The 576,716-nt window shown below is 46.8% G+C and overlaps 3 protein-coding genes, 1 long non-coding RNA gene and 2 other non-coding genes across 27 annotated transcripts in view; 3 read left to right on the top strand and 3 right to left on the bottom strand.

Moving 5' to 3' along the window:
• Positions 1-794, bottom strand: part of LOC141407796 (uncharacterized) — an 8,880-nt gene extending 8,086 nt beyond the window's left edge. The window contains exon 1 of the long non-coding RNA XR_012418427.1: positions 1-794. This exon is cut by the window's left edge and continues 719 nt beyond it. This is a non-coding gene — a long non-coding RNA (uncharacterized lncRNA).
• Positions 795-181,231: 180,437 nt separating this feature from the next.
• Positions 181,232-198,487, bottom strand: LOC141407780 (uncharacterized). The gene is made up of 6 exons (XM_074003192.1): positions 198,445-198,487; positions 197,021-197,140; positions 196,368-196,494; positions 183,478-183,662; positions 181,963-183,236; positions 181,232-181,713 (listed from the first exon to the last, which is right to left on the bottom strand). Exons 1-6 carry the CDS (start codon positions 198,485-198,487, stop codon positions 181,303-181,305), a joined length of 2,160 nt encoding a protein of 719 aa, XP_073859293.1. The 3' UTR covers positions 181,232-181,302.
• Positions 182,068-312,274, top strand: SULF2 (sulfatase 2). Of its 9 annotated transcripts, none has more exons than XM_074005507.1 (22): positions 182,639-182,786; positions 183,927-183,994; positions 209,905-210,182; positions 229,296-229,535; positions 265,435-265,586; positions 278,075-278,244; positions 283,785-283,935; positions 285,199-285,374; positions 290,141-290,269; positions 291,831-291,887; positions 292,340-292,469; positions 296,558-296,753; positions 303,273-303,501; positions 303,636-303,732; positions 304,291-304,385; positions 305,408-305,467; positions 305,948-306,117; positions 306,359-306,501; positions 307,680-307,803; positions 309,955-309,988; positions 310,233-310,286; positions 311,300-312,274. In XM_074005507.1, the coding sequence occupies exons 3-22, from the start codon at positions 210,008-210,010 to the stop codon at positions 311,328-311,330; spliced, it is 2,613 nt and encodes an 870-aa protein (XP_073861608.1). In that variant the 5' UTR covers positions 182,639-182,786; positions 183,927-183,994; positions 209,905-210,007; the 3' UTR covers positions 311,331-312,274. The 9 variants fall into 9 exon arrangements, with proteins under 9 accessions (XP_065379343.1, XP_015285433.1, XP_073861610.1 ...); XM_045363085.3 differs by having other exon boundaries at positions 303,633-303,732; XM_065523271.1 differs by lacking the exons at positions 182,639-182,786; positions 183,927-183,994 and adding an exon at positions 182,068-182,278.
• Positions 312,275-312,797: 523 nt separating this feature from the next.
• NCOA3 (nuclear receptor coactivator 3) lies at positions 312,798-471,762 on the bottom strand. 14 transcript variants are annotated; one of them, XM_065523265.2, is made up of 26 exons: positions 471,660-471,762; positions 394,394-394,493; positions 385,884-385,959; positions 384,533-384,611; positions 377,646-377,806; positions 345,302-345,403; positions 343,511-343,683; positions 341,815-341,915; positions 339,805-339,979; positions 339,232-339,420; positions 338,958-339,059; positions 332,607-332,747; positions 332,045-332,192; positions 330,539-330,930; positions 329,491-330,362; positions 328,464-328,599; positions 327,054-327,248; positions 326,424-326,675; positions 326,195-326,321; positions 324,407-324,578; positions 322,978-323,271; positions 321,256-321,348; positions 318,455-318,743; positions 317,117-317,291; positions 316,620-316,761; positions 312,798-316,306 (listed from the first exon to the last, which is right to left on the bottom strand). In XM_065523265.2, the coding sequence occupies exons 6-26, from the start codon at positions 345,382-345,384 to the stop codon at positions 316,295-316,297; spliced, it is 4,263 nt and encodes a 1,420-aa protein (XP_065379337.1). In that variant the 5' UTR covers positions 345,385-345,403; positions 377,646-377,806; positions 384,533-384,611; positions 385,884-385,959; positions 394,394-394,493; positions 471,660-471,762; the 3' UTR covers positions 312,798-316,294. The 14 variants fall into 14 exon arrangements, with proteins under 14 accessions (XP_065379337.1, XP_065379338.1, XP_045219012.2 ...); XM_065523266.2 differs by lacking the exon at positions 377,646-377,806 and adding an exon at positions 354,318-354,416; XM_045363077.3 differs by lacking the exon at positions 377,646-377,806.
• Positions 471,763-478,590: 6,828 nt separating this feature from the next.
• Positions 478,591-478,698, top strand: LOC123567412 (U6 spliceosomal RNA). Its single transcript, XR_006690321.2, has one exon. It is a non-coding gene; the product is annotated as a U6 spliceosomal RNA (small nuclear RNA).
• Positions 478,699-489,428: 10,730 nt separating this feature from the next.
• LOC123567415 (U6 spliceosomal RNA) lies at positions 489,429-489,535 on the top strand. Its single transcript, XR_006690323.1, has one exon. It is a non-coding gene; the product is annotated as a U6 spliceosomal RNA (small nuclear RNA).
• The last annotated feature ends 87,181 nt before the right edge of the window (positions 489,536-576,716 follow it).

Below are 576,716 nucleotides of genomic sequence, written 5' to 3'. Positions count from 1 at the left end.
TCTGCCAGGTTCCAGGTAGGTGATGGCAGAGCCACAGCTGTGAGCAGACAAGGGAGCTGGGTTTTGCAGGAGCCCAGAGCTCTGGGCATCTCTTCCATCCCACCTCTGGGGCTGAGCCTGGAGGAGCCTGGAGGTTCCATGTTGTTGCTGTGGAATTTCAGGAACCAAAGGGCTGCCCAGGGGCCAAAGCGTCTCCTATGACCTCCCCCTACCCAGCAGAGGGAGAACCTGGGACCCTCCTCTTTTGGAACACTCCTTCCAGAGGCAGCTGCAGGTGGATTCTCATCTGACAAGAGACAGCATCACTCAGAACTCCTAGAAAGGCCATTGATTAAATGCCACAGAGGACAGCAGTGATGAGGTCTGCGGAAGGCAGTGCAAAGCCAGAGGCAGGGCCAGGTGATGGATGGCCCCTGCTGTCAGAAACACCCCAGGCCCCACTGCTCCCTGCCCTTGGGCAGGTCACTCTGGAGTTTAAGAGTCATTAAGAGAAGCAGTTCCTTTTTATAACCAGTTCTCTTTTCTCTCTCAGGTGCTTCTGGAATAAAAACATCATGAAAGCGATGTCAGGTCACCAGGAAGAAGCCGCCGCAGGAGAATCTGGCTTCAGAGATGGGGACTCCTGAAGTGAAGCTGGAAGTGAAGGCTGCCTTTAGCTGGCTTGAAATGCAGGAGAGGAAAATACTGCACAGGCTGGTCTCCCTGAGCCTGGGGATGGAGAGGTCTCCTTCCCATCCAGGGCTACTCAGAGCCCTCATCAGGGTCCCTCAGTGACTCCATCAGGCCTGAGAACATCCTCTGGGATAGAGAGAGGAGAAAAAAACAGAGATTCATCCAAAGCTCTTTGGAATTTAATAATAAAGGAGATAATAAACAGGCAAGGGGGCCAGGCGCGGTGGCTCACGCCTGTAATCCCAGCACTTTGGGAGGCCGAGGCAGGAGGATCACTTGAGGCCAGGAGTTTGAGACCAGTCTGGGCAACATGGTGAAACCCCATCTCTACTAAAAACACACAAATCAGCCAGGTGTGGTGACGCAGGCCTGTAATCCCAGCTACTTGGAAGTCTGAACCATGAGAATCACTTGAACCCAGGAACTGGAGGTTGCAGTGAGCTGAGATCACACCACTGCACTCCAGCCTGGGCAACAGAGTGAGTGAAACTCTATCTCAAAAACAAACAAATAAATAAATAAAATAAAATAAACAGCCAAGGGTTCCCGTGCCCCAAGAGGGCCAGTAAGTGGTCGTCATGCCCCCAGAAGGGCAGGCAGCACCGTGCCAGCCATAACATGGAGCACTGCTCCATTGACCAGACATAGAAACAGTGTCCGGCCATGCCACTGTCCGGTGGAAATCCTTGGAGTCTGTTTTCACTTCTTCCTGCTGGAATGGAAGTCCAGGGACACAGCCCAGCTTCCCCCAGGCAGGCGTTCTATTCTTCCCTCATTCCTTTTTTTTTTTTTTTTTTTTTTTTTTTGTTAACATTATGATATGACTACTTGGGAAAGATGACTCACATTTACTTTGGTTTTAATTCATTTATTCAGACCCGTTTCACTTATGTATCCACAATTTTCTGAGCAAATTATTTATTTATTTATGGAGTGACTTCTCTGAGCACTGGAGCTGTGAGCAGACAGACCTGGCCTGGGCCCTCAGAGGGTGGGCATTCTGGTAAAGGAGGCACAATAAACAAGGAAATAAAAAAACAAGATTGGTGAAGAGGGTGAAACTGCTCTACAGGAAATGAAGTGGGAATTGAAAGAGCGAAGGGAAGAAAGGCCACATTGGATGGGGAGGTAAGGACGGCCTCTCTGAAGAGGTGAACTTTGAGCTCAGGCTGAGCACTGAGAAGATTCTAGCCCAGTAAAGGCCATCAGGAGAGCACGCCAGGTCAAGCGCACAGCAGGTGCCAAGGCCTGGCAGGCCTGGGCTGGACAAGTCCGGGGAACAGAGAGGACTCCAGGACTGGGGAGGTGGAGAAAGCACGTTGCAGGGATGCAGGAAGGGGTGCGGGGTATGGATCAGGCAGAGCCTTCTGGGACAGGGTGAGCCCCCCGGGGTTCACATGGGGAGCAGTGGGAAGTGATTGGAGGAGTTTATATGGTGGGGGCACAACACAGCTGGCGTGCATGTCTGGACAGCCACTGATTGGCTGCTGGGAAGGAATGGAGGGAATGGAGGATTAGGGCAAGAATGGAAACCGTGGGTCCAGGCTGAACCCAGACCTACAAGATGCGAGACCTCGTGCAAATGTATCTTTCCTGAGCCTCAGGTCCCCGTCTGTGAGTGAGGAAATCATGAGCCATCCTGAGGCTGTTCTGAGGATGTAATAAGAAGGCGCCCACAGCAGAGCCCAGCACACAACGATAACAAGCGAACCTTGACCTTCCTAGTCTCATGCCCGTGACCCAGGAGATAACTCAGACCAAAATAACGTGCCCTCGGGTTGCCTTATGGGTGTGCTTGTGTAGACCTGGCCCATTGATCCGTCCTTCATTCATTCTGTCTCGACTATTAGGGTTTCTTCAGGTGCTGAGAACGTGACCCTGGTATTGGGACTGCAAACTCTAATTGACGTCTCACCTGGGAAAGGCAGGGCAGCTCATTAAAGTGACTCAACCCAGAGCAGAGCTGTTAGGGAATTTGATGGTGAGGCCTGGGAGCAAACACCTGCCTTGCTAGTTCAACAAGAATCCAGGAAATCATCTTAAAACACAGGCCGGGCACAGTGGCTCACGCCTGAAATCCCAGCACTTTGAGAGGCCATAGGCGGGCAAATCACGAGGTCAGGAGTTTGAGACCAGCCTGGCCAACGTGGTGAATCCCCATCTCTGCTAAGAAAATACAAAAATTAGCTGAGCGTGGTGGTGCACGCCTGTAATCCCAGCTACTCAAAAGGCTGATGCAGGAGAATCGCTTGAACCCAGGAGGCCGAGGTTGCAGTGAGCTGAGATCATGCCACTGCACTCCAGCCTGGGCGACAGGAAGAAAAAAAAACCCATACCTTCCTTTGCTCAAGCAATGGCTTGACGATGGCTCCTTTGAGCTCCAACACCCCATTCTGGGTTTAATTGAAACTGACACACCTTGGCAAGGATGTCCAGTGGCATCCGCCTGTGGAAGGAATTGAAATGACACCATGAGGCAGCAGACGCACAAATCCTGGATGTGGGGCATCCCACAGAGCAACTGCTCCCAGGAATTCAACAAGCAGTGGCATTAAAAGTAAAATGAAGGAGAGGGGATCACTGTCAACCGAAGAGAAGTTAGAGATTAACAACCAAATGCCATGTGGTCCTTGTTGAATTTCTGGAAAAGCAACCAGAAAAAAAAATCTGTGCAACACCTGGGGGAATTTGAACATTAGACTTGATTAGGATATTGCAACTTTGTTAGAAAATGTCCAATTGAAGGCCAGGCACAGTGGCTCACGCCTGTAATCCCAGCACTTTGGGAAGCTGAGGCGGGTGGATCACCTGAGGTCAGGAGTTTGAGACCAGCCTGGCCAACATGGTAACTCCGTCTCCACTAAAAATACAAAAATTAGCTGGGCGTGGTGGTGCCTGTAATCCCAGCTACTCGGGAGGCTGAGGCAGGAGAATTGCTTGAACCTGGGAGGCAGAGGCTACAGTGAGCCGAGATCGCGCCACTGCACTCCAGCCTGGGCAACAGAGTAAGACTCCACCTTAAACAAACAAAAAAAGTCGGCTGGGCACGGTGGCTCACGCCTGCAACCCCAGCACTTTGGGAGGCCGAGGCAGGTGGATCACGAGGTCAGGAGATCAAGACCATCCTGGCTAACATGGTGAAACCCCGTCTCTACTAAAAATACAAAAAAAATTAGCTGGGCATGGTGGCAGGCACCTGTAGTCCCAGCTACGTGGGAGGCTGAGGCCGGAGAATGGCGTGAACCCAAGAGGCGGAGCTTGCAGTGAGCCGAGATCAAGTCAGTGCATTCCAGCATGGGCAACAGGCGACAGAACGAGACTCCATCTCAAAAAAAAAAAGAAAGAAAAAGGAAAAAAGAAAATGTCCACTTGAGGTCTGGGATTTGCTTTAAAATAACTTGGCAGAAAGAGGAGAAAGAGCTGGAAGGAAGGGGGCAAACCCTGAGAGCTGTTGAACCTGGGTGATGGGTAGATGATGATTCACTGTATGCCTCCAGTTGAAATATCTATAGTGATTGTTTAATTGTGCTCAGTCTATTTTTAAAGATTGGAGTTTTCTTGAGAAAGTGTTGCAGAATATTGCAGAACACCGCCCAGGAATTGTCATTGTATCATTTTTGCTCCTGCCCCTGTAGCCCGGCATGAACAGGGCATTTCACGTGGACATGAGGCTGGGACTGTAAAATATTACCAACTCTTCTGCAGATGTGGTTCTCTCTGCAACCCCCCGCCAAGTCCTGGATGCCAGGATGGGATTTTATTTGCACGCCATCTGAAGCTACCAGCTTGCTCACTACACAAGTCGACAGACTGACGTGACTCTATGCAGCGCTGAGCACAACAGCCGGGGCCTGTCAACCAGCTCGCCAGTGAAGAGCCAGGGGTATTTTCAAGCAGAAATAATGGGCCACCGTGACTTTTTAAAGAGATATGATTTATCTCTGGGACCGCATCCAGGCTAGAGCTGCTGGAGGACAATGACAGGCTCCTGGGCCAGCGAGGAGGCTTTCATACCTCGGCTCGTCTGCAGACGGAGGACAGCGGGGGCTTCTCAGGGCGAGGCACCCAGGAATTGCGGTGATCAGCAGGGGACACAGAAAAGCAGCCAACTCTGCACCCTGAGGAGGGTGGAGATTTGGAGAATTTCTAATGAATTTGAACCACATGACGGTTCCTTGGAGGAACTGGGAGTCCAGGTGGGATCTTTACAGGCAGGGTCATGTGGTTTGGTCGCCTTCATTACTCAAAAGCAGGAATCTGTGTTTGGGAAGATGTGAATTATGTACTTTTGATTGAAAACAGCTGCACACCCACAAATCCCTTTAGCCAGTTAATTGGACCATGACAGGCACTCCAGATGTCTACCCACATGCCCTTTTCTTACCAGCAGGACCCTGACGATCACACGCTCCCTGGATGGTGCCCAGCTCCCTGGCCGCTCAGCCTGTGTGACACAGCTCTAGCCCAGTGGAGGGGGAGAACAGGCAGCTGCTAGGGATTCTGGGAAAGTATGGTCTCTTATGTAAGCCCCTTCCTGCTCTCACCTCCTCCTTCCTCCTCTCCCATCTGGAGGCAGACAGGAGGCCGAGCGTGGCAGCACCAGCAACCACAGGAGGCCTTGAGGTAAAGGCACCAGCTGAAGATGGCGGCAGAAAGGCAGAAGGAGCCAGGCCCTGGGTGATATCCTGCGGCCCCACACCTGCCCTGGCCCCTCTGCCCCTGGACCTGTGAATCTGGAATAAGGCAACTTCCCCCCGGAGATGCCACCGTGCCTAGGCTTCTGTGGCTTTGAGCTGAGCACAGCCCTGGGTGATGGAGACAGACGGTAGTGGTCACCCTACCCAGCAACCACCTGCACAGGTATAAATTCCAGGTCAGCTGAAGCCCTCAAAGCTAAATCCAGAATTTATGAACCTTCTTCCACACCAACCACATCATCCTATGCCTTCAAGATTCTTTGCATGTGTGGCTGGGCTGTCCTGCGAGTGCCGTTAGAGGAGGGAACAGGTCTTGTTGCCTCCTCCTGCCCCCGCTTCCCCTTCCGCATGACAGAACCTGGTGAGCATGTGAGGACTCACCCTCCCCGCCCAATCCATGTGTCTGGGGTGAGCTGACCCTGAACCTCAGGTCCCAGGGTGGACACGGGAGCTGGACCTAGCCTAGCCAGCACCACTTGCCCTGGACAACGATGGGCTCAGCGAAGGAGGGACCTAAGCTGACCGTTCGGGGTGACTCTCATGGGCCTTTGTGGGATCCACTCTTGTCCCTGGATTTGAACCTGAGAGTGTGAGGCGAGAGCTTCGGTGGGCAGCTGGCACCAGGCAGGGGCACCTGGAGCTGCTGGGCCTCCTCCTGGCAGCGGGTGGACACGTGGAGGCCAGAGACTTGGGGGGACAGTGTCCAGGGGTCAGACCCAGCTTGCCTGAAGATCGAGCATGAGTGCTGAAGCCTATTAATGCACTCTCAGCTAAGCCACCGGAGCCATCAGGTCTTTTGTCACTTATCCCCGAGAGAATCCTGCAGCTATTAGGGCTGAAACTTCACCGGCCCCTTGGGAAACCTCCAGCCTGCCCAGAAACCAAGAGAACATTTCCGCCTGCTGAGTTTCCCACCACGACCGTCCTCTGTGGGCCTCGCCCACCTCCTCGTGGGGCCATTTCCTTTGGATGAATTCACTGGGCTGTCGGGGAACCGCAGCTGGGGTTGGCTTTGCTCACTTCCGGGTGGGAGAACACATTTTGGTCTGTTTTAACACCTAAGTGACACACGTATGCCCTGCGTAAGGCAGAAATGGAAAGTTCCTATGTGCGGAGATCATCGTAGGCATCTTTGTTTCCGAGGTTTTGCTCAAAGAAAACAAACGTGCAGCCAGAGCTCCTTGCTGGGAGGTCAGACTCTACTGCTGCAGCTGCTCCAAGGGCTGACGTCCCTCATCCTAGGCCCAGGTTCCCTCGGTGGCCTGACGGCTCAGTCTCTCCTAAGGGCCTCTCCCCTCCCCCTGCTGACTCCGCTCCCCACCACCAAAGGCTCTGGCCTCCTGCGAACTTTGTTTCTGGGGATCAAAAAGGCCTCGAGGATCTTGCAGCTCTGTCTGCAGAGGCTGAAGGAGCAGCGATGTCAGTGGCTGTTTGCTAAACTACAACCAGCCACTTCCTTGAAGGGGGTAAAATACTGTGAGCCCCGAGAGAAAGTCCACTCACGGAGGTTCCAAAAGCAGAGAGGCCAAATGCCTCTGAAACACGAACCCACCAAACAACCTTCACAAACCATGAGTGTCAGGTCACGACCACAGGCGGGGCTGGCCGGGGGTGGCTGTTCCTAACAGCCTCTTTGTGTTTCTGTCCATGAAAAGACTCCACGACGGCCCCGTGGCTACTTCTGCGCTTCCTTTCTTCTCTGCTTCCTGGAGGCCCCGTCCACTTCCTGTCCTTGTGGTCGGATACCCTTCCCAATTCCATGCTTCCGCCGGACCAGGGCTTCCCAGCCTTCCTGGGAGTGGGCTATAAAGCAGCACATTCCTCTCTTTTCTGTATGTCTGAGGTTTTCTGAGCCCTGTAGTTTTTAGCTGCCCAAAGATGACATGTCTCCCCAAACTTGAGGCCTGATCCTCCCACCAAAGACGCTCTATCCTATTACCTGCCCTCTTTTCATGTTGGCATTTACTATTTTCTGGAATTGTCTCGTTTAGTGACTTATTTACCTCCTTTAGTGTCTGACTCCCCAGACTAAACGTGAGCTCTGTGTGGTCTGAGGCTACATCTGTCTAATTCTCTTGTGTTTCCCTGGAGCCCGCAGCCATAGAGGGTGCCTGATAGGAGCTCAATCAATGTGAGGTGAAGAGGTGAATGAAGGAAGGATGGAAAGAATGAGTGAAGGCCTCTTGGTCACAGTTCCCCTTATTGTTGCTCTCTTTTTCTTGCTAGTGCCTGTCTCCAACTTGACGTCTTCTGGACTCAGAACTTTATAGGTCTGTCTCGTGTTGTTGAGTACAACTTTCTGCACATGGTGAAAATGTTCTGTGTCTGCAATGTCCAGTATGGCAGCCAATAGCCACATGTGACTATGGAGCGCTCAAAATGTGGCTAGTGTGATGGAGGAAGTGAATTTTTAAAGCTATTTAGTTTTAATTGATATAAACTGAAATAACCCCAGGTGCCCAGTGGCTACCATGGAGGACAGCGCAGGTCTTGATCTTCAATGTCATTTCGAGCTGTAACCTTTGAACCTCATCCTGCAGTCTGCCTACATCTGGCCCATCCAGACTCCTGGCTCTCACCCCACCATCAACCAGAGGGTCACAACCTCCTGCTAGTTCAGGGGCCCACAGGGATTGGACCGGGTCTCAATTTGATTAGAGCACCTGAGGCCATTTCAGTCTAGTCTTAGGTCAAAGGTTTCCCAACAATACAGGACAAATATGAATCTCCTCCTACAGCCTAGGCTCCCCCATAGCAGACCTCCAAAAGCCCTAAAAGTCACTGAGACAAAAGGGGGGAACTGTCATCTATCGGGCAGCACTCTTTTTTTTTTTTTTTTTTTTTTTTTTGAGATGGAGTCTCTGTCACCAGACTGGAGTACAGTGGCACAATCTCGGCTCACTGCAAGCTCTATCGGGCAGCGCTCTTAATCACAAAGGACAGAACACCCACTCAAACTCAAATGAGCCAAAACATGAATATCTTCACTCCAGAAACTTAATGGCCCAACAGTATCTGACTACAGGCACAGCTGGATCTTGGTGCAAAATGACGTCATCAGGAAGGGATCTTTTCCATTTCTCAGGCTGGTATCCTCCTGGGTGGTCTTCCTTCTGGGTCACACAGTTCTCATGAGGTGGCAAAGATGCCCCAGCAGATCCTGATCATCCCATCAGCCCAGCAAGGACAGTAGAAAAGAGAAGCCCTTCCCCAGTTCCCCAGCAGAAGTCCAGGGACTGACTCAGATCAGACAAGCTGGACTCACGAACCCACCTCCTGATGCCATCACTGAGTATGTTTGATTGGCTGGGTCTGGGTCATTTGCCAGTCTTGGAGCTGGGGAGCTGGGGGATTAAGAGTTGGGGAAGGAGGCCAGGCACAGTGGCTCATGCCTGTAATCCCAGCACTTTGGGAGGCCGAGGTGGGCAAATTGCTTGAGCCCAGGAGTTTGAGACCAGCCTGAGTAACATGGCGAAACCCAAATTAGCCAGGCATGGTGGTGCACACTTGAAATCCCAGTTACTAGAGAGGCGGGGGTGAGAGGATTGCTTGGCCCTGGGAGGTGGAGGTTACAGTGAGCCCTGATCAAGCTACTGCACTTCAGCCTGGGTGACACAGTGAGACCTTGTCTCAAAAAAAACAAACAAACAGAGTGGAGGAAGTTTGTTTCTCACAAAGGGAAGCCCGCTAAGAACTAGCAAAACAGAGAGAAACCGTCCAGGTAGGTGAAACCCAGAGATGCCCCTTCAGGGTGTTCAGAAGACCCCAGCCCCATGTGATGCATGCTGCTCTCTCCTGCCTGCAGTGTCACGAGAACTGGGTCTGGTCAAGTGGAGCCCCGAAGGAGTTGACATGTCCCCACCACAGGTGAACACAGCCCCATGCACCACGTCCATGTCCCAGGAGAACCTGCAAATGGATGGTCTGTGCCAGGGTTGAAAGTCTTGTTTGATTAAAAACTGCTGTCCACTCCTCTACGCATTCTAGATTGATCAATATCATATTCCCAGTACCCCCAGCCTTCCCACCAAAATAGATTTAACCTAGAAAGAGAAGTGAGTTGCAGAAAATTAATCATTTTTTTAACCTCAAAGGACGCCAGCGTGATGAATTTAAGCTTTGATTGGGGAACTTAGAGTCACAGAAATGGCCAAGTGAAGCCTGGAAACGTGAGTTCAGGTGGCCTGTTGTCCACAGTGGCATCAAGAGGGTCCAGGAGATTGTGTCATTTCTTCTCCCTTGCCTCAGTTCCCTTATCTGTAGAAGGGGGATGATGTGGTAACAGCAGTGCCTACCACACAGGGTTGTTGCAAGAATTAAGTGAGTGTATATGCTCGGCACATAGGAAGAATTAGCTACTATTTATGGAGCCTGAATGGCAATTAAACAATATTAATAACATGCATGTACAAACACATCTGCACACACACACCCACACACTGCAGACTTCCGCCAGGCGGGCCATCACCATGCTCTTCCTTAGGCCACTCCCTGACTTCTACCTAGGAGTGGGCCAGCAACTTAACATGGTCACTTCTCTTTGTACAATTCTCTGAGTTGGCCAAGCACCTTGACACATGTCACCTTGTCTTTGAGCCCCAGCAGTCGTGAGTGATGGATACTGGAGTATTGGTTCATGCCACAAAGGAAAAAACCTTGACCCAGAGAGGAGGCATCTCTCCCAAAGTCAGGTGCCTGGGAATAGCTGTATCAGGACTTGAGCCCAGGACTCGGATGCCAGGCTCACCCTCGGAGTCCTCAGCATCATGTACAGCCAGCACCTGTGGGCTGGGTACCCACTATAGGTGCTGGGGACACAGGTTCATAAGTCAGGTCGGTCCCTGATTTTCCTTGAGCTCACAACAGGCAAGGAGGGGGAGAGATGTTCCCCAAGTCAACACATGCTCAAGTTCATTTCAGATGGTGGTGAGTGATCCTGAGAAGAGGAAACGGGGTGACATGCTAGAAAGTGCCTTGGTGGAGGGGACTCCTGGGGACAGGGTGGTCAGGGAGGTGCTCACCCAGGAGGTGACACCTGGCAGAGCCCTGAAAGGTGAGAAGGGGCAGCCATGCACAGGGCTGGGGACAGCATCCAGCAGGAGCACAGTCGGTCACACAGGGTCCCTGGGTCGGGAATGAACCTGGTTGTTTGTGACACAGAAGGAAGGTCAGCGAGTCTAGGAGAAGAGGAGGAGGAGTGGGCAGGCCCCCGGCGCCTGCACGTCTGGAAGCATCGCCAAGTTTCCAAGCATCTTTCCAGGGCAGAGAAGCCTCCCCTCTGGGCAGGAGGGGCTTGCTTCACGAGCAGGAGGGGTGGGGGAGCAGGAGGGAGCCCCGATGTCCCGGCTGCAAGTCCAGGGCTGGAAAACCAGGTGGGCCTCTGCAGAGGCTGCTCCCTCCCCATCCGGTCTCTGCAATCTGGTTGGGGTATCTCAGACTGAGGAGCAGGAAGTGTGACTGTCACAGGCCAATGTCTGCTGACAAATCTCCCAGCCCAGGTGGTGGCCTGCAGTGGGCTTCCCAGTGCAAGGGGAGGCGGCTTTGGCAAGGGGGTTCCCTCCCCTTTCAATTGCCTGCTGGTTCTGCCCATGTGAAACTGAGCTGGTTGGCTGGGCTTCCTTGACTCTATTTGGTTTTCTTACTCTCTGAATAAAAGATGAAAAGTCAAAACATATGCATAATGCAGAATTATAACACTTGGATTTGTTTAACTTTATCCCTGCCGTTTCTCGAGTATTCTTGCACTTAAAGCACCCATTGTATAGGATAAGACATGCTTTGGAGAAAGTGATGTGACTCCCGCTTCCAGGAGTGGAAGGCATTTTTAACTCAGCTGTTCACAGTGTGAGTCTGCGTATGCGTGTATAGGTGAGTGTCATGTCTATGTATGAGTACTGACCGTGTCTTTTATTTTCAGTATTCTGATGCTCTGACATTTCCAGGCCTTGCCGACCCTGGACAGCATGCTCTTCCCATGCTTGCCAATTCCTAAGAGACAGGAAGCAACTCACCTGGAGCATGTCTTGCAAATGAAAAACCAGATCAAGAGCCCACACCCCAACCACTTCTTTCATTGGGCTCTCCCTCTCCAGGGCCAGGTACCAGACAACTAGGACAGCCCCTGTGTCCCAGAGCCTGGTGGAATGACTCAACTAACCACCCTAAGCCTGGTGACTCTGCCCGCCCATTCATTCCTCAATAAAGTCTCTTACTTATGTCTCACTTCCTCCCTCTTCCTCTTGAAAGAAAGTGTTCCCCGTGTGGCCCTGCAGAGCACGATTCCCCAGGTTCCCCGGTCCCCCGTGTGGCCCTGCAGAGCACGGTTCCCCAGGTTCCCCGGTCCCCCGTGTGGCCCTGCAGAGCACGATTCCCCGGGTTCCCAGGTTTCCCGTGTGGCCCTGAAGAGCACGATTCCCAGGGTTCCCCCGTCCTCCATGTGGCCCTGCAGAGCACGGTTCCCTGGGTTCCCCGGTTCCCCGTATGGCCCTGCAGAGCACGGTTCCCTGGGTTCCCAGGTCCCCCGCGTGGCCCTGCAGAGCACGGTTCCCTGGGTTCCCTAGTCCCCCGTGTGGCCCTGCAGAGCACGGTTCCCTGGGTTCCCCGGTCCCCCGTGTGGCCCTGCAGAGCACGGTTCCCTGGGTTCCCCGGTCCCCCGTGTGGCCCTGCAGAGCACGGTTCCCTGGGTTCCCCGGTCCCCCGTGTGGCCCTGCAGAGCACGGTTCCCTGGGTTCCCCGGTCCCCCGTGTGGCCCTGCAGAGCATGCCGTGTCTCCCGCTTCTTGGGACCTAGAGTGTAATGAATGTCTTCCCACATGACAGTCCTTTCTGTGTCTGGGGATCTTACCTACCTGATTAAAGCAAATCCCTGATGAATAGAGTGAGTCTCTGTGTCCCATTCTGCAGGCATGCACACAACAAATACACACGTATTCACAGAGTCCCTTATGTGTGCTCAGACATGTGAACTTTGCATCACAAAACCACCGAGTGATGTCAGAGGTGCCATGAATCATAATGACAGCTCCTGGCCTGGTATCCAAGAGACCTCAACACGCTGCTAAGTCACTGTCCCCCACTATGAGAACCGGTCACTCTCTTTGAGCCTCCAGTTGAAGGGGACTAAATTAATCTAGGATGACCCATATTGTGCCGCAGCTAATGACCCAGTTCACCTCTTGTTAATTTTCTGCTTCTGGGTGTCCTGGGAACGGGTGGTGTTTACTCCGGTTGGGACAAACCTTTATTAATGAGCCGGAGTGTTGGCTGCCCTGGGCTGAGTGTTTTAATAGAAATCAGCCCATGGGCCAGGGCCTGCTGAAGTTGCAGAATATGAATAAGGCCCTTTTCTTTACCCTCTCTCCTCTGTCTTGATTTGCATGACTAAGCTTTTATGCCTTTAAAAAAAAAAAATGTGTTTGTTTGTTTCTTGATTGTCGCTCCGTCTCCTATGGAGGAAACAAATTACTTACTCACCAGGCAGGGACCTCAATTTGGCAGAAGTCCAGGTCTGTTCCTCCAGCAAAGGGGAGTGAGACAGCCACACTCAGCTAGTAGGACTATTTCAGGAGAGCTGATGTGGCCCCGGATGTGGGCTAAATGATTACACAGGTCTCCTGCAGACACTTTAAGAGGGAGCGTTTTCCCTCTTAAGGAGTCCTAGCAAAGGACAGCGGTTGGGAGAGGACAGAAAGTCCTTCCTTGTAAAATGTGACTCAAACTAACAAAGAGCTCCAAGGTATCTCTCAGTGAGGCTGTGGGTTCCCTATGGAAAGAGAAGATGTAGCTAATTCTTTGCAGATGTGTGATTCTTAACTCTATCACAGTCAATGCCAGGCTTTTAACACAAATATTTTATCACTTCCCCTTTACTCAACTGAAATGAAATTCATAGAAAAGATAACCTAGCTACATGCATATTTCTTAATCAACATAATTTCCCCAGAGGGATATAAAGAGAAAAAGAAAGGAATTTATAATAAAATAAAACACCGTTCAACATGTAAGTGCCCTGGTGATACGGTCTGGCTGTGTCCCCACCTAAATCTCATGTGGAACTGTAGCTCCCATAATATCCACATGTCATGGAAGGGACCTGTGGGGAGGTCACTGAATCATGGGGGTGGTCACCTCCATACTTTTCTCGTGACAGTGAGTGAGTTCTCAGGATAATCTGATGGTTTTATAAGGTGCTTCCCCCTACTTCACTCTGCGCTTCTTGCTGCCACCATGTGAAGGAAGACAAGCCTGCTTCCCCTTCTGCCATAATTGTAAGTTTCCTGAGGCATCCCCAGCCCTGCAGAGCTGTGAGTCAGTTAAGCCTCTTTCCTTTATAAATTACCCAGTCTCGGGTGTTTCTTCATAGCAGCATGAGAACAGAGTAATACACCTGACATGACTAAGCTAGAAAACGTAATAATGTCATCAGAGGCTTGAACTTGGATTCAAAATCGCAGTGAACGAAGCCACAGATGAAGACTGACTACAGCTGTACTGTTCTGGGCAACTCAGACACCACAAGAGGCTCTGCCGTTGATAAGGTGATTTTCTTCAAACTGGTGAGCAACATTCAATAAATCCTGAAAAAAACTGAGGACAATCTTCCCGTGGTTTACACCATGGGAACAGTGTGGTAAAACTCAGTTTAAAACAGTAAAAATAAAAATGTATTTCTAAGTAAAATGGAATTCAGTTCTGGGCTCAAATCATTTCAAGTAGCTTTTTAACCTATGTGAACATCCAGCAAGGCATTCAAAATCACTGCCAATGCATGAAGCAGCAGCAGCAGCAGTGGTGGGCATCGGAGGATGATCCCAGAGCTAGTCCCTCTGGCAGATGTGGATGTCCCATTTGTAGGCGATGAAATGCATGCAGAGAGAGAAGACAATCACCCGAGACCTCACAGCCAGAAAGGGCCAGAGCTGAAATAAAATTCTGTGGGATTCTAACCCCAGTGTGGTTTCCTGCCTTTCTTCTAATGTCCCTTGGCAGATCCTACAGCAGCCCAGCAAATCCAACAGTCCCCATCACAAGACTGACCCATTCTGTCTTTGAACCTGAACCTGAACTTGAAGAGGAAGCCCACCTTGACTACTGTCTATTAATAGACTGTTGGAGTGGGAGTGGATGCTATCAGACCCTTGCTTGGATCCCCTTTACTGAGCATGTGCAACTATGTTTGTTTTTTTGTTTTGTTTTGACAGAGTCTGGCTCTTGTTGCCCGATATGGAGTGCAATGGTGCCATCTCAGCTCACTGCAACCTCCACTCCCTGGGTTCAAGTGATTCTCCTGCCTCAGCCTCCCAAGTAGCTGGGATTATAAGTGCCCGCCACCACGCACAGCTAACTTGTTGTATTTTTAGTAGAGACCATGTTGGCCAGGCTGGTCTTAATCTCCTGACTTCAGGTGATCCACCCACCTCGGCCTCCCAAAGTGTTGGGATTATAGAAATGAGCTACCACGCCCAGCCTGCCCCAGCCATTTTGAGTGGTGTCTGAAAATGGCTCACGGGCGTCCCCCTCCCCAGAGTACCGCCCTAGGCCATGAGAACTTCCTTGTCCAATAAGCTGCAACCCCCATGCTCACCCTAGGGCAGCCCATAGCCAGTGACTAGCATGGAGATGCAAATGCCAGCCCCCTGCCTCAGACTGGGACCAACTCTGGGGTACAATTCATGCTCCCAGGCTTTCTATGGGACCAGGCTGAAGTTACTCTCCTTCCTTGCTTAGCTCTTTTTTTTTCCTGACCTATTCTGCACCCTCACTCCCTTCTCCCAGGAGCAGCTTCTCAATAAGTCACATGGATAAGCCCTCTGTCAAAGGCCCTGCTTCTAGGAAACCTGACCTAATACAGGGTCAAGACAGAAACCAAGAGCCTAGTCAGGAGACTACTGCAATAGTCAGTTGAGAGATGATGATGGCTTGGACCAAAATGGCAACAGTGCAGATGGAGAGAAGGGATTGCCGACTTTAGAATATTAGTGACTGCATGAAGTGCTCTTCCTGTATACCAATGAGCTAAGTCAGGGGTCAGCAAACTACCTTCTACAAGGAGCTCTAAACCCTATTCATAGGAAGGGGCCCTTTTCCAAGTTTGTCCTTCCTTGGGTTCATTCTCTTAGCCCTAGGGAGCCATATATGCTTTTTAAAATATTCTACAGTTATTATTTTATCATAGTTTAATAATTATTTATGTAACGTTTTCTCTGTTTAAATCGCTGTGTGGTTTCTGTCCCCTGATGGGGTCCAGGCTGCTATCCCAAGTGGGTGGAGCCCAGCAAGAAACAAACTTGATAAAGAATAAATGTAAAGTCTCCGCTTCAGCATTATAGAATGCAATTTAAAAGGCTGAGTTTGGGGATGAGAAACAGTAACTTAAGAACCAGCACAAGATCCTTTCCAGCTTTAACATCCTATTGTTTATAATCTTTCCAATCCTCCCATAAAAATGGCATATTGAAAGATCACTTACTTGGAAATCAAAGAACACAGATTCCAAGCCGGTGTCTGCAATGAACTCTCTGTCTAATCTTGAAGAAAATACTTCCCCTCCCTGAGTCTCAGTTTCCTCACCTGTCAAAGTACACAGCTACACTAGACAGCTACACTGGATGTCCCCTAAGATCCTTTCTACTGTGAATTGCCTGTGGTTAAGTGAGAGAGATGTATGAAGCAGCATTTCTTGAACTCTAAAGTGCTTAATGATGGTAACGGATTCTCCCATGAAAATCTGTGTCTATTTGACTAAGACTGGCACTCACTTTCTCTCACACTCCACACCCAATCCATCAGCATTTTCTGACAGCGCTACCTCCCAAGTAGATTCTTCATCCACTCACTTTTCTCTTCCCTATCACCCCCACCTTTACCCAAGCCCTCATTATCTCTTGGTCGGAAAATTACAATAACCTCCTTGCTGCAAACAATGTGATTTAGGCTGGGCATCTACTTTCCTTCCATGTGTCTGGAATCCTGGTGCGTGCTAAGCAGCGGGTGCCGCCCCAGTAAAAACCCTGGATGCTAGGTCTCTAAACAGCTCCTGTTTTAGTCTGCTTTGTGTTGCTATAAAGGAATACCCGAGTCTGCGTAATTTATAAAGAAAAAATATTTGGCTCATGATTCTGATGGCTGGAAGGTTCAAGATTGGACGTCTGCATCTGATGAGGGCCTCAGGCTGCTTCCACTCACGGTGGAAGGTAAAGGGGAGCTGGCGTGTGCAGAGATCACATAGCGAGAGAGGAGCCAAGAGCAAGATGGGGAGGTTCCAGGCTCTTTTCAGCAACCAGCTCTCATGGGAACTAACAGAGTGAGTTAGTAAGTGCTCCCTCACCCATGAGGGAGCACTTAATCTATGCATGATGGATCTGCCACCATGACTCAAACACCCCCCATTAGGCCCCACTTCCAACATTGGGGATCAAATTGCAACACGAGGTTTGGAGGGGACAAACATCCACTCCACAGCAGCTCTCCACTCGTGTTAGGTGCCCCTGCTCCCTGCCACCCCCACAGACTCAAGCTCTGCTTTCACAAATACACATCCTGATGTCACTCCCTTGCTTAAATCTCCGCAATGACCTCCTACTGTAGTGAAATAAAATCCAAACTCCTTAATGTGCCCAAGGAGGCTCTGCACGATCTGGCCCTTAGCGTTCCTTTAACATGGAGACCTTTCTTGCTCCAGACTGTTGCACTCATTGCTTCTCCCACCAGGACATGTGCTCCCCAGCACGTAACATGGCTGGATCCTCCACATCCCCAAGGTTGGCTTCCTCAGAAGCCTTCCCTGACCACCCTGGCTAAAGCAGCCTTCCACAGTCATCACTTTTTATCAAACCATTCTTCACAGCACTTATCACAATCTGAAAATGTCTTATTTATTCATTTTCCATCTCTTGCTCTCTCTCCAACCAGAATGGAAGCTCAGTGAGACCAGGACCTTCGTCTTGCTCAGTACTTTACCCCCAGCACCTAGCACAGTGCCTGGGATAGTTTGTGCACAATAAATATTTTCTCAATGACTAAATAAAAGGAAACGTGTACGATCAATTGCAGATAGCCCACCTCCTGTGCCGGCTTCCCGGTTCCAGGGTCCTAGTTAAGTCCTAGTGCATGTGCCCCCTTTTATTCCCATCTTCCTCTCTGGTACTCCATAGGCAACTTCACAAAACTGTACCATGTATGAGTCAGGGCTTTAGTTGCAAACAACAGAACTCTGTCCAGTAAATTTAGGCAGAAACTTGCTAAAACATAGCAGGTAACTAGGAGATCTACCCAGAAGGGCTAGATAATTAGACTTAAAGTTACATAGCCAGGAACTTGGTCCAAATCTTACCACAGAGCTGTTCACATGAAAATACCTCTGGGTACCAACACTATAGCCTCTACTACCCAAAATACTAATATGGGACTCTCACGTCTGATACATACCCCCTGTCAGTATATCCTGTGGACCTGGATGTAGCTCCTCCCACTAATGGGCCATCCTGAGAAAAGATTGAATGAGGCTGCTGTTTCTTAAAGTTACAAGATTCCAGTTCAAAATGTATGTCTATGGGTACATAGGATTAGTACAACGAGAGCCACTGAGTAAGCTAGCATTGGATAACTGAGTAATTGAAGTCTGCAGAAGATGTAAAGTTTGCTGAACACAGGAAAGTTGTTCCAAGTTTCTATATGGCTGAAAAGAAGAATAAATACTCACTGAACTCTTTAAGCAAGCAGCCATGGATGATCTGTTTTTCCCCTTTAAGCAACTGGCTCTTATCACACCAGAAAAGGTTGCAATAAATCATCCTCTAGTTACCTCTCTCCTCAGTGGTGACAGACGGTGCCAAACCCACATGCCTGAAGGCCCCTGTCTTTTTAGATGATTGAATCGCAGTCGACGTGACTCCTGTCATTACTTATTCTTGCTCAACATACAGTCAACCTCAGCATTGATGTGGCTGTGCCTGGAAGAGTTTTGTGTGCTACAAATCTGGGACAGACATAGCCTTGGAGACCATGGGATTGCTCCCAATTTGCATGTATAAAAGGGGAAATCAGTGAAGAAAGGGTTGCCCTGGCTCGAGACTCACTTTTCCTCTCCTCCCTTCTCTCTTTTATAAATATTCACTGAGTATCAGCCATAGGCCAAGCAATGTGCTAGAAGCAGGACATACATAGATACATACAGAAGCTGAGAAAAACATAGATGTGGTTCCTACGGCCATGGACAGTTCATTTGGGGTAGAGGTGGGGGAGGAGAGATATTAACCTAGTAGTCATTGAAACAAATCTAATACGGAGACTAAGACAAGTACGCCTTTTTAAAGTCAATAAAATCATGTGGCTCCCCTGCTCAAAATCCTCCTGTGACTTCATCCCACACACACAGAGTGCAATCCAGCCTCCTACCAGCCCCCTGAGATGCAGCTCCTGCCTACCTCTCTGCCTGTCCTCTTGACACTCTGCCCTGATGACTGGGCCCAGACACGGGGCCTTTTCTCTGTTTCTTCTACCTTATTTTGGCCTCTATCATTCTAGGTCTCTGCTGCTCACAATCAAACCCAATTCTACCGACACAGCACATTCAGGAGCTTCCGTCTTTATTTTTGGGGCCAGGTGATGCCACAGAAGCGTTTAGACAGCAGGGTTTGATGCATTGGATGATCGCTCTGGCTGCATGGAGGAGATGGGGTGGGTGTTGGATGTGGGGTGGGTGTCGGATGTTGGGTGGGGTTGAAGGGAGATCCTCTGTCCTCACACGGCATAGAGGATGCTGAAGCTTCCCAGACACTGAGCCTGCAGGCAGAGAGATTATGTTGAATGAAGCTGAGTCTTAGAGGCCAGGTAGACCCTGACTGTTCCATGGGTGGGTCACATTTCCAAACCCCAATGTCCCTGTCTGAAAATTTGAAGATTTGAGACTCTGGGACTCAGATAAGGGCCCTTCTGCCTCTAAAGTCTTATGTGTCTGCCCAAGTTCCCACAACCCATGAGGGGCAAATCTTAAACCAGATGTTGCCATCTGAGTTTCTTGCTCAGTGTCTTGGCTTATTCACTATCCCAGGCAAGGTCACCATGCCTGGTAAGAAATGAGCAGAAGGAGGTTGGGCAGGATGGCCCACACCTGTAATCCCAACACTTCAGAAGGCTGAGGCAGATGAATTGCTTGAGTTCAGGAGTTCAAGATCAGCCTGGGTCACATGGCAAAACCCTGTCTCTACAAAAAATACAAAAAATTAGCTGGGTATGGTGGCATGTACCTGTAGTCCCAGGTAGTCAAGAGGCTGAGGTAGGAGAATTGCTTGAGCCCAGGAAGCGGAGATTGCAGTGAGCTGAGATTGTACCACCGTACTCCAGCCTGGGTGACAGAGCAAGACTCCATCTCAAACGAAAGAAGAAGAAGAAGAAGGAGGAGGAGGAGGAAGAATTATTCCAGAAGAATCATTCAATGCATTCAGCTTTCTGGGCTGAATGTGGCTGTGCCTGGAAGAGTTTTGTGTGCTACAAATCTGGGTCAGACACAGCCTTGGAGAACATGGGGTCGCTCCCAGTTTGCACGTATAAAAGGTGAAATCCGTGAAGAAAGGGTTGTCTCTGTTGCAACTACTCAACCAAAAAGAACCAGAAATGAACAGAAGGAGAGGTGGAATCATGACATCGGTCCTGCTTATAAGATCAGATATAAACAGGGGCAGGGGCAGCATGGAATCCTGTGATGGCAGAGAGACCGAAGGAGAGAAACACCCCTGCTGCCCTCCGCCAGTGTTCGTCGATGCCCACCCTCCATGAAGGCCCAGGTAGTGAGGCCCCAATCAGACAGGGAAACAGGCATAGACACGCAATTCACTTAACTAAATGCCTTTGGAAAGTAATCGTTGCTGTGATGGTGTGAGAGCTGCTGGTGCAGCCCACATGCCCTCCACACACGGCCAGTCCTTGCTGGGCAGGTATCTGACCACGAGCTCCAGGCTCCAGCTGAGGGTTCTCTTGGCCCCTGGGAAGTGCTGGGAGCTGAAGACCCAGATGCAGCCTTCTGCCAACGATCGATGGGAAGCAGGGGACTGGCATGATAGCACACACACACCCCCGTCTCACTGCCCCACTCCCCGTGGGGTTTTCTGGAATCACCTCCCAAATAAACTCCTTACTCTCAAATCCTCGTCCCAGAGTCTGTTTCTGGGAACCCAACTCAGGGTTGATGGAAATCAAATGGGATAGCAGAATAGAACAGGAGCCAACAAACTTTCTCTGAAGTCATGGGCAGCACAGACACGCAAAACTTTAGAGGCAGAAGGGCCCTTATCTGAATCCCAGAGTCTCAAATCTTCCGTTTCTCAGGCAACAATGTTAGGGGCCAGAAATGTGACCACCCTTGGAATGGTCAGGGCCCACCTGGCCCCTAAGACTCAGCTTTGCTTGACATAATCGCTCTGCCTGCAGGCCCAGTATCTGGGAACCCTCAGCATTCTCTATGCTGTGCAAGGACAGAAGGTCTCCCTACAACCTCATCCAACATCCAACACCCACCGCATCTCCTCCATGCAGCCAGAGGGATCAGATAGAAAATGCTTTGGGATTTCTGGTCTACACAGTCTCTGTCGCAAATACTCAACCAAGCCCTTGAAGGCAGCCATAGATGATACGTGGGCAGATCCATATGGTTGTGTCCCAATAAAACTTTATTGACAAAAACAGGCAGCAGACTGGATTTGTCCCCCAGCTGTAGTTTGCTGACTTTTGGCTGGAGAGTGGCCAGTGGTGGACGAAGAGCTCCATTGGATGGCTCCATCAGATGGCCTGGCTGGGAGGCCTCCCAAGGGAGCAATGTGTGACCAGAAGTCACTAAATGAAGATCCAGAGGAGGTGAGGGTCACGCAGAGGGAGCAGCAGGACCACCAGGCAGGAAAGCATCTAGATTACTAGAGGAACAGGGAAGTGGCCAAGGGCAGAGAACAAACAGAGACATGACAATGATAGGAATGGCAGTAATAGCTATGCAGCCCTTGCTGGGCTCATGGCGCCTGTTGAATCCTCTCAATGTCATCCTCGGGTAAGTGTGACTATTGTCCCCACTTTCCAGAGGAGAGTGAAGGCACAGAGAGGTGAAGAAGCTGGCCCAGGCCACCCAGCTAGTTAGCAGTGGGCTGGAACACTCCCCCCCACCCAGGCTGGCGCTGCCTGAAGGGAAGGGGTCTACATGGCGTTCACCCCAGGGTCCTGTGTGGAGCTGGTGTGCAGCAGACACCTGGGGATCATGGCTGGTAATGACGTGTGTCCAGCACCAGTCCTGTGCCAGGCCCCATCTAAGAGCTTCATACAGACTAGTTCATCTAATCTTCACATCAACCCTATAGGTGGGGGGGCTATGATCATCACCACGGCATGGAGGAGGACACAGAAGCACCACAGAGTTAAGTCATTTGCCTGAGGTTGTGCGCTAATGAGTAGCTGATGAGTAGGGTTAAATCTCAGGCCATATGAACCCAGAGCCCCTTCTATAACCCAGGTACACACGTGCACATGCACAAACACAATCACACACACGTACACACCCATACATACACACATACACACACGGACAGATACAAGCACACAAATACACGCACACACCAGCCGCTCCAGAGAAGCCACAAGTGAAGCACTTATTAGGAGAGTGTCAACCCCCCACGGAGAACGGCCAGCGTGATATCTGGGAGGCTGATCACGGTGCACTGTGACTGTTGGAGCTACAGCCCCAGGTATAGGCAGAGGCAGGGGCATCTGGGAATCCTGATTTTTGTGGCTCCCACAGAAGATCGTCTGCCTTATTTTTCCAATGGCGGATTTTCAGATGCAATACAGCTCATAGCTATGCAGCGCTTGCCAGGCTCCTGGCGCCCATCTGATCCTCTCAACAGCCTCATCGGGAAAGTGTAACTATTGTCCTCACTTTCCAGAGAAGAAACCCGAGACACAGGGAGGTGAAACACCTGGGCCGAGGTCACCCAGCTGCATCAGTCAACCAGGGGAGCCAACTAGCACAGGCTGTGAAACAGACTGCTGCTAATCCAGGTTCCATCTCTTACTCACTCTGTGAGGAACAGGAAACACTTCACCATTCCAGGCCTCAGTTTTCCTACCTGTGAAATGGGGCTAATAACATCACTTCTCCAAGGGCCGTCAGGCGGATTCAATGAGATCACACCTGTGAAGTGCTTAGAGCCATGCTGGGTACACACCAAGTGCTCACTAAATGCCTGCTGAAACAAATAATGTCCTATGCAGAAGCAGTTCCCTCCCTGACCCCTCAGCACCAGACAGCCTCTAGGAGCCCTCCATAAACAAAAGCCATGGGTGGTATCGTTGTTTCGAAGCATCACTGTTCCAAGAATGAAATCTCACACACCAACCAGAAAATTTCCCCAGCCTTTGTTCAGCTGTGCTGAGCTGATATGGATCCAAGGTCACGTGATTATTTTTTCCTTTTCTTTGGCTGTTTCTTTTCTGTATGAATCAATAAAAGAGATAACAACTGTACCTGGATTCCGTGTTTTAACAATTTTAATAATGCACAGGAAATTGGATGGCTTAGGGACTCCACGTCACAAGGCGAGTCGTCCCTGTCAAAGGACCAAGTGGAAGATGAGATTCAAGGGCAGGAAAGAGAAGGGCCCAGGGGGTGGGAATGGAATAATTTGATGGGCTTCAACAATCTAAATTAAATTAAACCTTGTCACTGCTTTCTACATATCACAGTCTTCCAGTTAGGGGAAGAACGGCCCTGCAAGCAGTGAGTTGAAAATGAGGAATTTAGTTCATTGCATCTCCAGTTAGAATAAAGCCATGTCCCTTGCTCCACAGTTTCTCTGGCCCTTCTGTTCCCCAAAATACAACCACGTGGCTGTCCCCACCTCCCAGCCTTGAACTCACTGTGCCCTCTGGCAGACTTTACACGCCCACCCTGTCCTCCACATCCAAGTCTCAGCCCTAACAGGTCAGAGGGGCTTCTCCCCAGATACTGCAGCGAAGGCGGGCCCATCCTGCTGCCTCCACACCCCACTAGTCCACTGCCCTGCTGTACTTTCTTCACAGCACTCTCTGAAAAGGTCTTATTTACTCAGCTGTTCACCTATATTTTGGTGAATTTTCAGGGTAAGCCCCATGAGAGCAAGGGTCTCATCGTTCCTGTTTACCTCCCTTTCCCAGACACCTAGAATGTGGCCAGGTATGTGGTGTAGGTGCTCAGTACATGCTTGTCAGGTGAGTGAGTGAATGAATGAATGGATGACTTGGCCACTATCTAATAAGATTTGCTACTTTTCCCTTACCAAGTGAATTGGGCACAAATCCCCAAGCCATGTGTGTTTGCCCATCGTCCTGTGATGCCTTAAACACAAATCAGATTCTTTTCTCTTATTTGCCTGTAAATACCAGCCTTCCTGGAAAGACCCAGAATGCCTTGAGGGCAAGGGGTGTGCTCTGTGCCTCTCTGCATCCTCCACAATGCTTTGCACTTGGCCAGCTCTCAAAAGATACCCCAGGATTGGATTGGAAGGATTGAAGCAGATTGGATTGAATCAGATTGGGTCAGTGTGGGTTGGATCAGGTCAGGTTGCATTGCACTGGGACATGAAAAGCTGAGTTATCATCTAGAAAGTTTGCTCACTTTTAGGGTATTTCAAATGACGCACTCTTCCATTAGTAGCAGCTCTTTGGCCTCCACATAGTGGACCTTTACATAGACCACTCCCTCTGCCCAGGTGCCTTTCCCTCTCAGTCCCACTTCTGGTGAACTCCTACTCATCCTTCTATTTCTGTCACTTCTTCTGTGAAGCCTTCTCTGATTTCTCCCTTGTTGTCCCACTCCCATCCTCAGCCCAAACATTGATCCCTCTTGTCTCTATTATAGTTCAGTTTCCCTAGTGCCTCACCCAGGTTTTTCAAATGGTAAGAGAAACACACACAAAGAAATTGCTTGTTGAACAAATGATCAAAGTAACTACAAAATGAGGTAGAAGGAAATCTAAGAACTAGATGGAGATACAAGCCACATGTTTAATACCCATTTTCCCCTGTGAGAATGTCAGCTCTGGGAGGCAGGAATTCTGTTGTCTTCCTAGATCTAGTCTCCGCTTAGTGTAAAACCTCCCATCCAGAGGCCTCAAAAAGCATGTGTTGGCCACAAACATACGATGAGGCCATTGAGGGAAGAGGAACTGAGTCTGATGGGCATCCTAAGAGGATCAAGAAGGAGGCGGGTCTAGGCTGGTGCTTCAAAGAAAAGCAGACTCATGTTCAGTCAGTAAATATGGGTTGAGGTCCTACTATGCACCATCTTCTGTCCCAAGCACTGGAGCAAAACAAGGTTGTGAACAAAACACAATCCCCACCCTCTTGGACTTGACCTTCTTTTTTTTTTTTTTTTTTTTTTTTTTTTTTTTTTTTTTGAGACGGAGTCTCGCTCTGTCACCCAGGATGGAGTGCAGTGGCACAATCTTGGCTCACTGCAAGCTCCACCTCCCGGATTTCTGCCATTCTCCTGCCTCAGCCTCCCGAGTAGCTGGGACTACAGGCGCCCGCCACCTCGCCCAGCTAGTTTTTCGTATTTTTTAGTAGAGACGGGCTTTCACCGTGTTAGCCAGGATGGTCTCGATCTCCTGACCTCGTGATCCACCCGTCTCGGCCTCCCAAAGTGTTGGGATTACAGGCTTGAGCCACCGCGCCTGGCCTGGACTTGACCTTCTAATGGGAGGAAAGACAATAACCAACTTCAAAAAACAGATATGCAATACGGACGATCCCCAACTTAGGATGGTTTGACTTAATGATTTTTCAACTTTACAATGGTGTGAAAGTGTTCTGAGCATGTTTAAGGTAGGCTAGGATAAGTAAGCTACGATGTTTGGTAGACTAGGTGTATTAAATGCATTTTCAAATTAACAATATTTTCTACTTATGATGGGGTTATCAGGACATAACCCCATCATAACTCAAGGAGCGGCTGGAGTTAACAACTGTTTGATTTAATATATTTTCAGCTTACAATGATTTTGTCAGGATGTGGCCTCATCGTATCTTGAGAAGCACCTGTAACGTCAAATGAAAAGTGCTATGAAAAAAAAGTAAGGTGGGATAATGGGATCAAGAGGGATGGAGGAGGGATTTATTTATTTATTTACTTACTTGTTTATTTTTTTTGAGATAGGTTCACACTATGTTGCCCAGGCTGGAGTGCAGTGGTGTGATCTCAGCTCTCTGTAACCTCCACCTCCCGGGCTCTGGTGATTCTCCTACCTCAGCCTCCCAAGTAGCTGGGATTACAGGTACCTGCCACCACGCTCGGCTAATTCTTGTATTTTTAGTAGAGACGGGGTTTCACTATGTTGGCTAGGCTGGTCTCAAACTCCTGACCTCAAGTGATCTACCCACCCCGGCCTCCAAAAGTTCTGGGATTACAGGCATGAGCCACTGCACCTGGCCAAGGAGTTACTTTAGATGGGTGGTCAGGAAGGCCTCCTGAGAGAGAGGACATTCGAGAAGAAACCTGAATTCATTACGGGGAGGGAAAAGCATGTCATTTGGCTCCCAGGGAAAGAGAATGCAGAAGGGTAAACAGAGAGCAGAAACAACCCAAGATGGGCATGAATTTGGCCACTTAGAGGAAGAATAAGGGGCCAGGGTAGTTGGCTGGAGGGAAGGAGGCCAGGAGGGGAAGCAGGTGGTTCAAGAGGCATAACAGGGAGCATGAGAGGTGCACACCCACAACACATGGGAGCTGACACGTGGGTCACACACCATCGTGCATTTGCACCACACTTTGGGGGAATTTTTAGTATTTTTGAGTATTTGCCAGCAATTATTAGTATTCTAATATCATAGAACCCTTCAGAAAAAAATGCTTTAGAAGCTGTTCTCAGTATTGGAAATATGTCCCACATTGATCAGGGTATAAGTATTTTAGGAAGGAGATCTCATCCTCCCTAGCCTGACCCCCTGATCTATTAGCAAAACCTTTCTTTGTCAGGATGCTAATTTCATCCAACAGGGCACCAAAAACATCCACACCTCTTTCCTGTTCTGCTGCCTACCTTGAGTGATGATTTCTGTTCCTTCCTTGTAAAAGGACCAGAGCTATGAAAATGAGCACTAAACCCAAAGATCAAAGAATGGTTACTTCCATTGCAAGTAGCCAACCAGAATACCTGGAAAATAGGAAACCTGCCGTGTCCCCCATTGTTCAGATGGCAGGAATTGAGCTTACGAAGGACCGCACAGGATCTCACCACTAACACTGTGGTCTGTTCGTTTATGAGCTGATTCTGTCAAGGTCTGTTGGCTTTGGTTTTGTGTGAGGTTTAACAGGATTTCAGGCTTGGGGGTGGTCTCTGGATGTTTTCCTTCTTCTTCCTTTTGATGCTTAAAAATATCCCACAACACTAAAGAAACAACCGTGGCTGAGAAGATTAGAATTATACAAAATGTAATTCCCTGTCATATAAGTGTTGAAGGGTGTCTGGTCATCTCTGGAATTGTGATTTTCCTCTCCTCGTACAAAAGTCAAAAAGCTGAGGATTTGGGTTAAAGAAAAATGGCTATGAATAAAGTATGATCTGCAGGTGACCTTCCTGAGCTTCCAGTTTCAAGCCCTAAAATTCCAAAGCAGAACATTTGTAAAACAGCAGTGATAGAGCATTCAGTCAACTACCAGGTCACAGGATACAGAGAAGAGAAAATAAATTCGGTATCTGTAGGTTTATCATTTCTCTGTGTGTGTGTGTGTCCGTGTGTGTGTGTGACGCACTGATTCACATGGGTGTAGTATTGTTTTCTAGGGAGTATTGAAATTATGAGGGGTGAATTTTTGGTTCCACAATGATTGAAATGATCAAAGGCTAATTTTTAAAGATAAAATCATGACTCAAACAAATATCAAAAGAATATGTGTCAACAGATTTATTTAACTCAGTAATGGATGAGGGAAGTAGAAAGGTTTTAAAACCAATTGAAAAGGAAATTCAAAGAGCAGACACATTTATAGGCTATTAGGAATGCTGAAATGCATTTGATTAATAGATGCAAAACTGGCTTCTTTCATAGTGGAGGAAGGGAGTGCATTGTACTCGACTAGACATAAAGTGTATCTCTATGGACAGGAATTGCATTGCTCTGAATTTGCTACAAATAGATGTATCTATAAAGAACTGGAAAACAGTCTAGTTAGAGATAATGAAAGACAAAGATCACCAGGGTTGATGAGCTAGTCAAGACACACATTAAACTTCAAAATTTTCCCTATGGTTTCCTTACGAGGGCTCCTGGCATTTAGTAGACAGGAGCGCAGGATGTTATAACTACCACCCCACGCAAAACAATTCCACACAACAAACAATTATCTTGTATCCTCCATGACTTTTAAATGTCTTTCTGGATATTCCCGCAGATAAAAACTCTATTTATAATAAATGAGCCTCAAATCTAACTCCATAGGAACACAAAGCATTCGACGTATCTTTTAATACACATTAAATGTGTTTTCTTCACTCCTCCTCTGCCTTTTAATTTTCTGTACTTCTTAGACAGGATGACTTTTGATTATCTTGCATTTTTAAGTCCAGATGTATTCATCAATGGTAGAAGCAAATATTTCACTCATATTTTACGCCTTGTAGCACATCTGTCCCCAAGCACATATTTATTATGCATTAATTTTGTGCAATTCTATTGTTTTGTTATTGTTATTATTAGCAATATTCTACAAGTTAGTTTCCTTTTTATTTCTCCTTGATATTTTAGCTAAGACAATAGTCTGATTTCTTCAATTTTGTATGTAGGTAGGTCATATTATTTATGAATTTCATTTCAGGAGTGTAAGCAGGCTTCATACAATATTTGTCATAAAGCTGGCTGTTGAGTTAGTCTGGTAGGGTTGAAACCACTGTTTCCTCAGGTGTTTCTGTTTCTCCAGTAACAGCATCCCAATTCTCTTTGGGGGAACAAAGCTTGCCCCTGTGGATACAGTCTGGAGGACCTGCCAATCAAGGTGACAAGTCCCGCACTGGCCAATCTGTGCTCTCCTCTTAGAAGCTGCATCTTAGGTAGGGTGACCAAGACATCAAATGCAGTTGAAACTGCTTTACTCTGGCAGCCTGAGTCTTACTGGAATGTGGAATTTCTACCTAAAATATTAATAACGATGATCTTGAAAACCTAAAGAACTAGTTCGAGGCAAAGAAACCTTGCATTCAGCCTTTGACAAAGACTCTCTCCTTAACCAAATGTTAACCAGGTCCTCTAAGCCTTCTTCTCAACTAGACCTTCACCTTGGCCCCATCCTTGCCAGACTTGCCTAGCCCTATTTCAGCAAGAATCCTGATAAGGCAGTTCAGAAAGCATCCCCTCAACGCTCACCCTAGACATCTGGTCACCCTGGCCTGCCATCAGCCGGAACCTCACTTGGGCAAGTCCAGCAAGAATCCCTCCACTCTTGATGTCTCCTTGGTAAATTTCCATCCGCAACCTTGCAATCTGCTTCTTGGTTATAAACCTTGACGTGTTCTCGTATTCAGAATTGAGCTCGATCTCTTTTCTCTGTTACAATCATTTTGACAGCTATTGCAGTCGTCTCGAATAAAGTCTTCCTTATCATTTTAACAAGCATGGGAATAATTTTTTCTTTAACACCGTTCACACAAGAAACATATCCTGGGCTCCTAATGTGGGGCAAGCCCTGTGCTGGGCAGTGGGAACAAAATGACGACAGGCCCAGAGAAGATCCCTGTCCCCATGGAGTGTATGGGGTGGCAGTGGGGGGACAGGACACAGGAAATGGCCAGGTTGACTACTGCACGCGGGCCTTATAAGAGGATGGAAGGAGGTGTCTAAATAGAATTTTTGTAAAACAAATCACATGCCAAGGTCTGCTACTTTGTAAAAGTGATAACTCTTATGTAATACGGGCAACCAACCCCTAATTTCTCTTGTCTCTGAAGTTCAGGATTTACTGTCTGAAGTGTTTCAGAAGTGGCGAGTCCTGGTTCCGCAAAGGTTGTTTTCATTTGCATTTTGAATACACCAGAGACTGCAGTGCCAATCAGCATGAGAAACTATTTTCTCATACAATCCTCAATTTATGTAAAACAGCACCTTTCTCTAGTAGTCTTTTTCGTTCATTTATAGGCCCCTGGCTGAGGCACTGTCAAAACTAATGGCTGCATTCTCAGAGGGCACAGGTGACCTGCGGATGTGGGCTTCATTCTCAAGGTCACTTTCATGTAAGATGTCCCCGACTCGTCCCTCCTCGGGAATGAGATCCTCTGCCCCACCACTCTTGGACCACAGCCACCCAGTCCTGGTCACCTAGGTAATTCATTTCCTTCACTTTGGGCCAAGTTATGTAATTCCATGCATTTGATATTCATCTCCTCCAAGTTGGACCCTAAGTGTCCAAACTGAACTTAAGCAAGTGGGGCTGCCAGTTATTTAACTAGACTTCTGCTGGGAGTCAATTGGCTAAAAAGCAGAAACAGACCCTGGAAGCATGATGAAATTAAATATCTTGCAGCTTTTCAAATTGCCAGAAGTGCAGAAAGGCTGGAAGTTTCTGTTTCAGAAACTCAGAAACAGAAACAACTGTTTCTGGCCTCTGCCCCCTCACCTTCCTTCACATCCAGGGCCAACCACTTTTGATAGTTTCTGAATCATGTCTATATTTCTGAAAGCAAGACATCTCAAAAGTAACAGCCCTTGTCCATGCTGTTGTATGGATCACTAGTGTGTTCCTTCTTGTTGCCGAGTAGTATTTCACAGCGTGAACAGACTACAGCTTAGTCACTCATTCCCCTGTTAGTAGACATTTGGGTAATTTCCAGTGTGGGGCTATGATGGATGAAGCTGCTTATGAATATTCTTACTGACATGTTTTTGTTTCTCTTTTAGATATACCTTGGAGTGGAATTGCTGGGTGATAGGAGAGATGCATGTTTAATTTTTTTTAATTGCCAAAACACTTTTCAAAGTGGCTATCCCATTTCACATTCCCACCATCAATGTATGGGACTTCCAGTTGCTCCACACTCTCATTTGGCCAGCTGTAGACATCGGATGCTGGCTTGCTGCTGTAACATATGAAGGATTTAGCAGAGGGCTCTTCCCAGCAGCATAATTTTTACCTCCTACTTTAGAAGTAGGAAAGATGGCTCTGTGAAGGTAAACAGCACAGATTTACTACTGTCACTTACTACTGTAGAAACTTGGAGGAGCTGTTGCATTTCTTTGTGTCTCTATCTCCACATCCATTAAATGGGACAATAATTATTCCTACTCCGTAATGTCGAAAGTACCAATTTGAAGATTGCATGATATGTAGTAAACAATAAATGTTAGTTACTACTATTCTGTTAGTCTAGTTACTATTATTCTATTTTGGGTTATCCTGGTCATTTTAAGGATTTGAACATCTTTATTTCTTTGTCCAACTGTGGACAGCGTCTCTTGCTCCCCGCTTTGTAAGATAATGCTCCTAAAATACGCATAGAGATGCCTTCTATGTGCCACTGTTTGGGAAACATCATTTATAAACTAATATAGTCTTCACATCAAATATCTGATTCAGGTATTATTAATTATGCTCAGGATGGAGATAGGGAAATGTAGGAGCAGAGAGGGGAGATGGCCCACCCAAAGTCCATAGCCCAGAGGTGGCAGTACCAGGACTGGGACCCAGGCAGGTGGAAGCCAGGGCCCACATGCTTCCCCACTGCTACTGGATCTCCTCTTTGTCCAGGCCCTCCTTACCCTTACCCACATCTCCACCTCCACCAGGCATATTTGTCTCTATAAATAAGGTGTACGTCGTAAAAGTTTAAGAAAAAGTGGAATTCTATTTCTCTCTCTCTTTTTTTTTTTTTTTTTTTTTTTTTTTTTTTTTGAGACAGAGTGTCACTCTGTCTTCCAGGCTAGAGTGTAGTAGCACAATCTCGGCTCACTGCACCTCCGCCTCCTGGGTTCAAGCAACTCTCCTGCCTCAGCCTCATGAATAGCTGGGATTACAGGCCCCCGCCACTATGCCCAGCTAATTTTCGTATTTTTAGTAGAGACGGGGTTTCACCATGTTGGCCAGGGTGGTCTCGAACTCCTGACCTCAGGTGATCTGCCAACCTCAGCCTCCCAAAGTGCTGGGATTATAGGTGTGAGCCACCACGCCAGCCTCTATTTTCATATCAGATTAGACATCCACCCAGAAGGAATAAGAGGTATTTGAAGACATTCTCCCTGGCCTGGACCACAGAGACACCAGGTCATCTGTGGGTTTGCTGCTAATTGAGAAGACTCTTCAGAAGCGCGTGAGTTTCTGACATCCTTAGGTATCCTGGCCTGACTGCCTTTCGGTCATCATTTGGGGGAGAGCCCAGACGTCCTGAACTCAAAGTGCAGCTTCCTCCACACCAGTCTGTGGACAAGGCAAGTCCTTGCACCCTTTGCTTCAGTTTTCGCATCTGTGTCTTCCCTAGTCCTCCTACTCCCCAGGCGATCACATCCTGACTGAAGCCTATACGTACTCATTCTATGCTGAGCGTTCTAAAATATTTCAGTCCTACCTCTACTTCTTCCTGAAATCTCTCTTTGTATATTCAACTGCCCACTGAATTCCTCAAACATGTTCTTAACAAAGCTGAACTATTGCTCAACCTCAGGCCCCAAACTTATTCTTCTCACAGTCTATCCCATTTCAGCAAATGGAAATGTCACTATTTCAGTTACTGTGGCTGCAACCCTGACAGTCTTCTTAGCTCCTTCCTTTCTCTTGCTTGCAGCACCAGCTGAAAATATGCAGCCAGAAGAACTGCCCAGCTGAGCCCAGTTACCCAACAGAACCATGAAAGATAATGAAATCTTTGTTGTTTTGAACCACTGGTTTGTGGTTGTTTATTGTGTGGCTCTAGATAACTGAGACATGGTGCTTTCATACACAAATATTTTAGCTACATCCTTGATATAAACTACCAGCTAGGTCTTCAAATATGCCTGCTTTTCTATGTCCCAAACTTCAGAGCCAGCCTACCACAAGAACAGTTTCCCTGCCACTCCTGGATAATACCTCTACAATTACTTAATATGTTTTTTTTTTCAAATGAACTATAAAAGTTGGATCATTTGTACAATGTAGCCTGCTACTAAGAACTAGTAATACTAATGATGGCTGTGCATATTGACTGAGCACTTACCATGGGCCACCCATAGCTCTAAGGGCTTTCCATATGGTCGCTTGTCTAATCTTTACCATAGCCCTATGAGGAAGATACTATTATTGTCACCATTTTACAGATGATGACAATGAGGCACAAAGAGGTTACCCAAGGCCTCACAGCTAGAAAGCCAGGGAGGTGAGACTTGACTCCCTATTGTCCAACTCCAGAGTCTAAATTCTCAACTACCCCTCTGAACAACAAAAATAGCCACTGGTATCTATCGACTTCTTGCTACATGTCAGACACTTTTCTAGCTCATTATTGATTTCTCCCCACAGATCTTGGAGGTAGGTCTATTATTGTATGCATGTTACAGGTGAGGAAACTGAGGCACAGCAGGGCTGAGTCACGCAGCTGAAAAGTCCACGGCAGAGTCAGGATTCAAGCCCAGGCATTCAAGCTGCAGAGCTCACACCCATCACCAGTCCCCTGTGTATCAGTGAAATAACATTCAAATACACCCATAACCATCAGACAGCAAGATTTTTCTTGCTGTCTAACTCATTTCATGAGCCACCATGGACAAGTAGATCACAATTTGGGAAGCATCTTCCCAGCCTCAGGTGCCTCTTACCTGGGGCACCAGTCTACTCACCTGGATGGCCTACCAGATGCTGGTGGAGCTTTATTTCCATCTGGGGCCCCTGCACACCCTCCATACCTAGCTGTCCCTGGATTCAGGGCCCTCACTGCTTGAGGCTATGCCTACCCAGGACCACATCCAGCTTCCGGGGCTCCTACCCCTTCTGGCCTGCCCCCTCCCTCCTACTCCCTCAGTCCAGGACTCTCATCCTGACAGCCTCCCTCTTAGCTGGAGATGAGAACACCACTGGCATCCACATTCCACCTGGATTTGCATAATCAGGCACATTTACTGCCCTCACTCTGTGCCATAATTACTGACTTGCTCTGCATTCGACACTTTTCAACTCCATGCACGTCCCTCCTCCCTCCTGCATTTTTAAGGTGGTTATTACAGATAGGGCAGACCTTGGCTTTCCCAGACATGACTCTGGCTTTAAAAATGCAAAAAGATCAATGCCCTACTTTATGTAATTATTTCTGCCCCTAGAATCAAGGGAAGAGCAGATGGGGCACACTTTGGAGTCAGCATACTTTATAACTAGGGGAAGAGTTGAGGCCTGTAGTATTTTCCACAGTGCCATCTGCTCCCTAAAATCACACAAATCCCTCCTTGTCCCCTAGAGAGGGGCAGAATTTCCTGGTCCCTGTGAGTCAGACAGGACTCCTGGGCCAGGGTTTTTCATGACATCTGAGTCAGACAGAAAAGTTTGCAAGGGGGAAGTGATCCAATTGGCTATAGGAAAAAAAAAAAAAAAAAAAAAAAGCAGTGTTCAAATTCTCTAGAGCAGGTTTTTTCCCCCAAATTTTTGAAGAAGGATGCATTATAAGACACACAGTTTTCATCAGAACATGAAATAAGTGTACACACATGCACACACACACACACACACACACACAAAGGATGTTAGGAAAGTTACAGTCTAACAACAGATGGAAGAAACAAAGCATAGGCCTTCACTGAATCTTTATTTTAAAAAGCAGCTGAAGAAAAGTTTATGAGATAATCAGGAAAATTTGAACGTTGACTAGATATTTGATAATATTAAAAGAATTATTGCTTATTACTTGTAGGCAAAATACTGGCATTGTATTTGTGTTTTAATAAGGAGACTTTCGCTTTTAGAGACACATACTAAAGTATCATGATAAAAATGATACAAGGTCTAGGCCTCAAAATAATCCAAAAGAAAATAAACTAGTGTAAGGTGATATAGAGATGAAATGAGATTTACCATGCATGTTAAAGTTGGGTAATGGGTAAATAAATGTAAGTTTCTTACACTTTCTCCTATACTTTTGTGTATCTGAAAATATGCAAAATATGTTTTATATTAATTAAATTAAAGACCTGTGGGGAAAAAACTACTGGATCAAAACTCCTAAATAAATCAAAAGAATTTCCAATCAGATAGTGTTTGCAATAATTATAGCAGGTAGTGTTTTAGAGTGTACTCTCTAAAACAAGACTATTTGGGTTTAAATCCTTTCTTTGACACTTACCAGCTGCATGGCTGTGGGCAAGTTACCTATCCTCTCCCTGCTCCCATTTCCTCCTCTGTAACTTGGAATAATAATAGTATCTACATGCTGGAGTTGTTAAGAGGATTCAACGTGTTAAGTGCTTAGAGGTGTATCTAGCACACAACAATCACTATCCCAGTAGTAGTCATAGTGGTGGCAACAACAGCAGCAACAGTAGTATGCAGTATTCAGAAATCTTTTTTAATATTGAAGCCATCCAAAAAACATGCTGCAGCTCTACGTGGCTTTGAAGGCATTAAAAAAGAAAACTTTAGACAAAGTTAATTTAACAGAGGTTATTTGGACAAAGAACAATTCAAAAATCAGGCAGCACTCAGAACCACAAGAGGTTTTGAGGGCTCAACTCAGCAAGGTGGAGAGCAAGTGTTTATAGACAGAAGATGTAAATAAAGTACAAAATTAACTTGATTGATTACAGCTAGGCATTTGCCTTATTTGGACATGGGCTGACCTGTTGGCTGCTTCTGATTGGCTGAAGCTCAGCAGTTTGTGATTGGCTGAAGCTCAGCCACTGGTGATTGGCTGAGATCTGGGTATCTGTTACAAAAAATCTATACTCCTAAATTAGGTTTCAGTTTGCTTATATACTAAGGTAGGTTGCAGAGCTTTATGGAAGAACTCAAAGTACAGAGACAGCCTCAGGCTAATGGTCTCCTACTTATTTAATTTAACAAAGTTAATAGGATGTAAGTGGAAGTGAGGTGTGACAGCTTCTTGGAATGTTCCTTGAAAAGAAACCTGATGCTTTGAGCCCTTTTGACTTCATAGCTTCTTCATTCTGGTTGCTTTGGGGGCAACACGTCTGGGGCTGGCTGGGGTTGGAACTGGAGCTGCCGTCTTGGACCATGTACTGTTCCTGGGAATAGAAGCCACACCTGGCAGGGAAACCCAAATGAAGAAATCAGGTCCCTGGGTGCTTGGTCAACTAGTGCCAACATGCCAACCTTGAGCTATCGCCCCAGACTACCACGTGGGAGAAAAGTACATGCACGTCTGTTCAGATGTCTGTGACTGGGAGCACCATTACTCACGGCAGTAATCTGGATCAGGTAATCCTACCTGGTACATTAAGTTGTAATTTGTTTATCATAAATCATAAGAATTGTCATCGCAGAGGAGAGAACACAAATTGATACAGCAAAATACTACACATCTGGAAATGCAAAGGGTTGTTCAGCCTCCTTTCAATATATGGAGCTGAGAGGAGAGGCAATGAAGTCATTCTGAGTCATCCTGCCTCAGAGATTTATTTATTCCTCTCTTTTCTATTTTTATCAAACGTCATGGTCTTAGGTGAAGCAAAAACATGAAAAGAAGATTCATGAGTGTGAGCTGTGAAGCCATGTTTAAAAGGAACCTGACAGGTTGAGGTAGAAAATATCATGCTTTTTCCTAGACTGCATGCTTTGTCCTCGATCCTTGGCTGACAGCTCCTGATCTGAGCTTCCAGGCCCTATTTGAATGATACCCCTTCTGAGATGTGCCTTCTCTCAGACCCTAAGAGAGCAGTGGTCAGACGTCCAGCATTGGACACACACTACTACATTCTAAACATCTGCAAACACATCCTGAGCACTTTGTAGTCTCTTGCCCAGTATCCATTCTCTTCTTTCAATATTATTAGCTTTTGTGGATGTTTTCCTTCCCAATTTCCAGTTCACATGACCTGGTGGGGCCCCTCCCTTAGCCTCAAGAATGGAAAACATCCTGAAGCCCATGCCAGTCAGTATATACCATTACTCTGATTACAGTGATTGGTCCAGTAGTAGTCATGTGACCTAAGCTGGTCCAATCAGAATGAATCTTGAGACTAGGACTTATGCTTCTTTTACGGCCAAGTAAGCCTCTAGCAGGCCAGTCCTCTCACATACAACAGCTATAAACTCTGGACAAATTTTTAAAAACAATGACCTGAAAGTGCAGCAGGATGAAGAAAGGCAGACAGATGTGGGAGGGCAGTTGATGCTTGGACAGAGTTTCACCTGAGAGGAGATTTTAGTCTGCAAAAGGGGGACAACTAAAACTCCAACTAAAAATCAGTCATCTCACCCACTTGAAGAACCAGAGGACCAGGCTCTGGGAAACCATAGCCACTGGAATGGAGGAGGGAGATTACAAATGCAGGGAGACATCAGAGACAGGGAGCCCCAAATTTTATGTATAAACTTTTCAAATGTCTAGCTGGTCCCTAAACCACATATGTGTAGGCAGACTACAAGTAGCCCAGCTACGGCTGCCACAGAATTGAACTGAAATTTGAGCTATTTCCCACTCCAGGAAACACAAACTTTTTCTTTTTTTTTTCTTTTACCTTTAGTAACGGAAGGCAAGACCTTTTCAATTTGAGTTCAGCCTCTTTAGCCACTTGCTTAAAAAATCAACAGTTTTCACAGGAAAACAACAGAATCCAGAATTACTGTATTGGTCACAATATTCTGGATATAATGCAAAATTGCAGGAAAATATGACAAAGCCTCAACATAAAAAAATAAGAATAGAGACTTATCTGAAGATGACTCATATGTTCAAATTGGCAAACAAAGATTTTATAGTAGCTGTTATACATATGCTAAAGGACATAAAGGAAAATTCATGCACAAGAAATGAATAGATAGGAAATCACATTTAGAGCAAAACTCAGAATTGCTATGTGAGCTATTGGAAAATACTTTGACAAAATGTGAAGCTAATTCTCAGGCAGTTCTTTTGAACCAAAGGAAGAGACTAAAACTTCCTGGGACCACAGAATAGGACTTGAGAAAGAAACAAATACAGCAGAAAGAAAACCTCAGAATTGGAGAGAAACCCAGTGTTTATAGGATTAAGTGCTTCAGTCTAGCCATACCTGAAGCCAATATGTCCCCTGGGCTTTCCTGTGAATCATAGCATGATTCAAGCAATCCTTTTATTCAAGCAACTTTGAATTGAGATTTTTGTCCCTTGAGTAGGAAGAGCCATACTGATTGTCTTATGCAGGGTTCTCTCAGAGGCAGGCATGAAGACAAATTTGAGTGAAAGTCATTTATTTGGGAGCCATAAAAGCTACAGTAGGGGAATAGGAAATTGAGATGTGAAAAAGAAAGGAAGCCATCCAAGGTGACTTAATTGGCAGGTTCTAGAATAGGCAATTCAGGCTGAAGGCTGTAAGGAACATGGTGAATTATCCCACTCAAAGGGCAAAGAAACTGGGATTTTGAGCCAACAGCTCACTTCCATCCCTGATTAGGGGCTGTCCCTGGGACATTAACTCTCTGGCACCCCCAGCCTGCCCGACACACAGGCTGAGCACACTCCAACAGCCAGAGAAAGTTCTTCGGCAGAGAGCCGCAGGTACTCACAGTAGATGTCACTGACATTTATTTATAGGAACAGTGAGTTCCCAGGAGAGGCAGGCAGGGTACCAACAGCATCTGCTACACATTACACATGACCTTGGCTTTTGTGTGATTCTGAGGGTCTTTGAAAAAAAAGAATTAGCTTTACTTTCACATTCCCATCCCCAGTGCATAGCAAGGTGTCTGACACGTACATAGTTGCGACCTAATAAATATTTGTTCTCTCTGAATGGCAGGAGGACTATTTCCTATGGGGGTAGGGAAGACAAGGTCTGCAGTGACTGATTATCTTCTTATTAAAGGCTAATGGAAAATCAAAATTAAAGCAGCAAGATGGCTGCCTTTAAATGATTTCCCACATGTTAAGAAAGTAGAAGATTTCCTGTACTCTTGAGAGCCAATGTTTTATTTAAGGAATGTTTTGGACTGTTACAAGTATCCCAGGATATTGCTTTGCTTTATCTTCCACAGAATTAAAACGGAACATTTCTTTCCTGCCTATGGCAACTGGAATGACAAAGCAAAGGGTTGATACAGCATATTATAGGGTAGATCTTGGTCTCTCAGGAGAGTTGCCAGAAAGTGAAAGAAATGGCTCCTGTACAGGTTTTGTGCCCTTCCAAAAACGCTCCCAGTGGGTCAATACCTGGGCATTCAGACAAATGGGGGAGGGGACAGGTACCATTTAACCAAAGAAATACTTTCAACTCAACACATTCATTGAGTAGCTCCTAGAATTTCAATCCACAGAATTCTAGAATTGTGGATTTTATTTGGTCTAATCCTTAACATCCTCATTTTGCATGTCTCCAGAATTCCATTCATTCATTGAACAAATATTTTCTGAGCATGTACTATATGCCAGGTGCTGTGCTGCATGCTGAAGATGCAGCAGTGAACAAGACAGAGAAAAGTTTACAGCCATGGAAGCTGGGCTATGGAGAAGAAAGTGATAATAGTGAATAATTCTATGGCACTTACCATGTGCCATGCAATAGGTTACGTGCCTTACAAGTGTTCTCTGGTGAAATCTTCCAGAATTATTCTCTAATCTGGTGTTCTTATTACCCCAGTTTACAGGTGGGAAAAAAGTAGCATAGAGACCTTAGGAAACTTGCCCGGGGTCACAAAGCCAGAAAGTGGTGAGGTCTGGATTCAACCCTGCCCTCTGACTTGATTCCACGTGCTCAACCTCCACCCTCTGACTGCCCTGCAGATTATTTATTCCAAAAACTTTCGTTAACGTCTACTGGTTAACGTCTACTGGGTGCCACACACTGTGCTAGGCACTGGGGCTGTAATGAGGAAAAATAAGTATGACTGCTGCTCTCATTAAGTTTACATTCTAGTCCTAGACAACGTGGGTCAATAAATTCATTCATTTATTCACTAAGTGAGTTATTACTAAATGACCAGTATGCAACTATCAGCTCTAGGGTTGGCAAAAGTAAAAAAGACATGCTCCCAGCTAGAGTAGAGCAATTTAGAGGTGTGTATAATACTTACGTCATATGCCCAGTTGAGGGGGTAGAATCAAGATCTGTGCATTAAGGTGACCCCTTACCCCCAACTACATGTAGGTGAGTAGTCCAGCCATAGGGCAATACTTCCATGTCCAGTAAGTGGTAGATTCTGGGGCTTAAATTCATGTGAAGAGGAAGCTTCCCTGTGCCATTCTCAGCCCAAATCATAGGCAAGACAGAGTGAAGAGAGGGCAGAGGCTTCCAGAAAGCAAGGGAAGCCAGTCTACAGAGAAGCTCCAAGAAGCAACCAAGAAGAACAGAGATTTGATTCTCTCCAGCCCAAATATACCCATAGGTTGAATGGTTTTAATCCCTGTGGATCAATTGAGGAACTTTAAGAGGATGCCATGTCCATACAGAACAATGCCAAATCCATTTGAAATTCTAACCAATTCAGCACAACGTGAACATGCATGTATACACACGTTGAACGCATTTAGAGTGCTAATCAAGGCGACCAAGATACCTTTGGAATCTGATGAGGTATGGTGAATACTGTTGACTGCCTACCCAACATTTCAATGCCATCCTCACACACACACACACAAAGTCCTTAACTTTTCAGGAATCCTGTTTTCCTTGCATCCCAGGGACTCAAGAAAGTTCATCCTGCTCCCATCCTAGCTACAACACTGTTCTAAGGGTGATTCCACTCATTTCATTGACAGGGATTTGGTCAAGAGTACACGTATCATGCGATTGAGGTCAGGAAGATTTGAAAATGGGTTTGTTTGTGGTTTCTAGGAAACTCCCTGCTCGCTCTTCTGAAAATGCTTGCAAAGGGTGCCTGATTACTCCTTCACCCAGAAGGAAGTCCATCCTTGGGATGAAGTCGACACAGAGCAGCAGGGCAGCAGAGATGGAAAGGGTCTGATCCATGAAGACATCTTGGGATTGCTGGATCACCTATAGATCGTACGAACCAACATATTTTGTAATTGTTTAAGCCGGCTGCCGTGTGAGTTTCTGTTATTTTTACCGAAAAACATCCCGATACACAGTTCATTTGCAGTATGCTTTGGAGAGCTATGAGCTGATTTTTATTTTCTCTCGCATTTTCAACAAGAGTGTTCAAAGTTCAAACCACATTTGGGAGGTGCCAAATACCTTACCAAAACCAAAGAAGCCATACAAGGAAGAATATTCATTTTGAAAAGGAGGTCGTTTTTTAATGGTTGGTATGGGGTTCTATCTTAAAAGCATAATGCACCCAAAAATTGATCAACAAGGCCAGGCGTGGTGGCTCACGCCTGTAATCCCAGCATTTTGGGAGGCCGAGGTGGGCAGATCACGAGGTCAGGGGTTCCAGACCATCTTGGCTAACACGGTGAAACCCCGTCTCTACTAAAACAATACAAAAAATTAGCCCGGCATGGTGGCAGGTGCCTGTAGTCCCAGCTACTCGGGAGGCTGAGGCAAGAGAATGGCGTGAACCCAGGAGGCGGAGCTTGCAGTGAGCCGAGATTGCACCACTGTACTCCAGCCTGGGCGACAGAGCAAGACTCCGTCTCAAAAAAAAACAAAAAAACAAAAACAAACAAACAAAAAAAATTGATCAACAAAACAACCAAAAGTGCTGTTTCTTCAAAGGGTCCCTTTACTTGGGGCCTTGCTCAGTTCTGCTTACCTAACGATGCCTAGATAAATGCATGAAAAGTAATATTTACACTTTTGCTTGGTTGCGGTGTGTGACTAAGTGGATGAGACCGAGACAGACAGAGAGAGAATGAGGCAATGCAACAACTTCTCCAAATTCACTGTTTCCTGAGTTTTCTCTCTTCTGTTAAACTTCCCCAAACCAACTCTCCGAAATCACTGGTGTGATGGGGAATGTGGACACTATTAGCATCAATTGTTTCAGACCTGAAACGCAGACCCAGAGAATTCTTTGTTGCCCTTGGAGCTATTTTAAGGTTTAAGATTTAAACCATATTCCTATTTTCTGTATATTTTCCAACATTTCCACTGAATGTAATCCATATGGATGGATTTTTTTCTTAAAAGAGAAAATATGGCCTTGGTGGGAATGCTGGTCTTGCAGCTGCTTCCTCCCCTGCAATCTACAGCCCTAGAATCACTCCGGCTGGGAAGGAGAGAGGCTGCGTTCAATAAAAATGCAAAATGCTCCAGACATTCATGATTATCTGTGCTGTGCATGAATAACGACAGCAGCTTGCAAGTGGGCAGGACTTGGCAGAGAGGCCCCGTCACAAATCCACTGCCGCACCAACACGCTCCGACGAAATGCCTGTGAAATCTGCCTTCAGTCACTAATTTCACACTCCAGGGACAGAGCTGCGAACAGCTCAGAGCACATAATTCTCATTTTAATAACAGTTTCCTTAACCTTCAGACATCCTTTTATGGCATTTCTTCCACCTTTTAAAAAATTAAAATGCTCAATTCCTTTAAAGTTAAGTCTCAGGTTTGCTTTCGTTTAATCATCTCTTTACTGTGTTGACTCTGCAAACAGAAGAGATTTTATTTTGTCTTCGGATCATTTGTGAAGCTGTTTCTGGCTCGGCTGCATTTTTAAAAAAACAAAATGAATCGTTCGCATATTCTGCATTCATTTTTTCCCTCTCCTGCAGCTTTCTAAATAATGTAGGTATTTTGGATGCTTCTGTCATGAGCACGGAATGCATTTGCAATGCCTTGCTAAAATATGCTTTTCATCTCCCTTCAGATCATAAAATGAATTTTCTTCTCTGGGTTTCTGCAGACCTGAGAAATACCATCCTCTTCTGGAACGTGTTGCAAGACACAGGGGAGGGTCCTTTGGGACAGAGGAAAGAGTGAGGATCCTGAGTTGACAGATGGGCAGGCATCGACCCAAAGAGGGCAATTTGCAAGATTTCTGGTGGCTGGATTTATGAACCCCAAAAGGGTTTGCCTTGGGAATTCAGGTTTGATCATTCCTGTTAACTCAGTAGGGCATTCCCCTCAATGACTCAGACATAGTATCTATTCAGATGATTGAATATTGTGAAAATCTGGTTCAGTTGCTTTAGAAAATACATCACAGGTTTGTTTCTGATATAAATTAGCTTGTTGGGGTTGTTTTTTGTGGTTGTTATTGTTGTTGTTGTTGAGACGGAGTCTCACCTGTCACCCAGGCTGGAGTGCAGTGACATGATCTCGGCTCACTGCAACTTCTGCCTCCCAGGTTCAAGCAATTCTCTGCCTTAGCCTCCCGAGTAGCTGGAATTACAGGCGCCCGCCACTATGCTCGGCTAATTTTTTTGTATTTTTAGTAGAGAAAGATTTAACATTTTGTTCTTTGTGGATTTTCTTGCTTTGGTTTTGACATTTAAACTATTCCATTACAATAACATTTATCTTGATTTTTCAGAGTTTTGGCATCCCCCCTCAAGAAAGCCCAGGGAAAGAACCTTAACTGATTAATCTTAGCCCGATTCCAGAATTTACTTCAAGCCCAAGGGTGAGGTGAGTTTAGGGGTCCCCTTCGGAGGACAGGAATTCAGGGGCCCCCAACCTTTCCCTCATCAAGATGGTGAGTTTGGATCTTGATATGGTTTGGCTCTGTGTCCCCATCCACATCTCATCTTGAATTGTAATCCTCATGCGTCAAGGGAGAGACCTGGTGGGAGGTGATGTGATCATGGGGGCAGTTTACCCCATGCTGTTTTCCTGATAGTGAATGAGTTCTCATGAGATCTGACGGTTTTTAAAGTTCTCTCTCTCTCTCTCTCTCTCTCTCACACACACACACACACACACACACACACACACAGAGAGACACACACCTGCCTCCATGTAAGACGTGCCTTACTTCCCCTTCCCCTTCCATGATGACTGTAAGTCTCCTGAGGCCTCCCCAGCCAGGAACAACCGTGAATCAATTAAATCTCTTTTCCTTATAAATTACCCAGTCTCAGGCGCAGTTCTTTATAGCAGTGTGAAAACGAACTAATACAGCTCTGTCTTGGAAAGAAGGAAGATTTAAGAGTTTGTAGCTGGGCCCAGGTCTCAGCTCTCCTGAAGCTTACTAACGTCAGGAATTAAATCCCAAGTGAGCCACTGATACATGCCATTGGCTTCCCACCACCTGTCTTACCCTCTCTTTTCCCCTCTCTCTGTGTGTTCTCATTGTGACTTGTGGCATGGCTGGCATCGCACTTTCAGGATTATTCCACATCAGAGCAGCAGAGTGCCAGAAAGTTCTTTGTGTGAGGGTCTCTCAGATGAAACCCCCAAATACCAGGATCCCAGTATCATCCTTGTGGACACAAGGCACACACCTGAGGAGAGGGTGGGGGTTTCCCAGGCAAGAATTTCAGATTCAGCTGTGATCCTGCTCAGCCCCACCTTCCGCTGCTCCGAGATTGATGTAAAAGTCAGCTTTGTCACTCTCAGCGCCCTTAAGCGTCTGCTACATCTACACAAAATACCAGCCACAAGTTTTGGACATTTGCCCTCCAAAATGCCAACCCTTCAGACATGTGGGAATGTCTAGAAATGTATACTTGAGTAAGGAATCCCACCGACCATTTTCCCAGATGATTGAAGCCCTGGAGTTGTTTTGGATTGGTTATTATAGTGGCAAAAATGTTCTTTTAACCTCCCAAAACATATTACCCTTCTTTTCACAATAATGCAGGGAAACAAATCTGCCATGGCACCCTGATGGTCTTGCACATATCAACATAGGCCACGCAGGCAAGGCTTGAACCGCAGCTCACTGGACTCTTGGCAGAATGTCTCAGGATCCTCCAGGAATATGAGGTACCCTGGGCATCTTCCACTCACCTCCCTCTCTCCCTGAGAGGCTCACGGGACAGTTTCTCACTACCAAGCAGGTTCCAGTAGGTTTTCCATCTTGCCCCTCAGAGCATCATTGCAGACCATAAAACTGCTCGCTGCACTCTAGGACTGGCTCCTCTGCATAGAGTGTCCCGTCAATCATGGCAGTCATTCAGGCCCTTGTATCTAGGTGTCACCTGCCTAAGGGCCCTAGGAGCTTGTATTAGGCTGCTATTGCATTGTTATAAACAAATACTTGAGACTGGGTAATTTATAAAGCAAAAAGATTTAATTGGTGCATGGTTCTACAGGCTGAAGCAATAGCACCAGCATCTGCTTCTTGGGAGGCCTCTGGAAGCTTACAGTCATGGCGGAAGGCCAGGCAGGAGCTTGTATGCCACATGGCAAAAGCAGGAACAAGAGGGAGAGAGAGCAGGGGGAGTAGGTGATGCATACTTTTAAATGCCAGATACCATGAGAACTCACTATCATGAAGATAGCACCAAACCATGAGGGGTCCAACCCTATGATCAAAACACCTCCCACCAGGCCCTACCTCCAGCATTGAGGATTACATTTCAACATGAGATTTGGGCAGGGACAAATATCCAAACCATATCAGAACTACCACCCTTGGCTACTCTAGGTAAGTCAAAAGCCAGCCGAATCTAAATAGGGCTCATTGTTCCTTCATCGACCAAATCATTCAGGACTCAGCCTTACCTCACCTTGTACTTGACATTCGGACTTTGTTTTGGAGAATTAACTTTCCCTGTTGTGAAGTCTGAGGCAGATGGTAAATTGAAGTGCCCTGCCCCTCCCCTCACCAAACAACAGTAAGCATGAGACCTCAGCTGGGAGGACCCAGCCCTCTCTGGACCTTGGATCTTAAGAGAAGCAGTGTGGGCTACAGAAACAACAAAGAGCACCAGTGATGCCCTTCGGGGCTTGCCCATGACTTCCTGCTCTCCATGCCCCAACATGGTTTTGGTTCCCATGCTTTTTCTAAACCTGGTTGCTTGCCTTTCTTTTGATTCTCTGAGCTGCCCAATAGCCTACTGATCAATTCTCCTCTCTGTGAGTACAGCCCAAGTTGAGTTCTGTTGCTTGCCATCAGACAATCCTTCCTGACACTTTCAGCCCCGTTGTTCCTTGGCAATTCCTTCTGGCTTAGTTTGGACCTTTCAGCAACCTGACTGTTACCAAAACACCAGGGGTTTGGTCTAGGTCCTTCTGCTCGCCACACAGAAAGCCAATGACTGAGACGATGAGTATTGCCAAGGAAGAAGGCTTTAATCAGGTGCTACAGTCAAGGAGATGGGAGCTCAGTCTCAAATTTGTCTCCCTGACCAACTAAAACTAGGGGTTTTTATATAGCAGAGAATAAATGTAACAATGTGTAAGTAAACGGGAGTTACTGAGGGGCGAAAAAGCAATCATCTTGAATGCATTTCATTGTCTGGATGTGATGATCTGGTGAGTTTCAGTTCGTTGATACTTTTGAGAGGCCTAGGAATTCTTTCTTGAGGAAGGAACTCAGAAAAAACATGTAAGTTTCAAGCTTTAAGACCAGAAACGCCAATTTCCATGTTTATTTAAAAAAAAAAAAAAAAAAAAAAAAAAACTGTCTGTGGGACTATTGGGTCAGTTTCATGATCAGTAACGATCCTGATCATTCTTCCTTTGTTTCCCATTGGCTCTTTTTTCATTCCCATCCTCCACCACAGTTTGGACCTCATGTCTTCTTGCTAACTATTAGAACCCCCCCTCCCACCGATCCCGGCTATAGTTCCCTTTGTCAACACACCCAAAGCACTCCATTTTCATGGAGTCTACTAAGACTGTGGCACTTTCCATCACCTCCCTCCCCTGTTCAGAAGACTTCCACAACTCTCCTTATCCCACTAATGAGTCCAAAGTATATGTGTCAGACCACAGGAAGACACTAGATAATTTCACACATAACATGGACAAATGAGTTTTTTAAAGTCATGTTTAAGTCATGTATTTATTTCCATTCATTTTGGGGAAAAATGTATACTCAGTCATCAACCCCATGTTTTCACAGATATGAACACCGAGGGTGAAGTCTTCATTTGGAGTAAAGTAAATAGAGTCAATTCAAACAAACAAAAAAATCAAGTAATAATATACAAATTGCATGCTAATTGGGCAAGCACAGTATATGAGTTATCTATTGCCACTGTAACAAATTTCCACAAAGTTCGTAGCTTGAAAAATCACACACAAATTTATTATCTGGGGGTCCACAGAGCTGCATCCCTCCAGAGGCTCTGGGGGAGAAGCTGTTGACTTGCCTGCTTTGGCTTCGGCAGGCTGCTCATGGTCCTTCCTCCCACTCCAAAGGAAGCAATGACATCACTCCCCCTTCCACTTTTGTCCTCATACCTCCTCCTCTTTTCCCCTGCTCACATCATCTCATTGCCTCTGACCCAGGTTCTCCTGCCTCCTTCTTATAAGGAGCCCTGTGATTACACTGGTCCCCGCCAGATAATCCAGGACCATCTCCCCATCCCAAGGCCCCTCACTTAGTCACCTCTGCAAAGTCCCCTTTATCACACCGTGTGACATAGTCACAGATTCTGGGCATGAGGACATGAACATCTTTAAGGGACCATTATTCTGTCTACCACACATGGTGATGGTGGTAAATATGTTTTGGATGTTTAAATTCTAACTTACTTAGCTTGGCATCAACTCTGGACCCATCTGTCAGTCCAGCACAAATGACTGCCTGACACACCCCTCTTTGGCTTTGGCCAGATGATCTCCTCAGCACCTCCTGCCAACCCACCCACCCCATTCCACCCTGTTTCATGCTCACAAGTTCCCCCCAACACATACACATACACAAACCTCTCCTCCCTCTTTACTACCCCTATGAACCCTGTAAGGTTCATGCACCACCTCCTCCAGGATGCCTTCCCTAAGCATGAGAACCCATGGGGATCAATTCTTCTCCTGATCCTTCAGTACCTCATAAACAAGTGCTCACTCAACACTCAACTTTCTCTCTGGTACATTTCTCCCTCATGGACCTGACCAAATGCAGAGTGTCCCTCTCACCGTCCACACTGGGCAATTCAGAGAAAGTTCCTTTGGAAAGTCCATCCTAAAGGTACAGCTCTCCTTTGGGCAGAAAGCCCCTTAAAGACAAGAATAGAAACTCAAGAAGAAATAAGCAAAATGGATCATTATTGACCTGCATAACTTATGGGCAGTCTAGGACGATGGTTCTTAGTGGAGGAAATTTCCCCCCAGGGACATTTACCAACACCTGAAGATATCTTTGGTTGTCATAATGGGAGTGGCAGGTGGGAGGGTGGCATGCTACAGGCATCTAGTGAGTAGAGGTCAGGGATGTTGTTAAACATCTGGCAATGCTCAGGACAGTCTCTACAACAGAGAAATGCCCAGCTCAAACTGTCAATAGTCTCAAGGTTGAGAAAACCTGCCCTAAGGGTGATGGCTTCAGGCATGGCTGCATCCAGTCGCTCAAATGATTGATGTCAACAAGGCTCTATTTTCCTCTGCAGTGGCTTCACAAACAAGAAGTTTCTGCTCTGTGGCCCTGCTTACACTCTCACAGAAGCCAGTTCTGTAAAAAGAGAGGCGTTCTTTCTAGTAAATCAAACCAAAGTTTCATTGGCCACCCAGGAATCACTCGGACCTAAGAGAATGCAGGTGGAGATGGAGAGAGAGAATACACTAATTGTCCAGGCCTGGGGCATGAGACCGAATCTAGGGCTGGGGGCTTAGTAGAGTCAACTCACACACATGAATTGAAGAGGAGAGGGGTCATTGCTGAGAATAAAATTAGGGCAGTGCCATTAGAAGGAGGAATGAATGTCAGATGGACAAGAGCAAAAGCGGCCCACCCCTACATGTTTATGAGTGAAAGAGAGAGGAGAAGAACTGGTTTGTGGCTAATGTTAAACACACGCTATGGAGAAAGAAAAGGATGAAATGAGAGAAAAGGAAAGAATGCAAATGTGAGTTCATTGTACTGACCAGAAAGTATGTGCAACTGAGGACCTGCAGGCGTTTTCTTTTTCTTTTTTCTTTTTTTTTACTTGGTTGGGAAAACAGCTATAAATATGTGCAACATGTAAATACCTTCCACATATTAAATGAGCACAAATGAACTGGTGCATGAGAAAATATTTTTGGAAAGTATAATACATTATACAAACAGAATGGAATGTGGAAATTATTGCCCCAAATGCTAGAGCTATTAAACACATATTTCCCTCGGGGTCCTGTTTCTGTAGAGTAATCATGTTTTATTTACCTGTATTTAAAGATTAAAGTTTCAATATGGCACCTTAATTCCTTAAGGAAGAGAAAGAATGCGTATCTTGGGGTAATGGGGACCGGCAGCTCCGTGAGTCAAAGCTTTCTGTGGCTCGATCTAGTTCAGGGTCTGAGTGTACGTTTAACGTGCCTGCAAAAGCCTCTGTGTTACAGGCAGCAGAGCCCAAGGACTTGCCGGAGCTGATGGGGATTTCAGGGAGCAGGTTCGAGCTCCTCATGAGGCGGAATGAGAGGAAGGCTCTCCCTGTCTCCTGAGTCAGGCTGGACTCATGGGGAGAGAAAATTGTTTAAGTGAAACAAAACACAGTCATCGCAATAAAATGTGACCATTCTCTTCCCTTTTCTTTTTTCTCCTTTTTTTTTTTTCTGTATATATGAGGTCTCGCCACATTGCCCAGGCTGATCTCAAACTCCTTGGCTCAAGCAACCTGCCCACCTATGACTCCCAAAGTGCTGGGATTACAGGCGTCAGCCACCATGCCTGGCTGCCTTCACTTTCTATCTCACCTGACAGTGTCTCTGCATCCCCATCTCTTAGCACTCTCCCGACTTCTTAGATACCCTGGCCTCATTTCTAATCCTCCTGATCTCTGACCTTTGCACTTGCTGTTCCCTCCACCTAGAATGCTGTTCCCTCAAATCAGCCATGGTAGCCCCATCTTATTCTTCAGAACTCAGCCCACATGTCCCCTCTTCAGAGAGGCCCTCCGAGACCACCCAAAATGAGACAGCAGCTCCACCCCCACGACTTTACCCCATCTCCCAATCTGTGTCCTGTATTCTATTTTTCCCAATCTGAATGATGTTTATGTGCTGACCTGTATGCTGTCCATCCTCAGAGACTGGAACTTCCTGAGAGCGTCATGAGATCAGATGGCTCTTACTCACCGCTGTGTCCCAGACACCAGCACAGTGGCCTGTGTTTAAAGGCGGTCTGTCAATATTTGTTAAGTGACCGGACAGATACGGAAGTGGACGGTTACACTGGCAGTTTTTACAGGGGGATGTGTTTAGCTTTGATTTCTTCCATTGATCTCGTGTATAACGTGAGCCTGACCAGGAAGAGCTGGTGCCTGGACATGACAAAAAACTTTCACATGATCTGTCGGACAATAAACCACATAAGTACCCCTTCTCTATCCGTTACTCTATACCTTCATGGATAAATCACTAGACCTCATGTGGGTGCAGGAATTTTGAAATATATTTTTAAAGAAATTGCTAATGTAGACAGGGATCCTAAAATATAGAGAGACATATAGATAGTTGCCTGGGCCCTGCACGCTCTACACATGACTTTGCAATCCATCCTTCGAGGAAGTCTGCAGTGAAGACAGCCCTTCAGAACTGCGATGAATTGAGTCAAGGGGCTGGACCTTTACACCCCTGTGTTTACTACCAGTCTTTGGAGATGGATGGACCCCAGGGTGACTGGGCAAAGCAGCCTGTTGGCCAGGGGCATTTTCTGGGGCGGGTCTCAGCTGTGAGCTCACAGCAGGCAACCCCCTGGCAGTGGGGCATGCATGCCTGCTCCTGAAAGGGGATGTGGGGGACACATCCCAGCATCTCATCCAAGCCACGAGTCTTTCTCACCGAGGCCATTGTGCAAAAGCTTCCCGACAGGCCTCCCGTCTTCCACTCTTGCCCCATTTCCCTATTTTCCACACAGCAGCCAGAGGAAGCCTGTGAAACCGAGGTCGGGTCCTGTGCTTCCTCTGTTCAGAACCCTCCATGGCTCCCACGTACTCAGAGTAAAACCCCGAGCTTCATGACAACCATGAGACCCGCAACTTCTGCCCCCAAAGCTTCTCTGGCCTCACCTCCCGCTGCTCCTCTCCTCGCTCGGCCACAGCTGTGGCTCCCTCCCCGGTTTTCCTGGAACACACCAGCGCACCTGTGGCCGGCTTTGGACTCACTATTCTTTTGCCTGGAAAGTCCCACCCTCGATGTCATCCTGGCCCACAGCCTCAGCTCCTCCGGTCTTGGCTCAAATGATGGCTTTTCAGTGGGGTCTTCCCTGACCATCCTACTGAAAATCACCAACCACCCTCCATAGGGGGCTGAACAAGGTCCCCCCGTATGTGTCCACATTCAAACCCCTGGGACCTGCGGGTATGTCCATTGCAAAAGGGCTTTGCTGATGTAGTTAAGTGAAGGATCTTGAGATAGAAAGATGACTCTAGATGACTTTTTGTAATCTCAGGGGTCCTTATAAGAGGGGGGCAGGAGGGTCTGAATCAGAGGAGCTGTAGTGACAGGGCAGAGACTGGAATCATGTGCTTGAGGATGGAGGAAGGGGCCACGAGCCCAGGAATATGAGGGGCTTAAAAGAAAATAGAGGCCGGTGCAGTGTCTCATGCCTCTAATCCCAGCACTTAGGGAGGCCGAGGCAGGCGGATCACCCTAAGTCAGGAGTTTGAGACCAGCCTGGCCAACATATACTGAAACCCCGTCTCTACTAAAAAATACAAAAATTAGCTGGGTGTACTAGTGAATGCCCATAGTCCCAGCTACTTGAGAAGCTGAGGCAGGAGAATCACTTGAACCCAGAAGGCAGAGGTTGCAGTGAGCCGAGATCACACCACTGCACTCCAACCTGGGTGACAGAGCAAGAGTCTGCCTTAAAAGAAAGAGAGAAAGAGAGAGAGAGAGAGAGAGAAAAGAAAATGAGAGACAGAGAGAGGAAAGAAAGAGAGGCAAGAAAGAAAGAAGGAAAGGAAAGGAAAGGAACAGAAAGGAAGGAAGGAAGGAAGAGAAAGTGAGAAATAAAGTGAGAAAGAGAGAGAAAGAAGGAAGGAAGGAAAAAAGAAGGAAGGAGAAAGAAAGAGAGAAAGAAAGAGAGAAAGAAAGACAGACAGAAAGAAAGAAAGAGAGAAAGAAAGGGAGAAAGAAAGACAGACAGAAAGAAAGAAAGAAAGAAAGAAAAGAAAGAAAGAAAGAAAGAAAGAAAGAAAGAAAGAAAGAAAGAAAGAAAGAAAGAAAGAAAGAAAGAAAGAAAGAAAGAGACATTTGAAAACACAAACAATCCTGCCCTAAGCACTTCCAGCAGGAGCCAGCCCTGCTGACCCCTTGACTTAGCCCAGTGAAATTGAGGGCAGACTCCTGACCTCCAGAGCTAGGAGAGAGTCCATCTGTGTTGTTCGAAGTTATCAAGTTGGAGGTGATTCGTCACAGCAACCACAGGAAGCTAACGCACCCTCCCACATACCTGGAGCTTCCTATCCCCAAGCCTGCTGAATGTCTCCCCATAGCGTGGATTAGCAGCTGACATGCGTACCTTTCACTGATTTGTTTATCCCTCTCCACTTACTGAATGTCTGCTCCATAAAAGCAGGAATTTTGTTTGTTGCGAGATCCCCTGCACCTAGCACAGTGCCTGGCAGATAGCAGATGCTCAGCAAACACCCTCTGCAATGCTGCACCTGAGTCCTGAGGAGGGAGGAGGAGCAGATCCTGGGGTGAGCCAGGGGACAGAGCTCCCAGCAGAGGCAGCAGCAAGGGCAGAGTCTGAGTCACAGTCAATCCCATCCTTCCAGATGGCCACTGTAGGACCCATGGATAAACTTCCATCTAGCCCGGCCTCCACAGAGAAGTCCCTTCAACTGAAGTCACGGAAGCTGGGAACTCACTTAAGAGCCCTACAGTGAGACATTAAGAGCATAGACCCTGAAGCCAGGCTGCCTAGGTTCAAATCTCAGCTCTGCCACTCACTAGCTGAGTGACTCTGGGCTAGTTAATTAACCTCTCTGTGCCAATTTCCTCATCTATAGAATAAGGATAATGAGAGTGCCCATCTCATAGGGCTATCGTGAGGATTGAAACAGCTAATGCATTTAGCACAGTGCCTGGCACACAGTACACATGGTCTCCTGTTCCTATTTGGGTGGAAAAGTCCAGCAAGTTGCAAAGATTGTTAAAAAGCAACGAGAGTATACCAGGGTGTCTTAACTGACAAGCAAAGGGTGTGATTAAAAGACAAGCCAGGTTGGCAACAGAATATTCGCTTTCCTGGGCCTGGGCCACAGACAAGGAATTGAAAGGTAGCCTAGCAACGCTTTGAGAAAAATTAATCACCCCTGCTACCTGCCTGCCCCTGCCCATCCCATTTAACCTGCACTCTCCTGCCCCCCACCCTACCCCAAAGGGATCCTGGAGCCTCCTGTTGCACAGGCCTGGCTGTGACATCCACAACACACCCCAGCTCGGCCCAGTGAGTTGTTCTCCAGCCCCATCTGCCCAGACACAGCCCCGTAAAGAGAGGGCCGAATGCAGAGCCAAGGCTGTGTTGACTGCAGAAGAGACGGAAGGAAATAGATGGGGTGGGGGTTGGTGCATCGTGTGGGTCTCACATGTGGCTTCCCTCCAGCAAGTCCCCTGCACTCCCCGCCAGATGTAAGGAGGGAGGCAGGGGTGAAAGTGGGGTTTCCCCCAGAGGCAGCAGAGCTGGGGAAGGGCCCGGGCTGCAGGGACCTGTGTACAGGGCATGAGATGTCACCGGGGGCTTCCTACACGAGACGCAGTGAGTCATCAGGGTGCAGGGTGGAGGCTCTGAAGGAAGAGCCCAGGGGAATACGGGAAAGAGGTGACATGAGAATCCATCAGCCACCACCCCAGTCCTCCCTCCTCTGTCCAGGAGCAGGGCCAGGGCCCAGAAGACAGGGGGAGCTTTCTGCAGGAGGGACACCCGCCCTGAGAGGAACCCGGGTTGTCATAGCCGCACAGACACTGCAAGCCAGGAGCAGTGGCCACACCCATGGGGCAGGGGCATCAGAAGGGGGCAGAAACAGAGGCTTGTCCCCCGAGGGCTGTGAGCATGTGTTTGAGGTGACCAAGGGGAGACAAAGCAAGTGACAGAGACGCCTTCCCGTCAGCAGTGGTTCCCTCCGCAGGTCTCCGGGGACAGTGGGTCCAGGGGACAGGAACACTGGGGGGCTGTCACGGGTGCCGCATCAGGATGTCCCCTTCTGCCCTGAGCAGCAGGCAGTCCCCTCGAGGACTCCACATCATCAGCCTCTGGCCCGAGGGCTTCCCAGCCCCTCCCTTTCTCTGTTTTGGGTGACTTGGGCAGGCACTGGCATCTACATCTGGCACTCCTGGCCCCTGGTGGGTGTGACCTGGGCCCTCTCATCAGACACGCTTCAATCCCGTCCCACACAGCCCAGGGCCAGGCCCTGGCACCTCATGCACAGCCTCGGACGACGCACCCGGGATCCAGGCACTGAGACTCTGCACGTGGCCCCATCCCAGTGTCTCAGAGGGACATGAGGCTTGAATTTCTCCTAGGACACTGGACACCCCGCATTTCACGGCGCTGCATAAGAGGATGCTTGGCGCTGCATCCTCCCTGCAGTAACCACCATTTAATAAGGCCAGAAGAAGTGGAGAAGGCGCAGCTGATGGGGCCGCCATGTGTTCAAAAGCAGCCCCTACTCATGCACAAGCAGCCCTCAGAGGTACCAAGGCAGCTCCAACCAGCAGGTAAAACGGCGGCTGGAATGTGCAGAGCCAGCCCAGATCACAGCCTGGATCTCAATTTGCAAGAAAGAACTTGCTGGGTTGAGCAGCTGCCATGAGTCCCGGTGGCTTGGCATTTTCTCCTAGAGGCTGTTCTCAGAGCCAGACCCGGGGCGGGGGCTCCCCTTGGCCTCTCTGGGCCCCCGCAGTCTGCACCGAGCTTGGAGTCACCAGGCTGATTTCACGGATGTTTACAGAGCCTGCAGGAGACCATAGCTTAGTGCGTCCCCTGCTAATTAAAGGACAGTGGCCAGTTGTTCCCTGTCAGAGATTACAAAGGATGATTGCTTTGAACCCAGGGAGCGGATAGGAGCGTATCAGACGCCAAAACCTGGTGCCTGCCACCTGGCATTCTTTGGAAGTGACCCTTTGAGGAGCAGTGGCCATTGTCGGGAGATGGGTATTGGGGAGCCTCCCTCTCAGCTCTGGGGGCTCAACTCTGCCCACGTAGGGCAGGAGGACGGTGTCCTGAAGCTATGCCTGTCCTTGTCCAAGGAGGGTTGGGGGCTTTGCATGGGGGTGTATGAATGCCTGCAGGCCTGGGGGTCAGGGGACCCGTGCAGGGTTGGAAGAGGGTGTCTCGGCCACAGGACCAGCCCTGCTTCAGCCAGTGAAGCCATGTGTCAAAATACGGCCCAGCATTGCTCAATCTTCCAGCAGCCAGGACAACCTGGGTTTGAGTCCCTGCTACAGATCAAAGAACCGAATTCGACCATTTGTCTCCAGCCATTCTCAGCCTCTGCCTCTCCCCCCAGCCCCTCCACCCCTGTGTTCAAGGAAGGCAGAGCCCAGAACCTGTCATGTGGGGCCTTGGGCTTTCCACGGCCTGATCGGTGCTAGTTTCTGGGGAGCACTTTGGGGGACACTTTCAGATTCTCTCGAATGCTTCATACCCGGACTGCAATCTCCCATTCCACCAGCAATTTCAGGACCATGTGGGAAATTTCATCAAATTTGCAAGTGTGTTGTTTCTCCTTTTACCCCCACTCTGTCCGTGAGATGCTCTAATTCACCAGATGTCATGTGTCTTTGGGATTCATATTCTATGTTAAGTCCTTTGAAAGCAATCAACAGCTGTAATCCAATTACTATTGGCTGCATCTTTCATGCTCTTTTGCCCCAAACCTCATCCTGTGTGCCAAGCTCACCACACACACACACACACACACACACACACCCCGCACGGCAGATGCCAGTTTTGTGCCTCGCTGCCTCACATAACATGGGCGCATTGAGTAGTGAACAGCTGATGTGCATGAACTAACGTGGGAGGTCGTGTGGGCCCTGAAGCTTTCACACTCACAAACCGGCGTCCGGCTGGGTTGTCATGGAGATCAGGTGGAGGGACACCAGGGCTCCCCCCAGGACTCTGGGTCTCCTCTGATGAGCAGGTCACATGGGAATCTGAGGGGAGTCACAGGCACGAACTGCATATTAAATACACCCAACTCACCGTGTCTGTGTGTGCGTGGGCGTGTGTGGGTGTGGGAGTGAGCATGTGTGTGAGTGCACATATAAGTGTGGCTATGTGTGTTAGTGTGTGCACATGAGTGTGTCTGTGTGAGTGTGTATGTATCAGTGTGCATATATGCGTGAGCATGAGTGTATATGCATGAGTGTATCTGTGTGTGAGCACATGGATGCGTGAGTGTGTGTGGGCATGTGCATCTGTGTGTGTGTGTGTGTGTAAGCGTGCTGGTTTGCATGCACAGGTGTCCAGGTACCACATGGGATGAAAATTCAATGGCTCTGAAGATCTACTGGACACATTTCAGATCCTAACAGAGCTCTTAGGCTTCAAGGGGTCACTGAATGGACAATGAATGTTTCTGAGTCCAGGCGGCGCTGACTCAGCAATGCAGGAAGGCAGCTCCTGGAGTTCCAGGAATGACCTGCACCCCTTTTCTCTCCCTCACAGTCACCCGCCCCTCCCCACGTCCCTTCCTCTCCCCCTCTCTGTTTGCTTTCCGAGCCTCTCCCTTTCCCGGTCTCATTTCTCACACGTTCATCACTTCGTCCTGCGGTTCAATTCCCCTCCACCCCTCATCGTGGACTGTGGGATGAGACAGCCACAGCCTTATCCCTTACGTAACCAAAACTCTTGGCAGCAGCCTAGACCTGTTTCTCAGTCTTATAAACCGGTCTCAAATCAGGGACATGTAAGGTTCTGAGGAAAATAATCACGACTAGGTGATTCCCCTTTGTGTTACCATAAGGCCGTAAGACATAGATTCTCTTAACGTTTTTAGTGCAACCCCCTCGTAAGAAACCCATTGCAAACTGCCACCCAGCACACACGCATATCCATTTATACAGAAACGCAACACGTTTCCCCAAACGACACTCACCCTCGCTGCACACAGCGCGCTTTGATGTCTCCTGACCTAGTCTCTTCTGGTCTATTGCAGATTTTCAATGCCGGCCCCGACCCTCTAAATTGATTTCAAGACCCACTAATGCATCACAGCCTGCGATTTGATAAACTCCACGCTAAGACACATCCCACTGTGAGGTGTTCGACCCAGAGGCCATTTATCCTGCAGCGACCTCAGAGCAGGATTCACCCTGAGGCGCGTCCCCTCCTTCTCAGTCGGGCAGGGAGGAGGGGGCTCTGTGCCATGGGACCCGCAGAGGTCGTGGTCTCAGGGTTTGTGCCCTGTAGCTGCTGTATGTCCAGCAGCTGGCAGGGCGGGAAGTTTGGGGGTGGGGGTGTCACTCCCACAGGCACACAGCACACAGCAGAACCCTGGCCTGAAGCCACTTAGCCCTGTGGCCTCTTGAGTCTACCTGGGAGCAGGCCCTGGGGGACAGCTGTGGGGACAGGGACTCCCAATGCACAGAACGGGCCATGAGCTGGGCAAGCTGCTCCTTCCCATAACCTCAGACCTTTCTTCTGAACCACTCAGGACCAGCTCCTGGGAGCTTGCAGACAATCCTGGGCCCAGAGAAGCAGGCAGATGAGGCTGCTGGTAGCACTAATATGGGTTGTTAATATCATCCTGTGGTTATTACTTTACTTACGTCACCCACCAGTACACTCGATCCTGCACATGTCCCCTCACTTCGTGCTCATGGGGTTTGCATGATGGGACGAGCCCTCGCAGCAGGTGATGAGGGTGATAAATGGCACTGGACATTCCTGGAGCACCTGTTGGTGCCCATGGCGGGGCTTAGTGCTCCATTTGAGTCTGGAGACTTTACTCTACAATAGCAGCTGTGTGACCCCAGGTAAGTGGTTTAACCTTTCTGTGCCTCTTCTTTCTCAACTCTAAAAGAGGATAATAAAGTCCCTGCCCTCAAGGAATCAAAGATGTGTAAGAAGGGCCTGGCACATGGCAGGCAGGCAGTATAGATGGCTGGGATTAGCCCCACTATACAGATGAGAAAACTGAGGCTCAGAGTCACTGGGCTGGCAGGAAGTGGGACCTGCACCCAGTCTTGTCTGACGCTGAGCTCTTTGGCCTCCCTCCCTTACGGCTGCCTTCAGAAGGGACAGAGCAGAGGACCACCCCCTCGCACACACACAGGGGCTGAGCATCCAAGGACCCCAATCACCTGGCTGAGAGCACCCCTGCTCCCATGGGGACACTGACGGCTCCGTGTGCCCGGCATTCAGGCCTCAAACCACCCACTCCACACAGCACGGGGCTTCCTCAGAACGCGTCCCTCCCCAAGGGCCATTTCTCTGCGGGATGGCGCTGCTGCTGTGGGGACGACCCCTCCTCCCTCCTTCACAATGACCTGCCCTCACCTGACTTGTCTCTTGGCAGACGCTGTCCCACACATCTCTGTCATTTGCACGCCACCGTGATGATGGTCTTCCTAGCCGCAAGTGTGACAGGGCCTTTTAGTTTCCGACACATTCATAGCCCGATTTCACCTGATTTCACTTACGAAGGCAGGTTTCCCTTCCCAGCCTCACATGGGGGTGGTCTCAGTGGAGTTCAAGAGGCTGTGGGCTGGGAAGGGGGGCAGAAGAGAACCCAGCCCACCTCAAGCAGGAGGCGGCAGGGTCCCTCCGGCCATCTGGAGACAGCCAAGGACCTCCACCACTGCAGTTCTCCACACTGAACCTTGCCACCCCCACTCCACACTGGGACAGATGCTAGAGGGGCAAACCCCAAATACCCTCCCTAACCAGAAACCGAAATCCACCAGATCCCAGCCCGGCCTGGCCAGATAGGCTGACTTTCCAACGCAGTCGAAAATACAGATTTTTATAACCAAAATGTAAATGTTGGCAACTAATTTATGTTCAATCTTTTTTTGTTGTTTTGTTTTGTTTTTTTCTGTTTTTGTTTTGTTTTGTTTTGTTTTGTTTGCATAGAGGGCTTTCTGGTGCAAACCTGACCCCACCTGGGAGCAGGCCCCGGGCTCCACTCCTGGTGAAGAGCCCTCAGACCCATAGGAGGGGCTTGTCAATATCACCTTCTCAGGTGAGCCTCATACATAAGCAGGTGCGGTGGGTTAACCAAGCCTACATCTTTAACCATGTGATAACCACAGTACCAGGGTTCTGCCATCAAATCTTTTCTATCCTCAGTCCTGCCTTGGGAATTCAGACTCACCCAGAATTCAGAGTTTCACAGACCCAGAAGAGAATGTGATGCCAGATTGTTCTGAATTGTTTGGTTTTAAAGCAAGATCAAATGATTACATTTGTGATCTGAAATCATTTGTTTGTGTCATGCCAAGCTAAATCTCCTCCACATTATTTTCTTTAAATTCTCCCCAGAACAGGGAGCAATATTAATTGTTTCCAATGAAAAGACTGCCCCTTTCATCAAAGCCGTGAGCTTTATCTGCTGCTTTTGAATCTAACGCTGGCTTGGGGAAAGGATTGTAAATAGCAGGTCTTCTTTGTGCACTTTATGCTTCCAAATGTGCTAGTTGGAATAAAGGAGTGAAAAGTTAAAAAATCCTCTCTTGTAAATGTTTAGAAATTGCACTAGAGTTATGTCTTGCTCTTCAAGGGGAGAGGTCACCCACCCAAGGCACAGTCACAGCTGTTCAGCTCCCCTGGGTTCCGAATGTCACTAGATCTTGGCTTCCCTCTGACCTTGGCAGGTCAGACTGTGAAGGACACTCACTGTCTGAGTGACCTCACACCAGGTACAGGGATGGGGGAAAGAGGCACATCTGGCTCGTAGGACGGTCCTGCATGGTCACTTTTCTTGCAGGGAGGTGACACCTGCAAAGGAATCTCTCATTTCTCCCAGCTCCAGTCAGTTTCAACAAGAGGCGGGATTTTCTTTCTTCTCAATTATTATAGTATTTTTTCTAATAGTCAAAGTCACAGCTCATTTTGAAAGTTTTTAAAAATAGAAGAAAACAAGCTTTTAAATCACAAGTGACTCCAACACCAAAGATAAGCAGCATTCGCATTTTGCTCTGTAGTGCTCCTGTTAGACAATACACGCATATTATCACACTTATGCACTTACACATATTTGCTTCATTAAAATACAATAAAGCTTTATGGGCCTGGCGCAGGGGCTCATGACTGTAATCCCAGCACTTTGGGAGTCCAAGACAGGAGGATCACTGAAGGTCGGGAGTTTGAGACCAGCTTGGACAACATGGTGAAACCCCAGCTCTAAAATACAAAAATTAGCTGGGTGTGGTGGCATGTGCCTGTAATCTCAGCTACTCGGAAGGCTGAGGCAGGAGAATTGTTTGAACCTAGGAGGTGGAGTTTGCAGTGAGTCGAGATCGCACCATTGCACTCCAGTCTGGGCAACAGAGTGAGACTCTCTTAAAAAAAAAAAAAAAAAAAAAAGAGCTTTGTTTACACTAAACAATATTTTGTGTCCATATTTACACATTGATAACAACAGATCACTAAAGTTTTTGGTGTGGGCATATGTAGATATAATTATTAAACAAATTTCCTACTTATTATCCAGTTACGGTTGTATCAACTATCAGTGATGTAACTTCAGCCAGGATAGAAGTTTATCTCATAAAAACCAAGACTGGGCTGGACACAGTGACTCATGCCAGTAATCCCCACACTTTGGGAGGCTGAGGCGAGTGTTTCACTTGAAGTCATGAGTTGGAGGCCAGCCTGGTCAATATGGTGAAACCCTGTCTCTACTGAAAAATCTGCGTGCTATAAAGGAATTCCTGAGGCTGGGTTCTTTATAGAAGAGAGGTTTAATTGGCTCAGAGTTCTGCAGGCTGTACAAGTATGACACCAGCATCTGCTCCTGGGGAGGCCTCAGGAAGCTTCCAATCATGGCAGAAGGTGAAAGGGAAACAGGTACATCACATGGTGAGAGAAAGAGCAAGAGAGGGAGGAGGACGTGCCAGGCCCTTTAAACAACCAGATCTCCCATAAACTCAGAGCAAGAACTCAGTCATTGCCATTGGGACGGCACCAAGCCATTGTGAGAGGGATCTGCCCACATCACCAAAACGCCTCCCACCAGGCCCCACCTCCAACATCAGGGATCACATTTCAACATGAGATTTGGAGAGGACCAACATCCAAACCATATCAAGACAGAGGTTATAGAAGGGGGTTTCCAAAAATGCCACCCAACAATTTAATTACCTCCCATTGGCCAGAACCTGGTCACATGACCACAACTCAACTGCAAGGAAGCCTGGGAAAATGTAGCCTGCCCACCCACTAGGAGAGGGGAGCACTGGTGCCAGGGTGCGGGACCACCAGCAGGCATTCATGCTTCCAACTTCTTTCTTTTTATGAAAATCCTTAGAGATCCATCTTTCCATATTTTTCTGACTATTTCCTAGGGACAACTGCCTATAAATGAAATTTGGGACCAAAAGTTATGCACTTTCATTGGCCAGTTGCCAAATTGCCCTCTAGAAAGGTTGTACCAATGAACTCACCAAGAGGTGGGGTTCTATTGCATGAAATGTTTCTCCACCCCACGTTTCCTTTTAATCCACATCCTTTGCACATCTCTTCAGAATCCCTGCTTCCTACATCATAATCTTGGGATTCAATACACATTTTTCGTTCAGGTTATTACTGATATCAGATTTACCTGGCTATGCGTGAACCCAGCCACAGCTTTAGGGAAAGGGATGTACCTTTCAGCGGTGAAGAGAATACAAATTAATAATCCTCAGAGACTTTGAAACTGAAGTGGGCAGGGAAGGGTGGAAAGAACCGATCTCATTCTATGAAGAGCACGGAGGGATTTTCACGGCGCATGTGGTGCTGAGTACAGCAGACCAGGCTCCCGGGGGCACCCAGAGAGCAGCGTTTCCTCAACAGAAGAGGAGTGAGCACTGCACAGAGTTGCAGAAAGGGAATCCCGGACAGGGGTAACAGTAGATGCAAAGGCCCCACGGCAGGCCCTGGCTTGGCCTGCTGGAGGAGCAGAAAGGAAGCCAGTGTCTGGAGTAGAGGGGACCGACTTGTCCAGGTTTGCCCAAAACTTTCCTGGTTTTAACACTAGAAATCCCATGTCCCAGGAAACTTCTGAGTCTCAGCCAAGCTGGGATGACTTGCCTGGAACTGCCCTTGTTATAAAACTGAAAGGTCTGTGCCCCACAACCCCCCTCAGTCCAGAGAAAGCTGAGGCAGTGGGTCACCCTAGACTGGAGCAACATGCATGACGGTGGGAAGAGTCAGTGATTCTCTTTCATGTCCTCTCTCCCCTCGACCTCAGGAGTCACCCAGGTGGGCACTGGCATCCAGGATGAAAACTTCCCAGCATCCCTTGCAGCAAGCAGTGGCCACGTGACCAGGCAGTGGCCAATGCACATGAGGCCAGTGCACAGCAACTGCCTTTACAGGAAGGGAGGTTTGTGTCCTCTTGTTCTCTTCTCCCCTCCCTGCTGGCTGGTGGTAGATAGGATGGACACTGTGGGGAAGCTACACCCAAAGGAAGCCAGAGCAGCAAGATGGAAGTAGCCAAGACCCTGAAAAATGCACAGAGAAGAATCACCCGACTGGCTTGGACTTTCATGTGAAAGGAATGAACCTCTGTCTCAGTAAAGCCACCATGATTCAGGGTCCTTGTCACATTCACTGAGGCTGTAACATAATTGTTAGAAAGAACAGGAGCGGGAGGGGAGATGGAGTCGGAGAGGCAGGCAGAGGTCAGATCACATCAGGCGTGTAGGCCAAGGCGGAGGAAGAAACAGGCGACACAGGACTCAAGGACCACACCTGCTCCCAGGCGAAGGGAGTTTGCTGTGGGTGCCCCTCCCTGTCCGTGTGTCCAGTGTGTGGATATTCTTTATACCTTACCCGTATTGTACAAATACTTTTTTCTATTCAATATTTAGAAGACATTGCATTAAATAGCAAGATGGCAGATGAACATCAGGAAGGAACATTAGGAACATCCACGGTGTTCCATCCAGGAACCTTCACCATGGAAACCCTTGTGCTCATGGGCCTGGTCTCAAGACACAGTCAGCTATTGGGGATCAGAGGCCGCACTCATCGTAGCAGAGAGGCAGGACCAGCTGGGAGAGGGTCCTTCTGTGACACCAATGGCATCACCGGGCTGTGGGAAGTGACTCAGCTGCCAGAACTCACACAATATCATTCTGCACCAAAACCTCATGGGAAAAATGGTAAGTTCTCAGTTTCTCCATTAATAGCACCTCTCAGATGAATCTCTGTCCTCCATCGCTTCTCCATGAAACAACATTTTATAGCTTTGCTTGGGTCTATTTTTCAATGTATTTTTTATTTTACTAACTGATTGAAAGATTAGATATAGATATGTGTGTGTGTGTGTATATATATATATATATATATATATATATATATATAGTGTGTGTGTGTGTGATTTTGCCTCTGCCAGTCAGGATAATCATGGTTTAATTCCTAGTATTATTATTACCAACATCTTTTAGTTTTTTTAAGCTTTTCAATTCCTAAGGGTATTAATCAGGATCTTTCTGCCTCGTGAGACAGAAAATAAATCCAAACTGTGTAAGAGGAAAAAGAACACTCATCACTAGCATTTAGAAGTTCCCAAGCTTAGCTTGCTTGGGGTACAGCTAAATCTAGTTTCCAGGGTCATCCTGTAATTCTCTCTCTCTACTTCCTCAACTTTGGCTCCATGTTTAGCTCCATGACCCTCAGACTTAAACAGCAGCACTGGCTCCTCCCCAGATCTCCAGCTCCCTGACCCTCAAACTCCAACTCCAGCACCAGCTCCGCCCGGGTCTCCAGCTCCACCATCCTCAAACTACAACAGCAGCACCAGCTCCCGCGTGGATCTCCAGCTCAATGACTCTCAGACTTGGGAGGCAGCACCGGCTCCCCACCAAGACTCCAGCTCTACAACACTCAAACTAGAACAGCAGCACCGGCTACTCCCTGGCTCTCCAGCTCCCTCAAACTTCAACGATAGCACTGGCTGTTCCCCGGGACCACCAGCTCCACAACCCTCAACTTACATGGTGGTAGCACCAGCTCCTCCCTAGGTCTCCAGCTCCACAACCATCAAACTTGAACCGCAACACCAGCTCCTCTTCGGCCTCCAGCTCCACAATCCGCAAACAACAACAGCAACACCTGCGCCTCCCTGAATCTCCAGCTCAACAACTCTCAGACGTGAGAGGCAGCACCTGCACCTCCCCAAGGCTCCAGTTCCAGGACCCTCAGATTTGAACAGCGGTAGCACCACCTCCCGTGCAGGTCTCCAGTTTCACGAACCTTAAACTAGAACAGCAGCACCATCGCCTCCCTGGGTTTCCAGCTCCACGACCCTAAGACTTGAATGACAGAACCAGGTCACCCCTAGGGCACCAGCTCCGAGACCCACAGATTTGAACGGCAGCGCCGGCTCTTCCCGGGATCTCCAGCTCCACAGCCCTCAGACTAGATCAGCACCACCGGCTCCCCTCTGGGTCTCCCTTCAGCTCCACAATCCGTAGACATGAACAATAGCACCGGCTCCTCCCTGGGTCTCCAGCTTCACTCCCCTCAGACACAAACAGCAGCAGCACCAGCTCCTCCCCCTGTCTCCAGTTCCACGAACCTCAAACTACAACAGCAGTACCAGCCTCTCCCCAGGTCTCCAGGTCCAAGACCCTCAAAATACAATGGCATGACCGGCTCCTCCCTGGGTCTCCAGCTCCCAAACCCTCAAACTTCAAGTGACACACCGGACCCTCCCCACAGTTAAACAGCAGCACAGGCTCTTCCCCAAATCTCCAGATCCACGACCCTCTGACTTAAGTCCTTAAAGCACCGGCTCCTCCCAAGGTCTCCAGTTCCACGACAATCAAACTATACAGCAGCACTAGCTCCTCCCCAGGCCTACAGCTCCACCACCCGCACACTAGACACCGAGACTACCTCCTCCCCGCGCTCCAGCTACATGACCCTCAGACTTGAAGAGCAGCAGCAGCTCCTCCCTGTACCTCAAGCCCCATGACCCTCAGACTTGAACAAGAGCAACACCATCTCCCCACCAGGGCTCCAGCTTCAGGACCCACAGATATAAACAGCAGCACCGGCTCTTCCTGAGACCTCCAGCTCCACTACCCTCAAACTGGAACACAGCACCAGCTCCTCCTTGGATCTCCAGCTCCACGACCCTCACACTAGAACAGTAACACCAGTTCCTCCCTGGATCTCCAGCTCAATGACTCTCAGACTTGAAAGGCAGCACCGGCTCCTCACAAAGGTTCTGGCTCCAAGATCCTCAAACTAGAAAAGCAGCAGCTGCTGTCCTTGGGTCTCCAGCTCTACAACCCTCAAAGTAGAAGAGCAGCCCTGACTCTTGCCCGAGTCTCCAGCTCCTCAAGTCTGAGGGTTGTAGAGCTGGAGACCCAGGGAGGAGTCAGTGCTGCTGTTCTAGTTTGAGGGTCGTGGATCTGGAGACCCAGGGAGGAGTCAGCGCTGCTGTTCTAATTTGAGGGTCGTGGATCTGGAGACTCAGGGTGGAGCCGGTGCTGCTGTTCTAGCATGAGGGTCGTGGAGCTGGAAGACCCCGAGAGGAGCTGCTGCTGCTGTCCTAGTTTGAAGATCATGGAGCTGGAGAACCGGGGAGGAGCCATTTGAACAGCAGCGCCGGCTCCTCCCCAGGTCTCAGGCTCCATGACCCTCAGACTTAAAAAGCCATAGTACGGGCTTCACCCTGGGTCTTCAGCTCTACAGCCCTCAGACATGAGGAGCAGCAACACCGCCTCCTCCCCCTGTCTCCAGTTCCATGAACCTCAAACTACAACAGCAGTACCGGCCTCTCCCCAGGTCTCCAGATACACGACCCTCAAAATAAAATGGCATCACCGGCTCCTCCCTGGTTCTCCAGCTCCCAAACCCTCAAACTTCAACTGACACACCGGATCCTCCCCACAGTTAAACAGCAACACGGGCTGTTCCCCAAAGCTCCAGATCTACGACCCCCTGACTTAAATGGCGGTAACACCAGCTCCTCCCTAAGTCTCCAGTTCCACGACCCTCAAACTACACAGCAGCACCGGCTCCTCCCCAGGTCTACAGCTCCACCACCCTCACACTAGACACCGAGACTACCCCCTCCCTACTCTTCTGCTACACGATCCTTAGACTTGAACAGCAGCAGCGGCTCCTCCCTGTACCTCAAGCCCCGTGACCCTCAGACCTGAACAACAGCAACAACAGCTCCCTCCGGTGTCTCCAGCTCCATAACCCTCAGCCATAAACAACAGCAGCACCAGCTTCCCCTCCCCCAGTATCTCCAGCTCCACCACCCTCATACTAGAACAGCACCAGTCCTCCCTGTGTCTCCGGCTCCATGATCCTCAACCTACAACAGCAACACCGGCTCCTCCCTGGATCTCCAGCTCAACAACTCTCAGACTTGAGAGGTGGCACCGGCAACTCCCCAAGGCTCCAGCTCCACCACCCTCAGATTTGAACAGCAGTAGCACCACCTCCTATCCACGTCTCCAGCTTCATGAACCTTAAACTAGAAAAGCAGCACCGCTGCCTCCCTGGGTTTTCAGCTCCAAGAACCTAAGACACGAATGGCAGAACTGGCTCCCCCGCAGAGCTCCAGCTCCAGGACCCACAGATTTCAATGCAAGCACCAGCTCCTCCCGGGATCTCTACCTCCACTACTCTCAAACTAGAACAGCAGCACCAGCTCCTCCCCCTGTCTCCACTTCCATGACCCTCAAACTACAACAGCAGTACCAGACTCCCCCCAGGTCTCCAGATACACGACCCTCAAAATACAATGGCATCACCGGCTGCTCCCTGGGTCTCCAGCTCCCAAGCCCTCAAACTTCAATTGACACACTGGATCCTCCCCACAGTTAAACAGCAGCACGGGCTGTTCCCCAAAACTCCAGATCCACGACCTTCTGACTTAAATGGCGGTAGCATTGGTTCCTCCCTAGGTCTCCAGTTCCATGACCCTCAAACTCCACAGCAGCACCGGCTCCTCCCCAGGTCTACAGCTCCACCACCCTCACACTAGACACCGAGACTACGTCCTCCCCTACACGACCCTCAGACTTGAACAGAGGCAGCAACGCCTCTCTGTACCTCAAGCCCCATGACCCTCAGATTTGAACAACAGCAACACCATCTGCCCCCCAGGGCTCCAGCTCCAGAACCCACAGATTTAAACACCAGCACCAGCTCATCTCTGGTTCTCCAGCTCCACAAGCCTCAGTCATGAACAACAGACCCGCTCCTCCCTGAGTCTCCATATTCACTGCCCTCACTAGAAGAGCAACACCGGGTCCTCCCTGGATCTCCAGCTCAATGACTCTCAGACTTGAAAGGAAGCACCGGCTCCTCTGTGGGTCTCCGGAACCACGACACTCAAAAAAACACGGATCCTCCCTGGGTCTGCAGCTCCACCAACCTCAAACTAGAACAAGACCCTTCCTCACTGGGTCGCCAGCTTCCAGACCCTCAAACTACAACATTGCTCCTCCCTGGGTCTGCAGCTCCATGACCCTCAAACCAGAACAAGACCTCTCCTCCCTGGGTCGCCAGGTTCCAGACCCTCGAGTTTCAACAACATTGCTGCTGCCTGGGTGTGCAGCTCCACAACCCTCAAACTACAACATAACCTCTCCTCCCTGGGTTGCCAGCTCCCAGACCCTCTTACTACAACAACATTGCTCCTCCCTGGGTCTGTAGCTCCCCGACCCTCAAACTAGAACATGACCTCACCTCCCTGAGTCGCCAGGTTCCAGACCCTCAAACTTCAACAACATTGCTCCTGCCTGGGTCTGCAACTCCACGACCCTCAAACTAGAAGAAGACCTCTCCTCCCTGGATCGAGACCTTCCAGACTCTCTTACTACAACAACATTGCTCCTCCCTGGGTATGCAGTTCCACGACCCTCAAACTAGAACAAGACCTCTGTGCCCTGAGTCGCCAGCTTCCAGACCCTCAAACTACAACATTGCTCCTCCCTGGGTCTGCAGCTCCATGACCCTCAAATGAGAAAGAGACCTTTCCTCCCTGGGTTGACAGCTTCCAGACTCTCTTACTACAACAACATTGCTCCTGCCTGGGTCTGCAGCTCCACGACCCTGAAACTAGAACAAGACTTCTCCTCCCTGGGTCTCCAGCTTCCCAACCCTCGAACTTCAACAACATTGCTTCTCCCTGGGTCTGAAACTCCACGACCCTCAAACGAGAACAAGACCTCTCCTCCCTGGGTCACCAGGTTCCAGACCCTCAAACTACAACAACATTGCTCCTGCTTCGGTCTGCAGCTCCACGACCTTCAAACTACAACATAACCTCTCCGCCCTGGGTCGCCAGGTTCCAGACCCTCAAACTTCAACAACATTGCTCCTCCCTGGGTCTGGAGCTCCACGACCCTCAAGCTAGAACATGACCTCTCCTCCCTGGGTCGCCAGGTTCCAGACCCTCGAACTTCAACAACATTGCTCCTGCCTGGGTCTGGAGTTCCACGACCCTCAAACTAAAACAAGATTTCTCCTCCCTGGGTCACCAGCTCCCACACCCTCTTACTACAACAACATTGCTCCTGCCTGGGTCTGTAGCTCCATGACCCTGAAACTAGAACATGACCTCTCCTCCCTGAGTTGCCAGGTTCCAGACCCTCAAACTTCAACAACATTGCTCCTGCCTGGGTCTGGAGCTCCATGACCCTCAAACTAGAACATGACCTCTCCTCCATGGGTTGCCAGCTTCCAGACCCTTGAAGTTCAACAACATTGCTCCTGCCTGGGTCTGCAGCTCCACGACCCTCAAACTACAACATGACCTCTTCTTCCTGGGTCACCAGGTTCCCAACCTCTTACTACAACAACATTGCTCCTCCCTGGGTCTGGAGCTCCACGACCCTCACACTACAATAAGACCTCACCTCCCTGGGTCGACAGCTTCCAGACCCTCTTACTACAACAACATTGCTCCTCCCTGGGTCTGCAACTCCACGACCCTCAAACAAGAACAAGACCTCTCCTCCCTGGGTCGCCAGGTTCCAGACCCTCAAACCTCAACAACATTGCTCCTGCGTGGGACTGGAGCACCACGACCCTCAAACTAGAAGAATACCTCTCCTCCCTGGGTCGCCAGCTCCCAGACCCTCTTACTACAACAACATTGCTCCTGCCTGGGTCTGTAGCTCCATGACCCTGAAACTAGAACATGACCTCTCCTCCCTGAGTCGCCAGGTTCCAGACCCTCAAACTTCAACAACATTGCTCCTGCGTGGGTCTTGAGATCCACGACCCTCAAACTAGAAGAAGACCTCTCCTCCCTGGGTCGCCAGGTTCCAGACCCTCTTACTACAACAACATTGCTCCTCCCTGGGTCTGCAGCTCCACGAACCTCAAACTAGAAGAACACCTCTCCTCCCTGGGTTGCCAGCTCCCAGACCCTCAAACTTCAAAACATTGCTCCTGCCTGGGTCTGCAGCTCCACGACCCTCAAACTAGAACATGACCTCTCCTCTCTGGGTCGCCAGGTTCCAGACCCTCAAACTTCAACAACATTGCTCCTGCCTGGGTCTGGAGCTCCATGACCCTGAAACTAGAACATGACCTCTCCTCCCTGAGTCGCCAGGTTCCAGACCCTCAAACTTCAACAACATTGCTCCTGCCTGGGTCTGGAGCTCCATGACCCTCAAACTAGAACATGACTTCTCCTCCATGGGTTGCCAGCTTCCAGAACCTTGAAGTTCAACAACATTGCTCCTGCCTGGGTCTGCAGCTCCAAGACCCTCAAACTACAACATGACCTCTTCTTCCTGGGTCACCAGGTTCCCAACCTCTTACTACAACTACATTGCTTCTCCCTGGGTCTGCAGCTCCACGACCCTCAAACTACAATAAGACCTCTCCTCCCTGGGTCGACAGCTTCCAGACCCTCTTACTACAACAACATTGCTCCTCCCTGGGTCTGTAGCTCCATGACCCTCAGACAAGAACAAGACCTCTCCTCCATCAGTCTCCAGCTTCCCAACCCTCGAACTTCAAAAATTTTGCCTCTCCCTTGGTCTGCAACTCCACGACCCTCAAACGAGAACAAGACCTCTCCTCCCTGGGTCGCCAGGTTCCAGACCCTCGAACTTCAACAACATTGCTCCTGCCTGGGTCTACAGCTCCACGACCCTCAAACTAGAAGAATACCTCTCCTCCCTGGGTCGCCAGCTCCCAGACCCTCAAACTTCAACAACATTGCTCCTCCCTGGGTCTGCAGCTCCACGACCCTCAAACTAGAACATGACCTCTCCTCTCTGGGTCGCCAGGTTCCAGACCCTCAAACTTCAACAACATTGCTCCTGCCTGGGTCTGGAGCTCCATGACCCTGAAACTAGAACATGACCTCTCCTCCCTAAATCGCCAGGTTCCAGACCCTCAAACTTCAACAACATTGCTCCTGCCTGGGTATGGAGCTCCATGACCCTGAAACTAGAACATGACCTCTCCTCCCTGGGTCGCCAGGTTCGACCCTCAAACTTCAACAACATTGCTCCTGCCTGGGTCTGGAGCTCCACGACCCTCAAACTAAAACAAGATTTCTCCTCCCTGGGTCACCAGGTCCCAGACCCTCAAACTTCAACAACATTGCTCCTGCCTGGGTCTGGAGCTCCATGACCCTGAAACTAGAACATGACCTCTCCTCCCTGAGTCGACAGGTTCCAGACCCTCAAACTTCAACAACATTGCTCCTGCCTGGGTCTGGAGCTCCATGACCCTCAAACTAGAACATGACCTCTCCTCCATGGGTTGCCAGCTTCCAGACCCTTGAAGTTCAACAACATTGCTCCTGCCTGGGTCTGGAGCTCCATGACCCTGAAACTAGAACATGACCTCTCCTCCCTGAGTCGACAGGTTCCAGACCCTCGAACTTCAACAATTTTGCCTCTCCCTCGGTCGGCAACTCCACGACCCTCAAACGAGAACAAGACCTCTCCTCCCTGGGTCGCCAGGTTCCAGACCCTCGAACTTCAACAACATTGCTCCTGCCTGGGTCTGCAGCTCCACGACCCTCAAACTACAATAAGACCTCTCCTCCCTGGGTCGACAGCTTCCAGACCCTCTTACTACAACAACATTGCTCCTCCCTGGGTCTGTAGCTCCATGACCCTCAGACAAGAACAAGACCTCTCCTCCCTCAGTCTCCAGCTTCCCAACCCTCGAACTTCAACAATTTTGCATCTCCCTTGGTCTGCAACTCCACGACCCTCAAACGAGAACAAGACCTCTCCTCCCTGGGTCGCCAGGTTCCAGACCCTCGAACTTCAACAACATTGCTCCTGCCTGGGTCTGCAGCTCCACGACCCTCAAACTAGAAGAATACCTCTCCTCCCTGGGTCGCCAGCTCCCAGACCCTCAAACTTCAACAACATTGCTCCTCCCTGGGTCTGCAGCTCCACGACCCTCAAACTAGAACATGACCTCTCCTCTCTGGGTCGCCAGGTTCCAGACCCTCAAACTTCAACAACATTGCTCCTGCGTGGGTCTGGAGCTCCACGACCCTCAAACTAGAAGAATACCTCTCCTCCCTGGGTCGCCAGCTCCCAGACCCTCTTACTACAACAACATTGCTCCTGCCTGGGTCTGCAGCTCCACGACCCTCAAACTAGAAGAACACCTCTCCTCCCTGGGTCGCCAGCTCCCAGACCCTCAAACTTCAACAACATTGCTCCTGCCTGGGTCTGCAGCTCCACGACCCTCAAACTAGAACATGACCTCTCCTCTCTGGGTCGCCAGGTTCCAGACCCTCAAACTTCAACAACATTGCTCCTGCCTGGGTCTGGAGCTCCATGACCCTGAAACTAGAACATGACCTCTCCTCCCTGAGTCGCCAGGTTCCAGACCCTCAAACTTCAACAACATTGCTCCTGCCTGGGTCTGGAGCTCCATGACCCTCAAACTAGAACATGACTTCTCCTCCATGGGTTGCCAGCTTCCAGACCCTTGAAGTTCAACAACATTGCTCCTGCCTGGGTCTGCAGCTCCACGACCCTCAAACTACAACATGACCTCTTCTTCCTGGGTCACCAGGTTCCCAACCTCTTACTACTACTACATTGCTCCTCCCTGGGTCTGCAGCTCCACGACCCTCAAACTACAATAAGACCTCTCCTCCCTGGGTCGACAGCTTCCAGACCTTCTTACTACAACAACATTGCTCCTCCCTGGGTCTGTAGCTCCATGACCCTCAGACAAGAACAAGACCTCTCCTCCCTCAGTCTCCAGCTTCCCAACCCTCGAACTTCAACAATTTTGCCTCTCCCTTGGTCTGCAACTCCACGACCCTCAAACGAGAACAAGACCTCTCCTCCCTGGGTCGCCAGGTTCCAGACCCTCGAACTTCAACAACATTGCTCCTCCCTGGGTCTGCAGCTCCACGACCCTCAAACTACAACATGACCTCTCCTCTCTGGGTCGCCAGGTTCCAGACCCTCAAACTTCAACAACATTGCTCCTGCCTGGGTCTGGAGCTCCATGACCCTGAAACTAGAACATGACCTCTCCTCCCTGAATCGCCAGGTTCCAGACCCTCAAACTTCAACAACATTGCTCCTGCCTGGGTCTGGAGCTCCATGACCCTGAAACTAGAACATGACCTCTCCTCCCTGGGTCGCCAGGTTCCAGACCCTCGAACTTCAACAACATTGCTCCTGCCTGGGTCTGGAGCTCCACGACCCTCAAACTAAAACAAGATTTCTCCTCCCTGGGTCACCAGGTCCCAGACCCTCAAACTTCAACAACATTGCTCCTGCCTGGGTCTGGAGCTCCATGACCCTGAAACTAGAACATGACCTCTCCTCCCTGAGTCGACAGGTTCCAGACCCTCAAACTTCAACAACATTGCTCCTGCCTGGGTCTGGAGCTCCATGACCCTCAAACTAGAACATGACCTCTCCTCCATGGGTTGCCAGCTTCCAGACCCTTGAAGTTCAACAACATTGCTCCTGCCTGGGTCTGGAGCTCCATGACCCTGAAACTAGAACATGACCTCTCCTCCCTGAGTCGACAGGTTCCAGACCCTCGAACTTCAACAATTTTGCCTCTCCCTCGGTCGGCAACTCCACGACCCTCAAACGAGAACAAGACCTCTCCTCCCTGGGTCGCCAGGTTCCAGACCCTCGAACTTCAACAACATTGCTCCTGCCTGGGTCTGCAGCTCCACGACCCTCAAACTACAATAAGACCTCTCCTCCCTGGGTCGACAGCTTCCAGACCCTCTTACTACAACAACATTGCTCCTCCCTGGGTCTGTAGCTCCATGACCCTCAGACAAGAACAAGACCTCTCCTCCCTCAGTCTCCAGCCTCCCAACCCTCGAACTTCAACAATTTTGCCTCTCTCTCGGTCTGCAACTCCACGACCCTCAAACGAGAATAAGACCTCTCCTCCCTGGGTCGCCAGGTTCCAGACCCTCGAACTTCAACAACATTGCTCCTGCCTGGATCTGCAGCTCCACGACCCTCAAACTAGAAGAATACCTCTCCTCCCTGGGTCGCCAGCTCCCAGACCCTCAAACTTCAACAACATTGCTCCTGCCTGGGTCTGCAGCTCCACGACCCTCAAACTAGAACATGACCTCTCCTCTCTGGGTCACCAGGTTCCAGACCCTCAAACTTCAACAACATTGCTCCTGCCTGGGTCTGGAGCTCCATGACCCTCAAACTAGAACATGACCTCTCGTCCCTGAGTCGCCAGGTTCCAGACCCTCAAACTTCAACAACATTGCTCCTGCCTGGGTCTGGAGCTCCATGACCCTGAAACTAGAACATGACCTCTCCTCCCTGGGTCGCCAGGTTCCAGACCCTCGAACTTCAACAACATTGCTCCTGCCTGGTTCTGGAGCTCCACGACCCTCAAACTAAAACAAGATTTCTCCTCCCTGGGTCACCAGGTCCCAGACCCTCAAACTTCAACAACATTGCTCCTGCCTGGGTCTGGAGCTCCATGACCCTGAAACTAGAACATGACCTCTCCTCCCTGAGTCGACAGGTTCCAGACCCTCAAACTTCAACAACATTGCTCCTGCCTGGGTCTGGAGCTCCATGACCCTCAAACTAGAAGAAGACCTCTCCTCCCTGGGTCGCCAGGTTCCAGACCCTTGAAATTGAACAACATTGCTCCTGCCTGGGTCTGCAGCTCCACGACCCTCAAACTACAACATGACCTCTTCTTCCTGGGTCACCAGGTTCCCAACCTCTTACTACAACAACATTGCTCCTCCCTGGGTCTGCAGCTCCACGACCCTCAAACTACAATAAGACCTCTCTTCCCTGGGTCGACAGCTTCCAGACCCTCTTACTACAACAACATTGCTCCTCCCTGGGTCTGTAGCTCCATGACCCTCAGACAAGAACAAGACCTCTCCTCCCTCAGTCTCCAGCTTCCCAACCCTCGAACTTCAACAATTTTGCTTCTCCCTGGGTCTGCAGTTCCACGACCCTCAAACTAGAACATGACCTCTTCTTCCTGGGTCACCAGGTTCCAGACCCTCAAACTTCAACAGCATTGCTCCTGCCTGGGTCTACAGCTCCATGACCCTTACCCTAGAACAGCAGCACCAGCTCCTTCCTGGACCTCCAGCTCAATGACTCTCAGACGTCTAAGGTAGCACCAGCTCCACCCCCGGCTGCAGCTCCAACACAATCAGATTTGAGCAGTGGCAGCACCAGCTCCTGTCTGGCTCTTCCGCATCATGATCCTTAAGTTAGAACAGCAGCACCATCTTCTCCCTGGGTCTCCAGCTCTACGATCCTCAAACTGGAACAGCAGCACCAGCTCCTCTGTGATCTTCAACTCCTTGACCTTAAGGCATCAGTGGCAGCACCAGCTCCTCCCGTGGGCTCCAGCTCCAGGACCCTCAGACCGGAACAAAAACACCAGCTCCTCCCCATGCCCCCAGCTCCTTGACCGTCATAAACCATCCCTTCTCCTGAAATGTAGCAGTCAGGAAAACTGCAGAGGAAGTAAATAAATAAATGTTTTCCTTTCAAATTGATGTTTCTTTTCTGTTCACGCAAGTCAGGAAATTTTCTACTTTCCATCAACCTTGCAGTCTACTTATATTCAGTTGTAAGATGGAAATCCACCCTTTGAAATGACCTTTAAAAACTTAGTTGTTCTTTTTTACTATGATCTTATCTCACAGCTCTAGAAACCATCTTTCACTTTGCCTGTGCAGAAGTCTTATGAACATTCGAACTATGAATTTACTTGGTTGAGATTCCTAGAATACACATTATCCCCAAATGTTCCTGCCCTCCTTAAAATCTTCTAACACGTTCCCCTCACCCAAGAATAAATGCCAGGTCCCATCCATAGCCCACAGTGCCCAGCACGGCCCTGCCCTCTGCCCTGGCCTTATGGTCTCCCCTCTACGGTTTCTTTCCTGCCAGACAGGCCTCTGTCACTTCCTCAAACCACACGGACTCAGGCCTGACTCTGGGCCTTTCCCCCCGCTGTGCCCTCTGCGTGGAGTGCCTTTCCCCGGCTCTCCATCCTCCTCTCAACCCGCTCCGCTCCAGCCTGCTGCTCGCCCCTCAGGTCGATGAGCACAGGATGTCCTCCCACCATAGGCCTTTGCACATCCTGTTCTCTGTGCCTGAAACACTTCCCCCTAACCATCTGGGTTCACTTTTCTAACTACCATTCATCCGTGGAGTCTCCACTGAAATTTCACCCCCCGCCTGCCCCCATCACTTGGACTTCACCTTGGTTAGGTTGAAAACCCCCATCTCCTGACTCCAGGAAGCTAGATGTTATCCCGGCACTTGGAAGTGTCCCATAGCAACGTTTTGCACACTCGTAATTTATTCTATTAGGTTGGTGCAGAAGTCATCGCAGTTTTTGCCATTAGTTTTAATGAACTGCGGTGCCGGCTCCTCCCTGCTTTTGATTGCCTTTACCTTTAATGGCAAAAACCGGGATTACTGCTGCACCAACCCAATAGAATAATTTATATTTATTCATCCATCATCTGTCTTCCCCTCTAGAAAGTAAGCTCCATGAGAATAGGGATCAAATCTACTCTGATCATTCCACCTTCCTAGCACATCGTCAGTAATTATTTACCGACCGACTGATAGAGAAATATCTTCATTGTTGCTGGGATGAACCACATAACATGATGCGCCCTTTGAAAGTCAATGTCATGGACACTTAGCATTTGCTTTTCACCCCTGCACCCGTGGCTTGGCGGGGCTTAGGCTGATGTAGTCTGGGCTTGACTCCAGGCTGAGGGTTGGAACTCTGCGTGCTCCACATGCCTCTCATCCTGCAGCCGGAGCCAAAGTTCCCTGGGGCACGCTCATCTCGTGGGAAAAATCAGGAGCATTAGAGGGCAGGCCTGGCAGTGCCGACACATTCTAGGCTTCTGCCTGTGCCGTGTCTATGAAAATCCTCTTGGCATAATAAGCAAGTCACCCAGCCACGAGCAATACATATGGGATGGATAAGCCTATCCACCCTCCCCCGGACCCCGGTAAGGATGTGGATGTGTCAGACTCTTACAGGGGGAGTGAAATATTGAGGCCCAACATTAAATCACCTACAGCAAGAAGTGTCGGCCTCTGTGTCCCCACGCTGGAATCATGCTTCGCCAGCGGGTTTACCTGAGCTGACTCCCCTTTGCTGTGGTGTCTGCAGGTTTAGGCCAATGCTGTTCCCTGTGGAGGACAGAGAAGCCTCAGTTGGCCTCCGACTGTTGGCAGGAACAAGATATTAGGTTGGCGCAAAACAACCACAAGCTCCAGGTGGCCCGTGCCCAGTGAGACAGGAGAGGGGCAGGAAGAACTGTGGGAGCTCAGGAAGGCTCCCATCCCCAGCCGCTCCTAGCTTGCCCCCATCTCTGCTTTCTTGTTTTTCTTTTTCTTTTTTTTTTTCTTGAGACAGTGTCTGACTCTGTCACACAGGCCGGAGTGCAATGGCGTGATCTTGGCTTACTGCAACCTCCGCATCCCAGGCTCAAGTAATCCTCCCACCTCAGCCTCCCCAGTGGTTGAGACCACAGGGGCATGCGACCACACCCAGCTAAATTTTTTGTTTTTGTTTTGTAGAGACAGGGTTTTGCTGTGTTGCCCGGGCTGGTCTCAAACTCCTGGGCTCAAGCTATCTGCCCACCTCGGTCTCCCAAATGCTAAGATTACAGACATGAGTCACTAAGTCCAGCCTGCTTTCTCTTTACAGTACTTGGAACGTTCTAATGTGCTAAGTACACATGTATTTTCTTTCTTTTTTCTCTTGCCTAGAATAGGAGCTTAACGTGGGCAGGTATTTTTGTTTATCTCATTTATCACCCTATCCCCAGTGGCTGGAACAGTGTCTGGCACATGAATGGTGTTTTCTAAATAAATATTTTTAACAAATAAATGAAATATCCTACAAGAGAAAGCTAGTATTTGGAACTCACCCATCAACAGAACAAACAACCCGAAGACCTTTAGCCTGTCCCTACCTCTGAATGCACCCAGCCCCAGTAGATTAAAAACAGGAACAAAGCCGGGGCAGGGAGCAGGTGGTGCCACCCCCAACTAAGGACCCCGGAGGCTTTGGCTGAACTTGAGCTGGAAAAGGGACTAATCTAGGAACTGGGTGTGAGGTTAAAGTTTAGACTTGTCTGGCCTGACAAGTCTAACACCAAACATGAGCTATTTTGTAACACCGAAACATGAGTTTGTTTTTGTTTTTTTTAAGACAGAGTCTTGCTCTGTCTCCCAGGCTGGAGTGCAGTGGCATGATCTCAGCTCACTGCAACCTCCGCCTCCCAGGTTCAAGCGATTCTCCTGCCTCAGTCTCCTCAATAGGTGGGATTATGGGCGCCCATCACCAGGCCCAGCTAATCTTTGTATTTTCAGTAGAGACAGGGTTTCACCACGTTGACCAGGCTGGTCTTTAACTCCTGACCTCAAGTGATCTGCCTCAGTTATAGGAACTCAGGCCTCCCCACAGACACAATCAAAGAGCTTAGTTATTTAAAATGCAACCACGTGTGGGGGTAGGATGGGGAATGATACTTATTTTTGACTTTATTCTCTTTCTCTGTTGCTTGGCGTCTCTGGCCATGAGCCCGTCATTTCTGTAATCAGAGCACAGAATGTGGAGAGGGGAAAGACAGGCTGCCTGACAATGTGGTCCTGTTTTTCCTGGACCAGCCTTTGTGTGAGGACCTGTGCCCAGTGGGCAGATTCAGGCCCCTGAGGAAAGAGGAGGAGCCAGGTAGTGGAACATTGGAGGTGATGGCCCTTCCCCAGCTGCCCAGGGCCCGCTTGGCACCGATGGTCATTCCCAGCATGTTGGGTTGGCCCTCGGGGATCTGGTCAGGACTCTCGGGGCCACAGGGTCTGGCAGACCCAGGTCTGGGTGTGAAGACACCTGGGGCATCTCAGACGCCCTCTCTGGCCACTCACACACCCAGCACTGAGAGGCCACAGCACATCTGCCCACGCCTCTGTCCTTGTTCACTTGGTGGCTAACCAGTCATCTTGGACACTGACCGTTGCTCGAGGGTAGGGTCCCCAAGTTCCTGCTGGGCCAGCATGAAAAGACTAAGGTTCCAAGATTCCCATCTTCTGGCCAGGAACCACTCTCGTCTCCTAGAGGCCTCCTGAGTCTGGCGTTCAGGCCCCTTCGTTTTTAAGCCAATGGCATTTTGAATCACTCTTGTGATTTGAATTCCTAACTTCTGTCTCTGATCTCTAGGCCCGGATTCAAACAGCTAGTGCGATTAGGTCAGATCCACTTGCTAATCTGCCTTCTGATTAGCTCAAAGTCAATTGACTAATAACCTTAATTAGATCTGCACAATCCCCGTTGTCATATGATGTCACAGGAGTAGGAGCCTATTCACAAGCTCCACCCACACTTAAGGGGAAGAGGCTTTACCAGGACGAGGGTCATTGGGAATCATTTTGGAATCTGCCCACCACACCTCTGAACTCTTCAGTGATGTGAGGCCTAACATTCTTTTGCTTGTTTGTTTAAGGTAATTTGAATTGTTCCTCACTTCAAACCAAAAGAGTAGGCTGGGTGTGGTGGTCCACGCCTGTAATCCCAGCACTTTGGGAGGCCAAGGTAGGCAGATCACTTGATGCCAGGAGTTTGAGACCAACCTGGGCAACATGGTGAAAACCCGTCTCTACTAAAAGTGCAAAAATTAGCAGGGTGTAGTGGCATATGCCTGTGATTCCAGCTACTCAGGAGGCATATGCCTGTGATTCCAGCTACTCAGGAGGCTGAGGCGTGAGAATCGCTTGAACCCAGGAGGTGGAGGTTGCAACAAGCTGAGATTATGCCACTGTACTCCAGCCTGGGTGACAGAGCAAGACTCTGTCTCAAAAACACATAATAAAACAAAACAAAACAAAACAAAAGAGTTATTCATGCAATGGAATATTATTCAGCCATAAAAAGGAATGAAATGCTGATTCATGCTACAATGTGAATGAACCTTGAGAACATTATAACAAGTGAAAAAAGCCAGACACAAAAGATCACATCGTATATGGTCCCATTTATGAAATGTCCAGAACAGCCAAGTCCATAGAGACAGAAAATAAATTAGTAATTCCCTAGGACGGTTGGGGAATAACTGCTAATAGGTACAAGGTTTCTTTTTGGCAATGACAATGTTCTGGGATTGGATATTGGTGAGGGTTGCACAACCTTGCAAATACTAAGAAACACTGAATTGTATACTGTTAAAGTGTGAATTGTGTGTGGATTTTGATTTATATCTCAAAAATCAAAATGAAATGAAGAAACAAAGTGTCTCAGTGTAAAAGGAGAGCAAAAAAATCACAGCTGTGGTCTGACTGGGAGAAGCCAGGCTGCATGGCCTCTCTCTCTGTGAAGACAGAGCCCTGCCTCTGAAGTCATCTCCATCACACTTGTCACAGCCATCCCATTCGCTGGGGAGGCAGAGGTAAGGAAGATAATCAAATTATTTTTTAAATTTCTCACATTATTGTGGCTTAGGCTGACACACTGCTTCTGACAGCTCTTGCTCAAAATCACCTAATATTTGATGGGCTTGTAAAAGAGAAATTCTTCTGGAATTCATTCCACAAAAGTAAAATGAATGGCTATGATGAATATTACAAATCCATCTTAGTGCAAAGGGAAACAGACTTTGGCTGCAAGAACCAAAGTCATCTTTCCCCCTAGAGCAGTTTCCGAAGAGACCATTCATTAAAAAGTAGTTTGGGCCGGGCGCGGTGGCTCACGCCTGTAATCCCAACACTTTGGGAGGCTGAGGCAGGCGGACCACGAGGTCAGGAGATTGAGACCATCCTGGCTAACATGGTGAAACCCCGTCTCTACTAAAAATATAAAAAATTAGCCAGGCACGGTGGCAGGCACCTGTAGTCCCAGTTAATTGGGAGGCTGAGGCAGGAGAATGGCATGAACCCAGGAGGCAGAGCTTGCAGTGAGCAGAGATCGTGCCACTGCACTCCAACCTGGGCAAAAGAGTGAGACTCCGTTTCAAAAAAGAAAAAAAAAGAGTAGTTTGTAGATTTACCCCATATGGGGCAGAGTTAATCCGTTCAGCCATTCGGTGGGGAAGGTCCGAATGTTGCTGGCCACCATCCTCCCCAGCAAGGGGCACAATCTCCAGGGCTCTTGAAGGACGGCCTTGGGAACACATGCCCAGCCCTGACATCCTTCTCAAACAGCAGCCTCCTCACCCTCCCAGGCGTGGCCTGCCACTGCCCTCTCTGACCTGACTCCTGTCCATAACAGACTAAAGCGGGCAGAGCCCCCTGACCCGGGGGTCAATCAGAATCTTTTTAAGGCACTAAACTAAGGAAATGCACATTTGGGGACCATGGGGGCTGCCATTTTCAGCCATGTCATCAGGGAGACAGAAAGAAGAAAAGAATGAATGGGCCGGAGAGCACGTGAGGCTCCGGGGAGAGGGGCAGAGTGACCGCCACGTATCCTGATGGCTTCTCAGGTCTGGTCCTGCCCTTCTAAGCCTGGACCCACCTCCCACCACTGACTTCCTCTAGATGGCCCGTGTCCTGGTCCCAGGTTCCCGTCCTCCCCTGCAGCTACGCTGAGTGGGTGCTTCCATGCACGACCCAAGGTCACCTCACTGAGACCCCTTGATTTCTCCCAGAGAGAAGATTCCAGAGATTCAGAAGAGGGCTCCTCTAAGAGTTGGCAGGGGAGGGGTCTCGCGTCTTCTGGCAGCAGGAGTGTGGGGAATCCAGGGATGTCCTCACCTGGAGGGCCCAACGGACTGCGGTGCAGTCGAGGGTCTCGCCCATGGGCAACAAGATGCACCTGAAAGGCATGAGCAGAAAAACCTCATCAGCAGGGGAAAAGGTGCACCTTAGAATCAATGAAACTCAGTGTTCCCTCCATTTTATAGACCAGAAACAGATTGCAAAGCGTTCTGATGTGTTCGCACACAGGTGGTTGGCAGTCAAGCCTCTGTGTGTCCTCAGCTCCCTGGGGACCCTCCAGTCCATGGTGGACATGGAGATGTGCTGCACTGATCCCCCTTCAAAGAAGGATTTGCTGCCCAGCGTGGGAAGTGTGCTCGGCAGAGAGGCTCCCTGTTGTTTAAGGCTACCCCAAAGCTCCCAGAAGAGCAACCAGGTGCACCGCATACTCGTTCCTACCCTAAAACATTGACCTTAAGTGGTGGAAGAAATGGAATGGGCTAAAATGTTTGACCCAAGGCTGCAGCCATGAAAGTCTGTTCCCAAGACAGAGGGAGGAGGCTGGGGTTAGTGCAGAGACAGGGAAAGGAGGAAGGAGAAAGATTTTCACCATCCACCTGTCCACTTTGGGGAGAAACAGAGAAGGGGGAGAAGCTGCAGTTCAATGAAGACTGAAGGTTCTGCCTCCACATTGCCTTCTTCAAGATCACAAAAAAGAAATGAATATTGACAACTTATCCTGCAAAACCTAGTGTAATGGTTAATTTTATAGGTCAACATGAAGAGACTACAGGATGCCCAGATAGCTGGTAAAACATTATGCTAGGTGTTTTTGGAAGAGATGAGCACTTGAATCAGTAGACTGAGTAGGAAAGATCCACCCTCATTAATGTGGGTGGACATCCTGCCATTCATTGAGGACCTGGATAAAATAACAGAACAAAATGATAGAGGAAAGGCCAATTTGCACTGTCTGTTTGAGCTGGGACATGCGTCTCCTCCTGACCGCAGACATAACTGCTTCTTGTTCTCCTGGTTCTCAGACCCTGGGACTTGGACCAAATTCTACCACCAGCCTTCCTGGTTCTCCATCTTGCAGATAGGAAATCACAAGACTTCTCAGCCTCCATAATCATGCAGGCTCATTCCCATAATATATATATTCTACCTGTTCTGTTGTTTTTTTTTTTTTTTTTTTGAAACGGAGTCTCGCTCTGTCGCCAGGCTGGAGTACAGTGGCACGATCTCGGCTTACTGCAACCTCCACCTCCCAGGTTTAAGCAATTCTCCTGCCTCAGCCTCCTGAGTAGCTGGGACTACAGGCATGCGCCACCATGCCCAGCTAATTTTTGTATTTTTAGTAGAGACAGGGTTTCACCATGTTAGCCAGGCTGGTCTCAAACCCCTGACCTCAAGTGATCCACCCACCTTGTCCTCCCTAAGTGCTGGGATTGCAGGCGTGAGCCACCACATCCAGCGTATCTGTTCTGTTTCTCCAGAGATCCCTGAATAATACACCTAGCCTCAATAATCACATCTTCATTTTCCCAGCAAGGGTTGTTCAGTGAATGCATTGGTTCATTTATTTATTCATTCCATAGATATTTACTGAAGGCCTACTATGTGCCAGAAATCTTACAAATGCTTGAGATGTGGCAGTAGAAAATGCAGCCTCAAATTTCTGCCCTTAAGAAGTATACTTTTAGCTGGGCGCAGTGGCTCACGCCTATAATCCCAGCACTTTGGGAGGCTGAGGCGAGTGGATCACAAGGTCAAGAGATTGAAACCATCCTGGCCAACATGATAAAACCCTGTCTCTACTAAAAATACAAAAAATTAGCCAGGCGTGGTCATGGGTGCCTACAGGCCCAGTTACCCAGGAGGCTGAGACAGGAGAATCGCTTGAACCCGGGAGGTGGAGGTTGCAGTGAGCTGAGATTATGCCACTGCACTCCAGCCTGGGCAACAGAGCAAGATTCCATCTCAAAAAAAACACAAAAACTAAGTATATTTTCCACTAGAGAAAAACTGGCAAGCAAATGAGATGCAAACCACCCCGCTGTGTATCAGACCCACGCAGCGTGTCACCTCAGGTTTCCCCACCTTCCGCTGCAGGAACTGACTCAGCACAGGTCCACAGGACGCCACTGTGTTCCGACTACCTCCTGCTCACCTACTGCTCACCCCATCGGTGAGGGAGGCATCCTCGCCCTAAGTAGTATGAGATGGTCGAGCACAAAACACCCAGCACTGGAGAGATGAGATGGGCAGCAGGTCAGTCACAAATACAGCCTGCAGGGGAGGACAACACGCGCCCTGCATGAGCCACAGGGGGTGCACCTGGGAACAGAGAGAACAGGAAGGGCTATGGGAGGCAGACCTTGAAGTAACGAGGGGGTGAGGTGCCTCTGGTTCCTGTGGGCAGAGAGGTGAAGCCAGTTAAGCTGAGGACCAGGTGGAGCGTGGCTGCTCCAGTTAACAGGAAATCTGCCAGGAGGGAGCCTTTTCCTCTGAGCTGGGGGCATATCCGTGAGGGAAGGGAACTAGTAGTCCGGCCTCTGCAGCCCTGTGAAGCTCAAAGACGTCAAGGCCATACTTAATATTGCACCTCAGTTTCAGGCCTTACACCACACATGGCCTGAGACCAACGCCCCAAGATTCTGGATCCTCCACCAATTCTGGATTCAGCTAAGGTGCCACAAAAATGAGCGCAGGATCTGGCTTCCCCAGCAGCCGCCAAGGGACTGGGTGATGCACCCTGGTGTTAAGAAAGAGATGACGCAGCCAGGTGTGGTGGCTCACACCTGTAATCCCAGCACTTTGGGAGGCCGAGGCAAGCGGATCACTTGAGGTCAGGAGTTCAAGACCAGCCTGGCCCAACATGGTGAAACCCCATCGCTACTAAAAATACAAAAATTAGTCAGGCATGGTGGTGGGTGCCTGTAATCCCAGCTACTCGGGAGGCTGAGGCAGGAGAATCATTTGAACCCGGGAGACAGAGGTTACAGTGGGCCGAGATCATGCCATTGCACTCCAGCCTGGATGACAGAGCAAGACTCAGTCTCAACAAAACAAAAACAAAAAAAAAAAAAAAAAGAAAGAAAGAAAAAAAGAAGAAAAGAAAGGAAAAGAAGATGACTCCCTGAAGAGCAAACCTGGACCCTCGAGGGAGAGAAAAAAAGACAGATTAGCTATAAACGGCCCCTCCCAACCATCCTCATATGGGCCATCCTGTGGGGAGCATTTCTGCACAGCTTGTCTGGAAATGGTCCACGTGACCTGGTGACCAGCTGGGTCTTTGGGAGGCTGTCACCAGCTCAGTCATCACTTCCCAACCTCCCCACCTCGCTTCCCATTTCCCCACCCTGGACCCCTGGGGCTGCATCTCCCCCGACGACATGGTGCCACGAAGGCACTGACTCTTTCTGTTGGCCTTGGCTCTGGGTGAGGAGACCTGGGCTAAGATGATCTTCTCCGGGATCCCCGGGAAAGACTAAGTCAGACAGTGACAATGCTACAAAGGAAACTGACACAGAAACAGGGCAGGAAGGGCCAGAGAAAGAGGGCTCAGGCCTCATTTCCCACTGGGTCATGTAGGGCTGAGAGTCCAGGGGATAAAGGATGACCCAGGAGCCCCAGGCTCCATGAGGAGATGAACTTCAGCAGGGATAGAAGGCATCCCGAGATTAATTCCATGCTCTCAGGGTGGAATGTGCTGGGGAAGGTGTGTCTTTAGGAGCGGGAAGGTGGGGATCTTTCCAGGCTCACGCGGCATTGTGGAGCTTCCCATCAGCGCCTGTCAACTGAGGTGTGGGCCAGGGAAGGGGTGGCTTCATATGGAGGCCGAGGGACTCCCAGGCACCTCTGGACTCGCAGATGGAGTAGTGGAGTGTGGGTAGAGCTGGTTCTTATCAGAGGGAAATGCTTGCAGCAATAAGGAAAGGTCTGAGAGCCACACGTAGGCACGTCCCCTGCTGCTCACCTCGGCGACTTACTGCTGATGCCCCCTGGCTCCGCTCTCCCTTCCTCTGTGCGCCAGCCTTCTCCTCTGCCTTGTGCCCTCATAGAGACAAGACGGCTGCCATCTCACCTGCCATGACATCCACTCAGAGCCACGACCAGAATAAAGAAGAGAGAAAAGAGTTGCTCCTCACAGATCCCCTTAAATTAGAGACTCCAGAAGCCCCCACCAATAGACTCCCAAATTACATCTCATTGACTAGCCTTGACTCACATGTCCCCTCCAAGCCAATTACTAAAAGTAAGTGAGACTCCCATGATGGACTCAGACCAATGGTAATCCATTCCCCGGTGCCAGACAGCACATTGCGTCCCAACATCTGAGGAAAATCAGGGCTCTGCTTGCAAGGAAGTAGGATATCTGAATGTTGGGGTCTACACAAGCAATTAACCAGCTAACTGTAAATTACAGTGGAACAGCCCAATGCCTTGGGAATGAATGAGTAATGTGCTTGCAAAAAGACACATGAAGATTACACATGCACTTCAGAGTCCTCTTTTTGGATTTTTGGCGAGGATGAAAGTTCAACTTTCCATTAGAGGCTGTGATTCCTACGCAATTCATTTGTAACATCAAGGATCCATTCTCCCAAGGACACACCTCAGGATGCCCTGAGATGAAGATTTTTCTTCTGGGAACATCAGCAGAAACAAGTTCAACTTTTCTGCTACCTCTCCTTTATCTTGCATTGGGCAGAAACAAGGAATGTCCAGAGGAATGTGTAGTTTTAAATAAGGAAACTGAAGCCCAGTGAGGGAAGGTGGTCTGCCCAGCTTTCAGAAAAGGTCTTCAGACTTGAACAGGTGCAACTTGGCTCAAGGAATTTCAGTGATGCTTCAACATTTCCACTGAATGTCACAGGGACACTTAGCGTGTCCTCGTATTGCTAAGAAACTTGAGGCTCATTCACAAGAAGACATGATGGATGGACTATGACTGCATCTTCAAGCTGTGCCTGGATGTCTTTGATTTTCTGATAGAAGTCTTTTTCACCCAAATTATCTGGGGCACCACCCAGCTTTCCCTTTCTTGGTGTATATTGGTTCTCATGAACACTTGGGCATGAAGTCACATTTGCATCTAAGCTTTCTGTTTGTTTTCTTCTACCTGTTTGAATGAGGAGGAACCAGGGACATTTGATAACTTGTTTCCACTCACTGGTTTCATGATAGTAATTTGACTACACAGGTTCTTTAACACTTCACCACGGCAAAGACTCAATTTCATACGTGAATGAGTCAATGTCAAATGGTAGGAGGAGGAGGTGGGGGGCCTGACATGTTTTCCTGATTCCTCTTAAATGGTTTCTCATTTCATATTGATACAGATCAGGGACCATAGATCATGCTGACAAGCTCATCAATTACCTGCTACTCACCAACAATACCAAGGTCTTGCTTTCTTGGTGGGGTAGTTGATGTTGATTGCTGAGAATGTCCGTGAACTTAAAATTGTGTTTATCTCCCTGAGACCTTGAACTTGAGAACTTCCTTCCCCACACAGTGGTACAGATGGTGTGCTTGGTGTGAGTATTGTCGAGGGATGTAAATTAGAGCAATTGGAGTTGGGAGAGAGGGAAGGATGCTTCGCTAATTGTAGCATCATTACAGGGCTTCCTAGAAGCTAAAAGAGACACAGTGTCAACAGTGAAACCCCGGAAGTGACAGACAGTGTCTAACTGTGCAGAGACCAGTGACTGCATTTGGAGCCAGAGGTCATTACCACGGGCAATTTACAGGCTCTATGACTCTGCAGGGGAGAGAAACTCACTCTGACATGCAACAATATGTTAAAGTGGGCATTTTATTATTTTTCAGGAGCCATAATTTTCAAGTGACGACTTCGGGGATCCTTTAAGGAGGATAATTGATTACCTGACAAAGAACTTGTAGCATTTCCTCCTCACAATGGAAGAGAGAAAAACAGCAACAGTCAGTTCTTTTGAGCAGAAAAGGAGCGTTTTTCAGAGAAAACATTGCAAAGTTTGTAACAACGGGAGCCTGAGGAAACACAAATACATCTTGCCTTCTTGACAAATAAGATTTAATTAAGACAACCTTCCTGCTGGAAAATCCGGTCTTGCCTGTGCCGTGCAGGGAAAAGCGACAGGCTTAGGAGTGAGAATCTCCTTGAAATGCGGTCCTGTGTCGGCCTCTTAATTATTCATGAGCTTCCTTGCCACTGAATTTCATTGTTTCACCTATTTTTAGTTAATTTTTTTACTCCAAATGCTACTTGTGTTACTTCATGAAATAGTTAATGCATCCACGGTAGGCACAGATGAAAGGGAGAGGCTCGTGCTCACCCCTGAGGAATTCCAACAGTCTGGTTAGCACTTTGCAGGCAGGCCAGGAACTCTGCCGTGGGAAGCGGGGGTCTGAGAGCAAGGTCAGTGACACCATCTTGTTCTTGGGACTGAACCGGAGGCAGGGCAGCCAGGAGAAGCCCCGGGACCTGGTCCCTAGATGTTCACCATGGGCAGGCAGCTGTTTGCAGGGAGATGCCTGAGTGACCCCCCAAGTTCCTCATGAAAACCTACAGCTCCAGTAAAATCTGCACTTCCCAGCGTGGGCTGCTTCCCACTGGATGCTCCCGAAGCCAGATGCCTTCATTCTGACCCCTTGGTGGGTCCCTGCATAGACCCGCATGAATCAGGAGGGTCCTGAGGCTTCTCCTGGCCGCCCTGCCTCCAGTTTAGTCGCAAGTACAAGACAGCATCGCTGACCTGGCTCTCAGACGCCCACTTCCCATGGCAGACTTCCCAGCCAGGCATTTCCTGAAAATCAGTCTTCACAGATTTTCTTCTGAGATGTGGCCAAGGCCCTAAAACAGAGGTCTCCCCTCCCACCCAGGTTCTTACCTGTGAAACAGGCCGTGGTGGGAATGGGGAGGAAAGGGTCAGCCCTAGACAAAGAGGCCCTCCCATGGGGACGTCCAAAGAGAAAGATCAGACCCATCACACCACAGAGGCTGCCCTTGGCCCTCAGGATGACGTCCAAACCCCCACGGGTCCCTGCCCCCCTCCAGTCGCACCTTCCACCACTCATCCCTGTGTCCGCTCGGTCATGGCCTTTCTGCTGGCCTTGGACAGACCAGACTTCCTGGAACCTCAGGGCCTTGGCACGTGCTGGCCCCTCCTCCTGGAATGTGCCCCCACCCCCACCCCAATCCTCACCCAGTTACCTCCAGAGGCCTCGTCACCTGTCAGGTCTCAGATTGATGTCACCTCCTTGGGGGATTCTTTTGTGTCCTCATCACCTCCTCACCCAGGCCCAGGGCCCAGGTCAGGTCCCCCAAGGCCCCTCTCATCACACTGTTGTGTCTTTTCTTCCCAGCCAGGACCACGTGTAATGAAACAAGACCATTGTTATCTGAGGACGACCCATACAACTAAAAAGCCCATTCAAGGTACGTTCAATTAAATTGAGTACCAGTTTCACAACAAATGCTTTGTGATTTACTTAACAAATATTTACCTTGGATTCACTTTAGGCCAGGCGCTGTTTCCCGTACTCCATGTGTATTAAATCATGTACTCTCCAAAACACAGGCACTACTGCATCACCGCCCCATTTTCCAGAGGAAAACACAGGCACTACTGCATCACCGCCCCATTTTCCAGAGGAAAACACAGGCACTACTGCATCACCGCCCCATTTTCCAGAGGAAAACACAGAGGCACAGAAAGGTCCTTGCTCGTGTAGAAACTGGCATCATCAGGACTGGATCAGGTCACCCTGCACCAGGGCCACTGCTGTCAGCCACGCACTCACCACCTCTTCTGAAAATAGAAAGAAAGAAAGAAAGAAAGAAAGAAAGAAAGAAAGAAAGAAAGAAAGAAAGAAAGAAAGAAAGAAAGAAAGAAAGAAAGAAAGAAAGAAAGAAAGAAAGAAAGAAAGCTTAACTAGAGCTTTATCAAAAAATATGAAATTAAATTGGTGAAAATAAGTTTTTCTCTCCTATTCAACAATATTTAGGTTATAGTGGCAAATGTGCCCTAATTCTTGTTTTGTTTCATTTTGAGACAGTCTCACTCTGTCGCCAGGCTGGGATGCAGTGGCATGATCTTGGCTCACTGCAACATCCACCTCCTGGGTTCAAGTGATTCTTCTGCCTCAGTCTCCCAAGTAGCTGGGACTACAGGCACACGCCACCACGCCCAGCTAATTTTTGTATTTTCAGTAGAGATGGGGTTTCACTACATTGCCCAGGATGGTCTCCATCTCTTGACCTCATGTTCCTCCCACCTTGGCCTCCCAAAGTGCTGAGATTACAGGCCTGAGCCACTGTGCCCAGCCTGTGCCCTAATTCTTAATCAAAGAATGAATCAAGTTCTCATTTTTCCACATAATTCTTCTGATACAATTGTAGCCACAGTCAACCTCTTCCCCCCCCCCAATTTGAGTTTTGCAGCCTGATCAAAGGAGTCATTTTCAGAAACCGTTACGGGCTCCAGAGCCTCCACAAGGTCGTCTCTTCCTCCTGACTTGGTCTCCATTCCCTGTGGGAGATCCTGCTTCATCCTCATCCCTGCTGGTTCCACTTCTTCAGTGTTCATTGGTCTACATCTGCCAGGTCCTCACTGCTGGACTTTGTGGGTGATTCAAGGAATGCTGCCCATCGCACGGGGGGATATACAGGCTCACCCACAGCCCCGTGGTGCACCCACCCCACATCCACTGTGAGACCCCCAGTAGGCACCAGACAGTCCCTCACACCCAGTGGAGTGCAGGCAGCCGGCTCTGAGAGCCAACTGTGAAATGTTCAGGAGCTTTGATAATGGGTGGTTACATCTTTGGCAGCTTGAAATCAGCCATGGTGGGAATATTTACACCAGGGAAACTGGGAATTGCTACAAATCAGGGTTGTTGGGCGCTTTTTTCTCAGAAGAGCTTTTTACACTTTTTATAACCAGCACCCACTGCAGTCACACCCACCCATGGCCCTCACTTTGAGAGGAGGCACTTGTTATCAAATTTATGAAATTTGGGGCACCCTAACCAGGGGCTCCAATATCCAGGCCCCAGCTGCCTCCTCTTCACCTGCTTCCCTACAAGTGGACCCTGAATCCCAAAGCCCCTATGCTGACACCACTCCTGCTCCTCAGCACCGTCCCAGGCGGTCTCCCATCCAAGTACCAGCCAGGCCTGACCCTGGTTAACTTCTGAGCGGGAAGCCAACAGCACCGTCCCCTACAGTGCCCCTGCCTGAGTCCTAAGACACGCATTCAATGGGTCCACAGATGTTTACTGAACGCTCACTGTCACTGTGTCCAAGGACTGTCCTAAGAACTGGAGCAATTTTCTTGGGAGTAGTTGGTCACCAAGTAGTTCAGGGATCTCAGACATGTGAGAATGCACATTCTGGCTGAATGCACTCATCAGAGAGAAGTGCAACACTTTGCAATAAAATAGGCCTCTCCTTTGCCATCCAGGCACACACAAAGAAGAAACAGTGAACAGTCAATACTTCACTGGGATTCAGGCAACACATCCCACCCATGTGGTATCCTCACTGTGACACAGGAACAGGGTCAGTACTTCACCCCGATTCAAGCAACACATCCCACCCATGTGGTATCCTCACTGTGACACAGGAACGGGGTGGGATGGGAGTTCTCTGGCCGCTTGCCTCCAAAGCTCATTCATGGGAATGCACCTCGGTCCCAAGCTGTCAGGGAGAACCACAAAACCCACCTCAGCCGGTAGGGATCTGGCCCCACCCTCTTCTCCATTCACCCTGCTCACTTTCTCCCTTCCTCCACTGACACTCCTCAACTCCCTGGACTGTCCACTTTGCCCCAGGCCCTATCTCTTCTGTCCCCACTGTGGCATGACGGTCAGTCATTCCTGCCTGGTCCAGAACTGTCCATGAGGGTGAGAGCAGGGGGAGGACAGGACCCCCAGGATGACCTGGCCTCAGAAAGCAGCATCTAAAACACATCAGAGGCATCGCCTTGTGAGGTTTCAACGGCCAGCCAGTCCCATCTACCAAGTCTGTGTTCTTTGTACAAACAGTGTCCTGGCCTGTTGTTACCAGAATCTCAAGAGATGCCAGACCCCAGGAAACGTGGACAGAGGGGCTCTGATCTGTCTCATCTGTTTGACTATTTGATTAATATCCTCCTTTGCAGCCGGGCGCAGTGGCTCACACCTGTAATCCCAGCACTTTGGGAGGCCGAGACGGGCGGATCACGAGGTCAGGAGATCAAGACCATCCTGGCTAACACAGTGAAACCCCGTCTCTACTAAAAAATACAAAAAACCAGCCGGGCGAGGTTGCGGGCGCCTGTAGTCCCAGCTACTCGGGAGGCTGAGGCAGGAGAATGGCGTAAACCTGGGAGGCGGAGCTTGCAGTGAGCTGAGATCCGGCCACTGCACTCCAGCCTGGGCGACAGAGCGAGACTCCGTCTCAAAAAAAAAAAAAAAATCCTCCTTTGCTCTGCCTTCCCCACCATTTCATCATCAGGCCCAGCCACAGGCCTGGCACATCGCAGGTGCTGAACAAATACTTTCCTGAATGAATGATGAACACTTTGGTTCGGATGGGGGCTATTAACTTTTTGACCTTGGGGTGAGAACCATTTCACACACTTTCAATAATCAAGAAATCTTTAATTATAATTCATTCATCAAAGGTATTTTTTCTTTCTGAGATGTTGATTTAGTTCCTATTTTTGTTTCTTTGTCTGTGTGGGAAGTAAACAGCAAATTGCCTGCATGTAGAATGTATTCAGTGGAGCTGCCTTAATTAGCTAATTTACTCATGTCTCACTGGAGAGCAATCAGAAAGAGTCCTTGTCAGTGCTGTTTAAGTTTGCAAAAGTGTCCTTCCCTCCCAGAGTTGCAGGTGTCCTGGGTGGCTGGGGCTGGGGAAGGGGCAATGTATTCCCACCACTCACCCTAATTTCCACACCCAGCCGCGGACTCCATTGTAACAGAGCACTGGGCAAAGCCTTCCTGTGCCTAAGAGTCTTTCTTGGGGGCATCTTCAAATTGCAGAGGAAGCCCCTGAGTTTTTGCCTGTGGAGCTCTGAACCTTGTAAAGGGCTGGTCAGGGGTGGGGAAGCTGTGCCCAGACCGGCCCCACCCTCCACTCAGGGCTCTCCCCAGCCACCAAGTCCCCCAGGGGCTTCTGCTCCTCACTGTCAAGCAAGAGGTGGAGCTCCCTGATAGGGAAGGTCCTGCCAGGGTCATGTCCCACCAACTGTGTAAGAAGCAAAGGAGACAGCACCTGCTTTCCAAGGCCTTCCCACTGGGCCAAGGTTCAACTTAGGTGAGAGGGCCAGGCTGTCCCTACCCATGTTTCAGCTCAAGGGACACAACCCTTCCTGCTACAAAGCTTCCTTTTACAAACAGATAAACCTTGGTCAGGTTTTTTTATTTCTTGCTTTTATTTTTACTTTGAGACAGGGTCTCACTAAGTCACCCAGGCTGGAGTGCTGTGGCACAATCATGGCTCATTGCAGCCTCCACCTTCTGGGCTCAAGTGATCCTAACACCTCAGCCTCCCAAGTAGCTGGGACTACAGTTGCACAGCACCACACCCAGCTAACTTTCTTATTTTGAGACAGAGTCTCACTATGTTGCCCAGGCTGGTCTCAAACTCCTGGGCTCAAGCCTAGGCCTCCCAAAGTGCTGCGATTATAGGCATGAGCCGCCATGCCCAGCCAAGGATTTTTTAAATCTCTATATCCAGGAAGCTTTCCACCAATATCACCTTAGGGCTAATTAGCTTAATCATATTTCTTTGCTGAATATCATTATTTGAGATGCCCAGTGTTTATTTTGTGGCCAAGGGACAGGTTTCTGGCTTCTCTTAGCCCTGATTTTCTTGTCTCTTAAAGGTTGTCATTGGAAGGAGATGAATAAGTAAAAGCAAGTACCTAACACAGTGCCTGGTTCAGACATGCTAATCAATAAATCATTTCCTTCCATCCTGCCTCCCACCTTTCCTTCATTTTTTTCTTTCCCTCCTTTCCTTCCTCCCTCCTCTTTGCCTTATTATCCTTCTCCTGAGTGACAGAGAGACAATTGCTTTTCAGCCTGTCCACATTTATCCTTCAGTCAGGGAAAATATATATATATATATCTGCTTTCAATAGCTCACACAGGCAGCAGTGATAGGAGATGTATTTACAGAGCAGTCAAAGGGCCAAAGGTTTGTCTCCAACCTCAATACGTGTTTCTTGTCTGATTTATTTGATTTTATTTTTATTTTCTCCAACTTACTATTTGGAGAAATGTTAAAGCTATAGAAAACTTTTGGCCGGGCGTGGTGGGTCCCACCTGTAATACTAGCACTTTGAGAGGCCGAGGAGGGTAGATCACCTGAGGTCAGGAGTTCGAGACCAGCCTGGCCAACATGGCAAAACCCCATCTTTACTAAAAATACACAAAATTAGCTGGGGCGTGGTGGCTCATGCCTATAATCCCAGCTACTCAGGAGGCTGAGGTAGGAAAATCACTTGAACCCGGGGGGATGGAGGTTGCAGTGAGCCGAGATCCTGCCACTTCAATGCAGCCTGGCTGGGCTAAAGAGCGAGATTGCATCTCAAAAAAAAAAAACAACAAAAGTTTGAATGGTAGTGCAGTGAATGCCCGCATACCACCTTCTCTTCTTTTCAGTCAGCAGCTGGCAACACTGCAGCATGCTGGCTTCCGTCTCTGTGTGTATTATTTATAACATGTATGTGTATTTTACTCACGTTTTCTGGGTAAACCACTCAGAAGTATGGCACAAATAACATATTTCTTACCTAAACACTTCAGTGTATGTGTTCTTACAAAATGATCTGGCCGGGCGCGTTGGCTCATGCCTGTAATCCCAGCACTTTGGGAGGCCGAGGCGGGCAGATCACGAGGTCAGGAGATTGAGACCATCCTGGTTAACACGGTGAAACCCCGTCTCTACTAAAAATACAAAAAATTAGCTGGGCATGGTGGCAGGCGCCTGTAGTCCCAGCTACTTGGGAAGCTGAGGCAGGAGAATGGCGTGAACCCGGGAGGTGGAGCTTACAGTGAGCCGAGATCACGCCCCTGCACTCTGGCCTGGGCGACAGAGCAAGACTCTGTCTCAAAAAAATAAACAAATACATAAATAATTTAAAAATAATTTTTAAAAAAGTATTACAAGGTTGGGCACGGTAGCTCACACCTGTAATCCCAGCACTTTGGGAGGCCAAGGCAGCCGGATCACCTCAGGTTGAGAGTTCGAGACCAGCCTGACCAGCATGGAGAAACGCTGCCTCTACCAAAAATACAAAATTAGACGGGCATGGTGGCTCATGCCTGTAGTCCCAGCTACTTGGGAGGCTGAGGCAGGAGAATCACTTGAACCCAGGAGGTGGAGGTTGCAGTGAGCCGAGATCACACCATTGCACTCTAGCCTGGTGAACAAGAGCAAAAAAAAAAAAAAAGATCTACAGAGTCTCCAAACCATTTTCACCTCCAATAATGTAATGTTGATGTAGAAATATAGCTTATACCAAGCTTGTCCAGCCCACGGCCTGCAGGGCACATGTGGCCCAGGATGGCTTTGAATGCAGCCCAACACAAATTTCTTTCTTAAAATATTATGAGTTTTTTTTGGCAATTTAAAAAAACTCATCCGCTATTGTTAGTGTTAGTGTATTTTATGTGTGGCCCAAGACAATTCTTCTTCTTCCAGTGTGGCCCGAGGAAGCCAAAAGATTGTACACCCCCCTGGCTTATACAGTCCAAATTTAGAACTTTTTTTCCTCATTCTGGGATCCGATGGATGATCATGCATTATCTTTGGTTGTCATGACCCATCTCCTAGAACAGTGCACCCTCCTCGTTTGTTTCTCATGATATTGACATGTTGTTAAGATTTCATCTTGTACCAGAAAATCAGAAAGTCCTCAAAGGGGGACAATCAGAACAAGTCACAAAATAGAAGCTGGAAGAATGGGGCTCCTACTGGCCAGATGTAGGAATGTAAGAACATAAAACAGTTTCAGCGGTGGCTGTGAATGCACGGAGTGAAAAAGAATCCCTGAGTCCATAACCATACTGAAAAGAGTGACTGAGAGAAGGGACCGTTCTTCCTGGAGGAAGGCCGGCTGGTAAATGTATAAGACCATTTGCAACCTCCAATGTAATCATTGTATGTAGACCATCAGTGGATGCAAAACACTGAGGGAAAGATTTTGACAAACAGCGTGTCCGCAAGGTCCCAAAATATCACCACACATGTTATTTGGCAATTTCAAAGGGAAAGGGATCCTTTACAGCAGAGAAATCTGATGGCCAGCACCTTAACCGAGCACCTAACTCAAACTCAGCACGAAGGGGGAGGAGACATTACAAGCCTCACTCCAGGCTGCGATGAGCCAGGTGGACGCTCCTTCTGCAGCAATCCTGGCCACGGCATTGGGGCTGAACCTCCCCCAGGGAAAGAAGCAGACTCACACAGACTTCGGGCCCTCCTGCAGGCCAGCGGTCCGGGCTCCCATCTAACCTCACTCGGGTGGCCCACAGACACACTTTGCTTTGAGCCCTATCTCCTGCCTGGCCCTGTGCTGGTGCTGGAGATGTGGAGATGGACGCTTTGCTTTCAAGGATGGGGCAGATGGTCAAGAGTCTGTGACCGGGGTCTCGGGCAGTTGGACAAATTCCAAAACAATTGTGACTCCTCCACTAAAGGAAGAAATGAAAATACACATATCTGTTGTTTCTTCTCCTGAACAAACCAGGTGGAACCGTTTCAAAAAAAAGAAAAATGTTGCTAGAGGTACACTCAGGAGCAATTTGTGGGCTCTTGGTCATTCTATTGAGTGAGACGCCGGGGGTAATAGGGACCATTATCGTTGCTCTGCCATCAGGATTCATGACTGCAACATCAAAGGGTAGCCGTACAGAAGCATCAGAAAAAACACCTGGTGTAATGGGAGCTTTTATCAGCGGTCTGAACCCCTCTCTGGAGCTGCTGCTATTGGGAGCACCAACTCGGCCACAGACAGCAGCAACAGGCTTTGGAGTCAGCCCAGAAGCAGCAGGAGTTGGGGTCTGCATCAGCCAAATCAGGGGTGATCTGGGTTCTTTAAAGATGCCAAATATCCATCTCAGAAGCCTGCAGAGGCAGACCCAGGAGGCGTCACTCACTCAGCGCATATTTAAGCAGGGCCAACTGTGCTGCAGGCACAGTTGTAGTCTCTGGCCACAGCAAAGAACAAAACAGACAGAGACCCCTGGCTTCAGGAAGCTCTTCAGGGAAGTGCACTGCACCTGGGAAGGGAGGGGGTGGCGGTCGGGGGCTGTGATTGCTCATGGACATCAGAGGAGCCCCCGGAGAAGGGGGCCTTGCAGCAGGTGTCTAGGCAGTGAGGGTGCAGCTGGCAGATGTCCCAGAGAGAAGCATCCCAGGGCAGACGGGGCAGAGGGTAAGACCCCAAGGCGGGAAGCTTCTGGCTTGAACAGAGCGAGGGGACATGGGAGAGAAGCAGGAAAGAGACCGACAAGTGGAAGGCACCAGAGGCTCAGGGCCCTGTTGACTGGTTGACCGAGGAAAGGCTGTGGTTGCACAGAGCAAGGCTGGAGACCTGGGCTTGGTGCAGGGTGTGGCTGATCTGAACCATTGAATAGAATAGACTACAGTGGAGGTTAAGCAGGGAGACCAGGGAGGGCCGCGGTGTGATCATCCTCCAAGAGCAGCCAGGCCGGGACTGCTGCAGGAGAAGACAGGAGGCCAGAGTGCAGGAATCGGTCCATGTGGACAGCAGATGGACAGAGGTGCTGAGCGGTCAGAGGATGGGTGTCGGGGAGGAGAGGAGCTGGCCATGCCGGCCTGAGCACCTGGGCGGGAAGAGGGGCCATCATGGAGGTGGGGGATGCAGGGAGGAGGCGGCGAGGGAAACCCACGACTATTTGAGTTGGAGAGAGCCCAACCATAGCTGAATGCATGAACCTGGACATCAGTTAAAGGTCTGGGTTGGGCACAGAAATAAGCATTTAAAAATAAAAAATAAAAGGCTACTCCTGATGTTACAGGCAAATCACATCAAAATCCCCAAAACATGACACATGATACTTTTCATCAACCGTGGAACCCCTCGATCTGAGGAATGCATGGGCTTAAGGATGAAAACCTGGAACCAGGTGGGGACTCCTGCTGTTGGAACTGGACCACGTGGATCCCCCACAGTAGCCCCCACACCAACCCATTGCTCTTGCCTCGGGCTGGGGCTTCCAGAAGCAGAGACTGAGATGGAGTTTTCAGTGGGAGTTGTTTTTAGGGATCAACACTTGTGAAAGGAAGTGGGGGTCAGGCCAGGCAGGGGGAGACGCTGATTACGGTACAGGCGGTTCCAGCTGCCAGCTGGAGACCGTCTGCTGACCATATGCCACTGCAGCCCAGCAGCAAATCCTTCCTTGAAAGGAGACCCGTATGTTGCTCTTCGTGTCTTCCTCTCTGCATCTGCTCATGCTGTTCCCTTTGGCTAGAATGCCCTCTGCACAGCCAAACTCAACTCATCCCTCAAGAACCACTTAACTGGCTGCTGCCACTCCTGCAAACCCCGTCACCAGTTCCCCATGAGCCTCCCACCCAGCCGTAACCACTCGCCTCTCAGAACTCCCAGAGTGTTCCAGCAATATTTATCTCCTATTTTGCAGATTATAGATTTTGTATAAAGGCGTTCATATGGTCCAAATCTTTATGAATGGAGTCCCCACAGTTATTACAAAGTAGCATAGAGAGATGACGCCATCACAGTCCAAGAGTTCACTAATGAACTGGCTGCTTATCACATTCATCTCCAAAATCCACCTCTGCAGTCTCAGCTGCACTTGTCTCCCCTGTGCCAGCCCCAACAGGTCCTCAGAGGCCAGGCTTCCTGAGGGTGACGTGAAAACATCTGTGCACATAACGCAAGTAGATGAAAATCAGTGCCAAATGGAAATGCACATCTTGCAAAGACAATGGGATTTCGTGAATTTCATGAAAGTGAAATTAGTGAGAACAGCTCATGAAGCCATGGGCACATGAAGACATGGCAATTACACCAGTTAACGACACACTACCTGATGGGTACTTAAAAAGAGAATTATTTGTGTACAAAAGAATTGAGTCCTTCATGGAAATGAATGAGCTATGAAATATTTTGCAAAGCTGAATTTCTTTTATAGAACTGTGTACATTAAACATGAAGTGCAGGGGATTTATAGGAAAACGATAGCCCCAAATCAACGCCTCCCTTCGTTGCAATTATAGCATCAATTTTGTTAGAGATAAGAAATACACTTTCTCTAAAACTTTTCATTTGACTATTCAAGATAAAGTCTCAGTCACTTTTCCCACTCTTTATTTTGAAATATGGTGTCCCTGTCTTAAGTAAATTGACTTTAAGGGACTATTTTTCTTGGTTGACAAAGACCTCCTATACTTTTCTTATATCTCGTATCCAACAAAAAAGACCTTGAGGACATAGAATGAGCATGTTTTTTAGCCCATTTCACATATTAAGCTGATTCTGCAATGCATAACAAATATCTTCATAGTCACAATCTACACAGCTTTGGTCATCTGTGGGGGCAATAGAGGGCTCTCCAGATGTAACCCACAGCTGGAATCCAGTGCCTAGTAAGCCATAGTGTGGATTTGGGGGGTGTAGGGAGGCACACACAACACCCGGGATGTCTGTTTTCTTTTTATATACTGTTCATATACTTTTTACATAATAGATGACAACTAATGTCAAATGAATGAGTAAACAAACTAAACAGAGGCACCCCAGGATGTTCTGTTCACTCAAGCTGGTTAGAGAGAAAACAAAACTTATACCCAACATTCACAATGCTCGCTGAGCTCTCGAGAAACCACCAGGTAACTTAAGACAGGAATTCATTTGCATAGGAAAAGGATAACTTGTTTAGCAAATGATGCCAGAACAACTGGTTTCCTATTTGCCAGAAAATTAAGGCTGAAACTAAAATGCATCCCTATCTCATTCATGTCTTCTATGAAGCTAAATTCTAACAAGTTGAAGACTTCATTGTATGAAGTAAAATTAAAATTTTGCAAGAAAATCTAGGATTCTACAGATATAATCTAAAGGTTAGGGATATCTTACAAACCAAGAATGGAAATCCTGAAGCAATAAAAGAAAAAAAAGCATATTTGAATATTAAAATTTTGTACATTGTAAGATTATGTAAATAAAATATACATATACACTATAAATCTGCAAAATTATTGTAAAGCAAATGATAAGATAAAGGGTTAATTTCTATTACATGCAGAGAGCTCTTACAAACTAACCAGAAAGAGGCAAAGGTTATAAAGAGACCGTTTCCAGAAGAGCAAATCTCAATATTAAAAAAAGAAAATTAAGGAAAGATGGGAGGGAAAGAGGGAGGAAGGAAGAAAAAGGAAAAGAAGAAAGTAAAGGAAAAGAAAAGATGTTTGAATTCCTCAGCATTCAAGAAATTTCATATTCAACTCTAAGTTATGCCTAGCACACTGGCAAAAATGTAAAAGTGCCATAAATCCTATTGCAGCTGGGCTGTGGGGAAAATATACTTTCCTACAGTCTAGTAGAAATGTGGAATATACAATCTCTTCTGAAGGCAATCTGGCAGCATTTAGTAAAATTGTTAAAAGTGCATATACCCTGTGTATGCACCCAGCTCTTGAACCGTTGAAAATCCATCCTATTTGTACCAAAATGTACGAAGATACTTTTACTGCAACGTCGTTCATAGTGGTGCAGAACCAGAAGCAAACAAATTCCCATTACTAGGGGAATGGCTAAGTACTTTGTGAGTATATAAACTTCATGACATAATGCACATCTGTTGTAAGGAACTAACTTTAATTTGGAACTATACAAGATGACTTGAAGATATTCCTACAAGATATTGAGTGAGAAAATCAAGATGCAGAAAAATGTATGTCATACAATACCATTTTTCCAAAACAATGACTCATTCTCCCTTAAAAAAAGGTTCCTTTTATACCTTTGTGTGTGTGTGTGTGTGTGAGAGAGAGAGAAACAGAGAAAAAGAGAAAGGAGTTCTAGAGAAAGAAATGAGCTTTGCAGGGTTATGGGGTTATAGAAATACAAAGGAAAACATGGAAGGATATGCTGGGTTTTTTTTTTTTTTTTTAATACAAGTTATATTTGGAGATGGAGGGGCAGATGTGAGGGGAAGGGCGGAGAAGAAGAAAGTGTCCACAGTCCAGCAGGAGTCATGTGATCCCTTTTATGTAAATGTACATGTATGTCTCTACATAGGAATGTTACAACTAAGAAACCATCTGGCCTCACATATGTAGTGAGGAAGGTAAATCCTAACCTTTGTCTGCCTGAAACAGTGAGGAAGTCATGAATGAGAAGGGAATCTGAGCCAGAGGATAAAGGAGATTTTGACAAGCAAAGTCGGCAGCAAGATGGAAAGAACTCCTGGCAAAGGAAATATCTGAAACAAAGGAAGGCATTTGGAAGGGCAGGTGTTTTATCCATTCAACAAATGTATTGAGAGTCCATGTTGTAGGCAGAATTTTCTAGATGGTCCCCAAGATTTCCATCCCCAGAGCGAACACATCCGGTATAACACCCTCTCTTTGCATGTAGGTGGGACTTGTCGAGGGGATGAGATTTCACTTCTGTGATTAGTTGTGTGGCAGAGATGAACTTTGCAGATGTAATTAAGGTCCCTAATCAGTTGACCCTGAGTTCATCCAAAGAGAGATTATCTCAGTTGAGCCTGACCTAATCAAGTGAGCTCTTTAAAAGAGAGTATCAGGCTTTTTGAAGGAAGAGATTTGAAGCCAGAGACATGCTCTCCCAGTGTCCTTGAAGAAGCAAGCTGCTGTGAGTTCTATAGCTATAAGGAAATGAATTCTTCCAACACCACAGGAGAGGAGCCAAGCCTCAAATGAGACCCCAGCCCCAGCCAACACTCTGATTGCCGCCTTTGAGACCTTGATCAGAGGGCCTCACTAAGCCATGCCCAGACTTCTCATCCCCAGAAACTGTGAGATCATAAAAGCACATTGTTTTAAGCTGCCAAGTTTATGGCAATTTATTACGTTGCAATAGAAAATTGATCCAGTCTGCTTTGTGACTGCTCCCACTCAAGGCTGTGGAGAAACTGCACGGGATGGTCCAGACCTGGCTTTAACCTCATGGGGCTCATGGTCTGGTTGGGAAGAAAATCTACACTCAAGAATTTAAATCAGCAGCTAGACACAATGGCTCACACCTGTAATCCCAGTGCTTTGAAAAATCAAGGCAGGAAGATTGTTTGAGGCCAGGAGTTCCAGGCCAGTCTGGACAACATAGCAAGACCCCCATCTCTACAAAAAATAAATTTAAAAAAATTTTAGATTAAAAAAAACAACCACGTGTGTAGTTCTAACTACTCAGAAGGCTGAGGTGAGAGGATCCCTTTATTAAGGCCAGGAGTTCAGGGTTGCAATGAGCTGTGATCACACCACTGTACTCCAGACTGGAAAATAGAGTGAGATGCTGTCTCTGGGGGAAAAAAAAAAAAAAAGTTAAATCAATAAACAAGCTAGTTAGGAAGAGACTTCGAGAAAATATGAGCATAGCTTTGAGTCAGAGAGTAATTGTGGCGGGGGCTGCATTAGCATGGCTGGTGGTCAGGGAGGGCTTTTCTGAGACTGCTTTGATGCCAAAATCCCAAGAAAGAGAAGAAACTGACTGGTCAAAGAGCCGCAGGAAGAGCAATCCCAGCAGAGGGAACAGTATGTGCGAAGTCCTGGAGGCACAAAGTGTGGTCCCATTTGACAGACCATGTGTACAATCACTTCTCACTGAACAAACCTCCAATTGTGGGTTTAGACTCGCACCCTCGAATAACATCTACCATTTCACATACTAAGCTGATTCTACAATGCGTAAAAATACCTCCATAGTCACAATCTATACAGCTTTGGCATCAATGGGGGGCAATAGGGGGCTCTTCAGATCTCAGCTCACTTCAACCTTCACTTCCCAGGCTCAAGCAATCCTCCAGCCTTAGCCTCCCAAGTAGCTGCAACGACAGGCACAAGCCACTATGCCTGACTGATTTTTGTATTTTTTGTAGAGATGGGGTTTTGACATGTTTCCCAGGCTAGTTTCTAACTCCTGAGCTCAAAGTGATCCACCCACCCCGGCCTCCCAAAGTGTGGGGATTACAGGAGTGAGCCTCCGCGCCCAGCCACATATATGCATTTCTTTTTACAGCTGCCTGAAATTTTGGCAGGGAGCACTGATTTTTCCATTAGAGTAATGATATAATGTCAGTTCTACGGGGGTATAATTTGCATATAATAAAAGCCACCAATTTTAAGTGAACATTTTGTTGAGTTTTGACAATTGTATGCAGTCATATAAATAACCACCATAACAATCGTAATCCAGAATGTTCCCTCATCCCAAAAATGTTCTCGCTCGCCCCTTGGCAGTCAATCTCTTCTCTCCACTATCAGCCCCTGGCAACCAGTACTCTTTGTCAATTTTGTTTTGAATTTTCTAGAATTGCATGCAAATGGAATCTACATTGTGCCTGGCTTCTTCCTAAACATACTATTTTGTTGTTGTTGTTGTTGTTGTTGTTGTTAATACATGTGTTTGGTGAGTGAAGAGGGTAACAGAAGTGAGAGAGACAGCTCTGTGCACAGCTGGTATAGGCTTGGAGGCTGAATGCCACACAGAGCAACAGAGACACACAGACAGACAGTCCACCCAGCAGGGCAGGCCGGGCAGCATTCTGAGGCCTGTAATACTCGGTTGATCGGTGAGAGCCGGCGGTAAGTCTGGCCCAGGGCTGGAGGCACCCATGCACCCTGGAGACTCCCTTGTCCGAGGTCCCAGGTGGTGTTGGTGGTGGCAGTGGGGCTCAGCTCACACCATTCAGGGCCTTGCAGGCAAATTCGGCGGCACAAAGGCTGTGCGGTGCGCATCTGGCTGTGGCATTTCAGCTGCATCTGCCCCACCTGCTGATGTGTCGGGTGCTGCACGGGCTCCCAGACATGGGTGCTCATGTTCTGCTGCATAGCATGAAGCCCGTCTGGCTGCAGGGGTAGATGGGGACCATGCAGTCGGTGTAGCCCACCACGGCAACTGGCAGAACTGCTGCATCTCCTTATGAGGTGAAGGTGCAGCCACTGGCGCGCTCTCTGGCAGCAGAGAATGCCGTCCTCCACCAGGGCCACCTTCATCCGCTGACAATAGGCTTCCTTGAAGAGGCTTTCAGCCGGGCCCATGTGGTCTGAGAAGTCAGTGATAACGTCGAAGGCATCCTAGTTCTGCTTCATGAACTCTGAGAAGTCAGTGATAACGTCTGAGAAGTCAGTGATAACGTCGAAGGCATCCTAGTTCTGCTTCATGAACTCAAAACGGTCACCCACATGAAGGGTCAGCTTTGAACTAGAGTAGCAACTGGCCGTGCCTGGCAGGAACTTCTGAGAGACTTGGATGACGTCCTTGTCAATGTTACACTGGACCACAGACTCCAGGCAGAGGTGCTTCCCCACTTTGTGCAAGACACGCATCTCTGCCCGCAGTGGTCGTGGTTGGAGTGGCTTTCGTGGGTTGGGGTGGCTGCAGAGAGGCAGGATGGCTACCATCTCCTGGCAGAAGAACTCGTCCCTCTCTGTGCCCGGAATGATGCCATCCAACACCAGCGCATTGCTGTAGGTTTTACTGCAGAAGACAAGGAGGTTCTGGTAGTGCGAGTGCTGGTCGTGGAGCAGAAACAAGGCCTGCCCGGACCACAGGCTGCACGTCTGGTGGAACCAGCCCTCGGGGATGGCAGTGAGGCCGGGGGCAGTAGGGCCCTTAGGGTCAGGCTCCATGGCAGGCAGGCAATGTGGGGCACGGACCTGGAACTACAGGCCACGTGGAGCCACAGCACACTGGGACCGGCTGCATCATACTTTTGAACTCCATTCCTGCTGCTTTTAGCGGTAAATCATTTCTTTTGCATTGCTGTTGAGTAGTATCATACTCCATTGTAACTGCATACACTGTGTGTTTACCCACTCGCCGGGTGATGCGCCTTTGTGTTGTTTTGTGATGAATAAAGCTGCTATGTGTGGACATATGTTTTCATTTGTTTTGGATAAATAGCGAGGAGTGAGATCACTGGGTCAAACAGTAAGTATGTGTTTAACTTTGTAAGAAACTGGGAGCTGTTTTGACACAGCGGTGATACCATTGGAACGGCCACCCATCACGTAGGAGGGTTCCGTCTGCTCCAAATGTTTGCCTACACTCGGTCTTGTCAGTCTCTCTCGATTTAGCAGTTCTACTGGGTGTGTCGTGGCATCGCATGGTGATTTTACTTTGCATCAACAAAGACGTTGAGCATCTTTTCATGTACTCGGCTGCCACTCAGATATCTTCTTTGGTAAAATGTCTGTTCAGATCTCTCGTCTCTTTTTAACCAGGTTTTTCACTTCTCGACATTGAGTTGGTCTCCATAACCTCCACCACCAGATGGGACTTTCATTATGATGTTATATTGCAGAACAAAGGGGATTCTGTAGATGTGATTAAGATGAAATAGTCAGCTGACCTTAAAATAGGAAGATTATCCTGGATTATCCAGGTGGGCTCAGGATAATCATGTGAACCCTCAAAAGCCAACAGGGAAGGCAGAGAGATTCAAAGCATGAGTAGGACTCCACCCCCCATAGCCAGCTTGAACATAGGGAGGACCACATGGAAAACATGGGAAGGAAATGAATTCTACCAACCACCAAGGAACTTGAAAGAGGACCTGAGTCCCAGATAAGAACCACAGCCTGGCGGATACCCTGATGTTAGCCTGGTCAGACCCTCAGAGGAGAACCCAGTCACATCATGTTGGAAAACCTGTGAGATAAGACATGGTTGCTGTGTTAAACCCCTAAATTTGTGGCAATTTGTTACACAGCAGTAGAAAAGTAATACACCATCTCTTTATTAAAAGCAAAAAAAAAAAAAAAAAAAAAAGAAACCCACGAAAGTTGAGTTAAGAGATCCATAAATTTCAGCACAAATGAGAGTGCATACTCCTTGGTGGAACTAAAGTATTCACACCCGTGTAGTGCTATGCAAACAAAACACACTTGTGTTGAAACACTACAGCCAACCCCTTCCAGGACACACACCTCCTACCTGGCCCCCGCAGGCATTTGAATTCATGACTCCGTTTTTAGAGTTTCTGGAAACTGTCTTTAGTTCTTCTCCTCACAGCCTACCATCCCAGGAAGCCCAGGCCTCTTGGTTCTCAGGGAAAGTCCTGCTCACATTTTCCGGATGACATCAACCCCGCGGGAGCCAAGGCTGTGTTTGGAGGTGTTTTCTTCCATTCTTTGTGTGTTTTGTTTTGTTTTGTTTTGTTTTGTTTTTTACCTTCTTAGACCCAGGAACCAGTCCAAGCAATGTGTCCTTCCCCAACATGTTAACACAAACAGCCGCTTCCCAAACTGAAGAGGCACATGCTACCTTAATTACGCGGTTGCTATTGAAACACTTGAGTGACAGACAAAACCTTTCATTTGGGGAGAAAATTAATTGTACACAAACAAGAGCACATTTCATCTTGAATTAAATTCTTCAACATTCCCTTGGCAGAGAACCCTTCGGCCGTTTCTCTCCTTTTCTTTTTGGCATTAAGTCTCACCCCTTTTATGAGAGATTTTCTTGGCAAACAGGTCCAGCCTTTGAGGTCCCAGGAGGGTTTTGCTGTCACTTCCCTTTCTTGATCATTCTGTCGCCTCTGTTGAAGCTTCATTGGCTCCCGCCCACCCTGAGCCATGACCCACCCACCCCAGCCCTGTTCCTTCCTAACGCAGTCCCCTCCCCTCAGCCTCTGAAGTGTAAAACTGTCCCAAGTCCATAATACCCTGCCCTCCCCAAGGCCGGCAGCGGTCTGAGGTAAGTGAATGATTAAACATGATGAATAACAGAGCGGAAAATGCAGCGAGGGGAAAGAGCTCACTTTAGCTGCGACTCTGGGATTTATTGCTGAGTGCCACAAATAATGAAATCATCAATCTTCCCCAAACTAAAAAAAGGAATCTACCACAGCAAGTTTGAAAAGGGCAGGGAGGAAAAGTCCTGCCTCCTCATTGGAGCAGTTTAGGGCCTGGTTGCTCTGTGATCTCGCTGCCCAGCTAATCCACCCTGGACACCCTGGGAACTGTGCAGAGGGGACATCCCTGACCTGTCACCTGTCCCGTTGCTCTGATCCTGAAACTCGCTGACTCACTTATGGGAGGAGAGGACGGTCTCGGGTCTGTGAGCTGTGTCACTGGCACACCAGTGGGTGTTTTCCGGTTCACACATCATCACAATAGCACAGCCGTTGGCCTGGGCCAGAAAGGTGCATTTCAAGGCTCCCACATAGGCACTTCTGGGGCAGGCTTCCTAAATGGGAGGGCACCCAGGCCTGTGGGAATCTACTCTTCTCCAGCCCTTCTTTCCTTTAGCTGCTCATTAGCCCCGGATCCTCCAGCAGCCGTGACCTGGGGCCCTTTCCACATGTCTCACTGTCCTGGGTTGAACTGTGTCCCTTTCAATATTCCTTTCTTGGAATCCTAACCTCCAGTACCTCAGAATGTAACCTTCTTTGCAGAGGTAATCAAAGTAAAATGAAGGCCGGGCACCGTGGCTCACGCCTGTAATCCCCGAACTTTAGGAGGCCGAGGCAGGCGGATCACCTGAGGTGTTTGAGACCTGCCTGGCCAACTTGGTTAAACCCTGTCTCTACTAAAAATACAAAAAATTAGCTGGACGTGGTGGTGCGCACCTGTAATCCCAGCTACTCAGGAGGCTGAGCCTGGAAAATCGCTTGAACCTGGGAGGCAGAAGTCGCAGTGAGCCGAGATCATGCCATTGCACTCCAGCCTGGACAACAGAGTGAGATTGTCAAAAAAAAAAATAAAAGTCAAACAAAAAAAAAGTAAAATGAGGTGATTAAGGTGGGCCTTTATAGAATATGACCAGTGACCTCATTAAAAAAAAGAAGAAAGAAAGAGAAAGAAGAAAGAAAGAAAAGAAAGAAGAAAGAAAGAGAGAGAGAGAAGGAAGGAAGGAAGGAAGGAAGGAAGAAAGGAGAAAGAAAGAGAAAGAGAGAAAGAAAAAGAAAGAAAGAAAGAAAGAAAGAAAGAAAGAAAGAAAGAAAGAAAGAGAAAGAAAGAAAGAAAGAAGGAAGGAGAAAGAAAGAGAAAGAGAGAAAGAAAAAGAAAGAAAGAAAGAAAGAAAGAGAAAGAAAGAAAGAAAGAAAGAAAGAAAGAAAGAAAGAAAGAAAGAAAGAAAGCAAACAAACAAACTTGGGCACAGAAACACACATAGAGGAAAGATGCAAGGAGAAGATGGCCCACCTACAAGCCAAGAAGAGAGGCGTGGAACACAACCTTCCCTCACAGTCCTCAGAAGGAACCAACCCCACTGCCACCTTCATCTCAGACTCCTGGCCTCCAGAACTACAGAACGATATGTTTCTGCTGTCAAAGGGCCCAGTCCAGGGTACCAGGTTATAACGGCCCTTGCAGATTAGTGCCCTCACCAACAGACATGTTTCATTTGGCCCTCTCTCTTTTGTGTTTGTTTTTGTTAAATGAGCCAACATTCAAGACTCAAATTATTTTACATAAGAATCTCTTTCACTGAAACTCTAGACACTGGCCAACCCTACTTGGCAGGAGCTGAGTGGAGGCCAGCCCCCCTCAAGCCCTCCAGAGCCCCCGGTGCTGGTCGCTGTCTCCTTGGCGCCAAGACTGAATGTCAGACATTATTTGTCTCAGGAGGGTTGAGTTCCAGATACCAGGAACCACATTAGCCATGTTAGGCAGAAAGGGATTGAATACAGGGGACTAGGATCCCCTTGAAATCATGAGAAGGGCAGGGGCACAGGCTGCAGTCTGGGTCCTCAGAAGTGACACCCAGAATAGGACCCCAGAACTGATCTGCCAGGGACATAAACAAACCACATAGCCAGGCACTCCAGAGAAATGGGCTGTGGGGTTGGGGGAGCAGGGGTAGGAACTGCTGAGTTAAGGACACATCAAGGATCAAGAAGCAACTGCCTCCAAAATGCACCCCCAACCTACACAGAGGAGCCAATGATAGCCTCTGAGGATTGGCCCCTGGGCTGTCCATTTCTTTCTTTCTTTCTCTTTCTTTCTTTCTTTTTTCTTTTTTTCTTTCTTTCTTTCTTTTTTTTTTTTTTTTGACAGAGTCTCACACTGTTGCCCAGGCTGGAGTGCAGTGGTGTAATCTTGGCTCACTGCAACCTCCGCCTCCCAGGTTCAAGCAATTTTCCTGCCTCAGCCTCCCAAGTAGCTGGGACTACAGGCGCATGCCACCATGCCCGGGCAGTTTTTGCATTTTTAGTAGAGACAGGGTTTCACCATGGTGGCCAGGCTGGTCTCAAACTCCTGACCTCTGGTGATCTGCCCACCTCAGCCTCCCAAAGGGCTGGGATTACTGGCTGGAGCCACTGTACCCGGCCCATTTCTTTCTTCACAGCAAACTCAGCCCCATTACCTCGAAAGCCCACTGGTGCCAAACTCGAATTTTTACACACTTGATTATTTTTAAAATAACCCAAAGTGATTTTTAGCCATTTAGAGCCTGGCTGCTTTGCCTATCCTGCAAAACCTCACGTGACAGCTCTTACTTATGCATAAAAGATAGAAAGCTTTGTCATTATAGGGCCCCCAAATGTTCTCTGCCCTTGGGAGCACCCTGACCCAGAGACTCCCTGGGCTACGGTGCTGAGCGACATCACTTCGTCACACAAGCTCCTGCCCCCAGAGTTCCCTTGCCCTCCCTGGCTTCTGCTGCGAGGGACCTTTCCTGCTTGCAAACCTGTCAAAGTACTGCCCAGTGAGGCGAGTGTGTGCTACTGCCACCTTGTGGTCAGATTTTCCCCCAATCAGCTCCCAAATCCCGGGAGCAAACCCACAAACTGAATGGCCGTGTCCTGGAACCCTGATACAGAAGACCTAACCCTTCCCACTGTGCCCCCTGCTAGAGGCACTCACTGAAGCGGGGGTCTCAACTCCTCCACGTCCAAGAGCCTGGGAAATGCAGGTTTCAGCTTTCCGGCTTTTGCAGCTCCGCAAGCGGACCGGGTGGAGGTGCCCACCCACAGCACTCATCACACACTGACCTCGGGCTGCAGCTTCTGCTTTCCTGACACAGGCCCCCTTCATTCATGTATCGGGGTACAAGGAAGCATCCTCATATGTGCCACATAGTGAGGGCTGGGAAACTAGGTGGGCTGGACTATGATCCTCCATCTTCCTCTCCGGGGTCACCGACTCTCCAGGATCGCCTGGAACTCTCCAGTTGTAGCACCGATAGTCCCATATCCCAGGAAACCTCTCAGTTCTGAGCCAATGAGGACGGGTGGTCCCCATGCTTCTCTCCCGGCAGAGCCACCCCTATTCTTCTGCAAATGATTCCAGTGAACAACAAGGGTTCTTTGCTAAAAGTGACTACAAATAATCAGTCTACATCCTCCCCCAGATAGAAAGGAGCATTAGTTATGATACAAGGTTTCCCAAAACAAGGTACGCATACCTCCAAAGATGATTTGGGTCTTTCACAAATGAATGCTGCTTTTTTCTGTTTTTTTTTTGTTTGTTTGTTTGTTTGATTGTTTTTTTAATGGAGATGGGGCCTCACTGCCCAGACTGGTCTCAAACTCTTGGCCTCAAGTGATCCTCCTGCCTTAGCCTCCCAAAGTGCTGGAATTACAGGCATGAGCCACCATACCCAGCCTGTGCTGCTTATTTTAATAGTATAAGAGTACTTGGACATTAGACAAAAATAAAACTAGCATATGAAACATACAAATTTTTAAAAATTAATATTAGAAGAGATTGTATAATGCAGATGATAAAAATTATGACAGCAGTTCGGGAATGTCTGAGATTTGAGAGCTCTGTTGCAGTAGGAAAATCTGAGCCTGGGAGCCTGTGGGCTGGGATAGGCACCCTCCCTCTGCACCTGCTGGTCGTGTGACAGTGGACACACTGCATGACCTTGGAATTCAGCTCCTCATGTGTAGCATCATGAAGCTGCCATGGTCCTGTGGGTTCTTCTCCCTCAAATGCAAAGACCAACCATGTCGTGGATGCCAAGGTCTGCACAGGCTGCCCCCCAGTTCCTGCTGCTGAGACTTCCTGGTGTGGCCCCAGACTTGTCCTTTCTACTCCTGGTCCCCAACTCCTCCTGTGTCTGAGAACTCCACACAGAGCCAGGCACGAAGTTCCTGTTTGGATTGAGTTAGGGGTCTGCCACTTGCAGCCAAAGGGCCCTAATGGATATAAATGGCTCTAGACCAGGGGTCTGCAACCCCCAGGTCACAAACCACTACTGATTTGTGGACTGTTAGGAGCCAAGCTGCACAGCAGGAGGTGAACGCCTGAGCTCTGCCTCCTGTCACAGCAGCAGCAGCAGCACTAGATTCTCATAGGAGGGCAAACCCTGTTGTGAACTGTGCATGTGGGGTATCTAGGTTGCCAGCTCCTTATGAAAATCTAATGCCTGATGATCTGCCACTGTCTCCCATCACCCCCAGATGATACCGTCCAGTTGCAGGAAAACAAGTGTAGGGTTCCCTTTGATTCTGCATTATGGTGAGTTGAATAATTATTTCATTACATGTTACAATGTAATAATCATAGAAATAAAGTGCACAATAAATGTAATGTGCTTGAATCATCCTGAAACCATCCCCATCCCCACCCCAGACCATGGAAAAATTGTCCTCCATGAAACTGGTCCCTGGTGCCAAAAAGTTGGGCACCGCTGCTCTAGACAGTCCCATCATCCTGGATTGGGTCTCAGATCCTGTCCCTCTGGCCTTGCCGGCTGCACCTTTGCATGTCCTGGTCCTGTTCTCTCCTCCTGGGACCTCCTTCCTCACTCTCCCACCTTCCCTTCTCAGCCCAGCTCACATATTAGCTCCTCCTGGTAGACCTCCCTGAACTCCTTTCTCTGAGTCTCATGGAACCTGCTCCTCTGTACAGGCTCACCTGTGGCCCTGCCTCCTCCTGAACTGACCGACCACAGTGGGGTCTGGGTGATGTTACATCACCAGCCAGGGGCTGGAGGAACCACAAGGCCCTCCTCCCTCTGTGGACAGGGTACTAGACACCCTGCTCGGGCTCATTCATCCTTATAGACTCCATCTTTCTGTCTCAACTCTGATTTCCCCCAAAACCGACATCTTTGGGTTTGTAGCAAGCAGCTTGATCACCTCCCAGCACATACACGGCCACGGGATGACTCCACTGATACCTGTGGGCTATTGCAGCACACATTTCATGGGTTGAGGGGTGAACATCATGAGTATGGGTCTCGCTCAAGCTTTGTTTTTCACCATGAGAACATTCTAGAGAAGGCCTGGAAGCTTGCGGCATCCGCCAACATACTCATAATTATAAATTCATCACAGCTCATCAGTCCCACGTTTGGAGCATCTCCATAGGAACAGTGAGAAGTGACCTTGGATTTGCTCTCGACTCCTTTCTCCCTCACATCCCTTCCAACTGATCAGAAAATTCTCAACACCCACAGCTTCTGCAGCCCCTTCCCCTGGCTCACATTCAAACAGGTTCTGATACACTACCTTCTCCTCTTGCCCTTTCAGGCCTTGGGAGGCTGGAGCTAGTCCCAGGGGCAGCACGCCAACCTTGGTCCCTACAACCCAGCCCCACCGCTCATGGTCGCTGAACAGTCTCTTCCTTAACTCTCCCCGGCTCTTCTTTTTCGTGAGGTTTTCCTGTCCCACCCTGAAGAGAAGAAGATTTAAAACACCGTCAAATATGCCATGACAGCATCGACTCATAAGATAGATGCCAATTTTAGAAATGTTAAAGATGCAGAAAAATGCACATCTTAGAGCCAACGAAAGATATTAGACATTTATGCGTATCTGGTCTGTCTCTTTCACTCCTCCAGCGGGAACTCCACGAGGCAGGGACACTGCCTACTTTCCTGTTGACTTCTCAGAGACCAGAGCGATGCTTGGCTTGTGGCAGGAGCTCACTACGTACTTTTTGGGGGGTTTTGTTGGGTTTTTTTGGGGTTTTTTTGTTTTTGTTTTGTTTTTGTTTTTGACACTGAGTTGCTCTGTCACCCAGGCTGGAGTTCAGTGGCACAATCTCAGCTCACTGCAATCTCTGCCTCCTGGGTTCAAGCCATTCTCCTACCTCAGCCTCCCAAGTAGCTGGGATTACAGGTACACGCCACCATGCCTGGCTCATTTTTATGTTTTTAGTAGAGACGGGGTTTCGCCATGTTGGCCAGGCTGGTCTCGAACTGCTGACCTCAAGACATTGCCAGATCACTGTAAGGAGGTGATAAATGCTTGACCCGGCTCAGCGTGTTTGGGGCCAGGGTTATGTTCTGAGATATAGGAGGGTTAACTAAGCTGGGGATGTGGATTGTTTATACCCCACCACCTCCGCCACCCTGTGCCTCAGCCTCCCAAAGTACTGGGATTATAAGCATGAGCCACTGCACCAGGCCAGTATTTGAATAAAAGACTGAATCAGCAAGAGACATCCAGCCTCTGGTAGCTGGCCTCCAGTGAGCCCCTCTTTCAGGAACTCGGCCGTCCCCCACCATGTAGTACCATATTTGGTGGGGGTGACCAACAGCATTTGGGAGAAGTGATGATGTGCCACTTCCAATATTAGCTTATAAAGGCAGCCACTTCCATCTTGGTCCTCTCTCTCTCTCTCTCTCTCTCTCTCTCTCTCTCGGAAGCCATGTGGTAGAGAGGCCCATGTGGTGAGGGACCAAAGCTTCCTCCCAGTAGCCACGTAAATTATCCTGGAGGCCCATCTGCCTCGAGCTCTTACAAGTCTTAGAAGACTGCAGCCCCAGCCAACAACTTCCCTCAACCTCGTGACAGATTCTGGGAGCTCAGCTGCTCCCAGAATCCTGACCCTCAGAAACATATGAAATAATAAATGTTTGTTGTTTTAAGTCACTAAGTTTTGGAAGTAATTATTTACAAAGCAGTAGATAACTAATCCACAGCCACAGCTTAGTTAACCCTCCTATATCTCAGAACATAACCCTGGCACAAAACACTTTGAGCCGGGTCAAGCATTGATCACCTTCTTACAGTGATGTAGCAATGTCTCGTCCTCTCCACTGCCAAGCCTTCCAGGATCCACTCCATTTTTCTCTTTCAGCCTGAGCCCCGGGCCCAGCTGAAGGTGGGGGCTTCCAGAGCTTCCCCCTACCAACATCCCTGTGAGTTTTGCCCTTCCCCAGTCCTGACACTGTTGCTGGTTAACTTTCCTGCAGACCCTTCTACATGGGGCCCAAAAGACTCAGGGAACAGAAATAGACATTTGTTATGGTACATCTATACCATGGAATAGTATGCAGCCTTGAAACAGAAGGAAACCATGTCCTTTGCAGCAACATGGATGCAGCTGGAGGTCATTATCCTAAGTGATTTAACATAGGAGCAGAAAACCAAATACCACATGCTCTCACATATAAGTGGGAGCTAAACATTGGCTACACATAAACATAAACATGGCAATGGTGGACACTGGGGATGGCTAAATGGGAGAAGGGAGGGGAGAAAGGGCTGAAAACCTACCTACTGGGGAGCCAGGCGCAGTGGCTCACACCTGCAATCCCAGCACTCTGGGAGGCCGAGGTGGGTGGATCACCTGAGGTTGGGAGTTCAAGACCAGCCTGACCAATATGGAGAAAACCCCCTGTCTCTACCAAAAATACAGGGGAGGAGAAGGAGGAGGCACGCCTCAGGCGTTAATCCTGCCTCCCCTCCTCCCCCCAGCCCCACTTGTTGCAGGATACATGGCCTCTGGGTTGAACACCTCACAACAGGATGTGTTTTAGCATGGAGTTTATCAAATCGCAGGCTGTGATCCATTAGTGGGTCTTGAAATCAATTTAGAGTGTCGAGCCTGGCATTGAAAATCTGCAATAGACCAGAATAGACTAGGTCAGGAGATATCAGAGTGCGCTGTGTGCAGCAAGGGTGAGTGTTGTTTGGGGAAACGTGTTGCGTTTCTGTATAAATGGATGTGCGTGTGTGCTGGGTGGCAGTTTGCAATGTGTTTCTTACGGGGGGTTGCATTAAAACGTTACAGAATCTCTGTCTTACGGCCTCATGGTAACACAGAGGGTAATCAAGGAGTGGTGATTATTTTCCTCAGAACCTTACATGTCCCTGATTTGAGACCAGTTTATAAGACTGAGAAACAGGCCTAAGCTGGTGCCAAGAGTTTTGGTTACATCAAGGATAAGGCTGTGGCTGTCTCATCCCACAGTCCACGATGAGGGGTGGAGGGGAATTGAACCGCAGGATGAAGTGATGAACGTGTGAGAAATGAGACCGGGAAAGGCAGAGGTTCGGAAGGCAAACAGAGAGAGGGAGAGGAAGGGACGTGGGGAGGGGCAGGTGACTGTGAGGGAGAGAAAAGGGGTGCAGGTCATTCCTGGAACTCCAGGAGCTGCCTTCCTGCATTGCTGAGTCAGCGCCGCCTGGACTCAGAAACATTCATTGTCCATTCAGTGACCCATTGGAGCTTAAGAGCTCTGTTAGGATCCAAAATGTGTCCAGTAGATCTTTAGAGCCATTCAGTTTTCATCCCGTGTGGGACCTGAACACATGTGCATACAAACTAACACACATACACACACACAGATACACATGCCCACACACACTCACGCATCCATGTGCTCACAACAGATACACTCATGCATATGTGTGCATACAATGCCCACGCATATATGCACACTGATACATACACACTCACACAGACACACTCATATGCACACACTAACACACATAGCCACACTTATATGTGCACTCACACACATGCTCACTCCCACACCCACACACGCCCACGCACTCACAGACACGGTGAGTCGGGTGTATTTAATATGCAGTTCGTGCCCGTGCCTCCCCCCAGATCCCCATGTGACCTGCTCATCAGAGGAGGCCCAGAGTCCTAGGGGGAGCCCTGGTGTCCCTCCACCTGATCTCCATGACAACCCAGCCGGACGCCGGTTTGTGAGTGTGAAAGCTTCAGGGCCCACACGACCTCCCACGTTAGTTCATGCACATCAGCTGTTCACTACTCAATGCGCCCATGTTATGTGAGGCAGCGAGGCACAAAACTGGCATCTGCCGTGCGGGGTGTGTGTGTGTGTGTGTGTGTGGTGAGCTTGGCACACAGGATGAGGTTTGGGGCAAAAGAGCATGAAAGATGCAGCCAATAGTAATTGGATTACAGCTGTTGATTGCTTTCAAAGGACTTAACATAGAATATGAATCCCAAAGACACATGACATCTGGTGAATTAGAGCATCTCACGGACAGAGTGGGGGTAAAAGGAGGAACAACACACTTGCAAATTTGATGAAATTTCTCACATGGTCCTGAAATTGCTGGTGGAATGGGGGATTGCAGTCCGGGTATGAGGCGTTCGAGAGAATCTGAAAGTTTCCCCCAAAAAGGGCTCCCCAGAAACTAGCACCGATCAGGCCATGGAAAGCCCAAGGCCCCACACGACAGGTTCTGGGCTCTGCCTTCCTTGAACACAGGGGTAGAGGGGCTGGGGGGAGAGGCAGAGGCTGAGAATGGCTGGAGACAAATGGTCGAATTCGGTTCTTTTATCTGTAGCAGGGACTCAAACCCAGGTTGTCCTGGCTGCTGGAAGGTTGAGCAATGCTGGGCCGTATTTCGACACATGGCTTCACTGGCTGAAGCAGGGCTGGTCCTGTGGCCGAGACACCCTCTTCCAGCCCTGCACAGGTCCCCTGACCCCCAGGCCTGCAGGCATTCACACACCCCCATGCAAAGCCCCCAACCCTCCTTGGACAAGGACAGGCATAGCTTCAGGACATCGTCCTCCTGCCCTACGTGGGCAGAGTTGAGTCCCCAGAGCTGAGAGGGAGGCTCCCCAATACCCATCTCCCGACAATGGCCACTGCTCCTCAAAGGGTCACTTCCAAAGAATGCCAGGTGGCAGGCACCAGGTTTTGGCATCTGATACGCTCCCATCCGCTCCCTGGGTCCAAAGCAAATCATCCTTTGTAATCTCTGACGGGGAACAACTGGCCGCTGTCCTTTAATTAGCAGGGGACGCACTAAGCTATGGTCTCCTGCAGGCTCCGTAAACGTCCGTGAAATCAGCCTGGTGACTCCAAGCTCGGTGCAGACTGCGGGGCCCATAGATGCCAAGGGGGAGCCCCCGCCCCCGGTCTGGCTCTGAGAACAGCCTCCAGGAGAAAATGCCAAGTCGCTGGGACTTGTGACAGCTGCTCAACCCGGAAAGTTCTTTCTTGCAGATTGAGATCCAGGCTGTGATCTGGGCTGGCTCTGCACATTCCAGCCGCCGTTTTACCTGCTGGTTGGAGCTGCCTTGGTACCTCTGAGGGCTGCTTGTGCATGGGTGGGGGCTGCTTTTGAACACATGGCGGCCCCATCAGCTGCGCCTTCTCCACTTCTTCTGGCCTTATTAAATGGTGGTTACTGCAGGGAGGATGCAGCGCCAAGCTGTCCCAGGAGAAATTCAAGCCTCATTTCCTTCTGAGACACTGGGATGGGGCCACGTGCAGAGTCTCAGTGCCTGGATCCCGGGTGCGTCGTCCGAGGCTGTGCATGAGGTGCCAGGGCCTGGCCCTGGGCTGTGTGGGACAGGATTGAAGCATGTCTGATGAGAGGGCCCAGGTCACACCCACCAGGGGCCAGGAGTGCCAGATGTAGATGCCAGTGCCTGCCCAAGTCACCCAAAACAGAGAAAGGGAGGGGCTGGGAAGCCCTCGGGCCAGAGGCTGATGATGTGGAGTCCTCGAGGGGACTGCCTGCTGCTCAGGGCAGAAGGGGACATCCTGATGCGGCACCCGTGACAGCCCCCCAGTGTTCCTGTCCCCTGGACCCACTGTCCCCGGAGACCTGCGGAGGGAACCACTGCTGACGAGAAGGCGTCTCTGTCACTTGCTTTGTCTCCCCTTGGTCACCTCAAACACATGCTCACAGCCCTCGGGGGACAAGCCTCTGTTTCTGCCCCGTTCTGATGCCCCTGCCCCATGGGTGTGGCCACTGCTCCTGGCTTGCAGTGTCTGTGCGGCTATGACAACCCGGGTTCCTCTCAGGGCGGGTGTCCCTCCTGCAGAAAGCTCCCCCTGTCTCTTGGGCCCTGGCCCTGCTCCTGGACAGAGGAGGGAGGACTGGGGTGGTGGCCGATGGATTCTCATGTCACCTCTTTCCCGTATTCCCCTGGGCTCTTCCTTCAGAGCCTCCACCCTGCACCCTGATGACTCACTGCGTCTCATGTAGGAAGCCCCCGGTGACATCTCCTGCCCTGTACACAGGTCCCTGCAGCCCGGGCCCTTCCCCAGCTCTGCTGCCTCTGGGGGAAACCCCACTTTCACCCCTCCCTCCCTCCTTACATCTGGCGGGGAGTACAGGGGACTTGCTGGAGGGAAGCCACATGTGAGACCACACGATGCACCAACCCCCACCCCATCTATTTCCTTCCGTCTCTTCTGCAGTCAACACAGCCTTGGCTCTGCATTCGGCCCTCTCTTTACGGGGCTGTGTCTGGACAGATGAGGCTGGAGAACAACTCACTGGGCCGAGCTGGGGTGTGTTGTGGATGTCACAGCCAGGCCTGTGCAACAGGAGGCTCCAGGATCCCTTTGGGGTAGGGTGGGGGGCAGGAGAGTGCAGGTTAAATGGGATGAGCAGGGGCAGGTAGATAGCAGGGGTGATTAATTTTTCTCAAAGCGTTGCCAGGCTACGTTTTAATTCCTCATCTATGGCTCAGGCACGAAGAAAGCTGATGTTCTGCTGCCAACCTGGCTTATCTTTTAATCACACCCTTTGCTTGTCAGTTAAGACACCCTGGTATACTCTCGTTGCTTTTTAACAATCTTTGCAACTTGCTGGACTTTTCCACCCAAATAGGAACAGGAGACCATGGGTACCGTGTGCCAGGCACTGTGCTAAATGCATTAGCTGTTTCAATCCTCACGATAGCCCTATGAGATGGGCACTCTCATTATCCTTATTCTATAGATGAGGAAATTGGCACAGAGAGGTTAATTAACTAGCCCAGAGTCACTCAGCTAGTGAGTGGCAGAGCTGAGATTTGAACGTAGGCAGCCTGGCTTCAGGGTCTATGCTCTTAATGTCTCACTGTAGGGCTCTTAAGTGAGTTCCCAGCTTCCATGGCTTCAGTTGAAGGGACTTCTCTGTGGAGGCCGGGCTAGATGGAAGTTTATCCATGGGTCCTACAGCGGCCATCTGGAAGGATGGGATTGACTGTGACTCAGACTCTACCCTTGCCGCTGCCTCCGCTGGGAGCTCTGTCCCCTGGCTCACCCCAGGATCTGCTCCTCCTCCCTCCTCAGGACTCAGGTGCAGCATTGCAGAGGGTGTTTGCTGAGCATCTGCTATCTGCCAGGCACTGTGCTAGGTGCAGGGGATCTCGCAACAAACAAAATTCCTGCTTTTATGGAGCAGACATTCAGTAAGTGGAGAGGGATAAACAAATCAGTGAAAGGTACGCATGTCAGCTGCTAATCCACGCTATAGGGAGACATTCAGCAGGCTTGGGGATAGGAAGCTCCAGGTATGTGGGAGGGTGCGTTAGCTTCCTGTGGTTGCTGTGACAAATCACCTCCAACTTGATAACTTCAAACAACACAGATGGACTCTCTCCTAGCTCTGGAGGTCAGGAGTCTGCCCTCAATTTCACTGGGCTAAGTCAAGGGGTCAGCAGGGTTGGCTCCTGCTGGAAGCGCTGAGGGCAGGATTCTTTGCATTTTCAGTGTCTGTATTTCCTCCCTCCCTCTTTCTTTCTTTCTTTCTTTCTTTCTTTCTTTCTTTCTTTCTTTCTTTCTTTCTTTCTTTCTTTCTTCCTTCCTTCCTTCTTTCCTTCCTTTCTTCCTTCCTTCCCTCCCTTCCCTTCCTTTCCTTTCGTTCCTTCCTTACTCCCTTCCTCTCTTTCTTTCTCCCTTCTCTTTCTCCTCCCTTTCCTTCCCCTTCCCTTCTTCGCTTCCCTTCCCTTCACTTCTATTTCCTCCCCTCCTCTCTGCCTTTCTTTCTTTCTTCTTTCTTTCTTTTTCTCTCTTTCTTTCTTTCTCCCTTCCCTTCCCTTCTCTTCCTTTCCTTTCCTTTCTTTCCTTCCTCTCTTCCCCTCTTTCTTTCTCCCTTCTCTTTCTCACTCCCTTTCATTCCCCTTCCCTCCTTCCCTTCCCTTCCTTTGCCTTCCCTCCCTTCCCCTCCTCTCCTCTACTCTTTCTTTTTTCTTCCTTTCTTTCTTTCTTTTTTCTTTCTTTCTTTCCTTCTTTCTTCTCTCCCTCTCTTTCTTTCTTTCTCCCTCCCCTTCCCTCTCTTCCCCTCCCCTCTCTTCCCTCCCTCCCTTCCTCCTTCCTTCCCTTCCCTTCCCCTTCCTTCCTTCCTCCCTCCCTTCCTTTTTTTTTCCTCTCTGTCTTTGTTTCTTTCTTTTTTTTTAGAGATGGGGTCTCGCTCTGTCACCCAGGCTGGGGTGCAGTGGTACAGTCTTGGCTCACTGCAGCCTCAGCCTCCTGGGTTCAAGTGATTCTCCTACCTCAGCTTCCCAAGTAGCTGGGACTACAGATGCGCACCACCACGTCTGGCTTTTTTTTTTTTTTTTTTTTGTATTACTAGTAGAGATGGGGTTTCACCATGTTTGCCCAGCTGGTCTCAAACTCCTGACCTCAAGTGATCCACCCGCCTCAGCCTCCCAAAGTGCTGGTCCGGCCTGTATTTTCCTTTAAGCCCCTTGTATTCCTGGGCTCGTGGCCCCTTCCTCCATCCTCAAGCACATGATTCCAGTCTCTGCCCTGTCACATCTCCTCTGACTCAGACCCTCCTGCCCCACTCCTATAAGGAACCCTGTGATTACACTGGGCCCACCCAGGTCATCTAGAGTCATCTTTCTATCTCAAGATCCTTTACTTAACTACATCAGCAAAGCCTCTTTGCAATGGACATACCCACAGGTCCCAGGGGTTTGAATGTGGACACATATGGGGGGCCCTTGTTCAGCCCCCTATGGAGGGTGGTTGGTGATTTTCAGTAGGATGGTCAGGGAAGACCCCGCTGAAAAGCCACCATTTGAGCCAAGACCGGAGGAGCTGGGGCTGTGGGCCAGGATGACATTGAGGGTAGGGCCTTCCAGGCAAAAGAGCAGTGAGTCCAAAGCCGGCCGCTGGTGCGCTGGCGTGTTCCAGGAAAACCGGGGAGGGAGCCACAGCTGCGGCCGAGCGAGGAGAGGAGCAGCGGGAGGTGAGGCCAGAGAAGCTTTGGGGGCAGAAGTTGGGGTCTCATGGTTGTCATGAAGCTTGAGGTTTTACTCTGAGTACGTGGGAGCCACGGAGGGTTCTGAGCAGAGGAAGCACAGGACCCAACCTCGGTTTCACAGGCTTCCTCTGGCTGCTGTGTGGAAAATAGGGAAATGGGGCAAGAGTGGAAGACGGGAGGCCTGTCGGGAAGCTTTTGCACAATGGCCTCGGTGAGAAAGACTCGTGGCTTGGACGAGATGCTGGAATGTGTCCCCCACATCCCCTTTCAGGAGCAGGCATGCATGCCCCACTGCCAGGGGGTTGCCTGCTGTGAGCTCACAGCTGAGACCCGCCCCAGAAAATGCCCCTGGCCAACAGGAGCTGCTGGGGTCACCCTGGGGTCCATCCATCTCCAAAGACTGGTAGTAAACACAGGGGTGTAAAGGTCCAGCCCCTTGACTCAATTCATCGCAGTTCTGAAGGGCTGTCTTCACTGCAGACTTCCTCGAAGGATGGATTGCAAAGTCATGTGTAGAGCGTGCAGGGCCCAGGCGACTATCTATATGTCTCTCTATATTTTAGGATCCCTGTCTACATTAGCAATTTCTTTAAAAATATATTTCAAAATTCCTGCACCCACATGAGGTCTAGTGATTTATCCATGAAGGTATGGAGTAACGGATAGAGAAGGGGTACTTATGTGGTTTATTGTCCGACAGATCGTGTGAAAGTTTTTTGTCATGTCCAGGTACCACTTCTTTCTGGTCAGGCCCAGGTTATATACGAGAACAATGGAACGAGTCCAAGGCAAAGCAACACATCCCCCTGTAAAAACTGTCAGTGTAACCGTCCACTTCCGTATCTGTCCGGTCACTTAACAAATATTGACAGACCACCTTTAAACACAGGCCACTGTGCTGGTGTCTGGGACACAGCAGTGAGTAAGAGCCATCTGATCTCATGACGCTCTCAGGAAGTTCCAGTCTCTGAGGATGGACAGCATACACGTCAGCACATAAACATCATTCAGATTGTGAAAAATAGAATACAGGACACAGATTGGGAGATGGGGTAAAGTCATGGGGGTGGAGCTGCTGTCTCATTTTGGGTGGTCTGGGAGGGCCTCTCTGAAGAGGGGACATGTGGGCTGAGTTCTGAAGAATAAGATGGGGCTACCATGGCTGATTTGAGGGAACAGCATTCTAGGTGGAGGGAACAGCAAGTGCAAAGGTCAGAGATCAGGAGGATTAGAAATGAGGCCAGGGTATCTAAGAAGTCGGGAGAGTGCTAAGAGATGGGGATGCAGAGACACTGTCAGGTGAGATAGAAAGAGAAGGGAGCCAGGCGTGGTGGCTGACTCCTGTAATCCCAGCACTTTGGGAGGCAGAGGTGGGCAGACTGTTTGAGCCCAGGAGTTTGAGATCAGCCTGGGCAATGTGGCGAGACCTCATGTCTACAAAAAAAAAAAAAAAGCCAGATGTGGTGGCACATGGCTGTGGTCCCAGCTACTGAGGAGGCAGGAGGATCACTTGAGCCTGGAAGGTTGAGGCTGCAGTGAGTCAAGATCATGCCCCTGTAATCCAGCCTGGGTGGGTGACAGAACAAGAAACTGTGTCCAAAAAAAAAAAAAAAAGGAAAAAAAGAAAAGGAAAGGGAAGAGAATGGTCACATTTTATTGCAATGACAGTGTTTTGTTTCATTTAAACAATATTCTCTCCCCTTTGAGTCCAGCCTGACTCAGGAGACAGGGAGAGCCTTCCTCTCATTCCGCCTCACGAGGAGCTCGAACCTGCTCCCTGAAATCTCCATCAGCTGCGGCAAGCCCTGGGGCTCTGCTGCCTGTAACACAGCTCCCTGCTTACCAGAGGCTTTTGCAGGCACGTTAAACGTACACTCAGACCCTGAACTAGATCGAGCCACAGAAAGCTTTGACTCATGGAGCTGCCGGTCCCCATTACCCCAAGATACGCATTCTTTCTCTTCCTTAAGGAATTAAGGTGCCATATTGAAACTTTAATCTTTAAATACAGGTAAATAAAACATGATTACAGAAATCATTTTCACTAAAAATTCATCTTGAGTTAAACTTTCTGCCTTACTGAACCCATCTTTTGGGAGTGGATGGTTGTCCCTGCTGCAGATAATTGTGACCCTGACTAGCTGGACCTGTGTTCACTGTGAACTGTTTCCTCTGTGGGCCCCAAAGACCCTGGGTGTGAATCGCCCGAGTGGGTGGGGTCTCTCACCTGTGAGTCCTCCCACCAGGGGCCCCGTCCTTCCACCCACCTTCCCCCAGGCCTGTTTCCCTTGAGGTCTGAGCTGGGCTGCCCAGTGAGGGGTCATCCCTGCTGTGAGATGAAACCGAGGCGTGACTCCCCACCCCTATGCAGGGCCCTAGAGGGCATGCGCGGCTTCAACCATCTGATCAAGGAGGGATCTGACTCTCTGCTCAGGGCAGCAGCTCGTGGTTCATTCAGCCCCAGTGGCGTCTCGATGGGGTGACGTGAGGGGCACAGAGAACCAAGGATTGGGTCTGATGGGATTAAACCCCCAACTGGTGTCCCCGCGTCTTCTCTTTCCTGACAGCAGACACCAAGAAGAAACAGCCCCAGACACACCGGTGAGTGCATTCTGAAGGGTGAGCGGGGGCCAGGCGGCCTCTGAAGGCTCCACGTGGGTTTTGAGCCTTGGCTTTTTGCAGCAGCAGCAAACCCACTGCTCTGGGCTGGGAATTGGTGTTTGCTAAACACACAGGTGGTCTGGAGTGATGTTTTCCTCCCTTAGCAAAGTAACACATGCTCCTTACAGAGAGTCAGACATGCAAAGAGGCATGTTTTTAAGGATAAGTGAAACCTTCAGCAGGTTCACGGGGACTGAGTGAAAGGTCTCCCCGCAGGTCAGCCCCTCAGCCTCCCAGTTTCTTCTTGGAGAAGCCAGTGCAGGGCCCCGCGGTGGGGGCGGTGGGTGGGAGGCGATCTCAAGATACCAGGACGAGATTAGAGGGTCTCAGTTCATTTTGATACCTGTGCTCGGGAGTCGCTGGCTGGGACTGGACTCCTGGCAGCACCCAGTGAGAAGGGGACAAACCAGGCTGTGACTCTGGCCGTTTTCTCCTCTGTGATTGTGATTCCCTTGCTGCACCCCCTCTTTCTGGCCCATCCACAGAGCACAGACCTGTCCTTGCTGGCTGACATTTCCCTGCTCCCTGAGGCCGGGTGTGCACCCTGGGGGTGCTCAGAGAGTGTCCCTGGATTGATTTCAGGGCCCTCACTTCTCGGAGGAGATGCCATTCCCTGCAGAGCTCCATTCACCTGCTCTGAGCACTCCTCGTCCTGCCCAAGGACATGCTCTCTGGTTTGGCTGGAATGAATGACCCCACCATGCCAACTCTGGGATTCAGGCAAATCAGAGCTGCTGGGCCCGGGCTGTGTTGTCCAGCTGGCCCAGGTGTTTGTACTAAAACACAGCTGTGTCCTCACTGGTTGGTGCAGAGATACTGTCTCTATCCCTGTGGAGACCCTGCGCTGGCACCCCAAGATACAGCAGCCCAAAGGGCACAATTGCTGGCCCAGCAGGAACTTGGGGACCCTACACTTGAGCAACGGTCAGTGTCCACGATGACTGGTCAGCTGCCAAGTGAACAAGGACAGAGGCATGGGCAGACGTGCTGTGGCCTCTCAGTGCTGGGTGTGCGAGTGGCCGGAGAGGGCGTCTGAGATGCCCCAAGTGTCTTCACACCCAGACCTGGGTCTGCCAGACCCTGATGGCCCCGAGAGTCCTGACCAGATCCCCGAGGGCCAACCCAACATGCTGAGAATGACCATCGGTGCCAAGCGGGCCCTGGGCAGCTGGGGAAGGGCCGTCACCTCAAATGTTCCACTACCTGGCTCCTCCTCTTTCCTCAGGGGCCTGAATCTGCCCACTGGGCACAGGTCCTCACACAAAGGCTGGTCCAGGAAAAACAGGACCACATTGTCAGGCGGCCTGTCCTTCCCCTCTCCACATTCTGTGCTCTGATTACAGAAATGGCGGGCTCATGGCCAGAGACGCCAAGCAACAGAGAAAGAGAATAAAGTTGAAAATAAGAATCATTCTTCATCCTACACCTACACAGGGCTGTGTTTTAAGTAAATAAGTTCCTTGATTGTGTCTGTGAGGAGGCCTGAGGTCCTATAACTAAGGATGTTTTCTCTTTTTTTTTTTTTTTTTTGAGATGGAGTCTAACTCTGTCGCCCAGGCTGGAGTACAGTGGTGCGATCTCGGCTCACTGGAGCCTCTGCTTCCCGGGTTCAAGTGATTCTCTTGCCTCAGCCTCCCAAGTAGCTGGGACTACAGGCGCACACCACCATGCCCGGCTAATTTTTCGTATTTTTCATAGAGATGGGGTTTCAACTGTTAGCCAGGATGGTCTCAATCTCCTGACCTCATGATCTGCCGGCCTCAGCCTCCCAAAGTGCTGGGATTACAGTCGTGAGCCACCGCGCCCGGCCTGATCAGTGAATTTTTTGGTGCCCCCTTAAACTTTATGCCTCACTTGCTAGACCCTGATAATCCAGAGATAAGCGCCTCCCTCCCCTGCCTCATGCTAGTCCCCATCCTGCTGATAGGCCTCTGGTCTCTGCTTCTTGATGACATCTGGGGAAGTTTCCCTAGGATTTTGGTCACTTTGATTTATCATAACAGACTTGTTAATAATGAATGGAATATGGCAGGGCCCGGTGGCTCGTGCCTGTAATCCCAGCACTTTTGGAAGCTGAGGTGGGCAGATTACTTGAGGTCAGGAGTTCGAGACCAGCCTGGTCAACATGGAGAAACCCTGTCTCTACTGAAAACACAAGAATTACCTGGGCGTGCTGACACACGCCTATAATCCCAGCTGCTCAGGAGGCTGAGGCAGGAGAATCGCTTGAACCTGGGAGGCGGAGGTTGCAGTGAGCTGAGATCACACAACTGCACTCCAGTCTGGAAGACAGAGCAAGACTCTGTCTCAAAAAAACAAAAACAAAAAATGAATGGAATAGTTCATGTTTAGGTGTTACAAAATCCATGCCAGACAAGTCTAAACTTTAACCTCACACCCAGTTCCTAGAATTTCCTTTTCCAGTTCAAATTCAGCCTAAGCCTGGGGGTCCTTAGTTGTGGGGGAAACCACCTGCTCTTTTCCCTACCTTTGTTCCTGTTTTTTCTCTGCTGGTTCCTGTGGGGTTGGGTGCATTCAGAGGTCGGGACAGGCTAAAGGTCTTTGGCTTTTTGGTTCTGTTAATGGGTGAGTTCCAAATACTAGCTTTCTCTTGTAGGATATTTCATTTATTTATTTGTTAAAAATATTTATTTAGAACACACCATTCATGTACCAGACACTGTTCCAGCCACTGGGGTAGGGTGATAAATGAGATAAACAAAAAACCTGCCCAGGTTAAGCTCCTATTCTAGGGAAGACAAAAAAGAAAGAAAATACATGTGTACTTAGCACATTAGAACTTTCCAAGTACTGTAAAAAAAATAAAGCAGGCTGGACTCAGTGACTCATGTCTGTAATCCCTGTCCTCAGGGAGGTCGAGGTAGGCAGGTTGCTTGAGCCCAGGCGTTCGAGACCAGGCAACATGGCAAAATCCTGCGTCTAAAAAAATGTAGCTGGGTATGATAGCATGTGCCTGTGATCTCAGCCATTGGGGAGGCTGAGGTGGGAGGATTACTTGAGCCTGGGATGCGGAGGTTGCAGTAAGTCAAGATCACGCCATTGCACTCCGGCCTCTGTGACAGAGTCAGACACTGTCTCAAGAAAAAAAAAAAGAAAAAGAAAAACAAGAAAGCAGAGATGGGGGCAAGCTAGGAGAGGCTGGGGATGGGAGCCTTCCTGAGCTCCCACAGTTCTTCCTGCCCCTCTCCTGTCTCACTGGGCACGGGCCACCTGGAGCTTGTGGTTGTTTTGCGCCAACCTAATATCTTGTTCCTGCCAACAGTCGGAGGCCAACTGAGGCTTCTCTGTCCTCTACAGGGAACAGCATTGGCCTAAACCTGCAGACACCTTTGCAAAGGGGAGTCAGCTCAGGTAAACCCGCTGGCGAAGCATGATTCCAGCGTGGGGACACAGAGGCCGACACTTCTTGCTGTAGGTGATTTAATGTTGGGCCTCAATATTTCACTCCCCCTGTAAGAGTCTGACACATCCACATCCTTACCGGGGTCCGGGGGAGGGTGGATAGGCTTATCCATCCCATATGTATTGCTCGTGGCTGGGTGACTTGCTTATTATGCCAAGAGGATTTTCATAGACACGGCACAGGCAGAAGCCTAGAATGTGTCGGCACTGCCAGGCCTGCCCTCTAATGCTCCTGATTTTTCCCACGAGATGAGCGTGCCCCAGGGAACTTTGGCTCCGGCTGCAGGATGAGAGGCATGTGGAGCACGCAGAGTTCCAACCCTCAGCCTGGAGTCAAGCCCAGACTACATCAGCCTAAGCCCCGCCAAGCCACGGGTGCAGGGGTGAAAAGCAAATGCTAAGTGTCCATGACATTGACTTTCAAAGGGATGCGTCATGTTATGTGGCTCATCCCAGCAACAATGAAGATATTTCTCTATCAGTCGGTCGGTAAATAATTATTGACGATGTGCTAGGAAGGTGGAGTGATCAGAGTAGATTTGATCCCTATTCTCATGGAGCTTACTTTCTAGAGGGGAAGACAGATGATGGATGAATAAATATAAATTATTCTATTGGGTTGGTGCAGCAGTAATCCCGGTTTTTACCATTAAAGGTAAAGGCCATCAAAAGCAGGGAGGAGCCGGCACCGCAGTTCATTAAAACTAATGGCAAAAACTGCGATGACTTCTGCACCAACCTAATAGAATAAATTACGAGTGTGCAAAACGTTGCTATGGGAAACTTCCAAGTGCCGGGATAACATCTAGCTTCCTGGAGTCAGGAGATGGGGGTTTTCAACCTAACCAAGGTGAAGTCCAAGTGATGGGGGCAGGCGGGGGGTGAAATTTCAGTGGAGACTCCACGGATGAATGGTAGTTAGAAAAGTGAACCCAGATGGTTGGGGAGAAGTGTTTCAGGCACAGAGAACAGCATGTGCAAAGGCCTATGGTGGGAGGACATCATGTGTTCATCGACCTGAGGGGCGAGCAGCAGGCTGGAGCGGAGCGGGTTGAGAGGAGGGTGGGGAGCCAGGGAAAGGCACTCCACACAGAGGGCACAGCAGGGGAAAAGGCCCGGAGTCAGGCCTGAGTCCATGTGGTTTGAGGAAGTGACAGAGGCCTGTCTGGCAGGAAAGAAACTGCAGACGGGAGACCATAAGGCCAGGGCAGAGGGCAGGGCCGTGCTGGGCACTGTGGACTGTGGTGGGACCTGGCATTTATTCTTGGGTGAAGGGAACATGTTAGAAGATTTTAAGGAGGGCAGGAACATTTGGGGATAATGTGTATTCTAGGAATCTCAGCCAGGTAAATTCATAGTTCGAATGTTCATAAGACTTCTGCACAGGCAAAGTGAAAGATGGTTTCTAGAGCGGTGAGATAAGATCATGGTAAAAAAGAACAACTAAGTTTTTAAAGGTCATTTCAAATGCTGGATTTCCACCTTACAATTGAATATAAGTAGATTGCAAGGTTGATGGAAAGTAGAAAAGTTTCCTGACTTGCGTGAACAGAAAAGAAACATCAATTTGAAAGGAAAACATTTATTTATTTACTTCCTCTGCAGTTTTCCTGACTGCTACATTTCAGGAGAAGGGATGGTTTATGAGGGTCAAGGAGCCGGAGGCATGGGGAGGAGCTGGTGTTTTTGTTCCGGTCTGAGGGTCCTGGAGCTGGAGCCCATGGGAGGAGCCGGTGCTGCCACTGATGCCTTAGGGTCGTGGAGCTGAAGATCCCAGAGGAGCTGGTGCTGCTGTTCCAGTTTGAGGATCGTGGAGCTGGAGACCCAGGGAGAAGATGGTGCTGCTGCTCTAATTTAAGGATCATGACGCGGAAGAGACAGACAGGAGCTGGTGTTGCCACTGCTCAAATCTGATTGTGTTGGAGCTGCAGCCGGGGGTGGAGCCGGTGCTACCTTTGCAGTCTGAGAGTCATTGAGCTGGAGGTCCAGGAAGGAGCTGGTGCTGCTGTTCTAGGGTAAGGGTCATGGAGCTGTAGACCCAGGAAGGAGCAATGCTGTTGAAGTTCGAGGGTCTGGAACCTGGCGACCCAGGGAGGAGAGGTCATGTTCTAGTTTGAGGGTCGTGGAGCTCCAGACCTAGGCAGGAGCAATGTTGTTGAAGTTTGAAGGTCTGGAACCTGGTGACCCAGGGAGGAGAGGTCTTGTTCTTGTTTGAGGGTCATGGAGCTGCAGACCCAGGGAGGAGCAATGTTGTTGTAGTAAGAGGGTCTGGGAGCTGGCGACCCAGGGAGGAGAAATCTTGCTCTAGTTTGAGGGTCGGGGAGATACAGACCCAGGCAGGAACAATGTTGTTGAAGTTTTAGGGTCTGGAACCTGGCGACCCAGGGAGGAGAAGTCATGTTCTAGCTTGAGGGTCGTGGAGCTCCAGACCCAGGAAGGAGCAATGTTGTTGAAGGTCGAGGATCTGGAACCTGGCGACCCAGGGAGGAGAGGTCTTGTTGTCGTTTGAGGGTCGTGGAGTTGCAGACCCAGGGAGAAGCAATATTGTTGAAGTTCGAGGGTTGGGAAGCTGGAGACCGAGGGAGGAGAGGTCTTGTTCTTGTTTGAGGGTCATGGAGCTGCAGACCCAGGGAGGAGCAATGTTGCTGTAGTAAGAGGGTCCGGGAGCTGGCGACCCAGGGAGGAGAAATCTTATTCTAGTTTGAGGGTCGTGGAGATACAGACCCAGGCAGGAGCAATGCTGTTGAAATTCGAGGGTCTGGAACCTGGTGACCCAGGGAGGAGAGGTCATGTTCTAGTTTGAGGATCGTGGAGCTGCAGACCCAGGGAGGCTCAATGTTGTTGTAGTAAGAGGGTCCGGGAGCTGGCGACCCAGGGAGGAGAAATCTTGTTCTAGTTTGAGGGTCGTGGAGCTCCAGACCCAGGCAGGAGCAATGTTGTTAAAGCTCGAGGGTCTGGAAGCTGTCGACCCAGGGAGGAGAGGTCTTATTGTAGTTTGAGGGTCGTGGAACTACAGACCCAGGGAGGAGCAATGTTGTTGTAGTAAGAGGTTGGGAACCTGGTGACCCAGGAAGAAGAAGTCGTGTTCTAGTTTGACAGTCGTGGAGCTGCAGACCCAGGCAGGAGCAATGTTGTTGAACTTCGAGGGTCTGGAAGCTGGCAACCCATGGAGGAGAGGTCTTCTTCTAGTTTGAGGGTCGTGGAGCTCCAGACGCAGGCAGGAGCAATGTTGTTGATGTTTGAGGGTCTGGAACCTGGCGACCCAGGGAGGAGAGGTCATGTTCTAGCTTGAGGTTCGTGGAGCTACAGACCCAGGGAGGAGCAATGTTGTTGTCGTAAGAGGTTTGGGAACCTGGTGACCCAGGAAGAAGAGGTCATGTTCTAGTTTGAGGGTCGTGGAGCTCCAGACCCAGGCAGGAGCAATGTTGTTGCAGTTTGAGGGTCTGGAACCTGGCGACTCAGGGAGGAGAGGTCATGTTCTAGTTTAAGGGTCGTGGAGCTACAGACCCCAGGAGGAGCAACGTTGTTGTAGTAAGAGGGTCTGGGAGCTGGCGACCCAGGGAGGAGAGGTCATGTTGTAGTTTGAGGGTCGTGGAGCTGCAGACCCAGGCAGGAGCAATGTTGTTGTAGTAAGAGGGTCTGGTAGCTGGCGACCCCAGGAGGAAGGGTCTTGTTCTAGTTTGAGGTTGGTGGAGCTGCAGACCCAGGGAGGATCCATGTTGTTTTGAGTGTTGTGGTTCCGGAGACCCACGGAGGAGCTGGTGCTTCCTTTCAAGTCTGAGAGTCATTGAGCTGGAGATCCAGGGAGGAACCGGTGTTGCTGTTCTAGTCAGGGCAGTGAATATGGAGACACAGGGAGGAGCGGGTGCTGTTGTTCATGCCTGAGGCTTGTGGAGCTGGAGAACCAGAGAGGAGCTGGTGCTGCTGTTTAAATCTGTGGGTTCTGGAGCTGGAGCCCTGGGGGGCAGATGGTGTTGCTGTTGTCTGAGGGTCATGGGGCTTGAGGTACAGGGAGGAGCCGCTGCTGCTATTCAAGTCTGAGGGTCGTGTAGCTGGAGCGCAGGGAGGAGGTAGTCTCGGTGTCTAGTGTGAGGGTGGTGGAGCTGTAGACCTGGGGAGGAGTTGGTGCTGCTGTGGAGTTTGAGGGTCATGGAACTGGAGACCTAGGGAGGAACCAGTGCTACCGCCATTTAAGTCAGAAGGTCGTGGATCTGGAGTTTTGGGGAACAGCCCGTGCTGCTATTTAACTGTGGGGAGGATCCAGTGTGTCAGTTGAAGTTTGAGGGTTTGGGAGCTGGAGAACCAGGGAGGAGCCGGTCATGCCATTGTATTGTGAGGGTCGTGTATCTGGAGACCTGGGGAGAGTCTGGTACTGCTGTTGTAGTTTGAGGGTCGTGGAAGTGGAGACAGGGGGAGGAGCTGGTGCTGCTGTTCTAGTTTGAGAGTAGTGGAGGTAGAGATCCCGGGAGGAGCTGGTGCTCGCATTGAAATCTGTGGGTCCTGGAGCTAGAGCTCTGGGGGGGAGCCGGTTCTGCCATTCGTGTCTTAGGTTCTTGGAGCTGAAAACCCAGGGAGGCAGCGATGCTGCTTTTCTAGTTTAAGGGTCATGAAGCTGGAGACGTGGATAGGAGGTGGTGCTACTGCTGCTCAAATCTGAGGGTCGTGGAGCTGGAGCCTTGGGGAGTTGCCGGTGCCGCCCCTCAAGTCTGAGAGTTGTTGAGCTGGAGATCCAGGGAGGAGCTGGTGTTGCTGTTGTAGTTTGAGGATCATGGAGCCAGAGACACAGGTAGGACTGACTGGTGCTGTTCTAGTATGAGGGTGGTGGAGCTGGAGACACCGGGGGAGGGGAAGCTGGTGCTGCTGTTGTTTAAGGCTGAGGGTTGTGGAGCTGGAGACACCAGAGGGAGCTGTTGTTGCTGTTGTTCAGGTCTGAGGGTCATGGGGCTTGAGGTACAGGGAGGAGCCGCTGCTGCTGTTCAAGTCTAAGGGTCGTGTAGCTGGAGCGCGGGGAGGAGGTAGTCTCGGTGTCTAGTGTGAGGGTGGTGGAGCTGTAGACCTGGGGAGGAGCCGGTGCTGCTGTGTAGTTTGAGGGTCGTGGAACTGGAGACTTAGGGAGGAGCTGGTGTTACCACCATTTAAGTCAGGGGGTCGTGGATCTGGAGCTTTGGGGAAGAGCCTGTGCTGCTGTTTAACTTTGGGGAGGATCCGGTGTGTCAGTTGAAGTTTGAGGGTTTGGGAGCTGGAGAACCAGGGAGGAGCCGATGATGCCATTTTATTTTGAGGGTCGTGTATCTGGAGACCTGGGGAGAGGCCGGTACTGCTGTTGTAGTTTGAGGTTCATGGAACTGGAGATAGGGGGAGGAGCTGGTATTGCTGCTGTTCATGTCTGAGGGCTGTAGAGCTGGAGACCCAGGGAGAAGCCCGTACTACGGCTTTTTAAGTCTGAGGGTCATGGAGCCTGAGACCTGGGGAGGAGCCGGCGCTGCTGTTCAAATGGCTCCTCCCTGGTTCTCCAGCTCCATGACCTTCAAACTAGGACAGCAGCAGCAACTCCTCCCAGGGTCTTCCAGCTCCATGACCCTCACACTAGAACAGCAGCAGCAGCTCCTCCCGGGGTCTTCCAGCTCCACGACCCTCACACTAGAACAGCAGCACTGGCTCCACCCTGGGTCTCCAGATCCACGACCCTCACACTAGAACAGCAGCACTGACTCCTCCCTGGGTCTCCAGCTCTACAACTCTCAGACTTGAAGAGCTGGAGACTCCGGGAAGAGTCAGGGTTGTGGAGCTGGAGACCCAAGGACAGCAGCTGCTGCTATTGTAGTTTGAGGGTCTTGGAGCCAGAACCTTTGTGAGGAGCCGGTGCTGCCTTTCAAGTCTGAGAGTCATTGAGCTGGAGATCCAGGGAGGAACCGGTGTTACTGTTCTAGTCTGAGGGTACTGAAGCTGGAGACCCAAGGAGGAGCTGATGCTGTATTCTAGTTTGAGGGTGGTGGAGCTGGAGGTCTCAGGAAGAGCCGGTGCTGCTGTTTAAATCTGTGGGTCCTGAAGCTGGAGCCCTGCTGGGGAGCCGGTGTTCCTCTTGTTAAAGTCTGAGGGTCATGGGGCTTGAGGTACAGGGAGGAGCCGCTGCTGCTGTTCAAGTCTGAGGGTTGTGTACCTGGAGAGCGGGGAGGAGGTAGTCTCAGTGTCTAGTGTGAGGGTGGTGGAGCTGTAGACCTGGGGAGGAGCCGGTGCTGCTGTGTAGTTTGATTGTCGTGGAACTGGAGACCTTGGGAGGAGTCGGTGCTACTGCCATTTAAGTCAGAGGGTCATGAATCTGAAGCTTTGGGGAACAGCCCGTGCTGCTGTTTAACTGTCGGGAGGGTCTGGTGTGTCAGTTGAAGTTTGAGGGTTTGGGAGCAGGAGACCCAGGGAGGAGCCGGTCATGCCATTGTATTTTGAGGGTCGTGGATCTGGAGACCTGGGGAGAGGCTGGTACTGCTATTGTAGTTTGAGGTTCGTGGAACTGGAGATAGGGGGAGGAGGTGGTGCTGCTGCTGTTCATGTCTCAGGGTTGTAGAGCTGGAGACCCAAGGAGAAGCCCGCACTACGGCTTTTTAAGTCTGATGGTCATGGAGCCTGAGATTTGGGGAAGAGCCAGTGCTGCTATGTAGTTTGTGGGTCGTGGAACTGGAGACCTAGGGAGGAGTCGGTGCTACCACCATTTCAGTCAGAGGGTCGTGGATCAGGAGCTTTGGGGAAGAGCCTGTGCTGCTGTTTAACTGTGGGGAGGATTCGGTGTCTCACTTGAAGTTTGAGGGTTTGGGAGCAGGAGGCCCAGGAAGCATCCCGTCATGACATTGTATTTTGAGGGTCGTGGATCTGGAGACCTGGGGAGAGGCTGGTACTGCTGTTGTAGTTTGAGGTTGGTGGAACTGGAGACAGGGGGAGGAGCCGGTGCTGCTGCTGTTCACGTCTGAGGGTTGTAGAGCTGGAGACCCAGGGAGGACCCAAGTGTTGCTGGTCTAGTCTGAGGGTAGTGAAGCTGGAGACCCAAGGAGGAGCCAGTGCTATTGTTCATGTCTGAGGATTGTGGAGCTGGAGACCCAGGGAGGAGCCGGTGCTGCTGATCTAGTCTGAGGGCCGTGGAGTTGGAAAGCCCCGGAAGAGCCGGGGCTGCCGTTTAAATCTGTGGGTCTTGGAGCTGGAGCCCTGGGGGTGACCCAGTTCTGTCATTCATGTTTTAGGGTCGTGGAGCTGGAAACCCAGGGAGGCGGCCGTGCTGCTGTTCAAGTTTAAGGATCGTGAAGCTGGAGACCCAGACAGGAGGTGGTGCTACTGCTGTTCAAATCTGAGGGTCGTGGAGCTGGAGCCTTTGAGGTGCCGGTGCTGCCTCTCAAGTCTGAGAGTTGTTGAGCTGGAGATTCAGGGAGGCGCAGGTGTTGCTGTTGTTGCTTGAGGATTGTGGAGCTGGAGGCCGAGGAGGAGCTGGTGTTGCAGTTCAAGTTTGATGGTCGTGGAGCTGGAGACCTAGGGAGGAGCTGGTGCTACCGCCGTGTAAGTTGAGGGTTGTGGAGCTGGTGGTCCCGGGGAACAGCCAGTGCTATCGTTGAAGTTTGAGGGAGCTGGAGAGCCAGGGAGTAGCCGGTGCTGCTGTTCTAGTTTGAGTGTTGTGGAGCTGGAGTCTTGGTGGGGAGCCGGTGCTGCCTCCCAAGTCTGAGAGTCATTGAGCTGGAGATCCACGCGGGAGCTGGTGCTGCTCTTGGAATTTGAGGATGGTGGAGCTGGAGATCCGGGTGGAGCTGGTACTGGAGTTGGAGTTTGAGGGTCAGGGAGCTGGAGATCTGGGGAGGAGCCAGTGCTGCTGTTTAAGTCTGAGGGTCATGGAGCTAAACATGGAGCCAAAGTTGGGGAAGTAGAGAGAGAGAGTTACAGGATGACCCTGGAAACTGTAGATGAAGCTGTACCCCAAGCAAGCTAAGCTTGGGAACTTCTAAATGCTAGTGATGAGTGTTCTTTTTCCTCTTACACAGTTTGGATTTGTTTTCTGTCTCATGAGGCAGAAAGATCCTGATTGATACCCTTAGGAATTGAAAAGCTTAAAAAAACTAAAGGATGTTGGTAATAATAATAACAATAATTAAACCATGACTATCCTGACTGGCAGAGACAAAATCACACACACACAATATATATCTTTCAAACAGTTAGTAAAATAAAAAATACATTGAAAAATAGACCCAAGCAAAGCTATAAAATGTTGTTTCATGGAGAAGCGATGGAGGACAGAGATTCATCTGAGAGGTGCTATTAATGGAGAAACTGAGAACTTACCATTTTTCCCATGAGGTTTTGGTGCAGAATGATATTGTGTGAGTTCTGGCAGCTGAGTCACTTCCCACAGCCCGGTGATGCTGTCGGTGTCACAGAAGGACCTTCTCCCAGCTGGTCCTGCCTCTCTGCCACGATGAGTGCGGCCTCTGATCCCCAACAGCTGACTGCGTCTTGAGACCAGGCCCATGAGCACAAGGGTTTCCATGGTGAAGGTTCCTGGATGGAACACCGTGGATGTTCCTAATGTTCCTTCCTGATGTTCATCTGCCATCTTGCTATTTAATGCAATGTCTTCTAAATATTGAATAGAAAAAAGTATTTGTACAATACGGGTAAGGTATAAAGAATATCCACACACTGGACACACGGACAGGGAGGGGCACCCACAGCAAACTCCCTTCGCCTGGGAGCAGGTGTGGTCCTTGAGTCCTGTGTCGTCTGTTTCTTCCTCCGCCTTGGCCTACACGCCTGATGTGATCTGACCTCTCCCTGCCTCTCCGACTCCATCTCCCCTCCTGTTCTTTCTAACAATTATGTTACAGCCTCAGTGAATGTGACAAGGACCCTGAATCACGGTGGCTTTACTGAGACAGAGGTTCATTCCTTTCACATGAAAGTCCAAGCCAGTCGGGTGATTCTTCTCTGTGCATGTTTCAGGGTCTTAGGCTACTTCCATCTTGCTGCTCTGGCTTCCTTAGGGTGTAGCTTCCCCACAGTGTCCATCCTATCTACCACCAGCCAGCAGGGAGGGGAGAAGAGAACAAGAGGACACAAACCTCCCTTCCTCTAAAGGCAGTTGCTGTGCACTGGCCTCATGTGCATTGACCACTGTCTGGTCACGTGGCCACTGCTTGCTGCAAGGGATGCTGGGAAGTTTTCATCCTGGATGCCAGTGCCCACCTGGGTGACTCCTGAGGTCGAGGGGAGAGAGGACATGAAAGAGAGTCACTGACTCTTCCCACCGTCATGCACGTTGCTCCAGTCTAGGGTGACCCACTGCCTTAGCTTTCTCAGGACTGAGGGGGGTTGTGAGGCACAGACCGTTCAGTTTTATAACAGGGGCAGTTCCAGGCAAAGCATCCCAGCTTGGCTGAGACTCAGAGTTTCCTGGGACATGGGATTTCTAGTGTTAAAACCAGGAAAGTTTTGGGCAAACCTGGACAAGTCGGTCCCCTCTACTCCAGACACACTGGCTTCCTTTCCGCTCCTCCAGCAGGCTAAGCCAGTGCCTGCCATGGGGCCTTTGCATGTACTGTTAACCCCGTCCGGGATTCCCTTTCTGCAACTCTGTGCAGTGCTCACTCCTCTTCTGTTGAGGAAACGCTGCTCTCTGGGTGCCCCTGGGAGCCTGGTCTGCTGTACTCAGCACCACATGCTCTGTGAAAATCCCTCCGTGCTCTTCATAGAATGAGATCGGTTCTTTCCACCCTTCCCTGCCCACTTCAGTTTCAAAGTCTCTAAGGATTATTAATTTGTATTATCTTCACCGCTGAAAGGTACATCCCTTTCCCTAAAGCTGTGGCTGAGTTCACGCATAGCTAGATAAATCTGATATTAATAATAACCTGAAGGAAAAACATGTGTTAAATCCCAAGATTATGATGTAGGAAGCGGGGATTCTGAAGAGATGTGTAAGCCTAATAAAGGCCAAAGGATGTGGATTAAAAGGAAACGTGGGGTGGAGAAACATTTCATGAAACAGAACCGCACCTCTTGGTGAGTTCATTGGTACAACCTTTCTAGAGGACAATTTGGCAACTGGCCAATGAAAGTGCGTAACTTTGGCCGGGCGCGGTGGCTCAAGCCTGTAATCCCAGCACTTTGGGAGGCCGAGACGGGCGGATCACGAGGTCAGGAGATCGAGACCATCCTGGCTAACACAATGAAACCCCGTCTCTACTAAAAATACAAAAAAACTAGCCGGGCGAGGTGGCGGGCGCCTGTAGTCCCAGCTACTCGGGAGGCTGACGCAGGAGAATGGCGTAAACCCGGGAGGCGGAGCTTGCAGTGAACCGAGATAGCGCCACTGCACTCCAGCCTGGGCGACAGAGCGAGACTCAGTCTCAAAAAAAAAAAAAAAAAAAGAAAGTGCGTAACTTTTGGGCTCAAATTTCATTTATAGGCATTTATCCCTAGAAAATAGTCAGAAGAATATGCAAAGATGGATCTCTAAGGATTTTTATGAAAAGAAAGAAGTAGGAAGCATGAATGCCCACTGGTGGTCCCGGACCCTGGCACTGGTGCTCCCCTCTCCTAGTGGGTGGGCACAGGCTACATTTTCCCAGGCTTCCTTGCAGTGAGTTGTGGCCATGTGACCAGGTTCTGGCCAATGGGAGGTAATAAAAGTGTTGGGTGGTATTTTTGGAAACCCCCTTCTATAACTTCTATCTTGATATGGTTTGGATGTTGGTCCCCTCCAAATCTCATGTTGAAATGTGATCCCTGATGTTGGAGGTGGGGCCTGGTGGGAGGCGTTTTGGTGGTGTGGGCAGATCCCTCTCACAATGGCTTGGTGCCATCCCAATGGCAATGACTGAGTTCTTGCTCTGAGTTTATGGGAGGTCTGGTTGTTTAAAGGGCCTGGCACGTCCTCCTCCCTCTCTTGTTCTTTCTCTCACCATGTGACATACCTGCTTCCCTTTCACCTTCTGCCATGATTGGAAGCTTCCTGAGGCCTCCCCAGGAGCAGATGCTGGTGTCTTGCTTGTACAGCCTGCAGAACTCTGAGCCAATTAAACCTCTCTTCTATAAAGAGCCCAGCCTCAGGAATTCCTTTATAGCAACGCAGATGGACTGACACATATCTTTACTGTCATTTCTTAGTTGTTCCATCCTTTGACCTGTTTCCTGGAATAAGCATATGATGGTTGGAGCTATTCTTGTCACCTTAACCTTGAGGATTAAGCTTCTACCCTGTGAATAGCAGAATGTCCTCTGGAAGGAAATGAAAGTCCCTAATGCCACCCTAGACTGACAACCTCCAGTTTTGTTTTTACTTTTTTTGTTTTTTGAGACACAGTCTTGCTGTGTTGCCCAGGGTGGAGTGCAATGGCGTGATCTCAGCTCACTACAAACTCCGCCTCCCAGGTTCAAGTGATTCTCATGCCTCAGCCTCTCGAGTAGTTGGGATTACAGGTGTATGCCACCATGTTCAGCTAATTTTTTTATTTTTAGTAGAGACAGGGTTTCACCATGTTGACCAGGCTGGTCTCCAACTCATGACCTCAAGTGATCCACTCACCTCAGCCACCCAAAGTGCTGGGTTTACAGACGTGAGCCACTGCGCCCAGCCCGGTCTTGGTTTTTACGAGATAAACTTCGGTCTTGGCTGAAGTTTCATCACTAATAGGTTTTACAACCATAACTGGATAAAAAGTAGGAAATTCATTAATGCTTATATCTACATATGCCCATACCAAAAATGATAGTGATCTGTTGTTATCAATATGTAAATATGAACACAAAATGTTGTTTTGTGTAAACAAACCTTTTTTTTTTTTTTTTTTTTTTTTTGAGAAAGAGTCTCACTCTGTTGCCCAGGCTGGAGGCAATGGTGCCATCTTGGCTTACCGCAACCTCCGCCTCCTGGGTTCAAACAGTTCTCCTGCCTCAGCCTCCTGAGTAGCTGAGATTACAGGCACGTGCCAACACACCCCGCTAATTTTTGTATTTTTAATTCAGATGAGGTTTCGCCATGTTGGCCAAGCTGGTCTCAAACTTCTGACCTTCAGTGATCCACTTGTCTCGAACTCCCAAAGTGCTGGAATTACAGGCATGAGCCGCTGCGCCTGGCCCAATAAAGCTTTATTCTATTTTAATAAAGCAAAAATGCGTAAGTGTGTAAGTGCGATAATATGCATGTATATTATCTTATAGGATCACTAAATAGGAAAATGTAAATGCTGCTTATCTTTGGTGTTTGAATCACTTGTGATTTAAAAGCTTGTTTTCTTCTATTTTTAAACACCTTTGAAATGAATTGTGACTTTGGTTATCAGAAAAAAATACTATAATAATTGAGATGGGAAAAAATCCCCACCTCCTGTTGAAACTGACTGGAGCTGGGAAAATGAGAGATTCCTCTGCAGGTGTCACCTCCCTGCCAGTAAAGTGGCCTTGCAGGACCATCCCCAAGCCAGATGTACCCCTTTCCCCTGGTCCCTGTACATGACGTGAGGTCACAAGTCAGTGAGTGTCCTTCACAGAGTCTGACCTGCCAAGGTTGGGGGAAGCCAAGATCTAGTGACATTCAGAACCCGGGGGAGCTGAACAGCTGTGACTGTTCGTTTGCAGGGTGACCTCTCCCCTCAAAGAGCAAGAAATAACTCTCGTGCAATTTCTAAACATTTACAAGAGAGGATTTTTTAACTTTTCACTCCTTTATTCCAACTAGCACATTTGGAAGCATAAAGTGCACAAAGAAGACCTGCTATTTACAATCCTTTCCCCAAGCCAGCGTTAGATTCAAAAGCAACAGATAAAGCTCACGGCTTTGATGAAAGGGGCACTTTTTTCATTGGAAACAATTAATACTGCTCCCCATTCTGGGGATAATTTAAAGAAAATAATTTGGAAGGAGATACGGCTTGATATGAAGCAAATAAACGATTTCAGATCACAAATGTAATCATTTGTTCTTGCTTTAAAACCAAAACTTTCAGAACAATCTGGCATCACATTCTCTTCTGAGTCTGTGAAACTCTGAATTCTGGTTTAGTCTGAATTCCCAAGGCAGGACTGAGGATAGAAAAGATTTGATGGCAGAACCCTGGTACTGTGGTTATCACATGGTTAAAGACGTAGGCTTGGTTAACCCACTGCACCTGCTTATGTATGAGGCTCACCTGAGAAGGTGATATTGACAAGCCCCTCCTATGGGTCTGAGGGCTCTTCACCAGGAGTGGAGCAAGGAGGATGGCCTCAGTGTCCCGTCTCTGAACACGTTTCGGGGGAGGGCTGTAGAGCCTGGACAGATCACCACTGGCTCCATGGGGAAAATTTCAGCAGCACTCATTGCCTGTGTCTGTTCTGTGCCAGGCTGTGCTCAGGGCTGGGATTTGGGATTTGCCAGGACACAAGGCGATGTGCCTCTGTCCTCACGGAGCCTCAGTGCTGGTGGAGACGGACAGTGCAGATGTCAACCGCAAATGACAGGGCACTCGCAGGTAGGAGTCACCGCCAAGAAGGAAATGAAGGGTGCGTGTCGCTGACTGTGGCTCTGGTGGGGGCTACTTAAATAGGGCCATAGGGGAGGGCCTCTCTGAGGAGGTGACCTTTGAGCTGAGGCTTCACCATTCAGAAGGAAAAAGCTGTAAAGGGTCTGGGATAAATGCAACCTGAGGACTTTTAAAATAATGGAAGCTGTTCCAGCTCTTTCAGAATTTGTCCAGCACGTTTTCCGGTTGTCACTCCCAGGTGGGCTCGGGAAGAGGCATCTGTGCCCAGGTCGTGGCCTGTTTGTTGCACTTGGTTGGGGGATTCCCCATCTCCCACAGCCGTCTCCCCGGGGCCTGCTCCCAGGTGGGGTCAGGTTTTCACCAGAAAGCCCTCCATGCAAACAATAATAATAATAATAATTTGAACTAGTTGCCAACATTTACATTTTAGTTATAAAAATCTGTATTTTCGACTTCGTTGGAAAGTCAGACTATCTGACCAGGGCGGGCTGGGATCTGGTGGATTTCGGTTTCTGGTTAGGGAGGGTATTTGCGGGTTTGGCCCTCTAGCATCTGTCCCAGTGTGGAGTAGGGGTGGCCCAGGCTCAGGTGGGAGAACTGCAGTGGCCGAGGTCCTTGGCTGTCTCCAGACGCCGGAGGGACCCTGCCGCCTCCTGCTTGGGGTGGGCTGGGTTCTCTGCTGCCCCCCCTCCCAGCCCACACCCTCTTGAACTCCACTGAGACCACCCCCATGTGAGGCTGGGAAGGGAAACCTGCCTTCGTAAGTGAAATCAGGTGAAATCGGGCTATGAATGTGTCGGAAACTAAAAGGCCCTGTCACACTTGCGGCTAGGAAGACCGTCATCACGGTGGCGTGCAAATGACAGAGACACGTGGGACAGCGTCTGCCAAGAGACCAGCCAGGTGAGGGCAGGTCGTCGTGGAGGGAGGAGGGGCCCTCCCCGCAGCAGCAGCGCCATCCCGCAGAGAAACAGTCCCTTGGGGAGGGACGCGTTCTGAGGAAGCCCCGTGCTGTGCGGAGTGGGTGGTTTGAGGCCTGAATGCCGGGCACACGGAGCCGTCAGTGTCCCCATGGGAGCAGGGGTGCTCTCAGCCAGGAGATTGGGGTCCTTGGATGCTCAGCCCCTGTGTGTGTGCGAGGGGGTGGTCCTCTGCTCTGTCCCTTCTGAAGGCAGCCATAAGAGAGGGAGGCCAAAGAGCTCAGCATCAGACGAGACTGGGTGCAGGTCCCACTTCCTGCCAGCCCAGTGCCTCTGAGCCTCAGTTTCCTCATCTGTATAGTGGGGCTAATCCCAGCCATCTATACTGCCTGCCTGCCATGTGCCAGGCCCTTCTTACACATCTTTGATTCCTTGAGGGCAGGGACTTTATTATCCTCCTTTAGAGTTGAGAAAGAAGAGGCACAGAAAGGTTAAACCACTTACCTGGGGTCACACAGCTGCTATTGCAGAGTAAAGTCTCCAGACTCAAATGGAGCAGTAAGCCCCGCCCTGGGCGCCAACAGGTGCTCCAGGAATGTCCGGTGCCATTTATCACCCTCATCACCTGCTGCGAGGGCTCGTCCCATCATGCAAACCCCGTGAGCGTGAAGTGAGGGGACATGTGCAGGATCGAGTGTACTGGTGGGTGACGTAACTAAAGTAATAACCACAGGATGATATTAACAACCCATATTAGTGCTACCAGCAGCCTCATCTGCCTGCTTCTCTGGGCCCAGGATTGTCTGCAAACTCCCAGGAGCTGGTCCTGAGTGGGTCAGAAGAAAGGTCTGAGGTTATGGGAAGGAGCAGCTTGCCCAGCTCATGGCCTGTTTTGTGCATTGGGAGTCCGTGTCCCCACAGCTGTCCCCCAGGGCCTGCTCCCAGGTGGGCTCGGAAGACCCCAGGGCTGCATGGCTTTAGGCCAGGGTTCTGCTGGTGCTGTGTGTCTGTGGGAGTGACGCCCCCACTGCACAACCCTCTTGTCCTGCCAGCTGCTGGACACACAGGGCACGAACCCTGAGACCACGACCTCTGCAGGTCCCGGGAGGCAGAAGTTGCAGTGAACCAAGATTGCACCATTGCACTCCAGCCTGGGTGACAAAGTGAGACTCTATCTCAGAAAAAGAAACAGACATTTATATGAGACAGTCTGTAGAGATTTGAAACGCAACATGATCCATCATGCGGAGTTTTTTATAGAGAATTGTTTCAGTTCAGTGTCAAGGGACTTAAACTCCTCTCTTCACTAGAATTTTCCAGACCGCTAAGGGGACATATGTAATAGTCACCTGCATCACGTGTAATCAGGGGCCCATATGAAGAAGTGAAAGGTTCCTTTCTTCCATGATTGTTTTTGGTGAATTTAGCAGTTTTGTATTCATCATTCAAAATGCATAGGCCAGGAGAATGCCCCGTACCCGCGGCTGCCCACCCTCCCACTGCAACTAACGTAAGCCAGCAAGCAATGGCTGTTGATAAGGACACAACGGTCATCATCACATTTTAGGGGTTTTTGTTTGTGTGTGTTGTTTGTTTGTTTGTTTTGAGACGAAGTCTCACTCTGTTGCCCAGGCTAGAGGGCAGTGGCACCATCTCAGCTCACTGCACCCTCAACCTCCTATCCCGGCCCGCGGGATAGTCGAAGCAGGCCCTGGAGGAGGGGGTGGGAATTTGGGGAACAAGAGATACGAGAAATGGAGACAAGACAGTGCTCTGATCAAGTCTCTTTTAATGGCGGTAATGCAGTGCCTTATATACACTTGGAGGGAAAGGGGTTGGGCCAAGGCGAAAATGATCTCATAGTGGAGGCGTGGCCAGATAGGTATTGGTTTCTCTGGTCGAACGTCATGTTGCACCTGCGCTGTCAGGTAGTAATTTTCGCGGGCGCGGGAAAAATGGGTGAAGAAGAAGCAGGAAGAGCGCCATCTTTTATGAGGTATTAATACAGGGAAAAAAGGCAAAGATAGGGAGAAGGTGTGGGGTGGAAATGAATATAGCTCAGGCGTTTTTAATCGTCAGTTATTATTCGCTATGGCCGGGGCGTGCAGCTCCGGACAGCCTCCCAGGTTCAAGCAATTATCATGCCTCAGGCTCCCTGAGTAGCTGGGATTACAGGCGCCCGCCACCACACCCAGCTAATTTTTGTAATTTTAGTAGCAATGGGGTTTCGCTATGTTGGCCAGGCTGGTCTTCAACTCCTGGCCTCAAGTGATCTGCCCACCTCGGCCTCTCAAAGTGCTGGGATTGCAAGTGTGAGCCACCACATTCAATCAACATTTCAGGGTTGGTTGTTTGTGTTAAAGACAGGGTCTCTCTCTGTTGCCCCGGCTGAATGCAGTGGTGTGATCACGGCCCACTACAGCCTCAACCTCCCAGGTTCAAGCGATCCTCCTGCCTCGTTCTCCTGAGTAGCTGTGAATACAGGCGCATGCCACCACTGCTAACTTTTGTATTTTTTGTAGAGATAGGGACTTGCCACGTTGCCAGGGCTGGTCTCAAACTCCTGGGCTCCAGCGATCCATCCACCTTGGCTTCCCAAAGTGTTGGAATTATAGACAATTCAGTTTTTTAAAAAATCAAAAAAGCATGACTGGATACAATCAGGATTTCAGCAGAAGCAGAAAATATGGGAATGTCAGTGAGCAAATAAGTGCAGAGAGAACAGGGGATGAGAAGAGGAATGTGGGAAGATAGGAAGTACTGGGCAGAGATGAGAATGGGGATGGGCTGGGGATTAGGTCTGGAGTGCAGGCTACAGTCAGGAAACCGAAAGCTGCCCAAAGTATTAAGATTGCCCAAACCAGAAGCACATGAGGCAGTTTTCAAGAGAATAAGGAGCAAGAAATCATTAAACTCACTTACCAGGAGAGACAAGAGACCGTGGGAGTAATTTAATGAGAGAGGCCTTGACACTGCAAAAAAAATCTAAATTCATTCTTTGCCTGACTGTTCACCAGGGAGGAGGAGGAAGCGGTTGCCTTCAGAAACCATAATACATTTTTTCTTACTGAGGCAAAATTTACAGAGAGGAAGAGATGGGAAAAAGAAGAAACTGGGGTGATGGGAAATGGAGCTGATTTATTCTTGGTGCTGGAGCGGCAGTTTCTCTAACACAGATAAACTTTAAAAACCAGCTCAGACCCATCCCTTGAGCCCTGGCTGGTCCCTCTCCACAGGTCCCAGCCCATTCAGAGTTTTCAAGGCAGCTGCCAGGCTACTGTCAGCTTCCTGGGACCTGTGAGCCCCTCTTCGCCCAAGCTGGCAGAATCCCTGCAACTCATGGCTCCGTGAGATCTGAGTGCCTGCCTCCACTGACTGATTCCCTGGGTGGATTTTCTTCTGGTGGTCAGAAACATATATCAATCTTTTCCAGATTTCTGGCATTACGTTCTGTCATTTGGAGTACAGCTGATTCTTGAACAATGTGGGAGTTAGGGGCACCAAATCCCATGCAGTCAAAAATCCCCGTATAACTTTTGACTCTGCAAAAACTTAACTACTGACAGCCTACTGTTGACCAGAAGCCTTACTGATAACATAAACAGTTTTCGTATGTTAAATGTATCATATACTGTATTACCACAATAAAGTTGGCCAGAGCAAAGAAAATGCTATTAAGAAAATCATAAGGAAGGGAATATACATTTACTCTTCGTTGAATGGAAGAGTGGAAGTGGGTCATCATAAAAGTCTTCGTCCTTGTCTTCTTCACATTGAGTAGGCTGAGGAGTGGGAGGAGGAAGTGGAGGGGTTGGTCTAACTGTCTCGGGGTGGCAGAGGCAAAAGAAAATCTACATATACGTGGTCTCTGGCAGTTCTAACCTGCGTTGTTCCAGGATCCATTGTATTTGTTACCCAGTGGGATGAAATTAAGACAAACACAGGTAAGTCCCATTTCAAGAAGTCCAATACATAAAAATCTGCCCATAGAATACTCAAATGAAACAAATGAAAGAGACCCAAGGCTTTTTGGATCCAATTTCCTCAACACTGAAGAGGAGAATGTGGCCCTCCGAGAGGCATTCAGTTAGACTCTGTGTGTACTGGGATTGCTGTTTCTTTATCTAGGGTCTGGGCACAGGTGTGTGTACCTGGTGAGGATTAATTGAAATGTACTCTTATGATCTGGCCACATTTCTCCTCCTCCTCCTCCTCCTCCTCCTCCTCCTCCTCCTCCTCCTCCTCTTCTTCTTCTTCTTCTTCTTCTTCTTCCTCTTCCTCCTCCTCCTCCTCCTCCTCCTCCTCTTCCTCTTCCTCCTCCTCCTCCTCTTTTTCTTCTTCTCCTCTTCTTCTTCTTCTTCTTTTTTTTTTTTTAATAGAGATGAGGTCTCACTATGTTGCCCAGGCTGGTCTCAAACTCCTGACCTTAAGTAATCGACCCACCTCGGCCCTCCAAAGTGCTGGGGTTACAGGCGTGAGCCACCACTCCTGGCCTGGGCACTTTTCTTATGTATGCTATAATTCAATATTTTTTACTCCCAGTGGGATTTTGATTGAGGAAGAGCAAGGCTTTTTTTGTTTTGTTTTGTTTTTGAGCTGGAACCTCGCTCTGTTGCCCAGGTTGGAGTGCAATGGCACAATCTCGGCTCACTGCAACCAACGTCCTTGCACTCGGCATCCCAAAGTGCTGGCATTACAGGCGTGAGACACCGTGGCCAGCCTGAGCAAGGCATTTTTTAAAGGTGAGCCACCCCCCTGCGAGGGTGTTTGAGCCACTCCCTCAGGAACCACCCATTCCTGGTCCTTTCCCATGGAATTTCCTCCAGCCTCTGCTGCTCTGGCTTCCCCAGCTTCCCACTCCTGGCTCCCCTCCTACCCTCCTGCTTTGTCATGTCCCCTCCAGATCCCCCAAGGACCCTGCCTGGGCTGGCCCTCCCATCCCAGAGTCCCCTGTGGCCCCCACTATCTTGGCTCACGGAAGCCTCTTTCCCAGACAGGCCTCTCCTGGCCACCACCCCACGCTCCCTCTCCGAGATGGCACACGTACAAGTTCTTCGCAGACCCCATCAGAGCCCAGATTTCTTTGGTGAAGATGTGACTTTGCACAGATGAACCCAATCTCTTGAAATTTCATTTCTGGGCTGCATAACCCAGAGGCAGGGCAAAGCTAGCATCCAGACCCCCTGAAATTATTTAGAGAAGGAAAAGAAATCTTGGTCGGTCATGGTGGCTCACACCTGTAATCCTAGCACTTTGGGAGGCTGAGGCAAGCGGATCACATGAGGTCAAGAGTTCAAGACCAGCCTGGCCAATATTGCAAAACTCTGTCTCTACTAAAGACACAAAAATTAGCCGGAAGTGGTGTCACGTGCCTGTAGTCCAAGCTACATGGGAGGCTGAGATGGGAGAATCGCTTGAACCCAGGAGGCGGAGGTTGCAGTGAGACGAGATCATGCCATTGCACTCTAGCCTGAGTGACAGAAAGAGGCTCTGTCAAAAAAAAAGAAAGGAAGGAAGGGAGGAAGGAAGGAAGGAAGGAAGGAAGGAAGGATCAATCTACCTTAGAGCCCAGGAAGAGAACAAGAACAGGCCAGGCGGACAGTGACCACTGGCATTCCCCGGTCAGTTTTCCACCCTGCGGCCTCCACGGTCTTTCCCCATCCAGCTCCACACATGGTCACTCTACTGCGTAAAAACCCTCCAGCTCCTGAAATGGAAAACTACACTTCCAAAGCAGCGTGCTTCCATCACTAACTCCCCAAAAACTCCCTTCCACACCCTGTGCATATTCGATGCTGGCTCTTATCTTTAATTTCCTCTCCCCATTTTATCTTGGCTTATTTTGTTTTTCTTGTTTGTTTTTCTCCTATTTTTTAAGAACTCAGTACTTTTACCATCGCCCTTTTGAAACTCTGGAGCAATACAGGCGTTTAAGACTATAAATTTTCTTCTGAGTACAGCGCCAGCCGAGTCCCTCAGGGGCTGCTGTAAACTATTCTTGTTGTTTTCTAGAAACCCCATGCTCGTTTGGGTTTCTGCTTTGATCTGGGAGTTATCTGGGAGAGAATTCCCTCCCCAGTAAAAGGCACTGTTCTCAGTGTCCCATCAATGCGCTTTGACAAATGGGTCTACTCAAGGAAACATCATCCCAATCAAGACACACAGCATTCCTAGCAGGGCTATCTTCTATTTTATTTATTTATGTATTTATTGAGACAGAGTCTCACTCTGTCACCCAGGCTGGAGTGCGGTGGCATGCAATCTCAGCTTACTACCTTTGTTTCCCGGGCTCAAATGAAAGCTCCCACCTCAGCCTCCAGAGTAGCTGGGGCCACAGGTACACGCCCCCACATCTGGCTAATTATTTGTATTTTTGGTAGAAATGGGATTTCTCCATGTTGGCCAGGCTCGTCTCGAACTCCTGAGCACAAGTGGTCTGCCTGCCTCGGCCTCCCAAAGTGCTGGGATTACAGGCATGAGCCACCACATCTGGCCAGGGCTATCTCTTTACCATTTATTTTAATGTCATTTGTAATGATCAGAGTGTGGCCTATAACAATCTTTATTTTTAAAGTTTCATAAAGGTTTCTTTTGTATTCAAAGAAAGAAAAGAAGGGAATGATTTATTAAAAATTCTTAAGCATCAAATATCCTCACCCTTGTGTATATTTCCAACTCTGTTTCTGTATCCCTTCCATGAACTTCCTCTTCACTGCGCTCCTAACCTGGTCTATCCGTCCTTAAACTATAGCTATAATCATGCCCCAAACACTCCCCCTCTTTCAATAGATTGCGAGTAGCTGAAAGGTCCTGAGGCCACGTAGTTTCCATCTCTGTGTCCCTGCAGCTAGACCAGTGCTCAATGTGGCAGAGACGCTCCACCAACATTCACTGAGTACAGGTGAATTAAATACACCTGTGCCCTGGGGGACCCAGGCAGGAAGGCAGGTGGTTCAGAGAACCCTTCCTCTAGCTGCAGCCTCATCTCTACCTTGGCTCCATTCGCAGCAAGATATTTCAGATTCTTCTTCAAAGAGCCTGAATAATTAAGGGAAAACATTCTAACATTCACCTATTGCCTTCTCTGCCAAGCCCCAGTGGCTTGAAATAAGTAAATCATTTAAACCATCCCATCCTTGTGTCTCAGGGAAGGTGGTGATAGACAGGGAATCGATAGATTCAATCAGGGGAGTGAGAAGCACGCGGATAAAGGTCCCCAGCCAGGGCCTCGCTGGGGCCCTTGGGGCTGGAGATGCCTCGGAAATCCAATCAGGGCTCTTCACAGGGGACATCACCGCTGACCGTCTCCGCATTCTTACCCCTGAGCTGACTGAGGCTCCCTGCCTAGAGACAGAGACACGTGGACTCAGGAAATAAAGACTCTAAGTCTCCACTTACCCCAGAGCTCAGCCTCCGAGGGCTGTGCCGTGACCTGCTGGGAGGAAGGGACAGAGGCCACACTGGGGGTGGCACATGGGTGGGACCCGGTCCTGCCCGGCTGAATGTCCCCCCATGCTTTTTCTTTTGCCTAGGCCACCTGGACTTTAAGGGCACTCACATGACGCCCTCATGCCCCAGCTTTCCAGTCCGGCAGCACCCTTGACTGTGGCTGCCAGGCTCTGTGCCATCTGGCCCCTGCCTGCTCTCCTCTTTCACTTCTTCTGCCTTCCTGTCTCACTGGCTTCTCTCTGCTCCTTTTTTTTTTTTTTTTTTTTTTTTTTTTTTTTTGAGACAGAGTCTCATTTTGTTGCCCAAGTTGGAGTGCAGTGGCTCAATCTCGGCTCAGTGCAACCTCTGCCTCCTGGGTTCAAGCAATTCTTGTGCCTCAGCCTCCCCGGTAACTGGGATTACAGGCGTGTGCCACCACACCAGGCTAATTTTTGTATTTTTAGTAGAGACTAAAAATAGTTAGGGTTTTGCCATGTGGGCCAAGCTGGTCTGGAACTCCTGGTCTCAAGTGATCCTCCTGCCTCAGCCTCCCAAAGTGCTGGGATTATAGGTGTGAGCCACCACGCCCGGCCTTCTCCTACTTCTTTGGACCAGGGGCCTGCTTCTCCTGTCAAGCCTGTGTGATGCTAGGCCCCCTGCCTGGAAAGCTCTTCTTCCAGCCCTGCATCAGCCCTCCTAGCTCAGGAACTCCCGGAGGATAAACAAGAGATGATTTGACAGAGCAAACGGGGCTAGCAGTAAGATCGCTGAATCCTGTAGTGGTTCTTTGCCAATTCTTCAATCACCTCAAAGAAAACACCTCGATATGGTGCTGATGTGCCTTTAGCTCCTTTCCAGACCTTGCATTTCATCCTTTTGAACAAAGAAAGGACAGGCCCCGGGCTTCCTGCAGAATGAAGCACCTCTGTTTAGGTTTATTGCTTTTAGTTCTACAGGCATCATCCTTTTGCAAGCAAGAGATGCTAGTTTTCTATTTACTCTGGTGATAGAGTTTTCCTTTTGAATTAAAGTTTCTTAGTAAAAACAAAAATGGTGTTGCTAAGCAACATACACTGATGTTAGAGTTGGCAGAAGTGGCCAGAGGACCGGGGCATGGATGAAATCACACTCCTGGGTTGCTCCAAAGTGTTCAGTAGAATGTGCCTCTAGCAGCTGCTTGGGGATGTGGAACTTGGAGAGGTGAAAAGCAGAAGCAGCCCACAATGTGGTTGGATGGAGGGACCCTTGCAGAAGCGAGAAGGGCAGCTGTGAGATGCAGAGTGGAGAATTCGACCTCAGCAGAGGCCAGAAAAAAGAGCTGGGAGGAGCAGGAAAAATGTCAGCTCCGTGAATGGCAGAAATCTTGACGATGATGATTTTGGACATCCCATGTGCCCAGGATTTAAACACTGGGGTCACAATAAGATTCTGTGGTCCTTTCAAGCCGGAATTGTTGGTCATGTGAACAAATTTGCAGTGAAAATAACAGCCACCGATAACTCAGGCAGGTCAGGTCCCCCAGGCTATGGATAAACAGTCATGCCTGAGTCAGCCTCTTTCTTGAACTTTTTTTTCCAGTTACCTGTGCCAATAAATCCACCTTCGCCTTAGACCATTGGGATTTAATTTTTCATCACTTAGCAGACAAAATAATCTTAACTTACAGAAACCACAGAACATAGGTACAATTACTCTTCCATTTTACAGAAGAGGAAACTGAGGCCCCACCTCCTTCTGTCTTGATCCTTGGATTTTTGAGACTGTTGCCTTCCGCTTCATCCCAGACATCTGACCCCTGTTTCCTCCCATCCAAAGAGAAGAGAAAAAGAGACAATGTTCACACCCCACTGGCCATGTTTTGGTCACAAGGAGGCCTGGGAAATGTAGTCTGTATTCTAGGCAGCCGGCCTCCCTGCTGCCAGGAGGGATACTGAGGTCAACCAGCAATCTCTGCCACAGCTGGGTAACCCCAGCCCTGTCCCTGTCCCCCATGGGGCAGGCTTGAGTGCAGGACAGAGGACCCGCAAGCCCCACACCAACCTGACAGGGCACCTTCATCACACGGCCTGGCCAGGTCATCCCCAGAGGAGGACAGCACGGAGGTCTGGGCAGGACCAAGGCTGTGGACAGGCCAGAGGGGAAAGGTATGAGCAGTGATGGGAGCAATATCCAAAAAGGCCCCACCCCTTTCCTGGGTGCCCAGAGAATCCCCGGGTCTCCCTCAGTGCTGCAGGTTCCTTCCCGCATCAGGCACCTGAGACAGATGCTGTGGTGAGAAGACCCCGTGGTCAGTCACTCTTGCATTGGATGGGAAACTCCTCCCTTTGAATGAAATGCTAATTGTAGCCTCCATGTATGCAATCTGTTACCTGCTAAAAATATGCTGTCTTATTCTTGTCTGCACAGGTGCAGCTGAGTTGGGGGAAATCATGCTGTTTTTAGCACTGGTGTAAGCAGACAACTGAATCCTAGACTTTGGGGACGGTGTCTGCCTGGGAACTTGTTTCTAGGAGTGTGACCAAAGTGAAGGGCCAGTCAGAAGAGGTGCCACAACCCCAGGGGCACAGCAGGGCAGCGCTAACGATGGGAGGAAGCATCTTCCAACAGTGGTATCGGCCTCACAGTGGAGGCAGCCTCAGCTTCCAGGGCTGACAGACATGTGTCATCTTGGCAGAAGAGAGGCTATAAAACAGGCACTGGGGGAGCACAATGGGGCCCCCAATCCACCCAAGAAAGCCCAAAAACAGGGATGTTGGAATGGGATGGAGAGGAGAGGGTCCCGAAGACAGAGGAGGCAGGTATGGGGAAGGATTGAGAGATGTCATTCATTCATTCATTCATTCATTCATTCATTTTACAAATATTTATGGAGTCCTACCACATGCCAGGCACTCTGCTAGGTTGCTGGGTTGAAAGGGACAGATAGATTGCTGCCCTCATCTTTATTACAATAATATTTCCACACATATTGAGCCAGAAACTGCCCAAGGCACTAGAGACACACATTGAACAAAAACCCCTTCCTGGAGCTAAAATTCTAATGGGGGAAGGGGGGTCTGATGTCCCCTCTCCCGAGAACAAATGAACACGGAAATGATGACAAGTTGGGGACTCCCATGGGACCCTCCCGTCCCTATCCCTGGGTCTCCAGTTCAGCCTTCGAGGGTCCAGGGGCTGTCAGCTTTCCCACCTGGCCACATCTGCTGCTCAGTTTGTCTCTCATGCTACTTAAAGGCTCAAACCAGCATCCTCAGCCCTGATGCGCCCCCTTACTCTGGTGGGAGCACAATCACAGGATGCAAGTAAACCAGATGTCGAGAAAGGTGAAGACCTCCTGGATCTAGACAAGAGGAATTAGTTGACTGAGCCAAATTTGCTCACAACACCTGCATGGGAAGCAGGTTCTCTGGGTTCAAATCCCAGCCCGCTGCCTACCACTTACTAGCCATGTGACCTTGGGCAAGTTATTTAAACCTCTCTGTGCCTGAGCTGCCTCGTCTGTAAATTGAGGATAATGATAGTTCCTGTTACATAGGATTATCAGACAAGTTAAGGCAGAAAATACTAGTGAAGTGCTCAGGGCGCCGTCTGCCCATGGGAGGCGAGGGTTTAAAATGTTAGGCATCATCACCCTCATTATGGTTGCATTGAATTTTATATTGATTATTGCCTTTATATTGACTAGTTCTTACTATTACTGACTGGTTTTATATTGAGTGTCATATGGCATCTGATCACATTCTCATGACCTTCATTCCTGGCCCCACAGTGTCATGTGTTTGTTATAATGGGATCAATTCCATTCCCTGGATCCGACCTTTCCCTGCAGAAACGCAGGCTGGGAAGGGAGCTCTGAGGTCATCCCCCAACTTTATCACAATCAGCAGCCACAGATGTCCCTAAGCCCAGGGCAGGTGCTGGCCCATCGTCCCACAGGTGGTTGCACTCTATGCTCTACAGAACATGTCCTTCTCATTCCAACTTCCAGCATCTGCTGACCCTTGCCCTGGCCTCCCCTCCTGCTCACAAGCAGCCCCTTCCCCATACAGCAGTTAGAGGAATCCTTCTCATGCTGAATCAGCCCCAGGCACCTCTCTGACCGCAACCCTCCAGTGCCCCCCTCACGGGACAGATGGGTCAGGCCCTGCGCCCCCCTCAGCTCCTGTCTGTGCCCACGCTCCCCTCACACCTGCCCTCAGTCCCTCCAGCCTCCCTGCTGTCTCCAACCACCACCTCCTCTTACTCCCAGCTTGTCCCATCTCAGATCCTTCTACCAGGAGTGACCTTACTTAAATATGCCCGCTCTCCGCTGGCTCCTCCTCATCAGACAAAGCAGGTCAAGTGACACCACCTTAGGAGCCCTCCCAACTCCCAAGTCCAATGTCTGCTGCACTCTCCCATCTGCCATGTCACTCGCCCTTGCTTCATGGGTCTAAGATGGCTGCCAAACTCCAACCATCACACTGACATTCCAGATAGCAGGAAAGCACACAAGATAAAAAAGAGAATACCTCTCTCTTTAAGGACACATCGCTAAAGTTGCACATGATGCTTTTGCCTACTTTCCCACTGTCTAGGACTAAGTTCCCTCACCATGCTTAGTTGCAAGGGGGCTGGGAAATGTAGTCATGACTCTGGGTGACCATAGGCACAGCTGCTAGTCAGCAGTAGTTCTATTACTAAGGAAGAAGGGGGAACAGCTGAGCTATTAGGAAACCACTTGGACTCCCTGCCACTGCCACCTACTGGCTATTTCACCTTGGGCTGGTTACTGGGGATCTTTGTTGTGAATATCAGATTTCACATCTGTAATATAAAATGCAAACTCACAAGATCCAGCCTGTTCTGTCCCCTGTATCTCCTTGCGGTCACACCTCTTTCCACTCCCCCACCTGATTCACTTTGCTCCTAGAGCACGGGACTCCTTTGTCTCAAACGTGCCGAGCTCATCCCTACCACAGGGCCTCTGCGTTTGCTGCTCCCTAAGCAAGGAACTCTCTGATCATTTTTCCAAACTGGTAAATTACACACACAAATTAACCATCTTAACACTTAACAATTTCTAAGTGTACATTTCAGTGACATTGAGTACATTCACACCACTGTGCTGCTATCACCACCATCCCTCAACAGAACTTTTCATCTGGCAAAACTGAAACTCTGTATCCATTAAATACTAATCCATTCTCCTTCCCCTCAGCTCTTGACAGCCACCATTCCACCTTGTCTTTATAATCTGACTACTCTAGGTACCTCCTATAAGTGGAATCATACCGTATTTGTCCTTTTGTGACTGGCTTATTTCATTTAGCATAAAGTCCTCAAGGTTCATTCATGTTGCAGCATGTGTCAGAATCTCCTTCCTTTCCAAGGCTGAGTAATATTCCATTGCATGGATGCACATTTTCTTTATCCATTCATCTGTCAATGGACCCTTGGATTACTTCCATCTTTTGGACATTGCAAATAATACCACTGTGAGCATGAGTGTACAGATACCTCTTCAAGTCCCTGCTTTCAATTTTTTGGGGTATATATCCAGAAATGAATTGCTGGACCACATGATAATTACATGTTTAATGTTCTGAGGAACGGCCATACTGTTTTCCATATGGGTATACAATTATACCCCCATGGCATACCCCTATGGTATAATTCCATAGGGTAGAGCCATAGGGGTGTACAAGTGACATTTCCATCAATAGTGCACAAGGGTTCCAGTTTTCCAACACCCCCACCAACACTAGTTAGTTTCTGTTGTCTTAATAGTAGACATCCTAATGAGCGTGAGGTATCTCATTGTGGTTTTGGTTTGCATTTTTCTAATGATTAGTGGTGTTGAGCATCTTTTCATGTGTTTATGGGCCATCTGTGTATCTTCTTTGGAGAAATGTCTAGTCAAGTCCTTTGCTCATTTTATAATAGGGTTTTTTGTTGTTGTTGAGTCGTAGGAGTTTTTTTTTTTTTAATATCCTGGATATTAGCCCCTTATATATATTTCAAACATTTTCTCCCATTTCATAGGTTACCTTTCACTCTGCTATATCCTTGGATACAAAGTGTTTAATATTGCTGTAGTTCAATGTATCTATTTTTTCTTTTGCTCTCTACACTTTTGGTTTCATATTCAATAAATCATAGCCAAATCCAATGTCATGAAGCTTCTCCCTTATGTTTTATTCTAGGAGTTTTATAGTTTAAGGTTTATGTTTAGGTCTTTGATCTATTCTGAGTTAATTTTTACATATGATGTAAGGTTCTTGTGCATGTAGATATACAGTTTTCCCAACACCATTTGTTGAAGAGACTGTCCTTTCTCCATTGAGCGGTCTTAGCATCTTTGTCAAAGATCATCTGCCCTACATGTGAGGGTTTAATTCTGGGCTGTCTATACTGTTCCCTTGGTCTACATGCCTATCTTTATGTCAGTACAATACTGTTTTGATTACTGTAGCTTTGCAGTAAGTTTTGAAATCAGAAAGTATGATATCTCTAACTGTTCTTCTTTTTCAAGATTACTTTGGCTATTTGAGGTGCCTTGAGATTCCATATGAGTTTTAGTATAAATTTTTCTATTTCTACAAAAAAAATTAGAATTTTGATCAGGGTTGCATTGAAATCTGTAGATCATTTTGGAAGGTAAGGGCATCTTAACAGTATTAAGTCCTCTGATTCATAAGCATCACCACCTGGTGTCTGCAATTAATTTTGTCTGCTTTAATTTTTCAGCAATTTTTCTAGTTTTTTATAGTTTTTGGTGTACAAATCTTTCGCCTCTTCAAATTTATTCCTGTCTTTAATTCTTTTTGATGCTATAGTAAATTGAATTGTTTTCTTAATTTCCTTTCTGAATTGTTCATGTTCACTGATTTTTGCATGCCAATTTTATATCCTGCAAGTTGTCAAATCCACTTATTAGTTCCAACAGGGGGGATTTGTAGAATCTTTAGGGTTTTCTGCATATAAGATCATGTCACCTGAATACAGAGATAATTTTACTTCTTCCTCTACAATTTGGATGCCTTTTATTTACTGTTCTTTCCTGGTTGCTCTGACTAGGAGTTCCACTGCTATGTTGAACAGAAGTGGTTCTTCCACTAGTTTTCCCTCAGTAGATTCCTTCTCTGCATTCGAGTCTCAACTCAAACATGGTCTCCTAACAGAGAGCCATCCCTGATGCTTCCTAGTCCCCAGTCCCTTGCTATCACATCAACACACTTTATTTTACACCACTTAGTATGATCTGAAATTACACGGTGTATTTGTTTAATTGTTCATTTCCTATTTTGCCTCCTGCACGGAGGCTCCATGGGTACAGGGACCTATCCTTCTTGCATGCCCCATGCCGAGGATGGAGTCTGGCACAAAGACTTTCCTTGATAAATGTTTGTCGAATGAGTTGGTCAAAGATGGGACTGAGGCACCAGCAGATGTAGGCTCCCACGCCCCTGGCAATGCTTCCTTCTCTCAAGAGGTTTCTTCTCTGCCTGCCCACAAAAGGTCTTCATCCAAATAGGCTGATTGCTCGCCATCCTCTACAATGGCTCTGAGCAACTGCAGTCGGTCATCTGAGTGGGGATGCATAGCAGTGGCCCAGGATTGGAGGTGCAGAGGACATGCCTTTCTTATCAGAGATAGTCCTAATAATAATATCATATTTACAACCCACTTCACAGCCTGCATGTACTTAAGCATCTGCCATCCCTGAAAGAGAAAGATAAACAAAAATTGAGACATTTAGGCAGAAAATGAAGGGAAGATGAAAAGGTTTAAAAATGAGCAAGGGATGCATTTTCCAGCATTGAATGAGAGCATAGGTTTCTTCCTGGTTTCAAGATAAAAGAGGATACCCGAAGGAGAAAAACACTCAAAAAAGGTGATGCTTTATCCTGAAGATTAGCCCACAGCAGAGTGTCAGGGAATCTGTAGTAACGAAGACTCTGGGATAAATTCTTTTAAATTAAGCAGCAGCAGGAGAAAAGGCAGCAGCCCTGAGCCTCGACTTTGGAACGTCCTCCATCTGTCTGTGTCAGTCATCAGCTGGCAGAGTGGGTGCATCAGGGGGAGCCAGGGCCATCGTTCCTCCCCTCAGCCCTTTCTGCTCTCCGTTTAGGGATAACCAATGTTTTATGGCTTGTCTCTCAAGAACGATTAGAAGCAAAGCTGCCCATTACAGGCTAAATCTCAAAGCGCTCCTACAGAAATCTCACTTCCTAAGCCCAAAGCCCTGATTCCAGGCTGCGTTTTGACCAGGCTCATGTGTGACCCTGACCGGCACCAGCAGACGACGATGGGCTGACACACACAGCGCTTACCGCCAACCGGAGACTGCAGTTCTGAGCTCTCCGGGTGCATGAACTTGCTTAATCCTCACTGAACTCGACGATACTATTGGGATTCAGCTCACAGATGAACAGAGCCGGGCTGGGCAGAATCAATGCTCCCTGGGCCCACGGCTGCAGGACAGAGGAGCCACTTCCAGGACCCCTGGCCAGCACCAGGTCCACACCACTGACCACTGACCACTGACGGTGCTCTTGACAGAAAAGGGGCCTCGGTGACAGCCCCTGATACCAATATTGCTCCAGATGCCTCTTTCCAGGAAAAAGTCCTCTTCTGAGACAGTGAATCCAGTGAACCAGACTTTTCCAGAGCTCTCAGAATTTTGGCTGCATTCCCACAGTTAGAAGTGTTGGAACCAATTTGTTCTAAAGAGAGTATGGTAATCTCTATGAAAGCCATCTATAACCACCCTAACATGAAAGAGGGACATTCAAAAGGAGATTTCTAGGAGGGAATTAGCAGGAGGAGACACTTTGGCCCAAGACAAGGAGCAAGGCTTCAAGAAACCACCGGCAGAGGCTGGGCTACTCTCCAAGCAGGACAGCATCTCTCAGACTATTCTTCCCCAAGAGGGCTGGGAACCTCCGCAGGCAGAAGTGATGCTGGACTGGACCCATCTGCGAAGGGGTCTGCTGGGTGGGGGTTCCCTAAGGCTTTACATGGGGCAGGAATTGAGGGTGAGGTTTGCAATAAGGGGTGCATTCCCAGCATCCCAGTGTCTGAAAAGCATGCAGTATGGAGCCCCAGGGTGTCTCTGAACGCTCCTCTCCCCCCGCCCCATATACCTATTTTATGTCAGGTACCGTTGAAGCAGATCCTGAGAGGAGGACCTTCATGCAAGGACTGGATCTAGGATCTGCACCAGGGAAGATGAGAAAGGGGTGGGGAGAGGGGATCAGGAAGAGCAGGAAGCCGGGTCAGGGTGTGGCCTTAAACCAAGCCCCTTAGGGAGGGAGGCAGGCTTCAGCCCACCCTGCAGGGGAATCCAGCCCAGGGTGTGAGTCACAGCCACTCCTTGTCCTGCCTCAGGGCAGGGAGCTGGGCTTCCGGACACCTGCAGTTCCAGACACAACGAGCTCTCTGTTGAGGCAAGGCAGATCCAAGAGCCCCAGGGCTGTCCTCTCATGAGAGCCAGAGGTGCGGCCCATGGAGGGGAAGGAAGGTACAGCCACCAGGGCCAGGCGGTAAACACAAAATGAAGAAGAGGATCCCAGGGCATAGGGGCTGGCACCCCCGCTGGCCGCTCCTTATTTCTCTGCTCACTGCCTGTGGGACCCTCAGCCTGTCACGCGCCCTCCCTGAGCCTCAGTTTCCCCAGCTCCAGAGTGAGAATCGTCATAACTGCCCTGACCTCCAAGGGCTGCCATAAAACCAGGAGAAACTGGCCAGAAAACCGGGCACAGCTGGGACCAGCAGTGGGCTCATTAAGAAAGCTAAATATGCTGAAGTGGGAAATCCAAAAACAACCCGTTTACACTCACAGCTTTATGCAGTTAAAAGAAAACACGTAACTCTCCTATAATTGGCGAATATTTCCATGCCAGAGCTAATGACTTTCTTCATAATATGGGCCTGCTGTTGGATTCTCCCATCGTCTTTGTTCTTTATATAATTCTACAGTGTTCAGTTTTGGCTTCTTTGAAGTGGAATGAGGGCATAAAAACACTTGCCACGCAATCTGAGTGCAGGATCCTTCCACACCGGCATTGTCCAATAGAAATAGAATGTGAATCACAAACGTAATTTAAAATTTTTCAGTAACAGCATTAGGAAGAAAAAAAACTAAAAAGAAACAGAATAAATTAATTTCAATGTTATATTTTATTTAACCCAATATACCTAAAATATTATTTCAATATACAATAAATGTAAAAATTAAGGTCCTTTACATTTTTCATTCTGAGTCTTCAAACTCTGGTGTGAATTTTACCCTTCCAGTGCACCTCCATGTTTATCAGATATACTTGACTTCTATTTCAATTTTGGAAATTTGACAGCTGAAACAGTGGATTCACACAAACCACTTTCCCCAAACATATTTAAAAGCTTTCCAATAATGGAATCACATATCAGTTTTTAATCATTTAAATTAATTACAATTGAACAAAATTAAAAATTCAGTTTCTCAGTCACATCAGTCACATTTTTTAAAAAATATTTTTTTAATTAGAGATGGAGGCCGGCGTGGTGGTTTATGCCTATAATCCCAGTACTTTGGGAGGCTGAGGCAGGTTGATCACCTGAGGTCGGGAGTTCGAGACCAGCCTGACCAACATGGAGAAAACCCATCTCTACTAAAAAATAATAATAATAATACAAAAAATTAGCTGGGCGTGGTGGCACACGCCTGTAATCCCAGCTACTCGGGAGGCTGAGGCAGGAGAATCACTTGAACTTGGGAGGCAGAGGTTGTGGGGAGCCGATATCGTGCCATTGCACTCTAGCCTAGGCAACAAGAGAGAAACTCAGTCTCAAAATAAATAAATAAATAAAATAAAATAAAATTAGAGATGGGGTCTCGCTATGTTGACCAGGCTGATCTCAAACTCTTGGACTCAAGCTATCCTCCCACCTCGGCCTCCCAAAGTGCTGAAATTGCAGGCGTGAGCCACCGCGTCCAGTCACATCAGCCACATTTAATGTGCTCAGTAGTCACACGCAGCAATGACTATTTCTTTCAACCCCTTTTTGTTGTTGTTTTTGTTTTTGTTTGAGACAGAGTCTCTTTGTTGCCCAGGCTGGAGTGCAGTGGCACAATCACGGCTCACTGCAACCTCTGCCTCCTGGGTTCAAGCGATTCTCATGCCTCAGCCTCCCGAGTAGCTGGAGCTACAGGTGGGTGCCACCACATCTGGCTAATTTTTTTTTTTTTTTTTTTTTTTTAGTAGAGATGGGGTTTCACCATGTTGGCAAGGCTGGTCTCAAACTCCTGACCTCTCAAGTGATCTGCTCGCCTTGGCCTCCCAAAGTGCTGGGATTACAGGCTCTCCCGCCCAGGCTGGAGTATAGTGGCACAATCATAGCTCACTGCAGCCTCGAATCCCCAGGCTCAAGAAATCTTCCCATCTCAGCCTCCCAAGTAGTTGGGACTACAGTTGTGCATACCACACCCAGCTAATTTTTTTTTTTTAAGTAGAGACAGAATCTCCCTATGTTGCCCAGGCTGGTATTGAATTTCTGGGCTCAAGTGACCCTCTGGTCTCAAGTGATCCTCTGGCCTCAGCCTCCCAAAGTGCTGGGATTATAGGTGTGAGTCACTGTGCCCAGCCTGCAACAATAACCATTATATTGGGCAGTTACTGGGCAGTTCTAGATATTTTTCCAATCTCTTTTTCAGCTTTTTGCCCTTAACAGATCTTTCCAGACAATTCAACTTGGTTTTCATAAAAACAGAGACTCTCTTTCTTTTTCCCCTCCTAATTATCAATTTGCTACATTTATTAAGTTTTGCAATTGCAATGCCAGGTACATCCAGAGTAAACAAGTTTGGGAACAAAACTCCTGAATTTCAGCAAGCAAAAAACATGATGGGCATTTCAGAGAGTAGCAGATAGCCCCACGTTGTGGGCTTGTCCATCTACTTACAGAGGAACAGAGGACTTGGAAGCATCAGGGGAGTGAGTTAAGGGAGCTGCACAGAGAAGATTCTACTCTGCATTTAAAGCTCCAAGTTCAGTGAGTGGCATGCAAAACATAATTGTTGTCATCTCTGCTAGTATAAAACCACACCAATCCACCAAAGCCCTGCTCAGATAGCTGCCTAACCAATATCCTTCTTCACATTCCACCTCCTGACAGAAGCCTGACTTTGTCCTGGTGTCTACCTGTTTCCCATGCAGCTCCTTGGTTCAGGGGATGCTGACATGGTCCTCAGCTTCAGGGTCATCCCAATTAGTCTACAGTGATTACATTCAGCAATCTCCTAGTTATTATCAGTGGTCCCAGAAGGGACACATGGCCCAAGATGGCCAATTGTACTGAAGACAAGGAGTACATCCCACACTTGAAGGAGTGATTTCTGTCTCAATGCCAGGGGACATGTGATAGGGACAGGAGGCAGAGAAATTCTGGGCAGAAGAGGGCGGTCCCCAGCAAGGGTCCTACCCTCAAACCTGGAACCATGGCCCAAAGTGAGAACATGGATTCCTGTTTTCTGATTTGAATGTTGCCTTTTCCAAAACCACACACGACACGCCCACCCCTCACCCTGTGTCACAAAAACCCCAGGCTTCTCCAGCAGAGAAGAGAAGTAGCTGGATGTTGGAGAAAAGCAGCTTGACTTCAGAGGGGCGGCTTGACGGTGTTGCTTCGAAGAGGAGTCCCCAGCGGGGAAAGATTATCTTCCCTCTCCATTCCTTTTCCATCTCCCCTTTCATCGGTAATAAAATCCTCCATACTCACCGCCCTCCAATACTTTCACGTGACCTGATTTTTCTTGGATGCCAAACAAGGGCTCAGGTGCCACAGGTGTGGACACTAAAGGCTGTCACACTGACCCTCTGTTCTCCCTGGTGGAGAGCAAGAACCTCATGCAAAAAGGCAGAGGGCCCACAGAGCTGTTTGACACTTAAGCCATCTGCGGACGGACAGCAAAGCTGAAAGAGCACTGTGACACCTCCTTGGGGCTTCCGGGTTTGCAGGTACTCCCCCTTACACGCTGCCATGGGGCCTGCACAGAGTTTGCATCTGCCAGCACCCAAAGGCACTCGCCGCAGCTCCTGAACCCGCTCACCTACATGCTCCCTCCCACAAGGGGTTGAGCGCAACAGCTTCTAGTGAGTAGAGTTTGCCCTGCTGGCACCGAAGTGGCTGGGTAGCTCCAGCCAGCCCCCGACACTCCAGGTCCCACCTGTGAAGGGGTCGGGGAAAATTTCCTGCTTCACCTGGACAAGAAGACATGTGATCCCAGTTGCTGGTGGCAGCTACATTGTGACATCCCACAATAGGCGAGGGAGACTGGTGGTGTTGCAGAGCCACTGAATCAAACCACCCTGAAGTCCACCTCTCTCATGGGAGATAACATACTCCCTCACCGTGTAAGCCAGATTCATTAGGGGTTTCAGTCACTTACAGCCAATAGCAAGCTGACTCACATACAATCCCTCCTAAAAAGCCTTCTCTGACTCCCTTCTCTGGACCCTGGGACCTTTCTCACTGTACCAACCCACTGCATCCTGCCTGCCACTTATGTCTGTGTGTTTCTCCCCCCAGCCATGGGCCCACTGAGAACAAGCTCTGTTTCTTCACTCTTCTCCTTAGCCCTGGGTTCTGTGCTTAGTAGGTGCTTTGTAAATCCCACTGCACAAAAACATATTTTATTGTAGTTGCTTTAGAAAGTTGGATAGATGGGTGGAAAGCACCCTTTTGTTTTTTGTTTTTCAGAAACTCACCGATGTGATGTAAACTGCTCTGTTAGACAATACTGTAGTACTTCCATGCCAGTAAAGACAGGTTTTAAGATGCTTTATTTCACTGGGACAAACTGCATGTCCATAAAAGTCCCATCCGTCTTTCTCCCACTTGATGGTATGTGAAGACTCAGTGATTTCCTTCCTGCGATTAATATCCCTCTTTAACTTTCAAACTCCCTTAAACAGATGTAGTGCTCTCCCACAAACCCATCTGGACAGGTGGCAGCCACGTTAAATCTCCTGCATGGGCCTGCAGCACTCGGTATTCACGGAATCTTCTTCCATTCATTCTTTTTTTTTTTTTTTTTTTTTTTTTTTTGAGACAGAGTCTCACTCTGTCACCCAGGATGAAGTACAGTGGCGCGATCTTGGCTCACTGCAACCTCTGCCTCCCTGGGTCAAGCCATTCTCCTGCCTCAGCCTCCCTCTCAAGTAGTCCGGCTAATTTTTGTATTTTTAGTAAAGACAGAGTTTCACTATGTTGACCAGGCTGGTTTTGAACTCCTGACCTCAAGTGATCCACCTGCCTCGGCCTCCCAAAGTGTTGGGATTACAGGCGTGAGCCACCAGGCCCAGCTTCTTCCAATAATTCTTTTTTTTTTTTTTTTTTTTTTTGAGGCGAACATTCACTCTGTCGCCCAGGCTGGAGTGCAGTGGCTCTATCCTGGCTCACTGTGATACAGTTCCAATGAGGGAGGAACACCAGGGCTCTTGTCTCATGTCGAATTAGATAAGATGACACAGACACACATGGAGTGGTTTTAAGGAGCAGAGAGTTTAATAGGCAAGAAGGGGCAAGAAGGAAGGGAGTAGGAAGAAGCTCCCCTGTACAGAGACAGAGGAAGGTGGGGGCTCCAAAGCCGAAAGAGGAGGTGCCCACCTGCATGGATACCAGCTAGGTATATATACAGAGGTTGGAGGAGGCGGTATCTGGTTTGCATCAGGTTCAGGGGATCGGTTTGACCAGGCATGTCATTCACAGCGTAGTCCACGGAAAAGATGGCCCTCCCACCCTAGTCTTGCAATACAGGGCCATGATGTTCTACACACATGGGGATGTGTGGGGGCGGCCATGTTGCCAGGAACAGGTCAGGAAAAGGCAAGAAGGCTCAGAAATCTCCATGTTTGGGTGCACCCACTTTCTAATGGCTGACATTTGCATATCAAAGGTTGCTGGCCTGGTTCTAAGAGCCAGGGCTTTATGAGAAACTTTTCCGGAGATGCTTTAAAAAATGAAAACTTCCCAAGGACCCTTTTTCCTTTCTATCTGCCTAAAATAATTTCTTAATAACTGCTACCACAACTGCAAACTCCGACTCCCAGTTTCAACCAAATCTCATGCCTCAGCCTCCCAAGTATCTGGGACTATGGGCGCATGCCACCACACCCAGCTAATTTTTGAATTTTTTGTTTTTTAGTAGAGACGGGGTTTCGCCATGTTGGCTAGGCTGGTCTCGAACTCTTGACCTCAAGTGATCCACCCACCTCAGCCTCCCAAAGTGCTGGGATTGCAGGTGCGAGCCACTGCACCCGGCCCCATTCATTCTTTCCCCACAGGTGCTGCCCAGCCTTTCTAGACATGCACCCCCACCATTAGAATAGAATCCAGGTGGAGTCTTTAAAAGAGAAACCAATACTGCCCTGGGCAACTTTACGTTAGGGAAGAATGTCTTGGATTTAAATCAAAGATTAGTGTTTACGGTCCTTTCTGCAGCTGGGCAGGGACCCCAGAGACTAAGGGTGGAGACACTGCTTGGCCTCAGGGTCACCCTTGGGCATCAGGGTCACATGGTGCACACTCCTGCAGGTTTCTGCAGGTTTCTGATGCCCCTTGTCTGCCCTCCAAGCCGTTCACTCCCATTTAAAAAAAAAAAAAAGGTGCCTACATCCTTCTGGTGATTAGGCCAAATCTTAGAGTTAGCATAACCCTCCTTTCTCTTATTTCTCCACATCCCATCCATCTACCAAACCTGCTGGCTTTAGCTTCCGACGATGGCCACCATGTGATTGCCTGGCCACACCACTCTGAATACAGAGGCCCAGGCGTCCATCATCCCTTCTTGACTGTGGCAGTCGCCTCCTTGCTGGTCTCCCTACATCGACTCCCTGCATTGATCCTGCACTATCCATGCTTACAGGCAGCCAGAGGGATCCTTTTAAAATATTAAGGCAAAATACATCAAGTCCTCTGTGCCAAACCACCCCCCATCTATCTCAGAATATGACCCAGATGTCTTTGCCATGACCCGCGAGGTCCTCCATAACCTCAGCTCGAGCTCTTCTCCTTGTTCCCTCCACACTGATCCTCCTAGAACACACCCAGCACACTCCACCACAGGGCCTTTGCACATGCGGGTCTGTCTGCCTGGAAACTTCCTCCCCCAGATGTGCACACGGAAGACTCCTTTAATTCCTTCAGGCCTCTGCTCAAAGGGGGCACATCTCAGAGAGGACTTCCACACCCCCCAGTCTAAAGTAAACCCTCCAGCCACTTGATATTTCACGTATAGGTGCACATATGTCTATGTGACTGTACTTGCCGGGGCAGGCTATACTTGTTGTTCACTGCCCCTTCCACCCCGCCAGCTCCCCGAGAACAGGGCCGTGGTCTGTTTCATCCACAGTTGCATTGCTGGTGCCTAGGGCGTGCCTGGCATGTAGGAGCTGCTCTGCAAAGAGCTGAGAGTGCTGCCTCCGCGGAGACCTCGGGGAGACAGACAGAAGCTGCCTGGCCCAGGGCATCTGATTCCAGGGGCTGGACTTCTTGTCTGGTGTCCCTCCAGGAAGAGTCCCTAAGAGAATAAGTTGTACTTTATCTTCTCAGCACAAAGGATTTTTCTGTAATTCCCTGGCCATGGGAACCGTTCCAGAAGCCAGAATCACCAAGCTTGGCCGCACTGAATACACTTCCTAGAACAAGATTCAAATGGTCGGGTCTGCCCGTCTCCAGCAACCCAGTTCCTGGACAGTTGCCACAGGCAGCTCCCCTGTCCATCAGAACAGAGCTGGACAATCAGGGTGGGGAGCTTGGTGCATCTGAGGGTTCATCTCGGGCCACCCCCGCTCCAGTGAGGAACCTGCAGGCCAAGGAGGGGACGTGACTGGCCACTGAGGGTGTTGCAGGCAGATCCAGGCCAGGATCGGCTTTCTCCCAGGCCAAAGTGCTTTCCTGATGGAAGTTTCTGGAAGCCTTCATCCAATTCCATTCTCTCACTCTTCTTGCAAGTCAGCAGGGTAGAAGCAGGGGCAGCAGTGCCCCACTTGGCAAATGAAGAAACTGAGGCACAGCCAAGGTCAAGGACTCACCTTTCTTCAGAGTTCATTACTGTGGGGCCCCCAGTGAGCGGTTACAGAGTGGGTCCTGAGCCATGGCCTGGGGTGGGTCCTGGCTCTACCACTTTCAAGCTGAGCAAATTGCTCACCCCGTGTGCCACCGTTTTCCCATCTGCAGAACAGGTAATAAGCATAATTGACCCGTGGCTTTTACGATCACAATGAAACCCAGGCATCACCAATGGGAGGAGCCCAGCCCTGGAGGCAGATGCCAGTTCCACCCCATCCGGCCCTCTGCCCGCCCGCCAGCTCTGAGGCTCCCCTACCCCTCTGCAGACGGAGGTAGCGGCAGTGCCTCCCACACAGGGCAATCGTGAGAATTCATGATGGTGTTTTGTTGATTCGATGTGTTTTTGATGCTTCTTGTTTTGTTTTGTTTTGTAAATCAACTAGAGCAGTGCCTCCACACAGCAAGCACAATGTAAGTATTTGTTAAATAAAAATATAGAGAATACATGTAAGGTGCTTAGACCAGTGTCTGATGTGAGTGATGCTTGGTGAGTTTCAGCTGCTCTGACTTTTAGTGACAAGGACCAGAGCATGAGTCGTCCTGACCCTCCTGCTTCCCTCCCATCCATGGTAACCCCAAGGCCACATCTCAGGCTCTCAGGATCGCCCAGACACCGTTTCTTCTTGAAGATCACCTTGCTGTCTCTGCTCCCATATCCCACTGCCTGCCTCCTCCGGACACTGTGTCTCCCACACACACACACACTCTCATGCCCACACATACACACTCTCACACACACACACACACACACACACATTCTCACACACACACAGGCTCACACATTCAGTCTCACACATACACACACACACAGGCTCATACACACATATATACACACAGGCTCACACTCACATATACAGGCTCACACACACACACAGGTTCACATACACCTACACTCACATTCACACACACACATTCACACAGGTCCCAACACACCTACACTCACACACATTCACACATACACACAGGCCCCAACACCTACACTCACATACACATACACACATACACACAGGCCCCAACACACCTACACTCACACACACATACACACATACAGGCCCCAACACCTACACTCACACACATTCACACACACATACACTCAGGCCCCAACACCTACACTCACACACACATACACACATACACACAGGCCCCAACACACCTACACTCACACACATTCACACACACATACACACAGGCCCCAACACACCTACACTCACACACACATACACACATACACACAGGCCCCAACACACCTACACTCACACACATTCACACACACATACACACAGGCCCCAACACCTACACTCACACACACATACATACACACAGGCCCCAACACCTACACTCACACACACATACACACAGGCCCCCAACACACCTACACTCACACACATTCACACACACATACACACATACAGGCCCCAACACACCTACTCTCACACATACACATACACATATACACACAGGCCCCCAACACACCTACACTCACACACATTCACACACACATACACACATACAGGCCCCAACACACCTACTCTCACACATACACACATTCACATGTGCATACACACAGGCTCATACACTCACATACACACATTCACACATGTACAGACTCACACACACCCTCACTGTCATGCACACAATCACATACACATTCATAGGTGCACATATATGCACACTGTCACCCTCTCACACGCACACGCGGCCCCTGAGGCACGTGCTACCCACTGTGTCCTCTCTGAAGTTCCCCCCAACTCAACTCACTGCCCAGATGCTCAGCTTGGGGGCTGCCTGCACTGCCAGGACTCGGCTGACGCCCCAGCCCAGGGAAGCTGCTGGGACTCGCCCCTCTGCTAGAAGACAAAACGGGCTGCACAGGCTCCTCATGGTCTCCCTGCCCCACCCACTCCTGGCTTTGTGCCCTTCCCAGCAGCCATAACCAACCCCAGCTGTCTGCTCAGGCCTCTGGTGCCTCCCCAAACCCAACCCAGAGACCCTGGCAGTGCTGTGACCCTGTAACCAGGCACTCAAAGCAGTGTAGAACTGCCCCCAGGCAGGCTGGACTCTGGTCTCAGTCAGAACCCAGAGAAAAGGCGAACGCCACAGACTCCACAGGGCAATGGAAAGAAATGGATGGACGAGTGCAGCAGCTAAAAGGGGGCAGCTCCCACAGTGCAGCCTGAGCCGTGGAAGGACAAGGGCCACAGTCACACCCATAATCATCCTTCTCTCTGCTGGAACACCTGCTTGTCCAGAGTCACTCGAGGGGTGTCAGGAGTGCCGTGGAGGAGGAAGCTGCCGTCCGCTCTGCTCTTTCTCTGGCTCAGTGCAGACCATGGGGTCTTCTGAGACAGCACCAGGCCAGGCTCAGAGAGGGCCAGGACTCTGTTCCCACAAAGCACTGGGGCTGGTGGTGGACCACCCTGTCAACAGTCAATAGCACAGCACCAGGATGAAATAATCCTGGAGTGGGGGCAGCCCCAGCAGGAAGCCCTCAGCTCCCACTGGGAGTGGGGGCAGGGTGGGGTTGGGGACTCCAGTGGGGTGGGGAGGTGGTGTTGGAGTCAGGCCTCCAAGCATGAGCAGGACATTGAAAACAAAGGAGGGAGGAGGGGTGGGGTGGGAACAAAGCCAGAGCCAAGAATGTACTTAGTGGGAGTGAGAAGGGGACTTTGGTGGATGGAGTGGACAAGGAGAAGTGAGAACCAGGTTAGAGAGGGGCTGGAACCCAGGGGGCAGAGGCCTGAGATGCCCATGGCAGAGCGTGCACAGTGTCCCCTTGATTTAGGCATTGCCTGCTACCTGTCTCATGGACGGCAGCCTGGGATGGCATTGAACACTTTAAAGATCAATTTATTTTTTAAGTATATAAATTTATTTTAACAGCAAATTTTATATGCTTAAGTTTATTGGAAAAAATTAAGTAGAAACCAAAGCAACATCATCAATTGCAGCTAGGTACATACGATTGCCTACCGAAGACTCTAGGCCGAAGGCTGGCTCTTTCTTGGTTCCAAATGGAGATGAACAGTGTTGGAAAGGAGTTAAGACATATTAGCACCAAACTGTGACTCTTCTCCTTGAGACGATGGGCTGGCTTTCTAACCGTGTGTCTCCATGTTACATCAGGAAGATCTGAGTCACATAGTGTCACTTATCATCCCCAGGGGAGCGGGTGCTGTTTGTGCCCTGCACATAGCCTGGAACACTCCAGCAGGCTCAGAGTCACTTCTAACTGCCAATATCTTCTTATTTTTGCCTGCAGGCTTTTGTCCATGACCTCAGCAGGCCACTCTACCCACACCTGTGACAGGTGGGAGGTGCCAGGGGATTAACACTCACCTCCAGCAACCCTCAAATAATAACTCATAGGAGTTGGGGTATAAATACCCCCGCTCCCTCCCTCCTGGAATTCCTCTGTTGTGTGTGATTTCTCCATGGGACTAAACTCCAGCTGTCCTCTGCACTAGCTGGCTTAATACCACGCCCTGAATTGGCCTCCTCCCTTTCCTGTCACACTTCCTAAAGCCCTGCCAGAGCTTCCTGAGGTCACCTCTCAAATAAACTACTTGCTCTCAAATTATTGTCTGAGTATGCACCTGGGACAACCCAAACTAAGGCATCAACCATCAGTGACATTTGTCCCACCCACCCTCAAAGTCAGACCCCAAATCTGAGAGATTCAGTCCAAAGAGACCCAGAGGGCAGCTTGGCTCTTATAACTAGATGAGAAATCAACCCAGAAGTAGCCTGCATGGCAGTTTACAATGGGAGGGGCTGGATTTTTCTGTGAAATATTTTCATATGGCATTGATTACTGAGAGTGAAACTCGAACGAAATCAATCAGATCTACAGTTGGAAAAGCTCACTCTGGCTCCTGCCGTGGAACGTGGATGTGGACGGTGCTCTGGTCTGCACAGGGAGCTGGGTCAGGTACCACTGCAGTTGTCAGACGTAACACTGGAGGAGACTGGCAGGGGTGGCCGCCCTTGGCAGGTATTTAGGAAGGACAATCACAGGGAATTTGAAATGGATTAAGCCAGGGGAGGAGATCGAGGAGGAGGTGATTTCTGACTTATAATGGATAGAAGTGGCAGTTACTCCAAAGACAAACACAGCAGGAGAAGCAGGTTTAGGAAGGAAGGTCAGGAGTTCAGACCCAGGAACAATGACTTGAGTTGCCTTCAAAACACCCAGGTGGAGATGTCAAGAAGTCTGTTGGATACATGAGACCAGAACTCAAAGGAGAGACAAGAACAACAGTGACCATCAGCCTGCAGACATAAATGAGGGAAACAGTGTGGATTTTAAGAGGTGCGTATGTATGTTTCTTTTTTCTTTTTATTTATTTATTTATTTATTTTTATTTTTTTTTGAGACAGGGTCTCACTCGGTCGCCCAGGCTGGAGCACAGTGGCGCAATCATGACTCACTGCAGCCTTGACATCCTGGGCTCAAGCAATCCTCCCACCTCAGCCTCCCAAGTGGATGGAGCTACAGGCACGTGCAACCATACCCAGCTAACTGTTGGTTTTGTGTTTGCTTTTGGTCAAGACAGGGTTTTGCCATGTTGCCCAGGCTCAAACTCCTGAACTCAAGTGATCCACCAGCCTTGGCCTCCTCCCAAAGTGCTGGGATTACAGGCGTGAGCCACCAGGCCCAGCCATGTTTCTTAAAAAAAAAAAAAAGTTTAATTAAAAAATAGTTTATTATTTCATTTGTATGGACATGGAAAAAAATGTTGAGTTATGATAAAATACACAAACATAAAATTTACCATCTTAAACATTCATTTATAGACACTTGAGTTGCTTTCACCTTTTGGCTATTGTGAATAATGCTGCTATGAGCACAGGGGACAAATCTCTCTTCAAGTCCCTGTTTTCATTCTTTGGGGTATATACCTAGAAACTGGACGGCTGGATCATATGGTGATTCTATTTTCAAGTTTTTGAGGAACTGCCGTATTGTTTTCCACAGTGGCTGCCCTCAAACGTTTTACATTCCCGCTAACCGTGTATAAGAGTTCTAATTTCTCCATATCCTCACAAACACTAGTGATTTTCTGGTTTTTGATAGTAGCCATCGTAAAGGGTGTAAGTTGGTCTGGCCAAGGTTTTTGAACTGCAGATGTCACAAAGGTACACGGCAAGAAAAGGACTTACGTAACATCATCATGAGCCAGGGAGATGTTCTGGTCGTACCTACATCATTATCAACCTCGCGAACCTGGATCAGTTGGGGATGCTCTTGGCTACAAGTAGCAATGTTATGAAAGCATTTGCTGTCTTATTAATAAGAACTCCCTGGGCTGGTTCTTTTCTGCTCAGTCATGCTCAGCTGATTGGTGACAGTGACATTGGCCTTCCTGGCCATAGGTTGACTCTTCAATGCCATGCATATGTGCGCCCAGGACCACACATAGAGCAGCAGCAAGGGGGCATGAGGCAGGGTCTCCTCCTTCCAAGATTCTGGCCTTTTTAACAGGAAGAAAACAACTTCCCCAAAACCCAGCAAATACTTCCTGACATCTCATTGGCAAGAACCAGTCAAGTGCCCACGCATATGACTGGTACAGGGTAAGAGGTGCTGGTTAAAACAGAGATGGCTGGGCCCCACCCACAGAGTTTCTGATTCAGTGGGACTGGGAGGGGGCCCAAGATTTGGCATTTCTAACAAGTTCCCCGGTGATGCAGATGCTGCCAGTCCAGGGACGACACTTCGAGGACCACTGGCTTCAGTGATCTTGAGCTGGGCACCTGACCACCCAAACCAATCGAAGGGAAAAAGGAGGTAGGTGGTGGTAAAATTCAAGACTTTCTGCCACAAACTCTGTGGAGCTCACTTGTATCTTTTTTGCCCGCTAGACTCTAGGCCCCCTGGGAGCAGGGGGTCACGAAGGTCACCTTTTTGGGCCTTGGGGTCTTGATATAGTTACTGTGACTTGGTGGCAACTTTAAACAAACTTTTCAGATGAGTTGATAAATGAACACCTCACCAAAGATGTCCAAGGCTGCTGCACCCTCAGGTCACCTTGATCAAAACACCTTCCCGGAGCCCATGCAGGCAGCCTCCAAAACACAAAGCAGGCCGGGCGCGGCGGCTCATACCTGTAATCCCAGCACTTTGGGAGGCCGAGGTGGGTGAATCATGAGGTCAGGAGTTTGAGACCAGCCTGACCAACAGGGTGAAATCCCGTCTCTACTAAAACTACAAAAAATTAGCTGGGCATGGTGGCAGGCGCCTGTAATCCCAGCTACTCAGGAGGCTGAGGCAGGAGAATCACTTGAACCCAGGAGGTTGCAGTGAGCCGAGATCGCACCACTGCACTCCAGCCTGGGTGACAGAGCAAGACTCCGTCTCAAAAAAAAAAAAAAAAAAAAAACCCACAAAGCAGCCCCTTCCCTACCAGGACGGCAGCTCCCCTACAAAGCAGCTCAGGTGTTTTCCCTGTCAGCCCGTCCTCCAGGAGAGGCTGGCTCCCTGCTCTGCAGTGACACTGCAGGGTCAGAACTCAGCCCGTGGATAACCCAAGAACAATGCCTGTTTGGGGTCTTCACTGCTGACACAGAGAGCCTGTGACCATCGATCCCAAATAGTGTCTGTTAATTGCCCACGGGGATGTGGTCCCTTGTTGAAGTCAAAGAAACGAGCCCTTAATTCACTAATCGTCTAAACAGACACCACCAGCTGAGAACTCCTATAGCCCGGCGTGTGATGCCTTATGACCCTGAGTGAATGCAGCTGCAAACAGGCAGTACCTGTTACATATCCCTTATCCACAGGGGAACCTTCTGGAAAGTTGCTAGCATGGAATATGATTAATGAAGAAGAAAACACCTTATCCTTCTGTTCTGCATTCACACTCATATGTGATCCACACAGTGGTCCTGAAAGACTCCAAGGTTGAGGGAGATCTGGGAGCCCGTTTACCGGTGAGGATGTACTATTCAGAGCTGATGTCCCGTATATGTGCAGTGAATATTCAATCAGCAGGAGCTGCAATACTCATAAATCGCTCACTCTGAGGTGAAGGGGAACAGACTAGGATAAGCCAAGTTCACCCTAGAGGCCTCTGCTGCAAGCCTGGTTGGCAGCCCAGCCCTTGTGGGTACCAGGACCTGCCAGAGCCACAGACAACCGGATATAAGCACAAATTGATGAGTCACCCAAGAGCTATCGCAGGGTGAGGACAGACCTGGGTGCCAAGTGGGCAGAGATTCCACCGATGCGTGGCAAAGGACTGGGCTGTGATGGACAGGAGACACCTCTCAGGTCAGACTCACGTGGCAAGGCAAGGTCCTGCTGGAAGGCAGGCAAGGAAATGCTCCAGCGGGAGCCCAGCAGAGACCAGCCCTGGGTGCTGATCAGGACCAAGCTGGCCCCAGCCTCTCTCCAGGGTCTGCACAGGGCTCAGGGAGCTGCGCCAAGGTGGAACAAGAATAGAGGCCGGGGGCGGTGGCTCACACCTGTATTCCCAGTACTTTGGGAGGCCGAAGTGGGCAGATCACTTGAGGTCAGGAGTTCAAGACCAGCCTGGCCAACATGGCGAAACCCCTTCTCTACTAAAAATACAAAAAAATTAGCCGGGCGTGGTGGCATGCGCCTGTAATCCCAGCTACTTGGGAGGCTGAGGCAGGTGAATTGCTTGAACCAGGAAGTCAGAGGTTGTAGGGAGCCGAGATCACACCACCGCACTCCACCCTGGGTGACAGAGCAAGACTCCATCTCAAAAAAAAAAAAAAAAAAGAGTCGAAGCCCTGGGTCCTCTTCTCCCCTGGTTAGCCCTGCTGTGTGTTCTCAGGGGTGGTGCTTCACACCTCTGGGGACAGTGAGCCTCATGTACCTGACTCTGGGCCATGCAGTGGCCAGGCTGGGTCCCCTGACACCAACTGACTCCCCTCCAGCAACCCCAGTTCCCAGCCCCCATCCCCCCAAACTAACCAGGGTAGATAGGATGTGTGCACTGAGGAGTGGATACAGGGCTCTCTCCAGCCAGGTGGAAATGGGACCAACCCCTCCCTCCTTAACCCCTCCCCAGACACTACCTACAGCCCAGATGGGCTTTGGTTCACCTCAGCAGCTGGTGTCCCGCCCTCTCCCCACCACGGCAACCAAAACTGCTTCTGTGGATGCCTATTGGCATGTTTTGAAGTTACCTACACATTTATTTCGGGGTCAACTAGTCCTGAGCACCTCTGGGGAAACCTTATACCACTCCCCCGTTCCCCCAGGACTCCCCAGGGAGTGGGAGTTCTCAACCCTGGTGCAGGCTGGAGCCACCTGGGGAGCTTTGAAAACCACCCATGCCCATGAGGGATGGAATTGGGGTGATGAAAATGTTCTAAAGCCGGATTATGGTAATTGTTGCACAACTTGGGAAATTTAAAAATCATTCAATGGTACACTTAAAATGGGTGAATTTTATGGTATGTAAATTATACCTCAATAAACTTGTTTAAAAAAAAAAAATACCAGGCCGGGCGCGGTGGCTCAGGCCTGTAATCCCAGCACTTTGGGAGGCCGAGATGGGCGGATCACGAGGTCAGGAGATCGAGACCATCCTGGCTAACACGGTGAAACCCCGTCTCTACTAAAAAATACAAAAAACTAGCCGGGCGAGGTGGCGGGCGCCTGTAGTCCCAGCTACTCAGAAGGCTGAGGCAGGAGAATGGCATGAACCCGGGAGGCGGAGCTTGCAGTGAGCTGAGATCCGGCCACTGCACTCCAGCCTGGGCGACAGAGCGAGACTCCGTCTCAAAATATATATATATATATACCCAGGCCTGTGTCTGTCACTGAACCATTAAGTCAGAAACAATGATTTGGGGTCTGGACTGAGACTCCTGCTCTGGTGTCACCGTGGGGACATCTCTTTCCACTGCCACCATCACTCACTCACCCTGGGAGAACAGGAGTGACCCCCCCTCAATCCCCACCCTGCCCCCCCATTGATGGGCGTATCCATTTCCTAGAGCAGTTATAACAATAACCACGAACTGGGTGACTCAAAACAGCAGTAATTGACTCTCTCATAGTTCGGGAGGCCAGAAGTCCAAAATCAAGGTGCCAGCAGGGCCACACTCCTCCAAAGACTCCAGGGAGGATCATTCCAGCTGCAGGTGGCTGCCGGAATCCCTGATGTCCTTGGCTGGCAGCAGCATCACTCCAGTCTCTGTCTCCTCCTTCACGTGAACTTCTTCCCTGTGTCTCTATGTCCCCACTTTCTCTCTCTCTTTTTTTTTTTTTGTGAGAGAGTCTTGTTCTGTCACCCAGGTGGGGTGCAATGGCGCAATTTTGGCTCACTGCAACCTCCGCCTCCTGAATTCAAGTGATTTTCCTGCTCCAGCCTCCCTAGTAGCTGGGATTACAGGTGCACACCACCAGGCCCAGTGGATTTTTGTATTTTTAATAGAGGTGGGATTTCACCATGTTGGCCAGGCTGGTCTCCAACTCCTGACCTCAAGTGATTCACCCATCTTGGTCTCCCAAAGTGTTGGGTTTACAGGCACGAACGACCACGCCTGGCCCCCACTTTCTCTTCTTAGAAGGACACCGACCATTGGATTAGGGTCCCCTCTAAATAAGTATAATCTCATCTTCACCATCTGTATCTGCAAGGTCCCCAGTTCCACATAAGGTCACATTCTGAGGTTCTGGATTGGCATGAATTGGGGTGGGGGGACACTATTCCATCCAGTACAGTGGAAATGCTAGCCGAGTCAACTGTGTTCAAGCCAGTCATCCCATTACCTATATTACATACACACTTTCCTGGGTAGACTACCTTATTTATTTCCAGTTAAATGCAATTTTTATTGTCCAAATTTCCAACACTTCTCTTACTTTCCTAACTGGAGTGCAGTGGTGCGATCTCAGCTCACTGCAAACTCCGACTCCCAGGTTCAAGCAATTTTCGTGCCTCAGCCTCCCGAGTAGCTGGAACCACAGGCATGTGCCACCACGCCCAGCTAATTTTTGTAATTTTAGTAGAGATGGGGTTTCATCATGTTGGCCACGTTGGCTAAGCTGGTCTTGAACTCCTGACCCCCAGACAATCCGCCCACCTCAGCTTCCCAAAGTGCTGGGATTATAGCCAGGTGGGATTGTGAGCCACTATGCCCAGCCCTAACTCATTTTTTTTTTTTAACGCAGCTTTAGCTGAAAAGCATCTTTACCTACATGCCCCTGCATATGGACATCCAGTACCAAATATTCTCTTTTAAAAAATGTACAGGCTGCTGGGTATGGTGGCTCATGCCTATAATCTCAGCACTTTTTGGGGCCAAGGCAGAAGGACTGCTTGAGCCCAGGAGTTCAAGACCAGCTTGGGCAACGTAGTAAGATCTCGCCCCTACAAAAAAATCAAAAAAATAGCCAGGTGTGGTGGCCTGCACCTGTGGTCCCAGACATTCAGGGGGCTGAGGTGAGAGGAACATTTGAGCCTAGAAGGTTGAGGCTGCAGTGAGCCATGATTGCACCACTACACTCCAGCCCGGGCAACAGAGCAAGACCTTGTCTTAAAAAAAAAAAAAAAAAAAAAAAAAAAAAAAAGTACAGGCCAGTAATAAGGTAAAATTCACAACAGAGTCTACCTGCCAAAGTGGAGTGGGAGAGAATCCACAGAGTCAGACCCTTGGCAGCGGGTTCACTCTCATTTAGCAGAGAGAAGCCTCTGTTTGTCCTCTTCTCTCCAGGTTCCCTGCCTCGGCTCCTGTGTGAGCTTCCAAGGGCTGGTCTCAGGGGTGAGCATCAAAATGTTTAACCACAGGCCCTGACCCATTAGCCCAGATGCCTGCTGTAAACAACCAGAGTGTTTTCCAGGCAAATGTTGACCTAGCTGGTCTCACGCAGGGCAGCAGCGGCGCTTCCAAGAAGTTCTCCCAGGGGCGTTACGCTTGGAGACAGTTTCTGTGTGAGCCTGTGAACAGCCAGTGGTGCTTAAAATCATGGGCCTCTGGCCAGCCTATTCAACATTAATCGTAAGTGCTTAAGAAAGGTTGGCGTTAGATGCCAGACACTGTTCTAAGCTCTTAGTATATAAGCTCATTAATAACTCACAGCAGTCCTAGAAGGTGGAGAGATGATTGTCATTGTCCCTCTTCGGCAGGTAAGTTTAAGGGGCAGAGGCCCACAGTAACAGTTGGTGTGTGGTAGCACTGGGATTGAAGCTGTGTGGAGTTATCTCTAAAAACCAGGGTTTAATCCCTCCATTTTACCACCTCTTCTGTTTGAAAACATCACATGTAGGATATTCATTCATTCGTTTAACAAGTATCTATTGAATATCTACTCTATGCAAGACAATGTTCTGGTCACTGCAGCTACAACAGTGAAGAAATGGACACAGCCCCTGCTCTCCTGCAGGTAGCGTGGGATGGGGAGTGGGGAGGGGGACATAGACCGCAGTCACAGACAGAAAATAAAAACAGAATTTCAGATAGCGGTATGTCATAGGAAGATGCTAAAATGGGGAAGGGAGGAGTGATTGGGAAGCATTTTTAGGTGAAACAGACAGGGACAAACTCTCCCAGGAGGTGACATCATGCTGAAACCTGAGTAGTGAGAGTTTTTGGAGCACAGTCTGGGGAGAAAAATGCCAGGGAGAGGCCACAGAAAGTGCAAAGGTCCTGAGGCAGGAAAAGGCTTGAGGAACGAAGTGAAAGATACCTTTGTGTTTCTGTGAGCAAAAGAGTGATCATGGAATTACTGTTCATTTCCTTTGGTGTGATAATAATAGGGAGGTCACCTGGGAAAACAACCGATTCTTAGGAGATGCCTGCCCAACTCCTGAGGGGTAATGTGTCATCATGTCTGCAACCACCTCTCAAATGTTTCTGCAATGTATAAAGCACACATGGCAAAATATTAGCAACTGTTGATTCTAGGTGGAGAGTGTAAGTGTGTCCACCGTACCATTCTTTCAACTTTTTCATGTGAAATTTTCATAATAAAAATGGAAGCAAGACAGCAGAGAAAGATGTTGGAGTGCCAGGCAGGAGCAGGATCGCGTTTCCATCTAAGAGGAGGAGATTTTAGGCCTAGGAGTGACATGATCTGGTTTCCTTTGGCATCATTGCCTCCACTGCCCTGGATTTCAAAGTCTGGCTTTGCAGACCACGAAGTGTCTCTCTCAGGAGCACAAGACAGCATGTTTCCAATTCTGATTTAGTGAACACTCATTGTGTACCTTCCAGCCAGGCATCGTGTGTGCCTTTTACCTTTATCAATCTCACTTAATCCACATGACAGCCAGCAATGTCCTCGATATTATCCTCATTCGTAAGATGAGGAAACTGAGGCCTGGGAAGATCAGCCAAGGAGGGGCCAGACAGTGGAGGCATAGCCTAGGTTCGTTAGAAACCTCAGCCCTGGGGGAGCCCTAAGTCATCATTCCACTTTTACTAAATCACCATCAACATTCATCATAATTGATTAATTAATTATGATCAAAGCTTAAAGGTGATTTTTCTGAAATACGATTGCAAAACTAGACGCACTGTTCCAGAGAGAGCCCTAAAGTGAATTGCATTAATGGTCAAATGGATCCTGCTTTTCCCCCTGAGACAACTATCGTCCAACAGAGTTCCACACACTCTCCCTTGTCCACCGAGATCTGCAGCTGTGCTGCCTGGGGCCACATTACTCATTTTAATACTCAATTGCACATTTACTGATGCTGTCTGTGTGCCTGGATTTCATCACATCGCAAAATAGGTGGAACCCACATCTTTAATCTTTCTTGCCTGCTTATCCAAAGGAAAACCACTAGTGTTGTAAGCAACTAGACAAATTGTCCTGTTATCTGTGTTCTTAGAACAGTATCTTAACTGGAGGCAGCCCTACTGTCTTTCACTGGTAAGAAATGAGAATAAACATCATCATTCTTTGAAATCACTCATAAGCAGCCCCCAGGAGACTGCAATTATACCCGTTTATAATTCTCCTCCCTCCCAAACTAACCCTTGATTCATAAATGTGCACTTTTCAGCGTCAGGAGTTAGAATAAATTAGACTATACAATTATGTGTAATTAAAGGGGAAAATGGGTACCGTGCTGCAAAGATTAGCCGTGTTTTGCTGAAGTAAAGCATGTCTGTGTCAGCGTGCTGGCCCAGGGAGGCAGCATGAAATACAATTAATGTTCTTCTTACTTAATGGGGGTTTATGGTACTGTTTTTCATTATCACAGTATCTCAAGAAATATAAACAGTTTTTCTCTAACGCAACTGCATTTCTACTGACAACACAGCTTGGGTCTAAGTGAAAATTCAGCAGAATTAACCACAGATTTATATTGTTATGGATGATCCTGGAATCTGTATTTTAAAACCCATGCAAAACTGTGTGCACTCAGGAGCTGAGAAGTTTGATCTCAACCTCCTGAGAGTGGTTCTGCAGCCTCTTCTGCTCTTGTAGAAGCAACTTACAGCCAAACTTGTGTGCATTATTAAAGCCACCTGTGTCCCAGTTCTACGGCTCGCATTCCCAAGCCTCCCGTCTGCAGCCATGTTCCTTCTTCTAACGTTTCTCCTTTACACGCCAATTTGCTTGAGACATGTTAAAAGCTTGACTTTTACAACCCTCATAAAATCCCATCGACTCCAACCCAAATCCAGCCAGAAGTGCTCAGACAATCAGATTGAGTTTCAACCTCTTGATAGAAATAAAGAAACACATAGCAAGAATGATTTTTTTTTTTAATTGTTACATATGAGTCAAGGGAATAAAACAGCAACTCCGGCCTTGCAAGGGAGATAGAACCAGACGGGCGTTCTGCACAAAAGAGCTGCCAAGGAATCTATAGAGGGAAGAAACGAGGCATGGAGGCGTCAAGAGAAAGGTCCCCCTGAGGTTAAATCAACAATGCTGGGGAGAATGGGGCGGCATGAGGAGCTTGAAAAGCTTGATCGTCCAGCTAGGATGGTCAGGATCATACCAAGAGATGTCATGGGGGATGAAGGACATGGGAGGAGAAAGGCTGTCTCGGTGTGGGTGGAGGTGGCAGGGGCTGGAGTATCAGGAGGCCGTGGAGGTGCCCAGGATTCTGCTGAGCCCCACCCAGACCAGGCTGCCAGGCTGGGGGACATGTGAGCCCTCAGGGCCCTTCACGTATCCCAGACACCCAGCTCTGAGCTCCGGAACAGGCCTCCAGTCCCCACCTGCCTGGAAGGACCTGGAAAACAGGCTAAGGCCTTGAACCCAGAGGACAAGAGAGTTTGCTGGGAATTATGGGAAGAAACATGGCCAGAGGAGCTTTGCAGACCCTCTGACCTCATGGGTGTCTGAGCCAGTAAGTTAAGTCCAGACTAAAACACGTGACCCATAGCACCTGCCTACAATGAACACACATACATACATGCTCGGACACACAGGTACACATGCATGCACACGCAAGATCTGTCCCCATCTACTTAAGGAAGGATAAGGGGCCAACATAGACATTACCATGTTTGGTAATGTCCAGCAACAATGGAAACATATCCAAAAAGATAAGCAAATGCCACATGTCCGCCAGGCCCACAGCCCCAGAAAGGACTGTAAGCTTCCCCTCTCTGACTGGGATTACCTGATGAGCAGAGGAGGATGGAGTGAAACATTGTGGGCAGGATCCATATGGGTATGAGAGAGCCACGTTCAGGAACTCGAGGCCCAAAGGGCATAGTGTGGTAATGCAGTGGGTTTTTTTAAACTTTTTTTTGCTGTGGAAATTTCCCCACCCCTGAAATATTCTCCAGAACCCAACATAAAAAGTAGGAGGGAGGCAGATCCCATTCCTGGGCCTCCCTCCTCCACCCCAGGCCCCAGATGCACCCCCAGGGGTCTCTGAGGACCCGGTAAGAAAACTGCTTCTGCAGTGGGGTACACGTCCCAAAACCAAGGACAGCAAATGAGTTGAAATCCCACTGGCCGAGTTCTTGACTATAGGCAAGACCCTTTATCTCTCTGAGCATCAGTTTTCTTGAAAAGATTGTCAGGAGGATTACATGAGACGACCTGGTGGAAACAGCCATTGACCGCAGAACCTGCCGGAGTTGCACTGTCCAGCATGGGAACCCTGAGCCACACGTGGCTGGTCCCAGTTGAGATGCGCTGTGAAGTTTAGATTGTACACCGGCTTACAAAACTTAGTAGGAAAAAATAATGTAAAAATATCTCATTAATAATTTTATATTAATTATATGAAGAGACCGATTTTGGATATTCTAGGTTAACTATATTATTAACATTAAAACTAATTTTACCTGCTTTTTTCAGACAGGGTCTCACTTTGTCACCTAGGTTGGAGCACAGTGGAACAATCATGGCTCACTGCAGCCTTGACCTCCCAGGCTCAAAGTGATCCTCCCACCTGAGCCTCCCGAGTAGCTGGGACCACAGGCATATGCCAATATGCCCAGCTTAATTTTTGTATTTCTTGTAAAGATGGGGTTTCACCATGTTGCCCATGCTGGTCTTGAACTCCTGAGCTCAAGTGATCCGCCCACCTTGGCCTTCCAAAATACTGGGATTACAGGCGTGAGCCACTGTGCCCCGCCCTCACCTGTTTCTTTTCACTTTCTAATGCACTACTAGAAAATTCTAAATTATATATATGTCCTTCTACAGAGATGAGGCGGAGGGAGAGGGGTCTCCATTATTTTTTGGTCTATGATGGTGAAGCCTGACATTCTGTCCCAAGGCGAAGAAGGTGGGAGCTGATCAGCCTTATCAGTGATGCCAATGGTAGGGCCAGCACCTGATTTGGAAAAGCAAGTTCAAGGTTTTTCTGATTTATTTAGGCTCTAACTTGATTGGGGTGGCTAACAGAGGTTATGGGGAGGAGCCTAGAGCCCCAAACCCAGACAGGAGATCCGATTTGAATTTCAGATTAAAAAATGAATAATTTTTTAGTACTAAGTTCCTCCCCATAGAGGTCTGTATTTGTTAAGTCTCTGACAAGTCTAGCATGGAGGATCACACCACAGAAAGGAGATGCTAGGTTGAAAAGTAAAAACATCCTAGGATTTAAGAGCATGAGCCTGGAGCTAAGGCTTCTTGGCTTCACAGGATCCACCACTTATAATTGTGCAATCTTCGGACAGTTACTAAACCTCTCTTGGTTTCCATGGTAAAACGGGCATAGTAACTTACTGTGTGAGATTGTCACAAGGTTTAATAAGTTACTGCTGCTTACAAGTGCTTTCCTACAGCGGCGTCTGTTTCCCCTTAGCAAGCAACTCGGCTGTGTGTTCTGCAGCTGCTGGTGGGTTCTCTGCTCGCTCTTTGCCCACCCGCGTCAGGCCGGTCCCCCTCCGGCCTCTTCTGTGGCGCGAGGGACAGCGGAAACCGCGGTAGACAGCACCCCCTTGAGTCGAATTCCTCCCCTTTCGGAAGAAGCCGGTTTCTCTTTTCTTTGCTACTCCCGGGCCATTTCTGGGCAACAGCTGCTATTTTCACTTGAGCCCAAGTTAGTTTCTCGGGGAGCTCTGGGGCGCGCACGGGCAGCTCGGTTTGCCCTGCGATTGAGCCGCGGGGTCGCGGCCGGCGCCGGCCTCTCCAATGGCAAATGTGTGCGGTTGGAGGCGAGCGCGAGGCTTTCAGCAAAGGCAGTCGAGTGTTTGCAGACCGGGGCGAGTTCTGTGAAAGCAGATAAAAGAAAACATTTATTAACGTGTCATTACGAGGGGAGCGCCCGGTCGGGGCTGTCGCACGCCCCGCGAAACACTTGGCTCCCTCCAGCTCCGAGAGAGGAGAAGAAAGCAGAAAAGAGGCAGATTCACGTCGTTTCCAGCCAAGTGGACCTGATCGATGGCCCTCCTGAATTTATCACGATATTTGATTTATTAGCGATGCCCCCTGGTTTGTGTGTTACACACACACACGCACACACGGCTCTGGCTCGCTTCCCTCCCTCGTTTCCAGCTCCTGGGCGAATCCCACATCTGTTTCAACTCTCCACCGAGGGCAAGCGGGAGCGAGAGTGTGTCGGGTGAGTGTGCGTCTGTGTTTCCCGGCGAGGGTGCGCGCTCGGCGCCGGGAGCGCGGCCAGCCGGGTCCGGAGGCATCCAGAGGCCGAGAGCCGCCGGGACCCCAGCTCTGCGTCCACTGCCCCGTCCGGAGCTGGACTTCGGGGCCGGGGCCGGGGCCGTGCGCCGGGGACAGGCAGAGCCGGGTCGCGGGCCGCGCGTCCCCCGAGCCGGAGGTAAAAGCGCTCGCGCGCGGAGGGCTAGAGGAGGGCACCTTGGCTGGGCCCCCCGCGCCCCGGGCCCCCGCCGTCCGCTGCTCCCGGCCCGACGCTCCCCGCCCCGAAGCGCGCCCGCCTTCCCTGCGCGGAGGCCGGCGGGCAGGTGGCGGCAGCGCCGTGCCAAGGGGCTGGCTGGGGCAGCGCGGCCGGCCGGGCTGGGGCGATTTAAGAGCGGTCCGGGCGGGGCGCGGAGCCGGACTTTGGCTTGGGCAGCGCGCGGGGCGGGGGCCGGGGGCGGCGGCGGCAGCGGCGGCGGCGCTGGGGGGCGGGGAGGAGGCAGGAGGAGGAGCAGCCGCGCTCGCCGGGGGATGCAGCGGCGGCGGCGGCGGCGGCGGCGGCGGGAGCGGCAGCGGCAGCAGCAGCAGCGGCGGCGGCGCGGAGTCCCCTGCGCCCCGCGGCCCGGCCGGGCTGCGGCAGAGGCGGTGGCGCCCCGCGCCTGGTGAGGCCGCCGGGACCGTGTGCGCTGGTGAGTGGGGCGTGGGGGGCAGGTGGATGGCTAGGGGACGCGGGGCTCGGGCGGGGACTCCCGGCGGCCGGAGCCTTCCCCAGCGTGAGCCCGGCCGCGAGCGCCGCCCAGGTGAGCTGGGGCCGGTCCCGACCGCCCGGCTCCGGCCCCAGTGCTGCTCGCGGAGGTGGGACCCTGCAGGCAGGAGGGAGGCTCCGGCGCCGGCCGGCCGCAGGGGGATGACCTGTTTGACCCCGCTGGCTGGCTGGGCGGGCGAGGACTTCCCGCCGCGCCCCTGACCCGCGGACGCGCCACACCGAGCCCAGGCGGCCCCGGGGGAAGCGCGCATGGGCCCACCGTCCGCAGGGGCATGGCCTTGTTGACCCTTGGGGTTTAGACCCAAGGGACCGGCTAGAAGCCAGCCCACGTGGGGCTTGTCCGGGCAGGACTCGGGGAAGCAGTGGGCCGGATCTTCAGAGTAATTGGAAACTCGCAGACATCGAAAGGGCAAACAGGATCGAAAAGGCAGACTTCCTCCCAGGCCAGGGCAGAACCAGTTTCCATCGCCTGGCGGAGAGATGCTCCCCTCTTCGGCTCCTCGGGGTTTCAGAAGTCTAGCGGTGAATTCTAGGAGTGCACTTTTCCAAACAAACATTCCGTATAGTAGTTCGTTCATTCGTTCTACAAGCATTTCTGGAGCACCCCCTCGTGCCAGGCACCGCGTTCTGTTCCAGGGAAACGCGGCTGAACAGGATCTGGCTCCTGCGCGCCAGAAGCTGCCGGTTCACTTGGAGGGCAGCAGGGTAGAGAGATGCCGTCTTGGGGTGGAAGATGGAAGGGGAAGCCTGCAATCCTAGTTTGCACACTGGCCTCGGTCCGCAGCTTCCCACCTGCACGCTGTAGGCCCAGCACACAGTAGGAAGAGCAAGCTAGACCTGCCTGTGACGACCCCCTCCTTGAAAGCTTTGATTCATTCCCTGCCCCCCTTTCTGGACAGTCTTCCTGCAGCTTGTTTTAATCACTTTTTGAGTTAAAAGTCAATATTTAATTAACCAAGTAATTACATTCAGCTTACGTTTCAATCTGGGTATTTGCTCATCTGTGCATGTTGGGACTCCCGCCCTCTCGCTCCTCCATCTGTCCCCTGCATATTTCCCACAGGGTCCACCCCCACTTTTGGTGCGGAGAGTCTGCGCTGGAGCAGGTTCTCAGGGGGAGACAGGGAGCAGGTGAGAAGGGCTTTCTCTGGAGGACACCCCGGATCTGCGCGCTCTCCCGATTTCAGCTTGTAGTGAATAGTGAAGGGGATTTCTTGACTGAGCCTCCGCCTCCCATTACAGAACCACCAGAGGGTTCTAATTAAATTAGAGCCAATCGTTAAGTATAGGAAGGGGGTGGGGAGGACAGAATGAAAGCCCCTTCCCTATAAGAGATGTTCTCCCAGCTTCGCCTGTCCCACATCATAGAGAAGAGAAAACTCGTCCAGACAGCCTGTCAGGTGTGTAATTTAGCGTTCTAATAAGCAGCTTGAAAGGCGAAGGTGGTGGGCTTGGCGGATGGCATCTTGGACCTTTGTACATGAAGGCCTCTTCCTTCCCTGGCCAAGTTTATGTACATAAAAGCCGTGATGTTGGCATCACTGCTGCAGCCGAGAGTCAGTGTGGGTTTGGGGTTTGAGCTTTGTGTGTACTTCTTGGGTTTTTTATTTGAATTTATGGCTTTTTCTGAAACCCTAATAACATGTTAAAATTTCAAACTTGAGAGTAGAACGATGGGTTGATTGTAAAAGTCTGGTCTTGGAGGAGGACAGCATAGCAGTGTGTGTGCGTGCGTGCACGCGCATGTCCTCAAGTTCAGCTGCTGTCCAGAGAACCCAGTTGATACACAGTTTCACACCTGATTTGGGACATAACATTTCCTTCTCACTTTTTCTGGCACTGGTTAGTTTATCTGCTTGGACCTGCCTCAAGAGGGCAGCTGGGTTAACCAGGCAGAATATCACCCAACTCTGTCAAGCTTTGGCCATTATCTGATCTTAAGACTTCAGTCCTGCAGAAGGAGTCCAGAATCCTTGTCCTAGAGAAAAATATCAGCATTTCTGACCAGCTTGTAGTTAAAAGGTTTAGTCCAGACTTAAGATAATTGATAACACTTAAGTAGTTTTGTATGGGCCTGATCTGAGGCATTGATCTAAGCCCTGATATCTCACTCATTAAATCCACCCTATGAGGTAAGTACTGCAATTGTTACCATATTAAAGATGAGGAAACTGAGGCACAGAGGTGATTGTGACTTGCCTACAGCTGGTCACAGGTAGAGCTGGGATTCAAAAGGCCCTCAAGCTCCAGGATCCACTTGGAACCACTGGGCTCTCCTCCATGACCTTGGCCTTTGTCCCAGATGTAGAAGAAACACATATGCAGGGGAAGAAAACACCTTCAGACAGTCAGACTTTGCAAAGTCGAAGCCCTTCAACTTTCCATAAACCCCCACCGTTCACACAGAGAGTCACGGGTTTGTATTTGGGGTTTTTTGCCCCAAGGAAAACATGTGCCTGCCTGGTGCTTTTTCTTCTGCTTGTGAGCAGACACACTCTCCCCTCCCCCAGTCAGAATGCAAAGGGAACATCAAATGCAGCTGATGGAAAAGCCAGGGGAACTGAGATGAAGATTTCAGCCCACTCAGAGCACAGGGGCCAGAGGGCGAAAGCTCTCCTAGAGGTGAGACCTTCCTGTGGTTGGTGATGGAGTCTCACTGGCCTGGCCCTGGGGGTGGTGCCAGGGTGCTCTGTGTCAGGCCTGGGTGGATGTGGAAAATGGGGGCGTCTCAATGCTGACCTGCAGGTGAGGGGGGCCCTCCCTGAGACCTGCTTTCCCTGGGCCTCCTTGGAATGGGCCTTGGTGGAGATTCTACAGACACCCCTGGCCCAGCCGGATTGAAGGCACTGTCTAATTGGGAGAGCATTAAGATCATTATAATTAATTGGCATCCTGATAAATGGCATGGTTGCCTAATTGGGGTGGTTGCTAGGGAACGAGGCCTCACTTGGAGCCTAAAGGGGAAGAGGTGCTGGGCTGGCCACAGTTGGGTGTCAGGGTACAGAGCCAGCGGTGAATGGACCGGAAGGGAGAGCAGTCCATCCGCATTTACTGAGCAGCTGCTGTGTGCAAGTTGTAAATGGAATATCAGTTAGGGGTACTTGCCTAGAAGGACTGTAAAGTAATCATTTCTTTCCCTTACAAGCAACCGAAAAAGAGAAGAAAAAAACTCAAGCCAGATTAAGGAGAAAAGAAGGGGACTTACTGGTTTTCATAACCAAAAGTCCTTAGGTGACTAACGCTAGCTTCAGACACAGCTGGACCCGCAGCTCAGGTTTTGTCGTGAGAATCCATTCCTCTCCACTGCTCCTCTGCCTTCCATGGGGCTGGTGTCTCTCTCCAGCTCTGGGGCGGGTAGTCCCTGGCAGCTGTGGGCACCATGGCGAGGAGAGCCAGACTGCCTGGCTCCCTGCCCAGCAGTGGGATCTGGGGCGTGCTACTTAACCTTTCTGTGCCTTGATGTTCTCATCCAACAAATGATGATGATCATAGCACCTGTCTCCTGCTTGTGGTAAGCATGAAATGAGATGATCAATGTCAAGTGCTTAGCAGGGCATCTGACCCAGGTGAGCCCTCAGTAAGCATTGACTGTAATCGTAACTTAGGTGTCAGATGTCATGGAACAGAGGGGTCTCATCCCCTCTAGAGTAAGCCCAAAAGGAAATAACAAGCCTCCGATCTGGCAACGCGTACCCGGGCCCCATGGTTCCCTCTGATTGGACTGTTTTTTTGTCCAAACCAGTCACTGGCTGAGGAAATGAGTTGCCAACAATCAGCTTAAGCCAGGCTCACAGGCCTCTCCCTGGAGCTGGATAGATGCTGATTGCTGAGACCCCAAACCCTGGAAGGAAACAGCAGGGGGAGTCCCCAGTGAAAGGGAAGCCTGGATGCTGGAGAGGCAAATGGCCAATGCCTACGATGGTGGGCCACTCATGTGAGCAATGCTGGCCAGATGGACCCATCTCCATTTTGGCCATGGTGGAGACCAGGGAAACACGCTGCCTGGGCAGTGCCTCTCCCTCCACCAGGGCCAGCAGACATCAAAAGCCTGACTTTTCTGCCTTACTGTCTGAAGGATAGGGCCTGGCCTTGATCCTGTGCTTTCTGGGGGCCAGGGGCAGTGTTTGTCCAACCTCCCACCGTGAGAATCATCTGGCAGTGTTTGTTTGAAAAGGCAAAGACCAGACCCTGTTGAATCAAACTTCCAGGGAGGGTCCTGGATGCTGGGGGGCATGACCAGTGTGTCACGTGTATATTCTATACCGGCAGGAGAGTTTGGGGAAGAGGGCTCTGGAGCGTGGGCCTCTGTCTTCCTGTCTAACGCAGGGGCTGTCAGAAGGCAGGGAAGATGCTATAGTCCTGGCATGGTGGCTCATGCCTATAATCCGAGCATTTTGAGAGGCCGAAGTGGGAGGATCCCTTGAGGTCAGGAGTTTGAGACCAGCCTGGCCAACATGGCAAAACCCTGTCTCTATGCCTGTAATTCCAGCTACACAGGAGGCTGAGGCACCAGAATCGCTTGAACCCAGGAGGTTGCAGTGAGCTGAGATTGCACCACTGAACTCCAGCCTGGGCAACACAGTGAGACTCAGTCTCAAAAAAAAAATTTTAAAAGAAAAATGACTGCATGATGTGATGGGGTGGGAGGCAACTTTAGGCAGGCTGTCAGGGGAGGCCTCTGTGAGGATGTGACCTTTGAGCTGTGACCTAGATTTTAGGAAGGAGTCCACCTTGGAAAGATCTGGGGGAAGAACATGCCAGGTAGAAGGAACAGCCAGTGCAAAGGCCCAGAGGCAGTGGGAGAGGCCTGTCCCAGACACCTGCTCCAAACACAAATAGAAATCAAGTGGGGTAGTCCGGGCGCAGTGGCTCACACCTGTAATCTCAGCACTTTGGGAGGCCGAGGCGGATGGATGACTGGAGGTCAGGAGTTCAAGACCAGCCTGACCAACATGGTAAAACTGCATCTTGGCTAAAAATACAAAAATTAGCTAGGCGTGGTGGCATGTGCCTGTAGTCTCAGCTACTTGGGAGGCTGAGACATGAGAATCACTTGAACCTGGGAGGCAGAGGTTGCAGTGAGCCAGGATTATACTTCTGCACTCCAGCCTGGGCAACAGAGTGAGACTCTGTCTCAAAAAAAAAAAAAAAAAAAAGTAGGGTAGAGGGTCAGGAGTAAGTGGGGGAGGGCACATCGGAGATGAGAAATACAGGCCTTGCTAAGAAATTTTAGACTTCATTTTAAATAAAATGGATAACTGTCTGGATGTAGTGGCTCACACCCGTAATCCCAACACTTTGGGAGGTCAAGGCGGGTGGATCACCTGAGGTCAGGAGTTCAAGACTAGCCTGGCCAACATGGTGAAACCCCATCTCTACTAAAAATGCAAAAATTAGCCAGGCATGGTGGCACGCACCTGTAATCCCAGTTACTCGGGAGGCTGCAGCAGGAGAATCGTTTGAACCCAGGAGGTGGAGGTTGCAGTGAGCTGAGATTGCTCCATTGCACTCTAGCCTGAGCGACAGAGCAAGACTCCCATCTCAAAAAGAAATAAAAAATAACATGGAGAATCATTGGAGGGTTTTAAGTCAGAGAATGATATGATTTGTGTTTCGAAAAGATCCTGCTGGCTCCTGTGAGAGGCATGCTATGCAGATGGAAGTGGGGTCACCAGGACTGTTAGGCATCTGGGAGGGCCCGAGAGTGGCTTGGACCGTGGTGATATCAATGGAGATGGAGTGAAATGGGGATTGGAGATGTATTTTGGAGGTAGGGCCCATAGGACTTCCTAGTGGATTGGATTACAGAGTGAGGGAAAAGGCTTTGATTCTCATCTGAGGGTGATTTTGACACCCAGGAAACATTTAGCACTATCCGGAGACAGTACAGGTTGTCCCAACTGGGCCATCTAGAGGATAGAGGCCAGGGATGCTGCTAAATTTGCAACGTACAGGATGACCCCACAATGAAAAATGATTCAGCCCAAATATTCGTGGTGTATCCTGCCAAGGAATCAAAGGTGACTAGGCAGCTTGGTGCATGGTGATTGCTAAATAGGGAAGATAGGAGAGAAGGTTTTGGGGGGAGGAGTGATCTGGAATTCCGACGTGGAAATGTTGGGTTTGAGTTGAACCCCACCTGGGTGTCTGGAAGCTCAGTGGGTGGTGAATGTGGATGTCTGCAGCCAGTCGGGGCTGGTAACCTAAGTTTGGGAGTTATCAGCACATCGATGTTATTTTAAGCTGTGGGAGTGGACACAATCATCCAGAGAGAATGTGTTTTGTTTTCTAGTGTGGTTTTCTCCCCCCAACCTCTCCCCAGTGCCCGTCATGAATCTATTTGATGAATATTTTTAGCACATCCCACATGCTCACCTCTCTGACGTTTCTAAGAAGTTCCTGAAGGCTCGGGCTAAGCCTCCCCTTTTCTATTGACTGGTTTCTCAGTGATTAACAGAGCTAAATATTCATTGCTCTGCCACAGATGCCCTTGGGAAATTGCTTAAGGTCATGTGGGATCTCGGGCCTCATAGGCAGCACAATGCCTTCTGGGTAGAACAGCTGTTGGCGAGGCCTTCAGAGCTTCTCCTCCAGCCCAGACCAGGACTTCGTGGAATTCTCTAACCAGAATATTTTGAATTCCCCACGTTCTCTTAATATGATTCCAAAGCACACATTGCCCAGTGGCCCTGGCCTCTGCCATGGAGCATCATCTTATAAAAGACCTGGCCCATTGCTCTGCATACCTGGGCCCAGCTTGCATCTTAGATGAATTCTATCCCAAACTCAGAGTTGTTATGGCTATGTCTTGTGTGTGTAAGTTGGTGGACAGGGCAATCCCCAGGGACCAAGAATAGTACCAAAGATGTGTTTGGCCAGGTGGAAGCCAGATGTGTTAGGGGAAGAATGTGGCCAATAGCTTTTCTTATTGGCTCGTGGTCAGGACCCCAGTGGGTGACTTGACCCGCCCCAGTAGCCAGAGAAGAGGAGCTTTTTAGTTTTTGAGACAGGGTCTTACACTATCACCCAGGCTGGAGTGCAGTGGCACAATCTCAGTTCACTGCAGCCTCAACCTCCCAAGCTCAAGTGATTCTCCCACCTCAGCCTCCCAAGTAGGACGGGACTACAGGCACAGGCCACCACACCCAGCTAATTTTTTTTTTTTTTTTTTTTGGTAGAGATGAGATCTTGCTATGTTGCCCAAGCTGGTCTCAAACTCCTGGGCTCAAGCGACTGTCCAAAAGTGCTGGGATTGCAGGCGTGAGCCACCCTGCCTGGTCTGGAACTCTTTGAAAAGAGATTGAAAGCACTGTCAGCTCACAGAAGCCTGGAGAAGTTTGTGTCTGGTGAAAATCAGACCATCTGAAAGCCACAGTTCTGGTCTGCCCTCGAGACAGATACTATCCACAGACTTCTGATTGCAGTCCACTTATCTGGATATTTCAAAGACCAGGAAAGCCTACTATAATTCTTAGTAGCTTAGAGTCCTGATCATTTGAATGTGAACTGAAATGGTTTCATTGTAAGGAATCACATTTCTGACTGACAGTGGCTTATGCCATAGAAACATTTAATTCTCACATAACACCAAGTCCAAAGCAGGGGAGTCCAGGGGTTGGTTTTTCAGTACAACAGTGTCATCTAAGGTCCCAGGATCTTTCAAGCCTCTGTTCTGTCTTCATCATGTCTTTGGCCTTGTTGCCTCATCGTCCCAATATTGCTGCCACAGCTCCAGATGTCGCATCTCCCTACAAAGTGAGACTATAGGGCAGGACTCCTTGCTGTCTCTCTTTTAACCGGAGAGTAAAATCCTTGCCAGAACACTCCCACCCTAGCAGACTTTGCTTTCTGTTTCACTGGTCCGGGGTTGGGTTTTGCTCTTACCTCTAAATCAAACACTGGGAAAGGGCCTGGCTCCTTCCGATCCTTTGGATCTCAGCTCAAATGTCACCTCCCTGGAATGCTGGAAGGACAACCCGTTTTATGTTGATAACACTTAGCACTCTCTGGAATTAGCCTGGTTTGCCTATTTGTCCTTTGTCCTCTCTGTGGAGTAAAAAGTAAGCTCTGTGCTTGTAGGGACATCGTCTGTCTTGTTCATCCCTGTATCCGCAGTACTAAGAACCAGGGTGGCAATCTGGATACTAAGTAAATATTTTTTGAATGAAGGAAGCAAGAAGAGAAAGAGGCTTGGAGAGCTACAGGCAGATCTGGCTTTCGTATTTGCTGGAAGGTGACTGCTCAGGGCAGGGATGTCAAAAACTGTTAGTCATTTGCAAAAAGCTAAGCGGGTGGCTGGGAGGATTGGTTTCACACACAGTCACTTGCTCCCCGGTGCCAGAGCTGGGGTTTTGTGCTAGCATTGCTTGCAGAGGAGGGATCGTCCCCTTTATGCCACAGCAGGGACCTCACGGCCTTGCAGAAGGGCTGGTGGAACCCCCCACTTCTGATGACTCTTGGGCCAAGCTAGTCTTCCAGGTCAGTGGTGTGACATTCTAATGAGGGCTCTTGAGTTGAATATTTCTGCATTTGCCCTTGAAAAGACAGCTCCCTTCCCTAAATTGTCCCTTCCTGAAAGAACAGCTGTCACAGCCCAGGAGACCAGCCTCTTTAATCTCCGCTCCCCAGCCTACCCTCCTGAAAGCTCACATTTACCGAGCACTTCCTACAGGCTAGTGGTGGTTTAGGTGCTCCATCCTTTGAATGTGTAACTACTCAGCGATGCGGGGTAGTTACAGCCCCGTTTTGTAAAGGAGGAAAGAGACACAACGAAGTCTCTCTTTGCTCTGCCATGCTGGTAGAACAGGATATCACAGGCCGGCTAACCAGGGGCTCTGTGCAGCTCACGGACATGTTTTGTTTGAACCTTTTAGAAAGTTGTCAGATTTTTAACAACTACGAGATTTCGCATTTTAAAAATCTGGATTTTCAGCTCCTCCTGAAAAATGGGGAGATGGGGTCCCCACCATTCCCTATAGCCTGAGATTGTGAACCAGTTCATTTGACTTTTTTCATGGCACTTTCCCTTCTGTTTTTCTCATTGTGGAGCGATATTTCTCTGTTCTATCTCTACCGAAAGTGGCCAGATGAGAGCTGAAGAGGAAGGGGGGTGTGCGGTTTTCTTATGGGTCCACTTCACCCGATTACGTTACCTGCCCGGCCCGTGTAGGCATTTGGGTTCGTCTCCCATTGTGATACTTTGTACCAAATGGCTACACTTCCAGGGACATTGTTTTAAGTGTCCCTAGACACTAACAATGTGCCTTGCAAGTGTGTAGTAATAATAATGTCTGATATCTACTGATTACTTTTGCCCAGCATTTCATCATCACAGCAAGCCTTTGAAACAGGGCCTAATATCATCTTCACTTTATAAGTAAGGAAACTGAGGCACTGTGTGTGATGCCCTCACTAGAACAGGAGGTCTTGAAGCTTGTTCATCTTTGTACCATTTGTGCTAGGCTTACTGGCTGTTTGAATGAATGATTAAAGGAATGAATGAATGATGTTCTCCTCCAAATGTTCATTGGCCCAGGAGGTTGAAAGTCTTAACCTCATAGTCATTTGTGACATTTCTGTTGGGGGAATAGTCTCTGATCAGTGTCACTGAGGATTCTTGGGTTGTGTTTCTGCTGTGTAACAAACCACTCCAAACTCAGTGACTTAAGGTAGCAACATTTTATTTTGGACGATTCTGTGGGTTGACCAGGTGGTTCTTCAGCTATGATATCAGCTGGCAGGTCTAAAACAACCTCATTCAAATGGCTAGCAGCTCTTGCTGGTCACCAGATGGGAGCTCAGTTATTCTCCATGTGGGCTCTGCCCTGTGGCTGCTTGGGCTTCCTCACAGTATGGCAGGCTCAGGGTAGCCTGATTTCTAAGAGTACAAAAATGAAAGCTGCGAGGCCCTCTTAAGGCGTATCTACAAAACTGGCACAGCATCACTTCTGCCACCTTCTCTTGGTCAAAACAGGTCACAAAGCCAGCCCGGTTTCATGGGGTGGGGCCCACACAAGGGTTTGAATACCAGGCAGTGTGGCTTTTTGGAGTCCACCAAAGTACTCATTCATCACAGACTGCAGGTAGCAGAGCCCAGCACTTGCTATCTCAAGCTGAGACAGGATTTACTGGGGGGCTCAGGAAAGGACAGGGCAGGAACTAAGGAAATTCTGGGGACCCTGGTGCACGAGTTACTAGCAGCCGCCCGAAGGAGGGTTTCCATCCCAAGCGACAAATACACCCCTACTTTTTCTTTCTGCCCTTGACACTTTATTTGACAGTTGGGGACATGGTGAGAAAGTCTGACTGACTGACCTTGGTCACATGATCATCCCTTGGCAGAGAGGATGGGGGCATCTTGGCAGAGGGGAGGTAGGCCTCAAAAGGAAGCTGGGGTGCTGTCAAAAGAAGGGGACCAGATGGACAAAAATAGTTAGAAATCTCTGCACTGCCTCTGCATAGGTGACTTCACCCCTGGCAGAGCAATGAACATTTCAAAACGAATGAATGGACTTTGAAAGTCCGGTATAAGTGGAATGCGCAAATCTGTGTGGCAGCTTCTCCAGCTCCAGGGCCCCATAGCTCAGGTGCTGTTGGGGGTCTGGAAGCTGTTCTCCACTTTATGGGGCAAAGTCAACTCCTAGAACCCCTGCCATGCCTCGATATCCCCCTCCAGAAGATGGCAGTTTGCTTCTGGCTCCTGAGAGGAGAGCATGCGCAGTAATGAGGGACCTGGGCTCAAGGCCTGCACTCCCTCCTCCCAGACCCCGCCTCGCCAGTGAGACTGCCTTCCACCCCCACACCTGGTGACACCCAGTGAGTCCCCCCGGCAGGGGAGGCTGCTAGTCGGCAAAACTGATCCAGACTCATCCCAGCTCGCAGAGCCTCTGACCCGGGCTTTCCTCCCACTTGCCGGTCTATTTCCGGCCGCTAATTAGATTGCACAGCACGCCACGTTGGGAAGCCGACCTGTCGTTCCAAAGGCACTCCACTCGCATCTCCAAATGTAGCGGGTGATTTGGTAAAAGTTGCTTCTGACTCCTTCTCCCGGCTTCTGAAATAATTGTAAGCATCGGGCCGTTTCCAAGGTGAGCTAATGAGCAGCTCATCTGCTAATAGCAGGGGCAAGCTGGCTGAGGATGGCACGCTCGCCTGTGGATTGGGTGAAAAAGAAAGTAGTAATTGGATTATTAATACCGAGCCGTCAAAATACCTTTTATTCCTTTTATGTTCTTCTCGAAGGAAATGACAATCTCTAGAAACATAAATACATTTTCTGTGGGGGTAAGCAGGGCTAGGCTAAGAAAATGTGGGGCTGAAAAGGGGGAGGGGGTTAAAAAGGTAGAATTGTCAGTCCTCACTGTGGCAGTCTACACTGAGAACCAGCCCACAATTAGGCGTGAATAATGACTCTGTTCAAGTCCGACTTTATTGCTTTTGGCCAAAGGCCTTTTGCAGAAATAACTTTGTAACTCCCTGCCAGGGAAGCTTTTGTCCACAGCTGAGACAAAGGAACAAAGAACAGAGGTGGGAATTTCTGTATCTGATTTCTACTTCCTCTAAACAGCCAGAAAGGACAGCGGGTGTGGCCTACCCAGAAGGCATGGGCTGGGGCAAAGGGGTGTCCAGCCTCCTGTGGGCCACACTGCTGTGCTGGGCTGTACCTTGTTGGTTTCATTCTGCACATTTCCACCCCAGGGCCTTTGCACTTACTTCCTCCATTGCGTAGAAAGCATTTTGCCCACGACTGGCTTCTTGCCCACCTCTGCTCTCAGCTCAGATGCCACTTCTTATGCCACCTCCTCATCCCAGAGAGGCCTTTCCCAATTTACTGTCCATCCTATCACCTGACAACTTCCTCCAAAGCTTTTAAGACAATCTGAAATTCATCTTCATTCATTCATGTTCTCTTCCACCAAGGTGTCACAGCTCTGTGAGGACAGAGGCCTGGCCTGCCTTGTGGCCACTGCTGTTTCTTAGCATGTGGCACATAGTAGGTGCTCAGGAAAGATTGGATAGCTTGGAAGAGTTGCACATAGCTCCCAGGCCAAGCTCCAGCAGGGCTTTATGGAGCCCACTCAGTGTTTAAAATAGAAAGTTTTTACTTTGGAAATGGCATTTCCCATGTAGACCAAGCTCCACCCCGTCTCTTATCCTAAATCTAGGCCACTTCACTCACTCAGGTCTCCTGCCCGACCCTTGTAGGCATTTGCATTTTTGTCCCTGCTTTAGACAAAGGCCACTGTAGACATATCTCTCTCCAAAGGTCACCAGACAACATCCAGACTTCTTGCAATGCCAAGTCTTGTGCCAGACCGCTGGCCTCCACCAACCAGGTCCCACTGACCGGATCGAGGTGTAGTCTTCATCTTAGCAGTCCACACGCAGGGCGTAAATAGTGTTGATCTCATCATGTGCAGGTCATGGCGGGAGGAAGGTCTGGCAGGAGACCTGAGTGAGTGAAGTGGCCTAGATTTAGGATAAGAGACGGGGTGGGGCCTGGGCTCCACTGGAAATGCCATTTCCAAAGTAAAAACTTTGAACTTTTCCTTTTTCCCTTTTCCTTTCCTGGTCTCCTCCTAGCCTCTGGGTCATCAAGGGGGGAATCGCATGAACTCCTCCTTCATGGTCTTCAAGGAGACCTACTCCCACTGTAAAGGGAAGCTCAGAGGCCTTGGCAAGCAGGAATGTAACCACAGTGTCATTGCCTTTGTTTGTACTGTTGCCATCTAAATATGGCAGGGGTTCTCACCTAGGGGCAGTGTTGCCCCCTAGGGGGACATTTGGCAGTGTCTGGAGATAATTTTGATTGTCCCAGCTGGGGTGGGTGCTACTTGCATCTCATGGACAGAGGTCAGGAACGCTCCTGAACACCCTGCGATGAACAGCACAGTCCCCCCATCGACGAATGACCCCGCCCACAGGCCAGTAGTGCCAAGCTTGAGAGACCCAGGTTTATGGCAATGGGTGCTGGTTCCACCAAGATAGACTTTTCTTTCTAAATAAATTTACTGAAATAAGAAAGGGAATGAATGAATTAATGAATGAATGAATTTAGGCCCAGATTTGGGTATTCTACTTATACCAGACTTTAAAAAATTCATTTATTTGTCCTGAGACCCTGGCATATGGGATGGAGCACAGAGGGTAACCATCAGCCCTGTCGTCCCTTTCGGAGCAGACCGGGCTGTACCATTTGCCTCAAATCAGGAGCCCCTGCCCTGGAAGCCTCCATCTTGCCAGAAACTTCCTGGGAGCCGCCTGTAAAAAAAAACAACTCTAGCAGCAGTTGATTCTGGCCCAGGAGAAGCTGTGTTATCCCAGGCAGAGTTCTGGCAGGTTGGGAGATGTTTCCAGGTCTCCTGCCCAGCCAGGCATGATTAGCATCCTTCCAAGCCTGGCCCCGGAGCCCTGGCCCAGCACCCCCATTGGAAGCCTGCAGAACCTCATCATCACCGCGCCACCCCCGCCCCCCGGCCCCCTCGTGCCACTGACAAGCCAATACCTGCCTGATGAGAGGGGCTCCCAGGGCCAGCAGCCTTCCCTCCTGGACTCCAGGGCAACCTCCATGTTGACGGCGGCTTTGAGCACAGGGCTCAAGGACAGAGCCTGAGTTGGAAAATTTCTCGCCTCTGCAAAAGGGAAGAGCTAGGGGAGGTTGGGGCCTTTTCCCCAAATTAGATCTTATTCTTCTGTGGGGTTTTCTGGGTTTGTTAGGTGGCTTCCCTTCTACTTAAAAATAAGCTGGGGGTGGTTAAAAAATGGGAAGAAATGTTTCCAGCACACACAGAACTGAGCAGATGTGTTCTCCAGAGTAAGGGGGAGAGGTTGTTGCTGCGACTCTGGCTCCCAGTACGAGCCCTTCATTTCACCCTTCTGCCCTGCTCAGAACCCCCTGGACCCGACGTCGTGCCTTTAACCCCCTTGGGTCATGTGAGAAGGAACAGTGGGGTTGGGGCAATCTTCAGGTCACCCCAGGACTTTCCCAGGCTCAGGGATTCTTTGAAATGGGCTTGAGCACAAATGCCCAGCCTTGACAGCAGGGATGGACAGAGGCTGACTCAGATCAGGTTTCACTTCCTAAGAGGGAGGATGTACTACAGGGGAGGCCCATGTGGCCCCAGGCCTGGCCAGCCTCTGTGACCTAGCAGGACCGACTGTTTTCCAGGATGGCCACATGGTACCCTGCAGACTCATCCATGGTAGGACCTTGATGCTCCTCTGTTGAGAGGTGGGTCTGTGTCCCCTGCCCTTGAATCTGGCCAGACGTGTGTAGCCCTGGTGGAAGGAACACCATGGGACAGCAGAAAAGATGAAGATCACTGGGACCCTCGCTGTTGTGTAAGAAATCAGACCCTACTGCAAGGCCGCCATGCTGTGAGGAAGCCCAAGCCACACTGAGGCCACATGGAGGTGCCCACTCCACAGCCCCTCCCAAGCCCCCAACCGACTGCCAGCAACAACTGCCAGACAAGCCAAGGCCTTGCTGAGCCTTCTCAGTAGTGGCCTCAGATGTTACAAAGCAGAGACCAGCCCTTTCTGCCATGTCCTGCACAAGTTCCTGATCAGGAGCCTCTGAGAATAAAAGCAGGATTTTAATTCACTAAGTTTTGTGGTAAATTGTTACACAGTATTCTTAGTAACTGGAGCATTCAGCCAATTCCAGTGTTCCCACCGTGCAGTTATTCATTCATTCACTGAACAATACCCAGAGACTGTCCACCTCTCCCCTTACCTGCTCCCACCTGGTCATCTCAGTGGCCTCCCTGTGCCTGGCCTCATGCCCTGAAGTCTGTGCCCCTCACATAGTCAGAAGGATCCTGTTAAAACCTACATCAGGGCTGGGCATGTTGGCTTACACTTGTAATCCCAGCTCTTTGGGAGGCCGAGGTGGGAGGATTGTTTGAGTCCAGGAGTTCAACACCAGTGTGGGCAACATAGTGAGCCCTCATCTCTACCAAAAATTTAAAAAGTAGTCAGGCATGGTTGCCCTCACCTGCAGTCCCAGCTGCTTGGGAGGCTGAGGTGGAAGGGTTGCCTGAGCCTGGGAAATGGAGGTTGCAGTGAGCTATGTTCTTGCCACTGCACTCCAGCCTGGGCGACAGAGCAGGACTCCGTCTCAAAAAAAAAAAAAAAAAAAGAAAAACTACACCAGATCACATCACCCACAGGCTAGAACCCCCAGCCCCCCTCACTCAGCTCCGTGCCGCCATGCTTGCCCCCTTTCCGGTCCCCGCTCAGGCGTCTTCCTACTTCAGGACAGTTGCACTTTCTGTTCCCTGTGTCTAGGATGCTCTTCCCCTAAATATCCACAAGGCATGTTCCTTCCCCTCCTGCAGGGATCCACCCAATTGTCGTCTCTCAGAGAGGCCTTTGCTGCCCACCCTATTTAAAGTTACACCCCCTCACCCCCTAGCACTCCAGCCTCCCTCCTTAGGACTTGATCTCCTTGGTACACATTGCCTCATACGCTGTGTAATTTATTTTGGTGTCTGATCCATGAAGAATTGTTTCTCCTGATTCCCAGCACGGAGAATAGGGCTGGGAGCATAGTAGGTGCTCAGGAAATCTCGGTTGACTACCTGGAAGAATTAGCACGTCGGCTGTGCCAGGAGCTGGGATCATGGCGTCGCACAACCAAGAGACAGCCCCTGCCCATGCAAGCTTCTGGTGAAGGGATGATCCTCTATAAAGTAAAACTCCGGCCAGGTGCAGTGGCTCACGCCTGTAATCCCAGCACTTTGGGAGGCCAAGGTGGGCAGATCGCTTAAGGTCAGGAGTTCGAGACCAGCCCGGCCAACATGGTGAAACCCCATGTCTACTAAAAAAAAATATACAAAAATTAGGCAGGCATGGCCGGGTGCTCATGCCTGTAATCCCAGCACTTTGGGAGGCCAAGGCAGGCGGATCACGAGGTCAGGAGATCGAGACCATTCTGGCTAACATGGTGAAACCCCGTCTTTACTAAAAATGCAAAATTAGCCGAGCATGGTGGCACCTGCCTGTAGTTCTAGCTACCCAGGAGGCTGAGGCAGGAGAATCACTTGAACCCAGGAGGTGGAGGTTGCAGTGAGTCGAGATCATACTCTACTGCACTCCAGCCTGGGCGACAGAGTGAAACTCTGTCTCAGAAAAAAAAAAAAAAGAGACAGATGTGGTGGTGGGTGCTTGTAATCCCAGCTACTCAGGAGGCTGAGGTGGGAGAATCACTTGAACCTGGGAGGTGGAGGTTGCAGTGAGCCAAGGTCACGCCACTGTACTCTAGCCTGGATGTCAGAACGAGACTCCATTAAAAAAAAAAAAATTCTCAGGCCAGAGAGTAAATATGTTATGATAAGTTATGATAAGTGCTCTGAAGAGAGCAGCACTGGGACTGGGGTGGGAATGACAGAGCAGGGCCTGCTTCAGGGACGGAGGGCCAGGGAGGGCCCAAGTCACAGCCAGAGTGGCCAAGTCAGGTCCAGAGTTTGTGATTCCCACACCCAGGTTCATTCCACTTTTCCACACCGCCTTCTGTTATCAGTTGTCAAAGAAGGATGGGCGAGTTGGCCCTCAATAAGGCGGAGAGTTGGGCACAGGCCGAGGAGGCCTAGCGTGGGCTGGCAGGCCGTGCCTTGAGGCCTCTGTTCACACAGGCACAAGGTGGCCAGGAAGCCACTTGAGTCAGCCGTCTGCCTCCAGCCTGCTTCCCCGTTTGGGTTCATTTGGTTGCAAGTGACAGAAAGAGCAACTAGGAATGACCTAATTGAAAAAAGGGAATTTCACTCCTGATCCTGAGTCAACGTATAGGGAAACTGACCTACAAAGAAAACAGAAACTACTTAAAGAGGAATTTATTGGGCCTGAAACAAAGAACCCAACCCAAATCTTCCTCTTTCAGGCTTGGCTGGATCCAGGTGTCCAGTGCTGTTAAGTCCCAAGTATGTTGCATTTCACAGCACTGCTCTGTTCTGTGTGTTGGCTTCATTCCCGACCCCACTTAAGACAAGGTGGTGTCGCTGTCGTCCCTGATCCTCACATTGGAACCACATGGAGTGAGTTAGCCAGTTGTAAAGACTGGATGCCTCTTCCTGACCAGTCAGGCCAAAGCACCTGGATGACTCTGGCCCATCACTGAGGCAGGGGGTGGGGAGGCTCTGATTGGCCCAGGTCTAGGATCCCACGATCTAGCCTTGTAGCTCCGGAACTGGAGCCTGATTTGAACTTTGTGGACCAAGGGTGGGGAGAAAAGGATGCCCCAAGATTTTTTTTTTTTTGAGATGGAGTGTTGCTCTGTCGCCCAGGCTGGAGTGCAGTGGCATGATCTTGGCTCAGTTCTCCTGCCTCAGCCTCCCAAGTAACTGAGATTACAGGCACACGTCACCACACCTGGCTAATTTTGGGTTTTTTTTGTTTTTTGTTTTTTGTTTTTGTTTTGTTTTTGTTTTTTGAGATGGAGTCTCGCTCTGTTGCCCAGGCTGGAGTGCAAGTAGCACAGTCTTAGGTCACTGCAAGCTCTGCCTCCCAGGTTCACGCCATTCTCCTGCCTCAGCCTCCCAAGTAGCTAGGACTACAGGCATGTGCCACCACGCCCGGCTAATTTTGTATTTTTGGTAGAGATGGAGTTTCACCGCATTAGCCAGGATGGTCCCGATCTCCTGATCTTGTGACCCACCCGCTTCAGCCTCCCAAAGTGGGGGGATTACAGGTGTGAGCCACCGAGCCCGGCCTAATTTTTGTATTTTTAGTAGAGATGGGGTTTCACCATGTTGGTTAAGCTGATCTCAAACTCTGAATCGCAAGTGATCCACACGCCTTGGCCTCCCAAAGTGCTGGGATTACAGGCGTGAGCCACCAACCCAGCCTCAGATCCCCAAGAAAATTGGGAGCTGTTATAGAAAGGAGGTGAGATAATCCTGGGTGTCCCAAACCTAGCAGAGAACACAAGCCAGCATTTATTGGGCACTTGCTGCATACAGATCTGTTGCAAGGCTCCGTGCATGTTAAACCATCCACTCTGTAGGCAAGTGCTGTAAGCGTCGCCACTTCCCAGATGAAGTCACTGAGAACACAAGAGGTTCAGACCCTTGCCCAATGTCTAGGTAAGTGGTGGAGCCGAGATCCAAACCCGGGCAGGCTAGCTCCAGATCATACCCCTCTTCCTACTCAGCGTGTTTCCTGCTGCATTTTCCCCCAAGTAAGTATCAGGCTATTTTCTTGCCTCTGTCCACTTTGTCAGCTCCGTGAGAATCAAGAGTTTTGTCTGTTCTTTTTTTTTTTTTTTTAACGGATCATGAAATAGCATAAGGCAAGTAGCAGATGCTCAGGTATTTGAGGGTGTGAATTATATGGCCTGTCAAACATCTACCCACTTGACATACAAAACATTTCGGTGCTCAGCTTCCTAAGACTTGAATGTATTGTTTCTAAATTTCCTTTGTGCTCTGACTTTAATCCATGGCCACTCTGTTCACACAGCTTGCCTGTGGTTTGCCATTGTTTCCAGTCCTCTTTTCTGATCATTCTCACATGTAGCTGGAGTCTTTCAACTCCAGCTTTTCCTGTGTTGATTTAGAATATCACTTCCAGGAGGGCAGGGAATTCTCTTTTCACTGCTTTATCCACAGTGCCAAGAACTGTGCCTGGCACACACGAGCCTTCAGGCATTTCTTGTTACATCAATAGTTAGGCAGGTAACTGGGTTCCTAAGCCCTGCATTTTTGGTCTACAGTCTTTATGCCCCTAATTTCCTTTCCAGATCCTGAGCCTTTGTCTTGAAACCTGATCTTTCCGTCCCGCCTCTGAATGACCCTTCTACTGTCCCCTGCCCTGTTCTTGAAAGCCGGCTTGGTTCTCTGCCTCCATTTGGAATTCCAAGAACAGGCAAGGAGAGCCACCAGATGGCCTGGACCTAGGTAGGGGAGACAGGGAGAAGCTGTGGCCCGCAGGTTACAGGAGCTTCTGTGCTTTCTTTGACAGCCCCAAAGAGGAGGAGGCTGGAGAAAGCCTGGGGCCAGGAAGAAGGGGAGACACAGGGGAGTGTACGGTTTAACAGATGTGCGTGTGTCATCCCCTGTCTAGACAGCTTCTGGGTTTGTGAGATTTGGGACCACACTTCCCCACCCCTCCAGGGGCCTCTCTCTGTTTCCTCTGCCTGCTCTTTGCCCAAACTGCTTCTCCTGCCTGAAGCATCCTGTCTTCTACCCTCCTCTTCACGGGCTATCCAAATCCTGTGGATTCTTCAGAACTTTGCTCCTATGAGGCTGCTCAGAGTTTATGCTAAGTACTCCTCCAGGAAGCCCTCCCTGACTGCTCCAGGTCAGCAGTTTCCCCTTTCCTCTTCCTGTTTATGCAACACACTTAACCTCAGTCCCTTGTGTCATTTGTTGCTTTCTAAGTCAGCATAAGTGTCAAAAGAGTAGGCTCTGGGGTCAGAATGTCTGTGTACAAATAGTAATACTGGCTTGCTTGCTTTATCTGTCACTTGGAGGTGGCACATCTAAGTGAACCTCCCAGGGGACAGGGAAGAGTGGATTATTGTTGTAATTGGGCAGGATTCTCCTTTCACTGAACACTGTGCCTCACATATAGCAGGCCTTTCATAAATATTTGTAAAGTAAATGAAGGAAGAAAGAAATGATCAGGCTCTCTGGACCACCTGAGGAGGCCCCCATTTCTGTTGTGGGGCTCTGGCCCCAGCCCATGGGACGTATCTGCGCACCCACAATTTCCTTTCTTCCCACCTCTCGTAAGTGTTTCCCGTCTGACCAATGCCACCTTCTGCCTCTAGCCTGTTCTTCCTCTCCCACCACCTCAGCTACCTAATTATTACCAAACTCTTCTCTCTCCTTCTCTTATTGGATTTGGGGGTGGAGAGAAGATGGGAAGGGAGGACCAAAGGGACAGTATTCAGCACCCATGCTGCATGACACTGGGCAGGTCCTGGAGCTTGTCCGTGCCTTATCTTCCTTGTCTGTAAATGGAGCATCCCAACTCACAAAGTTGTTGTAAGGGTGACATGAGTTCACACACTAAAAGTGCTTAGAATTGTGCAGGGCCTGTCATGTTAGCTATCCTTCATCGTTGTTGTTCTAGGGTGTTTCCTGTGTTGGTCTTATATACAGTAAGAACACCTGTGGCCTCAAAGCACTAATAGGGGTTGTTAGCAGGAGGCGGGAGATCATTCTTTGTTAAGCCGGTAAATATTTTGAATGCCTGCTATGCCCCAAGCACTGTTTTAACTGTTGAGGATATAGATCTGAACACAATGACAAAAACCTGCACCTTCATGGGGCTGATACTCTGCTGGAGGACACCCACAAAGAAATAAAGGAGCTAGTTGTGAGAGGGGATAAGTGCTACTGGGGAGGGCATAGATTTCGGTTTTAACCTGCCAAGGTGAAATTTGAGCAAAGACCTGAAGAGGGGGAAGAAGGGATGATGAAGATAACGTGATGAAGGCTCCAGGCAGAGAAAGCAGCAAGTTCAAGGGCCCTGGGGTGGCGTGTGCTAGCATGTGCAAGGAACAGTACAGAGACCGTGTGACTGGAGCCAGGTGTGCAAGGGAGAGAGGGGAAGGCAAGAAGGTCGGAGAGGTGATGGAGCAGGTTGGGTGGGTTCTTGTAGCCTCTTTGGAGGTTTTTTGGGTTTTACTCTACGTGGGATGGGAGTTCTTGAAGGCTGTTCAGTGGAGGAAGGCAGGCCCTTGCTTTTGTTTTAACAGGCTCAGTCTGGCTGCTTGATGGAAGCGACGAGGTAGAAGCAGGGAAACCAGTTAGGAGGCTGTTGGAATCCAGGCAGGATTCTCCTATCACTGAACACTGTGCCTCATGGGAGGCCCTTTATACATGCTTGTAAAGTGAAAGAAGGAAGAGAGAAATTATCAGGCCCTCTGGACCACCTGGGGAGGCTGCTAGGTCTGTTATCGGGCTCTGGCCCCAGCGCATGGGACATATCTGCACACCCACAGTTTGCTTTATTCCTGCCTCTCGTGGACGTTTCCCGTCTGACCAGTGCCTCCTCCTGCCTCTGGCCCCTTCTTCCTCTCCCACCACCTCAGCTGCTTGATCATTCCCAAACTTCTCTCTCCCCCTCTTGTTGGATTTGGGGATCCTCAGAGGAAAACAGCCTATCTGGGTCTCTAAACCGGTCTGGATGAGGTCCCGGGTGTTTGTTCACTGCTGTGGTGTGTGGCATTGGGAAGGCGGGGGCATCAGTCACTCTGAGACCAGTTTCTTTCTGCAGATCGGCAGAGAAGTTGAGAAGTAAAAATGATGTTTCGAAATGCTCAGGATGTTAGGTGTTTCCAGAGATGTCTCCTGGGCTGGGGAGCCTTTGCCAAGGTCCCGGAGAAGATTCAGGATGGAGAGGAGGAGCCAGAGGGACCTGGAAAGGAGCTGGTGGGAAGGAGAGGTGTTGTCCACGGCAGGGAAGGAGTGGCAGGCGGCTGGTGCTGCATGGGTTCACTGGGTGCTCTCTCGGTTCAGCCACTTTGAATATTTTACCAAGAAGAAGGAAAAAAACAAGGCAGAATCCCTTGTGTCATCTTTAATTGATTTCTTCAGCATCCGGAGAGAGACTGGCACGAGGCCAGGAGAAGTCCGAGCCAGGGGAATTCATCAAAAATCGACCCACTGATGACTTGATCTGATGAAATAATTAGCTCCTGTTATTCTCTGGCTTCTGGTGCCAGAGCTTTGACTTCCATCCAGAGGATAGCGGGTGAGAGCTGCCCAGGAGTGGGGGGTGCTCTGAAACCAACATGGGAGCCAGGAACAAAGTCCAGCTGACTGTGCCTCGGGCTCCATCTTGACCCAGCCCAGGGCTCCCAATGAGAGACAGGCTTATGTTATTCATGGCTGTCTCCAGGCCTTGGCCCTTCCCAGCCCCCCTGTACCCTGGCATCACAGGCCCAGGGCCAAAAAGGCCCTCGGAGGGAACCTGGCCACCTGGCAAATGAGGAGACAGCCTGGAAGACTCTTAGGAACTTGCTCAAAGATCTGCTTCCAGGGGGTCCTGGTTGAGCTGCCCAAATCGGGCCAGACTAGGTTTGAACCCGTGCTCTGCCACTTACATACCCATATGATTGTGGGAAAGTGATTTTAACTCTGTGCCTCTGCTGCTTCATCCATAAAATGGGTGGAATACTGACGGCTGGGTGTGCATATTAATTGGGTTGACACCTGCAAACAGCTCAGAGCAGAGACTGGAGTGTGCTGCAAGCTTTCACAAAGCTTCTACGAGGATTGGTTTCTGGGTTCAGAGAGTTACTATTTGTAGGGTATCCCATCGGAATTCTCCCAATATTAGCACTGCACTTCTGTGTCTCTGAAGGAACGTGAATGTGCACGCTGGCTGGTGCACCCATAGTTTCAAGTGCAAAGCATCCCATAGTGTTTCCCGACGGAGGGACATGGGCCACTGATAATGTGTTAGGCTGTTTTCACGCTGCTGATAAAGACATACCCGAGACTGGGTAATTCATAAAGAAAAAGAGATTTAATGGACTCATAGTTCCACGTGGCTCACAATCATGGTGGAAGGCGAAAGGCACGTCTTACATGATGGCAGACGAGGAGATGAGAATCAAGCGAAAGGGGAAACCCTTTGTAAAACCATCAGGTCTCATGAGACTTATTCACTACCAGGAGAACAGTATGGGGGACACCACCCCCATGATTCAGTGATCTCCCACCAGGTCCCTCCCACAACATGTGGGAATTGCGGGAGCTACAATTCAAGATGAGATTTGGGTGGGGACACAGCCAAACCCTATCGGATAAACAACATAGTTGGAGGATTACTCTGATTTGGGGTGGTTCAGGGACTGATTCAACGGCTAGAGCTTGTCTCCTTTTCAGCTGTCTCAGCCTCCAGTTACCTCCAGCAGAAAGTCTCAGATGGTGCTAATGTGCTTTGACTCCTTTCAACACCTGCTAATCTCACTTTAAAAGAGAGAGTGAGCACGGGGGCACGCGAAGCCTGGGACGCTATTTGAATCAAGTTCCACTGGTTCAGCTTTCTTTGACTTTCATTTGTACAATTAGCTCTACAGGGAAGCGATGTCCACTTTCCATGTATCTTTGGATAGGAAGTTTTCTTTTCCCAAAACATGTGTTTGTATTTTTATTTTGAAATGAGGCCATTTAAAGAAGCACATTAAGCAAATAATCACTGAAGGGCTCTGCAGATTCAGCAGAAATCAGGGCCGTGGTCTTTGAATGGAAAGAGTTGGGAAATCTGAGTTTCGTGATGAGAAGCCCACACTGAACAGTGAGGGAGGGCAGAATTCTCATCCCATCCCTGCCATCTCTCTGGGTGGCCTTAGGACAGTCATGAAGCCTCAGTTTTCTCTGGAGCTAATAATAGTACTTGCAGGAGGGAGCCTTGGTGGAGGTTGAAGGAGATGCCACAGAGTGCCCAAAGCAGGACAACTGCAGTGGTAGGATCAATCTAATAATGGTTTACACTGTGGATTATGTATTCCAGTCAGTACCATGGCCAGGCTCTAGTCCCAGCACACTATATCAACACATTTAATCCTGCACACCCATTTCATAGAGGAGAAAACTGAGGCACAAAGGTTCTAAGTTACTAGCTCAGGGTCTTTCAGCAAGTAACTCCAAAGTCCATGTCCTTAACTCTCACACCACGTGGCACAAAGCAGGTGCCCAGCAAACAGTCGCCGAAGTGGCTCTGGCTGTCATGAGGTGTATGTTTCTGCAGATGAGAGATTGAGAAGGAAGCTGTTGTTCGCCCTCTGGTCCCGTGAAACTCACAGTTCTCATGTCAGACAACTGCACTGAGTGTGTCCCCAGCTCCCCTGAAATTGTGACTCTCTCTCAGAGCCATTGGGAAGGAGGCATTGAGCGGAGCCTGCTCCCTGCTTCCAGGGGAGGTGCTAGAAGGGAGACATGCTGTCCTGGCCAGCCTGACACAGGATACAGGTCCCTGAATGAAGTAAATTAGGATGCGCATCGGGGCAGCTGGGAGAGTTGATTGAAAGCACTATTTTCAGAGGCAGGTGGGCGAAGGAGCAAAGAAATGATGCTGCACCCAGGAACTGGTAGCAAAAGGAGCCCTTACTTTCCCTAGACTTGATGGGGCAAGAGGAGGGAGAGGTGAACTCAGAACTGGGGAGACAGTAGAGCCGGGAGGTGTCCCCAGCAGGAGCTACTGCGTGCGGGAGGGAGAATAAATACACTGACTTCCTACACCTCCCATGCTGCAGCCTCCCAGCCGGAAGCCAGAGAGCAGGGATGTGCCAACCGCACCATTGATAGAGCTCAGCCTCCCAGGGTCCCAAGCAGAGTTGAGGGAGAAATGGAGCAGGAGGGACCCTTGCTGGGATTTTTCAACCATAGCACTGCCCAGAGAACACAGTGGCCAGCTCCTCGTTGGTGTTCATAGAGGGTGGCTGGGGCAAGGCATCGCTGATGGACACCTCTGAGCCATGTAGACCCAAGGTATGGCATGGGCCTGCCAAGTCCAGCGTCCCTCACTCTGCAGAACTCAAAGGACCTTAACGGAACCTCCATTCCTTTATTTACCTAAGTATTTGTTTGTGCCAAGGCCTGGAGACAGCCATGAATAACATAAGCCTGTCTCTGTCCTCAGGGAGCTGACCCCCTAGTGGGGAAGAATTGGACAATGAATAAGAAATTGCAGGCCGTAGTAGTGATTACAAGAGAAATAAAACCGGTTATAAAATGCAGAGTGCCTGGGTTGGGGGCCCCGCTTTAAATGGGGTGGTCAGGGCAGGCCTCTCTGAGGTGATGACGTTTACTCTTTTGACAGAAAGAGCCAGGAGTACAAAGCAGGAGCTTTTGTTGTTGTTGTTGTTGTTGTTGTTTTCGAGACAGAGTCTCACTCCGTCACCCAGGCTGGAGTGCAATGACATGATCTCGGCTCACTGCAACCTCCATCTCCCAGGTTCAAACGATTCTCCTGCCTCAGCCTCCTAAGTAGCTGGGATTACAGGCGTGTGCCACCATGCCCAGCTAATTTGTGTATTTTTAGTAGAGATGGGGTTTCACCACATTGGTCAGGCTGGTCTTGAACTCCTGACCTCAGGTGATCCACCCACCTCGGCCTCCTAAAGTGCTGGAATTACAGGCGTGAGCCACCGCGCCCAGCCGCAGGAGTTATTTTTTAAAAGAGCAGGTGCAAAGACCCTGGGGCAGAGAGCAGTTTGATTTGTCCATTCAGCAGAAAGAAGCCAGTGGGGCTAGAAAGGAGAGGTCGGGGAGAAGTGGGCAGGGGCCAGAGCTCACAGGCCCAGGCAGCCCTGTCGAGAAGTTTGCATTTTATCCTGTGAGCCATGAGCAGCCAGGGAAGGTGCGACAGGTGAGCACAGGACTGGCACTAAGGCGAGGTGAGTGCCTGGCACTTGTACAGCCTGGGAGTGAGCACCCCCTTCAGTCTCCACCTGCACGAGGCACGGTGCCCTCCCCTGCCCAGTGCTGGGATCTGATCTGTGTTTTAGGAAGATGCCTCCGGCTGCCCTGGGAAGAATGGAGGATGGGGGCAGGGAAGAGGGAGGCAGGAGACCCCTCAGGCTGCCTTGCAGTCCCCAGGAGAGGTGAAGCAGGCAGCACATCCCCCTGCCGAAACCGGAGCCCTTTCTGAGCCTCTGAGTCATGACTTTGAGCTGATGGCCGGGGTTCCTCCACGGAGGGCAAGGACAAACAGACCCTTTCAAGGTCACAGCGATACAGCTGCCCCCATGGCGTTTGGCTTCCTCCCGGCGCATCTGCAGGCTGTGGCTGTCTCACTTGCACTCTCGTTTTAAATAAATGATACCAGAAGTCTATATCTGGATAGGACTTGAAGGCTCATTTCCTCAAGAAGTGAAAAAATGACCGCAGAGAGCAAAGAGCAGGGCGAGATTAGAGACCTGCTCGAGCCAGAGCCGCGTCCCCACCTCCCTGCACCCACCTTTGCTGGTGACCTAGTCTGACCTGGGGCTGGGGGGTGACTGAAGGCACAGTGGCCCGTGGCAGGTCGTTCCCCTCCACGTGTTAGCGCTCAATTTTCTCTATTGTCATTTCGTTTATTCTGCAACTTAGGCTGGGCATAGTGGCTCCCACCTATAACCCCAGCACTTTGAGAAGCCAAGACGGGGATCACCTGAGTTCAGGAGTTCAAGACCAGCCCGGCCAACATGGTGAAATTCCATCTCTACTAAAAATACAAAAAATTAGCCGGGCGTGGTGCGGGCGCCTGTAACCTCAGCTTCTGCAGAGGCTGAGGAGGAGACTCGCTTGAACCCGGGAGGCAGAGGTCGCAGTGAGCCGAGATTGCGCCATTGCACTCCAGCCTGAGTGACGAGCAAAACTGGGGAAAAAACAAAACAAAAAACTAATAGGAATACCTTTTTACCCAATTACAAGATCCCTTAACAAGGGGCTTTCAGGCACATCCCCAGCAGACTGAAATCTTACAATGGCCCTGTCTACCCATTTTATTCATGGGGAAACCGAGGTTCCAAACGGACTTGCTCACGGAAAAAGTGAGCCAGTGAGTGGAAGATCTGGCACTCAAACATGCCAGTTGTCCAGCCCAAAACGTCCAGCTCCAGGCTCTCGTTTAAAGCCCTGATTGAATCCCCCACTGACGGGGAACTGCAACTTCATCTCCCTCACCTCTGTACCCCACGGTGTGGGCAGATACAAGAGGACGCAAATAGTCACTCCCTGAGACCAGCCCGCTGCTGCTCCTCTCCCTGGGGATGATTTGGTGGTGGAATTGGGTGGATTATTCAGAGACAGCTATTATCTGACTCGGGTCTTGGGCTGCCACCAACACATCAGAGGCTCACTGGGTCCAGGGAAGAAATTGTTTCTGCAGAAGTGGCCACAGAAGGCTTTTCTGCCCGTTTGTTGACCAAGCAAATTGTAAAGACTTTGCTAACTTCAGCGGAGTTGAGTTTTCACTCTGCCATAGCCACCCCTGTTCAAAGAAACTCCCATTGTTCATGCCAGCCACCGTACAAATCATTATGCAAGAATGAGCAGCCGGCAGCCTTGACGTAAATATTGACCTGATTCTTCCTCCTCCTCTAGATCTGCGAGTAAAGAGGGACGAGGGAAAAGAAACAAAGCCACAGACGACGCAACTTCAGACTCCTGCATACCAAAAGAAGCACCAGATCAGCCAAAACAGAAGATGGGTCCCCCGAGCCTCGTGCTGTGCTTGCTGTCCGCAACGGTGTTCTCCCTGCTGGGCGGAAGCTCGGCCTTCCTGTCGCACCACCGCCTGAAAGGCAGGTTTCAGAGGGACCGCAGGAACATCCGCCCCAACATCATCCTGGTGCTGACGGACGACCAGGACGTGGAGCTGGGTAAGCCTCAGGGCCCCAGGGTGGCACCTCGGCCTCTTGGCGCAGGGTCCCTGGGTTAGGCTGAGGCTCCTGAGGCGAGGCGGTGGTGTTGATTCGTAGTGGTCATTTTTGAGTTCGTTGAAACCAAGACATGGCACCCACACGTGTTTGGGGTCACAACTGGGTCCTCAAGGTTAGGGGTCTCTACCCTCCTCCAGTTGCAGAACCATTCCTGGATTTCTCCAAAGAGTTAAAGAGAACAGGCTGGGTGCGGTGGCTCACGCCCGTAATCCCAGCACTTTGGGAGGCCGAGGCGGGTAGATCACCGGAAGTCAGGAGTTTGAGACCAGCCTGGCCAACGTGGTGAAACCCTGTCTTTACTAAAACTACAGAAATGAGCCAGGCATGGTGGCACACGCCTGTAACCCCAGCTACTGAGGAGACTGAGGCACAAGAATCTCTAGAATCCGGGAGAAAGAGGTTGTGGTGAGTGGAGATCACTCCACGACACTCCAGCCTGGGTGACAGTGTGAGACTCTGTCTCAAAAAAAAAAAAAAAAAAAAAAAAGGATGAGACATGAGCCTGGAACCAGATTTTGGAGGCTCTTGTGGGTTGTGGCAAAGACTGCCAATCATTGATCCCATGAAAGGTGGTCCCTCGGCCTCCATCCATTCTCAAAGGATAACAGCACGTTGTTGGTGGCAACAAATGTAAAGGTTGACTAGGTTAGCCTTGACAACCTGAATTTGTCTTTTGGCTACCAGCAAAAGGTAATTTACATAAAACCAAGTTGTTCCTTGCAATGCTTTGTATTAATGATCACAAGTATAGATTTTTTCCTCCGGGAGCTTCTCAGTGCAAGAAGAATTTGTAGCCAGGAAGCAGTCAGAGCCCAGAGCTTTTATTGACCATATGACACATAGGATACCTATCTCCTGGCAGCATTTAGAATGAGGTAGATTTGATAACTATGGGGAGTCTGCAGACTGTGGCCAGAAAGGTGTGTTTTGTTTCTTGCAGAATTTTGCAGAGAGGTCTGGCAGGCAGCACCTGGACCTCAGAGCTTCTTGATCTGACGTTGTGTAGCCCCCACACTGTTTCGGTTGTAGTCATGCCTAGAATTTCCGATGCCCTGCACGTTCGTTCATTCATCCAGCAGATGTTTATTACGCATTTGTTCCATTCAGTGCACTGTGTCAGGAGCCAGAGAACTGGGGGAGGCTCATTCCAGGTGGGGAGAACAGGAAATTCAAAGATACTGAGATAGAAATGAGCTCGGTGGTTTGGAGCCAAAAACAAAAAGTGCCAGGGAGCCGGAGTGGAGGGAGTGGGGCCATGATGGAGAGAGATGAGGCTGAGGAGCCAACTTGGCCCGGGTCGCACCAGGCCTTGTGGCCATGGTGGAGGCTTTGAGTTTGATTCTTGGTAAAATAGACATGGATGAGGGGGCCTTAAGAAGAGGAAGGCAAGGCCGGGCGCGGTGGCTCAAGCCTGTAATCCCAGCACTTTGGGAGGCCGAGACGGGCGGATCACGAGGTCAAGAGATCGAGACCATCCTGGCTAACATGGTGAAACCCTGTCTCTACTAAAAAAAAAAATACAAAAAACTAGCCGGGTGAGGTGGCGGGCACCTGTAGTCCCAGCTACTCGGGAGGCTGAGGCAGGAGAATGGCGTAAACCCAGGAGGCGGAGCTTGCAGTGAGCTGAGATCCGGCCACTGCACTCCAGCCTGGGCGACAGAGTGAGACTCCGTCTCAAAAAAAAAGAAGAGGAAGGCCGTGACCTCAGTTAGGTTCCAACAGGATCCCCCCAGCTCTTTTGATGAAATTAAATTGCAGGGGTAAGGGCAGAAACAGGACACCCATTCAGAGGCCAATGTCGTGATAGGGCAGTGATGATGGAAGCTCAGACCTGGGCGCGGAGACCCGATCCCACCTGATGTATGTTTGGGAAATAAACAAATCAATGGGTTAGGTATGCGGGTTAAGGAAAAGAGACATTTCAAGGGCAACTCCTAGTTTGGGGCCCGAATCAACAGGTGAGTGACTGAATACCCACTCTTAGGAACAACACATTTTTGCAACATGATCCAGCTAAGTCTCATGTCTGAATCTCACTGAATTTTGCCTGTGACTTGTGAATAAAACCAGCAGTGTATCCAGATAAAAAGAAACCAACTGCATATGCAGATGTAAGGAAACCAACAGTGTATGCACATACAAGGAAAGGAGCCACGGATATGAAGTAGACACAGGAGCAAGGAGAACAAAGAAAGCCGCGGCTGACTTAAAATACAGAGATTTCTTCTCTCCATTTGACAGATGGAAAAACTGAGGCAGAGATAAGCCACTTGTCCAAGTTTGCACAGCTGGAATGTGATTAAACATGATTTGAGCTGGGTGCAGTGGCTCACATCCCAGCACTTTGCGAGCCTGAGGAGGTAGGATCACTTAAGGCCAGGAGTTCGAGACCAGCCTGGGCAACATAGTAAGACCCCATCTTAACAAAAAATATAAAAATCAGCCAAGGATGGTGGCACATACCTGTAGTAGCAGCTAGTGGGAGGCTGAGGTGAAGGGATCACTTGAGCTCAAGAGGTCAAGGCTGCAGTGAGCCTAGGTCACACCACTTCTCTAGCTTGGGCAATAGAACAAAACCCCATCTCAGAAAAAAAGAGAAAAACAAGATTTGAACCCAGAACACGTGATCTTAGCCACTGCTCTGTTTAGTCAGATTCCTGGGGTGGATATTGAGTTGTTTTCAGATTGGTAGTGTGTGCGTTTGTTAGTTTTTCACTGTTACAGATATTGTTGCTGGAAATTTTAACAGGCATCTTTGCGCAGGCAAGGGAGTGCTTCTGAAGGATAAATTCTAGGAGGTGGATGCCGTGGGTTTAGAGCCCCTGGTGTTCAGTGGCCTGTGTCAGCTCTTGCCCAATAGCATTACACAGCATAGATCAGGGCCTGCAAGTCTTGCCCTCTGCAAACAAGCCAGACCTCTTCTACCAGCAGCATTGGGTTTCGAAGGAGACTGAGCCTCCTTCAGGAGGTGAGGGATGGGAAGGTGGTTGTGGGAGGAGCATGATGGGCTTTTTATAAACCACTAGACAGACCCAGATCAATAATGCATGTCCCAAAAAAGCCCAATACATTATCTCACAGTCTGCTACAACTGGCATGCAGCGGGTGGTCCTAAAAAATTTATCATTTGCTATTTTCTGCTCATCCGTGCAGCAGTTCTGACAGCCCTCTGGACTGGAGACTTCTCAACTGAGATAATTCCAGGATTCTTTCCAGTCCCAGGACAGAGAACAGACGTCCATCCTCATTAGGGTCCTGTTGGGAGGACTGGTGCCAGATACACAAGATGAGGGACTTGTTCTGTTTCCTAATTGCAAGGCTCGGGGGTCGGAACTGTACCACGTATATTCGATTTTCCTTTCCCTGCACGCATTTGATTCCCTGAGCTGTCTTTTGAAATTGTCAAATGCCCAGGGGAACTGCTTCCAGGGCCATACTAGTTTGTAAGTGGCCTAAATTATCATTACATGTTTAGAGTAGTTGGGGACATCCCTGTGTCTCGGTGACCCTCAGAGACCAGCGGACTTCTGCTGGCCTTCCGCTCCAAAAGAATAAGAGGGAAGCACGTGGAGGTGAAGGTCTCGTTTGCAGACGTCCTTTGTTCAGGGAGGCTGTAGAATCTGTGGGCTCTGCCAGGGTTTACTGGTTTAATTTGATCTAAACCTCTGGGGAGCCGCTGGGGCTCTGACAGGCTCTGAGACACCAAGAGGATTAAGAAATGATTCTGGCCTGGAGCAAGAGAATTTTTGCAGCATCCCAGTTCTGATGTATGACTTGAGAATTTCTTTAACTGGACTTATTTTTGATGCTTAAATATTATTTTAAAAGAAACCTCCAAATTCTGACTGTAAAGGAAAAACACAATACACATTGCGTTCGGTAAAGGATCACTGCAAAACCAAACACAGTGAAAACCAAGTAGTGTTTTTAAATGTCAGCAAGATGCTGCCTCCCACAAAGCCGGTGTGGCTCTGCTGTAATGAGGGCGATGGGCAGTTTCAGAAGCAGTGTTAAAGGTGAAGTAGCACCTGCCAGACTTTCTTCTTGACCTGATCAGCAGGATAGAGGCTAGAAAAGAGAAGAACTTTCTCAAGCTTTTGATGTGAGAGCCCCACTTACATGGGCACCACTTGGTGGTGGCCCTTGTGTCAGAGGGTTAAGGATACAGCCAGACTCCAAACCCCAGAATATCGGGGTGGATTCCCTAGTGCTCATTTTCCTGAGTGTTCACACCAGGCAGAGATGGTTGCCTTTTAGGGGCCCCTCAGATGGTCAGATTTGAAGTGTGCCCCGCGAGACTACATGCAGTGTTTGCATTTCTTTTTTTGTGTTTTGTTTTTTTTTTCTTTTTGAGACAGAGTCTCACTCTGTCACCCAGGCTGGAGTACAGTGGCGCGATCTCGGCTCACTGCAACCTCCGCCTCCTGGGTTCACGTGATTCTCCTGCCTCAGCCTCCCAAGTAGCTAGAATTACAGGTGCCTGCTACCATGCCCAGCTAATTTTTGTATTTTTAGTAGAGACGGGGTTTCGCCATGTTGGCCAGGTTGGCCTCGAACTCCTGACATCAGGCAATCCGCCGTCTTGGCCTCCCAAGATGCTGGGATCACAGGTGTGAGCTACCACGCCTGGCCTGATGTTTGCATTTCAAAAGAATTCTTTGCCTTTCAGAACATCTTTATTTGTTTATATTTTTTGAGACAAGGTTTCGCTCTGTCACCCAGGCTGGAATGCAGTGGCGTGATCACTGCTTACTGCAGCCTCAACCTCCCGAGCTTAAGCAATCCTCTTACCTCAGCCCCCGAAGTAGCTGGGACTACAGGTGCACACCATCACATCACACCCAGCTAATTTTGGGAGTTTTTTTTTTTTTTCTCTCTTTTTTTTAGAGATGGGCTTTTGCCATGTTGCTCAGGCTGGTTGCAAACTCGTGAGCTCAAGCAATCCGCCCCCATGGGCCTCCCAAAGTGCTGGAATTACAGGTGTGAGCTGCTGCCCCCAACCTTTCAGAACATCTTTAAAGGAAAATACTCTGAGCAAAGTTGCAAGGGTAAGAGGCTGTCTCATTAGCCACTGGATTCAAATCCTCACTCTACCATTGACTGTGTGCCCTTGGGAAAGACTTGCCCTCTCTGTGCCTCAGTTTACTCATCTATAAAGTGGAGATGATGATCCGTCTCCCTGGCATTCTTGTGAGGACTGAATACCTGGCATCTGTCATGTGTGACTGTTTGCTCTCACTTGGGTTGTTAAAGCCATCGTCTGTTAGAGTACCCTGGGCCAATTCCACGTGTTGTTTGTCTATAGCAAGCTTTACATATCAAAATGACATTAAAATCTAAGTGTCTCATGGCACTGAACAGCAACATTATGTTAGAGTCTCCTCTGGCTGACAGTGGGGTGAGTGCCGCCCACACTCATGCAGGTGAGCCGGCGCCCACTCTGCCAGGTATGTGTGAGCCTGGCATGGCGACATACCCCATAATTTGAGTGGCAGTTGTCCATCAAGTTTGCCATGGGTTCTTCTGCTGTTACTGCCTCTGCCGATGAACAGAGTTGCACCATCATGGCTTGCAAAAAGCAACTGAGTGGTGGTTTTGGGTCCTGCAAAAGTACCAGGGGAACCAGCATTCCACTGGATGTTAAAAATGCCTGTGTCACAACCACTCTTTGTCAGCCTAGATTCTCTCAGTTACGAGTGATGTAAACTCAAGCAGGATTGAGGAAACAAAAAGGGGACTTTATTGGACTCATATAAGTAAGTCCAAGTATACACTGAGCTTCAGGTGCAGTTGGATCCAGAAGCTTTGTCTCTGGATGGCCTCTGTTCCTCCATCTCTCCCTGATCTCAGCTTTCCTCCGAGTCGGCTTCACTCTCAGGCCAGCTCTCCAGGCAGCGTTCCTGGCATTGCTAGACCCACATGAACACCATACAGGTGCAAACCATCCCTGTGGAAAGAGCTTCTCTCACCTAGAAGACGGTCCCCAAATTGAGTCTTTTTGGTCTGACACTGTCTGGGACTTCTGGTCAGCCAGATTCAGGGGAATGGAAAACAGTGGTTGGCCGGATGGAGTCATGTGCGCATTCCTGGAGCCAGGACTGAAGCCAACCCCACTTGAACCACGAGGACTGGGATTGGGATAGAGCAAGTTCCCTAAAGGAAAATTCAGAAGCCGGCGCCAGAAGAAGGCAGGTAGCTGGTGTGCAGTCCATTTAGAGAGATGCTTGTGACACCCTCACGTGGCACTCTCTGAAGCAGCTGCTCAAACTGGACCAGACTCATTCATTTAGCAGATGTTTCCTGAGCACCTACTGTGTGCCAAAGGAGATCCAATAGCAAACAAACTAAACAGAGCTTACATTCTTAATATAAGAGTTAACAAGACACATCAAATCTATAGTACACGAGAGAGCAGAAAGTGAGGAGGAGAATAAAGCCAGGAGGGGAAGCTAGGAGGGACGATCAACCAGAAGAAAGGTGGAGAAAAGAATCGCTGGGATTTTCTATAGGGTAGTCTCATTGGGAAGGGGAAATCTGAGCAAAGGAGGTAAGGAAACCAGTCAAGGGGGTTCCCTGGGGAAGAGCACTCCAGGCATAAGGAACAGTGTGTGCAAAGGCCCTGAGGCAGATACTGTGCCAGGAGGCTCAGAACAGCAAAGAGGCCAGAGCAGTGTGCACAAGGACAGCAGGAAGAGTGAGCGGTAATGGGGAGGTGGTGGTTGGATGGACCGTGCAGGGCATGAGCCTTTGAATGGGAGGAGGATTTTGGCTTTCTGAGTGAGATGGACACAATAGAGGACATTGAGCAGAGGAGGAACACCACCTGATTTGTGTCTTCCAAGGACGCCTCTAGAAGAGTGGACTGAATAGGTGTAATGAGAGCAGGGTGTCCAGTAAGGAGTCTACTGCAACAGTCCACGTGTGAGATGAGCCCAGTGAGGAGTCTGTTGCAATGGTCCAGGCATGAGATGATGGCGGCTCAGACCAGAGTGAGGAAAGTAGTAAGTGCTGATCATAGTTCAAAGGTAGAGCTGATACAAGTGCTGCTGATGGAACTGATGTGGGATGGGAAAGAAGAGTTGAGAATGACTCCAAGGTTGTGGCCTGAAAAACCATGAGAATGGATTTTCTGTGTATACAGATGGGGAAAGCCATGGTTAGAAGCTCTGGGCCGGGTGCGGTGGCTCAAGCCTGTGATCCCAGCACTTTGGGAGGCCGAGATGTGTGGATCACAAGGTCAGGAGATCGAGACCATCCTGGCCAACATAGTGAAACCCCATCTCTACTAAAAATACAAAAATTAGTGGGGCCTGTTGGCAGGCGCCTGTAGTCCCAGCTACTCGGGAGGCTGAGGCAGGAGATTTGCTTGAACCCGGGAGGCGGAGGTTGCAGTGAGCTGAGATCGCACCACTGCACTCCAGCCTGGCAACAGAATGAGACTCCGTTTCAATCGATAAATCAATAAACCAATCAGTAAGTAAAGAAAGCTCCGTTCTGGACCTGGGAAGTTGCAGGTGCCTGTGAAAAGCCAACAGGAACTGTCCAGTAGGCAGCCACATCAGTCAGACGTTGACGAGAGAGGCCCAGGCCTGGGTGGGCTTAGAGTAGGGGGAGGGTGGGGATCGTATACAAACTGTGTGCTTATTTGTGCTTCGCTGAATCTGAGACTCTTCCCAGATCCTGAAAGTTTCAGGGATCCAGCCTGGAGACCTGTCCTGTGGGAGAGGCAGGCTTTTGAAAGAGAGGCGTAGCAGAGGTCTGGCCGGCCTCCTGTTCTCCACTTTCCATCTGTGAACACGAGGAAACCACACCCTGTGCCACTGACTGATATCCAGGAGATCAATTCCAAATCGCAGGCTCAAGTACTCTCTGTAGGGGCCAAATGGCTGGAAGCCCAGGACAACATGCCCAGATTCCAGATGCCAGATCGGTGCTAACTTCCAGCTCAGCTTCTCTGAGATCCCACCTCCTGGCCTTCCTGCCACTGATCACTAGAGGAGGAAAAACACGTGGATGCAGGTTATCTCAGAAAGAAGAGAGGCTCATTTGGACCCACACTGGTGTTCAGCTTGCCAAGCACATTCCTGTAAGATGATTTTTTTTTCAATTCAGCAACATTTGAGAGATCACTTGAGTTCTGGAAGTTAAGTGTATCAGGATTAGATTTGGCTGCATGTAAAAGCAAACATAAAATAACACGGCTTAAACAAGACAGAATGATGCAGATGTCTGGAGGTAGGCAGTCTAGGACTGGCTTGGTGGCTTCAAGGTTATCAGGGACCCAAGCTCCTCCTCTGCCTTTCTGTTCCATCATACTTAGTGCGTAGCTTCCATCTGCAAAGTCACCTTGTGGTTAGAACAGCTGCTGGAGCTCCAGCTGTCACAGCCACATTCTAGGCAGCAAGAAAAAGGAAGCAGAGGCAGAAGGGCAGGATACAGAAAAAAGAACCCACTTCAGAAGTCACATGCAACACGAATAGATCTTATTTACTTAGCCACTTGATCTCAGCAAGAATTATAAAGCACATGCAAATTTGAATCATTCAAAGGCGGTTTAAGTGTTTTTTGCTAAAGTGTGAGCAAGTGTGAGGAAACTACTAGGGCTAATGCAGTGTGCCCCAGGCTAATTAGCATCAGTGGGACAAGAGGTTACTGGAACCCAGAGGCACAGAGGGTCACCTCACAAGAGCTGTCACCCTCTGTTGGCACCACAGGGAGGAAGGTGGAGGAATCTGTCTGCCAACCTCACTTTCTTCTTTCGCTATTCTCCTGCCAGGGGCCCTTGTCAGTCAAATCCAACCCAGAGCCCAGAGAGTGAAGGGGCTTGTTGAACCAGCACCTCCAGGCCAGTGCCCTGGGGTGGAGAACTGGACAGAGGGCAGGGCTGGAAGGCCACAGGCAGACTCCTGGCACATCTTTGGCCATAAGGGAATCTGGGAAATGTTTCCTCGATGGGTGCATTGAAAATAAAGTCAGGGCCTGATCAGAGGAAGAAGGGGAAAGAGATACTGGTGGGCAACTGAGGGTCTCAGCCACACCAGAGATCAGGAGCAAGTGTCCCAGCGAGGACAGCTCCTCCAGCAGTGGGAGGCGTGGCTGTGCGGCCGAACACCGGGGAGACCTGTGTCATGAGGAGATGTTTAGATGTTCACATGGAAACCCGAGGCAGAAGCACGGCACATACAAGAGCCCTGTGACAGCAACAGGTTTGCCAGGACCTTGGAGGAGGGCAGCAGGACCTGGGAATGAAGGGGAGGAGGATGGGGAAGGGGGCAGAGAGCAGACAGGGGAGACCCGGTGGTCCCCTGCAGGCTGTGCAGCAGGGTCTGGATTTGATTGCAAGCCCGATGGAAGGACCCCGGAATGTTCTGAGCTGATCAGCTGTGCGTGCGTGTTCTCAGAGGTACACCCCAGCTGTGGGTGCAGAGGGTGGCCCAGGGACAAGAGCGGAAGCAGGGAGATCAGGTGGTGGTTGCAGCGGTCCAGGTGGGAGATGCTGGTGGCACGGAGCAGGACGGGGCGCTGCAGAGCGAGAGGGGTGGGTGGATTCCGGCGCTGCTTGGAAGGTCGGCAGGGTTTGCTTGATGGATCGTGAGTGGGCGGGTGAGGGAATAGGAATCGGGGATGACTCCTAGGTTTTTGGCTGAGCCGTTGGGCAGATGGTGGTGCCATTTACAGAGATGGGAAGGCGGGGGCAGGAGGAACAGATTGGGAGAGGTGGGGAAGGGTGGACATTAAGCTGCTTTGCAAACGTCACCCACCAGGCCTGTGGCTGGGGGGCAGCTCTGCGTAGCCTCTTCTGAAAAGTGGGGAAAATACCCTGGAAGCCCTGCCCCACTGAATAAATATCCCCTCCCAGGGATGGTGATTGTAGCCTTTCGAGTTAGAGGAATATTTCTGGGTGGAGCTTCTCTGAGAGGAAATGACCAATCATTGCAGAGCCCCATCAATTACACCCAAGCCCTGCCCTTTCCCGTGTGTGCCCTGCCCTTTCCCATGTGTGCTCTGCCACCTCTCTGCTGTGGTTGACAATTACCGTAGCAGAATTTTCTCCCAGGAACTTCTACAACCAGAGGCAGCAGAAAGCAATGGAGAAAAAATTAACTGCATGGTCTCTCTGACAACTCGATGCTTATTAATAGAATCTCAGTCCTGCCTCTTCGACATCTGCTTAATTGATTTTGGGTTTAGGAACTGATTTGGAGGCTTGGCTTTTCATAGCTGAAACCAGCAATAACATTTGACTTTATTTTGTGATGTCCAAGAGTCAGGAATGGCTCACCTTTGCACCATCAAAAGAAAAACAGCCTCCTCTGAGCAACAGGTCCCCGGAATCCAGTGTCATTATTCTGGATTGAGTTACAGGCACAGCAAGAGTTGCCACCGGCAGCAGTGAACACATTACTAGGTGAAAAATAAGAGATTCCCTTGCCCAAGTGTGGCTGCCGATTTCTGCTGTTTGTGCCCCAGGCTTTTCTCTCCCCTTTGCTAGAGACAGAGCTATTCTGGGGCAGTTGGTGAGGTCTGAGGGGCCCAGCCTGCTGCAGCCCTTTCGCACATGTTGCCTTGGGCATGGTAGGGAGCTCACAAGCTGATCCTACAGCATTGCAGACATTCCAGGGACACTTGAGGGCCAGGAGAGGGCTGCTGAATGAATTCCAGCCTGTTAGGTGGACACCAGTAGCCAGAGGACAGTGCAGGACACAGGTTCTTCCCCATCTGTGGCTCGACCTTATAGCCCTCTTCATCCCCTGCCTGTCCAGGTCAAGGCTCTGTTCCAACCTGTACCTGACCCCGCAGCCTCTCGGGAAGCCTCCCCACTGAATGCCTGTTCTCTGCAGGTCTCTGGGCCCCAGTAGACTATTACCTTTGCAGATTTATTTAGCTGCTCCCTTCACTTGGAATTGAATCAGCTAAGGGTTGCAAACTCCATGCCCACCGGGCCAGGGAGGTACTGGCAAGGAGGAAGCAGACATGGTAGGGGCCGTGGAAGACTGGAGGAGGACCTTCTCAAGTGGGCCTTCGCTACTCGGGTCCAGCCCACTGTGGGCCCATCAAAGCCAGATCTTTACATTTTTCAAGCAAAGCCAGAAAGCTGAATTGATGTGAAATCTCACAATTTAAGAAAAAGGCCATTCAATTTTTAAAATCCTTTCCTTTTGGGCAGACCTAAATCAAACACACATGCAGACAAGATTTAGTCTAGAGGGACTCTGTTTTTTAACTCCGTGTGAGACGATACTTGTTGAAAAGCTGACATGCGGCCAGGCACAGTGGCTCACTCCTGTAATCCCAGCACTTTGGGAGGCCAAGGCAGGTGGATCACTTAAGGCCAGGAGTTCAAGAATAGCCTGGTTGACATGATGAAACACTGTCTCTACTAAAGATACAAAAAATTAGACAGGCATGGTGGTGGGAGCCTGTAATCCCAGCTACTTGGGAGGCTGAGACAGGAGAATCACTTGAACCCAGGACGCAGAGGTTGCAGTGAACTGAAATCATGCCATTGCACTCCAGCCTAGGTGACAAGAGAGAAACTCTGTCTCAAATAAATAGATAAAGCTGACATGCATTAAGTGCTTTCTGTATGTCAAGCATTGAACTGAAAGCCATATATATATATATACATATATATAATTTTTTTTTTCTCAAAACTCAGAACAACCCTGAGAAGGAGGCACTGTTATTCTCCCTGCTTTGCAGATGGGGAAACTGAGGTGCAGGGTGGCTAAATCATTTGCACAAGGTGCCTGATTAACAGGAAGTAGCAAAAATCAAGATTTGGACCACTCACCCCAAAGGCACCATCTGTAGCCCGCGTGTCCCCTAAGAATGTTTACTCTTCATTTACTCACACAGAAGCACCGGGAAGAGCAGCAAAAGGCAAGAAGGAAGGGGATGGCATGATTCTAATCAGCACAGTCCCGAGAAAGCCTTGCTGAGAAGGTGATATTTGCAGAGACCTGAAGGCAATGAGGGACTTAGTCTGGGCTGAGGAGTGGCAGGTGCAAAGGTCCTGAGGGAGGAACATGCTCAGTGTGTTCGAGGAACAACAAAGAGGTCAACATGACTGGAGCAGAGGAAGCTTGAGAGAGAGAGAGAGAGAGTGGTAGGAGTTGTAGTTGGAGCGAGTGAGTGTCCAGATCACTGAGGACCTTGTAGAACAGAGGGAGGACTTTGGTTTTTACCCTGAGTGAGGCAGGCGGTCACTGGAAGACAAAGGGCAAACGAATATGATGATCTCACTGACTGTTTTAAAAGGAGTCCTGGCCAGGCAGGCACGGTGGCTCATTCCTGTTATCCCAACACTTTGGGAGGCCAAGGCAGGAGGATCACTTGAGCCCAGGAGTTCAAGACCAGCCCGCACAACGTGGTGAAGCCCCATCTCTACAAAAAATACAAAAATTAGCTGAGTGTGGTAGGGTGTACCTGTAGTTCCAGCTACTCGGGAGGTGGAGGTGGGAGGATCACCTGACCCTGGGGAGGTCGAGGCTACAGTGAGCTGTGATCACACTACTGCATTCCAGCCTGGGCAGCAGAGTGAGACCCTGTCTCAAAAGAAACAAAGGCCTCTGGGCACCAAATGGAGAATAGAAGAACAGCTTAGGAGCCTACTGCAATAGTCCAGGCAGAGAAACCAGTGATTCGAATGAATTTAAGTCAATGTCCTGAGTTTACTGACTCTGCCTTTTTCTCCCTGCCCCATTCTTCCTTCCGCTGCTTTCCCTGGGAGGCCCTGCCATCACAGACTCTAATGATATGTCTGTAATTTTAAGAAACTAGTCATAGGGAGGATCATCTCATTAGTTCTACATCAAAATCACCCAAGTTGGGGGCTACAGGGATTTGTCTAGGAAGGGTGTGGGGTGCCCCTGCTCCCAGCTGAACCAGGCCTCCAGCAGATATGAGCCACCTAAGCCTCAGGAATGGCCAAAAAAAAAAAAGGAGGGGGGGCGGCTGGGGTCATGTTTTAAATCCTGAAACTCCCTGGCACCTTGCTAAGTCCCCATAGATAGTGTTTGCTCTGACTTAGACCTTTAGAACTAAGAGCAAATTCATTCAGCATTTCCTATGACACTGGCAATGTCATCATCTGTGGCAGGTCAGCAAAACATTGATTTTATCACTGATGGACTTACTGGATGGTGCATCAAAATATATATATATATATATACGTATATATATATGTATATATATATATACGTATATATATATATATATATGTATATATATATATAACTCGCACCTTAATTCTCTAACTCAACGTAGTTAACTTGGATTGAGATTAAAGGGTTTTTTCTTAAATCACGTTAAATAAAAATATCAAATGATAGCACAGGGGTACACAGGCCCCCAAAAAGCCACCTTGAATGGGGAGGCAGTTCAGGAGTGTCATGGGAGAAACCGCATTCTGGCCATTGGGTGGTTTGGGCCCCCAAATTTAAATCCCAACCGATGGGGGTGGGGGTGAGGCCTCTCCGGCCCATCGGAGTCACAGAGGTGTCAGAGTGAGCTCACCCTCTGCCCGGTGTAGTGGGAAAGTTTGGTCATGGAAAGAAACCGGGTCTGTTTTTGTCTGCATGTCCCCAGGTTTATGTTGGACGGAAGAAGTTGAGGTTGGCTGGCCCGGCTGTATTGAAAAGCTTGAAAACTGGCCTTTTCATTTCTGTGTGGCCGTGTCGTTCAGGTCCTTCCCTCCCATCGGAGCTGTCCTTCTGCATTAGGGCCGGGGCTGGGCAAGGCGATTAGATCATATGTTTTTTTGTGTTAGAGATGTGGGTTTACACAGCCTCGTCGCTATAGCAGCTTTAATAAAGCAGGTTACTGTCCCCGAGGGGAGGCTTAGCACATAACACTGCCCAGGCACAGATGCTGCTGTCATTCCGGAGCACTGTTGTCCTTTACTCGTGGATTGACACAGCGCTCCTCCGCCAGCTGATTTGGGAAGGGTGAGTGCTGGCCAGGAGCACCCCACAGCTCGCTTCCTCTGGAATGAGGAGGAAGGAGATTTAAGCATTTCAAGACCCTGGATCTGAGCCCATTAAAAACAAGAAATGTCTCTGGAGGCTGTTCACTGTTTGCCAAGGCAGCACTGGGGGCTGTGGACTGCAGGTGATTTCATCAGGTGATGGCCTGCCCTGCGCTTCGTTCCAGGAGAAGGGTCTGACCAGTCGGATGGGTGGCCAGCTTTTGTCCTTTCTGCAGGTTCTGGAGACCGAGAGAGGCCGAGCTGTCACTACCAGCTGCTTCGTCCTTTCTCCTTAGCGTTTGGGACCAGAGAGCAATGGATCGATTCCACTTGGGGTGCCCTGGACTCATGCATTTAAGAAACATTTATGAGCACCCGCTGCGTGCCAGGCACTGTTCTAGGTTTTGGGGCTAGAACTGTGGAGCCATCAGAAGTCACAGGGGACAAAAGACGGGATCAGTAGATAAATACGTAAAAGTATATCGTGTGTTAGATGATGAGTGCAGGGTTGAAAATGTCAGGCAAGGAAAGGAGTAGAAAATATTGGGGGCCAGGGAAGGCTCCACGGAGAAAGGAACTCTAAAGACAAGAAGGGGGTGAGAGCACCACTGGAGGGCTCTAGGGGAGAGGTGTTCCAGGCAGAAGGAACAGCAGGGCGAAGGCTCTGGGATGGGAGCTCGCCTGGTCAGTCTGCAGACAGAGGGGAGGCCCCTGCGGCTGCAGAGAGTGGGCGGAGAGGGGGATGGGGTTAGGGAGGGAGGGAATTGGGTCCCACCACTCTCTGTGGATGGCCTGAAGGAGGCTCCTCTGAGTGAGCAGGAGCCCCGGAGAGTGTCAGGAGAGGAGACTCTGGCTGCACCATGGGGAATAAGTGACTGGAGTCCAATCAGGAAGCAATTGGCCTGATTTCAGGGAGAGAGGATGATCGCCTGGCCCACAGGGGAGGTGGCAAGGGTCTGACCGTGGATGCTTACATTGAACAGAGAGCAACAGGCTTTGCTGATAGATTGGATGTGGGAACTGAAAGATGGGAGGAACCGTAGCCGAGATGATTGCCCGAGTACCCAGAGGAAAGGGGAATGGCTTTGGGAGGAGCTGGAGGGACGGTGACATCAGGGCTCGGCTGTGGGTGTGGCACTCGAGGTCTAATCGACAGCCAGATGACATCAGCGGATGTCAGGGTTGTACCAAGCCACATATCAAGGGATGTCAGGTCCCGGTTGTACCAAGCCAGTGATTGCTAAATTCTAATCATTCCCTCACAATTTTCATCATATATCTGTATGCCACTTGTACTATTACTTACTTTTTAAAAATTGGCTGTAATTGTTTGTTGTTGTTTTTAAAAGAAGGATTTCTACTACCCTAAAGGAAAAGCTGAGGTTACTTGCCCTAAATAGAAGGAAACTAACTCACGCAATTAACCTAAGTCAGTGCCACCCCCTGCCTGGAGCTCCAAGCGGCCTTTCACACCACCAGTGTCCCTGGTGTTTGGTGATGTGACTCTGTGCCGCCCCACCACTGGTGTGCCTGATGAAGTCACCACTAGGTGGCCCCCTTCTGGGTCACCAAGGGACCATTCTGAGCTTAACTGAAGCCAAGAGGGGACCAGGAGCATTGGGACCTCGCTGTACTTCCTCAGGACACTGTTACCACCTCCCGTGTGACAGCAACGTTTTGTGAATGTGAAACTCAGCACCCCACCTCTCCTGGGTTTGAGTCTTCTCTGCCTGCCCAGCTGTGCAGCCTTAGCCAGTCATTCAGCTCCCAGGTTCAGTTCCCTCTTCTGTAAAATGGGCCATTGGCAGAATTAAGTGATGAGTGTCTTCAGCCCTGCCATAAGCATTCCGCCAGTGATAGTCGCCACTATTAAGTATAATGATTATTGTTGGCATAGAAGACTGCCCTCTTCCCCAGGAATAAGTTGGAGCGCTCTCAGTTCCCTAGGTATACCAGAAGGTTGCAACACCCAAGCGTTCAGGGGTCAGGCAGGTAATGAGAGTGGGTTCAGGTGGCGTAAGACTGTAGGGAGTGCAGGGGAGTGTGGCAAACTGGAGAGCAGATATTCTGTGTGATGCTATTAATATCAAATTTTTAAAATCCACTCTATAAGACACCAACACACAGATCTGTGGACATCAACTGGTTTGGACTCCTGAGATATGAAAACCCAAGAGTGTAAGATAGTATTCGATGTGTTATTGTAGCTGCTGTCTGTTGAGCACATGATGTGCCAGGCACTGTGCTAGGCAGTGAACAAAGTAGGCTGAGTCCCTGCCCTTGTGGAGTGCTCTGCTGAAGGCAGCAACACACAAATAAGTGAAATCAAAATGACTTATGTTTGAGGACAGTAACTGCTATGGAGAGACACGGAGTGGGGAAGCAGAGTGGAGAGTGCTATGGGTTGGGGGAGGCAGTTTCAATACAGGCCAGGGAAGGGCCTCTCCAAGAAGATGGTGTCTGATCAATACTTTGAAGAAGACAGAGGTAGCCCTGTGACTGGAGGAGTGGGAGCATCCTAGGCTGGGGGTACGGCTGAGGCAGAGACCAGGAGGTGGGAGGGCAGCCAGTGTGCAATCCTGGGACCTCAAGGGCAAGACCTTGGTGCCTTGATTGGTGGTAAAAATTGAAAGTAGAAGCAGCTGATTGGTGAGCAGAGGGCCCTCCCCAGATCCCCAGGAGGCTGTGGTGGGTCTAATGTGTGTTTTCAGGTCTCTAGGGGGTTGCTAGGTGAGTGGGATCACAGCCTTCACATGCCTGGTAGACCCTGTTTTGGTTTCCCACTGCTGTCCTAACAAATCACAAACTGAGTGGCTTAAAACAACAGAAATGTACTCTCTCAACAGTTCTGGAGGCCGGAAGTCCGAAATCAAAGTGTTAGCATGGCTGTGCTTCCTCAGAAGGCTCTAGGGGAGAGCCCTTCGTTGCCTCTTCCAGCCCTGGGACCCTAGGAGTTCCTTGTTCCTTGGCTTGTATGTGCATCCCTCCAGTCTCTGCCTCCCTTTGAATGTGGCCTTCCCCTCTGTGCCTGTGCGTCTTCTCCACTTTGTGTCCTATGTGGACACTTGTCACTGGATTTAGAGCCCACCTGGGGAATCCAGAACAAATCTCACCTCAGTATCCTCAATTTAATTACGTCTGCAAAGACCCCCTGTATTAAGTCTGTCTTTATGCTGCTGATAAAGACATACCTGAGACTGGGTAATTTAGAAAGAAAAAGAGGTTTAATGGACTCAGTTCCATGTGACTGGGGAGGCCTCAGGATCATGGCAGAAGGTGAAAGGCACATCTTACATGGTGGCAAGCAAGAGAGAATGAGAACCAAGCAGAAGGGAAAACCTTTATAAAACCATCAGATCTCGTGAGACTTACTCACTACCAAGAGAACAGTATGGGGAAAACCACCCCCATGATTCAATCGTCTCCCATCAGATCGCTCTCACAACACGTGGGAATTATGGGGGCCACAATTCAAGATGAGATTTGGGTGGGGACACAGACAAACCATATCACCGTCTTTCCAAATATGGTCATGTTCACAGCCTCCAGAAATTAGGACATGGTCTTATCTTTAGGGGACGGGGGCACCATTCAACCTGCTGCACACCTTAAGAACTGCAAGGAAAAGGGGAAAATCCAGGGATGGCCATAGAAGGAAGAGAGAGGATTTCCATGGAATGTTTCCATCAAATCACTAAAGGTCTGGGCACCAACCACAGCATACAATTGAGCATGCACTTGTCACACCTATGTTGAGTACACACTGTGTGTCACACGGCAGCAGTGCTGAGGATTCAGCACTGAGTGGAGCACACGGCCTTTGCCCTCCTGTGACTGTGGCCTGCACACAGTAGGGCTCCCACACACGTTCATTTGCTTCCTTCCTTCCTTCTTTCCTTTCTTCCTAAGTGTCTTGCTCTGCTTACAGCTTGGTTGAGGAACAAGAGCAGGCATGGCCAGACAACGTGGTTCATGACTGTAATCCCAGCACTTTGGGAGGCAGAGGCAGGCAGATCACTTGAGGTGAGGAGTTCAAGACCAGCCTGGCCAACATGGCGAAACCTTGTCTCTACTAAAAATACAGAAATTAGCCAGGTATGGGGGCTACTTGGGAGGCTGAGGAAAGAGAATCTCTTGAATCTGAGAAGCAGAGATTGCAGTGAGCTGAGATCATACCACTTCACTCCAGCCTGGGCAACAGAGCAAGACGCTGTCTCAAAAAAAAAAAGAAAAGAAAAGAAGAGCAGGCATGACTGAAACCTCAAAGCCTGGGGTATGATCAGTACTCAGGACACATGCTGCAAGAGTGCTCAGGACACACGCTGCAAGAGTGCTCAGGACACACGCTGCAAGAGTGCTCAGAGCTCTCAATCCCCGGCGGCCAGGGTGGTGCCAGAGGCTCCTTACGAGAGGTGTACTAGGCTGATGGGTTGGATTTGGGCTGAGGGTTGATGGGTTCCAGGCTCGAAGAAACATGTGGACAAGAGGCCAGCAGGGTCTGTGGCTGATGGCAGGGCACCCCAGCCAGGGAATACTCAGGGAGAAGGTTTGCCACCAGGTTGGCATGACCAGATCAATAAGAGCAAACAATTCTTGGGAAGGTTCCAAAGAAAACAAAGTATAATCTTCCCTCAATTTACATGGTGGTTGGTTTCGGAAAGAAAAAACAAAACAAAAACAATGTTCTGTTTAAAATTTGTAGAACAGTTTGATTCCAGTCTCAGGTCATTTATAAACAGGTTTTTACCTGCCCTGCGGGTAGAGATGCAATTACAGTACAGGACAGTGACAGTACAGGCGCTTACAGTCACGCACCTCCAGCACCATTGCAAAATCCTCCAGACTCCAGACCTGGACCGCAGGAGTGTCCAGGCAGACTCAGGACCCAGGGTCCTCCCTGATGGTGCCGGTCGGTCCCACCGTGCAGCAGTGGCCCCGTCCACAAATGCCACCAGTGGCCCCTGCCCCATAAGTCTGCAGAATGTGCCCGCTCCAGACCTAGGGATGCCACGGTGAGAGTCCCCCCAGTGCCGGTGCCCCCCGGGTCTCCTGCCCTGCGCCTCACTTCCACCTTCACCTTGCAGGTTCCATGCAGGTGATGAACAAGACCCGGCGCATCATGGAGCAGGGCGGGGCGCACTTCATCAACGCTTTCGTGACCACGCCTATGTGCTGCCCCTCGCGCTCCTCCATCCTCACCGGCAAGTACGTCCATAACCACAACACCTACACCAACAACGAGAACTGCTCCTCGCCCTCCTGGCAGGCGCAGCACGAGAGCCGCACCTTCGCCGTGTACCTCAATAGCACTGGCTACCGGACAGGTGAGCAGGGACGGGGGTGGGTGCAGGAAGGGAGAGACAGCCGAGGCGGGCATCCCTGGGTGTGGTCCGTGCGCCACTGTGGTACCCGAGATGATTGTGGATAGCCCCTAGAGCAACTCTCTTATAATTTCAGAGTTGTGCATTTATTTCTGTGTGTATTAGAGAAATATAGATGTATTTGCCTACAGTAGTGATGCAAAGTGACCTTGTCAAAGGAATTTGAGTTCCCCCCCAAAAAAGTGAGTCTTTTCAAAATATGAATTATAGTGCAGAGAGGCCACAAGGTGCCCGTGCATGAGTTTGCATCCTCTGTTAATTGTTATTAAGCACATCAGGGACTGTTGTGTTGACTTCAAACCATCAGCTTGGAAGAAGGTTCCAAAATATGGGGGTGGGGGATGGGAATTCGTGGAGGGCAACAGATATGGGGCTGTGTGGTCACTCTCTACATGGCGGTAACCAAGGTGGTGCAGAAGCTGACGTGGTGGTTGACTGTCCACACACCCGGTAAGTGTCGTCCTCGGTGGAGGGTGACCTGGTTCCTGTTTGCTTATCCTGCAGGAGGTCTTTGGTGGGCTCTGAAGGCTCACCTACCAGGCTGGTTGTCTGAGGTAGAGATGCAATTACAGTATAGTCACTTACCTCCAGCCCTATTGCAAAACCCTTCAGACTCAATTAATTTAACTTGCTTTAATTAAAAATAAATAAATACTCCCCACCTTGGGTAAGAAGCTGCGGCAGTTGTGAAATCAGATACTGTGGTTCAGATGTTGCAACCCCAGGAAGTTGCATCCAAGTGACAAGGGGTTTGTTTGGGTGGGAGTGCCGCAAGGGAAGGATGGATGCCTCCTTCAGCCCTGTTCACAGCCCTGAACCTGCAGCCCTCGAGGCGGGGCAGCTACCTCTCAGATACACATTGTGGGCTGGCAGGGATGCTTTGGGGTGGGGAGCAAGCCAGTAAGGTGTGTCTTCTTACAGCCTCATCCCACAGCCAGAATCACCTAGAAAGTATGTTCTGCTGAGAACTAGGAAGGCCTCATTCCTATACCTTGTTCCTGTATATCGTGCGTGCCATTGTGCAAAATCAACCACCTGTTGGTTCCCCTGAGCCTCTGCAGAAAGCCACATGTGTCAGAGGTTACCATGCCTAGATGGTTGGAGGGCCTGGATATTGCTAGCAGAAGCAGGGCAGGCAGGCCCGCAGCAGAGCAGTGGGCCCTTATTGAAGATGCACCTGCAACTTGGGTCCAGAAAGTACAGCCATGCACTCAAGAGTGACAACCTTGAAATGTTTTAAAGTCTGAATATTTCACTGAAAATATTATTTTAAAATATGCCGGCACAACTTACTTTCTGTTTAATGTATACTGGGGGCCAAAAAAAGTATGTCTGAGGGGTGAGTATGTGGCTCACAGACTCTCTTTCCACAACCTCTGGGTGAAAGGTCTATAAAGAAACCTTTCGTTCTGGATGCCGGAAGATCAGTAAAGACCCTAAACTTGTTCTCATCAATCCCCCTCATTTCACAGCCAGGGCCACTGCGGCCCAAAAAAGAGACCTGCCCAGAGGTGAGGTGTTTGTGGCATAATCAAAATGGAATGCAAGATCATGGGAACTCAGAGGGGGCGTGGAAATCGTATTCATCAGACTGAAAGGAAGCTCACATGTTCTGTGACATTCTGAGGGCCAAGGGTGGGAGCTTAAGGCTAGTGTTCCAAAATCTTACAGACAACTTGAGAAAACAAACCATCTGAAGAATAAACATTCTCTAAAGTGGATTTCCCAAACTTGTGCTTGAGTGTACGCAAGTCACCAAAAAGCTGTCTCCCTAAAGAAGTGCTTTTATTCAACTATGCTTCATTATTATACCCTCAAGAAGACTGGGAGCATAATGTCAAGTGTAAAGAGCCAGACACAGAGAACATTTACATGTTTGTAAAACTGCCGCTGCGAATTTTATTCATTATATTTAGAATGCCACTCTGTACAAGGAATCCCATCTTACTTTCAGAACTCAGGACCCTGAAAGCACCATTTAGTCTGATGAACTGGTGTACTCCTGGTTATTAAATAGTAAGAGCCACATACCCTGTATACTTTCCCTCTTTGCCTTGGCAGCTAGGAAGCTCAGGTTTGAGTTTTATATTAGGTTGTTGTTTAAAGTGGAAATATTTTAAAGATCCAACTGTATGATATGTCATACTGATCAGTGTTGACTAAGAAAAATGACAAAAATCTATAACGACTTCAAAACCTTCTAGATTATTTTTTCCTTTTAGATTGATCTGTACATACATATTAGAATATATTGTAAATTTTTAATCCCTCAGGGACCAAAAATAAATTGTTCCTGCTGAGTCTTCAGCCATATTAAACCCTGTGTTCATGTGGCCACCTGGCAAAGTTGGTTCAGTTGGATTTAAGTTTGGCCGTGTGTGTAAGAGACCGGGAGTGTCAAATAAAATTCCAAGTTCTGGTGGCCCTGATCTATGAAGTGGTCAGAGACTCAGACTCCCTTTCTCCTTATTTCCCATTGGTGAGAAACAAGTCACATGGCCATGCATGGCTGCGAGGGGGCCTGCGAAATGTAGTCTTATTCTAGGTGGACATTTACCCAGATGAAAATTATTTTACTGTGGGAGAAGAAGCAAATGGATACTGAAGGACAAGTAAAGTCTAGGCCACCCTAACGGTTATTAGACTTTTGTGTTTGCGATAGTCATTTGAATAGAGGAGATCAGCCCAAACTAAGGAAGACTGACCCCAGAAAAATGCTACTTAAGTGGACCCACATTTCATAATAAATAGTGCTTTTAATGTACTTAGTAAGGTATTTGATCTAGAAATGAAACTACGATATTTCAAGAATAACTCTGTTATGTTACGTCTCTTTTTTTCTTTTTTTAAGACAGAGTCTTGCTCTGTCACCCAGGCTGGAGTGCAGTGGCACAATCTCAGCTCACTGCAGCTTCCGCCTCCTGGGTTCAAGCGATTATCCTGTCTCAGCCTCCTGAATAGCTGGGATTACAGACGCCTGCCACCACACCTGACTAATTTTTGTATTTTTTATAGAGATGGGGTTTTGCCATGTTGGCCAAGCTGGTCTCAAACTCCTGGCCTCAAGTGATCCACTTGCCTTGGCCTCCCAAAGTGCTGGGATTACATGCGTGAGCCAACACACCCGGCCCTCTGTTAGGTTGTATCTAATGATATTTAACAAAGATTGGGCTCTAGCTGTAACTAATGAGTTGATTCTTTAAGCAAGTGAATTGATGAATTGTAGGGAGGAGTATAATGTGTTTCACAAATTTAAATGGATGGCACAAGATGATATCCTTCACTTCACCAGGGACATTTTTGCAAAAGTATTTGAGATTTGATCAGTTTTTCCAAGGGCCTCTCGTAATTCTTTGACATCTGAATCTTACCCTGTGAAGTGCATTTCATACTTCATCATCCTTTTCAATAGTCTCTTCTCCTTCATGTAGTATCTTTATAGACCAGGTAATTATTCGTCAGTGGATTTGCATGTGTTTTTTGAGCTATCTTCCAGCATCATCTTAATTAATTTCACAAACCCTGCATCTTTTAAAAGATTTGCAATTTCATTTTGCAGTGATCTTGCTTTGCATGGCCCCATGTTTGCAATGGAGATTGACAAAGGACAAAATGAGAGAAGCTAAGTTTAAGCAGGATAAATATCAATTTGTTCATGAATATTTCTCTGTATGGCTTCTTACAACTTGGGGGATTGGATCTCAGATATGAATACCCTTGGAAGGATCAATTTCATCCTCAGGTTTGTTTGTTTGTTTGTTTGTTTTTGAGACAGGGTCTCACTCTGTTGCCCAGGCTGGAGTGCAGTGGCACAATCTTAGCTCACTGCAACCTCCACCTCCTGAGTTCAAGCGATTCTTCTGCCTCAGCCCCCCCAGTAACTAGGATTACAAGTGCACGCCACCACGCCCAGCTAATTTTTTGTATTTTTAATAGAGACGGAGTTTCACCATGTTGGCCAGGCTGGTCTCGAACTCCTGACCTCAAGCAATCCACCCTCCTCAGCCTCCCAGAGTGCTAGGATTACAGGTGTGAGCCACCATGCCCGGCCACATCCTCAGTTTTTACAAAGGTTTTATAGTCATCCTTTAACACAGTTTAGCAGTTGAAGTGCCGTTGCCCCGCCTGTGATCACTTATATACCCGCAAGTCAAAGTTGTACAGTGTTCCCAGAATGAGACACCTCCCAGCTCTCTGCAGAGTGGTTGAGGGCATTAGCTTTGCCTGGGTTCGAATCCAGTCTCTGCTGCTTTCTGGCTGCATGAACTTGGACAAGTTATTTAGCCTCTGTGTCTTGGCCACCTCAGCCACAGTTAATAATGTCACTTAACTCATGGAGTTTTGTGAAGATGAAATATATTAGAACAGTGTCTGGTACAGGGTCATGGTAGGCACTTGGGAAATTTAGCAATGATGGTTGGGTGCGGTGGCTCGCACCTGTAATCCCAGCACTTTGGGAAGCCAAGGTGGAAGGATGACCTGAGGCCAGGAGTTCGAGACCAGCTTGGGCAAAACAGCGAGATCCCATCTCAATTTTTAAAAAACAACAATAAAAAAAAAATTTAGCAATGACGATGACGATTTGCACAATCACACAGCCCACCTCAGGCCAGTGTTCTGATTAATGTCACGGTAAGTTGCGCTCACGGATCAGCATGTGTTCAGCCTCTCTGGTAATCAGCAAAATGCAAACGCAGCCAACAGTGCATGATCACATCCCAGCCATGAGCACGGCAAATACGAAGAGACCCCATCGCACCACATGTTGGTGAGAATGTAGGAAAACAGGAAATCACATGCACTCAGCAGTATTATGGCAAATTGTTCCCTCCACTTTGAAGAGCAGTTTGCCAATTCCTGGCAAAACTGATAAAGGGCATCTCCTTCCACTCAGCAATTCTACTGTAGCTCTGTTCCCCTCGATTCTGAGGAGGTGATGTTGATGTGTGAGCTCTGCTTGAGCAAGGGAATGCACTTCCTGGCTGCCCTGTTTGCTCTTGAAGATGTGTGATGCTCATGGCAATAGATTGCCTTTAGATCCAACGGACAGGAACCCCGACTGCAGCTGGCTTCAAAAACATTGAATTTTTTGCTCCCTAAACAAAAGAGACAGGCCAGGCAAGGTGACTCACGCCTGTGAGCCCAGCACTTTGGGAGGCCAAGGTGGGAGGATCACCTGAGGTCAGGAGTTTGAGACCAGCCTGGCCAACATGGTGAAACCCTGTCTCTACTAAAAATACAAAAATTAGCCAGGCGTGGTGACGTGCACCTGTAATCCCAGCTACAAGGGAGGCTGAGACAGGAGAATTGCTTGAACCTGGAAGGCGGAGGTTGCAGTGAGCTGAGATCGCACCACTGCACTCCAGCCTGGGTGACAGAGTGAGACTCTGTCTCAAAGAAAAAAAAGGAGAAGATACAGGCGAGTATCAGGCAGAGTCGGATCTCATGGTTTATGAGTATCATGATCATATCACAAGGCTGGAGGTCTGGAGATGGTGGCTGGCACTCCAGCGGCTCTGTGCCTCCTTGTCCACGTCTGGCAGGAGCAAGAGAGCATCCTTTTCCAGAAGGCTCAAGGCATGAGATCCCTTCTGATTGGACCACCCTGAGTCACATGCGAGCCCCTGAGCCAGTCATCGTGGAAAGCACATGGATTGTACCAACTCGCCCAGCCTGGGTCACCCGCTTGGCAGGCTGAGTCCCTTTTTCCCCAGCACCTGGACTGCCAGGTAGAAATCAAGGGCTGCTGGAAAGGATAAGGAAAAGCATACTGGAGTGCCAATCACAATTTTACTACACTGCCTTTAGCAAAAACACAAAAAACAAAAAGTAACATCAGCTGGCCAGACACGGTGGCTCACGCTTGTAATCCCATCACTCTGGGAAGCCGAGGAGGGTGGATCACAAGGTCAGGAGTTTGAGACTAACCTGGCCAACATGGTGAAACCCCGTCTCTACTAAAAATACAAAAATTGGTTGGGTGTGGTGGCAGGTGCCTGTAATCCCAGCTACCCGGGAGGCTGAGGTAGGAGAATCACCTGAACCCAGGAGGCAGAGGTTGCAGTGAGCCGAGATTGCACCACTGTGCTCCAGCCTGGTGACAGAATGAGACTCTATCTCAAAAAAATAAAATAAATAATAACAATAATAATAATAATAACATCAACAAAAAGCCAACCTTTTCCAGCCCTTTCTGGTGAACTAGATTGAAGTGCCGTTTTCTCCCCATTGGGATAATGCCTTTCTCCGTCCACACCTGAATCTGGCAGTTCTGAGATTGTTTCCCGACCCCAGCTTCTGCCATCTGGTCCAGGCTTTTGCAGAGATGGTGGCGGGCCTTCTGCCCTTCTGCATCATGTTCTGAAATGCACCACGGGAGCAGGGAGTACATCCTCCTCATAAGACCAGTCCTTGCCAGGGCTCTCGGAGCCTGTTTTGGGGTTTGGCCCTGAGCACCCCAGTTATTTTCACTCTTCTCACCCAAAGCTGGGTAGAGAGGTCGGCTGAGGACTGGAACCTGGCCATCAACCTTGGGCAGCTAACCCTCACTAGGGGCTGGGGGGCCTCTGTGCCCTGCTGACCCCTACCATGGTGGGACACGTGGGGCACCCCATTGCCCTCTCACGTGGGAGGATGGAAGGGTGCCTGCTGGGCATTTTGGCATCCCCAGCGAAAGACCTGCTGCCGTGTGTAAGTGAGACTTGTCTTTTCCCTAAAGTGGTTTCATTCAGGACCACAGGGGCAGGAGGGCTGCTGCGTGGGCCATCCTCCTCTGCGATGCTATAAAGTGGCCCCACGCCCCTCTTTCCCTGCCACTGTCTTGGGATCTGCCCTTAGCCCCTTGTCCTGAACCCCATTCCACCCTGGTCGTTCTGCGTCCTGGCCATCGCCCCTGGAGCTCTCCCCGGCACATCGAGCCTGAGTCCAGCATCCCTTCCTGGTCGTGCTCCCTCCTCCCCGGCGCCTCCAGTTTTCCAGTTGCTCAGGCCAAAACCTTAGTGCCATTCTTGATTTTTTTTTTCCTATTCCTTTCACACTCCACATTCAGTCCAGCAAACCCTGTCAGCTCTGCCTTCAAAATACGCCCAGAGTTCCCTCTGCTGCCACCAGCCCATCTGCGTCACTGTCTTCCCCGCCTGCCCTGTTCCAGGTTTCTCCTGGGATCCCCCAGCTTCCGCCTTTATGACCCCTTGGTCTGTTTTCAACACAGCCTAGTTCAGATGTTCTTTAACCTCTGGGCAGAGCTCTCCTTGGCTCCCACCTACTCAGGGTAGAGGCCCCCACAGCCACCTCAGGGTCCCAGTGATCCTTCCCTTCCCTTCAAACCCTCTCAGCCTCCTGGTCTCCCCTCAGTCACTGTGCTCCAGCCACAGCTTCTCAAGCAGTCAGCCACGCCTGACACGCACACACTCATAGTACTTTGCACTTCTTTCCTTTTCTCGAAACTTCTACACATCTGCACTTTCCTCATGTCTGTGTTCCAATGCTGCCTCCTCAGAGAAGCCTGCCTTGACTACCCCATGCCTCCTCTTTATCCCAGTTTTTCCCACCAGTGCCCCCGTCACCCCTGAACACCACTGACTGTGTATTCTGCCCATGTGTCTTGTTGATTGTCTCATTTCTAAAATGCCAGCTCCCAGGCCGGGCATGGTGGCTCATGCCAGTAATCCCAACACTTTGGGAGGCTGAGGCAGGTGGGTCACTTGAGGTCAGGAGTTTGAGACTAGCCTGACCAACATGGTGAAACCCCATCTCTACTAAAAATACAAAAATTAGCTGGATGTGGTGGTGCACGCCTGTAATCTCAGCTACTCGGGAGGCTGAGGCAGGAGAATGGCTGGAACCAGGGAGGTGGAGGTTGCAGTGAGCCGAGGTCGCACCACAACACTCCAGCTTGGGTGACAGAGTGAGACTCCATCTCAAAAATAAAATAAAATAAAATGCCAGCTCCCTGGAGGCAGGGGCCTCTGTTCTGTGCCCTCGTGGGTCCCCAGGCCTAGAGAGTGCCCACCCCATCGTAGGTGCTCAGGAGACCTTCCTAGGATGAGTGGTGACTGAGTCTCCACATTCTGTCCCAACCAGCAGCCCACCCCCATCTCTTCCACACTCCTTTCTCCTCTCCTGTTTCTCTCTCTCCACCCCTACTCCCACCATCTCAGCCTTTCCTCCTCTTTCTTCTCAGCCTCTCTGCACACCCAGGGAAGAGAAGACTGAAATTTTTCCCGGGATGCCGTCCCTGGGCCCCTGGTGCAGCTGTCCCTGCCTTCACAATGGCAGCCTTCTCTTTGCTTGGCTCTTCTCCTGGGTTTGCTCCCTGCTCTCTTCCTCTCCCCTCGAGTGCACACAAGTGTGCACGCACGCACACACACACACAGCTCCCTTCTTCCCCCAGTCCAGCTGCCTCTCATCTGCCCATCTTCCCTCCCCCTCTCCGGCCTGTGGGGGGACAGCAGAGCCTCTCCATTCATCCCATGGAGTGTATCCGCTGCTCACAGCAGGGAGCCTTCCTGTCTGTCTCTCTGCACCGAGGACCCAGCCATCCCCACTGTGGGGATCCGAGTATCCACGGGATTGCACAGCCCCTCTTGGGACCCAGGCTGACCCAGCATGTCCTCGACAGGCACGGATTTGCCACCTCCGTGCACATCTTCAAGAGAAATTTCTTCCTCTAATTTGATAGTCCCTTCCTTTCTCCAAGACCTCAGATTTCAAAATAAGTGAAGCGCTTGTTTTAAGCAAGAGTCTAAAGAATTAGACTCTGCCTTAAGCGCCCTTGTGACTTTGAGCTGAGACCTCATCCCCTCTGGGCCTCAGTCTCCATCTGTGCAGCAGTGTTGTGACATATAAGCACTCGTCACCCAGTGCCTGTGATAAGACGCCACCCTGAGCGACACATGACCTGTGCCCACAAACCCAGGAGGAGAGGTTCCCTGCGTCGTAAGAGGAAGTGGCCACAGGGAAAGAGGAAGCTGGTGTGAGGCCGATGGGGCAGGGTTTCCATTTGTTTCCAGCAACACCCTCTCTGACCCAGCCCCTTAGCAGGTGTATCCACTTTCCTAGTGGACCACAGACTGGGTGGCTTAGAATAAAAGGTGTTTTTCACAGTTTCGGGAGCCAGAACCCCAAAATCAAGCGTCATCAGGGCCACGCTTTCCCTGAAGGCTTCAGGGGAGGGTCCTTTGCCCCTCGAGCTCCTGGGGGTTGCTGGGAATCTTGGCACCCCTTGGCTTGTGGCCGCATCACCCCAGCCTCTGCCTTCATCTTCATGTGGCCGCCTCCCTGTGGGTCCCTCTCTTGCTGTGGCCTGCTCCTCTCTGAATCAGTGTCCAAAGTTCCCTCTTCTGTCAAGACACCAATGATTACGCCCGCTCTGATCCAGCATAACTTCATCTTACAACACCGTGTTACAAACACGGTCACCCTCACAGGTACCTGGGCAAGGACTTGAGCATATCTTTTGGGGAACACAGTTCAGCTCATAAAGGCTGGGTTCTTTCACACGTTAACCCCCCCCCCCCCGTAAAGGCTGCAGAGCCGATGTCAAACTGAGCAAACCTGCCGCTCTCCCCCTCTTCACTGTCCCGGCTATGGTCCTGGGTGGGGAGCAATGTGGCCGCCCCGCAGATCAGCTCTGTGCGTAGCCTTCCCTTCCCAACCATGGTTTCTCTCGGAATCTCCACCTGCAGTGGGCATTGAAACAGCTGCGGGGTCAAAAGTGAGGGAAGGGGGACTGTGGTGACAGACATGTACACCCTGTCTCCTGGGCCTCAAGAAGCTTCCAGGGGGTTTCAGAGTGCACGAGACCTTTTGCAGTCCTCTCCCGGGTGCTAGCTGCGATTCCCTGAACATTCTGGAATGAGTTAGGCTGGAACCACGTGACCCAATACTGTTGCCACTAGCCACAGGGAGCTATTTAACTTTATGTTAATTACAATTAGCATTTCAGTTTCTTGGGTGTACTAGCCATGGTTCGAGTCTTCAGTAGGTGCATGTGGGTGCTATACTGGATAATGCACATACAGAATGTTTCCATTGGCACAGAAAGGACTCTTGGACAGCATGAGAATAGAGTCTATGGCTGGGCCTGTAATCCCAGCACTTGGAAAGGTCAAGGCAGGAGGATCTCTTGAGGCCAGGAGTTTGAGACCAACCTGGGCAACATAGTAAGACCCCTATCTTTACAAAAAATTTGAAAAAAAAAAATTAGCTGGACATGGTGGTCCATGCTTGTAGTCCCAGCTACTTGGGAGGCTGAGGCAGGAAGATCACTTGAGCCTAGGAGTTTGAGGCTGCAGGAAGCCATAATCACACCACTGTACTCCAGCCTGGGCAACAGAGTGAGACCTTGTCTTTAAAAAAGAAGAATAGAGCCTAATCAAACGAAATCTTTTGGGAGTAGGGAGTGACACAAAGCTTTGAGAAGGGGCAATAAAAATGCAGGGGTGGTGGCTGTCGAACTTTAGGCGAGTGCTTTCCATGATTCCTCATCAGTAATCCAATGTCTTCCTTGTCATCCCTGCATTCATTTCCCCTCATGCTCCCAGTACCTTGATCTGCCTTCCCAAACCTTCCCGGATCTCGGGTCGGGGTCTCAGGACAGGTTCCTGTTCTCCTAGCAGCAGGTACCATCCATCCTGGGGCCCACAGGTCGTGCCAGCCCACACAGCGAGTCCTTTCGGAACCCATCTGTGTCACAGGGGATTTGAGCAAATGAAGGGAAACTGAGCTCCTACACGGAGGCCGGGAGCGGGGCTTCCTCTGCCATCCCTGTGTGAACCTGTTCCAGCCTGGGGGCTCCAAATGCACAGAGGGCTGGGCAGGTAGCCCAAAGCAGAGAGGCAGGCTGGGTGGAGAGGGGGTGCCCAGATTTCAACTGTAGACTACTATTCACTCTACTTTTTAAGAATGAGCAACTGAAAACAGGCAGGCCCACAGCAAACACACCTGAGGGATGGATTGGTCCGCAGTCCACCAGCTTGCAAACTTCTTTCTAAGCTGGTGGTTCTCAAGGGAGCACACCGCCCCCTAGGGGCTAAACTCTGTGACAGCATTGCCGGTGATGGTGAAGGATTTGACTTTGCTGGCTTCCTGGGGGCGGGGACTAGGAAGGACTTTGATGTCCTGCTCTGCACAGCAGAGCCCACGTGGCCCCCACATTGCATTGTATTGCACATAGCTTCTGAGTTTCCTACCACATCACTCATATGGGTAGATTGTTTTATGTTTATTGTCGTCTGAGCCTTGAACCTATGTCTGTTTTGTATGTAAATACTGCAGGGTTTTTGCATATTCCCAGGAATGTATGGAACAAGAAAATAGAGTCAATATTATACTTGAGTGCAAAACTTTCCCAAGAGTCATTCCTTATTTCCGAAAGTCCCATCCCCGATGGCAGTGCTACCCCAAAGGATTTGAATGGCAAATGTCACCCGCCCACCCAGCTGCCCTTGTAACTGTCACATTCCCAGTGAATCTGTGTCTAGGTGCAGGCGTCTGCCTGACTACTCTGTTGTATCTTCTTGATGGATGTGCTGGGGAAATTTTATATTGAAATTTATCTTCATTATAAATTGCTTTCCTTTTATTTTTCTTGTAGATTGCAGTTAGAGCTTTATATTGATTTTCTGGAAATGACATGCGTAGGTAGCTTTTGTTGCCTATAAATTTCCTTTCAAGAAAACAAGGTTGCTCTACAAAATATTTGTCATAGAAATGGGAGGTCAGTCTAATGGCGCTGAGAACAGCTCTTTGAAGGATTCAGGTAGTGTCAGATTCCTCCAAGGCGATAATTAAATATCCGTTGAGTGACAGGCCTTGTTCTGAGGGTCTGTTGTGGATTTTCTGCCCCCACTCTAGCCCATCTCTCTGAACAAAACCACACTTTAAAAGGCACAAGACAGATATTTAAGATACAGCTTGTCCTGGTGGTGACTCAGCAGGCAATAAAACCTGTCACTAGAGATGGAGCCCTCCATGCCCAGCTAATTGAGTTTCCAGGGAATGAATGGGCCTCGTCCTCATTTGCGGGAGCTGCAAGACCCTTCTAGGGAGCGGATGGCTAGGGCCAGCATTTAATTAGGCACAGGCAGTCCGCCCTCCATGCCACTGACACCCAGAGCTCCGCCTGGCCCTGCTACAACCAATCAGCAGGACCTTGGTGTCCTCTGCAGCCCAGTCTTCCTCGATAGCTACAGCCTTGCTAAAAACAGGCAGGTGGAAGACAGGAATGCATGGAGCAGCAAGACAGAAGCAGCTCTTGCCTCTCGCCCTGGTGATCTGCTTGTCCCTGTTTGTCCCCAGCAGCTGACCATTCCTTATCCCCACCCACAGCCAGAGGACACTTTTAAAAAATGTAAACCTAACCCATCGCTTCCGGCCAAAAACCTCCCATGGCTGCCCACTGCTCTTTGGGTAAACTGGCATCTCCTCGTCAGGGCTGCCAAGACCTTGCTTGGCCTGGGCCTGCTCACCTCTGTGTCCACATCTCCTACCTGTCCCTTCCTTGGTGACAGCACTCAGGCTGCCTACCCTCTTTGTTCCTCAGAACTTCCAAGGTTATTCCTGCCCCGGGCCCTTTGTACGTGCAGTTACCTCTGTCTGGAGCACCAGCCCACAACCTTTTTCGTACAAGCAGCCAGTTGCGTGGAAGACAGTTTTTCCACGGACTAGGGGTGAGGGATGTTTTGGGATGTTTCAAGTGCATTACATTTATTGTGCACTTTATTTCTATTATTATTACATTGTAATATGTAATGAAATAATTATACACCTCACCATAATGTAGAATCAGTGGGAGCCCGAGCTTGTTCTCCTAGGACCAGATGGTCTCACCCAGGGGCAATGGGAGACAGTGACAGATCATCAGGCATTAGATTGTCATAAGGAGCTTGCAACGTAGATCCCCCGCATGCACAGTTCACAACAGGGGTCACGCTCCTATGAGAATCTACTGCTGATCTGATGGGAGGCAGAGTTCAGGCAGTAATGCGAATGGGAAGCGGCTGTAAATACAGATGAAGTTCGCTCACTCACCTGCCACTCACCTTCTGCTATGCAGCCCAGTTCCTAATAGGCCACAAACCACTACCTGTCTGTCTGCAGCCCAGGGGTTGGGGATCCCGGGTCTAGAGCATTGTTCACACACCGCGGAGAACTTCCTCCACCCATTCTCTCTTCCTTCCTGCCCTTCCTGTGTCGGTTAGTACTCCTCACCCCTGTCGTTCTCGATCATGACACCCGGCTTTATGTTCTTCTTAGGATTTCTCACGCCCTTGAAATTATCTTACGTGTTTGTGAACTTTTTTTTTTTTTTTTTTTTTTGAGATGGAGTCTCACTCTGTCACCCAGGCTGCAGTACAGTGGCATGATCTTGGCTGACTGCAACCTCCACCTCCCAGGTTCAAGCAATTCCCCTGCCTCTGCCTCCCAAGTAGCTGGGACTACAGGCACCCGCCACTACACTTGGCCAATTTCATTTTTTGCTTTTGGTTTTTTTTTTTTTTTGAGACAGAGTCTCACTCTGTCGCCCAACCTGGAGTGCTATGCCATGATCTCAGCTCACTACAGCCTCAACCTCCCAGGTTCAAGTGATTCTCCTGCCTCAGCCTCCCGAGTAGCTGGCATTACAGGTGTGTGCCACCACACCCAGTTAATTTTTATATTTTTGGTAGAGATGGGGTTTCACCATGTTGGCCAGGCTGGTCTCGAACTCCTGACCTCAAGTGATCCACCTGCCTTGGCCTCCCAGAGTGCTGGGATTATAGGCGTGAGCCACCACACCCGGCCAATGAACTTATTTTTTACATGTTTTGTTTGCTGCCCATCCAGAAATAGCACCAGGCAGGTATTGGGTACTCAGTAAAGATTTGAACAAGGCTAGGCACGGTGGCTCACACCTGTAATCCCAGCACTTCAGGAGGCTATGGCGGGAGGATCACTTGAGCCCAGGAGTTCAAGACCAGCCTGGGCAACAGAGAGAGACCCTGTCTCTACAAATAATTTTAAAAACTGGCCAGGCATAGTGGTGCACACCTGTGGTCCCAGCTCCTTGAGAGGCTGAGATGGGAGGATCACTTAAAAGCCCAGGCTGTTAAGGCCTGCAGTGAGCCATGATTGTGCCACTGCACTACAACCTGGGCAAGTGAAACCTCAACTCAAAAGAAAAAAACATTGAACAAATGGAGAACTTTTGGGCACTAGGCTTGAAGTAAGCAAGAAAATGAAAACAAAATGGAATTTAAATTACTATCTCATTTATCCAGCATGAAGAAACATAATTGAAATTAGTTCAGGCAAACTCCCAGGTCCCAGTGCACAAACGCTGTCAGAACCCTGTCTTTCTGCTTCTTGGGTTTTCTGTCGTTTGGGTTGGCTTTATTAGGAAGGTTCCCTCTTTGTGATGGCAAAATGGCCCCCACAGGTCCATCTCCCCAGTCTGGTGACCCCAGCTGAAAGACAGGCCTCTTTCCAAGGGCTCCAGCAAAAGTTCCAGGGAAAGCTCTCATTGGCTCATCTAGGGTCCTATGTCTCTTTCACTCAATCACAGCAGCCAGGCAAAAGGAGATACACTGATTGGCCAGGCCAACATCATGGGCCTGGTCCAGGAGTCAGAGCTAGAAAGGGCCTCATCAGAACATGTAAGGCTGAGAAACGGAAAAGGTTGGTTCCCTCCCTCTTTTTGGTAACTGAAGGCACAATTATGAAAAGACAAGAGAATGGATTCTGGGTGGAAAAATAAAACAGATATCCACTATAGAAACCCACATGCAGGCTGGGCACGGTAGCTCACACCGGCAATCCCGCACTTTGGGAGGCCGAGGCGGGCGGATCACTTGAGGTCAGGAGTTCGAGACCAGCCTGACCAACATGGTGAAACCCCGTCTCTACTAAAAAAATACAAAATCAGCCAGGCGTGGTGGCACATGCCTGTAATCCCAGGTACTGAGGAGGCTGAGGCAGGAGAATTGCTTGAACCCAGGAGGCAGAGGTTGCAGTGAGCCAAGATCATGCCACTGCGCTGCAGCCTGGGTAACAAGAGTGAAATTCTGTCTCAAAAAAAAAAAAAAAAAAAAAAAAAAAAAAAAAAGCTTCTCCTTAAAGGACAAGTGGGAGGAAAGCGTTTCTCCCAGCCCCCAACTTGCTCTGTTTCCAACATAAGATGCCTCCTTCGTGCGGAATCATGACCCCACCTTCCTCATTTGTTTTCACACAGCTTTCAGTTCAGCAAGGTCCCATCTCTGGCATCCAGAACTTTTACAGCATTGATTTATCACTTCGTGCAGTGATTTGCATTTAGTGTTCTTTTTTTCAAAAGCAGAAGAACTCAACTCAGGCTGTAACCTTGCAAAGCAGCACAAAGTTAAAAGGATCCAGTTACAGAGTATCAGAAATACCCCAGCCCTGAGAGCTTTGGAGCTCTGGGTTTATTTAATGTGTTTCTTCTCAGCCCTGCCTCCTCAGCCAATTTGTCTGCCAAAAAAACAAAGACTTCAGTCCTGTGGCATTTCACATCTAATATTTATGCTGTTCTAGAGTTTGCAAAAGGGCTTCCTTTTCATTTATCACTGTTCCTTAGGAGCCTCCAGCTCCCCTGCTAGGTTAATAGGATTGTTCTCTGCTGCCCAGACCAGGAGCCCCAAGAAGCCAAATGACAGATGGTCAAAGTGGCCCAGTGGAGGACTCTTCTACTGGTGTCAGGGTTAGGATCAAAACTCAGCCTAAACCAGCTCAGCTTCTATTTTGCAACCCTGGGGGCCAAATATGGATCTTGCAAAATGGCAGCTGGCAACCTGAGTCTACACTTCAACCCCAAATTTCTATCAGAGTTACAAGATGCTTTTTAAAATCTGGAAATTTCACCAAAAATATCCAGATTCCAAACTTCTCTTAAAAAAAAAAAAAAAGATGATGATAGGCCGGGCGCAGTGGCCTGTAATCCCAGCACTTTGGGAGGCAAAGGTGGGTGGATCACTTGAGGCCAGGAGTTCAAGACCAGCCTGGCCAACATGGTGAAACCCTGTCTCTACTAAAAATATAAAAAAATTGGCCGGGCGTAGTGGCGTGCACCTGTACTCCCAGCTACTCAGGAGGCTAAGGTAGGAGAATCACTTGAACCGGGAGGCAGTGGTTGCAGTGAGCCAAGATCACACCACTGCACTCCAGCCTGGGTGACAAAGTGAGACCCTGTCTCAAAAAATATATATATATATATAAGGTCACGAGGTCAGGAGATCAAGACCATCCTGGCTAACACAGTGAAACCCCATCTCTACTACTAAAAAATACAAAAATAAAATTAGCCAGGCATGGTGGTGGGCGCCCATAGTCCCAGCTACTCAGGAGGCTGAGGCAGGAGAATGGCATGAACCCGGGAGGTGGAGCTGGCAGTGAGATTGCGCCACTGCACTTCAGCCTGGGCAACAGAGCAAGACTCTGTCTCGAAAAATAAAACAAAAATTTGAAATGATGATGATGATGATGATGATGACATTGCCATTACTGGTAACATTCCTGCATGGTGGGGGTCAGTAAACTGTGGCCTATAGGAGTCTGCTGCCAGGTTTTATAAATAAAGTTTTTTGGAAGACAGCCACACCCATTAGTGTAGGTACTGTCTGTAGCTGCTTTGGCTCTATGGTGGCAGAATTGAATCGTTGCAATGGAGACCTGATGGCTGCATAGCTGAAAACTCTTATAGTCTGGCCCTTTGCAGAAATAGTTTGCTGAGCCCTCCTAAGTGGGGCTAGCCCACGGGATTTGTGTCACAGGTACCCTCAGGACTTATTAGAATATAGGTAGAGTTGAGGGTACTTCCGTCCCTAATTAACAGTGGTTTAGAGATGACAGGTGCTTATTTCTCTCCCATTTGACAGTTTGGGCATAAACAGCTTAGAGATGATGTGGCAGACATGGTGTTGGCTCCCAGCCTCCTGATGGGTGATGATTGGACAGCGTTCCATCATCCTGTGCGATCGTCCTTATCTAAAGCCAGCATCCCATCCTGTCCGCATCCAGCCAGCAGGGCACAGAAACTATAAGAGAAGGCCACTTCCCTTCCTGGAGGGGAGTTCCCAGAAGTCACGCACCACCTGGTGTACCCCTCCAGTTCACAGAAAATACAGAGAATTACAAAGGAAGCCAATTATATCAAAACGGTTGTCAAAATATTTTACAAACTGTGATATGTATGCTTCTTTACACATAAAATGGCACGATGAAGCAGTTATTTAATGGACAATTGATAAGTCTGGTAACTTCTATGATTTCGAAGTAGTGCTGACTCATGATATTGCAGGAAGTCCATGTTGACTGCAAGGTGATAGGAAAATATCCGTGATTCCCATTGGTGACGGAGTCTCAGGGACCATCATTCATAATTGAAGGGGATGCTAGTTACAGGTGGATGGAAAAAAACAAATACGTACTTTTCCCATTCAATTTCAGGAAATTATATCTTGAGACAACCGATTAAGAACCTCTTCCTCGGGTGATCTGATTCAATTCCACGGCATTAAATGCCATCTAAATGCTTACAGCTCCTCAGTTTCTAATTCCAGCCCAGACCTTTCCCGTGAACCTGGTCTGTTTCCACCTGCATGTCTACCCTGAGTCTCAAGGTTAATGTGTCTGATTTCTTTATCAACCCCCTTCCCCAACTCTGCCCCTCCCAGTGTCCCTTTCCTAAATAAGGGCACATCTGTCCTCCTTGTTGCTCAGACCAAAAACCGTGGAGTTATCCTTGACCCTCCTTACTTCTTTCCCATGCTACATCAGCAAATCCCATTGGTTCCACCTTCAAAAATAGCCTGGAACCAACCACCCAAGCCCTTCGCCTACCGTGAGTCCAGTCATTACAGTCTGTCTCCTGAATGACTGTGAGAGTCTCCGACATTCCAGTTCCCTGCCTCGGACTGGCCTGAACTCTAGGACAGAAGCTCCAGGAAAGTGCAGGGGTTTTGCTGCTTTGATTTTTTTCTGTTTTGTTCACTGGTATCCCCAATGCCTAGAACCATCCCAGCCACATAGAAGTCCTCCTTTAATGTTTACTGATTGAATGAATGAATATATAATATCATGATCAATAATATTATAATAAAAACAATAACCATTTAGAGGCAGTTGACATATTTTCTCATTGAATCTTTCCCAACAACTTTGTCATGTAGGGATATTATTATTATCCCCATTTTGCAGTTGAGAAAACTGAGCTGGAAGGCAGAGGTAGCTGAACTTAAACCCAGGCTGTTGGCTCCAGAGCCCATGCTCAACCCTCAGCCCTGCCTGCCTCAGAGGATAAAAATCATTTCTGAGGCCAGGCCAGGTGGCTCACGCCTGTAATGCTAGCACTTTGGGAGGCCGAGGCGGGTGGATCACGAGGTCAGGAGATCAAGACCATCCTAATCAACTAGGTGAAATCCCATCTCTACTAAAAATACAAAAACTTAGCTGGGCGTGGTGGCGGCGCGTGCCTGTAATCCCAGCTACTCAAGAGGCTGAGGCAGGAGAATCGCTTGAACCCGGGAGGTGGAGGTTGCAGTGAGCCATGATCGCACCACTGAACTCCAGCCTGACGACACAGTGAGACTCCATCTCAAAAAAAATTACCTCTGAAACCCTACACTTCTGGAAAAAGTGATCTGGATAATGACTGTGGCTCCTACCTGTGTCCCCCACCTATGCTTCAAGAAAGGCAAAGTGCTCGGGTCCTGAGAATGACCCTCCCTCAAAAACCCACAGCTGGATGAATTCTGGGAGGATGCAGCGTGGGAAGATAACCTCAGTGTGGAAACTCCCTTTGCCTAGAATTCTGGCAGAAAGCTCTTCGGGGATAGTCTGAGCCACATCAGAGAGGAGGAGCTCTCGAAGGCTGAGTCCCATTTGTGTGTGTCCCCACCTTTAGGCATAGGGCAGTCCCTCTGCTGTTCCCTCTTCCCTGGAGGGTTCCCTGCCCCTCCACATCCCCATGGATGGGACGTACTCTCGTCTGTGGTCACTGGAGTCCTGCTGAGAGGCTGAACAAGGTCGTCACCAAAAGCCAGGTGGAGACAGACAACCTGGGGTTGAGCCTCATCTCAGCTCTGACACTTGGCAGTTGTGGGATGTTGGGTGAAGAGAGGACTTTGCCTCTCTGTGCCTCAGTTTCTCCATCTGTAAAATAGGAACCAAAAAAGGATCTACCTCACTGGGATGTTGTAGATCATCGTCTAAACCAGTGGCTCTCAAAGCGTGGTCCAGGATCTCTAGACTCAAAACTATTTTCATATAATACTAGGACACTATTTACCTTTTTACCCACATTTTCCTTCTGGTAGCCAGTGGAGTTTTCTAGCAGGTTCATAGCATATCTAGTTATCTAAAAAGGATTAAAATACCCTTCCCTTTTCCATCTGCATATCCATGTTATTTTATTTTTTAGAAATCAGGTCTCGCTTGTCACCCAGGCTGAAGTGCAGTGGCACAATCACAGCTCATTGCAGCCTCGAACTCCTGGGTTCAAGTGATCCTGCCACCTCAGCCTCTCGAGTAGCTGGGAATACAGGCACACACCACCACAACTGGCTACATATTTTTTTTTTTCAGTTTTTGTAGAGATGAAGTCTCAGTTTGTCACCCAGGCTGGTCTCGAACTCCTTCAAGCAATCCTCCTGCCTTGGCCTCCCAAAATGCTGGGATTACAGATGTAAGCCACTGTCCCTGGCCTCCGTCTGCATATCTGTGTGAGGCTGGATTTTTCATGTTAACCGAAATAACATAGCAGACTGAATGCCAAAACAGATGTAAGAATCCTGCTGCCTTCCAGTAAACAAGACATTGAAGAGATTGGCAAAAATGTAAAACAGTGCAACTCTTCTCATTAATTGTATTTTGTTTGGGAAAAATAAAGTTATTTATCTTTTTTTTTTTCAGGATGGAGTCTTGCTCTGCTCTGTCACCCAGGCTGGAGTGCAGTGGTACGATCTCAGCTCACTGCAACCTCCACCTCCTGGGTTCAATCAATTCTCCTGCCTCAGCCTCCCAAATAGCTGGGATTACAGGCGCCCACCACCACACCCAGCTAATTTTTGTATTTTTAGTAGAGACGGGGTTTCACCATGTTGGCCAGACTGGTCCTGAACTCCTGACCGCATGAGCCACCACACCCAGCCTCTATTTATCATTTTTTAAATGTATGCTAACAAGTAGTGAGTTTATTATTTAAATGAGTGAATGAATATGTTTTAAATTTCTCAGTTTTCATCTCTAATATAATAACTGTCACTAGATATAACCAACATAAACAAGACTCTGGGTTCCCTAATAAATTTTGACCATATTGAAAAGCACTGCTGTTGCCTTACACTGACCTTGAGTGCTTTTTTGGTTTTATAACGCACACCCACAAATGGAAGTCATGTCCCATGTGGGCCAAATAGATCCAGGTTCAGCCAACCAAACACCATACAATCAAATAGGAAGATAACAGTTTAACCATTCTACCCACTCCTCCACTCGCAGAGGGTGTGCACTGGATGATAAAAAAAGAAATCTACGTTCCCAGCCAGGCACAGTGGCTCACGCCTATAATCCCAGCACTTTGGGAGGCTGAGGCGGGTGGATCACTTGAGGTCAGGAGTTCAAGACTGGCCTGGCCAACATAGTGAAACCCTGTCTCTACTAACAATACAAAAATTAGCCAGGCGTGGTGGCGAACACCTGTAATCCCAGCCAGTCGGAGGCCGAGGCAAGAGAATCACTGGAACCTGGGAGGTGGAGGTTGCAGTGAGCCGAGATTGTGCCATTGCGCTTCAGCCTGGGTGACAGAGTGGGACTCTGTCTCAAAAAAAAAATTTAAAAAGTCAACATTCCCTCACTCAGCTATGCGTCCCACAGGCCTCCCATTACAGGGTGTTCGTTGGTTCAGTGATTTACCCATTTATTCCACAAACGTTCGTTGAGTTATCATTGCTGACCAAGCCCTGTTCTAGATGTGGGGACACAGGGGACAAGGGACGCAGCAGCCCCTGCCCTCATGGGGCTGGTACTCTTGTGGGAGAAGCACGTGATTAAAACTAGAAGACAGATAAATGTGACCGGTGAATAAATATGTGGAGAAGCAATGTCAGGGGAAAGGGGAGAGCCTGGGCAGTGTGGGGAGATGCCATTTTAATAGGAGGGTTAGGATTGAACCCCAGTAAGTTAACATTTGAGGCTGGACATGGTGGCTCACGCCTGTAATCCCAAAACTGAGAGAGGCCAAGGTGGGCAGATCATTTGAGCCCAGGAATTGAGACCAGCCTGGCAACATAATGAAACTCTGTCTCTCAAAAAGAAAAAAATACAAAAATTAGCTGGGCATAGTGGCTTGTGCCTGTGGTCCCAGCTGCTTGGAAGGCTGAGGTGGGAAGATAGCTTGAGCCTAGAGAGGTTGAGGGAGCAGTGAGTCATGACCTTACCACTGCACTCCAGCCTGGGTGACAGAGTGAGACCCTGTATTGGAAAAAAAATAAAAATAAAAAGCTTTGAGCAAATAGCTGGGAAAGGTGAGGAAGCAGCCCATGCAGGTATCCGAGGAAGGTGATTCTTCCAGGGAACAGCAGAGGCAAAGGCCCTGGGACAAGAATGAGCTTTGAGATTGGGGTGCTGGTAGGATAGAGGGAGACCATGGAACAGGAGGCCAGGGGGAAAGTGGGGGCAGATGCAGTCAGGGAGCGGGACAGGAGACAGTTGTAGGACTTTGTAGGGCATGGCGTGGATTTTGGATTTTAGTTTAGGTGGATGTGGAGCCGTTGAAGGGCTTTGTAAGAGTTGGGGGCTTGAACAAATTTGCGATTTAATAGGATCCTTCTGGCTGCTGTGGAAGATGGGCTGAAGGTGGAGGGAGGAGGCAGGAGGACCAGGGAGGAGGTTCCAGCAAGATCCAGGCAGAGGCAGAGGTGGCTTGGACCAAGATGGTGACAGGCGGATGATGGGAAGTGGTCAGACCTGGATGTGTCCTGAGGGTGAAGTTGCTGGGACGTATGTGAGGGAGGACAGAGGATCTGAAGTCCCCCCCGTGGTGCATAGCCTTGACCCACTGGCATTGACGGATGTATGGATCACAGGGTGAAAATCAAGAGGCCGGTGTGAAGTGCTGGTTTGACACCAAATGAAGTGATTTGAAGGAAATTACTAAGTATGCAACGGTCTAAATGATACATAAAAATGGCCAAACGTGCGTGAAAGGCACGCGGACAGCCGGAATTTAGATGATGCCACGAAGGGCAAAGAGCCCGTTTTGTTTCCGCAGACTCTGTGCATGTGAAATAGCACGGGTCTGTTTCAGGAAGGATGGACTTTCCACAGGGTTCTGCTTCATTTTTCACCGACCTTTCTGAATTGCTTTGGCAAACACTGTTTATTGTCATTGGCTCAGCTCCACGCTCCGGCCCATCTCTGCTAATAGATGTGTGTCATGCTCAGCCGACTTCGCTGTGCGGCATGAACACTCCTCCCCAAGCTCATTACTGGAGTCTCGGAGGGGCCTTGCCATTTTCCAAAACGGTGTCACATCTGGTTTCTAACAACCATTTTTATTTCTCCAGAGGCCCAAGTTTTCATCCCCCTCCCTGAAAAAGGAAAGCAGGCTGGATTTTGGGAACTCACAGTTCCTTTTTTGGGTTCGTTTTTCTTTTTGTATTTTTATTATTTATTTCTTATTGGTTTTTTTGTTGGTTTTCGTTTTGTTTTGTTTTGTTTTGTTTTCAGAGACAGAATCTCACTCTGTTGCCCAGGCTGGAGTGCAGTGGCACGATCATGGCTCACTGCAGACCTGAACTCCTGGGCTCAAGTGAGCCTCCTACCTCGGCCTCCCAAAGTGCTGGAATTACAGGCGCCAGCCACTGCGCCTGGCCCTTTTTCAGAGTTCTTACTGCACAATCTCATTTGCTGCTGCTCCCATTTTATAAGAATTCACTGAGGCTCAGACAGGAGCACTCACTTGCCCAAGGAGTCAGAGTCCTCTGACTCTGTAAACCAAGCTCTTGAAAGCCACACTGCACCCCTGTCATTACTGGCACGTTTGGACAACTTTTTAAACTGTGCACTTTACACAGTTTCACAACCTTGGCACTGGTGACACTTTGGGGCCGGATCATTCTTTACTGGGGGAGGAGGGCTGTCCCATGCGTTGGAAGATGGTCAGCAGCATCCCTGGCCTCTGCCCGCTGATGCCTGTAGCACATTCCCCCATCCCCACCCCCAGGTCATAGCAGTGAAAAATGTCTCCACACACTGCCCAATGTCCCCTGCAAGGCAAAATCACCCCTGGTTCAGTGTATTCTGCACACAGACATGTGCAGTTGGCAGCCCTACCTGCTCCGTTGACCCGTTTTTTTCCAGCACGCAGCACTGTCCTGCAGACACTATAATAGAAACTCCTTCCTTTCTTCTTCTTTTTCTTTCCCCTCCCTCGCCCCCCCCAAGACAGGGTCTCGCTCTGTTACCCAAGCTGGAGTGCAGTGGCAGGATCTTGGTTCATTGCAGCCTCTGCCTCACTTCCTGGGCTCAGGTGATTCTCCCACCCCAGCCTCCCAAGTAGCTGGAACTACAGGCGTGCACCACCACACCTGGCTAACTTTTTGGTTTTTTGGTTTTGGTAGAGACTGGGCTTCTCCATGTTGCCCAGGCTGGCCTCAGACTCCTGAGCTCAAGCAATCTGCCCATCTTGGCCTCCCAAAGTGCTGGGATTACAGGCGTGAGCCACCACGCCTGGCCTAGAATCCCTTTCAGTAAGACATGCGGTCGCCACCTCTTCTGCGCTCCTGGGCGAGGGGTGTGAGGCTTGCAAGAGGGCGCCGCCCTATCTTGCACGTCCTGTGTACCTCAATCAAGTCCACCTACCAGCCCTCCTGTCGGCCGCTGCTCACCGTATGCACACTCTGGGCCAGGTACTGGGCTGGGGCTACAGTGGCCAGGCACGGCTCCTGCCTTACAGACCCCACACCCTAGTTGGGGAGATGAGGATAAACAAGAAAACAAACGCATCTATAGGATGATTTCAGAGTGCAGAGTGCTGTGGAGGAAATAAACAGCCCGGTGAGTATAGAGGAATGAGTGGTCACAGACAACTTCTCATCTGACCTGAGGCGCCACTGTGAGGAGGAGGCAGCCCGTGTGAGAGGGAGGAGCAGGTGCCAGTGCCCAGCGGTGTAGAGAGCTTGGCTCATAGGGAGCATGAGGCCTGGAGAAGTCGGAACAGGGTGAGCCCAGCAGCGCGTCCCTGAAGGGAGATGGCCTGATGGCTCTTGGGCTCAGAAGGGTCCTCTGGCCATTTGGGGAAGTCGGGACTCTGGGAAGGCTGCGGAGGCAGAAGTCCAGTTGGAAGTTGGCTGTGAGAAGGAAACAGGTGAAGAAGCAAGATGCATTTCTGTCTTTTTGGGGATTTTATACCTTGTGTATATGTATATGTTGTGTATTCGTGTATGTGTGTATATGTGCTTTTATTGTATTTTCATGCATTGTGTATGTATGTACATGTATATTCATGCATTGTGTATATATGAATCTTGTATATCTATGCATGTGCGTATATGTGTGCCATATATTCATGTATATGTGTATTTTTATATGTCATATTCACGCATTGTGTATGTGTTGTGTGTTCATGCATGTGTGTATGTGGTGTATTTGTGCTTGTGTATATGTATTCATGCATGTGTGTATATGTATGTGTTATATATTTATGCATGTGCATAGATGTATGTGTGTGCTGGTTCCAAAATATGAGGACAAATTGCCAAATCAAAGTGAATAAATATTTAATGAAATGGTGTCGCATGATTCAGCGAGTCAGCTCTGGAACATTTGGACTCTTAGAGAGTTGTTTGTCAATTACCTTTAATGTAGGGTGTGGGTGGAGATGGTGTGGGATGAACATGTACCGAAAGTTGCTGATGTCCTTAAAAAAGCCCTGTTGATATTTCCAGCCAGATGGCCCGTCGTGGGGGAGAGAAAGTCCTCCGAAAGCAGTGCGTGCCGTCTGTCTTGCTGGCTGCCTCTTGGGAGGCCCCTAGGACAGATCAGGTCCTGTTTCACCCTTTGCATGCCTGTCAGCTCATCCACGTGCACAGCAGTGGGTGGGGGTGCACTGTCGTCTCACTCACTGCCAACAACCACAGGGGACGAAGTCCTTTGTGGTCCCACAGCTAGGAGGTGGCAGATCCAGGATTCAAACCCAGACAGTCTGACTGCAGAGACACTTTGGCCGCTCTGCCACATCACCACCTGTGTTACTAGGAAAAGGGAGAACTAATGCTGGGAGGAACACCTTGTTCCTACGCCGGCCCGGCATGGCGGGGACATGTCTGCAGCAGGGAGAGGTGGCCGAGGTTCCCAGTGGTTTCTGGTTGCAGGAGCCCTCTTTCTCACCCATTGCCCTTGGCTTGCTTAGTATCCCCAATGATGCCTTGTGTGCCCCTGTGCCGGGTTTACCACCAGCTAATCTCAGTCCCTGGTCGCCACGAGACACAGCTTTCACAGACCACAAATGCAATTATTACAAGGCAATTTCAGTTAGATTTGGGGCTGGAAGAGAAAACAGAAGGGTCTCCTCCTCCCATCAGGCTCCGAATCGTTCCCCAGGAGCACTTAACTCAGACAAATGGGGAAGCAGCCGCGTGGAGCCTCCACCGCAGAGCTGCCTGCAGGGGAAGTGGCCAACCTGCTGGGCCATGAAACAGGGTGCAGGAAGGATTGGGGGAGCTAGTCATCCCCTCCAGGGGGGCAGAAGGACTCCATTAAGCCAGATGTTAACAGCAAGAAGTTGGCTATAACAGGGGACAGGCCCGTTGGTGGATAATGAAAATATAAACCTTAGTAGGCACTTGCTGTGTGCCGGTTCCAAGCAACGTACAGCCGTGTGTCACAGAACAATGGGGATACATGCTAAGAAATGTGTCGTTAGGTGATTCTGTCTTTGTGCGAGCATCATGGAGTGCACTTACGCCTGAATGGCGTAGCCTGCTACACACCTAGGCTCTGTGGTGTGACCTATTACTCCTAGACTTACAGACCTCTACAGCATGTGACCCTACTGAATCCTGTAGGCGATGGTAACACGATGGGAAGTATTTGTGTATCTAAACATACGTGAACGTATTAATAGAGTACAGTAAAAATATGGTGGGTATGGTGGCTCATGCGTGTATTCCCAGCACTTTGGGAGGCCAAGGTGGGAGGATCACTTGAGCCCAGGAGTTCCAGACCAGCCTGGGCAACATAGTGACACCCCGTCTCTACTAAAAATTAAAACATGAGGCTGGGCGCGGTGGCTCATACCTGTAATCCTAGCACTTTGGAAGGCTGAGGCGGGCAGATCACCTGAGGTCAGGAGTTCAAGACCAGCCTGGCCAACACAGTGAAACCTTGTCTCTACTAAAAATTAAAAAAAAATAGCTAGGCGTGATGGTGGACACCTGTAATCCCAGCTACTTGGGAGGCTGAAGCAGGAGAATTGCTTGAACCCAGGTGGCGGAGGTTGCAGTGAGCTGAGATTGCACCACTGCACTCCAGCTTGGGCGACAGAGTGAGACTCCATCTAAAAAAAAATAAAAAACATTAGCCAGGGGTGGTGATGTGCATCTGGAGCTACTCAGTAGGCTGAGTTGGGAGGATCACTTGAGCCTAGGAGTTTGAGCTTACAGTGAACCATGATAACACCACTGCACTCCAGCCTGAGCAACAGAGCAAGATCGTGGCTCAAAAAAAAAAAAAAAAAAAAAAAAAAGTATTATAATGTTATGGGACCACCATTGTATATACGGTCTGTCATTGACCAAAATGTCGTCTATACATATATTAGTTCTCATAGCAACCCTCTGAGGTAGATACTATTATTAACTCTATTTGACAGCTGGAGAAACGGAGGTATTAAGAGGTTAAAAGACTTGCCTAGTGGCATAGGGCTTTCAATGTTGTAAAATATCTCCAGGAACTCCTTTAATGTAAAGGGTTTTCTTTTTTTGTCAGCAGCATTTCCTTAGGAACATCATCCTTTTCATCACAACTTCTTCTTCATTTATGTCGCATAAGTCTGCCTTCAGCTAAGCTCTTCTGTCTGTGTATAGAGTCTGTCAAACAGTGACACTGTCAACATTCCCACGGTCTGCTTCCATTTCTTTTACAATTCCAATTTACTTTAAAGTTTCCGTTTCAGCATCTTTTCATTTCTTTGCTGCACTTTCATCTCTGTTGGCCAGTTCTCTCCCTCACGATCCACTTTTGTAAACTGCCTTGTAGATGTGTTACTGAGTGACAAGGAGGTCACACCGCTACACATTTTGCTGTCTGTGCACGAACTGAATCACAGATGCACAGCAACCAAACACCTGTAATAGGCTTTGTGAGGAGCCACATGCTGGGCCATTGATCACAATGTGCATCGGTCATACACAGCAACCTGTGCACTGAAGGGTGAGCAATGGCATTTGTCCTTTATGCTGTTCCTCACAGTTAATCTACAGTAGTAACTAAGTTTAACCTGTGTTGCAGGGGACTGGTGTTATTGGACTGAACTGTGGAAGCTAAAGTTTGTGCTTATTGGAACCATGCAGAGCGAGTGATCCTCCCAACTCAGCCTGTCATTGGCTGCTGTTCTTGTCGTCATTGTCTTCCTCATTACCATCCTCATCATTGTGTCATTGTTGCTTTTCCTTTGCACCACAGAGCCCCATGCGCTATCCTACCCAGTTTAGAATCTACCTCTGCTTAGCTGTCATCACTTCTTCCAGGTTACCACTATCCTATTTGAAATTCCAAAGGGATCCTTTATTGCACACGGGGAATTTTGCAGTACACCAGGGGTTGGCAGACCCTTTCTGCAAAGAGCCACATAGTAATTATTTTAGACTTGCACCCCCACCTCTGCCACCTCTGTTGCAACAACTCAACTGTGCCATTGTAGTGTGGATCCAGCCATTATGATGTGTAAACAAATAGAGTGGCTGTGTTCCGATAAAGCTTTATTTATAAAAGGCAGCAGACCAGATGTGGTTTCCAAACCCTGTGCAACACTAAGCATCGTGGGCCTTTTAATTGCAGGTGAAAGAACTCAAACTAAATTAAGCAAATAAAACAACACAAAAGTGCAGTGATGGGGTTTATGGATTTGCATAACTCAGGGTTTCTCAACTTCAGCACTAGTGATATTTTGAGTGAGATATTTCTTTATTATGGATGCTGTCTTATGCATTATAGGATTTCTACCAGCATCCCTGGCCTCTGCCCACTGAATGCCAGTAGCAGCCCTTCAGCACCAAACTGCGATAACCAAAAATGTCTCCATTGCCCAGTGTTCTCCCTAATTGAAAGACACTGATAAACTGAAAATGCTAGCATTAGAAATGGTTTCAGGCCAGACACGGTGGCTCACGCCTGTAATCCCAGCACTTTGGGAGGCCGAGGTGGACTGATCACCTGAGGTCAGGAGTTCAAGACTACCCTGGCCAACATGGCGAAACGCCTTCTCTACTAAAAATACAAAAATTAGCCGGGTGTGGTGGTGGGCACCTGTAATCCCAGCTACTTGAGAGGCTGAGGTAGAAGAATCGCTTGAACTCAGGAGGCAGAGGTTGCAGTGAGCCGAGATCACACCACTGCACTCCAGCCTGGGAGACAGAGTGAGACTCTGTCTCAAAAAAAAAAAAAAAGTGGTTTCAGGTAAGAGTGGATCCCCAGGGCCTCAAACCAGCATCTCTCTATCTCTTGTATCTCTGTATCTCTCTGTCTCTGTATCTTTCCCACCTCCACTTTTTTCCATATTGCTCACACACACACAGACTCCTCTTCCCTTTTGGTGGCAAGATGGCTGCCAGCAGCTTCAGTTATGTATCCCACCATTTCCAAGCCCTGAGGAAGAAAACCTTCTCTCTTCTAGTAGCTCCCTAAAAATCCCAGGGCTGACTCGCTGCAGTTGGCCCAGTTTCGGTCACATGCCTTTGCCTCGACTAACCAGTTTACCCATGATCACCAGGGGAGTGCAGTACTGATGGCTCAGTCAAGGATTTGCACACGTTCCTGGAGTCAACAGTCAAGCTCAGCCTGTGTGACTTAAATAAGGAAGTGCCAGTGCCCAAAGGATGACAGAGCCAGGCGGGTGAAGCCTCCACCTAGTGCCGGGCACACAGGAGGCAGTAAGTGCTCTGGCCTTTTAGCAGATGCCAGCCCTGGTACCCAGGGGCAGACACCAGCCAGCTCATTGTCAGTGGCCTTTCCTGGCCTGCCATTAATTCCGCTTAATTTGCCCGCCACATTGTCCCACCCCCACGCCAGCCCCCAGCTTGCCCCTCCTCTTGTGCTGTCCCCGCCTCGAAAGCTCAGCGAATCCGAGCTTCCCGGCACCAGCCACCTGCCACAATTTGGGCTGGGCTTTTAATCTTGGTTTTAATCCTAGCTCATTCTCTTGGCTGTATTTCCCAGCCCGGGAGCCCCAGGGCCCATGCTAATTTGCTTCTCCCACCTCCACTGGTGCCGGAATAACCATTTTTAAAAGTGCCTTGGGGAAATCTAATCAAATGAGAGCAAAATCTAATTTGGCACTAAAAGCCTCTGACTGAAGCTCTGTTTTCTGGAGCCTAGTGGAGACTGAATAATACACCCTTTTGGGGCTTTTAAGGGTTGGGGGTTGGAGAAAGGAAAGAGATGTGAAAGGGGAGATTCTAGCAGAGGAAACATCTTGGGACATGCTGACATCTGTGGCACTGAAAAGAATGGGCAGGAGTGAGCTTCCATGGGCAGGAGGAGGACCCGCACCCACTCCCCACGAAGAAATTCTTATCCCAGCAGCCAAGCCAAGAAGCTGAACTCTAGCATTCATCAGAAAGACCTTGGCCCAAGTCTTCAAGAACCAGTGGCTTCAGTGGGTGGGGACTTGGAAGATGTGGGAGTGTAGCGGGAAACCCAGTTCCCCAGTGGGGAGTTCAGGGAAGCTTTTTTCTCTTTCAGTTCACTTTTCTGCAAACTGAGGGGGTGAAAATCTGTGCTTCTTAAATGACTTGTGGTCTGGGCTCCTTTCAGAATGTGTCAAAAGCTGTGGACCTGTTTCCAGGAAAATGCACAAAAGGCAAAATCTGGCATGCAATATTCCAGGAGAGGTGTGGACCCCGCCACTCCTCAAGACAGTCTCCAGGACCCTATGGGATCTGTCCCCTCTTCCCTGCAATGCCATTTCCTCCCTCCCTCACTGTCCCCTTGGGTTCCAGGATGCCCCCGCACTTGTACCGGCCTCAGGGCCTTTGCACCTGCCAGTTCCCTCTGCCTGGAGCAGTTTTCCTCCTATCCCCTCTGACTCGTGTTCTTCAGCCCAGCGGGGCCTCTCACAGCACCGTGTGGGGCCACTCTGTCCTGTCATTCTCCATTATTTTCTTCATCGCATTTGTCACTGTTTCCCACTAGAACATTAGCTGCACGAGGGCAGAAGGGATCCTGGTGGTCTTGTTCACTCCTGTGATTCCAGTGCCTGGGACAGCTCCCTGCATACCATAGGTGTTTAATCAATACTTGCCGAATGGATATAGGCATGCATACCTTCCCTAGGGCAGTGAGACCTCAAATTCAGCAATTTCAAGTGCCACCATTATGATGTTTACCATGCCCAGTTACACTGATTCTATTAACGTTTTACTCCAGATTGTTTCACCCTGGACTTCAGTTGTTTCAAAAGGAATCTTTTACATCACTGCCAGTATTGTTTGCTCTGAGTAGAAAGTGTCGGGGCTCTGTGGGGGGGTGTAACCAAAACGCAGGTAGTAAGAGCGAGATCTGGTATAAGGAAAGTGATTTTTTATTCCAAAGCTAGCTTAAGGGAAGAAGTACAGTCTTCCTGCCTTAAGAGTACTGCTTTGCTTTTAGGAGCAGAAAGGAGGTGCTTTTAAAAGGGAGCCTGGCATGAATGGCACACAGGGGAGGAAGTGAGTGCTGGGGGGTCCGCATATCTCACTCAAGTACTTCATCCACCGGGAAGTCAGCTGACAGCCACTGGTGCCTTTGTGGGTGGAACTAGGTTCTAAGGGTGGCCAGAAGCTCTGCACCTGGGAGGGAGTTTCACAGCAGGCATACTTTGGGTTGTAGATGGACCATTGTCTCTTGAGGCAACCTCCTGGTGAGTAAGAGTTCCGCTCCGGAGCCTCTAAGCGGGTGATTAGATGAACTTGGCCTGAAGAGACTGTCTGGTGTAGGGGAGGTAAAAGGTTATAATTGCATTTCTAAAGGGCAAAGTGGGGCATAGGGGAAATGGAGAAAAAAGAAGAGTGAAAAATAATAAAACTCTGCCAGGCGGGGTGGCTCACACCTGTGATCCCAGCGCTTTGGGAGGCCAAGGCAGGCGGATCACCAGAGGTCAGGAGTTAAAGACCAGCTTGGCCAACATGGCAAAAACCTGTGTCTACTAAAAATACAAAAATTAGCTGGGCGTGATGGTCACGCCTGTAATCCCAGCTCTTCAGGAGGCTGAGGCACGAGAATTGCTAGAACCTGGGAAGCGGAGGTTGCAGTGAGCTGAGATCACACCAGTGTCCTCCTGACTGGGTACAAGAGGAAGACTCCATCTCAAAAAAATAATAGTAATAACAATAATAAAGCTCATTTTTTTCTTAGAAAAATGGGAATACCAATTTATGAGGGGGCTTATTTTACCCTCTTCCTTGTTGAGGTCCTGAGCCGATTAAGAAATCAAACCCGGGAGTCAGCAGATGCCAGTCAACACTGCACTCCGATGAATCTGGTGAAGGCTAGGTTTGAGGGCATGGCTTCCTTCTGAGGGCGTTTGGGCTTCCTGACTAAACTCCGAGTGTGACGGACTTTTTACTCATGCTGGTCCACACCTCTCCTCCCCACGCGGACAGGACAAGCCTCCTGAAAGCTAGCACTCCCTGGGGGCAGTTCAGTCCCCAGAGGAAAAGCACAGGAAGGATTGGGCTACCCATGCCCACTTTGGCCCTTCAAACCCACCAGACACATGCTAGGGGTTAGCAAACCACAGCCAGTGGACCTAACCAGGCCCTCCCTTTGTTGTGGTAAATGAAGCTTTATTGGAACATAGCCCCGCCCACTTGTTTATATCTTGTCTGTGACTTTTTTTTTTTTTTCTTTTTAACAATAGCAGGGTTTAGTAGTTGTCACAGAGACCTTTTGACCCTCTGGACCACAAAGCCTAAAATATTGACTATCTGGCTTTTACAGAAAAGGTTTGGTGACCTCTGCTGTATATTGTCCCCCTCGGAGGAGGTACAGGAGAGCATGGAGAGAGGCCAGGAATGTTACAGGAGTGGAGCCCCCCACATGGAGGGCAGCGTCAGAGGTGGGGGTCAAGGTCACTAGGTTTAGGAAATCTGGTTTCCTGACCTACATTTGGTCTCCAGGGGCCTTCCTGGCTCTCACAACATGGCTCTAAAGACCTGAAGGGTGAGATGCTAGAGGGTTGGACCATAGACAGGTTTATTTAAATAAGAGAGGGTTTCTCAGCCATGCACGATGGCTCATGCCTGTAGTCCCAGAACTTGGGGAGGCCGAGGCAGGTGGATCACTTGAGGTCAGGAGTTCGAGACCAGCCTGGCCAACATGGTGAAACCTCGTCTCTACTCAAAATACAAAAATTAGCCGGGCATCATGGCACACGCTTATAGTCCCAGCTATTCAGGAGGCTGAGGCAAGAGAATCCCTTGGACCCAGGAGGTGAAGGTTGCAGTGAGGCGAGATCACGCCATTGCATTCCAGCCTGGAAAACAGAGACCCTCTCTCCAAAAAAAAAAAAAAAAAAAAAAAAAAAAAAAGGGTTATTGGATTAGGGGCTGCTGACATTTTGTCCTGGCTCAGTCTTCGTAGCGTGGGGGCTGCCATGCGCGTCGGCGAATATTGAGCAGCATCCCTGGCCTCCACCCACCAGATATCAATAGCACACCAAGTTGTGATGAAACCAAAAATGTCTCCAGACATTGCCAAGTGTCTCCTGGGGACAGAGATTACCCACCTTCTGGCCAAGAGCCACTGCTTTGAGGAGCTGGATGCATTGAGGCATCTCCAACATTCCAGGTGCCAGAGAAAGAGAAGTGCAGGCCTTTAGCTTGCCCAGGACTCTCATGCTGCCTCCCACTCCATCAGTGACTCCCTGACACCTAGCCAGGGACGCCCAGTCGCTGTTTAATTAGGCACCCACCACCTAATTACATTTCACTCTGTGAAAACTGGATATGACTCAGAGACTGCAGCCGGTTCCCCGCCTCCTCCTCTGCAGAACGCCAGGTTCTTCCCGTTTATTTTTGCTCCATCCTCCCACAGAAAGGGAGGTTCCATCCTGGACCTTACCCCTGAGGCTGCTAGGGGATCCTCCCTTCCTATTTTCACCTCTCCTGTGTACCCAGATCCTTCTAGGAGGTGTTTCATCAGCTCCTCCCTCTGGAGTGGTCACCTCCCAGCCCTGCATGGTGGGCGAGTTATTTAATGAAGTGCTCCCCTTTGCCTTGTATTTTGGGAGTTCCAGAATCCCGCTGCTTGGGTTCCTAAGGGGTCTTCCCCCTCCCGGAAAGTGTCAGACATCTTCCAGGTCACCAGGAAAACCCCTGCAGAGGGAGCCAGCTCCATCGCAGCTCTCACACGGCCAGGTGGCTCTGTACTTTCTCCAGGGACACTGGTGGATGGGTTGTCCTCTCCTCTAGGGGCACCAGAGCCCCATCCCACCCACTGTCCTTCCTCTGGGGGTTCACCTCCCCGGCCTTTCTCTTTTCATCCTGAGTTCTTAGCTGAGTACTCACATGCACAAGGCCCAGCGCCGAGCTTCTGTTAGCAAGATCTCCTTACATCCCTACAACTGCCTGGAACGCTCGTGTTCTGTGCTCTCAACAATACTCGTCAGAAATTTCAGAACCGCGGCGTCCTCATCTAGAAAGAGAGGACTAGAATAGGATTGCTGTCTCTAGTCGGCAGTTATTGTACATGCAAACCAGGCACCATGGCTCACGCCTGTAATCTCAGCACTTTGGGAGGCTGAGGCAGGCAGATCGCTTGAGCTCAGGAGTTCAAGAACAGCCTGTGCAGCATGGTGAAACCCCTTCTCTACAAAAACTACAAAAATAAGCCAGGCATGGTGGCATGTGCCTGTCGTCCCAGCTACTCGGGATGATGAGGCGGGAGGATCACTTGAGCCTGGGAGGTTGAGGCTGCAGTGAGCCGTGATGGTGCCACTACAGTCCAGCCCGGGTGGCAGAGTGAGATGTGTCTCAAAGAAAAAAAAATGTACAGGCAAAATAAAAACAGAAGAAGACCATGAAGAGGACTTGTCTGTCTCCTCATCACAGAGAGTTTTTAGGCACATCCCCTTCCCGATGAATTAGGATGATTTTCTTTAAGCTTTGTTGTTGATGTAACACATGCATGTGGAAAAGTGCACGGCTCCCAAATGTCCAGGCCAGTGAGGTGTCACCAACTGAACCACCTGCTCCAGCAAGACACAGAACAAGACCATTCATTAAACACCCCTTGCTGCTCCCACCCACCATCCCCCCGTCTCCAGGATACCCACTGTTTTTATTCTAACACCATAGGTTAGTTTGGCCTGTTCTCATAGATGAGGTCATATGGCATGTATTCTTTTGTATCTGGTTTATTTCTCTTAACATTCTTAGGTTGCTGAGATGCATCCCTGTTCTTGAATGTAGCACTAGGTCTTTCATTCAGGTTTCAATGCAGCCTTCCATTCTCTAAATACGCAACAATTTCTTTACCCATCCTTTTGTTGATAAACATTTCATTTGTTTCTACTTATTTACTATTACAAATGTGCTATCATGTCTTACACCTGACTTTAGGTGAATGTACGAATACTTTTCTATTGGGTAAATACCCAAGATTTAAATTGCTTGGTAGAAGTTATCAATGCGTTCAAATTTAGCAGACACGGCCAAAGAGTTCCCCACCGTGGCTGGACCAGTTGGGGCAGCCACCCAGTGTGTGAGGGCTCAAGTTGTCCCATATCCCCACCCATACTTAGTGTTGCCCATTTTTTTAATGTTTGCCATTCTGGTTGCTGTGTAGTAGACAGAATCCAAGGGATCCACAAACTTCAATGGGGAAAAATAATTACAGTCTCATTTTCACTAACCTATAGCTGAAACTTAGCATTTGCTTCCAATATGAGCATAGGCCATAAACCACAGTATGTTGGCAGAATCTATAGCTTTGTCATCTGTAGAAACCAGTATTTTAATATCCCATTGCAGTTGTTGCAGATATCACAAAATCAAATATTTTCACTTGTAACTGTTTTGAAATGATCACAGTCTACAAGGTTTTAAAAGACACAGTAGGCCAGGTATGGTGGCTCATGCCTGTAATCCCAACACTTTAGGAAGCCAAGGCAGGCAGATCACCTGAGGTCAGGAGTTCGAGACCAGCCTGGCCAACATGGTGAAACCCCGTCTCCACTAAAAATACAAAAAATTAGCCAGGCATGGTGGCAGACGCCTGTAATCCCAGCTTCTCAGGAGGCTGAGACAGGAGAATCGCTTGAACCCAGGAGGCAGAGGTTGCAGTGAGCCATGATCGTGTCATTGCACTCCAGCCTGGGCAATAGAGCAAGACTCCGTCTGAAATAAAACTCAAAGACACGCCGTATAGCAAATGCTTTTGGTGTTTTGATAACCGTATTTCCAAACAATTGATTTTCTCTGTAACCCTATGTCTTGTATTCAATGCATGTAATAACATTGGAGAAGGGATCCATTGGCCCCGTGTGCCAGGGGGCTCCATGGCAGAGCAGGTGTGCATACTCAATACAATGGTTTAATAAACATCGTCAGGCACTTTCTCACGTGGCCTCCTGATCCATCTCTCTCCACAGCTTTCTTCGGGAAGTATCTTAATGAATACAACGGCTCCTACGTGCCGCCCGGCTGGAAGGAGTGGGTCGGACTTCTTAAAAACTCCCGCTTTTATAACTACACGTTGTGTCGGAACGGGGTGAAAGAGAAGCACGGCTCCGACTACTCCAAGGTAAGCTGCGACCTTTCCGGCCTGGGAGAGACCGTGAGGCCCAGCAGTTAGGGGCCCAACTCGGGAGCCAGACTACCTAGGTTCAGATTGTGACTCAGACACTTAGAAGTGTGACCTTGAGCATTTTACATCCACCTCCTCATTCTCAGTTTTTTCATCTCTCAGCCAGGCACGGTGGCTCACACCTGTAATCCCAGCACTTTGGGAGGCCAAGGTGGGCAAATCACTTGAGTCCAGGAGTTCAAGACCAGCCTGGGCAACATGACGAGACCCTGTCTCTACAAAAAATACAAAAACTAGCCAGGTGTGGTGGCACATGCCTATGGTCCCATCTACTGGAGAGGCTGAGATGGGAGGATTGCCTAAGCCTGGGAGTTTGAGGCTGCAGTGAGCCAAGATCTTGCCACTGCTCTTGGGCCTGGGTGACAGAGCAAGACTGTGTCTTTAAAAAAGAAAAGAAAAGTGGGCCGGGCGCGGTGGCTCAAGCCTGTAATCCCAGCACTTCGGGAGGCCGAGACGGGCGGATCACGAGGTCAGGAGATCGAGACCATCCTGGCTAACACCGTGAAACCCCGTCTCTACTAAAAATACAAAAAACTAGCCGGGCGAGGTGGCGGGCGCCTGTAGTCCCAGCTACTCCGGAGGCTGAGGCAGGAGAATGGCCTAAACCCAGGAGGCGGAGCTTGCAGTGAGCTGAGATCTGGCCACTGCACTCCAGCCCGGGCTACAGAGCAAGACTCCATCTCAAAAAAAAAAAAAAAAGAAAAGTGTATTCATTTCTCAAAGAATAGTCTCTGTTTCCAAGAGTTTGGTTTTTTAACATTTTGCCCAGACAGAATATTCTTACAGAAAGTACATATACAGAGTGTACCACTCAAGGGCTTGTTGCAAACTGAACGGACATGTGTAACGAGCACCCAGGTAGGCCAAGAAGAGAATGTCACCACCGCCCGCAGCAGTCCCCTCACGGAATTCCCCCCACTCGACAGCCCTCCCACGAGCATAACGATGATTCAGACTCTTAGCGTTACAGATTCTCTCTGCCTCTGGCTTCTCTTGCTTGGTATTATGTTGAGTTCATTCTTGCTGCCCAGCATTCCGTCATGCGCTTATACCGCAATTTGTTTATTTATTCTACTTTCATTGGGCATTTAGGTATTTCCAGTTTAGGGTTATTACACATAGTGCCGCTGAGCACCGTCTAGAACCTAGTTCCTGGTGAGCACAGGGGTTCGTTTCTGTTACACCCGCTCCTCACAGCAGCGTTGCTGAGCACAGGGCGTGTGCGTGTTCAGAGTGAGTGGTTCCTGCCTAAGCACCTGCTGAGGTGGCTGATCCTCAGTCGTCGTTTTTTCTAGTTTTAATTTAAGATGAATTGACATGAGGTAGCACGCACAGATCTTAAGTGGACCGCTCAGTGAATTTTCACATACGTGTGCATCTGTTTCAAATATGCGTGCATCTGTCTCACCACGGCTCCGATCAAGACGTACAGCATTTCCGGAAGACTCCCTGGGACCCCTCTCCAGTCATGAACCCCACCCTGGGGATGGCATCTACTCCGACTTCTGTCACCGTGGATTCGTTTTGGCTGTTCTAGAACTGCACCTAAATGGAATCGTATAGTCTGTTCTCTTCTGCGTCTACTTTTCTTCACCCAGTGCGGTGTCTGTGAGATCTGTATTTATCCCTTCAACAACTCATGGACATTTGGTTGTCTCCAGTTTGGGTCTGTTATAAACTAAGCTGCCATGAACATCCTTGTCCATGGCTTTTAGTGGACATATGTGCCCATTTATTTTGGTTACACACCCGAAGAAGAGTTGCTGGGACATAGGATGTGTTAAGATGTTGCACCCGGCCGGGCGCGGTGGCTCATGCCTATAATCCCAGTGCTTTGGGAAGCCGAGGCGAGTGGATCACTTTAGGTCAGGAGTTCGAGGCCAGCCTGGCCAACATGGTGAAACCCTGTCTCCACTAAAAATACAAAAATTAGCCCGGCGTGGTGGCGGGTGCCTGTAATCCCAGTTACTCAGGAGGCTGAGGCAGGAGAATGGCGTGAACCCAGGAGGCAGAGGTTGCAGTGAGCCGAGATCGCGCCACTGCACTCCAGCCTGGGTAACAGAGCAAGACTCCATCTCAAAAAAAAAAAAAAAAAGGTTGCACCAGTTTACATTCCCAACCAGAAATGGGAGTTGCTCTGCATCCTTTATCAGCACTTGGTGGTGTCTTTTTTGTCAGGCTGCTTTGCTGGGCGTGTAGTGGTGTTTCCTTATGGTTTTACCACAGAGGCTTTTGAGGATCACATGAGTTAATACATGTAGAACATTAGAAGCACCCCCTTGCACGTAGTAAATACTTAGTATGTAGTGGCTTAGATCAGGGCAACAAATATTTTCTGTAAAGGGCCGGATACTAAATATTTTAGACTTGACAAGGCTTACAGTCCTGTTACCACTGCTGAAGTCTGCCATTATAGTGTGCAAGCAGCCATGGGTAATATGCAAACAAATAAGCATGGCCACGTTCTAAGGAAGCTTTGTTTCCAAAAACAGGCAGTGGACCTGCTTGGCTGTAGTTTGCTGACCCCTGGCTTAGATGAGGAGGAGGAGGAGGAGGAGGAGAGGCTGACGGTGAGGTTTCATCCAGATGTCCCATTTTAAAAGAAACATAGAAATGAACAAATCTTCCTGCCCCATCCGAATCATCAGAGTCAGCTCTGACATCCCCCCACAGCTGGTACATTCTTTCCCCAGACTGGCTGCCAAATCCATCCTTCTTTCTCTTTTCCCCTCCACACTGCCACCAGTCCTGGGCCCTGCCTACTGTGACTCCCCAGGTTAAAGTCACTAGAGAACAGGCAATCATTGAAAGAGGGTAGCAAGCCGGGAGTGAGTGGACAATAGGGACTGGTGGGGACTGTGGAGAAGGCGTCTGTCTAAAAGGGGCAGATCGGGCCCAGGTAGAACTGTGGACCCAGACGGCCAGTTTTCCTATTTTTCGGCAGAAGCTGCAAATTTGTATTTTTTACCTATGAAATCTCCTGATTGGTAAATATTGGCAGCTACTTCAGACTCTTCTAAAATCCTGCATGAATTGAGCACGCCTGACCCACAGGCCTGCGGCCCTTCAGCCCATCATGTCATTATTCTGCCAACACCCTCCAGGGACTGTACAGTGAGTTTCACATTTGGAGTCAGTGGGATCAAGCTCAGAGCCCCAACCTGGACACATATTACGTGATCTTGGACATGCTGCCTACTCCTAAGAGCCTCAACTCCCAAATCTGACAAACGAGCATACGCTTGCATACTTAGTCATGTGCACTTCCATTTACTGAGCACCTACTGTGTACCAGGCACCCTGCTGGGTGTTTAACATGTAGTACTTCTGATACTCAGAACAATCATATGAGGGGAGTGGACTAGTCAAACTTGATTCCATTATTCATTCACCACCCCCAACAAGTATTCATTGAGAGCCTGCTGTGTGCCAGGCACCATGCCAAGTGCTGGCTATTCCAGGGTGAATGAAAACAGACCCAGCCATGGTCCTCCTGGAGCTCACAGTCTGGCACATGAAGATGTGATATAAACCATTAAGTGATGTGCACACATCATTAATGCACACACACACACACACACACACATCACACCCATCTATTTTGTCATCCCCAGTATGAGCCATTTCAACCTACAAGCTTGCTGGTTATTACAATCATCTTAGTTGTTGTTTTTTGTTTTTGTTTTTGTTTTGAGACAGTTTTTGCGCTTGTTGACCAGGCTGGGGTACAATGGTACGATCTTGGCTCACTGCAACCTCCGCCTCCTGGGTTCGTGTGAGTCTCCTGCCTCAGCCTCCTGAGTAGCTGGGATTACAGGCATGTGTCACCACGCCCAGCTAATTTTGTATTTTTAGTAGAGATGGGGTTTCTCCATGTTGGTCAGGCTGGTCTTGAACTCCCAACCTCAGTGATCCACCCACCTTGGCCTCCCAAAGTGCTGGGATTACAGGCGTGAGCCACAGCACCCGGCCACTATAGGGTAATTTTTTGTAATCAGACTAGGCGCTTGCAGTTGTTTATGAACAGAAATTTAACTCCCATTGGCTTAATCAAAGAGGAAATATATTCACCTGTTTAACTGAAAACCAGCTGTAGGGGTATCAGGCATGGGTGGATCCAGGAGTTCAAATGAACCCCCATGGAGTTGGTTTCCCTCTACTGTCAGCTCTGTTTTCTTCTACTCGGCTGTATTCACAGACGCTCTCTCTCCTCCTGGTAGCAATGTAACCTTCCTTACATCCTCCCAGTTTCCTGGCCAGCTGCAGGCGTGGGAATCTGTCTCCCAGGATTCCCAGTGAGTCTCAGTGCATCTCATTGGCTCTGGATCAGTCCCATGTCTGTCCCTGAGCCAATCAGTGTAGCCGGGAGGACGACTGGTTCCCTGGACTATAAGTCACATGGTCCACTCCTGAGCCAGACGTGGGGGTAGCAGGAGCTCTACCCTGGAACCTTGGCTGAGAATAGAGCCCCACATAAGAATGGAGTTTCCACCAGGAGAAGGCTGACTAGGTGCTCAATGGCCAAAAAACACTCTGTCCCGCTTCTGTTCTGGAAACACCGGCACACATGGAGATCCCTCTGCCTCTGACAGGTCATCCTCAGCTTCCCATAAGTCTGATGGGTCCAGGCCCAGGGGGCAGAAGCCGCCTTCCGCCTGCCCTCAAGTCTTACTCTGCACATAGTAGGCCTGCGGCCTCCCAAGTGAATTAATTCCAAAGTTCTGATGAGGCAGTCCAGCATGGACTCCTTGGAATATAAATTCCAGTCCCAGGGCTAAGCACGCTGTTTCCCTCCTCCCAGCCTCAGTGCAGGCGGATTCTCTAAATATCCTGAAAAACACATTCCCTCCTTTTTAAAATTCTTCACCACATCCACGCCTCGTCTCAGAGCAGCCCAATAATCAGGTTATCCCGGGGTGCTCAGGGTTCTTTTGGGGCTAAGCATGGGGACATAGAACGTCCGTCCTTTTGCCCAGTGTCCCGCCCCCACACATCTCCTCGTGTGAATGAGTACAGCCCTGTGAGAGAGGCGTGAGAGGATTCCTGTCCACACCCCCCCAGTTACCAGGGGCCTGGGAACAGACGCTCTAACAGGGATGTGGTCAGAGGGCGGGACGGTGAAGTCAGAACTGGCTCAGGTCCAGGGTTCAAATCCTGAGGGTAGCAGTGGGCAGCAGGAGCCCAGGTGTCAAGGGAACAGGCGTGAGCCCGGGGTTCCAGCCGAGGCAGAGCTCAGGAGCCCTGTGCCCTGGGCCCTAGACTCAGGCAGTAAGATGCCTCTGGCAAGGCAGAGCGTCACTGCTGGCCTCGGGGAGGGGCTTGTTGAGAGGCCCAGGCAGGGAGGAAGCTCAGCCCTTCGTAAGCCCCCCTCAGAAGGCCTCTGAGGACTCTGTCCCAAGTCACTAATCCTCAGGTGGGTACATGCCACCAAAGGAGTCCAGATGTCAAGGGCAGACAGAGAGGCGGTGGTGATGAGAAAACAGTGATACAGGACAAGCACTAAAGGCAGAAGAGGGTTGGAGAAGGGAAGACAGTTGTTGGTGGGAAGCGAAGTGAGAATGACCTAGGGTTGAGTCCCCCGAAGAAGCTTCCAGGTGGCTGGTCAAAGCAGGCCTGGGTGTTGGGTGACTCTGCAGGGAGGTGATGGCAGTGCACAGCCAGTCTGGGGGCAACCCGGCAGATTCTATGAACTTAAATGTGCCCCACCCCTTGCCGCAGCATGTACACTTCTCTGTCTGTCTGGAGAAGCCTCAGTCATATGCAGGAGATGGCGTGACAGAGCAGTTGGTTATAGCTTTGTTTGTTACTGAAAGAAATCGGCAAAGTCCACCAATACACGAAATAACTAAATGACCATGAAGCATCCCTCCCCTGGAAGATCCTGGGCAGGATGGGGCAGGTCTGCCTTATGTCCTGAGCCCAGCAGGCAGAATGGGAAAAGCAAGTTCCAGAACTCCGCAGGTCCTTAATGAAATGTCACCTCACTTCAGCCTTCCTGGACCACCTTGTATAAGGGCACCCCCACACACACTCCTTACTGCAACACATCACCATCTGACATGTTATACGCTGTGTATATTACTGATTCATTTGTAAAGTATCTGTCTCTTCTCATAAGAATACGAGCCCCTTGAAGGCAGGAATGCTCATTTGTTTTGTTCACTGCTGTATTGTCAGATAAATGAATATGTACAGTATGCTGCGATTAATAATATAAAAAGATGCATTAAGTGATACTATAACTTACCTAATAAAACACTGGAAAGGTTATTCTCAGTAGGGGACAGAAGAGCCAAAGTTATGGGGGTGGGTGGGGGGTCAGTAAGGAGTAATCTAATCAAATGAGACTTCACTGTCCTTTGTACTATTTTAATTTTCACAAAGAAACTGCAGGCATATGGTTCTTGGGGAATAATGACTAACACTCATTTAGACATATCATGTACCAGATACTGTTTGAATCATTTTACATAAATTAACCCATGCGTTTCTCACCATAGTCTGTGAGGTATATACTGTTAGTATTCCCAACTGTCAGATGAGAAAACTGAGCCCCAGAGAGGCTAAGTAATGTAACCAGGCCACACAGCCTAGTAAGTGATAAAGCAGGATTCGAACCCAGGCCATCTGGCTTCAAAGTCCATGCACTAAACCACAGCCCGTGGGCCCAGACTAGTGGTTTTTGTATGGCCCCTGAGCTAAGAATGGTTTTTAATTTTCAACTAGTTGAAAAACAATCAAAAGAAGAGCAGTTTTCACATGGTATATACAAAAAAGGAATGTTATTCAGCCTTTAAAAAGAAGGAAATCCGGCTGGGCGCAGTGGCTCATGCCTGTAATCCCAGCACTTTGGGAGGCCAAACCAGGTGGATCACTTGAGGTCAGGAGTTCGAGACTAGCCTGGCCAACATGGTGAAACCCCGTCTCTCTACTAAAAATACAAAAATTAGCTGGACATGGTGGTGCATGCCTGTAGTCCAGCTGCTTGGAAGGCTGAGGCAGGAGAATCGCTTGAAACCGGGGAGGCAGAGGCTGCAGTGAGCTGAGGTCGTACCTCTGCACTACAGCCTGGCCGACAGAGCAAGACTCTGTCTCAAAATAAAACAACAAAATAAGGCAATCTTATGATATGCAGCAACGTGGATGAACCTTATATGCTAAGTGAAATAAACCAGACACAGAAGGACAAATACTGCATGATTCCACTTACATGAGGCAGCTAAATTAGTCAGACAATAGCAGCAAAAAGGAGAATGGTGGTTGGCAGGGCCCAGGGGAGGGGGAGCTGGGGAGTTGCTGTTCAAGATGTATGAGGTTTCAGTTATGCAAGATGAAACAGTTCCAGAGATCTGCTGTGTGACATGGTGCTTAGAGTTAACGGTTCTCTACTTCACAGATAAAACTTTGTTAAAAAGCATACCGCTCGTGGTTTTTTACCACAATAAAGCTTTTAAGAGTAATTTTCATGACGTGAAAAATATATGAAATTAAAACTGCATCCATACATAAAGCTTTACTGGAGCACGGACATGCCCATTCATTTTCCCGATAGCTGCTTTCAAGCCACAATGGCAGTAATGAGTAGTTGCAACTGAGACGTGGGGCCTGCAGAGCCTAAATATTGACTATCCGACCCTTTACAGGAACGGTTTGTGCATACTTGCTCTAAACCACTATGTATGCTTCTCATTAATAATTTTATCTGTGTGGGGGAAAGAAAAGATGGACCTGACCCAAAAATACAAAGGCCTTGGCTGCAGCTCTGGATGTATGGCTTATTCGTTTGGGGACCTCACTTCCTTATCTGTAAAATGGGTATAATGTCCACTTGTGGAAGTTGCTGTGACGGTCAGCTGAGCTAAGATATTTCATAATACCAAGAGCGTATGTTCATTCATTACAAGTTGTCTGGAGCCCGAGGAGCCGCTGCCACCCACACGTGCTGCCTTGGCCTTGGAGGGAAGCCCGGTACTGAGTGCCCACTCGAGGGAAACACGCTTTTGCCTGGGGCTGAGGCTGGCAGTCTCCGCAGACACTAGCTGCTCAGTCGGTGAAGCTTGTGGATGCCTGCAGGAATCACCTGGGGCTCAGAGGGTGCCTGCCAGAGGGAGCCAGATGCACCTCGGGGTCCCGGCTGTGGCTTCTCAGCCCTGTGGAGCTGCGCAGGCCAGGAGCTCCTGGGTAGAGCCTGACTCCTGGGCGCCAGATTCTGGAAAACACGCCTGGGCCTGCGTGGCCCCCACCCGTCTCACCCTCCCGCTCGCAGCTCTGAATTTCAGAGTCCTTCCTCATGGCTCTCCCCAGGCACCCCAAACACAGTTTGCCCATATCTGAACTCGGCCTTTCGCCCAGCCCAGGCCTTCTCTGTACCCTTCCCTCAACTGCCCAAACCAGAGACCAGCAGGGGTGGGGTCACCTGCCCCTCCCACCCCCCACGTCCACCCAGTGGCTGTGTCCTGGCTGCCACTGAGCGTCACTGGATGCCACCCCTGCCACCCTGGCCCAGGCCCCCAGGTCTCTCCCTTAGATACCTGGGTGTGACTGAAGCCCTGTGGCTGGAGGGATGGGCAGCTTTTGTTGGCCCACCTGGCACTAACTGCCTGCCGGTGGAGCAGGGTGGCAGCTTTAGAGGCAGGTGTGTCATGTGGCATTGTGGAGCCAGCAGAGGTCGGGGAAGACTCAGCCAAGGAGTGGCCACTGAGGAGGACAGATAAGGAGGGGAGCTCTCAGACATGGAGAAAATCTGCCTCGCCACCAAGACAGTCCTGATTCTTAGTTGAATGGTGACAGAGAGCTGGCTGTGCACAGGACACTGTGGCAAGAGCTTCACATCTATTAGAGCTTTAACCCTCCTGTCAGCCTCGAGAGGCAGGTACCATAATCACCCCACACACACTTCCAAACATGAGACTCTGGGAGCCCCTGACCTACCCTCCTGGCTCTCATTCCTCCCCTGGCCTGAGCCATTCCCTGGAGGTAGCCAATATCCTGGAGCTTCTTCCCACACGTACCTTTATTATTTCATCCCATATGCAGATGTCTCAAACAATGTACAATGCTGTGTGTGTGTCCTTAGACTTTTCATGAATGATACCATATACAAATCCTTCCACAACCTGCTTTTCTCACCCAATATAACGTTGTAAGATTTATCCATGTTTGATCCATGTTCATCCACGTAGCTCTGTTCTTTTTCACTGCTTTGTAATCCCATTGTGTATCTTCTCCTAGGAATGGAGGTTAATGGTAGCTTTATTTTTAAAAAAGTTTAACCACAGCCAAACAGGCATATAGTTCTAGGATGAAGTAGTGAAGATGAGTCTGTTATGAAGAGCAATGGTGGCTTCCCACCCCACCCCACTGGCGGGGGGCAGCAAGTGTCTACTACTGGCGGTTCCACCTCGTTCTCATGCCATTTCTTGATTTGACCCCTTCAGGCCCTGACTGTTGATGTCAGGGTACAGAGCTTTGCACCATTTTTAGATCCACTGTAAGTTACCTTTGTCATTTTAAGAACTTTTCTAATACCTTTAGATCATGTTCCAAAACTATAGCAGCAGCTCTTTGATTTATGTAACATGTATTATTTTTATGTAATACATTCTATAGAGCCCCCTTATAAAATTGTTTTTACTCCCCAAAATTAATCCATAAACAATATTCAAGGACCAATATATAAAGTAGCAAGTAACTTTCTCTGCTTCTCTCCTCTTCCCAGTCTTCAATCAGCATTTTGATATCCTTCCAGATTTTTCCTTGATGCTCAAAAATACATGAGGTTAGAGTTTGGTTTCTCCTCTTCACCCTCCCTTCCCTCTGCCCCCACAAAAAAAATAGAATGTTTCTGGGTTTGACTCTGTTGCTTGCTCTTAGCCTTAACCATGTGTCTTGGACAACTTTACACATCCCTTTTTAATGTCTGCACAGCATTGCATAGTATGGAAGCAATGCCACCAGGTGTGTTGGCTCATGCCTTAATACCTACACTTTGGGAGGCTGAGGCAGGAGGACTGCTTGAGATCAGGAGTTGGAGATCAGCCTGGGCAACCACTTGCTAGCTGTATCTACTTGGGCTAACCACTGTTAGATACTCAAGACTGTCTGTAGAGACCCTGTCTCTACAAAATAAGAATAAAAATGAAAAATTAGCTGGGTGTGGTGGCACGTGCCTATAGTCCTAGCTACTCAGAAGGCTAAGGCAGGAGGATCACTTGAGCTGAGGACCTCAGGGTTACACTGAGCTATGATTGTGCCACTGCACTCCATGTCTCCTGAGCGACAGAGCGAGACCCTGTCTCTAATATGTACTTGTGTGTATAATATATATGCATGTATACTGTTAAACATATATCCTCCTGCTGGTCACTGCAATGTTTTTGTTTTATAAACAATATTGCAGTGGCCATTCTTGTGCATATGGATATAGTGGATGAGTGTACCTGAAAGAGTGTCTGTAGATGTGTGAATACATCATAGTATATGTATATATGTTGTATACTTCAGGGTGGAAGCTGTAGCCACCTCTTCACCTTTTTTTCAGGAAAATAATCACTTTTTTAAAGTAATTGTTTTTGGCAGAGCTGCTTTCTAGCAGAGGGTATGTTTCAAGAACGCATTACCTTCAAGAAAGATTAGCAGCTAAATATTTACTAAATTCAGGAAGAGTTGTATGGGTGCTATGGCTTATGTCTGTAATTCCAGCACTTTGGGAGGCCAAGGTGGGAGGATCACTTGAGCCTGGGAGATGGAAGCTGCAATGAGCCATGATTTCACCACTGCACTCCAGTCTAGGCAACGGAGCAAGACCCTGACCAAAAAAAAAAAAAAAAAAAAAATTAAGAGTTTAGGCAAATCTCAACTTCTTAGCAGAGCTTTTAAAGCCTCCAGTTCTGGCTATTTACTTTTTCTCCAACTCTTCTCTCCTCTTGCCCAATATGTAAGTCAGTTCCTTATTTTCCTGGAGACATTACTGCATCCCCATCCCTTTTTTTTTTTTTTTTTTTTTTTTTTTTTTTTTGTGCTGCTCCTTATATCATTTCTGCATTTTACCCTCTTTCCAAGGAACCAGTTGCCATCTGCCCTCTTTTCTATTTTTAGGACACATGGCAAGCACATTCCTGCCTCAGAGCCCTGTTATCTCTGCCTGGAACTCTTCCCTGGATCAGTGATTCTCAATCCTGAATACCCATTAGAATCCCCTGGGGAGTTTTTTAAAAGTCTTAATACCTGAGCCAAACCACAGGCCAATCCAACCAGAATCTCTGGGGGTGGGCCCAGGTATCAGTAAGCTCTCCAGGGGATTCCAGCAAAGTCCAGTGACATATATCTTCCTATGCCCAGCTCCTTCTTATCATTCAGGTCTCAACTCAAATGTCACCTCCTCAGAGAGGACCTCCCTGACTGCCCCAGCTAAAATATGCCCCTCACCTCAGCTCCCAGTTACTCTTTGTTACATTTCTCTGTTTTATTATATTTCCTTCATCTGTCACACCTTTTAACTACCTTGGTTCTTTATTTATACACGTGTCTACTCCTGCCCCACTGTAGGCACCCCAGGAACTTAGGGATATACCCACCCTGCATGACAGTGTCCCCAGAGCCTTGAAAAAACTTCAGACTTATGAGCCAAGACTCTGTAGTGCTGGGTCCAACATTTACTAGCTGTGTGCCATTGGGCAATTTACTTAGCTTCTCTGTGCCTTAATTTCCTGTTCTGGTAAATAAGGATTATCATCATACCTACTTTCTATAGTTATGTCAGAATTAAGTGAGCAAATACAGGTAAACACAGAACAGTCCTTGGCACATCGTAAGCACTCAGTACTGTTAGCTATTATTCTTTTAATATCTCTTTTTTTTTTTGAGTCAGCACCCAGGCTGGAGTGCAATCATGCAGTCTTGGCTCACTGCAGCTTCCACCTCCTGTGTTCAAGTGATTCTCCTGCCTCAGCCTTCTGAATAGCTTGGCTACAGGTGCTCACCACCACGCCTGGCTAATTTTTGTATTTTTAGTAGAGATGGGGTTTCACCATATTGGCCAGACTGGTCTCAAATTGACCTCAGGTGATCCACCCACCTCAGCCTCCCAAAGTGCTGGAATCACAGGTGTGAGCCATCCCACCCAGCCTATTCTTTTAATATCTATATTGAATGATATATTGCAATTCCTGCCCTGTTCTCCCTACCCACTTCTCTGCTTTATCTCCAATGAGCTTAGCACCATTTGCATCATTTGTCTGGCATTTCATTTATTTTACTTGCTTATTTCTTGTCTGTCTCCTCCCTAGACTGTCAGCTGCACAAGGGCAGAAATTGTTTTGTTCACTGTTGTGTCCCCAGTGCCTAGCACAGTGCCTGGCATATAGTGGACACCAGTATGAATACCTGGCTCCTCACCTGTTCTCCTTTCTCTCCTCACCCCCCAGGATTACCTCACAGACCTCATCACCAACGACAGTGTGAGCTTCTTCCGCACGTCCAAGAAGATGTACCCGCACAGGCCAGTCCTCATGGTCATCAGCCATGCAGCCCCCCACGGTCCTGAGGATTCAGCGCCACAATATTCACGCCTCTTCCCCAATGCATCTCAGCACATGTAAGCCTCAGCACTCTGCCTGCCAGAGGCACTGCTTAGCATGAAGGGGGAGGGTCAGGCTTTAGCAACAGTACTGTCACCACCATGACTTCACTGTGCCTTCTCTCTAATCCTCCTGGTTGAAAGACCCCAAGAACATGCTGCTTGTCCACGGTGAAACTGGGATGCAACTCCAGACAGCCTGGCCAACAGACCAAGGCAGGAGAATTTTTAACTTGGGGTACACGGCCTCCCACCAAGAGGTCTGTGGATGGAACTGTGTAGAATGGGTTTCCATTTAATGCCATGTGTATTTTATTTAAGACATCTAAAAACATTCTTTTGAGTAAGGGGTCTATAGTTTTACCAGACTAATTATTTGCCACCATTTATTGAGCCGTGGGCTATGTAGCAGGTGCTGTGCTAAGCCCTTCACATTGTGTCCAGTCCCTGAATACTCACAATGACCCTTGGTGTACCAGTTATCTATTGCCATGTGACAAGTCATCCCAGAATCTAACAGCTTAAAACAACAAACACAAATTACCTCATGGTGTCTGTGAGTCAGGAATCTGGGAGTGGCTCTTCTGAGCTCCTGGCCCAGGGTCTCCCGAAGTTGCAGTCAAGGTGTCAGCTGGGGCTGCAGTCACCTGAGGCTTCACTGGGGCTCAGTCCCATGGCTGGGCCTTGCCACATGAGCCTCTGTCCGTAGGATGTTACAGTGTCCTCACAGCATGATAACTGGCCTTGCCCACAGCAGATGATCAGAGAGTGAGGCCAAGAAGGAAGCCGCAGTGTCTTTTACAACCTAATCTTGGAAGTGGCACCATCACTCTGCCACATTCTATTGGTCACACAGACCAGTCCTCCTACAACATGGGAGAGTCTGCGCAGGAGTGTGAAGGCCAGGAAGTGGGGATCATCGAGGGCCATCTTGGAGGCTGCCTGTCACACTTGGTGTTCCCATTTTACAGATGAATAAACTGAGGCACAGAGAGGTGAGGTAACTTACCTGAGGTCACCCAGCTCTAAGTGGCAGAGCCAGGATTCAAGTCCAGCCCCTACTTCTGCTTCCCATGCCTCTGCCCACCCCTGCAGGCCTCCATCCAGCTGGCTGGGAAACTTCCTGGAAAGTTCTCCTGCTTCTCTCTGCCTCAGACCACCCCCAGCTTAGTGGTAACTCAGCAGCCCTTGCTGTGACATTCTGGGGCCTCAAGGATGGGGCGGTTTGGAATCTGCCTGAATATTCAGGTTGTTTAGCTTCATTACAATCGGAATACATCGCCCTCCTCAAGCCCCTCCTGTGATTACTTTTTGACAGCCCTCGAAGCAGCTCAGAGAGGGTATGAAAGGCGCTGTTCACCTTCCCATCCCGGTCTCTGGGAAGGAGGCTTTGACAGATGATGATGAGCTGGGTCCCAGGGGCTGCAGCATTGCTTCTGTGCACATCTGTCTGGCTCCCCCTCCAAACCCAAGCCCACTCCTCTCCCCCCAAGCAGGCCAGCCTCCCCCAGCAGCTGGCACCCTGCCCCATCCCCACTTAGAACTCATCCCTGCAGGGGATGGAGGCCACTCAGCCCTGTCTAAGGGAGAAGCCGTGGGTGGGGGAAGGGACACTTTGCTTTGGCAGCATCTCTAAAAGAGGTGCCAGCTTCACCCCAAGCAGCAGCGAGCAGCGCCGGAATTTTGTGGTGGAATTGTTTGACATTGCCTGTTGGTTTATTTTCCCTTTGAAATGAAAATTACAGAAATTGAAAACGAGCACTGTCTGCTCTTATGTGGAGAAACCCCCTTTGCCTTCTCAGGGGCATGTTTGGAAGGCTCTGTTATCTCTGGGGTATAATCATTTCCAGAAGAAACCAAAAAAAGAGAAAGTTCTGCAACTAGGATGTTTAATGATGACAGTCAAGAAGGGGTGGGCGGGGGACAGAGCCGGGGCACAAGGTTAGAGCACTGGATCTTTCTGTCAGGGGTCTCCTATCCCATCTCTCCCCTAGAAAGCTGGCACATGCCCTGTCCTGGCACAGGCCTTATGGATTCTGTCAAAAGTTGGTAGGTGGTGGTACCATCCACCCCACAGACCCCAGGGCCCTGCACCCTCCCCATGCACCCTCACACACACAGTCACATACATACGGACACACACAAAGACATGCAAATACAAGCACACAGAGGCATACCACACAAGCAGACACCCATGCAATGAAACACACGCAGTCCTGGGCAACTTAGTGAGACTCTCTCTCTACAGAAAATTTAAAATTAGCCAGGGGTGGTGGTGCACACTTGTAGTCCCAGCTACTGGAAAGGCTGAGGTGGAGGGATCGCTTGAGCCTGAGAGGTCAAGGCTGCAGTGAGCTATGATTGCGCCAGTGCACTCCAGCCTGAGTGACAGAGTGAGACCCTGTCTCTTAAAAAAAAAAACATACACACATGCAGACACACACAGAAATACACAGTTACAGACACACAGACATACACACATGCAAACGCAGACATAGGCAGAAATACAAAGATACAGGCAGGCCCGCAGACACAGCCCACCAGCCCTCAGAGCTTCCCTGCAAAGGGCGCTGATTGTGGCTTCAAGGGCTTTGGGGCGAGGGGTGTCGGGGCTGCTGCTGAAGGCCGCAGACACACAGTGGAGGGGCTGTGAGCACACCACCATCTTTCACTGTTTCCCCAGCAGAAGGGAAGGGGATGCTCTCCTTCATGCCCTTTCGTGAATACACCAGACATTCCTGAGATGCTGGAGGAGGTGAAGTTTTCAGATCTTTGTTGAACGGGCAGCTGAGCCCATGGGAAGATGCTGACATCCTCCCTTGTGGAGCCTGGCTTGACACAGGCGACTGGCAAGCTGGCGTTGACCCCAAGCTCCACCCGGCTTTGCTGCCTTCTGGCCTCAGTGTCCTTCTCCAAAAGCTCTGTCTCAGAGCTGGGGCTGCAGAAATCGCCATCCTCTGAACAAACTCACCCCTCCCTGTTCTCAAGGGCTGACATCAGCCTGACTTCTCTTGGATTCAGGGATGATTGCTGAAAATTGCATCCTGGAATCCAGGCCCTTGGGCCTGCGGGACCAATTTTCCCACACGTTGGGCTGTGTGGGACAGAGAACATCTCTGTCCATCTGCTGCCCCCAGCAGCCTCCTTTCAGTTCCTTGGTGGGACAGATCTGAGAGGGGAGCTGAGCTCGTTCCTGGGAACGTTCTACATGGCAGTCAGGCCCTGAGACGGCAGAGCCAGCCCGCAGAGGAGCCTGGCCGTTCTGTAATGAAAGGAACGTGGGCCCTGATGGATTTAGTGGCGGGAGGCTGCAGATCAGCCAGGGGCTCAGAAAACCGAGTCCAGGGGAGCCTTGGAGACAGTGACTCACCTCCCGCCTTACATAGCAACGGTGTCCACAACTGCCAAGCTACCCCAGCGGCAGCGTCACAATGTCTGCCCTGGACGATCACGATATTTGAGACGCTGCTGAAGTCCCAACGAGCCAGGTCGGAAGGAGACATGTCTGTGTCCCTCTGACCAGGCTCGTTTTTCCTCTTCTTCTTTGCGGGAGCTCCTTGCCCCTGGAACACCCACTGTGAAAAGCGGTGGAAACTCAACCTTTACTTCAGCCCTGACTGAGAAGGGGAGCCAGATTTGCAGGGAACCTGGCCTTCAAGAACCGTCAGACCCAGGGCGAGGAAGCCCACTTTTTGTGAGGCCTTAAACAGCGCTTCCTGTCAGTGGTGCACCCCACCCAGGAGACCCCCACATGCTGCGGTTTTCAGTAGCTCAGATCTGGGGGCCCGGCATAAACCGAGGTGGCAAGGAGGTGCTTTTGGTTTGCTCACAGTGATTCCTCTGGTTTTGGTTTAATCTTCCATTGACTAACCAGGAAGCAGAGAGGGTCAGAGAAGTTTGGGGACCTGCCCGCTGTCTCACAGAGTGAGTGACAGACCCAGTGTACCTGACTTCTGCCGTGGAGTCACCTGTGATTACTAATGACAAAGGGATACACCAGTGATAACCTCTCGCGAGCAGTCATCACGCACTGGCCATGGTTAGAAGGGCTCCCCTTACAGCCTCTCCCTCAGTGCTCACAGCCATCCTGGGAACTGGCACTGTCTATATTCTCCTTGGGTAGGAAGTGAGGGAACTGATGCCTTGGGAGGGAACTAACTGGCCAAAGACAGAACTGGGGTTCAAACCCCAGCAGCTGGTATGGGCCACCACTGCTGTGATATCGTCATAGATACCTGCCTGGGGTCCCTCCCTCCCTCATGTCACAGGTGCTCAGACAGAACTTTGCCCCACACACTCCTGCTGCAAGATTAAGCAGCATGCCAGGCGCAGTGGTTCATGCTTGTAATGCCAAAACTTTGGGAGGCCGAGGAGGGTGGATCAGCTGAGGTCAGGAGTTAAAGACCAGCCTGGCCAACATGGCAAAACCCATCTCTGCTAAAACTACAAGAATTAGCCAGGTGTGGTGGCACATGCCTGAAGTGCCAGCTACTAAAGAGGCTGCGGCAGGAGAATCACTTGAACCCAGGAGGCGAAGGCTGCAGTGAGCTGAGATCCCACCACTGCACTCCAGCCTGGACGACAGCGAGACTCCATTTCAAAAAAAAAAAACAGGCCGGGCGCGGTGGCTCACGCCTATAATCCCAGCACTTTGGGAGGCCAAGACAGTCAGATCACGAGGTCAGGAGATGAGACCATCCTGGCTAACACAGTGAAACCCCATTTCTACTAAAAATACAAAAACATTAGTCAGGCGTGGTGGCAGGCGCCTGTAGTCCCAGCTACTTGGGAGGCTGAGGCGGGAGAATCGCTTGAACCAGGAGGTAGAGGTTGCAGTGAGCTGAGATCGCGCCACTGCACTCCAGCCTGAGCGACAGAGCGAGACTCCGTCTCAAAAAGTAAGAGAATGTGGCGTGTCCCAAATGTACACATTGAGGTGCCTTCCTCACAATTCTGGCCTTACACATATAACTGTAACTTATTTAATTTTTAAATCAATTTCTATTACTTCAAACTAAAATCTATTGCAAACGGATATTCTGTGGTCCTACCTTAACCACAATAACTGCCACCTGCCATTCCCCAAAGGTAACTGCCATCTACCAAAAATAGGTCCAAGGCACACAAAGCAATGTTACGGAATTCGAGTTGGGTGCTGGTTCCTGATGAAGGCTCTGAACTCGACTGTCTTCCGTTTTTTTCAAAAGGGAGATGAGCAAAGTCTAGAGAGGTGTTAAAGAAACACTAGCACCAAACTGAGACTTTGCCCTGAGAGAACCGACAAGGGACTGGCTGTCTCACTTTGTCGCTCAAGATCACTGAATGCTGTGCCTCTTAGGAGCTTCCCACATGCACACTTCACATGTGGAGAAACGCTGAAACAGGGTTTGGATAAGCCCCTGACATGCCAATGTCTCCTTTCCCACCAGGGCAGCACAGCTGGCCCTGGGCTGCAGACACTGCACAGGGTGGCTGCTAACCCGGGCGGATCTGATAGGGGCCAGGCTGGGTCCAGGCTGTCCCTGGCTTTGACTGATGCGTATGTCCTTGCCCACCAGCACACCAAGCTACAACTATGCGCCCAACCCGGACAAACACTGGATCATGCGCTACACGGGGCCCATGAAGCCCATCCACATGGAATTCACCAACATACTCCAGCGGAAGCGCTTGCAGACCCTCATGTCGGTGGACGACTCCATGGAGACGGTAGGCGCCCACTGCATGCCTCTTGGTGGGCGTGGCTCCGAACCCCCAGCCAGGCCAGGGCCAGAACCTCCTGGCCCTTCAGGGTTTTCCTGGAGGAATGGAAATCAAAGGCAGAATGAAGAGACCGCATGCTAGACCTGGGGAGCAGCTTGGAGCGATCCAGACAAAAGCCTCTTCCTTCATGAAACATATTCTAGATCCGTGCTGCCCAGTACGGTAACCATGTATGCTAGTTATATTTTTTTCCTGCTATTTACATTTTTGAATACCTTTATTGGGATGTAATTCATATACCATACAATTCCTCCCATTAAAGTGTGCAATTCTGTGGTTTTAATACACCCAGAGTTGTATAACCATCACCACATCCATGTGAGGACATTTTTCTTACCCCAGAGAGAAACCTCACAGCCCTTAGTCACTACCCACTAAATCTCCCTCACCCCCAGCCCCAGACAACTGATGATCTCTTTTCTGTCTCTATAGATTTGGTGTTCTGCACATTTCCTATAAATGGAAGCGTACACGCTGAGGCCTCTGTGCCCGGTGCCTTTCTTTCACTTAGTGCCATGTGTTCCAGCTTCACCCCTGGTATCCCATGAATCCGTCCCCCTCATTCCCTGTTATTGCTGAATAGTACCCCGTTGTATGGGTATTGTCACATTTTATTTAGCCATGGCTATTTAAACTGAATACAGTAACATTATAAAGTCAGTTCTTCTGTCACACAAGCCTCATTTCACGTGCTCAGTAGGTTCGTGCATCTGGAGGCCACCGTATCGGACAGTGCAGACATTTACACGGCCACCAATGCAGAAAGTTCTGCCACACGGCGCCCTTCCAGATGGCAAGCTCCTGCCACAGGCTGCAGCCCAAGTTTCACTCATTTCATTCATTCACCCGATAGCATTTACTGAGTGCCAGTGTACGTGAAATACAGCAAGCAGGGAACAAAATGACAAAAGTTTCTGCCCTAATGGAGGCAGCATGGCATGCCAAGGCAGGGACACAGACGATCCACAGATAAGCAAAAGAGATGGAGGCCGAGAAGGGCTGCGAAGAACCGTGGAGGAGAGGGCGGGCCAGGGAGTGACGGGAGGCAGGAAGGTGCAGTGACAAAGGGGACAGCCCCTGGGAACGTTAAGCGAAGACCTGAAGCAGGGGAAGGATGGGAACTGAGATCTCAAGCCCCTGCGACCCCAGGTCGGAGACAGGTCAGGCACCCGGTCCCCACTGCCCCTTGCCTCCTCGCCTGTGTTGCAGATTTACAACATGCTGGTTGAGACGGGCGAGCTGGACAACACGTACATCGTGTACACCGCCGACCACGGCTACCACATCGGCCAGTTTGGCCTGGTCAAAGGGAAATCCATGCCGTACGAGTTTGACATCAGGGTCCCGTTCTATGTGAGGGGCCCCAACGTGGAAGCTGGCTCTCTGTAAGTATGGCATCCCCCAGGGATCCAGGGGGCCCCTGGGCCCAGCTCAGGGCTGCAACCGTGCAGCCCAAACCACACCCTGGGTGGCACACAGTTCTGACAGATGAACCCCAGGGCCAACGGAAAGCAATTATGTCATGCATTTCATACCCCTCTGCTGGGGAAGGAGAGGCCAGGGCCGTGAGCACCTGTGGAAGCAGATTGATTGTGGTGTGGCTGTATGCCAGGAAATCCAGGGAGCTGGGCTGTATACGTGTGTGCGCGCACACGCGCGTCACCAGCAGGTGGGAACGGCGCTTGGATTTCTGTTCCGGGCTGTATACGTGTGTGCGCGCACGCGCGCGTCACCAGCGGGTGGGAACGGCGCTTGGATTTCTGTTCCGGGCTGTATACGTGTGTGCGCGCACGCGCGCGTCACCAGCGGGTGGGAACGGCGCTTGGATTTCTGTTCCGGGCTGTATACGTGTGTGCGCGCACGCGCGCGTCACCAGCGGGTGGGAACGGCGCTTGGATTTCTGTTCCGGGCTGTATACGTGTGTGCGCGCACGCGCGCGTCACCAGCGGGTGGGAACGGCGCTTGGATTTCTGTTCCGGGCTGTATACGTGTGCGTGCACGCGCTCGTCACCAGCGGGTGGGAACGGCGCTTGGATTTCTGTTCCGGGCTGTATACGTGTGTGCGCGCACGCGCGTGTCACCAGCGGGTGGGAACGGCGCTTGGATTTCTGTTCCGGGCTGTATACGTGTGTGCGCGCACGCGCGCGTCACCAGCGGGTGGGAACGGCGCTTGGATTTCTGTTCTGGGCTGTATACGTGTGCGTGCACGCGCTCGTCACCAGCGGGTGGGAACGGCGCTTGGATTTCTGTTCCGGGCTGTATACGTGTGTGCGCGCACGCGCGCGTCACCAGCGGGTGGGAACGGCGCTTGGATTTCTGTTCTGGGCTGGGCGGCCATGGGGCCTGGAGGTTGTCAGGGAGGAATCCCGGACCTCAGCACAGGCAGCTGGTTGTCAGCCGGCATCAGCTGAGCCAGCTCCGGGCAGCAGCACAAAGGGAAATGCTTTTCCCCGCCCATCCTTCCTGGAGGACCACGTGGGCCGCAGCCCTCAGCCAGCAATTCTCCTTGGATTAACCTTTGAGATGACACGTTCTGGCAGCGAACATGCTGCGTCTGGGGCAGGGGAGCGGACAGGCCGCTGTTCATGGCAGCAGCTTCCTTGGATCGGCTGGGATATTATGGAGACTGGCTCAAATGGGGTTTTTGAAAAGCAGATGTGTTGCTATTAAGACTCTCATTTGGTCTGACTTCTGCCCATGCCCAGATGTGGGAACACACACCCAGCACTCACACAGGGCTGGCTGCAGAATTCCTTCAGAAGAGGCATTGACAGTGCAGTGTGGAATTCCAGACTGACATGTTCCCACTGCCTTGGACATTTTGCGAGAATTCCAGGAGGCAGGCTGCATGAGTTCAAGGCCAGAGAAAGTGATGACTGTCTGTTGACCTTATCAGATCATGCCCGTCTTTGGCTCTCAGCACCCCCCCCGGAATAAGAGCTGTAATAACGAAAGCCCACGCGTATGGAGTGTCTACTCTTCAGGGCCTGGTCTAAGAACTACATAATGATTCACTGCAGGCCGGGCCCTGTGGCTCACGCCTGTAATCCCAGCACTTTGGGAGGCCCAGGTGGGCGGATCATTTGAGGTCAAGAGTTCGAGACCAGCCTGGCCAACTTGGTGAAACCCTACCTCTACTAAAAATACAAAAATTAGCTGGACATGGTGGCATACACCTGTAATCCCAGCACCCAGGAGGCTGAGGCAGGAGAATTGCTTGAACCCGGGAGGCGGAGGTTGCAGTGAGCCGAGATCATGCCACTGCACTCCAGGCTGGGCGACAGTGAGACTCCATCTCAAAAAAAATTAATAATAATTCATTGCAGCATCACAACAGCCCTGTGACGTGGATGCACATAGTGGCCCCGTTTTACACCCAAGGCCACTGAGGCACAGAGAGGTTAAGTTGCCTGAGGTGACAGAGCAAGTAAGGGAAGGGGCTGGGGCTTGAAGCCAGGCAGTGTCTATTCCCATGTGCCACACCTGTCAGAAACCTCAAACCATCCCTGAGAACAGAAAGCATCTGACCCACTGAGGGCTCTACAAACACTGACACTGGGGGTTTGGTCAGCCTTGGCATCTGTGATCTGACTCATAGGACCCAAAACCACATCCCACATGGTCAAGAAAAAGAGAGTGCTCATGTCAGGTTTGGGACCAAAGACACACAGTATCTGTCAGCCAGGACTCCTTTGGTTGCAAGCAGAAACGACCTTTGAACCAGATAAAGCATATAAGATAAAAAAGAACGCAGTAACTATAGTTGCTGAAAAATCCATGCACAGCTCCAGCCTCAGGCATGGCTGGATCCAGCAGTCTTACAATGCCACTGGGAAGCTCTCATTTCTTAACTCTCAATCCCACTTCCGCTGAATTGGCTTCATTCTCAGGCGGGTTTTTCTCCTTATGGCAGAGTCAGCAGCTCCAGATTTTCAGCCATCCTGTTTAGGAAACCAAACTGCTTTGAACAGAAGACCTGAGGCTGACTCCCACTGGCCTGACTGAGGTCACGTGTCCTTCCCTGAACCAATCACTGTAGCCAGAGGTGACAGAAACTGTTGAGTGACCAGGCTGAGTGCATTGGGCAGTGGGCTCTGAATGGGGTCAGGTAGTTCCTACAGAATGAGAAGCTGCGACAGAGCAAGGCATGGGTGCTGGCCAGGAAAAGTGACCGCTGTCCTCCTTCCCCTGAGCCTGGGGGAGCAGGACCACTGGACAAGCTCAGCCCCGTCGGCTGCTGGCTGCTAGGTTGGGCAGAGTGCCCGTCGCTCAGCAGTCTTCTCAGCTCCCTCGCCTCTGGATTCAGTTGTAGCAGCTCACACTTCGAGCCCCCCATGACACAGCTTTAGCCCATCTTCCCCAGCTGCACACATGCTTGGCAGCCTGCCCGATGTTCACAGGGCACTGGAATGGGGAGAAATGGGGGGTTAAAGATGTCAGAAACCCCAGGACCCAGGCCCTGCCCCGGTCCCCAGGGGACTAGCAGGGAAGGCACTCAGGCGCTCTGACGGGTCTGTCCACCATTCAACAGGTCCTGGGGCCTGTGCTGTGCACACCCCTCAAGTCCCTTACCCTACACTGGGAATGTCAGCCAGAAACAGGAGCCAGGAGAGGTGGCTCATGCCTGTAATCCAGCATTTTGGGAGGCCGAGGTGGACGTATCACCCGAGGTCAGGAGCTCGAGAGTAGCCTGGCCAACATGGTGAAACCCCGCCTCTACTAAAAGTACAAAAATTATGGGTGTGGTGGCACATGCCTGTAATCCCAGCTATTCGGGAGGCTGAGGTATGAGAATCGCTTGAACCCGGGAGGTACAGGTTGCAGTGAGCCGAGATCGTGCCACCACACTGCAGCCTGGGTGACAGAGCAAGACACCTCTCAAAAAAAAAAAAAAAGAAACAGGAGCCGGGAAAGGTGGCAGATGTATGGAACTCACTTAGCCAGTATTTACTGAGTAGCTACTGTGTGTTCTAAGGGTGTAAGTCCTGGAGATACAGAAGTGACCACCTGAGCCAGCCTTCCTGCAGCTTAGAGTCTACCTGGGCAATAGACAATAAGCCAGAGAAATAAGTAAGATATATAGCATATGAGACGGTGATGGGTCTTCAGGAGAAAGATAAAGCAGGGAGGGCAGGGAGGGGCGCAATTCCAAATAGGGTCCTCAGGAGGGCCTTGTGTTGGGTATCTGTGCTGCAGAACAAACTGCCACAAACTCAGCAGCTTAAGTCAACACATGTACAAACTCACGGTGTCTGAGGGTCAGAAGCCGGGACCCAGCCCTGCAGGGTCGTCTGCTTAGGCTGAAATCAAGGTGCCGGCCAGGGCTGCGGTCTCATCCAGAGGCGTGACTGGGGAGCACCCGCGTCCCTGCTCACGGGGCAGGTCAAATGCAAGCAGAGGACTTGAACCCATGCAGTCTGCCTCCCAAACTGCTCACCGTCCAGCTGATGATTTAGAGGGGCTTGCTTCTTCAAAGTCAGCAAGGGGAGAAAGAGAGACCAGAGCAAGACCACTAGCAGGATAGAGTTGACTATCTCATAACACAACCACGGGAGTGACAGCCCATCACCTTCACGTCCCGCTGGTTGGCAGCAGGTCCGGTTTGGTCCCCCAGGGACAGGGATCCCGGGGATCACTGAGGCCTGTCACGGGCCTCCTTGGTAATAGAGCAAAGAACTAAAGGGGTGAGGGATGGTGGCCCCTGATCTCCAGGGAAAGGACATTCCAGGCAGAGGGGACAGTAAAGAAGAAGGCCCTAAGGCTGGACTGTGCCTGGGCTGTCAAGGAACAGCAAGGAGCCAGTGTTTGCCCCAGAGATCCAGGGGAAGGGCTCGGGAAGGGCCAGGATTTGGGCTGGCTGTAAAGGCAGGTCGCCTTCACTCAGGAAGTAGGGACAGGGTGGGGCTGTCAGCTCACCGCATGGCATGTCTGAGATGCAGAAGCTAAGTGGGGGGCGAGCGCAGAGTGGGGATTTGGCTGAATCTGGGCCGCAGAGGGGAGCTGCTGAGGTTGAGGTGCCAGACTGCAGCTTCCATACCTGCAGATGTCAGCCCCCCACAAACTGCTGCCCACCTACCACCGCCCACCCCTCGAGCGAGGCTGAGGCACCACCACCCGAGTGGCTGAGTCCCCGATCTCCTGCCTCCCCCAGGAATCCCCACATCGTCCTCAACATTGACCTGGCCCCCACCATCCTGGACATTGCAGGCCTGGACATACCCGCGGATATGGACGGGAAATCCATCCTCAAGCTGCTGGACACGGAGCGGCCGGTGAATCGGTGAGGAAGGAGCAGGGCAGGTGCGGGGGGCTGGGACATTGGGCTCCTGACCTGCAGGAACTCAGAGCAAAACCCTGTGGGTCTAGAACATGGGGTCTCCAAGGGTTGGGAGCTGGGGTTCTCAGGTCCCCCCAACCGCTTAGCTGCTGTGGGAGAGAAGCATTCCCCTCTCTGAGATTCTGTCTTCCTATCTGGAATGTGGCCAAGGTGACCAGTTGGGGACCTTCTCTGAACTAAAATTACACAAAGCTTGAAATGGTAGCAGCAGTGATCGTAGGAGTTGGTGCTAACTGCATGGTGATTGTGTGTGAGGCCCTGTTCTAAGTACTGTGCAGGGGATTCTAGGAGTTTGATTCTCACAGTAACCCAGCGAGGTGACGTTATCATCATCCCCATTTTGCCAGTTTGGAATCTGAATCCCAAAGCGATTGAGTGACTTGTCAGAGGTATCCCAGCAAGTCTGGATGTAGCTCTGGGAATTCAGATGCTGACTTACCACACCCCATAACTTTAATGCTGGAGGGTGTGATGGGAACATATTCCAGGTGTCAGAGTAGGAACCGTGAGGGTGAGCAAGTCAGACAGGTGGGAGGTGGGCTGAGTCAGGGCGGGGAGGCTGGTGTGGCCACAGTGACATCTGGTGGCCAGCACTCTAATAGCCACCAGGTTCCTGGCCTCCAGGTGCTACTTCAACTCCTGGCTTGCACCTCCAGCAGCGGAGCCCTTCCTCTGTGGTCTCCCAGAGGCTCCAGCCAGGCGAGCACTGTGTGCCCACATCTGGCTGCCCTCTAGGGGGACCGTGTCCATTGAGGCTCCTCCCCTGACTGTGAGGCCAGGCGAGCTGTAATGGTATAAAATGGACATGTTTGGGGACACTGGCCTGGGAGTCAGGACACCTGGGGGACAGGGGACAGGGTGGAGGCTTCTCCTTTCAGCTTCAGAGTCCCCATCTAGGAAATGGAAATGACCAGGTGGCACCGGATGAAACCCACAAATTACATACATGCAACTGCAAAGCACCAAAGAAGAAAATACCCCCACAACCCAATGCAATGAACCCGACATCAAGACAACCACTGCGCCTGACGCTGAGCTCAAGACAGAGCTCAAGACGCTGAACCACTGCGCCTGACGCTGAGCTCAAGACCCTGAACCACTGCGCCTGACGCTGAGCTGGAGACAGAGCTCAAGACGCCAAACCACTGCGCCTGACGCTGAGCTCGAGACAGAGCTCTTCCAGCTCCGGGAGTTGTTGGGCTTCCTGCAGGGGCGTGAGATGTGCGCGCGCACACACAGTTACTTGGGTGGGACTTACAGTGACTTTGACCTGGGTCATTTCTGCCCTGTGTGCCTCCAGACCCGAGTCTCTGGGGAAGGGGTGGCTCAACTCAGGAGGGTGAGCAAGGCTCTCCAGTGCCCGGCTGGGCGCACTCGCCACAATTGCTGTCCAGGCTGACTGTAAACCAAGGCTGACTCCTGGTGCCATCCCTGCTCCTGGGGAAATAGGGGGTCGTGGGAAGCCCTCATGTTGTTGAGAAGCAGGATCCGTGCTTTTTTCCAGGTTTCACTTGAAAAAGAAGATGAGGGTCTGGCGGGACTCTTTCCTGGTGGAGAGAGGGTGAGTGCCGGGTCCTGGCAGGGACACCCCTGCCCACCTCCCTCCCTCCGCCCAGGGCAGCAGGGAGAATCGGGCTATGATGGTGCCTTCCAACAGTGGCTCTGAAGTTGTGTCCAAAGGCCCCTAAACACAGAGCCCATTCACTGCTCCTATAGACGACACAGAATTGGGGTCTGAGGTCGCGCATACCCTTTTGGCATGTTTTGTCCAGCCTCTACAATGTCTTCAATTTATTTAAGTTATTGCCAACTCATGCGATTTGGGAAGTTTCTTATAAAATGCCAATCTTAAGCTTCCTAAACATCAGGAGACCCGGGCAGGGTGGCCCTGCGTCCTCCACTGTGAGGATAAGCCAAAGCCGAGGGGGCACCCCTCTAGGTGGGCACACGTGCCTCCGGGGCTCCTCCAGAGCTGAGAGGCCGGCCCCGCGGCTCCTCCTCTCTGCCCCACAGCAAACTGCTACACAAGAGAGACAATGACAAGGTGGACGCCCAGGAGGAGAACTTTCTGCCCAAGTACCAGCGTGTGAAGGACCTGTGTCAGCGCGCTGAGTACCAGACGGCGTGTGAGCAGCTGGGACAGGTAAGAAGGCTCCCTTCCCTCCCGACCGCTCCCCCTCCTGACTGCAGCCAGCCCTGACCTGTGGGGCCCTGAGAGCCGCTGAGCCAGCAGGGCCAGGGCCTCCCAACGGGTAGCCCTTTGCTGTCGTGTGATGCCCAAGATGCAGTTTGGTGATGCAGGATGATGCTCATGATAAGTGATTGATTTCTCAGCAGCCTTTGGACCCTGACCGTGTCAGAGGCCAAGTGTCCCATGAGTATGCTGTGTGCCCTTAGCACCTCTCTAGCCCTTGCCAACCCCTCTTGCACTGAGGCCCCCGCAGGAGTTAAATTAGTTTATTTTCACCGTGTTCGCTTTGACAGTATTGTCTTTGTGACTGGTTTTCCTTTTACAGGAGTAATAAGACGTGGCTTTTTAAAATAAATATATGTAAGTTTTTAAAAAGTGAATTGGTTGCAAGAGAAATATTAAGGCAATTATGGCCAGGAACAGTCAGTGGCTCATGCCTGTGGTCCCAGCTACTCCAGAGCTGAGGCGGGAGGATGGCTTGAGCCCACATGTTGGAGGCTGCAGTGAGCTGTGATTGCGCCGCTGCACTCCAGCTTGGGTGACAGAATAAGACCCTGTCCCTAAAAACATAAGAAAAAAGAAAATAATCTGGGAAGTATTCAGAGGTAGCAGAAACTGACATGCTGGGAAAGCCTAAATGAGGCTTTTCTGAGGCTGGAAGGCCAGGGCAGGCTTGGAGAAGGAGGGTCAGGGGAGGGGCAACCCCAGCCAGGCAGGGTGGAGAGGGCAGTGGAGATGGTGAAGCTCTGCCTTGGCTGGCCCCAAGGGGTGTCGGAGGTGTGTCTCTGTCTTGCGCGTCAAAGACTGGGACTTTGAGCTGGGGCTGGAGTTGCGTGCCTGTTCACCAGTGAGAAAAAGCAAAACCAGGGCCCTGGTGTTGAAGGCCAAGGCCGGAGGTGGATGGGTTTCTGATGGACTGCGTTTGAATGACTCCATCTTATCAATGTACATAGAATTAGTACAGGCTCATACAGGCCTGACTGTGCCTCCTCACCCAGTGTGTGTAAACCACAGACCCCACTTAGTCACGGAATTAACCCGTATCTGCCAGCAGGCAGGAGCTGTGGATTTCATCCCTCCGTTGTACAGCATGAACGCGTACCTCTGCTTGCCGGGCGCCGTCCTGGCGCAGGGCTACAGCCTTGAATGTGCTCAACAGAAACTCCTGCCCTCCCAGAGCTGACGTTCTGGAGAGAGTTCAGCCTTGACTTTGTACCGAGCTCCCAGAAGGGGTTCTGATGTTAGTTCTGGGCTAAAAGAAATGAAATGAGGAGGCCAGGAAGCCTTTGCCCCCACCGCCCCCCGGCCAGGGAACGCTGTCAAGTCCCCCGCTGGTTCTTTCTGCATGTCTCCCCTGACCCAGATCAGCGCTTGGGCGGCCAAAATGACCTCTTTGCTGGGGCCAAGAAAGAGGAGGTATCAGCATTTTCCAAACATCAGAGCGCACCACTGAAACCAAAGGAAGACAGTGTGAGGGCGTGGTTTGGGCCACATAGCCTAGGCCAGCTGGGAGGCAGCAGCCCATGTGCCCAGACCCAGCCCCGGGGCTGTGGGGATCCCAGGCCCAGACCTCTGCCCGCCATCCCAGGCAACGGCCCTGCTCACAAGCCCACACTCCCCGAGTGCCGTTGCCACGTCTCTGCTTGTGCTGTGCTTCTGGAACGCCCTGCCCAGTGTAGAAGCTGTACCCTGTGGCCCGAGGACGCCTCTTTAGGGGGCCTCACGCCCAGCCATAGCATAGCCTTGGGTACCTTTTCTGTGCTACCCCACGTGCTAGATGTTCGTTTGTCCTTCGCTGAACAAACATTCCCGGGAACCAAGCTCTTGTGCATCTGCCTGTCTCCCAGTGACACGGGGACAGTAAGGGCAGGGCCCGGCTGGAATTCATGTCATCATTCCTAAAGCCCAGATCAGGGCCTGGCCCGGGCAGGAGTAAATGTGCCCTGGACACCTCGTAATGATGACCATCACAGGCAACACTGAGTGTGAGCTCTGCCTCCAGCCACCCTATCTGGCAGGTATGTTCTCTACACGGGGGAAACCGAGGCCCAGGGCTTAGACAGCCTACCCACAGCCTCACAGCTTCAAGTGGTGGAGCCAGGATTTGAACCCAGGTAGTCAGGTTGCAAGACCTTTGTTCTCAGCAGCTGTAGGGACCCAGAGTCAAGCCGACAGTGGCCCAGCCCTGTGGGGCTCACGCACCACCCCCCCCAGGAGAGCCTCGGGACAGGGCATGCAGACACGGCTTCTCCATGAGTAGTGCAGGAGCAGCAAACACTTTCCGCACAAGGTCAGACCCGTAAATAGTTTGCGGTTTGCAGGCCACACGTTTGTTTTTGTTCTTGCTTTTCACAACTCTAAAAATGTACAATGTAAAAGCTGTTCTTGGTTGGCAGGCCATACAAAAACAGGCCGTGGGCTGGAGTTGACTAGAAAGAGGGCTGCAGTTTGCCGACCCCTCAAGTCGTGCCCCGGCTGAGTTTGTCGGGTTGGAAGGGAGAGCAGGCAGTGGGGAAGGAGAATTCCAGGCAGAGAGAGCTAAGTGGACGGAGGCTGCTCACCAGTGTGTACAACTCAGGGCTTCACGCAGAAGTCAGAGCCCTGGCTTTTCTTGAAAAATCAGACCTGGGCCTCTGGGCCTGTGCTGCCCTCTGGCGACAGTCAGATGGGTATAGCCAGTCACAGTGCTCACTTTATCCTCCCCCGGTCCCCCAGTCCCTTCTGGGCCGGCCTCATTCAGGGCCATGCCTGCTGGCCCATCAGTCTCCTGCACTAAGGAATCCAGGTTGCTGGAAGGGCCTGCATGCGTTGAAGGGGGTGGGAGGGTGGCAGGGCGCTGTGAATGCAATCAGAGTCAGCCTCTAGGTGAGAACAGACGGCGGGGACGGGGACAAGATGAGCAGGTGAAAGGCAGCAGGGCCTTCAGCGGTGGCGGGGGGTGGGCTGTGTAGCAGAGAGTTGGGGGGGATGGTAGCACCAGATTCCACACTTTTCCTTATAGCTCTTGCACCTCCCAGTTGTGTGACCCAGGACGCATCTCTCTACCTCTGTGTGTCTCCTATTGAAGCAGCACAGTAATGACAGCACCTGCCTCGTACGGTAGTGGGAGGTGCAGTGAGCAAGTTAATATTAACACACGGTGCTCGGCGCGTGCTGTGTTCTGTGCTGGAGAGACGCGAGGGAGTAGATCTGATCCGTGGCCTGGAAAGGTCACTTTGGCACAGAATAGGCCCTAAAGAGTCACTGGGTCAATGGGCTGGAGCAGGTGTGGACAGAAGGGAAGAGAATCCAGTTTACAGGTGGTTGCAGAATCCCACGAGGGGATCCAGGAGGCTGGACCCGGGGAAGGGAAGAGGAATCAACACGAGAGATTTGGACGGTGATTCTGTCTACATTCAGCTTCTGAGCACAGGCCTGGAGTTGAATGCACACGTGGAACCTCCGCACGCAGCACTGACCGAGTCCGGGAAGGTGGTCGGGGAGACTCCTTTCGCTGGAGCAGAGATGGGAAGGAAGAGAAGGCTCCAGCAGCAGGAAGGGCTGGGGAAAAGGGCATTCTAGGCAGAAGGAGCAGTGAGCGCCAAGTCCCTGGGGCAGCAGCCCACGGGGGATACTGGAGAGAGGGCTGGGGCTGAGGGAGCGGAGGACTCACGGGTAGGCCAGGGCCAGATTGCAGAGGGTGTTCAGAGACTAGTATGAGGAGCTTGGGTCTTGTCTTAAAGACAGTGGGAGCCATTGAAGGGTTTTAAGTAGGAGAGTGACATGATCCAACTTGCCCTTTAAAAAGATTCCTCTGGCTGCCACGTGGGTGGATTTTAGGAGCAGACAGAAGCGGGCAACCGTGAGAGTGGGGGGCCGTTGGAGGCATCTCGTAGGGGGATGATGGTAGCTCTGCCCAAGGTTCAAGCAGCGGCAGTGGAAAGAAGCGGCACTTGGAGACAGCAGACGTGGGGCTCGGTAACAGCTGGATGCAAGCAGGGAGAGGGATGTCTCCAGGGTGGATGGGTGTGGCAGGGGAGAGGTGGGTTTATGTCTTGCAGAAGTGGCAGTGTGTGGAGGACGCCACGGGGAAGCTGAAGCTGCATAAGTGCAAGGGCCCCGTGCAGCTGGGTAGCAGCAGAGCCCTCTCCAACCTCGTGCCCAAGTACTACGGGCAGGGCAGCGAGGCCTGCACCTGTGACAGCGGGGACTACAAGCTCAGCCTGGCCGGACGCCGGAAAAAGCTCTTCAAGAAGAGTAAGTGTCACAGCCTGGCTGAGTGGGACAGCAGGAGAGAGAGACCGTGCCTGGGGAGCCCATTCATTCACTCAAGACAATTCCACAGAGACTGTCGCCTTGCCAGGTGGTGGTCTAGGGGCTGGGGACACCGCCACACCTCCTCACAAGCCATGAATTCTAGTGGGGAGCGGTAGGAATACACAGATAAGGCCAGGCATGGTGGCTCACACCTGTAATCCCAGTACCTTGGGAGTTCGAGACGGGTGGATCACCTAAGGTCAGGAGCTCAAGACCAGCCTGGCCAGCATGGTAAAACCCCGTCTAAAAATACAAAAATTAGCCAGATGTGGTGGCTCACGCTTGTAATCCCAGCTACTTGGGAGGCAGAGACATGAGAATCGCTTGAACCTGGGAGGCAGAGGCTGCAGTGATCTGAGATCGCGCCACTGCACTCCAGCCTGGGCAACAGAGCAAGATCCATCTCAAAAGAGAGAGAAAAAAAGGAAGAAACACACATACAAGGTTCTGTATTGATTGGCTGGTGAAAATGCTAGGACCAGAGGTTCGCAGGAACTCAGCTGTGTGCTTCCCCTAGGAGCCATGGTTCAATGTTCAATTAGTTAGTGCAGTGTTTGTGGTGACTTTATAGAACTACTCTGGGCTGGGCGCGGTGGCTCACACCTGTAATCCCAGCACTTTGAGAGGCCGAGGTGGGCAGATCACTTGAGGTCCGGAGTTCAAGACCAGCCTGGCCAACATGGTGAAACCCCGTCTCTACTAAAAATACAAAAAATTAGTTGGGCGTGATGGTGTGGGAGGCAGGAGAATCGCTGGAACCCGGGAGGCAGAGGTTGCAGACAGCTGAGATCACACCATTGTGCTCCAGCCAGGGTGACAGAGACTCGGTCTCAAAAAAAAAAAAAAAGTAAAAAGTAAAAAATAAACTACCCTGAAGAACAAGAATAGACTATACTTTAGTTGAGTGGGGAAAAGCCTCATCCAGCTAAAGAAGGGTCTACACCTTCATACCTCATGCTCGGCACGGGCCGGGGAGAGGACAGGCAGGCGGAGGCCAGGGCGCAGGCGGAGGCCAGGGCGCAGGCGGAAGCCAGGGAGCAGGCGAAGTGGAGACAGGCTCTTCTAGACCCAGCCAGAAGGCCTGGCCGCCACCCTGGGCTATCACTTCACCATTCTGAGGCTCAGCTCCCACCATCAAATAGGAAGAATGGTCCCTGCCTGACTTCCAAACAGGAATGAGCCTGTGCCCTGAAAATGTGTGGAAGCGTCGGGGTCTGCCGGCTAGAAATGTGCCCTCTAGGGCTGGGCAGCTTCCCACACAGCCCATTTCTCTGGCCTAAGGACAGCCAAAGTCTGATAGATTTCAGGTGTTGTTTTAAAAACAATTATGGCGAAATACACATAAAATTTATCATCTTAACCATTTTTAAGTATCCAGTTCAATAGTGTAAACTATATTCACACTACTGTGCAGCCTGCTAAACAAACTTTTCATCTTGCAAAACTAAAACTGTCCCCATTCAATGTCGTCTCCCCATTCTCCCACCCTGCTCCCACCCCGTTCTCCACCCCCTTCTCCCCTCATTCTCCCACCCCGCTCTCACCCCGCTGTTACACCGTTCTCCCACCCCGTACTCCTACCCCGCCGTTATGCCATTCTCCCACCCCCCTGTTATGCCGTTCTCCCACCCCGTTCTCCCACCCCGTTCTCCCACCCCGCTGTTATGCTGTTCTCCCACCCCGCTGTTACACCGTTCTCCCACCCCATTCTCCCACCCCGCTGTTACGCCGTTCTCCCACCCCATTCTCCCACCCCGCTCCCATCCCGTTCTCCCACCCAGTCCTCCCACCCCGTTCTCACCCTGTTCTCACCCTGTTCTCCCACTCCGCTCTCACCCCGTTCTCACCCTGTTCTCCCACCCCGCTCTCACCCGTTCTCCCACCCCGCTGTTATGCCGTTCTCCCACCCCATTCTCCCACCCCATTCTCCCACCCCGTTCTCCCACCCCGCTCCCATCCCGTTCTCCCACCCAGTCCTCCCACCCCGTTCTCACCCTGTTCTCCCACCCTGCTCTCACCCCGTTCTCACCCTGTTCTCCCACCCCGCTCTCACCCGTTCTCCCACCCCGCTGTTATGCCGTTCTCCCACCCCGTTCTCCCACCCTGTTCTCCCACCCCGCTCCCATCCCGTTCTCCCACCCAGTCCTCCCACCCCGTTCTCACCCTGTTCTCCCACCCCGCTCTCACCCCGTTCTCACCCTGTTCTCCCACCCCGCTCTCACCCCGTTCTCACCTCGTTCTCCCATCCCGCTCTCACCCCGTTGTCACCCCGTTCTCCCACCCCACTCTCCCCCCCCACTCTCCCCCCGTTTTCCCACCCTGCTCTCACCCCACTCTCCCCCCGTTCTCCCACCCCACTCTCACCCCGCTCTCACCCCGTTCTCCCACCCCACTCTCACCCCGTTCTCCCACCCCACTCTCACCCCGTTCTCACCCCGTTCTCCCACCCCCACCCCATTCTCCCACCCCCTCCCACCCCATTCTCCCACTCCCTCCCACCCCGTTCATCCACCCGGTTCTCCCACCCGTTTTCCCACCCTGCTCCCACCCAGTCCTCCCACCCAGTTCTCCCACCCCACTCCCACCCAGTCTTCCCACCCCTTTCTCCCACCCCGCTCCCACCCAGTCCTCCCACCCCTTTCTCCCACCCCGCTCCCACCCAGTCCTCCCACCACGTTCTCCCACCCCGCTCCCCCACCCCGCTCGCACCCAGTCCTCCCACCACGTTCTCCCACCCCGTTCTCCCACCCCGCTCCCACCCAGTCCTCCCACCCCGCTCCCACCCAGTCCTCCCACCCCATTCTCCCACCCCGCTCTCCCTGCATTCTCCCACCCCGCTCCCACCTGGTTGTCCCACCCCGTTCTCCCACCCTGTTCTCCCACCCTGCTCTCATCCCGTTCTCCCACCCACTCCCACCCTGTTTAACCACCCCACTCCATTCTCCCACCCCGTTCTCCCATCCCGCTCTCCCACCCCACTCTCCCATCCTGCTCTCCCACCCAGCTCTCACCCCTTCTCCCACCCCATTCTCAGCAACCACTCTTCTACTTCTCTATGAGCTTGACTGCTCTAGGGGCCTCATGTAAGTGGAATTGTACAGTATTTGTCCTTCTGTGGCTGGCTTTTTTCTCTTCGCATAATGTTCTCCGGGTTCATCCACATGGTAGCCTGTGTCAGAATCTCCTTCCTGACCGGGCACAGTGGTTCACACCTGTAATCCCAGCATCTTGGAAGGCCGAGGCAGGCAGGTTGCCTGAGCTCAGGAGTTCGAGATCAGTCTGTCCAACATGGTGAAACCCGTCTCTACTAAAAATACAAAAATTAGCCAGTCATGGTGGTGGGCGCCTGTAGTCCCTGCTACTCAGGAGGCTGAGGCACGAGAATGGCTTGAACCTGGGAACGGGAGGTTGCAGTAAACTGAGATCACGCCGCTTCACTCCAGCCTGGGTGACAGAGCAAGACTCTGTCTCAAAAAAAAAAAAAAAAAAAAATTCCTTTCTTTATAAGATGGATGATATTGTGCCACAGACTAATTAGAGATTGAGGATCGAGGTCTCCGACGGCAGACGCGGTGGTCTCCTCTGGGCCATCCGGCCAGGCAGCAAATGTCCTCATCGTGGAGCAGATAAGTCTCTTTCCGTAACAGCCCAGCCACTGCCGCAGACAACGCTTCCCAGCTGATGATCCTCTGGTGCCTTTCCTCACCAGCTGATTGGGAACTACTGCATTAACTTTTCCAGCTGAATAGGATGATTGGTTTCCAGATTGGATTACACAGCCAGCATCTCCTTGCTTCAGTATGTGGCACAGTCGATAATCTTTAAATAATACAACATCTTGCAGGGAGAGATTCAGCTGTTTTCCCCCTTATTAATGCTTAGAGGAAAGAAAAATACGTAAAAGTAGCCGAGAGTCAGCTCAGCCCTGGTCAGAATCCTCATGTGAGTGTAACGTCAGAGCCGGGACCCGCGCCTCTCGGCGGCCCCGTGATCCTCACCTGTACAGAAAGGAGCAAGCCTTGTGACCAGCCAGAGAACAAGTGTCCTGAGGAGGAGGAAGATGAGGTACAAAGGCCCTGTACTCACAATGAGTGTGGGGGGTCCCAGCCACAGAGAGGTGACCGGTGTGGCCAAGAGTGGTGAGAAGCACAGTAGGCACGGGCAGCCACATCACACAGGGGGTCACTGGCATGGAAAGGCAGGGAGCGGGCGTAATGGTGAGGTTTCGGGGCTGCGCGGCATCACCTTAGGTGAGGACGTCAGCTGCAGGCAGAGTCCCCACCCCCTGCAGTAGCTGGTCCATACCAGCTCATCAGGCATGAATGCTTCAGTAGTTCTGTTTCGTGCCATCCTCCAAGGAGCCCTTGTAGGGTAGGCACCATCCTAAGAAGTTACCCAAATCGCCGGGGCCACACATGTGCTCAGGGGTTTGCACCTCAGCCATCCGATTGCAGAGTCAAAGCTCTTGGCCACCAGCTTATGAAGTCCTGTCCCATGCCCTGTTGGTGTGGCAGGAAGGGGACCTCCGGGACTCTGGACATGGACACAGTGAGAGAGACAGGGAGAGCAGGTCGTGTGGCTTCGGTACAGGAGAGGAATCACACAGGACCGGCAGACCGCGGCTGTGAAGGGCCGGAGAGTAAAGGTCGGGGGCTTTGCGACTCAGCCCTGCAACTGCAGAGGTGTAAGTGAACGCGAGCCGCTGTACCCAGTGAAACTGTATTCGCAAAGACAGATGGAGGCTGGCCTGGGCCCTTAGGCCATGGTTTAGGGACCCCTGAGTCTAGAGCTGGGAGATGGAGGGTGGAAAGAGACAACGCCACTCACTCATAAGCTGACTGGGACTAAAGGAGTGAAGAGGACACGCTGGGTCCATTTCCTGAGCCTCGGGGCAGGACCTGCTCGGCACAGGGAGCATCCTCGGCTCTTTGTGTACACGCGTCGAGAGACTCAACCGAGGGAAGGAAGTGCCCAGGAGAAAGGCCCAAGGCTTTGCCGGAGAGGGGAGGCCTCCCCTCTCCCCTTAGGATCCTTCGGCCCTTGTGACTGTGATGCAAGGTGTCTGAGAATTAAAAGATACAAAACATCCCCCAAGAGTGGCCATGTGGGAAAGGGAGCCCTTTCCTTCCTTCTTCCACCGCCTTCCGCCACCACCTGCCTCCAGCTGGTCCTCCTTGGTCACCATCTTGGGGTCACTTGGGATCCAACAAAACCTGGGCCACTAACTGGCTCCAGGCCCTTCTCTTTAAATGAGGCACATCTGGAGAAGAATGACAACTGCAGTGCATGCATGCTGAGGCCACACTTGTGTCAGGTGGGCAGAGATTTAAAACAGAAAGGAGTGACGGGGGCTCTGGCCAACAGGGACGACAGTGGGCAGCCAGAGGGGCCGCCCGTCTCCGGCCCGTCCTGACCATATGGAACTGTGGGCCTGTGAGACATGTCTCCTTTCCGGAAGCTGGAAATCTGGATCCCTACATCACCGCCACCACCTCCCTTTTTCTTTAATCTCACCAACTCAGATTTGGTTTTGAGACATAGAAGATACAGGCTACCTGGGGTGTCACTTCAGCCTGCACGCCTGAGTTTTCAGGGTCGGAGCGTATGCAAAAGCCCCTCTCGGCCTTGTCGCCGGCCCACCTGGCACCTGCCTACCACCTGGTGGGCAGCCTCCAGCTCCCTGGGACTCACAGAAGCTAAGTGGCTTCCCCAGTCCCCGTCCATATATACCCAGAGACAGGCACTGCAGGGCCCCTTTTTCCCCTGTTTAAATCAACGTTTTTATATCCATGATACTTTTTTCCTTTTTAATTGAGGTGAAGTTCAGATAACATAAAACTTACCACTTTTACAATTGTATACAATGCAGAGACATTTAATAGGTTCACAGTGTTGCACACCTCTACCTAGTTCTAAAACATTGCCCCAAAAGGGAACCCTGTACCCACAAAGCAATCACTCCTCAACTGCCCTCTCCCCCAGCCTCTGGCAACCACCAGTCTTCTTTCTGCCGCTATAGATTTTACCCATTCTGGGTAGTTCCTATAAATAGAATGTAACAATATGAGCCCACTTTGTGTCTGGCTGCTTTCTCCCAACATGCTTTTGACATTCATCCGCGCTCTAGCGTGAATCAGAACCTCACTTCTGGTTCTGGTCGCATATTCCGTCGTACAGATGATGTACCGCCATTTGTTTACCCGCAAGCAGCTCTTGCTTGAAATCCTCTAGAGTCAGTGGCTTCTTGGCTCCAGGACTTCAGTTTTGCCGGCGTGATCGCCTTGAGGCCCTCCCCTGCGGTCCGAGCAGGCGGGTAGATTTCACAACCCCTCAGGTCACAGGCAAAGCTGAGCCTCCTGCTTGGAAGCCCGGCCCTATCTTAATGAAGGACCCACTGCCCAGGGAGCCTGGCCAGCCTTTCCCGCCTCCCTAACTCCGCCACCCCTCTGATGCCCACAGAGTACAAGGCCAGCTATGCCCGCAGTCGCTCCATCCGCTCAGTGGCCATCGAGGTAGACGGCAGGGTGTACCACGTAGGCCTGGGTGATGCTGCCCAGCCCCGAAACCTCACCAAGCGGCACTGGCCAGGGGCCCCTGAGGACCAAGATGACAAGGATGGAGGGGACTTCAGTGGCACCGGAGGCCTTCCTGACTACTCAGCTGCCAACCCCATTAAAGTGACACATCGGTGAGTGTCCAGGTGGAAGTCGAGGGTGAAGGGGACAGGACAGACCTCAGCAGGGGCTTCCCACACCTCTTGAGCCCCTGGGCTGGGCCCCCTCCACCTCCTCTGAGCCACACGTGATCCCTTCTCTCAAGCAGGTGCTATATCCTAGAGAACGATACAGTCCAGTGTGACCTGGACCTGTACAAGTCCCTGCAGGCCTGGAAGGACCACAAGTTGCACATCGACCACGAGGTGAGTGGAGAGCGGGAGAGGAGCGTGCCGTCAGCCACCAAGGGCCTGGCAGGACCCCCGGCTTATGGTGGGAGGGCAGTGAGGCCAGACCCAGGGAAGGGGCTGGAGAGGTGAAGTGAGGTCCCCACAGATTCCTCCACCCAGGGATAGGCGTCAGTCCCAACATGAGACAGCTTGCTGCCCAGTCTGTCTGAGGGAGGATGGCTTAGCCACGTTGTCCCCCTTTTGACTTACAAGAAGTCTACGCTATGATGAGGCCTTTCATCAAGCCCAGGGGAGACACTGGAGCCGCCCTCGGGGCTCAGCAGGTTCCTCCGCAGGCCAGGCCAGGAAAAGGACTCGGTTCCCTTGCAAGGGCTGGCCGGAGGGGAAGGTGGGCTTCCTTCAGCAGGCAGAACAAGTCCTCCCCACCCAAACATGCCGGTGCTGGCCCTGGGGCCCGGGCAGGGCAGGCTGCCGCTGCTGAGCAGACACGGCAGCGTGGGGGCGGTCACCAGGCCACGCCTTTCCTGTCCAGCCGTAAAGGTTTCAAGGCCTCCTCTCCTGCCCCTCCCTCAGATTGAAACCCTGCAGAACAAAATTAAGAACCTGAGGGAAGTCCGAGGTCACCTGAAAAAAAAGCGGCCAGAAGAATGTGACTGTCACAAAATCAGGTGAGGCAGTAGCACAGGGATCTGAGACCCCACCCTCCTACAGGACAGTTCAGTTCATCCCCTCTCGTGATTGACCCCTTTCATTTTTTTTTTTTTAATCTTTTTTAATCTTCTCCCCTCATGGCATTAAAAAAAAAAAATCCATAATTTACATCCCTATTGTCAGCCAATGTGGCACACGGAACCGTTCCTCAGCCAGGCTGGCGCCCAGATTCCAGTACTGCTGGCAAGAGACCCGTGCTGGCTGTGCAGAGCCGGCTCCAGGCCGGAAACGTGCCTCTGCCGATTGCCCTTTCAGAAATCCCCCACGTGGTCTGAGGTCCATGTTCCCGGCTCAGGGATCCCCTGGCCCAAAGGACTGAACTCTAGAACAGCTGTGTCCAGTAGAACATTCTGTGCCGATGGACACGGGCTATGTCTGCACTGTGCCACGCATGGCTGGTGCACACTTGAAGTGGTGGCTGGTGTCACTAAGGAGCCGAAATTTTTATTTTGCTTAATTCAAACTGAAGTAGCCACCTGTGGCCAGTGGCTCCCGCACTGGACAGCACAGCTGCAGAAGCCCTGCCGTCTTCCCAGAAAGTCTTGCAAAACACAGGCTCCCCTGTGCTGGCCCCGACCAAGCGTGAGTAGGCAGGGCGGTGAGGGAACCAACCTCACGATGCTGAGGCTTTGACGTGTACAATTAACCATCACAAAAGGAAAGGAAAAAGGATGCTGAGGCTGACGCACCTAAAGCCAGGCCCAGTTTCTAGTCGTGGCTAAATTACAACTAACCCGACCTTCTAAAGTCTAGCAAAATCCCAGGAAGAGTCCTGGCTCATGCCTGGAGAATGAAGCCACCCAGGCAGGTACCTGCTGCCCTGGGGATAGGGTTGTACCCTCCCCACCACCATCCCAGAAGGAGGAACAGGGGAGTGGGGCAGCAGCAACACACGGGAGTCCCAGAAACCACAGTTTGTACCTGCCAGCGGAGCCCTCTGAGCCACTCCTGAAGCCTGGGGCTGGGGGGTCTGTTACAGCTACCACACCCAGCACAAAGGCCGCCTCAAGCACAAAGGCTCCAGTCTGCATCCTTTCAGGTAAGGGCAGCTTAAGGTCCTGGGGAAGAGATGCAGAGGCCTAGCATGAGGAGGTGGCCCTCCCTTAAGCTAAAATACAGAAGAAAAGGAAAGAAGTCCAGGCCCTTCCCTGGGAAGTCTGCGGTGGCCCTCAAAGAGGCCTTATTTCCCAATCAACACTGTAAACGGGGTTGCGGCAACTCCACCAAGCAGGGCAGGACACAGGAAGGAGGGGAAAGGGATGCCAACAGGAGTCCCAGTAGCTGCCTGGCTCTGTCCCCAGCTCTGTGCCCCCTTGGGAGTTAAAGTAGAATGACAGAAGATCCAGGTTCTAGTCCCGGCTCTGCCTTGGATCAGCACTGGGACTTGGAACCCTGAATTGCTATGCCCATGGCTGTTGGAGAAGCCTCAGCCCAGCCCCTAGGTGGACAGGAAGAGCAGAGACACGGGGTCACTGATCCCTCAGAGGCCCAAGGCATGTGTGGCCCTCTGCGCCCACAGGAAGGGTCTGCAAGAGAAGGATAAGGTGTGGCTGTTGCGGGAGCAGAAGCGCAAGAAGAAACTCCGCAAGCTGCTCAAGCGCCTGCAGAACAACGACACGTGCAGCATGCCAGGCCTCACGTGCTTCACCCACGACAACCAGCACTGGCAGACGGCGCCTTTCTGGACACGTGAGCAAGCCCAGGGCAGAGGTGGACAGGCTGGGGCCCGGGGGGCCAAGAAACTTCTCCACTTAAGTGACTCAAACCTCTCTCAGAAAGGGGGTCCCCGACACCAGGGGTCCACAGTGCTTGGGACAGCCTCTTGGCATTTGATGAACTGGTTTCGGGGGCTGTCCCTGACGGGAATCACTGTTGGCAGATGGGGCTTCCTCCCGCAGGCACTCAGGACATGCTCTCTCTTCCTTGCCAGTGGGGCCTTTCTGTGCCTGCACCAGCGCCAACAATAACACGTACTGGTGCATGAGGACCATCAACGAGACTCACAATTTCCTCTTCTGTGAATTTGCAACTGGCTTCCTAGAGTACTTTGATCTCAACACAGACCCCTACCAGGTACAGACAACCCGAGCTAGAGAGATGGGGGTATGGGTTACCCCAGTGCTGCCAGGTAGGCACCCCCCCAACCTCAGGAAGTCATGACAAATTATCCAAGTCCCACTGAGTCCCTGAGCCACTGGGAGTAAGTTGTGAAGCCGCTGAGATTGGGGGATTCCATGTTCAATCAGCCTTTTTTGCCTCCATCACCCTGCGTTTTGCCTCCGTCACCCTGCGTGTGTAATATATGTGGCTTCTTCCCTCTAACTTAACATGCAGCATTCAACCAGGCTTTGCCGGAACTTGTGAAGACTCCTAAAACTGTCAAGCCGTAGGATCAAGCCAGATATTACCCACTGCAGGGCCTGCACGGACCACGCGGCTAATATAACAGTAACACACTGCACCAAGCACTCTGCTAAGTGCTTCCGTACAGTAAGCCATCTAAACACACACACGACTCATGTGGCTCAGGACCACACAAGACCAGAAGGAGCAGTGACATGTCTGGTCATCGGAACATGTGGGCCCTTGTACAGGGACAGTCACTGCTGAGCTCCAGCACTAGAGCTTTCCTGTCCTGTGGCCTTGGTATTGCCCAGGCTTTGACCTTTCAAGAAAAGCCTGAAATAATTTTTTAAATGAAATCTGATGTTTAAATATCAGCAGCACAAATGCTTTAATTACTATATAGGTGTCCAGTCTTTCTCCTTAGATAGGTTCACCCTCATACTTTACCAAAGGGGTAGGTTAAGTCCGTCACCGGTAGCTCCCAGACTACACAAGAACCCAAGTCACTTACCCATCCTTTCATCAAATGGCTGCTTTGCAATCAGGAGGATTGCAAATCTGAATGAAGGCTGCTGATAAAACCAAGACTTGGAAGGCTTTCTTTCCGAGCTTGGGAAGTCTCCTGACTAGTGGCTGCAGAACTCCAACATTAAATACAGACAGACATGGTGTTTATTCTCCTGAGTTTTCATTCTCATTAAGAGAGAACCTGGTGGGACTCGAAGCCAAAAAGTCACCTAACTCTTCCAAATGCTGGCTCTTGCAGAAGTTGAAGTTGGAGTAAGCAGGTCACCAGCCCCTAGCACCTTCCACCTGCCTGAAATATGTCCCCTGGTTGGTAGAAGAAGGGCACGGGGAGAGTCCCTGTACTTACCTTGTTGACAGACTACCCTTTTTGCAACTAGCTGATGAATGCAGTGAACACACTGGACAGGGATGTCCTCAACCAGCTACATGTACAGCTCATGGAGCTGAGGAGCTGCAAGGGTTACAAGCAGTGTAACCCCCGGACTCGAAACATGGACCTGGGTGAGTAGGCACCGCAACATAGGGCCTTAGAGCAGGGTAACCAAAGGAAGGGACTCAGGAGGTGGTGTCTACCCCAAGAATGAGCCCGAAATCACCAGGCTTTGGGAGGTGATGCAGTTCCAGACGAGTCATGGGAGCCCCTGTCCATAGCAGGCAGATGGCCTTTGACAAGCTGTGCTTCCTGAGAGAGGAACACCTGCATCAGCTGTCCAGGAAACACATGGAATTCCCTCGTTTCATTTCCTCCCTTTTGTTCACTCATGCATTCAACAAACATTTCCTGAGAACTCAGACCTGAAACCATGGTGACTAAAGATGACCCCATCCTGGCTGACTTGTGTGGAGCCGGTGTTGTCCTAAGAAGAGCAGTCCACAGCGGGAGGCCTCTGGCTTGTATGGAAAGAGTAAAACTGGATGGTAGAATCCAGTGTGACTGGGGAAAGGCACCACTTAATAAAACCAGGGTCAGACCTCTGAACTGAGTACTGAAGAGTAGGACGCAGTCGACCACTGAGAAAACGTGGAGGGCTGGCGTTCCAGGAAACTTGAAGTGTGAGGAGCAGAAAGCAGCCTAGGTGGTACAGCCAGCACAACTGAGGCCAGTGGAGAGTGGCAGGAGGGCATCAGGCTACCCTGTGAGAGGCCATGGTAGAGTTTAGATTTCATTTGAGGTGTATCAGGAAGCCAATGGAGGGTTTTAATCTGGGCACTGGCATTGCTAGGTGGAGAATGGGACTTTATGGGAGCAAACAGCGAAGATGGCACAGTTATCCAGGGAGAAATGATGGTGGCTTGGACTAGAGGTGGGAGCAGTGAAGATGATGGATTTCAGATTCAGGTGGTGAAGCCCCCCAGTAGAATATGGTGATGGGAGGTGCAGGAGTAGGAGTCCCAGGTAAATCCTGAGTTTTGTTTGGGACAGAACAAAATCTGCAGTTTTAAATCTAAAATGCCAACTAGATAGAAATTTTAAGATGAAAAAAGCTGACCAGGCATGGTGGCTCATGCCTATGATTCCAGGGCTTTGGGAGGCTGGGGTGGGAGGATACTTGAGCCCAGGCGGTCAAGGTTACAGTGAGCTATGATAGCGCCACTGCACTCCAGCCTGGGAGACAGAGCTGTCGCCCCATCTCTAAAAATAAAAGTAAAAAAAATTAAAGCTAAAAGAAAAATGAAGTTCACTTACTGGTGAGAGAGAGTGGCCTAAAACCTTTGATATTTGAAGTCCCTTGGGGAAGGGACTGTGTCTAGGAGGACGCCTGGAGTTCATGTCAGGAACATGGCCACACAGCTTAGGAGGAAGAATTCAGATGCCACAGTCAGCTCTAGTTATGAAGAGGGCAGAGCTACTGTGTTTACAGAAGATGTTGCACTAATACTTCCTGGTGAGGAGCCTGATATGATTGGAATTTTCACTAGTGGCTTCCTAACCTCTGCCACTCAAGCGCTGCTACTCTTGTGATCAAAGTGCAATGACATATAAGTCACTGTGTGCCAGGCTGTGTGCTGAGCGTTTTACATGTGTTAGCTGATAAGCTTTTGAGGTGAATCTTCTTATCCTCATTCTATGGAGGAGTAAAGTGAACAAGGTGGGCTGACCCCAGAGCCCACACACACGATCCTGCCATGTCCTCAGGAAAACTTCCCCAGAGCCCACACCACCCTTCATTTGTTCTCATAATGAGGGTGGCGGGGAAGTACTAATGCACCTTTCCCTAAGAAAACACTTGAATCCATTTCGTGTTTTACATTAATGCCTTGTCCAGTACACTGCTGTTCTCGCTATAATCTGTGCTTGGTAAACATGAGCTATTGCTCCCTCCTGCACTTGGTCAGGGCTCTTGGCTTTCTGTCCTCTGGAGCACAGATGTTCAGGCCCACGTCTACCTCCCTCACCATGACTAAGGTCAGCACTGAATGAAGCCATCAGGGTCCTGAAACTGATCGTGGTGACTCTGGATTTTAGGCAATCTACAAGGCTACCTAGGAGACTTAGGGCAGGTTCCCCTCATAATTCCGTCTACTCTTGAATAGGGAATACTATCAACATCATGGGATTGTGACAAAAAAGTGTAAGATGGTTTTCTGGTGTGTTGGGGTAGCTTTGCCTAAACTATCTGCTCCTGTTTTTATTGTTTCTCCTTCATTTAGGACTTAAAGATGGAGGAAGCTATGAGCAATACAGGTATTTCTTTTTATTATTAAAGCCTAAACAAAGTTCCCCTATCTTGGCCCATCCTTCAGTCTCATCTCTGTGAGTCCACACCTGTTATGTTGAGACACTGCCCTTCCTCTGGTCTGCCCAAGACCAGGATCACCCACCAAAGATAGCTGTCACCTAGGAGACCTTCTTTGTATAGTTCTTTGGGGACTTTTTCTTTCTTGGTGATGGTTAACATTCATTCTCCTTTTGACACTTGAAAACTTAGGCAGTTTCAGCGTCGAAAGTGGCCAGAAATGAAGAGACCTTCTTCCAAATCACTGTGAGTTGAGGAACCAGCTTACAAATAGAGATCTGGTTCTGACTGCTTCATTTTGCCAGTGCTATTCTATTTGCATGCCATTTCTTACATACCATCCTTCATTTGTTCTCATAATGAGGGTGGCGGGGAAGTACTAATGCACATCTTTCCCTAAGAAAACACTTGAATCCATTTCATGTTTTACATTAATGCCTTGTCCAGTACACTGCTGTTCTCGCTATAATCTGTGCTTGGTAAACTTGAGCTATTACTTAGAGGTTGAGAAGCATTTAAATATTACAAACTGCCAGGCATCTTGAAGGCTATGGCTGCAAAAGTGCTAACTGGTATACAACATCAGCAGTAGGATGGCCTCATTAAATGGTTTCCAAAAAGCTCATGCTACAGCTACAGACTCTCACTCCAGTGCCATTGGAGGCTGGCAGGGACTGAGACTGGCAACCTGGAAAGTTCACCTCTATTCTAAAGGGAGCAGGCTAGTTTGCTCCCCGCAGGAATGGGCTGAGGTTTGCCAGATTTTCTAATTCACTGACCAAATCCAAAAATGCAGGTATGTGTGAGAATTCTTTATCATTATCATCTCATTTGACATTAAGTTAACCATGTGGGCAAACTACCCTCCTTGGTGAGCTGCCATTTGCAACCTCTGGTCTACTCATTTATTCCTTTATATGCATATAAACCTGAGTGGCTTTAATAGGACATTAGTAACAGGCCACCTAAGCCTTTCTTTGGTGCTTCTAGAATTAAGGTACAGAATCTTTACATATCACAATCTCCTTAGCCACTATTCTATCCAGATCCTTAAATGCCATCCTTGCCAGGCATTGAGTGTATAAGTAAACAACTAAAAATTGAGGTGACTAGGTGGTAGCAATCCCTTTCTAAGTAACCTAGAAATATTCATTCTCAGCAGCCTTGAAGCAAAGCTTCCTCAGCTATAGGACTGATTAGGAAGTCATGATAAAGACCGTGATAGCTAAATGCTAAGATGAGTTTGTTTCGTTCTTTAGGGGACAACTGTGGGAAGGCTGGGAAGGTTAAGAAACAACAGAGGTGGACCTTCAAAAACACAGAGGCATCAACTGACTGCACAGGCAACGAAAAACCACGTGGGTGATTTCCAGCAGACCTATGCTATTGGCCAGGAGGCCTGAGAAAGCAAGCACTCACTCTCAGTCAACATGGCAGGTTCTGGAGGATAACCAGCAGGAGCAGATAGAACTTCAAGAAGTCCATTTTTGCCCCTGCTTTTGCTTTGGATTATACCTCACCAGCTGCACAAAATGCATTTTTTTCGTATCAGAAAGTCACCACTAACCCTCCCCAGAAGCTCACAAAGGAAAACGAAGAGAGCGAGCGAGATTTCCTTGGAAATTTCCCCCAAGGGCGAAAGTCATTGGAATTTTTAAATCATAGGGGAAAAGCAGTCCTGTTCTAAATCCTCTTATTCTTTTGGTTTGTCACAAAGAAGGAACTAAGAAGACAGAGGCAACGTGGAGAGGCTGAAAACAGTGCAGATTCGACAATGAGTCAGTAGCACAAAAGAGATGACATTTACCTAGCACTCTAAACCCTGGTTGCCTCTGAAGAAACTGCCTTCACTGTATATATGTGACTATTTACATGTAACCAACATGGGAACTTTTAGGGGAACCTAATAAGAAATCCCAATTTTCAGGAGTGGTGGTGTCAATAAACGCTCTGTGGCCAGTGTAAAAGAAAATCCCTCGCAGTTGTGGACATTTCTGTTCCTGTCCAGATACCGTTTCTCCTAGTATTTCTTTGTTATGTCCCAGAACTGATGTTTTTTTTTTTTTAAAGGTACTGAAAAGAAGTTGATGTATGTCCCAAGTTTTGATGAAACTGTATTTGTAAAAAAAATTTTGTAGTATAAGTATTGTCATACAGTGTTCAAAACCCCAGCCAATGACCAGCAGTTGGTATGAAGAAACCTTTGACATTTTGTAAAAGGCCATTTCTTGGGAGTTTTTTGGTGTGTCTGTTTTTTTAAAGTATTCAAGATACTACCAGTCAACATCTTTTTGGAAGAAAATGCCTTTGGGTTTAGAAGATTTTCTTAAAAGGGGAGTAGATGGTTGTAGATTGACTAAAGTCTACCACACTTCAAGGGACTACAGGTAAGTCTCATAGTATACCAGCTTTGCTACTTCATTTTTTAAAAGTATTAATCAATTGCAAAGAAATTCACCTTGGCCAACCCTTCTTTGTATATCAGGTCATCTAACCTGATACAAGTAGTTGACAGATTTCAGCTATCACCAATCCAACCCATTTCTCATTTAACAGATGACAGAGATAATCCCTAAAGCACCCACATTTGTTTCAATGCCCCCAACAGGCCAAGGCTCTCTAGCAACTCCCTAGTGGCGTTTTTTAACTTCAGAAACTGTTACTATTATTTGAAATAACTTCCTTAATCTTCTTTACCCTTAATCCAACAGGGATTTCAAAAAAAAAAAAAAAAAAAAAAAACTCTTTAGGCTCCAATTTTAAATAGAAACCTTTATTTACAATGACATCCAAAATGGTCAGCAAAGCAGTCACAGCTCACCATCCCCCATAAGTCATTTCATGTGGTTTCAATTCTTTGCAGGATAAAGAATAATTTCTATTTTTTTTAAAGCAACACAATGTAAACTTGATTGAAACTGAATTCATTCTCAAGAGTATAAGTCAATTCCTGAGAATTTAAATATTGCTCTCATATTTCATTCTTCAAAATTCCATATATTAGAAAGGAAGAGAGAAAACACCTGCTCGTTTATTAACAGTGTGCCCCTGGAGTTGAAAACAATTCTTATTCCTCTGATTAAATCAGTCCTTGAGGTTTTGCTCCTATGAACCTAATTGTGAACAAAACTCACAGCTTCTGCAAATAAAAAGGGAACTGGGCAGGCATACATGTAACTGGCAATCCATTCTGTTTACTTTCAGCTGCACCTACCTCTGGATCAAAGAACTTCTAGGACATCAAGCCAATTATCTTCTGTAATACCCTACCCCTAATATAGATACCCCCAACTCACCTCAGATATTAAATACTGATAACTAAGTAGCACTGTTATTGATATTTACACCTTTCAATCCAGATGCAGTTTAGAAAAGTGGCATCATAATACGAACATTAACAATGTAACTTCCATTTATTTTTTAAAGGAAGAAACATGTATCTCCTTTATATCATTCTAATCTTTATAAAATATATATATTTTGTTTATATATCTTTGGATTCAGCAAAAAAAAAAAAAAAAAAAAAAGTAGGTACTGGAAATACCCCACATTCTAAAAGCAGATGAAAAGATTATACTGTTCACCCAACAGATACCAAGGTTTGAAAAAATGGGGGGGTGCTGGGGTGTGGAGAGGTAGCAGGAGTACAAAGAATTATCTAAAAAAGATAAAGGGCAATACAGGTAAAAACAAATTATCTCAAAGACTGCACCTATTAAAAGAAAATCAAAATCTTGAGTTTGCACCAAATGAACAAGTAGAAAATATAAAAACTTATAATAAACTTCATTTTTCTACCATATAAAAAAGGAAGTGCTGCCTTCCAGTTAGCCTGCAGCCAGGTCTGAGGAAAGGATTGCAAAAAAATTTATTTTTTTTTTTTAATAATTTTTTTAAAGTCAAGAAAGGTAAGAGCACCATTCTGTTTCTCCCCACACACATCACTTAAAGAAGGTTCAGACACAGCTGAGCTGAAAAACACAGAGACAGACTGACTTGGTTGTACCTGTCTCCAAACAGGAGAGTATACTATCTGAAAAGCACAGGCCACTACAATGGAAGTTTCCAGATTTACAATCTTAAGATATATTTTGAAGTTGGTGGGGGGAAGAGGGCAAACTCATAATTGTCTATACTGCTTTGAAAATAAGATCCACTCTAGTGGTGGATCTGGAAATAATCAGGATTCACTTGTAAGCATATCAAAGATATTAAATGATCTTACCTTCAGAGACATCTAGAAAGACTGACTAAATGTGTGAAATTCTTAAAATTACCTGGCTCTCAGTTATTGCTAGAAAATGACACCAAGGCTAGCAGAGACCTCTGAAATTCACAGACATTCAGAAACCCAATTCCTTCAACTATCTGAACCAAATGAAGTAACCCAGATAAAGGGAATTAAACTTCATGTTTCCCTTCCTCCCAACTGACTAAAACAGGTGTCAAAGAGAGGCAACAGCAGAAAGTGGCAGGGGGCAGAAAAGGGAGGGGTTTCAAAGGTGCTCAGTTAGACTGTGGCTCTGAATCACAGTCAAACTGGCTGTTCTGGGTACTGAGTTCCTTAAGGAGTAACAGTGACACTATTCTAATCCACAGGGACATAATGAAAGCATCACATTAGTATAATGAGGGGACAGCTGAGCAGACACCAGAAACCACACCAAGGATTCTACTCGAGATCAATGTGGGATTCAGGTCTTAGGAACCAAAATCTGAAAACGCTCCTAAAGGGGATGAAAAGGTAACATAATTGAACATACACACACACACACACACACAACTCATGAATTGCTATTATTTCGAACTGCTTAAAATCCAAAAGATTCTCTTCAATCAAATTGCTCGATTTTTTTAAATTCCTGATTTTTTTTTTAAGTTTATTTCCCCATATCTATTCTTTTCCCCCCAAATTAACAAAGTGCTTAGTTCTGGTAGAGGAATTTTTAAAAAATTAAAATGCCTACATCTAAACAAATAATCTCTTTAAAAAGCATTTAGATTAAGAGATTGAAAAGCGAGGAGGCATCTAAGGCCGGGGGGTGGGGAAGGAAAAGCTGGGGAGCACTACGTCTCCGCCAGGCCACGGAAGTCAAGGGGTGTCTCTTCCACTGGTAGCCTCTCCACACACAGCTTACTGCAATCAACAGTGTTAAATATTTAGCTTCACAAACTCTGTAAAAATGAGTTGTTGTGACCTACAAAAAAAGGTATATACATATTTTACATAATACAATATCTTAAAGGTCGTATTTACAAAAAAGTCTATTCACAGAAACACTGCGAGATTCTGATTCAGAATGCAGTACCTGGCCTTGGGTTTTCAGAAGTTTATTTTCAAAAAGCATTATTGCTCTACCATATAGGCAAAGGGTGACACCAGTACTTTAAAAAAAAAAAAAAAAAAAAAAAATCATAGTTCTTGTCCAACACGTAAGTGTAGGCAAAAACCAGGAATGTGTTTCACTATTCCCTCAAGACCTCAAGAATATTGCATTTATCCATTACTTTTTAAATAAAGTGCACTCAGCTGCACATTAGCATGTGAAAAGTTTGCTACTGCTGCAATTAAATACTGTCATCTCATTTCCCTTCTGCAAAGCCATTTGGACATCCATGACAGTTCCTGGAGGTGAAGTATTACAGGACATGAACGGCAAATGAAAACCTTCATTAGGAGAAAACCTAGGTCAAATAATAGGGACAGAGCAACTCAACACCATCAGTAAAGGACAATTCAGAATCACCAATTCCACTGGACAGAGGGTCAACACAGAACTACTTGGTAGTGACAAAAACACCTGAGGGCTGGGACTATGCTCTTTGTCCAATACTGCAACTAGAGAAACCAGATGTTCTAATCTCTCTTGATTTGTCCAATGTTCTCTGGCCCACCTATGTGTATTTAAGAGACTTTGGCTAGCAAGGCAGAAAAAAGTGACACAAAAGTTTTATGATCAGTAGGACTCCATATCTCCAGAATTATATCCCTAGGAGGTGGAATGCCAAAAAATATTTCTGTTTTGAACACCATGATACACAGCAGGAGGAGAGGAGAAAAAAAACAGGTAGATACTGCTGTTCGGCTTAAAATCCAGTCCTGCTCAAATGACATCACTTAAAATACCCTTGATGGAGCTCAAAGCTGGTCCTTTCTTCAAAGATAGATGCCTGGAACAATGATTCCTTCCCAATAATCCTAGTGCAGTGTCATTTGTACAGTGGTCTCCTTAAGAGGTCCTGGTGCAGAGATGTCAGCAGTATTTCTGTTAGCAACCAGAAAAACTGAGTAAAACACATGCTTTACACAACAAAAAAATCCATGCCCACATTCATGGCTTACAGTGCAGCTCTGGCTGAGTGATTCAGGTTCCTGAGATCCCATCTTACAATGCAGCTTGACTTACCAAAAGTATCCAATGGCCCAATGCCTTCAAACCAAGTTTTTTCAATTACTATATTTAAAGTTATACATTCAAGTTAAAATATACCTAGGACATTCTGATTATAGCTGAGGCTTTAGTTCTATCCAGAGAACAAGAAAAACTTTTTGAAAAAGGTAAGCAATCAATTTCATACCTGATCAGGGCCCATAGGCATGCCAGACATGGGCATGGGGTTCATGTTCATCTGTCCCATGTGACCACTGCTGCCATTCATGTGTACCATACTATACACTGCGGGATTCCCCTGGTGGGCAAACTGCTGCTGGGAAAAGGAGCTGTAAGTAAAGAAACGGTAATATTACCTCCGGAAGTCACTTTAGTGACAAAGGGCATGCCCACAGAAACTACTACAATTGTGTCAAACATTGCTATACTTAAGCTGGGAATGTCAGAGAGAAAACTCCCTGACAGCCTGTGATCCATTTTTCACAGCTTTCTGTACTAGATACCCTAATAGATAATGTGCATGCTTGAAGAACTCTCAAAATGGCCAAGCCAAATAACACACCTTCTAATATGAACCCAGTCCTTTCAATCTCTCCATACAAAAAGGCTTGACTGAAAATTACAGTAAGTTCTTGGACTTCTGGGACTAAGATGTGACTAACTTTAGAAGTCACTGTTCTTTACCTGTTCCTGGCCAAATTTCCTGATGGCCAGCCCTTCATTTCTGAGGACTGATAGATGGATGCAGCCTGGGGGTGTTGCATCATGGGATTCTGGGAGGGACCCATTCTTGACGATATCATTGCACTGGGAGGACTAGACACTCGACCAAAGGCTGGATCTGGTTGTTGTCCCATTCCTTACAAAAATAAAACAGAAGAAATAAAAATGCCCAAATGCCTTCTCCTTAGAATATCAGATTTCTGTAGTAGTTTTATGTTTTTTTTTAAAGCGGGGGAGGGTGGAGGGTAGAAGGTGATAAGTATAAGATACAGAGTGCTATAAGATGCTGCCCCCCAGGTATTCTAGATTCTCACCAAGATGACAACTAGAGTAACAGGCTTACTACAGAAAGGAGCACCATCTGGATCACTGAAAGGTCACAGTTGCTTCAATGGGCTTTCTGCAGAAAACGGACTCCGTATGAACTCACATCACTCCATCCCTCTTTAAAGGGCAGGGGAGTTACAATCCTCAGATGACAGGGCTCCCCAGTAGACACCTTTATCCCCACCATGTTCCTGGAACCTCTCAAAGGCTGAACTGAAGAGGTATCTGCATCACTGTAATTAATAATAAATCCAGGGCCCGGCGCGGTGGCTCACGCCTGTAATCCCAACACTTTGGGAGGCCGAGGCAGGCAGATCACGAGGTCAGGAGATCGAGACCATCCTGGCTAACATGGTGAAACCCCGTCTCTATTAAAAATTCAAAAAAAAAAAAAATAGCCAGGGGTGGTGTGATACACCTGTAGTCCCAGCTACTCGGGAGGCTGAGGCAGGAGAATCACTTGAACCTGGGAGGCGGAGGTTGCAGTGAGCCAAGATTGCACCACTGCACTCCAGCCTGGGTGACAGAGCAAGACCCTATCTCAAAAAAATAATAATAAATCCAAGTCACCTAGAAAATCAACGTAAAAGTCCACAAAGTGCATTCCTCTCACTGACTTGACCAAGCATTCAGAGATCAGAGAGTTCTACTATACTGGAACATGTAAGAAGGGGCAAGGGGGACAACTTTGCAGTGTTTCTTCCAAATTAAGAGTTTGGGGACTCTTAATGAGTGGGACTGAAAAAAACAACACCTGAAAAAAAATACTCAACTATGACAGGATACACCTGTCTCAATTACCTGTGTGCTGCAGCATTTTTGTTTTCCAATAGTTTAAATTAACTTTGTTTTCCTTGTGAAGTAAAGAGGGAGTGAATCGTATTTTTTTCTTTCATGTGCAACAAATGTAGTGAAGCTTATGTCCTTAGTAATGTTAACTTGGAGAAGGCATATTTACACCGTCAGATTTACCATAATTTGGTTGATATGGAAACTGTTGCGGCGGAGCTTGTGGCATTGCAGGTCCCGCCAAAAGCCCATCCATGCTGGGGGAAGCAGTCACATTAGGAGGTGGGCTGAAGGCCTGGGTTTGCTGCTGCTGCTGCTGCTGCTGCTGCTGCTGCTGCTGCTGCTGCTGTTGCTGTTGCTGTTGTTGCTGCTGCTGCTGCTGCATCATCATAGCCACCCTCTGTTGTCGGAAGTGATGACTTAGCAGCTCTCTGCTGCGTTGGGCGACCATTTGAGCATTAAGAAAACCCTGCTAATACCCAAGAAAGAGTGCAATTACATATACATAGCAAGAACCTGCCAGTTGCATACATACAGTACCCCCACAATACACCAGGTATAAGACAGAAAACACCCAGGGTCTTTTTTTTTTTTTTTTTTTAAACAGGGTCTTACTCTGTTGCCCAGGCTGGAGTGCAGTGGCACAATCCTGCCTCACCGCAACCTTCACCTCCCAGGTTCAAGCGAGTCTCCTGCCTCAGCCTCCCAAGTAGCTGGGATTACAGGCATGCACCACCACTCCAGCTAATTTGTGTATTTTTAGTAGAGATGGTGCCTCACCATGTTAGGGAGGCTGGTCTCAAACTCCTAACCTCAGGTGATCCACCTGCTTCAGCCTCCCAAAGTGCTTAAATTACAAGTGTGAGCCACTGCACCGGCCAAAACACACAATTCTTTACATAAAAGCTTTCGGACCTGGTGCAATGGCTCACGCCTGTAATCCCAGCACTTTGGGAAGCCAAGGCGGGGGGATCACTTGAGGTCAGGAGTTCGAGACCAGCCTGGCCAAAATGGTGAAACCCTGTCTACACTAAAAATACAAAAACTAGCCAGCCACCGTGGTGAGCACCTGTAATCCCACCTACTTGGGAGGCTGAGGCAGGAAAATCCGTTAAACCCAAGGAATTGAGAGTGCAGTGAGCTGAGATCGTGCCACTGTACTGCAGCCTGGGCAACAGTGACTCTCAAAAAAAAAAAAAAAAGAAGTTTTCTGGCTATTGCAGGGGGAAGGAGGGAGGGAGAACTGAAGAAGGACCTGAAAATTATTTGGGGTTAAAAGACAAAAGACAGGCCGGGCGCGGTGGCTCAAGCCTGTAATCCCAGCACTTTGGGAGGCCGAGACGGGTGGATCACGAGGTCAGGAGATCGAGACCATCCTGGCTAACATGGTGAAACCCCGTCTCTACTAAGAAATACAAAAAACTAGCCAGGCGAGGTGGTGGGCGCCTGTAGTCCCAGCTACTCGGGAGGCTGAGGCCGGAGAATGGCGTGAACCCGGGAGGCGGAGCTTGCAGTGAGCTGAGATCCGGCCACTGCACTCCAGCCTGGGCGACAGAGCGAGACTCTGTCTCAAAAAAAAAAAAAAAAAAGACAAAAGACACACTGTCAAGCTTTAACATGACCAGAAACATTCCACAACGTGAGAGAACATTTAGAGGTAGAATCTGAAGACAACTTTTTCAGGAACTATGAAGGACAACTACAGGAAAATGAGGATTCAGTGTGTTGGGGTGGTGGAGGGCTAAAATATGAAACAAACAAACAAACAAAAAGATGGGGTTATACTTAGATAGCAGGGGTCCACCTCAGAAAATCTTGTACTTTCTTTAAACTTTCAGAAAGAGGTAGGAGGCAAGGAGAAGCTGTCTGGAGGTTCAGAAGGTGACATAACCAAAGTACAACAAGGAAGCTGATTTGGGCTCTACTAGCTACGGATCATCTCCAAAAAGCAAACTTTTATCATCTTTCTGTAGGGCATTCTAGCTCAGCTTCCACAAGAGGTTTCATTATCAAGAAAATGTAAATATCAGTACTTCCAAGTAGGCATAAGACAATGAAAATCGAGCATTTCACAGTTGTTTTTTAAAAAACAATTATAAACAATATTTCAAACCACAGTAGGGGACTGCTGTGTGGTCATCTGCCTCATGCACATTAAGAAAACCCCTCAATACTGTCTCCACCACTGGCTAGAAATAGAAGGGAATTTTAATATCCCCTCCTACTACAGGAAACAGGTCATCTCAGAGGCTATCACTGAGAACAGGATTATGTATTCTTTATTTTCTTCTTTATAATTTCAGAATTTTACCCAGTGTGCATGTTGTTTCATAATCCAGGAACAGAGGAACATTTACAGGTTATTTTAAATTCCAAAAAAAGCCATGTGATAGCTGTTCTCACAGTATAGCAACCGATCACAAAGGGAACCAATTAAAAAAACACTAATCTATGGTTTTGTGTTTTTTGTTTTTTTTGAGACGGAGTCTCGCTCTGTTGCCCAGGCTGGAGTGCAGTGGCCGGATCTCAGCTCACTGCAAGCTCCGCCTCCTGGGTTTACGCTATTCTCCTGCCTCAGACTCCTGAGTAGCTGGGACTACAGGCTCCCGCCACCTCGCCTGGCTAGTTTTTTGTATTTTTTAGTAGAGACGGGGTTTCACCGTGTTAGCCAGGATGGTCTCGATCTCCTGACCTCGTGATCCACCCGTCTCGGCCTCCCAAAGTGCTGGGATTACAGGTTTGAGCCACCGAGCCCGGCCTAATCTATGGTTTTAATGAAGAAACCTCTCCCTCCTCTGATTCCTCCCAGTCACCAGCCAGAGAGAAGAATGGAAGAGTTGAAAGTCTTTAATACGACTGCTTTCTTACACAAGAAATTCAGAATTACCTTCATTTGTTTAACAAACATTTACTAAGAGTCAACCACAGGCCAAGCCCTGTCCTGAGCACAGAGCAATGCATGTGGAGAGGCTCATCATCCTCACCTGGGGCTGCATCATAGGCCTCATCACGGCAGCACCACCAGCAGTAGGGTTTTCCATTTTCAATTCAAGTGCCTGTCTGCTCTGATTCAAAAACTGAGGTGAGACAAGTTGGTTAGAATGCAAGGAGAACATGTCAGTCTGCCAACACAGCTTTCCAGACCCTCAGCACCAGCCAATGAGGTAATGATATCTCCAAACACAATAACCTGGCTAAGTCACATCTAAACTAGTAATTTCACAATGCAAAAAGGTCAGTGTTGAAAAGTCTTAGGCTAGCATATGATGGGCTACTGTTTGGCATTGGGGAAAAAAAGGTAAAGTGCAATTTTGTAGCTTAAAGAATATCTCCACACCTGTAATCCCAGCACTTTGAGAGGCTGAGGTGGGCAGATCACTTGAGCCCAAGAGTCTGAGATCAGCCTGGGCAACATGGAGAAACCCCATCTCTACAAAAAATTAGCCAAGAGTGATGGCACACTCCTGTAGTCCCAGCTACCTGGGAGGCTGAGGTGGAAGGATCACCTGAGCCTGAGAGGTCGAGGCTGCAGTGAGCTGTGACTGCACCACTGCGTTCCACCCTGAAACGCTGTATCAGAAAAAATAATAATACATAAATAAATTATATATATACACACACAGCAGAAACTCAAAAGATTTATAAAGTCAGGCTTTCTCTGGGATTATTCGGGCACATGGGGAAATACCTTTAAGTTCATCAGAGGAATTCTGAATAAACTCCATTAGCTTTCCCTAAATGACTTTTAGTGAAAAGAAATGGCAGAAAGTAAAATGAATGCACTAACACAGCTTTTCTGAGTACCTAAACTGACTTTTAAGAATACTTATGCAATGGAGAGTCTCTGGCTCTTTGGATTCCAAACTCAGGCATTTGGCCGTACACGGTGGCTCACGCATGTAATCCCAGCACTTTGGGAGGCCAAGGCAGGAGGATCACCTGAGGTCAGGAGATGGGCCTGGTCAACATGGTGAAACCCTGTCTCTACTAAAAATACAAAAACTAGCCAGATTTGGGTGGCTCCCCAGCTACTCAGGAGGCTGAGGCACAAGAATCACCTGAACCCAGAAGGTGGAGGTTGCAGTGAGCCAAGATCATGCCACTTGCACTTCAGCCTGGGCGACAGAGCAAGACTCCACCTCAAAAAAAAAAAAAAAACTCAGGCATTCATCTACTTATATGATTTGGTTCCACCACATTTAATAACTCAGTATGCTCAAGACATAAACAATTTATAAAAACAATTAAATTTTAAAACATTTCTTGGGGACTAAGAAAACAATAGGGTAAGAAGTCATATTTTAGAATATTAAAAGACAGCTCTAGAAAGAAGAGGTTCCATTTAAAATGCTGAAATCAAGATGGTTTAAGTATTTGGTTATTAGTAGTAAGGATTTTTTTCAAAAAAAACTTATCTACCTTTAAGACTACAAAGTCATCAAGTAACATTTTTCTTCCCCAAGAGCAATCCTTCCTGACTTTTTACTTTTTAATTTGTAAAATGGAATATTCTCATAGTATCGAATTCCAACACAACTACTCCTTAACAAGGAGCCATTTGTACAAACAAAACCTTACACAGAAGTAAAACAAAAATAATTTCTTTAGTTGACAGGGATAGAGTGCACCAGTAGTAAGAACACTGAGAAACACAGTCTGAAAACAACAGAAGGAGAAGCCAGAGGGAAGAACACATGACCGGTTACCTGCTGGCCCTGCAGCCTCTGCTGAAGCTGCATTCTAAGTTGCTTGGGGGTGTTTGTCCGGGGTCTCATGATGTTGGCTCGCGGGTGCATTCCTTGGAGAGGAAAATTGCCTTGCTGGTTCATCTGATTCATCATAGAGTTAAAAGATGGTGATTGTCCCTGAAGATGAAAGCCTCCTTGCATTGGAGGCCCCTGTGCTGGGTATGTCTGTCCATATAATCCTGCCTTCTGATCCATCATTACTGCTGCTTCTTGGCCTTGGAAAGCATCCTGTTTGGGTTCTAATGCCTGTCCCTTAAACACAACACATAAAAGAACAGTGAAGAACATCTACGAAAGCAACAGAAGTCAAATGCTCTAAAGAAGGTGCAAAAAAAAATCCAGGTTCTATGTCACTGGTATCCCCGAAGGTGTACACAAGAACTGCTCAGCATTTCCCATCTGCACTGTGACAGCATTTGCCGCATGGCAATGTACTTCCATATGTACATATCTATTTCCCCAACAACGACTGATAGCCCCTGATGATCTTTCCTGCTTACTGTTGAATGCACAAACCTATAGAGTGGCCCCTCTATAGCCTTTAAATAAAAACAGTCATGGCCGGGCACGGTGGCTCACACCTGTAATCCCAGCATTTTGGGAGGCCAAGGCAGGTGGATCACTTGAGGTCAGGAGTTTGAGACCAGCCTGGCCAACATGGCAAAACCCCGTCTTTACTAAAAATACAAAAGAAATTACCCGGGCATGGTGGCGGGTGCCTGTAATTGCAGCTACTCGCAAGGCTGAGGCAGGAGAATCACTTGAACCCTGGAGGTGGAGGTTGCAGTGAGCTGAAACTGCGCCACTGTACTCCAGCCTGGGTGACAGAGCGAGACTCCGACTCAAAAAAGAAAAAACAGTCACTACAGAATGTGTCTTTCAGAAATACAGATTTCTGAATAGCATGTTTTCATAAGGCTGGGTATGTAAACAGGAACAGGAAATGATGATGTTAGGATGTTCAGATTGGCCATTGTAAACAAGTATTGTTTAAACAAAAAAAAAAAGCTTGCCTCATCAGAATACACATGGCTTGGCTAAGTAGTAGAGAAAGATAGTTATAAAAATGAGAACTTTTAACATGAATAAAAGGTCACACTTTAGTAGTTTCACTAAATCATTTCTACAACTGCCAAAAATAGTGGGGTGTTGAAAGTAATATCACAATCATAAGTATATTTTCCATTTTAACATACGAATTGAGACCAAAAAAGTATATTTTCCAAATTTAATGCTGGTGTCCATGAATGTAGTAATACAACACAAGTACTAGGAAAGACACACACAGGTATTCTTGTTTGTGGCTTCATGAATTTGTACACACACACGCATGCACGCACACACACACAAATACACACTCTCCTACTTCCATGTTAATGCAACCTACCTGATTGACAAGTTCAGGGATTCCCAAAGCTCTGTCAATTTCTTCCAGGCCTGTGGCATCTGTGTTGCTGAGAAGAGTGTGCAGCTGGTCCAATAATGCTCTTTCATCACTCTGGCCTTCCAGGTTGGAAGGTGGCCCGACAAGATCATCCAGGGAATTCCTAAGAAGGGGCCTAGAAAAAGGCTTGCAATCAATTTCAATGGTGCTTTTTTGTTTCTAAGAGTAACAGATCACAGCAACCATGCATAATATTTTTAATGAACAGTAACTCAAATACTACAAACACAAATAATAAACCAAGTGGTAAAAAAGAGTGAATGGCATCAATTTAAGTTTAAGGCCCACAATTTAGAAATTGCACCAGGCCACTTTAGACCACCATATATAGCTTAAACTCCCAATCCCACCACCAAAATGTAATTGCCAAACCCTACGCATCTGGGATATAGCAGAAATGGGGGCCAGGGGAGGGTAGGGAAGGATGGGACAAGATACTCCTCACGAAAACAATGAAGGAGGAGGTAGTAATTATAATACTTGAAAATTAGCAAAATCAAAAGAGTAAAAGAAAGGATAGAAATGTTGAGCTATCACTGACGTGAGTCTGCAGAAATCCCAAAATCACTTTGTCACACTTGGCCCAGAGCTCATATTGGCAAGTATAACACAAACCCCATACACCCACAGCAAGTTGCCTCAGTTCTCCAACACATACAGGGGGGGCATGAAGTTAAACATTTATCCTGCCTCAGAAAAGTTCTGTTAACTTGAAACTATTTGCTCTCTACTGACTAGAGAAGCATTCAAATAAATTCATATAGTTACATCACTGTCTGCTCAATAGATCAGTTCATTTTAGTTTCCTTGCTTAACTTAACTGTAGAATTCCCGTTAGAGCTGACATTGACAGTGGCCTCTTGCATGCCACTTAGTAAATAAGTTACTAAGCTAAATAAAAATAAAATATCAATGAAAAATAAAAATGAAATACAATCTACAATTTTTTTTTTTTTTGAGACAGAGTCTTGCTCTGTCTCCCAGGCTGGAGTGCAGTGGCGTGATCTCAGCTCCCCGAGTAGCTGGAATTATAGGCACCCGCCACCACGCCCGGCTAATTTTTTGTATTTTTAATAGAAACGAGGGTTCACCGTGTTAGCCAGGATAGTCTCGATCTCCTGACCTTGTGATCCGCCTGCCTTGGCCTCCTAAAGCACTGGGGTTACAGGTGTGAGCCACCGCACCCGGCCTACAATCTTTATTTTATGAAAAATTTTAAAGATGCTATATAGTTCTTTCACTGTCGTCACTGAAATGTTTAAAATAATTTTAAAAAACAATTAGCCAATCCTTAAAATAATTTTCTCAACAGGCAGCAGGTGGTTGGGGAGAAAAAAAGGTTTAAAAAAAAAAGTGTAATTTTCTGGAAAACTGAGGCTAACCCTCTGAAGAATATAAAACCACCAGAAACACATACTTATCTTTTTTCCCCTCCTCATGGGACTAGAGAGAGAATCATCTCACAGAGAGGCTCTCAGATGTTTGGCCACTGAATGGCCCTAATAGCTGGACAACATGGTTGTATCTCCTCCCTCTCCTGTGAATGCCACATGCACTGCTTACTGCCTCAGCCTCATTTTTACACAGTTACATGAGAAATGCCCAGCTGGCAACCAAGTACCTCAATTACAAGGAATTCTCATTCTCTCTCACGTTTGCTCCTGTGCTCCAACTCTTTTCTAAACTACCCAATGCTGAGATTTTCTACAGAGTTACAAAATAACGCCCCACCTATTTTGAGTGCCATGAGGAACTTGTTCTATTGACAACATGCCATCGGGCCAGGAACCCAGTTGGTTAGATGCTGCTGCTTGGCCATAGGGATTAGCCCCCATTCCCATGGGGAGTTCACCAGGCCCTGGGGGAGCAAAAAGAAAGCACAAATTATCAAATAAGAGCAAAAATTATCCTGAAACATCTAACTTTCTTTCTTCATGAAGGGAGCAGGGGGGACACTTACTCATTTGAAGCATCTGTTGCTGTTGCTGCGGCTGCAATAGTGGTCTTGCACCTGGTATGCTATTAGACCGAAGAGGCAACGTGGGCATAGAGCTACCCACTGCAGGTCTGGGTAAAGAAGTATTATAATCTCCTCCTGGTCTTCCCATGGAGTTTGAATTCATAGGTTCCATTCTGCTGGCCTTTGAGTTTGGTAAGCCCCAGTCTCCTGAGGAAGGAGTCTGAGTCACAGTCACATTTCTGTTTGGTCCACCTAAAACAGGTAGCCATACTTAGGTCTTTTCCATATTATAATGAAATCCTTCTTGTACCATATGAGTACAGCCATTATACACAACATCAGCCTTGACAAAACAGTACTTTGTCATGGTAAGAAAAGGGCTGGCCAACTGTGGAGACATAGGCCACTATTCTCATGTATTCAATAGGTTGGAAAATGTCATAGACCAAAAGACTCTTTAAGAGTTTACATAACCAAGACATAAAATAAATGAAGGATACTCATGGAAGAAACATACTAACGTTATTCAAAAAGTTATTATTTACTCCCAATTATTCAGATGGCTTAAAGTATTTTAAAGATGCTTTTCCCAAAATAAATTAATCATAATTCTAATTAGAAATAACATACCCATACTTGAGCCATAATTTTCCTGACTATCCATCATTCTTGGATTCCCACCCAACATGGGTTGCTTTGGTAACATGGGGAAAGCACTGATATTTTTCACTGGAGGACTTGAGCCAACAGAAACAGGACTATCCAGAGACACTGCTCGGTTATATGGAGGACGAATAGACTGCACAGACTGTGGACTTTTCAAACCTGTTGAAAACACAATACAAAAATATTTATTGGTGATTTAATACATAAATAATCAAGTACAAAACACAAATACCACCACGCCCCACCCAAGAATATCTTTCTTACAAAAACAAACACTGTCTTCCTTTTACAAAATAAGTACCAGCCCTCACCCAACCACTACCACCCTCCCCCCACCACCAAAAAAAGGTCTCATATTCCAAATAAATTAGAAACAACAATTCTCCAGGTCAGCTGAAGTACTGAGAACTCTTCTGTAGCCTGATATGGTCACTGATATTCTGCTTCACTTAATATTAAAAAATTCACAAATGTTCCAAGCTCCTAAAGGTTCTTGCATATTTGTACTTAAGTATACTGTTTATAATTTTATAATCAACTTAACCAGATAAGTTGCCTTCTGATCAAAAAGAAATAAAACGTAAAATTCCCTTCTAACCTTCTTTTTTTCCCCCCACTCTAACTGATCTATCCATTCTAGTTTAGGAAATAATGCTACTGAAAATGAATAATGACCATTCTGAATTATTGTGAGTGCCGCCTTTTCAATTGATACACACAATATATCTTTCTTTCTTTGTGACAGAGTATCACTCTGTCACTCAGGCTGGAGTGCAGTGGTGAGATCTTGGCTCACTGCAACCTCTGCCTCCCAGGTTGAAGCGATTCTCATACCTTAGCCTCCCAAGTAGCTGGGACCACAGGTGTGAGCCACCACGCCCGACCTACCTTTGTTAAATAGATGAAGTAAACACACAGCAACAGGAGAGGGGCTAGATAAGAACCAGCAAACACCAAAGAAGAAAACTATCTTAATTAAGTGACAAGATTCTGTTAAAACACCAAGGGACAAGTTTTAATCTAGAGTTTGAGTTGCTTTTTAATCCAATTCTCTATGGCTAAGAAAAATATATGCCCTAGTACCTACACTACTCACCTGGAATAATCAAAGATGAACATTTTTCTGTAAGTGCCATGATTACTGGCATATTAGTTAGAAGTGGGAAATTTATTTTAAAGTAATTTTAAAAAAACAGGAAAATGTCCAAAAAGCTTTCTAAAGCACATACAATATAAATTAGTACAGAAAACAGAGGCAGAATACATGTTCTGAAGTTATAAGTGCTATTTATAACCTGGTCTTAGTGTAAGAGTGTTTACAGATACGCAGAAAAGTTTCAAAGGCGGCAAAAACAAAACCTAGTTCATTCTTACCCACAGAATTAGTTCCTTGAAACACCTGTTGCTTAGTCCCCAGATGACTACCATTTGAGGATATGGAATTATTGTAAAAGTCAGAACTAGTCAGATCACCAAGAATAGCATCTAGATTATCCAAGTCTCCAGATCCCTGAAAATAAAGTTTTAAAAATTAACCTGTGTATATTACTAGACACACAGGTATAAGCATACCCATCAGAAAAAACGATATATGAAATAGAAGCAAGTAAAATACAAAAATTACCTACAATGATAATGCCCACCTTAAAGGCCAGTTTATTATGACCCCCATCTCTAATCTTCCTCCTGTGAGATTAAATCACTCAATTTGGTCCTTTCAAAGGGGCATTTTTTAAATTTACACAAGACATTTAATTCTCAAACTGTAGAATATTTTGCAGGTAACATTCACTAGCAATGCATTGATAATTAGCTAACAGATATCTGCATCTACATATACCTTCTGAAAATAAGTGTGATTAATAATAAAAGGGGCAAGCTGAGATGTTCATAGGCATGCTCTAACAAGGACTTCGGTCAATGAATTTGGTGAACACTAGGTTAAGCCCACATTCTAACTTTAAGCCTTTCATTTGCTCAAGTGCATATTAATATATCCTGTAAGTTTGGGAAATGCTTATACAGAATGTCATCTTATACATGAAACTTGATTTTACCTTAAAATCAAAATTATGCTGCTTAATACAAGTTTGTTTTTTTTTTCCTGATTACTTCTATCATTCTCTTAATGACCCAATCTGCCCATTCCAGCAATAAACACCTCCATGACAAAATTTCATAGTGGCTACTAAAGAGTTATATTCGCATCTTAAAACATACACATCTGTTATTTCTAAATTACATCATAATTTTACTGACACCCAAAATAATTATAAAGAAATGGCAGCTAAAGATTTAACTTTCTTTAAATAAACCTAAAATCGAAGAATTTGTATATTACATTAAATTTCTAACAGAAAAATGATGAAATATGAGCTGAAATATACAGAAAACAAATTACCTCTTCACTTGTCTCTGTCTTAATTTTAGGGTCTTTCTCTTGACTTGAGCTAGGAATGGTGGAGCTGGTGCACTGACTTATTTTATTATCCACTCCTTCCACTTGGGGCTGTAGTTCTTTAGAGAGTGCATCACTAGGATCATCCCTGTCCAGCAGGTATCTAAGAAGTGCATTATTCTCCTTCTTCTTAGGACTTAGCTGCTCCTGCTTGACAACATTTCCGTCCCCACAAGAAGTTATACTGCTGGTGTCTTTCCCAGTGGCTTCTGCAGTAATCTTGGCTACTTCAGCTGGTGAATTCCCATTCTGCAGCAACTTGTGCAAAATCCGGTGCTTCTCTTGTAACAGTGACCCATGCATATTGGATGTAGAGGATACTCCTCCAGATGTAGAGGAGGAGACTCCAGAGGGGCTGGTGACACTAACAGAAGATTCTTTACAACTTGAATCTAGCGGGGAGTTGGTCAAGGAGGAATGACCCCGGTCATCAGAAGAACAGGTAAGTAACTGCAGTAATTTTTTGTGACCTTTGCTTTCCAAAGGACCCCTTTGATTCTCTGACCCCTCAACACTGCTCTCCTTACTTTCTTTGTCACTGAGGTGATCTCTGCTATTTGACTGACACATTGAACTCTCCACTGGATTTTGGTCGCAATAAAAGCCCAGCGGACTCTTGGAATCCTGATTGCTTACTTTACTTGGTTGGGTTATATTCATATTGGGAGAGTTATCCAATTTGGGGCCTGGTGATGACAGAGTAGATAAAAGAGAAGTCCCTACACCCTCACTGATGGCTTGCAGGGCACTGAGAGAGCTGCTGGAAAAGCTGTGGTTCCCACTATTGCCAGAAGATCCCATGGGAGAGTGCACACCTGAATTTGAAAAAAATTTAGGAAAATAATTAGACTACCAGTCACTGTAACAAAATACAACTTAATTACTCAAAGTTTATATTATAAAAGAGATTAACTTTACAAGAATTACAGTAGTATGGAAAGAAGAATTACTTAAAAAGAAAAAAAAACAAAGGAAATGTCAACATAAATACCTGCAACAGGAGAAAACTGATGTGAGGCTATCTTTGGACTCCCACGATTACGAGGAGAAATCATGATATTCTGCTGGTTTGAGGCAAGACCAGGACTTCCATGTGGGGGGCTACTCATGCTGAGCCCATAGTTGTTGTTCTGGTAGGAAGATGGTGATTGCATGCCTGGCCCAGGGGTCAATGAGGCTATGTTACTGGAACCCCCATACCTAGCTCCACTCATCTGCCCTGTGGTGCTAGGGTCTGCCAAGCCATAGGCCCTGCTGCTCGGCATCTGTAAGCCTTGGTTTGGCGACATACTCATGCTGCCTACTGAACTGTTGCATCCAGCCATAGGTGGTCTAATCCCTTGTCCAACAGGATTTGGGTTTGGTCTATATCCATTCTGTTCTCTGCAAAACAAACATCAAACTTTTACTAAAAAATTATAAGCATGCATAAAAGCCTTTCATCAGATTTAAAATAAAATAAAATTTTTAAACACCGGCCAGCTACAGTGGCTCACACCTATATTCCCAGCATTTTGGGAAGTTGAGGCAGGAGGATCACTTGAGCTCAGGAGTTTGAAACCAGCCTGGGCAACACAGCAAGATCATGTCTCTACTAAAAATTTAAAAATTGGCCAGGCATAGTGACACACATCTGTAGTCCTAGCTACTCAAGAGGCTGTAGTGGGAGGATCGCCTGAGCCCAGGAGTTCGAGGTTGCAGTGAGCTGTGATGGCACTACTGCACTCCAGCCTGGGCGACAGATCAAGACCCTGTCTCTGTTTAATAAAAAAAAAAGAAGAAGAAGAAGAAAGAAAGGAAGGAAGGCAGGGAGAGGGAATTTAAAAAAATGGGATGAATTAACTACCCAGGAACTTAACTTTTTAGGCAACATTCCAATACCTAGTGACAATTCCAGTCTACGTATCGATCAATTATTTACCTAATAACATTTTTCAATAAGCCACAGAATCTATATGACTAAGACCACTGTAGTATTATGAAAGACCAACAGCTATGTTAACTGGAGTTTCAGGTGGGCTTTATTAGAGTTGCCACATTATCTAGGGCTTCACCTGGAGGTACCTGCAAATTATTCAAGATAATTAATGGGTGAATATCCTCCCCTTCATGCATTTCTTATTTGCCACTACCAACACTGACAGTAACTACCTTTATTCTTAAAATGTAGCCTCAAATTTTAAATGCAGTCCCCAAAGCAAAACACATCATCAGAAATGAATGGCAAGACATGTAATCAGATTTTATATGCTCTTTTATCCACCCTTTAGCCTTCCCATCCCCTAACTTTCCTGTAAAGTATTTAATAAATAATCACTTTCACATAAAAATACAACCTTAAACAAATCATAATCCAGGAATCTAAACTCATTTCATCAAACCCAATAACCTTCCTAAGTTTTGTCTCATTTTGTCCCTTCCTTTTTTACTTTAATAATAAAGCATTTTGAGAACACTGCTGCATTTCATATTACAATACACAGTAATCTATCATTACCTCTGAAGAAAGTGGGTTGAGACAAAGCCATGTCGATCATTTGTTACAGGATTTCGGAAGAGTTTGCTTTTTGTCTGTGCAGTCACTATAGTTCCATCAGCCAACGAGAATCGATATACTGGGGTTTCTGCATGGCCATTAAGATAAGCTGTTGGGGAAAATATCCCATCACTGGTAACTACAGTCAGCAAAACAAATATATATAGGAGGGGATAGGGAGGAAATATACTTCAAGTACAACATTTCTAAAAATCCAAGGAAAGACTGGATCTGCACCAAAATTATCAACAGGGTGAAATAAGAACACTCAGGAATCATTTTTCTACCCCTCACCAACAAAACAGCAGCAACTACAGCCATGTGTATACCAAACATAATGACAAACAAGATCAAGAATCAACCCCAAAACCAGGTATGGTGGTGTGCACCTGCAGTCTCGGCTACTCAGAAGCTGAGGCAGAAGGATCACTTAAACCCAGCAGTTTGAGTCCAGCCTGGGCAAGATAGCAAGGCCCTGTCTCTAAAGAATAAAATGATAAAAAAGAACCCCAAAATTCTTTACCTTCTTGATAGTGACGTTTCTGGGACCATGACTGCCCATCATTTAGACTAAAAAATCTCTGAATACACCTTCGGATTATATCTTCAAAGCCAGGCCTCATGGAGGATCTTAGTGAATTTGTATCTATATTGACAACCTTCCCTATTAAACAGAAAAAGGAAAAAAAGAGTTATATCCAGCCCACAAGTATTTACCGGCTGCCTACACATGGCTTAGCACTGGAGAATAAAATAAAAGATATTAAATCTTTGCTCCACCTTCTCTGATCCAAATTTCTACTACATCCAGAGCTTTTCTCCTTAAGACATAGCACCACAGGATTCTCCCTACAAGTTCTGCTAAGGAGTATAATAATACATTTGGCCTTTGTCAGATTTCTAGCACAGAGCTCCTATCTAAAATCCTCAGAATTTCCTGAGTAATAAAAGTATTTTCAAGTTATTCATAAAGAGCCCCTTCGGAACACACCTCAATTTATGCTAATGAGGTGACTTAGGTTGGGGTCTCTAGATCACCTCGGGATGGAGCTGGTATCAGAAAAACCAAGTAATTAAAGGATTGGAGGCCGGGCGCGGTGGCTCAAGCCTGTAATCCCAGCACTTTGGGAGGACGAGATGGGCGGATCACGAGGTCAGGAGATCGAGACCAGCCTGGCTAACACGATGAAACCCCGTCTCTACCAAAAAAATACAAAAAACTAGCCGGGCGAGGTGGCGGGCGCCTGTAGTCCCAGCTACTCGGGAGGCTGAGGCAGGAGAATGGCGTAGACCCAGGAGGTGGAGCTTGCAGTGAGCTAAGATCCGGCCACTGCACTCCAGCCTGGGCGACAGAGCGAGACTCCGTCTCAAAAAAAAAAAAAAAAGGATTGGAACTTTCTGTTAGTAGTTCCACCTACTAACCTCCAGGAATGGGGGATGAGGGAGGAAGGAGAGCCTGGTGATTAAATTCTATAAAAAAAACTCTTGGCCGAGCACGGTGCCGCACACCTGTAATCCCAGCACTTTGGGAGGCCAAGGCAGGTGGATCACGAGGTCAAAATATTGAGACCATCCTGGCCAACATGGTGAAACCCCGTCTCTATTAAAAATACAAAAATTAGCTGGCCGTAGTGGCGCGTGCCTGTAGTCCCAGCTACTAGGGAGGGTGAGGCAGGAGAATCGCTTGAACCTGGGAGGCGGAGGTTGCAGTGAGCAGAGATCACGCAACTGCACTCCAGCCTGGTGACAGAATGAGACTCTGTCTCAAAAAAAAAAAAAAAAAAAACTCTTGGGCCAGGAACAGTGGCTCACATCTGTAATCCCAGCACTTTGGGAGGCCGAGGCGGGCAGATCACAAGGTCAAGAGTTCGAGACCAGCCTGGTCAACATGGTAAAACCCCGTCTTTACTAAGAATACAAAACTTAGCTGGGCGTGGTGGTACGTGCCTGTAATCCCAGCTACTTGGGAGGCTGAGGCAGGAGAATGGCTTGAACCCGGGAGGCAGAGGTTACAGTGAGCCAAGAAAGTGCCACTGTACTCTAGCCTAGGCGACAGAGCAAGACTCCGTCTCCAATTTAAAAAAAAAAACAACAGGCCGGGCGCGGTGGCTCAAGCCTGTAATCCCAGCACTTTGGGAGGCCGAGGCGGGTGGATCACGAGGTCAGGAGATCGAGACCATCCTGGCTAACATGGTGAAACCCTGTCTCTACTAAAAATACAAAAAACTAGCCGGGCGCGGTGGCGGGCGCCTGTAGTCCCAGCTACTCGGAGGCTGAGGCGGGAGAATGGCGTGAACCCGGGAGGCGGAGCTTGCAGTGAGCCGAGATCGCGCCACTGCACTCCAGCCTGGGTGACAGAGTGAGACTCCGTCTCAAAAAAAAAAAAAAAAAAAAAAAAAAAAAAAAAAAAAAAAAAAAAAAAACAACAACAACAACAACAAAAACTCTTGAACAAGAGATTTGATGAGCTTCCAAAGGATGAACACATTAAGGTGCTGGGAAGGTTATAAGCCCAGAAAGGGCACGGAACCTCCAAACCTCATCCCCACCCCCTAATACCTTGTCCTATATATTTCTCCCATTGAGCTATTCCTGAGTTGTATCCTTCATAAGAAACCAGTAAACCTGAGTAAAGCATTTCCGGATTTCTTGAGCCATTCTAGCAAACCATCAAACCTAAGGAGAGGATCAGAGGCCCAATTTATAGCCAGTCAGTCAGAAGTACGGAAGGCCAGGACTTGCAACTGGCATCTGAAGTGAAGTACAGGCAGTCTTGTGGGACTGAACCCTTAAACTTGTAAGATCTAATGCTAAACCCAGGTAGAAATTGTCCAAACTAAAACTGTAGGGCACCCTGCTTATGTCAGACAGAGCACTGGTTTAGTGGAGAAAAAAATACATCTGGGGTCAGAAGTGATGTGGGAGTATAGAAAAACAGTGCTTTCCCAAATGCTGTACAGAATTTATGAGTATATCACACAAACTCCTTTTACTTTCTGAATGTAGTGACTATAACATGTCCAGATAACCTTAAGTTCATTTTCGTGTAAAGGAAAAAAATAACATCTATGAGGACAGTTGTTTGTCCAAACAGATTCTGTCCCTACAACTATGAAGCAAGAGAAAACACCTGCTTAAAGAGCCAGCAGGGACAATTCTTTGCATCTGAGAGATGATCGCATTTTTGTACGCTTAATACCTAAACTTAGAGGGTTAACCAAATACTCATTTCTACAATGCTGGACACTTCTGACAACTTTTGCTTAATATCAAATACAGTGAAGACACCAAATATACATACTCAAAAATACCATGGAATTAAAGAAGGTTTCATGACAACAGATGGTCCTTAAAAAATGTCTAGGCCTTTTCACTCTAAGCAGCTGGCAAAAGCAAGTGCCTTACAAAAAGTCGCAGAATGGGAGCAAAGAAGAAAGTGGTTAATCCATTTTCTAAAAAAGACTGGTATGATGTGAAAGCACTGGCTATGTTTAATTGGTAACAAACTAGTCAAAAGGGCTCAAGGAACCAGCACTGCATCTGATGGCCTAAAGAACTGTGTTTTTGAAATGAACCTTGCTGATCTGCAGAATGACGAAAGTGTCCTTAGAAAATTCAGACTAATTACTGAGGATATACAGGTCAAAAACTATGTGACCAGCTTCCATGGCTGGTCTTGGATCAGCTTCAAGGCCTTTTCTGTATCTTTGAATGCAGACAGAATGATCCAAGCCATAATAACTGGTCACACAGTTTTTGACCTGGACATCCTCAGTAATCTTTTCTGTGACAAAATATGCTCCATGGTTAAACATGGCAGACTTCATATGAAACTCCTGCTGATGTCAAGATTGCCAATAGTTATCTGTTTTGTCTGTTTTGTGTAGGTTTTACAAAGAAATGCAATAATCAGATCTAGGCAATCTCTTATGCTCAGCACCAACAGATATGCCAAATCCCAGTGATGATGGAAGTCGTGACCCAAGAGGTACAGACAAATAGCTTGAAAGAAGTGGGCAATAAACTGATTCCACACAAATCAGGAAAGACATAGAAAAGGCTTGCCCAGGCCAGGCGCAGTGACTCACGTCTGTAATCCCAATACTTTGGGAGGCCGAGGTGGGCGGATCACGAGGTCAGGAGTTCGAGACCATCCTGGCTAACATGGTGAAATCCCATCTCTACTAAAAATATAAAAAATTAGCCAAGTGTGGTGGCACGTACCTGTAGTCCCAACTACTCAGTAGGCTGAGGCAGGAGAAAAGTTTGAACCCGGGAGGCAGAGGTTGCAGTGAGCCGAGATCGCACCACTGCACTCCAGCCAGGGCAACAAAGCAAGACTCCATTTCAAAAAAAAAAAAAAAAAGGCTTGCCCATGTATTTATCCTTTCTATGACATCTTCATTAGAAAGGTAAAAATACGGAAGAAAACCAAGTTTGGTTTGGGAAAACTTATGGGGCTTCATAGTGAAAAGTAATTCTGCAAAAACTACTGGATATTTAAAAGGCACTAATATTGATAAACCACCAGTCCAATAATCAGTTTAAAATTCAGAATTTTAATGGTGACCAAAAATCTTATTAGTAGCAGGGGGAGAGCAGGGAAAAGGGACAAATGCATTCCAGGAAAGAGTAAATACCTGTACACTTGTGCCCAAAATAGAGAAGATTTGTCCTCAACCACCTCCCCTGAGTTTAGCCCTGGGCCACATGACAAATACAAAATAGATGTTCATAAAAAGTTTATTATATGAAACACATCAGGGACAGAAGATAAAATATATCCAGAGGTCAAAACATGTATTGTGTTGAGTGCAGTAAGCCTCCTATAATATAAGAGATACCCGTGGAAGGCATTAACTGTAACTACGGTAAGTAGGATCTCAGTTTTAAATGATGTTAATCACACAAAGCATTTGATCTTTCTTGCTTGGTAATATTTTTCTTCATCATGTCCTGTTTTCTTTCATGCTTGGTAATTTCTAACTTTTGTAATAAACATGTATTGCTTTTATATACTAATGAGATAATTTTCAAAGATGCTAAACTGCTTAAAGATGTTTTATTTAGTATTTTCAGTAACAAATGTAAAACATGGCTATTCAAGTAGAAAATTAACACTGCCAAACCATAAGACATGCAGAGAAAGACCCACTCTAAAAACATAAAATAATATATAAAAATTGCTGTCACTATGTTTATCTGAGGTGAGTTAATACAGAGAAAATGTTCAAATATAAAGTAATATACGGCCGGGCATGGTGGCTCATGCTATAATCCCAGCACTTTGGGAGGCCGAGGCAGGTGGATTACCTGAGGTCAGGAGTTCGAGACCAGCCTGACCAACATGGTGAAACCCTGTCTCTACTAAAAATAGAAAAAATTAGCCGGGCATGGTGACAGGCACCTGTAATTTCACCTACTCGGGAGACTGAGGCAGGAGAATCGCTTGAACCCAGGAGGCAGAGGTTGCAGTGAGCCGAGATCATACCACTGCACTCCAGCCTGAGCATGACAAAGCAAGACTCTGTCTCAAAAAAAAAAAAAAAAAGTAATATCCATCAGCGTAAACAGATTGTACTTTGAATTGTCAAAATAATTCTTTGCTACTTCTTTTTAATTGTGAAAATTAATCTCAAAAAGCCTGAAGATAAGTTACTGAGTATGGCATAAAATGGCTGAATGACTGCAAAAATAGCAATATTTCTTTAAAAATATTCTGCATTATGTATATTATATATGCATATTACAAACATACACATACATATGTAATAGCAATAGCTATGTTTTATGTTTATGTATACCTACTCCAGTTTTATATCACTTGGTAAAGGTCCACATTATAAAATTAGTGTTACACAAAGCAAAGAATACAGGCTAAGTCAGGCAGACAGAGCTATAAATTTTCTTATTAGCCATGATCTTGGACAATAACCCAATTTCTGTTACCAAGCCTCTGTTTCTTTATCTCTGAGATGGGGCATATATGACAAACCCTTGGCATCCTCATTTACACTTAGGTGACCATAAGAGTAACCCCGAAGGTAAATAAAAATAATATTGCCACAGTGCTTAATTTCATTAATGCATCTTACCAATCACAATGTCTTTAATTTTTTATTTCTATGATTAAAAAAGGCAGACCAAGACTGAAACTCAGGTTGACGTCAAGAATGACTCCCAGCCAGGCACAGTGGCTCACAACTGTAATCCCAGCACTTTGGGAGCAGAGGCAGGCGAATCACTTGAGGTCAAGAGTTCGAGACCAGTCTGGACAACATGGTGAAACCCCATCCCTACTAAAAATACTAAAATTAGCCGGGCATGGTGGCACGTGCCTGTAGTCCCAATTGTTTGGGAGGCTGTGGCAGGAAAATTACTTGAACCCAAGAAGTGGAGGTTGCAGTGAAGCAAGATCACACCATTGCACTCCAGCCTGGGTGACAGAGCAAGACTCCATCTCAAAAAAAAAAAAAAAAAAAAACTACTCCCAATAATTCTCATTAAATTACCTGTAATTTTTTTTAAACATGTTTCTTTATGACAAATAGGCTTGAAGTTAGAGTAAAGAAACACTAAATTCTGATGCAAAATGCCATTTGGAGAGAAAACCAGGTGCCCCTAAATTTGTTTTTTTAATTTATTTGGGGGATTTAAAGTGCCAAACATACCCAACTCAAAATGCCAAGAATTTTAGTGAAATTCTTTTAGGGTTGCATAAGAAACATGAAAAATGATACACATAAAGCACTCATTGTAGTAGGTATACATTTTTATGATAGTACAGATTAAAAATAGTAACATTTACAAAAATTTCCAAAATAAAAATGTACGTATACACACATACAGAGAGAGGGAGGGAAAGAGTTTTTACCTGAAAGATCATGTCTGGTAATAAAGCTCTCAGGGTTTGATGGAAATGCTCTTTCACCTGTAGTAATGCGGCGTGCCACACAGATCATACAAGATTGCAAATCTATAATAAAAAATTCACCCTGATAAGGATTATGCTTAACTTTTGGATATGTATGTTCAATAGGCAAGCAAGGACATGGAATTCAGTAAGAAGAGTTATAACAGAAGTTTCAAAACTCCAAGTACGGCTACTATTTGTTTCATGAACATCACAAACATATGATAGCTCTTACCTTCCCCTTCCTCCATCATAGCTCGTGGCTGAGACAGGGCAAAGCACTGCATTGTTTCATATCTCTGGCGCATTTCAGGACTGGCGTTTATGTCTTCCAGAATATCATGTGGTGTTTTCATCAACATACGGCAATTAAATGTATGGCTTTTTTGTCTCTGGGTCTCATTTGTCCAGGAAACTCCATTAACTTTGGAAAACAAATTGAAATGACATTTTAAAAAGCTTGTAACTCATTCTATGACCATTATCAAGAATTCAAGCTGCATTTTCTCATTATGCATGTTTTCCATAGTTATATCTATACTAACATTTCAGGCTGGCAATATACAAAACATATGAATAATTTCAACTTTAACAGAAATCTCACTGCATATTTTGTAACTATATGCCTCTTAAAATGTATACCAAATTTTTAATTCACTGACACCATATGTCAAAATTTTGCTATTAAATCACATGCCTTTCTACCCTCATTTGATGGCTGGACTTCCTAAAAGATACATTCAATTTTCTAAGAAATGGTCAAGGAAAAAAATTTAACCTATTTACAAAATACACATTAAAAGCCTACCTGTAGATTTTGGTAAATTTTTAAGAAAATCCTTTCTGTCTTCTTCATGTAAGATATTGTAAACACTTGTGTTAACCAGGTCCTCTTGCTTATATTGCAGGTATTGTGTGACATTTTCTGACACAAATACAATGTTTCCATCTCGATTCACCACAAATAGGAAACCATCCAATGCCTAAAATAGGATATGTTAATACAGGCTGTTATTAACTGAATTGTATACTCCTTCCTCTAATTCTTAAATTGAAACTCCAACCATCAACATAACTGTATTTGGAAACAAGACCTTCAAGGAGATAATTAAAGATAAATGAGGTCATATGGGTGGGGACCCTAATCCAATATGACCGGTATCCTATAAGGGGAGAGAAAGACACCAGGAATGTGCATGCAGAGAAAAGGCCATGGGAGAACACAGTGACAAGAAATGGAGAATCCAATCCTGCCGACACCTTGATCCTGGACTTCCAGCCTCCAACACTGTAAGAAATAAATTTATTTGGTTTAACCTACCAAGTCTGTGGTATTTTGTTACAGTAGTATCAGCAAACAGCAGCCATAGTAATAAGCAAAATGTGTAAAAACTACTGCTGACTTAATTACTGCAAACAACTATAAGCCACCATTACTACTAACATTAGCACCATTATTACAGGCCTTATTGGGGGGGAAAAAAAAGAAGAATTGGGGGTGGCAGAGTGTGTACATAAATATGTTCAGCATGAAATCTGAATTAATGTCTAATCTAATTTTTAAAGAATTATATCTTCAAAGGAGCTTTTAAAAGTGAGAAAAGCATCCTTAGCTCTTCCCATTTTTTCCATTTGATGCCAAGTCAAGCTACAGAAACTGCTACAGCATTCCTTAATGAGAATTTACAAAGACGAATTTCACAACTGATCAACTAAAAGTAGTTGGAACAAACTACCTGAAACAAAAAGAAGTTGACAAGTTAACTTTATGAAGGGCTTCAGCCCCTAAACAAATACAATGCACATATTTAAGTGTTAACAATTCCTCAAGAATATAAAACCAAAGCGTGCCATGTGATTAATCATGCAAAAATTCACCAAAAATGTCTGAGCTAAAACGTACAGTCATCATCCCCCGGTATCTGTGTAAGATTGGTTCCAAGACCTTCCAAAGACGGCAAAATCCAAGGATGCTCAAGTCCCTGATATAAAATGGTGTATTTGCCTATAGCCTATGCATATATATTCCAATATAATTTAAATCATCTCTAGATTACTTATAATACCTAATACAATGTAAATGCTATATAAATAGTCATCACACTGAAGTATTTTTTTATTGGTTTTTTTTTTTTTTTTGAGACTGAGTCTTGCTCTGTCACCCAGGCCAGAGTGCAGTGGCGCAATCTAGGCTCACTGCAAGCTCCACCTCCCAGGTTCACGCCATTCTCCTGCCTCAGCCTCCTGAGTAGTAGCTGGGACTACAGGCACCCACCACCACGCCCAGCTATTTTTTATATTTTTAGTAGAGACGGGGTTTCACCATGTTAGCCAGGATGGTCTCAATCTCCTGACCTCGTGATCCACCCGCCTTGGCCTCCCAAAGTGCTGGGATTACAGGCGTGAGCCACTGCGCCCAGCCATATTTTTTATTGTTTTAACATTATTTTTTATTTCTTCCCCAGCCTCCAAATCTGCAGTACAAAACCCATGGATATGAAAGGGCCATTTGTACCCAAATATCTCTGTGAAATTACAGGTTACCTTTCCTTTCCTGCTTCTTTATATTTTTATGTTTGTATATGTGTGATTTCTCAATTTGCAACTATATTTTTACTAGGGGGCCAAGGCTTCCTGAATTATGTATATTGTAAATTTAAGAGCATTTTACCATCATATTCAGAATACTGAATTGTCTCAAAGAAAAATGTTTTCTTTTTGTTCTCATTTCCTAACCAAAATTTATTCTTTTTTTATAACTTTATAATAAATCAAACTGCAACACAACTTACTGGACAGTTGAAATCTTTATACTTGCCTGAAGTAAAAGCGGTCCTAAGGAGTCTTTATCAATAACTCCCTGCCCTGTAGAAGATACATCGGCTTTTTGAACATCATCATCATTGGAAATAGTTTTTCCTGAAAAGACAGAAGGTGGTATAACAAATAACACACTTATCAGTTATAGATTAAATCATCTTGAAATAGTCCCCAGAAGAGACATAAAGATACACATGCACATGCCCATACATACATACAAAACGTTTCCTCATAAGAGAATGATGCTACAATATTATAACATCAAAACTAAACTTCATAGTTACCCAGGAAGCCAGAAGATACCTAAATTGTTTCACTACTAAATGTACTATCCCACAGCTTCCTGAAAGGGAACTAACAAATGACAGGGAATTGTCTGTTAACCATTTCTAAAGAGCATAGCTGGGCCGGGTGCGGTGGCTCAAGCCTGTAATCCCAGCACTTTGGGAGGCCGAGACGGGTGGATTACGAGGTCAGGAGATCGAGACCATCTTGGCTAACACGGTGAAACCCCGTCTCTACTAAAAAATACAAAAAACTAGCCAGGCAAGGTGGCGGGCGCCTGTAGTCCCAGCTACTCGGGAGGCTGAGGTGGGAGAATGGTGTAAACCCAGGAAGCGGAGCTTGCAGTGAGCTGAGATCCGGCCACTGCACTCCAGCCTGGGCGACAGAGCAAGACTCTGTCTCCAAAAAAAAAAAAAAAAAAAACCATAGCTGGAGGCCTGGTGCAGTGGCTCACGCCTGTAATCCCAGCACTATGGGAGGCTGAGGCAGGTGGATCACCTGAGGTCAGGAGTTTGAGACCAGCCTGGCCAACATGGTGAAACTCCGTCTCTACTAAAAATACAAAACTTAGCTAGGCGTGGTGGCGGGTGCCTGTAATCCTAGCTACTTGGGAGGCTGAGGCAGGAGAATCTCTTGAACCCAGGAGGTGGAGGTTGTAGTGAGCTGAGATCACACCACTGCACTCTAGCCCGGGTGACAAAGCGAGACACTGTCTCAAAATAAATAAATATATAAATAACAAAAAGCACAGCTGGTCAACACATTTGTCTATTCCCATACTTGTTAGCCTCTACCAGTTGTAGTCTCTACCCAAATAAAGGAGCAAAAAGGCAAATATAGCAACAAGTCCCTTCTAAAACAGGGGTCCCCGACCCCCAGGCCATAGACAAATATCAGTCCATGGCCTGTTAGGAATGGGGCGGCACAGCAGGAGGTCAGCAGTGGGCAAGTGAGCAAAGTTTAATCTGTATTTACAACAGCCCCTCCCCATCGCTCACATTACCACTTGAGTTCCACATCCTGTCAGCTCAGAAGCAGCATTAGATTCTCACAGGTGTGCAAACCCTAATGTGAACTCCGCATGCGAGGGATCTAGGTTGTGTGCTCCTTATGATTCTCTAATGCCTGATGATCTTGTCACCCCCAGATGGACCCGTCTAGCTGCAGGAAAACAAGCTCAGGGCTCCCACTGATTTCTGCATTATGGTGAGTCGTATAATTATTTCATTATATGTTACAATGTAATCATAATAGAAATAAAGTACACCACAAACATAATGCACTTGAATCATCCTGAAACCATCCCTTCTACCACGTCCATGGAAAAACTGGCTTCCACAAAACCAGTCCCTGGTGCCAAAAAGGTTGGGAACCACTGCTGTTTTAAAAGACATGAGTGTTTTTATTACCTTGTTCTTTTATTTGACGTATCTGTCTTACTGTTTCCTTCAAAATCGCACATTTATCTGGTTTGACATTGAAATTGTCAATATCACTAAGATTGGCAGATATCAGCTCAGCCAATTCTTCAATATATTTACTTTCCTGCTCCCGTCTCCGCTTTTCACCACTGCAGGTAAGACTAAGGGAAAAAGGGTAGAGAGGGAGGAAAGGAGACATAATACATATCACAAAAGAGCTGTTAGCAGAATCAGCCCCTATACAACACTATTACCTTTTTTTTTTTTCCTTGAGACGGAGTTTCGCTCTTGTTGCCCAGGCTGGAGTACAATGGTGTGATCTCAGCTCAATGCAACCTCTGCCTCCCGGATTCAGGCGATTCTCCTGCCTCAGCCTCCCTAGTAGCTGGGATTACAGGCATGCGCCACCATACCTGGCTAATTTTTGCATTTTTAGTAGAGATGAGGTTTCACCATGTTGGTCAGGCTGGTCTTGAACTCCTAACCTCAGGTGATCCACCCGCCCTGGCCTCCCAAAGTGCTGGGATTACAGGTATGAGCCACCACACCCAGCCTATTATTTTCATATGTAAACAAACTAAACTCAGCCAATGTAAACTATCAAAAATGCTGTCTTGGAGAAGCAGTACAACATAATAGAGATTCACGTAAACCTAAATCCAGTTCCATCTTTGTTAGCTAGGTGGCCTTGGGCAGAGTTAGCCTCAGTTACTTCATCTAGAAAATATGAATAAATAATCTTTACTTCTTAGAGATAATAAAACAACTAACAAATAATAACAAAAACACTGGTAGCTACTTACTGATGATGAAGTTTTATTCATCATAGATTGATATTTTTCAACTATCACATTAAACCTCAATTGACACTGACTTTGGCAAATACTTTAAAAGCTATGGAGTAGTGTTGTATAGATTACATTATTTTGTTTCTAATTTTTAAGCTTCTCATTTCACTTGGTAAAAAAAGGATGCAACCTAACAAATGATAAAATATCAACTTATAACCCATTCTTAAAAGACAGCAAAGATTCTTACTTATAATAACTGTCAGCCCTCTGAGCCCAAGCCTGCATGTTTACATCCAGATGGCCTGAAGCAACTGAAGATCCACAGAAGAAGTGAAAATAGCCTGAACTGAGGACATTCCACCATTGTGATTTGTTTATGCCCCACTCTAACTGATCAATGTACTTTGTAATCTCCCCCACCCTTAAGAAGGTTCTTTGTAATCTCCCCACTCTTAAGAAGGTTCTTTGTAATTCTCCCCACCCTTGAGAATGTACTTTGTGAGATCCACCCCCTGCCCAGGAAACATTGCTAACTCCACTGCCTATCCCAAAAACCTGTAAGAACTAATGATAATCCCACTACCCTTTTGCTGGCTCTCTTTTCGGACTCAGCCCGCCTGCACGCAGGTGAAATAAACAGCCTTGTTGCTCACGCAAAGCCTGTTTGGTGGTCTCTTCACATGGACACATATGACATAACCTTGGTCATCTATTTGTAACTCCTACCCCGCCCTCCATTCAGAAATTCTTATAGTATCACAAATTGTTAATATTCTACCTTCTATCTGAATCAGCAATAAAAAAAAAAAAACTTCTATTACATCAGAAAGATGTCCATCTCATCAGTAACACTCTATTTACCATGAAGTGAAACCACCAAAAAATCTAACCAGAGAATGTAAATGACCAGAAGTTAAAATGTTATCCTTAAACAAAGGCAGAGGGAGGAGAACAAGTGTGGTAAAGCACCAGGAAATAAGTCACCTACCCTTGTCCTGGAGCATCACATGGCAATTTGTGTTTTCGTGAATCAGTGGCCAGTGGATCCAAGTTTTCTCCTAATCCACTCATCTTGAATATACATCAGCAACTAAGAATAATTAGAAATAAGATAAGCACATTAAAAAATATACATGACTCTATGAAGGTGTTATATGACTGAATGCATCTTGTAATTCAGAACTACTTTCTTTAAACAGATAATTCCCAATATTCTTTTTCATAAATGCCTATACTGAAAACAACCTCAGATTTCACATTCTAATATAACTATGCAGAATGTATGTACAACTCCAAGTCAGAAATGTTCCTCAAGTCCTACTAAAAATGTGTCTCTTGCAGGGAATGGTGGCTCATGCCTGTAGTCCCAGCACTTTGGGAGGTCGAGGCAGGTAGATCACCTGAGGTCAGGAGTTTGAGACCAGCCTGACCAACATGGTGAAACCCCATCTCTACTAAAAATAAAAAATTAGCTGGCCATGGTGGCGGGCGCCTGTAATCCTAGTTATTTGGGAGGCTGAGGCAGGAGAATCACTAGAACCAGGAGGTGGAGGTTGCAGTAAGCCGAGATGGCACCACTGCACTCCAGCCTGGGTGACAAGAGCTAGACTCAAAAAAAAAAAAAAAAAAAAAAAATTGACTGATGGAAAAATAGGATGCTTTGGTTAAAATTTCATTGATGAAGAAGATAAATGTAGAGTACTTCTTGTTGAGAAAGATGAGCAGGTTTTAATACTCAGTAACAATTTAAGACATCTACTAAGCTCTCATTTGCTAAGAATTTTATCTGTACTAAACTCTTGTTTAGAATAAGGCATTCACTGTTGTAAAGAATTACATGTCAACCAACGAACCTCAACGATTCTAAACTATTTTTTACTTATTAAAATGCATCTTGCGTTCCAGCTAAATTCTGAGACATATGTTGGAGGACATAAATTTCCACTAGGTGGCAGAATGCTACCAGGAAGGAAGACAGATTTCTAAAAATGAAAATTTACTCAAGATGCTGATCAAACTTCAAATGTGTAGCTTTAAAAAAAAAATCAAAGCAAAAAAAAACCAAAAAAATTAAAAATTAAAATCACAATATAAATCAGAAAATCTAGATTGCAACATTGTCTTTACAGATGCACTAAATATGTATTAATTACCAAGAAAATTCATTCTATAACTTTGGTTGTAAAACGGAAAGGCTAAAAAGCTGAGATGATTTCAATATTTGCTTTTTTCCCCATGACAAGTTTAAATGGAGGACAGAAAAATACTTAAAATAACCTTTATTAGTAGTGGCTCACTATTATGACTTTAAAGCACAGTCAGATCACACAATCTTGGGGGTACTGTATTTTAAAAAAGACAAAGAAAGTCTGTAAACAGTCAAGATTTTAAAGGAAGCTATAAGAAAATACAACTAAATGCAATATTTGATCCTAGACTGAATCCTGCGCTGGAGGTAAGAAAATGCTATAAAGAATATTATTGGATCAACTGACAAAATTAGAATATGGACAACTGACATAAAAGTATGTTGTCAATATTAAATATACTTAAGTTGATAAATGAACTATGGTTATTTAAGAGACCAATATTCTTAGTATAATATTTGGGGTAAGAGGGTATTACATATGCAAATTATCCTCACATGGTTAAGAAAACTTGCATATATAATGAGTGAGTTGAATAAACCTGGGAACCAGGACAGGCAGGGCAAGGATGAGGAAGGGAGTTGATACTAGGTGAATCCTGATGAGGGGATAAACTGAAAAACTCTTCATACTATTTTCTTGCAACCTTGCTTTAGTTTAAAATTTTCCTCAAATAAAAGAGTTTTAAACTTAAAGGTATGTTCAGTTTTGATTTTCCAATTTTCATATTTAAAAAGAGTATCTCAAGTAATCCCAGTGCTTTGGGAGGCTCAGGCAGGAGAATCACTTGAGTTTGAGCCCCATCTGTTCAACACAGTAACACCCTGTCTCTACAAATTTTTTAAAAACCTAAGCCAGGCATCATGGTGTACACCTATAGCATTAACTACTTAGGAGTAAAACAGGAAGACTGCTTGAGCCCAGGAGTTTGAGACTGCAGTGAGCTGTGATCACGCCAATGCACTCCAGCCTCAGTGACCAAGTGAGACTCTGTCTCTTAATAATAATAATAAATTAAATAATTAAAAAGAACCAGGCGCAGTGGCTCACAACTGTAATCCCAGCATTTTGGGAGGCTGAGGCGGGTGGATCACAAGGTCAGGAGTTCGAGACCAGCCTGGCCAATATGGTGAAACCCCGTCTCTACTAAAAATACAAAAAGCAGCTGGGCATGGTGGCATGCGCCTGTAGTCCCGGCTACTAGGGAGGCTGAGGCAGGAGAATCGCATGAACCCGGGAGACAGAGGTTGCAGTAAGCTGAGACCCAGCCACTGCACTCCAGCCTGGGTAACAGAGAGCGACTTCATCTCAAAAAAATAAATAAATAAAATAAAAAGAATAGTGATTCCATTCCTTAAGTACAAAAATAGAATAATTCTTGCTATGTCTCTATAATTGGTTTTATATTTGTTTCATTCAAAGGTTATTTTTAAATTGAATGGCAAACTATCCATTGAGTAACAACTTTTTTTTTTTTTTTAAGACAGGTTCTTACTGTGTCACCCAGGCTGAAGTGCAGTGGCACAATCTCAGCTCACTGCAACCTCGGCTTCCCAGGCTCAAGCAATCCTCCTGCCTCAGTATCCCAAGCAGCTGGGATAACAGGTGAGCACCACCACGCCCAGCTAATTTTTGTATTTTTTGGAGAGAGGGTCTCACCAAGTTGCCCAGGCTGGTCTTGAACTCCTGGGTTCAAGTTATCTGCCTGCCTCAGCCTCCCAAAGTGCTGGGATTACAGGTATGACCCACCACACCCAGTCTACATTTCTTTATTTTAAATATGTAATTTATTCCACATTCTAGATATTATTTCCTTACTTTGGCTTTTGTCTATAAGCTGAATCCCTGAAACAAATGGATAAACTATTCGGTGGATAACAGCACTTCTTTAATTTGAAATATATAATTTCGCCTATATTCTCAATATTATTTCCTTTCTTTGGTATTAAGTTGGTATTAAATATAAGGGGTCTACCACATAATAGGTGGTCAGTAAATGTCTTGAATAAATATTGAACACATATAAAAGCAACATTCAACCTACTAAATCATAGTGTAGAATTTTCCTTTATTCTGATCTATAACAATCATTCAGTGCAATCCTACTGCTTTAAACTCTTTAAATGTTTACTTCTACAGTTGATATACAGTGTTATAATAAATTCTGGCAGCATAAATTAAATCAATAGAAAAACTAAGCCATGACAATCTCTTAATATGCAAAAAAATTAATAAGTACAAATATCAGTTTAAACCAGAAACGCAGATCATTTGTGTTAAGTCAATGTTTATGTGCATATAATGAAACCTAAATATGTCTACCTATATCCATAGACACATGCAGCTTTTTCTCTTGATCTCACAAAACAAGCTACACTGTACACATAAGCCTGTGCCATCTTCCTGCTACCAGACTTACTCCTTCACAGAGTCAAACCTAATTATCCAAAAAGGTACTAAGGGAAGGCTGGCAGGGGTGCCTCATGCTTGTAATCCCAGCACTTTGGGAGGCCAAGGTGGGCGGATCACCTGAGGTCGGGAGTTTGAGAGACCAGCCTGACCAATGTGGAGAAACCCCATCTCTACTGAAAATACAAAATTAGCCAGGGACGGTGGTGCATGTCTGTAATTCCAGCTACTCAGGAGGCTGAGACAGAATTGCTTGAACCTGGGAGGTGGAGGTTGCGGTGAGCCAAAATCGGGCCTGGGCAACAAGAGTGAATTCTGTCTCAAAAAAAAAAAAAAAACCTAAGGGAAAATAACTTAAAATCATGAAAAAGGTGCTTACCCAAACATGAAGGTATAATTATTTAAGATATAAAATATTTCTATCTTATTTTTGTTTTGTTTTGTTTTGCTTTTGAGACGGAGTCTCACTTTGTCACCCAGACTGGAGTGCAGTGGCACGATCTCAGTTCACTGCAACCTCCGCCTCCCGGGTTCAAATGATTGTCTTGCCTCAGCCTCCCGAGTAGCTGGGATTATAGGTGTGTGCCACCACACCTGGCTAATTTTTGTATTTTCAATAGAGTCAGGGTTTCACCAAGTTGGCCAGGCTGGTCTCGAACTCCTGACCACAACTGATCTGCCCGCCTCAGCCTCCCAAAGTGCTGCAATTACAGGCATGTGCCACCATGTCCAGTCTCTATCTTGGTTTTTCAGGAATAGGTTGGGTAGATTTGTAGTTCTTAATTAGACATGGACAAACCTTAGGTACATTACTGTATAACTGTATAAGACACCACAATGTCTAAGAATAAATGACAAATTGTTTTACAACAAAAAGCGAAGTAGAGCAAACATCTCCTGAATTTCATTAAACTAAAGAAAAAGCTCAATATGAGAAATAAAAAAGCATTTTTGGTCCCCAAAGTAATAATTTCAACATATACAATATTATATTCCTGAGCACAAATGACTATGACAAACCCTTCAGGTAGTTTTCTATTTGGTATTAATCTTAGTTATAAACAAAAAATCAAAAATGGCATTTGTTTTAGTTGCCATACCTGTTGTCTCCTTCTCATTGGGGGGATGTTAGTTTGGTAGATTACTCATTTTAAGATATAAAAGGTAAATGTCTAGCACACACTAGATCTAGATCACTTTCAGTAAACAGTCAAGAATGAAGATGAGAGAGGGGAGCAAGGCATGTACCAAGACCATGAAGTTCTTAACCGGTAAGAAACATGGATCAATAACTGCCTGAGACTAGCTTACAGTTTTACATCTTAAATTACAACCCATCTAGTTTGGAGAATATATGGAGTTGATAAAATCCATCTTCAAAGGGGAAATAATATAGCACAACAGTCTCACAGTAAGTTTGATTATAAGAACAGTCTAGGCCAGGCGCGGTGGCTCACACCTGTAATCCCAGCACTTTGGGAGGCCGAGGTGGGTGGATCACCTGAGGTCAGGAGTTCAAGACCAGCCTGGCCAATATGGTGAAATCCCATCTCTACTAAAACTACAAAAATTAGCTGGGTGTGGTGGCATGCACATGTAGTTCCCACTACTCGGGAGGCTGCGGCAGGAGAAAAGCTTGAACCCGGGAGGCGGAGGTTGCCAGTGAGCCAAGACCGCTCCACTGCACTCCAGCCTGGGTGACAGAGTGAGACTCTGCCTAAAAAAGAAAAAAAAATAACAGTCTATTAACATAAAGTCCCTTCTTAATTCTGACTCCATACAATTAGATATTATCACCGATAGTTGAATATAAAAGAAATTAGGGCCTATACTTGCCCCCAAGTAATCGTCCTCCTGAAGTTATATCATACATCCAACTGTGAGATGCATCCATATTTTGAAGTTTCCACTGCACCTCTAATGCACTTCCAAGAAGATACACAATCCAGTCTCAGAAGCCTTTTCAAGCCCCTGGCCCCAAAGTATTGAAAAGAACTAGAAGGAGGAACTTCTCGTTTTATCAGAATTCAAAGGCTAAAACCGAGTCAATCTTTCAATATAAACTCTACTACCCAGATCCATAAGCCATTTTTACAACTATTTTCCTTATCTAAAATGTTTCTACTAAAAAAAGTTCTATGCTACACTACTTAAATGTATTAAATATGGCAATGCACACTAAGACTGCATTTTAAAAAAGGCTGGGCGGGGTGGCTCACGCCTGTAATCCCAGCACTTTGGGAGGCCAAGGTGGGCGGATCACCTGAGGTCTGGAGTTCAAGACCAGCCTGACCAACATAGTAAAACCCCATCTCTACTAAAAATACAAAATTAGCCAGGCGTGGTGGCACATGCCTGTAATCCCAGTTACTTGGGGGGTTGAGACAGGAGGATTGCTTGAACCCAGGAGGTGGACGTTGCAGTGAGCAGAGATTGTGCCACTGCATTCCAGCATTGCACTCCAGCCTAGACAACAAAAACGAAACTCGGTCTCAAAAAACAAACAAACAAACAAACAAAAACCTGCATTTAAGCAATATATTCTATGCAATTACTTTTTTTTGGAAGGGGGGTGCAGTGGTGCAACCTCAGCTCACTGCAACCTCCACCTCCCGGGTTCAAGCAATTCTCCTGCCTCAGCCTCCCAAGTAGCTGGGACTACAGGCGCCTGCCACCACCCCGGCTAGTTTTTGTATTTTTAGTAGAAATGGGGTTTTACCATATTGGTCAGGCTGGTCTCAAACTCCTGACCTCAAGTGATCCACCTGCCTCGGCCTCCCAAAAAGTTGGGATTACAGGCGTGAGCCACCGCGTCTGGTCACAATTACTTTAATGTAGAATAGTAACAATTAGAATACCTTTCAATGCTATCAAAATCTAATGCTATTTCTATATTATATGAAAAAGTTCAAAGTATATCCATAAGATTTAAAATGAACAAGTATCTTAAAACAACTGGATAGAATGTTTCCTATAAATACTATAGGCCTTTCTATACGTAACATTCAAGCTATGGAACATGCTGAAGCTTAGACATCAACGGAATATATAATAAATTGCTAGAAAATGAACTTTCATGGAATAACTAATTAAAGCTAAAAAGCAGCAAAGGATTATATCTGCTAGCTCAAAAACCATGAAAATTTTGGTATTAGGCTTAGCAGCACTTATCAGCTTTCCTTTTGGTTATTTGGGATTAAGACAGGAGGGAAAAAGTTTGATTATACTCAGCAAATTAGCCAAATGGACAAGGATACAGGAAATACTCCAGGTCCAAAAGGAAAAGATATCAATCAACACTACCAGTGTTCATTAGGCATGCAAGAAGTTATTTTGGGGGACCTAAGAAAAGCTATACTGTGCCAAAACAGGAGATGGGTTATCCAGTAAATCTAAATTGACATAGGGACCAACTAAAATGGTTTACTTTTCCTGAATTAATAAGGGAGAAATGAGGAGATAATTTTGTGGTAGTACAATGCTAGGCATCTCACATACACTGGATAATTTATTTACCAGGACCCTCCAGAGTATGTATTACTACAATAGTCCCATTTTACAGATAGGGAAATGGCTAAATAACTTTCCACTAGATCACACACAGACTCTGGATGGCAGAGCTAGAACTACAATATTTTTTCAGACTTCATAACCAACAAAATATGTATCAAATGTTTCTTGGGCATTTTATTCCACCCCCAAACACCACCAAAACAAGCCATTTATACCACTGAATCACACTATAGCCAACCAGTTAGCCAGAAAATTTCTCAGCTTATCAGTAAGAACACTGAGAGGTTATGACAGCCATAGTTTAGGGGCATGCAGTATTAGGGACAGAGACAAGGAGTTGCTCAAGCTTAGCAGATACTAATGCTCCCCTCAAGCACCTTACCTAACCATTACCCTCCAAAGTCACTAAACTGCCCTTTGTGGTGTTCTAATATTACCCATGACCCTTACTTCCACTTGAGATGGTCAATGGCTCACATAGCAAAAGGAAAATTTGAGATCGAAAAGTACAAACTATACCCTAAAATGGTCAGTCAAGTATTGTTATTCTTTGGTTTGCTATGATGAAATGGTGGAGCTACTTGACTATCCCAGCAGCAATTTAGTTTATCCATGAGGCTTGTTTCCCTAACTTATATAAGGTATGATTAAATACATTAATTAGAGAGAGGTTTGGTGTATTTCTTGAGAATCACAGTAACTTAGAGAAATTTTTTCAAACAGCTATGGATCTGAACTGGTTTATTAAAAACTGCTTCAAGCAACATGTAAAGCAGAGACTGCTCAAGTCAATCAGAAAAACAAGTTCTTGGGAAGAATGAGACAGTCATACATAAAAGTTCTACCCAAAACTCAAATTCCAAATTCTCAAATTCCTAATTAGGCAACTTAGAAAATAACTACCACTAGTTAACACAAGGGCTTAATTTTACAAGGTTTTTTTCTCTACCCTAAAAATATCAGTAAGTTTCTTAATCTTCTTTCAATCCGTCATTCATACCCTTACAAATAAAATAAGAGGAGCTCCCAGAGAACTGGTACCATGGAGAAAGAACTGAAGACAAATATAACATGTGTGTGTAAGGGACAGGAGAAGGCAGGGAAGAGACAAGTTCATAAACATGGAACTGTTATAAAAGCTTCCTCCTCAATTGGATGACTCTTCCAGTTAGTATCTCCTATCTTTGTTTCCTTTCAGTTCTGGTAAGGAAGTTAAGAGCTCTGAGGAGATAAGCAGGAGAGGAAATAAAATTTTTTTTATTTTTTTATTTTTTTTAAGACAGAGTCTTGCTCTGTTGCCCAGGGACAGAGCAAGTGGCAGTGGCACAATCTCAGCTCACTGCAACCTCTGCCTCCCAGGTTCAGGCAATTCTCCTGCCTCAGCCTCCCAAGTAGCTGGGATTACAGGTGCCCACCACCACGCCCAGCTAATTTTTATATTTTTAGTATAATATAAAAAAGGTTGGTCTCGAACTCCTGACCTCATGATCCACTGGCCTCAGCCTCCCTAAGTGCTGGGATTACAGGCGTGAGCCACTGAGCATGGCCTACTTATTTATTTTTCTTTTGCTTCCTCATCCTCTGCCAGAGAGAGTGAAATTTTTTATATCCTTCTGTTTTGTGGCTAATTTGCTATAATGTTTTGTAGGATAAAGTATAACACAATCCTTTTTTTTTTCCCCAATTTAATTCCATTTCAGCTCAAACATTTTGCATGCCCAGAATCATTTTAGGCCCAGAAAACAGAGATAAATGTCACTACCAACTATGAGAACTCTCAGGCTAGCAGAACAGGAAAAGAGAAAAACAATTAAATTGGATAAGTGTTTAAAAAAAAAAAAAAAAAGGAATCGTATGAACACAATGAATAGCAAAGCTAGAAGCCTACAGTTTTTAGAAACAAAACATAAACATGGTATCTACAAGAAGAACTACCTTGGTGGAGACATATACAAGAAAACAGCACAACCTCAGTTCTTGGTAATTTCTTCTCCACTATCTTTCCTTTATAATGTCAGCATATTGGGTGAAGGGCTAGCAAGAAACAATAAAACATCCAATTTTTAATATATAAATTGAACAGAAAAGCATCTGAATGTAAATTATTTTATGCACAAGGTTCCATTCTCTCTTCCTTTTTGCTTATTTATGTTCCAGTTTAAACCTGATGACGTTGAATTCAAACATAAACTCCCCAGAGAGTAGAGTGCCAGAACTGGGCATACCAATTAGCCAACTCAGGGGTTAGTTGCAACTGGAAGCTTGCTGCCAAGAGACTTCTCAACCTCTACGTGAGCAACAGAGTTGAAGTTCACAGATATACACTGTACAGAGGGAGTTAAGGAAGCCAATTCCATCTAAACCTAAATCAAATTACCCTCTCCTGACAGCATACTAACTAGCTGGGTAACTCTTGTTTTAAAGGTTCCACTGACTTCTACAATTTAATACACTGAACCTATCTCATATACAAGAACAGACTTAAGTCTGAGCTTCATAAACTTGAATTTGGCTTCAGTTTAATCAACCTGTTACCAGTCATACTTCTTCCTCATCAATCACCACCAGCAACCACCAAAATGATTTTTATACTAAAAGTTTTTAATAAAGGTAACTGAAACATTTCCTTTATTTTAACCTTAAGTCACTATTTTTTTTTTTAAATCTTTCCCACACCGCTTTTCCATCTAGAATATTCTTGCCCTTCAAGATTAATTTGCACCTCTGGTAAAACCATCCCCAACTCTCCCAATTAGACAAAGTTTTCCCTTCTTTATCCTAAGCATTTTCCATACTTTTACTATAACATTTTATATATTAACACTATTTCTGTCTCTGCTTCCTACCTTGTAAGCTCTAAACCATTGTATAAACTTGTATGTAACTCTATTTTATTACAAACTCTTTTTTTTCACTACCACCATTCCTCTTCTCTTTTCCAACTCCAGTTCTCTTTTGCCTTCCCATCAGCTATACTTTTGACTAACTCCATATCTTCTTAAAAGACACAGAAGGTTCTCCTTTTACAGAGTTAAAAAGAGGTAATTTGGCTGGGCACGGTGGCTCACAGTTGTAATCCCAACACTTTAGGAAGCCAAGATGGAAGGGCAGCTTGAACCCGGGACTTCAAGACCAGCCTGCGCAACATGGCAAAACCCCTTCTCTACAAAAAATACAAAACATTTAGCCGAGCATGGTGAAGCACACCTGTAGTCCCAGCTACTCAGGAAGCTGAGGTGGGGGTATCACCTGAGCCCAGGAGGCAGAGGTTTCAGTGAGCCAAGGATCGCACCACTGCACTCCAGCCTGGGCAAAGGGAGTGAGACCCTGGTCTTGAGGAGCAGAAGGAGTGGGGCTTGTTTTGTTTTGTTTTTGAGATGGAATCTTACTCTGTCACCCAGGCTGGAATGCAGTGACACAATCTTGGCTCACTAAAACCTCCGCCTCCCAGATTCAAGCGATTCTCCTGCCTCAGCCTCCCAAGTAGCTGGGATTACAGGCAGCCACCAGTATACTCACCTCATTTTTGTATTATTAGTAGAAACGGGGTTTCGCCATATTGGCCAGGCTGGTCTCGAACTTCTGACCTCAGGTGACCCACCCGCCCCGGCCTCCCAAAGTCCTGGGATTACAGGCATGAGCCACTACGCCCGGCCAAGGAGGAGATTTTTAAAACCCCAGTATTGTGTACCACTTTTTACCTCTGGGGTTTGTAGTTTAATTTTCCTTCGACAGACATAAATATCTCCACATCAAAAGTAGTATTTATACCTAAGTTTGTCCCTGTGGCATATAATGAAAATATAAACAGCAGAGGAAGAAAGAGAGAAATAAAAATCAAAGATTTTAGCCATGCTAAGGTAAGTGAGAAAGAACTGGATAAAGAAGAGTGGTGGGGAGGGAGAAGTGGGTATGTGCACAGAGCAGAAATGAAATCTGATATAAATTAAATTAATAAGCAATAAAGATGTAAAGGAGAGATGATCACAGCATGTGCCCCATTCTCTTCTAATCTATTCTTTCCATCTACCTCACAGAGGAAAAGACAGTATTGAGAAATAAATGTTAAAGCTTAAGAGGTGACAACATTAGCCACCTGGTAACCAAACAGCTGAGAGCAGCAAGGATGGTACATAAAGTGTACCATGGTACACTAAGTAAACAATGAAGAGGGGGAATGGTAACCATGGTCAAAAGCAAGACAGATAAATACTCCTAAACCAGAGTGCTTGTAGAGTAAAAAACAAAATAACACACTTCCCCCTATAGTACTAAAGTTAGCCCTGTCCAGCAATATCAAAAATAGAGGATACAATGAGTTTGCTTACCTGCAACACTGATATTACAAAAATTACCATTGTAGAAATAAATGTAAAGCTAATAAAAGACTTTTGAGTTAATTTTTCAAAGAAAATATACTGAAGGTAGAACACAGACAGAGATGTCCTTCTTATAAAAGCAAAGAGGTTGGAGCAGATCTGTAACTCTAGCAACACGACATGGCAAGTCTGACTCACAAGACTTCCTGAATAGGTCATCATCTGTACTGCTGCTTAGTCTGTGGCTCAGTCCTTTCTTTCCTGACCTCACAGCTTGTTACTCTTCAACAATTATTAAATAACTTTAAATTCAAAATAATCCTTTTTTAAAAATGTTTCCGGGCCAGTTTCAGTAGCTCACACCTGTAATCCCAGCAATTTGGGAGGCTGGGGCAAGAGGATTGCTTGAGCCTAGCAGTTTGAGACCAGCCTGGGCAACACAGTGAAATTCTGTCTCCGTAAAAACACCAAAATTAGCTGGGCAGCATGTGCCTGTGGTCCCAGCTATTCAGGAAGCTCAGGTGGGAGGATCACTTGAGCCCAGGAGGTCAAGTCTGCAGTGAACCATGATCACTACACTCTAGCCTGGGGGACAGAGCAAGACCCTATCTCAAAACAGTAACAATAATAATAGTTTCCACAACCCTAGAAGTTACATGTCTGATAACAGAATTTGTCTTTTCAAGTAAATCTCTAAAGCCATTATTCATCTGATGACAACAATACAAATAATGAATAAGAAAATATATATCAAAAAGTTAAAAAATAAAAAAAGCTTTCAACATTATTTGCTTTCTGGAGGGTGAGTAAAAAGGTTAAAAGGTATCAAAACTGAAACTCAATAAAACACTTGACCCTCTCCATTCCTCTCTAAAAAATAGCTACAGTCTTATGTGGAGCTAAACATTTACACCATTAGGTCAAGATTGCTTCAGGGAAGAAATCTGCAGTAAGTAAAAATATAAAATACTGAAAACAGGAGGAGAAGTACATCATTCAATTTTTGTTTTTTCTTGTTGCTATTCAAATGTTAGTTTCATGATCCACAACTTTTTTTTTTTTTTTTTTTTTTTTTTTGAGACGGAGTCTCGCTCTGTCACCCAGGATGGAGTGCAGTGGCACAATCTCAGCTCACCGCAATCTCTGCCTCCTGGGTTCAAGGAATTCCCCTGCCTCAGCCTCCTGAGTAGCTAGGACTACAGGTGTGCACCACCATGCCTGGCTAATTTTTTGTATTTTAGTAGAGATGGGGTTTCACCATGTTGGCCAGGATGGTCTCAAACTCCTGACCTCGTGACATGATCCATAAGTTTAAAGAGCTTTTTTTCTGTACTTCACAAAACCTGCCTATCCATGTCTAGTAAATGAAGCTGGGGCACCTCATTACTGTTAGAGAATATTTGAGGCAAGAAAATATTATGAACTTCTATAAAAGCATCCATACACCTAAACTGGTTAAAACCAAAACCTGCTTCACCAAGTATCTTAAGAGTGGTCACTGTTCAACATATTGGGTGTCATCCACATAGAAAAAAGAAATAGTATCCCCTATGCTAAGTGCTTGGTGTGGATGAATTGTTGATCAAAACAGGTATTTTTGCCTTCGAGGAGCTGATGACTCAGTGTCAGAAATTAACAAACTAGTAAGTAGATCATCAGAAATTGTACTATATGCTACAAAACGTCTTTATTTAAAATTAATGGCTGATCTGTGACTCAGAAACAGAAACAACTGAGTACCAGACAGAGCCTATAATGTTATACAGCTGTTCAAAGTCCTAAATCTCTATAGTAGGTATGTTTCTTACTAATAAAAGAAGTATATTCAGGTTAACAACTAAATGCCCCTGAAATTGGCCAAACTTCAGATTGGTTAGCTCAGACCTCCTCTGTATTTAAGCAGCACAGAATAGAGGCAGTTGTAGCAGGAACTGGGTGTGCTATAAGACACCAAATACAACAAGGTGAAAGGTTTAAGTCAATTGCTTCTAGAGTTCCAACCAAATTAACTAGATTTCAAGCCTTTTGATCTCAGGATTCCTTTACCTCTTAAAAACTGGAAACCTGTAATAACTTCTGCTATATGGGTTATGTCAGTATTCACTAATATTAGAAATTAAAACTTAGAAGCATTTGAAACATTCACTTTTTTTTTTTTTTTTTTTTTTTTTTTTTGTGGAGACAGGGTCTCAGCTCTCACTCAGGCTGGAGGGCAGTGGTGTGATCACGGCTCACTGTAGCTTCGATCTGCTGGGCTGAAGTGATCCTCCCACCTCAGCCTCCCAAGTAGCTGGAACCACAGGCATGTGCCACCATGCCCAGCTGGGTTTTTTTTTAATTTTTAGTAGAGACAAGGTCTTGCTATGTTTCCCAGGCTGCTCTCTAACTCCAAGGCTCCGCCTTGACCTCCCAAAGTGTTGGAATTATAGGGATGAGCCACCACACCAGACTCATTCACTTTTTTTGTTTGTTTTGTTTTGTTTTTTTGAGATGGAGTTTTGCTCTTGTCACCCAGACTGGGCTGGAGTGCAATGCCGCAGTCCTGGCTCATTGCAACCTCCACCTCCCCAGTTCAAGCGATTCTCCTGCCCCAGCCTCCCAAGTAGTTGGGATTACAGTCGCCTGCCACCACGCCCAGCTAATTTTTGTATTTTTAGTAGAGACGGGGTTTCACCATGTTGGCCAGGCTAGTCTCAAACTCCTGACCCTCAGGTGATATACCTGCCTGGCCTCCCAAAGTGCTGGGATTACAGGCATGAGCCACTACACCTGGCCCTCATTCACTTTTTAAAGCCCATCGTATATTAACGTAAGTAACAATTTTTGCCAAAAAAAAAAAAAAAAATTCTGAAACAATGAGAATTACACTGTTTACATATTTGCAAATAATAACCTGACTTACTAGAAAACAGTTATTTACTTCTGCATTCAATCTGGCACAATGTTATCTCGATTTAAGGATATAAAGAAAATCTGGCCTCACAAAGACATGTACTTGTAAAAGGAAAGACTATTTTAATAACCTTTTATAAGTAATTATGGATATTTCTTGATATTGCACTAAAACAAGTGGTAATTTCTTAAAGATGAGTTTTATAGGAGAGAAAAAAATAATTTTTCCTCTACCCTCTCTGAGTTCCTAGTTGGGTCAGACTCCTTAACAAAAGACAAAATAACAAGAGAAAATCAGAAATATAATAAATATACCTCACATATCCATGAGAGATACCCAGAGAAATGAGTAAAGTCTTTTCATTTCTAAGAGGTGGCTTAGAATTCAGACTTCAGCTGAAACAAATAAAGAAGGGCACAGGGGCTGGGGAGCAATGGTTATGGAGAGGTGACCAACACCAAGAAAAGCATGGTAAACAACAGTAAGGCTTGTTATACAGATTTAAGTCTATGCCTTCTCCATTAGTAAGTTTCTAGTGATTGAGTCATCCTTTTCCTGGTAATGAGGAAGACACCCTTACAAGGGAGACTTCCTTTATAGATATAAATTTTCCCTTACAAAAGCGTAACTTCTACTCTGTTTTCAGAACTTCTCCTGTGTCTGCTTCTCAAAATAATGCTTACACCAAACAGGCATATTTTAGGGTGGCATATTCTAGTCTCCTACAGTTGCAAAGTAGAATCTGAAACCATATAAATGAATTTCATGCTGTCTCATTAAAATGCACTGGGATCTAACTTGCACTCTGAACAGATCTTTAACCCATGCATCACTGTATAATCAAACACTGGGTCATTTAGATAATACTGGTTCACTGAGTTAAAGTAGATCTTCCAAATGCTGGTACATCTCATTACACAACTTTTTAAACCCATATTCATTAATGTCATCACCCATCTCATCAGGAAAGTAATAAAATGCTGTCATGCTCAGGGTGGCAGATTGAAGTTTACTTACTTATAATTTCACTTGAAGCTCAAATGTTATCACTGTCAAGCAATACAGTCAGATGTTTTCCCTGTAGTGATAGGTTCACCTCACTCAATTTCAAGACAGTCTCCAAATAACCAAGACTCAATAGCCATGGTTTGTCAGTCATTCAAGTAAAAATGGTGTTCCATGAAAAAAGTGGATACTTCAGTTCACAATGCAAACAACTGCGCAAGTGCTGTTCCTGGAGACAGCCATCATACTTTGGTAGGCAGAAGTCTTTGTGCACATTTTCCATTCTCATCACACAGAACATTAAAACAACAGTACTTAAAGGTACAGTGAAAGGTACTTAAGGAAAAAAGTGAATGAGGGCCAGGTGTAGTGTTGTTGCTTCATCATGGACAATCCTCAGATCCTCAGTGGAAAATTGATTTTTTTTTTCTTTATGAGCCCATGGCAGTGAAGAATGCAATGTCTACCTAAAAGCAGAGTCTGGTGCCACTGCCTTAATTCATGGTAAGGTGTCAGCAATTTTATGCATCACTGCGTTTCCACCATCAGTGCAAACACCAACAGGATGAAAATAGCAAATAACACATTAGCGTTATTATGAGAACAGTCCTAACCATGTAGACCCCTTAAAAGGTTGTCAGAGACTACCAGGGGTCCACGCACCACACATTGAGAGCCACTATATTAGATTAAGGTTGGGGCTGAGAGCCTGAGACTGGGTCTGGCTTCTCCAAGATACTCCACGTTCATATAATAAATATTTTAGGGCCAGGAGCAGTGGCTCATGCCTGTGACTCCCAACACTTTAGGAGGCTAAGGTAGGAGGGTCACTTGCCAGAAGTTCAAGACCAGCCTGGGCAACGTGGCAGGACCCTGTCTCTACAAAATACAAAAAAATTAGTCAGGTGCGGTGGTAAGTAAATAAAGCAAGTAAGTAGATAAGTAAGTAAATAAACAGATGCTTTAGTATCTACTATCTGCAGGTCTATATAAACAAGCCATATTGTGAGATCAAAAGAACATGAAGATTTCCTGACAGGATGACAGAGAAATGCTGTTATCAATCAGCAACACCTTATCCCATTGCTCCAAATATAATAATGACAGATAAAACACGAATTCTGTATTAACTTCAAAAGACACAGTTATGCTCAAACATGACAAATATATTTGTGGACCACGACAGAGGGGAAACATAAAGCAATAAATTAGTAACTCCATGAACCCAACTGAGCTCCAAGACAAGAAACAAGCAAAGGCAGTCAGGAAATCAAATTATGCACAAGATAAGAAAACCAAAAGCAAGGCTCACAGGTAAAACGAAAAAATCTCATAGGTAGAAACCAAACAAAAAACTCATGAAAGGAAGGTGAAAAAAGGTATTATCAATAGCTAAAGTTATTATTTCAAACTGCCACAGGCAGTTGGAGAGGAAATAAAAAGTACTCTAAATAAAAGGTACTCTATATATATATACATATATATGTCTCATACACATACACACACACACACACACAAACAAAACCTAACTAATGCATATCACTGACATTGCAATAATACCTCAGAATTAGAATCCTAGATCTAGACTGAAAGCATGGTGGAAACGTATGAAGGCAACAAAAACAGAGGTATAGGTGACATACAGAAAAGAACACCAAAATAAAGGAAAAAAAATTAATTTCCCACTCAGCATATAAACTATAGACTAAATTTCTAAAGTGTATTTAAAAACAACTAATGGGCCGGGTACAGTGGCTCACACCTGTAATCCCAGCACTTTGGGAGGCCAAGGCAGGCGAATCACAAGGTCAAGAGATCAAGACCATCCTAGTCAACATGGTGAAACTCCATCTCTACTAAAAATACAAAGATTAGCCGGGCGTGGTGGCACGCTCCTGTAGTCCCAGCTACTCAGAAGGCTGAGGCAGGAGAATCGCTTGAACCAGGGAGGTGGAGGTTGCAGTGAGCAGAGATCTCGCCACTGCACTCCAGCCTGAGCGACAGAGCAAGACTCCGTCTCAAAAAAATAAATAAAATAAAAATAAAAAATAACTGAACTAAGGAAGATAGTCAAGAAATTCATCAATATCAACAGATGAATTCAATGCTCAATAAAAATCTTGAAATTAGTTTAAAATAAATGTTTATGATCCTTAATGAGATAAAGAATTGGCCAGGTACAGTGGCTCAAGCCTACAATGCCAGCACTTTGGGAAGCTGAGACGGGAGGCTCACTTGAGTCCAGGAGTTTGAGACCAGCCTGGGCAACATAGCAAGCCCCCATCTCTATTTTTATAATAATAATTGAAAGCTATTAAAAATGATAAAAAGAAACAGAAGAATGGATGTTAAAAGAACTTATAAATAATTTGAAAAGATGGTATCATCAATTATCTGTGGCCAAACTCTAGACAGACATGGGATACTTGTCTGAAACTAAGAATCAATAGACAAGGTTAATTCCTAGACTGGACACACAAACACACATCATCAGTGAACAAGAAAACGACGGATCCAACTCAAATGAAGCATCGTGAAGTAAACAGGGAAAAAGAATACAGACTTGACAGCTGATTTGAGCCCAGCATGATCTTACCAAATTTACATCTCTGAACCTCAATTTCATCTTCTCTAAAATGGACATCCATCACCTTTACAAAGTTGTTGAAAGGATTAAAAACCATAGATAAAACAAAACCTCAGTGATGTCTGGCAAATGGTAGGCTCTCGAAAAATGGCTCCCTCAAGAACCGTATGATTTACAAACAGAATCAAGGTTATTAAGAAAAATGGAATTTGGCCTCTTAACTACAAAGTAACTAGGCCTACAACCTAGTTTACAATAAAAGATATTCACGTTTCCTAATTCCTATATTACTGATACGGACAGGAGACAGGGAAATAATGGGTAGAAGGAGGAGGTTCCCTGGCAAAGGCCCCACTCAAGTCTGAAAACCCATGACCCCTAAATGAGAACTAGCATTCCTGTTTTCATGCCTAAAAGTTGCCTTTTGATCCACCACGCCCCCACGTAAACCCCAAGCCCCTGGCTCCACAAGGAGACAAACAGAAGAGCAGAAGAACCGCAGAATGGCGCGGCAGAGAAAGAGAGAAGAGAAGGAACATCTGAACACTAAGAGGAGTTCGGCTGAGGACGGTCAGAGAGGATATGGGCCACTGGATGGCCAAATTCCAGGGGAAGATCATTTTCCCACTCCATCCACTTTCCAGCTCCTCATCCATTCCACTGACAGCCAGCTCCATCACTCAATAAAATCCCCACATTCACCATCCTCAAGTCCATGTGTGATCTGATTCTTCCTGGATGCTGGACAAGGACCAGAATACCAAGAAAGCTCTGAGCTGTTTAACACTTAAGCCGTCCATGGTCAGCAAAGCTAAAAGAGCATACTGTAACACATGCTCACTTGGGCTTCGGGAGTTGCAGACTCCCACCCCTGGACACTCCCATGAGGACAGAGCCCAGAGGCAGTCGCCCCAGATTCGGCACCTGCCCGCATGCATGCTCCTCCTCCCAAAAGGGGTTTGAGAGCATGGAACAGATGAGCCACAGCCCTGTCGCACGTCCTGTGAGGGGGGTCAGGGAACTCTCTCATTAGCTGAAAAAATTAAGCAAATTGTCTAAATTTTGGTGCCTACAAGAGAATTCAAGAGATGCCTCATGCTAAGATCTTCAAATAAAGTTTTGGTAGTGGTCTTGAATTGTTCTTATGTCAGGCATTTAAAATGTTTTCTAAAAATCTCTCTGATATCATACATTTCTTTGTCAAAAGAATTTGTAGAAATGGAACTCTTATTAGGAAAGGCATTTTGGTTACAAGTCACTAAGGATTACTTCTTCCTCAAAAAATCATGTTAACGTTCATAACTGATCGCTCTGCAATTTTTTTTATGTAAAGACACTGGCAATTTAGCCTAAAAAAAGTCTCTTCACTATTCATCACTCTTAATAAGATGGCTTCCTTTCTAACCGCCAAAAGGAAAATGGAAAGAAACTCAGGCTTCTCATATTTCAAATAAGAGAGAGCTACTTATGGAAACACCAACAGTTTAGATGGTACCTTCACACCACAAACTAGACTTATCAAAAACCTAAGTAAAAATTCTCATACACAAAAATAAATTTCAACTTTCTTCTCAGTGCTTAGGAATCAAAGCCTTAAACTACTGAATCATGTCTAGAAATGAAAAGACAGTAGGATTACAGCTGTGCATGGCCAATTTATCTTCTGAAGTCAAAGCATGTCTCCTGTTACCTTGCAGCAAGTCAACGTGATCTGCATATCAATATATCAAATGATCACAGTATCTGAAACCGATACCAACCACAAAAGGTGTTATTTTAATTAACAAGTTGGCAACATTATGAGCTTTACAGTTTTTTTCTACAATTCTTTTTGAATTATCACAATTTAAAGAAAATTTTTAAAGGCTAAGAACCCAGACTTACAATTATGCCATTCCAATTCTATTTATGTCACCCTCCAGTAAAACAGCCCTATAAATAGCTTTGCAAAGAGAACAGCAATATACTAATAGTTGGCTTAGAAAAAAAGTTAATTTCTACAATTTAGTTTTCTACAATAGGACAAAATTTTATGGTAATGAAATTAAAGAAGGGCCAAATCAAACATTATATAACAAAAGGGCTATCTGGAATGTGTTACATTATTTGTAATAGCACAGAAACTATAAAAGATAAATTCCACGTAAATGAATTAAGTAGCCTACACTGCTGATCTTCCAAGTGCTTGTGTCCTCACATAAGTTTAATATATTGAGCTCACTAAAGATTTACACTTAGTTTTTTGTATTAATGACAAGCAATACATGATGGAAAATATATTTAAAGCTTAGGAACATATGTTGAGCATGTGTGCACATGCAAAGCTTTCAAAGTTGCTTTAAAATGTGAAAATGAATATGGCTCCCCCTGTTATCCTTGATAAATGTCAGCTGTCATGTACTCATGTCCAATACATACTGTTTTTCACAGAGCAGAGACCCAGAAAAGGCAATTTTGAACCTACCAGCTGCATGTAATGGTTATACATAAGCAAATTCTATTTGAGGTCAGAAGTTTAAAGGTTTTCAGTATCAACTTCTAAATAATGCAGGCTTTATATGTTAAACATTACACAGATTCAAAAGCATACTTTAATTAGAAGTTTTTGGAAACAGACAAAATCGTAAGAAGGCAATTACTCTAAAAGTTTGGCACATGAGAGACAGGGTTATTTATAACAGTGATACAAACTGGACTATTTGTACAGCAGTTCACCTTTTATTAGATTATTGAGCTGATATTTAGGCCAATTCTATTTCTTAACTAAGTTACAAATTAAGTACTATAAAGCTATATTATTACCAATCTAACGATTTTCATGTCTATATCTGAAAGCTTAGCAGAAAGTAAACCGCCGTAACCTTTGGTCTTTGCTATGGTTTGAATATAGTTTATCTCCACAAAACTCATGTTGAGGCTTGGCCCCCGATGTTGTGGTATTCGGAAGTGGTGCCTTTAAGAGGCAATTAAGTCATTAAGATGGATTAATGCCTTTCTCACTCCCTTGAGTTCTTGCTCCCACAGGTTTGGACTAAAGAGTGGGTTGTTATAAAGTGAGACCCCGTCTTGTGTTAGTAACTTTGCACATGTCTGCTTCCCCTTCCACTTCTCCACCGTGGTGTTACGACATGGCACAAAGCCCTCACCAGAAGCTGACCAGATCTCAGACCTCCCAGATTCCAGAATCATGTGCTAAATAAACCTCTTTCTCTTTCTTTTATAAACTACTTAGTTTCTAACCCCAGAACACCAGAACACTAGAACACCAGAAAACAGACTAAGACATTCTTTGACTTTAATAATAAAATACAACTATCAATAGGAATTGTCTTTTGAAAGCATCCCCTGTAGAGTATGTGACCTATACTCAAAATAAATTACCTTTTACAGTAAGTTGTCATATGAGCAACACTAAATTCAAGATAGAATTTTTGCTTTTTTTTTTTTTTTTTTTGCCGGGCACAGTGGCTCATGCCCATAATCCCAACACTTTGGGAGGCCAAGGAAGGCAGATAGCTTGAGCCTAGGAGTTCGAAATCAGACTGGGCAACATGGCAAAACCCCATCTCTACCAAAAATACAAAAAATTAGCTGGGTGTGGTGGTGTACACCTGTAGTTCCAGCTACTTGGGTGGCTTAGGTGGGAGGACTGAGCTTGGGAGGTGGAGGCTGGAGTGAGCCAAGATCACATCACTGCACTAGAGCCTGGGTGACAGACTGAGACTCCATCTTCCCCAACCCTCCCCCCGCACCCCTGCCAAAAAAAAAAGACATTTAAGCTTTTAAAATTATAAATGCGGCCAGGTGCGGTGGCTCACGCCTGTAATCCTACCAGTTTGGGAGGCTGAGGCGGGGAGACTGTCTGAGGTCAGGAGTTTGAGACCAGTCTGGCCAACACAGTAAAACTGTCTCTACTAAAAATACAAAAGTTAGCCAGGTGTGATGGTGCACGCTGGTAATCCCAGCTACTCGGGAGGCTGAGGAAGGAGAATCACCTGAACCCAGGAGGCAGAGGTTGCAGTGAGCCAAGATCGTACCACTGCACTCCAGCCTGGCAATAGAGTGAGATTCCATCTCAAAAAAATAAAAAATAAAATAAAATAAAATAAAATAATATATATATGCATTAATAATCTCCTACATACTACCATAAAAACAAGTTACCTCCACATTTTAAATACAGTATCACTAGTCAGCAGTCTTCCTGCCATAGAAGATGACATTCTTAAAAGTTTAAAAAGTATATACAAAGCAAGTGAGAGAATTAGCCATCAGATCATCTCAAGTAAAATAATTGGAGCTTTTCTACTTGTAACTACTGCACTTAACTAGTACTAAACAGCAGATCTACCACGATTATGAATTTTTTGGTGAATTTTTCTAAAACTGTAGTTATAAACTTGAGAGCAAAAATTGATTTCTGGAGGCATTGCGCAAGATAGCCATAAGTATCTCACAAATGTTTAGTGGACAAATAGGAAAGTGGAGATGGATCGGGCATGGTCTTTTTAAGAATACAATCTTTTCAATGTAAACTTTCTTGACAAATGAAAAATATATGCTGCTGGAATTCAAATTGACTGTATAATTAAAGGATGACCTCTATAAAAAGACTGAATAAGGTTCTTTAAAAATTGAAGTGAGTGCAATTAACATGTTATTTTTGAAATCTAACAACGTTTGAGATACGAAATATTTTGAGATCAGTGTCATGAGGAAAGTAACAATATTTTTCTGTAAAATTTCTTTATGAAATCATAGTGCTCTTAGCAGTTTTGCGTACATCAGCTAGATTCTTTAACAGCTTTACTGAGATACAATTCACATATCATATGCTTAAAGTGCACAACTGGCTTTTAGTATATTTCAAAGTTGTGTAACTCTCACTGTAATCAATTTTAGAACATTTTCATTATTCCAAAAAGACCTCAACATCCCTCAGCTGTTACTACCCCCTGCTCCCATTCCCACCCGCTCAACCTCATATAACCCAATCTTCCACCCATTCACCCCTGCGCTTGGCAACCACTTACGTATTTTTGTCTTTATGGATTTACCTATTCAGGACATTTAATATAAATGGCATAACACAATATCTAGTTCTTTGTGACTGGCTTCTTATACTTAGCATAGTGTTTTCAAATACATCGACATTGTAGCACATATCGGTTCAGTCAAGCCTAGCTTAATGACAGGGATACTTTAGGAGAAATGTGTCTTTAGCCCATTTCATCATTATGCAAACATCACAGAGTGTCCCTTAACAAACCTAGATAATACAGCCTAAATCTAGGCTATACAGTATAGCCTACAGCTCCTAGGCAACAAAACTATACTGCATGTTAATATACTGAATACTGCAGGCAAGTGTAACACAATGGTATTTGTGTATCTAAGCATATCTAAATATAGAAAAGGTACAGTAAAAATACAGTATTATAATCTTATGGAACCACTGTCATATACATGGTCCTAATTCTTCACTGACTGAAACATTCACTGTTACATGCTACATGACTGTACTTCATTGCTTTTTATTTCTGGCTAATACTTCACTGTATGGATATACATTTTATTTATCCACTTATCAGCTGATGGAAATTTAAGTTGTTGTTCTGCTATTACGAATACTCTTGCTATGAATATTTGTGTATAATTGTGTGATTATGTATATCCTTAAATGAGAAATCATGAGCACTAATAAAAAAATAGGTTTCAGCCAGGTGTGGTGGCTCATGCTTGTAATCCCAGCACTTTGGGAGGCCAAGGTGGGAGGATCACTTGAGGTCAGGGGTTCGAGACCAGCTTGGCCAACACGGTGAAACCCTGTCTCTACCAAAAACACAAAAATTAACCAGGCATGGTGGCATGCACCTGCAATCCCAGCTACTCAGGAGGCTGAGGCAGGAGAATCACTTGAACTCAGGAGGTGGAGGTTGCAGTGAACCGAGATTATGCCACTGCACTCCAGCCTGGGTGACAGAGCGAAACTCCATCTCAAAATAAAATAAAATAAAAACAGGCTTGATGATATATGCCAATGATGCTTCCAAAGTTCTCTAGCAAACAGTAAAGAAGCCAGGTTCTCTTTTTTTCTTTTTTTTTGAGACGGAGTCTCGCTCTCTTGCCCAGGCTGGAGTACAGTGGCACGATCTTGGCTCACTGCAAGTTCTACCTCCCAGGTTCATGCCATTCTCTTGCCTCAGCCTCCCAAGTAGCTGGGACTACAGGCGCCTGCCACCACGCCCAGCTAATTTTTTTGTATTTTTTATTTTGTATTTTTTAGTGAAGACGGGGTTTCACTGTGTTAGCCAGGATGGTCTCGATCTCCTGACCTCGTGATCTGCCTACCTCAGCCTCCCAAAGTGCTGGGATTACAGGCATGAGCTACCACGCCCAGCCAAAGCCAGGTTCTTTAAAAACATTTATTCTAAAAATCTAAAAACCAATCATGGAATCTTAACTATGATTAATATATTAACGGTGAAAGCAGACAACACGCAAGAAGAGATGGGTAATGTAAGCAGAGAAATGAAAACTCTGAGGAGGAATCAAAAGGGAAGGTTAGGCCAGGAGCAGTGGCTCATGCCTGTAATCCCAGCACTTTGGGAGGCCAAGGCGGGTGGATCACCTGAGGTCAGGAGTTCAAGACCAGCCTGGACAACATGGTGAGACCCTGTCTCTACTAAAAACACAAAAAGTAGCTGGGCATGGTGGCGAGTACCGTAATCCCAGCTACTCGGGAGGCTGAGGCAGGAGAACGGCATGAACCAGGGAAGCGAAGCTTGCAGTGAGCCGAGATCACGCCACTGCACTTCAGCCTAGGCAACAGAGCGAGACTCCACCTCAAAAAAAAAAAAAAAAAAAAAAAAAGGACAGGTTAGAATCAAAAACACTAACAGAAATGCAAAATGCCTTTGATGGGGTCATCAGTAGACCAAACATAGGAATGGAGAACAGTGAGCCTTAAGATCAATACAAACTCCCAAAATTGAAAAAGAAAGAGAAAATGAAAAAGAAAAGAATATCCAAGAATAGTGGGACAATTATAAAAGGTGTAACGCACACAAAAACGAAATACTATTCATATGAAATTTTAGAAAAGGTAAAACAGTAGTGACATCAAGCAGACCAGCTGGAGGTTTCTTCTGGTTGCTAGGGACCAGTGGAGATGACTGATTGCACAGAGGCACAAAGAACTTTAGGGAGTGGTAGAAATGTTTCATATCATGACTGTGGTGATGGTTACATTTGTCAAAACTTATTAAATTGTAAATGTAAGGTTGGTAAATGTTTTGTATGTATATTATGCTTTAATAAAGTTTTTTTGAAATCAAGTACTTAAGGAAAATTACAGTGCTTATTGCTAATCCTATGATAAATAAAAAGTGGTATGAAATAACTTAGCTAATAAAACAAGAAACAACATATAAAACATTTCACTAAGAAAATTTACTTTTGGCTTAGCATGGTGCCTCACACCTGTAATCCCAGCACTTTAGGAGGCCGAGGCAGGTGGATTTCTTGAGCTCAGTTCAAGACCACCCTGGGCAACATGGCGAAATCCCCATCTCTACCAAAAATATAAAAATATTAATTAGCCAAGTGCGGTGGCAAGTGCCTGTAGTCCCAGCTACTCGAGAGGCTGAAATGGGAGGATCGCTTGAGCCTGGGTGGCAGAGACTGCAGTAAGCCAAGATCATGCCACTGCAGTTCAGCCTGAGTGACAGTGTGAGACCCTGTCTAAAATTTAAAAAAGAAAATTTACTTTTTCTAAAGTAGTACCACTACACTGAAAGTAAATATATTAGCAGTTAAAATCAAGGTTTTAAAACTTTACAGCAATAAAAATATTTTAAACAAGATACAAAAAATGATCATTGCAATGCTGTTCATACTTCAAAAGCTACATGAAAATCTAATGTTTATCAATTGCAGATTTGAAAAATGAATTCTAATGAAGCCACGCAAAATAATACAATACAGTGGTCGTAAAAATGAATTATACACAACATGGCTGGATCTTACAATTTATAAAGCCACCACATTACATCCATTTTATTTTTTTAAAACTAATAAAACAAAAAAAAACTAAACATTGTTCAAGGGCACATCCAAATGAGACTTTTTCAAAGTTTTTAAAATAAAGTTAATTATTAACTCAAAGACAGCTGTGACTTCAAGGATAGAAGCAGGATGACTTCAGGGAGAAAGATTCAGGGAGCAGGTACACTGAACAAACTGACCGTCCCGTTCTTCAGTTCCAGTAGTGGGTTCAAGAGTAGCCTTCAAAGTATACTTCATAATTCAAATAATATATACTCTTTATTTATATAAAATAATGCAGAATTTTAGTGTTTAAAGTAAAAAAACACTATGTGAACAAATACTTAATCTAACATCTGAATGAGGTATTGTGATAAATGCATTCCACTTATTACTCCCATTTAATCCTCCTTACAGCCCTATGAAACGCAGAACAGTGAGTAGATGAAAGTATACTTCAACATTATCCCTACTTCACTGGAAAACACTGAGAAATAGAAAGGTAAACTCAACCCAAAGTCATACATCTAGTAAGTGGTGGAGCTAGAAATTAAATCGAAGTCATTCTAACTTCAGAGCCAAGCTTTTAACCAGTCCCACCAAAAAATAAAAAAAATAAAAAAAATAAAAGCCTTATGTCATGGCATCAAATGTTTTACTTTTTTCATGGAATCTCAGTAAAGTCACATCACTTACAGCTATTCTAACAGTTTGGATAGAACTGGCCTTATTGGACTTCCCAACAATAAATCACTGTTTTCCAGCCACACCAACTGGAAGCTCCCACCAGTCTAAAAAATTTTCAAACAGTTATAAATCACGGTCCTTTGCAAGTAATCGCCAGCCAAGGACTGTAGATTCTTAATCTATCCCTATAGACATCTCCTTTAAAAAATCATTTTAAGGCCGGACGTGGTGGCTCACTCCTGTAACCCCAGCACGCTTTGGGAGGCCAAGGCAGGCAGACCACCTGAGGTCAGGAGTTTGAGACCAGCCTGGCCAACATGGTGAAACACCGTCTCTACTAAAGATAAAAAATTAGCTGGGCATGGTGGTATGCGCCTGTAGTCCCAGCTACTCGGGAAGTTGAAGCAGGAGAATCCCTTGAACCTGGCAGGCGGAGGCTGCTGTGAGCCAAGATGGCGCCACTGCACTCCAACTAGGGCAACACAGTGAGACTCGGTCTTAAAATAAAATTAAAATTAAAATTAAAATAAGTCAGTTTTTTTTTTGAGGCGGAGTCTCGCTCTGTCTCCCAGGCTGGAGTGCAGTGGCACGATCTCGGCTCACTGCAAGCTCTGCCTCCCGGGTTCACTCCATTCTCCTGCCTCAGCCTCCAAGTAGCTGGGACTACAGGCGCCCGCCCCCTGCCCGGCTAATTTTTTTTTTTTTTGTATTTTAGTAGAGACAGGGCTTCGTCGTGTTAACCAGGATGGTCTCGATCTCCTGACCTCGTGATCCGCCCGTCTCGGCCTCCCAAAGTGCTGGTATTACAGGCATGAGTCACCGCGCCCGGCCTAAAATAAGTCAGTTTAAAGGCCGGGTGTGGTGGCTCACGCCTGTAATCCCAACACTTTGGGAGGCTGAGGCAGGCAGATTGCCTGAGGTCAGGAGATCAAGACCAGCCTGGCCAGCATGGCAAAATCCTTAATCTACTAAAAATACAAAAATTACCCAGGTGTGGTGGCAGGTGCCTGTAATCCCAGCTACTCAGGAAGCTGAGGCAGGAGAATCGCTTGAATTCCGAAGGCAGAGGTTGCAGTGAGCTGAGATCGCACCACTGCGCTCCAGACTTGGCGACAACAGCAAAATTCTGTCTCAAAAAAAAGTCAGGTGTTCCGCCCGCCTCAGCCTTCCAAAGTGCTGGGATTACAGGCGTGAGCCACCGTGCCCAGCAACATCATCATGTTATAAAGACTTTTATCTTTTTTTTTTTTTTTTTTTTTTTTTTTTTTTTTTTTTTTTGAGACAGAGTCTCCCTCTGTTGCCCAGCTTGGAGTGCAGTGACACAATCTCCACTCACTGCAAACTCCGCCTCCCAGGTTTCAAGCGATTCTCCTGCCTCAGCCTCCTGAGTAGCTGGGATTACAGGTGGCTGCCAACACTCCAGGCTAATTTTTTTGTATTTTTAGTAGAGATGGGGTCTCACCATGTTAGCCAAGCTGGTTTCGAACTCCTGACCTCAAGTGATCTGCCCACCTAGGCTTCCCAAAGTGCTAGGATTACAGGCACAAGCCACTGTGCCCAGCCAAGACTTTCATCTTCTATCTGACTGGTTATCATGCATCTTGAGTGGTGTAGTAGCAGTTACCAGATAACTAAAAGGTTCTGTAATGTAGAATCTGATACATCAATCGTAGAAAACTAAAGCTGGAAAGAACCTGAGATTATGTGTAAAACAAGTGAACTGGTCATTATGAGGAAAATGATGCCAAGATAAGACTACTACTCTTTCTAGTTCCCATCTGGCAACATGTGTTTTCTGGCTTTAAATATGAGAGGTGTTATATCCAAGGCAAAATTAACAAATGTTGATTTTTATACATAAGACAATACAAACCTAAAAACAATTCACTTAAGTTGTTTAGTTTTTAAGCAATCATTGCTTTATAAGATTTCTATTATTTTGGTTCATATTTTAATTAGAAGGCATGAATGCAGAATTTATAATTAAAATGTTTATCTTTAAACTTTAGAAATTTAATTTCAAAATAAACTGAAGGAGAAATATAAATACAGTTATTACAACTAACAATGTCATTCTTATGCCAGTAATTCTTTTTCCATACTAATTCTCTAATAAGGTTATAACAGAACTTTAGAAATTAGAATTTTAGGAAAATGTTTATATAAAGGCACTTGATAATTATCCTGGCTTAGTAATGCTTTCATTCCTTTACCAAACTTTGTAATGTTCTTATTTTAACTAACATGACACAAAAACTGGTTTTAAAATTTGTCATGAAGTTAAATCCATCAACTCAAGAGGAGGTACTCCAAAGAGTTAATTTCCAAGACAATGAATGATACTGCAGTCTGGGATTCCAAAGTCTTGATTTTAAAACGTCTGTGGTGGCCGGGTGCAGTGACTCATGCCTGTAGTCCCAGCACTTTGAGAGGCCAAGGTGGGTGGATCACCTGAGGTCAGGAGGTCAAAACCAGTCTGGCCAACATGGTAAAACCCCATCTCTACAAAATACAAAAAATTGGCAGGGACATGGTGGCAGGCGCCTGTAAACCCAGCTACTTGGGAGGCTGAGGCAGGAAAATCGCTTGAACCTGGGAGGCAGAGGTTGTAGTGAGAGGAGATCACACCGTTGCACTCCAGCCTGGGCAACAAGAGCAAAACTCTATCTCAAAAAAACAGTCTGTCATTAGAATTAAATTTTTCTGTTGGGTAACCACAGACATACTTTCACTGCTGGAGGAATGTCATCTAAAAAGTTAGTTCAAGGTATTACTGACTTCAGGATACTTAAATTCTTCAACTGAAACCCATTTTTTAAATGAGAAGAACTTCAATTTTCTGCAATTCGACAATGTTGTTAATTAAGTAGCATCCCCTACCAGGACCACCACTCACACCAGTAACAGTATGAACATTTTAAATGACAGCAACTTATTAGAAGATAAAGTTCACTGAATTATGGAAAGAAAATGGTCTGTAGTTTGTAAATAATCGAGTTAGGTTCTAATTTCAGTTTTGCCACAAACTAGGTATATAACTTTAATAAACCTGTTACTTTTTCTGAAGCCTCTTATCAACCCCAACACAGGGCTGTAAGAATGAAACAAGAGGTAAAAGTATTTCACTGTTGAATAGTGCTTAGAAATTGAGTTGGCAGAGAAAGTCACTGAACTTGAAGGGATATCAAAAGAATTATCCAATTAGAAGAAGAGAAAGAAAAAAGACTGAAGAAAAATGGGTAGAACCTTAAGGACTTATAAAAATGGTTGGCTGGGCATGGTGGCTCACACTTCTAATCCGAGCACTCTGGGAGGCTGAGGCAGGGGGATCACCTGAGGTCAGGGGTTCAAGATCAGCCTGGCCAACATGGCTAAACCCCATCTCTACTAAAAATACAAAAAAAAAATTAGCCAGGTGTGGTGGCAAGCACCTGTAATCCCAGCTACTCAGGAGGCTGAGGCAGGAGAATCACTTGAACCCATGAGGCAGAGGTTGCAGTGAGCTGAGAGAGCACCATTGCAACTCCAGCCCGGGGAACAAGAACGAAACTCCACATCAAAAAAAAAAGCAAATCAAATGGTCTAACAAGTATGATTGGAGTCCCAGAGGAAGGAGAATTAAATTGAAGCAGAAAAAGTACTTGAAGAATGGCCAAAACTTTCCATATTTGATGAAAACACAAATTTACAAATCCAAGAAGCTCAAAGAATACCATGCAGGATAAATACAAAGAAAACTAGACCTAAATACATAGTCAAACTATTTTAAACCAAACATAAAAAGAAAATCTTAAAAGCATCCACAACAAAAAAAGACCACACATACTGAGAACAAGATTAAAAATCACCTCTTCAAAAAAAGGGGCAGGGGGGGTGGTTACAACACAACAGAACAACATCTTTAAACTGCTGAAACAAAAAAATCATCAACCCAGAATTTTCTATCCAGTGAACCAAACCTTCAAAAATAGAGTGAAAGAGAGACATTTTCAGATAAATAAAAGTTGAGACAATTAGTGATAAATAATTCTGGAAATGAAATTATATCCTTCAGGCCAAAGGGAAAGGGGCATCAGATGAAAATGCACATCTATAAAGATGAAGGAAGAGTACCAGAAATGTCTTACTGTCAAATGGGTGACGGCTTCTGCTACTCTCTGTCTTCCTTTGAGGACGCGTATGCTATAATTTGTCTTCAAAGGACAGTAGAAGATTCTCATGGAAAAGACTATATAAATCAAAGTAACTTTAAATATTGATAATTTATGAAACACTCCGGACAATGAATTACTGAGCTAACATTTTTAAGTTTTAAAACTATACTAAAGGACAAAATGTCTGGGTATCTTATACATCTAAGCAGACAACTTAAAAGTGACTACAGAATAAGACTAAGAAAAACAGAATTAACTGCACAGGACTAAATGAACTAGTGAGAGAAATTTAACCAGTGATTTGTTTCACGCTATGGTTTTTTTCTTTTGATTTTTTGTTTTTTGTCTTGAGACACAATCTTACTCTATTTCCCAGGCTGGAGTGCAATGGTGAGATCTCAACTCACTGCAGCCTCTGCCTCCCGGGTTCAAGTGATTCTTGTGCCTCAGCCTCCCGAGTAGCTGGGATTACAGGCACCCGCCACCATCCCCGGCTAATTTTTATGTTTTTAGTAGAGAGGGATTTCACCATGTTGGTCAGGCTGGTCTTGAACTCCTGACCTCAGGTGATCCACCTGCCTCAGCCTCCCAAAGTGCTGGGATTACAGGCGCGAGCCACCATGCCCAGCCGTTTTTTGCTTTGTTTTGAGGCAGGGTCTTGGTCTCTTGCCCAGGATGGAGTGCGATGGTGCAATCACGGCTCACTGAGGCATCAGCCTCCCAGGGTCAAGCGATCCTCCCACCTCAGCTTCCCCAGCAGCTGGGACCACAGGCACGTGCCACCATGCCCAGTTAATGTTTTTATTTTTTATTTTTGTAGAGATGGGGTCTCACTATATTGCCCAAGCTGGTGTTATTTTTTAATATTCTGTTTTCTGATGGCTATATGAGGAAGCCCTTTTCCTTTCTTCTTCATCTACCTCTAGCTCACAATTTAATATGTTATGTTTTTGTAGGAAAATTTTTAAATGGCATTTGAGTGTGGTGGTGCATGCCTGTAGTCCTAGCTACTCAGGAGGCTGAGGCAGGACTGCTTGAGCCCAGGAATTCAAGATTGCAATGAGCCACGATTATACCACTGCACTCCAGGTAGGTCAAGAGAGTAAGACCCCGCCTCAAAATAAAGTAAAAATTGAGTCTATTTTTCATGTTATTAACGTTATTTGCATATGCTTAATCAAATTCCATCAGGACAAAGGTAAATAAAATTTGCCAGAATGACTGGACAAATCGTTGTACAATCAAGGTCATATACTATGTGTTATAATTAAGAAGGATATAATGATATAATGTCACATAATTATAATATAATGGTATGACAAGTCCAGCAATATAACAAAGACAGTAGGGCAGGACACAGTGGCTCATACCTGTAATCCCAGCACCAACACTTTGGGAAACCAACGCAGGGGGATTATTTGAGCCCAGGAGTTCAAGACCAGCCTAGGCAATATAGTGATGCCTCACTTCCACAAAAAAATTTCAATAAACATCTTATAAATTAAAAAAATTTTTAAAAAGAAAACAAAGATTGTATATTATACAGGAAGTCAATGCCTATGGGCCTGGTACCTGTTCTTGGTTTACAGGAACTAGCTTCACAGATGGAAGGTCACTTAGTAGCAGCCAATGACTCAGTAAATTTAGGGAACCTGGACAAGAGATGACTTCATCCAAATTCATAAGTATTCCAAGTGAAATCTGGTAGACAGGGTATTATATTTGCTTCCTAGCTTCGGGATCAAAGAACAAATAAAAAAGGCATTAAAAGTTCAAGTCAGCCAGGCACAGTGGCTCATGCCTATAATCCCAGAACTTTGGGAGGTCAAGGAGGGTGATCACCTGAGCCAGGAGTTTGAGACCAACCTGGACAACATGGCAAAACCCCATCACTACTTAAAAAAAAAATTAGCTGGGCATAGTAGCAGGCACCTGTAATCCCAGCTACTCGGGAGGCTGGAGCAGGAGAAACACCTGAACCGGGGAGGCAGAGATTGCAGTGACCTGACAGTGCACCACTGCACTTCAGCCTGAGTGACAGAGCGAGACTCTGTCTCAAATAAATAAATAAATAAAGTCCTGTAATCAGACAACACATATGGGCATAAGGATGGCACTGAATAGAGGCCTGAGACTTTGGCAAATATGGTCAATTAATCAAGTTACCAAAGCAAACCAAGAAAAAAGGAACATCTTTTTTACAAATAGCTCTGGAACTGGATATCTATAATTTAATCAAAAGTTGGTCCTCTGGCTGGGTGCAATGGCTTATACCTGTAACTCACACACTTTGGGAGGCCAAGGCAGGTGGATCACCTGAGGTCAGAAGTTTGAAACCAGCCTGGCCAACATGGTGAAAACCCGTCTCTACTAAAAAAATACACAAATTAGACGGGCATGGTGTTGGGCACTTGTAGTCAGAGAATCCCTTGAACCCGGGAGGCAGAGGTTGCAGTGAGCCGAGATTGTACCACTGTACTCCAGACTGAGAGACAAAAGCCAAACTCTATCTTTTAAAAAAAAGGTGGCCGGGCGCGGTGGCTCAAGCCTGTAATCCCAGCACTTTGGGAGGCCGAGACGGGCGGATCACGAGGTCAGGAGATCGAGACCATCCTGGCTAACACAGTGAAACCCCGTCTCTACTAAGAAATACAAAAAATAGCCGGGCGAGGTGGCGGGCGCCTGTAGTCCCAGCTACTCGGGAGGCTGAGGCCGGAGAATGGCGTGAACCCGGGAGGCGGAGCTTGCAGTGAGCTGAGATCTGGCCACTGCACTCCAGCCTGGGCTACAGAGCGAGACTCCGTCTCAAAAAAAAAAAAAAAAAAAAAAAAAAAAAAAAAAAAAAGGTATATTTTATGTTCTGTAAACGTTACTACAATTAAAATGAATGGGAAAGATCTCTTTGGCATGACAGGGCATTATTTCCAGGAGATATCAGTTAAGTAGGGGAAAAAGCAAAGTGCAAAAGAGTATATATAGTATGCTATCTTTTGTATAAAAAATAAATAAAACATACAGATATCATCAAAAAAAAAGAAACAGGAAGGATAAGACAGAAAACGTTTACGTTTGTTACCTAAGAAAACTGAAGAAAAATGGCATGGAAGAGATACAAAAGCAATGTATGCCTTTTGTATAATTCTGACTTTTGAAAGCATGTTATTATTCTATATATTACAAAAATAGAAATCAGAATGAGAGGCAGCATAAGCAAACAAGTAAATAAACTTAATTTTGTTTCAAATGAATACCTTAACTAGATTATACAGAAAGTAAGGTGGGAAGTAAAAGTGGGGAGGAGGTCGGGCGTGGTGGCTCACTCCTGTAATCCCAGCACCTTGGGAGGCAGAGGCAGGCGTATTGCCTGACATCAGGAGTTGGAGACCAGCCTGGGCAACGTGGTGAGACCCTGTCTCTATTAAAGATATACAAATTAGCTGGGTGTGGTGGCACGCACCTGTAGTCACAGCTACTCAGGAGGCTGAGGCAGAAGAATCGCTTGAACCCAGAAGGCAGAGGTTGCAGTGAGCCGAGATGGCACCACTGCACTCCAGCCTGAGCAACAGAGCGAGACTGTCTCAAAAACAAAAAAAAAGTGGGGTGGAGAAGGGGTATGGAGGGCTAATCCAAGCAATTTAAATTTTAACTATTTACTCTCTGTCTTGGGTAAAATTGGGAGGTGGAGAAGAATTACAGACAAATGCTCCACTCATTTTCAGTTTGTTTATTGTAGTGAAATGAAAAAACCAATTCTGAAATTATTTTAGATATATTAGAGGATTAGGCAAATGAGTAAACGTACCACATAATAAGAAGGGACATAAAAATAAAAAATGGGGTACAAAGAACCCTGTAGACATGGAATAAAGAGGTACATACTGATATAAACTCATGATTTCTAAAATACGTATATCAATGTTTCAATGAACACTTGTGCAGTCGGCCCTCTGTATCCATGGATTCTGCATCCACGGATCAAAAATACTCAAAAAATAAATTGTAAAAAACAATACAACAATAAAATACACATTAAAAAATACAGTTTAACAATAACCTACACAGTATTTACTCTGTTACATTCTTTTAAGTAATCTAGAGATGATTTAAAGCATACAAGAAATTGAACATGGGTTACATGCAAATACAATTGCTACTTTATAGTTTAAAGAACTTGAGCATCAGCAGATTTTGGTGCACACAAAGGGTCTTAGACCCAGTCACCCTCAGGTACGAAGGGATGACTGTATGAGTATGTATATGTATGTGTATGTGTATAAGCATGCATATTATTTTCTAGCTCTATCCACTAAAAAGGCCAAGATGAGAAAACAGCCCAGAATTAGTGAGGACAGCTAGCACTCAGAGAGATCCTGGTCTCTAAAACTTTTATTCCCCACAAGGACACAGCGGCCCACTTACAGGAGTTTCACTAGGCCAAACTTCTAGGACAATTTGAGCACTAAAATAATTAAGCAGGGTAAGTGAATCATGAACCATTCAAAAAATAGGAAGTCATGAATCCATAACCAATAGATAGGGCTACTGATTACGGAATACAGCCAAGAGCTGACAGGTAATGTGAAAGGAATGCTGGAAAGAAAAAAATGACCATTTTGCAATCATCACAATAAAAGGCTGGATCAGACAAGAGTCAATGAATGCTAATTCTAGAAGAAACTGTGAAAAGAATCAGAATATCTACATTGTTTCCCCACAGGCTGTTTACTGCTTGGCAAAAGAGAGGGCGAAAAAACCATACAGTGGAGAAATCTGGCAACACCTTGGCCAAGGGATCAAAATTTGCATCACAATAAGGGACAGATGGACGTCATATGACTCCATCTCAGAGTATCACATTATCGATGTAGTATTCCTGCCAAGAATATGTAACATCTTCATCTAATCACAAGGAAATTTCAGACCAACATAAAATGAAGAACATCTCCATTGAAGAGAGTAAGGGGGTTAGGGAAGGGTTGTGTTCTCAAAAATGCCAATGTCATAAGAGATAAGGAAAGGCTGTGAAAATATCCCAGGAAAAAAGAGGCTAAAGAGAAATAATAACTGAATGCAGAAGCTGACCCCAGACTGCAGTCTATACGGGAAGCATAGAAAATGCTACAAGAGACTTCCTTAGGTCAACTGACAAAACTGGAATATGGGCGATAGATTTCATCGATGTCCATTTATGAAGTTATTAACTGTACCATGGTTATATAAAAGAATTACCCTATTTGTAGGAATACAACAGAAGTATTTGGGGAAAGAAGCATAACATATGTAATTTACCCTCAAATGGTTAAAAAAAAAATTGTGTGTTTATGTGTATGGAAAGAGAAAAGAGAGTAGGACGGCACAAATACAAATAATAAAGCAAGTGGGTAAGTCTGGATAAAGGATATCCAGATGTTCTTTACACTATATTTTTGCAACTTTTGTAAATGTATACTTCCAAATAAAAGGAATTAAAAAAAAAAAAATTGGCCGAGCACAGTGGTTCACACCTGTAATCCCAGCACTTTAGGAGGCCAAGGCAGGTAGATCACCTAAGGTCGGAGTTCAAGACCAGCCTGGCCAACATGGTGAAACCCCATCTCTACTAAAAATACAAAATTAGCTGGGCATGATGGCGGGTGCCTGTAATCCCAGCTACTCGGGAGGCTGAGGCAGGCTTGAACCTGGAAGTGGAGGTTGCAGTGAAACAAGATTGCACCACTGCACTCCAAGCTGGGTAACAAGGCAAGACTGTCTCAACAACAACAACAACAAAAGAAATCTGTGGAGATAGTTCTCTGCTATGTTCAGAAGAATGGGTATATATCACAATTAACTGAGGGATTTCATAGGGAAATTACAAGACCTAAGGCTGGTAACTTGGATAGATTCTCAGATAAAGTACCATTGGAAATGTCAGAGAAGGGAGTTTGTACTTTTTTTTTCTGTAAGCCAAGGAAAGGTAGCACAAAACTTAGAGCACAACATAAGCTTGGCTAAAAGTATAAATTTAGGAAAATCTAGCAAAACTTTGAGTGGACAAGGAAGCAGTAGAGACAAGGACAAACACCCTCATGAAATTATGGGGTCTTGGCCTCAGAAGCTAAAACTAGGAACAGAAAGTGCAACAAATACAGGACATATGAAACTAGAAAGCCAGATAAAGCCTGCTTACCAAATGTATCAGAGTGTGGTGGGATTCAAAGACAACTCAGATTTCAAACCTAGCTAACCAAGAAAATGACAAGATTACTAAAAGAAATTTAGCTAAGCAAAGCATGATTGCTTTCTCGGCAACCAGGCAGCTTTTTCTATTCTCATTTTTCCTATTCTGATATAATATTAGAAGTTAAGAAAAGGGGCAGATGCAGTGGCTCACGCCTATAATCCCAGCACTTTAGGCCAAGGCAGGCATATCACTTGAGGCCAGGAGTTTCAGCCTGGCCAACATGGTGAAATCCCATCTCTACCAAAAATACAAAACTTAGCCGGATGTGGCAGTGCACGCCTATAATCCCAGCTACTTGGGAGGCTGAGGCATGAGAATTGCCCAGGAGGCAGAAGCTGCAGTAAGCCGAGATCACACCACTGCACTCCAGCCTGGGTGACAGAGGGAGACTCTGTCTCAAAAAAAAAAAAAAAAAGTTAAGAAAGGGGTTAGATGAAATGTTATTTGCCGCACAAGCAATTTGGGGAAATTTGTCTTCACAAGGTGAAACAGTAAATATAAGTTGGGGCTAATTCAGATGTTTGACTAAATGCCATTAAAATATTCACACATAAGGAGGGAGGATTTCTTCTCTTCCCCCAAAATTATGTTTGTATATGTATGTATATACATATATACGAATACCATCACCCCTTGTATGACACATTGGAATTGCACTTGTTCTGTTACATGCAGATTTTTCTCTACTTCTGCCATGCCTAAGACAGTAGGACCAACATTTCCTCTTCTTTCTCCTCCTCCTCAAGCCTACTCAACCTCACAAGAAGAATGAAGACCTTTATCATGATCCACTTAATGAATAATATATATATTTCCTCTTCCTTATGACCTTTTTTTTTTTTTTTTAAGGGATGAAGTCTCGCTCTGTTGCCCAGGCTGGAGTACAGTGGCATGATCTCAGCTCACTACAACCTCCACCTCCAAGGTTCAAGTGATTCTCCTGCCTCAGCTTTTCGAGTAGCTGGGATTACAGGCACACGCCACCACGCCCAGCTAATTTTTGTATTTTTACAAAAATGACCATGTTGGCCAGGCTGGTCTCAAACTCCTAACCTCAGGTAATCCACCCACCTTGGCCTCCCAAAGTGCTGGGATTACAGGCATGCGCTACCACATCCGGCCATGACTTTCATTTTTAATTATTTATTTATTAACTTATTTTCTAGAGACAAGGTTTCATACTGTTGCTCATGCTGAAGTGTAGTGGTGCAATCATAGCTGACAGCAGCTTCAAATTCCTGAGATCAAGCAATCTCCCACCTCAGCCTCCTAAGGTAGCTAGGACTACAAGCGCACACCACCTTGCTGGCTAATTCTGTGTGAGTTTTGTAGAACTGGGGGTGTTGCTATGTTGTTTAGGCTGGTCTCCAACTCCTGGCCTCAAGTGATCCTCCCGCGTCCGACCCCCAAAGCGCTGGGATCATAGTTGTGAGCATATAAGTGAGCTACCATGCCCAGCCTCCTCACAATTTTCTTCTTTTTTTCTATTTCTTTTTGGATACAGGGTTTCATTCTGTTGCTCAGGCTAGAGTGCAGTGGCACAATCACAGCTCAGGCGCTGCCTCAACCTCATGGGCACAGGCAGTCCTCCCACCTCAGTCTCTCTAGTGCCAGGGACTAAGGCACAGGCCACTATGGCCAGTTTTTGCATTTTCTGTAGAGATGGGGTTTCGCTGTGTTGCCCAGACTGTTCTCCAACTCCTGGACTCAGGTGATCTAACCACCTCAGCCTCTCAAAGTGCTAGGATTATAAACATGAGCCACCGCACTCGGCCATGATTTTCTTAATAACATTTTCTTTTCTCTAGCTTACTTTATTATAGGAATACAGGATATAATACATGTAACATACAAAATATGTGTTAATCAGCTGTTTATATTATCAGCAAGGCTTCTAGGCAAGAGGAGGCTATTAGTAGTTAAGTTTGGGGGGAGTCAAAAGTTCTGCACATTTTTTACTGAATCAGTGTCCCCAGTCCTCAGTTGTTCAAGGGCCAAGTGTATATATATACATATGTATTCACTCAAGTACTCTAAGCTCATTCAAGGGCCAAGTGTATATAAATACATACGTATTCACTCAAGTACTCTAAGCTCATTCATTTAATAATCATTAAAGAGAAAAATATGAAGCATAAAGTTTTAATTAAATCATATATTAAAGAGGAGGGTAGTAACTTCAGAAGGTTGAAGACAAAAAATTACAAAGGATCAAATCAAAGTCAAGCTGAATTACCTGGCTAACCCGTCAAAGGATGTCCAAGCAGTTTATTTTTATTGGTCTCTGAGTCCACCGTCCAGCAAGTATTTTGATCCTGAGGACAAAAAAAAGAAGAGGGATTGAATTTCTGTCTTTTCTTCATTTAAGCATTATGATTAGTCACCCACAAATTAAGTCTTCCGGCCAGGTATGGTGGCTCATGCCTGTAATCCCAGCACTTTGGGGGGCAAGGCAGGCAGACCACTTGAGGTCAGGAGTTCAAGGCTAGCCTGGCCAACATGGCAAAACCCCAACTCTACTAAAAATACAGAAATTAGCCAGGTGACGTGGTATGCGCCTGTAATCCCAACTATTTGGGAGGCTGAAGCAGGAGAATCACCTGAACCTGGGAGGGAGAGGTTGCAGTGACCTGAGACTATGCCACTGCACTCCAGCCAGGGTGACAGAGCGAGACTCTTTCTCAAAAAAAATTAGGTGTTCCCATTTTTCCCTTCCCTGGACATACGGAACAAACAAAAGCTATCAAGTACAACACCTCTTCCTAGAAATTTGAGTAGATGTCTTACTGTACCATAAAATCACTACTTCTGTTTGAAAAGTCAAGCATAGGGTCAGGCACAGTGGCTCATGCCTATAATCCCAGAACTTTGAAAGGCTGAGGTGGGAGGACCACTTGATGCCAGGAGTTCAAGATCAGCCTGAGCAACATAGCAAGACACCATCTCCACACACAAAAAAATAGAAATTAAGAAATTAAAAATAAAAGTCAGGGCCAGGCACAGTGGCTCATGCCTGTAATCCCAGCACTTTGGGAGGCCGAGGTGGGTGGATCGCATGAGGTCAGGAGTTTGAGACCAGTCCAGTCAACATGGTGACACCCCATCTCTTCTAAAAATACAAAAAATTGGTTTGGCGTGATGGCATGCGCCTGTAGTCCAGCTACTCGGGGAGGCTGAGGCAGGAGAATTACCTGAACCAGGGAAGCAGAGGTTGCAGTGACCCAAGACCATGCCATTGCACTTCAGCCTGGACAACAAGAGCGAAACTCCATTTCAAAAATTAATTAATTAATTAAAATAAAAGGCATGGCATATATAATATATACTCTGTCAGTCTGTAAAAATGGATAATGCAAAGTGGAGGTGGTGGAGACCAGATCTTGAAAAGTGATCAAAACAGATGGGTACTCTGACCTTGTGGGGGTATTCATTTGTACAAAATGAGTGCTCAACAGAGAATAAAGACAACATTAATACCCTGGCAGAAGCAAATGTTTCAATGCCCTAGTCCAAAAATTATCAGATGAGGGAGGGATGGATAAAGCAAACAAGCAAGAGCCAGAGGAACGGCTCAGATGTTTTCTTGCCTTGTATAAAAGGATGCATTTTGACCACCGAAACAAAATATTAACGGGGAAATGAGAAACCGTTCTTCAAAACAATCTGCAATAAAACACATGAACATATAAACAGCAGGCTTTTGCACCTGAAGAAATGGTATGCAGGTTCTGCTGCGATAAATAAGTGAGCCAGTAAGAACATTCACTTTACCTTATGAATTTCCAAATTTAACAATAAAGCAACAATCTGATTGCCACTAATTCCAATGGTATCGAACCAAGATAACAACCATAATTACGGCCTAAAGTTAATAGCTTTCATGCTGGAATTGGTAGATCTGTTGGTATGGGGGAAAGGAAAAATGATATATTCACAAGTTACAAGTAACATACATATTAGAGCCATGGCCATTCCACGTAGTGTAGTCTGCAGACAGTGTATGGGGAGAGCCACCCACAATCTAGCTGCATTATGGAAAGGTCTGTTGTACTTCTGAAACTAAAATTAGAGGGGAGAAAATCAGTGAGCAAGGAATGGGAGGCACATTACATGTGGCTCACAAAGGAAAAAGAGAACTCGAGGTAGTGCCGGGTGACTATCCCTTATGCAAAACGCTTGGAAGCATAAGTGTCTTGGATTTTTTTTTTCAGATTTTTTAAATATTTGCATATGCATACTGAGATAGCAAGCAGAAGAACCCCAACTCTAAACATAAAATTCATTTATGTTACTTATACACACAGCCTGAAGGTAATTTTATATAATTAATATTTTTAATAGTTTTGTGCACCAAAGTTGTAGCTTTTTTTTCTTCTTTTTCTTTTTTAGACAGGATCTCACTCTGTGCCCAGGCTGGCTGGAGTGTGGTGGCATGGTAATGGCTCATCTCAGCCTCGACCTCCGAGGCTCAAACAATACTCCCACATCAACTACCCAAGGAGCTGGGACTACAGGCACACACCATCATACCCAGCTAATTTTTATATTTTTTGTAGAGACAGGGTTTCACCATGTTGCCCAGGCTGGCCTCGAACTCCTGAGCTCAAGTGATCTGTCTGCCTCAGCCTCCAAAAGTGTTGGGATTACAGGTGTGAGCCACCATACCCGATCGAATGTGATGTTTTTTTAACTTGAATTTTTATGTTATCCAATTTAATTCGTGTAAGATGAAGGGAGAAAAGGTAGGCAGAACTTCTGTAAAGCACTTCTAAGATCTTCTGGCCCTGTTTTAAATCAGGTTTCACTTCTAAAATGGTTCTGTTTTTTCCTTAATTAGGAAAGAGGAAGGAAGGTCATGGAGTGGGGTTAGCACCTAAGGAACAAGAGAGGTGGGATAAGGAAAAGATTTTTGGGGGAGATGGGGGTGGAGGATGGAGTTTCACTCTGTTGCACAGGCTGGAGTGCAGTGGCATGATCCCAGTTCACTGCAATCTCTGCCTCCCAGGTTAAACGATTCTCCTACCTCAGCCTCCCGAGTATCTGGGATTATAGGTGCATGCCACCATGCCCAGCTAATTTTTGCAGAGAAAGGGTTTCACTACATTGGCCAGGCTGGTATCAAACTCCTGACCTCAAGCAATCTGCCCACCTTAGCTTTCCAAAGTGCTGGGATTACAGGCATGAGCCACCATGGCAGGCCAGGAAAGGAATTTAAGTCAGAAAGTATCTAGTAGCATAATGGACCTGGGATAGCCAGGCGCGGTGGCAGGCGCCTGTAGTCCCAGCTACTCGGGAGGCTGAGGCAGGAGAATGGCGTGAACCCCGGAGGCAGAGCTTGCAGTGAGCCGAGATTGTGCCACTGCACTCCAGCCTGGGCGACAGAGAGAAACGCCGTTTCAAAATAAATAAATAAATAAAATTAAAAATAATAATAATAATAATAGACCTAGGAAACAATTACTGCTGCCTAGTGCAGAAAGTGATGAGAGGGCCTAGATTAATACTCCAGTGTTACAGTGCTGGTTTTCACACTTCTCAAAGGAAAGCTGACCCTGCCAATCTGCACCCTTGGACCCAAATTTTAACTGCTGGACTCCCAGGTGGAAGATCATGTAAAGTCAGCATGCCCAAATGAACCAAGAATGCAACCATGGGTGGAATCTAAATGATCAAACTGAAGAACAGCGAATGAATAAGAGCAGACACCACATGGCAAGACAGAAGATCCAACCAAATCAAGCCTTGACATCACCCCACGGCAGGATCCACTCAGATCACACCTCATTACTCTCCAAATATAAAACCTGCACCCAAACTCTAGCTCAGAAAGGCAGATTTGAGCCCAACACCTGTCTCCTTACACAGCAGCCTTGCAATAAACTTTTCTTCCTACAAAAACTTGGTGCTCAGTGTTCAGCTTTCCGCTGCATACACAGGAAAAGAGACCCAGTTCAGTTCACTAACATAAAGACAAGCCAGGTACAAAATTCTCCCCTCCGAGGAAGTGTATAGTTAAACCAGAGAGATTGGCAAATAGTCACAGAACAATGATTGGCTTGCCTACCAGGAACCTGGAAAGGTGTACTACTATATACCAGGATCCTGTAAGTATGGAACTATTAGTAAACTTGCTGGTGAGTTAAACTTGTCTGGAAAAAAGATTCTGCAAATGCAACAATCCTAGCAGATTTCTTAGGACAGTATTTTTTTTTCTTTATCAAAAACAAGATTATCCCTTTTCACAATTCAGATTTTAGTCAATCACACATACAAAAACCAAATCATACTGACATAAAACTAAATGTGACAAGTTCCAGAAACATTAGATATCTGAGAAGGTGACAGAGACATTAAATTTTCTAGTAGAATTAACAGTTTACTGATGAGATCTACATTACCAAAACCTGCATCACCAGGCCAGGCATGGCAGCGCACACCTGTAATGCCAGCTACTTAGGAGGCTGAGGCAGGAGGATTGCTTGAGCTCAGGAGTCTTTGAGTCCATCTTGGACAACATGGCCCCTGTTTTAGTTTTAGGTTTTTGTTTTATTTTAAACCTTCATCACCAGAGACCTAAAAGGACATGGGGGGAAATCAAACATCAAATTAAGCCTTGTTAATAGCTAGTCTGAGAAGATGTGCCTCAAGGCCAGAACAAAGAATAAAACTGGGGGAGAGGAGTTGATACACAGGAAAATCCAAACTATGTAATATATAATGCTTGGAAACACCAACAGGGCAAAAAGCAGCCACTGAATATTATAAACATGTTTTTCTTTTACTGTTGAACATGGAAAGGGGCAAGGATTCCACAATCATATTAAACCCATTGTTTTTTCCAAGCTCCTGCTGGCACTGCTCCCAGGATCACCTTCCTCACTTCCCTAAAATCATAGAAAAGGGGAACCACTGTCATTGGGAAAAGTCAGCTGTTGCCCAATAATCTTCAAAGTACTACAGAGTAGACTGGTTCACCAAATGAATTTCAGGTTAAAGATTGCATAATATTAGCATTAAATTTAACATCAAAATCCAACACTTTTGCGATTGGGATTATTTATCAAGTGATAAATATCTTTGATCAAAACTCTGACCACAGATTTCACTAGTAACAATCAACTACAGCTAATCTATAGCTATAATGAAAGGAAAAGACCAAATGCAAGTTGAAAATCGTATGAACATTTCAAGTTATATAAAACGGGGCTGGGTGCAGTGGCTCATGCCTGTAATCCTAGCACTTTGGGAGGCCAAGGTGGGCAGATCACCTGAGGTCAGGAGTTCAAGACCAGCCTGGCCAACATGGCTAAACCCCACCTCTACTAAAAATAGCTGGGTCGGCCGGGCGCGGTGACTTAAGCCTGTAATCCCAGCACTTTGGGAGGCCGAGACGGGCGGATCACAAGGTCAGGAGATCGAGACCATCCTGGCTAACCCGGTGAAACCCCGTCTCTACTAAAAAATACAAAAAACTAGCCGGGCGAGGTGGCGGGCGCCTGTAGTTCCAGCTACTCGGGAGGCTGAGGCAGGAGAATGGCGTGAACCCGGGAGGCGGAGCTTGCAGTGAGCTGAGATCCGGCCACTGCACTCCAGCCTGGGCGGCAGCGCGAGACTCTGTCTCAAAAAAAAAAAAAAAAAAAAAAAGCTGGGTCTGGTGGCAGGTGCCTGTAGTTCCAGCTACTCAGGAGGCTGAAGCAGGAAAATCGCTTGAACCTGGTAGGCAGAGGCTGCAGTGAGCTGAGATCGTGCCACTGCACTTCAGCCTGGGCAACAGAGCAAGACTCTGTCTTAAAAAATAATAATAATAAAGTTATATAAAATGGACCACATTTTTTGAAATACATAAACTTAACTCAGTTTAAGAATTTTTTTTCCCATTACTTAGTCCATTATTCTATGTTCAATTAAGTACAAATGTATTTGCTTCCCAGGAGAACATTGGTAAGACATTTATTACAATCTTTTTTAAATACTATAATCTTCTTGATAAGGGAGTGGGGGACAAGGAATTATTTCAAATTACAGCATATGCATGTCTAGTAAAATAAGGACAGGTATTATCACGTATCTTGAGATATATACTAGAAAGAATCAAGCTGACTTATAATTTATTCTACATATTTAATAAATTAAACATTTAGTTCTATACCGAATCAGCCTGAAAATTCACAATAACACAGTGAAAACAGACACCTTGGCTTCTGAAAACCTAGATTTTGTAAAGTCTTGCTTCTTGAAATGATCTTGTGTTAGACTTTAATTTGATTTCAATTAAACGCTTGCTGTGTATCTATTAGATGTCAGGCACTGCACTGACACTTGGAAATAAGTAAATCACGGTCACTGCCATGAATTAATTAGGAAAAGGGAAGCAGGTATAAACAGACACTAAAGTTCCTAAAATGAAAACTATGTTCACTCAGTAAGCATCTGCTAAGCATCCATGTGCCACATTGTGCTAGACACCATGGATAAAAGGAATAATTAAAAAGACCCGAGTCCCATGAGAGCATAAGGAAAGAATAGAGAAAAGCTACCCTGCCTTTTTCATGGGGTTGTTGTGTTAAGCACTATTTACATGTGAAAGCAAGACAAATCCAAAACCATTTATCTCAGCCAAAGGGGGAGGTATTAATTGTACAATTTCTGCAATTATATCCAGAGTTGTCATAACCAGAATGCCATTTGAGTTTCTTTATAATAAAAGGCAAAGGAGAAAAAAACTTCTATGAAATGGCCATTTGTGTAAAAATTACATAGGGATACAGGAAACATAAATGGGGTATTTAAAGGTAGTTAATACTGAAAACTTATTTTTAATTCAACACATCCAGGAAATCACACCACATATTTTTGCTTATACAACGATACTATCCACTGATGAACTATGGCACTAAACTAGCCTAAATTTTATTTAATTCGCTTTAGATTAAGGAGAAAACTTAAAAATCTGGTTGGCAGATTAGTATAACAGGCCCGGTATCTTTGGCTGAGTTGAAGTTACCAAGAGTTACCAAAACAGGCATGCAAGCAAGCTGCTTGCTTGTGCTTGTTCTGCCTCTCTCTCCCCGCCACTTTGGAAAAACTGCATGCAGTGCTGCAGGATCACACAAAATAAATACAGGAAAGAGGGTGGGAGGGTTGGGTGGGGAAGTGAGCAAAGCTCTGGGCTCCACCAGTGGAAGGCGTTCCACAAGAATTGCTACAGGGTCAAAAGTTTACAGTGGTTTCAATTTCACCTTTTAGCAGCCAATCAGGAAACACAGGCTGCATGCTGACCCCTCCGGCTACAAATGAACATTAACTCATTGGCTACCAGGACTGCACATTTTCCTTTTCTTATAAGGCTTTCCCTTCTTTTTCTTTTTTTTAAGGGCAGGGGAGTGGAGAAGGCAAAGAACATAAGTTCAAGGTGACAATTTTATTCAAGACAACATATTTTACACAGGTGTTTGAGGGGAGAAACGATCAAGTAATTATCTTCTTTCTTCTTGAAATCTGAGTTTATCCTGTAGTATCTAACAAACCAATTATTAATGCTAGTATCAAGACAAAGAATGAATTTAGGCAGGTAAAGAAGATGGATTTTCCTCCATGAGGCTGCAATTCTACGAACAATTTATAGGATGGTAAAAAGATAATACTGGTTGTGTATCCAGTAAATGCTTTAAAAGTAACTCAGATAAGACATCTAACTTAAGGATTCGCCTATACCCCAATTTTCTTATTTGCATAGATTCCCTACCCTCTCCTCAAACCACTACTATACACATGCGATGTTCCTCTATCCTTTTCATAATGTGGATCCACAGAAAAATAGGCAGAGCTCCTAAGGTTTAAATTTTTTTTTCTTCTATTTCATTACCTGGGAGTAACTATATGATAAACTCAGGAGTGAACCATTTGGCAGTAGGTACAACTGCTCCCTATTTATGTAAATTTCTTCAAAATGCAGAAACCAATAAACGAATCCATTAAATAATATTTTCAACACTCTATATTTAACACTGAGCAAGGTTAAAATGAAAACCTCTACTACATACACCTTAACCAGACTACATTTAAAAACTAGATGCCTTTGAAGCACCACAGGATAAAAGTGAAATCGCTGTATTAACTGCTCTCCTATCAAAATGATTAGTCAAATCCTAATGAACACACTGTGAATTTGTAGTTAGCAATATTTCTCTCTCTGACACAATAGGTAGTTGAATTTTAATGGACTCATCGACTTAAATTTACCTTTACGTTTAGAATACCCTGTAGGCACCATCATTGCCTAAGAAAACGATTTCATGTAAGATATTAGTTCTTATCCAAACCAGCAAAGTAAGACCCCCGTTCTTTCTGAATACAGGAAAGTAAGCAAATATACAGAAGTGTGTTACTTAATACAACTGCTGAAGGGTTCCAAAATAACTTCAGTGTTTAAAGTTTATAAAGCAATATAATGTCAGTTAAGATAGTAAATAAACTCGATGCTGATAGTTTTTTCTTAATTCAGCATTAAAAGAAGAAATTTTCTAGTAACAATTTCCAAGCCTTCGTGATTTAAAGTTTATGCATATTTGGCAATAAAAAGTCTACTTTAAAACAGACCTAGTTGTTTTTTCAACATGGCTTGCAAAAGCTTTCCATATATGTATATATAGATATATATTAAATTAGGGGTTTTCTGTATATCTTTTTACAAAATGGCCTCATTTTGAAGGAAAATGGATGCGATAAAATTTTACATCAAGTCAGCATGTTAGCAAGAAGCTTTTTTGTGTGTTCTGAATTTGATTAATACAAGCCAAGGTCACTTCCTGAAAGATGCCTAGCACTGCAGCTGCAGGCAAACTAGGCTCTAGCATAAGGCTGGGGGAAGGGAATGGGTGATGGCATTATTATTAACACTCAGATAGGATTCCATCTCCAGCAGCAGCTACTGGGGGGAGTGGGGAGGTTGGGGAAGATCCCAGAGTTCCTAGTATATTAACATTAAAATATTTCCATTCCTTAATACTTAAAAATAGAAATGTAATTAAATATATAATGCTAATGTCAAAATTGTATCAGATATCCTCACTGCTACAATGTACAAGAACATTTTACATAATACTATGCAAATCATTTAATGCCAGACATTGTGTTGAATGCTGAGTTTACGCTAAAGCATTCAGTTTACACTGAAATAAACTCAACATTCAACACAATGCTAAGCATGACCTGTACTTGTTATGCAAAGCGTATACAAAGGAAGATACAGGCCCTTGAAGAAAACAGAATCAGATTCAAATTTCAAAAACCAAGGGTGGCATAAAAGTTAATGAAGGTAGAAACTTAAAATACAAAAGCCTATATTGGAAAATATTTGATAAAGTTTTGTTCTGAAATTCAGTTTAAATTTTCATTTCATCAACATTAATACAAACATTACTATGCCTCTATGCTTAAAAATCAAAATATACATAGTAGCAACTAGAAAAAACCACTTCCCTGAATAATTAATAATTAATAATTTATTAACTAGCTACAATGCAGAGCTAGGAAACCATAGTAATTACTTTGTTGTACTCTGAGGTTGTTTACACATTTCAATTCATTGATAAAATACCAGGTATAGTCAGGAAATCTACATGTTCCTTGTAATTTTATATATGTAATCTTAGAAACATTAAATTAATTTTGTGTGCCTTTTTCCTACGCACCAAATGGGGGTTATACTTTAACCATGATATTCCACAGAGACAGAGAAGCAGCAAGGCACTGCTGTATTTTTAATGGTTGTATGACAAATGCAAAATGTGGCCTTTTTATCTTGTCTGTATGTTCAAATTTGTTGTTTCTATTTTCTACACAACTTAATAATATAATTTTGTCACTCTGTTGTGCTCCCCACCCTTTTTTTGAAGTTTGATTCAGTAATTTCAACAAAAAAACTGAACAAATGATGTTAGATGCTCAAGTTCAAACAAACTGACCACTTGAATTTTGGAGGTCAATGACTGGCTGGAAAAGGGTTGTTATTTAATGGCTAAGGAGCATTCTGTATGTGCAAAGGACTTCTTAAATCATTTTTAAAGAAAAGGAAGGCAACAAAGTAAAAACATACTGTGAGAAGTCCCTGAATTCAGATAATCTAATCGCTAGGTGTGGCTAAGAAAGGCACTTCAAAAAGATCCCATCACATGCTCTTTTGAAATAGGACAAACCTGAAAGACAAAGGGTAAAATTAAATTAGTTTTTCATACTCCCTCTCCCCAAGACACCTGTGAGGCAGTGAAGAGGAATGAATTTTTCTTCAATTTTTCCTGGTCCCTACAGGCATACCTCATTTTATTGTGCTTTACAGATATTGTACTTTTTACAAATTGAGGTTTGTGGCAGCCCTGCTTCAGATAAGTCTACTGGTGCCAATTTTCCAATAGCATTTGCTCACTTTGTATGCCTCCCTTACATTTTGTTGATTCTCGTATTATCTCAAGAAGGTTTTTCATTATTATTATATCTGTTACAGTGATGTGTGATCAGTGATTTTTTTTTTTTTTTTTTTTTGGGACTGAGTCTTGCTCTGTCACCCAGGCTGGAGTGCAGTGGAGCTCACTGCAAGCTCCACCTCCCGGGTTCACGCCATTCTCCTGCCTCAGCAGGAGTAGCTGGGATTACAAGCGCCTGCCACCACGCCCGGCTAATTGTTGTATTTTTAGTAGAGACGGGTTTGACCGTGTTAACCATGATGGTCTCGATCTCCTGACCTCATGATCCGCCCACCTCGGCCTCCCAGAGCTGGGGCTACAGGCGTGAGCCACCACACCCGGCCTTCCTTTTTTTTTTTTTGGAGACAAGAGTCTCGCTCTGTCACCCAGGCTGGAGTGCAGTGGCCGGCTCTCAGCTCACACTGCAACCTCCACTTCCCGGGTTCAAGCAATTCTCCTGCCTCAGCCTCCCCAGTGGCTGGGGTTATAGGCACCTGCCAGCACACCTGGCTAATTTTTGTAGTAGAGACAGGGTTTCACCATGTTGGTCAGGCTGGTCTTGAATTCCTGACCTCAGGTGATCTACCCACCTCAGCCTCCTAAAGTGCTAGGATAACAGGTGTGAGCCACCGTGCCCAGCCTGTGATCAGTGATCTTCCATGTTACAATGGTTCATTGTTCTGGGGCACCATGCACTGTGCCCATATAAGATGGTGAACTTAATCAGTAAATGCTGTGTATATTCTCACTGCTCCAACAGCCATTCCCCATCTCTCTCCCTCTCTTCAGGCCTCCTTATTCCCTGAGACACAACAATATTGAAATAAGTCCAAATAATAACCCTATAGTGGTCTCCAACTGTTCAAGTAAGTAAAAGGAAGAAATGCACATCTCTCACTTTAAGTCAAAAGCTAGAAATGGGCCAGGCGTGGTGGCACACACCTGTAATTCCAGCACTTTGGGAGGCCAAGTCGGGCAGATGACTTGAAGTCAGGAGCCCGAGACCAGCCTGGCAGGTGAAACCCCATCTCTACCAAAAATATAAAAATTAGCCGAGTGTGGTGGCGCAAACCTATAACCCCAGCTGCTTGGTGCGCTAAGGCATGAGAATCGCTTGAACCCGGGAGGCGGAGGTTGCAGTGAGCTGAGATCGTGCCACTGCACTCCAGCCTGGGCAACAGAGCGAGACTGTCTCAAAAAAAAAAAAGGCTAGAAATGATTAGGCTTAGTGAGGAAGGCACATCAAAAAGCTGAGACAGGCTGAAAGCTAGGACTCTTGCACCAAACAGCCAAGTTGTGAATGCAAAGGGACAAATACTGTTTTTATTTTTATTTTATTTTATTTTTTACTAGATACTGGGTCTCATTCCATGGCCCAGGCTGGGGTGCAGTGGTGCAATCACATCTCACTGCAACCTTGAACTGCTGACTGTTCAAGCGATCCCCCTACCTCAGCCTCAGAAAAAGTTCTTTTTTTTTTTTTTTTTTTTTTGAGACGGAGTCTCACGCTGTTGCCCAGGCTGGAGTGCAGTGGCGCGATCTCGGCTCACTGCAAGCTCCGCCTCCCAGGTTCCCGCCATTCTCCTGTCTCAGCCTCCTGAGTAGCTGGGACTACAGGCGCCCGCCACCGCGCCCGGCTAATTTTTTGTATTTTTAGTAGAGACGGGGTTTCACTGTGGTCTCGATCTCCTGACCTTGTGATCCGCCCGCCTCGGCCTCCCAAAGTGCTGGGATTACAGGCTTGAGCCACCGCGCCCGGCCAGAAAAAGTTCTTAAAAGGAAATTAAAAGTGCTACTCCAATAAACATAGGAATAACAAGAAAGTGAAACAGCCTTATTGCTGGTAAGAATAATGTTTTACATGATCTGGAAAGATCAAACTAACCACAATATTCCATAAGCCAAAGCAAGACCGTGACTCTCTTCAATTCTATGAGGGCTGAGACAGTTGAGGAAGCTGAAGAAAAGTTAGAAGAGGTTGCTTCATGAGGTTTAAGGAAAGAACTCATCTACATAACATAAAAATGAAAGGGCCAGGTGGAGTGGCTCACACCTGTAATCCCAACACTTTGGAAGGCCAAGGCAGGCAGATCACTTGAGCCCAGGAATTAGAAACCAGCCTGGGCAACATGGTGAAACCCTGTCTCCACAAAGAACAAAAAACTAAGTCGAGCATGGTGGCATGTGCCTACAGTCCCAGCTACTCAGGAGACTGAGGTGGGAGGATTGTTTGAGCCTGGAGGCAGAGGTTGCAGTAAGCTGAGACTGCACTACAGCACTACAGCCTGCAGTCTGGGTGACAGAGGGAGATCCTGTCTTTAAAAAAAAAGAAAAGAAAGAAAGAAAAAAAGAATTACACTGAATCTATTCTGCCTGTGCATTATAAATGGAACAATAAAGCCCGAATGACATCTGTTTACAGCATAATTTACTGAGTATTTTAGGTCCACTGTTGAGACCTACTGCTCACAAAAAAAATTCAAAATACTACTGCTGGCAGGGCACCGTGGCTCACGCCTGTAATCCCAGCACTTTAGGAGGCCGAGGCAGGTGGATTGCTTGAGGCCAAGAGTTTGAGAGCAGCCTAGGCAGCACAGTGAAACCTCATCTCTACTAAAAACACAAAAATTAGCCGGGCATGGCGGTGTGTGCCAGCAGTCCCAGCTACTCTGGAGGCTGAAGCACAAGAATCACTTGAACACAGGAGGTGGAGGCTGCAGTGAGCCAAGATCACACAACTGCACTCCAGCCTGGGCAACAGAGCCAGACTCTGTCTCAAAAAAAAAAAAAAAAAAATTAGCCGGGCACGGTGGGTCACACCTGTAATCCCAGTACTTTGGGAGGCTGAAGTGGGTGGATCACCTGAGGTCAGGAGTTCCAGACCTGCCTAGCCAACATGGTGAAACCCTGTCTCTACTAAAAATACAAAAATTAGCCAGGTGTGGTGACACACGTCTGTAATCCCAGCTACTTGGGAGACTGAGGTAGGAGAATTGCTTGAACCTGGGAGGCAGAGGTTGCAGTGAGCCAAGATCATGCCACTGCACTCCAGCCTGGGTGACAGAGCAAGACTCTGTCTGGAGGGAAAAAAAATAATTAATACACACACACACACACACACACACACACATATATATTACTGCTCATTGACAATGTACCTGGTCACCCAAGAGCTCTGATAGCAGTGTACAAAGAGATTAATGTTGTTTTCATGTCCATTAACATAACATCCGTTCTGCATTGCAAGGATTATGGAGTAATTTTAACTTTCAAGTATTACCATTTAAGACATATTTCATAAGGTTACAGCTGACACAGATAGTGATTCCTGTGATGAATATGGGCAAAGTGAAATCTTTCTGGTAAAGACTTACCATTCTAGATGCCATTAAGAACATTTCCGATTCACGGGAGGAGGTCAAAATATCAACACAAATAGGAGTTTGAAAGAAGTTGATTCTAACTCTAACGGATGACTTTGAAGGGTTCAGGATTTCAGTGGAGGAAGTAACTGGGAATGTGGTGGAAATAGGAAAAGACATGGAATCTGAAGATGTGACTGAATTACTGTAACCTCAAGATAAAACTTCAACAGATGAGGAGTTTCAAGGAGTTGCTCCCCCTTTTTTTGGAGACAGGGTCTTACTCTGTTACCTCGGCTGAAATGCAGTGGCGTACCACAGTTCACTGCAGCCTCAACCACCCACGCTCAGGCAATCCTCCTGCCTCAGCTTCCTAAGGAGCTGGGACTACAGGCATATGACACCACACCTGGCTAATTTTTGTATTTTTTGTAGAGATGGGGTTTCACCATGTTGCCCAGGCTAGTCTCAAACTCCTGGGCTCAAGCGATCCACCTGCTGGGATTACAGCTGTGAGTCACCACACCCAGCCTTAAGGAATTGCTTCTTACAGATGAGCAAATAAAGTGGTTTCATAAGATGGCATCTACCCCGGTGAAGATTCTGTGAACATTGTTGAAATCATAAAAAAGGACTTAGAATATTACATAAACATAGTTCTTAAAGGAGCAGCAGGGTGTTTTTTTTTTGGGGGCGGGGGGGGCGTGGTTTTGAGACACAGTCTTGCTCTGTCAACCAGGCTGGAGTGCAGTGGTGCGACTTGGCTCACTGCAACCTCTGCCTCAGCCTCCCAAGTAGCTGGGACTACAGGTGCCCGCCACCACGTCCAGTTAATTTTTTGTATTTTTAGTAGAGATGGGGTTTCACTGTGTTAGCCAGGATGGTCTCGATCTCCTGACCTCATGATCCCGCCCTCCTCGGACTCCCAAAGTGCTGGGATTACAGGCATAAGCCACCGTGCCCGGCCAGGAGTGGCAGGGTTTTGAGAGGATTGGCTTTTGTTGTTGCTGCTGTTGTTGAGACAGGGTCTCTCTCTGTCACCCAGGCTGGTGGCACAATCTCAGCTCACTACAACCTCCACCTCCCGAGTTCAAGCAATTCTTGTGCCTCAGCCTCCCAAGTAGCTGAGATTACAGGCGCCTCTGCCATGTCTGGCTAATTTTTGTATTTTTAATAGAGACAGGGTTTCACCATGTTAGCCAGGCTGGTCTCGAATCCCTGACCTCAGGTGATCCACCCACCTCAGCCTCCCCAAGTGCTGGGATTACAGGCATGAGCCACCGTGTCCAGCCTTTAAAAAAAAAAATTATTTATTTTTTATTGGGGGGCAGTGTGGGGTGGGGAGACAGGGTCTGGCTCTGTTGCCCAGGCTGGAGTGCAGAGGCACAATCTTGGCTCACTGCAACATCTATCTGCCTCCCAGGCTCAAGTAGTCCTCCCACCTCACCCTCCCGGGTAGCTGGGACTACAGGTGCATGCCACCATGCCCAGCTAATTTTTGTAATTTTTTATAGAGATGGGGTCTTGCTGTGTTGCCCAGCTTGGTCTCAAACTCCTGGGCTCGTGATCCTCCTGCCTCAGCTTGGGAGGCTGCGGCAGAAGAACTGCTTGAACCCAGAAGGCAGAGGGTATAGTGAGCTGTGATCGTGCCACTGCACTCCAGCCTGGGCGACAGAGCGAGACTCCGTACCCAATGCATTCCTCACTTGTCAAGGAAAGTAAACTCAACTGGAGCCACAGCAGCTTGTTGCCTGGTCTTCTCCCAGGACCAATGCAGCTTCTGTGCCAAAAATAGAACTTGAAAGGAAATACTGACTATAAAACAAAAGGAAACAATATAGTGGCCTGTATGTCTTCTTGTTCTGCCAGAGTTGTTTTTAACAAAAGACTTAAAAGCCACCAGGTATGGTGGCTCATGCCTGTAATCCCAACCCTTTGGGAGGCTGGAGCAACACTTGAGGCCAGGAGTTCAAGACCAGACTGGGCAACAAGACTCCGTTTCTACAAAAAGAAAATAAAATAATTGCCCGGGCGTGGCGGCTCACACCTGTAATCCCAGCACTTTGGGAGGCCAAGGTGGGTGGACCACCTGAGGTCAGGAGTTAGAGACCAGCCTGGCCAACATGGTGAAACCCCGTCTCTACTAAAAATACAAAATATTAGCCAGGCACGGTGGCAGGTGCCTGTAATCCCAGCTACTTGTGAGGCTGAGGCAAGAGAATTGCTTGAACCCAGGAGGCAGAGGTCGCAGTGAGCCAAGATCGTGCCATTGCACTCCAGCCTGGTCAACAACAGTGAAAATCAGTGTCAAAAAAGAAAAAAAAGAAAAGAAAAGAATTAGCCAGGTGTGATGACATGAACCTTTACTCCTAACTACTTGGGAGGTTGAGGTGAGAGGATCACTTGAGCCCAGGAGTTTGAGGTTGAGTGAGCTGTGATTGCACCACTGCACTGCACTCTAGCCTGAGCAACAGTATAACATCCCAGCTCTTAAAAAATAAAAATAAATAAAAATAAATAAAAACTCAAATATTTTCTGTTACATCAAACGGGATAGACTGGCTATCATATAATTTTAAAATTCTGTTTAAAAAAAAAAAAAAAAAACAAAGTACAACCAAGCGCAGTGGCTCACGCCTGTAATCCTAGCACTTTGGGAGGCCGAGGCGGGTGGATCACAAGGTCAAGAGATCAAGACCATCCTGGCCAACATGGCGAAACTACATCTCTACTAAAAATACACAAATTAGCTGGGTGTGGTGGCACACACCTGTAGTCCCAGCTACTCGGGAGGCTGAAGCAGGAGAATCGCTTGAACCCAGGAGGCAGAGGTTGTAGTGAGCCGAGATCACATGACTGCACTCCAGCCTAGCGACAGAGACTCTGTCTCAAAATACATACATATATACATACATACATAGTACTATACCATGTAAACTGTTAGTATTAACAACATATGCATATGTTTACTCCTTTTTTTAATTTCTACTTTTTCTTTTTTGACAGTCTGCTATGTTGCCCAGGCTGGCCTCCAACTCCTGGGCTCAAGCAATCTTCCTGCCTCAGTCTCCCAGGTACCCAGGACTACAGGTACACACCACCCCACCCAGCTGTGCTTACTCTTTAAAAAGCACATTAGGGCTAGGCGCAGTGGCTCATGCCTGTAATCCCAACACTGTGGGCAGCCAAAGCGGGTTAAGTGCATGAGTTCAGGATTTCAAGACCAGCCTGGGCACATGGCAAAACCCTGTCTCTGCAAAAAATACAAAAATCAGCTGGGCGTGGTAGCACGTGCCTGTGGGCCCAGCTATTCTAGAGGTTGAGGTGCAAGGATCGCTTGAGCCCAGGAGGTTGAGGGTGTGGTGAGCTGAAATGGCACCACTGCACTCCAGCCTGGGAGACAGAGCAAGACCCCATCTCAAAAATAAATAAATAAATAAATAAATAAATAAATAAATAAATAAGGTGATATAGATAAGGGGGAAGAAGAGGGAGAAGAAAGTAATTTCAGATCTGGGAAGGGCTCTAGAAGATACAACATTTAATCCAAGAGCTGAAAGGAACTAACCACACAGACTGTTCCAGACAGATAGCACTATCATTATCTATTCATGTTAATTATTGTTAATCAATTATCTATTTTATTATCATTATGTCTATGTCCAATAGCCCCAACCTTCTTCCAAATTCCACCCTGGGACTCACACTGTAGACCAATGAGAACTGGGAACAAAAAGGGAGGGGTGGGAGAGGCCAGGCACAGTGGCTCAAGCCTACAATCCTAGCACTTTGGCAGGCCAAGGCAGGTGGATCACTTGAGGTCAGGAGTTCGAGACCAGCCTGGCCAACGTGGAGAAACCTCATCTCTACTAAAAATACAAAATTAGCCAGGCGTGGTGGCACATGCTTGTAATCCCAGCTACTCGGGAGGCTGAGGCAGGAGAATCCCTTGAACCCGGGAGGTGGAGGTTGCGGTAAGTCAAGATTGCATATTGTACTCCAGCCTGGGCAACAACAGCAAAACTCCATCTCAAAAAAAAAAAGAGAGAGAGAGACACATCCAGGGGCCTCCCCCTTATCTGTCTTATTTAAACTCAACTCAATAGATGGCATGTATCTGGTTTCCCAACCTCACAACAAATTAAAAGGGAGAGACTATTAGAAGCAATAAAGTACTGAAAACAGCAACAAAGTACAGCTAACTGACTAGCAAACAGTGAAGGAAAACAGGAAAAATAAAATAAAAAGCAAACACAATCGGGAGGCCAAGGTGGGTAGATGACTTGAGGCCAAAAGTTCAAGACCAGCCTGGCCAATATTGTGAACCATATTGAAAATAAAAAAAAAATTTTTTTAAGTAAAAAATAAATGGCTGGATGTGGTGGCACACGCCAATAATCCCAGCTACTTGGGAGGCCACTGCACTCCAGCCTGGGCGACAAAGAGAGACTCTGTCTCCAAAAAAGGAAAGCAAACACAAATATTCTAAATTACATTTAGAGAGCTAGACTCAAGTTATTTCCACCTAAAAAGAAATAATCCTGTTTAATTCATGAGGTACCAAAGGTGTCACCACTGTGGGAAAAACAATGCTCTTCATTTGTGAATCGTTCAGAATAGATTAGGTATACTTAGACAAAGTGTGAATATGCTTAAAAATGTCCATTTCCATGGGTTAAATTTTTTTTTACAAGTGTTATGCCTTAATGGTTGTGGTTTTAGCTATCCACAACAACCATTTCACTATGGACTTCTCTGTACCTTTCTCCTCTATTCTCTACTACTCCCCAGTGTGGTGCTTATAAGCAGGGGAATGGTCAAAGGGCAAGCAGCAAAAGTTACAAAACCATGGGACTTAGATGATCAACAATGTTTAATGGGATTTAAGGTAAGAAGTAGCTTCTCCAATTATGACACGAAATCCAGACACCTAGAGAGACCAGTACATTTGAATACCTTTTTTAAAACAGCATAGGTTTCATATATTTAAAAAATCATACCATAAACAAAGTTAAACATCAACTGGCTAAATATGGCACAATTTAAACATCAAGATAATAATTATAACCTATCCAATAAACTAAAAATTCATGAGTCCACAATAAATATGAAAATATAGGCCGGGCGCGGTGGCTCACGCCTGTAATCCCAGCACTTTGGGAGGCCGAGGCGGGCGGATCACAAGGTCAGGAGATCGAGACCACGGTGAAACCCCGTCTCTACTAAAAATACAAAAAATTAGCCGGGCGCGGTTGCGGGCGCCTGTAGTCCCAGCTACTCGGGAGGCTGAGGCAGGAGAATGGCGTGAACCCGGGAGGCGGAGCTTGCAGTGAGCCGAGATCGCGCCACTGCACTCCAGCCTGGGCGACAGAGCGAGACTCCGTCTCAAAAAAAAAAAAAAAAAAAAAAGAAAATATATACAAAGATTAAGTTCTTGCTTATAGTAGAAAGTCAAATAATAAACACAGAAGGAATAATGGAACTAGAAAATCCCCCATTTGTCCAAAATACTAACAACTGAATCAGGAGGCAAGAATAATCAAAGGAATCTAAACTAGTAGGTAAAACTTTACAGAATAAGTAGCTTGTTTCCCTAATCAGTCAAAATGCCACAGGATACTTTACAGTATCTATCCACAAGTAACTTTATAGTGGAGAAAGTAGCAGACACCACTTCAGTCAAAGTTAACATTGCCAGTAGCAGGACTAAACAACATGGTGAGATGGACTGAGAAGCACACATCACGTCTATGTGTTTTCTGACCCCAAAATGCAGAACCTGAATCTAAACATGAGGAACACCACACAAGCATGGAGGAATTTTCATAAAATAACTGATCTCTACTCTCCAAAAGTATCAATGTCATGAAACAACAAAGATCAGAAAATATCTCAGATTAAAGACCAAAGAAACAGAATGATGGAATGCGTGAACCTGGATTTCTCTTCCTATAGAGGATATTATTAAGACAAATGGTGAAATATTATCTATAGAGTAGATTATTGCATCAATATTAATTTCCTGATTTTTATAATTGTAATATGATGAGTATTTAGAAATAAAGGGGCATCCTGTCTGCAACTTAGTCTCAAATGGTTCAGAAAAACATAATTTTATGCATATATTTTTTAATCAAGATAAAAAGAAGGCAAATGTAGTAAAATGTTAACATTTGGCGAATGTGAGTAAAGGGTACTCAGAATTATTTATATAAATGTCATGCAACTTTTCTGTAAGTTCCAAATTAAGGAAAATAAAAATTTGCTTAAAAAAAAAACCTGGCCAGGCTCACGCCTGTAATCCCAGCACTTTGGGAGGCCACAGCGGGCAGATCACAAAGCCAGGAGATCGAAACAATCCCGGCTAACATAGTGAAACCCCGTCTCTACTAAAAATACAAAAAAATTAGCCGAGCATGGTGGTGGGCACCTGCAGTCCCAGCTACTCAGAAGGCTGAGGCAGGAGAATGGCGTGAACCCGGGAGGCAGAGCTTGCAGCAAGCCAAGATCACGCCACTGCATTCCAGCCTGGGCAACAGAGCGAGACCCTCTTAAAAAAAAAAAAAAAACTTTGCAAGGCCAAGGTAGGCAGATCACCTGAAGTCAGGAGTTTGAGACCAGCCTGACCAACCAGACTGACATGGAAAAACCCCGGCTCCACTAAAAACACAAAATTAGCTGGGCGTGGTGGTGCATGCCTGTAATCCCAGCTACTCTGAAGGCTGAGGCAGTAGAATTGCTTGAACCTGGGAGGCAGAGGTTGCAGTGAGCCGAGATCGTGCCATTGCACTCCAGCCTGGGTGACAAGTGTAAAACTCCTTCTCAAAAAAAGAAAAAAAAGAAAAAAAAAAAACACCCTATAGTTATGTAACAGAAAGAAAACATCTCTGGTGTATAAACATACAACAAATTAAAGGTTACGCTGTATAAGAGCTTTACAAATTAGTTAGAAAAGACAATCCACTAAGAAAAATAGATAAGAAAAGACAATCTACTAAGAAAAATGAACAAAGAAGCAGAGTAGGCAATTTACGGTAGTACAAATGGCCAGTAAACACATGAAAACATGCACAACCCTTCCAAGCATTCAGGAAATGTAAAATAAAGAAAATGGCACTGTGGCAAAAATTGAAAACTTTAAATGCATATATCCTTTAGACTCAACAAGTCCATGGCTAGAAATATAGCACAAGTACATTAAGACACAAAAGATGTAGACACCACTGAGGCTTTAACAAAGATAAAAAAATGTAACAAGGATATTCACTACAATATTCTACCTTAAAAAAAAAAAAAGAGGGGAAATAAATAATGAGCATCAATAGGGGAATATAAACTCCAACTTGATGCAAGCTCCTTGAGGTGAGAGATTTCAGTTCGTTCTGTTTGTTGAATATATCCCCAGTAACTTGCACATGACAGGTACTCAATAGTTCTTTGCTGAATTAATGGATAAATGACTAAATAAAGGACATCCAACAACGGTATATTATATAGCCGTTGAAAATAGTGCAGTAAATGTCCATATACAATCACCTAAAAGGATGCTGATGCTACAATAACTGAAAAATAAATGCAAGAAAAATAACACGATTCTTTTAATGTGTGAGAACAATGTTTATATAGATGTATCTGCTTATACTTGGGGGAAAAAATGGAGAAAGGTGCATGCTTTTTTTTTTTTTTTTCCATTTTTTGAGACAGGGTCTCGCTTGTTCCCCAGGCTGGAGTACAGTGGCACCATCATGGCTCACTGCAGCCTCACCCTCAGGGGGATTCAAGCAATCCTCCCGCTTCAACCTCCCAAGTAGCTAGGACCACAGGCGCATGCCACCACACCTGGCTAATTTTTGTATTTTTGTAGAGACAAGGTTTCATCATGCTGCCTAGGCTGGTCTCAAACTCCTGAGCTCAAGTGATCCTCCCACCTCAGCCTTCTTTTTTTTTTTTTTTTTTTTCCAGATGGAATCTTGCTCTGTAGCCCAGGCTGCAGTGCAGTGGCACCATCTCGGCTCACTGCAAGCTCCACCTACCAGGTTCAAGAGATTCTTGTGCCTCAGCCTCCTGAGTAGCTGGGTCTACAGGCACCCGCCACCACACCCAGCTAATTTTTTTGTATTTTTAGTAAAGATGGCATTTCACCATGTTGGTCAGGCTGGTCTGGAATTCCTGACCTCAGGAAATCCACCTGCCTCGGCCTCCTGCTAGGATTACAGGCATGAATCACCGTGCCTAGCCCCACCTCAGCCACTTAAACTGCTGGAATTATAGGCATAAGCCACCACGACTGGCCTGCACTCAAATTTAATATGCAACTGAATTGAGGGCATGGTTTAATTACTGTATCACTTTTTTCCCTAACTTCTTAGAGCAGTTTTAGGTTCACAGCAAAATTGAGCCCAAGTACAGAGACAGCATATCTATTCCCTCTACATATGCATCTCCTCCCCGATCATAAACACCCCCTACCAGAGTGTTGAGTTTGTTACAACTGGTGAAACTACACTAACACATCATCATCCAAAATCACTGACTTTTAAGTGGTAAAATTACAAATAATTTTGCATTGTAATTTTTAAATAAAACAAAAATGATGCCATCAAAAAACTTTTTAAGTTCTACAAAATGTTAAACTCCTTAATGTAATATAAAAAGGATACATTAGGAAAACAATTAGTAACATCCAGCAGTAGTCTCTGATCCAGAATCTACTTCCAGTACTCTAAACAAAGAAGTATGAGAAATGCAGACAAAGCTTGTGTATCCAATGCTCACATAAACATTACTTTTAGCCAGGCGCGTTGACTCATGCTTGTAATCCTACCAGTTTGGGAGGCCCAGTGGAGAGGACTGCTTGAGGCCAAGAGTTCAAGACCAACCTGGCCAACATAGCAAGACCTCATCACTATTAAAAAAAAAATTACTTTTAATAAAAGTAGCCTCTAAAATATTATTAAAAGTTCTGCACAATTACATGTAAAAGGATACAGAAACATATGGAGAATATATAGAAGAAAAACAAGAATTTAGAAAATGTAACAAAATGTTAATCCCCACAATTACCAGTAGTACTTTTTCCTGCTTTGAAAGTATCCCAAATTTTCCAACGTGATTGCTATGCTTTTATAATCACAAAATAATAAAAGGTTTGTGGCACAGTTGTGATTTATCACTCTATATAAACATTCCTAGGCCTTTTTACATTCAAAATACCAAACCCTAACTAACTCCTTAAAGCTAGATCCCAAATCCAATTCCTCACCCTCATTTGCCAACACAAATCAAAAAAAAAAAAAATCAAGACAGAGAGACAGATGGCAAACAAGTATATTAAAAGATGATCCACATCATACGTCATCAGGGAAATGCAAATTGAAATGATGATACTAATACACACCTGTTGGAATGGTCAAAATCTAGAACACTGACAATACCAAACACTGGAAAGTATGTGAAGCAACAGAAATTCTCATTGATTGCTGGTAGGAATGCAGAAGCCATTTTAGGAGACAGTTGGGCAATTTCTTAAAAAACTAAACATATTCTAACCAGCAATCATGCTCCTTGGTGTTTTACTCAAGGTTGAAAACTTACATCCTACACACAAAAACCTACACACAGGTGCTTATAGCAGCTTTATTCACAATTGCTAAAACATGGAAGCAACCAAAATGTCCTTCAATAGGTGAGTGGATAAATTGTGGCACATGTAAAAAATGGAACCTCATTCAGCACTGTAAAGAAATATGCTATCAAGTTATAAAAAGACAGGGAGGAAACTTAAATGTATATTACAAGGCAAAAGAAGCCAGACTGAAAAGGCTACATACTTTATGGTTCCAACTACATGACATGTCAAAAACAAAGCAAAACTATAGGGACAATAAAATGATCAATGGTTGCCTGAGATTGTAGGGAAGCGGGGAATGAATAGGTGCCATAGGTTTTTTAGGGTAGTGAAACTACTCTGTTTGATATTTTAATGGCAGGTCACTGTAAATTTCCCTAAACTCACAGAATATAGAACATCCTATGAATTAACCCTAATGTAAGCTATGAACTCTAGGTGATGATGTGTCAGCGTAAATTCATCAACTGTAACAAACCCACCACTCTGGCAGGGAGTTGTTGATAATGGAGGAAGATATGTATATATGGGAAATCTCTGTACCCTCCTCTCAATTTCCCTATAACCTTAAACTGCTCTTTAAAAACATAGCCTAAGCGAAGTGCAGTGGCTCATGCCTATAATCTCAGCACTTTGGGAAGCTGAGGCAAGAGGATCACTTGAGGCTTGGAGTTTGAGACAAGCCCAGGCAACACGACAAGACCCTATCTCTATGAAATAAAAAAAAAAAAAGAAAAAAAATAACTGGGTATGCTGGCACAGGCCTGTAAGTCCTAGCTTCTTGGGGAAGCTGAAGCAAGAGGATCACTTGAGCCCAGGAATTTGAAGCTGCAGTGAGCTATGAACATGCCACTGCACTGGAGTCTGGGCAACAGATCAAGACCGTGTAGCTTTAAAAAAAAAAAGTCCACTTTAAAAAAAAAAAAAAAATTGGTCAGTCCCAGTAGCTCACGCCTGTAATTCCAGCACTTTAGGAGACCGAAGCAAGCAAGCAGATCCCTTGAGCTCAGGAGTTCGAGACCAGCTTGGGCAACATGGCGAAATCCTGTCTCTACAAAAAATACAAAAAATTAGCCGAGAATGGTGACTGCACACCACTCAGGAGGCTGGAGGCTGCAGCAGGAGGATCGCCTGAGCCCCAGAAGTCAAGCTGCAGTGAGCCAAAATCACACCACTACACTCCAGCCTGGGTGACAGAGACCCTACCTCAAAAAAAAAAAAAATGAGGGATAAGACTACATATTGGGTACAGTGTACACTGCTCGGGTACACCTAAAAACTCAGAAATCACCACAAAAGAACTCATTAATGTAACCAAAACCACCTATAACCCAAAAACTATTGAAATAAAAAATGTTTTTAAATCAAAGCAAGCCGGACTATGAGAAAAATGTTTAACACATCAAGAATTTACATTCCAAGATATACAAAGAGCTCTTCAATGACAAAATGGTAACACAAGAGACCGGTTAAAAGATGGACAAAAGACACCTCATTGAAGATATACAGATGGCAAATAAGGATACAAAATGCTGAACATCATCTGTTATTACAGGACTGCTAATTAAAACAATGAGATACTACGACATACCCATTGGAATGACTAAAATCTAAAAAACTGACAATACCAAATGTTGTGAGCATGCAAAGTAACAGGAACTCTCATTCATTGCTGGTGAGACTACAAATGGTACAGCCACTTCGGAAGACAGTCTGGCAGTTTTTCACAAAGCTAAAACCTAGTTTAACCATAAGATCCAGCAATCACACTTCCAGGTATTTATCCAATTGAGTTGAAAACATGTCCTCATGGCCTGGCACAATGGCTCACATCTGTAATCCCAGCAATCTGGGAGGACAAGGTGGGCAAATCACCTCAGGTCAGGAGTTTGAGACCAGTCTGGCCAACAGGGTGAAACCCTGTCTCTACTAAAAATACAAAAAGCCAACCATGATAGCGCACACCTATAATCCCAGCTACTAGGGTGGCTGAGGCAGGAGAATTGCTTGAAACCAGGAGACAAAGGTTGCAGTGAGCCAAGATTGTGCCACGGCACTCTAGCCTGGGCGACAGAGCGAAATTGTCTCCAAAAAAAATTAAGGCCAGGTGTGGTGGCTCACTCCTGTAAAACCAGCACTTTGGAAGGCCAAGGTGGGTGGACTGATTGAGGCCAACAGTTCGAGACCAGCCTGGCCAATATGGTGAAAGCCCATCTCTATTAAAAATACAAACTTGGCCAGTGCAGTGGCTCACGTCTGTAATCCTAGGATTTTGGGAGGCCGAGGTGGGAAGATTGCCTGAGTTCAAGAGTTCGAGACCAGCCTGGGCAACAAAGTGAGACCCCCGTCTCTACTAAAAATACAAAAAATTAGACAGGTGTGGTAGGGTGCACCTGTAGTCCCAGCTACCTGGAAGGCTGTGGCAGGAGAATCACTTGAACCTGGGAGGCAAGAGTTATAGTGAGCTGAGATCACGCCACTGCACTCCAGCCTGGGCAACAGAGCAAAAAAAAAAAAAAATTACCCGGCGTGGTGGCGCATGGCTATAATCCCAGCTACTCGGGAGGCTGAGGCAGGAGAATTGCTTGAACCTGGGAGGCAGAGGCTGGGGGGAGCAGAGATCGTGCCAATGCACTCCAGTCTAGGCAACACAGTGAGACTCCGTCCAACATAACGTAACATAAATAAGAAAAACATGTCCACACAAAATTTATATGCAAATGTTTATAGCAGATTTACTTATAACCACCTCAAACTAGAAGCAACCAATATGTCCTTCAATAGGTGAATGGATAAGCTGTGGTACATACATACAATGGAATATTATTCATCAATAAATAGAAATGAGTGATCAAGTCAAGACACGGAAGAACCTTAAATGCAAATTGCTAAATGAAAGAAGCCAGTTCAGACTGGCTATGTACCGTATGATTCCAACTATATGACATGTGGTAAAGCCAAAACTGTAGAACCAATTAAAAGGCCAGTAGTTGCCAGGGGTTCCAGCGGGGAAGGGAGGAGGCATTGATTGGTCTGAAGTACAAGTAACTTATTGAGAGGTGAAACTATTCTGTATGATACTGTAATGGTAGGTATATGATACTATGCATTTGTCAAAGCCCACGGAATTGTAATACAAAGAGTGATCTTTAATGTAAACTATCGGGTTTAGTTAATATTGTATTGTATCAGTTCACTAATTATAACAAATGTACCATGTACCACGCTAATCTAAAATATTAACAGTAAACAGGAACTCTGCACTATCTGCTCAGCTTTTCTGTAAATATTATTTTATAAATAAAATCTATTAATTTTTTTAAATCATGAGTGGCAAACAAGATCCACTTGATAAAGCAGTATACAGCACACATTAAGTCATCAACTTTTATGATTTGTTTTTATAAATGGGTTGGATTTCATAGAACTTTCAAAATTAAAGATGCAGAATTCTTACACCACATACTTATTTCTATATCTAATGTCACCCAATGCTCCCAAGAGGAAAAGTAAAATGAAAATTCTTCAAAGACTTAATGCAATCTCTGGGTCATTAACCCAAACATGTCTGGTTCTCAACTGCACACTTTAACTTGCTCTTTTTTATACTTAATCAATGCTGGTGTTTCTTTCAAATTCTCATACAGGCCAGGCACGGTGGCTCACGCCTGTACCAGCACTTTAGGAGGCCAAGGCAGGTGGATCACCTGAGGTCCGGAGCTCAAGACCAGCCTGGCCAGCATTACTACTAATATAAAAATTAGCCAGGCGTGGTGGCGCACGCCTGTAATCCCAGCTACTTGGAAGGCTGAGGCAGGAGAATCGCTTGAACCCAGGAGGCGGAGGTTGCAGTGACCCGAGATCACACCATTGCACTCCAACCTGGGCAACAAGAGAAAACTCCTTATCCAAAGACAAAAAAAAAAAAAACCTTTATCATCAAATATATAAGTATCAGACTGAATATATAACAATATTCTGAAATTGACTTGATTATGCAATGAAAACCTCCTTCCATAAACTTGCCTTGACAACTGTACTAACTTTGATATCACCAAAACATGTTAGAGTTACAGACTGCTGGCAATTCACATAAAAATCATACAGCTATTTTACAAAGAAGTAATTTATCTTGTAAAATTGTGAAGTATTCCGATATTTTTGGATTAAATACAAAAGGCACAAATATATAGCAAAAATGAAACAATAACCTTATTATCAAGAATTAGGAAAGAAAATATTTTAAACCAGTTTCACAGGTAGCTCCTTCTTCCCATGGATAACCTGACAGGCAAGGTGGGGTGCCTCAGAGGCCTGTAATCCCAGCACTTTGGGAGGCCAAGGCAGGAGGATAGCCTGAGGCCAGGAGTTTGAGACCAGCCTGGGCAACACAGCAGGATGTCATCTCTACACGGAAAAAAAAAAAATGTAATAAGTAATAAAGCATAATCTGACAGTAGCTGGGTAGATTCACAAATAAGGAAAGCAATATTGACCCTGCCAATTTCCAATAATGACAAAATCTGCAAGTACTAGGTGAGCACTTAAAGTACTGTCACTTATTATACCAGTATCTTTTGAGATACATGTACAAACATAAAAATGGCACTTTTAGCACAGGTTTTGGAGAGTAGAAAAACTTGCACTGAGGCCTTTTTTTTTTCCTATTTTTTTTTTCTTTTTTTTTTTGAGATGGAGTCTTACTCTGTCACCTAGCCTAGAGTGCAGTGGCACAATTTCGGCTCACTGCAGCCTCTGCCTCCTGGGTTCAAGCAATTCTCCTGCCTCAGCCTCTGAAGCAGCTGGGACCACAGGCATGCACGCTCAGCTAATTTTTGTATTTTTAGTAGAGATGGGGTTTCACCATGTTGTCCAGGCTGGTCTCGAACTCCTGACCTCAGGTGATCCTCCCGCCTCGGCCTCCCAAAGTGGTGGGATTACAGGCGTGAGCCCGGCCAAGGTCATTCTTTAAAGCTCCAAAATGGGAAAGTACGTTCAGGCTTTTAAAGAACGGCACTAAAAACAATCTCATATGAATCTCATATGGCAATAACACTTAAGAGTTTTGCAGTAAAATAAAACTGTTAATTACAGTAAAATACCATTAAGTTATCAGGAAAGCATTTCATGACACAGATAAGGAAGAACTCTAGAAACTGTGACTGTCCACTCTGACGAAGCACACCCTCAAGTTTGTTAAGATTCCACTTGTGACAAGCAGGAAATCTTAGCATAATAAAAATATTCTAAGCAGAATTAAATCAATCAGGCTATTTAGCTAAATTAGAGCCAATAGATTCATTCAGATAAAAACCCAGGAAAAAGCCAACCCTCCAAGTTCTATAACATTTTAAATAGAAATAAACTGGTTAACAAAAGCCATTTACAAACAAATCAATGGAAAGCAACAGCAAAATAATAATATTCAAAAATAAGAAAACCTCGAGTTGAATGATACTGAACCAGTACAATTGTTTAGCATGTAACATATCCCATAACCAGGAATAGCCCAAAATCAACTTGCTTCCTTTCAAATCACCTAATATTTGCTTATCCCTATAATTTAAAAGTTTATACCATACCTAATGTAATCTGGTTAAAATCTTTTCTTCAGCAACCACGATTTACCAAAAAGCTTAAACCATTTTTTTAACCAGAACTGTTCTGTTTGAGATCTAGCTTATATTCATTTTTAAAAAGGAAGATAGAGTACTTGTCCAGAAAGACTTTATTCAGTGTTTCTCTAAAATGCCTTATATCAAAATCTAGATTGGCCGGGCGCGGTGGCTCAAGCCTGTAATCCCAGCACTTTGGGAGGCCGAGGCGGGCGGATCACAAGGTCAGGAGATCGAGACCACAGTGAAACCCCGTCTCTACTAAAAATACAAAAAAAAAAAAATTAGCCGGGCGCGGTGGCGGGCGCCTGTAGTCCTAGCTACTCAGGAGGCTGAGGCAGGAGAATGGTGTGAACCCAGGAGGCGGAGCTTGCAGTGAGCCGAGATCGCGCCACTGCACTCCAGCCTGGGCAACAGCGTGAGACTCCGTCTAAAAAAAAAAAAAAAAAATCTAGATTAAGAAAATCTGGGTAGAACCACATATTAACTAATTTTTATTAGATGAAAGGTTGTGCTTTATAAACAATCCCAAATAACTTCTACCCATTTTGTCACTCCAATTATTTTCACTCACCACTTTAAACCCAGAAAAACATGTTATTTAAATTACTCTAAACTAGACCCTACCATCAAGAGAAAGAAAGGAACAAACATTTATTAAATTTCTAAGATGCACACCATTTCATTGTCCACGGATGAGAACTCAAGTTGAGTTAGAATAATTTGCTCAAGGTCTCTCAACTGATAGAAACAAGAATCACAACTCAGAACAGCTTAAATTCCAACTTCATAAATTGTACTATCCTCCCTCCTAATTGTACTAATCACTGTGATTATATAAATTTGAATTCTAAAATTACCCAATAGCAACTATTTTGCAATACTGGGGAAAGAAGGGACACAGGCAGAAAACAAGTTCCCAACAACTATCCAGAACTAACCTTTTCAAATATGTAACCAAGGAATCTTAAAAGTCAGGTCCTATCTCCTTTTTTTGAAACACAGTTGTGCTCTGTCGCCCAGGCTGGAGTGCAGTGGCGCAATCTTGGCTTATACAACCTCCACCTCCTGGGTTTAAACAATTCTCCTGCCTTAGCTACTAGGGTGGCTGGGATTACAGGCACGCAGAACATAGCAAGACCCAGTCTCTTTTTAATACTTTTTTAAATCAAAAAATAATAAAACCAATTCAGTTAATCCGTCCTTCCTATAGTTTAGTCTAGAATGGTGCCTCTCAAAACTAAGAAGCAGAAACACCTGGGGGTCTTGTTAAACATATTCCTGGGCCCAAAACCCAGAGATTACAACTCAGCAGGCCTGAGGTAGAACCCAGGAATTTGAATTTCTAGTATCATCCAGATGATACAGATACTGTAAGGAAATAGACTACACTTTTGAGTAGCAGTGGTCTAGAACAAATCCTCCGATAGCTCTCAAATATCCCAACCTGAAAAACACTTCCACCCTTTCTCATACTTACTATTTGCTCACTGAGAGTCTCTCAATCCACAAATACTTTTGAAAGTTTCAACTAGTTCTGTCAACTCCATTTCTCAAAATATACCAACTGAGGTTAAAGATTCAAATAAATCATATTTAGAGCAAAATATTACAGAATAAAGTCTTCAAAAGGGATTGGATAAGCCTTTAATATAGTTAAATATGATATGTGGCCACAAAAAAAAAAAATATCCTATAAGACACCAAGAGCAACACTGAGTTGACAGAAGACCTAGATTCTGCCACTTCCCATCTGACCTTAGGAGAAAACATGAAGTAATTTCACAATCTGTCTTTAATAACTTTTTGTACAGACTTATATGAAAATTCCATATTTATGTTCTCATAATGGCAATCCCCAGATAACAAAAAAACATGTAAAACTGAGAAACAGTAGGTTAGGCTTATAAACTCTATCAGTACCAAGATTATCTATTTTATTCATTTATACATTCAACAAATAGAGTTGGCCCTTGAAAGACACAAAATTAAAATGTGCATATCCAGGCAGGCACAGTGGTTCACCCCTGTAATCCCAGCACTTTGGGAGGCTGAGGCGGGTGGATCAACTGAGGGAAGGAGTTCAAGACCAGCCTGGCCAACAGGGCAAAATCCAATCTCTACTAAAAATACAAAAATTAGGCCAGGCACAGTGGCTCATGCCTGTAATCCCAGCACTTTGGGAGGCCGAGGCAGGCAGATCACCTGAGGTCAGGAGTTCAAGACCAGCCTGGTCAACACGGCAAAACCTCATCTCTACTAAAAATACAAAAATTAGCTGGGTGTGGTGGAGTCTCACTCTGTCACCCAGGATGGAGTGCAGTGGTGCAATCTCGGCTCACTGCAACCTCCACCTCCCTGGTTCAAGCAATTCCCCTGCCTCAGCCTCTCCAGTAGCTGGGATTATAGGCGCAGGCCACCACGCCCAACTAATTTTTTTGTATTTTTAGTAGAGACGGGGTTTCACCATGTTGGCCAGACTGGTCTCGAACTCCTGACCTCAAGTGATCCACCCGCCTCACCCTCCCAAAGTGCTGGGATTACAGGCGTGAGCCACCACGCAGAGCCTGAAAAGATTTTTAATGCAGATGAAAGTGCCCTATTCTGGAAGGAAAAAAAGACCACAAAGGACATTTATCTAGTAAGAAAGAGAAACAAGCATCAGGATATAAGGCAGGAAGAGACAGGCTAACTCTACTGTTGTGTACAAATGCAGTAGGGTTTATGATCAGGACTGCCCTCATCTAAGCTGCTGCTAACCGCCACCTCCCTCCCCTGTCCCAAACGTTGAAGGGAAAAGATAAACACCAGCTGCCAGTCTTTTGGTTGTATAAGAAGGCCTGGAGTATAAGAAGTCTTTTTCTGGATTGCATCCATCAATGCTTTGTCCCTGAAGTCAGGAAATGCCTTGCCAGTAAGGGACTGCCTTTTAAAGTTCTTTTACTATTGGACAATGCCCTGACCACCCAGAAGCCTATGAGTTCAACAATGAAGGCATCGAGTTGGTTTACCTGCCCCCAAACATGATAACTCTAACTCAGTCTGAAGATCAGGGGGTCATAAGGGCCTTTAAAGCTCATTACACATAGTGCTCTATGGGAAGGATTACGGATGCTATGGAAAAGAATCCCAATAGAGAAAACATCGTGAAAATCTGGAAGGATTACACCATTGAAGATGCCATCCATGTTACAGAAAATGTTGTGAAAGGCATCAAGTCCAAAACAATAAATTCCTGCCGGAGAAAACTGTGACCAGATGTTGTGCATGACTTCACAGGATTTACAACAGAGCCTATCAAGGAAATCATGGAGGTTGTGGATATGGAGGGGAAAAAAAAAGTGAAAAAAGTAGGGAGTGAAGAGTTTTAAGATATGGATCTTAGAGAAGTGTAAGAGCTAAAAGACATCACACACCAGAGGAATTGACAGAAGATAACTTGATAGAGATGAGGGCTTCTGTGCCAAACAATGAGGAAGATGACTTAGAAGAAGAGTGTCAAAAAAGAGAGACTGACATTAGACAATCTGGCAGAAGGGTTTCAATTATTCAAGACTGCTTGTGACTTCTTTTACTGATAGGGACATTGAAACTGATGCAAACAGTAGAAGAACTGGTAGAGTTCTTTGCATCCTGCCAAATTTCATGTTTTAAACCTAACCCCGACAATGTGACTGTATTTAGAGATAGAACTTTAAAGAGGTAATCCTATTCAAAATGAGGTGACTAGGGTGGCCTTAATCCAATATGACTGGTGCCCTTGTAAGAGGAAATTGAGGCCGGCGCGGTGGCTCACACTTGTAATCCCAGCACTTTGGGAGGCCGAGGCAGGCAGATCATCTGAGGTCAGGAGTTTGAGACCAGCCTACTCAACATGGAGAAACTCCATCTCTACTAAAAAAAAAAAAAAAAAAAAAAAAAATCAAAATTATCTGGGCGTGGAGGCACGTGCCTGTAATCCTAGCTACTCGGGAGGCTAAGGCAGGAGAAATTGTTTGAACCCGGCGGGGGAAGGTTGCAGTGAGCCAAGATTTCACCATTGCACTCCAGCCTGGGCAACAACAGTGAGAATCTATCTCAAAAAAAAAAAGAAAGAGAAAAGGGAAGAGAAGAGAAGAGAAGAGAAGAGAAGAGAAGAGAAGAGAAGAGAAGAGAAGAGAAGAGAAGAGAAGAGAAGAGAAGAGAAGAGAAGAGAAGAGAAGAGAAGAAAGAAATTTAGACAAAGCCATATACAGAGAGAAAACCATGTGAAGACACAGAGAGATGTCAGGCATCTACAAGTCAAAGAAAGAGGCTTTAGAAAGAAGCAACCCTGCTGACACTTTTGATTTTGGGATGCCAGCCTCCAGAAGTGTAAGAAAATAAATTTGTTGTTTAAGCCACTCAGTCTGTGGCACTTTGTTATGGCATCCTTAACTAGACGGGTTTGTAGACTAAGTAGTATATTTCTAGTTGTAATCATTGGTTCCTCAAGTTAAACATGAAACCACTAAGGATTATACTCATTTGAAAAGTCAGAAACCTAAACATCTAAAGCCAGAGTCAGAAATTATATCTCATACATAACTTTATCAATAAACTGAATTATCTATATTGTTCTGGCTATGGCTGAGTTGAAGGACTATTAAGTTTCTATGTATTATCTGACTATATCACTTAATTTGAAGGAAAAGATGTACTTCTCAATTTGTATATATGCACCTATTTACAGATGGTCCTCTCAATATTAGAAACAGTCTGTGATTAAGAGAAACACAGACTTTGGAATCAGACAGGTGGCAGTTTAAACCCCAGTGTGTTACCATTTACTAGTTATGCAGTCTTAAGCAAGTTATTTCACCTCTCTGACCCTCAAATTCCTCAACTGTAAATGGGAATGAAAATAATCTTACAGGATTATCAGGATTAGAGAAAGTCAAGTTAAGCACCTGACACAATTCCTAACACATGGTGGGCACTCAATAAATGGCTGCTATAAGATCATCATCCAAAGAAAATAGGCATGAGAAAAGTAGGTGTCACTGTTGACAGGACTGTAAGCTATTAAAGCTTTCTGAAAAGCAATTTTGAAATATCCAACCAAATATGAAAGATACCCCTTGGACATCCAAAGACCCAAAAAATTTGACTTTCAGGAATCTGTTCTATGAGAATATTTGCAGGAGTGGGTAAAGATGGGAGAAAAACGATGTTCTTTGTGGCACTGTTTTAACAGCAAATAGCTGGTTTATTATTAGACTATATGAATATAGTCTAATAATTCATATTTGCCATTATTTTTTAAATGAAAAAGATCTCTATGTACTGACAAAAAGATGGCAATGGCAGAGTAAGCACAATGTGAGCCAACAAAGTAAAAACTGTGTGTTTGTATATGCAAGGAAATGGGTATGAAAGGATTTAATTCTAAAGCTTTCACTTTTCACATATATTCTACTTTGTAAACGTTTAAAAACAATGTTTTAATAAACAATGATGTCCACCATCTTTTGAGACTATAATGCTTTCCTAGGCTATAAAATGGGACATGTTAAAGAAAACTTCACCAGCCTGGCCAACATGGTGAAACCCCATCTCTACTAAAAATAAAAAAAATTAGCCAAGCATGGTAGCAGGCGCCTGTAATTCCAGTTTCTCAGCAGGCTGAGACAGGAGAATCACTTGCACCCAGGAGGCGGAGGTTACAGTGAGATCACACCACTGTACTCCAGCCCGGGCAACAGAGTGAGACCCCATCTCAAAAAAAAAAAAAAAAGGGAAAAGGAAAGAAAACTTCAAAGAAAAATACACCACACATTAACCCTCCCTTCTCATTGAAAAAGTCCAGAGTCTACATTAAGCCCAGGTTCAAAATACCGCAAAATCAATTTCTACTCTATATTCTTTCAGCAGCTATTTCTACAGTCAATTCTAACCTTATAGAGTTAGTCACAAACATTCTAAAAACTGCTAATTATTTGCCACATAAACAGTCCCATCATAAAAACTCTTCCCCTTCTTGTTCCAAAACAGCCTGGTTAAATATACATGTGGAATACAAAATAACTTTAATAGGCTTGGCATAGTGGCTCATGCCTGTAATCCCAGCACTTTGGGAGGCCGAGGTGGGTGGAATGGTTGAGCTCAAGAGTTCAAGACCAGCCTGGCCAACATGGTGAAACCCTGTCTCCAATAAAAATTCAAAAATTAGCCAGGCATGGTGGTGCGTGCCCATAGTCCCAGCTACTCAGGGGGCTGAGGCAGGAGAATCGCTTGAACCCAGGAGGCAGAGACTGCAGTGAGCCAAGATCACACCACTGCACTCCAGCCTGGGCAACAGAGGAAGACTCTGCCTCAAAAAAAAAACAAAAACAAAAACAAACAACAACAACAAAAAAAACTTTAATAGTACCTAAGGAAAAACAAAATAAATCTGCAACCAAAGTCAAAGGAATCAGTTTGAAAGCTTCAGCTTTTAGACTGGTATGAACTACAATTCTCCCCATTACTGAAGATAATCCAAATTTTACTACACAGAATACTGACACTGGAATTATGGATGGTCACAACAGAAATGGAAATACCTTGTTTTACAAATGAGAAACATGAACCACAACAAGTGACTTGACCAAGTTCACACAGTAAAAGAAAGATGGAAGATCAGTGCAAGGGCCCTCGCCTCCCAGTCCAATATTCTTTTTTCTAGATCATGTTGCCTAACATCATAGCTTAGAGTTTTAGATCTACACCTTTTCCCAAATAAATTAGCAAATATAGCATCAGATAACATACTTGGCTTCATAAATATGCAAAAATGAAACAAACATTAGCTGGCATATACTACCTCGCATATTTGCAACAATATCTACAGAGCTTTGCATTCATTGAAATTTCAAGAGTGTACGCATGTTCTCATTCATAGGTGGGAACTGAACAATGAGATCACTTGGACTCGGGAAGGGGAACATCACACACCGGGGCCTATCATGGGGAGGGGGGAGGGGGGAGGGATTGCATTGGGAGTTATACCTGATGTAAATGACGAGTTGATGGGTGCTGACGAGTTGATGGGTGCAGCACACCAACATGGCACAAGTATACACATGTAACAAACCTGCACGTTATGCACATGTACCCTAGAACTTAAAGTATAATAATAATAATAATATAAAAAAAAGAAATTTCAAGAGTGTAAAAATATCTCGATCAGACATTGCAAAGGTGTCTGCTCTATAGAAGCAGAAATGAAAATGCTTTAGGAGAACCAATTCATCCAATTCCCCTGAAAGCAGAGGAACTAGTTAGATTCTAATTAGCTAAAAGACCAAATTTTCGGCCGGGCGCGGTGGCTCAAGCCTGTAATCCCGGCACTTTGGGAGGCCGAGACGGGCGGATCACGAGGTCAGGAGATCTAGACCATCCTGGCTAACATGGTGGAACCCCGTCTCTACTAAAAAATACAAAAAAAAAAACTAGCCGGGCGCGGTGGCGGGCGCCTGTAGTCCCAGCTACTCGGGAGGCTGAGGCAGGAGAATGGCGTAAACTCGGGAGGCGGAGCTTGCAGTGAGCTGAGATCCGGCCACTGCACTCCAGCCTGGGCTACAGAGCAAGACTCTGTCTCAAAAAAAAAAAAAGAAAAAAAAAAAAAGACCAAATTTTCAGGCCAGGCGCCGTGGCTCACGCCTGTAATCCTAACACTTCAGGAGGCCAAAGCGAGTAGATCTGTTAAGCCCAGGAATTCAAGACCAGACTGGGCAACATGGTAAAACCCCATCTCTACAAAAATTAGCTGGACATGGTGGTATGTGCTTGTAGTCCCAGCTGCTCGGGAGGCTGAGGTGGGAGGGTCCCTTGAGCCCTGGAGGCAGAGGTTACAGTGAACCAAGCACTCCATCCAGCCTGGGTGACAGAGCAAAACCCTGTCTCAAAAAAAAAAAAAAAACTAACCATGTATTTTGAAAAGCATGTTTTTGTTTCAATCACATTTTTCCTTTTTACAGTAATGCTTTTCATCTCTGATTTCAAAGTCACCTTTCATCCTAATGAAGACATATAGCTCTGATTTTTCTCTCTAGAACAAGACCCAGATGAAATATAGACTAATGCAAAGGGGAATTTCTTTTCATATTTTCCTTTACTGAAAACTGGTTTGATAATAACAACAAAAACCTTTAATGAACAGCTTTTCTGGTATAATGTTTGTATATAACAAAAAAAAAAATTGAAACCTAGAAAGTAAGAACAAGGAAAATTAACAGCAGTATGAGACAAAGAATAGATGAAATAAAAGCTAGGTAGATAGTAGATCTCTGCAATCTGGTTTGGGGAAACATAATGATCATCCTATTCTTATATGGACAAGGGCTTAAGCAACTGGCAACTTCAAGCTAAGTTTACTAGAAGAAAAAATAAATCCTAAGAAATCTTTGCTCTTAAATCAAAAAGCAAATATTGAGGGAAATATGTTTAGATATCTTCAAACATAACCATAATAAAATTACGCTGCTGCATTTTTAAAAGTCAGAAATGGAATAAAATCAAAGTATTACAATATGGGCTATGGCTAATTTATAGATTTTCCATTAGCCTTCTAATCTGGCAGGTTAAAACTCAATATTCAAAAAAACACAATTTATCAATACTGACACAAAATGCTGTTTATAAGTATAATTTTGCTAGATTTGCTTCAGTAACGTGATGTGATAATTAACTTCATTTTATCAATTGAGTGTTATTTTTCCCTTAACAAAATCCAAATATTCAGGGCTATGAGTGATGAGTGACCTTGAGACAGCACTTGGCAAGCAGTCACCATGGCAACATTACCACAAAAGTGCCTCATCCTCAGTAAAAGGGCCAACCTGGTGCATTAGGATTTAAAAACCTAGAGATATGGAGCTTCCTTAAAGCCCAAAAAACAACAGTAAAATTAAAATTTTTTAAAAACCTAAAAATTTAGTTTTAAAAAATATTTACATTAACCTTTCTATTTTAGCCTTCCTATTTATTCCTCATGGAAGGATACATACATATTAAGTTATCTTAACAGTGAAATATTGAACCATATAAAAATTCTTCTTTTCCCTTTGTTTCCTATGTGGGCAAAATAAATTGCTATGGCATAAACAAATGATGTTTTTCCATTTTTTTAAAAATACATGTTTAAAATTTTTCCAAAGAATCACCACTGTTTTAATCATCTTTTAATCACTGTCAAAAAGAAACATTCATCTTAGTAGGAAAATTTCTCTTCCAGCCTGTACTTTCATAAAGAAACATATACACACCCTGGAGGGGAGGGGTCTTAAAATTTCAAATACAAAATATGCATTTGTAATTCTGTTTATAAAAACACGAAATGTAAAGATCTTTAGTGTGTACAGTTATATGTCTTTCCTTCAGACATAAATTAAGTCGGTTGCTGTAGAAAGTCTACTCCTTGAAAGACAGGAATGTGTCAATTCAGGGAACGTGTCATTACATCACCAACGCAGCCAGCACAGAGACTGACAACAAACAGGTACCAAAGGACTTGAATGTTTTTGCTCAAGTACCTACCAGAAGATTCTTGAAAAACTATGGGCCCCAGAACATTTGCAAGTTGACATTTAAATTTTTCATCAATTTAGTTACAAAGCAGTCACTTCCAAGATATTATGAGTATTAGCATTTTAATAAGCTGTTATATCATTCTCATGTATTGAAAAGAACCTAGATCATCATCTCTTAGTCAGAAATTTTACAACTCTTCCTTTTTCCTGAAATATAAAATTTCCATTCTTCTTCCCCAGAATTTAACCATGAGGAAATGCCATTTTACACTTGAATGTTATTTTATTATCCTATATCTGAAAAAAAGATATATAAACTGAAATAATTAAATTCCACCTGATCATGAGGTCTAAGTGTTGAAAAACATCTTATTCTGAGTTACTATGATCATTATTAGGATGTAATTGTTCAAAACATAAACATATTACAAATTTGGGTAATATATACATAAAAAATACACTTTTCACTGTGAGTGAATCTGTTCAGCTACAACGGGCAAGGTGTTTTGTCCCTCTCCCACCACCAACATGCATTCATTTTTTGTAAGATTAAAAAAATGTGCTGACATGAGTAGATTAAATACATGGAAGGAGTTATGTGAAAGCAATGTCGTTCAATTCTTTCAGTATAATCTTAATTACAAGATAAAAGTCTCAGTGAACTACCATCAAAAATTATGTTTTCATGATCTCTCAGAGAGCAATTTGATTAACTCCCACCTCAATTCAGATAAAAACACACTTAGAAACCAACTAATAGGTCGTTTGTTAACCAGCCATTGAGAGTCATTCACTTTTTAAACTCTGACACCAATATTTCCAATTGCCCATGTGTTTCAAACCCCCCTAACTTTTTTTTTTTTTTAACTGAGACAGAGTCTTGCTCTTGTTGCCCAAGCTGGAGTGCAATGGCACGATCTCAGCTCACAGCAACCTCCGCCTCCCAGACTCAAGCAATTCTTCTGCCTCAGCCTCCCCCCGAGTAGCTGAGATTACAGGCATGCACCTCCACAACCGGCTAATTTTGTATTTTTAGTAGAGATGGGGTTTCTCCATATTGGTCAGGCTGGTCTCAAACTCCTAACGTTAGGTGATCTGCCCACCTCGGCCTCCCAAAGTGCTGGGATTACAGGTGTGAGCCACTGCGTCTGGCCTTCAAATCCTTTAAAAAAAAAAACTGAAATACAACACAGTAAAATGGGAGACTTCTTACTTTCTTTTGGCAGTTAGAAGAATAATTGTAAAAAGAGACATCTGGAGAATAAGGCTCTGCAAGCTTTCTCAGGCCAACTTAAAAATTTAAAAGAACAGCCAGGCACAGTGGCTCGCACCTGTAATCCCAGCACTCTGGGAGGCCAAGGTAGGCAGATTGCTTGAGCTCAGGAGTTTGAGACCAGCCTGAGCAATATGGTGAAATCATGTCTCTATAAAAAAATTACAAAAATTAGCCAGGCATGGTGGTGGCATGCACCTGTAGTCCCAGCTATTTAGGAAACCTAAGGTAGGAGGATTACTTGAGCCTGGGAGGTGGAGGCTGCAATGCCTTGATTGTGCCACTGCACTCCAGCCTGGTGACAGAGGAAGACTCTGTCTCCAAAAAAAAAGAAGAAGAAGAATTTAAGAGAACAAAAGGTTGTGAATCTGAAAACCTGGAAACTGATCTCATTAAATCATCTGTGCTCAAGCCTCTAGATCCAACCACCACCAATTTATAGAAAATACAGAAGATAGACATAGATATAGATATACTTTTTTTTTTTTTTTTTGAGACAGAGTCTTCACTCTGTTGCCCAGGATGGAGTACAGCGGACAGATCATAGTCTGCTGTAGCCTCAACCTCCTGGTCTCAAGTGATTGCCATGTCTCAGCCTCCCAGGTAGCTGGGACCACAGGTACCTGTCATCCTGTGCCCAGCTAATTTTTTTTTTTTAACCACACCATGCCCAGCTAACTTTTTAAAAATTTTTTGTCAATACGGGGTCTTGCCATGTTGCGCAGGCTGGCCTTGAACTCCTGGGCTTAAGTGATCCTCTCACCTCAGCCTTCCAATGTGCTGGCATTACAGGCAAGACCACAGCACCAGGCCTAAAAACTTTTTTATTACAAAGTTAATACATGTTCTCCACAGGTGATAGAAAAGTAAGGCTAGGCGTGATGGCTCAGGACTGTAATCTAACACTTTTGGAGGCTGAGGTGGGAGGATCACTTGAGCCCAAGAGCTCGAGACCACCCTAGGCAACGTGGTGAGACTCCCATCTCTACAAAAAATTAAAAATTTTTTTTAAATAAAGTTTTTACATCTTTGAAGTTTATGCATTACATCCAATCCAAACAAAGGAAACACTAATTTAACAAATGTTCTCAATAATAACTCACTAATAATTTTTATAATTCATTAAATGGTATTTTTAAGAAGCCCTTTAAAATGCTAACTGATTTTATCATAGTCACCAAATGAAGACCTCACAGATATTATTTCACATCTTGTGCCTAATAGCATTACGCAGAACACAGTGGCCCTTCTTGGGGAGACTACACAGTAAACTATCATGACATAAATCCTTTCTAGATTACTGCAACTCTCTTGATTTGCTGAAACAGAATTATAAAAACATTGACATAATATAGACATACACTTTTTTAAAGGCATTTGTCAATTGCATGTTAATGTCTATTGACATGTGCCACGCCTTCTTCTCAAACTGCCACTGAAAAATGCAGTAAAAGAGACTATTTTATTTTATTTATTTTATTTTATTTGATGGAGTTTCACTCTTGCCACCCAGGCTGCAGTGCAGTGGCATGATCTCAGTTCACTACAATCTCTGCCTCCCAGGTTCAAGTGATTCTCCTGCCTCAGCCTCCCGAGTAGCTAGGATTACAGGCGCCCGCCACCATGCCCAGCTAATTTTTTGTATTTTTAGTAGAGAGGGGGTTTCGCCATGTTGGACAGGCTGGTCTGGAACTTCTGACCTCAGATGATTCGCCTGCCTCGGCCTCCCAAAGTGCTGGGATTACAGGTCTGAGCCACCATACCTGGCCTAGAAATGAATTTTTTTTTTAAAGGAAACTTTTTTTATTAGGCTCAGAGAGTAAGGAAACAAACAAGAAATTATCTTACATATATGACAAGTGGTAACTCACAATTCCTCTACATTAATAAACCACCCTAACTTTATTCAACCAATTTCAGAGTCAACTTCCATCTTAAATGGATTTCCAGAAACAGTCCCAGCCTAAAAACACAGGAAGCTAAAATAAAACCAACAAAGGCTGAGCGTGGTGGCTCACACCTGTAATTGCAGCACTTTGGGAGGTCGAGGCAGGTGGATCACCTGAGGTCAGGAGTTCAAGACCAGCCTGGCACTAAAAATTAAAAAATAAAAAATAAAAAAAATTATCAGGGGGTGGTGGCAGGCGCCTGTAATCCCAGCTACTCAGGAGGCTAAAGCATGACAATCGCTTGAACCCAGGAGGTGGAGGTTGCAGTGAGCTGAGACCATGCCACTGCACTTCAGTCTGGGTGACAGAGCGAGACTCCATCGTAAAAAATAATAAAATAAAAATAAAACCAACAAAGACTAGGAACTTTCCTAATGTACTCCCACCACAGGGTTTAAAAAGAAATGACATGCTATGACACAGAAAAACATCTTAACACCACAGACAGGGGTGGGAGAATGGCTTTAGGAGGACATCATCCTTTCAAGGAAATACAGGGTATAGTTATTCACTAGACAAACGAATGATGAACATCTACCATATGCCAGGCACTTAGATTTAAGTGTTTGAGATATATCAGTGAGCAAGGGGGACTAGGATTCTTGTTCTTGTGGAGCATATGCTTTATAATTAAACACAATAAATAAGTAAAGTATTAATATGTTAGAGCATTCATGCTATAAGGTCAGAGGCTCCAGTATTAAATAGGGTGGTAAGAGTAGGCCTCATTAAGAGTGTAAGAATTGAGACTTTAAAGAGATGAGGAACTTAATCAGATATATGACAGAAACAACATTCCAAGAAAGGGCATACCCAAAGGCAAGAATGTGCCTGCACTGGATGAAGAACAATACTGGATCAAGAATGAACAAGGAAGACAGGAATGATAGGTGAGATCAGAGATACAACAGAGGCAGCCCAGGCGCGGTGGCTTACGCCTGTAACCCCAGCACTGTGGGAGGCCAAGACAGGTAGATCACCTGAGGTAGGAAGTTCGAGACCAGCCTGACCAACATGGAGAAACCCTATCTCTACTAAAAATACAAAATTAGCTGGGCGTGGTGGCGCATGCCTGTAATCCCAGCAACTTGGGAGGCTGAGGCAGAAGAATCATTTGAACGTGGGAGGCAGAGGTTGCAGTGAGCCAAGATTGCACCACTGCACTCCAGCCTGGACAACAAGAGGGAAACTTGGTCTTTAAAAAAACAAAACAAAACAGAACAAAACAAAAAAACAGAGGCAAGTCACAGAGTCTCATGGAAACAAAGTAAGAACTTTCATTGCTACTCCGGGTGAAATAAGAAACCTCTATGTAGTCTAAAAGAGGACTGACAAACTAGTTTAGGATTGTAAAAGATCCCTCCAGCTATTATGTTACTAACAGGCTGTAAGGAAACAAGAGTAAAATGCAGGAAGACCTGTTAGGATGTTATTACAATAACTCACAGAAAATGTTGGTTCAGTGGAATTATTCAGATGTGGCCAGACACTAGATATATCTTAAAAATAGCAAGGAGATAAAAGAGTAGTCAAGGTTTTTAGGCCTAAGCAACAGCAAGAATGAATGACCAACAATGAGAAAGAAAAGGCTTTAGTGAAGATCTTACAGGGAAGATGATGAGATCGGTTTGGGACATGTTGTGCTTCAGCTGTCCATTAGAAATCTAAATGAAAAGGTTCAGAGGACAGTTGGTTATACAAGTGAGGAAACAAAAGAGAGGTTTATCTCACATAAACAATATACAGACCTGGTGCAGTGGCTCACACCCGTAATTCCAACACTTTAAAAGGGTGAGGTGGGAGGATCACTTGAGCTCAGGAGTTCTAGACCAGCCTGGGCAACATGGCAAAACCCCACCTCTACAAAAAATACAAAAATTAGCCAGGCATGATGGCATGCACCTGTAGTCCTAGCTATTCAGGACACTGAGGTAGGAGGATCGCTTGAGCCCAGGAGGTGGAGGTTGCAATGAGCCATGATCACACCACTGCACTTCAGCCTAGGCGACAGACCAAGACCACATCTCTATATATATACCACATATGATCCAACATATGTACAGTAGGAGTCCCAAAGAAGAAAACCAAGGCAGTAAGACAACAAAAACAAAAAGCAAAGAAAAAAAACCCAACACTAAGAAAACCTTCATGACATCGAGAAAAAGACAAAAAGAAGAGGGGAAGGAAGCTTGAAACTATTAACACATATTGAAAAGAGACCACCAACACCAATAAGACTACAAAGACTACACCTGTAATCCCAGCACTTTGGGAGTCCAAAGCAGGTGGATCACCTGAGGTCGGGAATTTAGCCAACATGGCAAAACCCTGTCTCTATTAAAAATACAAAAATTAGCTGGGCATGGTAGTACGCACCTGTAGTTCCAGCTACTAGGGAGGCTAAGGCAGGAGAATCCCTTGAACCTGGAAGGCAGAGGTTGCAGCGAGCTGAGATCCTGTCACTTCACTCCAGCCTGGGCAAACAAAGTGAGACTCTGTCTCAAAAAAAAAAAAAAAAAAAAAAGACTACTAACAAAAAAATCCTGTGGACATCTAAACAATGACAAAAAAAAAAAGGCTACATTGCTCAAAGAAAAACAGGTCGACATGATACTGTAACAGCTATGCTCTGTGCCAGAAGACAGTGGAATGACATATTTCAAATACTGTGGAATAGAATTTTATCATCACCAAGCCAGACAAACTTTTTAAACATAGTGGAACACAAGGAATACTGTTCCCATAAGCTCTTCCTGAGGAATTTATTAGAGAAAATGAATTCCAGATGACCCAAATAACTGGAAAGTCCATATCAACATAAAAATGGTAGTGGGTATTAAATATATATTTATCTGTAAAAACCTGAATGGGGGTTCTAAGTGACACATTATACTACATAATGACTATATGTTCCAACAATGTAGAGAACACAACTATCCAAAAACTGAAGTATGAAGAGATAAAAAAAAAAAAAAAAAAAAAAAAAAACTGATTACTTGATAGTAACTGAAAGAAAAAGATATTACTTTAAATCAAATGCCTGGAAAGAAAAAGTTACTAGGTAATTTCAATAGTATTCAAAGTAAGAAACCAACAGAAAATAACCAAAAAATGTGGGGAGGGGGGTGCCCACTAAGTCTATTACATAAGAATTTTAATATAAAGGCAACATCTAAAACAAAATACAAACTTCGTAAAATTTTTTAAATACCCACAACAATGAGTCAGGCATGCTGACACATGCCTGCGGTACCAGCTACATAGGAGGACCACTTAAACCCAGGAGGTTGAGGCTGCAGTAAACCTTGTCAGCACAACTGCATTCCAGTCTGGGTGACAGTGAGACCCTGCCTTAAAAAAAAAAAAAGTAGTATTGAATAAGGACAAATAAAGATATATTATCATGGACATGCTACACCTAACTGAAAAAAAAAAATACTTGAAAAATTACAAAATAACTCCCCCCCCAAAAAAGGGAGATATTAATAAAGAATAGAATTGGATCCTGGAACAAAAAAAAAAAAACACAATCGTGAAAATTTGACAATATGTGCTACTTAGTTAACAGTATTACACCAGTGTTAGCCTTAGTTTTGATCACTATAACATGGCCATGCAAGTTATTAAATTGGGGAAACCTGGGTGGAGTATACAGGAAAACTCTACTATTTTTGCAACGTTCCCAAAAGTCTAAAATTATTTCAAAATAAAGTTTTTTTTAAAAACTTTGAGAAAAAAATGGTTCTTTTAACACAAGAGAATACTAGTAAACCAACTTGTTATTTTAAATACTAGTAAATAAAGAGAGTCTAACATAATCCCATCTTTCCTATGTAAACTGTACCCACACGAGGTAACCAAATACTTGATTAGAAAAAGTTTTTCTTGGCTGGGCACAGTGGCTCACCGCCTGTAATCCCAACACCCTGGAAGGCCAAGGCAGGCGGATCACCTGAGGTCAGGAATTCGAGACCAGCCTGGCCAACATGGTGAAACCCCATCTCTACTAAAAATACAAAACTGAGCCAGGCATGGTGGTGCACACCAGTAGTCCCAGCTACTCAGGAGGCTGAGGCAGAAGAATCACTGGAACCCAGAAGGTGGAGGTTTCAGTGAGCAGAGATTACACCACTGCACTCCAGCCTGGGCAACAGAGCAAGACTCTCTCAAAAAAAAAAAAAAAAAAAAAAAAAAAAAAAAAAAAAGAAAAAGTTTTTATTTACAGTATCTGCTAATATTAACAACTCAAACAGGTATGTGTCTTCTGATAAACCACACTCCCTGGGAAGTCGTCTCACCGTAGTAGCCAGCACCAAGATGACATCGCCAGCGACACCCATCTCTAGGTATTGATGAACTTAAGCAGTCCCCTCCCACACTGTATCAAAGTTGGTCTATGTGACCAAAAGAAAAGTGACAAGCTGTCACTTCTGAGGTCATAAAGGCATTTCAAATTCTCTCCTCCTTTTCTCCTTCTCCCTGATCACTAGCTCTGGCAGTACCTTTAGGACACTCAGGCAGAAACTGAGACCTCCCATCAATGGCCACTGAGTAAGCCACCTCGAAAGCAAATCCTCCAGCCTTTGTTAAACCTTCAGATGACTGCAACCCATTGAGAGCACTAAAACCAGAACCACCCAGCTAGGCTACTCCCAGAGTGCTAACCTTCAGAAACTGTGGAAGATAATAAATACTAAGGAGTTTGGGAGGTTTGTTTTGTTTTGAAACAAAGTCTTGCTGTCACCCAGACTGGAGTACAGTGGTATGTTCTCAGCGAACTGCAACCTCCACCTCCCAGCTCAAGAGATCCTCCCTCCTGTCTCAGCCTCCCAAGTAGCTGGGATTACAGGTATGTGCCACCATGCCTGGATAATTTTTGTAGTGTTTGTATAGATGGGGTTTTGTCATGTTGCCCAGGCTGGTCTCAAACTCCTGGGCTCAGATGATCCACCTACCTGGGCTTCCCAAAGTGCTTTGCCTAGCCAATTTTTATTTTTTAGAGACAGGGTCTTGCCTAGGAGTTGCCTATTCACAGGTGCAAACACAGCTCACTGCAGCCTCAAACTTCCAGGCTTAAGCAATCCTCCCACATCAGCCTCCTGAGGTGCTGGGACCAATAAATGCTGGTTTAAGATGTCAAGATTGGAGACAATTTGTTACGCAGCAACAGATAATTAATACACTTGTCAAAAATAACTGAACCAGAAACTGATCAAGACTTGAAAGCTAACTACCATTTTAAAAATAGAGAGAGAGAGGACAGAGGGCACAATGAAAGACCACCATAAAGATATACTCCGCAAAATCCAGACAGTAAGAAACTCTACAGGAAGCTAGGCATGGTTACTTGTGCCTCTAATCCTGGCACTTTAGGAGGCCAAGACAGGAGAATTACTTGAGGCCAGGAGTTTCAGAACAGCCTGAGTAACAAAGCAAGAGCCCGTTCTCCACAAAAAAAGAAATTTTAAATGTAGCTGGTATGGTGGTGTGCACCTTTAATTCCAGCTACTTGGGAGGCTGAGGTAGGAGGATCGCTTGAGCTGACGAGTTTGAGACTACAGTGAGCTATGATCACAGCACTGCACTCGAGCCTGGGTGACACAGCTCTGCCCCTCCCAAAAAAAAACTCTACAGGGCAAAAAATAATTTGATAAATTGGAAGGAAAAAAGAGATGGAAGAGAAAACCTATACTAACAGAGACTTAGGATGCATAAAAACCAAACTGCAATGTCTGCATCTTGTTTGAATCTGATTCCAACTAATTAAAAAATGAGAAGAGAGAACTAGAAAACTGAATAGTGACTGTGTATTTGACACTACTAAGAAATTAATGTAGCTTTTCTAGATGTAATAATGTATAGTTTGCTTCTTATGACAGGTGTATCTTTTATAGATACTTAAGGAAATTATATAATTATATAATGTCTAGTCTTTGCTTCAAAATGGTATGAAGGATTACTGCCAGTAATCCCAGCACTTTGGGAGGCCTTGCAAGGCAGGCGGGTAACTTGAGGCCAGGAGTTCGAGACCAGCCTGAGCAACAACCTAGAAAAGCCCCAACTCTACAAAAAAATTAAAAATTAAACGGGCACAGTGACACACACCTGTGGTCCCAACTACTCAGGAGACAGGTGGGAGGATCTTTTGAGCCTGAGGAGACAGAGGGGAGAGGAGCAGGGGGAAGGGGAAGGGGGGAGGGAAGCGGAATAGGGGAGGGGAGGGGAGGGGAAGGGAGGGGAGGGGAGCGGGGAAGGGGGAGGGGAGACAGAGAGAACATTAGTGATACAAAGGGGATTAATGCTTGTTTCCACCCTTTAGAAGTTAATCATGAATGCTGAAAGTCACAAAAAGTAACCTTGGCAATGACTCACAAAGTACAACTGATTGTAAAAGTGGCGAGAGTGACACTCAAGGAATTTAGGGACAGGGAGTTCCCCTTTCTTTTCACTCAAAGATTTTTCTTCTAAAAATGAATACTTTCTCCATCTATTTGATACAATAGAAGCAAACACATGTAGAAAGCATGATCTCCTTTTCTCTGGGGTAGTAGCTCCTGCACTCTCATATGGAGAGTTTAAAAAATTAAGATACAACAGTTCACGTTCAAACAGTTTGCAGTTCCATTTGTAACAAACATTAATACGATTTTAAAGGTAAAGTAAATAAGCTCACTAACTGAAAATATCTCCCAGGAATTCATTTACATCCTTCCCTAGATTACCCCAGCCCCAAGCAATCATTTCTTCCTCTGAACTCCAAAAGCAATTATTTGTACAATTTATTTGGCAATTAATCCTTCATTGCCTTGTTAAACCTCTTGCATTAGTCTCTGAAATGTTATTTAAATCTTCTCTAGTTATCTAACTTTCATGTTTCTTTCTCATCTCCCCAAACAGACTATAAATTCCTCGAGAAGAGATAAGACCTTATATTGTTTTGTATACACACAGACACACAGAGTAGCTAGCACAGAGTAAATTCAAAGATATTTGAGGTTTTTTTATTTTTTTTTTTTTTGAGACAGAGTTTCATTCTTGTTGCCGAGGCTGCAGTGTAATCGTGCTGTCTCAGCTCACTATAAACTCCACCTCCTGGGTTCAAGCGATTCTCCTGCCTCAGCCTCTCAAGTAGCCGGATTACAGGCACCCACCACCATGCCCAGCTAATGTCTGTATTTTTAGTCGAGATGGGGTTCCTGACCTCAGATGATCCGCCCTCCTCGGCCTCCCAAAGTGCTGGGATTACAGGCATGAGCCACCACGTCCGGCCAAGAAATTTGATTTTAAGGAAAAATAGGAAAAATCAATTACAAAGAAAATGCTTAAAGCCATGCCAACTAAGTATCTTCAAGCCAAAGTTGACAGGCCAATGTACTATTTTATTTCCTTGACTCCTAAGGCAATGTAGGGTGGTAAAAAGGGCACGGCCTCTGAAATCTGAGAGACCTCAATCTGGATCCTCTACGTGGACAGCTTATGTAATTAACCCATGGGCTTCAATTTCCTCCTCTCTCAAATGAAGATAGAAACCTCTAGAAGGTTTCATGATTGCTAAATGAGAGTTTATGTAAAACTAGTATCCCTTAAATATTTGGGGGTTTGTTCATATTTTTACATCTTTCAATTCAGAATATGTCATGCTATTGACAGTATCCAATTATTTATTTGGCAGTTTTACATTTTCTTTCCCAGTAGTACATAAAATAGGCCGGGTGCAGTGGCTCACACCTGTAATCCCAACACTTTGGGGGGCCGAGGCAGTGGATCACTTGAGGCCGGGAGTTTGAGACCTAGTAATACGTAAAATAATGTTGTGTTCTATAACTGATGGTATCCTAAACTTGATGAAATTTAGTAATAGCTAGCAGCATCCTCAACAACTCTGGCTTCATCTCCTCCTTCTTCCCTCACACCCACTGATAAACTATCATATGGACAGCAAACAAGCTATAATATGGAAAAACCACCAAATCCATTCAAAGAGCTTAGTACTTTGCCATTCAGTGTGTGCTCGATAAATAAAAACCTGCTACTGCTACTCTAAATTTATTCAGCAAATATTTGAGTACCTACTCTGAGTCTGCCACCATTCTGAGCACCAAGGATACAGCAGTAAACAAAACAGATAACTCCCAGCCCTCAGAGTTCATGTTCTATTAGCACAACTTTTATTTTATTTTTTCCTAGAGACAGGGTCTCGTTCTGTCACCCAGGCTACATGCAGTACGATGACATGACCATAGCTCACTGCAGCCTCAAACTCTTGGGATCAAGCTACCTCCTACCACCTTATCAAGTAGCTTATCAAGCCCTTTATCAACTAGCTGGGACTACAGGAACATGCCACCACGCCTGGCAGCACATACAAATTCTATGGCACAAGAAATGAAAAGCCAAAATTCACAACTAAGTCAACAGATTGTCCCAAAGGCTGAAAAAACTAAGCAACCCAAGAAAGATACTAAAACACAACTTAGGCAAACCACTAAGGAAAACCTTACCCAAAGGCAAAGTGAAGTCTTGAAATCAATTCATCCAAGTTTTTGCTCTAAGTAAAAGGTTCGGGAAAAAGTAAAACAGCCAGAACAGATGCTGAAACTTAACAGGGAAGAGGGAGAATATAACATCTTCTCCAGTTTCTGAAAACTAAACATCTCTCACATTCATCTGAAAGAGAAGAATAGTGGCTGGGCGCAGGGGCTCACACCTGAAATCCCAACACGTTGAGAAGCCAAGGCGGGCGGATCACAAGGTCAGGAGTTCGAGACCAGTCTGGCCAACATGAGGAAACCCTGTCTCTAGTAAAAATACAAAAATTAGACCAGCATGGTGGCACACGCCTGTAATCTTGTAATCCCAGCTACTCAGGAGGCTGAGGCAGGAGAATCACTCGAACCCAGGAGGCAGAGGTTGCAGTGAGCTGAGATCACACCGCTGCACTCTAGCCTGGGCGACAGAGTGAGACTCTGTCTCAAGAAAAAAAAAGAAAGAGAAGAATACTAATAATGCTGGTTATTTACGAAACACAAACTTCTTTCAGGAGGCAGAGAAAATTATGTTTTTAAAAATTATCTTACATGTTCACAAATCATTTTTCCAAAGCTCTTCCAATTGCAGTTACAGACTGGAACATCAAACTCTCTTAAACAGAATGTTACAAGCTCGGGTTCACCACTACTCTCTAACCCAAATAAATTAATATTATTCTTGCTTCTAATGTGGTGCCTTAAAAAACCACATCATGAATTACTATAGCAGTCCAGACCCAAAGACTGTGTCAAGTCAACTAAAGATCATCTAAATGGGACATTTTTAATCATCTTGGGTTTTTTTCCCCCAGAGTTGGAGCTTAAAAACCTATTAGTCCAGGCGCGGTGGTTCATGCCTGTAATCCTAGCACTTTGGGAGGCCAAGGTGGGTGGATCACCTGAGGTCAGGAGTTCAAGACCAGCCTGGCCAACATGGTGACACCCCCGTCTCTACTAAAAATACAAAAATTAGCCAGGCATGGTGGAAGGCGCCTGTAATCCCAGATACTCAGGAGGCTGAGGCAGGAGAATCACTTGAACCTGGGAGGTAGAGGTTGCAGTGAGCCAAGATCGAGCCACTTTAGTCCAGCCTGCGAGAAAGTGAAGCTCTGTTTCAAAAAAAAAAAACAAAAAGGCCAGGCACATTGGCTCACATCTGTAATCCCAGCACTTTGGGAGGCCGAGGCAGGCAGATCACAACGAGGTCAGGAGATCAAGACCATCCTGGCTAACATGGTGCAACCCAATCTCTACTAAAAGCAGAAAAAATTAGCCGGGCGTGGTGGCAAGGACCTGTAGTCCCCAGCTACTTGGGAGGCTGAGGCAGGAGAATCACTTGAACCTGGGAGGCAGAGGTTCCAGTGCGCTGAGATCGTGCCAACTGCACTCCAGCCTGGGTAACAGAACAAGACTCCATCTCAAAAAAACAAAAACAAAACAAAAAAAATCTATTAAACTCTTTGGTTTTTATAGGTGGTCATTTGTTGAAGTAGCTAATTTGGCAGTTTTACATTTTATTTCCTAGTAGAATATAAAATAGGCCAGGTGCAATGGCTCACACCTATAATCTCAACACTTCCCCCCAGATTATCATAAAAATGTTTGAGTTACATTCTATAACCTTTCTATAGAAAAACACTCCATTACGACGTAGAAGTGGTGACCACAGGCAAAAGTAAATTACACTCAATTTACTTCTCAGATAAGTTATTTACAACTCTACAAGTAAAGAACTTAACTGAAAAGCACTACTTTTACCAACTTTCCTTCTCCTTGTCTAAAAGATTCAATCCCTTCCAGACCAAGGAAATGTAGAGAACTCAGTTGTATACGGATAGATACCACATCCTATAATCCAGACAGCATCTATAAATATGAAGAACTTCTTTGCTGAAAACAAAACATGCCGGGCGCAGTGGCTCACGCCTGTAATCCCAGCACTTTGGGAGGCCGAGGCGGGTGGATCACAAGGTCAGGAGTTTGAGACCAGCCTGACCAACATGGTGAAACCCCATCTCTACTAAAAATACAAAAAAACAAAACTAGCCAGGTGTGGTCGTGCATACCTGTAATCCCAACTACTCAGGAGGCTGAGGCAGGAGAATTGCTTAAATCCACGAGGTAGAGGTTGCAGGGAGCCGAGATTGCGCCACTGCACTCCAGCCTGAGTGACAGAGCAAGGTTCTGTCTCAAAAAAAAACAAAAAACAAAAAACAAAACAAAACAAAAAAAAACAATGAGGCCAGGCACAATGGCTTCATACCGGTAATCCCAGGATTTTGGGAGGCCCAGGCAGGAGGATGGCTTGAAACCAGGAGTTTGGGACCAGCCTGGGCAACAAAGTGAGACCCATCTCTATTTTTAAAATAAATAAATAAGAACTCAAAGCAGAGACATCAATCATCACTTAATAAAGAGGCAAAGAGCCCCTACAAGCTTTAGAATGACAAAGGCATGACAACAATTTGTTTTGCAGTAAATGATAACACAATATTATCCTGTAAAAGGAGACAAAATGTGTATAGGATATATTGTCTGCACCAAAAAATAAGCTCCTTTTTGGGCAGGAACCTTTTCTTGCAAAACTTTCTATCTCCTAGGGTGCTTTGCATATACCAGGTAAGCATTAACGTCCATTGGCCAGATGGTGGGGAGCTCATGCCAGTAATCCCAACACTTTGGGAGGCCAAGGCAGGAGGATCACTTGAGACATGGTCAATGTAGCAAGACACTATCTCTACAAAAAAAATTTATTATATTAGCTGGGCATGTAGGTGTGCACCTGTAGTCCTGATACAGGAGTAGGGCAGGGAAGTAAGTGCTGGGTAGAGAAGGGTAGGGTCCACGGTGAGGGCTCCACCCTCGGGCCTGTGCTCACGGACCTAAGTGTGAACAAGCATTTCTGTTTTCGCACCCAAAAAGTTGCCTTTTGGCCTGCCATGCCCCCCATCCTGTGCCCATAAAACTTTAAGCAGACACACACACAAGCGGCTGGACATCGAGAGGAACAGAGGAGCAGAAGAGTACACTAACAGACACCAGCAGACGCCAGCCAGTCATCTACATTTAAGTTGATGTGGAATTTGGTAGGGGCGGTCGGAGTAGAGCCCGGCCACTGGGCAGCCCAACTCCAGGGGAATACCAGCTTCCCACTCCATCCCCCTTATGGCTCCCCATCCATCTGCTGAGAGCTACTTTCACCATTCAATAAAACCTTGCACTCGGCCGGGCACGGTGGCTCATGCCTGTAATCCCAGCACTTTGGGAGGCCAAGGTGGGCGGATCACAAGGTCAGGAGATCAAGACCATCTTGGCCAACATGGTGAAACCCCGTCTCTATTAAAAATACAAAAATTAGCCGGGTGTGGTGGTGCATGCCTATAATCCCAGCTACTCGGGAAGCTGAGGCAGGAGAGTCGCTTGAACCTGGGAGGCAGAGCTTGCAGTAAGCAGAGATTGCGCCACTGCACTCCAGCCTAGCAACAGAGCAAGACTCTGTCTCAAAAAAAAAAAAAAAAAAAAAAAGCCTTGCACTCATTCTCCAAGCCCGTCTGTGATCCAATCTTTCCAGTACACCAGGGCAAGAACCTGGGATACAGAGAGTCCTCTATCCCTGAGATAAGGCAGAGGGTCTAACTCAACTGATTAACACAAGCCACCTACAGACGGCGAAACTGAAAGAGCACACTGTAACACAAGGCCACTGGGGCTTCAGGAGCTGTAAACACTCAACCCTAGATGCTGCGGTGGGGTCAGAGCCCAAAAACACTCCCTACCACCTGCCCGTCTGCATGCTCCCTCTAGGGGTTTGAGCAGTGAGGCGTGGAAGAAGTGAGCCTAGCTACTTAGGAGGCTGAGGTGGGAAAATTCCTTGAGCCCAGGAGTTTGAGGCTGCAGTGAGCCATGATGGTGCCATTGCACTACTGCACTCAAGTCTGGCAAGAAAGCAAGACCCTGACTCAAAAACTAGTAATAATAATGCTCATTATTTTAAAAGAAAAAAAAAAGAAACAAGCCTGGGCAACACAGCCAGACCTTGTAATGATTCTTACACTGGATGTAAGGAAAATAACTATCCAAACATCTTTTTTTTAATAATAAAAAAAAAAAGAGATGGAGTCTCACTCTGTCACCCAGGTTGGTGCAACGGCATGATCTCTGCTCACTTCAACTTCCATTTCCAAGGCTCAATCAATCCTCCCATCTCAGCCACCTGAGTAGCTGGGACTACAGGTGCACGCCACCACACCCAGACAATTTTTTGTATTTTTGGTAGAGATGGGGTTTCGCCATGTTGCCCAAACTGCTCTTGAACTCCTAAGCTCAAGTGATCCGCCTGCCTCAGCCTCCCAAAGTGCTGGGGTTACAGGTGTGAACCAGCTCATCTAGCCCAAACACCTCATTCTCAAAAGACATCAGTCATCTAAAGTAAAAGCAGACAGTTACTTTAGATGGCTTTGAGGTTTTTTCATATCTTGTTCTTAAGCTGGAAAAACGTACAATCAATAGACATTTTCTGAATGTCCACAATGTACTCAGAAAGTTACAGGTCCCTGAAAAGATTCAAATTCAGCATGATCCAGTAAAAGGATGCTCACTACCCAGTTAGGGAGACTAATGCTAGTGAAACACTTGTTATATATAGTATCTTGTGGTGGGTACCAAGTACCAAGTTGGACAGTACAAACTAGAAGCCTGGTAAAAGAAACAATCACAAGTTCATGCTTTGGTTTCTCTGTAGAGCAAATAAATCTTTTGCCTTTTATTTAAAAAAAAATCACGAGTTCAAATGGACAGGAAGGAAACAACAAAGAGCCTTGGATGGGTAGTTTGACAAGAAAATGAAGCCAAACAATTCTGGCTGCTCAAGCCAAAAACTTTTGAATTATGCTTGATTCTTCTCAGGGATAGCTCTTTCCCCCTCTCCCCCACTGAAACCATCACAAAATCCTGTTGGCTCCACCTTCCAAAGAAGATACATACAATCTGATCACTTATCATCTCTCTTGCCATAATCATAGCCTAAACCAACATGGATTACTCTAACAGCCTTCTAATAGGTGATCCTGGGTTTTTTTTTTTGGTGTGTTTTGTTTTTTCATTTGTTTTTGGAGAGAGGATCTTGCTCTGTTGCCCAGGCTAGAGTACAGTGGCATAGCCACAGCTCACTGCAGCCTCAACCTCCTGGGTTCAAGCAATCCTCCCAGCTCAGCCTGCCCAGTAAGCTAGGACCACAGGCACCTGCCACCATGCTCAGCTAATTTCCGAATTTTTCGTAGAGACAGGATCTGTGTTGCTCAGGCTGGTCTCAAACTCTTGGGCTCAAGCAATCCAACCTCCTCAACCTCTCAAAGTGCTAGGATTACAAGTGTGAGCCACTGCACCTGGCCTAGCTCTCATTGCTTCTACTCTTGCACTCTACAGGCTACTCTTCATAAGACTGCTAGAGGGTCTTATGAAGACCCTGATAGAGTTCATTTGCTCTCTGCTAAACCCATATACTGTACAAGGTACTGCGTATGTGTACAAGAACGAAGAAAAAAAGACTGGAAAGATATACATACATAATCCATAATAATGGATGATGCGGTTACTAGTAATCCTTATTTTCTTTGTACTTTTCTGGATTTTCCATGTTTTCCACATAAACATGAATTAATCACCTTCATAACCAAAGAAAAAAGAAAAGCTTTAATTTGAAGAGGAAAAAGAAAAAAAAAATCAATGATTTTCTTGTTTTTTGTTTTTTATTTGAGATGGAATCTGGCTCTGTCACCCAGGCTGGAATGCAGTGGCATGTTCTCGGCTCACTGCAACCTCCACCTCCCAAATTCAAGCGATTCTCCTGCCTCAGCCTCCTGAGTAGCTGGGATTACAGAGGTACCCACCACCACACCCAGGTAATTTTTTTTCTTTTTTTTTTTTTTTTCTTTTTTTTGAGACAGAGTTTTGCTCTGTTGCCCAGGTTGAAGTCCAGGGGCACAATCTTGGCTCACTGCAACCTCCGCTTCCCGGGTTCAAGCAATTCTCTGCCTCAGCCTCCTGAGTAGCTGGGATTACAGGCGCCTGCCACCACCTGTGGCTAATTTTTTTGTATTTTTAGTAGAGACGGGGTTTCACCATGTTGGCCATGCTGGTCTCAAACTTCTGACCTCAAGTGATCCGCTCGCCTCAGCCTCCCAAAGTGTTGGGATTACAGGTGTGAGCCACCGTGCCCAGCTAAAGGATCTTTCTGGAATAACCAAAAATACAATTAAAAACCTGCAGGAAGCCAGATATGGTAGCTCACACTTGTAATCCCAATACTTTGGGAAGCTGAGATGGGAATATTGCTTCAGGCCAGGAGTTCAAGACAAGACGAGGCAAAAAAAAAAACAAGACCTGTCTCTACAAGAAAAAAAAATTTCTTTAATTAGCTGCATGTGTTAACACTCACCTGTAGGCCAAGCTACCCATAAGGCTGAGCTGGGAGCCCAGCAGTTCCAGACCAGCCTGGGCCTGGGCAATATAATGAGATCCCATCTCAAAAGGAAAATAATGGAAACCATGCATTTATATGCTATTATGCTATTTTTTTTTAATGATTTTTTTTTTAAGCTGAAGTCCTTACAACTGTCTGCAAGGCCTCACTGTTACCTCTCAGATTTCTCTTGCTACTTACCTCTTTGTTCACTGTCCTCCAAACACTGTGCTCCAAAACACTGGTCACCTTGCTGCTCTTCAAATTCACTAAGAATGCTCCTAACAAAGGGCCTTTCCACAGGTAGCTCTCTCTACACAGAATGCTCCCCATCCCAACCTTACCCCAACCCAATATTCTCAGGGCTTACTGACTTCCTGGTGTCCTTGTTTAAGTATTGCTTACTCAGCAAAGCTTACCATGATATCTAAAATGTAAACCCTCCAATACACACAATACACACACACAACACACACACAGACACACAAGTCCCCCTACAAAGTTTTTTTTCCATAGCCATTCTGGTCACTGGTATATTCCTAACATCTACGGAACAGCCAACACATGGCTAGCACTCAATAAATCTTTGCAGAATAAGTTAAAGCATGGAAGAAGAAATGAAAGTTAAAGGAGGCCGGGCGCGGTGGCTCAAGCCTGTAATCCCAGCACTTTGGGAGGCCGAGGCGGGCGGATCACAAGGTCAGGAGATCAAGACCATCCTGGCTAACACGGTGAAACCCCGTCTCTACTAAAAAATACAAAAAACTAGCCGGGCGAGGTGGCGGGCGCCTGTAGTCCCAGCTACTTGGGAGGCTGAGGCAGGAGAATGGCGTGAACCCGGGAGGCGGAGGCTGCAGTGAGCTGAGATCCGGCCACTGCACTCCAGCCTGGGTGACAGAGCAAGACTCCGTCTTAAAAAAAAAAAAAGAAAGTTAAAGGATTTTTGGCCGGGCACGGTGGCTCAAGCCTGTAATCCCAGCACTTTGGGAGGCCGAGACGGGCGGATCACGAGGTCAGGAGATCGAGACCATCCTGGCTAACACGGTGAAACCCCGTCTCTACTAAAAAATACAAAAAAACTAGCCGGGCGAGGTGGCGGGCGCCTGTAGTCCCAGCTACTCAGGAGGCTGAGGCAGGAGAATGGCGTGAACCCGGGAGGCGGAGCTTGCAGTGAGCTGAGATCCGGCCACAGTACTCCAGCCTGGGTGACAGAGCGAGACTCCATCTCAAAAAAAAAAAAAAAAAGAAAGTTAAAGGATTTTGAAGAGTGTGAGGATGTACATGTTTGAGGGGTCAACGACTAAACAAAAATCAATCTGACAGTAGCAGAGAACACATGCAGTAAAGAAGCTTCCAAAGGTAAAGAAAAGACTTGGTTAACAGTGAGAAACCAGAAAAAGTGAGGGACCTGAAGGATGGAAAGTTGACAGAGGTAAAAAGGTTACAAGCCAGATGGAAATTTAGGCTGAGGGAAGGGATAAGACAGTTGCAGACTGAAGGAAAGTTGAGAAGGGGAAGTGCATGAAGAGGTCAAGAGAAAAGTTATAGATACAGGAAAGGTCAAGAGGAAGGATGATACTGTACAAGGGAGGAGCAGATCACAGGGAAGGGGTGGAGAACACTGTTATGTCACAACACTGTTCTTGCTCAAATCTAGCCCCTGACAGTCCAGAAGAGAGATACTTCTGCATTAATATGGCTTTACTTCCAAAATGTAAGTGATGTGCAAGTGTAAAAACACACAAAGATATCTATAATACATCTGTTTCATCACTTTCAACCCTTAAATTCCTCTCTGCAAAAGTGCAGTTTAAAGGTTAATTTATAAATCTTGAATTACTCAATTTCTTTTTGTTTGTTGGTTTGTTTGAGACAGTCTCGCTCTGTCGCCCAGGCTGGAGTGCAGTGGCACAATCTCGGCTCACCGCAGCCTCTGCCTCCCGGGTTCAAACGATTCTCCTGCCTCAGCCTCCCAAGTAGCTGGGATTACAAGCGCCCACCACCAAATCCAGTTAATTTTTTTATTTTTAGTAGAGACAGGGCTTCACCACGTTGGCCAGGCTGATCTTGAACCCCTTACCTCAAGTGATCCGCCTGCCCTCAGCCTCCCAAAGTACTGGGATTACAGGCGTGAGCCACTGCACCCAGCCAAATTACTCAATTTTATTCCTTAATACCACTGTTAGGCATTAGCCATGGAAAAGATGAAAGATGAAACAGGGTAGATAATCACAATGTAATCTACTCTTCACCTTACTGCTATGCCAGTTTACAGATCTAGGCAACTTGGACTTACATCATTAGAAAAATTGGATGATACCATGTTTGCCTTTAAATTTCAAGGAGCCAAACAAAAACACAGTATCAATTTTAATATAAAGTCTACTGACATTTTAAAAGATTAACAGGAACCTAAAATAGTTAAATTGTTGGCCGGGCACAGTGGCTCACACCTGTAATTCCAGCACTTTGAGAGGCCAAGGCGGGTGGATCACTTGAGGTCAAGAGTTCGAGACCAGTCCAACATGGTGAAACCTTGTCTCTACTAAAAATATACAAAAATTAGCCGGGCATGGTGGCGGGAGCCTGTAATCCCAGCTACTTGGGAGGCTGAGGCAGGAGAAATGCTTGAACACGGGAGGTGGAGGTTGCAATGAGCTGAGATCGTGCCACCACCCTACGGCCTGGGCGACAGAGAAAGACTCTGTCCCAAAAACAATAAAATAAAATAAAATAGTTAAATCATTAAAAATGTATTGAATCAAACCAAAATATTGAGCTATGCAAATCTTTTTAAAACTTTGTTTCAATTTTTTCCTCTGCCGGGCGCGGTGGCTCACGCCTATAATCCCAGCACTTTGGGAGGCCGAGACGGGCGGATCACGAGGTCAGGAGATCGAGACCATCCTAGCTAACACGGTGAAACCCCGTCTCTACTAAAAAATACAAAAAACTAGCCGGGCGAGGTGGCGGGCGCCTATAGTCCCAGCTACTCAGGAGGCTGAGGCAGGAGAATGGCGTGAACCCGGGGGGCGGAGCTTGCAGTGAGCTGAGATCCGGCCACTGCACTCCAGCCCGGGTGACAGAGCGAGACTCCGTCTCAAAAAAAAAAAAAAAAAAAAAAATTTTTTTTCCTCTATACAAATCCTTTTAAAACTTTAATTTACTCATCATTCTTCTGTAGTATAAAACCCTGTAAAATTTTATGTATGCAGCACTGTAACTAAAAGCATGATTATATATCTTCTCAGATACATAATCTACTGAAATAAAACAATCAAAATCATCTAAAAACAATCAGGAATTTTGGAATCAGAAGTTTTTAAAATAATTTTACAATTTCAGTGTTTATGGCCACACTATTCTGGCAGAGATGAAACAAACATACAATACCTTGGATGTGAAAATACATGCACTGCTCATTAAAAGCTGGCCAGATGCCATTTTATCACTGACAGAGTAGCTTCAAATTCCACTCAGAGTGCAACTGCAGTTGCAATGAATCCAGCAGCATAAGCATGCCTGCATGTTATTATGGGAAATAGTGGAAAATTTCACAGGCTGACATCCAGAATGTCTGCGGTTCTTTTTCATATTTCTTTCTCCCTGCAAAGCATTTAATAGACCAGAAATTAAGTTTTTTTAAAAGGTGGAAATTTCCACTGTTTCTTTTTAAAGTAGCCTTCTTAAATGTAAGTTGTAAAATGTTTCAAAATTCCAGAATGAGAGAAAGAATAATTCAGACAGAAAAGAATTGTTTATGATCTTCACATTTGGGTGAGGGGACTGTTAAATAAATTGAGGTAAGGCCAGGCGCAGCGGCTCATGGCTATAATCTCAACACTTTGAGAGGTTGAGGCGGTGGATCACTTGAGGTCAGAGTTCGAGACCAGATCAGCCAACATGGCAAAACCCCACCTCTACTAAAAATATAAAAATTAGCCAGGTGTGGTGGCATAAGCTTGTGGTCCCAGCTACTCGGAGGCTGAGGTGCAAAAATCAATTGAACCCAGGAGACAGAGGCTGCAGTGAGCCAAGATCGCACCACTGTACTCCAGCCTGGGCGACAGAGATTCCATCCCAAAAAAAATTTTTTTAGAGGCTGGGCGCGGTGGCTCAAACCTGTAATCCTAGCACTTTGGGAGGTCAAGGTGGGTGGATCACCTGAGGTCAGGAGTTCGAGACCAGCCTGGCCAACATGGTGAAATCCGGTCTCTACTAAAAATACAAAAATTAGCTGGGCGTGGTGGTGCCTGTAATCCCAGCCACTTGGTAGGCTGAGGCAGGAGAATCACATGAACCCAAGTGGTGAAGGTTGCAGTGCTAAGGCCATACCACCGCACTCCAGCGTGGGTGACAAGAGTGAAACTCCATCTCGGGGGGGAAAAAAAAATTTAATAAACAAACAACTAAAGTGAGTTGAGTATCACCCTGAGTAAAAAAAAAAAAGTGTCCGGCCAGGCACGGTGGCTCACACCTGTAATCCCAGCACCTTGGGAGGCCAAGGCGGGCGGATCACCTGACGTTAGGAGTTCGAGACCAGCCTGACCAATGTGGAGAAACCCTGTCTCTACTAAAAATACAAACTTAGCTGGGCGTGGTGGCTGTAATTCCAGCTACTCGGGAGGCTGAGGTAGGAGAATTGCTTGAACCCAGGAAGCGGAGGTTGCAGTGAGCTAAGATTGCACCATTGCCTGGGCAACAAGAGCGAAACTCCATTTCAAAAAGAAAAAAAAAGAAAAAAGAAAAAAAGTTTCCAGGTAGATACTTAGGTAATATAGTGTTACAATAATTTAATATAAATGCTAAATGTGACAAACAGCACATTGTAAAGCTGATTTTTTTTTTCTCATTAGCTTATACAGCAAGCATTCAAAAACTAATTCAAGTCAGTAGAACAGTTACCCATAGAAAGAATAAAGAGAAGACAGTATGTGTACATACTTGATGCAGAAAGAATATATTCTACACTAATACAGGTAAGCCATAAAGATTGAGTTTTTCACTGAGGGTTAGAGAGGGAACAATAGCAAAAGCTCATAGGCAAGATTAAGTGTTTTTTTTTATTTTGGTAACTTTTCATTAGGTTTATACCAGACCAATATATTCACTGTTTTTCATTTTAGTTTGTAATAATAAATAATGAAACAGACAAGGAATTATGTATTCATTTTTATTAGAGACATAAAAAGATTAAGCTCTAAGCCATTTAAATAAAGAAGACCTTACCATGTTTAAGAATGTACATGGCCGGGCGAGGTGGCTCAAGCCTGTAATCCCAGCACTTTGGGAGGCCGAGACGGGCGGATCACGAGGTCAGGAGATCGAGACCATCCTGGTAACATGGTGAAACCCCGTCTCTACTAAAAATACAAAAAAAAAAACTAGCCGGGCGAGGTGGCGGGCGCCTGTAGTCCCAGCTACTCTGGAGGCTGAGGCAGGAGAATGGCGCAAACCCGGGAGGCAGAGCTTGCAGTGAGCTGAGATCCGGCCACTGCACTCCAGCCCGGGCTACAGAGCAAGACTCCGTCTCAAAAAAAAAAAAAAAAAAAAAAGAATGTACATGCTCCAGATTAACAATCTAGGTTTTCCTTTCCATATATATGGATTAAAGAATGCAGTTTGTAGTATATGTTTGCACAACTATTATTTTGAGCTTTAAAACACTTGCTATTCCTCAAAATATACATATGACCAAGAAATGGAGCATTACTACAAAGACTCAGCTGATCAATTAGGATCGTACCACCAAAGCCTAGGAGAAAATATCTGCAAACCATATCTAACAAAAGATGGATATGGAGAACATTAAAAAAAAATGAGTTTTTTTCCTAAGAACTCAGTTTTTTCTAAGAATTCAGGAACAGAAAAGCAACCTGATTTTTAAGACAGAGGGGAAGGAGAAAAGGAAAGGAAAGGAGGCAAAAGATTTGAACAGACACTTCACCAAAGAAGCTGAATGAAATTTCAAACTAAAATCACAATGGGATACCACTACATATCTACCAGAATGGCTAAAACATAGGAGAATATTAATACCAAGTGTTCGTGAGATTATATAACTGAAACTTGGCTATATTGCTGGTGAGAACACAAAATGGAACAGACAGGTAAACAGTTTCACAGTTCCTTATAAAGTTAAACATACATTTACCATATGATCCAGCAATTCCACCTCCTAGGTATGTGTCCAAGAAAATGAAACCTTCCACCCATGCTAAGGTTTATATGCAAATGTTCACAACAGTTCTATTCATAATAGCTAAGAAATGTTGCTCAACTGGTAAATAAACTGCCATATATATTGTCTATATACTATATTGTATACTCAGAAATAAAATAAGAACTCCTTATATATGCAACAACATGAATGAATCTCAGGAAATTAGACTAAGCAAAAGAAGTCTGACACAACAACAAAAAAATACATAAAGAAAAAAAGGAAGCCTGACACAACATACTTTATGATTACAATTACATGAGATTTATATGAAATTCTACAAAAGACAATAATATACTAAAACAAAGCAGATCATCAGACCTGTAACATTTTAATACTTGCCCTGAACATTGAGAACAAAACAAAGATGTCTACTCAATACTGTACCAGAAGTACTCGCCATAAAATACAGCAAGAAAAAAAAAGGTATACTGACTGGAAAAGAAGGAATAAAACTGTCTTTATTCACAGACATGATCACCTATATATATAATCCTAAGCTCACTACATAAAAGCTACTAAAATTAATTTAGCAAAGTTACAATACATTAGACAAAAATATAAAAATCAACTGCATTGCTATATACTAACAATAAATTATTCAAATTGAAATCTAAAAACCAATACTATTTATAATCCATTAAAAAATATGGAACTGGCCAGGAGCAATGGTTCATGCCTGTAATCCCAGCACTTTGGGAGGCCGAAGCAAGTGGATCACCTGAGGTCAGGAGTTCGAGAGCAGCCTAGGCAACATGGTGAAGCCCCGTCTCTACTAAAAATAAAAAAATTAGCTGGGCATGGTGGTGCATGCCTGTAATCCCAGCTACTGGGGAGGCTGCAGCAGGAGAATGAGGCAGAGGTTGCAGGGAGCCAAGATCGCGCCACTGCCCTCAAGCCTAGGCAACAGAGCAAGACTCCGTCTCAAAAAAAAAAAAAATATATATATATATATATATATCTTACTGATAAATCTGACAGAAGCTTGATAAGATCTGTACACTGGGGGAGACTCCTCTTTTGGCTTTGGAGCCCCCTCCCTCTGTCTCTGTACCGGGGAGCTACTTCTTTCTTCTCCCTTCACTTCTCCCTTCACTTATTGCCTATTAAACTCTCTGCTCCTTAAAACCACTCCACGTGTGTCCATATCATTTTATCTAAACTGGCAAGACAACCAAGAACCCTGGTGTTCCCCCATTCATCAGAGCCGTATCATTTTGGTGCATGGGCCAGGAAAGGAAATTTAATCATCAGAGTGGTGAGTATGGAATGGATTTCAACTTCAAATCTGTCCTTTAATTTCAAGGCTCTCTTCCAGCTACCTTGTCGCCAAACTTTCTTTCTCTTTCTATCCTCGGTCTCTTATCCTCTCTCTGTGTGTCTAACACGCAGGAGTCTTTACAGTTCAGGGAAACAGGTATGTTAGAAAAGATCGCCAATCACGGCAGGCAGTAATTCAATAAACGTCTCTCTCTCTACATTCTGGTGAGCACATGGTATTTCTAAGCTACCTAGTAGAAATCAGGCTCTAGGCCTCTTCTGGGAACAGCAAGTTTCTGCTTTTACCAGTTAGGAGTAAAACATCTTCCACAGACAAATTTTAGTCTCAATATTGTCCCACTGACAGGAAAATGACCATTCGGTTCCTACGTTCCTTTAGGCCATCTATTCTGGCTCCTATTAAGACAGTACTTAATTAGTAAGGGGATTTTAAGTTCTGAAGTTAACCGGAACCGTTCTTCTTTGGGTAAATGCTTTAGCATGGGCTATGGAAATTACCTACCATAACACACTTGTGGGAATTGCTGTCCTCACTCTACTATTTGCAATAGGGTTATACATGGTAGCACCTTCTAACTGAAATATTACAGAGTTTCCACTGCTGTAGTATTTTGCTTAATTATTATCCTTGAAGCAGGGATAATAGTTGACAAAAAAGGAAGCATGAAAGTTTTATTATCACTGAGTCCGCTAAGACTTTTTATTGGGTTTAGTAATGTAGTTTTAAACGAAACATGCTACTTTGGGATTAACACCTCTAGTAAAGTAGAGGAAAATCTACAGGTACTTAAAAATGAAAATTGACAGGCTCAGGGAAAATGCCGGCTTCAGCCCCGAGTGGCTACAACCCCTCTTTAATAAATTCCAGTCTTCTTTATGGAATTGGTTAACCCCTTCATTAAGCACTCTCTTGCTTATACAGTCTTATATTGATATTTGGACCCTATATACTTAATACTATAACTCAAATTGTTTCTTCTCGCCTAGAAGCAATCAAACTCCAAATGGTGCTGTAAACTGAACCACATATGGACACGCCAGCCATCTTCCAAGGACCCTTAGATCAACCCCAGGAGGAGCCCTAGCTGCTGTTTCCCATTCGACGCCCCTTTTCAGCAGGAAGTAGCCAGAAAGAGTCATCGCCCAAAACCCCCTAACAGCAGTTAGTGTGGCATCTCCACAGGGGATAATGTTGTAGGAAAAGGGATCCTTGGGAAGTGTTCGTGGGGTTTTTTGTTTGTTTGTTTTGGTTTTTTTTTTTGAGACGAAGTCTCGCTCTATTGCCCAGCCTGGAGTGCAGTAGCGCGATCTCGGCTCACTGCAAGCTCCACCTCCCGGGTTTACACCATTCTCCTGCCTCAACCTCCCAAGTAGCTGGGACTACAGGCATACGCCACCACGACTGGCTAATTTTTTGACTTTTTGTATTTTTAGTAGAGACGGGGCTTCACCATGTTAGCCAGGACGGTCTACCCATTCCCTGACCTCGTGACCTGCCCGCCTTGGCCTCCCAAAGTGCTGGGCCTCCCAAAGTGCTGGGATTACAGGTGTGAGCCACTGCGCCCAGCCAAGTTTTCGTTTTTTTTAAAGCATCTCTGGAAAAGTTTCTTGTAAAGCCTCAGCTCTTAGAGCCAGGCCAACAACCTTTGATATGCAAATACAGACCATTAGAAACTGGGTCCACCTAAACATGGAGATTGCCTCAGCCTTCTTGCCCTTTCCCCACAAGTTCTGGCAACATGGCCTCCCCCACATATCCCCATGTGTGTAGAACATCATGGCGCCCCTGTATTTGCATATTAAAAGGCTAGGGTGGGAGGGTCAGCTTTTTCACCGGCTATATGAATGACCTGTCTAGTCAAACCAATCCCCTGAGCCCTATGTAAATCAAACACTGCCTCCTCCAGCCGCTGCATATATACCTGGCTGGTATCTATGGCAGGCGGGGACTTCCTCTTTTGGCTTTGGAGCTCCGCCTCCCTCTGTCTCTGTACCGGGCAGCTTCTTCCGTCTTCTCCCTTCCTTCTTGCCTATTAAACTCTCTCCTCCTTAAAACCACAAACAAATTAAAAAAAAAAAAAAAGGCCAGGCACAGTGGTTCATGCCTGTAATCCCAGCACTTTGGGAGGCCGAGGTGGGCAGATCACGAGGTCAGGAGATCGAGACCATCCTGGCTAACACGGTGAAACCCCGTCTCTACTAAAAATACAAAAAATTAGCCAGGAATGGTGGTGGGGGCCTGTAGTCCCGCCACTCGGGAGGCTGAGGCAGGAGAATGGTGTGAACCCAGAAGGTGGAGTTGCTGTGAGCCAAGATTGCTCCACTGCACTCCAGCCTGGAAGACAGCGAGACTGTCTCAAAAAAAAAAAAAAAAAAATCTGTACACTGATAACTACAAAACACTGCTAACGGAAACTAAATAAGACCTAAATAAATAAAAAGATATACAAGGTGTTCATGGAAACAAAGGCACAATACTGTTAAGATGTCAATTCTCTCCAAATTGATCAACTGATTCAATGCAATCACAATCAAAATCTCAACAGGTATTTCACAGAAATAAGCTGATACTAGCAATTACATGGAAATGCAAAGGGCCTAGAATAGCCAAAACAACTTGAAAAGGAATAAAGTTAGAAGAATTACTCTATCTGATTTCAAGACTTCCATAATCTATATGGTATGGTACCAGAGTGTTGGATATAAGTTCTAAATTTCTCTTCAAAGAAAATGTCAGTGTGTTCAATTCTTTGCCTTCTACTTTTAAACTTAACTTCCTTGTAGAGCAACTTTTTTCAATCACCTGCTCCACTCTGACTCACTCCGATTACCTGCTCCACCCTGACTCATTCTCCACCTTGACTCATTCCTATTTCCTGCTCTGCCATAGCCATTTTTCCCGCCAAACCACTCACCCCATCTCTCTCTTTAAATTAGCCAATCGGAATTAGTTTAGCCTGTGCAGTCTAACCCTAGCCAATAGGGGAAGGACACAGCAGCAGAGGCCATGTGAGTCAGGAATAAGAACCCCTTCCCCTCCCTTGTCCAGGTGTGCGCTCACCATTGCTCCATCTGTGAGGGTGCACCCTTCTATAAGAGTAAATTGCCTTGCTGAGAAAAAAAAAAAAGAAAATCTTATATTCGAGTGCTGTTTATTTTGTGGCACGGAAACTTTATACCAATTTGGGGGCTCGGCCGTGATTATATTCCCCTCCAGGGGCAGTCTCTGGTTCTCTCTTGTGAGGAGGTGCACCCCACCCCCTTGTGGCGGCCTCAGGGGTGAGAAATCAGGACCCACCCAGTGCAAGGAATAACCCGGGCTTTCAGCAACGGAAAGAAACTGGCCAGCAACCTAGGTAAAAGATCCTCACATACTGCGGCAATAACTCTGTGCACAGACAAAGGAAGGAGAAGCTGTGGGAGTCAGTAAAGTACTTCCTTGGTGGTCAAATTCTGGAGGGCTAAATGTATGTGTGCGTGAATGATTACAAACAACCCTACTTGCGGTATTGTTCGTGTGGATGATGACAAATCCAGACGGAGTGAGTGGGTATCCTCCGCGGTTCCCTAGCTACCTCATATGGCTTAGGGCAGATCCTGCTGTGGGATTTATACCAGTACGCTAACGCTAAGAGGGGCCTAATTCTCCCTTGAGGGAGCAGCCAGAGAGGACAACACAAGTGCAAAGAGCACAAGGGATCTTCAGAGGGTGAAAGGGAGGAAACAGGTCAGCCTTCCAGGGCAGCAAGGTAAGACACCCCCTAGTTTGAGGGGTTGAGCCTTCCAGGGCAGGCAAGGCAAGAAATCCCTGGTTTAAGGGGTTGAGACTTCCGGGACAGGCAAGGTAAGACATCCCTGGTTTGAGGGGTTGAATCTCACACAAACTTCTGGTAGTGAGGAAAATATTCAGAACTCCCCTTTCCTTTCTTCTCAGGGGAAGAAAGAGTAGCTCCACTCCCACTGGTCCCTCCCCTAGGGGAAGGAGAAGGAGAGGGGAGAACAGTGGCTTAAGTGGCTGTCAGAGGCAGGGAAAGACCAGCAGAGAGGAAAAAGAGAGAAACAGAGGCAGAGACACAAAGAGACAAAGAGGGAGTCAAAGAGAGAGAAGTAGTAAAGAGAAAACAGTGTACCCTATTCCTTTAAAAGCCAGGGTAAATTTAAAACCTATAATTGATAATTGAAAGTCTTCTCCCATGACCCTGTAACGTTCCAATACCACCTTGTTGTCAGTGTAAACAAGGGCATAGTCCAAAAGCACTGAAGCCACTGACAACCCATGGCCTTTTCTTTTTTTGGCCGGGCACAGTTGCTCACACGTGTAATCCCAGCATACTGGGAGGCTGAGGCCAGCAGATCACAAGGTCAGGAGTTTGAGACCAGCCTGACCAATATGGTGAAACCCAAGCTCTACTAAAACAAACATTAGCCGAGCGTGGTGGTGGGCATCTATAATCCCAGCTACTTGGGAGGCTGAGGCAGGAGAACTGCTTGAACCCGGGAGGCAGAGGTTGCAGTGAGCAAGATTGCGCCACTGTACTCAAAAAAAAAAAAAAATTTTTTTTTTTTCTTTGAGACAGAGTCTCGCCGTGTTGCCCAAGCTGATCTTGAACTCCTGGTCTCAAACAATCCTCCCAAGTGGGCTCACAAAGTGCTGGAATTACAGGTGTGTGCCACCATGCCCGGCTCCAAATTCCTTAACCTGATACTCAGTTCTTATCACCGTCTTTTTATCAGTCTTTCAGACTTTTTTCCCTTGGTTTCAGACATGCTGTTTTTTCTCCGTCTTCTCCCTTGTTTCTCCACTGCTTTCTAGTCTAGCTGTTGGGCCCATCTCAGGTACCATCTCATGTAAGTAAATTTACCAGAACACAACTACTAAAAATATCATTTCTTTTTTGTTTTTTGAGACGGAGTCTTGCTCTGTCACCCAGGCTGGAGTACAATGGCACAGTCTCAGCTCACTGTAGTCTCCGCCTCCTGAGTTCAAGCGATCCTCCTGCCTCAGCCTCCCGAGTAGCTGGGACTACAGGCGCGCGCCACCACACCTGGCTAATTTTTGTATTTTCAGTAGAGACAGCATTTCACCATGTTGGCCAGGATGGTCTTGATCTTCTGACCTCAAGTGATCCGCCTGCCTCGGCCTCCCAAAGTGCTGGGATTACAGGTGTGAGCCACCGTGCTCAGTTTTTTTTTTGAGATGGGAGTCTCGCTCTGTCACCCAGTGTGGAGTGCAATGGCACAATCTCGGCTCACTGCAACCTCCACCTCCTAGCTGCAAGTGATTCTCCTGCCTCAGCCTGCTGAGTAGGTGCCTGCCATCACGCCCGGCTAATTTTTGTAATTTTAGTAGAGACAAGGTTTCACCATGTTGGCCTGGCTGGTTGCAAACTCCTGACCTCAAGTGATCCGACTGCCTCAGCCTCACAAAGTGCTGGAGTTACAGGCATGAGCCACCGCGCCAGTCATTTCTTATATGAATCTTAATTGTTCATGTGCGTGTGAGTCAGTATTTATTGATTGGTAGGGTGGATTCAAATTGTCTATTTCTTGAAGGTAAAGAGCAATCCTTTTATGAGCTTTAAAAATCCTCTACTGGCCAGGCGCGGACTGGTCAGGAGTTTGAGACCAGCCTGACCAACATGATGAAACCCCCCTCTACTAAAAATACAAAAGTAGCCAGGCGTGGTGGCACATGCCTGTAATCCCAGCTACTCGGGAGGCTGAGGCAGGAGAATGTCTTGAAAACCTGGGAGGTGGAGGTTGCAGTGAGCCGAGATCGTGCCAATGTACCGCAGCCTGCACAGGCAACAAGAGCGAAACTTTGCCTAAAAAAAAAAAAAAAAAAGAAAGAAAGAAGAAAAAGAAAATCCTCTATTATTTTTTTCAATTATGTTTCCTTTTTTTTTTTTCCCCCCCAGTTATGTTTCTTTTAGGTGCCCCAAAATGCTTGGTGTTTGGATGTGAAAGTTCTAATTTATTTATTTTGAGGCAGGTTCTCCCTCTGTTCCTCAGGCTAAGTACAGTGGTGAAATCATGGCTCATTGCAGCCTGGAACTCCCAAACTTAAGCGATCCTCCCACCTCAGTCTCCTGAATGGCTGGGATTACAACAGGTGCGCATCAGCATGTCCCGTTAATTTTTTTTTTTTTTTTTTTTGGGCAGAGATGGGGTCTCCCTGTGTTGCCCAGACTTGTAATGAACTCCTGAACTCAAATAATTCTCTCACCTCGGCCTCCCAGAGTATTAGGATTACAGGTGTGAGCCATCATGGCTGGCCTGGATGTGAAAGTTTTTAGAATTCAACTCTCAAGTCAGTTTTTCTACCTGGAAATGGAGTTAAAATTAAATAATCCTAGGGATTTGTTTGGGACCTGTGTCTCCCTCATACAGTTGTCCCAGGAAAATCATTTCAGTCTTAGTGTACATTCCATGTTTTCTAAATTGCCCGAGGACTGGAGAATCCTTCTTTAAATCATTTAAATGTTTTTATTCAGTACCACTGTTTTTCAAAGAACTGTGCTAAGTATTGTGACTGTTAGAATCCCTTTGTGATCTAGAAGTTTATAATCTAGTTGAAAACTAAGTATAATTGGCCAGGCGCGGTGGCTCACGCCTGTAATCTCAGCACTTTGGGAGGCCGAGGCAGGCAGATCACCTGAGGTTAGGCATTGAAGACCAGCCTGGCCAACACAGCAAAAACCTGTCTCTACTAAAAATACAAAAATTAGCCCGGTGTAGTAGCGAGCGCCTATAATCTCAGCTACTAGGGAGGCTGAGGCAGGAGAATCGCTTGAACCCAGAAGGCAGAGGTTGTAGTGAGATAAGATCACACCACTGCACTCCAGCCTGGGCGACAGAGCAAGAAAAAAAAAAGTGAAGAAAATATAATTGCATCAATATAAGCAGGTGGTTCAGAAGTTCAGAGAAAGAAAAGTCCTTTTCAACTGGATTAGGGAATACTTGGAGAAGATAGAATAGAACTAAAGGAAATTGACTGCTGCTTCAGTTTCTTCTCTTTCCCATCTCTTTTTACTCTGTACTGTTTCACTATAGTAAAACAAATTATAAGGTAATTTTTTTTTTTGAGATGCAGTCTTGCTGTCACCCAGGCTCGAGTGCAGTGGTGCTATCTCAGCTCATGGCAACCACCGCCTCCAAGGTTCAAGCGATTCTCCTGCCTCAGCCTCCCGAGCAGCTGGAATTACTGACATGTGCCACCACGCCTGGCAAATTTTTGTATTTTTAGTAGAGATGGTGTTTCACCATGTTGGCTGGTCTCGAACTCCTAACTTCAAGTGATCCGTCCGTCCAGGCCTCTCAAAGTGCTGGGATTATAGACATGAGCACTGCGCCTGGCAATTTTTTTTTTTTTTTTTTTTTTTTTTTTTTTGAGACAGGGTCTCACTCTCGCCCAGGCTAGAGTGCAATGGCGTGATCTTGGCTCAACCTCTGCCTCCTTGGTTCAAGCGATTTTCCCACCTCAGCCTCCCAAGTAGCTGGGACTACAGGTGTAGTCCATGCCTGGCTAATTTTTGTATTTTTCTGTACAACAGGGTTTCACCATGTTGGCCAAGCTAGTCTTGAACTCCTGACCTCAAAAATGATATGCCTGGCTGGGCGCGGTGGCTCAAGCCTGTAATCCCAGCACTTTGGGAGGCCAAGACGGGCGGATCACGAGGTCAGGAGATCGAGACCATCCTGGCTAACACGGTGAAACCCCGTCTCTACTAAAAAATACAAAAAACTAGCCGGGCGCAGTGGCGGGCGCCTGTAGTCCCAACTACTCGGGAGGCTGAGGCAGGAGAATGGCGTGAACCCGGGAGGCGGAGCTTGCAGTGAGCTGAGATCCGGCCACTGCACTCCAGCCTGGGCGGCAGAGCGAGACTCCGTCTCAAAAAAAAAAAAAAAAAAAAAATGATATGCCTGCCTCGGCCTCCCAAAGTACTGGGATTACAGGCTTGAGCCACTGTGCCCAGCCTGCTTGACTGCCTGAAATCTCTCATTGTTATCTGTTGTCTAAAATTCGAAACTTCGCATGGGGCTCCCAAAGATTTTCATAATCTGACTCTAATTTTCATTTCAACCATCATCTTTCTAATTCTATGTGTGTATCTTATTTATACTTCAGTTGCTTGATAGTCTAGACTCTTGCTCTGTCTTCTACCCTCTTATTCCAGTAAAATTCTCTTCCCTGTGTCCTGATCTACATACGTTTCAGTTCCTATTCCTGGGTATAAAAGATAAAAGCTGCCATTTGTCTTTTAATACTTTATTTTGTTAGAGCTATTTTAGGTTCACAGCAATATTGAACAGAAGATACAGAGATTTGCCATATACCTCCTGCCCGAACCCACATGTAGCCTCCCCTATCACCATCCCCCCACCATGTTGATACATTTGTACCTACATTGACCCATCATCACCATCCAGTGTACAGTTCACATTAGAGTTTACTCCTGGTATTGCGCATTTTATGAGTTTGGAACAATTTATAATAACATATATCTACCATTATAGTATCTATCATACACAGTAGTTTCATTACCCTGAGAGTACCGTGCTCTGCCTACTCATTCTTTCCTCCCCACTAAACTCCTGGCAACCACTGATCTTTCTAGTGTTTCCAAAATTTTGCCTTTTCTAAGATGTCACAGTTAGAATCATACAGTATGTGGCCTTTCCAAATTGGCTTCTTTCACTTAGTACCGTATATTTAAGTTTTCTTCACATCTCTTCATGAGTTGATAGCACATTTCTTTTTAGTACTGAATAGCATTCCATTGTCTGGATGTACCACAGAAAAGCTACCATTTATTGATTGATGATAATATTGGTATTAAGGCTGAGAGCAATGGCTCACGCCTGTAATCCTAACACACTGGGAAGCTGAGGTGGGCGGACCACTTGAGGCCAGGAGTTCAAGACCAGCCAACATAGCGAAATCCCATCTCTACTAAAAAATAAAAAATTAGCTGGGAGTGGTGGTGCATGCCTCTAGTCCGAGCTACTCAAGACACTGAGGCATGAGAATCACTTAAACCCAGGAGGCAGACTGCAGTGAGCTGAGATCATGCCACTGTACTCCAGCCTGGGTAAGAGTGACCCAGTGACCTGTCTTAAAAATAAATAAATAAATAAAAACTTGGGTGCGGTGGCTCAAGCCTGTAATTCCAGCACTTTGGGAGGCTGAGGGGGGTGGATCATGACATCAGGAGTTCGAGACCAACACAGTGAAACCTCATCTCTACTAAAAATACAAAAATTAACCAGGCATGGTGGCGCAAGCCTGTAGTCCCAGCTACTGGGGAGACCAAGGCAGGATAATTGTTTGAACCCAGGAGGTGGAGGTTGTGGTGAGCCAAAATCATGCCACTGCACTCCAGCTTGGGCAACAGAGTGAGACTTGGCCTCAAAATATATATATATAAAAAAAAAGTATATATATTTATATATATAAAATATGTATATATATTTATATATAATATGTATATGTTTATATATAAAATATGTATATATATTTATATATAATATGTATATATTATATATACATTATATATAGCTATTAAAAGTTGCTATTTGTGTGTCTGTCCCTGGGTATATTAAGCATATTAAATGCTTAATATACATTATATCATTCATAGTCCCAGTTTTCCAAACCTCTTTTGCTGTAGAATTTTTTTTTTTTAACACAAATGAAATCTTATACAAAACACTATTTAAACTACAAGAGGACAGGTGTGGTGGCTCATGCCTGTAATCCCAGCACTTTGGGAGGCTGAGGCAAGCGGATCACCTAAAGTCACGAGTTCAAGACCAGCCTGGCCAACATGGCAAAACCCTGTCTCTACTTAAAATATAAAAATTATGGCCGGGCGCGGTGGCTCACGCCTGTAATCCCAGCACTTTGGGAGGCCGAGGTGGGTGGATCACAAGGTCAGGAAATCGAGACCATCCTGGCTAACCCGGTGAAACCCCGTCTCTACTAAAAATGCAAAAAATTAGCCGGGCGTGGCGGCGGGCGCCTGTAGTCCCAGCTACTTGGGAGGCTGAGGCAGGAGAATGGCGTGAACCCTGGAGGCGGAGCCTGCAGTGAGCCGAGATCGCGCCACTACACTCCAGCCAGGGCAACAGAGCGAGACTCCGTCTCAAAAAAAAAAAAAAAAAAATATATATATATATATATATATATATGCCAGGCATAGTGGCACGCACCTGTAATTCCAGCTACTCTGGAGGCAGAGGTTGCAGTGAGCTGAAATTGCACCACTGCTCTTTAGCCTGGGTGACAAAGCGAGACTGTCTCAAAAAAAAAAAAAAAAGCACGCCTGTGATCCCAGCAGTTTGGGAGGCCGAGGTGGGCCAGATGACTTGAAGCCAGGAATTCGAGACCAGCCAGGCCAACATGGCGAAACCCCATCTCTACCAACAATACAAAAAAAAAAATTAGGTAGGCGTGATGGCACATGCCTGTAATCCCAGCTACTCCAGAGGCTAAGACATGAGAATCGCTTGAACCTGGGAGGCAGAGATTTCAGTGAGTCGCGATTGTACCACTGAACTGCAGCCTGAGCAACAGAGACTCTGTCTCAAAAAAAAAAAAAAAAAAAAAAATTTGTTACAAGTTTATTTTTGAAATCTATACTGTTTTTTCAGTATAAATTTCAGAGAATGAGACTGTTGTGATATGTAGAAAATTTGAAATTGGGTTATGAAGAACTGTTATGGATCTAAACCCATCTCTGCCTCTATTTCTATATTAAGAAAATATTAACTTAAAGAGAGTTGCAAATGGTCTCAGTTAAGAAAATATTTTTTGAAATAAACTACAGGTACACATCAGATCAATTTAAAAGTTATCAAAGGGTATACAGTGGCTTTCTTAGCTGCCTCCTCCCCTGCGCTGCAACCATTGTTACCCTAGTCTAGGCATACATATATAGAGAGAGAGTTTAAAGTTTTTAAGTTTAAGCATTTCTGGCAAACTTTAAATTGACGTAAAACATATAGTTGCTTAGAAATTTCTAATAATTACACTGCATTCCATTGTATGGTTATATCATGATTTATTTAGTTTCATATTATTTCAAACAAAACTGGAAGTAAATATACTCATATGTATTCGATGGTAAGTAAGCAGCTTCTCTGCACATTTGTGTACAGGGTAGTGTGTGGACTTAAGCTCGTATTTCTCTTGGGTGGAACCCAAAAGTAGAATGGCTAGGTTATATGCTAGGTGTATAATATTTACAAATTTATTTCATTTTTTAAAAATTTTTTGAGACAAGAGTCTTGCTCTGTTTCCCCGGCTGGAGTGCAGTGGCAGGATCTCGGCTCACCGCAACCTCTGCCTTCCGGGCTCTTCTCATGTCTCAGCTATTCTCATGCCTCGGCCTCCCGAGAAGCTGGGATTACAGGCACGCACCACCACACCTGCTAATTTTTTGTATTTTTAGTAGAGACGGGGTTTTGCCATGTCGGCCAGGCTGGTCTCAAACTCCTGACCTCAAGTGATCCCCCTGCCTCAGCCTTCCAAAGTGCTGGGGTTACAAGCATGAGCCACTGTGCCCAGCCAATATTTACAAATTTAAAGAAACTGCCTACTGTTTCTCAAAGTGATGGTACCATTTCACATTTCTACTAGCCACGTATCCATGTATGATACAGTTCTAGTTGTTCACATTCTTAGCAACAGCTGGTATGGTCAGTCTTTTTAATGTTACCCCTCATAGTGGGTGGATAGTGGTATCTCGCTGTGGTTTTCAGTTTCCCTAATGGCTGATGTTGAGCATCTTTTTTCGTACTTACTTGCCATTGGTGTACTTTTTTTCTGTGAAGTCTCTGTATATATTTTTGCCCTTTTTTTGTGTGTGTGTGAGACAGAGTCTCGCTCTGTTGCCAGGCTCGAGTACTGTAGCGCTATCTCGGCACACTGCAACCTCCGCCTCCTGGGTTCAAGCAATTCTCCTGCCTCAGCCTCCTGAGTAGGTGGGATTACAGGCGCCTGCCACCACGCCCGGCTAATTTTTGTATTTTTAGTAGAGACAGGGTTTCACCATGTTGGCCAGGATGGTCTCGATGTCTTGACCTCGTAATCCGCCCACCTCAGCCTCCCAAAGCGCTGGGATTATAGGCATGAGCCACCAAGTCCAACCTCTTTTGCCTATTTTTAAGTTTGATTGTTTTTATCTTATTGAGATGTAAATTAGTTATTTTTTCTAGATGAAAAACTTTTTGTGTGTTTATATTTTGTTTTTTGTAAAAATTATTTATTTTATTATTTCCTTTTTTTTTTTCATAGGATTGGGTCTCACTACATTGCAAAGGCTAGTCTTTAACTTCCAGCTTTAAGTAGTCCTCCTGCCTCAGCCTCTCAAAGTATTGATATTATGGGCATATGCCCCAGGACCCAGCCTGATTTTTTTTTTTTAATTTGTATAAATTTATGGGGTACAAGTGTAATTTTGTTACATGCATAGATTGCCTAGTGGTGAAGCCAGGACTTTTAGGGCATCATTTACCCAAATCACATACATTGTACCCATTAAGTAATCTCTCATCATCCCCCTCCTCAACCTTCCAAGTCTCTTGTCTGTTATTCCACACAACAGGTCCATGTGTAGCATAGTTCCCACTTATTTTATTTTTGGAGATGGGCAGATCATGATGCCAGGAGTTCATATCAGCTTGGCCAACATGGTGAAACCCCGTCTCTACTAAAAATAAAAAAATTAGCTGGGTGTGGTAGTGCTGCCTATAACCCCAGCTACTCAGGTGGCTGAGGAAGGAGACTCACTTGAACCGGGGAGGCAGAGGCTGCAGTGAGCTGAGACAGTACCACCGCATTCTAGTCTGGGTGACAGAGCGAGACCCTGTCTCAAAAAAATATATAGATAGATAGATAAATAGATAGATAAATAAATATGTATCTATATGTATATATCTCAAGATATACATATCTAGTACCACTGCACTCTAGCCTGGGTGACAGAGAGAGACTCCGTCTCAAAAAAAAAAAAAAAATTAGGCATGGTGGTGTACACGTGTAGTCCCAGCTACTTGGGAGGCAGAGGCAGGAAAATTGCTTTAGCCCTGGTGGTCAAGGCTGCAGTGAACCATGATCATGCCACTGCACTCTGGCCTGGGCAACATAGTGAGACCCCATCTCAAAAAAAATTTTAAAAAAATGTTTAAATCTTATTCTTCAACGTGCTGTACCCTGATGGCCTGGATAAGTAGTAGTCCCTTGCCTCCTCTGAACTTCTCTACAATCTCTATAGGCGAAACCGACTTATCATTGATTGCCTTGTACTGAAGGGATGTGAGTACCTGATTGATTGTGCACACTTGGAGGTCACAAACTTTGTTAACTCTCACAGTTCCTTAAATAGTAAAAGCATAATAATCACTGATTAAGTATGTCTGTGCATTGATGAGTAGGTAACAACCACCAAGCAGCAGCAAATTAAAGATGATTGAAGTTTAAGGCCTCAAGACTTAGAATAGTGGTATGAAAACTCAGTTTAAGAAAACTCACTATGCTGGGCACGATGGCTCATGTCTGTAATCCCAGCACTCTGGGAGGCCAAGGCAGAAGGATTGCTTGGTCCCAAGAGTTCAAGACCAGCCAGAGACACACCCTCTACATGAAACAAAAACATTCGTCTACACAAAACTTAAAAACATCAGCCAGGAATGGTGGCATGTGCCTATAGCCACAGCTACTGGGAGGCTGCGCTGGGAGGACCGCTTGAGCCCAGGAGGTCAAGGTTGCAGTGAACTGTGATGGTGACACTACACGCCATCCTAGGATGACAGCAAGACCCTCTCCAAAAATTAATTTTTAAAAGTCACATGTAGGCCGGGCGCGGTGGCTCAAGCCTGTAATCCCAGCACTTTGGGAGGCCGAGGCGGGCGGATCACAAGGTCAGGAGATCGAGACCACAGTGAAACCCCGTCTCTACTAAAAATACAAAAAATTAGCCGGGCGCGGTGGCGGGCGCCTGTAGTCCCAGCTACTCAGGAGGCTGAGGCAGGAGAATGGCGGGAACCCGGGAGGCGGAGCTTGCAGTGAGCCGAGATTGCGCCACTGCACTCCAGCCTGGGCAACAGCGTGAGACTCCGTCTCAAAAAAAAAAAAAAAAAGTCACATGTAGATTACTATATTGTGATTTGGGGAAAAGAAAAGGGAAATTGAAGGTTACTGCGCAAGTTCATGCTTATAGTTTTGCCAAATCTTAGAACCCATACACTCAAGGCTTCTACCATTCTAGATATGATCATGTACTCTTTTTTTTTTTTTTTTTTTTGGAGCCTTGCTCTGTCACCCAGGCTAGAGTGCAGTGGCGCAATCTTGGCTCACTACAACCTCTATCTGCAGGGTTCAAGCGATTCTCTTGCCTCAGCCTCCCAAGTAGCTGGGGTTACAGGTGCCCACCACCATGCCCAGCTAATTTTTTTTTATATTTTTAGTAGAGACGGGGTTTCACCATCTTGGCCAGGGTGGTCTCCAACTCCTGACTTCATGATCCACTCACCTCGGCCTCCCAAAGTGCTGGGATTACAGGCGTGAACTACGGCACCTGGTCATTATTGTGTACTTTTAAAGTCGCTTTCCGGATTCCATTTTACTGACTCCTGATGAAAGTAGTTTTAAACTTAATATGGTAACCGTCCTGTCTTCTTATATGACAAAGATATCACTGACCCTCCAGTGATGTAAGATGTGTGGAGTTATTTTTCTCACTGGTGGAGTTTCCTCACTGGTAGATTTTCCTAGATGCAGTCAAATACTATTCCAACTGTGGTGAAGGCAACTACCTCAGTTGAAATTAACGCATTGTCATAAAACACAATTACCACCAAGCAAGCAAAAGGAAACAGATGAGCTGGGATGGAACACAGAGTGTGTAGTAGACTAAAGGGACAATTTGATAAATAGTACTGAGTAAATCTTATAACATTTTCAAATAAAATTGCCAGATTTTTTAAATAGAGATGGGGGTCTTGCTATGTTGCCCAGGCTGGTCTTGAACTCCTGGGCTCAAGCAAGTCTCTGGTCTCAGCCTCCCAAATTGCTGGGATTACAGGCATGAGCCACTGCACTCAGCCCAAAAATTGCCAAATTTCAATCTGGAAACAAACTCAAGCTGATATAGCTACTCTACAAGATGACTTAAATTCAATAATCCATTTCAATGACAGCAATTTCACTGAGAGTAAAGAAAATTACATTTGCTTTTCTTACACCAGAAGGAGGGGGCTGAAAATCTCTCTCTCTCTCTCACACACACACACACACACACACACACACACTTTTACCCACTTATAGCATATACTATGATGAAGTCAGGAGATTAAAGTCCCTTTTGAGACAGGGTCTCATTCTGTCACTCAGGCTGGCGTGCAATGGCACAATCACAGCTCATTTCACCCTCGACCTCCTGGGCTCAAGTCATCCTCCCAGTTCAGTTTCACGTGCGGCTGGGGCCACAGGCGCACATCACCATGCTCGGCTAATTTTTTTCCTATTTTTTGTAGAGACAGGGTCTTACTTTGTTGACCAGGCTGGTCTCAAATTCCTGGGCTCAAGTGATCCTCCTCTCAAAGTGCTGGGATTACAGGTGTGAGCCATGGGACCCAGCCTCTAAATTCTTTATGAGTCAGCACTGAAAGCTGCATCTAACTTCACACCATTATCTGGTATAAAGAGCTTAATTCATTTACGTTCAATCAATAAAATTTAAATAAAAGACCATTGTACATATCTATATAATGCCTTAAGTTTATACAATTGTATAAAATAAGGAATCTTGGAAGATCATACAGAACACCCTTTGTTTTAAAATTTTAAAAACTGGCCTAAAGAGATTGATTTGCCCAAAGCTTATAGTACATGCTTACAAATTACTCTCAACGCTGCCCTAGGTAAGTTTTTTCAAAGTAACAAGCTAACAAAATATATTGATCGGGTACCAAAAAGGAAAAAAAAGAGTTTCACATGTAGATTTCTTTTTAATTCAAAGTTCTGTTTTGAAACTGAACATATGATCATGCTGCTCTTTCCACCAACAGTAATTAACTTTCATTTACAAAGATGTCAGTTAGGACATTTAGATTATGATACACATTTTCTTTCAACGTAAAAATAATATGGCTTTAGATTTCGTTTAAAACAGAAGGGCAAAGAATATTTACTCCAAAAGTGCCCCCTTTTTTGTTAAAACCCTTTCTTCCCCTCCCCATGCTTTCTCCTCTTTTGTACTAAAGTTCACAAATGCATGAGATGGAGGAACAATACCACAATACAACTGCAGGCTTCCTGCCTACTAGTCAGTCATTATTCTTAAGTCTTGAGAATTTTCAAAACACTGCTTGGGTTGCTTTGAAATTCCTTCTTTCAGATTTTCCCTCTTTCATGGAACATCTATTTAAAAGAATGACTTCAAAAATGTCTTGCTGCACCCAATCGAAATTCTCTAAACAAACTAAAAATGCCAGCCTTAGATATGAAGGTGGGATGTAAATACCTGAAGCTTGGCAAACACCAATCTAGTAAAAGTACAAGACAGAAAGAAGTATATTTCTGGCCAAGCATAAGAATAGTCTTTTTCTTATATGTATATAAATTAAGCTTGTTTCTGAAAAGTTTCATATTTATATGCATAGTATCACAAAGTTAAAAACTACATCATTACTATCCTTTTTAAAAAAAAATACAATTTATAGACCTAAAAATCTCAAACTACATTGATAGCTGAGGAGAAAAGAGCTAAGTCAATTATTACTGACTTAAATTTCAAACGAAAATAATGTACATTCTTTTGTTTTGTTTTGTTTTGAGGCAGAATTTCGCTCTTTTTGCCCAGGCTGGAATGCAATGGCGCGATCTCAGCTCACCACAACCTCCACCTCCCGGGTTCAAGTGATTCTCCTGCCTCAGCCTCTCGAGTAGCTGGGATTACAGGCATGCGCCACCATGCCTGGCTAATTTTTGTATTTTTAGTAGAGACGGGGTTTCTCCACGTTGGTCAGGCTGGTCTTGAACTCTCGACCTCAGGTGATCCACTCGCCTCGGCCTCCCAAAGTGCTGGGATTACAGGCGTGAGCCACTTTATTTTTTTAAAGTTGTTGGCCAGGCACAGTGGCTCCCACCTGTAATGCCACTTTATTTTTTTTAAAGTTGTTGGCCAGGCACAGTGGCTCCCACCTGTAATACCAGCACTTTGGGAGGCCAAGGCGGGTGGATCACCTGAGGTCGGGAGTTCAAGACCAGCCTGACCAACATGGAGAAACCCCGTCTCTACTAAAAATACAAAATTAGCTGGTGTGGTGGCACATGCCTGTAATCCCAGCTACTCCAGAGGCTGAGGCAGGAGAATCGCTTGAGTCTGGGAGGCAAAGGTTACGGTGAGCCGAGATCATGCCATTGCACTCCAACCTGGGCAACGAGAGTGAAACTCCATCTCAAAAAAACAAAACAAAAAAAAAGTTGTTGGGTGCTCTGAGGATCAGGGTTTAAAAAAAAAAAAAAAATGTTGTTGGGGACAGAAAAAATTAATAGCACCAGTCACCTGCAAACCTGGGGAATTTCCCATTCTTCTGACCACACTTCGATGGTGGTAGTGCTCACTAACAAACTTATTAGGTTGTTGACATAAACCAAGAGTTACTCAAAAACATGGTGTGGAGGGGGTGATATACATGCTCTGCCACTGCCCAGCTCAACATGCGTTCTTTCCTTTTTAAAGGTAAAAGCATTAAAAAATGGAAGGTTCATGAACAACTTGCCAAATTGTTACAATAAATTGAAATTTTTCAAAAATCTCCAACACCTCTAACAAAAAGACTGTTTTAAACAATATTTAATAAAGTCTAATCCCAGTACAACAAAATAATTTGGCCAGTCCCCCTGGAGTTCGTTATAATGGGATTTAACCTGTATACTCAACATTCAATTAACCATAAGGCTTATCCTAATTGAGGATTATGCTGACTTCTGCAGTCCTTTCCCATCTATCCATCTACCACTCCAACTCAGCTGCCATAGCCACCAAAAGCAAAGCCCCAGGGAGCAGATTATCCATTACTGTGTGATACCCAGGCCAATATTCCCTTTTCATCATTATGTGGCTATCAATAGTTAAATTCAGTAATCTAGTCACCCTGGTTTCCAAAAAGTAAAGCTGCATAACCCTCACTCATAGCCTCTAACCAAGGAAATTAAACATTTCAACAGAATACCTTTTCATAAGAGTAACAGATGAAAAAGTCACACCCTTTCCTAGAACATATCAATAAAAAAAATTAAGAGAAAATTTTTAAAAGACAGATGTTCCTAAAAAAATATTTAAAAAGCCAGACAATTGCTCTTAGAATATTATTTTAAATGGGTAAAACCTGTTTGCCAGTCAGGTCAGACTCCTTTCCTTTGCCTTTAGGCCACAAAGTTTACTACACAGTTAGTTAAATAAACCCTATTACTGTGCCCCCCACTGTAAATTGACCTAGGCTGGCAGTACCTACCAAACTGAGTTAATGCTAACATAGGTACTGGCAGTATGCAGCCTAAGAAGATTATCCAGTTTGTGGATAAATCAGCCTTCTACACACTGCAGGTCTCCCATTCTACTCCTGCTGTGTATCTTCTGGCCATTTTCCTGTTCATTTAAAAACTCTCCACCAGAAGGTAGGAAAGGGAAGGGCAATTAAATTCAATTCCATAATTTGTTAAGGGGCTGAAAATAAAGTTAGGCTCTGGATAAATTGCATCTTTAACCCAAAATAATCTTCTCCCAGAAACCCTCTCAGAAAAACGACGGACAAAATGAATTTACCTAGCAAAAACATGACCAAACTCATGGCATATGCCTCATTACCGCAAAGCCCCTCCTCCACCTTAACTCAGACATGTTTATTTTGTAACCCCTCCCCAACCCCAAGAAGCACTCATAAAATGGGAGAAAATGGGCCGGGAGCAGTGGCCCAAGCCTGTAATCGCAGCACTTTGGGAGGCCAAAGCGGGTGGATCACCTGAGGTCAGGAGTTCAAGACCAGCCTGGCCAACATGGTGAAATCCCATCTCTACTAAAAATACAAAAATTAGCCGGGCATGGTGGCAAGCGCCGATAATCCCAGCTACTCGGGTGGGGGCTGAGGCACGAAAATCGCTTGAACCTGGGAGGCAGAGGTTGCAGTAAGTCAAGATCACCACTGCACTCCAGCTTGGGCAAAAGTGAGACTCCGTCTCAAAAAAAAAAAGAAAAAAAGGAGAAAATGCCTACACTTTACTGCAGCACTCAATTTCAAAGCTATTCCTGAGAATCCAAACCAACATATAGTCCCCTTTTTTTCAATCTTTTGAAGTATGAGAAAAAAAAGAAAAAGTTAACATATATTTCCAATACTAATTTTCTGCTCTCAGAGCTTTAACTGCTCAATAATGCTAAAAAAAAAAAAAAAAAAAATTATACCAAGGATGCAAACCAAACTGGTACAGGTAATCTCTTCAATCATGATCAACAAGTCCTGTTTTTTTTTTTTTTTTTTTTTTGTCCTAGATAGCTTTACAGGGTAACAATTGTATTAAATTGTGACAAATTTGCTGTTGTAGACCAAAAGTCACTGGCCGCTATATGCATTCTAAACTTGCAACAAATTAAAAGTTTTCAAAAGTACTCTACCTCCTCTGGCCAAAGTGTGAAATTAAATAATTTTTAAAAATGCAGGCTGGCGTGATGGCTTACACCTGTAATCTCAGCAATTTGGGAGACCAAGGCAGGTGGATTACCTGAGGGTGGGAGTTTGAGACAAGCCTGGCCAACATGGTAAACCTTGACTCTACTAAAAATACAAAAATAGCGGGGCGTGAGGGCGCATGCCTGTAATCCCAGCTACTCAGAAGGCTGAGGCAGGAGAACTGCTTGAACCCAGAGGTTGCAGTGAGCCAAGATCATGCCACTGCACTCCAGGCTGGGCAACAGAGCAAAACTCCATCTCAAAAAAGAAAAAAAACTATCCCTGCCTGCAAAAACAAACCCCAAAGCCATTTATTTTAACCATCAATTTGGGATAGGACAATAGCAGAGTTTTTTAAATCTTACCCTATTGTCCAAACTAAAAATTTATTTTTAAATTATTTTTTAAAAGACTTTTCAATTACAGTACTCCAAGTTAAAAGGAATTATTCCAGAATCATACTGTTAATGCACAAGACTGATTTTTTTTTTTTTCTTGCGACAGAGTCTCATTCTGTCGCCCAGGCTGGAGTGCAGTGGCTCAATCTCGGCTCACTGCAACATCTGCCTTCCCAGTTCAAGCCATTCTTCTGCCTCAGCCTCCTGAGTAGCTGGGACTACAGGTGCTTGCCACCACGCCCGGCTAATTTTTGTATTTTTAGCAGTAACGGGGTTTCACCATATTGGCCAGGCTGGTCTCAAACTCCTGACCTCGTGATCCACCTGCCTCGGCCTCCCAAACTGCTGGAATTACAGGCCTGAGCCACTGCGCCCAGCAGGAAGAACTTAATTCATTAAAAAAAAAAAAAAAGAAAGAGAGAAAGAAAGAAAGAAAAGCCACACTTAGCTTTTATCTTTAAGAAACTGCAAGAAACCTTATTTCTTATATCCCTGCAAGAAACCTTATTTCAAAAGACCATCAAGAAGACATTAGTAAGCAACCATTTTTAAACTACTTTTTATTTGCATATCGCCTAGAAAAAGGGTCCCAGGTGCAACAGTACTTCACTCCTTACTGAATTTGAATTTATTTGCTTAGGAGGTGGGTGGCACTTTTTAGAAATAATTTGTATACAAAGAAGGAAATGCACAGCATAATCATTTTCAAAATATAGTGAAATTATTTAATATAATCTTTAACAACCTAGCTCTAATATCACTGAATTTCCTTAACAAATTGTTAGTGTTGGCAAACTGTTAAAACAACGATTCTGAAATATAAAAATATAAATACTGCTATTGATGCTCAAGTCGTTGTACATTTTCAAAGCCTTTGTAGTTAAATACGGTAGAAACATCTCCTATAATTGCTCTAGAAATATTACAGCCTCCTGCTTAGTCCACAATCCCCATCTTCTATGTGGGAAAAGCTGGTATATGCCTCTTTTATTTTAAATGCTGATTGGACAATTAAGTCATTTCTATCTATATATAAAATGCCCCTATAATTTAGGATCACAGGCAATTTAGATTACTGCTCATTTAAATGCAGAACCTGAAGCAACCTCTAGTGACAGGAGCTATAGTGTTCAATATCATTTTACATGTTACAAGCAGAGGCTTCATTTTACATACAAACAATGAACCCTGGCAGAGTTCTTTATCCTAAAGCCCCACAGATTGTTATTTCTTTAACGGTATTAATAGATAAGGTGACATAAAGAGTAAGTTCAGAAGAGCTTTTTCCAATAGCTGTCAACATTTTTTTTAAGAGAGCAAAAACAGTATTCCCACATTTTCTGTTTCTTCTGTTCATTTTATTTCCCTGCTTTTGGTATCCAACAGAAGTGGTTTCAAATGAAAATCTTAAAATAATTATTCCAAAGACCAAGGATATTCTAAAAGCCAGTAACAGTCTTCGCCTCTGAGAAGGGGAGGTTTGGCGTGAAACAGATTTCACTTTTCAGTGTGTTTGTACCTTTCCAATTGGATATCATGCGGTAGAACCGTATTCTTAATGAGCATACATTTAAAATATTTCCAAGAACAAACAATTCACAAACTTACAGGTTTCCATTAACATTTTCGTTTGTGCAGCATTCGCTGAAGACCTAAGCTTTTTATTCCTCCAATCACCTTCTCAACAACCTGCTGCAACAAATACTGAAGCTTTTTTGCAGCCAGGGATCAGTCAGGCAGATCCGAGGCCAGGCATTTAAATCAAAGAGATGCAGCAATCTTACTCAATACTACTACCACTCTCACACGTCTCATTCAACTCCATTTCTAACCACTGCAGCAAGACAGCTGGTACTCTCCTTCCTGTTTCTTTACCGTACAGGCTTAATAACAAAAACAGGTTGGTTTTGAAGCCCTGCTCAAATACTGCAAAAAGGAAGTCTTCGCATTCGGGAGGGGGGAAAAAAAAAAGTTTCGACTTCGAGAGAATCTCATAGCTTCCCTGTCATTCCATTTGGGAATCCCAAACTCCTGCTAGTGAGGTAGATGCTCGCTCTCTCACGGCTGCTCTCTCGGTTAACTTTCCCACCCTAGATGCCCTCAAACTGCCTAGGAAGCCACTAAGTCTCCCAACGACCCATGGCTAGTTTTGTTAAGGCAGGTACAAGACAAGCAGTTTATTTAAACCATGACGAACTGAGTCGATGTTCATAAAATAAGAGACGGGGAGCAAAAAAAAGTAGTAATAAAGACAGACAAACCCCAAATTTAATCAACCAACTTCCCACTTGCCATTTCCCAGCCTTCACACCAGAGGTAGTAAAACGCCTTTTTACCGAGAAAACTAAGAACCTACCCGAGCCCAACATGAAAATTCCGCGGACAATTCGTGTTAAAATATTTTTTAAATGCCCAAGTGCAGGAGGAAACACAGCAACCAAATCTCACCCGGCTGGGAGGCTGGGGTTGGGGGGGGGTCCCCGCGGCTTCTCCCTCCCGTGCTTCCCAATAGCTGCTAAGGAGCCGGGGCAGTAGGAGGAGGACGCGGGGAGCTTTCAAAAGGGCTGGGGGAGGCAAGAGGAAGAAAAAACTTTACGGACAGAAGGGGAAAGTGGGCCCCTGCAGTCCCCCCGCAAACTCCTCGGGTGACCCCTCCGCGCGGGGACCCCCTCGGATCCCCAAGCCGGCTGCCACCAAGCCTCGTCTCCCATCGACCGCCGCGGGCCGCCCCCCGAGCTGAGGGGAAGCGGCGCGGCCCCGACACCCTGAAACTACCTCAGTGCGTCCCCCGGCCGGCGCGCCCCTCAGTGTCTCGGCAGATCTGAAGCCGCCGGCTCTGGCAGCCTGGGGAACTCGCCCCTCTTCCCTCCGCCTCGCACTCCACGCCCTCGCCTGCCGCCGCCTCCTCCTTTATCTCCACTCACCTCCCGCCGCCATTTTCCTCGCAGCTCAGCTTTAAATCGGAAACTCGCCGCTCAGCCCGCAGCCGCCGCCGCCGCCACCGACTCAGCCGCCGCCGCTGCCGTCGCTGTGGAGGGGCTGAGGCGGCAGCTGAAGTCGCCGCGCGGGGGCCACTGGGATATGTAGTCCCGAGGCCACGCCCAGCACTACCGGTCCCAGGGGGCCTTGCGCTGCCGGCCCAGGGTTCCAGCGTCCCCACCCTGGCTTCCGCGGCGGAGGGCGTGGCCACGTGGGATCGTGCGGCAGCTTTCGTCCAGCAGAAACTGGGAGCTGCCTCGGGATCCGGAGAACCGGAATGCAGCCCTAGCCCTGCCCTTAATTTTTTTCATATTTGCCTTCGTCCAGTAATACCTAACATTTGTGGAGCGTTTCTGGTATGCCAAGCACGGATCCTCAAAACAAGCATCCCTTAGGGACCATGATCATCCTCATTTTTCAGATGAGCGAACTGAGGCACAAGGTCGGAAGCCACGAGGCTGTTCCTTAGCTGCTGAAGTCGCTGGATGAAATGTTGTTGGGCAGCAGTATATTCACGGTATATTTAGTCCCGAAGTATCATCCCACAGCGTATTTATGACTTACAATAAAGAACAGCGTATTTATGCTTTAAAATGGAGAGATCTGGCAGGCACCCCCTTACCCAAGTGATGGAACTTAGCACCACCAGTAAATGGGTCAGGATTGTTGTTATGTGTCTCCTAATATGATGCAGTGAGGAAAGCATATTGCTACCTCTGTCGTATTCTTGCCACATACACACACACACAAAGCTAACCTTAATCTAACCATGAAAAAATAAACGAATTCAGAATATGGGACATTCTACAAAACATCAAGCCTGGAGTCTTAAAAATATGACAGCATGAAAGAGGTGAAAACCAAACGCAATAGGTGAAACTTGATTGGATTCAGGATGATTTTTTTATGTAAAAAGAATCTGGGGGGCAATTTCAATGTAGACCGTGTGTTAGATAATATTGAATCAGTATTAGATGTGTTGAGTGTGAATAAAATAAAATAATCTGACCACTTACCCCCTCCACGGTCAGCACCACCATTTCCCACCTGGACCGCTGCAGCAGCCTCCTCAGTGTTCTCCCTGCTTCCCTCTTTCCCCTTAGAGACTATACTCAACACAGCAGCCAGAGGGATCCTGATAAGAATCAAGTCAGTTTATGTCCCTCCTGCAAAATTCTTGCAGTAACCTGCAAAGCCCCGTACAGCCTGTCTCTTGCCCTCCCCTTCTCTCTCTAAACTCATCACCTTCTTCTCTTCCACTCACTTCTGTAATTTAGCTACAGTGGACTTCTTGGGCCTCTCCAATGTGCTTAGAACACTCTGGCCTTAAAGATCGTGGACTTGCTATTTCCTCTGCCTAGAACACTATTTTCCCAGAAAATTCAAATAACGCATTCCCTAATCTCCCCACGGTCATTGTCCAAATGTCACTTCTTCAGTGAGGCTTTCCCTAATTGCTCTATTTAACTTCCCGCCCACTCTGATCCCAGCTTTCCCTACTCCTATTCCTTTCTTCCTTTTCAGAGCATGAATTACCATTAAAATCACGATATATTTCTGTTTACTTATGTTATTTAAAATATCTCATTTCCGCCAGGAGCAGTGACTCATGCCTGTAATCCCAGCACTTGGGGAGGCCAAGGCAGGCAGATCACCTGAGGTCGGGAGTTCGAGACCAGCCTGACCAACATGGAGAAACCCGGTCACTACCAAAAATACAAAATTAGCTGAGCATGGTAGCGCATGCCTGTAATCCCAGCTACTCGGGAGGCTGAGGCAAGAGAATCGCTTGAACACGGGAGGCAGAGGTTGCGACGAGCCGAGATGGCACCATTGCACTCAAGCCTGGGCAACAAGAGCGAAACTGTCTCAAAAAAAAATAAAAAATAAAAATAAAATAAGTAAAAATTTAAAAATTTAAAAATAAAATATCTCATTTCCGGGCCTGGCACGGCGGCTCACACCTGTAATCCCAGCACTTTGGGAGGCCGAGGCGGGCGGATCACCTGAGGTCAGGAGTTCCAGACCAGCCTGGTCAACATAGCGGAAACCCCGTCTCTACTGAAAATACAAAAAATGAGCCGGGTATGGTGGCAGGCGCCTGTAATCACAGCTACTCGGGAGGCTGAGGCAGGAGAATCACTTGAACCCAGGAGGCAGAGGTTGCAGTGAGCCAAGATCATGCCACTGCACTCCAGCCTGGGCCACAAGAGTGGAACTCTGTCTCAAAAAAAAAAAAAAAAAAAATCTCCTTTCCACCAGGGCACAGTGGCTCAGGCCTGTAATCCCAACACTTTGGAAGGCTGAGAGATTGCTTGAGCCCAGGAGTTCAAGACGGGCCTTGGCAATATGCAGAAACCCAGTCTCTACAAAAAATTTTAAAATTAGCTTGGTGTGGTGGCGCCTGCTTGTATTCCCAACTACTCAGGAGGCTGAGGTGGGAGGATTGCCTGAGTAGGGGAGGTCAAGGCTGCAGTGAGCCATGCTTGCACCACTGCACTCCAGCCTGAGCGACAGAGTGAGACTCCATCTCATATATATATATATATATATATATGTGTTAAATAAAAATAACAAAATACTGTGTTAGATGCTGAGAACCCAAAGATGAAATGCTCACACCTGTATGGCCTTTTGCCTCAGCAACTGCACCTGTCTCCTAGCTACTCTCCTTGCTTCTCTCCCATTGGTCCTCTATAAGGCACTCCCTATACAGTAGCCAGAGGGATCCTTGAAAAATCATGTATTACATCATGTTACTTCCAACCTAGGCCAGGTGCGGTGGTTCACACCTGTAATTCCAGCACTTTGGGAGGGCGAGGAAGCTGGATCACTTGAGGTCAGGGGTTTGAGGCCAGCCTGACCAACATAGTGAAACCCCGTCTCTACTGAAAATACAAAATTAGCTGGGCATGGTGGTGCACACCTGTAGTCCTAGCTACTTGGGAGGCTGAAGCAGGAGAATCTCTTGAACCTAGGAGGCAGAGGTCGTAGTGAGCTGAGATCGTACCACTGCACTCCAGCCAGGGCAACAAGAGTGAAACTCCATCTCAAAAACAAACAAACAAAAAACAAAAAACTTCCAAACTAGACAGCTTCGAATGGCATCCCATTGCATTTGGGATGAAACTCAGACCCTAGCTGGGTGTGGTGGCCCACACTTCTAATCCTAGCTACTCAGAAAGCTGAGGTGAGAGGATTGCTTGAGCCCAGAAGTTCGAGGCTGCAGTGAGCTATAATTGTGCCAGTGCACTCCAGCCTGGGTGACAGAGTGAGACCTTGACTCCATTAAAAAAAACAAACTACTCTGACCCTAATTGATTTGGTCTCTGCTCCCCTCCCTGATCTCAAGTGATATATCTCTCCCTATTTCTCACCCCCTGTCACACTAACATTCCTGAACACACCAAGCACATTCCTGCCTCAGGACCTTGCACCTGTTGCTCCTTTTATCTAGAATTTTCTTTCCTCCTGGCTTGCTCTCTATTGCCATTCAACTCTCTGCTGCAATGTCTCGTCCTCACATAGAACTTCTAAAGCACTAAACACACACACAGACACAAACACAGTCATATTACCCTGCTTTGTCTTCATAATGATTCATACCATATACCATCTGAATTTTTTTTTTTTTTTTGAGACGGAGTCTCGCTCTGTGGGCCAGGCTGGAGTGCAGTGGCGCGATCTCGGCTCACCGCAAGCTCCGCCTCCCGGGTTCACGCCATTCTCCTGCCTCAGCCTCCCGAGTAGCTGGGACTACAGGCGCCCGGCACCACGCCCGGCTAGTTTTTTGTATTTTCAGTAGAGACGGGGTTTCACCGTGTTAGCCAGGAGGGTCTCCATCTCCTGGCCTCGTGATCCGCCCACCTTGGCCTCCCAAAGTGCTGGGATTACAGGCACGAGCCATGGCGCCCGGCCACCATCTGAATTTTTTTAGAATTTTTTTTTTCTTTTTTTTTTTTTGAGATGGAGTTTTGTTCTTGTGGTCCAGGCTGGAGTGCAGCGGTACAATCATGGCTCACTGCAACCTCCGCCTCCCGGGTTCAAGCAATTCTCCTGCCTCACCTCCCAAGTAGCTGGGATTACAAGGCATGCGCCACCACGCCTGGCTAATTTTCGTATTTTTAGTAGAGACAGGATTTTACCACTTTGGCCAGGCTGGTCTTAAACTCCTGACCTCAGGTGATCCGCCCGCCTTGGTCCCTCCAAGTGCTGGGATTACAGGTGTGAGCCACCACGCCTGGCCATACTTGAACATCTTATCTGAAACCAGCAGTAGATCTGGAGAAGATCAATCATTTTATCCTGTCCTCTCATTACCCTATTCCAAGATTCAAATTCCGAAAAGTAATCTATTCAATTGATCTAGCTTGGGTCATATGTTTTATATGAAAGGAACTCCAGACAGGTAACAATGGTAACTAGCCTGCTTGCAAATTACTCTCAAATGATTTAGGGAGAAGAAATGCACACACACAGGAGAGAGAGTACAGGTGAGCAAATGTGGCAAAATATGATCAATTAGTACATTTAGGTTTAGGGTACATAGGTTTGTTTTTTGGGGGTTTTTTTGTTTTTGTTTTGTTTTGTTTTTTTGAGGTGGAGTCTCACACTGTCGCCCAGGCTGGGGTGCAGTGGTGCGATCTCTGCTCACTGCAACATCTGCCTCCCAGGTTTAAGTGATTCTCCTGCCTCAGCCTCCCGAGTAGCTGGGATTACAGGTGCCTGCCACCAGGCCCGGCTAATTTTTTGTATTTTTAGTAGAGACGAGGTTTCACTATGTTGGCCAGGCTGGTCTTGAACTCCTGACCTTGTGATCCACCCGCCTCGGCCTCCCAAAGTGCTGGGATTACAGACATGAGCCACCTTGCCCAGCCTTTGTTTTTATTTTTTTGAGATGGAATCTCGCTCTGTCACCCCGGCTGGAGTGTAATGGCACAATCTCGGCTCACTGCAACCTCTGCCTCCTGGGTTCAAGTGATTCTCTTGCCTCAGACTCCCAAGTAGCTGGGATTACAGGCGTGCACCACCACGCCAGGCAAATTTTGTTTTTAGTGGAAACGGGGTTTCACCATGTTGGCCAGGCTGGTCTCAAACTCCTGACCTGAAGCAATCCGCCCGCCTCAGCCTCTGAAAGTGCTGGGATTACAGAAGTGAGACACCGTGCCTGGCTGATTTTTTTTTTTTTTTTTTTTTTTTTTTTTTTTGAGACAGGGTCTCACTCTGCCACCCAAGCTGTAGTGCAGTGGCATGATCACGGCTCACTGCAGCCTGGACCTTTTGGGCTCAAGTCATTTTCCTGCCTCAGTTTCTGTCCCTACCGCTGTCTCCCACATTCTCCCCTCTTTCATTGTGTGAGATATAGCGAGATACCCTAGTGCTTAAGAGTGTGGGCTTTCCAGGAGTTCAAGACCAGCCTGGGCAACAAAGTGAGACCCCTGTCTCTACAAAATTAGAAAAATGATGGCCAGGCGCAGTGGCTCTGCCTGTAATCCCAGCACTTTGGGAGGGCCAGGTGGGCAGATCACTCGATCTCAGGAGTTTGAGACCAGCCTAGGCAACATGGCAAAACCCTGCCTCTACCAAAAAAAAAAGCAATTAGCCGGGTGTGGTGGCATGCGCCTGTAGTCTCCCAGCTACTCAAGAAGCTGAGGCGGGAGGATCACCTGAGCCAAGGAGGTTAAGGCTTCAGTAAGCCGAGATCACGGGGCTCACTGTCTCAAAAATACATACATACATACATACATACATAAATTAACCAAGTATGGTGGTGTGCACCTGTAGTCTCAGCTACTGGAAGGCTGAAGCAGGAGGCTGACTAGAGCCCAGGAGGTCAAGGTGATTATACTCCACCCTGGAGTCTAAAAAAAAGAGAGAAAAAAGAAAATGTGGGCTTTGACACTCACTACCTAACCTGCTAAGCTGGTTCTGCTACTTACAAAGCTGTGTGATAGTGGATGGTTACTTGAACTTTCTGTGCCTCCATTTCCTAAAGTGAGAACACTGATAATGATAATAATAACAACAACAATAATGCTTATGTCATAGGGTATTAGGATTAAATAGAACAAGATAGTGAAAGCTCTAAAAGCAGTGTCAAGCACAGAGCACTCAAATGTTAATAATGATAATGTATGGCAGTTCCAAACTTGCTTTGTAGGGGTTAATATCCAAGGGTTAGTAACAATGTTCTCCTCCCTCACCCCACACCACATTTTGCTTCATTATAGTAATTACAGTGTGAAATTTCCCTGCAAGTGAAAATAGATTCCTTGGGTAGAAGCCTAAACCCTGCACATGCCTAAAACTCTGTTTCAAAATACCTAATCTGAAAACGAACTGGCACAGCCCCAAGCTCCACCCTCAGACTGTACTCTGAACCATTTTCTCCCTGGGAAGGACACACAGATGAGGGGGAAAGAGCAGAAGAGAGAGATCAAAAAATGCAATTTAGGGTAAACAAATACTTGACTTCTTGTTTTGCTTAAAAGAGGAGAAAAACACCCCTGAGAAGAATCATATTTAAGGCAAATTTTTGGTGGTAAAGAGCAGCCTGAGCTTTACAACCCAGAGTCGCCTTGTTCATGCCTCTTCCTTTAAACTCAAATCAGGGTTTGGCGACCTGTGATTTTTGTGCCAGAGATGACACATGAGCCCGTTGGAATTGGCACCTGGCCTGACTGCAACAGACTTGTCCTGCTCCACAACCTGCAAATGACTCTGCAGCTGGAAGAATTTGAAGCCCAGCTCATTTTTGTTTTGTTTTTTCTTTCTAGACTTACATATTAAACATATTTGCTTTGGAAGAAAAAATCATTTGCTATCAAATGCTTTAAAAGCACCCATTGTAAGAGGGCTAAAATAAAAATAAGCGCTATGCTCATGTTGGCAGCACTTACACTAAAATTTAAACAATACAGAGAAGATTAGCATGGTCCCTGCACAAGAATGACACGCAAATTTTGTAAAGCATTCCAGTTTTGGGGTTTTGTTTGTTTGTTTGTTTTTTGAGACGGAGTTTCGCTCTTGTTGCCCAGGCCGGAGTGCAATGGCGCCATCTCGGCTCACTGCAACCTCTGCCTCCCGGGTTCAAGCCATTCTCCTGCCTCTGCCTCCCAAGTAGCTGGGATTACAGCCGCCCGCCACCACGCCTAGCTAATTTTTTGTATTTTTAATGGACATGGGATTTCATCATGTTGGCCAGGCTGGTCTTCAAATCCTGACCTCAGGTTATCCGCCTGCCTCAGCCTCCCAAAATGCTGGGATTACAGGCGTGAGCCACCGCGCCCAACCCCAGTGTTTTTGTTTTGTTTTGTTTTGATTTTTTAAGTGTTAACAACAATGTAGAGAAATTGAACCATTTGTACACTGTTGGTGGGACTGTAAAATGGTACGCCATTTTGGAAAATTATTGGGCAGTTCTCCAAAGTGTTAAACAAACAATTGCCATATGACCCATCAATTATACCCCTAAGTATATACCCAAGAGAATTGAAAACATATGTCCATGCAAAATCCTGCACAGTAACATCCTTAACAGGTTTGCAATGTAATTGATTGATAATAGCCACAGGGTTTTCATTTTTATTTTTTTAAAGCTAGAATCTTAACTTACCTTATACATTCACCTCTGGCATAGATACTGTTTTCATGCTGCAACATGTCTACTCCTTCCATGTTCCTACTCTGTAAGTACTAAATCATTGGAAGAGGGTTTAGCCTCTCAAATAAGCTTACTGTCATCACTTTAAAACACTCTTTTTTTTTTTTTTTTTTTTTGACAGAATTTCACTCTGGTCGCCCAGGCTGGAGTGCCATGGCGCAGTCTTGGCTCACTGCAACCTCCATCTCCCGGGTTCAAGCAATTCTCCTGCCTCAGCCTCCCAAGCAGCTGAAATTACAGGCACCCACCACCATGCCCGGCTAATTTTTGTATTTTTAGTAGAGATGGGGTTCCACCATGTTGGCCAGGTTGGTCTTGAACTCCTGACCTCTGGTGATCTGCTCGCCTCGGCCTCCCAAAGTGCTGGGATTGCAGGCGTGAGCCACCGCACCTGCCCTCCAAATTCATGTTTTAAAAAAGGAAGTGTTTTATTCCAGAGCTGGAATCAGCCAACCTCTATATGATGGGATACCATGAGTCAGCCAAACTCTATATGATGGGATACCATGAGTCAGCCAAACTCTATATGATGGGATACCATGTAGCCAGTGAAACATTATGAAGCTGCTTAACATTCAGCAGTTAAAAAAGATCTCCTAGGCCGGGCGCGGTGGCTCAAGCCTGTAATCCCAGCACTTTGGGAGGCCGAGGCGGGTGGATCACGAGGTCAGGAGATCGAGACCATCCCTGGCTAACATGGTGAAACCCCGTCTCTACTAAAAATACAAAAAACTAGCCGGGCGTGGTGGCGGGCGCCTGTAGTCCCAGCTACTCGGGAGGCTGAGGCAGGAGAATGGCGTGAACCCAGGAGGCAGAGCTTGCAGTGAGCCGAGATCGTGCCACTGCACCCCAGCCTGGGCGACACAGCGAGACTCCGTCTCAAAAAAAAAAAAAAAAAAAAGATCTCCCAAATACTTTACTTTTTTAAAAAGTTGTGGATACATTGTAGGTGTCTATATCAATGGAATACATAGGATGTTTTGTTACAGGCATGCAATGTGAAATAAGCACATCACAGAGAATGGGGTCCAGACATTTTAAGTTAAAAAAAAAAAAAAAGTAAAGCAGTGTGTACAACGGGCCTTTCTTTGTGTTACAAAAATATATATATATAGGCCAGACACAGTGGCTCACACCTGTAATCACAGCACTTTGGGAGGCCGAGGCGGGCGGATCACCTGAGATCAGGAGTTCGAGATCAAAACTTAGCCAGCCATCTTAAAAAAAAAAAAAAAGGCCAGGCACAGTGGCTCACACCTGTAATCCTAGCACTTTGGGAGGCCAAAGTGGGCAGATCACGAGGTCAGGAGATCAAGACCATCCTGACTAACACAGTGAAACCCCATCTCTATTAAAAATACAAAAAAATTAGCAGGGCGTGGTGGCGGGCGCCTATAGTCACAGCTCTTTTGGAGGCTGAGGCAGGAGAATGGTGTGAACCTGGAAGGTAGAGCTTGCAGTGAGCTGAGATGGCGCCACTGCACTCCAGCCTGGGCAACAAGAGCAAAACTCCATCTCAAAAAAAAGAAAGAAATACAAGTGTCAATACTGAATCACAATGTGAAATATATTTGTTGCTGTCTGTGATTCAGTCAAAGGCTTGAAGACACTGAGCTAGGAGGGTGAGTCTTTGGCCCCCACATTCTTTTTCATGACCTCAAACCTCTGGGCCAGGCTTGGTATATAGATCTGCAATCCCAATTCGTCTCAAGGGTAAAGTCAAGAGAGAAGTACTGCCAGTGGGAAGGCCATGGCTTCTGAGGTGTCGTTTCTGAGGAACTGACTTAACCCTTGCCTTTTCCTAGAGACAGATAAATGTGAGGAGTTGCCATTCTTCAGCAAATATCTTCCCACCTTGGCTTAGGAGCTATTACATTTTCTCTCTTTTTTTTTTTTTTTTTTTTGAGATGGAGTTTTGCTCTTGTTGTCCAGGAGGGAGTGCAATGACACAATCTCGGCTTACCGCAACCTCTGCCTCCCGGGTTCAAGCAATTCCCCTGCCTCAGCCTCCCGAGTAACTGGGATTACAGGTGTCCACCACCACGCCCGGCTAATTTTGTATTTTTAGTAGAGACGGGGTTTCTCCATGTTGGTCAGGCTGGGCTCAAACTCCTGACCTCAGGTGATCCACCCGCCTTGGCCTCCCAAAGTGCTGGGATTACAGGAGTGAGCCACCACTCCCAGCCCATTTTCTTTTTCTTTGACAGAGTCTTGCCCTGTCACCCAGACTGGAGTGCAGTGTTACGCAATCTCGGCTCACTGTAACCTCCGTCTCCCAGGTTCAAGTGATTCTCATGCCTCAGCCTCCTGAGTAGCTGGGATTAAAGGCGTGTGCCAGTATACATGGTTAATTTTTGTTTCACCATGTTTGCCAGGCTGGTAAGGAACTACTGACCTCAGGTGATCTGCCTGCCTCAGCCTCCCAAAATGCTGGGATTACAGGCATGAGCCACCATGCCCAGCCAACATTTTCTTTCCTTTCCTCCTCTTTTCCTCTTTCCTTTCTTTTTTCCTCCTTCCTTTTATATTATTTATTAATTTTTTATTTTTATTTTTTTGAGACAGAATCTCAGTTTATCACCCAGGCTGGAGTGCAGTGGTACAATCTTGACTCACTACAACCTCCACCTCCCGGGCTCAAGCGATTCTCCTGCCTCAGCCTATCGAGTAACTGGGATTACAGGCACATGCCACCATACCCAGCTAATTTTTGTATTTTTAGTAGAGATGGGGTTTCACCATGTTGCCCAGGCTGGTCTTGAACTCCTGACCTCAGGTGATCCACCCGCCTCAGCCTCCCGAAGTACTGGGATTACAGGCGTGAGCCACCACGCCTGGCCCTTTTTTTATTGTATTAGAGACAAGGTCTCGCTCCATCACCCAGGCTGGAGTACAGTGGTACAATCATAGCTCACTGCAGCTCAAACTATTCCACTGCTTCTCAGGCTCCTGAGTAGCTGAGACTACAGGTGCATACCACCACGCAGAGCTAATTTTTAAAATTGTTTGTAGAGACAAGATCTCACTATGTTGCTCAGGCTGGTCTTGAACTCTTGGCCTGAAGTGATCCTTCCACCTTGGCCTCCCAAACTGCTGCTCACACTTTGATTACAGGCGTCAGCCACTGCACCCAGCCTCTTCATTTATTTTTAACTTCTACAAAGGAAATGAGATATAAGTCCCTCAGCCACTCACTTCCTCTTCCAGAGGAGCCACCATTGCCAGTTTCTTAGGTATTATTTAAGAGATGCATTTACAAATAAACACACACACACACACACACACACATATTTATATACATTCTTTTTTTTTTTTTTTTTCTGAGATGGAGTCTCCCTCTGTCACCCAGGCTGGAGTACAGTGGCGTGATCTCGGCTCACTGTAATCTCTGCCTCCCGGGTTCAAGCAATTCTCCTGACTCAACCTCCCAAGTAGCTGGGATTACAGGCGTGTACCACCATGCCCAGCTAATTTTTTGTATTTTCAGTAGAGATGGGCTTTCACCATGTTGGCCAAGCTGGTCTTGAACTCCTGACCTCAAGTGATCCACCTGCCTCGGCCTCCCAAAATGTCAGGATTACAGGCATGAGCCACTGCGTCTGGCCTATATATATACATTTTTGTAACACAAAAAAGGCCCATTATACACACTGCTTTACCTCTTTTTTTTTTTTTTTTTTTAACTTAAAGTATCCGGACCCCATTCTCCATGATGTGCTTATTTCACATTGTATGCCTATAATGACATCCTATGTACCCCATTGATATATACACCTACAATGTATCCACAACTTTTTTAAAAAGTAAAAGTATCTGGGATCTTTTTTAACTGCTGAGTGTTAAGCAGCTTCATAATGTTTCACTGGTTACATGGTATCCCATCATATAGAGTTTCGGGGGCATTTAAAGGTTGGCTGACTCCATCCCTGGAATAAAACACTTCCTTTTTTAAAAAATGAATTTGGGGGTTAGGTGCAGTGGCTCACGCCTGTAATCCCAGACTTAGGGAGGCCGAGGCAGGTGGATCACCTGAGGTCAAGAGTTTGAGACCAGCCTGACCAACATGGTGGAACCCCTGTCTCTACTAAAAATATAAAAATTAGCCAGGCGTGGTGGCAGGTGTCTGTAATTTCAGCTACTTGGGAGGCTGAAGCAGGAGAATTGCTTGAACCCCGGGAGGCAGAGGTTGCAGTGAGCCAAGACCATGCCATTGCACTCCAGCCTGGGCAACAAGAGCAAAACTCCGTCTCAAAAAAAAAAAGAAATAGTGTTTTAAAGTGATGACAGTAATCATTATTCCAATGATTTAGTGTTTACAGAGTAGGAACATGGAAGGAGGAGACATGTTGGGGCATGAAAACAGTATCTATGCCAGGGGTGAATGTATAAGGCAAGTTAAGATTCTAACTTTAAAAAAATAAAAATAGGCCAGGGGTGGTGGCTTACACCTGTAATCCCAGCACTTTGGGAGGCCGAGGCAGGTGGATCACCTGAGGTCGGGAGTTCAAGACCAGCCTGACCAACATGGAGAAACCCCGTCTCTACTAAAAATACAAAATTAGCCAGGGTGGTGGCGCATGCCTGTAATCCCAGCTACTCCGGAGGCTGAGGCAGAATTGCTTGAACTAGAGAGGTAGAGGTTGTGGTGAGCCGAGATCACGCCATTGCATGGCAGCCTAGGCAAAAAGAGGGAAACTCCATTTCAAAAAATATATATATATAAATATATAATATATATATATATAAAACCTTCTGGGTTGATCAATCAACTACATTGCAAACCTGTTAAGGATGTTACTGTACACGTCAGTCATGATGTCTGCCCTACTTACCCACAGACCCTTCTAAAGACAGGGCAGAAGTCACCTTCTTTGGTACCATGTGACTGGCAACTTCTGCTCACACCACAGCTGATTGAGTCAGACATGGGCATCAGCCCCAGGGGCAGCCAATGCATGGGCAGGGCAAGTGATTTATGAGATGGCTGGACCCAGAATATCTGGCCCAACAGGAACCAGGTTGACCTGTGAGATGGCCACTTGGGATGAATTTAAATTAGAAACTCTAGAGTAAATCAGCTAGTTAACAAAAGGATTTGAAGCTGAAGGGATAAAAGATATATAAGATAGGAGGGAGTAGGGTGGGAAATGAAAGAACAGAAACTGAATTTTCAGAGCTAGGAGGCAGAGAAAATATACTAAAAAAAGCTCAAAGGTGGTCAATTTCCAGCAATACAGCAGATTAAATAGCCTGAAACACTTAACCCCACCCGCAAAAACATCTGGAAATTCTGAGTAAAAGATAACAAGTACTCTTTTACACGAATCACAGGGTTCACAGGAAAGTAAGGGAAATCCCCCATGTCAAAAAACAAGAATGGAACTGAAACCCAACTGGCAGTGTGAACTGATACTATACCAGGGAGGAGGTGTCACGGGTCTCAGAAAGCAAAGACCTCCGACTGAAATGCAAATACAAGGGCAGGAAATCAGGCCTTGGGGCTCATATAATCCGAAATTACAGCACAGAAACCATCCTTCTGGAGCTAGGAGTCAATTCACCAAGCAAAGGTGTAGCTTCAGATAATAGCATGTTTGCACAAAAGCCATCGAAAGATGAGCTAATAATTATTAAAGATACAAAAGAAGGTACCAAAATATGCAAACAGAATAATATTATCAAAAAAAAAAAAAAAGAAGCAGGTTTGATAAAGAACCACGCAGAGGGCCGGGCGCGGTGGCTCACTCCTGTAATCCCAGCACTTTGGGAGGCTGAGGCGGACAGATCACGTGGTCAGAAGATCAAGACCATCCTGGCTAACACTGTGAAACCCCGTCTCCACTAAAAATACAAAAAATTAGCTGGGCATGGTAGCAGGTGCCTGTAGTTCCAGCTACTCGGGAGACTGAGCCAGGAGAATGGCCTGAACCCGGGAGGCAGAGCTTGCAGTGAGCCAAGATCGCGCCACTGCACTCCCCAGCCTGGGCAACAGAGCGAGACTCTGACCACACCGAACAGAGGCCGAAGGAAGCTGGGAAGAGGGAGGAAAGCAAACAAGAAGACCCCTGGAGAAACAAAAATAGAGAAAGTAACTGAGTTCCATTAAGGGCGGAGCTTTAATTTTGCTGAAGGTAGAGTGAAGTGCTGCAACCTTGCTATCAAGGCAACAGAGCTCCGGGAACCACCTTAGAGTCCCCAGCAAGCCTTTTTCTTTTTCTTTTTTTTTTTTTTAACTGAGTCTCATTCTGTTGCCCAGGCTGGAGTGCAGTGGCACGGTCTCGGCTCACTGCAACCATCGCCTCCTGAGTTCAAGCGATCCTTCTGCCTCAGCCTCAGCCTCCCAAAGTGATGAGATTACAGTACAGGCGTGAGCCACCACACCTGGCCAAGCCTTCTTCCTCACTTGTCTGTTTGACTAGTGCTTACTGAATGATGTGTGTATTTCCAATTGCTGCTGTAACAAATCACCATAAATTTAGCAACTTAAAACAATGCAAATTTACAGTACTGGGTTGGGCAAAAGTCTGAACTGGCTCTTTTTTTTTTTTTTTTTTTTAATTGGAGACAGGGTTTTCCTCTGTTCCAGGTTAGAGTGCAGTGGTGCAACCATGGACCACTATAACCTTGAACTCCAAGCGATCTTCTCACCTCAGCCTCCTGTGTAGTTAGGACTACAGGCACATGTCACCAAACCTGGTTAATTTTTCTTCTTATTTTTTGTAGAGAGGAGATCTCATCCAGGCTGGTCTCAAACTACTGGGCTCAAGCAGTCCTCCCGCCTCAGACTCCCAAAGTGCTGGGATTATAGGCATGAGCCACTTAGCTCTCCCAAAGTGCTGGGATTATAGGCTTGAGGTACTTTGGTAAATGCAATCGAAGAAATAAAACAGGGTGGTGTAAGAGAGACTAGGTGCTGGTGGGGCTACTGTAGCATATCAGGTCAGGCTCTTGAGCATTTGAGGTGACAAATAAATTATGAGACGATGGTAACCCTCCAAATGTCTGAAGAAGGCCGGGCGAGGTGGCTCACACCTGTGATCTCAGTACTTTGGGAGGCTGAGGTAGAAGGATCACCTGAGCCTAGGAGTTCCAGACCAGCCTGGGCAATATAGCAAGATCCCATCTAAAAATGACCTATAATGGCCGGGCGCAGTGGCTCGTGCCTGTAATCCCAGCTCTTTGGGAGGCCAAGGCAGGCAAATCACCTGAGGTCAGGAATTCGAGACCAGCCTGACCAACAAGGTGACCCCATCTCTACTAAAAATACAAAAAATTAGCCAGACACGGAGGCGTATGCCTGTAGTCTCAGCTACTCGGGAGGCTGAGGCAGGAGAATCACCTGAGCCCTGGAGGTGGAGGTTGCAGTGAGCCGAGATTGAGCCACTGCACTCCAGCCTGGGGGACAGAGCGAGACTCAGTCTCAAAAAATAATAATAATAAATATAAAATAAAATATAAAAATGGCTTATGAGAACCAAAAAGGATTGGGTACAGTGGCTCACACCTGTAGTCCCAACATTTTGGGAGGCCAAGTCAGGCGGATCAGTTGAGCCCAGCAGTTGGAGACTAGCCTGGGCAACATGGCAAAACCCTGTCTCTACTAAAATACAAAAAATTAACCAGGTGTGTTGGTGCACACCTGTAGTCCCAGTTACTCAGGAGGCTGAGGAGGGAGGATCACTTAAGCCTGGGAAGCAGAGGTTGCAGTGAGCCGAGATCGTGCCACTGCACTCCAGCCTGGGCAACAGAGTGATGTACTGTCTGAAAAAAAAAAAAAAAAAAAATCAAGGAGATCAAATGTCAATTGCCCCATAGAGATAAATCACAAAGAATAGATGAATATGCCAGGCATGGTGGCTCACACCTGTAATCCCAGCACTTTGGGAGGCCAAGGCAGGCAGATCACGAGGTCAGGGGATCAAGACCATCTTGGTCAACATGGTGAAACCCGGTCTCTACTAAAAATACAAAAAAAATTAGCTGGGCATGGTGGCATACGCCTGTAGTCCCAGCTAATTGGGAGGCCGAGGCAGGAGAATTGCTTGAACTCAGGAGGCAGAGGTTGCAGTGAGCCGAGATCATGGCACTGCACTGCAGCCAAGGGACAGAGCAAGACTCCATCTCAAAATAAATGAATAAATACATGAATAAAATAAAAACTAATTTCTTTCTCTTTTTTTTCTTATTTATTATTACTTTTTTTTCTAGAAACATGGTCTCACTCTGTAGCCTAGTCTGGAGTGCAGTGGTGCAATCATAGCCCACTGTAACCTCAAATTCCTGGGTTCAAGGGACTCTCCAGCCTCAGCCTCTTGAGTAGCTAGGACTACAGGCATGTGTCACCACGCCTGACTCAGGACTCATTTATTGAATGACACTTTGTATCAGACCTGTCCCAAGCACATGCCAATGCAGTTCCTATTATGAAAGCTTACAGTCCAGACTTGACAAATTCCCAAATGACTACCCTGGAAAATTTCAACCCCTATCCTGGGCCTGTTTCTACATTTGTGAAATGAGCAATTTAAACTCATTATTTCCCCAAGTGTAGGTAAGATTATTTTTGGTAAAATATTTGGGCACCATTAAAAAGCACTGTGGAAAATAATCTTTTTCATTTTTTTTTTAATAGAGATGGGGGGTCTCACGATGTTGCCCAGGCTAGTCTCAAATTCCTGGCCTCAAGTGATCCTCCCATCCCGGCCTCCCAAAGTGCTGGGATTATAGCCGTGAGCCACCACACCCAGCCAGTCACCTCTCTTTCTCTCTTTCTTTTTTTTTTTTTTTTTTTTTTTTGATGGAGTTTGGCTCCCGTTGCCCAGGCTGGAGTGCAATGGTGCGATCTTGGCTCACTGCAACCTCTGCCTCTTGGGTTCAAGCAATTACCCTGCCTCAGCCTCCTGAGTAGCTGGGATTACAGGCACCACCACCACCCCTAATTTTTTGTATTTTTGGTAGAGATGGGGTTTCATCATATTGGCCAGGCTGGTCTCCTGACCTCAGGTGATCCACCCATCTCAGCCTCCTAAAGTGCTGGGATTACAGGCTTAAGCCACCACGCCCGGCCTCAGTCACCCCTTTTTCAATCCTCTTCTAATTTTACCTCTAGTAGGAATCTCAATGTGGTGCAATCTCCTTTTTTGTTTTTGATTTTTTTTGAGTCAGGGTCTCACTCTGTTGCCCAGGCTGGAGTGCAGTGGCACAATCATAGTTCACTACAGCCTTGACCTCCTAGGTTCAAGTGATCTTCCCACCTCAGCCTCCTGAGGCAGGTGCCATTACACCCTGCTAATTTTTTTTTTTTCTTTTTCTTTTTGTAGAGACAAGGGCCTCCCTATGTTGCCCAGGCTTGTCTCAAACTCTGGCCTCAAAATATTCTCCTACCTCAGTCTCCCAAAGTGCTGGAATTACAGGCATGAGCCACCACCTCCAGCCCAATCTCCTTTTTGACAGAGGACAAGCAGATCTGGACCCTAAAGCCTGTACAGGCAACAGTCTCTAGCCAGCATATAATTACATTGTGTTGTTTCACTGTCTTTATTTTTACTTCTAGCTCCCATTTATGGCAAGAGGTATAGGTGTTCTGCTTATGTATTGATACAACGTTTCCTTTTGAAATAAAATTTATATAGCTAAAAATAAGTGAACCAATGCAAGAAAAATGCTAAGTAAATAACATAGATGGTACAGATATAAAAATGCTAAATAATATAGATGATATGGCAAAACTCATAAAGATAGAACAGGAACAACTCAAGTTAGGCAAACTGAGATCTATTTCACTCAGCCCATTTTGCAGGCATGAAACCTAAGGCCCAGAGCAGGTAATAAAATCTCAGCATTATCTCACTGACTCCGACATGGCAAGGAAATTGCAGAGGATGGGTATGCAGTCAGAATTCGTTAGACAGTCATGAATTTCAGGAGGTTCCAAGCCAGCAAGCAGGTCTGCCGGTCAGGTATGCAGATCCTGAATCTACCAGTGATTGTATTGCACCTTCCTTTCCACCTTGTCCCCACTGGACAAGATTCATTCATTCAACAAATACTTATGCTCCCTGCAGCAGTACATATACTAAAATTGGAATAACACAAAGAAGATTAGCATGGCCCCTGTGCAAGGATGACATGCAAATTCATGAAGTGTTTCATATTAAAAGAGAAAAAAAAACCAGCCAGGCACAGTGGCTCATGCCTATAATCCCAGCATTTTGGGAGACCAAGGCAGGAGGATCATTTGAGTCCAGAAGTTCGAGACCAGCCTGGACAACATGGTAAATCTCCATCTCTATAAAAAATACAAAAATAAGCTGGGAGGCCATGTGCAGTGGCTCATGCCTGTAATCCCAGCACTTTGGGAGGCTGAGGCGGGTGGATCACCTAAGGTCAGGAGTTCGACACCAGCCTGGCCAGCATGGTGTAAACAATAGTTAGCTGGTCATGGTGGCATGTGCCTGTAGTCCCAGCTACTCTTGAGGCTGAGGCACAAGAATCACTTGAACCCAAGAGGCAGAGGTTGCGGTGAGCTGAGATCGTGCCACTGCACTCCAGCCTGGGAGATAGAGCAACAGACTCAGTCTCAAAAAAAAAAAAAAAAAAAAAAAAAAAATTAGCTGGGCATGGTGGCACGTGCCTATAGTCCTGGCTACTCAGGAGACTGAGGCTGGAGGAACACTTCAACCCAGGAGTTCCAGGCTGCAGTGAGCCGTGATAGCGCTTTTACCATGTTGTCCAGGCTGGTCTCGAACTTCTGGACTCAAATGATCCTCCTGCCTTGGTCTCCCAAAATGCTGGGATTATAGGCATGAGCCACTGTGTGTATATATATACACTGTGTGTATATATATACACACACACACACACACGCGCGCGCACACACACACACACGCGCACACACACACACAAATTAGCTGGACTTGGTGGTGGATGCCTACAATCCCAGCTACTGGGGAGGTTGAGGCAGGAGAATCACCTGAACCTGGGATCAGGGTTGCAGTGAGCCGAGTTTGCGCCACAGCACTCCAGCTCGGGCAACAGAGCGAGACTCTCTCTCCGGAAAAAAAAAAAAAAAAGGCCGGGCGCGGTGGCTCAAGCCTGTAATCCCAGCACTTTGGGAGGCCGAGGCGGGCGGATCACGAGGTCAGGAGATCGAGACCATCCTGGCTAGCACGGTGAAACCCCGTCTCTACTAAAAATACAAAAAGAAATTAGCCGGGCGTGGTGGCGGGCGCCTGTAGTCCCAGCTACTCCGGAGGCTGAGGCAGGAGAATGGCGTGAACCCGGGAGGTGGAGCTTGCAGTGAGCCGAGATCGCGCCACTGCACTCCAGTCTGGGCGACAGAGCGAGACTCCGTCTCAAAAAAAAAAAAAAAAAAAATCCCAAACAAATATTTGTTGACATCCTGCCATTTACCAGGCACTGTGCTAATTCTTAGGAATGTAATGGTGAGACACAAAGAGTAACAGTCTCTCCTCTCAGGACTTTGTAATCCAGTGGGGACAGGGACAGAAAATCAGTTAACACATACACGAAAGCAAGATAATCACAGATTGTAATCAGTGCTACAAAAAAAAAAAAAAAAAATAGCTTATGACAGGTACGGAATAACCACATAAGTACTTATTTAACTAGTTAGGCTTGATGGTATTTATTTGTTAATTTACTTTGACCAAGTATAATGTGGTTCAAAATTCAAAAGGTACAAAAGATTTCTGGTAAAAATCTTTTTTCTACTCTTCCCTAGACATCCAGCATCTTTCCCTAGAGACAACAAGAGTTAACCATTTATTGTGTATCCTTTCAGAGGTATTTGAATGATGTACAAGCAAAGGGCTATATACCTCCTGTTTTTTACTTAAATGGTAACATAGAGGCCAGGTGCAGTGGCTTTTGCCTATAATCCCAGTATTTTGGGAGGCTGAGGTGGGAGTCACTGGAAGCCAGAAGTTTGAGACTGGACAACATAGCAAGACCTTGTCTCTACAAAATTTTTAGGCCAGGTGCAGTGGCTCACGCCTGTAAACCCAGCATTTTGGGATGCTGAGGTGGGCTGATTACATGAAGTCAGGAATTCAAGATCAGCCTGGCCAACATGGCCAGGGCTCAGTGGCTCACAGGCCAGGCTGTAATCCAGCCCAGCACTTTGGGAAGCCAAGGTGGATGGATCACTTGAGGTCAGGAGTTCAAGACCAGTCTGGCAAATATGGCAAAACCCCGTCTCCACTAAAAATACAAAAATTAGCTGGCATGGTGACACGTGCCTGTAATTCCAGCTACTTGGGAGGCTGAGGCATGAGAATCGCTTGAACCTGGGAGGCAGAGGTTGCAGTGAGCCGAGATCGCACCACTGCACTCCAGCCTGGGCGACAGAGAGAGACTCTATTTCAAAAAAATATAAATAAAAATGAAGAATAAAAATACTGCGGCTGGGCGTGGTGGCTCACACCTGTAATCCCAGCACTTTGGGAGGCCCAGGCAGGCGGATCACCTGAGATCAGGAGTTCGAGACTAGCCTCAACATGGAGAAACCCTGTCTCTACTAAAAAAATACAAAATTAGCTGGGCGTGGTGGTGCATGCCTGTAATCCCAGCTACTTGGGAGGCTGAGGCCGGAGAATTGCTTGAACCTGGGAGGCGGAGGTTGCAGTGAGCCGAGATCGTGCCATTGCACTCCAGCCTGGGCAACAAGAGTGAAACTCCATCTCAAAAAAAAAGAAAAAAAAGAAAAAGAAAAATACAAAAATTAGCCAGGCATGGTAGTGCACGCCTGTAATCCCAGCTACTTGGGAGGCTGAGACAGGACAATCGCTAGAACCTGGGAGGCAGAGGTTGTGGTGAGCTGAGATCACGCCACTGCTCTCTAGCCTGGGCAACAGAGTAAAGACTCCATCTCAAATAAATAAATAAATAAATAGGTAACATGTGTACAATACATACTTCCCACCTTACTTTTTTCACCTACCAGCACATCTTAGACATTTCTTCACTTTCTTTAGGTAAGTGGATAGAAAAGGTAGCCTTTTGTCAAGCACAGAGTTCAGGCTGCGAGTGGGGTACAATCCAGACAATTACAAGTACCAAGAGTTTGACATGCGCAGAAAGAGGAAGACGCCAGTGTACCTGGGCGTAATAAGCAAGGCTCAAGAAGCAACGAGAATGCCAGACAGAGAGGCAGGGTCTGGGCATGCAGGTTCTTGTCAGTCACAAAAGAAGTTTGCCATTTATTCTAATTGCAGTAGCCACCGGATGTGTTTTTAACAGAGTGACACGATCTAACTTGCATTTTCCACTGATAACCCGGTGACTGTGTAGGGAGATGGGTCAAGACTGGGAGAGGATACCAGATGAGAAGTGGCTGTGGTATTCTAGGCCAGAGGGGATATGAGCTTGGGCTAAGATGATGTAGGAGAAAGGATGGGGGTTCAGGGTATATGTTGAAGCTAGACAAGAAAAACTTCAAAACAGATTAGATGTGGAGAGCAAGAGAAAGTAGAGAATTGAGCCCCTGGGAAGTGGATATGGTTAGGGTTTATGGGTGACATCATGTCTGTAACTTGCTTTACAATACTTCAATATAACCAGTTTGTCTGTTTTTGTTTTTGTTTTTGTTTTTGTTTTTTTGAGACGGAGTCTGGCTCTGTCACCCAGGCTGGAGTGCAGTAGCGCGATCTCGGCTCACTGCAAGCTCCGCCTCCCGGGTTTACGCCATTCTCCTGCCTCAGCCTCCCGAGTAGCTGGGACTACAGTCGCCCGCCGCCTCGCCCGGCTAATTTTTTGCATTTTTAGTAGAGACGGGGTTTCACCGTGTTAGCCAGGATGGTCTCGATCTCCTGACCTCGTGATCCGCCCGTCTCGGCCTCCCAAAGTGCTGGGATTACAGGCTTGAGCCACCGCGCCCGGCCTGTTTTTGTTTTTTGAGAGAGTCTCACTGTCTCACTGTGTCACCCAGGCTGGAGTGCAGTGGCGGGATAATGGCGCTCTCTGGCTCAATCTATCCTCCCACCTCAGTCTCCTAAGTAGCCGGGACTACTGGCACACACCACCACACCTGGCTATTTTTGTATTTTTTGTAGAAACGGGGTTTTGGCCAGGTATGGTGGCTCACGCCTGTCATCCCAGCACTTTTGGAGGCCAAGGCAGGCAGATCGCTTGAGCTCAGAAATTCAAGACCAGTCTGGGCAACATAATGAGACTCCATCTCTACTAAAAATACCAAAAAATAGCCAGCATGGTGGTGCACACCTGTGGTCCCAGCTACTCAGGAGGCTGAGGTGGGAGGATTGCTTGAGTCTGGGGGAGAAGCTTGCAGTGAGCTGAGATTGCACCACTGCATTCTAGCTTGGATGACAGAGCAAGATCCTGTCAAAAGAAAAATAAAGGAAAGAAAGGAAAAGGAAGGAAGGAAGGAAGGAGAAAGAAAGCAAGAAAGAAAGAGAGAAAAAAGAGAAAAAGGAGGGGAGGGAGGGAAGGAAGGAAAGAGAGAGAGAGAAGGAAGGAGGGAGGGAAGGAAGGAGAGAGAGAAAGAAGGAAGGAGGGAGGGAAGGAAGGGGGAAGAAGGAAGGAGGAGGAAGGAAGGAGGGAAGGAAGAAAGGAGGGAAAGAAGGAAAGGAAGGAAGAAGAGCTGAGAATTTGTATTTCTTTCTTTTCTTTTTTTTTTTTTTTTTTAATAATGGGGTTTCACCATGTTGCCCAGGCTGGTCTTGAACTCCTGAGCTCAAGCAATCTGCCAGCTTCAGCCTTCCAAAGTTCAAAGTTTACAGGTGTGAGCCACTGCACCCAGCCTAATCAGTTTGACGTTATATAAATGTCAGTTTAAGCCAATGATTTTTTTGGTTTTCTTTTAACATACAGGGTCTCCCTCTGTTGTTGCACAGGCTGAAGCGCAGTGGTGTGATAATAGCTCACTGCAGCCAAATTCCCGGACTCAAGCCGTCGTCCTGCTTCACCCTCCCAAGTAGTTAAGACTACAGGTGCATGCTACCATGCCTGGCTAATTTTTTTTTTATCTTTAGTAGAGATGAGGTCTTGCAGTGTTGTCCAGGCTGGTCTCCAACTCCTGACCTCAAGGGATCTTCCTGCCTTGGCCTCCCAAAGTGCTGGAATTATCAACACAAATCACAACACCAAGCTCCCAGTGATTCTCTAAGTGTTGTCGGTGGACAAGCATCACTTGATTAGATTAGATTAGATTAGATTAGGTTAGATTAGGTTAGAAATACAAATTCTTGCCCAGCACTGCAGCTCATGGCTGTAATCCCAGCACTTTGGGAGGCCAAGGCAGGCAGATTACTTGAAGTCAGGAATTCGAGACCAGCCTGGTCAATATGGTGAAACCCCGTATTAAAAAAAAAAAAAAAAGAAAAGAAAAAAGAAATACAAATTATCGGCTCCTCCCCAGAGCTACTGAATCAGAAATTCTGGAGGTGAAGCCCACAGCTAGTGTTTTTAAAAAACCCTCCAGGTGATTCTGATGCATGTTCAAGTTTTATAAACTTTGGTTTAATCCATAATTCTGGAGATGGTTGCTAACTGGCTATTAACTGGGCACAGTGGCTCACGCCTGTAATCCCAGCACTTTGGAAGGCTGAGGCTGGCAGATTACGAGGTCAGGAGATCAAGACCATCCTGGCTAACATGGTGAAACCCCGTCTCTACCAAAAATACAAAAAATTAGCTGGGTGTGGTGGTGGGCGCCTGTAGTCCCAGCTACTCGGGAGGCTGAGGCAGGAGCATCACTTGAACCCGGGAGGCAGAGGTTGCAGTGAGCCGAGATCGTGCCACTGCACTCCAGCCTGAGCAACAGAGCGAGACTCCGTCTCAAAAAAGAAAGAAAGAAAAAAAAAAAGAATGTAGAATATGAAGACAATTAACCACCATCTTAACAGTAATGGCCACACCAGCAAACTAAAATAGAAGTAAATTCCAGCATGTTTTGGAGACAGGTAAGAAACAAAGGGAGTGTTCTCAACAATGGAACCTTAGGCCGGGCGCGGTGGCTCAAGCCTGTAATCCCAGCACTTTGGGAGGCCGAGGCGGGCGGATCACAAGGTCAGGAGATCGAGACCACAGTGAAACCCCGTCTCTACTAAAAATACAAAAAATTAGCCGGGCCTGGTGGCGGGCGCCTGTAGTCCTAGCTACTCAGGAGGCTGAGGCAGGAGAATGGCGTGAACCCAGGAGGCGGAGCTTGCAGTGAGCCGAGATCGCGCCACTGCACTCCAGCCTGGGCAACAGCGTGAGACTCCGTCTCAAAAAAAAAAAAAAAAAAAAACAATGGAACCTTATCAGAAAAAGGGAAGCAATGCTAGACTTGTCTGGAACAGCCTCTTCTAGGTGTGGTTCCCCAGAGCCCTGGGAAAAAACAGGCCTTATCTTGAAAAGAGGAAGGAATGGATGCAAGGAAGTTTGAAGCAAACAATAGCAGTTCAGGCCTTGTTGGAGAGAACTGAGTTGTGTGCAAAAGTAATAAGGGAAAAAGGTTTTTTAAGCGGAGTTCTGACCACAGAAGGCATGCTGTAGGTGGGGGGAGGAAAAAGTTTGTTTCTAAGAACAGAGAAGACAGAAGAACATATAGGTACAGAGAGACAAGGAGACCAGGATTAGAGTCTGGGGTCACCAACTGAAAGGCACATATGACCTTCGGCAAGGGATTTCACCTTCACCTTTTAGTATTTCACTATATTCCCACTCTAAGAAGTTGTAAATTCTAAGAACTCTAAGCACTAAGAATTCTAAGCACTCTAAGAAACTGCTGTAAATTTAAAAATCATTCCCCAAGGCCTTTCTCTTTCTACCATCTTGGAGCCTGTCTGCTTGACAGGGCTTTTTTTTTTTTCTTTTTCTTTTTTTTTTTTTTGAGACGGAGTCTTGCTCTGTCGCCCAGGCTGGAGTGCAGTGGCACAATCTCGGCTCACTGCAACCTCCACCTCCTGGATTCAAGTGAGTCTCCTGCCTCAGCCTCCCGAGTAGCTGGGACCACAGGTGCATACCACCATGCCTAGATAACCTTTTTTAGTGTTTTGTAGAGATAATATCTCCTTATGTCATATTTAGAGATCCAGGCTGGTCTCTAAATCCTAGGCTCAAGGGATCCTCTCTCCTTGGCCTATCGAAGTGCTGGGATCACTGGTGTGAGACCCCCCGCCCAACCAGGACAGGACTTCTTAAAGGCAGATATGTCTGGAAGGCTGTGGTCTAAGACCATTTTTCGTTTTTCTTTTTTCTTTTCCTTTTTTTTTTTTTCTTTTGACACAGACTTTCACTCTGTCACCCAGGCTGGAGTGCAGTGGCACAATCTCGGCTCACTGCAACCTCTGCCTCCTGGATTCAAGTGAGTCTCCTGCCTCAGCCTCCCGAGTAGCTGGGATTACAGGTGTGTGCCACCACGCCCAGCTAATTTTATATTTTTAGTAGAGACAGGGTTTCACTATGTTGGTCAGGCTGGTCTCGAACTCCTGACCTCAGGTGATACACCCGCCTTGGCCTCCCAAAGTGCTGGGATTACAGGCGTGAGCCACCACACCCGGCTTTATTTTCTTTTTATTGTAGAGACAGGGTCTCACTATGTTGACCAGCCTGGTCTCAAATTCCTTGGCCTCGGGTAATCCTCCTGCCTCAGCCTCCCAAGTAGCTGGTATTACAGGCACCAGCCACTGCACCCGGCTAATTTTTTCTCTTTTTAGTAGAGACAGGATTTCACCATGTTGTCCAGGCTGGTCTGGAACAACTGACCTCAGGTGATCCACCCACCTCGGCCTCCCAAAGTGCTGGGATTACAGGCGTGAGCCACCACGTCCGGCCAAAAGTAAATTTATTAAAACGTAGTAATAAAAATCATTCCCGAAGAAGGACACACACAATATCACTTTTGTAGTATTTTTGCCAAAAATATTCAACCTGAATCTAAACCTGTGGACACAATCAGACAAGTTCAAATAAAGGTGCTGAAAAAAGCCGAACTGCAAAATATTTAAAGAGGTTTATTCTGAGCCAAATATGAGTGATGATGGCTAGCAGAAGACTTTTGTTGTTGTTTTTTTGAGGCAGGGTCTTGTTCTGTCATCCAGCCTGGAGAGCAGTAGCATAATCTCAGCTCACTGCAACCTCCACCTCCCCCTGGGCTCAAGCAATTCTCCTGTCTCAACCTCTGGAGTAGCTGGGACTACAGGTGTGTGCTACCACACTCAGCTAATTAATTAATTAATTTATTTATTTATTTATTTATTTTTCATTTTGAGACGGAGTATCGCTCTGTCACCCAGGCTGGAGTGCAGTGGTGTGATCTCAGCTCACTGTAACCTCTGCCTCCCAGGTTCAAGCAGTTCTCCTGCCTCAGCCTCCCGAGTAGCTGGGACTACGGGCCCACGCCACCATGCCCGGCTAATTTTTGTATTTTTAGTAGATACAGGGTTTCACCATATTGGTCAGACTGGTCTCAAACTCCTGACCTCAGGTAATCCACCCACCTTGGCCTCCCAAAGTGCTGGGATTACAGGTGTGAGCCACCGTGCCTGGCCTAATTTTGTATTTTTAGTAGAGACGGGGTTTCACCATGCTGGCCAGGCTGGTCTCAAACTCCTGACCTCAGGTGATTTGCCTGCCTCGGCGTCCCAGAGTACTGGGATTACAGGCATGAGCCATCGTGCCAGGCCTTGAGGTTGGTTTTATACATTTTAGGGGAACATAAGATATCAATCAATACATGTGAGATGTACATTGGTTCAGTCCAGAAAGGTGGAACAACTCAAAGTGAGCAAGGGTATTTATAGGTCACAGGTGGTTTCAAAGATTTTCTGATTGGCTGAGAGTTAAGTTACTATCTAGAGATCTGGAATCAAAAGAAAGGAGTGTCTGGGTTACAATAAGGGGCTATGGGCCAGGCGTGGTGGCTCAAACCTGTAATCCCAGCACTTTGGGAAGCCGAGACGGGCGGATCACGAGGTCAGGAGATTGAGACCATCCTGGCTAACATGGTGAAACCCCGTCTCTACTAAAAATACAAAAAAAAATTAGCCGGGTGAGGTGGTAGGTGCCTGTAATCCCAGCTACTGGGGAGGCTGAGGCAGGAGAATGGCATGAACCCGGGAGGCAGAGCTTGCAGTGAGCCGAGATCCGGCCACTGTACTCCAGCCTGGGCGACAGAGCGAGACTCCGTCTGAAAAAACAAAAAAAAAAAAACAATAAGGGGCTATGGAGACAAGGTTTGTATGAAGTAGATGAAGTCTCATAGGTGGCTGCCCTTAGAGACAATAGAGGACAAATGTTTCTTATTTGTTGGGCGGGCATGGTAATTCGTGCCTGTAATCCTAGCACTTTGGGAGGCCAAAGCGAGAGGATCACTTGAGCCCAGGACTTCAAGATCAGCCAGGGCAACGGAGTGAGACCCCATCTCTGTAATTTTTTTTTCTTTTTAATGTTTTCTAGTCAGACCTTTATAGGATGCTAGCTTCTCAGTTAATCTCACCAGGATTGGGAGAGCCTGGAAGAGGAAAAATCTAGTTCTGTTCATAGAAATTCTTTAAAATGAAAATTTTCTCCCACAAAAGAAGCCTTTGTAGGGCCATTTTTTTTTTTTCCTAATGGGGTGAGGGGAGTGGGAGAAAGGAGGAGGCTCCTGGGGCCATTTCAATATATGGCAAGGTAACATTTTTTTTTTCTTTTTGAGACAGTGTTGCTCTGTCGCCCTGGCTGGAGAAAGAAATAACCATAAAAATAGCTAATCAGCAGCCCATGCTACTGTTCTGCCTATGAAGTAGCCATTCTTTTATTCCTTTACTTTCTTTCTCTTTTTTTTTTTTTTTTTTGGAGATGGAGTCTCGTGCTCTCCCTCAGGCTAGAGTACTGTGGCGCAATCTCGGCTCACTGCAGCCTCTGCTTCTTGGGTTCAAACAATTCTCCTGCCTCAACCTCCTGAGTAGCTGGGATTACAGGCATGTACCACCACACCTGGCTAATTTTTATATTTTTTTAGTAAAGGCAAGGTTTCGCCATGTTGGCCAGGCTGGTCTTGAACTCCTGACCTCAGGTGATCCACCCACCTTGGCCTCCCAAAGTGCTGGATTACAGGCGTGAGCCACTACCCAGTACTGAAATGTTGCTTTTTTTTTTTTTTTTTTTTGTCTTTGTTTTGTGGCTGGGTGCGGTGGTGCACACCTGAAGTCCTGACTACTTGGGAGGCTGAGGCAAGAGTATCCCTTGAGAAGTTCAAGGCTGTGGTGAGCTGCAATTGCACCACTGCACTCTTGTCTGGGTAACAGAGTGAGACCTTATCTCAAAAAATGAATGAATATATCTTTGTCTTTTGAAATCTACCCTCTTCTTCCAAGTCTGGCTCAGGGACTAGTTGGACGAGGGTGACTGATTTCTCTTCGTTTGCCCAGGACTCTCTCAGTTCTAGTTATTTATTTTTTTGAGACAGAGTCTCACTCTGTTGCCCAGGCTGGAGTGCAGTGGTGTGATCTCAGCTCACTGCAACCGCTGCCTCCTGAGTTCAGGTGATTCTCTTGCTTCAGCCTAGTGAGTAGCTGGGATTACAGGCATGTGCCATGACACCCAGCTAATTTTTTTTTTTTTTTTTTGAGACAGAGTATCACTGTCACCTAGGCTGGAGTGCAGTGGCATGATCTCAGTTCGCTGCAACCTCTGCCTCCTGAGTTCAAGTGATTCTCCTGCCTCATCCTCTCAAATAGCTGGGATTACTGACATGCACCGTCAAGTCCGGCTAATTTTTGTATTTTTAGTAAAGATGGGGTTTCACCATGTTGGCCAGGCTAGTCTCAAACTCCTGACCTCAGGTGATCCACCCGCCTCAGCCTCCCAAAGTACTGAGATTACAAGCGTGCACCACCACACCCGCCTGGCTAATTTTTGTATTTTTAGTTGAGACGGGGTTTCACCATTTTGGCCAGGCTGGTCTCAAACTCCTGACCTCAGGTGATCCATCTACCAGTAATCCCAAAGTTCTGGGATTACAGCCATGAGCCACCATACCCATCGACTCTTTCGGTTTTAGCACTGCAAGTCCTACAATCCAGAAACCTCCCTCAATCCCAGGAACATCATGATAGTTGGTTACCCTAAAGGGAGACCCAAGTCCTCTCAGCTGGGCATAAGTCTCCCTACAAAAATGAAGAAATGAGGCCGGGCACGGTGGCTCACGCCTGTAATCCCAGCACTTTGGGAGGCCGAGGTGAATGGATCACGAGGTCAGGAGATCAAGACCATCCTGGCTAACGCGGTGAAACCCCGTCTCTACTAAAAATACAAAAAATTAGCTGGGCGTGGTGGCGGGCGCCTGTAGTCCCAGCTACTCGGGAGGCTGAGGCAGAAGAATGGCGTGAAACCAGGAGGCGGAGCTTACAGTGAGCCGAGATCGGGCCACCTTACTCCAGCCTGGGCAACAGTGCGAGACTCCCTCTCAAAAAAAAAAAAAAAGAAGAAGAAGAAGAAAGGAAAGTATTTCCATTAGAAGCCACCATTTACCCTCCTCCTGACCTAGGAAAGTTTCTCTAGGCTCAGGTCTATACTTACCTGAAAACCCCTGGGAGATAAGCAAAAGATAACATTGACTGTGCTAATTTTCCAGTTGCAAATGTGGCTATTAAAGTCAGGGGACTGGCCAGATGCGGTGGCTCACACCTATAATCCCAGCACTTTGGGAGGCTGAAGTGGGTGGATCACGAGGTCAGGAGTTCAAGACCAGCCTGGCCAAGATGGTGAAACCCCATCTCTACTAAAAATACAAAAATTAGCTGGGCGTGGTGGCAGGTGCCTATAATCCCAGCTACTCGGAAGGCTGAGGCAGGAGAATCACTTGAACCCCGGGGGTGGAGGTTGCAGTGAGTCGAGATCGCGCCACTGAACTCCAGCCTGGGCAACAAGAGTGAAACTCCGTCTCAAAAAGAAAGAAGGAAAGAAAGTCAGGGGACCAGAGATACTTAGGTCCTGAAACTTTGTTAAATTCTGGTAAACTTTTTAAAGCCCTATATCAAATTGATTCAAATTAATGAGAAATTTTAGCTCTGTTCCAAGCATTATTCATGTAACAAAACAAATGATCACAAGTTAAATCGTACTATTCCTTCTAGCCCTCAAAGAGAAGCCCTGTTATTCAGCTGCTAGCTCTCTTGTGTGCTTATCTCAGTTTTCAGTTCCTCTGGGGGTGTGTGTGTGTGTGTGTGTGTGTATTTGAAATAGAGTCTCACTCTTGTTGCCCAGGCTGGAGTGCAATGGTGTGATCTCGGCTCACTGCAATCTCCACCTCCCAGGTTCAAGCGATTCTCCTGCCTCAGCCTCCCAAGTAGCTGGGATTACAGGAGCCTGCCACCACGCCAGGCTAATTTTCTTTTCTTTTCTTTTCTTTTCTTTTTTTGAGGCGGAGTCTTGCTCTGAATTTTCATATTTTTGGTAGAGACAGGGTTTCAAACTACATTGGCCAGGCTAGTCTGGAACTCTTGACTTCAGGTGATCTGCCTGCCTTGGCCTCCCAAAGTGCTGGGATTACAGGTGTGAGCCACCACGCCCGGCCGAGTTCCTCTGTCTTGAACTGAGAAGTAAGATTCTCTTTCGAGGAGGATTGGTTAAGAGGCAGCCCCTAGAGCCATATTGCTGAGTTCAAAACCTAGCTCAGCTGTGTGACTATGAGCAAATTACTTACTTTGTGCCTCAGTTTCTCCCTTTGCAAAATGAGGATAACAATTATATAGGGATGTTGTGAAAATTAAGATTAATAAATGTTAGGTGCTTGGAATAAGGGTTGGCAAACTTTTTCTGTAAAGGGCTGGAGAGTAAATATTTTAGGCTGTGGGTCCTAGGGTCTGTGGTGAAACTATTCAACTCTGAGGAGCAGTCATAGACAAAATGTAAATAAATGGCCATGGCTGTGTTTCAATAAAACTTTATATAAAAACAGGAGGCAGATTGCCGGGCGCGGTGGCTCACGCCTGTAATCCCAGCACTTTGGGAGGCCGAGGCGGGCGGATCACAAGGTCAGGAGATCGAGACCACGGTGAAACCCCGTCTCTACTAAAAATACAAAAAATTAGCCGGGCGCGGTTGTGGGCGCCTGTAGTCCCAGCTACTCGGGAGGCTGAGGCAGGAGAATGGCGTGAACCCGGGAGGCAGAGCTTGCAGTGAGCCGAGATCGCGCCACTGCACTCCAGCCTGGGCGACAGAGCGAGACTCCGTCTCAAAAAAAAAAAAAAACAAAAAAAAAAAAACAAAAAAAAAAACAGGAGGCAGAACCAAAGACTGGAATTAGCCCAGATGTGCTTCAACAAGTACATAGTTAAACTAGTACATCCACACCATGGAATACTACTCAGCAATAAAGAGAAATGAATTATTGATTCATGTGACAGAAAGAATCTCCAGAAAATTATGCTGGGGGGGGGGAAATAAAATCCCCTAAAATTACATACTGTATGGGGATTGGGTATGCTTCCGACTGTGTAAGTTTGTGTGTATGTGGAGGGGAGGGGGCAGAGTCTGCTCTGTTGCCCAGGCTGGAGTGCAGTGGTGTGATCTCAGCCCACTGCAACTTCTGCCTCCCAGGTTCAATTGATTCTGCTGCCTCAGCCTCCTGAGTAGCTGGGATTACAGGTACCTGCCACCGTGCCCGGTTGATTTCAGTATTTTCAGTAGAGACGGGGTTTCACCATGTTGACCAGACTGGTCTCAAACTCCTGACCTCAGGTGATCTGCCCACCTCGGCCTCCCAAAGTTCTGGGATTACAGGCGTGAGCCACCACATCCGGCTTGTAACATTTTTGAAATGACAACATTTCAGAACTGGAGGACAGATTAGCAGTTGCCAGGGGGTGAAGAATGAGGGCTGGGAGTGCAGTCTGTGGGAGAGAGGTGTGGGTGAGGTTATACAAAGGCACAATGAGGGATCCCTGTGGTCTTGAAACTGTTCAGTATCTGGGCTGTGGTAGTAGACACACAAGACATATGTGATAAAATTTTATAGAACTTAATACACACACAAATGAGTACAGCTAAAAAGAGAAATCTGGTCAAGCACGGTGGCTCATGCCTGTAATCCCATCACTTTGGGAGGCTGAGGTGGGCAGATTGCCTGAGGCCAGGAGTTCAAGACCAGCCTGGCCAACATGGCAAAACCCCATCTCTACAAATAAGAGAAATCTGAATAAGATTGGTGGGTCATACGAATATCGACATCCCGAATGTGGTATTATACTATACTTTTGCATAGTTGGAGGAAAATGGACAAAGTGTAAAAGAGATCCCTGTATTATTTCTTACAAGTGCATGTGAATCTGCAATTATCAAAATTATTTACTTCTCATTTTAATTTGTACAGATAGGATCTCCCTGTGTTGCCCAGGCTGGTCTCAAACTCCCAGGCTCAAGCAATCCTCCCATCTCAGCCTCCCAAGTGTGGGGATTACAGGTGTGAGTCACCACGCTTGGTCCAAAATTTTTTCAATTAAAAAAAACAAACAAACTGTGAGTTGGCCCACTGCCTGTTAGCAGTCCCTGATCACTGACTTCATGCCTGGCAAATGCTAAGTACCACATAAGTAGGATGACCAACTCCTTCTGGTTTGTCCAGGACTTTCCAGGTTTGCAGTGTTAAAATCAGGAAAGTCCTAGTCAATTGGGTTGAGTTGGATGCCTGCTTATACTTTTTTTTTTTTTTTTTTGAGATGGAGTCCCCCTTTGTCGCCCAGGCTGGAATGCAGTAGTGCAATCTCAGCTTACTGCAACTTCTGCTTCCTGGGTTCAAGTAATTCTCCTGCCTCAGCCTCCCGAGTAGATGGGATTACAGGCATGCGCCATCATGCCCAGCTACTTTTTGTATTTTTGGTAAAGATGGGGTTTCTCCATGTTGGCCAGGCTTGTCTGGAACTCCTGACCACGGTGATCCACCCACCTCAGGCTCCCAAAGTGTTGGGATTACAGGCGAGAGCCACCATGCCCAACCATTTTTTAAATACATTTTTAAAAGACAGGGCCTTGCTATGTTGTCCAGGCTGGACTGCAGTGGCTTTTCACAGGTGCAATGATAGCACACTGTGGCTATCATTCACTGCTGGCCTTGAAACTGCCTCTGCCAAATTATGACAGTAAGATAAATTTTACATAGTTGACCCCATCTTGCTTCTGACCTCCAAACTCCTTGGTCATTCCTGGGCATAGGCCAACCTAACTTTGGGAGGAATTTAGTTTACAGCTTTACCTTAAAACGAAAATGATAATAGCCCTCCCCAAAACTAAACCACCTTTGTAAAACTAATGAAAGGCCACAAGGTTAGGAGGATGAGAGGGAACTGAATTCTGATAAAATAGGCACAGTTTCTATAATCCGTTACTGCTTGGGAGTCATGTGGCCAGAGGTCACAAGATTTGTGATTTTCCCAATTGCTCCTATAGATAACATCATCTGTAGAACCTAAGGTTGTGCTTTTTTGTTTTTTGTTTTTTGTTTTTGAGACAGAGTCTCGCTCTGTCACCCAGGCTGGAGTGCAGTGGCATGATCTTGGCTCACTGCAAGCTCTGCCTCCTTGGTTCACACCATTCTCCTGCCTTAGCCTCTCGAATAGCTGGGACAACAGGCACCCGCCACCACACCTGGCTAATTTTTTGTATTTTTAGTAGAGTCGGGGTTTCACCATATTATCCAGGATGGTCTTTATCTCCTGACCTCATGATCTGCCAGCCTCGGCCTCCCAAAGTCCTGGGATCATAGGCATGAGCCATCATGCCCAACCAACTTAAGGCTGGTTTTTAAAGATTTTTTCACACTAACCCCACCTGGACTCATGACTCAGTTGATCTTGTGACCCCACCCAGAACATTTTCCACACCCCTATGAATTCATCTCCAACCAATCAGCAGCACCCATTCCCTAGCCCCCTGCCCACCAAATTGTTCATAAAAACCCTTACCTCAACCAGGCGCGGTGGCTCAAGCCTGTAATTCCAGCACTTTGGGAGGCCAAGACGGGCGGATCACGAAGTCAGGAGATTGAGACCATCCTGGCTAACACGGTGAAACCCCGTCTTGCCGGGCGCGGTGGCTCAAGCCTGTAATCCCAGCACTTTGGGAGGCCGAGACGGGCAGATCACGAGGTCAGGAGATCGAGACCATCCTGGCTAACACCGTGAAACCCCGTCTCTACTAAAAAAAATACAAAAAACTAGCCGGGCGAGGTGGCGGGCGCCTGTAGTCCCAGCTACTCCGGAGGCTGAGGCAGGAGAATGGCCTAAACCCGGGAGGCGGAGCTTGCAGTGAGCTGAGATCCAGCCACTGCACTCCAGCCCGGGCTACAGAGCAAGACTCCGTCTCAAAAAAAAAAAAAAAAAAAAAAAAAAAAAAAAAACCCGTCTCTACTAAAAAAATACAAAAAACTAGCTGGGCGAGGTGGCGGAAACCCGTAGTCCCAGCTACTCGGGAGGCTGAGGCAGGAGAATGGCGTAAACCTGGGAGGCGGAGCGCTCAGTGAGCTGAGATCCAGCCACTGCACTCCAGCCTGGGTGACAGAGCGAGACTCCGTCTCAAAAAAAAAAAAAAAAACCCTAACCTCCAAGCATCTGGGGAGCCTAATTTAAGTGACAATTCCAGTTGTCCTGTGTGTGCTGGCCTTGTGTCAATTAAACTCTTTCTCTACTGCAATGCTGTGGTCTCAGTGGATTGATTTTGTCTGTACAGTGGGCAGGAGGAACCCATCAGGTGATTACAGCCTCAAGCAATCTTCCTGCCTCAGGATCCTTTGGAGTAGCTGGGACTACAGACATGCACCACTGCTCCCAGCTTTCAATACCTACTTACTAAGTATCACATCCTGGAAAATCCCTCGGTACCAAGAAAGCGAAAACAGTTGATCAAAGCAAATGTGTTACTATTTTCTACACTGTTATTATCATTTAATAAGGATCACACATATGCCACATGTATATGAACTCTGAGCTCTGCCAGATCTTTTTTGGGAGGGGACAAAGTCTCACTCCGTCACCCAGGCTAGAGTGCAGTGGCACAATCTCGGCTCACTGCAACCTCTGCCTCCCGGGTTCAAGCGATTCTCCTGCCTTAGCCTCCCAAGTAGCTGGGACTACAGGCGCCCACTACCATACCTGGCTAACTTTTGTATTTTAGTAGAGACAGGGTTTCGCCATGTTGGCCAGGGTGGTATCTAACACCTACTTCAGGTGATCCACCCAACTCAGCCTCCCAAAGTGCTGGGATTACAGGCGTGAGCCACCACACCAGGCCCATACATGCGTTTGGTTTTGTTTGTTTGTTTGTTTGAGATGTAGTCTTGCTCTGTCGCTCAGGCTGGAGTGCAGTGGCGCGATCTGCCTCAGCCTCCCCAGCAGCTGGGACTACAGGCACCCACTACCACACCTGGCTAATTTTTTGTATTTTTAGTGGAGACGGGGTTTCACTGTGTTAGCCAGGATGGTCTCGATCTCCTGACCTCATGATCCGCCCACCTTGGCCTCCCAAAGTGCTGGGATTACAGGCGTGAACCACCGTGCCCGGCCCATACATGTGTTTGGGTTTTTTTTATTTGTTTGTTTGTTTGTTTGAGATGGAGTCTTGCTCTGTCGCTCAGGCTGGAGTGCAGTGGCGCGATCTGCCACAGCCTCTGAGGCAGATCGTGATCCACCCAACTCAGCCTCCCAAAGTGCTGGGATTACAGGCGTGAGCCACCACGCCCAGCCCATACCTGTGTTTTAAATAATCTGAATGAGTTGTCAGTATTTGAATATTGGTAGATTTCACATAAAGATCTGAATTTCTGTCAATTTCTGGCTTCTTTTGAAATATGTATATAAAAGTATGGAAAAGAGAGTCTACTTTCCTGATGGCTGATCTGAGGACCTGGAAAGGAGCATGGGCTTTCCAATTCACCATGGTACCCCCTATTCCCTGATGCCTTCCAGACGCTGAGGCCAGTGAAGATTATAGGTTATCTTACTTAAGCCAGCTCTATTCATTGCATCTTAAGTGTCTGTTATGCATTTCAGTTTGTTACTCCTGTCCGGAAATTAAACTCCATCTGAGTTGATATTATTTCTGTTTTGGTTTCCATTATATCCCCAGCATAGTACCATAGGACATACTTAATAAAGTTGAGAAAGAAAGAAAAGAAGGAAGAAGACCGGGCATGGTGGCTCACGCCTGTAATCCCAGCACTTTGGGAGGCCGAGGTGGGCGGATCACGAGGTTAAGTGATTGACACCATCCTGGCCAACATGGTGAAACCCCATCTCTACAAAATACAAAATATACAAAAATTACAAAAATATAAAAATTAGCTGGGTATGGTGGCACGCGACTGTAGTCCCAGCTGCTTGGGAGGCTGAGGCAGGAGAATCGCTTGAACCCGGGAGGTGGGGGTTGCAGTGAGCTGAGATCGTGCCACTGCTCTCCAGTCTGGTGACAGAGTGAGACTCCATCTAAAAAAAAGAAAAGAAGGAAAAAAGGAAGGAAAGAAGGAAGGAAGGGAGGGAGGGAGGGAGGGAGGGGGAAGGAGGGAGAGCCTCCCTCCCTCTGTTGTTTTCTCCCTCTGTTGCTCTGTTATTTGATCAGAGCAACCCAAAAGGACTAGTATGGGTTTCCTTATCTTTCATTTCCAGATGTAGAAGATAGAATAAGAACATTTGCAAGGGGAATTAAAAAAAGGTCAAATAATAGGGTTGAAATAAGAAGAAAGAAAAAGAAACAAAAATGACCCCATTAGCTGGGCATGCTTGCATGCACCTGTAGTCTCAGCTACTCAGGAGGCTGAGGCAGGAGGATCGCTTGAGCCCAGGAGTTCCAGGCTGCAGTGAGCCATGATTGCGCCACTGCACTCCAGTTTGAGTGACAGAGTGAGATGCTGTGTCAAAGAAAAAAAAAAAGGAAAAAAATGACCCCATTATTTAGACCTAGCAACATATTGCTGTTTACCAGATTTAGCAGCCATGCTATGAAATAAAGATGTTTTTAAATAACAAAACATGCCTTTTCTTTATCAGTTTTCACTTTTCACTGAGTAATACAAAAGAGGCATGTGTTTTTGTGGGGTGGGGAGGCACTGATGCAAATTGCGGTAGCGAAAACATGCTTGAACTTGCCCCCTCTGGGTTTAGTCGGCACTCTCTATGCCCTGTCAAACCCTTCTTGAATTGAACATTTGATGTTCTGGGGGCAAACCAAAAATAACTCCAAGGTGACATGAGCTGCAGACCCTTGAGATTATGTGTTTGTAATTGTATGAGATAAAAAAAAAAGAGGAAGCAGAAACACACACATACATACACATGCAACCTTTCTACAGCTGGGCGCGGTTTCTATCAGCCTGTTCAACAAAGCCAAGCTTTCTGTAAAGAAACAAGCTGGGATCTTTCAAGGCCTTGGGTTCTGGGTGCCACTCTAAGGTCCTGCCTGTGCACTTGACTTTTACACGTCTGTTTTGCAAGACTTCAAAACCTCAGTGGTCTGGCCACTCGGTTCTTGCAGCTGGCAGTTGGCACATTTAAGGCCTCTCCCCAAATGAAGGCCTTTGAAAATATATTTGAAAAATGTAGCCCCCACAAGTTTAAAAAGGCTACGAATAAAGACCGTTTGAACTTTGAAACTCCACCTGAAGGCAGCAGTCCTTGGAAAGATTCCAAAGATTCCTTAGAAAGATTCCTTAAGCTGGGCATGGTAGCTCATGCCTGTAACCCCAGCACTTTGGGAGGCCAAGGCAGGAGGATCATTTGAGCCCAGAAGTTCAAGAGTAGCCTGGGCAACATGGCAAAATCCTGGCTCTACAAAAAACTGCACAAAAATAGGCCAGGCGCAGTGGCTCACACCTATAATCCCAGCACTTTGGGATGCCGAGGTGGGCAGATCACAAGGTCAGGAGTTTGAGACCAGCCTGGCCAACATAGTGAAACCCCATCTCTGCTAAATATACAAACATTAGCTGGGTGTGGTGGCATGTGCCTGTAGTCCCAGCTACTCGGGAGGCTGAGGCAGGAGAATTGCTTGAACTTGGGAGGCAGAGGTTGCAGTGAGCTGAGACTGAGCCATTGTACTCTAGCCTGGGTGACAGAGTGAGACTCCATCTCAGAAAAAAGAAAAAAAAAAAAACCCCACAAAAATCAATTAGCTGGGTAGCTGGTTGTGCGCCCACAGTCCCAGCTACTTGAGAGGCTGAGGCAGGAGGATCACCTGAGGCCAGGAAGTTGAGGCTGCAGTGAGCTGTGATTACATCACCCAGTGCCAGCCTGGGTGACAGTGAGACCCTGCCTCAATCAATCAATCAAAGAAAATATTCCTCTAGCACCAGTTTTCATGCAAGAGAATTTTTGTTCAGTTTGGTTCAGCCAAAGTCTGGTCTGGGTGTATCAGAGTTCCCCAAATTTCAGTGACTCACGTAATGCCTTTGAGATTTTTGCCATAGCCACAAACCACGTTTTGTTTTTTTTTTTTTTTTTTTTTGAGACAGCGTCTCGCTCTGTCACCCAGGCTGGAATGCAGTGGTACAGTTGTTACAGTAGGTAGCTAGTCAGCTAGTAGCAAGAGACAGTTTCCCCCACAACACACACACCCCAGGAATGTCAGGTGACCACAGGCGACCATCAGGTGATGCTCAGGCGGTTGTTAACTCTCTCTAAAATAATGATTGCTCTCAGCCGACACCAGGGAAAGGCAGTCTCCCAATAAACAGAAAAAAAAACCCTGAAACTGGTGATCAGCAGCTTCCCAGTAAGATCTCAGGACTGGGTAAATGGGCTCAAGCATGGCAATTAAGAGGCAAAATGGCAAAGTTTAACTGATGACCATCTAGGGACGTTCAACTGGTAAGGGAAGAATGGCTCAAGTGAGCACGTACACAACTCCAGTAAACACACTGCACGTGCAGACAGCCCATCGCCAGTGAAAAATCGCGGGAGAAGGAAGTCAAGATCCCAGAAGTATGTCAGCGTATAAAACCCCGAATCACAGGTGAACCAGGGCGCTTGATTTCTCAAGTCGCCAGCCTGACGTTCTTCCAACATAGAAAGGCCCTGTTTCTACATAAAATTTAAAAAATTAGTCAGGCGTGGTGGTGTACACTAATCTCAGCTACTTGGGAAGCTGAGGTGGGAGGATCACTTGAACCCAGAGTTTGAGGCTACAGTGAGTTACGATTACATCACTGTATTCCAGCCTGGGCAACAGAGTAAGACCTAGCTCAAAAAAAAAAAAAAAAAAATAGGTTTGGCTTGACCAGTTAGAATTTTTCATTCGTTCTGGGTACAGTGATTGGTTCAAGAATGGGGTTGTGATCCAAGCCAAGTCTTTGAGGCTCAGTTCTTAAACTTTTGTTGCAACAGTTGCCTAAAAGATTCCTCTGGAATTGCTAGCCTGGTAGGAAGTAAGTCTATAGTTGCTGGAGCCACCACTTGGTAAGATTCTATCTGAGAATAAAGCAGAGATGAACAATGAAAAGAGAGACCGAATAATTATGACACTGTTGCCCAGGTCCAGCCATGCCTGAAGCTGGGAAACTCTGAACTTTTGAGTTGTGCCAACCAATACATTTCTCCCCAACATCTTTTTTCTTTTTGTTTTTTTGTTACTTGCAATTGACTGATATAATATATATACCAATATATATCACAAATGGCAGGATACGTAGCAGACACTATTGTTGGCCTACTCAAAAATCTTTCTTCCTTTTTAAATGAGAATTCTGGCTGCCACCAGATGTTCACCTTTCTCCTGCTGGCCATGTTCTTCCAGGGAGATGGATCCCAGTCCCAACCCCAGCCTGAGGGATAGATATGAGGGATAGATATGAGGGATAGATAGGTGATCCAGACCACTTGTCAGTGGTTGGTTTAGGCTTATCATGTGATGCCCTCTAGCCAATAAGACAAGAAAAAAACTCCGCTGCATGCTGGGAAAGGTTTTTCTCATTAACAGAAACATGTTGTTATGACTTGAATGTCTGAAATGGTAGGCGTTATCGTGGCATCACCAGTGAGAATATCTAACACACTAAGAGAGGCAGAGAAGAACTGCAGAAAGAATTTAGGTTCTGACAATATTTGAGCCCCTGAGAATTATCTATGCCTATGGATCCTTGACAACTTGCAAGAATTGCTCTCTTGGTGGCAAAGTGACTGTAGTAACTGAAGCCTCCCAAACCGACACCACCACACAGGAGAAGAGCGTATGCTCAGGGCTTTCTCTTGAAAGGGAAGAAACTGCTGTCCTTCCGCCTGTGTCCCAGATAAAACCTTGTATCTCATTGCCTCTCACTTTGTTATGCATTCATCTGTGAACCTAACAAGAAAGCTAGGGAGGCCAGGCGCGGTGGCTCACGCCTATAATCCCAGCACTTTGGGAGGCCGAGGCGAGTGGATCAACTGAGGCCGGGAGTTTGAGACCCGCCTGGCCAAACATGGTGAAAGCCTGTCTCTACTGAAAAAATACAAAAAATTAGCCATGCATGGTGGCATGTGCCCGTAATCCCAGCTACTCAGGAGGCTGAGGCGGAAGAATCACTTGAACCCGGGAGGCAGAGGTTGCAGTGAGCCGAGATTGTGTCACTACACTCCAACCCGGGTGACAGAGTGGGATTCTGTCTCAAAAAAAAAGAGAAGGCCAGGGTGAAGAAAATACTTTGATTGACGTAAGCCAATCAGAACCCAACTCTGGAGCATGGGGTAGAGTAAATCCTATTCCAAAACACATGGAATTAGAGTGTGGAAGTTGGTGTTCTGTGGTTCCATTAATGGTGGGTGTCCTGGAAAGATTAAAAAAGAACACTTACGTTCTCTTCCAACCCAGGAAGCCATAGGACTTTGGGGGCAGGCATGGAAGGAGAAAGAAAGAAACATGGCATTTGCTCAACATGGTACTTAGCTTTATAGAGGATTAAGAAAATGTATAGTACATGATCCCTGCTCTCAGAGAATTTACAAGTGAGATCAACTGCCCTTAATATATCAGTTTGGGAGATCTGCCCTTCAAGGACAAGATTTTTTTGTTGAATACTCTATTAGAGTAACGCTAGCCACTATACAAATAACGCTCACATTTCAGAGGCTTTCATAATAGAAGTTTATCTCCTCTAGCACTGTGTTGCCAGTTGACTGACAGCTCTCCTCCATCCCTGGGGCCTCATTGTTGATGTCTGCATCCAGTGGTGGCAGGGGAAGGAGAATGGAAAAGGCGCACACGTTTCTCAGCTGCTTTGTGCAGAGCTAATACACATTGCTTTTGCTCACATTCTATTTGCAGAATGAATCACAGGCTGTACCCAGATGCAAAGGGGATTGGGAAATACTGTCCCTGGCCGCTTTCCAATGACAACTCTACATCCTGAGGATAACTAGCCATCTCTGTCACTCAAAAATTGCCTGTAATAATGGCAAGTACCCACAAGGATGCAGAAATGCCTTGATCATGTTTAAGCAATTTAAATCATATACCAACATTTCTCACTCTCAGCCCGATTGACATTTCAGGCCAGATAATTCTTTGTTTTGGGGTAATCCTGTGCATTGCAAGATTCAGTGTAGCAGCATCTCTGGCCTCTACCCACTAGATGCCAGTAGCACCCCCCACCACCAGTTGTGACAATCAAAAACCTCTCCAGACAGTGCCAAACATCCCCTAGAACACAGAACATTTCCATCCCCCAGAAAGTTCCCTCTTGCCCCTTCCCAAAACAAGATAACCACTATTCTGACCTTTATCACCCTTAGTTTTGTCTATTCTTAGACTCCACATAAATGTAATCATACATAATGAACTCTTTTTTTTTTTTTTTTTTTTCTTTTTTGAAACAGAGTCTCACTCTGTCACCCAGGCTGGAGGGCGGAGGCTTGATTTTGGCTCACTGCAACCTCCGTTCCCTTGTTCAAGGGATTCTCCTGCCTCAGCCTCCCGAGTAGCTGGGATTACAGGTGCCCGCCACCACACCTGGCTAATTTTTTTATTTTTTGTAGGGACATGGACTCACCATGTTGGCCAGGCTGGTCTCAAATCCCTGACCTCAAATGATCCACCCACCTCAGCTTCTCAAAGTGCTGTGATGACAGGCGTGAACCATTGCATCCGGCATGAACTCGTGTATTTGGCTTCTCGCACTCAAATAATGCTTCTCAGACTGAGTCACGTTGAATGCCCCAGTAATTCTTTCCTGGCTATGGTTGAATTGAATTCCATTCTGGGACCATCCATCATTTGTTTACCCTCTTCTTGTTGGGCACTTGGTTGTTTCCAGTTTGGACTATTATGAAACAAACTTCTATGAACATTCTGGAACAAGTTTTTTTTTTTTTTTTTTTTTTTTTTTGAGACGGAATCTTGCCCTGTCGCCCAGGCTGGAGTGCAATGGTGTGATCTCAGATCACTGCAACCTCCACCTCCTGGGTTCGAGCAATTCTCTTGCCTCAGCCTCCTGAGTAGCTGGGACTACAGGCATGCACCACCATGCCCAGCTAATTTTTTCCTCAGGTGATCCGCCCACCTCGGGCTCCCAAAGTGCTGGGATTACAGGTGTGAGTCACCGCACCTGGCCTGGAACAAGTATTTTTATGGACATGGGCACACATTTCTCTTAACCCCAAAGTGGAATTACTGGGTCAGCAGTAGGTAAATGTCAAACTTTGTTAGGCATTGTAGTTAACCTATATTATTTTTAAGACATATTTATTTATTTTTATTTTTTATTTTTTGAGACAGAGTTTCACTCTTGTTGCCCAGGCTGGAGTGCAATGGTGCGATCTCGGCTCACTGCAACCTCTGCCTCTCGGGTTCAAGCTATTCTCCTGACTCAGGCTCCCGAGTAGCTGGGATTACAAGCATGCACCACTACGCCTGGCTAGCATTTATTTATTTTTTAGAGGGTCTTGCTATGTTGCCCAGGATGGTCTCAAACTCCTGACCTGAAGTGATCCGCCTGCTTCAGCCTCCCAAGGTGCTAGGATTATGAGTGTGATCCACCACACCCGGACTTCTCCTTGTACCCTTTCCTTCACCCTTCTTCAGAGGTAACTACTCTGAGCCTTTCTGCTCTGTCCTTCTAGAACATTCTTTCTATTTAGGGAGCTAGTTTATAGCAGTTAAGAGCTTAATGTGGCCTTGGGCACATGTATGAACTCTCTGTGTCTTCCTCATTCCTAAAAAAGGCATTTTGTTTGTTTGTTTGTTTTTTGTGACAGTCTCACTGTGTCGCCCAGGCTGGACCGCAGTGGCATGATTTCAGCTAATTGCAAACTCCTCCTCCTGTTTCAAGTGATTCTCTCACCTCTGCCTCCTGAGTAGCTGGGACTACAGGCAGGCGCCACCACACCCGGCTAATTTTTGTATTTTTAGTAGAGACGGGGTTTTGCCATGTTGTCCAGGTTGGTCTTGAACTCATGACCTCAGGTTGTCCACCCACCCGGCCTCCCAAAGTGCTGGGAGTATAGGCGTGAGCCCTTTCATCTGGCCTGTTTGTGGTTTTTTGCACATTTCTTTTTTTTTTTTTTTTTTTTTTTTTTTGAGACGGAGTCTCGCTCTGTCGCCCAGGCTGGAGTGCAGTGGCCGGATCTCAGCTCACTGCAAGCTCCGCCTCCCAGGTTCGGGCCATTCTCCTGTCTCAGCCTCCTGAGTAGCTGGGACTACAGGCGCCCGCCACCTCGCCCGGCTAGTTTTTTGTATTTTTTTAGTAGAGACGGGGTTTCACCGTGTTAGCCAGGATGGTCTCGATCTCCTGACCTAGTGATCCGCCCGTCTCGGCCTCCCAAAGTGCTGGGATTACAGGCTTGAGCCACCGCGCCCGGCCTTGCACATTTCTATCTGCTGTGGTTTGACTGTCCCCTTGAACATTCATGTTGAAACTTAACACCCAGTGTGGCAGTACTAAGAAGTTCTGCCTTTAAGAAGTGATTGGGCTGGGCCCAGTGGCTCACACCTGTAATCCCAGCACTTTGGGAGGCCGAGGCTGGCAGATCACCTGAGGTCAGGAGTTCAAAACCAGCCTGACCAACATGGTAAAACCCTCATCTCTACTAAAAATACAAAAATTAGCCAGGCATGATGATGTGTGCCTGTAATCCCAGCTACTGGGGAGGTTGAGGCAGAAGAATTGCTTGAACCAAGGAGGCTGGAGGTTGCAGTGAACCGAGACCGTGCCACTGCACTCCAGCCTGAGTGACAGAGTAAGACTCTGCATCAAAAAAAAAAAAAAAAAAAAAAATCAAGCCTATAATCCCAGCACTTTGGGAAGCCGAGACGGGCAGATCACCAGGTCAGGAGATCAAGACCATTCTGGCTAACACGGTGAAACGCCGTCTCTACTAAAAAGTACAAAAAACTAGCCAGGCCAGGTGGCGGGCGCCTGTAGTCCCAGCTACTCGGGAGGCTGAGGCAGGAGAATGGTGTAAACCCGGGAGGCGGAGCTTGCAGTGAGCTGAGATCCGGCCATTGCACTCTAGCCTGGGCGACAGAGCGAGACTCCGTCTCAAAAAAAAAAAATCCGAAGTGATTGTGTCATGAAAGTTCTCATGAATGGATTCATCCATTCATGAATTAATAGATTAAAGGGTTAATGGGTAAATGGATTAATGAGTTGTCACAGAGTGGGACTTGTGCCTTTAGAAGAAGAGAGACCTGAGGTAGCATGCTCAGGCCCCTCTTCATGGAATGCCCTGTGCTTCTCTGGGTCTCTGCAAAGAGTCCCCAGCAGCAAGAAGGCACTCATCAGATGCAGCCCTCCGAGCCTGGGACTTCTCAGCCTCCATAATTTTAAGAAATAATTCTTCATATATGTACCTACTATGTACCCACATAAATTAAAAATTAAAAAAGAAATAACTCCTTTTATTTATAAATTACCAAGTTTTATGTATTCTGTTATTTCTGTTATAAACAACCAAAAACAGACTTAAGACGATATTATTGAACCTTCCAGAAAGGTCACTTCTTTATAAATTAAGGGACGACTGTACTTTCTTTTGTTTGGAACATTAACAAAACTTGTTCACTGCTTTAGAAAATCATGTCATTTCTGGCAATGCAACTCAATAAAACTCAAGGGAGTTTTCATCACCAGTAATCACCCCTGTGTGGGTCCCACATTCAAGGCTGTCCCCTCACAGTGAATGTGCACACCTGACCTCTCCGATGCGTCCTCAGTTAGATGGGGCTGAACACACTCATACCAAAATCTCTGTGTTAGAGCATCATATGGTGGGGGGAGGGGGGTTCAATGACTAAAGGAAGAAGGGGAGAAGAGATGCTGAACAGACATTAAGAAGAGTTGGCCAAGACAGGCAGATAGCCTGAGCTCAGGAGTTCGAAACCAGCCTGGGCAACATGGTGAAAACCCATCTCTACTAAAAATACAAAAAAAATTAGCCGGGTGTAGGCGGCATACGCCTGTAGTCCCCGCTACTCGGGAGGCTGAGGCAGGAGAATTCCTTGAACCCAGGAGGCGGAGGTTGCAGTGAGCTGAGATCCACTGCATTCCAGCCTGGGTGAAAGAGTGAGACTCCGTCTCCAGAAAAAAAGAAGAAGAGTTGGACTTGCTGTAATTATTCCCATTTCATAGGCGGCTAATGCAAGGCATAGAGAGATTCAAGTGGTTGAGGAGAGGACCCAGTTGAGGAGAGGTAACCCAGTTACCACCACAACTTACTTACTGCCTATGTTAGTCAGGGTTCTCCAGGGAAACAGAACCAGTAGAATAGATAGATGATAGATAGATAGATAGATAGATAGATAGATAGATAGATAGACAGACAGACAGACAATATATTAATAGATTAATAGAAGATAGATAGATCGCTTCTTGGCCTTTTGGCTAAAATCAAGTGTAGATTGATAGATGATAGGTAAGTGATAGATAATAGATGATAAATAGATGATAGGTATATAGGTACATAAATAGATGACAGGTAGATAGATGATAAACAGATGATAGGCAGATAGAGCAATAGATTGATTTATAATAGATAAATAATAGAAATAGATTAATAGATGATAGATTGATAGATAATAGATTAATAGATGATAGATAATAGATTGATAGATCATAGATGAGACAGGTGATATATACTAGATGGTAGGTAGGTAGATAGATAGATAGATAATAAATAGATAAATAGATGATAGGTAACGCCCATAATCCCACCACTTTGGGAGGCTGAGATGGACAGATCACCTGAGGGCAGGAATTCGAGAACAGCCTGGGCAACATGGTGAAACCTCATCTCTACTAAAAATACAAAAATTAGCTGGGCGTGGTGGCACGTGCCTGTAGTCCCAGCTACTTGGGAGGCCAAGGCAGGAGAATCACTTGAACCCAGAAGGCAGAGGTTGCAGTGAGGCAAGATCACACCACTGCACTCCAGCCTGGGCAATAGAGTGAGACTCCATCTCAAAAAAAAAAAAACCAAAAAAAAAAACATCAACGAAAGGTAGACAGATAATAGGTAGGTGTGTAGATAGATAGATAGATAGATAGATAGATAGATAGATAGATAGATAGATATGAATAGGAAGAGATTTATTACAGGGATTGATTCAAAGGATTATGGCGGTGGAAAAGCCCCACTATCTGCCATCTGCAAGCTGGAGGCCCGAGAAAGCTGGTGATGCAGTTCCAGTTCCAATCTGAAAGCCTGAGAACCAAGGGAGCCAACAGCATCCGTCCTGGTCCAAGTCAGAAGGCCTGAGATGTCCAAGGGCAGGAGAAGGTGGATGTCTCAGCTGAAACAGAGGAAGAATTCACCCTTCCTCTGCCTTTTTCTTCCATTGAGGCCCTCAAGGATTGGGTGATGCCCATGCACGCTGGCAAGCAAGGTTCTTCTTTAGTCAGTCTATTGTTTCAATGCTAACCCCTTCTGGAAACGCCCCCCTGGAAATGTTTTACCAGCTACCTGGGCATCCCTTAGCCAGTAAATTAACTATAACACTGTCTATGTGCCACATAATTTTCTGGCAACAGTTCTCATAAATTGCTGAAAAATTGCATTGATAAATAAAGGTAAATACAGGCTCTACTGTTCCTTGTGTTCTCTGACACAGCATCCAATCGCTGGACGTCAGGGAGTGAGTCCCAATGTTACAGGGTACAGAGAGTCCAGCAAAGAAATGCTCTCAGCTGGGAAATTTGAATATATCAAATACCTGCATATTTGATGACATTAGGAATTATTGTTAAATTTTTTTTTTTTTTTTTTTTTTGAGACAGAGTCTTGCTCTGTCACCCAGGCTGGAGTGCAGTGGCACAATCTCGGCTCACTGCAACCTCCACCTCCCAGGTTCAAGCAATTCTCCTGCCTCAGCCTCCTGAGTAGCTGGGATTACAGGCACACACCAGCACACCCAGCTCCTGAGGCCAACCTTGGCCTCCCAAAGCACTGGGATTACAGGCATGAGCGATCGTGCCCGGCCATTGTTAACTTTTAAAATGTATGATATGGCCGGGCGCGGTGGCTCAAGCCTGTAATCCCAGCACTTTGGGAGGCCGAGGCGGGCGGATCACAAGGTCAGGAGATCGAGACCACAGTGAAACCCCGTCTCTACTAAAAATACAAAAAATTAGCCGGGCGCGGTGGCGGGCGCCTGTAGTCCCAGCTACTCAGGAGGCTGAGGCAGGAGAATGGCGGGAACTCGGGAGGCGGAGCTTGCAGTGAGCCGAGATCGCGCCACTGCACTCCAGCCTGGGCAACAGCGTGAGACTCCGTCTCAAAAAAAAAAAAAAAAAGTATGATATTAGAATTGTGATTATGACCAAAGTCGAGTCTTTATTTTTTAGAGATACACACGGAAGCATCCACAGAGTGGTGTGATAACTGAGATTTGTATCCAAGTAATCCAAGCAGCAGGGAAGAGAGTGGAGAGAAAGATGAAGCAGGATTGCCCCTAAATTGCTCATTATCAGTATTGTTTTTATGTTTTCATTTTTCTTTTAGAGATGGGATCTTGCTTTGTTGCCCAGGCTGGAGTGCAGTGGTGGAATCATAGCTCATTGCAGCTTCCAACTTTTGGGCTCAAGTGATCCCCATTCTGCTTCAGCCTCCTAAGTAGCTGAGACTACAGGTGTGTGTCACCACGCCCAGTTGATTTATTTTTTATTTTATTTATCTTTTTTTTTTGAGATGGTGTGCACCCAGGCTGGAATGCAGTGGCGCAATCTTGGCTCACTGCAACCTCTGCCTCCCAGGCTCAAGTGATCTTCCTGCCTCAGCCTCCCAAGTAGCTGGGACCACAGACGTGCACCACCACACCTTGCTAATTTTTGTATTTTGGGTAGAGATGAGGTCTCACCATGTTGCCCAGGCTGGTCTCAAACTCCTGAGCTCAAGTAATCCACCTGCCTTGACCTCCTAAAGTGCTGTGATTACAGGCATGAGCCACAGTGCCCAGCCCACCCAGCTAATTTTTAAATTTTTTGTAGAGACAGGATCTCGCCATGTTTCCCAGGCTGGTCTTTAACCCCTGGGCTCAAATTATCCTCCTGCCTCAGGCTACCAAAGCACTGGGATTGCAGACGTGAGCCACTGTGCCCAGTTGAGCTGATAATTGTAGAAACCGGATAATGGACAAGGGAGTTGAATTTTCTCTCCTTTTGTGTGTTTGATTTTTTCATAATAAAATAATAATAATAATCAATAAAGGAAAGCTCCTGCTATAATTTTTCATTTTTTTTTCTTTCTTTTTTCTTTTCCTTTTTTTTTTTTTTGTTGAGACAAAGTCTTGCTCTGTTGCCCAGGCTGGAGTGCAGTGGCATGATCTCGGCTCACTGCCACCTCTGCCTCCCAGGTTCAAACGATTCTCCTGCCTCAACCTCCCAAGTAGCTGGGATTACAGGCGTGCGCCACCACGCCTGGCTAATTTTTGTGTTTTTAGTAGCGATGGGGTTTCACCATGTTGGTCACACTGGTCTGGAACTCCTGACCTCAAATGATCCACCTGCCTCAGCCTCCCAAAGTGCTGGGATTACAGGCCTGAGCCACTGCGCCCAGCCTTATTTTTCGATTTAAGTCTGTAAAGCTGACTTCTCCATAAAAGGCATTCTAATTCCTATCTATTGATAGAAAGCCAAGGTTAACAATCTATACACCATGTATGAAATTAGAAGTAGATGAATTAAAGCTATCCAGTCATGAACTGCTTTCACTCTTGCTCAGAGTTCATCTTGATGGCTTCCTAATTCCCTGAAGACTGTCAGATGAGGCAGAGAACAATATCTCCCAAAAGTTTTTGTGGTATCTGAAGAAAGTGACTCATTGGAAACTCAAAGTCAGGGCCTGTGGGTTACTTATAATGATAGTTAACGCTTACATAACAGTGACTGCATGCCCATCTCTCTTGTTAGTATTTGACAGATATTAACCCATTTAATTTTTATCAATCTCAGTAAAGAGGTACTATTATTAAGCCTACTTTACAGATAAGGAAACAAAAGCATAGAGCATTTAAATGACTTGTCCAAGGTCTCATAGCTAGTAAGAGGTGGGGCCAGGATTTGAATGCAGGCAAACAGATTCCATGACTACATTCTTCAATATGGTTTCGACCACCTCCGTATTATTTTGGTAATGCATCTCTGACAGTTTGCTGAGCATCAGGTAACAGCGAATTGGGGGTAGGTTGGGGAAAACAGTAAAGATTAGTGTTCAGGCCAGGCGCGGTGGCTCAAGCCTGTAATCCCAGCACTTTGGGAGGCCGAGATGGGCGGATCACGAGGTCAGGAGATCAAGACCATCCTGGCTAACATGGTGAAACCCCGTCTCTACTAAAAAAATACAAAAAACTAGCCGGGCGTGGTGGCAGGCGCCTGTACTCCCAGCTACTCGGGAGGCTGAGGCAGGAGAATGGTGTAAACCCGGGAGGTGGAGCTTGCAGTGAACTGAGATCCGGCCACTGCACTCCAGCCTGGGCAACAGAGCGAGACTCCATCTCAAAAAAAAAAAAAAAAAAAGATCAGTGTTCATTCTGTGCTAACCTGAAGTATTCCTGGAAATAGCAGATAACCGAGGCCTGCGCGGTGGCTCATACCTGTCATCCCAGCACGTTGGGAGGCCGAGGCGGGTGGATTACTTGAGGTCAGGAGTTGGAGAGCAGCCTGGCCAACACAGTGAAACCCCTGTCTCTACTAAAAATACAAAAATTAGCTGGATGTGGTGGCCCGTGCCTGTAGTCCCAGCTACTCGGGAGGCTGAGGCAGGAGAATCACTGGAACCCAGGAAGCAGAGGTTGCAGTGAGCCGAGATCGCACCACTGCATTCCAGCCTGGGTGACAAAGCAAGACGCTGTCTCAAAAAAAAAAAAGAAAAGAAATAGCGGAAATTTTACATTATTTATCTCCCCTAGGAAAGTTATAATAATAAAGTAGCCACCATTTAGGGAACCACTGCTGTGAATAAGCTGCTTTGCTCACAGAAAAATACACTACGATAATCTCAGTAGCCATCAATAAATATTCTGTGTACCAGGCTCTGTTCTAGGCACTGAGGATACAGCACTGAAAACACCAACGTGATTTAAACCCACGTGGAGCTTCCTGGGACCTGCACTGATCAACATAGTGGAGCAGAAGAGACGCTGCACACGTCTAGAGCTTATACCTTGAAAAACTTTGCAACTTCCATTTTCACTCTTTTGGAACTCTGCCCTGAGACCACCACACCAGAAGAAACCCTGAAAGAAAACCCACAGAATGAGAGAGACTTAGCCACCTGGCTGTCCCGGCTGAGCCTTCAGCCACATGCAGCTTCATGAGCGAACCCAGGTGAGACCAACAGAAGGGCCATACAACCACCCAAAAACTCATAAGAAATAACAGGCCGGGCCCAGTGGCTCACACCAGGAATCCCAGCACTTTCAGAGGCTGAGATGGGCAGATCCCTTGAGTCCACACCAGGCATAGTGGCTCACACCTGTAATCCCAGCACTTCGGCAGATTGAGGCAGGCAGATCACTTGAGGTCAGGAGTTTAAGACCAGCCTGGCTAACGAGGTGAAAACTTGTCTCTACTAAAAACACAAAAATTAGCCGGGCATGATGGTGCACGCCTGTAATCCCAGCTACTTGGGAGGCTGAGGCAGGAGAGTCGCTTGAGCCTGGGAGGTGGAGGTTGCAGTGAGCTGAGATGATGCCACTGCACTCCAGCCTGGGCGACAGAACGAGACTCCATCTCAGGGGTTGGGGGGAGATCCCTTGAGTCCAGGAGTTAGAGGCAGCCTGGGCAACACGGTGAAACCCCGCCTCCACGAAAAATTAGTTGGGCATGGTGGCACAGGCCTGTAGCCCCAGCTACTGGGGAGGCTAAGGTGGGAGGATCGCTTGAGACTGGGAGGTGGAGGTTGCAGTGAGTTGAGATCACACCACTGCACTCCAGCCTGGGTGACAGAGAGACACCCCATCTCAAAAAATAAATAAATAAATAGCGGCCATTTATTGTGTCAAACAAATTCCCAACACATCATTCAGTGTCCAACTTGGGGTGGGGGTGTGTTTTTTTGGGGGGGGGACCTAATTTATCACAGATCACAGAGATTCAAACCGAGATCAAAAGAGCTGGTGGTTGGTTGTTGTTTTTGAAAACTCATAGCTAGACCCTCAAAAGTTAATAAATGCAACAGGACCTAAAACTCAGCTTTGTTTTTCTTGGTGTGTTACGAAAGAATACAAGAAAAAAATTGCATTTCATCACTCCTGTGGCTTAAGAAGAAAGCGACCAAACAAGTCAATTAACTTGTAAGTGAGGGCCTAGTCACGTGGTTGAGAGACTTTCTTGCCACGCTTAATCACTTACAGAGGAGTGGAGTCAATAACAGCCAAAGATTTCACCTGATAATTGTCAACATGTTTACACCATTACAGTATGCAAACAGGACTTTATCTTCAGCTCCAAGCACATCAAAACTGCTGTTTTAATTCCAGCAGCTTATGCTTTCAAAGGAGTATTGAGTGAAGGCATACAGGGATGGGCTGAAATCTACACCTTCCCCCGGACAGATCAGCAAACCTTTCCGCTGGGCTGAATCCAGCTTCTGAACTTTTGTACAAAATCTGTAACATCCACTGTCACAAAAAACTGAAGACCTGTCTTAGGAGCAGGGATGGATCCAGGTTTTGTGGTACCTGAAGCTTAGACAATTTGGGGGAGCCTTCTTTAAAACAAATACAAAATTTTAAGTACAAAATTAGGTCTAAAAGTGAATGTTTAGGCCAGGCGCAGTGGCTCATGCCTGTAATCCCAGCACCTTGGGAGGCCAAGGTGGAAAGACGGATTGAGGCCAGGGGTTTGAGATTAGCCTGGGCAACATATGAGACCCTGTCTCTATAAAATATTTTTTTTTTTGAGACGGAGTCTCGCTCTGTCGCCCAGGCTGGAGTGCAGTGGCCGGATCTCAGCTCACTGCAAGCTCCGTCTCCCGGGTTTACGCCATTCTCCTGCCTCAGCCTCCCAAGTAGCTGGGACCACAGGCGCCCGCCACCTCTCCCGGCTAGTGTTTTGTATTTTTTTTAGTAGAGACGGGGTTTCACTGTGTTAGCCAGGATGGTCTCGATCTCCTGACGTCGTGATCCGCCCATCTCGGCCTCCCAAAGTGCTGGGATTACAGACTTGAGCCACCATGCCCGGCCGACTAAAGATTTTTAAAAACTAGCCAGGTGTGGTGGCATGTGCCTATAGTCCTAGTCACTCAGGACCTGAGGCGGGAGGATCGCTTGAGCCCAGAAAGTTGACACTGCAGTGAGCCGCGATTGCACCATTGCATTCCAGCCTGGGAGACAGAGTGAGTCCCTGTTTCCTCTTTCAAAAACATAAATAAAAAAGAAGAAGAAGAAAGAAAACAAGAAGGAAGAAGGAGGAGGAGGACGAGGAGAGGAAGAGGAGGAGGAGAAGGAAAAAAGTGAATATTTAAAGTGAGAACAGGGCCAGATGCAGTGACTCACACCTGTAATCCCAGCACTTTGGGAGGCCAAGGCAGGCAGATAGCTTGAGCTCAGGAGTTCGAGACCAGCCTGACCAACATAGTAAAACCCTGTCTCTACTAAAAATATACACACAAAAAAAATTTAGCCAAGTGTGGCAGTGTGCACCTGTAGTCCCAGCTACTTGTCGGGGGCTGAGGTGGGAGGATCACTTGAGCCCAGGAGGTTGAGGCTGCAGTGAGCCAAGATCGTGCCACTGGACTCCAGCCTGGGTGACGAAGTGAGATCCTGTCTCAAAAAAATAAATAAAATAAGAAATCACAAAAAAGCCAGACTCCAAAATGCCCTCCAGTGACCCAACGATCCTTTGCTTCTGGTGTGCCTACCTCGTGCAGTGCCCTCCTGTATTGCACCAGGGTGGTCTGTGTGACAGGTAACATTTGGCAGAAGTGATGGTGCATCATGACAATACCGCTTCTGTCTTGTTGTTTTTTCTCTCTCTCTTTTTTTTTTTTTTTTTGAGATGGAGTTGCCCAGGCTAAAATGCAGTGGCACCATCTTGGCTCACTGCAACCTCCGTCTTCTAGGTTCAAGTGATTCTCGTGCCTCAGCCTCCCGAGTAGCTGTGATTACAGGCGTGCACCACCATGCCTGGCTAATTTTTGTATTTTTAGTAGAGATGGAGTTCACCATGTTGGCCAGCCTGCTCTCAAACTCTTGACCTCAAGTGATCTGCTCACTTCAGCCTCCCAAAGTGCTGGGATTACAGTTGTGAGCCACCACACCAAGCCCCTCTCTCTTTCTTAAAACTTCTCTCTTGGTTTCTCTCTCTCTCTCTCTTGCTTAGTGAGGGAGCCAGCTTCCATGTTAAGAGGGACTGAAACCTTCTGACCACAACCACATGAACAAGCTCAGAAACAGATCCTCCAGCCCCAAAGAGGCTTCCAGCAGCTGCAGCCCAGCCAACAGCATGACTGTAAACAGGGCAGAACCACCCAGCAAAGCCACTCCTGGATTCCTGGCTCACAGAAACTGTTAAATAAATGTTTATTGGTTTAAGCTGCTAAATTTTGAGGCAATTTGTTACACGGCAATAGATAGCTAATACAGTGGCCTTCAGAGACTCATGTTCCTGTCTTCTGAGATGGTTTAAGTCATTATTTATTTACTTACTTACTTATTTTTCTAGACGGGGTCTTGCTCTGTCTCCCAGGCTGGAATGCAGTGACTCAATCACGGCTCACTACAGCCTCAAACTCCCGGGCTCAGGAGATCCTCCCACCCCAGTTTCCTGGGCAACTGGGACTACAGGCACGTGCCACTGAGCCCAGCTTTAAGTAATTTTCCAGAAGCCTTCACATACAAATGCTTTCTCTTTGCACCCTGGCTTCCATCCCTACTGAAAACTCCTTCCAATGTCCAGCACTACTGAATCTCTGCTTCCTAGAGGTGTGTGGAACACCGAGTAGGAACTCAAGCTATATTTGTTGAATACATGGATATATAAGAGCCTTGCAAGAGTGGTATTTCATCCTTATTTTTTAGATCAGGAAATGGAAACTCAGAGACATTAAGTAACTAGCTTAAGATCACACAGCTGGAGACCGACTAAGTCTTAATTCCTCAATGGAAAGTTTTTAGAACCTGTAGTGTCAATTTCTTTGATGCTTTCCGTAGGACCAAGTACATACTAAATGCTTAATGCAGATTGACTGAAAAAGTTAATGGTGTGAGATGGGTGTGGTGACTCACACCTGTAATCCCAGCACTTTGAGAGATTCCGTGGTTGGATGGCTTGAGCCTAGGAGCTCAAGAACAGCCTGGGCAACATACTAAGACCCCACTTCTGCTAAACGGTGTGGTGGCTTATGCTGCACCTGTGGTCCCAGTTACTTGGGAGCCTGAGGTGGGAGGATCACTTAAGCCAGGTAGGTCAAGGCTGTGGTTAGCTGTGATCGTGCCACTGCCCTCTAGCCTCAGTAAGACCCTGTCTCTAAAAAAAAAAAAAAAAAAAAAAAAAAATTAAGTGAATAGCATGGCACGTCTTTATTTAGTTAGGTAAATGTCTCTTTAATATAGAAACAAGAGGCTGGGCACGGTAGTTCATGCCTGTAATCCAGCACTTTGGGAGGCCAAGGCGGGCAGATCACTTGAGGCTAGGAGTTGGAGACCAGCCTGGCCAATATGGCAAAACCCTGTCTCTACTAAAAATTAAAAAAATTAGCCAAGCATAATGGTGCACACCTGTAGTCCCAGCTACTTGGGAGACTGAGGCAGGAGAATTGCTTGAACCCAGGAGGTGGAGGTTGCAGTGAGCCAAGATCGCAGCGCTGCACTCCAGCCTGGGTGACAAAGCAAGACTCTGTCTCAAAAAAATATATATATATGTGTATATATATACACACACACACAAATATATATATACACACACGTATATATATGTGTGTATATATACATATATATGTATGTATGTGTGTATATATATGTGTGTGTATATATAATGTAAACAGGAACCCCATGGTGGGGTGGTGGCGGGGGCAGAGAAAATAATGTGTTATTATACTTTCTTTCTCACAAACAGTAATGGAGCAGTGGCAGTATTTTATGGAAAAAAAAAAAAAACTGACAAAACCACTTCAAAAGTGTCCAGACACTAAAATTTAAAATAATAAAGGGTTTGTATTTCATTTCATGAACAATATTAAAAAGTTAATTTTGTTGGTTTTAAAAGCCTGTGTACAACCAATTAATTTGTGGTTCATGTCCCACTCTTTTGAACAATAACAACATCTCCAGATTGACGCACACAGTTAGGGGTCTAGCCACCCAAGAGTAACCATGGGCAATCCTGGGATGGCACTTTCTTCCCTTCAAACGGTCACTGGAGTTGGTCAAGGTCAAAAGTTAACCAAGTGTTCCAGCAGCCTGGGGGTTGTGGTGAATCGCGTGAGTGCCCTGCTTTCCTTTGAACCCTCCAATTCTCTGAAATTGCAATGATTTAGAAGGAGTGCGGAGATTCTAATTAGGCCATGTGAAATTTAATTTCATAGTGGTGAAATTTGCAAGGTCTTCTAAATGTGTACGGAATAAACATGAAGTCTTTGAAAATTCATGGACTTGTTGGTTGAGTTATTCACAAAAGTCTCTTCAACTCCAAGCACAAAGTCTGGGACATATTAGGTGGTCAATAAATTAATAAAGTTGACATGAACGGGAGTTAATTGGATATCTAAATGAGAATCGATCACTCAGTATTTCCAGAAACTCCATCTCTTTTATCAACAAGGCCTCTGGACTCTGCTGTCTGGTCACAAGGATTTCATTCTCCTCTTTGCCTAGGAGAGTCAATATCTATTGACTCCAAATATCTGTTCTCCTCTTCTCTGGAAATAAGTCCTTAATTTATTTCTAGGATTCTATCCCTCCCATCCCTAATCCATGTGTTTTGTTTTGGTTTGGAAGACAGGGTCTAGCTCTTTCACCCAGGCTGGAGTGCAGTGGCACGATCATAGTTCACTGCAGCCTTGAACTACCCGGTTCAAGCAGTCCTCCCACTTCAGCTTCCTAAGTAGCTGGGACTACAGGCACATGCCACCACACCTGGTTAATTTAATTTTTTTTTTTTTTGAAACAGGGTCTTAGTATGTTGCCCAAGCTGGTCTTGAACTCCTGGGCTCAAGCAGTCTGCTTGCCTTGACCTCCCAAAGTGTTGAGATTCCTGGCATGAGCCACCAAACCTGGTCTCCATGTGTTTTGGAGAGCTGATTCCACTCCTGGCTCCAGAGATGAGCACGTACCTGAACATGACTAACCAGTGTGCTCCATTCCTCTGGCCACATTCATTAGAACAGAGACACATGACCTAAGTTGATCCATTCAGGGCCAATCCCCTCTCCTTTTAAAAAATAAACTATAGGCAAGGCACAGCAGCTCACGCCTATAATCCCAGCATTTTGGGAGGCTGAGGTGGGTGGATCACCTGAGGTCAGGAGTTCGAGACCAGCCTGGCCAACATGGCAAAACCCCATCTCTACTAAAAGTACAAATAAATTAGCTGGGCATGGGGGTGGGTGCCTATAATCCCAGCTACTTAGGAGGCTGAGGCAGGAGAATCACTTGAACCCAGGAGGTGGAGGTTGCAGTGAGCCCAGATTGTGCCCCTGCACTCCAGCCTGGGCAACAAGAGCGAAACTCCATCTCAAGAAATAAATTAATTAATTAAAATTAAATTTTAAGTTGGGCACGGTGGCTCACGCCTGTAATCCCAGCACTTTGGGAGGCTGAGGCGAGCGGATAATGAGGTCAGGAGATCAAGACCATCCTGGCTAATATGGTGAAACCCCATCTCTACTAAAAATACAAAAAATTAGCCGGGTGTGGTGGTGGGCACCTGTAGTCCCAGCTACTCAGGAGGCTGAGGCAGGAGAATGGCGTAAACCCTGGAGGCGGAGCTTGCAGTGAGCCGAGATTGCACCGCTGTACTCCAGCCTGGGCGACAGAGCGAGACTCCATCTCAAAAAAAAAAAAAAAAAAAAAAAAATACCAATATGGGCCGGCGCCATGGCTCACACCTGTAATCCCAGCACTTTGGGAGGCAGAGGCAGGTGGATCATTTGAGGTCAGGAGTTCAAGACCAGCCTGGCCAACATGGTGAAACCCTGTCTTTACTAAAAATACAAAAATAAGCCAGGTGTGGTGGCCCACACCTGTAATCCCAGCTACTTGGGAGGCTGAGGCAGGAGAATCACTTGAGCCTGGGAGGCAGAAGTTGCAGTGAGCAGAGATCATGCCACTGTCCTCCAGTCTGGGTGACAGAGTGAGATCCTGTCTCAAATAAATAAATAAATATACTGGGTGCCATGGCTCATGCCTGTAATCCCAGCCTTTTGGGAGGCCGAGGCAGGTGGATCACCTGAGGTTGTGAGTTCGAGACCAGCCTGGCCAACATGGTGAAACCCCGTCTCTACTAAAAATACAAAAATTAACTGGGCATGGTAGTGCATGCCTGTAATCCCAGCTACTTGGGAGGCTGAGGCAGGAGAATGGCTTGAACTCGGGAGGCAGAGGTTGCAGTGAGCAGAGATCACGTCACTGCACTCGAGCCTAGGCAACAGAGTGAGACTCCATCTCGAAATAAATAAATAAATACAATTTAAAAAATATGGAGAGTTCCCATATACCCAGTCTCTTCACATGCACAGCCTCCCTGACTATCAACATCCTGAACCAGAGTGGTATATTTGTCAAAATTCATGAACCCTCATGACCCCTCATTATGAATTAACGTCCATGGTTTACATTAGGGTTCACTCTTGGTGTTATGCAGTTCTATAGGTTTTGACAAATGTATAGTAAAACGTAAGCACATTATGGTATCAGACAGAATCGTTTCATTGCCCTAAAAATCCTCTGTATACCACCTATTCATCTCCTCCTTCCTAACCCTTGGAAACTGCTGATATTTTGATTGTCTCCATAGTTTTGCCTTTTCCAGATGTCATATAATTGGAATCATACAGTTTGTAGCCTTTTCACATTGGCTTCTTTTCATTTGATAATAAGTATTTTAGGTTTGCTATGGCTTAAATACAGTTTGTCCCCACCCAAATTTATGTCCTGACTTTGTCCCAGTGAGGTAGTATTGGTAGGTGGTGGCTTTAAGGGGTGATTAGGTCATTAAGATGGATTAAGGTCTTTCTCATTTCCTTGAATTCTCGATCCCATGGGATTGGATTCATTAGCTCCGAAGCAGGTTGTTATAAAGCGAGACTGTGGGCCGGGCACGGTCTCATCATGCCTGTAATCCCAGCACTTTGGGAGACCAAGGAGGGTGGATCACCTGAGGTCAAGAGTTCGAGACCAGCCTGATCAATATGGTGAAACCCCCGTCTCTACTAAAAATACAAAATTAGCCGGGCTTGGTGGCACATACCTGTAATCCCAGCTACTCGGGAAGCAGGAGAATCGCTTGAACCCAGGAGGCGGAGGTTGTGGTGAGCCGAGGTCGTGCCATTGTACTCCAGCCTGGGCAACAAGAGTGAAATTCTGTCTCAAAAAAAAAAAAAAAAAAAAAAGCAAGACTGCTTCTTGTGTTGGTCATTTTGCACATGTTTGCTTCCTCTTCTGTATCATGTTATGACACAGCACAAGGCCCTTACCAGAAGCTCAATTTTTCTTTGTTCATTCATTTTTTGGTTTGGTTTTGTTTTTTGAGTCAGAGTCTCGCTCTGTTGCCCAGGCTGGAGTGCAGTGGCGCGATCTCGGCTCACTAAATCATCTGCCTCCCGGGTTCAAGCAATTCTCCTGCCTCAGCCTCCCAAGTAGCTTGGATTACAGGCATGCACCACCACACCTGGCTAATTTTTGTATTTTTAGTAGAGATGGTGTTTCGCCATGTTGGCCAGGATGGTCTCAAACTCCTGACCTCATATGATCTGCCCACCTTGGCCTTCCAAAGTGCTGGGATCACAGGCATGAGCCACCACACCAGTCCATTCATTTGTTTTTGAGACAGGGTCTCACTCTTTCACCTGGGCTGGAATGCAGTGCCATGATCATGGCTCACTGTAGCCTTGACCTCCCGGACTCAAGCAATGCTCCCACCTCAGCTTCCTGAGTAGCTGGGACTACAGGCATGCACTACAATGTCTAGCTAATTTTTAAATTTTTTGGTAGAGATGGGGTCTCACTATGTTGCCCAGGCTGGTCTTGAACTTGTAGGCTCAAGCGATCCTCCCACCTTGGCCTCTCAAAGTGTTAGAATTAAAGGCATAAGCCACCATGCTCAGCTTGCTTGTGTTTTACAGACAGGATCTTCCTGTTACCCAAGGCACCATCACAGCTCACTGCAGCCTCAAACTCCTGGGCTCAAGCCATCATCCCTCCTCAGCCTCCCCAGTAGCTGAGACTGCAGGCCACCATGTCCACCTAATTTTTATTTTTATTTTTATTTTATTTATTTATTTATTTATTTATTTATTTATTTATTTATTTATTTTTGAGATGGAGTCTCACTCTGTTGCCCAGGCTGGAGTGCAGTGGTGTGATCTTGGCTCACTGCAACCTGTGTCTACCAGGTTCAAGCAATTCTTCTGCCTCAGCCTCCCCAGTAGCTGGGATTACAGGCATGTGCTACAACACCCAGCTAATTTATTTGTATTTTTAGTAGAGGTGGGGTTTCACCATGTTGGCCAGGCTGGTCTCAAACTCCTGACCTCAAATGATCCCCCACCTCGGCCTCCCAAAGTGCTGGGTTTACAGGCATGAGCCACCATGCTCAGCCATTTTATTTATTTATTTTGAGATGGAGTTTCACTCTTGTCGCCCAGGCTGGAGTGCAGTGGTGAAATCTCAGCTCACTGCAACCTCTGCCTCCCAGTTGCAAGCAATTCTCCTGCCTCAGGCTCCAGAGTAGCTGGGGACTATAGGCGTGTACCACCATGCCTGGCTAATTTATTTTTTTATTTTTAGACCTAGTCTCGCTCTGTCGCCCAGGCTGGAGTGCAATGGCGTGATCTCAGGTCACTGCAACCTCTGCCTCCCAGGTTCAAGCAATTGTCCTGCCTCAGCCTCCCTAGTAGCTGGGATTACAGGTGTGTGCTATTACGTACTGCTAACTTTTGTATTTTTAGTAGAGACAAGTTTCACCATATTGGTCTTGAACTCCTGATCTCAGGCTCTCCACCCGCCTCAGCCTCCCAAATGCTGGAATTACAGGCATGAGCCACCATGCCTGGCCTAATTTTTGTATCTTTAGCAGAGACAGGGTTTCACCATGTTGGCCAAGATGTTCTCCATCTCCTGACCTTGTGATCCGCCCGCCTCAGCCTCCCAAAGTGCTGGGATTACAGGTGTGAGCCACTGTACCTGGCCCATTTTATTTTTATTTTTGTAGAGAAGGGGTCTTCCTATCTTGTCCAGGCTGGTCTCAAATTCCTGGCCTTAAGTGATCCTCCTGTCTCAGCCTCCTGAAGTAGTAGGATTATAGGTGCCAGCTATGGAGCCCGGCCAGAAGCTCAATTTTTAAAAGCTGAATCCCACATCCTGCAGATCTTGGACAACCCAACCTCCAGAATCTTGAGCTAAATAAACCTCTCTCCTTTATAAACTACCTAGTCTCTAGTATTGTGTTATAGTAACGGAAAACGGACTAAGACAAGGTTTCTCCACATCTCTTTATATTTTAGCAACTTATTTCGTTTTAGCACTGGATAATTTTGTTTTGTTGTGTTTTGTTTTGTTTTGTTTTGTTTTTTGAGATGGAGTCTTGCTCTGTCATCCAGGCTGGAGTTTAGTGGTGCAGTCTTGGTTCATGGCAACCTCTACCTCCCAGGTTCAAGCAATTATCCCACCTCAGCCTCTTGATTTAGCTGGGATTACAGGTGCATGCTACTATGCCCAGCTAATTTTTTTTTTTTTTTTTTTTTTTTGTATTTTTAGTAGAGAAGAGGTTTCGCCATGTTGGCCAGGCTGGTCATGAACTCCTGGCTTCAAGTGATTGGCTGGCCTTGGCCTCCCAAAGTGCTGGGATTACAGGCATGAATCACTGTGCCCGGCCAGTACTGAATAATGTTCTATTGTCTGGATGTATCATAGTTTATCCATTCACTCACTTACTGAAGGACAGCTTGGTTGCTTCCAAGTTTGGCAATGACGAATACATTTGTTACAAACATTTGTGTGCAAGTGTCTGTGTGGATGTAAGTTTCCAGTTCACTTGGGTTAAATGCCAACGAGTGCAATTGCTGGATCATGTAGGAAGAGCATTTTAGTTTTAGAAGAAATCGCCAGACTGTCTTCCAAGGTAGCTGTGCCATTTTGCATTTCCGCAGCAATGAATGAGAGCTCGTGTTGCTCAACACCTTCACCAGCATTTGGTGTTGTCATTTTTAAAAATTTTAGCCATTAGTCATTCGGCCAGGCGTGGTGGCTCATGCCTGTAATCTCAACACTTTGGGAGGCTGAGGTGAGAGGATCACAAGTTCAGGAGATCGAGACTATCCTGGCCAACATGATGAAAACCCATTTCTACTAAAAATACAAAAATTAGCCAGCCGTGGTGGCGGGCACCTGTAGTCCCAACTACTCAGGAGGCTGAGGCAGGAGAATTGCTTGAACCCAGGAGGCAGAGGTTGCAGTGAGCCAAGATCTCGCCATTGCACTCCAGCCTGGGCAACAGAGAAAGAAAGAGAGAGAGAGAGAGAGAGAGAGAGAGAGGAGGGAGGGAGGGAATGGAAATGGAAATGGAAATGGAAATGGAAATGGAAATGGAAAAGGAAAAGAAAAGAAAAAATTTTAGCCATTCTAGGCCAGGCACGGTGGCTCATGCCTGTAATCTCAGCACTTTGGGAGGCTGAGGCAGTGGATTACTTGAGCTCAGGAGTTTGAGACCAGCCTGGGCAACATAGAGAGACCCCCATCTCTACAAAAAATTTAAAAATTAGCCAGGCATGGTGGCATGCACCTGTAGTCCCAGCTATTCAGAAGTCTGAGGTGGGAAGCTCTATGTTGGTCAGGCTGGTCTCGAACTCCCGACCTCAGGTGATCCATCTGCCTTGGCCTGGAAAAAAAAAAGAAAGGAACAAATGGAGCCTGTAATCCCAGCACTTGGGGAGGCCATGGCTGGAGGATTGCTTAAGCCCAGCCGTTTGAGACCAGCCTGGGCATCACGGCAATAAACCATCCCTAAAAAAGTTAGCTGGGTATGGTGGCGCACACCTGTAGTCTCAGCTACTTGGGAGGATGAAATGGGAAGATTGCTTAAGCCTAGAGAAGTGGAGGCTGCAGTGAGTTATAATTGCAGCACTGCACTCCAGCCTGGATGAAAGAGCCAGACCCTGTTTGGAAAAAAAAAAAAAAAGGAAGAAAGAAAGGGAGAGAGAGAGAGAGGGAGAGAAAAGAAAGACGGAGAGGAGAAGGGAGAGGAGAGGAGAGGAGGGAAGGGGAGGGAAGATGGTTCACAGACCCAAAACCCCACAAATGGCTCAAAATCTACAAAAATAAGATCAGCTCTTATCAGAAATGAATTTAGGGCTGGGCGCGGTGGCTCAAGCCTGTAATCCCAGCACTTTGGGAGGTCGAGACGGGCGGATCACGAGGTCAGGAGATCGAGACCATCCTGGCTAACACAGTGAAACCCCGTCTCTACTAAAAAAAATACAAAAAACTAGCCGGGCGTGGTGGCGGGCACCTGTAGTCCCAGCAATTCGGGAGGCTGAGGCAGGAGAATGGCGTGAACCCGGGAGGCAGAGCTTGCAGTGAGCTGAGATCCGGCCACTGCACTCCAGCCTGGGCGACAGAGCGAGACTCCGTCTCAAAAAAAAAAAAAAAAAAAAGAAATGAATTTAGAACTATGAAATGACACTACTTTTTCACCTGTCAGATAGGCTAAATGAAAAAATAACCGATAATACAGCATGTAGCCAGGGCTTGAGGAACATGGCACTGTCAGTCAGACTCAGCTTTGGATATAGTAACAGAGACAGGACAAATTGGTGGCTTCAATGAGATAAAAGTTTATTTCTCTTCTCATGTAAAAGAAGTCTATGGATTAGTTCTCCAAGGCTGGTATGGTGGGTCCTCTTTCACCAGAAATCTTGTTGCTGTCTGTCTGCTTCATCTAGCACTCCATTCTTAAATCCACATGACTCAGGCTAGTGTCTGGAATGCCATCCATCAAATCTGCGTTCCTGGAAGCAGGAAGCAGGAAGGGAGAAAAGGCTTCTGGAAGCCTCCACTCATGTCAACTTACATCTCATTGGCCAGAACTTAGACATATGACTAAGCTATAAAGTGACACTACTTTTTCACCTATACCTAACTGCAAGGGAAACTGGGAAATTTAACCTTTATTCTAGGTGGCAATGTGCTAGAATAAAAATTGGAATCTGGCCAAGCACAGTGGCTCATGCCTGTCATTCCAGCCCTTTGGGAGGCTGAGACAAGAGGACCACTTGAGCCCAGGAGTTCGAGAACAGCCTGGGCAGCATAGTGAGACCCAGTTTCTACCAAAAAAAAAAAAAAATTAGCCAGGTGTGGTGGCACGTGCCTCTGGTCCCAGCTACTTGAGAGGCTGAGGTGGGAGGATGGCTTGAGTCCAGGAGACTGCAGTGAACTGTGATTGTACCACTTCACTCCAGCCTAAGTAACACACTGAGACCCCGTCCCCCCACCAAAAAACGAGAAAAAATTGGAGTCTCTTAACACGGAGAAGGGTGAAAAATGGATGTTGGGAAAGAACTGGCCATTCCTGGATGGGTTTTTTTTACATTTTTTTAATTTTTATTTATTATTTTATTTTTATTTTATTTATTTATTTATTTATTTATTTATTTATTTATTTATTTATTTATTTTTGAGACAGAGTCTCACTCTGTCATCCAGACTAGAGCACAGTGGCATGATCTTGGCTCACTGCAACCTCCACTTCCTGGGTTCAAGCGATTCTCCTGCCTCAGCCTCCCGAGTAGCTGGAACTACAGGCGCTTGCCACCACACCTGGCTAATTTTTGTATTTTTGTAGCAATGGGGTTTCACCATGTTGGCCAGGCTGGTCTCAAACTCCTGACCTCCAGTGATCCCTCACCCTCGGCCTCCCAAAATGCTAGAATTACAGATGTGAGCCATCGCACCTCCCAGACAGTGTGTTATTCAAGTTATACAAGTGACAAAAATCACGATCAAATTGGTTATGAAGAGAGAATTCACAGACTCACCTGATAGCAAGGGTACAGTTTGTACCAGCTTCAGGTATGGATGGACCCAGAGAATAACACAGTGAGATCAGTACTGTTTCCCTATTTCTTGATTCATTTCCTTTGTGTTAGCTTCATTTTTGGCGTTTTTTTTTTGGGGGGGGTGGTTTTGGGTTTTTTTCAGACTGAGTCTCTCTCTGTCTCCCAGGCTGGAGTACAGTGGCGCGATCTCGGCTCACTGCAAGCTCTGCCTCCCGGGTTCACCCATTCTTCTGCCTCAGCCTCCCGAGTAGCTGGGACTACAGGCGCCCGCCACAATGCCCGGCTGATTTTTTGTATTTTTAGTAGAGACGGGGTTTCACTATGTTAGCCAGGATGGTCTCGATCTCCTGACGTTGTGATCCGCCCGTCTCGGCCTCCCAAAGTGCTGGGATTACAGGCGTGAGCCACTGTGCACGGCCCCCACTTTTTCTTTTCTTTTTTTTTTTTTTTGAGATGGAGCCTCACTCTGTTGCCCAGGCTGGAGTGCAGTGGCACCATCTCGGCTCACTGCAACCTCCACCTCTGGGGTTCAAGCAGCCTACCTCAGCCTCCTGAGTAGCTGGGATTGCAGGCACGTGCCAGCACACCCGGCTAATATTTGTATTTTTTCAGTAGAGACAGGGTTTCACCATGTTGGCCAGGCTGGTCTCGAACTCCTGACCTCTGGTGATCCTCCCACCTCGGCCTCCCAAAGTGCTGGGATTACAGGCGTGAGCCACCGTGCCCGGCCTGTGTTAGCTTCATTTCTTATTTTTATTTTTATTTTTTCCAGGGACTATAGGAAAGGTAAATGCTTCATTCTTAGGCATTTCCCATATGGTAGCCCACCGAGGCTCACAGTCAACCTTACATCCCACCACAAAGCAATCATGGTAGAAGAAGAACATCTCTTTTCCAGTATTTCTAGAAAACATCTCAGAACTGACTCTCACTGGACTCTCTTAGGTCACATGTCCATCTTTCGGCCAATCACCACAGCCAGAGCTGAGCTATGTTGGTGTCCGGGTTGACCTGAGTCACCTGCTCATTCCTGGAGCCCATGGGTGGAGGTCTGCCTCTCCAGGACCACAAACACCAAGTGGGTGAAGGAAACCCCACCCAGGAAACCTAGAGCTGTTTCCAGAAGGAGGAGGGGGGGTTGCTAGGTAGACCGAGCTACAAACATCTACAACAGTCATGCAGGGAACTTAAGGGAAGGCCACCCCAGAAGCCCACAGTTTCCTAAGGCGCAGCTCACTGCGCACGCAACTAACCTAGCTCTTTCTGTTGCCTAGGAACTCACGTCTAAGAAATCACAAAATGTAAACACGGACTAAAGGAGAAGTCATCAGAGGAGAAGAGTATGCGAAGGGAAGAGGTTCAGAAGGGTGGGAAAACATCCACCTCTTGGACTTTGTTACCATATTCACCTTGTCAAAAAGTTTCTAAACCTGATGAATGACATTCCAGAGGACTGAAATAATTGGCACACGTGACAGAGGAAATGCTGGCAGTAATCTTCGAGAAAGTGTGGAGAGTGGGAACAACTGGAAGATTGGAGTTGGGCAAATGTATGTAATTTTTAAAAGCTGAATCCCAAACCCTGCAGACTGATTGGTTTGGGTGGTTATTCTTCTGCTTCCACTTCCTCTTCCTCTTTTTTTTTTTTTTCTCTCTCTCTTTTTACTTTTTTTTTTTTTTTTTTTGAGATGGAGTCTTGCTCTGTTGCCCAGGCTGGAGTGCAGTGGTGTGATCTTGGCTTACTGCAACCTCTGCCTCCTGTGTTCAAACAGTTCTCCTGCCTCAACCTCCCAAGTAGCTGGGACTACAGTCGCACGCCACTGCACCCAGCTAACTTTTGTATTTTTAGTAGAGACAGGGTTTTGCCATGTTGGCCAGGCTGGTCTCGAACTCATGACATCAGGTGATCCACCCACCCTAGCCTCCCAAAGTGTTGGGATCACAGGCATGAACCACCATACCTGGCCTTTCTACTTTTGCTGCTTCTTTTCTTCCTTTCTCTCTTTTTTAAAAGACAGTTTTATTGCTATGTAATTTACATGCCATGAAATCCACTGCTTTTGTGTGTATAATTCGATTATTTTTAGTACATTTTTAATATAATACAGCTTTTTCATCACCTCAATAGGAACTCTCGGCCTACTTATCCTTATCTCTGATCCCACTCCCAGCTCCAGGCAACCACTAATCTACTTTCTGCCTTAATAATAGGTTTGTCTTTTCTGGCTGGGCGTGGTGGCTCATGCCTGTAATCCCAGCACTTTGTGAGGCTGAGGCGGGTGGATCACGAAGTCAGCAGTTCAAGACCAGCCTGGCCAATATGGTGAAACCCCGTCTCTACTAAAAATACAAAAATTAGCCGGCAGCAGTGGCGCACACCTGTAATCCCAGCTACTCGGGAGGCTGAGGCAGGAGAATCACTTGAACCTGGGAGGTGGAGGTTGCGGTGAACCGAGATCACTCTACTGCACTCCAGTCTGGGCAACAGAGTGAGACCCTGTCCCCGCCCCACCCACCCAACCCCCCAAAAAATATATATCTATAAAAATGAAAAATAAAAATAAAAGGGAAGGTGGGTTGTGATACATTTTCATTCTGATGGCCTCACCAACACAGTGTGCAGTGAGACCCAGACAGATGGGATAAGTGCTTTATTTTTGTTTAGAGACCACAGCTTTTTAAAATATTCTCTAAGAAGCAGCAAGAAAATTCGCAATTTAATTTTGAGTTATCTTAAGCCATTTCATTTTTTAAAGTCCTCATGGAATGGTCATTCAATATTAAATATGAACTTTCTATTTCTAGAAGCATGTGAAAGATTGTTTTTGTTCTTTAATTAGAACAACAATCTGTAAACTGTTTATGTAAAGGACCAGATAAATATTTTAGGCTTTTTGGGCTCCCCGTCACAATGACTCAAGTCTGCCAGTGTAAGGCAAAGCAACCACAGACAGAATGCAAATGAATAGGCAGGGCTGTGTTCCATTACACTTTATTTGTGGACACTGAAATTTGAATTTCACATAATTTTCTTTTATCACAAAATATTCTTTTTTCCCCCACCCCCTTCTCAAAATATTATTCCTTTTTGGGTTGTTTTCAACCATCCAAAAATGAGAAAACCCGGCCAGGTGTGGTGGCTGATGCCTGTAATCCCAGCATTTGGGGAGCTGAGCTGGCGAATCATCTGAGGCCATGAGTTCAAGACAAGCCCGGCCAACATGGTGAAACTCCGTCTCTACTAAAAATACAAAACTTAGCTGGGCGTGGTGGTGCATGCCTGTAGTCCCAGCTGCTCAAGAGGCTGAGGCAGGAGAATCGCTTGAACCCGGGAGGCAGAAGTTGCAGTAAGCCGAGATGGTGCCACTGCACTCCAGCCTGGGCAACAGAGCCAGACTCCATCTCAAAATAAAAAAAAAAGAAAAAAGAGAAAGAAAGGAAGAAAAAAGAGAAAGAAAGAGAGAGAGAGAGAGAAAGAATGAAAGAAAGAAAGAAAGAAAGAAAGAAAGAAAGAAAGAAAGAAAGAAAGAAAGAAAGAAAGAAAGAAAGAAAGAAAGAAAGAAAATTTGCCTTTTTGAAACCAGGCAGAGCAACAAAGTGAAATGCCATCTCTATTAAAAACAAACACACAAACAAACAAAAAACTGAACTAAAAACCATTTGTACTCACTGGCCCGGCAAAGTAAAAGTATGTGGTAGGGAAATAAATGTACTTACCTTTTCACATTTTTATTTTGTTTTCTGAATGGGTAATAATTTCAGCTTGGTTCAGAATTCAAAAAGCACAAAGGAAAATATTTTCCGACTGAGACACTGAGGCACACGGTTTCCTATCCCAGAAATAAGTAATGGGTCCACTTTCTTATGGATACTTCCAGACATCGGCTATAAATATACAAATAATTATTTATATAAATTTATATATTTTTTTGACAAATCCATACTGTTCTGAATCTTGCTTTCTTCCCTTAATCTTAGAAGTCACTGTGGCGCAGAACATAGCCACCTCACTAATTTTTCAGCTCATAATATTCCATTGAATAGATCAGGGATCAGCAAACAGGCTCATGGGCCAAATCTGGCCATTGCTTGTTTTTTGTAAATAAAGTTTTATTGGAACACAACTATGCCCATTCACTTATATATGATGTATGATGTATGACTACATTTTTTTTTTTTTTAAATGGAGTCTCGCCCTGTCGCCCAGGCTGGAGTGCAATGGTGCGATCTCAGCTCACTGGAACCTCTGCCTCCCAGGCTGAAGCAACTCTCCTGCCTCAGCCTCCCGAGTAGCTGGGATTGCAGGTGCCCAGTACCATGCTGGCTAATTTTTGTATTTTTGGTAGAGACGAGGTTTCGCTATGTTGACCAGGCTAGTCTCAAACTACTGACCTCAGGTGATCCATCCGCCTCAGTCTCCCAAAATGCTGGGATTACAGACGTAATCCACAGCACCCAGTCTGTATGACTACTTTTGAGCTACAACTGCAGAGTTGAGTCGTTGTACCAGAGCCCTCTGGGTCTGCAAACCTAGAGTACTTACTATCTGGCCCATTATGTAAAAAGTTTGCTGACTCCAAGTATAGATGTTCTTCAGTGTACTCAAACATCACTTGATAATGAACAGTTAGTGTTCATTCCAAATGTTTGTGGTTACAGATAGAGCTGTGATTCTTACCGTGTCCATGTGTAATTGTCCACGTATGCAACTTTCTCGAATGTAGGATAAATCCTAGAAGCAGAATTACTGGGTCAAAAGGTATGTGCATTTGTAATTTTGATAGAAATTGTCAAGTAATTTCTAGAGGTTATATCAGTTTACATTTACTCCCACCAGCAGCAAATCAAAGCAATCAATTTCCCAACACATTTTCTGACTTAGTCTGTTATCAGGCTTTTTGATCTTTGTCAAAGTGGCAGGTTAAAAATGGCATGTAGGTATAATTTTAATTTTCATTTCTTTTATTGTGAATATATTTGTGTCCTAGGGCTGCAATGACAAATTATCAAAAACTTAGTAGCTTTAAACAACCAAAACGTGTTATTTCGCAGTTCCAGAGACTAGAAGCTCAAAATCAAGATGTCAGCGGGGCTGGACTCCCATCTAAACCTCTAGGGAAGATTCCTTCCTTGCCACCTGTACCTTCTAGAGGTTGACAGCAATTTTTGTTTTTCCTTGGCTTGTAGATGCATTACTCCACACTCTGCCTGCATCTTCACCTGCCTTCTCCCCTTGCATGTCCATATCTCTGTGTCCCAATTTTTCTCCTTTTTCCTTTTTTTTTTTTTTTTTTTGAGACGGAGTGTCACTCTTGTCTCCCAGGCTGGAGAGCAATGGCACAATGTCGGTTCACTGCAACCTCCGCCTCCCGGTTCAAGCGACTCTCCTACCTCAACCTCCGGAGTAGCTGGAATTACAGGTACATGACACCACACCTGTCTAATGTTTGTATTTTTAGCAGAGACAGGGTTTCACCGTGTTGGCCAGGCTGGTTTTGAACTCCTGACCTCAAGTGATCCGTCCGCCGCGGCCTCTGGGAGTGCTGGGATTACAGGTGTGAGCCACGGCGCCCAGCCTAAATTTTAAAATATTAGACATCAAGTATGACGTACTACTCAGCCTTTGATTTCAGTTGCTTATTAAGTACATTTACACTATTTATGACACGAGCCTTTTCTTTCTCTTTTTCTCCCTTCCTTCCTTTTTTCTTCCTTCTTTCTTTGCTTTTCTCTTTCCTCCCTCCCTCCCTTCTTTCTTCCCTTCCTTCTTCACTCTCTCTCCCTTTCACTCTCTCTTCTTCTCTTTCTCTTCTTCCTCTTTTTTTTTTTTTTTTTTTTTTTTTTTTTTTTTTTTTTTTTTTAATGCTCCACTTCCTCAACATTCTTCCTTTACCCCAAGTTGCTGTTTCAGATCAGGAAGATTAAGAGGCCATAGATAACCTTTCTTAACTTTTCTGTAAATTATTTTTTATTTTTATTTTTTAAGACAGTCACTCTGTCACACAGCCTGGAGTGCAGTGGCACAATCTCGGCTCACTGCAGCCTCCGCCTCCGGGGTTCAAACGATTCTCCTGCCTCAGCCTCCCCAGTAGCTGGAAAAACAGGCGCAGGTCACTATGCCTGGCTAACCTTTGTACTATTAGTAGAGACAGGGTTTCGCCACATTGGCCAGGCTGGTCTCGAACTCCTGACCTCACATGATCCACCCACCTTGGCTTCCTAAAGTTCTGGGAGTACAGGCGTGATTCACCATACCCTGCAGTTTTCTGTGAATTATTATTCTGCAGGAAGTTCAACTTGATCAGATCCCGTTTGTCAGTGCAGAAGCCAAAACGAACCAATACACAACACGCACCAGGGTTTCTTAGCGCAAAGATGAGTGACAGAGCTCTCTCAACAATCCTTCAATAAAGAGATACTATACAGAAAGTGTTTAAGCCACAGCTTTAAATAAACAGTGAGCAATTGATCATCTCCCCTACTGTTTTTACACAATACATGATGGTTAAAAAAATTAGAGTGTTTCTTGAATAACTGGAAGTCGAATAATGTACTTATGTGTTACAAGAGTTTCCAGTTTCAATGCAAGAAAATATACCATAAATCGGCCGGGCGCGGTGGTTCACGCCTGTAATCCCAGCACTTTGGGAGGCTGAGGCGGGCAGATCACGAGGTCAGGAGATCGAGACCATCCTGGCTAACATGGTGAAACCCCGTCTCTATTAAAAATACAAAAAAATTAGCCGGGCGTGGTGGTGGGCACCTGTAGTCCCAGCTACTCGGGAGGCTGAGGCAGGAGAATGGCGTGAACCCGGGAGGCGGAGCTTGTAGTGAGCTGAGATGATGCCACTGCATTCCAGCCTGGGCAACAGAGTGAGACTCCGTCTCAAAAAAAAAAAAAAAAGGAAAAAAAAAAGAAAATATACCATAAATCCATAATTATATTTTCCTTTTAAGATATGATACACAGGGCTAGGTGTGGTGGCTCACCCCTGTAATCTCAGTGCTTTGGGAGGCTGAAGTGGGAGGATCACCTGAGGGCAGGAGTTTGAAACCAGCCTGGGCAACATAGTGAGACTCCAATATGTACAAAAAATTAAAAAATTAGCCAAGCATGATGGTGCCTGTTTATGGCTCCAGCTACTCAGCAGGCTGAGGTGAAAGAAGGAGTATCACCTGAGCCCAGGAGTTCAAGGTTACAGTGAGCTATGACTATGCTACTAGTCATAGTAGCATATGGAGACCTTGTCTCTAAAAAAAAAAAAAAAAAGATACAATGATACATTTTCAACATTTACATATAGTTCCATGACTTGAACCTGGTTGACACTGACCAGCTTAAGCTGACCAGTTTAAGATGAAGAGCATCCAATTGTTTTACATTCCATTAATTTTTGATGTGTTGGGAGGGAGAGGGGAAGACAGGCTTTCAAGATCTTCCTAATAAATGCATTCAGTTGAATAAATGTGCTCTGAGTTAGAACCACACCTTCTGAAAATCAAGAGCAGTCACGCAGGCTGGAGTGTCTCTGCCTGTGTGACTTTGAGTAAGTTACTTAGCTTCTCTGTGCCTCAGATTTCTTACCAGTAAGTAGGTGAAATAACAGTATCTGCCTATTGATACATGATATATAATGTTATTTTATATTTATAAATATGTATGTATCTATACAATATATAACAGTAAATATAGTAATGTAATATACAGCACACATGCATCTATACAGTATATATACTATATACAGTAATATAATGTTAATATTTTACTATTAACTATTACATATATTATAAAATATATTATACGTATAATATGTATTAATATAGTATATATTTAATAATACATAAATATATATATAAGTAGGTAGTGTTTAATAGCAATGGCTCAATTAATATTTATTATTCTTTTTTATTTTTATTTTTTATTTTATTTTATTTTTTTTTTTGAGATGGAGTCTCGCTCTGTCACCAGGCTGGAGTGCAGTGGCACGATCTTGGCTCACTGCAACCTCCGCCTCCCAGGTTCAAGCGATTCTCCTGCCTCAGTCTCCCGAGCAGCTGGAACTACAGGCACGCACCACCACGCCCAGCTAATTTTTGTATTTTTAGTAGAGACAGGGTTTCACCATGTTGGCCAGGATGGTCTTGATCTCTTAACCTCATGATTCGCCCAACTCGGCCTCCCAAAGTGCTGGGATTACAGGCATGAGCCACCACGCCCGGCTTTTATTTTCATTTTTTAACAGGACAGCGTCTTGCTATGTTGCCCGGGCTGATCCTGAACTCCTGGGCTTAAGCAATCCTCTGGTCTCAGCCTTCTAAAGTCCTGGGATTGCAGGCACGAGCCACCTCACCCAGCCTAATGTTTATTATTATTATTGGCATAGCAAGAGTTCTCACACCAGATCACAGCATTCTAACCTCCGTAACTGTCCCATGATGTTAGAAATGGACCATCACGCTGAGAAATGACCTTGTCGCAACCACATACTTGTATGGGCCCATTATCTCACATCCATACTTTTATCAAAAAACAAAAACAAGGCTGGGCGCGGTGGCTCAAGCCTGTAATCCCAGCACTTTGGGAGGCCGAGACGGGCGGATCACGAGGTCGGGAGATCAAGACCATCCTGGCTAACACGGCCCCGTCTCTACTAAAAAAAATACAAAAAACTAGCCAGGCGAGGTGGCGGGTGCCTGTAGTCCCAGCTACTCCGGAGGCTGAGGCAGGAGAATGGCGTAAACCCGGGAGGCGGAGCTTGCAGTGAGCTGAGATCCGGCCACTGCACTCCAGCCTGGGTGACAGGGCGAGACTCCGTCTCAAAAAAAAAAAAAAAAACGGTGGGAGGATTGCTTGAGCCCAGGAGTTCAAGACCAGCCTGGGCTATAGTGAGACCCCCATCTCTATGAAAAACAAACAAACAAAAAAGTTTTCTGGCCAGGCACAGTGGCTCACACCTGTAATTCCAGCATTTTGGGAGGCCAAGATGGGAGGCTCACTTGAGCCCAAGAGTTTGAGACCACCGTGGACAACATAGTGAGACCTTGTCTCTATAAAAAACAAAAATTTTTTAAAAGTTTTTTGAGCACAAAGACCTTTATGCGATCATGTTAGATACTGGTAGTTGAAATGTCTACGTGTTTGAACTTGCTGGCTGTCAACCAGTTGAGAGAATGCAGACAAGGACATCTACAAGGTATATTGCTTAAGAACAACAAAGGAAGAGGGCTGAAGTTCATGCCACTGGGTTGCACATTCTATGAATTTTTCTTCTGTTTCTTCTGTTATAGAAATGCGCATGGGGTAGGCAAGGGGGTTGAAAAGTCAGAGATCAAGGATAGTTGTATGCCGGGTGCAGTGGCTCACTCCTGCCATCCCAGCACTTTGGGAGGCCAAGGTGGGCGATCACTTGAGGTCAGGAATTTGAGACCAGACTGGCCAACATGGAAAAACAACGTCTCTACTAAAAATACAAAAATTAGCAGGACAGGCTGGGCATGGTGGCTCACTCCTGTAATCCCAGCACTTTGGGAGGCTGAGGTGGGCGGATCACAAGGTCGGGAGATCAAGACCATCCTGGCTAACACGGTGAAACCCTGTCTCTACTAAAAATACAAAAAAAAAAATTAGCCGGGCATGGTGGTGGGCTCCTGTAGTCCCAGCTACTTGGGAGGCTGAGGCAGAAGAATGGTGTGAACCCCTGAGGCAGAGCTTGCAGTGAGCTGAGATCGCGCCACTGCACTCCAGCCTGGGTGACAAAGCGAGACTCCATCACACACACACACGCACACACACGCACACACACACACACACAATTAGCTGGACATGATGGTGGGCACCTGTAGTCCCAGCTACTTGGGAGGTTGAGTCAGGAGAATCATTTGAACCCGGGAGGCAGAGGTTGCAGTGAACCGAGATCATGCCACTGCACTCCAGCCTGGGTAACAGAGCAAGACTCTGTCTCAAAGAAGGGAAGGGGAGGGGAGGGGAGGGGAGGGAAGGGGAGGGAGAAAAAGATAGTTGTGCTCAGCAGAGCCCAGTAATAAGGCCTTGAAGCTCGAGGCTTATGAGCATCATTCATGGAGTGAGGAGAAAGGTCACAGTCTTAGCTCCACATACAACCTGCTGTGGCACCTTTGAAAAGCCACTTAACCCCTCTGAGCCTTCATCTTGGTCTGGGGTCAGTGGTCCCACAAAACAGTCTCTGGGAGGGAGATTTGTACTAGAATATTTATTGGAGAGTGCTCTGGAAAACAACACCTATGATGGGACGAGGGAAGGAGGATTGGGCAGAGAGGAATTTGTGATGCAATCTCAACGAAGGCTGAGATGGCCCTCAGAGATATTCCAAACTGAGGTCAGGGGTCTGGGCCTTTGTGCTCCTGTATTAACCAGGCACTGGATACATCAGTGGTTCCTAATGCAGGGAGGGGGAGAATTTTGCCTCCCAGGGGATATTTGGTGATGTTCAGAGGTTCCGAGATATTTTTGGTTGTTGTAATAGGAGAAGGGGTCCAGCCTGGCCAACATGGTGAAACCCCGACTCTACTAAAAATACAAAACTTAGCTGGGCGTGGTGGCACACGCTTGTAATTCCAGCTAATTCAGAGTCTGAGGCAGGAGAATTGAATTGCTTGAACTCGGGAGGTGGAGGTTGCAGTGAGCCAAGATCACACCACTGCACTCTGGCCTGGGAGACAGAGTAAGACTGTCTCAAAAAAAAAAAAAAAAAAAAAGGAGGGGACTGCTAGCATCTAGTGGGTAGGACTGCTAGCATCTAGTGGGTAGGACTGCTAGCATCTAGTGGGTAGGACTGCTAGCATCTAGTGGGTAGGACTGCTAGCATCTAGTGGGTAGGACTGCTAGCATCTAGTGGGTAGGACTGCTAGCATCTAGTGGGTAGGACTGCTAGCATCTAGTGGGTAGGACTGCTAGCATCTAGTGGGTAGGACTGCTAGCATCTAGTGGGTAGGACTGCTAGCGTCTAGTGGGTAGAGGCCAGGGATGCTGCCATGCATGCTACAGGGCATAGGACAGTTCCCCCAACCCCTGCTACAAAGCAGTGATGTCAACAGTGCAGAGGCTTCTCAAGCAGAAAGGCTGTTGAACAAGGCAGCTTCCTTCAGCTAAGAGCAATTTCTGAAGAGGGACTCATCAGAGTGTGAGGCAGCAGCAGCCAACACTCCTGTCAGCTGGGGGAATGCATGCTGTGTCCTGCAGAGGGAAGGTGGACGGCGGATCACAGCATCCCATTTTTTTTTTTTTTTAAATCAGGCAGCCTCCCAGACCAGAATAGTTTCAGAGAGACTCCTCCCCGCCACATCATTTTTTTTTTTCAGTCCCTGTTTAATTACACAAATAATACTTGAATCCTATCTGCTTATAAAAATTGAAATAGGGAGGCCGAGGCGGGTGGATCACAAGGTCAGGAGATGGAGACCATCCTGGCTAACACAGTGAAACCCCATCTCTGCTAAAAGATACAAAAAATTAGCCGGGCGTGGTGGCAGGCGCCTGTAGTCCCAGCTATTTGGGAGGCTGAGGCAGGAGAATGGCATGAACCCGAGAGGCAGAGCTTGCAGTGAGCCGAGATCTCACCACTACACTCCAGCCTGGGCGACAGAGCGAGACTCCATCTCAAAAAAAAAAAAAAAAAAAAATTGAAATGATCCAGTTTCTCAACTTCAGTACCATTGCCATTTTAGGCTGGATAATTCTTTGTTGTGGGGGCTGTGCTAAGCATTGTGGACGATTTTGCAGTATCCCTGGCCTTGATCCACTGGATGCTAGTAGTACCCTCCTCCATCTCAACCATTTGTGATAACCCAAAATATCTTCAGACATTGCCCAATACTCCTAGAGAGCAGAATCAACTACTTTGGGCACACTGCCTATGGAGTAGCCCTGCTCTGCAAAAAGCAAGAGAAAAAAAAAAAAAAGTAGAATCACCCCCACCTGAGAATCATTCTAGGTAAATCTGAAGTAGCCTTCAACTACAATTCCCAATCTCAGGCCCTTTCCCTGAAGTAACCACTGTCGTAGGTTTTAGGTAGATCCTTCCAAAAAAAAAATTTTTTTTTTTTTGAGACAGGATCTTGCTTGGTCACCCAGGCTGGAGAGCAGTAACGTGATCTCTGCTCACTGCAACCTCTGCCTCCCACGTTTTAGTGATCCTTCCACCTCAGCCTCTCAAGTAGCTGGGACTACAGGTGCTTGCTACCACACCCAGGTAATTTAAAAAAATGTTTTTTGGAGAGATGAGATCACATTATGTTGCCCAGGCTGGTCTTGAACTCATGGGCTCAAGCCATCCTTCTGCCCGGGCCTCCCAAAGCACTGGGATTACAGGTGTGAACCATTGTGCCCAGCCTCCAACATTCTCAGTACACATTTACATAGGTACATAACTGCCCAGTAGGTTCTCCTTGCCCACTGCCCAGATAGAGCCAATTTATTTTTTTTATTTTTTTTATTTTTTTTATTTTTTTGAGACGGAGTCATGCTCTGTCGCCCGGGCTGGAGTGCAGTGGCCGGATCTCAGCTCACTGCAAGCTCCGCCTCCCAGGTTTACGCCGTTCTCCTGCCTCAGCCTCCCGTGTAGCTGGGACTACAGGCGCCCGCCACCTCGCCCAGCTAGTTTTTTGTATTTTTTAGTAGAGGCGGGGTTTCACCGTGTTAGCCAGGATGGTCTCGATCTCCTGACCTCGTGATCCGCCCGTCTCGGCCTCCCAAAGTGCTGGGATTACAGGCTTGAGCCACCGCGCCCGGCCAGAGCCAATTTATTAAGACAGGAGAGTTGTAACAGAGAAAGAGTTTAATATGCTTAGAGTTGGCTAAGCAGGAGACTGGAGTTTTATTACTACTCAAATCAACCACCCCCAAAATTTGAAGGCTAGGGTTATTCAAGGATAGGAGGCAGGAGGCTAGGGAATGGGTGCTGCTGATTGGTTGGGGATGCAATCACAGGCTGTGGAAAACAGTCCTTGTATACTGAGTCTGCTTCTGGGTAGGGGCCACAGAGGAGTTGCTCATCCAGGTGGAGTTACCTGCTGGTCAGAAATGCAAAAATCTGAAAAGATATCTTGGAAAGTCAATCTTAGGTTTTTGTTTTTGGGGTTTTTTTTGTTTGGTTGGTTGGTTGGTTGGTTTTGTTTTTTGTTTTTGTTTTGTTTTGTTTTGTTGAGACAGGGTCTCACTCTGTCACCCAGGCTGGAGTGCAGTTGTTGATCATGGCTCACTGCAGCCTCTACCACCCAGGCACAAGCGGACCTCCTGCCTCAGCCTCCCAAGTAGCTGGGACCACAGGTGTGCACCACCACGACTGCTATTTTTGTTTTGTTTTCTGTAGAAACAGGGACTCCCTATGTTGCCCAGGCTGTCTTGAACTCCTGGACTCAAGCAATTCTGCCTTGGCACACAAAATGCTGGGAGTACTGGTGTGAGCCACCCCGCCTGGCCCCAATCTTAGGTTTTATAATAGTGATGTTATTTACAGGACTAATCGGGAAAGTTACAAATCTTGTGACCTCCGGAACAATGGCTGGTAATTATTTAACTATGCCTACGTTTTAGCAGAATTCAGACCCCTTTTATAGTCTTAAACTTGCGGCTTTTTATTAGTTTTATAAAGGCAGTTTAGTTTAGGGAAGAGCTATTATCATTTAAACTATGAACTAAATTTCTCCCAAAGTTAGCTCAGTCCACACTCAAGAGTGACCAAGGGCAGTTTGGAGTTTAAAAACAAGATGGGGACCAGACGTGGTGGCTCATGCTTGTAATCCCAACACTTTGGGAGGCTGAGGCGGGTGGATCACAAGGTCAGGAGTTTGATACCAGCCTGACCAACATGATGAAACCCTGTCTCTACTAAAAATACAAAAATTAGCCAGATGTGGTGGTGAGCACCTGTAATCCCAGCTACTCAGGAGGCTGAGGCAGGAGAGTTGCCTGAACCTGAAAGGCGGAGGTTGCAGTGAGCGGAGATTGTGCCACTGCACTCCAGCGTAGGTGGTAGAGCGAGACTCCTTCTCAAAAAAAAAAAAAAAAAAAAAAGGGGGGATGGGGCGTGGTGACTCACACCTGTAATCCCAGCACTTTGGAAGGCTGAGGCAGGCAGATCACCTGAGGACCTGAGGTCAGGCATTCAAGACCAGCCTGGCCAGCCTGGCCAACATGGTAAAACCCTGTGCCTACTAAAAATACAAAAATTTGCCAGCTATGGTGGCCCATGTCTGTAATCCCAGCAACTTGGGAGGCTGAGGCAGGAGAATCATCTGAGCCTGGGAGACAGAAGTTGCATTGCCGGGCGCGGTGGCTCACACCTGTAATCCCAGCACTTTGGGAGGCCGAGGCAGGCGGATCACAAGGTCAGGAGATCGAGACCACGGTGAAACCCCGTCTCTACTAAAAATACAAAAAATTAGCCGGGCGCGGTTGTGGGCGCCTGTAGTCCCAGCTACTCGGGAGGCTGAGGCAGGAGAATGGCGTGAACCCGGGAGGCGGAGCTTGCAGTGAGCCGAGATCGCGCCACTGCACTCCAGCCTGGGCGACAGAGCGAGACTCCGTCTCAAAAAAAAAAAAAAAAAAAAAAAAAAGAAGTTGCATTGAGCCAAGATCACACCACCGCACTCACTCAAGCATGGGGGACAGAGCGAGACTCTGTCTAAAAAGAAAAAAAAAAAAAAAAGCAAGATGGGGTTGGATAGGTCAGATCTCTTTTACTGTCATAATTTTCACATTGTTATTATTTTTACAAAGGTGGTTTCAGATAGATATGTAGTCCATAGTAAGTATAGAATGTCTTTTTTTTTTTTTACATAAGTGTAAAAATGTAAATACCATACATATCTTTTTCTTTCTTTCTTTCTTTTTGAGACGGAGTCTTACTCTGTCACCCAAGCTGGAGTGCAACGGTACAATCTCTGCTCACTGCAACCTCCACCTCCCCAGTTCAAGTGATTCTCCTGCCTCAGACTCCAAAGTAGCCGGGATTACAGGCATGCACCACCACATCCAGCTAATTTTTGTATTTTTCATAGAGAAAGGGTTCACCATGTTGGCCAGGCTGGTCTTGAACTCCTGACCTGAGGTGATCCACTGCCTTGACCGCCCAAATTGCTGGAATTACAGGCATGAGCCGCCACGCCCAGCCACATATATTTTTCTATAGATAGTTTTTCATTTAAAAACTTGTGATTATCTTTTTTTTTTTTTTTTTTTTTGAGATGGAGTCTTGCTCTGTCACCCAGGCTGGAGTGCAGTGGCGCTATCTTGGCTCACCTTAGCCTCCACCTCCTGGATTCAAGCGATTCTCCTGCCTCAGCCTCCCTAGTAGCTGGGACTACAGGTGCAAGCCACCATGCCTGGCTAAGTTTTATATTTTTAGTAGAGATCAGGTTTTGTCATGTTGGCCAGGCTGGTCTCAAACTCCTGACCTCAGGTGACCACCCTGCCTCTGCCTCCCAAAGTGCTGGGATTACAGGTGTGAGTCACCACATCCCCCCCCTTTTTTTTTTTTTTTTTTTTTTTTTGAGACTGGGTCTCCCTGTGTCATCCAGGCTGGAGTGCAGTGGCATGATTATAGCTCACTGCAGCCTCAAACTCCTGGGCTCAAGCAATCCTTCCAAGTTGTTGGGACTACAGATGCATGTCACCACACCCAGCTTGCTCACTCTTACAGACACTGAGGATACAGAAGTGAACAATACCAGACTTCTACACAGGGAGGGTTTTGTTTTGTTTTTTGTTTTGTTTTGTTTTGAGACAGAGTCACTTTGTAGCCCAGGCTGGGAGTGCAGTGGTGGGATCTTGGCTCACTGCAACCTCTGCCTCCCAGGTTAAAGTGATTCTCCTGCCTCAGCCTCTGAAGTAGCTGGGATTACAGGCACGCACTACCATGCCCAGCTAATTTTTGTAGTTTTAATAGAGACAGGGTTTCACCATGTTGACCTGGCTGGTGTTGAACTCCTGATCTGAAGTGATCCGCCCGCCTTGGCCTCCCAAAGTGCTGGGATTACAGGCGTGAGCCACTGGGCCCGGCCGTACACAGAGAGTTTTAATTCTTGTGCAGTAGATAACATAAATAAAATACAAAAGACAATTATAAAACATAATTTTGACCAGGCACGGTGGCTCCCGCCTGTAATCCCAGCACTTTGGGAGGCCAAGGCAGGCAGATCATGAGGTCGGGAGTTCGAGACCAGCCTGGCCAATGTGGTAAAACCCCATCTCTACTAAAAATACAAAAATTAGCCAGGCATGGTGGCACGTGCCTGTAGTCCCAGCTACTTGGAAGGCTGAGGCAGAAGAATCGCTTGAACCCAGGAGGCAGAGGTTGCTGTGAGCTGAGATCATACCACTGCACTCCAGCCTGGGTTACAGAGCGAGACTCTGTCTCAAAAAAAAACAAAAAACAAAAACCATAATTTTGTAAAATAACAGAATGTCATATAACATACTAACATGGCCGGGCGCAGTGGCTCACGTCTGTAATCCCAGCACTTTGGGAGGCTGAGGCGGGTGGATCACAAGGTCAGGAGATCGAGACCATCCTGGCTAAAACGGTGAAACCCCGTCTCTACTAAAAATACAAAAAATTAGCCGGGCGCGGAGGCAGGCGCCTGTGGTCCCAGCTACTCGGGAGGCTGAGGCAGGAGAATGGCGTCGGCCCGGGAGGCGGAAGCTTGCAGTGAGCCGAGATCGCGCCACTGCACTCCAGCCTGGGCGACAGATCGAGACTCCGTCTCAAAAAAAAAAAAAAAAAAAAAAAACATACTAACATAACAATATATACTACATGATAATGCAACTACTAAGTCTGTGGGCAAAATGATTGACTTTTGCCAGTCATGGTTTTCTGGATCTAAACCTCTTGCTGCTTGAAGGCCCTTTTTTTTTTTTTTTTTTTTTTTTTTTTTTTGAGACAGAGTCTCACTCTTTCACCCAGGCTGGAATGCAGTGGTGCAATCTCGGCTCACTGAAACCTCCACCTCCCAGGTTCAAGTGATTCTCCTGCCTTAGCCTCCTGAGTAGCTGGGACTACAGGTGTGTGCCACCACACCTGGCTAATTTTTGTATTTTTGGTAGAGACAGGGTTTTACCACGTTGACCAGGGTGGTCTTGAACTCCTGAAACTCCTGACCTTAGGTGATCCCCCCCGCCTTGGCCTCCCAAAGTGCTGGAATCACATGCGTGAGCCACCGCTCCAGGCCTGAAGGCCCTATTTTCTAGGACGAATTCAGTTGAGAAATCTGAGTATAGATAGCCCTGCTTACAAGAAGATCAAACATCCAGTTGCTTACAGCAGCCTTCGGGTTATGTTTCAGGATGTGACTGCAGGTTAAAAGCCCTGGGGAAGGTGAGATTTCCATGTCAGGTCATTAGCACTTGTTAGCAGTCTCCCTTTTTACGAAAGTGCCCAGGGAATGGCTTACTAACTCCCTCTTTCATTAAATCTGATCATCACCATTAATTAACATGGCCACTATGGAAATATAATCGGAGCATTTCAGAATCAAAGACGGATTGAAACAAGTTTAAGGAAAGGCTTTCAGACTGGAAGCCTTAATGGCTGAGAACGCACGGCCTTTACTCTAAGATGACAGGAAAATATTAATTCCAGGAGGGAACCGGTTTGGAAGTGGAGAAGGTTAAGCCAGGGCTCGCCATTCTGTTATGTTGAAAGGTATCAACATATGTCTAGGTCTGTTGCTTATTGCTTGTAATATATTACATTTTTCTCCAGGCTATTTAGCTCTTGACATTTAAAAATAGTTTAGTTTGCTCTTTTGCCTGGAAAACAATTGTGCCATCCAATCAATTTTTTTATGTTTCAGAACGTGTTCCTCCGTGCTCCCCATCAATACCATCAATATTACCCATGGTATTATTCAGGCCTTAATTGTTGTTGGAATTTTAAGTGTCATAATAAGCAACATCCTCTTCCATCACCTGAATTCAGAATAGATTGAAAGACAAATGCTTATCTCAGAGAGAGAACAAATGATCACCATTATCCCCAACAATGCTGGCTGGAGAATACGGCTTTTGGTGTGTGGACAAGCGAGCTTGCAAGCATTCCACCCCAAATGTGACTTACCTTGTTCATCATTTAGGGTACTGCCAGGGTCATGGACAGAGAAGCTCCAAATCTTGATGGTTTGATGCAATCACTTAATTCTTGCTCCTATAAATTTCACAATAGGAGTTCCTGATCAATGGAGCTCCTCCTCCACCAGGTACAGATTCAGGGATCCATGTTCCTGAACACCTATCTTGTGGCTCCACTGTATAACACTTGGCTTCCAAGGATGCTTATCTGTACCAAGCCAGAAAGTGTGTGAGCCAGCGGGAACTCTGGAGAGAGTGTTCTGGGCAGATAGAGGGAAGTACAGGTGCAAAGGGAATGTGTGCAAGCCAGCAGGAGACAGCGTGGGTGGAGTAGTAAGTGACTGGGAGGGTGGGAGGAGGCTTTTAGAAGGATAAGACAGAAATGGTCCCTGACTTCTCTAGAGGCAAGACATTGACACTGAACTAACACAAGGAGTGAAATGCACCAAATGGGGACCCAGAGGAGAACATGGCTCTATTTAAAAGAGGCAGTCATGGCCGGGTGCGATGGCTCACGCCTGTAATCCCAGCACTTTGGGAGGTGAGGCGGGTGGATCATGAGGCCAGGAGTTCAAGATCAGCCTGGCAGATATGGTGAAACCCCGTCTCTACTAAAAAAATTAAAATTAGCTGCGTGTGGTGGCATGCACCTGTAGTCCCAGTTGCTCGGGAGGCTGAGGCAGGAGAATTGCTTGAACCTGGGAAGCGGAGGTTGCAGTGAGCTGAGATTGTGCCACTGCACTCCAGTCTGGGAGACAGAGTGAGACTGTCTCAAAACAAATAAATAAAATAAAAAATAAAAAAGGCAGTCACTTCTCATTTCAACCAAGAGCTGCAAGGCAGGGACGTGGGCCCAATGTGGCCCGATCCTCTGATTTTCTTAAGATTAGAAATTCGGAGGAGACAGGTCTCAGAAAGTCATTTGTGACCGGGCACAGTGGCTCACACCTGTGATCCCAACACTTTGGGAAGCTGAGGCAGGCACATCACTTGAACCCAGGAGTTCAAGACCAGCCTGGGCAACAAAGTGAGACTTCATCTCTACAAAAAAATAAAATAATTAGCCAGGTATGGTGGCATATACCTGTTATCTTAGCTACTAGGGAGGCTGAGACTGGAGGATCACCTGAGCCCAGGAGTTCAAGGCTGCAGTGAGCTGTGTTCACACCACTGCACTCCAGCCTGGGCAAATTAATTAATAATTATTAATTAAATTTTTTTTTTGAGATGAAGTCTCACTCTGTCGCCCAGGCTGGAGTGCAATGGTGTGATCTTGGCTCACTGCAAGCTCTGCCTACAGGGTTCACGCCATTCTCCTGCCTCGGCCTCCCGAATAGCTGGGACTACAGGCATCCACCACCACACCCGGCTAATTTTTTGTATTTTTAGTACAGACAGGGTTTCACTGTGTTAGCCAGGATGGTCTCGATCTCCTGACCTCGTGATCCACCTGCCTCGGCCTCCCAAAGTGCTGGGATTACAGGCGTGAGCCACCGCGCCCGGCCTGTCCCTGATCAGCTTCTGCAGGAACTCAACCCAAGACACCACCTTACTGAAGCTCCCACCTGCCACCCCAGCTGGGGGCTGAAAGTAGGAGCCAGAGAGAGGCTGCGGAGTGGGAGGAGGTTGGACTTTCCCAGCTGAAAAGCAGATGCCCACAGCACCCAGGGCCTCTCAGAGGATGAGAGAAGCCCAAGGCACTTCTGGTTTTTAAAGTTCTCACTTAATGAAAAAGAAAAAAGCAGAAAAACCAAATAGGGTTCACCAACACTGTGGGTTTTTTTTTTTTTTTCTTTTTTTTGAGACAGAGTTTTGCTCTTTTTGCCCAGGCTGCAGTGCAATGGCATGATCTCGGCTCACCGCAACCTCCGCCTCCCGGCTTCAAGCGATTCTCCTGCCTCAGCCTCCCGAGTAGCTGGGATTACAGGCATGCGCCACCACCCCAGCTAATTTGAGACAGGGTCTTGCTTTGTTACCTAGGCTGGAGGACAGTGGTGGGACCACAGCTCACTGCAGCCTCGATTTCTCAGGCTTAAGCAAACCTCTTGCCTCAGCCTCCTGAGTAGCTGAGACTACAGGTGTGCACCATGACACCTGGCTAATTATTTTGTTTGTTTTTTGTAGAAATGGGGGTTTGGGGCCGGGCACGGTGGCTCACGCCTGTAATCCCAGCACTTTGGGAGGCCGAGGTGGGCGAATCACCTGAGGTCAGGAGTCCAAGACCAGCCTGGCCAACATGGTGAAACCCCCATCTCTACTAAAAATAGAAAAGTCAGCTGGATGTGGTGGCAGGTGCATGTAATCTCAGCTACTCAGGAGGCTGAGGCAGGAGAATCGCTTGAACCCAGGAGGCGGAGGTTGCAGTGAGCTGAGCTCACTCCACTGCATTCTAGCCTGGGCAACAGAGTCAGACTGTCTTTAAAAAAAAAAAAAAAAATGAAATGGGGGTTTTGCCTTGTTGCCCAGGCTGGTCTCGAAATCCTGGGCTCAAGTGAGTTTCCCACCTCAGCCTCCCAAAGTACTGGGATTACAGGCATGAACCATTGCCCTCCCAGCTCTGAGATCTTATTTCTAGTCCCTCTGTGCAGAGAGGGAGTGCTCAGAGAAGTGCAGCAGGAGGGACAGGGAAGATAAGGGTGCTGGAAATCATTCCTCCTCCTCTCTGCTTGCCCTTCCTTCTCCTAGGCCCCTCTAGTTGAGCATCTTAATCTGATTCTACAGAGTAATGTAGTTAGGGGCATCCCTCTCTTCCTGCCCCAGGTCTCCCAGCACACATCTTTCCTGAAATTGACAGAAGGAAGCAAGAGCCCATCTGGGACACAGGGCAGAAACGCACAGTGCCGCCTCCATGCAGACAAGCAAAGCCACCTGGTTTGAGTGGCCTTCGTGGTCAGGAACCACCCCTTCCCTGTATCTCATAATGTAAGCGGCCATTTTAACCCACCTATAAGATACTGGTTAACTCATTTGGGAAACCCAGTTTGCTGCTGTGTTCTCAGCTGTGCCTGGAACAGCCCCTCTCTTCAGGTGATGACAGACGGTGGTAGTTTGGTTTTATGGCTCTGATTTAAGAACTGCTTAAACTGATGCCTGCTTTCACCCCAGCACCGCCTTCCTTTTGAGCTCCTACTACGTGGGGACAATTTGCATATTAAGAAAGAGGTAGTGTGGGCACAGCAGCTTATGCCTGTAATCCTACCACTTTGGGACCCAGAGGCAGGAGGATCGCTTGAGGCCAGAAGTCCAAGACCAGCCTGGGCAACATAGTGAGACCCCTGTCAATAAAAAATTTAAAAATTAGCCAGTTGGCTGGGTGCGGTGGCTCAAGACTGTAATCCCAGCACTTTGGGAGGCTGAGATGGGCGGATCACGAGGTCAGGAGATCGAGACCATCCTGGCTAACACGGTGAAACCCCGTCTCTACTAAAAATACAAAAAACTATCCGGGCGTGGTGGCGAGCGCCTATAGTCCCAGCTACTCCAGAGGCTGAGGCAGGAGAATGGCGTAAACCCGGGAGGTGGAGCTTTCAGTGAGCTGAGATCCAGCCACTGCACTCCAGCCTCGGCCACAGAGTCAGACTCCGCCTCAAAAAAAAAAAAAAAAAAATTAGCCAGTTGTGGTCAGGCGCGGTGGCTCATGACTGCAATCCCAGAACTTTGGGAGGCCTAGGAGGGCATATCTCCTGAGGTCAGGAGTTCGACACCAGCCTGGTCAACATGGTGAAACCCAGTCTCTATTTAAAATACAAAAAAAAGGCCGGGCGCGGTGGCTCAAGCCTGTAATCCCAGCACTTTGGGAGGCCGAGACGGGCGGATCACGAGGTCAGGAGATCGAAACCATCCTGGCTAACACAGTGAAACCCCGTCTCTATTAAGAAATACAAAAAACTAGCCAGGCGAGGTGGCGGGCGCCTGTAGTCCCAGCTACTCGGGAGGCTGAGGCCGGAGAATGGCGTGAACCCGGGAGGCGGAGCTTGCAGTGAGCTGAGATCCGGCCACTGCACTCCAGCCTGGGCGACAGAGCGAGACTCCGTCTCAAAAAAAAAAATAAATAAAATAAAATAAAATACAAAAAAAAAAAATGCCAGGCGCTATGGCTCACACCTGTAATCTGAACACTTTGGGAGGCTGAGGTGGACAGATCACGAGGTCAGGAGTTGAGACCAGCCTGGCCAACATGGTGAAACCCACCTCTACTAAAAATACAAAAATTAGCTGGGCATGGTGGCTCGCACCTGTAGTCCCAGCTACTTGGGATGCTGAGGCAGAAGAATCACTTGGACCCAGGATGGGGAGGTTGCAGTGAGCCAAGATCGCACCACTGCATTCCCGCCTGGGTGACAGAGAGAGACTCCATCTCAAAAAAAAAAAAAAAATAGCTGAGCGTGGTGGCAGGCATCTGTAATCCCAGCTAGTAGGGAGGCTGAGGCAGGAGAATCGCTTGAACTCACGAGGCAGAGGTTGCAGTGACCCGAGATCACACCATTGCACTCCAGCCTGGGTGACAGAGTGAGACCCAGTCTCGAAAAATAAATAAATAAAAATTAGCCAGTTGTGGTGGCACATGCCTGTGGTCCCAGCTACTCAGGAGGCTGAGGTGGGAGGATTGCTTGAGCCCAGAAGGTCAAGGCTGCAGTGAGCTGTGATCACACAACTGCACTCCAGCCTGGGTGACAGAGCGAGCAAGATCCTGCCTAAAAAAAAAAAAGAAAGAAAGAAGGAAGAAAGGGAGGGACAGAGGGAGGGAGGGAGCATTTAACAGTGCAGGGGCTGAGGGCAGGCTGGCCAATGAGAAAGTTACCTGTGAAGAAAGAAGGGAGGGAGAGATTCTTGGTCCTGTCTGATGGTCTCAGGGCTAAGGGAGGGAGGATGCTGGGAATTAAATGGAAAGAACATCTTGAACTAGAAACATTTTATTTCCTGGATTTTCACATCAAGTGTGCATGATAAAAAAAAATGTGGATGATTATTCTTGCTGTTATAGGAACTGGAGTTCACAATAAAATGAGGCCAAACTGCCTCTTTACCACCTCCATGAATACTGTCATCAATAACTGTGGGGATTTTTTTTTTTTTTTTTTTGCTTTTCCTGATCACTGTGTCATTCCTTTCCTGGGGGCATAAAGTGATGACTGTTGAGGCAATGCAGTGAGTGGTAATGTACATGGCAATGTTACTGTGCCAGAATCATAAAGGATTTGATTTTTCCTTGGAAAGGTAGTAATTATTGTGGCATGAATCATCTTTTTCTCGAACTTTTGCCTAATATTTTGGGAGGCTATTTCATACTTTTCCAAATGTTTGTATTCATTTTCCTATTTGATCCCTACTGCAAATAGGGAGAAATCTTTGTCTTAGTATAATATTCTTTGACCTCAGCTCTAGACAAAAGCACTATCCTACCAACCAGTGCATTTAACAAAGATCAGCGAGCGTTAAACAAAGACCAGCCAGCACCTTATATGATTCAGGGTCACTACCCTCATAGTGCCTTGGCTTTACTTCAAAGGGATCTGTACTTGGAGAGAAAAGTCAACTACCTAGACCTCTGTTCCTTCCTTGACAGAACAAGTTTCTCCTTCTGCCCAAAGCCAAGCCTTGCCTGTCTGTCTTTCTCTTTCTTTCTTTCTTTCTTTCTTTTTCTTTCTTTCTTTCTTTCTTTCTATCTCTCTCTCCTTCCTTCCTTCCTTCCCTCCCTCCTCCCCCTTCCTCCCTTCCTTCTTTCCTTCCTTCCTCCCTTCCTTTCTTCCTTCCTTCCTTCTCTGTCTTTTCTTTTTAACAGGGTCTTGCTCTGTCGCCCAGGCTTAGAATGCAGTGGCACAATCTAAGCTTACTGAAGTCTCAACCTCCCGGGTTCAAACAATCCTCCCACCTCAGCCACCTGAGTAGCTGGAACCACAGGCACAAACCACCACACAGATAATTTTTTGTATTTTTTGTAGAGGTGGTGCTTCACCATGTTACCCAGGCTGCTCTCAAAATCCTGAGCTCAAGAGATCCTCCTGCCTCAGCCTCCCAAAGTGCTGGGATTACAGGCATGAGCTGATTTCTTGGGGCTAGTTGTCAGTGCTCTTTGACCTCTGACTAGAAGAACTTTTCAAACCCCTCTTTGGCAGTTGTGTGCTGATAAACAGGCTCTCCAAGGGAAAAACAAACAAACAAAACAGGCCTGGTTTGCAGCATTTGCCAATTCCTGTGGTGTAAATACTTCCACCATGGCTAATTTCAAGCTACCTACAGTGTACAACTGACTTAAGATTCCTGACTTTTTAGGAAGTGGCTCTCGGAGCAGGGACAGGCCTATTTTGGCATTCTACTGCCTAGGTCTGAAGCATAAGCAAGGTTTTTCTCTACTCTTTTTTTTTTTTTTTTTTTTTGCAACAGGGTTTCACTGCAGCCTCAAACTCTTGGACTCAAGCAATCCTCCCGCCTCAGGCTTCCAAGTAGCTGGGACTACAGGCCCACTACACCTGGTTAGTTTATTTATTTTTGGTAGAGATGGGGTCTCACTGTGTTGCTCAAGCTGGTCTCAAACTTCTGGGCTCAAGGGATCTCCCCGCCTTGGCCTCCCAAAGTGCAATTTCTTATTAATAGGCAGCTGTGCCACTTCTAATCTTTTGCCTGCTCTACTAAAGCTGTGAAGAATAACCTTGCTGTCACAGTGAAAAGGGGGTGAAGGGTGCTCCAGGCAGAGGGGAGGATATGTACAGAGGCCTACCATGGACACCTGTTGTTTTTGCTTGCCTGCATCTATTTCCCTTCTTGATTGCCAGTGTTTGTTTCAAATGGGGCAGATTCCCCAACCAGTGCTGGTGGGAGGGTGACTGACCCAAGGCTGACTGGTCATTGAAGGCTACTGTACTGATCACAGTGATTGGTTCAGGGATGGTTGTGTCACCCCAGCTGATTCAATGAGCCTTATCCACAGGACCTTTTTCTTTTTCTTTTTTTGAGAAGGAGTAGTCTTGCCCTGCAGCCCAGGCTGGAATGCAGTGGCACCATCTCAGCTCACTGCAACCTCTGCCTCCCAGGTTCAAGTGATTCTCTTGCCTCAGCCTCCCAAGTAGCTGGAACTACAGGTGTGCACCACCACGCCCAGCTAATTTTTGTGTTTTTAGTAGAGACGGGGTTTCACCAGGTTAGCCAGATGGTCTCAATCTCCTGACCTTGTGATCCACCTGCCTCAGCCTCCCAAAGTGCTGGAATTACAGGTGTGAGCCACCGCGCCCGGCCCACAAGACCTTTTTCTAGAGCAATAAAGAGGAAATGAGAGTCCTCTTTCCACCTGGGTGGCTAATTAGGCTGCAAGCTTAGAACCATCCTTCCATCCCCTTGGGAGAAACTGAGAATGAAGATAATGCGGTGGAGACTAGGGGCAGCCAAGGGAAACTAGAGCCATCTACATCTGAATCCACCTTCTTGGGACCTACCTTTCTCTTTCTTTTCTCTCTTTCTCTCTTTCTCTCTTTCTCTTTCTCTCTCTCTCTCTCTTTCTCCCTTTCTCTCTGTCTCTCTCTCTTTCTTTCTCTCTTAGAGTTTCGCTCTTGTTGCCCAGGCTAGAGTGCAATGGTGTGATCTTGGCTCGCTGCAAACCTCTGCCTCCTGGGTTGAAGTGAAGCGATTCTCCTGCCTCACCCTCCTGAGTAGCTGGGATGACAGACGCGCACCACCATGCCTGGCTAATTTTTGTATTTTTAATAGAGACGGGGGGTTCACCATGTTAGCCAGGTTGGTCTCAAACCCCCATCCTCAGGTGATCCATATGCCTCAGCCTCCCAAAATGCTGGGATTACAGGAGTGAGCCACCGCACCTGGCCTTCTTGGGGCTTTTCAGTTGTATAAGCCCAATACACTCTAAAGGCTTCGGCCAGTTCGAATTGGGTTTCAGTCACTTGAAACTGAAAGAGTTCTGACTAACCCAGTACGAGGCCGGAAAGGGCTTGGCGCAACTTGGAGGAAGTGAAAGAAGGCGCAGAGACCAAGGGGAAGAGCAGTACCAGAAAACTGGCTACAGGCCAGGTCACAGAGGAACTTGTAGACCACGATGAGCATTTTGGTTTTTAACTCAGTGAACTGGGAAGCCATGGCCTGGTCTGAAGCAGGAAAGTCACATGAAAATGGCTTCTTCAGGGACGCAGGGCATTGAAACATGTAGTTATTAGCTTATCGGAGCCAACAAACATTCTAGCTTTCAGCGTGTCAGGTTGAAATTCTGCTGCGAAGAGCACCAGCTGCTGGGATTTTTGTGTCCAAACACCTGCAGTGATCTTTCTTTGGATATGAGCCATCAGAAAAAGGGCAGAATAATACAAAAGTATTTCAGGGATAATAGCTACAGGAAATTGCTGATCCCATTCCTGTTCTTTTGTTTTTGTTTTTAAAGAAAGGACAGAACTGTGTGTGTGTATTGATTATTGTGTTGATTGGACTATTACACTAAACTGGTAACAGTAATTGCAGTAGAAGAGTGGGCTTTCTTCTTTGTACATTTCTTTTTTCTTTTTTTTTTTTTTGAGACAGAGTCTTGCTCTGTCACCCAGGCTGGAGTGCAGTGGTGCGATCTTGGCTCACTGCAACCTCCACCTCCCAGGTTCAAGCGATTCTCCTGCCTCAACCTCCTGAGAAGCTGGGATTATAAGTGCATGCCACCATGCGTTGCTAATTTTTGTATTTTTATTAGAGATGGGGTTTCGCCATGTTAGTCAGGCTGGACTTGAACTCCTGACCTCAGGTGATCCACCCGCCACGGCCTCCCAAAGTGTTGGGATTACAGGCGTGAGCCACTGCACCCAGCTGTCTGTTAGAATTTTTAAAACATATACCTTTTTCCCTTTCCATAATGTAGGTCCTATATGATAGAGCAGAGGTTAGCGAACTTTCTCTGTAAAGGGTGCCAGAGAGTAAATATTTTAGGCTTTGTGGGCCATGCAGTCTCTGAATGACTCCATTTGGCTGGGGTACTGCAAAAGCAGCTACAGACATTATGTAAATGAATGAGTTTGCTGTGTTCCAGCAAAACTTTGTTTACAAAACAGGTGCCAGGCCAGGCAAGATGGTTCACACCTGTAATCCCAGCACTTTGGGAGACCGAGGCAGGTGGATCATCTGAGGTCAGGAGTTCAAGACCAGCCTGGGCAACATGGTGAAACCCCATCTCTACTAAAAATGCAAAAATTAGCTGGGTGCAGTGGCACGTGCCTGTAATCCCAGCTACTCGGAAGGCTGAGGCAGGAGAATCGCTTGAACCCAGGAGGCGGAGGTTGCAGTGAGCCAAGATTGCACCATTGCACTCCAACTGGGGTGACAGAACCAGACTCTGTCTCAAAAAAAAAAAAAAAAGTGCCAGGCAAGGTGGCTCACGCCCGTAATCCCAGCACTTTGGGAGGCTGAGGCAGGTGGATCACCAGGTCAGGAGTTCGAGACCAGCCTGGCCAACATAGTGAAACACCATCTCTACTAAAAATACAAAAATTAGCCGGGCATGGTGGCACGTGCCTGTAGTACCAGCTACTCGAGAGGCTGAGGCAGGAGAATCACTTGAACCTGGGAGGCAGAGGTTGCGGTGAGCCAAGATCACACCACTGCACTCAAGCCTGAGCAACAGAGTGAGACTCCATCTCAAAAAAAACAAAAACAAAAACAAAAACAAAACAGGTGCCAGACTGAGTTTGGTCTTCTGTAGGCCTTGGTTTGCTGACCAGTGTTATAGAAAAGACAACATATAAGGATATATAAGGTGACTGGGCATGGTGGCTCACACCTATAATCCCAGCACTTTGGGAAGCCAAGGTGGTGGATAACTTGAACTCAGGAGTTCGAGACCAGCTTGGGCAACATGGTGAAACCCCCTCTCTACCAAAAATACAAAAAATTAGCCAGGCATGGTGGTGCATGCCTATGTTACCAGCTACTTGGGAGGCTGAGGTGTGAGGATGAGGTTACAGTGAGGGAGGTAGAAGCCGAGAAGGTGGAGGTTGCAGTGAGCTGAGTTTACGCCGCTGCACTCCAGCCTGGGTGACAGAGCGAGAACCCTGTCTCAAAACAAACAAACAAAGGATATATAATTTTATATTATAAGGATATATTTACCAAGATGTTTGTTGCCGTTTTTTGTTTTTTTGGGGTTTTTTTTTTTTTGAGACAGGATCTCTGTCTGTCTGTATGATTGATGGAGGTCTGTTGTTTTTCCCATTCGGCAGCTATTCACCACCCAAATCCTGACAACAGCACCCTGATTTCCCTTCCCCACCTTCAGTCCCTGTGGAATGCATGGGGTGCCTCAACTGCCTCTGCTCAACAGGAGACACATGAGCCAGCCACGTGTTTGAGCCGGCTCGAACTGGCTCACTAGAGCTGATGGGACATGATGAGATTTCTGTAAACCGGTTGACACTACACTGGTAATTGAAACCAGCTATGGTTTCAAGCTGATGGGGGTACTTACATCATAGAAATCAGGAAACACTACGAATCAAAGCTTTTTTTCTCAAAAAGACTATTGTGAGACATTTATCAACACACCACTGCGTGTAGCTCAGATCTGGTCAATCAGAGGGCCACAGCTTCCTGGCCATAGAGCAGGACTGGGCACAGAACTCAAGCCAGGCCATGAAAGTCAGCTCAGGTGTTAGAAAGGGTGCTCTGTTCTACTGGGGCTCCTGGACTGGTAGGATTAAGCCCACAGTTGTGACAAGCCACTTACAGAGGATATAAGGTGTAAGGAACTAAAAGATGGTGAAAGTTCAAGTCCTGTTGGCATTATTTGAGGCCCTTGATTCAGCATTGCCTAAAACTAGAACGTCCCCTGTGCTACAAGCCAGTACATTATCTTTCTAGCATATGCTGTTGGTGCCCTATAGCAAATCCCCTTGGCTTGCTTCTGAGATCAGCTACAACTATGATGTACAGGCTGGAAGCTCCCACCTTACACACCTGTTTCTCTTCTTCTTCTTCTTTTTTGAGAAAGTCTCACTCTGTCACCCAAGCTAAACTATAGTGGCATGATCTCAGCTCACTGCAACTCTGCCTCCTGGGCTCAAGTGATCCTCCCACACCAGCCTCTTTTTTTTTTTTATTTTGAGATGGAGTCTTGCTCTGTTGCACAGGCTGGAGTGCAGTGGGGCGATCTCGGCTCCCTGCCACCTCCACCTCCCAGGTTCAACGGATTCTCCTAACTCAGCCTCCCAAGTAGCTGGGATTACAGGTGCAAGCCACTACGCCCGGCTAATTTTTGTATTTTTGTAGAGACGGGGTTTCGCCAATGTTGACCAGTCTGGTCTTGAACTCCTGACCTCAAGTAATCCACCTGCCTCAGCCTCCCAAAGCGCTGGGTTTACAGGCATGAGCCACTGCATCTGACTTCTTTTTCTTTTCTCTTGCAACGAAGTCTCACTGTGTTGCCCAGGCTGCATACAGTGGCATGATCATAGCTCACTACAGCCTCAACCTCCTAGACTCAAGCAATTTTCTCACTTCAGCTTCCTGAGTTGCTGGGACCACAGGTGCATGCACCACCCCTGGCTTTTATTTTTTTATTTTTTGGTAGAGCCAGAGTCTCCTTATGCTGCCCAGGCTGAACACCTGTGTCTCTTAACCTAAGAGCTGTCTCCAGCACAGGATGCAAGACAGCCCCAAAAAAGTGTTAGGGACTTAAAGTCACCAGACGCTGTTTTTAACCAATGGAATATAGCAGTCAATGGGTAAGTACCCCAGCTTCTCAGTCCCCTGGAGGGACAATTCTGAGTTGGGTTTTTTGGTTTTATTTTTCCTACCTGCATCAAAAGAGGAATGCAGAAAATATGTCTACTATATATTCTATAGTTTGGGGACTTTTTTTTAAGACTGGATGAGGGCCAGGTGCAGTGGCTCACGCCTGTAATCCCAGCACTTTGGAGGCCAAGGCGGGTGGATCACGAGGTCAGGAGATTGAGACCACCCTGGCTAACACAGTGAAACTCCGTTTCTACTTAAAAAAAATATAAAAAATTAGCTGGGCATGGTGGCGGGCACCTGTAGTTCCAGCTACTCGGGAGGCTGAGGCAGGAGAATGGCATGAACCCAGGAGGCGGAGCTTGCAGTGAGCTGAGATCATGCCACTGCACCCCAGCCTGGGCGACAGAGCGAGACTCCATCTCAAAAAAAAAAAAAAGAAAAAAAGACTGGATGAGGCTCTCTAACCCAGATGCATGCTAGGTTTTGAGGCTCAGAGCTTAGTGTAACTAAGCCTTGTGTCCCACAAAATTCTGATTCTCATGCAAGAAATGTCCAACTGGAGAGGATACTCTGTCCATGGATGATTTGCCCAGGCACAAATTCAGGCTGAAAATAGCAAACTAAAGTTAGCTGAGATGTTCTGCCTTGTGGCCTCCTTCAGGAACATCCTGTCCAGAGGAAAGGATATTTAAGGAGAAAGGAAACAGCACAAGTTCGACTCAGCCAAGAAACAGAGGAAGGACATCCCAAGCACGAAGTGGGGCTCCGGTGTGTGTTCCAGCGAGAGGTGTGGGATAAACAACCACAAAGCATCTACTGAGTGTGTGTATATTCATGTATTTTACAGATCATTCTCTTCTCTCACTTTGTCCTTTATGTTTTTAATTTTCTTTAAACTTCTTTTTCTCTCTGTTCACTTACACATTGTTTTTTTGTTTGTTTGTTTGCTTTTGTCTTTGTTTTGGGACGGAGTCTTGGTCTGTCTCCCAGGCTGGAGTGCGGTGGCATGACCTCAGCTCACTGCAACCTCTGCCTCCCGGGTTCAAGTGATTCTCCTGCCTCAGCCTCTCAAGAAGCTGAGATTACAGGTGCCTGCCATCACACCTGGCCAATTTTTGTATTTTTAGTAGAGATGGGGTTTCACCATGTTGGCCAGGCTGTTCTCCAACTCCTGACCTCAAGTGATCTGCCCACCTTGGCCTCCCAAAGTGCTGGGATTACAGGCATGAGCCACTGCGCCCGGCTTACTGACCCGATCTTGGAAGCACAGTTGGTCAGTGCATTTTGCTACAATGATTTGGGGTTTGTATTAGGAAACTCATTTGCAAGAAATATAGGCACATCCTAAACTAGCCTGAACAACAAGTTTGGAGGTCAACCTGAACCCAGAGGCTCAACAACATTTCTCTATCATCTCTCAGTGCTTCTCCAAGTCGGCTTTCCTCTCCTGTAGCTTTGCCTACATGCTGGTTCTGGGGTTACTTCTCACCAGCACAGCAATACCAATGGAAAGGGAAAATACCCCTGACAATAGTTCCAAGAACAATCTGAGGAGGGCTTCATTGGCTCAGTCTGAGTTACCATAAGCCAATCACTTAGCCAGGAAGATATAATGTTTTGTTTTTTGGGTGTTTTTTTTTTTTTTTTTTTTGGTGGGGAGACAGAGTTTCACTCTTGTTACCCAGGCTGGAGTGCAGTGGCGTGATTTCAGCTCACTGCAGCTTCTACCTCCTGGGTTCAAGTGATTCTCCCATCTCAGCCACCAAGTAGCTGGGACTATGCCACCACACTCAGCTAATTTTTCTTTCTTTCCTTCCTTCCTTCCTTCCTTCTGTCCTTCTCTCTCTCTCTCTCTCTTTCTTTCTTTCTTTCTTTCTTTGTATTTTTAGTAGACATGGGGTTTCACCATGTTGTTCAGGCTGGTCTCAAACTCCTGACCTTGAATGATCCACCCACCTCGGCCTCCCAAAGTGCTGGGATTACAGGTGTGAGCCACAGCACCCAGCCAAACCATTTTAAAGTATACAATTCCGGCCATATATGTGTCATAATTTGGCCATATATGTGTCAGTATCAGCTGGACTTTCTATTCTCTTCTACTAACCTATTTGTCTATCCTTCTTTATTTTATTTTTTTATTTTGAGATGCAGTCTTTCTCTGTCGCCCAGGCTAGAGTGCAGTGGTAGAATTATAGCTTACTGCAGGCTTGACCTCCTGAGGCAATCCTCCTGCCTCAGCCTCTCAAGTAGCCGGGACCACAGGTACGTGCCACCACACCCAGCTAATTTTGTGTAGAGATAGCATCTTGCTATGTTGCCCAGGCTGGTCTTGAACTCCTGGGCTCAAGCAATCCTCCCACCTCAGCCTCACAAAGTCCTGGGATTACAGGTATGAGCATCGTGCCCTATATATCTTTCTGTTACCTTTTGAAATATGTAAATTGTCCATGGATACCCAATCATACAACACAATAGCCCTTGTTCATACAAGTATTTTCTGAGTCTAATCTGTGCCAGTCATTGGGCACACAATGGTGCTCAGGACCCAGCACCTTCCCTGGCCTCATGGAGCTTGGGGTAGTAAACATCTGCTGGTTTTGCCTGCTCAAAATCCCCCTGCTTCAAGCAACAACTTCTCCCTCTCCACTGGGAAGCCACCTTCCAACTACTCTCACCCCACGTGTTCAGAGAAGGCTGACCTCAACATTCCCTTCAAAAGGTGGATGCATAGGCCAGGCGCAGTGGCTCATGCCTGTGATCCCAGCACTTTGGGAGGCTGAGGCGGGCGGATCAACAGATCAGGGGTTCAATAACAGCCTGGCCAACATGGTGAAAACCCGTCTCTACTAAAAATACAAAAATTAGCCAGGCATAGTGGTGCATGCCTGTAATCCCAGCTGCTCAGGAGGCTGAGGCAGGAGAATCGCTTGAACCCAGGAGGCGGAGGTTGCAGTGAGCCGAGATCACGCCATTGCACTCCAGCCTGGGCAACAGAGTGAGACTATCTTTTTTTTTTTTTTTTTTTTTTTTTTGAGACGGAGTCTCGCTCTGTCACCCAGGCTGGAGTGCAGTGGCCGGATCTCAGCTCACTGCAAGCTCCGCCTCCCGGGTTCACGCCATTCTCCGGCCTCAGCCTCCCGAGTAGCTGGGACTACAGGCGCCCGCCACCTCGCCCGGCTAGTTTTTTTTTGTATTTCTTAATAGAGACGGGGTTTCACCGTGTTAGCCAGGATGGTCTCGATCTCCTGACCTCGTGATCCGCCCGTCTCGGCCTCCCAAAGTGCTGGGATTATAGGCTTGAGCCACCGCGCCCGGCCCAGAGTGAGACTATCTCAAAAACAAACAAACAAAAAGAGGTGGATGCATGACCCAGGTTTGGCCAGTGAGCAACATCACTGTTGCTTATTGAACGACTTTTGTCTAGACCTACCAGGAAGCTGTAGTTTTCTATACTCTGGTTTTTGAAGTTGGGGCACTACAGGGGGCACTATTGCCTGAGATTCTCCTCCTGAGAAGCCAACATGGAGGACATCAGGGTCTCCAGGTGGAGATCAACAGGTACTTACCCTGTGGCCATCATTCCGGCTGTGCCTGAAGCTCACGAGGCTCCTGGGATTTCCAATTCTATGAGTCAATAAATTTTGTTATAGTTATAATTCTGTTTATCTTTTTGCTTTTTTTTTTTTTTTTTTGAGACGGAGTCTCGCTCTGTTGCCCGGGCTGGAGTGCAGTGGCCGGATCTCAGCTCACTGCAAGCTCCGCCTCCTGGGTTTACGTCATTCTCCTGCCTCAGCCTCCCGAGTAGCTGGGACTACAGGCGCCCGCCACCTCGCCCAGCTAGTTTTTTTTGTGTGTGTGTTTTAATAGAGACAGGGTTTCACCGTGTTAGCCAGGATGGTCTCGATCTCCTGACCTCGTGATCCACCCGTCTCGGCCTCCCAAAGTGCTGGGATTACAGGCTTGAGCCACCGCACCTGGCCTTTTTTTTTTTTTTTTGAGACAGAATCTCACTCTGTCACCCAGGCTGGAGTGAGTGGCACGATCTCCGCTCAGTGCAACCTCCACCTCCCGGGTTCAAGGGTTTCTCCCTGCCTCAGCCTCCCGAGTAGCTAGAACTACAGGCACATACCACCATGCCTGGCTAATTTTTGTATTTTTAGTAGAGATGGGGTTTTGCCATGTTGGCCAGGCTGGTCTCGAACTCCTAAGCTCAGGTGATCCGCTTGCCTCAGCCTCCCAAAGCGCTGCGGTGTGAGCCATTGCACCTAGCCTTATCTTTTTACTTAACACCATTTGAGTTGAGCCTACTTGCCCTCTGCTCCATAGAAAAGAGTTAATGCAGGCAAAAAGGACAAAGGCTTGGTCAACATAGACATCTTGGGGCAATTCCTTGGCCAACTTTTGAGGCAATGGTTATGAATTCCCTCCTTTGGAGGCCTCTGTCTAGCCCCTCTATCCAATCAAATAACAAGTCCCTAGAGAACAGTATTTTTCACACTGAAGATTATGACCCACTAGTGAATCATGAAATGAATTTATTGGGTTATAGCCAGCACTTTTTAAACCATGAAATAGAAAAGAATACAAAAAAATAGAAAATATCAGAGGGCATTCCATGTTGCAAGCCTAAGTATTATTATAAAAATTTTTCTGTTGTGTGCATGTGTGTACTGAGTCACCATGTAAAATGTATTTGTTACTGTGGGATACAGTTGAATAAACTGGAAAACCTCCACCGTAGAGCAATCCGTGGCAGACCCTGTGGGCTGCCCACCCAATGCCCCTCCCTGCCTTTCTCCTTGCCGAGAGAATTATTATTTTGTTCAGGAATGGAAGCAGCCATGTGTTTAGAGGGAGGTTGAGCTGTGTGGAATTATGGGTGGGGGCTAAGCCTCTTTATAGCCCAGGGAGTGTTGTTGATGTTGTTGTTGCTGTTGTTGCTGTTGTTGTTGTTGTTGTTGTTGTTGTTTTGAGACAGGGTCTTGCTCTGTCTCCCAGGCTGGAGTGCAGTGGCGTGATCATAGATCACTGCAGCCTCCACCTCCTAGGCTCAAATGATCCTCTCACCTCAGCCTCCCAAGCAGCTAGGACTACAGGTGCACACCAACATATCCAGGTAATTTTTTTTATTTTTATTTATTTTATTTTTTATTTTTTTGAGATGGGGTCTCGCACTGTCACCCAGGATGGAGTGCAGTGGCACAATCTTGGCTCACTGCAACCTCCACCTCCAGGTTCAAGCAATTCTCACGTCTCAGCCTCCCAAGTAGCTGGGATTACAGGTGCGTGCCAACACGCCCAGCTAATATTTGTATTTTTAGTAGAGACAGGGTTTCACCATGCTGGCCCGGCTGGTCTCAAACTCCCGACCTCAGGTGATCCACCCGCCTCGGCCTCCCAAAGTGCTGGGATTACAGGCATGAGCCACTGTGCCTGGTCCTGAGACAACCGTTTGCGAACACTGACCTAAGCCACTCGTGCTTGCTTCCTTCTACTTGCCAGTGATTTTATTAGGAATGTGATGCAATTCTAGTAAATAAGATTTAAAGTTAGCTGAAGACTTCCGAGGAAGTTTTCCTGCTAGAAAATTTTTTAAAAGAGCAGCATGGGAGAAAATAAGTTCTCTTCTACTCCACTGGGTTAATGTGTGTGTGATGTGCCTCCTGGAACAGTGGCAGCCATATTACAACTATGAGGTTACAAGGTTGAGAAAAAAGCCGACACACTGAGGATGGCAGAGTGAAGAGATGGAAAGGATAAGCTTCCTTGAAGACAGTGTTGAGCCTCTGTATCCACCAGTCCAGGACCACCTATCTCTGGATTTCCCGTTCTGTAAGATAATGAATCTCTCCCCGCAGATCGTAAAATCTATAAAGCCAGAGTTTTGCTTGGATTTTCGAGGGCGGTGGCGTTGGTCTGTTTTATTCATTGCCATATCCCCAGCACCTAGAACTGTGCCTGGAACATAGTAAGTGATAGGAAAATGTTTGTAGAATGAATGAATGACTCCTTGAAGATATTCCTTGTTGTATTTTGTTATCCTTGTCACTTATAGCCAAAACACCGTGTGTGTGTGTGTGTGTGTGTGTGTGTGTGTGTGTGTGTGTGTCAGGATCTTGTTATTTCACCCAGGCTGCAGTGCAGTGGCATGATCATGGCTCACTGCAGCCTTGACCTGCTGGACTCAAGCAATCCTCCTGACTCAGCCTCCCAAAGTGCTGGGATTACAGATGTGAGCCACCACTCACAGCTCAAAACATCTTTAATTGATTCAAACGTCCAACCCTACTCCAATTTCTGCTTGTAAGAATTCTTTTCGGCCATCCTCCTCAGTAAGCCTTTCATCAAACAGTGTCTCAGCTCAAGTTGAGCATGGCCTAACTTTTTTTTTTTTTTTGAGACAGAGTTTCGTTTTTGTTGCCCAGGCTGGAGTGCAATGGCGCGATCTCAGTTCACCACAACCTCTGCCTCCTAGGTTCAAGCGATTCCCCTGCTTCAGTGGAGTAGCTGGGATTACAGGCATGCGTCAACACGCCCAGCTAATTTTGTATTTTTCGTAGAGACTGGGTTTCTCCATGTTGGTCAGGCTGGTCTCGAACTCCTGACCTCAGGTGATCTGCCCGCCTCAGCCTCCCAAAGTGTGTGAGCCACCGCGCCCGGCCAAGCATGCCCTAATTTATAGCCTTACAACACCATGGGGTTATCTCTATTTCAGAACTTGTCACTGTTTTGGGGGAGCGGGGGGCGGAGAGTAGCTGTCTCTTTGGTCTACTTCACTAGAAGTGGAGGTCAGAGGCTTATTAGTTTGAGTAAAATCTAGGCTGCTATAACAAAGAGACCTTAAGTTTAGTGGCTTAAACAAAATCAAGTATACATCTCTCTCACTAACAACCCAAGTTAGGAGGTCCTAGGGTAGCAGGGAGGCAATGACCAGCCTCAACACACAGCTTCAATCTCTGGGTCCGAGGTACCTGCTCTAGGTTCTGCCATCACACTTGCATCCTGGCCAGGGGAAAATGGCAGAAAAAAGGGCAAAGGGAGAACATATCCATTCCTTTTAATAGCATGACCCATTAAGTGATGATAAAGTGTGTCTGAGGAAAAAAATAGCATGACCTGGAAGGAGCATTGATCATTGTTGCTTACATCTCACTGACCAGAACTCGGTCACATGAACACTTAGATCCAAAGCAGGCTCAGAAATGTAGTCATCGGGCCAGGCACAGTGGCTCACGCCTGTAACCCCAGCACTTTGGGAGGCCAAGGCGGGCAGATCACCTGAGGTCAGGAGTTCGAGACCAACCTGGCCAACATGGTGAAAGCCTGTCTCTAGTAAAAACACAAAAATTAGCCGGGCATGGTGGTGGGTGCCTGTAATCCCAGCTACTCAGGAGGCTGAGGCAAGAGAATTGCTTGAACCCAGGAGTTGCAGTGAGCCGAGATCACACTGCTGCACTCCAGCCTGGGTGGCAGACCTAGACTCTGTCTCTTAAAAAAAAAAGAAAAAGAAAAAAAAAACGTAGTCGTCAGGGGCCGGGCATGGTGGCTGACCCGTGTAATCCCAGCACTTTGGGAGGCCAAGGTGGGCAGATCACCTGAGGTCAGGAGCTGGAGACCCACCTGGCCTACACGGTGAAACCCATCTCTACTAAAAATACAAAACTTAGCCGGGCACAGTGGCCGGCACCTGTAGTCCCAGCTACTGGGGAGGCTGAGGCAGGAGAATCACTGACCCGAGGTGGAGGTTGTAGTGAGCCGAGATTGTGCCACTGTACTCCAGCCTGGACAACAGAGTGAGACTCCGTCTCAAAACAAAACAAAAAGAAATATCATCATCAACTGGATAAACATGCACCCAGCTAAAACTGGTAAGTTCTGTTATTAAAGAAAGAAGGGGAAAAAAAGAGACAGTAGTGCTGAAACAGCTATATCTGCATAATACTCAGTTTGATTCTTCCTTGTATCCTCAGAGCCTCAGACAGGCTTGGCACATAGCTTTGAGGAAATGTTTAATACGAGAAGAACAAATGAGAAAGAACGGAACCCAAGAATCTTGCTTTTTTTTGGAGGGGGTGGGGGGATAAGGTCTTATTCTGTCACCCAGCCTGGAGTGCAGTGGTGCAATCACAGCTTACTGCAGCCTCGACCTCCTGGGCCCAAGCTATCCTCCCACTTCAGTCTTCTGAGTAGCTGGAGCCACAGGCATGCACCACCATGCCTGACGAATTTTTTTTTTTTTTTGAGACGGAGTCTGGCTGTCGCCCAAGCTGGAGTGCAAAGCCGCGATCTCGGCTCACTGCAACCTCCGCCTCTCGGGTTCAAGCGATTCTCCTGCCTCAGCCTCCCGAGTAGCTGGGATTACAGGCACCCGCCACCACACCGGGCAAATTTTTGTATTTTCAGTAGAGATGGGGTTTTACCATATTGGCCAGGCTGTTCTCGAACTCTTGACCTCAAGTGATCCACCCACCTCAGCCTCCCAAAGTGCTTTGATTACAGGTGTGGGCCACTGCACCTGGCATTTTTTTTTTCTTTTTTCTTTTTTTGGTGGAGATGGGGTCTCTCTATGTTGCCCAGGACCGTCTCAAACTCCTGGGCTCAAGTGATTCTCCCAATTAGGCTTCCCAAAGTGTTGGGATTACAGGTGTGAGCCACAGCCCCAGGCCAAGAATACTACTCTTGATGGATATACCATTAATCTGGAGATCAAACAGAAACCAGATGAGACAACATTATCTCATGAACACAGCCAGTCGTGTTGGCTCACACCTGCAGTCCTAGCACTTTGGGAAGCAGAGAGAGGAAGACCACTTGACCCCAGTAGTTCAAGACCAGCCTGGGCAACATGAGAAAAACTCGTCTCTACAAAAAAATACTAAAATTAGCCGGACGTGGTGGCATGCACCTTTAACCTTAGGCACTCAGGAGGCTGAGGCAGGAGAATCTCTTGAAACCAGGTGGCGGAGGTTTCAGTGAGCCAAGATCGCACCATTGCACTCCAGCCTGGGCAACAGAGAGAGACTGTCTCAAAAAAAAAAAAAAAAAAAAAAATGACATTGTGCACTTTAAATATATCCAGATCCTAAGATCCTAGCACAGCTGGAGACAGGTGCTCAAAGATGCCATCAGAATCTTCTAGTCCTTCACACTCTCAGTGTCTTCTGTGAGGCTTCACTCTCAATGTGGTGGGAGCGGCCAGCAGTCTCAAGAAAGGTGTGTCTCTGACAGTTTCAGCAGGAAGTGGTAGAAATTAATCCTCTGATTGGTCCAGTTTGGGTCATGTGCCCAGACTTGACCAATCACATTGGCCAGATGAATGAAGTCCTCCTACTGGCTAGGTCTGGGTCACATGTTCACACCAAGCGCTGAGAAACCCAGATCTGGAGTAGAAGAACGAAAGTGATTGGCAAGGGCCTGCTCAACAGGAAAAGCTCTACTGATCTACTCCACAGCTCCCTCTGTGCTGTTTCATTCTCCCCATTACAAAAATCCAGGGAAACTATTGGGCAAAGGCAGAGTCTCTTCCAAGGGCCTCAGTTGCTGGGCAGGCAAAGACCGAATGCTCTTTTCTTTAAGGGAGTGGGGTGCTATAAGCACCTATATTAATTATTCAGCCACATAAATTAACTTCCGGGACTCCGGATATATTTCGGGGGGGAGATTCTAAATAATTCATATTTGACTCATAATACATACATATTCTAATACCAAATAATTGGAAAATTATACACTAGAAATACTGTTCATGCAAATATGCGTTGTTACCCTCTGCATAAAGGAGGCATCATAGGCATAATTAATAATGATGATGCCACAGTAAGTTTAATTCTATGTTAAATTCTGTTTGATTATAATGCATTAAAAGTAAGTGTATGATTTAACGGTTTTATACATGTACATGCCCATGCATATAATTTTACATAAAATCACAAAGGTGATCACATATATATTGGAGGAAAGAACGTTTCTTTTTTTTTTTTTTTTTTTTTTTTTTTGTGAAACGGAGTTTTGCTCTTGTCTCCCAAGCTGGAGTGCAATGGCACAATCTCGGCTCACTGCAACCTCTGCCTCCCAGGTTCAAGTGATTCTTCTGCCTCAACCTCCCGAGTAGCTGGGATTACAGGTGCCCACCACCACGCCAGGCTAATTTTTACATTTTTAGTAGAGATGGGGTTTCACCATGTTAGCCAGGCTAGTCTTGAACTCCTGACCTCAGGTGATCCACCCCCACCTTGGCCTCCCAAAGTGCTGGGATTACAAGCGTGAGCCAACATGCCCAGCCAGGAAGTTTCTTCTACAGAAATCTTTTTGGTTTTCTCTTTCTTTTTCTCTTGGCTTCTCCTTCCATATTTCTCCTTTTTCTCTCTCGTTCTCACCTCGGATTTGTATACTCCCTTCTTTTTCTCCGTGCCTAGGTAATTTTATACAAATACACATATACGGCCAGGCTCAGGGGCTCATACCTTTAATCCCAGCACCTTGGGAGGCCGAGGCAGGCAGATCACTTGAGGTCAGGAGTTTGAGACCAGTCTGGCCAACGTGGTGAAACCCATCTCTACCAAAAATACAAAAATTAGCCAAGCGTGGTGGTGGGCTCCTGTAATCCCAGCTACTCAGGAGGCTGAGGCAGAAGAATTGCTTGAACCAGGAGGTGGAGTTGCAGTGAGCTGAGATTGAGCCACTGCACTCCAGCCTGGGTGACACAGCAAGACTATATCTGGGGAAAAAAAAAAGGGGGCCAGGTGTGGTGGCTCACGCCTGTAATCCCAGCACTTTGGGAGGCCGAGGCAGGCAGATCATGAGGTCAGGAGATCGAAACCATCCTGGCTAACATGGTGAAATCCCATCTCTACTAAAAAAATACAAAAAAAAAAAAAAAACAAAAAAACCCACCTCTACTAAAAATACAAAAAAT

This window comes from Macaca fascicularis, chromosome 10 (assembly GCF_037993035.2).
Source record: "Macaca fascicularis isolate 582-1 chromosome 10, T2T-MFA8v1.1".
Taxonomy (NCBI): Eukaryota; Metazoa; Chordata; class Mammalia; order Primates; family Cercopithecidae; genus Macaca; species Macaca fascicularis.
This window is presented reverse-complemented; position numbering and strand designations above follow the sequence as displayed.

Bases quoted from the DNA above. Each gene is read 5' to 3' on its own strand.
- LOC141407780 (XM_074003192.1), bottom strand. From the start codon at position 198,487: ATGATCCCAGCTCCTGGCACAGCCGACGTGCTAATTCTTCCAG. The intron at 183,237-183,477 runs GCACGAGGGGGT...ATTACTCTGAAG, and splicing joins GGAACAGAACGCGGTGCCTG to ATCCGGCCCACTGCTTCCCC. The intron at 181,714-181,962 runs GTGCGTGTGTGT...CTGCTTTCACAG, and splicing joins GAAGCGAGCCAGAGCCGTGT to AACTCGCCCCGGTCTGCAAA.
- SULF2 (XM_015429947.3), top strand. From the start codon at position 210,008: ATGGGTCCCCCGAGCCTCGTGCTGTGCTTGCTGTCCGCAACGGTGTTC. The intron at 285,375-290,140 runs GTAAGTATGGCA...TGCCTCCCCCAG, and splicing joins AACGTGGAAGCTGGCTCTCT to GAATCCCCACATCGTCCTCA. The intron at 306,502-307,679 runs GTACAGACAACC...TTTTGCAACTAG, and splicing joins TCAACACAGACCCCTACCAG to CTGATGAATGCAGTGAACAC.
- NCOA3 (XM_045363078.3), bottom strand. From the start codon at position 345,384: ATGAGTGGATTAGGAGAAAACTTGGATCCACTGGCCACTGATTCACGA. The intron at 343,684-345,301 runs GTAGGTGACTTA...TTTTTCCCTTAG, and splicing joins TGTGATGCTCCAGGACAAGG to TCTTACCTGCAGTGGTGAAA. The intron at 341,916-343,510 runs GTAATAAAAACA...CTGTCTTTTCAG, and splicing joins ACGTCAAATAAAAGAACAAG to GAAAAACTATTTCCAATGAT.